We start from the raw sequence: 576,716 nt of genomic DNA on the forward strand, positions 1-576,716 counted from the left end.
CAGGACCACTGGGTCCAGGAGGACCTGAGGCTGCGCCGGAGGAGTCTGGAGGCCCTAGAGGAGCAGGGCCGTGCCCTGCAAGGCCACCTCCAGAGCCTGCTCGACCGCTTCCCATTTCCTTCTCCCCCTGCTCCCCCTCCTGCTCCCGCTCCTGCTTCCGCTCCTGCTTCCTCCACACCCCCTGTCCCTCCTGCCCCCCCCCCCCACAACCATTTCCCACAGACGCCCCCGGACCCGCAGTGTGGCGAGACGGGAGAGGCAGCCAGACTCCCACCCCTGAGCTTTCCTTTCCCTTCCTCCCTTTCCTCTCCTTCCAGCTCCCTCGTCCCAGGTTTCCCCCTCCCTTCTCCAACCCTCATTCCTTCCTTCCCGCACCCAGTTATGTTAAATAAACATACGTTTTTGTTTGAAAAACAGGTGTCTTTATTTTACAGTAGATAGGGAGGGGAAAGGGGAAGGGGGGTAGGGTGGAAGAAGGCCCCAGTGGGGCATGCAGGGAGAGGTCAGTCCTCCTCCTCCTCCACCAGGAAGCTCTCCCGCAGGGCTTCCCGGATCCGGACGGCCCCCCGCTGGGCTTCCCGGATGGCGGCGGTGCGGGGCTGACCGTAGTGTCCAGCCATGCGGTCAGTCTCAGCCATCCAGGCTGGCAGGAAAGCCTCCCCCTTTCGCTCACACAAATTGTGGAGCAAACAACATGCCCCACCACGGGAGGGATGTTGTGCTCGGCCAGGTCCAGACGGGTGAGGAGGCATTGAAAGCGGGCTTTCAGTCGCCCGAAGGCCCCCTCCACCACGATGCGGGCCCTGGTCAGCCTGGCATTGAAGGCCTGGCGGGAGGGATTGAGGTGCCCCGTGTAGGGCTTCATCAGCCATGGCTGCAGTGGGTAGGCGGCATCCCCCACCAGGCACACGGGCATGTCCACGTCCCCAACGTCCCCGACCCTGATGTGGCGGTCAGGGAAGAAGGTCCCAGCCTGCAGCCGCTGGCACACGGAGGAGTTGCGGTACACCGGGCGTCGTGTGCTTTGCCGGACCAGCCCACATTAATGTCCGTGAACTGTCCCCGGTGGTCACACACGGCCTGCAGGATCACGGAGAAGTACCCTTCTCTGTTGACGTACCGGGACGCCTGGTGTTCCGGGGCACGGATGGGGATGTGCGTCCCGTCGATGGCCCCCCCGCAGTTGGGGAAGCCGAGGGCGCCGAATCCCCGGATGACGGCGTCCGGGTCAGCGAGGCGGACCACCCTGCGGAGCAGCACCCTGTTGACGGCCTTGACCACCTGCGGAGAGAGACACAGCAAAGAGCCAATCAGTGGGGCACCCGGGTGGCTAGGAGCGTTCGTGCCCTGGCAGTGCCCCGCGCACCACTCCCGTAAGCAACCCCCCTGGCAGCGTGTAGTACGGCCGGGACAGCCCGACCCCTCCGGTGCAAAGCGCTTTCGCCTCCTCCTGCCCCCGCTTTGTCCCTGGGGCGGCCCATCCCCTCCTCGCAGCCCCCCTCCCCCTTGGCTCGGTGGCTGACGAGCGCCATACCTGCATGAGCACCGCTCCGACGGTGGATCTCCCCACGCCGAATTGGTTCCCGACGGATCGGTAGCTGTCCGGCGTGGAGAACTTCCAGAGGGCGATGGCCACCCGCTTCTGGAGGGGGATGGCGGGTCTCATGCGAGTTTCCCTTCTACGCAGGGCAGGGGCGAGCCACTCGCAGAGCTCCAGGAAGGTGTCCCTCCTCATCCTGAAGTTCTGGGTCCACTGTCGGTCTTCCCAGCGCTCCAGGACAATGCGGTCCCACCAGTCGGTGCTGGTGTACAGATGCCAGATGCGGCGGGGCACGCCGGTGCCGGGGCGCCGCCGCGGCTCCTCCACGGCCCCCAGGGCGGCCAGGTGGAGAGGCAGGGGGCTGACGTTCCCCAGGTGGTGCCAGGCAGCCTCGAGCCATTGGTGGCAGGCTTGCAGCAGCAAGTCCAGAAAGTTCACCAGAAGGTGCAGGGCGAGCTGTGGCTCCATGTTGCCACCTGCGGCGGCCCCCCCGAAGGGAAGCACCGACACAGACGGGCACAGAGACCGACGCTCGGCGAGGTTGGCAAGGAAGCAGGAAAAGCTGAGAACCGGCTGTCCAGGGGGGTCCCTTTAAGCTCGAGCCTCAGATAGTCTCAGACAGCAGCCACATAAAGCAACTACTGACCTGATGCCCTGCCAGAACCGGTTTCAGCTGCCCTTAAGTGCCCCCCCGCGTCCAATCAGTGTGGACGCGCTAATTCGAATTAGCAAAACGCTAATTCGAACTAGTTTTTAGTTCTAGATGCGCTAGTTCGAATTAGCTTAGTTCGAATTAACTAATTCGAACTAAGTTAGTTTGAATTAGCGCTGTAGTGTAGACGTACCCTTACAGAAAAAACAGCAAGTAAATGGTCTGGTAGCACTTTACAGACTAACAAAACATGTAGATGGTATCATGACCACCTTGCAGTAGTGCTCCGCATTGCAACATCAGAAATGACACCTGACTTGACATTCCTTATTAATTCCCAGCATAGTCTTTCTTCTTCACACTGAGGGTATGTCTACACTACAGCACTAATTCGAACTAATTTAATTTGAATTACTTAATTCGAAATAAGCTAATTCGAATTAATGCATCTACACCGAAAAAACTAATTCGAATTCGCGTTTTGCTAATTCGAAATAGCGCATCCACACTGATTGGATGCTGGGTCGCATTTAAGGGCAGCTGAAGCCAGTTCCAGCAGGGCACCAGGTCAGTAGTTGCTTTGTGTGGCTGCTGTCTGATGCTGTCTGAGGCTCATGCTTAAAGGGACCAACTGTGCTGGTTATTGTGTTACTCGAGGTAACTGTAATAAATTATTTGAGATGCCAATTAGCCAACTAAATTTAAGAGGATTAAAAAATGCGGACACCAAATTCTGTATCTATCACCGGTCATTCCTTTAAGTGGTCATTTATGTGGCGCATAAATAAATACTGACACTTTTAAGTAAAATTTAAACCACAACTATATTAACATAGATTACAAACAAGCAAGAAAGGTTAAAAGACGCACGCAAAAGAATATGTAACATAGTCTAGATGCAGGGACGATTGTAGTGTTGCTGGCAACCTCAATCCTTTGGTCCTTCCGGGCCTCGGGAGAGGAACAGCCAGGAGATCCCTCTAAGACGACTGGAATTGGGTACGCTGACTCGAGCCTTCCGCACGAACCACGAATCCTCTTCCTGTTCTTCAGGACAGGTCGGACAGGCGATGGTGGCCAAAACCCTAGCCTAAACTAAAAGGAAAACCCTAGCTATGTCCGACGCACCCGACGAATATTCACGATGATGGTCGATATGCTTGGAACCGACGCTTTACAATTGGGGGGAGGTAAGGGGAGGGTAGGGGGAAGGGTAGGGGATTGGAGGGAGTTGTATGGTGAGACCGAGGCGACCCTATTATGGGGCTTGTGCGAACATGTCCGTCAGGGCCTCTCGGATGCGCACCCCATTCTGGTGTGCCTGGTGGATGGCAGCTGTGTGGGGCTGTTCAAGCGTCTGTGTCTCGGCTGCCATCCATGCAGGGAGGAAGGCCTCCCCACTCTGCGCCACAATGTTGTGGAGCACGCAGCACGCGGCCACTACCTCCGTTGCATTCCGCTCACCCATCTCGAGATGGGTGAGCAAACAACGGAAGTGGGCTTTTAAGTGGCCGAAGGTGCAATCCACCTGATTTTGGGCCCGGTTGAGGCGGTCGTTAAACTGGGCCCGGTTCTGGTCCACTTGCCCCGTGTAGGGCCGCATTAGCCAGGGCAGCAGGGGTAGGCCGCGTCCCCAATGACGCAGATGGGCATAGGCACATCCATGACAGTCAACACCCACCGGGGGAAGTAGGTGCCCGCCTCCAGCCTGAGAAACAGTCGGGAGTTGCAGAGGATGCGGGCATCATGTGCCCTGCCGGACCCACCCGTGTAGACGTCCAGGAAGCAGCCCCAGTGGTCCACGAGGGCCTGGTGAACAATAGAGCAGTACCCTTCCTGTTCGTGAAATGGGCTGCTCGATGCTCCAGAGCCCAGATGGGGATGTGAGTTGCATCCAGGGCTCCCCCACAGTTGGGGAACCCGAGGGCAGCGAAACTGGCCAGCGTAGTGTCCACGTCGTGCAGGCGGATCACTCTCGGGAACAGGACATCATTGATGGCATGGACGACCTGCAGAAGGGTGCAGGGAAACACAAGGGAACACATCACATAAGGTAGGGGTGAGTGTGAGCTCCCTTGGGCCCCCCCGCCCCGTGATTCCCTCTGTCCTCATGCACGCGCACACGCACACGCACACACACACCAGTGCCCCCTCGCCCCATGGCCCTCTCCCCCACCAGTAGGCCTGTGCAAGGGAGGGACGGCCCAAACCCCTGGGTGACTCAGCCTGGAGTCTTGGCTGCCCCTGGGCATGGAGTGCAGCACTCTCCTCCCACCCCACTCCCCACTCCCCCTGGGACTTACCTCCATGACGATCACACCGATGGTAGATCTTCCCACCCAGAATTGCTGTGCCACTGATCAGTATCTGTCCGGGGTAGCCAGCTTCCATAGCGCGATGGCAACTCTCTTGTTGACAGGGATGGGTGCACGCAGCCGGGTGGTGGCTCTCTGGAGTGCAGGGGTGAGCCAGGCACACAGCTCCAGGAACGTCTGCTTTCACATGCGGAAATTCTGGAGCCATTGCTGGTCGTCCCATTGCCCAAGGACCAGCCGGTCCCACCAGTCCATACTGGTGTCCAATCTCCAGACTGGGCTCTCCACAGTGGGGTGGGGATGCCACGGGGAATCCATGGCCTCCCTGGTGAGGGAGTCGAAGGCGATCTCTGCCTCCTGGTCCTGGAACACGAGTGCACCAGCCTGGAGCACCAGCTGCAGGCACTTGAAAATGGCCGACAGGGGCCAGAGCAGGCACATGGCCACCCGTGGCTCCATGGCAGACAAAGCAAGGGACAAGAAACCAAAACCAGGAAAAAGCACTAGGGGGCAAAAGGGTGGTGTCCAAAAGGAAGAGGGCAACCACCAAACCTGCTATGTCTGTCAGGCCCTGCAAGAGGTCCTAACGCATGGAGCAGGAGACAAACGGCTGTCCAGCGAGACCCCTTTAAGCAAGTGTCTGAACAGAGCTCCAGCCCCGCCCCCGGAAAGGGCTGGTGCCCTTTTGCCCTCTTCAAAATGGTTCTGGGCTTCTGCTTTTGCGCAAAAGCGCGCCGCCAATGTAGACGCGTTTTTGCGCAAAAGCGCATCATTCTAACAATAACTCCGGGACCAGTCTAGATGCTCTTTTGTGGAAATACTTTTAACGGAAAACCTTTTCCGTTAAAAGTATTTCCAGAAAATCATGCCAGTCTAGACACAGCCACAATGTTCTGGTAAAATACGTGTGGCAACAAAAATGTTCAGCAGATTATGAGTTTTCAAATATCATCTCATAAGGCATACTTTGCTCAAAATGTATCAGAGTATTGTAAAAAAAGATGAACATGAGGGTACAGACTGTCACAGAAGGGAATGGAAGTTCATACTGGTCCATAGTGGTGTCCTCCCAAATTAAAGGCAAAATTATCTCCTGGACAGAGGTCCTATTAGAAGCTTTTTAATGGTTCTCATTAGACAGCTTTTGTTTTATGGATTATACTGCCCTCTCTGTAAATAAGTTTATTATTTTTTGCTCTAACCTGGCTGGATCACACTACACTCCAGCAGCCAGAGAAAGAAAATATTTTCTTAATGTAGGTCCATCACTTGAAGAAGGAAAATAACTTGCTAGATATTTACTGATTTTTGTTTCAGTTTTATGCTTTCTATTTCTGTGCTGTTACATTTTAATGGGATCATTTTCCCACCCTTTTCCCACATCCATCTGAATCTGTCTTATCTGTTCCTTACTGTAAAAACACATGTAATAGCTAGTGTTACAAATGGGTTTATCTTGTTGGGTGCAAATGCCTTAAAGGATATTGTTTGTGTGTTAATGCAAAAAGCAGAATTCACAACTGTGACAATAATAGAGCTAAAGGTTCATCTGTCAGTAGGTTTACAGACTCCCAAAGAGACAGATTATATAATAGAGACAAGAGCAATACATAACAATCCAGGCTTTCTTACAGACAAAAAGTGCCTGTGTAGCCTGCTGACATTTGAATTCACCTACTTACATACCCAGTTCATACAACTACTTGTGCAAATACTGTTAGGATGCAGAGACAAGCTTTGCATGTACAAATGCAGAAGCATGTGAAGATATGAACATTTTATATGTGCTATCGGGCCTCAGATTGAGGGGAAATTGATTGAAGTGAAATGGTCAGAAAAATGAATACAAAGAACAATGCTGCCGCTTTTTTCTGGCTCGGGGTTTTGCCCGAGAAAAGCGCCAGTCTAGACGGGATCTTGCGGAAAATAAAGCCTTTTCTGCAAGATCCCTTATTCCTACTTGAAAATTAATGAAAGTAGGAATAAGGGATCTTGCGGAAAAGGGTTTATTTTCCGCAAGATCCCGTCTAGACTGGCACTTTTCTCCGGCAAAACCCCGAGCCGGAAAAAAGTGGCAGCCATGTTCATGCAAATGCCACGGGGGATATTTAAGTCCCCCGCGGCATTTGCAATTCCGAAGTGTCTCATTAGCATCCCTTTTACGGAAAAATGCCCAAATGTATGTACCAGGCAAATATGATACATGACTGGATATTTATTATATGATTTATTTGTGTGATTTTAATTGAAAACAGGACACAGACTTTTTTGATTCCATACTAATAGGAAATCTACAAAATAGAAAATCAGAAAAATTTGGTTTAGTTAATGTCAGTTTTTCTTTTGTCCGTACCTATTTATCAATCATTACCAAATGTATTATTTATTATTAGCAATAGTAGTATTATTGAACTTACATGGATCAAGCTGTCTCCATTGTATGCAGTTTCTGGCATAATCATTGGGAACATGGATTCTCTTTAAGGGACCATCAGTGTTACTATATTGTTTTACCTGACAGGCTGGTCTTGTGCGTTCCCAACCTCACAACATCATACAGTAACACACATAGCAAAACTTCATAACTTTCCATACAATGATAGCACAGACAATCTAACAGGATGTTATTGTTCAATGGATTTTGTACAAAACATATAGTTATATGACAGTGGCGAATATGGGGGTTCCAATGTGCTGTGTTGAGGCACAGCATGCCACAAGAATGTGCTCACTAAGGCTTCGTCTAGACTACAGAATTAAATCAGAAAAAGATTTAATTTGCAGTAAGCAAATTGTGTGTCTTTTCTGATGTTCTTTCGAAAGAGGCTTTTCCGAATTTTAGCGTGTCTACATGGTGCTAAATTTTGGAGAAACCTGCTCTTTTGACACATCCCTTATGCGTTTTAGAATGAGGTTTACAGGTATGGTGAAAGAGAGTGTCTGCTTTTCCAAAATTTTGTTTGGAAAAGTGGACGCATTCCTTGGATGTGGCATTGCTTTTCTGGGATACCTCTGGTAACCCGGAAAGGCATTGAAGTCTAGATGTAGCCTAACAGAAGCAACTGATGTGTTAATCCTCTGACATGTGTAATTGACTTTCCATCTATTCCACCTCTTCCATAGGCTGCACTCAAGCCTCAGAACACTGCAGTATGAGGACTATTTCTTTTCCTCTGTATGCATACCGTGTGCTGCAGTGACATATGCAGAATCACTGATGGGTTCTATAGGGTATGTCTACACAGCAAAGTTATGAGCTTTTATTTCGAAATAACTTTCCTAGCATCTACACAGCCAAACTGCTATTTCAATATAAATTCAAAATAAATTCAAAATAAATTCAAAATAGCAGAGAGCATATTTCGAATTTGGTAAACCTCATTCTATGAGGAATAATACCAAATTCGAAATAGCTATTCGAAATAAGTGCTGTGTAGACACTTATATCAAAATAGGGGGCCTACAGCCTTCCCAGGGTGCCCTGGTGGCCACTCCAGCCTCAACCAAGAACACTCCTCTCCCTCCCACACCCTGCAGAGCCCTTAAAGGGGTAGACTCTGGCCACAGTGTCTGTGCCAGCTCCAAGCCTGCCAGCCCAGACCCAGTAGTCACTGCCCCTGACCCAGTGGCCCCAAACATGAGGCAGCCAGCCCTCCACTGCTCCCCAGGAGCAGTCTGCCAGCTCCCAGGAGCCTGCCAGGGCCCAGAGAAGGTGGTTGCCTTCCTGGTCCAGGGTGGAGATCATGGACCTTATTCAGGTTTGGGGGGATGCCCCCAACGTCCATGATCTTGGCACTAGATGGGGGAACGTGGCCATCTATGGCAGGATAGCTGGCAGCCTGGCAACCAAAGGCCACATGCAAACCCAGGAGCAGGTTTGCATGACAATCAAGTTGGTCCAGCAAGACCCCCCCCCCCTTCTTCCCCTTGCTTCCCCCTTCCAGCTTCCTCCTCCCATGTTTCCCCCTCCCCTCTTCCATCCCCTCGTCTCCCTTCTCCCGCCTCCTTTCCCCAGTCTCACCAAAGTTTCACCCCCACACACACTTCTGTTAAATAAAGAAAGTTTGTGTTAATGAAAATACGTGTATTTTATTTGACATCAGAAAGGGAGGTTAGGGAGAGGTAAGTGGAAGGACGTGAGGGAGGAATGAGGCAAAAGCCACCAGTGGGGCAGACCAGGGAGGCTCTTAGTGCTCCTCAGGGTGGAAGCTCTCTCACAGGGCCTCCTGGATACTGACAGCCCCCCGATGGACCTCCTGGATGGCAGCCTGCAGAAAGAACAGCCATGCTCACAGCAACGCATCCAAGAGAAACACCAGAGTGCCCAGGTGCAGCTCCGGCTCCATGTTGCAGAGTGCTATGATGTCCCAAGTGAGGGCAACCAGAGCACGCAGAGACAAAATGCTTTGCTGTCCCTCATCAAGGTAGACAAGCAAGCAGGGAAACCTGAGAACTGCTTGAAAAAGCACTCATTGCTTTTCCTACTGATATTTGAGCTACTGCAGCATTAGCAATAATCAGAGGGTCTTTTCAAGTCATATTGACTCCATACTGTCCTCTCTAAACCAGACGACTCTTGTGGTCGAACTAGAGGAGAACCAACCTGTAAATATTGGAGGAGAGAGAGAGCTGCATCTCTCTGGACATGAGGAGAGAAAAGGAAGCTCTAGGAATTGAACATAGAGATAGAAAGGCCTAATTTAGTCCTGTGCAGATGGACTTAATTTGAGAATAAAGGGCTGATTTAAAAGAAAAGAGAAAAGCTGACTGTAAAAGAACCATTGGAAGGAAGTCTCTGGGGGAATCCAGATTAGAAGCAGCCATGACCCTGAGTTAGGATGTTGGAAGTCTTTATTATCAGCTCAGGAACTGCAGCTGGTACCATTTTGGAGTCCTTATGTGCAGGAAAAAGAGGCTCAGCCTAGAGTCAGAGGGTATGTCTACACTACAGCACTAATTCGAACTAACTTAATTCGAATTAATTAATTCGAACTAGTGCATCTAGACCTAAAAACTAGTTCGAATTAGTGTTTTGCTAATTCGGACTAGCATGTCCACATTGAGTGGACCCTGAATCAAGGTTAAGGATGGCCGGAAGCAGTGCCAGCAGGGCATCAGATTAGGACTTAGAGCATGGAGCTACTGTCTCAGGCTAGCCGAGGGTTGTGCTTAAAGGGACCCAAACCCAACCCCGGACAGACAGTTCTCAGGGGTTCCCCGCTCGCTTGTCTAACTTGATGAGGGACAACAAAGCAGTCCTGACTTGGAGTGCCCTGAATGCCCACACTCAGCACATCACAGGACTCGGCCATCAGCCCGGCTGCACTTGCCGCAGACTGCCATCCGGAGGAGGGGGCAATCGAGGGGCTGCAGGAGAGCTTCCACCGCGTGAAGCCCGCAGAACCAGCCCAGTCCTCCCCATTGGGGGCTCGTACCCCATTTCTCCCTCACCTCCTTCCACTTACCCCTCCCTAGCCCCCCTTCCTGATGTAAAAACTAAAGGATACGTGTGTTCAAAAATAGAAACTCTCTTTATTTAACAAAACTGGGGTGGGGGATTAACCTCTGGGGAGACTGGGAAAAGGAGGTGGGAGAGGGGAAGAAAGAGGGTGGGAAAGGGGAGGGGGAAACCTGGGAGGAGGGAGCTGGAAGGGAGAAGCCAGGGGAGGAAGGAGGAGGGGAAGTATCAAAGTATAGTATGCCATATCTTCAGTACTGTGTACAGATGTGATCTCCTCACCCCAGAAAAGATATTCAGAAAAGGGCCTTGGAAAAGATTCAGAAAAGGGCAACTAAAATGATCAGGGGTTTGGAACAGGTCCCATATGAAGAAAGGCTAAAGAGACTGGGACTTTTCAGCTTAGAAAAGAGGAGACTGAGGGGGGATATGATAGAGGTCTATAAAAGCATGAGTGGTGTGGAGAGGACCGATAAAGAAAAGTTCTTCATTAGTTCACATAATAGAAGGACTAGAGGACACCAAAGGAAAGGAATGGGTAGCAGACTTCAAACTAATAACAGAAAGTTCTTCTTCACAAAGCAAATAGTCAACCTGTGGAACTCCTTGCTGGAGGAGGCTGTGAAGGCTAGAACTATAACAGAGTTTAAAGAGAAGTTAGATAAAGTCATGGACGTTGGGTCCATCGAGTGCTATTAGCCAGGGGGTAGGAACGGTGTCCCTGGTCTCTGTTTGTGGAAGGCTGGAGATGGATGGCACGAGACAAATGGCTTGGTCATTGTCTTCGGTCCTTCCCCTCAGGTAGACATACCCTAGGTTTGCAAGCCTGCCCATGAAGACAGTCTGTCCTCTCTTGGTTAGGTGGATTCCATCTCTTCCTAACAACCCTTAAGCCCAGAACAGAGTCCCAAGGTCAAAGAAACCAAAGCCCTCTCTCCAGCACCACCTGCGCAACCATGCTTTTACTTCCTCAAGTCAACGATCCCTACTTGGACCTTTTCCTTCAACCAGGAGAATGGATGAGAACATCACTTGCACTTCAAATTCCTTGATCCATCTTCCCAGCGCTACATAATCTGCAGTGACCTGCTCAAGATATCGTTAGTTCCTACATGGAGAAGCAGGAAGGGGTAGCGATCCAAAGGTTTGATCCATTTTGAAAGGCTCTCGGTCACATCCTGAATGTGAGCTTTTCCCCCACCCCCAGTCCACTGTGTACAGTGCCCACCCCCCTGTCCTGAGGGTCCCCCTTATGCAACGCCACCATCCCCCATGCAGGGGCTGTACCCCGTGATGTACTTACCTGCATGAGGATGGCCCTGATGGTGGACCTCCACACCCCCAACTGATGTGCCACTGAGCGGTAACTGTTCGAGAGCGTGATGGTGACCCGCTTCTGTAGGCATAGTAGGCAAAAGCTGTGTTGTCCCCAAAAAACACAGTGCAGACGCAGCAGGCGCTGCTGAAGCTTTGCTTTGCCAAAGAGGCTAGCAAGCAGGCAGCAGAGTCAGAGAAGCGGCTGGCCAGGGAGGGTCCCCTTAAGCGCACGTCTCTGGGGGGCTCTGGCAACAGCACTCAGGGAACTGGTGACCTCTAGCCTGGCCAGAACTGGTTCCAGGTGGCTTTTATATGGGGCAGAGCGTCCAATAGTGTAGACACTGTTTTGTGCAAAAGCGTATCACAAAAGCGATTCACTCTGAGGTGTGGACGCATTTTTGCGGAAGAAGTTTTTGCAGAAAAACTTTTGCGCAAAAGGCTTCTTGTGCAAAATCCCTGCAGTGTAGATAAAGCCTGTAAGTAATCACTGTTCACCCAAATACATGAGGAGAGGAAGGAAGAGATGACAAAGGTGCTGGGAACAGAAGACTGTTTAGAGGAGGTAGGGAATTGACCATTTCCTGTCCCACGTAGGGCCCCTGGAAGTGAACATAGGCCAGTGGAGCAGGAAGAATTCAGTCAGCTCTTTTCCTCTGCTCTGGAATGTTCTGGAAGATTCTGTGCCTTCCAAATACAGTGTCCTCCACTGTTGCTGGGGGACCCTCATGAGTCCAGAACTTTGGAATGTTCACTTCTGCTGTTCTTTTGCTAAAAGGTCCCTATGCAACAAAAGAGAGGAGAGGAAAAGGTGATTTTTTAAAAACAGTTTATATCTAGTAAAAACTGAAATAATTTTTTCATGAGATTAACAGAGATACATTTCTAGCCTCAAGGTTTCCTCATTGTCAGACACCAAATGTCTGCTGCACACAATCAGAGTGAGAAGGCTTCTTTGCAAAAACAAAACAAAATAACGCCCCCCCACCCCACCAAGAATCCTTAATAATGGAATGCACTAGGCCAACCAAACATTGGGATACATACAACTTTCCTTCTGTTTTTCTTTAAATATTCTAAAAGAGAAATTACATTATAAGATGTTTATGGGATTGTAAAGTTCTTCCTAGCAAAACTGAGGGTACGTCTACACTACAGCGCTAGTTCGAACTAACTTAGTTCAAATTAGTTAATTCGAACTAAGCTAGTTCGAACTAACGCATCTAGAACTAAAAACTAGTTCGAACTAGCGTTTTGCTAGTTCGAACTAGCAAGTCCACATTGAGTGGACTCTGAACAGGGCTTAAGGATGGCCGGAAGCAGTGCCGGCAGGGCATAAAAGGAGGACTTAGAGCATGGAGATGCTGTCTCAGGCTAGCCAAGGGCTGCGCTTAAAGGGTCCCGACCCCCACCCCGGACACACAGTTCTAAGGGGTGCCCCGCTTGCAAAGAAGTTCTGGCTTGGAGTGCCCTGAGTGCCCACACTGGGCACATCACACCACTCGGCCATCAGCCCGGCTGCACTTGCCGCAGGCTGCCATCTGGGGAGAGGGAGTAATTGGGGGGCTGCAGGAGAGCTTCCACCCCCAGAAGCCCGCAGAGCCAGCCCAGTCCTCCCCATCGGGGGCTCGTACCCCATTCCTCCCTCACCTCCTTCCACTTACCCTTCCTTAGCCCCCCTTCTTATTGATGTACAAAATAAAGATAACGTTTCTTCCAACATTGACTCTGTCTTTATTGAAAAAAAAACTGGGGGAGACTGGGAAAAGGAGGTGGGAGAGGGGAAGAGAAAGGCTGGGAGAGGGGAGGGCAACTAACATGATCAGGGGTTGGGAACAGGTCCCAGATGAAGAAAGGCTACAGAGACTGGGACTGTTCAGCTTAGAAAAGAGGAGACGGAGGGGGGACAGGATAGAGGTCTCTAAAAGCAGGGGTTGGGTGGAGAGGGTGCATTCAGAAAAGTTCTTCCTGAGTTCCCATAAAGAAGGACTAGAGGACACCAAAGGAAAGGACTGGGTAGCAGGCTTGAAACTAGTAAGAGAAAGTTGTTGTTGTTGTTGACAAAGCAAATAGTTAACCTGTGGAACTCCTTGCAGCAGGAGGCTGTGAAGGCTAGAACTAGAACAGAGTATAAAGGGAAGTGAGATAAAGTGATGGAGGTTGGGTTCATGCAGTCCTATTAGCCAGAGGGTAGGAGTGGTGTCCCTGCCCAAAGTTTGTGGAAGGCTGGAGAGGGATGGCACGAGACAAATGGCTTGGTCATTGTCTTCGGTCCATCCCCTCCAGGGTCCCTAGGGTTGGCCTCTGTCGGCAGACAGGCTACTGGGCTAGATGGACCTTTGGTCTGACCCAGTACGGCCATTGTAAGCTCAGGGCTCAGTGTCGGGGGTCTCAGTGGACCCCCTTGATTTTCATGCACACCTGGTCCTGGGTGGCCAGGCTGGCAGCTCTCCTGCCCTAGACGGCCACTTTCCTGTGCCTAGTGCGGAGATCGTGGACAAGGTCCACGATGTCCGCACTAGCCCAGGAAGGTGCCCGCCTCTTGCGGTCCAGGGCAAGCTCCCGGGAGCCGCCAGCCTGGTCCCGGCAAGAGGGGGTGGGCTGGGGGGCATCGGGTGGGTGGCTCTGTGCCGTGCCAGGTGCAGGGTCTGCTAGCTGGGTGCTGGCAGGCTTGCACCTGGCACGGGCACCGTAGCCAGCCCGTGCCCCTTTAAGGGGTCCGGGGCCGGGAGGGGGGCATAGAGTTTCCCTGGTGTTGGCCAGAGTGGCCACCAGGGAAACCTGGGGAGGGCTAGCCTCCCACTAGTTCGAACTAAAGGGCTACACTGCCCTTAGTTCGAACTAGCTAGTTCGAACTAGGCGTTAGTCCTCGTAAAATGAGGTTTACCTAGTTCGAACTAAGCGCTCCGCTAGTTCGATTCAAATTCGAACTAGCGGAGCGCTAGTGTAGCACCTATTAAAGTTAGTTCGAACTAACGTCCGTTAGTTCGAACTAACTTTGTAGTGTAGACATACCCTGAGGTTTGTTGGTGAGAGTTATTATTGCTCTGGCTCCTGGTTCAAATTTTGTTCAGATCCCTGTGTTTTTATATTTCAGCAAGAAGACTTACCCAGTGTTGCTTGGGTCCTTCAGGGCAGGGGGCTGGCAGTGTGGGGATGTGAGAGTCAGGGCAGGGTCTCCGGATATGTGCGAGGGGGGGGGGGGAGAGCAGGGTAGGAAGCTGGTGGTACGAGAGATGCAAAAGTCAGGATGAGGGTTGAAGAGAGGTTCAGGGCAGGGGGGCTAGGGATGTGTAGGGTGGTGCAAGAGTGAGGATTGCAAGGTGAAGGGGGCTGTGGGCAGGGGTCCCATCTGGTGGGGCTTTCTCCTTCCCCCCCAGACAGTAGGGCATCCTCTCCCTCCCCTGCTGGTGGGGCCTTCTCTCTCTCCCTAGCTCCCCTGGGCAGCAGGGGTCTTCTCTCCCCCAGCCCTCCTGGTTGATATGGGACTTCTGTTAACTTCCAGCCACCCCCCAGCTGGTGGGGGCCTTCTCTCCCCAGTGCAGCAGCCAATGGCTAGGAGGGTTTGGGGCATGGAGGCTACTTACCTAGTCTGGAGGCAGTTAGAGATCCAGCTCAGCTCCAGCTAGCTACTCTCTTGGTGGTGTGGCAGTGGTCACTCTGTATATAGCTCGCTTGTGCACTCAGTGCCCCCTGTGGCCACTCTCAGTATCACATCCCTCCTCTCTGTGGGCATGGCTATGCTGGAAGTTATTTCAAAAGAACTCCCCTTTATTTCGAAATAACAAGGCTAGTGTCCACACTATTATCAAGCCTGTTATTTTGAAATAATGGGCTTGTTATTTCAATATAATAACTCCTGCTTGTAAAGAGAAATTAGCTTATTTAAAAATAGTTATTTCAGGAGTTATTATTTTGAAATATCTTATTTTGACAGTGTAGACATAGCTTGTGACCCCTTCCATTCAATGTTATGGAAAACAGTCTTATTCCCATCACTTCGGCTGTGTCTAGACTGGCCAGTTTTTCCGCAAAATCAGCTGCTTTTATGGAAAAACTTGCCAGCTGTCTACACTGGCCGCTTGAATTTCTGCTAAAGCACTGACGATCTCATGTAAGATTGTCAGTGTTCTTGCGGAAATACTATGCTGCTCCTGTTGGGCAACAGTCCTTTTGCACAAAACTTTTGCGCAAAAGGGCCAGTGTAGACAGCCCAGATTTGTTTTCCGCAAAAAAGCCCCAATCGCAAAAATGGCAATCGGGGCTTTTTTGTGAAAAAGCGCATCTAGCTTGGCACGGACGCTTTTCTGCAAAAAGTGCTTTTGCGGAAAAGTGTCCGTGCCAATCTAGATGCTCTGTTCCGAAATGCTTTTAATGGAAAACTTTTCCATTAAAAGCATTTCCGGAAAATCATGCCAATCTAGACGTAGCCACCTTGTTCTAAGTGAGGATAAGAATAAGCTGCATTCAAAATGTGGTGGTCCTACCTCTTATTTTTTATAAGAAGTTCTTGAACAAACAGACTCATGGACAGACAGACAGATGCACATTTCTAAAATATATAGACTTAACATCTTTGTAGCAGCTGATATATTACACTGTCCATCATAGGCAGGACTTATTCCTCTTTCCCTTTGCTTCTTTTCCATAAAGAAAAAAAAATTAATTCCCTATCCCAAGAATATTATCCTGCAACTATATATATTATTAGGATGCAAAGCAAAGTGACCAGAAACAAATAATGAGTTCCACCCTGTATAACACACAACAACAATTCAGGAACCCCAAAGAATAAAATTTTGAAAGAGGAATACAGGCTGCAAATTCATGGGTCCAGATGTAGAAGTCTGGATTACCCTTACCAAGAGATGGGAGTCATAAGAACATAAGAACGGCCGTACTGGGTCAGACCAAAGGTCCTTCTAGCCCAGTATCCTGTCTACCGACAGTGGCCAACACCAGGTACCCCAGAGAGGGTGGACCGAAGACAATGATCAAGCGATTTGTCTCCTGCCATCTCTCTCCAGCCTCTGACAAACAGAGGCCAAGGATGCCATTTTATCCCCTGGCTAATAGCCTTTTATGGACCTAACTTCCATGAAATTATCTAGCTTCTCTTTAAACTCTATTATAGTCCTAGCCTTCACAGCCTCCTCTGGCAAGGAGTTCCACAGGTTGACTACATACTGTGTGAAGAAGAACTTTCTTTTATTCATTTTAAACCTGCTACCCATTAATTTCATTTGGTGACCTCTAGTTCTTCTATTTAGGGAACTAATAAATAACTTTTCTTTATCGGTCCTCTCCACACCACTCATGATTTTATAGACCTCTATCATATCCCCACTCAGTCTCCTTTTTTCTAAACTGAAAAGTCCCAGTCGCTTTAACCTCTCCTCATATGGGACCCGTTCCAAACCCCTAATCATTTTAGTTGCCCTTTTCTGAACCCTTTCCAAGGCCAAAATATCTTTTTTGAGGTGAGGAGACCACATCTGTACACAGTATTCCAGATGTGGGCATACCATAGTTTTATACAGGGGCAATAAGATATTCTGTGTCTTATTTTCTATCCCTTTCCTAATAATTCCTAGCATCCTATTTGCCTTTTTGACCGCCGCTGCACTCTGCGTGGAAGTTTTCAGAGAACTGTCCAGAATAACTCCAAGATCCCTTTCCTGATTTGTCGTAGCCAAATTAGCCCCCATTATACTGTACGTATAGTTGGGGTTATTTTTCCCAATGTGCATTACTTTACACTTATTCACATTAAATTTCATTTGCCATTTTGCTGCCCAATTTTTTTTTTTTGCCATTTTGCTGTGAGATCTTCTTGGAGTCCCTCACAGTCTGCTTCTGTCTTGACTATCCTAAACAGTTTTGTATCATCTGCAAACTTTACTACCCCACTGCTTACCCCTTTCTCCAGATCATTTATGAATAAGTTGAAAAGGATTGGTCCCAGGACTGACGCGTGGGGGACACCACTAGTTACCACTCTCCAATCTGAAAATTTACCATTTATTCCTACCCTTTGTTTCCTGTCTTTTAACCAGTTCTCAATCCAAGAAAGAACCTTTACTCTTATCCCATGGCCATGTAATTTACACAAGAGCCTTTGGTGAGGGACCTTGTCAAAGGCTTTCTGAAAATCCAACTATACTATATCTACTGGACCCCCCTTATCCGCATGCTTCTTAACCCCTTCAAAGAACTCTATGGGTATGTCTACACTACCACCCTAGCTCGAACTAGGGTGGTTAGTGTTGGCAACCGGAGTTGGAAATGAAGCCCGGGATCTGAATTTCCCAGGCTTCATTTGCATGTTGCTGGGCGCCGCCATTTTTAAATGTACGCTGGTTCAGACTCCGTGACCGCGGCTACACGCGGCACAAACTAGGTAGTTCGGATTACGCTTCCTATTCCGAACTACCGTTACTCCTAGTGGAACTCCGGTTGCCTACATTAACCACCCTAGTTCGAACTAGGGTGGTAGTGTAGACATACCCTAATAGATTAGTAAGACAGGATTTCCCTTTACAGAAACCATGTTGACTTTTTTCCAACAAATTATGTTCTTCTACATGCTTCACAATTATATTCTTTACTATTGTTTCGACTAATTTGCCCGTACTGAAGGTAGACTTACTGGTCTGTAATTGCCAGGATCGCCTCTAGAGTCCTTTTTAAATATTGGTGTCACGTTGGCTACCTTCCAGTCATTAGGTACAGAAGCCGATTTAAAGGATAGGTTACAAACGACAGATAATAGCTCAGCAATTTCCCATTTGAGTTCTTTTAGAACCTTTGGATGAATGCCATCCGGTCCCGGAGATTTGTTAACATTAAGTTTTTCTATTTGTTCCAAAACCTCCTCTAATGACACTTCAATCCGGGACAGTTCCTCAGATTCACCACCCACAAAGGACGGTGCAGATTCGGGAATCTCCCCAACATCCTCAGCTGTGAAGACTGAAGTAAAGAAATCATTTAGTTTCTCTGCAGTGGCTTTATCGTCCTTGATTGCTCCTTTTATAGCTTGATCATCTAGGAGACCCACAGGTTTTTTAGCAGGCTTCCTGCTTCTAATGTACTTAAACATTTTGTTATTTCTTTTTGAGTTTTTGGCTAGCTGTTCCTCAAAATCTTTTTTTGCTTTTCTTATTACATTTTTACACTTGATTTGACAGTGTTTATGTTCCTTTCTATTTATCTCACTAGGATTGGACTTCCACTTCTTAAAATATACCTTTTTGTTCCTCACTGCTTCTTTTACATGGTGGTTAAGCCACAGTGACACTGTTTTAGGTCTCTTGCTATGTTGTTTAATTTGGGGCATACATTTAAATTGGGCCTCTATTATGGTGTCTTTAAAAAGTTTCCATGCAGCTTTCAGGGATTTGGCTCTAGTCACTGTGCCTTTTAATTTCTGTTTAACTAACCGCCTCATTTTTGTGTAATTCCCCTTTTTGAAATTAAATGCCAGGGTGCTGGACTGCTGAGGTGTTCTTCCCACCACAGGAATGTTGAATGTTATTATATTATGGTCACTATTCCCAAGCGGTCCTGTAACGGTTATTTCCTGGACCTGATCCTGCACTCCACTCAGGACTAAATCGAGAATTACCTCTCCCCTTGTGGGTTCCTGCACCAGCTGCTCCAAGAAGCAGTCATTTAAGCCATTGAGAAATTTTAATTCCGCTTCTCTTCCTGAGGTGACATGTATCCAGTCAATATGGGGGTAATTAAAATCCCCCATTATTATAGAGTTTTCTATTTTGGTAGCCTCTCTAATCTCCCTCAGCATTTCAATGTCAGTATCGCTGTCCTGGTCAGGTGGTCGGTAATATATCCCTACTGCTAATTTCTTATTATTGGAGCATGGAATTTCTATCCATAGCGATTCTATGGAACATGTTGATTCATTTAAGATTTTTATTTCATTTGATTCCACATTATCTTTCACATACAGTGCCACTCCGCCACCCACCCGGCCTGCTCTATCCTTTCGATATATTTTATATCCCGGTATGATTGTGTCCCACAGATTTTCCTCATTCCACCAGGTTTCAGTGATGCCTATTATGTCAATCTCCTCATTTAATACGAGGTACTCTAGTTCACCCATCTTATTAGTCAGACTCCTAGCATTTGTGTAGAAGCACTGTAAAAATTTGCCACTGCTTATTTGTCTGCCCTTCCCTGATGCATTGGATTCCTTTGTATGCGGTTGTTTGTCTGCTCTGGCCCATGGTTTGCCCTCTCCCCTCCTCTCTTTCTGACTACAGCTTAGAGAATCTCTATCAATGGATTCTCCTCTAAGAGAAGTCTCCCTCCGATTTACGTGCATCTCCGCACCAATCGGCTTTCCCCCATCTCTTAGTTTAAAAACTGCTCTACGGCCTTTTTAATGTTTAGTGCCAGAGTCTGGTTCCACCCTGGTTTAGATGGAGCCTATCCTTCCTGTATAGGCTCCCCCTCTCCCAGAAGTGTCTGCAGTTCCTAATAAATCTAAACCCCTCTTCCCTACACCATCGTCTCATCCACGCATTGAGACTCTGAAGCTCTGCCTGCCTACCTGGCCATGCACGTGGAACTGGAAGCATTTCCGAGAATGCCATCATAGAGGTCCTGGATTTCAGTCTCTTTCCTAGCAGCCTAAATTTGGCCTCCGGGACATCTCTCCTACCCTTCCTTATGTCATTGGTACCGACATGTACCACGACCACCGGCTCCTCCCCAGAACTACACATCAGTCTATCTAGATGCATCGCGAGATCTGCAACCTTCTGACCAGGCAGGCAAGAGACCATACGGTTCTCCCGGTCATCACAAACCCAACTATCTATGGGTATGTCTACACTACCCTCCTAGTTCGAACTAGGAGGGTAATGTAGGCATACCGCACTTGCAAATGAAGCCCGGGATTTGAATTTCCCGGGCTTCATTTGCATAAGCGGGGAGCCGCCATTTTTAAAACCCCGCTGGTTCGAACCCCGTGCAGCGCGGCTACACGGGGCACGAACTAGGTAGTTCGAACTAGGCTTCTTAGTTTGAACTACCATTACTCCTCATTCACCCCTGGCGAGCAAAGTATAGACCCTGATAGAGGACGAAAAAGCGGGTCCGGCAGTTCTTGGGGCTGGCCGGATATTTTAGACGATTCATTCCCAACTTTGCTTCGGTGGCCTTGCCCTCGATTGACCTGACCAAAAACAACTATCCAAAGCAGGTGGTATGGACTGAACAATGCGCACACACTTTCCAGTGATTAAAGACAATCTTAACACAGGCCCCAATATTATTGCAACCAGAGTTTTCAAATGAATTTATCTTACAGACAGATGCTTCGGCAGTAGGGCTGGGAGCAGTGTTAGAGCAAAATGTCGATGGACAGGAGCAGCCCCTAGCCTATCTAAGCCGTAAACTATTCCCCCGCGAACAACGGTACGCCACCATCAAGAAAGAAGCCCTGGCAGTTAAGTGGGTGATTGAGACCTTGAGGTATTATTTGCTTAGAAATCCTTTCAAATTAGTGATAGAAATATCGCCGTTAGTCTAGGGTCTGAAACAAAATACAGGACTATGTAGCACTTTAAAGACTAACAAGATGGTTTATTAGGTGATGAGCTTTCGTGGGCCAGTCCCACTTCCTCAGATCAAATAGCCAAGGCCTTCAATACAACCGCATCTGCTCTAATCCCACTGACAGAGACCAGAAACTTCAGAATCTCTACCAAGCATTTATAAACCTCAACTACCCACACGGAGAAATAAAAAAGCAAATTGAAAGAGCCAAACGAATACCTAGAAACTATCTACTTTAAGACAGACCCAAGAAAACCAACAATAGAACACCACTTTTCATCACCTACAGCCCCCAACTTAAACCTGTCCAACACATTATCAATAAACTACAGCCTATACTGGAACAGGATACCATCCTCCAAGAGGCTCTGGGAGACAGACCAATAGTCTCCTATAGACAACCACCTAACCTCAAGATGATTCTTACCAACTACCACACTAATACCAACCCTGGTACCTTCCCTTGCAACAAACCCCGTTGCCAGCCTTGTCCACATATTCACTCTGCTGACACCATTATTGGGCCTAACCAAGTGAGTTATAAGATCAAGAACACATATTCCTGTGCATCCAGAAAAATAATTTATGCTATCATATGCCGAAAGTGTCTGTCTGCTATGTACATTGGACAGACTTCTCAGACACTTCGCCAAAGGATCAATGCCCACAAAACAGATATTAGCCAGGATCACAAAGAAAAAACAGTTTCTTGCCATTTCAGTCAGAAAGGACACTGTCTCTTCGACTTAATTATCTGCATCCTGCTTCAAAAGCCTTTTAAGACTGCACTTGAAAGAGAATCCTCTGAACTGTTATTCATGCTAAAATTCAACACTCTACACCTGAGTCTGAACAAAGGATCTTGTTATCTTACCTATTACAAAGATAGCTTCCCCAATTATCACTCTAATATCATTAGCTCACAGACATTTACCTCCCCCCGCCCTATTCCCCTTCGGTTCTAAAATTTGATTTGTCCTTTTCATATGTGTTCTTTTTTTTAATTGTATCCTTTGGTATATATGGTTGTGACAATTTTCTTCCACTTTTTGATCTGAGGAAGTGGGTCTGGCCCACAAAAGCTCATCATCTAATAAACCATCTTGTTAGTCTTTCAAGTGCTACATAGTCCTGTATTTTGTTCCTTTCAAATTAGTGACAGATCACATGCCACTGCGCTGGATCCACACGATGAAAGATTCGAATCCTTGGGTGATGAGGTGGTACCTGGCTCTGCAGCTGTACAAATTTGAGGTGCAACACCGCCCTGGGACGAAAAATAAAAATGCCAACTTCTTTTCAAGGGCAATGGAGGAGGAAGGAGACCCCTTCGACATACCTGTGAGTGACCTAAAATGGGGTGTGTGTGGCGGGGCACCGGGCTCTGATCGGGTGGAGTTCCTGATGCCCCGCACTTCGTGGCCACTGAAGGAGGCGCTCAGCGGCGAGCGTGCCATGAGTAGTCCGGAGGGGGAGGCGCTAAGCCCAGAGATGGCCAAGTGCCTGGACCCCCGTACTGCTCACTGGCGATGTTGTCTGGCCTGCTCCGGGGATGTCAGGGGCCGGGCAGAAGCTGGCAAGGGGAAGACATCAGCTGACATCATTGGTGAGTGCCGGGGATGGGCCGCCAAGGGATCTTGGGCCAGGACTCGGAGCGGGGGTGGGGCCGAGTCCCCCTCCTTCTCCGCAGAGCACTGGACCAAGTAAGTCTCGCTAAACTGAGACAGACTCGCGGGGATCACTGGGGAACTGTGAGATGAAGAGATCTGGGAAGGAGGAAGCACTGGGGTCGGGGAAAGGGCGAGTGCCCATTGGCAGGTAACCCAGATGATGACAGGGCTGTGAGCCTGAGGGGGAACCCAGAGCATAACGCGGCCATAGAGAGGAGCCCCTGAATGCAGGCATCACAGCCAGACCAAGCAGCCACAGGAAGTATCCCCAGAGTGCTTGTGGGGTGCTCTAAGTTCAAGGCAGTCTCCAATCAGTGTGGACGACTATTTCAGAATAATATTAATAATTTCAAATGATGTGACTTCCATGATTGGTCAGATAAGCTAATCAACAGCAAACTTCTTTAGAGCAATAAAATAATTTTTTGTTCAAATCTTTACTCCAGACAGAGAAAAAAGAAATCATGCTAATGAACACATTCATTACAGTCCCCTGGATATTTTCGGTGTTAACAATATGCAAATCCTAAAATGTTAGGCAAGTGCATGGAAAAGAGAAAGGAAGCTGGAGTAATGAGCCTGTGGAGGATGATTAATGCATTATTGTTTCTCTTTTTGCAATTTATCTATCCACTGATAGGGAAATGCCACATCACATGGTTGTTTGGAAAATATGCATATGTGCCAGAATGATTCTACAGTAGACTTCCGATAATGCAGTACCTTTTGGACCTGGGTGGTGCCGGATTATCAGATTTGCTGGAGAATCAGGAGGTCCGGTTCAGCTGCAGGGTTTAACAGCTGGCCAGAAGACAATCTCCTCCCTCTCCCCTCCCCTCCCCCTTCCTCTTTGTGTCTCCTCCATGCTGTAATATGATCCTTCTCCCCCTCCCCTCCCCTTTCCCCTTCACTGAAGGGAGATAGTAGGAATTGACTACTCCCCTGAGAAGTTTGGAGACAGAGGTAGAGGAGAATAATCAGGTGGTAAATGAGTTAGCATTTTGCTTACTATTTTTTTTAAAATATTCAGGATCATCAATATAAGAATGTTTTTATGGGTAGAGGGAAAAAGAAAGGTGGAGGATGGACGATAAGAGAGGAACGAAGAGTTAAAGGGTATGTCTACACTACAGCACTAATTGGAACTAACTTAGTTCGAATTAGTTAATTCGAACTAAGCTAATTAGAACTAACGGATCCAGACTAAAAAACTAGTTCGAATTAGCGTTTTGCTAATTCGAACTAGCATGTCCACATTAAGTGGACCCTGAACCGGGGTTAAGGATGGCCGGAAGCAGTGCCGGCAGGGAATCAGATGAGGCCTTAGAGCGTGGAGCTGTTGCCTCAGGCTAGCCGAGGGCTGTGCTTAAAGGGACCCGACCCCCACCCCGGACAGACAGTTCTCAGGGGTTCTCCGCTTGCAAAGCAGTCCTGGCTTGGAGTGCCCTGAGTGCCCACACTGGGCAAATCACAGCACTCGGCCATCAGACCGGCTGCACTTGCCGCAGGCTGCCATCTGCGGAGAGGGGGCAACTGGGGGACTGCAGGAGAGCTTCCACCCCCAGAAGCCCACAGAGCCAGTCCAGTCCTCCCCATCGGGGGCTCGTACCCCATTCCTCCCTCACCTCCTTCCACTTACCCTTCCCTAGCCCCCCTTCCTGATGTACAAAATAAAGAAAACGTGTGGTCAAAAATAGAAACTCTCTTTATTGAACAAAACTCGGGGAGACTGGGAAAAGGAGGTGGGAGAGGGGAAGAGAGAGGGTGGGAGAGGGGAGGGCAACTAAAATGATCAGAGGTTTGGAACAGGTCCCATATGAAGAGAGGCTAAAGAGACTGGGACTTTTCAGGTTAGAAAAGAGGAGACTGAGGGGGGATAGGACAGAGGTCTATAAAAGCATGAATGGGGTGGAGAGGGTGAATCAAGAAAAGTTGTTAATTAGTTCCCATAATAGAGGACTAGAGGACACCAAAGAAAAGGAATGGGTAGCAGGCTTCAAACTAGTAACAGAAAGTTGTTCTTCACAAAGCAAAGAGTCAACCTGTGGAACTCCTTGCTGCAGGAGGCTGTGAAGGCAACAACTAGAACAGAGTTTAAAGAGAAATGAGATAAAGTGATGGAGGTTGGGTCCATGGAGTGGTATTAGCCAGGGGGTAGGAGTGGTGTCCCTGCCCAAAGTTTGTGGCAGGCTGGAGAGGGATGGCAGGAGACAAATGGCTTGGTCACTGTCTTCAGTCCATCCCCTCCAGGGTCCCTAGGGTTGGCTGCTGTCGGCAGATAGGCTACTGGGCTAGATGGACATTTGGTCTGACCCAGTACGGCCATTGTAAGCTCAGGGCTCAGGTTCGGGGGTCTCAGTGGACCACCTTAATTTTCATGCACACCTGCTCCTGGGTGGCCAGGCTGGCAGCTCTCCTGCCCTAATCGGCCGCTTTCCTGTGCCTAGTGCGGAGGTCGTGGACAAGGTCCACGATGTCTGCACTAGACCAGGTGGATGCCCGCCTCTTGTGGTCCCGGGCAAGCTCCTGGGAGCCGCCAGCCTAGTCCCGGGAAGAGGGGGAGGGCTGGGAAGCATCGGGTGGCTGGCTTGAGCCGTGCCAGGTGCAGGGTCTGCTAGCTGGGTGCTGGCAGGCTTGCACCTGGCACGGGCACCGTAGCCAGCCCGTGCCCCTTTAAGGGGTCCGGGGCCGGGAGGGGGGCAGTAGAGTTTCCCTGGTGTTGGCCAGAGTGGCCACCAGGGAAAGCTGGGGAGGGCTAGCCTCCCACTAGTTCGAATTAAGGGGCTACACACCCCTTAATTCGAACTAGTAAGTTCGAACTAGGCTTAGTCCTCGTAGATTGAGGTTTTCCTAGTTCGAACTAAGCGCTCCGCTAGTTCGAATTAAGTTCGAACTAGCGGAGCGCTAGTGTAGCGCCTATCAAAGTTAATTCGAACTAACGTCCATTAGTTCAAATTAACTTTGTAGTGTAGACATACCCAAAGAGAGTAAGGGCATATGACTGAGGTGATAAATTACAACCCTGGGAGAGAGAGGAAGTCTCCCCCCCGCCACATCCCATCTGTTTTCTATATTTGGATCACAAACTCTGAAATTAGAAGCAGGGCCTGTCAATGACTATGCAGCTGAACCATGACTAGCATAGTTGAACTCTGTTAAAGCTTAATACAGCAGAAGTTACAGATATAATCACATTATATTGCTTTATTTTTAGCAAGGGGGAGGGATTTATTCTTACTATGATTCCTTCAAATTACACATCTTGGAAGAAAGAATTGTTGCAATGGTGCTAACTAAACTGTCTGAATATTATAGTCTTCTTCATTTGAATTTTGCTCTACACCCTGGTTGCAGAGTGAAAGATGGATGGAGAATCACATTTTTATCATCATTCTGCAGTTTTCCCTGATCTCACAGATGATTGCAGTGCTGGCCTACCTTAAGCAAAAGAAACAGTGAAATTCAATCTATTTCTGAAAGCTCTCTCTCTTCAGAGTTCTTATTACAATAATAGCAGTGCTGAACAGTCTGTGAAGGGAGCTAGGAGAGATGTGACTGTAGAAAAGATGCTGGGAAACTTCTCAGACATGGAATCTTTTCTGCTCAAAGGATAAATATTTGAACAAAAATTATAATAAGCAATCTTCACACTCAGATAAAGGGCATTATTCTATTTTGAGTCCTGTTTCAAAGATATCTCCATATTGGACCATGAACACTCTTTTGTTTTTTACATGCATAGTTCTCTAGGGAGCATATGCTAAACTGAAATTATAGACATTAAAAACTTCTGTAAAATATGTGTTTTTATGTGATATTATCTTTGAATCAACAGTATACCAGACCAAAAAATATTTTAAATATTTTAAAATTCTAGGGCCTGTCTTATATAAGAAGATAGACTAGATGATTATACTGGTCTCTTCTGGCCTTGGAATCTATGAAGAATGCTGATGACTGAAGCTAGCCCTGACATGTCCAGATGGATTGGTAGTAATAAGATATTTGTCAGGGATTCATCCTTATGGAGTCCCATTTAACCCCCCATTCCCATTTTATAGCCTTTTCTGGACAATAAAAACATATGGAAATCAGCTAACTTTAATGAGCCCAAAGGGAAACAAAAAGCACTCTCCCGCTTCTTAGTACCCAGGTGTTAAGCCTGCTGCCAACACAGATCTAATACCTGATTTCTTTATTATAAAATTCAAGCAAAAATATCACCCAGCTAGCAGACCCTGCACCTGGCACGGATCGAGCCAGCCACCGAATGCCCCCCAGGGACCAGGCTGGCGGCTCCCGGGAGCTTGCCCGGGACCGCAAGAAGTGGGCACCCGCCTGGGCTAGTGCGGACATCGTGGACCTCGTCCACGACCTCCGCACTAGGCACAAGAAGGTGGCCGGCTAGGACAGGAGAGCTGTCAGCCTGGCCACCCAGGAACTCCTGTGCTCTTACACCCTGGCTAATACCACTCTATGGACCCAACCTCCATGACTTCCCTTTAAACTCTGTTCTAGTTCTAGCCTTCACAGTCTCCTGCAGCAAGGAGTTCCACAGGTTGCGCCTATGAAAGTTAGTTCGAACTAACGTCCGTTAATTCGAACTAACTTTGTAGTGTAGACATACCCTTGGACAAGCAGGGACCTCCTCTTTCAAGACACTATCATTCTCTGCTTTTAAATAGGTTGGGAGTCCAACCTGGAAGAAAGCAAAGGACTTGGGCCTGCTGAAACATCCATGGTTCAGATTCGTTCACATTTTCTTCACAACTTGAGGGCTATAAACTCCTTTTTAAAGAAAAGCTCAGATTCTGACATTATTGTGTGACATTATTACCTGACCTCCCCCCCCCCCCCCCCCCCCATACCTAGGGCCTAAGCATGAATCTATAGTGTCTATGGGCACTGGTCTTACAAACACTAATAAGTTAGGGTGTGGCTACACAGCACAGTTATTTTGAAGTAGCTGACATTATTTCGAAATAACAATGTGAGTGGGCTACACGGCAATTCTGTTATTTTGAAATAATTTCAAAATAATGGACGACTTCTTTTGAAATCTGTAAACCTCATTCCATGAGAAATAATGCTTCGGAATAGAAGTAGTGGGGATGCTCCACTGCTGCTATTTCAAAATAGCTCCTCCCTAGGGCCATTCAAAGTAATTACTCCCCAGTGCCTCCTGGAGCTGTAAATTGAGGTAGCACATCCACATTAGGAAAGCCTGCCTTGGACTAATTTTGAGGCTTCCCTGTAGTGTAGATGTGCTATTTTGAAATAAGCTATTTTGGGAAAAAAATCCAAAATAGCTTACTTTGAAATAAGTGTGCTGTGTGTATCACAGCATTGTGGGGTGGGTTCCCACGTGGCTCAGGGGATAGGGCATTGGCCATGTTGTTGAGACCTAACAAAACAAATTTGCGACAGGAAGTGAAGAAGAGTCCATTTGAAACTGTGGGGGAATTTAGAATAATAAAATAAATATACACCTATGTTAGAATATGGCCAGGAAGCATCAAAACCCTGATTCACAGAACAGTATGCACTAGGACAGTGGTCCCCAACCTTTTGAGGTTGTCGGGTGCCAGGGGGCGTGGTCGTTCGCCCGCTGGGCGCCAGGGGGCGGGGACACTTGCGCGCCCGGGGGCGCCCCCCCATAGCCGCATGCCCGGGGCCGGGGTCCCCCCATAGCCACGTGCCCAGGGCCCCCCCATAGACACGCGCCCGGGGCCCCCCCATAGCCGCGCGCCCGGGGCCGCCGCTCCCCCCCCCCCGCAAGTGCCGTGCGCCCAGGGCCGGGGCCGGGGCCAGCGCTTCCTCCCCCCCCCAAAAGCGCCACGCGCCCAGGGCCGGGGCTGGGGCCGGGGCCGGGGCTGGCGCTTCCCCCTCTCCCCCCGGCAAGCGCCGCGTGCCCGGGGCCGACTCTCCCCGCAAGCACCAGGCACTTGGCGGGCACATGCAAGGAATATTGGGAAAGGGAGGGAATTGAGCCTTGAAGTATGGATCAGCACAGACTGTGAGTAGAGAGGAAAATGTATGTTTAGTCACAATCAATCTATTTTTCCTTATTTTGGTTGGTTGGTTAAGCTTCTCTGTGTAAAATCCATGTGCTCCCACTGTTCACTATTTAAGTTGTACCCGGAGATACTATGTTCTCTGTGTTTTGATTTGTTTTTCTCAGTTGCTTTGTAACACCTGGCAACCAAGTATGCTATATCAAGTGTATCTCTTTTATTTTGTTAATAAAATCACCCTTTTAAGATGATGTTTTGATTCTTGTGTCTTGGAAGGTAACAGGAGGTTTCTATGTGGATCTACCTAGCCTGGGAGGTCAGCTAACAAAGATACAGTGTGCTTTTTGTTTCTTTTTTCTAAGTCTCTTGGGGCAAAAGAGCTTGGGGGTACCCCTGGGAAAGGAATTCAAGTGTTCCTATTTTTCAGGTTAAATCACTTAATCGTGGCCGACTCTTTTTTTCAGAGCCAGTCATTTTCCTGAAATGGTATGATTTCTTTAATAGGTTAGTTGTCTTGCAAACCTGTACAGTTCCCACCTGTAGGTGCACCTCCATCCACTCCCCTGCAAAGTATTCTAGTCTCTGGTCCCAGAAAGAGAGCTAGCAGCACCTAATCCAAATCTTCAGCTTCCTTTCATTGTTTGCCCAAGTCTAATGCCTTCTGTTCTTCCCACAGTTCTGTGTTTAGTTTCTTTGCTTCCTTCATGTCTCTGATGGATTTCTACTTTTTAATTTGCCTTTCTCTTGTTCTCTGGTCAAACTAAATTAACCGTCTAGTACGTCAGTAAAGACTAACTGTTCATTCCCTGCTCTGCTTTCCCAGGATTTTGCAACAAAAACAACTGTCAAGATCAAATATCCATGTCCAGGATCAAAACTTAGGTTTAGGGTTGTGGGCTTCCTTTAATAACCTTGGTCTGAAAGATTCCTGACTCTAAAACAGTGGTTCCCAACCTGTGGTCTGTGGACCCCTGGTGGTCCTTGATGGTACTGTAGGGGGTCCACAGAAAGTTGGGAGCTGAGAGGCTCCGTGCCAGCAGCCAGCAAGTCCCTAAGCCTGGGCTCATTCCAGAGCGGGCTGAGGGACACAGCTCAGCTTGGGAAGCAGTGCAGGCTGAGGGGTATGCAGACTGCAAGCACAGCTATATTGTTTGGGGACAACGAGAAGTCCTGTGGCACCTTATAGATTAACAGATTTATGGGAGCATAAGCTTTTGTGGGCAAAGACCCACATCATCAGATGCATTTAATGGAAATTCCAGAGGCAGATATAAATATACAGGCATAAGAAAAGCGTTCCAATCAAGAGTAAGGCTAGAGATAACGAGGTCAATTCAGTTAAGGAGGATGAGGCCCACTTCTAGCAGCTGATGAGGAGGTGTGTGGCCACCAAGAGAGGAGAAACTGCTTTTGTAGTTAGCTAGCCATTGTTTGGGGAGACCATAACATTTTAATAGTTTGAAAAGCGGTGTGTATGCTGGTAAAGGTTGGGAGACAGTCTAAAATTGCTACACATCTCACCATTTCACCACCACCCTGCGTTCTTTTCTTGCTTAATTGTATGTGTTTTGATAGAGCACACAGATCACTAACTAACTAACAAACAAACAGACTGAGTAAATTCTCAAGGAATGGCATGTCCTTTGCCTGGTTGCCACCACCACTGCTGCGTCAGCTGTGGGGAATTGACCATTTCCTTGCCTCAACAGTTGTGAGGTTTGTCCATCCTGTTACAACATCCTAAGAGGTGATACTTCATGGGACTCAGAGAAACCTGCCACACCAGTTCTAGTTGCCATGTTGGGATTATTTACTCAAATGGGCAAAATTTCCAGAATTAAGTAACACAGATTTTGTCTCTTGGTACCAAATTGTTCATTGATCCTGCTTAAACAAAAGGGGTATGTCTACACTGAAAAGTTAGTTCGAACTAAGGGACATTAGTTCGAACTAACTTTCCTAGGTGCTACACTAGCGCTCCGTTAGTTCGAACTTAATTCGAACTAACGGAGCGCTTAGTTCGAACTAGGTAAACCTCATTTTACGAGGACTAACGCCTAGTTCGTACTAGCTAGTTCGAATTAAGGGCTGTGTAGACCCTTAATTCGAACTAGTGGGAGGCTAAGGCTTCCCAGGTTTCCCTGGTGGCCACTCTGGCCAACACCAGGGAAACTCTATTGCCCCCCCTCCCGGCCCCGGAGCCCTTAAAGGGCCACGGGCTGGCTACTTACTTTGTGCCAGTTGCAAGGTTGCAAGCACCCGTGCCTGCACAGCCTGCACCTGCCACACCATGAGCCAGCCATCCGAGGGCTCCCAGCCCTCCACTGCTCCCCAGGACCAGCCTGGCGGCTCCCAGGAGCCTGCCCGGGGGCGCAAAAGGTGGGCGCCCGCCTGGTCAAGTGCGGAGATCGTGGACCTCATCGAGGTTTGGGGGGAAGCCTCCAATGTCCACGATCTCCGCACTAGCCACCGGAATGCGGCCGTCTATGGACGCATGGCTGCCAGCCTGGCCGCCAGGGGCCACCAGCGCAGCCGGGAGCAGGTGCGCTGCAAAATTAAGGACTTGCGGCAGTCCTACTCCCGGGCTTGCCTGCCAGGGGCCGACCCGGAGGCCTGCCCCCACTTCCATGCCCTGGACCGCATCCTGGGGCCTCATGCCGTCCCTGCCCCCTGGGACGTGATTGACCCCGGGGCAGAGGGACCGCTCCTGGACACAGAGGAGGAGGAAGAGGGCTCTGAGAGCCAGGAGCCTGCCGCCAGCCTGCCCAGGACCCGGGACCCCCGAGGCACGCCACAGAGTGCCTGCATCGCCTGCATCGTCTGAGGCCGGGGAGGCGTCCACCTGTGAGTACCCTCGTGTTCCCCTTATGTGTACGGGGGGCTGGGGCGAGAGGGAGCCCCGGGACCGTGCGCCTGGGCCTTGCCCACCACGGAGCAGCAGCTGGGGATCCTGCAGGGGCCCTGGCCTTGCAGAGGGGAGCTGGGTTTCACACACTTGGGCCCCTGGGGTAATTGACCGCTGGTCTTGTTGCACCACAGCTGCAGCACCTGGGCCTGCAGGGAGCACCACCCCGCCTGCAGCAGCCGCCCGCGCCCGGGCAAGCAGGACAGCCAGGAACCAGGAGGAGTACCAGAGGCGGCACCTCCGGTTCCTGGATCGACAGCTCCGTGTCCAGGACCACTGGGTCCAGGAGGACCTCAGGCTGTGCCGGAGGAGTCTGGAGGCCCTGGAGGAGCAGGGCCATGCTCTGCGAGGCCACCTCCAGAGCCTGCTGGACCGCTTCCCATTTCCTCCTCCCCCTGCTCCCCCTCTTGCTCCTCCTGCTCCCCCTCTTCCTCCCCCTGCTCCCCCTGCTCCCACTCCTGCTTCCGCTCCTGCTTCCTCCACACCCCCCGTCCCTCCTGCCCCACCCTCCACAACCATTCCCCACCAACACCCCCGGACCCGCAGTGTGGCGAGACAGGAGAGGCAGCCGGACTCCCACCCCTGAGCTTTCCTTTCCCTTCCTCCCTTCCCTCCCCTCCCCTTCCAGCTCCCTCGTCCCAGGTTTCCCCCTCCCTTCTCCCACCTTCATTCCTCCCTCCCCCCACCCCAGTTCTGTGAAATAAACAGACGTTTTTGTTTGGAAAACAGGTGTCTTTATTTTACAGTAGATAGGGAGGGGAAAGGGGAAGGGGGGTTGGGTGGAAGAAGGCCCCAGTGGGGCATGCAAGGGAGAGGTCAGTCCTCCTCCTCCTCCACCTGGAAGCTCTCCCGCAGGGCTTCCCGGATCCGGACGGCCCCCCGCTGGGCTTCCCGGATGGCGGCGGTGCGGGGCTGACCGTAGTGTCCAACCATGCGGTCAGCCTCAGCCATCCAGGCTGGCAGGAAAGCCTCCCCCTTCCGCTCACACAAATTGTGGAGCACACAACATGCCGCCACCACGGGAGGGATGTTGTGCTCGGCCAGGTCCAGACGGGTGAGGAGGCATTGAAAGCCGGCTTTCAGTCGTCCGAAGGCCCCCTCCACCACGATGCGGGTCCTGGTCAGCCTGGCATTGAAGGCCTGGCGGGAGGGATTGAGGTGCCCCGTGTAGGGCTTCATGAGTTAGGGCTGCAGTGGGTAGGCGGCATCCCCCACCAGGCACACGGCATGTCCACGTCCCCGACCCTGATGTGGCGGTCGGGGAAGAAGGTCCCGTCCTGCAGCCGCTGGCACACGGAGGAGTTGCGGTACACCCGTGCGTCGTGTGCTTTGCCGCACCAGCCCACATTAATGTCCGTGAACTGTCCCCGGTGGTCACACACAGCCTGCAGGATCACAGAGAAGTACCCCTTTCTGTTGACGTACCGGGATGCCTGGTGTTCCGGGGCACGGATGGGGATGTGCGTCCCGTCGATGGCCCCCCCGCAGTTGGGGAAGCCGAGGGTGCCGAATCCCCGGATGACGGCATCCGGGTCGGCGAGGCGGACCACCCTGCGGAGCAGCACCCGGTTGATGGCCTTGACCACCTGCGGAGAGAGACACAGCAAAGCGCCAATGAGCGGGGCGCCCGGGTAGCTGGGAGCGTGCGTGTCCTGGCAGTGCCCCTCGCCCCACTCCCAGAAGCAACCCCCCCGGCAGCGTGTAGTACGGCCGGAACAGCCCGACCCCTCTGGTGTGGGGCGCTTTCGCCTCCTCCCGCCCCCCCCCCTTTGTCCCTGGGGCAGCCCATCCCCTCCTCGCAGCCCCCCTTCCCCTCCGGCTCGGTGGCCGACGAGCGCCTTACCTGCATGAGCACCGCTCCGACGGTGGATCTCCCCACGCCGAACTGGTTCCCGATGGATCGGTAGCTGTCCGGCGTGGAGAGCTTCCAGAGGGCGATGGCCACCCGCTTCTGGAGGGGGATGGCGGGTCTCATGCGAGTGTCCCTTCTTTGCAGGGCAGGGGCGAGCCACTCGCAGAGCTCCAGGATGGTGTCCCTCCTCATCCTAAAGTTCTGGGTCCACTGTCGGTCGTCCCAGCGCTCCAGGACGATGCGGTCCCACCAGTCGCTGCTGGTGTCCAGACGCCAGACGCGGCGGGGCACGCCGGTGCCGGGGCGCCGCCGCGGCTCCTCCACGGCCCCCAGGGCGGCCAGGCGGAGAGGCAGGGGGCTGACGTTCCCCAGGTGGTGCCAGGCAGCCTCGAGCCATTGCTGGCAGGCTTTCAGCAGCAAGTCCAGAACGTTCACCAGAAGGTGCAGGGCGAGCTGTGGCTCCATGTTGCCACCTGCGGCGGCCCCCCCCCCGAAGGGAAGCACCGACACAGACGGGCACAGAGACCAACGCTTTGCTGTCCCTCGGCGAGGTTGGCAAGGAAGCAGGAAAAGCTGAGAACCGGCTGTCAAGGGGGGTCCCTTTAAGCACGAGCCTCAGAGATAGCCTCAGACAGCAGCCACACAAAGCAACTACTGACCTGATGCCCTGCCAGAACCGGTTTCAGCTGCCCTTAAATGCCCCCCTGCGTCCAATCAGTGTGGACGCGCTAGTTCGAATTAGCAAAATGCTAATTCGAACTAGTTTTTAGTTCTAGACGCGTTAGTTCGAATTAGCTTAGTTCGAATTAACTAATTCAAACTAAGTTAGTTCGAATTAACGTTGTAGTGTAGACGTACCCAAGTTGATTAAAATTAGAAAACAAATTTTCAAACACTACAAACTGCTCATTAGGATACATTTCACCTAGGGATGGTATCCCAGGATACTCCCTATAGCCTACACCTTTTTGTCTCATATATTCACCATGAGTAGTGTATTAGGAATAAGAATGTTCCACAGTCATCAGATGTTGTGAAGACCAGGACTTCAACAGGGTTCAAAAAATAACTAGATAAATTCATGGAGGATACTTACATCAATGGCTATTAGCCAGGCTGGGTAGGTATGGGTCTAACCTCGATTTGTCAGAAGCTGGGAATGGGCAGCAGGGGCGGGAACAAATGATGATTTCCTGTTCTGTTCATTCCCTCTGAGACATCTAGCATTGGCCACTGTAGGAAGGCAGGATACTGGTCTAGATGGACCTTTGGTCTAACCCAGTATGTTCTTATGTTTTTTGAATACATCTGCACATTAAGATCAGTGACCTAATAGCATAACAAATCCATTATAGGGATATTTTATTAATAAGTTTTAGAAATTTAAGTTTCTTAGCTGGATATTAACTTACTGATAAAGAAAAGAAAAGAATACCAGGCTACTTATAAATTATGCTGATTCATCCATCCTTACAATAAAGGGAGACAGGGAATGCAGGAAACTGAAATTGCCACTACTGACTATCTTAAAGTTAAAATAGCCTCAAAGGAAAGCACTGTTTATCATCAAAGACAGCTTTGCATACAAGCACTTTGAAACAATGACCTCAAAGGACATGTGCTTCTTAGCATGCCAATTGCTTCAGACTCTGGGTAGTCATGAAGTTCCATTTAACTGTTTTGCTTGCACGGTGCATAATCTGCATATTCAACACCTAAAATGCACATAGAAACAGAATTCTAATTATATGTTTCATTAACTTGCAGAAAAATAATATGCACTGGTGGCTTACAGGTGCCATAATATATACTATTGGTTATGTTATTTCCCATCTTCTTCCACAGCTAATTTATTCTGTTTTAAACAAAAATGTTGTGGAAATAGTGGAAGAATCTGCAGGAGAAATATTTTCTTTTAACTTCTGACTATTATTGGAAAAGGGAAATTGTTATAGTGTCATGTCACAACATCTGTAAAAAGAGAATTAGAAGGAACAATGTTTGAAATCAACAGAAAAAGTACATATATTGTCTATTTTGATTGGCTCATATAGTTTCACTTTCTGTGAGTGTTATGTACCATATCAAGGTGTGACGGAGCGGGCCGCCTCCACCCTGTGGACGCAGACCCCCCCCCCCCGCACTGAACCCGCGGTCGCCCTGACGCTCCTGGGGACAACCCAAGGAGTGGGGGTGAATTGCTGCGCTTGTTCTGCCGACGCCGCCCAGCTGACGAGCAGCACGCAAGGAACATGGCCGGCAGAGGGGCGGAGACTGGGGGAAGGGGCGGAGCTAACCTGTGCGGCGACCGACGTCATCGCGTCGGGAAGCTGACGCAGGTTCTTTAAAACCCCCCTTGGGCTGGAGACAGAGGGAAGGAGGGAGGAGCGGAGAGGGGGGAGAACACAGGAGCGAAACAAGAGGAGGACGGAGGAATGGAACGGGAGGAGGGCGCAGGAGTGGAGTAGAAAGAAGCAAGGGACGCACGGGGGTGAGGCCAATACGGAGAAGGTGTGAATCACGGGGGAGCTAGGGTTGGGGGATAGGAAGTATCCCAGGGCTGGGTAAGCCCGGCGTGCTGGTGAGTTTCGGGCAGGCACAGGGCAGGTCTCTGTGTACCTGTCCTTAGGGCCCTGGGCTGGGATCTGGGAGAGAGGGTGGGCCCGGATCCCCCTATCTCCTTTCTCCCCCCCCCCCCCCCCCATTGGTGGCAATAATCAAGGGGCCACAACTAGAAACTGGAGAGAACAGGAGGAGGGACTAGACTCTCCTGTTACACAAGGGTTAACAAAATATCCCCTAATTTTCCGATTTTTATAACATGTCTTAAAACTCAGAAGCCCTTACCTGTGAACAGAAGAAAACAAGTTTATATAAACACAAGAAGATCCTTAACACAATTATTTTTAGTTTTTTGGGAAAAAAATGACAATGTACATCATTTGTATCATTGTTCTGAAGTGGGTCTGGGGAACTGCCCCAGGAAGACAGGATGATCCCAGCCCTCTTCACTGCAGCAACTTGGGGCCAGGTGATAAGTGTCTCTTCATGGTTGCTGCGGATCCAGTGGGCAAAACTGGGGGAGGGATTCATGTTCCCAGCTAGGGAAAGTTCAGGTTCATCTGCCCCGTGTGCCTCCCACTCCCAGCCAGTGTGAAGAATTCAGAAAACTGTGCACTTTCCCCTTGCTCCCTGATGAAGGAGAACAGCCAGCACTGTTCCTGTACAAATCAGGGAGGGAGCTTCTAACCCCCCTGCTAAAGGGCACCTGGGGGTGGGATGCTCAGGTCGAGTGCAGTTCCAGAGGGAGAGGGCACCTCCAGCCAGCCCCTGTCAGCTGGCTGGTGATTCCGTCTCTTTTCTGTGTGGTTTTATGAGACACAAACTCATTGCAGGCATATCTCATTTTCCTGGCACAACCAAACCCTGACCTTGTTTTAAGTTATGATAAGAGGAAGCAGTATACTGAATTTGGTGGTCCTAGCTCTTACCATTTAGGAGGAGTTCTTGAACAAACAGAAAGATGGACACAGACAAACACACAAACTTTCTCAAATATATTGTAGATAGACATAGATGTTTCATGCCAAAACATCTTGTTTTCTTTGAGGCTGTGTCTACATTGGCATCCCTTTCCGGAAAAGGGATGCTAATGAGACACTTCGGAATTGCAAATCCACGGGGGATTTAAATATCCCCCGCGGCATTTGCATTTACATGGCTACCGCTTTTTTCCGGCTCAGGGTTTTTGCCGGAGAAAAGCGCCAGTATAGACGCGATTCTCCGGAAAATAAGCCCTTTTCTGGAAGATCCCTTATTCCTACTTGAAATATTCCGAAGTGTCTCATTAGCATCCCTTTTCTGGAAAGGGATGCCAATGTAGACACAGCCTGACAGTGTAACAAGCATGGTACGGTGTGTCTAGACTATAGGGTTTTTTCAAAAATCTGTACCTGTGTCTAGACTGCCACCGCATTCTATCGCCAATAAATCAAAAGAACGCGGTGGTTTTGTCGATGGCAATAAACCTTGTTTTACGAGGAATAATGCCTTTTTCGACAGACATCTGTCAAAAAAAGATGAGTGTGGATGCAGGGAACCTGTTCTTTCAGAAAAAAAGGCCTCCAGGAAGAAGCCCTGGTGGACAGTCCATCCTTTACATGCTGAGCACCTCTATGGTTCCTGTCTGCAGCCTCTTAAAAGAACAGGCACCCAGACAGGCATTGCTTTCAGGAAGCCAGCCAGAGCACCTGTGTAGCCATATCCCAGCCTCAAGGCCCTCCTGGCCCTTCTCGGGACAGTGAGGAGAACATACCCAGGGGCACCAAAAGGCGGGCATCAGCCTGGTCAGGGCCAGAAATTAAAAACCTCCCGGAGTTCTGGTCCCAGGAAGAATCCCTTCAGGCCCTCAGTCGCGCCACAGGAATGTGGACATATATGAATGCATCACCCAGGGTCTGGCCAAGAAAGGGCATCACCCCCGCACCATGGATCAAGTGAAGGCCAAGGTGAAAGAACTGCATCAGGGGTATGCCAAGGCCCAAGCCCAGTGCTTCCATGCTGGGGCAGCCCCACAAAGCTGCCCATACTATACAGGGTTGGAGCAGATGCTGGGAGGTGAGGTAGCCCAGACTCCACTGCGTGTGGTGAAGTCCGGTTTACCCCACCATATTATGGACCAACTCCTGAGGGACGACAACCAGGAAGGAGGGATTGGAGATCTGCACCTGGAGGAGAAGGAGGAGGAAGAAACAGCAGGGACCCTCTCCCAGGAGCCAGTCATCCAGACCCTAGAGGCCTCCCAGGCATCTGTGGACATCGGGGAGGGAACATCAGGTGAGTGCTTTCAGGGGTCACCACACATGGGTGGGTTGGCAGTGTGGGGGAGAGGGGAAGGGGAAGCCACCAAGAGACAAATGGCAGGGGGCCAAGTGCAGACAATGAGGGAAAGGGAAGGAGGGGAGGTATCAGTGGGAGGGGGGACAGGGTGATGCTGGGAGAGGAGAGGAGAGGGGAAGGGCATTGGGGGCTATAGGGGGAGGGGAGGTGCTGGGAGAAGGCTTGAAAGAAGGGGTGGGCATGAGAAAGGTGGGGATGGAGCAAGTCACGTGTGAGGGCACAGAGGTGCAGGAGGGGAACAGGGCAGAGACTGGTGAGGGGGTAGGCATAAGGGAAAAAGAGGGCAAAGGGGACAGGGGCAGTAAGGGAAGGGGGAGGCACCAGGAGGGTGCAGGGCTAAGGGAAGGTGCAGGTGCCAGGGGATTCTGGGGTGAAGCAGAAGGGCAGACACCTGGGCCGTGTCCAGACTCAGGGTTTTTTTCGGGAAAAGTAGCCTTTTCCCGAAAAAACTTCCCCTGCGTCCAGATTCAAGCCGCGTTCTTTCGAAATTATTTCGAAAGAACGCGGCTTTTCTTTCGATGGCGGTAAACCTCATTTCACGAGGAAGAACGCCTTCTTTCGAAAGTTCCTCTTTCGAAAGAAGGCGTTCTTCAATGTAAAGAGGCCGTCTTCGAAAGAGAGCATCCAGACTTGCTGGGTGCTCTCTTTCGAAAAAGCGGATTTCTCTTTCGAAAGATCCGCCTGCAGTCTAGACGCGATCTTTCGAAAGAGGCTCTTTCGAAAGAAGCCTGCAGTCTAGACATAGCCCTGCAGGGGAGGGACCAGCACCAGAGGAGAGATGCAGGGCAGGTGTGTAGAGGGAGGTGTTAGAAGAGGGGATGAGGAGGGGTAGCTCACATGATCATAGTGGGGCTACTGGAGAAGTGGGCACAGGGAGGAGAGAAGGGCTGGTGGAGGAGGGCAGGTTGCAGGAGGGCTGAGGGCAGTGAGAGGGGCAGGAGTCAGGACTGCAGATGAGGGTGAGGAGTTGGGGGGCAGCAAGCACCAGGGTAGATGATGGAGCAAGGAGAGGAGACATAGCAGCAGAGAGAAAAGGTAAAGATTTAAAAATATTTATTAATAACTTGGTATGCTACCCATAGTCAGTTTGTTTGCACCCCTCGATGCACTTTGGGTATATGTGGGTATCAACACGTGGCCGGTGAGTGGGAGCCAAAACAAAAAAGTAGTCAGTGTAATGATGTTCTGTTGATATGCCTTTTAATAGTTAAATTCTTGGACTGTCGTTGCTCATGAAAAGTGCTGTCACATGGGTAGAAATCGGGTAAATATTGCATTTTATTAATATCAGCAGAACTGACTTAGATGGGGCCTGTGTGTTGTGTAGTCTTGCCTTAATCTTTGTATTCATGCCTGTCAGTATGAGGGAAGCTATTTGTATATACTTGCTTGCATAAGCAACCACACTTAAGTTGAGGCCCTCAGCATGTTCTGTAAGTATCTGTGTGGCCCCTGGGGATTCCAAAGTTGAGTTGCCCTAGCTCATCCCTGGTCTTAAATATCTCCAGTGATGGAGATTCTGCAATCTCCCTAGGCAATTTATTCCAGGGTTTAACCACCCTGACAGACAGAAAGTTTTTCCTAATGTCCAACCTAAACCTCCCTTGCTGCAATTTAAGCCCATTGCTTCTCATCCTAACCTCAGAGGCCAAGGAGAACAATTTTTCTTCCTCCTCCTTAGGATACTCTTTTAGGGTATGTCTACACTACAAAGTTAATTCGAACTAACAGCGGTTAGTTCGAATTAACTTTGATAGGCGCTACACTAGTGAACCGCTAGTTCGAACTTTATTCAAACTAGCGGAGCTCTTCATTCAAACTAGATAAACCTCACTCCATGAGGACTAACGCCTAGTTCGAATTAATTAGTTTGAATTAAGGGCTGTGTAGCCACTTAATTCGAACTAGTGGGAGGCTAGCCCTTCCCAGGTTCCCCAGGTGGCCACACTGGCCAACACCAGAGAAACTCTTCTGCCCCCCTCCCGGCCCCGGAGCCCTTAAAGGGGCACGGGCTGGCTACAGTGTTTGTGCCAGTTGCAAGTCTGCCAGCACCCAGCCAGCAGACCCTGCACCTGGCACAAGATGAGCCAGCCACCCGCTGCCACCCAGCCCTCCCCCTCTTCCCAGGACCAGGCTGACAACTCCCAGGAGCCTGCCCGGGGCCGCAAGAGGCGGGCGCCTGCTTGGTCAAGTGCGGAGATCGTGAACCTCATCGAGGTTTGGGAGGAAGCCTCCAATGTCCACGATCTCCGCACTAGCCACAGGAACGTGGCTTTTTACGGCCGCATGGCTGCCAGCCTGGCCACCAGAGGCCACCAGTGGACCCGGGAGCAGGTCTGCTACAAAATTAAGGACCTGCGGCAGGCCTACTCCCGGGCCTGCCAGCCAGAGGCCAACCCGGAGGCATGCCCCCACTTTCAGGCCCTGGACTACATCCTGGGGGCTCACGCCGTCCCTGCCCCAAGGGTGGTGATTGACCCCGGGGCAGAGGGCCCCGTCCCGGACATGGAGGAGGAGGAGGAGGAGGACGCCAAGAGTCAGGATCCTGCCCGGAGCCTGCCCAGGACTCAGGACCCCCGAGGCACCCCACCGAGCACAACGCCTGTGTCGTCTGAGGCCGGGGAGGCCTCCACATGTGAGTACCATCATGCTCCCCTTATGTGTCTTGCAGAGAGGGGCTGGGTTTCACCCACCTTGTCCACAGGGAGAATTGACCACTGCTCTTGTTTCACCACAGCCGCAGCACCTACGACTGCAGGGCGCACCACCCCGCCTGCAACAGCCACCCGCACCCGGGCCATCAGGCATGCCAGGAACGAGGAGGAGTACCAGCAACGGCACCTGCAGTTCCTGGATCACCAGCTCCGCACCCAGGACCACTGGGTCCAGGAGGACCTTCGGCTGTGCCAGTGGAGCTTGGAGGCACTGGAGGAGCAGGGCCGTGCCCTCAGAGGCCACCTCCAGACCCTGGTGGACAGGTTTCTGCCTCCTCCTGCTCCGGCTCCTGCGGCTGCCCCAGCTCTCGCTTCTCCTCCCACCCCTGCTCCCCTTGCTCCTGCTGCCCCTGCTCCTCCTGCCCCTGCTTCCCCTGCTCCCCCTCCCACTTCCTCCGCACCCCCGTCTTTCCTGCCCCACCCTCCACACCCATTCCCCCCCACACCTCCACACCCACAGTGCTGTGAGATGGGAGAGCCAGCCGGACCCCCAACCCTGAGCTTTCCCTTCCCTTCCTCCCTTTCCTCCCCTTCCAGCTTCCTCCTCCCAGGTTTCCCCCTCCCCTCTCCCACCCCCATTCTTCCCCCACCCCAGCCAATTATGTAAAATAAAAAGAATTTTGTTGGCAAAAAAGGTGACTTTATTTGACATTAGGAAGCGGGGGCTAGAGAGGGGAAGAGGGGGAGGGTGGAAGAAGGCCCCAGTGGGGCATGCAGGGAGAGTTCAGTCTTCCTCCTCCACATGGAAGCTCTCCCGCAGGGCTTCCCGAATCCGGACGGTGCCCCGCTGGGCTTCCCGGACGGCGGCGGTGCGGAGCTGAGTGTAGTGTCCAGCCCTGCGCTCAGCCTCAGCCATCCAGGCTGGCAGGAAAGCCTCCCCCCTCCTCTCGCACAAATTGTGCAGCACACAACAAGCTGCTACCACGGGAGGGATATTGTGCTCTGCGAGGTCGAGACTGGTGAGGAGGCATCTAAATCGGGCTTTCAGTCACCCAAAGGCCCCCTCAATGATGATGCGGGCCCTGGTCAGCCTGGCATTAAAGGCCTGGCGGGATGGGTTAAGGTGCCCCGTGTAGGGCTTCATGAACCAGGGCTGTAGAGGGTAGGCTGCACCCCCCACCAGGCACACGGGCATGTCCATGTCCCCGACCCTGATTTGGCGGTCAGGAAGAAGGTCCCAGCCTGCAGCCTCTGGCACATGGAGGAGTTCCGGTACACCTGTGTGTCGTGTGCCTTGCTGGACCAGCCCACATTAATGTCCATGAACTGGCCCCAGTGGTCACACACGGCCTGCAGGAGCACGGAGAAGTACCCCTTGCGGTTCATGTACTGGGAGGCCTGGTGTTCCGGGGCATGGATGGGGATGTGTGTCCCGTCAATGGCCCCCCCGCAGTTGGGGAAGCCGAGGGTGGTGAACCCCCAGATGACGGCATCCGGGTTGGCGAGGCAGACTACCTTGCGGAGCAGCACCCAGTTGATGGCCTTGACCACCTGCAAAGAGATACAGCAAAGCATGAATCACTGGGGCGCCCGGGTGGCTGGGAGTGTTCATGCCCTGGCAGTGTCCCGCGCCCCACTCGTGGAAGCAACCCACCCGGGGCGGCGTGTAGTACGGCCGGGACAGACCGACCCCTCCGGTGTGGGGCACTTTTGCCTCCTCCCCCCCATTTTCCCTGGGGCGGCCCATCCCCTCCTTGTAGCCCCCTTCCCCTCCGGCCCAGTGGCCGGCGAGTGCCGTACCTGCATGAGCACCACTCCGACGGTGGATCTCCCCACGCCGAATTGGTTCCCGACGGATCGGTAGCTGTCTGGCATGGAGAGCTTCCAGAGGGCGATGGCCATACGCTTCTGAAGGGGGATGGCGGGCCTCATGCGAGTGTCCCTTCTGCGCAGAGCAGGGGCGAGCCACTCGCAGAGCTCCAGGAATGTGTCCCTCTTCATCCTGAAGTTCTGGGTCCACTGCCTGTCTCCCCAGTGCTCCAGGATGATGCGGTCCCACCAGTTGGTGCTGGTGTCCAGACGCCAAATGTGGCGGGGCACGCCGGCATCCGGGCACCGCAGCGGCTCCTCCACGGCCCCCAGGAAGGCCAGGCAGAGAGGCAGGGGGCTGACGTGCACCAGGTGGTGCCAGGCAGCCTCCAGCCATTGCTGGCAGGCTTGCAGCAGCAAGTCCACAAACTGCACCAGAAACTGCAGGGCGAGCTCTGGCTCCATGTTGCCACCTGCGGCGGCATCCCCGAAGGGAAGCACCGACACTGACGGGCCCTTAAAGGGGTCCCTTTAAGCACGAGCCTCAGATAGCCTCAGATAGCAGCCACACAAAGCAACTACTGACCTGATGCCCTGACAGAACCGGTTACAGCCGCCTTTAAGTGCGCCCCAGTGTCCAATCAGTGTGGACGCGCTAGTTCGAATTAGCAAAACGCTAATTCGAACTAGTTTTTAAGATGCGCTAGATGCGCTAATTCGAATTAGCTTAGTTTGAATTAACTAATTCGAACTAAGTTAGTTCGAATTAGCACTGTAGTGTAGACATACCCTTAGATACTTGAAAGCTGCTCTCATGTCCCTTTTCGGTCTTCTCTTTTCCAAGGCAAACAAGCCCAATTCCTTCAGCCTTGCCTCATACCTCATGTTCTGTAGACCTTTCATCATTTGTGTTGATCTTCTTTGGACTTTCTCCAGTTTCTCCACGTTTCCTGAAATATGGCGCCCAGAACTGGACATGATACTTCATCTGGGGCCTAATGTAGATGGCTCATTCCCTGCCTAGGGGACATGAGACTGGGTGGGTTAATTTCCAATCCTCCTGTTTATTCTTTTCCTAAGCCAGGAGGACACGGTAGTTCTGATGGGGGCTCTGCAGGAAGGCAGCCTGCACTGCCCCTGCCTGAAACCTTGTGCAAGTGTTAAACAGCTGTCCAGTCCACCCTAGAGGTGACTGCATTTCAGCGTTCCTGAAGCAACACTGCACCAGCAATGGACAGGAGAATGGCTCCCGGGCATGGCTTGCTCATGACTGCTTCAGTCCCACTGGATGGGCCTCAGGCTCTTTTCTTCCCCTCCCCTGCTTTGCAATGGGGCTGTAGACTCTGGGGGAGAGGGGTGGAGGCAGGCAGAGGTGTCCCCCTGCAGCAGATGTAGACATGTCTCTGTATTAATCATTCTCTCATTGAAGTTTTTAGCTTGGTAGTGAGTCCTTTTACATGGAAACTTTGTATTACGTCTTGGTAGAATAGTCCCTAGGACAAGTGAGGCAGAGACTGTCCCTGTGGGGTGAATGAGGTGGGAATGGATAAGGCAGAAGGTGAGCACCTCTGGGCAGTTGCAAAGGTTGGAGAGGGGATGGAAGCCAGATCCAAGATCAATGAGCCCTGGGAAGTGGGCCCATTGAAAGGAGACTGGACCTGTGGATGCCTTGGGGGTCAGCAGCAAAGGCCTGCTTTGGGAAGCCCCCTCTTTGGAGGTGAATGTGGCAGCATTGAGACACCACCCAGAAGCAGGCGCCACAGACACTAACTGCAGATTCATGGGACGGCTCTCATAGATCTTGCACATGCATAAGATGATAGATCTGCAGGAGGGGGGGCAGTGGCGTAGTGAGGGGGCTGGAAGGGGTCAGTTGCCCCTGGGAGAAAAATAATATAAAATTTAGTTTAAAATAGATGTCACACGTTTTTAAAAGGAATACCGTATCTCCTGCCTTTTGTCTCTTTAGGCCCCCAGGTAAAATTTTCAAAAGCACTTGAGTGACTAAAGTCACTTTTGAAATTTGGATTTGGAAATCTAAGCTCAGATTTTCAAAGGTAATTAAGCTCCTAAACAGACAGCTGACAACTCGGATCTTCAAAGATAACTATCTGATCTTTACACACCTTTGAAAATCTGGTCATAAGTGTCCTAATCAGTTCTGAACGTGAGATGTAGGATCCCAGTCCTAATTCCTTCAGGCTTTTTTTTTTTTAAAAAAATTTGAACATTTATGTACACTAATTTCCCTCCTTTCTCTTTCACTATCCAATAAATGCATGGATCAAAATTATAGGTGCTTTGTGAATATGCTGACTTGAGAGTGGAAAGATTTCCTATTGTCATGTATGATTCCTGGTAACCCATCTCAAATATGAAAAACTAGGTTGATGCCTGTTCATATCAGAAGCTGTTGAATTCAGTTCACCATTTGCAGTATCTCATTAGGATGTTTAGTGGAGAAGATATTGTTTTTTTTTTTATTTATACTGTGGGCATAGCATGGGCTCACAAGAATTCCTCCATTGTTTTACCATGAGTTTCAAAACATTTGGTGTTTTTCTAAAGGCCTGGAGTCATAGATTATGTAGGAATCTCAGCTTTCATTTAAAAAAGTTCTCTATACTTCTGGGCCTTACAGCTAAGGAGGAAAGCTTTAAAACATGAACCCTAAATACTCAAGAAACAAAAGGCCAATAAAAATCCAACATGTTTTATTTTTAAAAAATCTTATGATTTGTAGACCATTCTCATAACTTTGTGTAGGCATTCCTTGTGATTTTTGGGTTGACAATACTGATCTTTGATTGGTGAATTGAGTCACATCTAACTGAAAATCACCGAAGATGGAAACAGGTTTTATTTCTGGTGGTGTAGAGTCTATTTGGGAGTCCTCAATTATATCTGACACTTTAAAGTGTTTAAAGGCAGAGCTGACTAGAATCAATTGAGAGTCCTTGTCTTGTCTCTGTGATCACTTGAGCAAAAATCATTGATAAAATCTTGTGTAGACTGACCTTGTACTCAACCTGCAGGCAGTGTGTTGAAGGGTAGCGCAAAGGAGGCAATGATGGGGAGGTACCATATTACCTAGTGCAGTGTTTCCCAATTGGTGCTCCGCGGAACCCTAGGGTTCCGCGGAGCAAAACGAGGGGTTCCGCGAGGAGCCGGTGCTCCCCCGCCCCCTCTGAAAAAGAGAAAGAAAGAGCCGGCTAGCCAGCAGAGGCATGGGTGGTGAGTTGTGTGGGCTTGTGGTGCCCACGCTCCAGCAATATTTGGAGCTGGAGCTGGAGCTGGAGCTGGAGCTGGAGCTGGAGCTGGAGCTGGAGCAGGTCCTGACCCCCCCATCTCCCCATGCGTCCTCCCACCCTGTCCCCAGAGGGTCTTTCCCCCATCCCCATCCCCGTCCCCGGACCCGTCCCTGCTGTGCACAACCTTCCCTAAGCTTCCCCTCGCTGGCTGCTGCTGCCCTGTGCAGCACGCTCAAACCAGTGGGTGGAGAGACGCCCGGATGTGATGTAACGTCACGGCCTGGGATTTTAAACCTGCTGGGCGCTGTGATGCGCCGCATGGCTGGGTTGCGGGTTCGGAGTCCAGGGACAGAGCGCAGACTCCGGCCCCACAAAGTGGAAGGCAGAAGGTACGGGAGAGGGAGAGGGAGAGGGAGAGGGAGAGGGAGAGGGAAAGGGAAGGGGCTTGTGCAGAGAGAAAGGGGAAGTGCTGGGAAAGGAAGGTGCTTGTGCGGAGGTGGAGGGGAAGGGGAAGGCACCAAATAGACAGGGGTGGAGGAGAGACAAATGGCAGGGGGCCAAGCGCAGACAATGAGGAAAAGGGCAGGAGGGAAGAGGTGTCAGTGGGAGGGGGACAGGGTGATGCTGGGAGGGGAGAGGTTAAGGGCATTGGGGACTAGAGGGGTGAGGGGAGGTGCCGGGAGAAGGCTTGAAAGAAGGGGTGGGCATGAGGAAGGTTGGGATGGAGCAAGTCATGTGAGAGGGCACAGGGACATGAGGGGAACGGGGGCAGAGGGTGGTGAGGGGTGGGCATCAGGGAAAATGGAGCAAAGGGGGCAGGAGAAGTGAGGGAAGGGGGAGGCACCAGGAGGGTGCAGGGCTAAGGGAAGGTGCAGGTGCCAGGGGATTGTGGGGGTGAAGTAGAAGGGCAGACACCTTCAGTAGAGGGACCACCATCAGAGGAGAGAGGCAGGGCAGGTGTGTAGAGGGAGGTGTTAGAAGAGGGGATGAGGAGGGGTAGCTCACATGATCAGAGTGGGGCTACTGGAGAGGGAGGAGAGAAAGGCTGGTGGAGGGGGGCAGGTTGCAGGAGGGCTGAAGACAGTGAGAAGAGCAGGAGTCAGGACTGCAGAGGAGGGTGAGGAGTCGGGGGGCAGCAGGCACCAGGGGAGCTGACATGGCAGCAGAGGGAAAAGGTAGAGGTTTAAAAATATTTATTAATAACTTGGGTGGCACATCCAAACAATCCATGTGAACTCAATACTGGTGCACAACACAAAATTCATTTTGCTCCTGTGAGGAAACTCTTAGGCTATGTCTACACTGGTTGTTTCTTGCGCAAGAACACATCCACTCTTCCATGTGCGAGCTGTGCTTTTGCACAAGAGCATCTATGGCAGTGTGGACACTCTCTTGCCCAAGAAAGTGCCGATGGCCATTTTAGCCATAGGGCTTTCTTGCTTAAGAAATTCATGTTGCCTGTCTACACTGGCCTCTTGCGCAAGAATAGTTGCTCAAAAGGGCTTATTCCTGAGTGGGAGCATCGTAGTTCTTGCGGAAGAAGCACTGATTTCATACATGAGAATGTTAGTGTACTTGCGCAAGAACACACGGCCAGTGTAGACAGGCAGCAATTTTTTGCGCAAGAGCAGCCGCTTTGGCGCAAGATCGTGCCAGTGTAGACACAGCCAAGGGGAGGGAGGAAGGCAGGGGCAGGGAATCAGCACTGGCTCAGCATGTCTACATGGTTTGGGGGAAGGTGCAGGGAAACTGAGCTCAGCTGGGTTGCAGAGTGGGGTGGTCTGGGGAGCTGGGCTGGGCGGTGTGTGTGTGTGTGTGTGTGTGTGTGTGTGTAGAGCTCAGAGCTCAGAGCTCAGTTTGACTGCAGGAGGAGGGAGGAGCCAGGAACCGGGGCTAGACTCAAGGGAAGGGAGGGACAGGGAATTGGCTCTTGGCTCAGCAGTTTTGTGGGGCTTGGAGGAGGTGCAGGGAAACAGGGCTCAGCTGTGCTGTGGGGGAGGCATGCAGGAAACCAGTGCAGGGCTCAGCTGGGCTGAGGTGGATGGGGGAGGGCATACAGAACAGACGGGCAGCTCAGCTGGGCTGTGAGGGGCTGCAGGGAACTGGTGTTACACTCCCTTGGATTGTGAGGGATGGTTTTGAGGGAAGTGCAGGGAACCAACAGGGGTGGGCAGCTTAGTTCGGTTGCAGGGGATAGAGGTGCAAAGAAGCCTAGTGGGGAAGGGGGGAGGGAACCAGGAGCCCTGAAATGACCTTCCCTGGTCCAAAAATCCCTCATCTGGGACCAGTCAGGTCTAGAGGGTGCCAGATCAGGGAGGTCCAACGCCTACCAAAGTCCCCTCCTCGTACCCTCCCTCCTAGCCAGACACCCTACATCCAGCCTGCTTCAGCACCCTACCTACCACCCGGACCTTGTCCCCTTCCGCCCCCCAGATCCCTCCCAGATCCTGCACCCCATCCCTATCCCGCTCCCGCTCCTTTGCAGCCCTGCCATCCACCCTAGCACCGCCCTGGCCCCAGCACCTTGCCTCACACCCCAGGACTCAGCACCATCCTGGCCCTGGCCCTGGCCCTGGCCCTGGCCCTGACCCCAGCACCCTGCCATCCACGCTAGCACCTAGCAGCACCCTGTTCCTTTTCCCAGCACCCTGCCAGTCACTCTAGTGCCCAGCAGGACCATGTCCCTGACCCCAGCACCTTGCCCCAGCACCCTGGCACCTGAGCCAGCATCCTTCCATCCAGCAGCAAGCACCCTCTCCCCAGCCCCAGCACCCACTAGCACTCTGTCCCCTAGACCCACCAGCACATTTGGGACCACATTAGTGAGGCTTGGGGGTTTTTGGAGGAGCTTTTTTTTTGTTTTTTTTGCATCTCACTTGTGTGGCCCCAACTGACTTTTCTGTGGGTCAGTGACCTTTGACTCAAAACAGGTTCCTCACCCCTCTCATATATAAAGACAATGCTAAAACCTTTTGAGTTTGACATAATATTTTATTTAAAAATGAAGCCAGGCCAACAAGCCCCCAATTGGGACCAAACCCCCATTTCACTGCAGCATCATAACACTCCTGCACCACCTGACCCCAAATCTGAGCCTATCATACACTGGAACCCCCATCCTGAGCCTCTTACATCCCCAAACTCCTGCGTCCCCACATCCTCAGTCTTCTGCCACAACATTCCTGCCCCATCCACACTTCACAAATCTGTGTCCTGAGCCCATCATACTCACAATCTTCTTGCCCTGAGTCCCTCACATATCCAGACCAAACTCCTGCACCCTCACATCCACAAGCCCTGGCTTGCTCAGCACCCCAACCTTCCACCTGAGCCCAACACTCCCCAGCCTAGAGCCCCCTCCCTGAGTCAACAGCCCCTTCTTCTGCATCCAAATTCCCTCCCAGAGCTTGTACTTCTCACCCCTTCCCACACCCAAATCCCTCATTCCCACCCCACACCGCACTCTCACTAGGTTGAGACAGGGGGGTCTTGGGGAAGGAATGTGATTTTCATGAATTGGTGGCCCCCCCCCCTTTTTTTTGGCTTGACAAACCTAGGGGTTCCTTGAAATTCTGAAAAGGGTTCCTCAGCCAAATAAAATTGGGAAACACTGACCTAGTGAAATCATTGGTGCTGAAATCACTAAGGACTGGAATTTGATCACAGAACTGACACTTTCTTAACAAAGACTCAATTTTTGCTATTTAAAAAGTAAATCAATGTAACAGAAAACTGCAACGCTCTCTGGTAACTTTTTAAAAATCAAACTTTAAACTTTATTGAAAAGATTGGATAGTTTGCAATTGAAAATATGTGACCTGCACTTAATATGTGACCTGCAACTGATTTAATTTTGTGTAAAATTTTGCATAATAAAGGATGTCATTTTTTTTAAATGTTCAACTATATTGATATACATTTTGATCAGATCTACTTCTGATGTGATATTTGTGTGTGGTTGGGGGGTGTGGGTGGGGTTTTTTTGGTTTGTTTTTGCTCAACAAAAAATCCTGGGTGGTGGGGCCCCACCAAAAATGTTTGAATTTGTCCCCCCACTTCCTAAAGCCGGCCCTAGTCTCTGATACTTCTCTGGAGTTCTCCTAGTTGATCCAGGATCGCTTCTTTAACTTTAGGGTAGTGCAGTGCATCCCGTGAAGAGAGGCTCTTGTAGGCAAGCTGGGTCTGGCCTGTTAAATACAGAGCCAGCAACATGGCCCAATGTTCCTTGGGCCACCGTGCCACCGCCGCCACTCACTCAAAGGTTACAAGGAATGCTTCTGGGTCATCAGTGGCCCCCAGTTTGGTCAATGGGATCGGGAATTGCAGTGTCTCCTCTGCCTCCCCTTCATCCATGGTTGTCAGACCCACACCTCTTCGTCCTGCTCTGACCTGGTGCTGCATCCAGTGCTCCTTCCGCATCTGTTTCTGCTCTGCTAGTTCTTGTAGCAAATGCCAATGCTGTTCTTGGTATTGTGCAGACAACTGCTGGATCAGGAGGGTTTGCTGCTGCTGCTGCTGTCTCTGGTTCTCCGTGAGCCACTCCAGCACCTTCACCGTCTCCATACCTGCACCTTATAGTCTCTCCGCTAGCCTATCTCTCTCTGCAGGTATGGGGTCACGCACTCACATTCTCCACCACGTGTTACACCATAACCAGGCAGGGTATGTGTTTCACCAGGTTTAGTGCCCTTTTTCCCTTCTGATGAGCCCACTATACCCTCCACCCAAATAAGCTGATGCCTGCCCCAGTCCGAATGGGTCGCCATTAGTCCCTCTAACTTGTCCGATTTATCAAAGTACCGCCAACTGCTCTTGTCATATGGGTCATGGCTCCCGTTTATATCGGACACCAAGGGGAAGGATTAGTTGAGGGTGGCAGGGTAGGGGGACCTGGGCTCACCACCACTCCCGGGTCCCGGCCCAGGGTCCTAAGGTGGAGATCAAAGTTCCCCTACCAGGCTGATGGGGGCGTCTCCCCTAAACATGTCAGCTCATGGGTTCCACAACCCCTGCCCCGGGCCACTTCCTACTTGCCTTCTACAGTCCCCTTACCTCTGTCCCCTTTGCTTCCATACCACTCTTGCTCTGCTGCACCTCCACTCCCCTCCCACGATTATACTCCACCTTCCCCCCTTCTGCTCTGCTGCCCTCCACCTTTTAAACTCCCTGCTGTCCAGCCCATCCCAGCAGCAGGGTTCCGGCGGATCAGCGGTTCCACTGCCGCCGGGCCGGCTGGTAAAGTCATTCACCTGTGCCGGCACCAAACGTGCCGCATTGCCACTGCTTCTCCTGTGGCAGCAGCTGTCCCCCCAGTGCTGGTACTGTGCCGGTTGGAGTGCAGGGCGCAACCGCCCCATCACAGGAGGGGATGGAGTTCATTCATGCTTGCTCAGTTTCCTTCCTCAGTGTCTGCTACTCATCACTTCCTGAGACAGTGTTATTTTCTCATCCCACAGAAGCTTGCAGCCAGGAGAGGATAGGGTTCAGTCCTGTTGGGTGCAGGACGGTGGTCCATGTGGGTTCCCTCCTCTATGTCTCATTGCAGGAGGAGTAACGGTAGTTTGAATTAGGAGCTTTAATTCGTACTACCTAGCCCGTGCCGCATGTAGCCGTGGGCAGGGGGTTCGAACTCCGGGCACTTAAAAATGGCAGTGCCCGGGAACATGCAAATAAAGCCCGGGATATTTTAATCCCGGGCTCCATTTGTAAGTTCAAATGACTACATTAGCTACCCTACTTCAAACTAGGGTTGCAGTGTAGACATATCCTCGATGCTATCCTTGAGCCATTATTTGTGTGTGATTTCTTTAGCACAGAGCAATATGCAGAAAACTATCATGAAGAAAAATAGATCAGTGGACACTCATGCTCAGTAAACACAGACTGGATCGAGCTATGCATTAACTGCTTTCTGAGATGTTAGAACAATTAAATGGTAGTGATTAACTATTGGAGTAGGATATGTGGCTATAGCATTACAGTAAATTTATGTTTTCACTATGGGTATGTCTACACTACAGCGCTATTTCGAATTAACTTATTTTGAATTAGTTAATTTGAAATAAGCTAATTTGAAATAATGCATCTAGACAAAAACTAATATGAAATAGCATTTTGCTATTTCAAAATAGTGTGTACACACTGATTGGACGCAGGGGGGAATTTAAGGGCAGTTTCAGCAGGGCGTCAGGTCAGTAGTTGCTTTGTGTGGCTGCTGTCTGAGGCTATCTGAGACTCATGCTTAAAGGGACCCCCCCAGGCAGCTGGTTCTCAGCTTTCCCGGTTGCTTGCCTATCTCGCCGCGGGACAGCAAAGCGTTTTCCTCTCTGTCTGCTTTGCTCACTCTCATTTGGGACACCACTGCAGGCAGCACCATAGAGCCAGAGCCGCCCTTGGGCACTCTGGTGCTCATGCTGAACATCTTTCTGCAAGCCTGGCAGCAATTGCTGGAGGCTGCCTGGCACCTTCTGCTGCAGGCCAGCCCCCTGGCCCTCCCCCTGCATTCCCTGGTGGGACTGGTGGAACCACATCATCCTGTAGTGCTGGGGAGACCAACAGTGGACCTAGAACTTCAGGATGAAGAAGGACACCTTCCTGGAGCTCTGCAAGTGGCTTGCCTCTGCTCTGCAGCAAAGGGACACATGCATGAGGCCAGCCATTCCCCTCCACAAGTGGGTGGCCATCACCCTCTGGAAGCTCTCCACACCGGATAGCTCTCCACACCGGATACTGATTCATCGGCAACCAGTTCGGCGTGGGGAGGTCCACCATCGGAGCGGTGCTCATGCAGGTATGGCACTCACTGGCCACTGGGCCAGGACGGGGGGCTGCAAGGAGGACATGGGCTGCCCCAGGAAAAAAGGGGGGGAAGTGGTGTAAATACCCTCCCCGGGAGGGGTTGGTCCATTTCGGCCATGCTATAGACCACCTGCTGTGGCCAGGATTGCAGCGGGGGTTGCTCCTGGGAGTGGGGCGAGGGAAGTGGCAAGGAAAGAACACTCTTGGTTTTGTTTGTCTCTCTGCAGGTGGACAAGGCCATCAACAGGGTGCTGCTCCACAGAGTCGTCTGCCTCACCGAGCTGGACGCAGTCATCCAGGGGTTCGGTGCCCTGGGTGTCCCCAACTGCAGGGGGGCAATTGACGGGACGCACATTCCCATCCGTGCCCCGGACCACCAGGCCTCCCTCTTCATCAACAGGAAGGGGTACTTCTCCGTGATCCTGCAGGCCGTGTCCGACCATTGGGACCAGTTCACAGACATCAATGTGGGCCGGGCCGGCAAGGCACACGATGCGCGGGTGTACCGCAACTCCTCCGTGTGCCAGAGGCTGCATGCCGGGACTTTCTTCCTCGACCGCCACATCAGGGTCGGGGATATGTACATGCCAGTGTGCCTGCTGGGAGATGCACTCTACCCCCTACAGCCCTGGCTCATGAAGCCCTACACGGGACAACTCAGCCCCTCCCAGCAGGTCTTCAATGCCAGGCTCAGCAGGGCCCGTATCATGGTCAAGGGGGCCTTTGGCTGACTGAAAGCATGGTTAAAGTGACTCCTCACCCACCTTGACCTCTCCCAGCACAATACTCCGCATGTGGTGGCAATGTGCTGTGTGCTCCACAATTTGTGTGAGAGGAAGGAGGAGACTTTCCTGGATGGCAGAGGCTAACCGCCTGAATGGCCAATACATACAGCCCTGCATGGCTGCCAGCTGGGAGGCTCTTCGGGGGGCTGTCCCCATCTGGGAAACCCTGCTGGAGAGCTTCCAGGTGGACGAGGACTGAAGTCCCCCGGGGTGCCCCACTGGGGTCTGGGGCCTTACATTCCTCCCTCACCTCCTTCCCCTTTCCCCTCCCTAACCCCCTTTCCTGATCTACAATAAAAACACCTGTGTTGCACAAAAAAGATCTTTTTTCACATAACTGCGGTGGGGGGAGGTTAGGAATGAGGGTGGGAGAGGGGAGGGAGGAAACCTGGGAGGAGGGAGCTGGAAGCGGGAGGTAAGGGGAGGAAGGAGAAGGGGAAGCTCAGGGTTGGGGGGTCTTGCTGGTTCTCCCATCTTGCAGCACTGCAGGTGCAGGGGCATCGGAGGGGAGTGGGTGTGGAGGGTGGGGAAGGAGGGACAGGGGGGGTGGAAGAAGTGGGAGGGGGAGGAGGGTGGGAGGAGAAGAGATAGCTGGGGTGGCCGCAGGTGCTGGAGCAGCAGGAGGCAGCAATCGGTCCGCCAGGGCCTGCAGGTGCTCGTGGAGGGCATGGCCCTGCTCCCGCAGCTCCTGCAAGTTCTCCCACTGCAGCTGCAAGTCCTCTTGCACCCACTGCTCCTGGCTGTGGACCTGCCACCCCTGCAACCTCAGCTACTGCCTCTGGAACTCCTCCAGGCTGCGGGTGTGCCTGCTGGCCCGGGTTCGGGTGGATGGTCCAGGCAGGTTGGTGTGTCCTGCACTCGCAGGTGATACGGATGTGGTGAAACAGGAGAAGTAGTCAGTTCTCCTTGGGGACACAGTGGGTGAAACCCAGCCCCCCTCTGCAAGGTGAGGATGGCAGGTATCCGCACCATCATGTCCTGCTATCCCCGGGAGTGTGAGCTGGCCCAGGACTGCACTCCAGCCTCTTTGATGCCTCTAGAGTGGTGTGTGGGGGGGGAGGGGAGATGTGCCCTGCCTCCGTGTAGAGGGGGCATCTGGAGGGAGGGCAGTGTGCAGTGTCTCTCCCCGGGGTAAGGTCCCTGGTCTCTCCCTCCCTGCCCACCTCACATAAGGGGACCGTGGTGTCACTCACATGTGGAGGCCTCCCTGGCCTCAGATGAGGCTGCTGACGGGCTCTCTGGGATGGCTCGGGGTTCCTAGGTGCACGGCAGGCTCCCTGCAGGCTCTTGGATGCCGTTATCCTCTTCCTCCTCTTCCCTTGTGTCAGGGGCAGGGCCCTCTGCCCCAGGGTCAATGATGTCCAGGGGGACATGGACTGTCTGACCCCCCGGAATGCGGTCCAGGGCCTCCCAACCAGGGGCTGACTCGGAGGCCTGCCCCTACTATGAGGCCCTGGACCGCATCCTGGGGGGGTCAGACGGTCCATGCCCCCTGGACATCATCGACCCTGGGGCAGAGGGCCCTGCCCCTGACACAAGGGAAGAGGAGGAGGAGGCTAACGGCATCCAAGAGCCTGCAGGGAGCCTGCTGTGCACCTAGGAACCCCGAGCCATCCCAGGGCCTCATAGTAGGGGCAGGCCTCCGAGTCAGCCCCTGGTTGGGAGGCCCTGGTATAGGCCTGCCACAGTTCTTTAATTTTGCTGTGCACCTGCTCTTGGCTATGCATGTGGCCTCTGGTGGCCAGGCTCGCAGCCATGCGGCTGTAGACGGCTGCATTCCTGTGCCTAGTGCAGAGGTTGTGGGCATTGGAGGCCTCCCCCCAAATCTCAATGAGGCCCACGATCTCTGCACTTGACCAGGAAGGCACCTGCCTTTTATGGCCCCTGGCAGGCTCCTGGGAAACACCAGCCTGGTCCTGGGGAGCGGTGGAGGGCTGGGTGGCAGCAGGTGGCTGGCTCATGCTGTGCCAGGTGCATGGTCTGCTGGCTGCGTGCCGGCAGGCTGGCAACTGGCACAGGCACTGTGGCCAGAGTCTTTTCCAAAAGATCCCTTATCCCTCATTTTAAGAGGAATAAGGGATCTTTCAGAAAAGGCTTTATTTTCCGAACGATCCTCATCTAGACTGGTGCTTTTTTCCGGCAAAGCTCCGAGCCGGAAAAAAGCGGCAGCCATTTTTATGCTAATGAAGCGGGGGGGATTTAAATCCCCACTTCATTTGTAATTGCGATATGTCTAATTTGCATCCCTTTTATGGAAAAGGGATGCAGTCTAGAAACAGCCTATATGATTATTGACAGAGGTATAAGCATGTCATATGACTTGTTAAAGGGCAGGGAGTAATCCAGGTCCCCTAGGGTATGTCTACACTACAAAGTTAGTTCAAACTAACGGACTTTAGTTCGAACTAACTTTCATAGGCGCTACACTAGTGCTCCGTTAGTTCGAAATAATTTGAACTAACGGAGAGCTTAGTTCGAAATAGGTAAACCTCATTTTACGAGGATTAAGCCTAGTTCGAACTAGCTAGTTCGAATTAAGGGCTGTGTAGACCCTTAATTCGAACTAGTGGGAGGCTAGCCCTTCCCAGCTTGCCCTGGTGGCCACTCTGGCCAACACCAGGGAAACTCTATTGCCCCTCTCCCGGCCCCAGAGCCCTTAAAGGGCCACGGGCTGGCTACACAGTTTGTGCCAATTGCAAGGCTGCCAGCACCCGTGCCAGCAGACCCTGCACCTGCCACACCATGAGCCAGCCACCCGAGGACACCCAGCCCTCCACTGCTCCCCAGGACCAGCCTCGTGGCTCCCAGGAGCCTGCCCGGGGACGCAAGAGGCGGGCACCCGCTTGGTCAAGTGCGGAGATCGTGGACCTCATCGAGGTTTGGGGGGAAGCCTCCAATGTCCACGATCTCCGCACTAGCCACAGGAACACGGCCGTCTACAGCCGCATGGCTGACAGCCTGGCCGCCAAGGGCCACCAGCGCAGCCGGGAGCAGGTGCGCTGCAAGATTAAAGACCTGTGGCAGTCCTACTCCCGGGACTGCCTGCCAGGGGCCGACCCAGAGGCCTGCCCCCACTTCCATGCCCTGGACTGCCTCCTGGGGGCTCATGCCGTCCCTGCCCCCCGGGGCATGATATACCCCGGAGCATAGGGACTGCTCCAGGAGACGGAGGAGGAGGAGGAGGGCTCTGAGAGCCAGGAGCCTGCCGGCAGCCTGCCCAGGACCCGGGACCTCCGAAGCACCCCACAGAGCCGCTCGCCTGTGTCGTCCGAGGCCGGGGAGGCGTCCACCTGTGAGTACCATCGTGCTCCCCTTATGTGTACGGGAGGCTGGGGCGAGAGGGAGCCCTGGGACCGTACACCTGGGCCTTGCCCACCACGGAGCAGCAGCTGGGGATCCTGCAGGGGCCCTGGCCTTGCACAGGGGAGCTGGGTTTCACACACCTGGGCCCCTGGGGTAATTGACCGCTGGTCTTGTTGCACCACAGCTGCAGCACCTGGGCCTGCAGGACACAGCACACCGCCTGCAGCAGCTGCCCGTGCCCGGGCAAGCAGGAGAGCCAGGAATGAGGAGGAGTACCAGAGGCGGCACCTCCGGTTCCTGGATCACCAGCTCCGCACCCAGGACCACTGGGTCCAGGAGGACCTGAGGCTGCGCCGGAGGAGTTTGGAGGCCCTGGAGGAGTAGGGCCATGCCCTGCAAGGCCACCTCCAAAGCCTGCTCGACCGCTTCCCGTTTCCTCCTGCTCCTGCTCCCCCTGCTCCTCCTGCTACTCCCCCTGCTCCTCCTGCTCCTCCTGCTCCCCCTGCTCTCCCTGCTCCCCCTCCTGCTCCCGCTCCTGCTTCCTCCACACCCCTCATCCCTCCTGCCCCCCCCCCTCCACAACCATTCCCACCGACGCCCCCGGACCCGCAGTGTGGCGAGACGGGAGAGGCAGCCGGACTCCCACCCCTGAGCTTTCCTTTCCCTTCCTCCCTTCCCTCCCCTTACAGCTCCCTCGTCCCAGGTTTCCCCCTCCCCTCTCCCACCCTCATTCCTTCCTTCCCCCACCCCAGTTATGTGAAATAAACATACGTTTTTGTTTGAAAAACAGGTGTCTTTATTTTACAGTAGGTAGGGAGGGGAAAGAGGAAGGGGGGTAGGGTGGAAGAAGGCCCCAGTGGGGCATGCAAGGGTGAGGTCAATCCTCCTCCTCCAACTGGAAGCTTTCCCGCAGGGCTTCCCGGATGGCGTCGGTGCGGGGCTGACCGTAGTGTCCAGCCATGTGGTCAGCCTCAGCCATCCAGGCTGGCAGGAAAGCCTCCCCCTTTCGCTCACACAAATTGTGGAGCACACAACATGCTGCCACCACGGGAGGGATGTTGTGCTCGGCAAGGTCCAGACGGGTGAGGAGGCATCGAAAGCGGGCTTTCAGTCGCCCGAAGGCCCCCTCCACCACGATGCGGGCCCTGGTCAGCCTGGCATTGAAGGCCTGGTGGGAGGGATTGAGGTGCCCCGTGTAGGGCTTCATCAGCCACGGCTGCAGTGGGTAGGCGGCATCCCCCAGCAGGCACATGGGCATGTCCACGTCCCCGACCCTGATGTGGCGGTCGGGGAAGAAGGTCCCGGCCTGCAGCTGCTGGCACACGGAGGAGTTGCGGTACACCCGGGTGTCATGTGCTTTGCCAGACCAGCCCACATTAATGTCCGTGAACTGGCCCTGGTGGTCACACACGGCCTGCAGGAGGATGGAGAAGTACCCCTTGCGGTTGACGTACTAGGACGCCTGGTGTTCTGGGGCACGGATGGGGATGTGCGTCCTGTTGATGGCCCACCCGCAGTTGGGGAAGCCGAGGGTGCCGAACCCCCGGATGACGGCGTCCGGGTCGGCGAGGCGGACCACCCTGCGGAGCAGCACCCGGTTGATGGCCTTGACCACCTGCGGAGAGAGAAACAGCAAAGCGCCAATCAGTGGGGCGACCGGGTGGCTGGGAGCGTTCGTGCCCTGGCAGTGCCCCACACCCCACTCCCGGAAGCAACCCCCCTGGCGGCGTGTAGTACGGCCGGGACAAACCGACCCCTCCGGTGCGGGGCGCTTTCGCCTCCTCCCGCCCCCCCTTTGTCCCTGGGGCGGCCCATCCCCTCCTTGCAGTCCCCCTCCCCCCCGGCTCAGTGGCCGACGAGTGCCATACCTGCATGAGCACCTCTCGGACAATGGATCTCCCCACGCCGAACTGGTTCCCGACGGATCGGTATCTGTCCGGCGTGGAGAGTTTCCAGAGGGCGATGGCCACCCGCTTCTGGAGGGGGATGGCGGGTCTCATGCGAGTGTCCCTTCTTTGCAGGGCAGGAGCGAGCCACTCGCAGAGCTCCAGGAAGGTGTCCCTCCTCATCCTGAAGTTCTGGGTCCACTGTTGGTCCTCCCAGCGCTCCAGGATGATGCGGTCCCACCAGTCGGTGCTGGTGTCCAGACGCCAGATGCGGCGGGGCACGCCGGTGCCGGGGCGCCGCCGCGGCTCCTTCACGGCCCCCAGGGTGGCCAGGTGGAGAGGCAGGGGGCTGACGTGCACCAGGAGGTGCCAGGCAGCCTCGAGCCATTGGTGGCAGGCTTGCAGCAGCAAGTCCAGAAAGTGCACCAGAAGGTGCAGGGCGAGCTGTAGCTCCATGTTGCCACCTGCCGCGGCCCCCCCGAAGGGAAGCACCGACACAGACGGGCACAGAGACCGACGCTTTGCTGTCCCTCGGCGAGGTTGGCAAGCAAGCAGGAAAAGCTGAGAACCGGCTGTCCAGGGGCGTCCCTTTAAGCACGAGCCTCAGATAGCCTCAGACAGCAGCCACACAACGCAACTACTGACCTGGTGCCCTGCCAGAACCAGTTTCAGCTGCCCTTAAATGCCCCCCTGCGTCCAATCAGTGTGGACGCGCTAGTTCGAATTAGCAAAACGCTAATTCGAACTGGTTTTTAGTTCTAGACGCGTTAGTTCGAATTAGCTTAGTTCGAATTAACTAATTAGTTCGAATTAGCGCTGTAGTGTAGACGTACCCCTAGATACCTGGTCCTTTGCTCCTTCCAACAAACTTAGTGCCATGGATCTCATTGAGCAGTTTTTCTTTTGGGGGCACTGAGTTGTTCAAAGAAGAGTGAGGAAATGAAAGCATTTTAAATTAAATATATCTTCATCCCAATTATATCTACCAAAGAACAGAAGCAGGGCTATAGAGAGGGCACTTCACTCTTTTGCAAACTTAATTAATTCATGAACACATGAAATTACATCACATTTCAGGATTTAGAGCCTCCACTGAATCAGTAACTGATAGATACAGATCTTTAGCTGATGTCAAACTATGGTGGCTCCATTTGACTCTGGGTGAGTCTTCAGAGAATTCTGCAGCAAAGACAAGAAAACAGTGATATTTTGTCCATTTTTCTGTTTTCTAATATCTCAGTTTTCCAGTAAGCATTTTTTAAGAAGGATGCATGATTTTTCATTTCCCTGCTTCCCAATTATGCAGAGAACATTTCTATAAACTAGAAATATAGTAACATTTCCAAGCTGTCTTATTCTTTATCAGATTCTACTTTTTCAACCAATGCATCGAGATTAATACACTAGAGAACACTGAGAAGATAATCTTCTGCCATCAGCTGGAATCATAGATGGGAGGTGCCTCTGAGAACACAAGATAAAAAGCATATCTTTTTCTTCTTATTAATAATTCATAAGCTCTTTACTGGTATCTTACAGGAATGTCTGGTTCAGAGAAGAATGCCCAGCATTAAATAACCTTATTCTTCATGACAATGGATTCTGAGTGGAACATTCAATGCTTTTTTGTAGAATTTTCCCTTTCTGTTTCTGTCTTTCTCATAGTGATGGATTAGATCAGGATTGAACACAGATGATATGATCTCAGGGACAGAATAATTTTTGAGTGAGTCTCAAGCTTGATGACTACACTCTACTCTCCATGGAAATACATGAGTAGAGTTGAGTCCTCTATTTCTAATGATATCACAAAATGTGATAATTTCCCCTTCTTGGAAAAGCAGATTAGGGACCTTGTGTTTTGTATCCTTCCCAGACACATAATCGATAGAATTCACTTGACATTTCTCACAGCTGATTTTTTTTATACCAGAGTACTAAGGGCATCTAGACTGGCAAGATTTTGCTTTGCGCAAAGCATCTACACTGGCTGCTTGAATTTGCACAAGAACACTGACTTTGTAATGTACAAAATCAGTGCTTCTTGCACAAATACTTTCACGCTCCTGCTCAGGAAAAAGCCCTCTTGCACAAGAATACTTGCTCAAGAGGGCCAGTGTAGACAGGGAAGAACTGTTTTGCACAAAAAAGCCCCTGTGGCTAAAATGGCGATCAGAGCTTTCTTGCACAAAATCGCATCTAGACTGGCCACGCTAGACGTGCTTTTGTGGAAATACTTTTAACAGGAAAACTTTTCCGTTAAAAGTATTTCCGCAAAATCATGCCAATCTAGACGCAGCCTAATTGATGTCTCTCTTCCTCATCCAGTCTTTTCACAGTAAATGCCTGCTGAGGCTCTAGAAAATAAAAACCACAACTGGTTATGCTGTTATTTCTAAAATATACATGTAAGCAGGGGCTGAACTACTGCTTGTTATCAGTCAGCTAAAAAGAGGGAGCTGCTCTGGGAGTTTGTTTAGCTCTGCAATTGTTTAGCTCTGCAAAATAATTAACTGTTAACTGTTGATATGTAAATATAGCTCATGGCAGGAGAGGGAAGGAATTTGAGGTGTGGTTACGTAAATCCAACTCAGCCAGGGCTGATGGAAGATCAGTGTTGGAATGGAATGTGGCGTATTGTAAATAATGTGGGGCTGTTGTGGGGATCACAGATCATGCTACCCCTAGCATGCTACCCATGATGTGGGAACTGTAAAACATGACACCAGTGCTTGCAGGAGAGACACCATCTCTGTAACACTGTAACTGTCTCAGAGAAACAAGCCTCCCCCCCTTCCAGAGTTGAGTGAACTGAGTTGGGAGGAAGAGGGAAAGGGCTTGGGTCAGCCTTCTTCATGCCTGCCAGGTGTGAGCTGTAAGACTGGCCCAACCTGCCTGCCTGGCTGTGTCTATATTGGCATGATTTTGCGCAAAAACATGCTGCCTGTCTACATTGGTGGGGAGTTCTTGTGCAAGAACACTGATGTTCTAATGTATGAAATCAGTGCTTCTTGTGCAAGAACTATGATGCTCCTGCTCAGGAATAAGCCCTCTTGCGCAACTGTTCTTGTGCCAGAGGCCAGTGTAGACAGGCAACATGAATTTCTTGCGCAAGAAAGCCCGATGGCTAAAATGGCCATGGAAGCTTTCTTGCGCAAGAGAGCATCTACACTGGCACAGATGCTTTTGCGCAAAAGCACATCTCTTGCGCAAAAGCACATGCCAGTGTAGACGCTCTCTTGTGCAAATACTTTAATGCAAAAACTCTTGGGCTGCGTCTAGACTGACATGATTTTCCGGAAATGCTTTTAATGGAAAAGTTTTCCATTAAAAGCATTTGCGGAACAGAGCATCTAGATTGGCACAGACACTTTTCTGCAAAAGCACTTTTTGCGGAAAAGCATCCGTGCCAATCTAGACGCGCTTTTCTGCAAAAAAGCCCCGATCGCCATTTTCGCGATCAGGGCTTTTTTGCTGCCGTGGGGGAGCAAGCGGCGCAAGCAGCCATTTGGGCGTCGCGGTCTCCATACAGCATGAGTGCCACAGCGGGAGGGGAAGGGGGGCGGGGTGGTGACATACACGGCCAGGGGGTGGGGCCTGGCCATGTATGTCACCACCCTGCCCCCCTTCATACTTCCCTTTGCCTCCTGCCATGGCACTCAGCTGACTTCTGTGCCACTCAGCCGGGCCACTGTAGGGGAGCCCAAACAGCTGCTTGCGCTGCTTGCTCCCCCATGGCGGCCTGGCTGAGTGGCGCAGAAGTCAGCCGAGTGCCACGGCAGGAGGCAAAGGGGGGCGGGGCGGTGACATGTGGTGTGACAGCGGCTTCAGGCCCTGCCACCCTTCGCCTCCTGCAGTGGGGCTCAGATGACTTCTGCACCACTTAGCCAGGCCGCTGCATGGGAACAAGCAGAGCAAGCGGCCACTTGGGCTCCCCGGCAGAGGCCCAGCTGAGCGGCACAGAAATCAGCCGAGCGCCACGGCGGGAGGTGAAGGGGGGAGAGTCGGTGATGTGCGGTGTGACAGTGGCTCCAGGCCCCGTCCCCTTTGTCTCCTGCACTGGGGCTGTGGTGACTTCTGCACCGCTCAGCTGGGCTGCCACGTGGGAGCAAGTGACACAGCGACCGTTTGGGCTCCGCGGTCCCCCGAGTGAGAGGCAGGAGGGAGAGGAGAAGAGAAAGAGAGAGACAGAGAGGGTATGTCTACACTACCCCCCTAGTTCGAACTAGGGGGGGGGTAATGTAGTCATACGGAGTTGAATGGCCAAGAGGAGGAGTTATTTCAAAATAAGAGCACTAGAGCAGCCACATTACTCCTATTCCGAAATAGCTATGTCAGAAGAAGTGCTATTCCTCATGGAATGAGGTTTGCAGAATCCAGAATAAACTGCTTGTTATTTTGATATTACTGTATTTCAAAATAACAGAATTGCTGTGTAAATGCTTGCAAAATTATTTCATAATAAGATCCGTTATTCCGAAAAAATATTGCCGTGCAGATGCACCCTCATAGATTAACTGTTTATCTACTATGGGTTTCTCCCTTTTAGATGACGATTATTCACATCCCTTTTGTTGGATGCATGTTGCAAATTTCCAAGCACATATTCCAATATCTAACTTTTTCCTAATAATGTGGATATTATGCTAAACATTAAGGAGCTAAACACTCCTCTCTCACTAAAGTAAAATTTCCACTCTTAATAAAAGTTACATAACTTAACATTACTAGCACAAAATATTCTGTAAGCTTTCTAGAGGTTTGGTTCACTGGACAATAGGGCTTTAGTTAGCAACAGGCACGTTGGCCCTAGTATTCAACAGAGAGCTTTTTTCTAGAATGATTCTGCTCTCACATTTGTCACAGAAGTCTGCAGGCTGGATGAGAAATCACCTTTCTCCCTTAAAGTAATAGTTTATAATCCCAGAAGAATCCTCAGTTACCCTCTCCCCGTTTCTATGTAACTTTTGCCAGTCTCACTGGTGACTTTGGTATCTGAGCTCAGCCACTGTTTCCTCTGCTCCTCTTTAAATTCAGCAGTAACCCTGATTACAGACTTAAGGGTAACTATCCTGCCTAGTTTCCAGATGCTTTCACAGACTTCCAATAAACAAATCCAGAAATAAGAAGGAAGAATCAGCACAATATGACTAGTCAGTTCTCTATGGATCACAAACAAGAATTTTGGAGCTGTTTTACATTTTCTTCACTCAATGTAATTTAAAAATATTCTACTTGGCCTAGGTGATGTTTGCTTGTCTGACCACTATATTCAGTAACAGAGAGTAATTATAATTCTAACGTATTATTAAAAATTGCAATTTATATAGTATCACACATTTACATGTGCTACACAATCACACTATCTGACCTGAAAAGCTTACAGATTTCAGACTTGCAGGCTTTCCAACGCCTACCTTTTCTTTTAAGTGGAATCTTAAGATTGCATTTCAATGCTGTCGAGTTCATTTACAATGTTTTCCAAAAAGGTCACCATTATTTCATCTCAACCTTACTTCTTACTTTCTGATTAACAAAGTTTCTTTTTTCCTGGAATTGTTACCTAGAGAGCTAGGGTTACCAAATTTGGTATGCAGCTTTCTCTTACCCTAACTTAAAGCAAGGTCAGTGGTTGGTTATGCCAGAAAAAGAGAAAGTGCCCCTGGAATGGAACTGTTTTCTAAAACATGGAAAGGGACGGGGGCAGAGCGGAGGAATGCAATATTGCATATTGGGGCACACATACCAGCAGCCGAGTGCCCAGCTGCAGATGGGGCTCTGCATGTCACCAGCCACTGGACCCGATAAGAGGTCCCCTGCCACAAGGATCAGAGGGGTAGCCATGTTATTCTGAATCTGCAAAAGCAGCGAGGAGTCCTGTGGCACCTTATAGACTAACTGAAGCATTGGAGCATAAGCTTTCGTGGGCAAAGACCCACTTTGTCAGATGCATGTTAGTCTACAAGGTGCCATAGGACTCCTCGCTGTTTCTGCCACTAGGAGACAGTCCCCAGGAGACAGTCTGCTGGAAGACAGGCTGTAGCCCGGGAGGGGCAGCTTCAGACTGGGGCTGGATCCCAGAGCCTCATCTACTTGGCCTGGGCCGACCCTTGGAGCATTGCTCCCCTCCGCAGGCTGCAGGGCCAGGGAGGGGATACTAGAGGCCAGGGTCAGCCCAGACTCTTGTCCCCCCTGAACAGATTGCAGGGCTGGTGTTGAACAGTAGTGGCAGGGCTGCGAGGGAGTTGGACACACTGCAGGGTCAGGGGGCATCAGTCGCTGGCTGAGACTGGCCCCTGAAGTCTAGTCCTCTCTTCATGGACAGCTGTAGGGCCAGAAGGGAACCACTGGAGGTTGGGGCTAGTCCTCAACCTGTCCCCATCCTGGACAGTCTGCAGGGCTGGAGAGTCAGCTGTAGGCTGGGACCAGCCCCCAGAGCCTTAGCCCCCAGACAGGTGGCAGGGCTGGGGAGGGCGGGGGGGCTATTGGAGCTGAGGCCAAACTGCAGACTCTCACCCCCCATGACAGGTTGTAAGACTGGGGGGCTGTTGGAGGCTAGGTCCAGATCCTGAAACCTCACTGCCTCCTTACGGACAGCCTGCGGGGCTGGGAGGGGGCTACTGGAGGCCAAGGTTGGCCCCTGGAGTCTCACCCCCAACAGAACAGACTGCAGAGCCAGGGAGGCAGGGTTTGAGGGGGGGGGTCTGCTGGAGGCTGGAGCCAACATCTAGACCATGCCCTCCCCGGATATGCTGCAGGGCCAGGGGAGGGGCTAGCTGAAGGATGAGGCTGGTCCCGAGAGAGTTACTTGCCCTACCCCAGATTGGCTGTAGGACTGGGGGATGGCTGCTGAAGGCTGGGGTCAGGTTGTGAACCCTCACTCTTCCCATCCAGGCTGCAGAGCTGGGCCACTGGAGGCAGGGACCAATTTCAGGGCAGGGAGGAACAGTTAGAGGCCTGAGCCATCCCCCCATCTCCAGACCCTGGGAAAAATTGTAGCACTGGTAAGTTCACCCCTCTAGCTTCCCAGCCCTTTGCCCTGAGTCCTTTACACACACCTCATCCTGAGCACCACCCCACAAACTCTGTGCCCTGAGACCACCCACCTCTGTCCTCACTCTACCACCCTCCACCCCTTGCTCTGAGCTCCTCCAACCCTCCCAGTGCCCGTCCTCATTCCAGCACTCCCAATCCCTGCCCTGAACCTCGTCCCACAACTAACCCTATACTCTGAGGCTTCCTCAACCACCTGCATTGTACAATCTTTCAAATAAAGCATGCACATTTTCCTCTTTGTTAAAAAAGCCCAACTCCAGACATTAGTTCAGTTAAGGACCCGAGCAACACTGGTTACTTCTTCTAGTTTCATAGAAGTGTGTGCTATCATTTTCTATTCTAATAAAAGAGGAAGGTCACATTATTGACCTTTGTTATTTATATGGCAATCTAGTAAAAAATGCAGAATTAGTTTAGTCCTTTTCCACAGCTAAAACTGACATTAAATGAAAACAAAATTAGATGAGAGTATTTGATTATTCATGTGAATATGAAACTCTTTCTACAAAAGCACTGTGAAAACTGATTATTCTCATTAACTCGTGACTTTTATCCAGGTAAAATGATGAGTCAGCTCAATATAAAGTACAGAGTATTACAATAAAGTATATTTATGTAGTTTATTATATTATTAGAAAGCGATATTTCACAGGTTTTATGATCTTATAGAGATGAAGCTGGATAATAAGTGTAGTAAGTTGAGGGTCAGTAACATGGAGTCAGCAGGCCTAAATAGAGGCCTGTAACATAAAAACAGCAACAGGCCTTGCAATCTAGTGAGCAAGACTTTGGTTCAGTAACACAGGAGCCAAGAAAGAAGCCCTATTGATAATTGTGTGATTGTGTAAGTTAGATCGAGCATGGAAGGACACAGGGAGGCACTGGGTACAGACTGTAAGCAAAAGGGGAGTAATGGAACATTTTAAGAAATGTCTTGGTACAAAGACTCCCTAAAAACTAATGCACATACCGACCTAGGTTCAGGATCGGGTCGAAACTGACAGCATGAAGGACAGTAAGTAAACCCCCCTTCCATAAGGTGAGGGGTGGTAACTAGGCAACAGAGGGTGGTAACCTGGTACGTAAAGAAATGATGTAAGTTGTTTGTACCTGTCTATAAAAGGACACCGCAGAGGGTGCTCTCCAGCTGACCTTGGAAGGGGGGGGGAGGGCACACTAGGTGCCTGAACGGCAGGTGTCATTGCCTGAACTTACAGAAGTACAGTAGCTTAACTTTGACTAACTGCTGTTAATATCTGATATATGGCAATAGGCCTGCTCGGTGTTGGTACCTTGTCAACACAGGCCATAGTGCCCAGTGGTGCAACATTGTATTGATCTCTGTTACCAACTGGTAGAGCTTCGCATTTGACAATAAACCTGCTCGATTGATTTCAAACCTTGTCTGCACCTGTCGTTTCCGGGGCCTCTCAGAAATCTCTTGTGTTGACCCAAGTGCACGGGGTCTAACACTCTAGATAAAGGGTGTACCGATTGTTATGCACGCAGCCGAAAGTTTATTATCACCGACGGAGTAGAGGTCCTGTCAGGAGCGCTCCAGGACAACCCTGACCAGACGACGCTGACACTGACAGTCCAGACCACCGAAGGTACCGAGGTACGAAAACACCGAGGTACAACAATAAGATTATAAAACTAACATTCATATTATTGTCAATATTAGGTTTTCACAGTGCAAATTAATTAGTCAATTCTGTATTTTTGTTGTGTGGCGTACCACTGGTACCAAAAACTGTCTTGTGCATTATTGTGATATGATATTAGCCGTGATGCACTGCTCAATGTGCACAGGATAGGAAAGGGAACACCAAGGAGAATGGAAATATATACACGGGATATTCTCATAGACTCATAGACTCATAGACTTTAAGGTCAGAAGGGACCATTATGATCATCTAGTCTGACCCCCTGCACAGTGCAGGCCACAGAATCTCGCCCACCCCTCTTAGAATAATCCTCTCACCTATGTCTCAGATATTGAAGCCTTCCAATACTTTGAAGGCCCCAACATGCAGAGAGTCCTTCAGCTGTGATCTGTGCCCAATGCTACAGAGGAAGGCGAAAAACCTCCAGGGCCTCTGCCAATCTACCCTGGAGGAAAATTCCTTCCTGACCCCAAATATGGCGATCAGCTAAACCCTGAGCATGTGGGCAAGACTCACCAGCCAGACACCCAGAAAGTTACCTATAGCAACTCCTATCATCCCTCCATTGACCTATTTCCAACTGGAAATGAATGGTCAATTAGTTACCAAGATCATGTTATTTCATCCAACCATCCCCTTATCATAGAATCAGAACTGGAAGAGACCCCAGAAGGTCGTCAAGTCCAGCCCTCCGCTCTAGGCAGGACCAATCCCATCTAAATCAACCCGGCCAGGGCTTTGTCAAGCCGAGACTTAAACACCTCTAGGGATGGAGACTCCACTACTTCCCTAGGTAACCCATTCCAATGCTTCACTACCCTCCTAGTAAAATAGTTTTTCCTAATATCCAATCTGGACCTCTCCCACCACAACTTGAGACCATTGCTCCTTGTTCTGCCATCTGTCACTACTGAGAACAGCCTCTCTCCATCCTCTTTGGAACCTCCCTTCAGGAAGTTGAAGGCTGCTATCAAGTCCCCCCTCACTCTTCGCTTCTGCAGACTAAACAGACCCAAGTCCCTCAGCCTCTCCTCGTAGGTCATATGCTCCAGACCCCTAATCATTTTGGTTGCCCTCCGCTGGACCCTCTCCAATGCGTCCGCATCCTTTTTGTAGTGGGGGGCCCAGAACTGGACACAGTACTCCAGATGTGGCCTCACCAAAGCCGAATAAAGGGGAATAATGACATCTCTGGATCTGCTGGCAATGCTCCTCTTAATGCATCCTAATATGCCATTAGCCTTCTTGGCTACAAGGGCACACTGTTGACTCATATCTAGCTTCTCATCCACTGTAACCCCCAGGTCCTTTTCTGCAGAACTACTACTTAACTGGTTGGTCCCCAGCCTGTAACTATGCTTGGGATTCTTCCGTCCCAAGTGCAAGACTCTACACTTGTCTTTGTTGAATCTCATGAGATTTCTAGTGGCCCAATCCTCCAATTTGTCTAAGTCACTCTGGACCCTATCTCTGCCCTTAAGCGTATCTACCTCTCCCCCTAGCTTAGTGTCATCTGCAAACTTGCTGAGGGTGCAATCTATCCCCTCATCCAGGTCATTAATAAAGATATTGAACAAAACCGGTCCTAGAACCGAACCTTGGGGCACTCCACTAGAAACCGACCGCCATCCTGACATCGAACCGTTGATCACTACCCGCTGGGCCCGGCCTTCTAGCCATCTTTCTATCCATCTTATCGTCCATTTATCCAATCCGCATTCCCTTAACTTGCTGGCAAGAATATTGTGGGAGACCGTATCAAAAGCCTTGCTAAAGTCAAGGTATATAACATCCACTGACTTTCCCATGTCCACTGAGCCAGTTACCTCATCATAGAAGCTAATCAGATTGGTCAAGCACGACTTGCCCTTTGTGAATCCATGCTGACTATTCCTGATCACTTTCCTCTCATTCAAGTGTCTCAAAATGGATTCCTTTAGGATCCCTTCCATGATTTTTCCAGGAACCGAGGTAAGACTGACCGGCCTATAGTTCCCTGGATCGTCCTTCTTCCCTTTTTTGAAGATGGGCACTACATTTGCCTTTTTCCAATCATCCGGGATTTCTCCCGATCTCCACGACTTTTCAAAGATAATGGCCAAAGGCTCCTCAATGACATTTGCCAACTCCTTCAGTACCCTTGGGTGCATTAAGTCTGGACCCATGGATTTGTGTACGTTTAGTTTTTCTAAATAGTTCCTAACCTGTTCTTTACCCACCAAGGGCTGTCCATCTTCTTCCCATCTTGCGTCGCTTAGCACAGGAGTCCAGGAGCCGACCTTGTCCGTGAATACAGAGGCAAAGAAAGCATTGAGTACTTCAGCTTTCCCCACATCCTCTGTCACTAGGTTACCTCCTTCATCCATTAGGGACTGCACACCCTCTCTGATCACCTTCTTTTTGTTGACATGCCTGTAGAAACCTTTTTTGTTATCCTTCACATCCTTAGCCAGTCGCAACTCCATTTGCGCTTTCGCCTTCCTGATAACCCCCCGGCATTCTCGAACTATACATTTAAGCTCCTCCCTAGTCATTTGTCCAAGTTTCCACTTTCTGTAAGCTTCCTTTTTGTGCTTAAGTACACCAAGGATTTCCCCTGTAAGCCAATCCGGTCTCCTACCAGGTTTGCCTCTCTTGCTACGTGTCGGGATGGTTTCTTTCTGTGCCTTCAATAAGGCTTCTTTAAAATACTGCCAGCTGTCCTGGACTCCTTTCCCCTTCATGTTAACATCCCAGGGGATTCTTTCCATCAGATCTCTGAGGGAGTCAAAATCTGCTTTTTTGAAGTCCAAGGTGTGTATTTTACTACTCTCTTTTCTTCCTTTGGTCAGGATCCTGAAATCTACCATCTCATGATCACTGCTTCCCAGGTTGTCACCCACCTCTACGTCCCCTATTAGTTCCTCCCTGTTTGTGAGGAGAAGGTCAAGCTGCGCACGGCCCCTGGTCGGATCCTTCAGCACTTGTACCAAGAAGTTATCCCCAACATTCTCCAAAAACTTCCTGGATTGCCTGTGTACTGCCGTATTGGTTTCCCAACAGATGTCAGGGTGATTAAAGTCCCCCATGAGAACCAGGGCCTGCGATCTGGAAGCTTCGCTCAGTTGTTCGAAGAAAGCCTCATCTACCTCATCCACCTGGTTCGGTGGCCTGTAGCAGACACCAACCACAACATCACTGCTGTTTGCTCCTTTAAACCTGACCCATAGACTTTCAACAAGTTTTTCTCCCTCTTTATACTGGAGTTCAGAGCAATCATAGTGCTCTCTTACATATAGTGCAACTCCTCCTCCTTTTCTCCCCTGCCTATTCTTCCTGAACAATCTATACCCTTCCATGACAGCGCTCCAGTCATGCGAGTCATCCCACCAAGTCTCTGTTATCCCAATTAAATCATATTTCTTGGCCTGGGCCAGGGCCTCCAGTTCTTCCTGCTTGTTGCCCAGGCTTCTCGCATTAGTGTACAAACACTTCAGGTAACCAGTTGATTGCACTATCTTCTCCATTCGAAACTGGGGTCCTCCTTTCTCGCTCCTTGCTCTATGCATTTCTTCCCGGTATCTGACTTTCCCACTCCCCTCAGGGTTTTGGTCACCGTCCCCCGACGAACCTAGTTTAAAGCCCTCCTCACTAGGTTCGCAAGCCTGCCCGCGAAGATGCTCCTTCCTCTCTTCGTTAGGTGGATCCCATCTCTTCCTAACAATCCTTGTGCCCGGAACAGAGTCCCATGGTCGAAGAAACCAAAGCCCTCTCTGCGACACCACCTGCGCAACCACGCATTTACGTCCTCAATTCGACGATCCCTGCCCAGTCCTTTCCCTTCAACAGGGAGGATGGACGAGAACACCACCTGCGCTCCAAAGTCTTGGATCCTTCTTCCCAGTGCTACATAATCCGCAGCAACCCGCTCAAGGTCATTCTTGGCCGTATCATTCGTTCCTACATGGAGAAGCAGGAAGGGGTAGCGATCTGAAGGTTTGATCAGCTTGCTAAGCCTCTCAGTGACATCCTGAATGCGAGCTCCCGGTAAGCAGCACACCTCTCGAGATTCCAGGTCCGGACGGCAGAGGGATGGCTCAGTCCCTCTTAGGAGGGAGTCCCCGACCACCACCACCACCCGTCGTTTCCTTTTGGGGGTGGTGGCCGTGGAACCCCCATCCCTAGGACTACGCATCCCATGCCTTTCAGTAGATGGTGCTCCCTTCTGGTTTCTACCTTGTGAGGTCCCTTCCAGAGCATTCAGCACTGCAGAGCCTGTGGAGAGAGCTTGAAAGCGATTGCTTACCTCTATAGCATCGGGGGAATCCCGTGCTGGCCTTTTTCCCCTTCTAGAAGTTACATGCTGCCAGTTCTCCTCTTGGTCGCGTACTGCCCTCACTGGCTCCTCTGCCTGCCGTGCTTGAAGGATCAATTGCTGCCTTCTATCGAGGAAGTCTTCATCATCTCTGATCAAGCGTAAGGTCGACACTTGGGCCTCCAGTCCTCTAATTTTTTCTTCCAAAATCTCGACCAGCTTGCACTTGGTGCAGATGAAATCCGTTCTTTCTTCCGGGAGGAAGACAAACATGGCACACGCCGTGCAGGTAACAACAGCAGCAGACGCATCATCAACCATCGCTGCTGTCCTGGAGAAGGGATTTAAAAAGAAAGACAAGAGAACCTCTCGCCCTTCCCTCTCCCCTTCCGATCTCCCTCTCAAAACTTCCTGTTAGCAATCACCTGTTCGCAAGCTCCTTGGTCGCTTGCCCACTGCCTTATAAAGCCCCTCCCCCTACCAAGGCTCAGCCAATCAGCAGAGGCTTCTACAATTCAAACTTTAATTAGAAGCCAACAGTTTCCACCTGCCAATCACAGCCCCTACCAATCACAGCACAAACTCTATCAAGGGGAGGGGGGAAGGAAAAAAAAAAAAAAAAAAAAAAAAAAAGCCTCACTCTCAAACACAGGGGAAAATAAATAAATAAATAAACAAACAAATAAACAAAAAAGAACACACACAACCCTCACTCACAAACACAAGCTCAGCACACAGCAAGAAAGCCCCAAGCACAACACCCACTTCTCCCAAGACTCCTGTATCTACTTCTCCTCTACCTGGAGAACTCCCCCTCTAAAGCCTCACTCAAACAGGGGGGGAGGAGGGAAAGGAAAAAAAAAAAAAAAAAAAAAAAAAAAACCACAAACCACCACACACCAAACAAACACAAGCTCTGCACACACTGAGAAAGCCCCAATAACAAAACACACTTCCCTCAAGAGTCCTGTATCTGCTTCTCCTTCACCTGGAGAACTCCCTCTCAAAACTCCCTGTTAGCAATCACCTGTTCGCTATTAAACAGAAGTCACCCTGATTACCAGAGAAGATTACGTCAGTGGTGGAACTTCCTTAGCACAAAATATGATTAGGCAGAGGCATGTGAAATTGCCAGTGAATGGCTTACAAACAGACAACCCACCAACTCTGTCTTTTTTGTACAGCATTTGCAAAATTCGATACCACTAAACATTGGGGCTATGTCTACACTGGCATAATTTTCTGAAAATGCTTTTAACGGAAAAGTTTTCTGTTAAAAGCATTTTCGGAAAAGCACGTCTAGATTGGCAGGATGCTTTTCCGCAAAAGCACTTTTTGCGGAAAAGCATCCGTGGCCAATCTAGACGCGGTTTTCCACAAAAAAGCCCCGATTGCCATTTTCGCGATCGTGGCTTTTTTGCGGAAAACACTACTGTGCTGTTTACACTGGCCCTTTTGCGCAAAAGTCTTTCAGAAAAATACTTTTGCCCAAACAGGAGCAGCATAGTATTTCTGGAAAATCACAGACGATCTTACATGAGATCGTCAGTGCTTTTCCGGAAATTCAAGCGGCCAGTGTAGACAGCTGGCAAGTTTTTCCGCAAAATCACATGATTTTGTAGAAAAACTTGCCAGTCTAGACACAGCCTGGGACAATAATGAAAGAAAACACTCAGGATAAACCTCAGTTGCCAAAGGGGGATGTAGGCAAACTCAGCACCAAAGTCTGTTGTCTACCAACCCCAGGGTATGTCTACACTGCACGGCTATTTTGGGATACCAGCAGCATCCCAGAATACCTACCCCACATCTACACAAGCTGCCTGTTATTTCGAAATATTTTTTTAAAATAACGGGCACGCTATTTCACCATCCTCATTGCACGAGGGAAAAGGGATGGCTCGAAATAGTGAGCTATTTCAAAATTTGGCACTCTGTAGACACTCCAAATTTAAAAATAAGCTATTTTGAAATAAGTTATGCAAATTGTGTATCTTATTTTGAGTTTAGGGTGCTGTGTAGATGGACCCCCAATGTCAGAGAAAATGGTATTGCAGGTATTCTGTGCTGGACCTAGTAGAGGTAGATCCTAAACTTTCCTGTTCTTCAGGGAATACCAGAAGACTCATATAACTAAACGCTGCCAAGAGAACTGAAAATATTCACAACTAGAGCTGATGAGAAAACCAATTAATGATCTACACACCAAGAAGAAATTTAAACTATTTCAGATAATAATAATTTCAACATAATAACTTCTGCTTTTCACGAGGAATAACACTAATTTCTTAAAAATTATTTCAAAATAGTGCTGCTGTTTCAAAATAACTGCTCCCCAGAGTAATTCAAACTAATTACTTCCCAGTGCTTCCTGGGGCACTAAGTCGAGGCAGCACATCCACATTAACAGAGTCTGGCTTGGACTAATTTCGAGGCTTCCTTGTAGTGTGGACACACTATTTTGAAATTATTATTTCAGGAATTATAATTTTGAAATAATTTCCTAGTGTAGACATGCCCCTAGTTATTTATCCCAATACACAATTTATCATTAAAAAGAAAATAAATGAATTTAAAAATTATTCGAACAGAGGAAAACACTGAGACAATTTTCTGGAATGAGAAAAAAAGACCATGGCTGCATCTAGACTGACATAATTTTGCGCAAATACTTTTAACCCCCTGCTAAACGGAAAAACACCCCCTGCTAAAAGGAAGGAGCAAGTTTCAACATCATGGCTGCCACTACCTCCATCTCCTGGAAACCTATAATACTAGAGTACAAAATTGTATCTGTTTTTCTTATCCCTCTCCTTTTATTTTATAGCTAATAGAAGTCTGTTATAGTCAGTCAAAACTATATATTTTGTAATGCTACTGTGACCAACAGGCCCACCAATGGGAGAGGGCAAAAGACACTGGTGCCCCAGGGCCCGGCAATTCAAAAGGGCCCAGGAATCCCAGCTGCTATGCTGCTACTGTGACAATAGCAGCAGCCAGAACCCTGGGCCCTTTAAATCACCACCCAAGTGCTAAGTGGGGTTCTCTGGGCAGTGCTGAAGGGCTGGTGGGGGAGAGGCTAGCCCTGTCCCTTCTGCCTAAAACCCTGCCCTTTTGGGAGCCCAGAGCCAGATCCTCCACACCTTGCCCAGGGGCCAGGCAAGTCTGTCAGCCTCCTTGGTGATAGAAAATAAATTATCTACACAGGCCTATTCTAATACAAGTTGCCAGGTGCTGAAGTGACTGATAAGATTGTGTGCCACATCTTTGTTTCTCCAACACTGAGATTGCAAGTAAAAGTCAACACCAGAGACAGGAGGCATTCTCAAAGGCCTCAGGTTAGATAAGAAAGGAAGATCTGGCTTAAAGATCCTACTGGTTACTGAGCACGAAACAACTTGTCATTGACATGACTTAGGCAGTTTTGTGAATATTCACTAGCATGTGAATATTCCCTGGGGACCCTATCTGTGGAAACTTAGATGCCTTGGGAATTTAGAATTAAATTAGGGTATGTCTACACTACAGCACTAATTTGAACTAACTTAATTCGAATTAGTTAATTCAAACTAAGCTAATTCGAACTAGTGCATCTAGACCTAAAAACTAGTTCGAATTAGCATTTTGCTAATTTGAACTAGCATGTCCACATTGAGTGGACCCTGAACTGAAGTTAAAGCTGGCCAGAACCAGTGCCGGCAGGGCATCAGATTAGGTCTTAGAGTGTGGAGCTGCTGCTTCAGGCTAGCTGAGGGCTGTGCTTAAAGGGACAAAACTGGGGGGAGGGTATTAACCTCTGGGGATACTGGGAAAAGGAGGTGGGAGAGGGGAAGAGAGAGGGTGGGAGAGGGGAGGGGGGAAATCTGGGAGGAGGGAGCTAGAAGGGGGAAGCCAGGGGAAGAAGGAGGAGAGGAAGTATTAAACTATGGTACGCCATATCTTCAGTACTGTGTACAGATGTGATCTCTTCACCCCAGAAAAGATATTTTGGCCTTGGAAAGGGTTCAGAAAAGGGCAACTAAAATGATCCGGGGTTTGGAACAGGTCCCATATGAAGAGAGGCTAAAGAGACTGGGACTTTTCAGCTTAGAAAAGAGGAGACTGAGGGGGGATAAGATAGAGGTCTATAAAAGCATGAGTGGTGTGGAGAGGGTGCATACAGAAAAGTTCTTCATTAGTTTCCATAATATAAGGACTAGAGGACACCAAAGGAAAGGAATGGGTAGCAGGCTTCAAACTAATAACAGAAAGTTGTTCTTCACAAAACAAATAGTCAACCTGTGGAACTCCTTGCTGCAGGAGGCTGTGAAGGCTAGAATTATAACAGAGTTTAAAGAGAAATTTAGGCCAAAAGAGCTTGGGTTACCTATGAGGTGGGTTCAAGTGTTCACATCTGATTTTAGGGATAAAATCACTTAATGGTGGCAGCTTGTTTTATTTGTTTTTTGATTAGTTTATTTTTCAGAGCCAGGGAATCTGTGACTCGGGGAGTTTTGTAAGCAGAGCCTGTAGAGGAAAGGTTTTTTTTTTCTTTTTGGAGCTCTTTGCAGGCCCTCACCTTCTGCACTCAGGCTACATCTCCACTGTAGGCTTCTTGCACAAGAAGGTTTATGCAGAAGAGATCTTGGCCACACGGCCATGCTGCAGTTCTTTCAGAATTTGCTTCCAACTGCCTACAAGTTCCTGCTGGACATGGACTCGGAACTCCTCATCACCCTTTCTGTGGCTGTGGCTGCTCCTGTCTGGTTGCTGCACCCCCCTATACACAGAAGGTTCTTGAGGCTGGAGACCAGTTTGGACTGGTGAGACTGGCGGGTTATGGAGCTGTGGGATGACCAGCAGTGGCTGTACAACTTTCACGTGTTCAAGGCCACCTTCCTCGAGCTCTGTACCTGGCTCGCATCTACCCTCCAGAGACAATACTCCCATCTACAGCCTGCCATCCCCCTACCGAAGCGGATCACAATCACCCTCTGGAAGCTGGCCACCCCAGAGAGCTACAATCAGTGGGCAACAACTTTGGGGTGAGGAAGTCCACCATTGGGGCCCTCCTGATGCAGGTAAGGAGGTCACAGGCTGCAGTCCTTGCCTGGGGGAGAAGGATGTTGGATAAGGAGAAGCCGCAGGAGAGGGGGGCTGGAGACTGTAGGGGATAGAATTAGGGTGGGGGGGAAGCCCTGGCCCCGGGTGCTTGTGCCCTGGGGTTCTCCGACTGCGGGGGAGCCATTGACGGCACACACATCCCCTTCTGGGCCCCAGACCAACAAGTGACCCAATCTATTACAGGCAGTCCCCGGGTTACGCACAAGATAGGGACTGTAGGTTTGTTCTTAAGTTGAATCTGTATGTAAGTCGGAACTGGCGTCCCGATTCAGCCGCTGCTGAAACTGATCAGCGGCTGATTCCAGGAATCAGACCAGGGGGATGGGGAGCAAAGCGGCAGAACACGCGGGCAGCGGACAGCCCAGACGTGTATGGGCTGTCAACTGACCGCGCGCTCCGCAGCTTGGCTCTGCTTTGCCCCCCCCCCGTCCTCCCTCCGGTCTGCAGACCAGGGGGACGGGGGGGCAAAGCAGAGCAAAGCAGAGCCAAGCCGCGGAGCACGTGGGCAGCAGACAGCCCTGTCCGCTGCCCGCGTGTTCCACCGCTTTGCTTCCTCTCCCTGGTCGGATCCGCGTAACTCGGGGACTGCCTGTAACAGAAAAGGCTACTTTTCTGTAGTCTTGCAGGTCCTGGTGGACCACCGGGGCCAATGTACAAATGTGTATGTTCGGTGGTTGGGCAGGTTGTGCTGTGTGCTCCACAATCTTGTGGAGCGCAAGGGGGAGGCCTTCCTCCCGGGGTGGGGGGCAAACACCGGCTGTGAGGGCTGAGCATTTGAGAAGCCCCAGAGAGCTGCCACCTGCCAGGCCCATCATTTGGGGGGGTGCATCAGGGAGACCCTGAGGGAGAGGTTCTCTTAGCCCCCCCCAGTAACTCTCACCAGGGCCTCCCTCACAGGGGCTTCTGCCTTCCCCCTTTCACTCCCTCCACTTGCCTCTTCCCTGACCTCCCAATAAACACACCTGTTTGCTTGCACAAGAAAAGGTGTCTTTATTGATTATACATGAAGAAAAGATGAGCAGGGGGGATCCTAAACTGGGAGAGAGGATCAGGACTGGGAGGAGTAGTGGGGTTGTTTGCTGTGCCACCTCAGGTGCGGGGACCACTTTGGGGTTGTGTGAGTCTGGGGGCCACAAAGGAGTGGGCAGGAGGGGGAGCGATAGTAGGTTAAGGGTTGGCAGGGGGAATAGGAGGACGCATAGGCATTGTTATGGGACGGAGCAGAGGCATGGTATGGGGAGGGATCAGAGTAGTAGGGTGGGCAATGGCCATAGGAGGGGGGGCAGGAGGGTGGAAGGCAGGAGCAGTGGCATCAGGCGGGTGATCCCCCATGCAGGATATGATGCCACACTTGGTGTCATACCACACCATCATTTGCACCCAGGCATGCTCTCGCCATTCCAGGTCTGCACTGATGCTCCATGACAAGGTGTTGTGGATGTCGCAGAGGATGCCGACATGTTGCTGCATCAGGTCCTCCTGCACCCTGGCTCATTTGCAGGTCCCCAGACTCTGGCAGGTGGCTGTGGTGGTGTGGCACTGCCTCTGTCCTGGCTGGTCCAGCTGTGGAGAACACACAAGGGGGAGAGATGGTCAGTCATCCTTGCACATGCATTCCCTGAAGCCGTGTCCTCCTGTGAGTGTTGACCACAAAAGTCTGCTGCCCACATAAGGGGTATGTCCTGGGTGCAAGGCCATGTGTGGCCTGCACAGCACGCCCTGTCTCACAGGGGCCCTGATGTGCCTAGAGGACCATGCTGCCTGCTTCCCCCTCTCCCCCCCCACACCTACCCACCCATCTACCCTATGGCCAGGCAGGCATGGGAAGTGTTTGGCTATAGTGGGATCCCCTCATGGGCAGCAGAGGAGCTGTGAGCAGCCTGGCCCTCCATGGAGTCTGCACACACAGCTGCAGCTCGCTGTGCTGTCTGTGGGAGCAGCCTCACACATGCAGGCATTCCTGTGTGCTGTGTGGAGAAATCCTGGGTGTATCTGGGGTTGTGCCTGTGCCCTTGTGGCTAGCCTGCTTCCAGCTGGGTGCACCCTCCCTTCCCTCTGGGGGCAAGACATGCATGCCCTCCCCTGAGCCTGACAGCAGGATACCGGGCATGTTCAGGGGCAGCCAGCTGTGTCCACATGCCACAACCTCCCTCTGTACATGATTGTACATGCACAGATGGCAGCACCATGTGCTGCCCGAGCAGCCCGAGCAACACTCATCCTCTACTCCCTGTGCACCCGCCTTCTCACCCTGTGTGTGTGCCAACTCATGTGAAGATCCCTCCCTGGCCTCCGAGGAGGCCTGGGAGACATCCTGGCTGGTGCTCACTGGCTCCAGGGAGAGGGTCACTGTCCTTGGCTCCTGCTCCTCCTCTGGCTGGGGCTGGCCTTGGCCCTCTGGCTCATCCTCAGGGACAACCTCCGGGCGGACAACAACTGGGGTGTCAAGGCCAGAGTCCACCATGATGGGGGGGAAGAGGTTCCCCCCCCCAAGATGTGGTGGAGGTCCTGATAGTAGGAGCAGGTATGGAGTCCTGCCCCGAGCATGCGCTGCACTCGGTGGCCCTGACGTACCCCTGTCGAAGTTCCTTCACCTTTGCCTGGACTTGCTCCATGGTCTGGGCAGCGTGACCTCGCTCTGCCAGGGGTATGGCCATGCATGAAAAAATCTGCATGTTCCAACACTTGGCCCGGGGATCCTGGAGCGATGCCTCTTGGCCCCACAGCTCCAGGAGGATCACTCTCTGCAGGCCAGACCAGGTCGGGACATGCCTTTTTGTCCCCCTTGGGGGGGGTCCTGGGACCCCTGGGGCTGCTCCCTGGAAGGGCTGGGGGGTCTTGGGGAGCTTGCTGCTCTGCCATTTCTCTGGGTGAGACAGAGCCATGCAGTGCAGGAACCTGCTCTCTGCAACTTCCTGCTACAAGGCTTGTCCAGGACCCCTGCAGCTTTAAGAGGGGAGCAGACAGGAACTATACAGTTCTGATTATCTTGGACAGAGTGGCCAAGAGGCCATCTGTTTTCTTTCCTGGAGGTCATTTCTTGTGCAAAAACCCCTGCTGCCCATCCACACACACCTTTTTGTGCAAGAACTCTTGTGCAAAAAGGAGTTATGCCTTGTAGAAAGAGGAATACCTATAAAAGCCCTCTGTTCTGTTGATTTACTTGTGCAAAAATGCACTTGAGGTATTGATGCTCTGTGAGTTTTTGCACAAAAAGGGCCATAGTGTAGATGTAGCCTCAGAGTTCCAGATTGGGGAACAGTCTTGACAAGCTCCTGCTGTTGGGACGCTAGATATGGGGCTAGAGGTGGACTAGACATGGGGGGTTCTGGGCTGGTGGTCAGGGGACAGGGAACGGGGGCTGGGATAGGAGGTGGGAGTTCTTGGATCATGATCAAAGGGGCAGGGAGCAGGGTTGTTGGATAGGAGGCAGTGGTCCCAGGAGACAGTCAAGAAGTGGGGAGCAGAAGGGGTTGGACAGAGGATGGGAGTGCTGGGGGGAGCAGATGGCTGGAGGTCAGGCCATGTCTGGCTGCTTGCAGGGTTACCGACTCATTCAGCTTTCGCTACCCAGCCCTCCATGCAATTTCTTGATGTGGGAATTTAGTGCTGTGCAAAGAAGAAATCAGAAGTCTTAGGGATTTCTGACCAATGTCCCCAGTAAGCTGTGCACTTGTGTGACTGCTCAGGAGAGATTCAGAGACTGCTCAGTAGATTAACAGAGTTCCCGTAGCTAGGTTTTGTCTCTATGGGTGTGTCTAGACTACATGCCTCCGTCGATGGAGGCATGCAGATTAGACAGATAGGCAAAGGGAAATGAAGCCGCGATTTAAATAATCGCGGCTTCATTTAAATTTACATGGCTGCCGCGCTGAGCCGACAAACAGCTGATCAGCTGTTTGCCGGCTCAGCGCGCTAGTCTGGATGCTCCGCACCGACCTGAAAGCCTTTTATCGACATCCCCCTTATGCCTCGTAGGATGAGGTTTACGGGGGATGTCGATAAAAGGCTTTCATGTCGGCAGGAGAGCGTCCAGACTAGCGCGCTGAGCTGACAAACAGCTGATCAGCTGTTTGTTGGCTCAGCGCGGCAGCCATGTAAATTTAAATGAAGCCGTGATTATTTAAATTGCGGCTTCATTTCCCTTTGCCAAATAAACAAATCTACCTGGCTCCGTCGACGGAGCCATGTAGTTTAGACGTAACCTATGGGCATTGCATACTGTGACAGACACCCCCCTCCCGCCTCCATGCAGAACAATACTTCTCTCAGCAGAAACTTCAAATGCACTTTTGTTGTTGCATAGTTCATGAACTTGATCTGGCACAAAACACCAGTCTCTTACCCTCCAAAGAAGTCTTGTTTTTCTTTTGAACCTGTGGAGTTCATAGTCTGGTCATTAACATTTTCTGTAGAATTTTTAATTGTTGTTAGCAGGGCTTACAGGGGTCAGTTAGTGCACAACACAATGGTAACCATCATACATTACATCCCACTTATGTGCATTACTTCATGATGTAGACTAGCTTTTGAACTACTACAGGTTCCCAAGATCTGAGGGCTCTCTCATGCTGTAGATTTTATAAGTGATGTAGACTTCTGTACATCAATTGCTTTTCCAGCCAAGCTGCATAGGAGTTTTTTCCTGGAAGATTCTTTCCACTCCCGAGGGATTTTATAAACTCTCGGGGAGTTTGCAGGCTTTTAAAAAATATATCTGGGAATCCAGTTGATGTATTCATCATAAACACCATCAGAAATAATCACACAATCATTGAAAATACATTTTAAAATTTTCTATGGATGGGAAGTTACTGCAACACTTGTTGGCTATATCTACATTGGCAAGATTTTGCGCAAATACTTTTAATGCAAGAGTTTTTGCATTAAAGTATTTGCGCAAGAGAGCGTCTACACTGGCATGTGCTTTTTTGCAAGAGATGTGCTTTTGCGCAAAAGCATCCATGCCAGTATAGATGCTCTCTTGCGCAAGAAAGCTCCGATGGCCATTTTATCCATTGGGCTTTCTTGCGCAAGAAATTCATGTTGCCTGTCTACACTGGCCTCTGGTGCAAGAACAGTTGCGCAAGAGGGCTTATTCCTGAGCAGGAGCATCATAGTTCTTGTGCAAGCATTGATTTCTTACATTAGAATGTCAGTGTTCTTGCGCAAGAACTCCCCGCCAGTGTAGACAGACATCATGCTAATGTACACGTAGCCTTGGAGTTTCTTAATATTCCAAAAACTGACCTATTTTTCTCTCACACAATAATCTCAGATTTTCTGAAGAAATTCTCCTCTGCCTGGAGACACAACATTAAACAATTGACGCATATAGGAAATGTTTTATACAATGAAAATCAAGTTGTAGTCTTAACCACACTGTAAGTCACAGTGACAGAGTACTTGAAAGGTATTGAAAGACTGTACACAGAGTACATAAAATGCTATAGTGATGGAGCTTTTGCAAGCATGACAGAAAAGCACACAGCCAGATTTACCAATCTGTGGATATGGTTAATATAGCAATAACAACATTTTTGTTACTCTTTTGTGTCTCTTTGCTTTACAATCACACTCAGTGCAGGAGCTTCATGAATGCTGATAGCTTTGCTTGGAATGAAATCATATTTTAGTTGAAAAATAATTCAATTCAAAGTGCATTTCTTTAGATTTATTAGAACAAACTTAATAACAAAGATGTGTGCATGTCAAGGCAGATCAGCCTGTAGAATTTTAATTAGAATTCTGTCATTTTTAGAGCCTCAAATCTTGTTAAAAACACTATTATTTTGGAAAAGTCTGATTGCATCAATCATGTTGCTATTTCTTTACACATTGGAATGCATTTGTTAAAGGTAACTTCATTTATTTCCTTTTTACTAGTTAATCAACATGTTCCAGATTGTTTTTTAAAAAACTGCATAAATGTGTATCATCGTATTTTAAAATACTAATTAAAGAGGTGTTCTATGCCAGCAACAAAAATTTAAAAACATCAGCATTTATATATGTAACCCTTCTGCCGGGTAGGCCCAACAGCAACCAGGGCCGGCTTCAATATCTAGGGGTCCATCTCCCACAGAACCGGCTCGAGCCCCCACCCAGTAACCTGGGAAATTCACACACCCTTGGCACCTGAGAGGCAATGCTTCCCCACTCGCAAGCACAGCATCTGAGTGTAGGAAAGAAACATTTAATGAAACAGAGAGAGAAGTCATACGGCATTAACTTGGGAAAATACCATAGAGTTTATAGCCTAAACATGAGCTAAGGCCCTCCCCCCAGCCAAGAATCACCCGAAGTCCTGTAGTCCGACACCCCAAAAGTCTCTATCCCTGGTCAGTGCTGCCCAGAGTCCAAAAATTCACCTGCAGATTTTTACCTGCCAGCCTGGGTGGAAATGGGGATGGGAAGATAGATAGGGTCACCTTACGTGGTCTGAAGTCAACAGCCCCACCTCTCTGCAGGGTTCTGCTGCAGTCTTTAATGCGAGCCACTCCACCACGTTCCACCAGCCATCTTGTTCTGCTCCGCTGGTCACTTGCTGCCACTCCTCTAGTCGCCTGCTGCCGCTCCTACCAGCTGCGCTGTACTTCTGGTCGCCTGCCGCCACTCCTACTGGCCGCCTGCCAGTCGTTCCCACCAGCCACTCTGCTGGCCGCCTGCCGCTTCACTGGCTGCAATGGGTCTTGCTCCCAGCCAAACCAAAGATTTCAGCTCATAGTGATTTCAAACTCTTTAGCCACCAACTAGACTGGCAAAGGATTCCAGCTTCCACCCGACTGGCAAAGACTCCTCATGGAGTCTGCTTTACATCTATCCTTAAAACAAAGGACATCACCTGGCAGGTGTGAAGCAGGTAGACTCAAGCGCTTTAGCCCTTCCCCCCAGCTCAGTTCATTCAACTCTGGAAGGAGGGAGGCTTATTCCTCGGAGACCTCTTACAATGATGGTGCCTTTCCCGCAAGCACTGGTGTCATGTTTTATAGTTCCCACATTTAGGGGTAGCATGATTTGTGACCCTCACAACAGCCCCACATTATTTACAATACACCACATTCCATTCCATTCCAACACTGATCTTCCATCAGCCCTGGCTGAGTTGGATTTACATATCAACAGTTAACAGTTAATTATCTTGCAGATCTAAACAATTGGAGTGGGCACACCCATGCCCACGGCAGCTCTCTCCTTTTAGCTGGTTGATAGCAAGCAGCAGTTCAGCCCCTGCTTACATCTATAACTATCAGACAAATGGGGAAAATTTTCCAGTACATAGAAGCAATGGCTTATCAATGCACTTATCACTTTGCCAAATCAACTTCCTTTGACAATATAAATATTTATGATTACAAACTATAGGATAAATTTGCCAGATTAGTGGCTTTACTGATAGAAATGTAAAGCCAACTTACTACATATTTTTACCTCCCTAAATCTTCAAGAAAAGCACCTAAGAGGTGGCAGGTCACTGAATAATGATAAATGAACATGGGAGAGAGATGTTTGTTATATCTTCACTGGGAACAGATATCGCATTTGTAGGTATAGATGGACAAAATGTAGGAGTTTGCTTCAGTAAAAAATATCTAATGGAGAAGGAACCTAACAATTTGGCCTAATAATAGTTCTTTAATGGATGATCTAATCCCATTGTAACTGGAACCTCTGCTCCCACAAGCTATCACTTTCAAGGGCAGTAATCTTGGGATTGATGTTAGAGGAAGTGATGGCATAAAGTTCTGAGATATTTTCAACCAATTACTAAGAAGAATTTTTAACTATCTACACATTTAGAATATAGTTTAAATATAGGAAACAAGGGCAAGGCTGAGACTATGCTGTGACAACTAGGAACTCAACTAGTTCAACAGTTTAAAAAAAAAGAGGATGATCTCTGGTTAAATTTTCAAATTAACAAGGCGAGAGCTGTGGATGCTGAGCACTGCTGAAAATTTGTCCACTTTATTTATATGCCAAAAAGGTAACTGGCCCTTAACTGACTAAAATATCAGGTTTGATGTGGTATAGATTCAAATGCAGACAGGTTAATCTTTGGATTTCTAATGCAGGACAATTGGATACCATGAAATCAGCCGGACGCCACACAGCAATAAAGTGAATATGTGCATAAGTACTTGCAGGACCAGGCCCTTTATGTGCAATTCAGTTTTACTGAGGTCAACAGAAATCTTCTTATTGACTTCATTGGGGATGGATGAGGCTTTTGTACTAGAATTTGTTCTTGGGTACTGGCTCTTTCCCTATAAGATCAAGTCTATTTTGTGCTTTAAAATGTTTTGTATCTCTTACAAAACAGAGTATTCCCATTTGAAAATATGTTCTTCCTTTCCAGATGGAAAAGAAAAATACTTGCAGTCAAAATAGTTCCAGGTTTTATTTTAAGAACAAATTCATTTTGGAAAGTGTCCATGAACAATGAACATGTTTTATATTGGTAGCAACACTGGAAAAAAAAACCTCAGATTTTTTATAGATTTCCCCTTTTGTAGCAAATATTTTAAACACTTTTGCATTTCACAATGTGACTATGAAATTGCTGAATCTTGACTGGAACACCAGGTCAAAAAGAGAACCTGGTGGCTCTGGTCAGCACTGCCAATTGGACCATTAAAATCTGGTCCAGCAGTGCGGCGGAGCTGAGGAAGGCTAATCCCACCCACTCTGGGGCACTGTGCTGGGCCCCGGAAGCAGCCAGTAGTTTTGGCTCCAATGCAGGGCAGATCATGGAGCTTCTCAACCTGCCCCTGCCCTGAGCCATGCCTATGCACTCCCACTGGTTGGTTCCCAGCCAATAGGAGTTGGGATAGTGGTGCTTGTGGGCAAGAGCAGTGCATGTGGTATGCCACACATCATTCCGCTCCCCCCCAGAAACCGGATCCTGTTGACTGCTTCTGGGGCACAACACAATGTCTCAAGATAGGCAAACACTAGACAGCCTGCCTTAGTGCCGCTGAAAAGGAGTCACCCAGGTAAGCCTGAACCCCATCCCCCTTCTTCATTCCCTAGCCCTGAGCCCCTCTCCCAAACCTGGAGCCACTTCCTGTACCCCAAGATTTACAAAATACGGCTATCAGAATAAAACCTAACGGTCTAACATTATTGTTCAAATGTATAGAAAAGAAAGTCAACTACAAGTGACAGAGGTTTGGGAAACTAATGATGTGGGAATTGTGTTCATATTTGATTTTTAAAGACATAAAGGGAAGTAAGGAAATCAGGTGTGCTTATGTTATCAAATTAGTGAAATATACTTCTGCAGAAAGCAGCAATAAATAAAAGGAATTGAAACCAAATGGCGTATTTATAAGGACACCTGACAAAGTGGAATAATCAGAAATTTAACTATCTGGTTAAAAATGCAGATATACATATCATGCTCCCACCACTCTTCTTATAAGAGAACAGAAATGGAAGATTTACACTGCTGTTCAAGTCTTCTGGAGAACAGGTCTTGAAGTGACTTTGCATTGTATAATGAATGGACGGTTAACATAAAAGAATATGGTAAGACTTTGTCTAAATATCTAAACTTTAAACTGGACATTTTAATAGCTAGTAGTCTATTAAATAGAGAAATAGAGCACCATGAGCAATCATAATCACAGTGTTAGCTAAGGGAATGAACCACAAAGCAGACTTTTCCTTGGGTGGCTACCCAAATCAGTGTTTGATCACTTCCTGAAACCGAATACCTACTTAGTAAGGAATGATTCAGAAATCCATGTTTTGTAAGAATTCCAATCAAGTAAGCAGAAAAGTAATTTTAAAATGGGACAAGTTATTATTATTATTATTGACTATAGAGCACTTTATATTTTTCTACCATATTTAATGTTTTCAATCTGCTTTTCATGTTCTAGATGCATATAGAGATATAATGACACCAAGTATGTCATCAGTTTAGGAATTTATTTTACTTTGAGGTGTTAATCAGATCCTGAGGCTAATATAATTAACTGGGAAATAGGTTAAAAGGGCTGACTATCCAATGGGAAGGAACCTTGGTGAACTGGCATTTTTCCTCTGTTGTTAGAAACACTGGAATTGCCCAAAATAAGGCCCCATTCTGAAGGACTCTAAGGCTATGTCTACATTGCAGGGAAAAGTTGGAAAAAGATATGTGAATTGCAAACCTCAAGGAGGCTTTTCTGAAATTTGGCCCATCTACACAGGGACAAATTTTGGAAAAAAGTCATCTTTAGGAACATCCTTTATTCCTTTCATCGAGAGGAATACATAGATGCCAAAAGAACACGTCTGCTTTTTGGAAAAGCTCTGCAGTCTAGACATTGCCTAGATTTTTGACTAAGGCTGTCTGTCACCTTCTCATCACAGTGACTGAGTGTAAGTGATATTTTCTATTGTGTTTGTGTGATCTGATTCAGAAAACCTACATAGTGATATAAAATTGGTTGCTATTTTATCATTTAAATCATAGTCAATTACTACTTTTCTCCTATACTATTGCTATTGTTAAGGATATTTAATAAAAATTCATAAAACTAAATTTAACTCTCAGCACTCTAAAAATGGTGATAAAGATATCACTTAAGCACTGACTTAATTGTGGCTTGGTTTATACTAACCTTCCTACAATAGAATCCACTAAGTATGCTGCAGTATTACACTATTTGAGTCTGTTTTAAAATACCAACATTTCTTGTCGTTTATTAGTACCTGGGTAACCTTAGCAACCATTGTCACAGCTAAATTATCACAGGTTTGATGGGATGGGAGAATGAATCAGGTGCGGAAACGGCAGCTTGACAACCTAGTTCTAAATCTATTACCCCAAATATCCATAAAAAGAAAGGGAAATAAGTGTTCCAAATATTAACAATAGCTGAGCGGTTTTTATTACAGGAGTTGAAAGAAAATGTGTCTAAAGAAAATACAAGAAATTTAATCACAGCTCAAACACAAATCACAGCAATATAGGTTCATGTCCACAGTCCCACTTGCTGCAGTCACGTGACTGCAACAGAATCTCGGCTTTTATTTAAAAATGGAAGTCTCTAGTGTGACGGGTGGAAATCACAGAAGTCCCTTTGGGTTTTCACCCTGGTGTGCTGGTCATGCCACTGACACCTGCCCTCCTGCTTTCTGGGGCTCCCCACCATACCGTCTTGCTGAGCTAGAACTTCTGGTCTCCCTTAGACAAGACACAGAATTGAGGTTACCACCCCCCTGCAGAGTGGCATAGGCACTGAACTCTGGGAGGGCTCAGCTCTAAGGGCTCAACACCCAAAAAAACCCAAGCTCCCAAATGGGACCAAAACTCCCAAGCAAACCCACAAGTCGTACATGGGGAAAGCTCATGAGATCAGGTCAGCCCTCTTCATCAATGAAAGAGATATGCAGAGTGGTTGCAATTATTTACAGTGGGTTTGATAATAAGCAAAAGTGTTTCTATTAAGTACAAAAAGTAGTATTTAAGTGGCTGTAAGTGAAAACATCACATCAAAATTAGTTCCTAAATTAAAATGAGCAAAAATGCTTAACTAGTTCTAATCCACTAAAATTGTTACATGCAAATTCTTACTCTAAACAGCTGTTCTTATTTCAAGTAAACACTTCAAATCAGAGCTGATCTTTTACTCTGATTTGGGTCTACAGCCTTCTTCAAAAATCCTTGCTTCCTCTTGGGGCATGCCAGGCAGTTTCAAAAGCCAGCTGGAGACAAAAGCTGATTACTTCCGATTGTTTAAGTCACTTTTCTCTACAGTGGCAATCCTTTCTTTGGCATTCCCCCTCCCATGGAAAATTACCAAGTTCAAAATGGATTCCAGTACCAGGTGGTATGGTCACATGTCTTCCTAGGACTAAGTTTGGGCTTACAGGACGGACAAAAGACTATTCACAGATCATTAATTTGAGTACTGAGTCATTAAATACCTAAAGTATCACTAATGACCCCATTAGCACATTTAGAATGATAAACATGTTTACAGTTCATATTTCTAACTTCATATACAAGAATGATCATGCACAAAATAGGATATACATTTAGCAGATTGTAACTGTAAAACTGATATGTTACATGACCTGTTTTGCATAAAGCATCTTCTAATTATGCACATTCATATCCATATTCATAACCAATTTTCATAAAGCATGATTATGAAGAAAAATTTAAAAATATGACCCAGGTTTAACAACTACAATGATGTCTCACTGAGATGGCAAACAATAGTTATGACATTATGACTTAGCCAAATATCTCAGTGGGATGTAAACTCCAATACTATTTAGGGCTCAAGGAGTCCCTGCTACAGTACTGTGTGGATAGGAGGAAAAGAAAAGTACAGCAAGTGTAGAGGGACAACTACCTTGTTCTGTTTACTGCTGGGAGATAAGAACATAAGAATGGCCATACTGGGTCAGACCAAAAGTCCATCTAGCCCAGTAATCTGTCTGCTGACAGTGGCCAATGTCAGGTGCCCCAGAGGGAATGAACAGAACAGGCAATCATCAAGTGTTCACTCTCCTGTCATCCATTTCCACCCTCTGAGAAACCGAGACTAGGGACACCATTTCTGACCATCCTGGCTAATAAGTATTGCTGGACCTAGCTTCCATGAATTTATCTAGTTCTATTTTGAACATTGATCTCGCCATCAGTGCCTCTCCAGAGGTACAAAGACCCTGCTTCTACAACTGAGGGGGAAATGGATGAATGATGTGTCTCTTCCTCTCTGGAAGGGAAAGATGACATCATCACTCCAAATGGGGATGGGGCGAAAGAACAGCAGTAGGGCCGTGAGGCAGAGTTCTGATGTCATAGGTTTACCTTTGTCTGAAAGTGTTGCGAGAGCTGTCTGAGGATCACTAAGCACTGGACAATTCTTTTTGTACAGAATATGAGAAACAAAGGAAAATAGCAACCCAGAGATTAAACATTATACTGCACCTGGACAGACTGTCAAACTGCTATTCATATAGTTTGGACCTCCTTGGTCCAACAACCTCAGGGCCTGACTGCTCCAGAATAAGGGGTTTTGTCAGACTAGGGAAGGTCCCTCCCCTTATGGCCCATGCTGCCCCACTGCCCCAGGCTAGGGCTGCAGGGCCCTCTGTTGCCCCAGCCCCCCTAGGGCTCTCTACGGGCCCTGGACCAGGCCCAGACGGCTGGGGCTAGAGCTCCACAGCTGGGGCCAGAGACAGACCTCCCTGGCTGCTGCTGGGGTTAGAACGGGGCCAGGGACTTGAGCTCCCTGGCTGCTGCTGGGGCCAGAGCTCCCTCGCCGCAGCTAGAGCTTCACGGCCACTGCCAGGCTGGAGCTCCTTGGCTTCTGGGGCCAGAACTCCCCACCGTACCACCCACCCCACTCTTCCCCCTGACACGGTGCTCCCACATGAGTCGCTGGTCCCCCTTACTACACTCCTGCCCCACCGCCAGACCTCCCTGTTCCTGGGCTCTGTGGTCTAAGAACATCTGCGGTCCTGCCAGATCATGGATGTTGCAGGACCAGAGAATCCCAGTTTAGGGAGGTACAACTATATATTGAAACCTGTATAAAATGTCTCTAGCCTTCACCAACTAACCACACTCCTAGAAACTGTACAATGTACAACGTTTACATCATCTGCCTCTTGCTCACAGATGATCATGTCAAAAGGACACCCACCCACATTAAAAAAACAACATGCTGTAGCAGTCACCAGTGTACCTAACTACAAAATACTATGCAGCATCAAAAGAAAACTTGAATCATTTAAAATATTTTCCTAAAATTCTCTGGTGGAAACCGAGGTAAATATATCTTACCCTGTGTATCCAATTAGAAAATGTTCAGTGTGTCTGTTTAAATGCACTGTGAAATATTAATAGTTAAATATAAATATATTTCAAAAAATGTAGGGTCTGATTGAAAGTCTATTCTAGTCAATGGCTAGATTCCCATTGACATGGATCAGTCCCACACGAAATGAACAATACAAGCAAAGACTTCAACAGAAAGAAGTTATTAAAAGATTACAACTCTGAAAGGTAATAATTGTACATCTTCTATTAAATTAACCCTATTTTTTAAAATTTGTCCTCCCATTCCATCAGACAGAGTGCTCACTAATTTGCTGATTCATGCCGGCACCTATGTCAATTGACAATAATTAAGTCCTTAGATGCCTCCCATTTTTAAAGTGTTAATCTTATCAGTTAATAAACTAATTCTCAGAGTTAGGCATTTCCTTTCTTGTTTATTGTTTAAGCATTATTCTGATAGGCCCTTACAAAGGTGCACAAAGTGGAGGAAGAGCACCTGAAACACTTCACTGGAGATGCACATAATTTCATAGGGCGGAAGAGGGTCAGTCTCATGACCCTACTGCTTCCCTTTGCACTGTCCAACAGAGCTAGATGAATGTGCATCCAGGAATAAAAGGTATCCCATGAAGCCAGGTGTGTTCTCACTGTGTGCTGGCATCATAGGGTATGTCTACACTACAAAGTTAATTCGAACTAACAGCCGTTAGTTCGAATTAACTTTGATAGGCGCTACACATGCAAACCGCTAGTTTGAACTTAATTCGAACTAACGGAGTGCTTAATTCAAACTAGACAAACCTCATTCTATGAGGACTAACGCCTAGTTTGAATTAAGTAGTTCGAATTAAGGGCTGTGTAGCCACTTAATTCGAACTAGTGGGAGGCTAGCCCTCCCCAGCTTGCCCTGGTGGCCACTCTGGGCACCACCAGGGAAACTCTTCTGCCTCCATCCCGGCCCCAGAACCCTTAAAGGGGCACAGTCTGGCTACAGTGCTCGTGCCAGTTGCAAGCCTGTCAGCACCCAGCCAGCAGACCCTGAACCTGACACGACATGAACCAGCCACCCGCTGCCACCCAGCCCTCCCCATCTTCCCAGGACCAGCCTCCCGCCCGCCTGGTCTAGTGCGGAGATCGTGGTCCTCATCGAGGTTTGGGGGGAAGCCTCCAACATCCACGATCTCCGCACTAGCCACAAGAACGTGGCCGTCTACAGCCGCATGGCTGACAGCCTGGCCACCAGAGGCCACATGAGGACCCGGGAGCAGGTCCGCTGCAAGGTCAAGGACCTGCGGCAGTCCTACTCCAGGGCCTCCAAGCCAGGGGCCAACCTGGAGGCCTGCCCCCACTTTGAGGCCCTAGATCGCATCCTGGGGGTTCACACCACCCATGCCCCCCAGTTGGTGATGGATCCCGGGGCAGAGGGACCTGTCCTGGACACGGAGGAGGAGGACACCGAGAGCCAGGATCCTGCAGGGAGCCTGCCCAGGACCCAGGACCCCCGAGGCACCCCACAGAGCACCCCACAGAGCACATTGGTTGTGTCATCTGAGGTGGGGGAGGGCTCCACATGTGAGTGCCATCATGCTCCCCTTACGTGTATGGTGGGTGTGGGGGGAGAGGGAGCCCAGGGATTGTGCGCCTGGGCCTTGCCCACCATGGAGCAGCAGCTGGGTGTCATGCAGGGGCCCTCGCCCATTCCCCACACACCGACCTTGCCTTGCAGAGCGGGGCTGGGTTTCACCCACCGTGTCCCTAGGGAGAACTGACATTGCTCTTGTTTCACCACAGCCACAGCAGGGATTACAGGGCGCACGACCCCACCTGCAACAGCTACCTGCGCCCGGGCCAGCAGGTGCACCAGGAACCTGGAGGACTACCAGAGGCGGCACCTGTGGATACTGGAGCACCAGATCCTCATCCAGGAGCACTGCATCTGGGAGGATCTGCGGCTGTGGCAGTGGAGCTTGGAGGTGCTGGAGGAGCAGAGCCGTGCCCTCAAAGGTTCCTGCCTTCTCCTATACCAACCCCTGCGGCCGCCCCAGCTCTTGCTCCTCCTCCCACCCCTGCTCCCCCTCCCGCTTCCTCTGCACCCCCTGTCCCTCCTGACCCACCCTCCACACCCACTCCCCGCCGACGCCCCTGCACCCGCAGTGCTGCGAGACGAGAGAGCCAGCAGGACCCCCAAGCCTGAGCTTTCCCTTCCCTTCCTCCCCTTCCAGCCCCTTCCAGCTCCCTCCTCCCAGGTTTCCCTCTCCCCTCTCCCACCCTCACTCCTCCTCTCCCCACCCCAGTTATGTAAAGAGATTTTTGTTGGCAAAACAGGTGTCTTTATTTGACATTAGAAAGGGGGGTTAGGGAGGGGAAAGGGGAATTGGGGGAGGATGGAAGAAAGCCCCAGTGGGGCATGCAGGGAGAGTTCAGTCCTCCTCTACCTGGAAGCTCTGCCTCAGGGCTTCCCGGATCCGGACGGCCCCCCGCTGGGCTTCCCAAACGGTGGTAGAGCAAGGCTTTGTGTACTGGCCAGCCATGCAGTCAGCCTCAGCCATCCAGGCTGGCAGGAAAGCCTTCCCCTTCCGCTCGCACAAATTGTGCAGCACACAAAATGCTGCCACCACAGGAGGGATATTGTGTTTGGCGAGGTCGAGGCGGGTGAGGCGGCACCTAAATCTGGCTTTCAGGTGTCCGAAGGCTCCCTTGACCATGATGCGGGCCCTGGTGAGCCTGGCATTGAAAGCCTGGCGGGAGAGGTTGAGGTGCCCTGTGTACGACTTCATCACCAGGGCTGTAGGGGGTAGGCTGCATCCCCTACCAGGCAGATGGGCATGTCCACGTCCCCGACCCTGATGTGGCAGTTGGGAAAGAAGATCCCAGCCTGCATCCTCTAGCACACGGAGGAGTTGTGGAACACCTGTGTGTCGTGTGCCTTGCCAGACCAGCCCACATTAATGTCCGTGAACTGGCCCTGGTGGTCATACACGGCCTGCAGGAGGACGGAGAACTACCCCTTCCTGTTGATATACTGGGAGGCCTGGTGTTCCGGGGCACGGATGGGGATGTGCATCCCATCAATGGCTCCCCCGCAGTTTGGGAAGTCGAGGGCGCTGAACCCCCGGTAGCTGTCGGACGTGGAGAGCTTCCAGAGGGCGATGGCCTCACGCTTCTGGGGAGGGATGGTGGGCCTCATGCGAGTGTCCTGTCGCTGCAGAGCAGGGGCGAGACACTTCCTGAGCTCCAGGAAGGTGTCCTTCTTCATCCTGAAGTTCTGGGTCCACTGTCTGTCTCCCCAGCGCTCCAGGACAATGCCGTCCCACCAGTCGCTGCTGGTGTCCAGACGCCAGATGCGGCGGGGCACGCTGGCATCCGGGCACTGCTTCCGCCCCTCCACGACCCCCGGGGAGGCCAGGGGGAGAGGCAGGTGGGGCTGATGTGTACCAGGTATTGCAAGGCAGCCTCTACCCATTGGTGGTAGGCTTAAAACGGCAAATCCAAAAACTGGAGCAGCATGCCCAGGGTGTGCTCTGGTTCTATGGTGCCAACTGCGGTGGCGTCCCCAATGGGAAGCACCGACACAGGCAGGTGGAGTCCCTCAGTGAGGTAGGCAAGCAAATGGAAAAGCTGAGAATCAGCTGCCCGGGGGGGGTCCCTTTAAGTACGAGCCTCAGATAGCCTCAGACAGCAGCCACACAAAGCAGCTACTGACCTGATGCCCTGCCGGAACCGGTTTCAGCTGCCCTTAAATGCGACCCAGCGTCCAATCAGTGTGAATGCGCTAGTTCAAATTAGCAAAATGCTAATTCGAACTAGTTTTTAAGTCTAGATGCACTAATTCAAATTAGCTTAGTTAGAATTAGTGCTGTAGTTTAGACGTACCCATAAGTAGGAGTTCTGACTCTGAATGCACTCAAAATACTGAGCTCTAAGTCGGGGTGGCCAACCTGTTAGAGATGAAGAACCAAAATAGCGATGGATTGAGTGTGAAGAGCCACATACTGGGGCAGTGGGGGAAGGGGGGGAAGAGTAGTTGAGGAAACAAAACAAAACAAAATCACTCTGGAGGAAAATAGGTGCCAGTACACCATCCCAGGGTATACCACCACAAAAAAAAGCACTGGGAAGGGGTGAGAGGTTCAAGCTCTGGGAGGGAATTTGGATGCAAGAGGAAGTAGCAAAGAGATGCTGGCTCAGGAAGGGGGCTCCAGGCTGGAGAGTGTTGAGGTCAGGTGGAGGATTGGGGTGCTGAGCAAGCTGCAGGCTTGTGGCTGTGAGGGTGCAGGAGTTTGGGCTGAGGTGGATTAGGGGCTCAGGGCAGGGAGGCTGGGAGTATGGTGGGCTCAGGACACAGATTTGCAGTGTGTGGATGGTGCAGGAGTGTTGTGACAGAAGGCTGGGGATGTGGCAGGAGTTTGGGGATGTGAGATGTTCAGGACAGGGGGTTCCAGTGTATGATAGGCTCAGGTTTGGAGTCGGGGGAGTGCAGGAATGTTATGATGCTGCGGCCAGATGGGGGCTTGTTCCCAATTGTTCCTGGCTCATTGGCCAGGATTCATTTTTAAATAAAAAATTGTGTCATATACAAATTTTTGGCTGCGTCTAGACTGGCAAGTTTTTCCACAAAAGGAGCTACTTTTGCGCAAAAACTTGCCAGCTGACTACACTGGCCGCTTGATTTTGCGCAAAAGCACTGACGATCTACTGTCTGAAATCAGTGCTTCTTGAGCAAATGCTTTGACGTTCCCGTTCGGGCAAAAGCCCTTTTCCGGAAATGCTTTTGCACAAAATGGCCAGTGTAGACAGGCAGCTAAGACGTTTTGCACAAAAACAGGCTAACCGGAAAAAAGCCCTATGGGTGCTCTGAGGCTCCGTAGCCAGGATCAGCTCTCGGACTTCCTGGTAACCCAACCCTCCTTAAAGCAGATGCAGGCTGCTGAGGTCACCAGGCAGGACCCTTCCTCAGACCTCTGTGGTGAGGTCTGCCACGTGGCCCCTGCCGTCCTCAGCAGCCACCCCGCAGCAGGATGGCAGCTCCAGAGGGGGGGGATCAGCCACCTGCACCCGAACGAAGGACCCCATCCTGGTTGTCGGGGGAGCTGGACAGCCTGCTCGACCTCTGGCAGGAGGAGACCCTCCACGAGACCCGCTCCTGGCGCCAGAATGCCGACATCTTTGCCCGCATGGCCCAGGAGCTCCCCCATCAGGGCCATCCTGCCTGGACCCTCAAGCAAGTCTGGGCTAAAGTCAAGGAGCTGTGCCTGGGCTACGTGCGGGCCAGTGAGGGCCAGGGGGCAAGAGCAGTAAATTTACAACTGGGAGGTAAGGGGAGGGGAGAGGGAAGGGTAGAGGATGGGAGGGAGTTGTAGGGGGAAACTGAGGCGACCCTACTATGGGGCCGGTGCGAATATGCCCGTCAGGGACTCCCAGATGCACACCCCCATCCTGGTGCGCCTGATGGATGGCAGCTGTGTGGGGCTGTTCGTAAGTCTGTGCCTCGGCTGCCATCCATGCAGGGAGGAAGGCCTCTCCACTCCACTCCACAACGTTGTGGAGCACGCAGCATGTGGCCACTACCTCCGTTGCATTCTGCTCACCCATCTCGAGATGGGTGAGCAAACAACGGAAGCGGGCTTTTAAGCGGCCGAAGACGCACTCCACTTGATTCTGGGCCCAGTTGAGGCGGTGATTGAACCGCCCCGTGTACAGCCACATTAGCCAGGGCAGCAGGGGGTAGGCCGCATCCCCAATGATACACATGGGCATAGGCACAACCCCGACAGTAAACTCCTGCCGGAGGAAGTAGGTGCAAAACAGTCTGGAGTTGCAGAGGATGTGGGCTTTGTGTGCCCTGCTGGACAAGCCCGCATAGATGTCCAGGAAGCGGCCCCGGTGGTCCACGAGTGCCTGGAGAACAATCGAGCAGTACCCCTTCCTGTTTGTAGGCTGCTTGATGCTCTGGGGCCCGGACGGGGATGTGGGTTGCATTCAGGGCTCCCCCGCAGTTGGGGAACTCAAGGGCAGCGAAGCCGGCCAGAGTAGTGTCCACGTCGCGCAGGCAGATCACTCTCGGGAGCAGGACATCGTTGATGGCGTGGATGACCTGCAGAAGGGTGCAGAGAAACACATCACATAAGGCAGGGGTGAGTGTGAGCTCCCTTGGCCCCCTCCTTTGATTCCCTCTGTCCTCACACACACACACACACACACACACACACACACACACACACACACCCCAGGGCCCCCTTACCCCATGCCCCCACTTCCAGCAGGCCTGTGCAAGGGAGGGACGGCCCAAACCTCTGGGTGACCCAGCCTGGAGTCTTGGCTGCCCCTGGGCATGGAGTGCAGCACCCTCCCCCCCATCCCACTCCCCCTGGGACTTACCTCCATCACGATGACACCGACGGTGGATCTGCCCACACTGAATTGCTGTGCCACCAATCGGTAGCTATCCGGGGTGGCCAGCTTCCAAAGTGCAATGGTGAGCCTCTTGTCGACAGGGATGGGTGCCCGCAGCCGGGTGGTGGCTCTCTGGAGCACAGGGGCGAGCCAGGCACATAGCTCCAGGAACGTTCGCTTTCGCATGTGGAAGTTCCGGAGCCATTGTTGGTCACCCCATTGCCCCAGGACCAGCCGGTCCCACCAGTCCGTACTGGTATCCAGTCTCCATAGTGGCCTCTCCACGGTGGGGTAGGGATGCTACAGGGATGCCATGGCCTCCCTGATGAGGGAGTCCAAAGCGGTCTGCGCCTTCTGGTCCTGGAACAGGAGGGCACCAGCCGGGAGCAGCAGCTGCAGGCACTCCAAAATGGCTGGCAGGGGCCAGAGCAGGCACATGGCCACCCCTGGTTCCATGGCAGATAAAACAAGGCAAAAGAGAAAAAAAAACAGGCAAGAGCACTAGGTGGCAAAAAGCAGTGGTGTCCAAAAGGCAGAGGGCAACCACCAAAACTGCTACGGCTGTCAGTCCCTGCAAGTGGTCCTAAAGCACAGAGCAGGAGAGAAACGGCTGTCTGGGGAGATCCCTTTAAGCACGTGTCTGAAAGGAGCTCCAGCCCTGCCCCCAGAAAGGGCTGGTGCCCTTTTGCCCTCTTTAAAATGGTTCCGGGCTTCTGCTTTTGCGCAAAAGCGCGCCGCCAATCTAGACGCGATTTTGCGCAAAAGTGCATCATTATAACAATAACTGTGCCAGTCTAGATGCTCTTTTCCACAAATACTTTTAACAGAAAAACTTTTCCGCTAAAAGCATTTGCGGAAAATCATGCCAGTCTAGACGTAGCCAAAATGTTTCAGTGTTGTCTAATTTATGAGAGGGGTGGGGAACCTGTTTTGAGTTAGGGGTCGCTGACCCACAGAAAAAAGTCAGTCGGGGCCATGCAAGTGAGATGCAAAAAACCCCCAATTGCTCCAAAACCCCCCAAGCCTCACTAATGTTGCCCCGACTATGCTGGTGGGGGCAGGGGACATGGTGCTGGGGCAGGGTGCTGGTGGATGCTGGAGCAGGGAACTCCTGGGGGGGTCTAGCCAGAGGGAGGGGACAGACAGCTGGGGACAGTACCTGGGTACTTGGGGTCTCAGGAAGCGCATGGACTACTTTTCCCCTTCTCTTCCCCAGGCACCCCCTGCTCTAACCCAATCCCCCTTCCCTTGCCCAGAGCCAGGCACCCCCACCCCCATTCTAACCCAAATTCCCTCCCCTCCTTTTCCCCAGAGCCAGACACACACATACACCCTCCAATCCAATCCCCCTTTCCTTCCCCCAGAGCCAGGCACCGCCCCCTCTAATCTAATCTCCCTCCCCACCCACCCCAGTCTAACCTAATTCTTGGGTCCTGGAGGCACAGCTGCCACCACTACAGCCACGCATCTCCCCCTCCAGGCGCTTGGGCATGTTCACTGAGCGGCCGGCCTTGAGACGTGCTGGCTGGGACACGGTGCACTCTGCCAACCCAATCTCCCTCCCCTCCCCCAGACTAGATCTAGGCACCCCCTGCTCTAACCCAATCCTCTTCCTCCCTGCTTTAACCTAATTCTCAGGTCCCAGAGCTGCCGCTGCCACTACAGCCGCGCGTCTCCTTTCAGGCAGTAGGGCCAGCACTCCACGCGCACCCCCACAGAACCAGACATCTCCGCTCCCCACTCTAACCCAATACCCCTTCCTCCCCCAACCTTAGGGTCCCAGAGTAAGAGCTTGGGTCCCAGAGTAAGAGCTGCTGCTACCGCCACGCGCATGCGGGACACCATGCGCACGCACCCCCACCACACCCGATTCCCCTCCTCCCCTTCTCCAGAGCCAGGCATTTCCCCGTGCTCCAACCCAATTCCCCTCCCCCACTAACCTTATGCCCAGGTCCCTGAGACACCACCGTACTTGGAGCCCTCACTGCTGCTGCTGCCTGTGCTCAGCAGCCAGTTGCTAGCACGTGAAGGCTGGGATGCTGTGTGCAACCCAGTCTGCACGTGCAGGATATGACACAGTGTGCTGGGGGCCATGAGTGGAATGGTGCGGGCTGTGAGCACGCATGCGACTCTCAGCCACCTGGCCATGAGAGCAGCTGACCTGAGCAGTTCCAGGTTCCTTCCCGGTTCCATCAGGAGCTGCAATTTTTTTCTTGCGGCTCACGAGCTGTGGGTTGGCCACTGCTGCTCTAAGTGCTTACTTTACACTCCCTATTTTTATACTTTCTGAATCATTAAGTGCCTGATACAGTGCCCACTGAAACAAATAGATATCTATTTGTTATCACCTATTGAAATCAATGATCCATTGTTTTATCTCTGGTCTGATAGTGGAGTATAGCCAAAATTCCTGTTACTGTAGTGCTTAGCATATGTGGAATGAAGGATTTGTGTGTGTATACAAGTGCCCTCTGCTGGATATAATGTGCTAATGTGAAACTTGGCATTTGTGAATATTGCCCACATCCTTTTTGATTTAGTCATTGTGTTGATTTAAACACATTTGTGATCTTTTTTATAATGGTAGGGAATACGTACCTCCACATTTTTATCATATTGCTAATGTCCCCACTGTATGATCCTTCTCACACCTGAGGTCTGAGTCTTTTTGTGACTGTACCATGCTACTTATGCATAGCTTGTGCAGTGGGAGCAGAGTGGAATTGCACCACCCCGTGGAAAGAGTCATTGACAATTATTCAAGTTCTGATGTCCTGAGGCAAAATTCCCTTCAGGTGCTGGAGAAAAGGGGAGTTTATATAGAATCAGTTTTTTAGGTATGCATTATATAGGTGCTAACATAGCATGTATTTTATAAATGCTCAACAACTTTAATACACAAATCTAGAATACCATGAACTGGGACAATACATAGTAAAGCCTTCACAGTTCCTTAAAGTTATCTAAAGAGAAATATTTGCCTTATTTATTAAAATGCATAAATAATAAAGCAAATATAAAGAAATTCACATTTTCATGGTGAAAATGCCAAGTACAGCATTCTTCTCTTTGATTCCTTGGCCTTTTAGTTCATTTTAACTATAATTCATTAAAGCAGGGAGTTACGTAATTTCATTTATGGTCCTCTGACATACTTGTGAGTAAAGTATATTTTTTCTCAAATGCAGCCTTCATTGATATTGCAAATAAACACTTGGGTAACTTTGCCTATGACCAAATTGAAGTCCCCCCCTCCTCTTGGAATCTTAATGAATTTTAAATTGTCTCCATTATATTTTTAATTACAATACAATGTGCACTTACTTAAGCTGATTTGCTCATCCTGTAAGTGAAAGTTTTATTTCTAAATATCTGAATTGGAAGGGACATAAGCAAAAATGATTGAACATGGAATATTCATAAGTTAGAAGCATGGTCCATTTTTAATATCTGTTTGTTCTTTATTTTTTCTGTACTTGAGGTAACCATGATATAACCATGATATTTTTTTCTGCAACTTGTCATAGGTTTCCTGTATTGGTGTATTAATTGATTAATTTTCATGCAACAATTTTGTATTTATAACACAATTTCATTCTGTAGATTCAGAAAAGAACTCTTTGAGTGAAGTTTCCTGACATGAGCATCTACTCACTTCCTAGAAATAAGAAATATCCATCAGGCCTTTACAGGTCAGCTTGTCAGCAGAGAAGAAATTAGTGCTACAGAGTCTGTGTGTAATCTAAGTGTAACTTTTCTTAGTAAGCAGGGTTTGAGTCCAGTGCTTCCAATGCAGCCAGCTGGAAGGGGTAAGGAGTCCTGGGTGTGGTTATGCTCACTCAGTTGTTTAGCCTTGCAAGGTATTCAACTGTTATGTAAATACAGTTCATGCTGGAATAGGAAAGAAATCTGGGGTGTGGTTATGTAAATACAGTTCTCCCCCCTCCCCTCTTCTAATGTTAGAACTAAAACAGGCTCCATAAGGAGTCTCTATTTTCCGCTGGCCTGTGCTGTGGGTCAAGAGCTGAAATCACTGAGGGTATGTCTACACTAGCCCCCTAGTTTGAACTAGGGAGTCTAATGTAGGCCTTTGAAGTTGCAAATGAAGCCCAGGATTTAAATATCCTGGGCTTTATTTCCATCTTCCCATCCAGGTGCTATTTTAAAATCCCCTAGGTGTAACAGTTAACCCAAACTAAGGACTTAGTTCGAGTTAACATTTGACTGCCACGTGTAGCCGCAGGCAGTTAGTTTGGACTAAGGGGATTTAAAAATGGCACCTGGATGGGAAGATTCAAATAAAGCCCGGGATATTTGAAGCCAAGGATGGGAGGTGAGCTCTGCAAATCACCTCTGAGCTCTGGTCTGCCCTGACAAAGGGCAGCAATGGCAAGTGGAGTGCAGAGAAGGGTTGTGTGTGTGAATGGGACACTTACATTGCTGGACTTGCTGGACTTGTGAGCCTGCGAGGCAAAGGACATTGCCCAACCTAATTGAGCTGGGATGTTTACTAGTGGTTTGGTTGTGAACTCTGCCTGTGGTGTTTTCCCCAAGTTAATGCCTCATTACTTCTCATTAAAAGTTTCTTTTTCTATATTCAGACTGTGTGCTTGTGAGTGGGGAAGCATTGTAACCCTTCTGCCAGGTAGCACTGGCAGCAGCCAGAGCCGGGTTCAATATCTAAGGTTTCCTTTTCTTCCATCTCACACAGAACTGGCTTGAGCCCTCACCCAGCAGCCTGAGAAATTCACACACCCCTGGGCGCCTTTGAGAGGCAATGCTTCCCCACTCGCAAGCACACAGTCTGAGCATAGAAAGAAACTTGTAACAAAAGAGGGAGAGAGGTAACATGGCATTAGCTTGGTGTCATGTGAAATAATTCTGGATCATAAATTGCTACCTGTAGTGGGTGTGAAAATTTCAATTAGCAACATTTTCACCTCGGGGTAAGAATACTGAGAGTTCATATTTCCCTATAAGGATTTCTACTATAGGCCAAGGGTAAGAGTGCTGTTACATATTTTCTTCAGAGTGTTTTTTTTTTCTTTTTTTAACTTGCAAGTATATGTTTAACTGGTCCAGCAGTAGGGAGATTTTTGTCACTGCTTTAGTCTCTGATTAGAGTCAATTCTGGTAGCAGAACTGATCATTGGGAACTGGGCATTGATGCTGAAATTGATGTGTCTCGACAGCACCTTTCTGTTGGAATAAGTGATGCAATTTGGCTATGCAAATTGCGTAGATTATTCCGAGTGTAGATCGAAAGAGCTTATTTTGAAATTTGGCACTGTGTAGACAGCACCAAATTTCAAAATAAGGCACTATTCTGACAAATCTCTTAACCAGGGTTACAGGGACACCAGAATTGCGCACCCGCTATTTTGGGAAATAAGTGCGTTTAAAGACACAGTTTTGCTATTTTGGGATATGTCTGGTATCCCAAAATAGCGCTGCAGTCTAGACGTACCCTTAATCAATGGAACTCTGGCTACATCTACACTGGCAGCTTCTTGTGCAAGAACTCTTTTGCAGAAGAGTTCTTGTGCAAAAACTCTTCCACAAGAGAGTGTCTATACTGAAATGTGCTTTTGTGCAAGAGCATCCATGCCAATGTAGATGCTCTCTTCCACAAGAAAGCTCTGATGGCCATTTTCACCATAGGGACTTCTTGCGCAAGCTATTCATGTAGCCTGACTACACTGGCTTCTTGTGGAAGAGTCCTTATTCAAGAGAGCTTATTCCTCGTGGGGAGAGGAATAACTCTTCCAGAAGAAGCCCTGTTTTACACCGCTCTACTGTAAATTTACTTCTGGAAGAACGCTTGTGCAGCGTGGATAGCCGGCAAGTTTTTGCGGAAGAACAGTTGTTCTTCCGCAAGAAGCTGCCAGTGTAGATGTAGCCTATATGTATAGCATGAATGATGGTATTAGAATCTATTCCTACATTCATACACAAATTGATTTCTTATTTATGTGAATTTTTATTTTAGCTGCCACAATTTTGAATGAAGTGGAGTTTAAAAAGGATTTAATATTGTATTAAGTCAATGTTTAAATATTATGGATGTCAATTATAATTTGTTTATAACTTTTTTCCCCTTTAGTTTTATGTAATCTAGTAAACATACAGTAACATCAACTGGTTTGTTTTCTGCTCATGAAAGAACATATAACAACATAAAATCCGCAACACATATAACATTGGTATGTTTGGACAATAAATCTATTAATAACTTCCAAATCATATAAACTGTATATTTTTTAAATAAAAGTATGAATTTATAAATGGGAGATGACTATGTTTATAGTCACTGAGCTAAATCTTGCTATGAGGTATTTTGTTAGGCTGTATCAATGTCAAGTCTCAAACCAACAAAGCAATTACAACTGTTTTTTTCAGTATTGCAGATTTTTATCACAGCTTTTGGAACAGCTCAGCATTCAAGATCCCCCACTCCTCACATTCCTTTTAAACATATTGTGGCAAAGTCTGGGCTAAGCCCTGTGGGTCCTGTGCTTCCTGGTGGGCTCCTGTGGGCCTCAGAGGCTCACAGTGTTCCTAATTACTGCCACGAGGGCAAGGGTACCCTGCTACCAGAGCCTCTTTCGTCATTGGCCAGTCCAGTGTTCTCTTTTTTTCAGTCCCTGCTGGCCCTTCCAGCCAGAGGGGAAGGTTGGAGGGAACCCGGTCCCTCCCACTTGCTCTGGGTTCCAGTCCAGGGCCCTATAGGAAGGGGCAGCCCCAAGCAGGCTGCGTAGCTTGGCCCTTGCCCCTGAGCAGCGGCCTCTGCCTGAGCCACTTCCCCAACTCCTCCTGCAGTACCTTGATCCCAATATCATAGAGCAAACCTTCACATCAGCTCACTCGGGTGTGTGCTTTTGCTATGGGCTACTCCCTTCTCCTTGAGTTCTCCTCTAGTCCGTCCCTTTTCTCCTTCCCCCAGACTGGCCTGGGGAAGTGTATTTATAGTGCACACATCCACCTTAGGTGGCTGCAGGTGTTCCAATTAGTCCTCCCTTCAGGCTGATGCTAGATAGGCTTTAGGTGTGGCTGGCTGGCCATTGTCTTTAAGGGTATGTCTACACTAGCCACCCTAGTTCGAACAAGGGTAGCTAATATAGTCATTCGAACTTGCAAATGAAGCCCGGGATTAAAATATCTCGGGCTTTATTTGCATGTTCCCAGGTGCTGCCATTTTTAAATGCCTGGTAGTTCGGACTCCCTGCCTGCGGCTACAAGTGGCACGGGCGAGGTAGTTTGAACTAAAGCCCCTAATTTGGACTACCGTTACTCCTCCTGCAATTTAGTTACTCTTCATACACACACAGCTTCACTTGTCCCCATGTTCTTTAAATAATAATTTACCCCTCATCTCCCCAGTGCAGCCGGAGGAGCCACTCTTTCCAACCTGTTCTGGGAGCTGTATTCATTACTCCTTTTCCCTTTCCCCTTTCTGAATTGTCGCTCTCCCACCCCACTTCCAGCCTAGTGGGAGGGAGTGGTGAACCTCCTTCCTCCCCTTCCTCTCCCTCCTTGTTCCCTCCCATGGTGTTTTTGGTTCTCCCCTAATTGTTTGTTTTTGTCTTTCCCTCCCCACATATGATCACAATGGTGGGGTTGTCCAGCGACACCCTTGCCAACCCTTCCCTACCCCTCCCGAAAAACAACTCCTCCTCTGAGGCTGCCGGGGCCCCCATCACTATGGTAAAGGGGGCAGACAAGGACGAGGACCCCGGGGCCTCGACTGCTCCTGCCGCGGCGCCTCCAGTCACCAGTAAAGAGCCTTCCTTGAAGGGTAGGAAAGGCCTTGGGACCAAGAAGGGCAAGAGCTCCACCCAGAAGCAAAACCTCCTGAGGTGAGGGCTCACTCCCTGGCCTCGATCCACATGCTGGCCGCGGCCTCCCTTCCTTCCTGCTCCCCTGTTCCTTCCACCAGCTCTGGGGGAAACGATGTCCCGGGCCCCAAGGCATACGCCCAGATAGCAGCCCCCTAAGCCATCTCCCAGAATTCTTGATGTTTTTCTCTTCGCCACGCATCCTTCTCTGCTGGAGAACTGGCAAGGTTTAGAATCCAGGGTGGTTGGGCAGTTGCAGAGGTGGACAGGACTGCTCCAGTGCCTCTCCCTGCGTGGGAGAGCACTGGTACTTAACCAGTTGGTCCTGTCCATGCTCTGGCACCATCTCACCACTCTGGTCCTGCCCCTGGATTTCCTGGCCCATATCCAGCAGCTAATGCTGTGGTTCTTCTGGCCAGGACTGCATTGGGTCTCTGCAGGGGTTCTCTATCTCCCCTTAGAGGAGGAAGGGCAGGGCCTGACGTGTTTGCGCACGTGGGTTCATGTCCTCCGCCTCCGGGCCCTTCAGAGACTCCTATTTGATGCAGGTAGTCCAGTGTGGAGCAAGCTTTCCTTCACCGCTTCCAAGGGCTCCAATATAACCGGCATCTCCTTTATTTGAGAGGTCTTCTGAAAGACCTCTCCAGGCTGCTGGCCTTCTACCAGGACCTCCTCTGGACCTGGAAGCTGCATGCGACAACCAGGTCCTTGGGAGCCACCTTGGGGGCAGACCTCCTCGCGGAGCCCCTGCTACACAACCCCCATCTACATGTGCAGGCGGCAGAGTCCCCCTTGGTGAGCCAGAGGTTGGTCCTGGCAGAAGTCACCAGAGTTGGAAACCTCCTGGACTATGACCAGGGAGACTGGGTGGATCCTCGGGCGCTCGCCCAGCGCATGGGGCTCTCCACCCTACGTACTCTCCAGTGCATACTACAGGAGGTGAAGGAAGCTTTGCCGCCCACTGCTCAGGTTTATCTCAACAAGGTCCTGCGAGAGGGTGCACCCCGCCCATCCCTCACCCCTGGCCCTCCCAATCTCTCCATTATCCCCAGCCCCACGAACCTCCCTGACTGCCTTCCCCCTCGTCACCCGAGCTGGCTGCATGCGATGCAGCCGGTCTCCTTCTGAACCATGCCAAAGAGTCACCTGTACATGTTCGTGCTTCACACACTCCACTTCCCCACGCTCGTGTCCCACCCAGACACCAAGTGGCGGGACCTCCTACCACCACTAGAGGGTGGGGAAGCCCGGTGGGCCAGCCTCTATCCTACATTGGCTCTACAGCCCACCAGGGATGTCAGCTGGAGAATCCTGCACGGTGCAGTGAGCACGGGAGTGTACTTGGCACAGTTCACCTCTGTTCCCAACACTTGCCTCTTCTGTGGCGTGAGGGAGACCTTGGCACACATCTACCTCGAGTGTGCCAGGTTACAGCCCCTCTTTTGGCTCCTCCAGAATCTCCTGTTGCGGTTCTGGCTGCACTTTCCCCCCCACTTGTTAATTTACGCACATCCCATCCGTGGCCCCACAAAGTCTCAGTACCTCCTAGTCAACCTCCTCCTGGTTATGGCCAAATTGGCAATCTATAAAACCAGGGAGAAGAGGTTGGACAGGGGAGGGGCCTGCGACTGTGGGGCCTATTTCCGTTCCTGTATCCACTCACGTATCCGGGCAGAGTTCCAATGGGCTGCGTCCGCTGGTGTCTCTCGAAACCTTCGAGGGGCAGTGGGCACTGTCCGGGGTTCTCTGCTTGGAATCCCCATCTGGTTCTCTCATTTTAGCCCTTTCACCCTCACACCCATCCCTGTTTTCTCATTTTTTGTCCCACATAATCAGTTGGTTTCCTGGGCTATGGCGACCCTCCCCATAGTCGGGGGGGAGGTCCTTTAGATGACACCTAATAGCCCCCGCATATCTGCCCTCTATGAGGCTTCGGCAGTTCCCTGTTCTCAGGCTGCCACAATATATTTTAGGTTGATTGTATTGCATTAAGTTTACATATTTTCCTGACAATATTATATACCAACGGCTATATCTACACTGCAGGCTTTTTGCAAAAGAATCTCGTGCAAGAGCTTTTGCACATGACATGTGCTTTTGTGCAAGAGTGTCCATGGCAGTCTGGATGCTCTCTTGCACAAGAAAGCTCTGATGGCCATCCACACTGCCCTCTTGCGCAAGAGCTCTTGAGGAAGAGGGCTTATTCCTTGTGGGGAGAGGAATAACTCTTGCACAAGAAGCCCTCTGTTCCAATGCTTTACTTGTAATTTACTTGTTCAGATGCTGCACAAGTTTTTGCACAAGAACAGTTGTTCTTGTGCAAGAAGCCTGCAGTGTAGACATAGCCCAACAGTATACTTACTCAAAAGCTTTTTTACTTAATCCACAGAGAAAAGGGTGCTTGTGGGGCAAATGTCTTGGGATTAAAATATTTAATAGATATTGGATCAAATGCACTCTGCGTTGCATGATAACCAGAGAACAGCAGAGAACCAAAAATAGGGAGTATGCCATCTGAGCTCATTGTGTCCAGTACTGGTTCTATTTAAAAATTGTAGTCCACTATACCAGAACAATTTAGGCAAAGATTTTCAAAGGCATAAAGAGAAGTTAGGTGCCCATCTCTTAATGGTAATCCATGTCATTTGGATATCTAAATCCTCTGCACCCCATTGAAAATGATAGCCTTAGGTTTTACACAAGACCATTCAGGCTCAAACATCTCAAAGTGCTGTAAAAAATAGTGATAAGCTTGCTCTGGGTGATAATGAGATCTGACTGCCCCCAGCCCTGCTCCTTCCACCTGAAGCCCTACCCATGCTGGGAGTGCAGAGCTAGCCCCCCCCCTCCCTTGCCCAGGGGCCCAGCAATTCTGTCAGCCTCCGATGCTGATTGTAGATTTAAGCGTTAGTAACTGAACAAGTATTGTATTTTTATCGTGATTTAATAACTCATACAAATCAAATCAGGGAGTGATGGTCTATTACACATAGCATAAACAATTATCAAAAATGGCAGATTAAGGCTTTTCTTTTCTTAAAAGGTTTGAGTGGCAAAACCATGTTTTAAAAGCAATTACTGAAAAGCTAATATACATGAAATTGTTATCTTGAGTTCTATTTAAGATGATAATAAAAAAACCCAAAACACTTCTAATGAGGTTGGATTATCAAGAATTCCAATTTTTGCTTTAGTCAAGAGGAGCTGCAAACAGTTTTAATGAATAGTCAAAATAAAGTAGAAGCCAAAGCCGTAAAGAAAATCTTCTATTACAGTTCAAGGAACCCAACTCAAGCTCATGAGCTTGACTTCAGATTTAATTCTGAATGTTCTTTCCCTCATGCATATGTGAAAAAACAGGAAAATAATTTTTGCTAGCTAGATTTCTGGTTTTAGCAGAAATACAATGCTTGCAGTACCCAAGTGTGGCGCATATACTATCTTAACTCAATTTTCTCAGCATTATTTAAATATGCTCAGTGCTTATACCTGATAGAAAGTCTTCCCACTCATACTTAATCCTGTGATTTCATTCTACCTAGTTGTCATTGACTCTTCTTTCGTGCTCCTCTGAATGTCCTGTTTGCATCTTTTTCCAGAAAGTATTTGTATGTAATCTAGGGTGGAAATTTTCCAGGCAATATAAATGGAATTCCAATATTTTGTATGTGTTGCTATAGAAGCTCAATAAAGGTAACAGATGGAGAGACAATCTTTAATGAACAGGTCCTCTGAGCACAAAAAAAGCTCAGGGTTTCATATGCAGGGCTTAAAAAGATGCAGAAAATATATGGTCAAGTTCCATTTTACCATAAATAGGATTATTTTCATACAGCTGTGTCTATGATGACTCAAGACTCATTTGGCAGAAAGACCATTTTGGGTGTAGTCTTACTTTATGGCTACATCTACACTATGAATTTTCTCAGCAAAAAATATGCAAATGAGGGACTCATTTGCATGAGTCACGATCTCATTTGCATATTTTCTGCTGATCCGTTTTTGCGCTGGGTTTTTGCGCAAAACATGCAGTGCGGATGTTTTCTTTTTGCGCAAAAATCCATTTTCCTACAAGATCGGTAAGCCTCCTTTTTTGGGGCATAAGGATCTTGCGGAAAAAGGGGGTTTTGCACAAAAAGAAAACGTCCACACCACTTGTTTTTGTGCAAAAACCCCAGCACAAAAACAGATCGGGAGAAAATATGCAAATGAGATTGTGATTCATGCAAATGAATCCCTCATTTGCATCTTTTTTGGCTGAGAAAAGTCATAGTGTAGACGTAGCCTATAACTTGCACTCTCATCATGTGTGACTTGTATTAGAACTAATGGGAGTTACATAAGTCTTTTGAGAAATACCCAAGAGATTCACCCACATAAAAGGGGCTGACTTGTTGTCTTGTTCCTGGCTGTGCAGCACCCCATCAACACCTATCCTTAGCACAAAGAGATCTTGTCATTGCCAGCTTGGATAAATTCCTGCAAGCCTTGCTCTCTGGGTACAGAGAGGCACACAGCAGCTTCTGAGTCCTTGGAGAGTTCCCTGCAGCTTCCAGCCTCTTATGCAATAAGGGTACGTCTAGACTACAGGGTTTTGTCGACAGAAATTTTGTCGACAGAAACTGTCGACAAAGCTTCTGTTGACAAAGAGCATCTAGACTACATCCAGTTCTGTCGACAAAGCAAGCTGCTTTGTCGACATAACAGCATGGACGCAAAGGACAGTGTAGATGCAATAATGCCTTCTATCGACAGAACTCTGTCAACAAAAGGTGTTATTCCTCGTAGAATGAGGTTTACATACGTCGACAAAACTGCTGAGTTTTGTCGATGTTATGTCAACATAACTCAAAGGCAGTGTGGACGCTGCTATAGATTTGTCGACAAAAGTCCACTTTTGTCGACAAAACCCTGTAGTCTAGACACACCCTAAGCCTGTGTCTAGACTACATGCCTCTGTCGGCTTCATTTACATTTACATGGCTGCCGCGCTGAGCCGACAAACAGCTGATCAGCTGTTTGTCAGCTCGCACGCTAGTCTGGATGCTCCCCTGCCGATATCAAAGCCCTTTGTCGGCATCCCCGTTATTCCTCGTGGAATGAGGTTTACCGGGGCTGCCGACAAAGGGCTTTGATGTCGACAGGGGGAACGTCCAGACTAGCGCATGAGCCGACAAACAGCTGATCAGCTGTTTGTCGGCTCAGCGCGGCAGCCATGTAAATGTAAATGAAGCCGACAGAGGCATGTAGTCTAGACACAGCCTTAGATCACGGCTTCATTTGCCTTTGCCAAAAAAACAAATCTACATGCCTCTGCCGACAGAGGCATGTAGTTTAGACGTACCCTTACAGACTACAATCAGGCAAAGGAACGACACACACCTGCTTGTGAGAGTCAGCTCAGAATCACCACTATGTCAGTTAAATACATTTCTAGAGAAAAGAGGAATAAAGTTATTATAGAAAGAGAGAGGTTCAAGTGGTAGTAAGTAAGATATTCGAAAGAAATGGTTAAAAATAAAATAAAACCATAACATGCTTTCTAGAGTCTAAATTAAACCAAGAGGTTAACTTCCAGTCTAAAGAGGATTATTTTATCCAAAGTTCTCTCCAGACATTTAAATGATATGTACATGGCTAACTATGTAAATATTTCTTCTCTGACTGGGAACCTCTTTTCTACCTTTTGCTGATGACCAGTACCTGGACACAAATCTTACGTTTTTTAGCATATATATACATGGCTCGTTATCTGACATCTACACATGTCATCAATAAAATTGTGAATTGCTAGGGTGACATTCTTTAATTAAGTAGACTGAATTCACCAGACTCAAGAGATTCCTGTAACCTCTCTTCACCCTCTTTAAGACCTGGCGGTTCCTGGGTCACAGCTATCTTTTTGGAGGTAACATAGTTTAGTGGATAAGGCTTCGGACTTGGGAGGTTAGGAAATCTTGTTTCTGTAGTGTGTAGGAATTGGGTAGCAGCCTTTTAAATAGTTTCCAAACCTTTCAAGAATCATCACAACTTTCTAAATTTCAGAAGCTCTCCAGAACCCTTCTTGAGCAGTGCTGCACCTATTGCTGCAGGTGTATAGGCTGGCCTTGTATGTTGTACATTAGAAGCAGGAAGCCTGCTAAAAAACCTGTGGGTCCCCTAGATGATCGAGCTATAAAAGGAGCAATCAAGGACGATAAAGCCATTGCGGAGAAACTAAATGATTTCTTTGCTTCAGTCTTCACGGCTGAGGACGTTGGGCAGATTCCCGAATCTGCACTGTCCTTTGTGGGTGATGAATCTGAGGAACTTTCCCGGATTGAAGTGTCATTAGAGGAGGTTTTGGAACAAATAGAAAAACTTAATGTTAAAAAATCTCCGGGATAGGATGGCATTCATCCAAGGATTCTAAAAGAACTCAAATGGGAAATTGCTGAGCTATTATCTGTCGTTTTTAACCTATCCTTTAAATCGGCTTCAGTACCTAATGACTGGAAGGTAGCCAACGTGACACCAATATTTAAAAAGGGCTCTAGAGGCGATCCTGGCAATTACAGACCGGTAAGTCTAACTTCAGTACCAAGCAAATTAGTCGAAACAATAGTAAAGAAAAAAATTGTGAAGCATGTAGAAGAACATAATTTGTTGGACAAAAGTCAACATAGTTTCGGTAAAGGGAAGTCCTGTCTTACTAATCTGTTAGAGTTCTTTGAAGGGGTTAACAAGCATGCGGATAAGGGGGATCCAGTAGATATAGTATACTTAGATTTTCAGAAAGCCTTTGACAAGGTCCCTCACCAAAGGCTCTTGTGTAAATTACATGGCCATGGGATAAGAGGGAAGGTCCTTTCTTGGATTGAGAACTGGTTAAAAGACAGGAAACAAAGGGTAGGAATAAATGGTACATTTTCAGATTGGAGAGGGGTAACTAGTGGTGTCCCCCAAGGGTCAGTCCTGGGACCAATCCTTTTCAACTTATTCATAAATGATCTGGAGAAAGGGGTAAGCAGTGAGGTAGTAAAGTTTGCGGATGATACCCAACTGTTTTGGATAGTCAAGACAGAAGCAGACTGTGAGGGACTCCAAAAAGATCTCACCAAACTCAGTGATTGGGCAGCAAAATGGCAAATGAAATTTAATGTGGATAAGTGTAAAGTAATGCACATTGGGAAAAATAACCCCAACTATATGTACAGAATGATGGGGGCTAATTTGGCTATGACAAATCAGGAAAGGGATCTTGGAGTTATCGTGGACAGTTTTCTGAAAACTTCCATGCAGAGTGCAGCGGCAGTCAAAAAGGCAAATAGGATGCTAGGAATTATTAGGAAAGGGACAGAAAATAAGACCCAGAATATCTTACTGCCCCTGTATAAATCTATGGTATGCCCACATCTGGAATACTGTGTACAGATGTGGTCTCCTCACCTCAAAAAAGATATTTTGGCCTTGGAAAGGGTTCAAAAAAGAGCAACAAAAATGATTAGGGGTTTGGAACGGGTCCCATATGAGGAGAGGTTAAAGCGACTGGGACTTTTCAGTTTAGAAAAGAGGAGACTGAGGGGGGATATGATAGAGGTCTATAAAATCATGAGTGGTGTGGAGAGGGCCGATAAAGAAAAGTTATTTATTAGTTCCCTAAATAGAAGAACTAGAGGACACCAAATGAAATTAATGGGTAGCAGGTTTAAAACTAATAAAAGAAAGTTCTTCTTCACATAGCATGTAGTCAAGCTGTGTAACTCCTTGCCGGAGGAGGCTGTGAAGGCTAGGACTATAATAGAGTTTAAACAGAAGCTGGATAAATTCATGGAGGTTAGGTCCATTACAGGCTATTAGCCGGGGATAAAATGGTGTCCTTGGCCTTTGTCTGTCAGAGGCTGGAGAGAGATGGCAGGAGACAAATCACTTGATCATTGTCTTTAGTCCACCCTCTCTGGGGCACCTGGTGCTGGCCACTGTCGGTAGACAGGATACTGGGCTAGAAGGACCCTTGGTCTGACCCAGTACGGCCATTCTTATGTTCTTATGTAATGGGAGAACAGAGTTATCTGGATCCCATTTTGTTCATGTGGTGTCTAATAGGTTCACTGTGTCAAAAATAAACAGCACATCAGGTTTTGTTCTTCTCTGCCATTAACATCTCAGTGACCTTGGGCAAGGAAAACAGATTGGCTACGTCTAGACTGGCATGATTTTCTGCAAATGCTTTTAACAGAAAAATTTTCAGTTACAAGCATTTGCGGAAAAGAGCGTCTAGATTGGCACGGACGCTTTTCCGCAAAACCACTTTTTGCGGAAAAGCATCCATGCCAATTTAGACACACTTTTGCGCAAAAAAGCCCCAATCGCCATTTTCACGATCGGGGCTTTTTTGCGCAAAACAAATCTGAGCTGTCTACACTGGCCCTTTTGCGGAAAAGCTTTGCGCAAAAGGAGTTTTGCCCAAACGGGAGCAGCATAGTATTTCCACAAGAAGCACTGATTTCAGACAGTAGGAAGTCAGTGTTCTTGCGGAAATTCAAGCGGCCAGTGTAGACAGCTGGCAAGTTTTTCCACAAAAGCAGCTGCTTTTACGGAAAAACGTGCCAGTCTAGACACAGCCATATATAGTGCTTTACTTGTGCTCTTCCTTTTCCCCCTGCTAGCAAAGTTCAGAACTGAACCAGATCTGATCTTTTATTCATGCTGAGTACAGTGAAAGCTTTAGGGAATGGGGATTGACAGTTAATTGAATGTGCTGAATAAGAAAGATTATTGCTCTGTTTCTTTCCCTTCCTGGTAGCTCGAGGCAGGCTGAGGGGGATGGTGGAACCTGCTGATGATGTCAGCCGCAGTACCATTTGTCAGAAGTCCCACAATGGCTGGCTGGACAGGTGAGAGTCAAGTATGTACATCTGAAGACGTGGCAGTATTTTGACTAAGGTCAATGCTGGTAAACAAAGTTTTCCAATTAGAGTGCCAGATAACAAAGCTTGCAGCAGTATCTTATTTCACAAGCAGTTATGGGTTTCAATTCTGGTACTATTCAACACAAGTAAAGGTATCATTTCAATGGATTTCCATCTCACGGAAATCATGGCTCCTCTTAAAGCTAATTTATGTATATCCATATCTGATAACCTATTTTTAGCAGACATTTTAATTGAAGTGTATGGAGAGAGCCTATTATTCCAAAGAGCAAACTTCAGTGATGCATCTGGAGTATGAAGCTCCTTTGAGCTTTAACTTTTTTTCTAGTAACATGGTTTAAATCTAAACTCCATTTTATATTACAATTTCAACTTTGCGTTCTCAAGCCAGAAGAAAAGAGAAAACTTCATTACTGAAACTGACAAATCTCTATTTATTTATATGATGTAAAATTTCTCCCAAATCACCACATTCCAATGATGTTTATGATCTGCCTCCTAACCTATAGTTAGGAGTGCACACTTGGGTTTGGAAGGAATAGACACTTTCATTTCTTAACTTGGCTAGACATAAAAGCATTGCATATATAAGGAGTTCTCCAATTTCATTGTATAGTGACCCACGTTTGACAACGAAATTATGATATGTCCCTGAAACAGGGCCACAACCCGAGTGTCGCCATCCCAAATGAGGATGGATCCCAGCCCTGGGATCTCATTAAAATCGGGTCATGACACACTTTGGAGTCTTGCCCCAAAGTTTGAGAACCCCTGTCATAGATAATGATTAGGGGGAGGATTCAGCAGGCAATACTGCTTTTGATTTGCCAGTGGCAGCTTACAAACTAAGGGCTAAATCCTCCAGCTGCGGAGCCAAACCCAAATGGAGTGGTATTCAGTTGAGACTGTTTCTCTTCTCTTCTGCAAAACGATTATAATATTTCTGGAGAACAAACGATGGAAGCTGGTGAAGGGAGAAGATTGAGATTATCTTGCAATGATGATAGAAAGCAGCCCAGCATATACATGAATGACATTTAAGGAAACTACTAAAACTGAATCACTGCCTTCAGGAGGTTTGGTCAGTGAGGGAAGGGAATAACATATACATATGTGATACCTCTGACACGAGAAATCCCGAGAGCTCTCTACCGTACAAAAAACTTTTGAATAATATAATTTAATTTTTTGTTAATTCTCAGTGAGAGAGTCTCACAAGCTAAACCAAGTTCTCTCTAATAAATACATTATATTAGTTGTGAGAAGAATGTGGACTAGAACAAATTGATTCTTAGTTACCTTAACATTTTATATTATTTGGCCAAACCAGCTTCCAACTGAAAACAATGGCAGGCTTTTAGTGATTTTACTAGGAGCTAAACCAGTCCCTAGGATGGTAACTATAACTAGAGCTGATAGAAATGTGTAAAAACATTTTCTGAAAACTTTAGCAAAAGTTATTCTGTTCATGTCTGTCAAAATTTGAATTTGTACTACATTTTGACTTTAGAAAGCCAATCAAAAATGAGATTATTTGTGCACAAAAAAGTTTGCAAAAATATATGCTATCTACTATATTTTATTCCAAGTCATGGGATAATTTTTTTCCTGAGGCAGATTTTGTATACTACGCTGTCCAATTTATGCCACTCTGGCAATGTGAATATGACAAATAGTCAGTGGCACTGGTTTACGTCAGATACTAGCATAGTGTTGTATGTTCATTATAAGGGTCATCGTATAGTTTGCTATCCCTAATTTTATTCCCTTGGGGACTCAGACAGCTGATTATAATATAAAGCAACACTGAAATAGCTCTAATTTACACCAGGGGCAGCTGTTTGTCTGTCCTTGTATATAGAAAGGTAGGAAGGTGCAAAGATTTCTATTTTCCTGCAGTGAGAGGAATTGGGAAGGAATAGAGAAGTTCCAGTAATTAATACAGGATTGGGCCCCTATATTTTCTTATTATTATCCTTAAATGAGATCATTTTTAGCCAATGCTATAAGGTGAAATAGGCAACAGTGTATGCATTCATGGTTTGCCAATATTACACATTTCCAGTGTTGCAGCAAATATTTCATGTGATAGTAAAATAATCTAAAAATTTTATGTTAGAATCACGGGCTCCATTTTGGGCACGTATGGGGGACAGTAGCTGTGAGCTTTGGGACGCAGCTAGCTTTTCATCCTGTTTCCTGTAAGTAGAGGCTGTGTCTACACTAGCACAATTTTGCACAAAAGTGGCCGCTCTTGTGCAAAAACTTGCTGCCTGTCTACACTGGCCGCGTGTTCTTGCGCAAGTAAACTGATGTTTTAATGTATGAAATCAAGGCTTCTTGTGCCAGAACTCTGACACTCCTGCTCAGGAATAAGCCCTTTTGCGCAACTGTTCTTGCGCAAGAGGCCAGTATAGACAGGCAACATGAATTTCTTGCACAAGAAAGCCCTATGGTTAAAATGGCCATCAGAGCTTTCTTGCGCAAGAGAACATCTAGGCTACGTCTACACTGGCCCCTCTTCCGGAAGGGGCATGTAAATTTCACGAGTCGTCGTAGGGAAATGCGCGGGGGATTTAAATATCCCCCGCAGCATTTAAATAAAAATGTCCGCCGCTTTTTTCCGGCTTTTAAAAAAGCCGGAAAAGAGCGTCTAGACTGGCCCCGATCCTCCGGAAAAGGGAACTTTTTCCGGAGGATCGGGGCCAGTCTAGACGCTCTTTTCCGGCTTTTTTAAAAGCCGGAAAAAAGCGGCGGACATTTTTATTTAAATGCCGCGGGGGATATTTAAATCCCCCGCGCATTTCCCTACGACGACTTGTGAAATTTACATGCCCCTTCCGGAAGAGGGGCCAGTGTAGACGTAGCCCTACACTGGCAAGGATGCTTTTATGCAAAAGCACATCTCTTGTGCAAAAGCACATGCCAGTGTAAATGCTGTCTTGTGTAACTACTTTAACGCAAGAACTCTTGCGTTAAAGAGTTTTTGCGCAAGATCACGCCAGTGTAGACGTAGCCTAAGGATATGTCTAAACTACACCCCTTAGAAAGAGGGATGTAAATTAGACAGATCGAAATTGCAAATGAAGCCGTGATTTGAATTTCCTGCTCTTCCTTTGCATAATGGCAGCCGCGCGGTCTTTTGAAAAAGGGCTTTTCAAAATAAAACTGCCCTCTAGATGGGGTTCTTTTGAAAAAAAACACCCTTTTTCGAAAGATCATGTACTCGAAATGAGTATGGGATCTTTTGAAAAAGGTTTTTTTGTTTTGTTTTGTTTTTTTAAGAACCCCATCTAGACGGTGGTTTTACTTTAGAAAAGCCCCTTTTCAAAAGACCATGAAGCCTCCATTATGCAAATGAAGCACGGGAAATTCAAATCCCGGCTTCATTTGCAAGTTCCACCTGTCTAATTCACATCTCTCTTTCGAAAGAGGGGTGTACTTTAGACATACCCTAAGGGAGTGAGGGGAAAGTATTTGCATTCTGTGCATTCCTATTACACCTGGCTGGTAAGGTGAGAGAGGAATGAAAGTACTTTCCCCTCACTCCCTTAGCATACAGAAAATGGGATGAAAACCTAGCCATGTCCTGGAGTACGTGGCTGCTGCCCCCCTACATGCCAGAAATGGTGCCCTTGCTTAGAATCCTTATGTTAAGAGTAAGGTTTGATTTTCTACGAACTGCTTATTATATGTATGGATATTTCTAGGATATTCACCCCTCTTGTATGTAAGCACCATGAATTATTTATCTGAGTGGCGAATACATATTTTCCTTTCAGGACACTATTGGTAGAAAATACATTTCTTTATGATATTGCCAGTGGAAATGGTATTTAAAAAACAAACAAACATTGTCCTCATGAAGATTTCCACAAAGCACTATTTTTAACTCTCTCAGAAGCAAACATTATGGAAAGACTAATTAATTAGAATGTCTTTAGCAATAGATATCTAACATCTAAAAAAAATTATTGTGCTTTAGTAGGTCTAGAATCTGCAAAAAGCAGGTAATTTGAATTAACTGAAGATAATTCACATCAGTTGATAATTAATTGTCTTCACCCTGTGTCCCAGATTTTATTAGACTTACAGAAGGTAAAGAAATAATTTCTCTGTCAATGAAAGGAATGCCAGGACTTAGGGTTATATCATGACTTCCCAGTGACCTGTTGATATTGGAAAAAGTTATAAGACAAAATCAGTAAGATGAAACTTGCAAAGATTTCTGTGACTCATTTGACTCCAGTTTTCCCAGATTACAGAGGAATGATGGGGACTATGATCTTCAGATTTTCTGAAATCCATGAAGAAATCCAGGATCGTTTAGAGCATCCATAAAGCACCTAGCTGGTCTACAAGATATTGACCATCTTCAGTCATTTTAATACAATTGAAATTCATAACAATAAAATATATTGCACATTATTCTCAAAGCATATGATGACAGTTTATACAACAGGATGCTTGTTTAATGAGTGGAATAAGTGTACCTAGGCATTTTACATTATTTTACCCAGTCTTAGAGGGGTAGCCATGTTAGTCTTTAACTTAAAAAAATCTTAAAAAACAATGAGTGGTCCTGTAGTACCTTAGGGTATGTCTACACTACAAAGTTAGTTCGAACTAACAGACGTTAGTTCGAACTAACTTTCATAGGCGCTACACTAGCGCTCCGCTAGTTCGAATTTGAATCGAACTAGCAGAGCGCTTAGTTCGAACTAGGTAAACCTCATTTTACGAGGATTAAGCCTAGTTCGAACTAGCTAGTTCGAATTAAGGGGTGTGTAGCCCCTTAATTTGAATTAGTGGGAGGCTAGCCCTCCCCAGCTTTCCCTGGTGGCCACTCTGGCCAACACCAGGGAAACTCTATGCCCCCTTCCCGGCCCCGGAACCCTTAAAGGGGCACGGGCTGGCTACGGTGCCCGTGCCAGGTGCAAGCCTGCCAGCACCCAGCCAGCAGAACCTGCACCTGGCACGGCACAGAGCCACCCACCCGATGTCCCCCAGCCCTCCCCCTCTTCCCGGGACCAGGCTGGCGGCTCCTGGGAGCTTGCCCTGGACCGCAAGAGGCAGGCACCTGCCTGGGCTAGTGCGGACATCGTGGACCTCGTCCACGATCTCCGCACTAGGCACAGGAAAGTGGCCGTCTAGGGCAGGATAGCTGCCAGCCTGGCCACCCAGGAGCAGGTGTGCATGAAAATTAAGGGGGTCCACTGAGACCCCCAACCCTGAGCCCTGAGCTTACAATGGCCGTCCTGGGTCAGACCAAAGGTCCATCTAGCCCAGTAGCCTGTCTGCCCACAGCGGCCAACCCTAGGGACCCTGGAGGGGATGGACCGAAGACAGTGACCATTTGTCTCGTGCCATCCCTCTCCAGCCTTCCACAAACCTTGGGCAGGGACACCACTCCTACCCCCTGGCTAAGACTACTCCATGGACCCAACCTCCATGACTTGATCTCACTTCCCTTTCAACTCTGTTCTAGTTGTAGCCTTCACAGCCTCCTGCAGCAAGGAGTTCCACAGGTTAACTATTTGCTTTGTGAACAACAACTTTCTCTTACTAGTTTGAAGCTTGCTACCCATTCCTTTCCTTTGGTGTCCTCTAGTCCTTCTTTATGGGAACTCAGGAAGAACTTTTCTGAATGCACCCTCTCCACCCAACCCCTGCTTTTAGAGACCTCTATCCTGTCCCCTCTCCGTCTCCTCTTGTCTAAGCTGAACAGTCCCAGTCTCTGTAGCCTCTCTTCATCTGGGACCTGTTCCCAACCCCTGATCATGTTAGTTGCCCTCCCCTCTCCCAGCCTTTCTCTTCCCCTCTCCCCACCTCCTTTTCCCAGTCTCCCCCAGTTTTGTTCAATAAAGACAGAGTCAATGTTGGAAGAAACGTTATCTTTATTTTGTACATCTAGAAGAAGGGGGGCTAGGGAAGGGTAAGTGGAAGGAGGTGAGGGAGGAATGGGGTACGAGCCCCCGATGGGGAGGACTGGGCTGGCTCTGCGGGCTTCTGGGGGTGGAAGCTCTCCTGCAGCCCCCCAATTGCCCCCTCTCCCCAGATGGCAGCCTGCGGCAAGTGCAGCCGGGCTGATGGCCGAGTGGTGTGATGTGCCCAGTGTGGGTACTCCGGGCACTCCAAGCCAGAACTTCTTTGCAAGCGGGGCACCCCTGAGAACTGTGTGTCCGGGATGGGGGTCGGGACCCTTTAGGCGCAGCCCTCGGCTAGCCTGAGACAGCATCTCCACGCTCTAAGTCCTCCTCTTATGCCCTGCCGGCACTGCTTCCGGCCATCCTTAAGCCCTGTTCAGAGTCCACTCAATGTGGACTTGCTAGTTCGAATTAGCAAAACGCTAATTCGAACTAGTTTTTAGTTCTAGACGCGTTAGTTCGAATTAGTTTAGTTCGAATTAACTAATTTGAACTAAGTTAGTTCGAACTAGCGCTGTAGTGTAGACGTACCCTTATATATTTTTGTTAATCTCAAAGAACGTCTAGACTACATTCAGTTCTGTCAACAAAGCAAGCTGCTTTGTCAACAAAACCCTGTAATCTAGACACAACTCTAGATGCAATAACACCTTCTGTCGACAGAACTCTGTCGACAAAAGGTGTTATGCCTGGTAAAATGAGGTTTACCAGCGTCGACAAAACTGCTGAGTTCTGTCGACGTTATGTCGACAGAACTCAGCAGTAGTGTAGACGCAGGTATAGTTTTGTCGACAAAAGTCCATTTTTGTCGACAAAACTCTGTAGTCTAGACACACCCTAAGGTGCTACAGGACCACTCATTGTTTAAGGGTTTTTTTTTATTATTTTACCCAGGCTTTTCTGTAAATAGTTCTTTTCCCTGGGTTATCATTCTATATCTTATCCCTTCCACAAGAAGGGATTAAACAATGGATCAGATCCAAAGGCACATATTTTACCATAATTCTATTTATGAAAATGATAAATTAAATTGGGGGTGAACAGAATAGCTCCCTGATTCAGGGGTGATTAATATGGAAATATGTATGCTACATAAGTATGGCTAGCAGTGGTTTTGTGAAGCTAAGAACTTCTCAGAAGCCATCTGCGTTGTGATGGGGAATTCAGATAAAAGAAACAACACTCATGTAATGCAAGTGTGTCTCAAACTTTTTGGGATGTTACCATAAGCCTTGACGAAGGTGCAATGAGTACTCCTATCTGCAGAATCTAGGAATAAATCAGGAACCAAATAGTGACTCAGAACGTAATTAATCATGTATATAATATTAAGCAATTGTATACGGCTTTCTAGGATTAAAGTTTAGCTATTAGGACCATGATACAGCAGTTGAATGTATTGTGACTACTCACATATTTAAAATTAATCATATGCTAATCATTTTGCTGGATCAGAGCCTGAGACTCCAATTTCCGATAGACTCCAAACTACTCTTACACATTGCAGTCTCATACTATAACCATGCAAACATTTTTGCAAGAGTTTGTAAGTTCTACGTAATGTTCAGTAGCATATTTATTAGTTTCCAATTAGCACCAGTAATATTTTTTCCTACTGATTTATTGACATTTTGCTCAAAAGCCTCAGAGACCTATTGGATTAGCAAATCCCAGAAAGAATAAAATAGTATTTACAATTGGTCAGATTCACATAGATGGTCGTGGGAGACAAGACTTCTTTTCATGCCTAAATACTGTACTGTAGAATTATTTACTGTAGAAAAATGAATTCAGCATGTTTGGAAGGAAGATTGAAGTCCTTGACAGGATCTCCTGTAGGCTTATGACAATGTTTTAAGAAGGATATAATATATTAAAAGCTAATTATGAAGATATCTGAGCAGCCACTGTAGTCTTGTTGTGGTCTATATGGGTATGTCTACACTACAGCGTTATTTCGAAATATCTTATTTCAAAATAGTTAATTCAAAATAAGTTATTTTGAAATAATGCATCTACACACAAAATGCATTTCAAAATAGTGCATCCACACTGAGTGGACGCTGAATCGCATTTAAGGCCGGCTGGAACCAGGTCCGGTAGGACATCAGGTCAGGAGTTACTTTGTGTGGCTGCTGCCTGAGGCTGAGGCCTGTGCTTAAATTACCCACACACACACCCTGGACAGCCAGTTCTCAACTTTTCCTGCTTGCTTGCCTACCTCAATGAGGGATAGCAAAGCATTTTGTTTCTGAGTGTTCTGATTGCCCTCACTCGGGACACTACAGCACACTGCAACATGGAGACAGAGCTGCCCCTGGGCACTCGTGGATGTGTTGCTGCAAGTGTGGCTGCACTTTCTGCAGGCTGCCATCTGGGAGGTCCATCAGGGGGCTGTCAGTATCCAGGAGGCTCTGCAGGAGAGCTTCCACGCTGAGGAGCACTAAGATCCTCCCTGGTCTGCCCCACTGGGGGCTTGTGCCTCATTCCTCCCTCACATTTTTCCACTTACCCCTGCCTAACCCCCCTTCCTGATGTTAAATACATTTATTTTCATGAACACAAACTCTCTTTATTTAACAAAACTGGGGAGGGGGAAATGAAACTCTGGTGAGACTGGGAAAAGGAGGCGGGAGAGGGGAGGGGGAAACCTGGGAAGAGGAAACTGGAAGTGCTCCGCTATTTCAAATTAATTTTGAAATAGCGGTTTGGCTGTGTAGACGCTAGTAAAGTTTTCGAAACAGCTGTTATTTCGAAATAACTTTGCTGTGTAGACTTACCCTATGACATTTGTCCTATACATAGAAATAACAATATTGAAATGAACAGGGCTCGACAAACTGCTGATTCTACTTGCCCGTTGCTAGTAGATTTCAGTCGGTTGCTCTGTGCACCCCATTCAACGGTGCTGCGCACATGTGCAGTGCCGGTCTGGTGCATGCGCGGTGCGGGGCTGGTGGGTAGCTCTCACCACGGTTTGTCAAGCTCTGGAAATGAGCATAATTAATCTGCTTAAAAAAACTATTTACAATATTCTCTCCTTTATCTGATTTAACAGAATGAGAAATTATCCTCTTTTTGCTGTGGAAATCTTAGTTGTTAGTTAAATGAAACTCCACAGACCCTGGCAATGTCATTTAATATTTCTCAGCACTCTGCATGAAAATGATAATTAGTGCAACCTATTGGAAAACTGGTTCTCAGGGAAGCAAGTAAAACCAAATATATATTTTAATGTCAATATAACTGATAATTGCAGATATGATTTGGGATTAGGAATCTGATTCTGCTCCCATTGAATGTAAGGATAAAACTTCCATTGACTTCATTAGTGTAGGATTAAGCCTACACTTGCTGGGGGACAGGTGGAATGGGTAGGAAAGAGAGAGGCAGGGGAACTAATAGGATGGTGAACTCAGATTTTGTCAAAGGACATTGATGGTAGGTATTTCCCCTCTGCTATTGTTCAGACATTTTCTGCATTTACAGATAATCTGTATTTTAGGATTTTGCACTGCTGTCCACAATGTACTTCATGGAAATAAGATATACCTCCCCAGGCCAACTCTAGTTAACACAGATTCAGTCTGCCTAAACTAGCTGCTGGTCTTAGACTTTAGTCAAGCTACTGCCCCCTCTGCAATCCATCCACCAAAACCCTTCTGCAAAAATCACTTCCTTTACCTATGTCTGGAACAAATTAGGTACGTGAAATTAAAACAAAGCACACAAATCCTGTGGTAAGAGGTTTCTGAATAGGTCTTTCTGTTGTTTTCAAGGATAATGGATACAACCTTAAAAAATAAAGTGTAACTATTGCTGTCAAGGTCCACTCAAAGTCAACCATACCAAATGCTACAGATAGAACTAAAAGATTAGGTACTGATGCTTTGATTTTTTGATCATCACCAAACGGAAATCAGTAGTCAATGAGATTAGTACAGTCTCTGTACCATACCATGTCTACAATCAGGCCAAAAGTACTCAAGAGTATGGGTATGTCTACACTACCCTCCTAGTTCGAACTAGCGGGGTAATGTAGGCATACCGCACTTGCAAATGAAGCCCGGGATTTGAATTTCCCGGGCTTCATTTGCATAAGCGGGGAGCCGCCATTTTTAAAACCCCGCTGGTTCGAACCCCGTGCAGCGCGGCTACACGGGGCACGAACTAGGTAGTTCAAACTAGGCTTCCTAGTTCGAACTACCGTTACTCCTCATTTCACGAGGAGTAACGGTAGTTCGAACTAGGAAGCCTAGTTCGAACTACCTAGTTCGTGCCCCGTGTAGCCGCACTGCATGGGGTTCGAACCAGCGGGGTTTTAAAAATGGCGGCTCCCCGCTTATGCAAATGAAGCCCGGGAAATTCAAATCCCGGGCTTCATTTGCAAGTGCGGTATGCCTACATTACCCTCCTAGTTCGAACTAGGAGGGTAGTGTAGACATACCCTATCTGAGGATGAAATGTGTTGCCAGAGCTACCTCATCTGTATGAAAAAGAAACAACGGTTAGAGAGAAGGCATTAATGGCTGAGATAGCCAATAGCAACAGCTGGTTTTTTGAGCACAGTCCAAACAATATTAATTTAAATTCCTCCCTTGTGCAAACAACAATCATTAGCAATAATGATCCAAAGTCTCTTTACAAGATTTTAGAAATCAATCTACCCAGGCACAATTTTATAACAGTGAATAAAACTAATTAGCATTCTTTTCCCTATACAAGTCTACCATCATAGAAATAGTACAAATTGGAGAGATCTTCTCCAGGTGTTGGTGTTACATGTAGTAAACATGCTAACAGCACAGCTATTTAATTTATTTCATTTAATTGCTCAGACAAGAACCATTTATTGTAGAAAGATTTATATTTTCAATAGTTTTATTCATTTATAAAGTCTGTTAACTAAAATGCTCCTGTACTGGGAAGGTGGAATTAAATCAAGATGAAGTAATAGTTTTTACTGGATTTGCTTTTTAATCATATATACCTTTTGTCGATTTTGCTGTATAAAGCCAGATATAAATATAAACTAGCACATTTGACCGGTTTCCCTGAAATGCATGCATCTGATAAAACATCCTTTTCAAACTTGATTGGCTTGATTGCATTGTGGGTGACAAATGGGAATGATGGGGTTGCTTTCATTAACAAACTTTAAATAACATACTTTTAATTATTGACTTTTTTCCAACAGCAATGATCTATATGTAAAACCTAAAATCCAATTACAGGTCATAGGAAGAAAAAAGGTGTCTCCAAAAGGGATTTGTTTTGTTTTATTTTTAATTAGATACACTATAATTATATTCAAAAATGATTCTTTGCAAATACTTTATTTTGATAATCCATATCTCTAAGCCCTAATGCTTATAGGTGGATTCTTCCATATTATTAGTATTCTATGTGATGATCTAGATATGCTAGCTAAATACAGAATGGCCTAAGGGGGCTGATTGTATCCATAGCAACCAGACTGCAGTTTCCAATATCTGTGTAATAGAGTGCCAGTGCACTTTAAGCACAAGGTGTTAAGTGTTAGTGGGGGACTGGTCCCACTACTGAGAGGAACTTTCCTGTTTTCTACACTACCACAATGAAATAGGGGTACAGACCTGAGGGCTTCCCTTCCACTCTCCTGTGTGGCAGAGTCCTTATAACCCCAACAAGTCTGGGCCCAGGATTCCTGGGGGTGCCACCCCTACCCTTGTTGTGGACACATGGGGCAGGTGTCCCCTTCCAGGGTGCTCTCTTCACACTGAACACCTCCCTGACCAACTGATGATTACATACAGTTCAAAGCAAATACAATTTATTAAACAAGAATCAATTTTAAAAAAGAGAGAATAAGGAAAAAATGGAAAAAGTGACTGGAAAACACATCACTCCACTTTGTGGCATGAAGACCTGAGGGCTAGCCAATCAAAAAACCCCAATTAGTCAACTGTTCCCTTATATTAGCAAAACATTTGTTTCATTGCAATCAAGTCCTTCATGATTAACAGTGGCAACAAATCATACCTTAAATATACTAAGAAGACTTTCTTGACAACAGATTGCACCTCACTGGTTTGGCACCCTTGGGACCTGAGAGATCCTGGATGAGGGAATTTGCCAGACCAGGGAAGGCCCCCTCAGCCTGCCACTCCTCCCCACTGCCAGGACCTTCAGCCCTGCTGCCATCCAGGCGGCACGGCTGCCCCAGACTCACTACCAGATCTGCTGCTTCAACCCCACTGCCAGCATGGCAGCATGCATCCCTGGCTCCACTGCTGTAGCACCAGTCCCACTGCTGGCCGGCATGAGGCCCAGATCAGGCTGCAGACCTGTTGCAGCCCCAAATGGGCTTCCCCTGCTGGGCTGCTGCAGCCTGGCCTTACTGACAGCCTGGCTGTCACAGCTCTGTCCCCACTGCCAGGCTAGCATGCAGCCCAGCTCTGGCTGCTGCAGCACAACCCTGCTGCTGGGCCAGCATGCACCTGCCCTGTACTATGGCTCTGCTACCACTGGTGGTCTCTTGAGGTGCTCAGCTGCTGGCCCTCCTTCCCTGGGCTGTCTCATTCAGCAACATCCGTGGTCCTGCTCTAGGCACCAGCAAACCAAGCACGTGCTTGGGGCGGCACATTTCCAGGGGTGCATTCCGGCCAGCCTTTCCGCCCAACGCAGAGCGAGCAGTGGGGCGTGCAGCAATTCAGATTAGCGGGGACCCCGGGTGTTGCACGGCCAGCTTCGGGGAGAGGGGCGGCCCCATCCCGCTCCCCTCTGCAGCCCCCGCACTGTCTGCCCGGGCACACGGTGCAACACCAGCTCCGCGGGATACAGGCTTCATGGGCCGGCTTTCCCCGCACCGAGGGGAGGCCGGGGCCAGAGTGGGACAGGCCGAGCCCGAGCTGGACCAGGAGCGGGCTGGGTGCTCTCAGCGCTGCCTTGGCCCCACGCCTCTTCCCAGAGCTGGCACCACGCAGAGATGCTCAGCTCTGGCCCGATCCGGCTCAGAGGGGCTTCCTCGGCCCGGGCAGAGATTTCCCCGCAGGGCCTCGCTGCCGTAGGCTCTGCCCGCCCGGCCCCTCCCCCAGCGCCCCCAGCAGAGGGGCAGGGTGTAAGGGGGGATTGATGCGAGTTGCCAGGGGGGCGGGCTGGCTGCACGTGGACTGGCTGGTGCGGCGTGCGCACATGCGGGGGTAGAGGAGGGGCCTCGCCTGCCCGGGCCAGTGAATTTGGGGGGAGGGAGAGAGGTGTCGCTGACTCACTGAGAACCCCTGGCCTTGCCCGTTCTGTTTCCTAGCTGTGTCCGCGCGCATCCTCAGGGGCACCCGTGCCATTGTCACCCCTCCCCCAGGGCGCTGCGATGTTTCTGCGCATGCTGTGGGGAGGGGAAAGGAGATGGAGTTCAGTCATTGTGGGGAGGTGGGAGAGGAGAGCGGATTGGGTCCAGGAGGGAGGAATCGGGTTTGGCTGGGAGGGAAGAGAGAGTGGATTAGGTGGGGGAGAGAAGAGGGGGCAGGCTGGGTCGGTCTCTGAGGGGTCGAGTTTGCCTGGGAGGGGAGAGAAGGTGGAAACTGGGTTCGGTGAGTGGGGGGAGGAGGGCGGGATGTGTGTGGAGGGGAGACAGGACGTAGGCTGGGTTTGGCTGGAGGGCGTTGTGGGAGTAAAAAAGCCACAAGGTGAAAGGGGCACTTTCCTCCTCAGTGCCTGTCCTGTGGCAGCGGGCCAAGTGGGGGGACCGGAGAGGGCCCAAAATTTGTTTGCTTGGAGCAGCAAAAAACCTAGAGCCAGCCCTGGTCCTGCCAGACCAGACCTCTCAGGTCCTGAGGATGCCAGACCAGTGAGGTCCAACCTGTTGTCAAGGAAGTCTTCTTAGTATATTTAAGGCATGATTCATTGCCACTGTTAATCATGAACAGACCTGCCAGAGCACGGATATTGCTGGAGGAAAGTGTCCTGGTTTACAGAGGTGCTACCTGTACTGTTTTATATCCGTTTTACTGATATGCTATACTTTTTATGCTAGCAGTTAAGTTTGGCATCATGTAAAATCTTGAGACATCTACTGTAGGTACCAAATATTCATCACTGCTATTTATTCAAGAGCCAACACTGTTCAGCAGTCAATTCTAAATATCTTCTTTCTGAAAATTTTATCAGATATTATTTGTAGCCCAAAGAGCTTTAGCACTGTGATAGTAGAAAGTGACATTTATTCACAGGCAAAACCTAAGTACCTCATCTGAAGCTCTGAGAAGTGAAACTTTCTGTTCACTTAAGAGAAGGTTTTGAGTCAGACTAAAGGTACATATACTCATGAAGGCTGGAACTTTTAAAAAGTGTAGGAGGGAGTTTGGTGTCCACTTTTACAAGATTTGGGTGCCTAGTTCTCTTGATTTCTTTGGAAATCGCAGCTGAAATGCAATTAATTTTGTCAAAGACAAAGGATGATAAAAAGGTCTATTAGTCCAAATTAAAATATGAGTTTGCTGATGTCAGAAGTACTGCACATGATTACACTAGGGTAGAATTTGGCCTCAATCAATGCCAAAACATAGGTAATTAATAATTAGGTGTTAAATGTATATAACTTTTCATTCTGAATTAGATCACAAATGAACAGAACACACGTCAAGGAGAACAGACAAAATGAGCATTATGAAGAACATAAAATGTCAATAGTCTGATAAAGAGTGATGAATGAAAGAGGTAAAGATTACTGAAAGACTTGTACTTTCTAATGGGAAGTTACAAGATAAAATGGATAATGCCATATGGATGTTGTGTAGAATTCTAGAGCAAGGATGTAAAACTTCACAATACCATATAAATCTTTTGTGGAATTCTATCAAAAAGAGGCTTTCAATTAAATTCTATGAGCCAGATACATAGCCTCTCTAGAGTGGTGTAAAGTAGTCAAAGTTGCATAGATTTGGAGTCAGGGCATGCTGGGACAGGAAGAAGTTTGTGGTTGTCTCTAAATGCATAACAGCCCCTTTGACGCCTTTATTAACTAGGATTAATTATAACAGCACTCCTCTTATCATCTGTCCAAGTTTACACTTCTTGTAAACTTCCTTTTTGTGTTTAAGCTCACCAAGAATTTCCCTGGTAAGCCAATCTGGTCGTCTACCATTTTTGCTTTTGTTACTGTGCATCAGGATGATTTCTTCCTGTTCCTTGAATGTGGCTTCATTAAAATACTGCCAGCTCTCCTGGACTCCTTTCCCCTTCATGTAAGCATCCCAGGGAATCCTGCCCATCAGTTCTCTAAGGGAGTCAAAGTCTGCTTTTCTAAAGACCAGGGTTATATTTTGCTACTATCCTATCTTCCTTTGGCAAAGATCCTGAAATCTACCATCTCATGATCACTGCTTCCCAGGTTGTCACCCGCCTCTACTTCCCCTACTAGTTCCTTCCTGTTTGTGAGCAGCAGGTCAAGGTGCGCCTGGCCCCTGGTTGGTTAACTTCAGCACTTGTACCAAGAAGTTATCCCCAACATTCTCCAAAAACGTCCTGGATTGTCCATCTACTTTTGTGTTAGTCTCCCAACAGATGTCAGGGTGATAAAAGTTCCCCACGAGAACCAGGGCCTGCGATCTGGAAGCTTCTCTCAGTTGTTTGAAGAAAGCCTTGTCTACTTCATCCACCTGATCCGGTGGTCTATAGCAGACACCAAATATAACATCACCCCTGTTGCTTCCACCTCTAAACTTAACCCATAGACTCTCAACAGGCTTTTCTCCCACTATATACTGGAGCTCTGAGCAATCATACTGTTCTCTTACATACAATGCAATTCCTCTTTCTTTTCTCCCCCACCTGTTCTTCCTGAATAGTTTATACCCTTCCATGACAGTGCTTCAGTAATGTGAGTCGTCCCACCAAGTCTCCGTTATTCTAATCAAATCATAGCTCTTTGACAGGGCCAGGGCTTCTAATTCTTCCTGTTTCCCAGGTTTCTTGAATTTGTCTACAAACACGTTAGATAACCAGTTGATTGCCCTACCTTCTTCATTCCGTTCAGGGGCCCTCCTTTGTTGTTCGTTCCTCTTTGTGTTTCTTCCCGGTATCTGACTTCCCCACTTACCTCAGGGCTTTGTCACCGTCCCCCAGCTAACCTAATTTAAAGCCCTCCTCACTACGTTTCCAAGCCTGCTTGGAATACTCTTTCCTCTCTTGGTTAGGTGTATCCCATCTCTTCCTAACAATCCTTGTACCTGGAACAGAGTCCCATGGTTGAAGAAATCAAAGCCCTCTCTCTGACACTTCCTGCGCAACCACGAATTTACTTTCTCAATTCGACGATTCCTACTTGGACCTTTTCATTCAATAGGGAGGATGGATGAGAAAACCATTTGCGCCTCAAATTTCTTGATCCTTGTTCGCAGCATTACATAATCTGCAGTGATTTGCTTAAGGTCATTCTTGGCTGTATCGTTAGTTCCTACATAGAGAAGCAGGAAGGGGTAGCGATCCGAATTTTTGATCAGTTTTGGAAGAGTCTCAGTCACATCCTGAATTCAAGCTCCTGGTAAGTGTCGTACGTTGGTGTTGTGTACCTCGGTACCTTTGGTGGTCTGAACTGTCAGTGTCATCTGGTCAGGGTCGTCCTGGCGCACTCCTGACAGGACCTCTACTCCGTCGGTGATAATAAACTTTCAGCTGCGTGTGTAACAATCGGTACTCCCTTTATCTAGAGTGTTAGACCCCGTGCACTTGGGTCAACAGAGGAGATATCTGAGAAGCCCCAGAAACGACAGATGCAGGCAAAGTTTGAAATCAGTCGAGCAGGTTTATTGTCAAATGCGAAGCTCTACCAGTTGGTAACAGAGATCAGTACAATGTTACACCACTGGGCACTATGGCCCGCGTTGACAAGGTACCAACACCAGGCAGGCCTATTGCCGTATATCAGGTATTAACAGCAGTCAGAGTTAAGTTGCTGTGGATTCTGTAAGTTTAGGCAATGACACCTGCCATTCAGGTGCCTAGTGCGCCCCCCTCCTCCAAGGTCAGCTGGAGAGCACCCTTTGCGGTGTCCTTTTATCGACAGGTATAAACAACTTACATTGCTTCTTTACATACCAGGTTACCACCCTCTGTTGCCTAGATACCACCCCTTACCTTACGGAAGGGGGGCTTACTTACTATCCTTCATGCTGTCAATCTCGACCCTTTCCTGATCCTAGGTCGGTATGTACATTAGTTTTTGGGGAGTCTTTGTACCAAGACATTTCTTATTAAGATGTTCCACTACTCCCCTTTGGCTTACAGTCTGTACCCAGTACATTCCTGTGTCCTTTCATGCTCTACCTAACTTACACAATCACAGTTATCAGTAGGGCCTCTTTCTTGGCTCCTGTGTTACTGAACCAAAGTCTTGCTCACTAGATTGCAGGCCTGTTGCTGTTTTCATGTTACAGGCCTCTTTTTAGGCCTGCTGACTCTGTGTTACTGACCCTCAACTTACTGCAGTAAGCAGTACACTTCTTGAGATTCCAAGTCTGGATGACAGATGACTCAGTCCCTCTTAGGAGGGAATCCCCAACTACCACCACCCATCATCTTCTTTTGGGGGTGGTGGTCATGGAACTCCCATCCCCATGGGAGTATGCATCCCATGTCTTCTGGTGGATGGTGTTCCCTTCTGATTCCTTCCCTGAGAAGTCTCTGCCAAAGCATTCTCCACCACAGTGTCTGTGGAAAGAGCCTGAAAGCAGTTACTTACCTCTATACTCTACAGGAACAGGGGATACCTGAGTTGGCCTTCTTCTGGAGGTTACATGCTGCCAGTTTTCTTCCTTGTCCTCTACTGCCCTCGCTGGCTCTTCAGCCTGCTGTGCCTGCAGGATTAAATGCTGCCTTCTATCGAGGACGTCTTCATCCTCTGATGGAATGTAGGGTCGATACTTTGGCCTCAAGTCGTCTTATTTTTTCTTCCAAAATGGCGACGAGCTTGCACTTAGTATAGATGAAACCCCTTTTATCTTCTGGGAGGAAGGCAAACATGGCACATACTGTGCAGGTAATAATAGCAGACCTATTACTATCCATACCTGCCTTCCTTCTGAGAGATTCCTCATATGTTTTTAAATGCCTCCTGAGCTCCTCTTGGAAGTTTCCCAGGCAAACTCACCTGTTGGCTGCTGCCCTCTTCTCTGCTCTCTGCATTCACTCTGGCTGCCTTTTTTATAAGGCTGAGGGTAGACCTAGCTCAAAGCCTTGCCTCTGATGCAATCAACTGCTGAAAGCCCACCTGAGCTCAGGAAGTTTTGATTATACTTTAGTGTAAAGGTTTTAAAGAATGGCGAGTGTAGCTTGCCCCCTTCCCACTCCCCTTCCAAACTCCCTCTCAAAACTCCCTGTTTGCAGCTCCTGTTCACAAAGCTCCCTGTCGCTGACTCACTGCTTTATAAAGCCCTGGTCTTCCTGATAGCACCACCCCCAATTAAGGCTCAACCACTGAGCAGAGGCTTCTAGATTTCAAATATTGATTAGAAGCTCACAGCTTCCAACTGCCACTCCTGGGGGTAGAGGGAGACAGACAAACAAGTTCAGCACACAGCAAGAAACCTCCAAACACAAACACACACTACACACAGCCACTTCCCTCAAGGGTCCTGTATTAGCTCCTCCTTCACCTGGAGAACTCCCTCAAAACTCCCTGGCTACGTCTAGACTGGCATGATTTTCCGGAAATGCTTTTAACGGAAAAGTTTTCCGTTAAAAGCATTTTTGGAAAAGAGCATCTAGATTGGCACGGACGCTTTTCCGCAAAAGCAATTCTTGCGGAAAAGCGTCCGTGCCAATCTAGACGCTCTTTTCCACAAAAAAGCCCTGATCGCCATCTTACATGAGATCGTCAGTGATTTTGCGGAAATTCAAGCGGCCAGTATAGACAGCTGGCAAGTTTTTCTGGAAATGCGGCTGATTTTCCGGAAAAATGGCCAGTCTAGACACAGCCCCTGTTTGCAGCCCCTGTTCACAAGACAGAAGCACTTCCTTTTAATTAAATTGTTCCCATGCAATATAACATTATATCATACTATACAAGTTGAAATGATAAAATCAAAATGAAGCATATTGACCTCATCAAAGTATCAATTTCATTTTAAAAAAGACACTCTAGTATTTCTGAAACTTTCTTTCATTCATGTTGTGAGAAAAATCAAAATTTTGACTTTTCATTCTGACTTCATTTTTTTGCAATTGCCAAATGTCCAAACAATTCTGAGTTCTGACCAGCTCTAGTCAGAAGACATCACTTCAGAACCCAATGTCTTCTATTATATCCTAATTTTCTGTCTGAAAAAGCTACTGGAATTGAGTGTAACCCTGCTGTCTCTTTAGTGTGTATTCTCTGCTGTCAGCCCCTCCAGTTCTCCCACATCCTGATGAATGTACATCTGGTCTCACTGCTACACTGAGGGAGAGGATCACTGTTTGACACATCAATAACCTGTGATTAGCAAGATATTAAAGGTGAAGGATGGAAAGGATGAGAAAGAAAGGGTACTTAGAAAAGACAAGACACAAAACAAACAACCCCCCCCCTCCACCAACCTCAGTAGAAGTAGAGATTTAGTAGATGAAATGGAGAGAGACAGGGACCCCAGACAAATATGTTGCATCTGATTTGCAAAAAGAAATAGAGAATGGGTAGATGGGAAACAGAGAGAAAGGGGGTGCAGAGAAGTCTGAAAACTAGAGAACGGAATACTAGTGGGTAAACTTAGGACATGGAAGAAAGTGGGTACAAAATAAAAGGAGGCTGAGGGAACCAGACATATTAACAAGGCATGTTAACAAGAAGAAGGTGATCAGAAAGGGTGTGTGGCCCCTTATGGATGAAGGAGGTAACCTAGTGACAGATGATGTGGGGAAAGCTGAAGTACTCAATGCTTTCTTTGCCTCTGTATTCACGGACAAGGTCGGCTCCTGGACTTCTGCGCCAAGTGACGCAAGATGGGATGAAGATGGACAGCCCGTGGTGGGTAAAGAACAGGTTAGGAACTATTTAAAAAAGCTAAACGTACATAAATCCATGGGTCCGGACTTAGTGCATCCGAGGGTACTGAGGGACTTGGCAAATGTCATTGTGGAGCCTTTGGCTATTATCTTTGAAAAGTCGTGGAGATCGGGAGAAATCCCGGATGATTGGAAAAAGGCAAATGTAGTGCCCATCTTCAAAAAAGGGAAGAAGGATGATTCAGGGAACTATAGGAACCTCGGTTCCTGGAAAAATCATGGAAGGGATCCTTAAGGAATCCATAGTGAGGCACTTGGATGAGAGGAAAGTGATTAGGAATAATCAGCATGGATTCACAAAGGGCAAGTCGTGCCTGACCAATCTGATTAGCTTCTATGATGAGGTAACTGGCTCTGTGGACTTGGGAAAGTCAGTGGATGTTATATACCTTGACTTTAGCAAGGCTTTTGATACAGTCTCCCACAACATTCTTGCCAGCAAGTTAAGGGATTGTGGATTGGATAAATGGACGGTAAGATGGATAGAAAGATGGCTAGAAGGCTGGGCCCAGTGGGTAGTGATCAATGGCTCGATGTCAGGATGGTGGTCGGATTCTAGCGGAGTGCCCCAAGGTTCGGTTCTAGGACCGGTTTTGTTCAATATCTTTATTAATGATCTGGATGAGGGGATGGATTGCACCCTCAGCAAGTTTGCAGATGACACTAAGCTGGGAGGAGAGGTAGATACACTTAAGGGCAGAGATAGGGTACAGAATGACTTAGACAAATTGGATGATTGGGCCACAAAAATCTGATGAGGTTCAACAAGGACAAGTGTAGAGTCCTGCACTTGGGACGGAAGAATCCCAAGCATAGTTACAAGCTGGGGACCAACCGGTTAAGTAGTAGTTCTGCAGAAAAGGAACTGGGGGTTACAGTGGATGAGAAGCTAGATATGAGTCAACAGTGTGTCCTTGTAGTCAAGAAGGCTAATGGCATATTAGGTTGCATTAAGTGGAGCATTGTCAGCAGATCCAGAGATGTCATCATTCCCCTTTATTCGGCTTTGGTGAGGCCGCATCTGGAGTATTGTGTCCAGTTCTGGGCCCCCCACTACAAAAAGGATGTGGACGCATTGGAGAGGGTCCAGAGGAGGGCAACCATAATAATTAGGGGGCTGGAGCACATGACTTATGAGGAGAGGCTGAGGGACTTGGGTCTGTTTAGTCTGCAGAAGCGAAGAGTGAGGGGGGATTTGATAGCAGCCTTCAACTTCCTGAAGGGAGGTTCCAAAGAGGATGGAGAGAGGCTGTTCTCACTAGTGACAGATGGCAGAACAAGGAGCAATGGTCTCAAGTTGTGGTGGGAGAGGTCCAGGTTGGATATTAGGAAAAACTATTTCACTAGGAGGGTGGTAAATCACTGGAATGGGTTACCTAGGGAAGTAGTGGAGTCTCCATCCCTAGAGGTGTTTAAGTCTCGGCTTGACAAAGCCTTGGCCGGGTTGATTTAGTTGGAACTGGTCCTGCCTAGAGCAGGGGGCTGGACTTGATGACCTTCTGAGGTCTCTTCCAGTTCTATGAGTCTATGATTCTACCAGCCAAGGAAAAAGTGAGGGAAAAGGTAAGTACAGGTTCACAGGAAATTTAGAATGAATGACAAAACTTGGAGGAGGAGAGTGGAAGCACTGTACAGAGACAGAAGAGAAGAGAATATGCCAGTATTCAGAGCAAAAAAAGACTAAAATAAAATAAAAGTAGAGCTGAGCCTGCAGAATAGGATATACTATGTACCAAAAAGAGTACTAGTAGAAGAAAATAGTGAGGATAGGCAGGAAGGAGATGGAGAATAAAAATTGTCTCTCCCTTTTTCCCTTTCCTTCCCAGTTCACACTCTGCTTTCCCACAGCATGATCATGTCTGAAAACTGTAGGTACTGGGGGTACTTATATTTTCATTCTGTGGTAACTGAGTTAAAGTCCTTTTGAGAGACAGACTCTAGTAACAATGTGGAAAAATAAACTCAGGTCTTTCAGGAGAAGATTTATTCCCCTCGAGGCAGAAGGAACAGGAAGTCTGGAGATGGAGTGAACTAGTTAAAGGGGAAGGTTTAGGATCAACATCAGAAATGCAAGTAGGGAAAAATACAGGAGAAAGGGAAACACTTTGAAGTGATGCAAATGGACCTCAATTCAAATAAGTGTTTAAAACTAGCAGCTCATCCCCAAACTATTACACTTTTACATACAGGAATAGACAAAGTTGCTTAGACTCATGGACATTAGCAGCCCAATTTATTCCCATGCTACACGTGAATTTCAGAGAAGTTACACTAATAATAAAGCTGACCATTGCTATATCTAATAATTTTTGCTAGAGATGTGTCAAACTTATTCCTGATCCTTGTCATGTTGCTTCAGGCTCCACCTGAAAGATATTCCGTAAATTCCAGGTAATTATAGAGTCTAAGATAAGGAATACAGTACAATGGAACCCTACTTATCTGGAACCTCTATTATTCCAAATCAGAGCTGACACCAACAATAGGCTGGGCAACAACTGCTCCCATCAGACTGACTTTCAATCTATGTCTCAATGATATCTGGATAACAAGATTGTACTGCTACAATTTTGTTCATTTAGTCTCATCCATATTACTGAAAGATGTTCAGGGGTGTAATCTTAGTGTGGGCCTGCCCTTCATACATAGACAAAAATGAGTCCTTTTCAAAGAAATCTGATAAATATTCTGATAATAAAAATAACCTGAAGCAGATCTTTTCAGTCTCAATTTTAGCAAAAAGAATTAAAAGAGGTACAATTCATTGTAACGAAGAGTGAAACCAGGTAGATTTTTGTAGGTCTTCGATAACAATATTTCTCAATTAGTGGTACAAGTACCCTTAGGAGTACTTGAGAGAAGTCTGGGGGTGTACATCAATAATTGAAATTAGGAAGAAACTGAATTTTTGTTTTATGTTTTACAACATTTTATTATTTTTGTGCTTTTTACACCCAAAAATCTTATCACCCGCCTGGCTACAATTAAGTTGTTTAAACAGACGTGTTGCAATGGTAGAAAAAAATTATGTCTGAAAACTGTAGGTACTGGGGTACTTATATATTTTTTAAATGAGTACATTATAAAAAAAGATTGAGAAACAGTTATATAATAGCAGTACATAGATGTCTTGCTTTCATTTGGATTTACAATACCTACTGATATTTGTACCAGATGATATGAATGATAGTAATGAGAGCTACCTTGAGATAGCAGGCATTATATAAAAAGAGTTTTCTATTCTACTCTGTTACAATCACAAATGAATCAATGTATTATGCTGAATTCTTGAAGCAATCAGAGAGAAATTGGAGCAGAAGAAAGGTGACCTGTAGATATTAAATATGTAGTCTCAAAAAAGACAGAGAATCCATAGCTAGGTATGTCAAAAAGACTGGCAAGAATGGGTTAAAAAGTTTGTGCATAGAGACACAAATTACTCACTTGTCACTGGCTTATCTGAATGCTGTGGGACTCTGTAGGGATATGAAAAAAGACTCCCTTCACGGTTCTTAAAAAAGTTTGTCTCTCAAAGGAATCATTCAGTTACAGGCTTTGCATTATTCTGCCAGCAGTGCAAAGGATATCTGGTTCTGTAGGTACAGGCAAGCTTTTCAAGTTTTGATGATTCAGTTATAAATATCACAAACCTAATGGAAGTCCATGTCCAAAATCACTGATCAGTCAACTGTTTTAACTCAAATAATTTACAGATTACCACCCACTTGGTGACCAAAGCCAGTATTATGCTATTTAACTCTCTCCATACAAATCAGACTATTAGTCTTACAGATGTGACCCAGGAGCCAGTCTGCTTGGAATTTGCTCCATATGAATTATGGGAACAATAATGGGTTGAAGTAAGAGGAGCAGGGATCTAGCCATGGTAATATTCCCATCTCAGTGTGAAACTGCACTAACTCCCTAGAGATCCCTCCCATGACATTCCGCCCCACACACATACTTTTCTTTACTTCTTACTCTATTTACCCAATATATATTGGGTAAATATCAGAATTATGTGTTTCCTTCTGTTTAACGTACCTCCTTAGCCTATCTCTCCCTTTTTTTATGGATGTCTAGTTATAAGCTTAAGATAAACATGGCTAAAACAGGTCTCTTAATATTTCTCTCAAAAAAAAACTCCTTTCTTAATCACCATAGACAACTCTAGAATAGTGATAGAAATGTAGCCGTGTTAGTCCTGTTTTTTGTTTCAGCTACACCAGACTATGTAGCACTTTAAAGACTAACAAGATGGTTTATTAGGTGATAACCTAATAAACCATCTTGTTAGTCTTTAAAGTGCTACATAGTCCTGTTTTTTGTTTCATAGACAACACTGGCATCCTGCCAGTTAATTAGGTCCGTAATCTGGGCATCATCTTTGCCTCAGACTTCTTTATTGGTCCTTAAATCCAGGCCATATCTATATTTTGCCAATTCTTTCTGTGTAACACCTTTAAAAGTCTGCAGACATTTGTATCCATCCACATACTTAAAACTTTCTAACTTTCCAAGCTCTCATCATCTCACATCTGAATTATTGCAACGTTCTACCCTCTGGCCTTGACCAAATCAATCTTTCCCCACTCATATTCATTAAGAACGCTGCTGCAAAGATAATTTTCCTTGCCTGTTGCTCCATTTTTTTAAATCCCGCTACTTGCTTACCCTTCTCTATTACATGAAACATAAAGCTGCTTGTTTTCACATTCAAGGCATGTAGCAGGTTCACTCACTTTTTGCATGGCTTCTCACTTTTTTGCCCAGATGACTCCCTCAGGGTGGCTTGTGGGGAAGTCACCCAGCTCTCCAATGCCGACGCGCTCCCTTTGGGTGAGGTGTTCTCTTCAGGTGTCCGCTGTTCGTCCACACCCCCTTCCCAGGGGGAGTCACTGTTCTTCCAGTACTCCCAGGGTCCTCCCTTCTCCCAGGGACCCCTAGCTCTTCCCAGGAGCACTCAGCTCCTTCCTGGAACACCCAGTTCCTTGGTCTGCCCGGTTCCCTCCTGCACCTCTGCCTTTGTGCCTTCTGGCCTAGGGCTTCCCTGGCTTGAGCGCCCCCAGCCTACCACAGATGCCTCCATGCGAGCCACGGCTGCCTCCCTGCAGCCTGGCCTTTTAGGACTGCCTCCATGCAAGCCTCTGCCCTTCATGACTGCCTCCATGCAGCACTGGGCTTCAGGCCAGGTAGTCTGGGTTAGCTGGAACCAAAGCCTGCGGCCCTGTGGCGGCAGACAGTCAGAACCCTCTCCTCCTCCCAGGAGCTGCTCTTATAAGCTCCTTCTGGGCCCTCCTTAATTGGCCTCAGTTGGGCTTCCCCCAACTCCAGGTCTCCCAGCCCTTTAAAGGGCCAGTGCAGGGCAACACCTTGCCATAGGCCCTACTCATTACCTCTTATTCACGATCAATCTGTTGATGCTTACCTCCAGTTAGCTCATAAGGCCATTTTTCAATGCTCACATGTTAAGTGTTCAAACAAGTACGTTCATGCTTTCTGTTATGTCGTGGGGAGATTCAGAGTATAGGAAGAAATCAGTGGAAAGGCAGAGAGCTGGAGTAGGTGCAAGGGTCCATTTTATTGCATAGCACAGAACTCACCAGAACAAGCCCAGACTAGCTGGGCTGACCCCAGTGACCTACTCAGTTACCATAACAACAAGATCTATATCTACAACCCAATATACAACATATTCCTCCCCCCTTAATAAAAACGTCCCTTTAAGAAAACAAAAACTAACTATGAAATGAGGGTAGAACGCCTCAAGTTCCCAGCTAACCCTGGGGATTATTTTGCCCCATCTGTGAGTTAATCTCAACTAAAGGTCCAGCCGTTGAGGAGGCCTCCTTTCTCTAGGTGGATTACGGCGGACATCCGGCGTTCTCGCACCCGAAGATGTTATGGGTGCAGGCCTGACACTGGGCTGGGAACTTGAAGTGTGAACAGGTGAGGCTGTTGGATCAGCCTGCTCAGGGAGGGGGTTATTGTTCGCCGCTGGTGGTGATGGAGGAGGAGAGTCAGGAGCAGGTGATTCTTGACACGGTAGCTCCCCAGCAGTGGGAGGGACAGGCAACTCAACTGGAGATATGCCTCAGGGGCAGGAATAACCTGTCAATAACTGATCTACATGCCGCCGCCAGATGAGATATTTCGCAGTCCGGACAGTATAGGAAACAGGTCCTGTTTGAGCAATAATAGTGGCAGGGACCCATTTAGATCCAGGAACATAGTTCCGAGCCAAAACTGTCTGTCCAGGACTAAAGGTTCGGTCTTTTGCTCTGGATGCACTCCTGATAACTTGACCTTCCTGCTGATGTTGCACAATTTGTCGTGGTTCTGAAGGTTTCAGCAGATCAAAGCACGTGCGTAGCTGACGTCCCATCATTAGAAAAGCCGGGGACACTTTGGTTGTAGCGTGAGGAGTGTTTCTGTAGGATAGTAAGAAGGTGTCCAGACTCTTTTGTACGAGTGAATGTTCTCTAACCGATTTCAAAGCTTGTTTCATTGTCTGGACAAACCTTTCAGCCAATCCATTTGTGGCTGGGTGATACGGTGCTGAAGTGATGTGATGGATCCCGTTTGCTTTCATAAAATTTCCAAACTCCTGAGACACAAACTGTGGACCGTTGTCACTCACAAGTTGTTCAGGAATACCCAAATGACGAAGATTCCCTGTAATTTTTGGATAGTACTCTCAGCAGTAGTGGAAGGCATTATACAGACTTCTGGCCATTTGGAATGAGCATCTACCACCACCAAAAACATGTTACCTTCAAATAGGCCAGCAAAATCAACATGAATACATTGCCATGGTTTTTCAGGCCAGTCCCATGGGTGCAGAGGTGCCAATTGAGGTGCATTCCTCACACTCTGTCAAGAAATACAAGCTCTTGCCTTCTTTTCAATGTCACTGTCCAAACCAGGCCACCAAAAATAGCTTCGTGCAATTTCTTTCATGCGCACCATTCCACAGTGACCTGAATGCAGTTGCTCTAACATCTGTTGTCTCAGTATTTTTGGAATAATGACACGCATTCCCCACAACAAGCACCCCGAATGGGTTGATAACTCCGTTCTCCTGGACATGTAAGGGACAAGGTCAGATGAGACCTGAGAGTTCCGTAGAGATGTTCCACGCATCACTAGTTCTATTACTTGGGAGAGTACTGGGTCAACACGAGTTGCTCTCTTAACTTGTGCAGCAGTGATGGGCCTGTTCTCTACCTGCTCAAAGTAAAAGATTTCCTTCTGGCCACTATCTTGATGTTTGACTGGCAAAGGCAGCCTAGAGAGACCATCTGCATTGCCATGTAGAGTGGCTTTCCGATATCTGATCTCATATGTGTGTCCTGAAAGCCACAATGCCCATCGTTGCATACGACTAGCAGCCATTGGTGGAATACCTGAGTGTGGACCAAAAATTGCCGTCAGAGGTCGATGGTCAGTGAGAAGTGTAAACTTCCGTCCAAACAGGTACTGGTGAAATTTCCGAATTCCAAAAACGATTCCCAATGCTTCACGTTCAATTTGTGCATAGTTAGTTTCAGCTGTGCTTAAGGTGCGTGAAGCAAAAGCAATTGGTTTCTCCTCTCCTGAGGGCATAACATGTGACAAGACCGTGCCCACTCCATATGGGGAAGCATCACAAGCCAACTGTAAAGGTAAGGATGGATCAAAATGCGTCAGGACCTCTGCATTTAGCAATGCACGTTTAGGCTTGTTAAATGCAACATCACAGGTGTCAGTCCACTTCCAGACCTTGTTCTGGCCAAGGAGCTCGTGAAGTGGTTTTAATAGTGTGGCTAGCTGTGAAATAAACCTTCCATAATAGTTCAATAGTCCTAGAAATGAGCGAAGTTGACTAACATTTTGAGGGGGTGGAACTTCCACAATAGCTTTAACTTTTGAAGGGGACTTATGAAGACCAGTAGCATCAATGATGTGTCCCAAATATTCAACAGAGGGCTGAAAGAATGCACACTTATCTTTACGGACTCGTAGGCCATACTCTTCTAGTCTTTGTAGGGTAGCCTCTAAGTTCTTAAGGTGATCCTCCTCATTCCCACCCATGACCAGGATGTCGTCAAGATAGCACTGAACTCCTGGCAAGCCACACAAGATCTGGTCCATAGCTCTCTGGAACAACGCTGGAGCAGAAGTTATTCCAAAGGGTAAGCGACAGTAACAATAAAGCCCTTTATGAGTCACAATAGTCAACAGCTCTTGGGATTCCTCCTCAACTTGCATCTGTAAATATGCTTGACTCAGATCAATCTTGCTGAACCTTTGTCCCCCAGCCAGGCCCGCAAAGATGTCATCGATGCGAGGAAGGGGGTATTGCTCTGCACATAAAACAGGGTTAACAGTGACCTTAAAATCCCCACAAATCCGAATAGAACCATCTTTCTTCAATATTGGAACTATTGGAGCTGCCCATGGACTATGGGTAACTGGTATTAGGACTCCATTTTTGACTAGGCGCTCCAGGTCTGCTTCAACTTTTGGTCTGATAGCATATGGCACAGTTCTGGCCTTCAGATATTTTGGTTGGCTACCAGGTTTAATGTTCAGTTTCACGGTGATTCCCCTCATACTTCCCAAATCCTCTCCAAAAACAGCAGCATGTCTCTTTAATATATCAGTCAGACCTGTTTCTTCTTTAGACATCCGGTGCACTTCTGCCCAGTCCAGTGGGATCTTCCTAAGCCATGATCTCCCCATTAAGGCTGGGTAATGGCCTTTCACCACAAACAGTGGTAATTCTGCAGTCCGTCCATTTAGTTCCACCTTAACGTCAGTAGTGCCCAATAGGGGTACTGCTTCTCCTGTATATGTCTTCAGAATGATCTTTGTTGCCTTAAGTGGAAGATGCTTCAACTTTTCCTTATATACCGAGTCTGAGACCAATGAAACTGCTGCACCAGTGTCCACTTCCATGCGTACCAGTTTGCCATCCAACAGTGGGGTTACCCAGTATTCATGGGAGCCCCCTTTCAAAGACAAAACATAGCAGGGCACTTCTTCTTCAGACAAGGTGTCGCTTTGATCATCAGGCATCTGCTCGATGGTATGCAGATTTTCCTTTTTGTTCCGCCAGGCCACAGGCCTCTTTTTCTTTTGCTTACAGGCACGCTCAATGTGTCCTTTTTTTCCACACTGTCGACACACTAGGTTCTTACACCAGCATTCTGCGGCATGGTGACCTGTCTTACCACAGCGGTAACATTCCTGGCTCCCCACTGTTTTGTGAGTAGGTTCTTGGGACATTTTATGCACCCCAGGGGGTGCACTAAGGTATTGTGCCTCCTGTGTGGCCAGTTCCAGGGAGACCGCAATATCAATGGCCTTCTGTAAGGTGAGCTGAGCTTCTGTTAACAGACGCCTCTGTATAGCTTCACTGTGCAGGCCACACACTAACCTGTCACGTATGGCATCATTTAACATCTCCTTAAATTCACAGTGTTCAGCAAGCTTTTTCAAATTGGCTACAAATTGTACAATGGTTTCACTTTCTTTTTGGTCTCTGCTATGGAACCTGTACCTTTCTGCAATTACCAGTGGTTTTGGAGCATAATGTGACCCCAGGATTCCCACAATGTCACTGTAAGATTTGGTCTCTGGCTTAACAGGGAGCAGCAAACTGCGTAGCAGAGAATAGGTCTTAGCCCCTACAACACTTAAAAATATTGGCACCTTCTTCTCTTCTTTAATGTCATTTGCAATAACAAAAAGTTCAAAACGCTCAGTATATACGTGCCATTGCTCTACAGTCTCCTCAAAAGGTCCCAGTGGCCCTGTAAGTGTAGCCATGGCTGCTGCACTCCCCCCCCCCCTTTTTTTTTTCTTTTCCAGTCTCTGGGCTCCTTGATCTTAGTTTCAGTTTGTACAGGGTAGCAGTCAGTTCTTACCCCCACCTTCCAGAACAGCCAGAAAGAGTTTGTTTTCTTACATTGACTTCTACTTCTTTTGTTGCTGGAGGCAGCACAGGCATCCCATCCTCGTCGCCACTTGTTATGTCGTGGGGAGTTTCAGAGTATAGGAAGAAATCAGTGGAAAGGCAGAGAGCTGGAGTAGGTGCAAGTGTCCATTTTATTGCATAGCACAGAACTCACCAGAACAAGCCCAGACTAGTTGGGCTGACCCCAGTGACCTACTCAGTTACCATAACAACAAGATCTATATCTACAACCCAATATACAACACTTTCTGTCATGCTGCCCCACACACTTGGGCTATACTCACTATAAACATCCAGAAAGCTACTTCACTATTAACTTTCAAATTCCTCCTCAAAACTGTCTTGTCTTGAGATGGCTACAAAAATGTGACATCAATCAGATTATTGCTGGTCAGAGACCACTGATCAATATTGCCCTAAAATTTCCTTGTATTCGTCTGTCTCTCTATATGGCTGTGTCTAGACTGCAGGCTTCTTTCGAAAGAGGCTCTTTCGAAAGCATCTTTCGAAAGAGCCTCTTTCGAAAGATCGCGTCTAGACTGCAGGCGGATCTTTCGATAGAGGAAATCCGCTTTTTCGAAAGAGAGCACCCAGCGAGTCTGGATGCTCTCTTTCGAAGACGGCCTCTTTACATTGAAGAACGCCTTCCTTCGAAAGAGGAACTTTCGAAGGAAGGCGTTCTTCCTCGTGAAACGAGGTTTACCGCCATCGAAAGAAAAGCCGCGTTCTTTCGAAATAATTTCGAAAGAACATGGCTTGAGTCTGGATGCAGGGGAAGTTCTTTCGAAAAAAGGGTACTTTTTTCGAAAGAACCCCTGAGTGTGGACACGGTCTATGTGTTTTATACTGAGATGGTAAGCTCCTTGGAGCTTTTTGCTCTGTATTTGTACCATACCTAGCACAGTGAGATCCTCAGTCACAATTAGGTATTCTAAGTGCTATAGTAATACAAATGAAACCTAATTTTAAATAATAATAATAATGGAGTAATACTTTTTAGATATACAATTTATTGTTTTGTGAAGCTGAGACAAAACTCATAGCTAAATAGGGTTTGTGATGTGAATCTGAAAGGCCTGATACACCATAAACCCTTGGCATTTTTCATGAATTATGCTACATTTTAAATGTGTCATCATTTCAGTGTCACTTAGTTTGCAGTTTATAGTTCTTAATAGGGTAACTTGAAGAGACATAAAATAAAATAAAATAAAATAAAATAAAATAAAATAAAATAAAAAAGACAACATAGTATATCACCTGTACACAGAGCCATAAATCAAGCAATATTTTAAATAACATCAAGATTCCTTCATCTATTGTTAAGATTCTTTTGCATGCTTCATACATTTCATTTAGTGTGAAATTTGGAAGCTCCCAAGGCTGTATACACTTTCAGTTGAATTTATCAACACAACCCACAATATGTGCCTTTGTAGATGTAAGTTCCACTGACTGTATGTACCTACTTATTCAGCAAAAGAATCATATCTGAAATCTGTAATTACTAACAGATTTTAATGGTTCTTTACTATAACCCTCCTAACGAATCCATAACAAGTATTGTGGAAAGAAAGAAGCTAGAATATGCATTATGTGTATCAAATACGTGTGTGTATACCCACATAGAAGTTCATGTAGTCTTGGATAATACTGACAGGCAAGGGAAAATAAATCTCTGAACAGTTTTTTTTCTTCTATATATAAAGAAAACCATCAGACATTTTTTAAACTAGTCAAATTATTGATGCCACTACAAAAATAAATGTAAAGACTGTCATCAAGATTATAATCTCACGTACAGAGTTGCTGCTCATAACCACGTCATTTGGAAACATCTGCTGTGTCAAATGTAGAAAAGGACAAAACAGTGATAATATTGTAGTGCTCATAAAGTGCTTTATAACTCTGGTCCAAAGACTGAGCAGCTGTCAGGTCACTGTAGACCAGAGCTGTTAAGCACTCAAAGTGTTCCCTGCTGTGGAGAAACCATGGTAAGGAGGCCAGATGTTTCAGATGTATGAAAAATATCCCTACAGAATCTTCCCAAATTCATGTGCTCTTGAAATCCATGGGGAAAGAAACTCCCAGATCTGTAGAGGCAGTAGTAATCCATAAGTGTTGCTCCTGTTCTGGCTTGTTTTCTATCATACATGCCATCTGTCTATCTTGATTATTTACAGAGTACCAATCACCACAATGTCCAGTTGGCTGAGTTCTCCACAGTTGCCCAGTAGTTCCCATGGAGAAGATACGACAGTTCTTTTCTGAATTCACCCTCTAATTCAGTCCTGATTTAAAGGTCCACTGAAGAGAGGCATTTGTAAGGTTCCAGGTAGAAGGGAACATAGGAATTGCCATACTAAATCAGACTATAGGTCCATCTAGTCATTTCCCATCTTAAACCAGTAGCTAGAAATACAGGCTTGAGAGGAACACGTAAGTTCCCTGCATTAGCCATATGCAAAATAATCCTCCCCCCCCCACACTCACACATATAGGGATCCTTCTCTCTAATAATCAGATAGCAGTATCAGTCTTAAAAGTATAGGTTTAATATCTATTATGAAATATGTATCACCATTAATGATAACTCTGGATATTCTTGATATCCATATTCATGTCCAAGACTTTTTTGAATCTTCTAAATTTTTTTACTTCAATTCCTATGGCAATGAGCTCCAGATTAATTAGATATTGTATGAAAAGAAAAGTATTTCCTTCTATCATTTTTGAATTTCCCACCATCTAATTTAATTGAATGACCTCTTCTTATATTCTGAGACAAAGAGAAAAGAAAATGTAATTTATTTCCTTTAGACCAGTCAATATTTTTTATATTTTTCTCATGTCCTGTTTCTTTCATTCCCTTTCTAATGTGATCACTCCTTTTCAGCAAATGTGGGAGGCCTCTCCAGAGCCTGTGAGCAGGAGCCCAACGGTGTTCTGGTGCTGCCTCCTGAGGCTAAGTGGCACAGACTGGCACTTCTCATTCATCCACTTGCATGGATTGTAGCGCGGTGGCCAGGCCTAGAAGGGCGATGGACGACTGCACTGCATCCCCTCAGTGCCCGCCACCTCCTCCTTGTGTGTGAAAAACTAAGAGCACTCACCTGATGATCCCTTCCCCATCTTGGAGGATGCCTGGGACACATCCAGGCCATGGGATACCACCTCCAGCATGATGGTGGTCATGGTGCTGGCCATGTTCTCCTCCTTCTGGGCTAGGACCCATGGGCTGGTGACGATAGGTATTCCTAGCCCCAAGTCCACTACCAGGGCTGCACCACCCCCCAGCATTCAGTGCAGGTCATCAAAATAGGGGCAGGAGAGCGGTTCTGCCATGGAGTATGAGCTGTACTTCCTTGTCCTGGCATAGGCCTGCTGGAGCTCCTTGACTTTACTCTGGACCTGAGTCCTGGTGTGGCCCTTGGTGGCCAGGCTCTCGGCCATTCAGATATATATGTCTGCATTCCTGTGTCTGGAGTGGAGATCCTGGAGGTTCTCGTTGTCACTACATGTCAGGGAGGGCCAGGATCTTTGCACAGACCAGGATGGCGCACACCTTTTGTGGCCCCTATCAGGCTTCTGGGAGTCCTGTGCATGCTCCCTGGGACAGGTATGGAGGTCTTAGGGGGCTTGTGGCTGTGACACGGTGCCCAGATGTAAGGCACTGGCAGCTGCGCTAAGGTTGGAAGCTCTGAAGGCCCACTTCCTTCCATAAGCCATGTCCCCTGTGTGTGCAACTTTAAGAGCTGCCAGGAAACAGGAACTATAGAATTGTGATGAGTGTGGCTTCAGTGGCCAGCAGGGCACCTGTGGTATTTCCTGAGGGCCTCTTTTTTCAACAAAACTCCCTATTCTGTGTCCACACAGAAATAGCTATAACATTTATTCCTCATGGAATGAGGTTTACCACTGTCAGAAAAAGCCATCTATTATTTTGACTTTCTGTTAAAATAATGCAATTGCAGAATGGATGCTAGTACTGTTTTTCCGGAATAACGACTGTTATTCCGGAAAAACAGTGCAGTATAGATGCACCCCAAATAAGATTGTTTCCCATATTGTAATCAAAGCTTGGAATTCTTGTTTCCCAGAGCAACTGACAAAATCCTTATCACTAAAATCTTAGATGAGATTCAATCCAACATAATGCAGTATTGCTGGCTAATATGATAAACAACATCAATGATTTCAATTTGATAACTAGTGTTATTTCAAAATAAGTGAGTGTTCACAATGGAAGTCCATTATTTAAAATGATTTTGAAATGGTGGTCATCTTATTTCAAATTCGGTAACTCTCATTTTACAAGGAATAATGTTGAAATAGCTATTTTGGAATAGGGTGTATGCAGACAGCACAGCTGTGGTTATTTCAAAATAAGTGATCTCCAGGGGGCTTCCCACAGGTGCTCTGCTGACCACTCTGTCCACTGTGACAGACCTAAGCCAGCATCCTGACACACTCTGGTGGAAGGCAGATATACAGGACACTGGATAAGTGGTTTTCTCATTTCAGAGTGAACTAGGAGAGCATGATGCAATAAATGAAGACAGGAAAACAGCTGGGGCTAATTAACTAGATTGCTCCATCAGCCAAGTCACTCAATGCCTGCAGTCAATTAAGGCCTGTGGTGCTGCTTTAAAAGGGCTCCCCCAAACAAGGAAGGGGGAAATAGAGTGATTGATTGGAAGGAGAAGCAATTGTGTGAGCTGGTTAACAGGTATTAGATGGAGATATTTTGGAGGGATTGTTTGGGGAAGTGGTTCAGGGAAAAAGCTGCCAAATCAGATGGAAAACAACCTTGATTGGTGCTGCTACTTTAGGGTCCCTGGGCTGGAACCTGGAGTAGTGGGCAGTCCTGGGTTCCCCTCTAACCCTTCCTCCATGCTAACATAGAGCCAATCTCAAGAAGGGAGACTATGACTGCCAAGGGGTTTTCACCCCAAAACCATGGACTAGCCTGTCATGAGTATGGCTCCCTAAAGTGTGGACCCTGTCTCCTGTAAAGAGAAAGGGGTTATGTATAGGACTACAGTGAATTTGAGGATAATATTATCTGCCAGTAGTGCCAGACCCATAGGGCATGGCCAGAACTTTGACATACCACACTCATCAGAACTCTATAAGGGGACGTTAGTACGAACTAACTTTCATAGGCGCTACACTAGCGCTCCGTTAGTTCGAATTTAATTCGAACTAATGGAGCGCTTAGTTCGAACTAGGTAATCCTCATTCTACGAGGATTAAGCCTAGCTCGAACTTACTAGTTCGAATTAAGGGCTGTGTTGACCCTTAATTGGAACTAGTGGGAGGCTAGCCCTCCCCAGGTTTCCCTGGTGGCCACTCTGGCCAGCACCAGGGAAATTCGTCTGCCCCCCTCCCGGCCCCAGACCCCTTAAAGGGGCACGGGCTGGCTACTGTGCCCGTGCCACGTGCAAGCCTGCCAGCACCCAGCCAGCAGACCCTGCACCTGGCACGGATTGAGCCACCCACTCGGTGTCCCTCAGCCCTCCCCCTCTTCCCGGGACCAGGCTGGCAGCTCCTGGGAGCTTGCCCTGGACCGCAAGAGGCGGGCACCCGCCTGGGCTAGTGCGGACATCGTGGACCTCGTCCATGATCTCCGCACTAGGCACAGGAAAGTGGCCGTCTAGGGCAGGAGAGCTGCCAGCCTGGCCACCCAGGAGCAGGTGTGCAAGAGAATCAAGGGGGTCCACTGAGACCCCCGACCCTGAGCCCTGAGCTTACAATGGCCGTCCTGGGTCAGACCAAAGGTCCATCTAGCCCAGTAGCCTGTCTGCCAACAGCGGCCAACCCTAGGGACCCTGGAGGGGATGGACTGAAGACAGTGACCAAGCCATTTGTCTCGTGCCATCCCTCTCCAGCCTTCCACAAACCTTGGGCAGGGACACCACTCCTTCCCCCTGGCTAATACCACTCCATGGACCCAACCACCATGACTTGATCTCACTTCCCTTTAAACTCTGTTCTAGTTCTAGCCTTCACAGCCTCCTGCAGCAAGGAGTTCCACAGGTTGACTCTTTGCTTTGTGAAGAAGAACTTTCTGTTACTAGTTTGAAGCCTGCTACCCATTCCTTTCCTTTGGTGTCCTCTAGTCCTTCTTTATGGGAACTAATGAAGAACTTTTCTGTATGCACCCTCTCCACCCAATTCCTGCTTTTAGAGACCTCTATCCTGTCCTCCCTCCGTCTCCTCTTTTCTAAGCTGAAAAGTCCCAGTCTCTTTAGCCTCTCTTCATATAGGACCTGTTCCCAACCCCTGATCATTTTAGTTGCCCTCCCCTCTCCCAGCCTCTCTCTTCCCCTCTCCCACCTCCTTTTCCCAGTCTCCCTGAGTTTTGTTCAATAAAGACAGATTCCATTTTGGAACACAATTGTCCTTTATTTTGTACATCAAGAAGAGGGGCTAGGGAAGGGTAAGTGGAAGGAGGTGAGGGAGGAATGGGGCACGAGCCCTCGAAGGGGAGGACTGGGCTGGATCTGCGGGCTTTTGGGGTGGAACCTCTCCTGCAGCCCCCCGATTCTCCCCTCTCCCCAGATGGCAGCCTGCGGCAAGTGCAGCCGGGCTGATGGCCGAGTGCTGTGATGTGCCCAGTGTGGGTACTCCGGGCACTCCAAGCCAGGACTGCTTTGCAAGCGGGGCACCCCTGAGAACTGTCTGTCCGGGGTGGGGGTTGGGACCCTTTAAGCGCAGCCCTCGGCTAGCCTGAGACAGCAGCTCCACGCTCTAAGTTCTCCTCTGATGCCCTGCCGGCACTGCTTCCGGCCATCCTTAAGCCTGGTTCAGGGTCCACTTAATGTGGACATGCTAGTTTGAATTAGCAAAATGCTAATTCAAACTTGTTTTTTAGTCTAGATCCGTTAGTTCGAATTAGCTTAGTTCGAATTAGTTCGAATTAACGTTGTAGTGTAGATGTACCCTTAGTTCCTTGTCCCCTGCCACAGGGGAAAGGGCTTATGCACAATGCAGGCCCTGACAGCCCTGTGCCATGTAGCAGAAGCCATTACATCTGTCCCTGCTGCCATCAGTGACTCCCATGCTCTGTACGAGTCCTCTATGGCTGCAGCCAAGCAGGCAGCCACCTCCCAGGACCGTGCCTGGGTATGAAAGAGGCACATACCTTCCTGGTCTGATGCAGAGATCCTGGACCTCAGTGAAGTCTGCAGAGAGGAGGCAAAACTTCAGGATCTCAGCACCAGGTGCAGGAATGTGGATGTCTACAGTAAGATGGCTGATAGCAGGTGCTCATGAAGATCAAGGAATATAGATAGGCGTATGCCAAGGCCAGGGAGCATAGCTCCTGCTCCAGGGCAGCACTGCAGACCTTCCCTTATTATGACCAGCTTCACCGCATTCAGGGGTGGGGTGTTGTCAATCCCTTTCCCCTCCTTGTTGTGGACACTGGGCTAAAGATGCCCATTGTTGTCCTCTGGGGGGAAGGGAAGCAGAGCTGGTGTGGAGAAGGAGGCCAGTACCATCTTGATGCCAGCTTGCCTGCCAGGAGGTCATGCTTACCCTGGAGTTGGTACCCTCTCCCAGGATGTCTCTTAGGCTTCATCCAAAGCCAGGGAAGGCCCATGAGGTGAGTGTCATTACTTGCCCTAGACACACATGGGTGGAGGCAGTGGGTGGTGAGAGGCTGCTGTGTGCTCCTCACTCAGCCTTCTCAGCCTGGGGCTCACACAGAGCCTGTCATGTGGGCGCATGTGGAGCATAAGTCTGGGGCACACAGCCCCGGGAGGCTGCAACAGAGGACCCTTGTGCTCTGGTTCATAGGGTGTCTGGAGAGGCCTGCCTTGCTCCCAATACTGAGGTGGAACACCCTCCCACCACAAGCCACCACTAGATGGATGCTGAGGACATGGAGATACACATACAGCAGCGCCACACATCCATGCTCAGGGCAGCATCCGCTCCGGTGGACAGCACAGCAAGGTGGAGGACACCAAGCCTCTGCCAGGGGAGCCAGCTGGGAGGGGAAAGAAGAGGAGGGGCCCACGGGAGCCCCTCCCTGGCAAGCAGTGTCTGCCACTCACTCATACCACCCTCCAACATCCCACCCCCTTCTCTTCCAGCAATACAAGTCCTCTCTATGTGGGACACTGTCACTTCTGGACCCAGTGTGTGCACAGCATGGAGGGAAGCCAAGCTGCCCCTGTCATCCCCACCCCTCACACCCACTGATGCCTGGCCTGGCTGGCACATTCCCATACTTTCTTGTCCTTGGGGCATGGGTGTAGCGAGGCTCCCCACTGGGACTTCTGTGTCCCTGCAGGAAAGGACCACTGTCAAGGCCTCAGGTGGTCTTGCTGGAAGCACATCCCCTTCATCTGACCCAAGATGTTTCAGTGTCAGCTCAGAGATGAGAGCTAGGCTTCATGCACATTGTCCCTTGGGATGACTGCCCATCTCTTTGTTCTCCACAGCTGGAGCAGCTGCCACGCCTCCCGCACCATCCTCCCAGCACCATAGCTATGTCTACACCGGCATGAATTTCCGGAACTGCTTAAAATGGAATACTATTCCGTTTTCAGTTTTTCTGGAAAAGGAGCATCTACATTGGCAGGCTGCTTTTCCAGAAAAGCCCTTTTTCCGGAAAAGCGCCTGTGGCCAATGTAGACGCGCTTTTCCGGAAAAGAGCCCCGATCGCCATTTTCGCGATCGGGGCTTTTTTTCGGAAAAGACTACTGGGCTGTCTACACTGGCCCTTTTCTGGAACAGTGTTCCGGAATAAGGACTTATGCCCGAGCGGGAGCAGAATAGTTTTTCCGGAATAGCGGCTGATTTTGTACAGTAGAGCATCGTTGCTTTTCTGGAAATTCAAGGGCCAGTGTAGACAGCTCGCAGCTTATTCCGGAAAAGCGGCTGATTTTCCGGAATAAGTGGCCCAGTGTAGACACAGCCCATGGCTACGTCTACATTGGCCCCTATTACGGAATAGGGATGCAAATGTAGAACTTTGGAAGAGGCAAATGCGCGGGGGATTTAAATATCCCCCGCGGCATTTGCATTTTCATGGCCACCGCTTTTTTCCGGCTTGGAGATAAGGAATAAGAGATCCTCCGGAATAGGCCTTTATTCCAGAGGATCGCGCCAGTCTGGACGCTTTTCTCCGGCTTATCTCCAAGCCAGAAAAAAGCGGCGGCCATGAAAATGAAAATGCCGCGGGGGTTATTTAAATCCCCCGCGCATTTGCCTCTTCCAAAGTTCTACCTTTGCATCCCTATTCCGTAATAGGCTACGTCTACATTGGCCCCTAAGTGATGTGAAGGTGAGCCCACGAAGACCCGCAGCATGAGCACATCTCCTGCCTGTGTTCCCTGCAGTGCTCCTTGGACCATCAGGACTACAGACTGGAGGTGGACCTGGAGCTGCACCAAAACACCTGGCAGGAGCCTCTGCATCAGGGCTGGACCATGTTTGTGGCTTTCACAGCTGCCATTGTTGCTGCTGCTGCTCGTGATCCCACACCTGTTCCTGCTCCCCCATCTTCTTTCCCTAGCCCCCCCCCCCCGATGACCATCAAGGGCCCCACACAAGAGGCAGTGGGGCCACCCAAAGCAGGCGTCAGTCCCAGCTCCACCTCTGAGCCTTTCCTCTCCTGCTTTCCCCTTCCACCTCCTTACTCCCTCTAGGTTCTTTTCCCCAGTCCTTTCCCAGTTACATGTACTCCAATTAAACAAAATGGCTGTGTCTACACTGGGCCACTTATTCTGGAAAATAAGCCGCTTTTCCAGAATAAGCTGCGAGCTGTCTACACTGGCCCTTGAATTTCCGGAAAAGCAATGACGCTCTACTGTACAAAATCAGCCGCTATTCCGGATAAACTATTCTGCTCCCGCTCGGGCATAAGTCCTTATTCCGGAACACTGTTCCAGAAAAGGGCCAGTGTAGACAGCCCAGTAGTCTTTTCCAGAAAAAAGCCCCGATTGCGAAAATGGCAATCGGGGCTCTTTTCCGGAAAAGCGCGTCTACATTGGCCACAGACGCTTTTCCGGAAAAAGGGCTTTTCTGGAAAAGCAGCCTGCCAATGTAGATGCTCCTTTTCTGGAAAAACTGAAAACGGAATAGTATTCCGTTTTAAGCAGTTCCGGAAATTCATGCCAGTGTAGACACAGCCAATTAGTTTTCTTTCATAACAAAGTGTGGCTTATTGTGCCTGCAGGAGAAGGGCAGGGAAGAGGAGAAGGAAAGGTACACTGGCCCACAGCAGAGGTCCCTTATGGGGAGGGCTGGGGAGAGTCTCAAAGCTGTCTCTTGCTGAAACTCTCCATCAGGGCCTCCTGGATGCACACAGCTCCCTGATAGCCCTGCCAGATGACAGCCATTCATGGCTGCTTGAAGGCCAGGGCAAGTAGAAAGGCTGGCATTGATCTCTCCTGGTCCAACAAATTCCCTGGTTTTGAACCAATTTAATCCTGAGGGTGAAAACACTCCTGGGAGGTCTAACTTGTATCTGAGAAGTGGGGGCTGAGGACACAAGAGAAAGGGAGAGTAAAGAGAAAAAGTAGCTTTCTTAAAATATTTCTGTTCTTCTTATTCAATGAATGCATGTTTGTGAATCATACCTCCACTGGTTCAGTTGAGAATCTTCCCAGACATGGAACCAAAATTAGCAGCAATCAACTGCTCACAAATTCATGAACCAACATTTTAAATCAGATATAAAACGAGAGAGAATAATTATGAAAGTAATAAATGACAAGTTGAACAAGGAGTGTCAGTAAGCCTCAGGGAAAGACTAGAATAATTTTATGGAAGATAAAGCTTTTGGGCTGTTTTTCCAGCTAACCTTTTATTAGACTCCAGCTGTTTAATACCTTTCTGTTGTCATACGGTTTCCACAAACTCTTTGGCAAATACGCTCTTTCCTTCCTACGAGTAAACATATTAAATAGAAAAGTGGTTGTTTATTTATTTGTTTTTGCAAAGACAAGAGATATCAATAAATACAGTCATCTGGTTTCACTATTTGAAGATGCTATTACATTTCAGATTTTCAATGAAATTAGAATACACCCTTTTCATTTCAAGGACTTTGTGTCACTTTTAACAGTGTTGATGAGTTTGAGAAATAAAATCAACAACCCTTCAAAATGTTTCCATTTACTCTTCTTTATAATAGTTACAGTATTAGTAGGAAGACACTTGCAAGTTGAAAAAAAAACTATTTTAATAATTTGAACATGACTGTTTGTTTAGGATTTTTTTGCACAACCGTTTTCTGTAGTGTTTTCAGGCTTAACTCAAATTGAAGACATCTGTGCTGTGGCTTTTGGGTCAATCATTGCTCACCACTCACAGAACAAAATTTGAATGTGATAATATTGTTAAATATTATCATAATGCACATACAAAGGCAAAGACAATTTAAAGTAATCTCATTCTTGAAACAAAATACAGGACTATGTAGCACTTTAAAGACTAACAAGATGGTTTATTAGGTGATGAGCTTTCGTGGGCCAGACCCGCTTCCTTAGATCAAATAGTGGAAGAAAATTGTCACAACCATATATACCAAAGGATACAATTTAAAAAAATTAACACATATGAAAAGGACAAATCAAATTTCAGGGGATGGGGGGGAAGGTAAATATCTGTGAGCTAATGATATTAGAGGTGATAATTTCAACCCTTTACACCTGGGTCTGAATAAAGAATCTAATTATCTTACCCATTACAAAGATAGCTTCCCCAATTATCACCTCTAATATCATTAGCTCACAGACATTTACCTTCCCCCCATTCCCCTTCTGTTCTGAAATTTGATTTGTCCTTTTCATATGTGTTCATATAAACCATCTTGTTAGTCTTTACCTTCCCCCCCATGCCCCTTCTGTTCTGAAATTTGATTTGTCCTTTTCATATGTGTTCATATAAACCATCTTGTTAGTCTTTACCTTCCCCCCCATCCCCCTTCTGTTCTGAAATTTGATTTGTCCTTTTCATATGTGTTCATATAAACCATCTTGTTAGTCTTTAAAGTGCTACATAGTCCTGTATTTTGTTTCAGCTGCACCAGACTAACATGGCTACATTTCTATCCTCATTCTTGAAAGAGTAACATTAGTGTTTATTAGAAAATCATGTGCCCTGTTCATTACTTAATGAGCCATAGAGCCATTTGGTTTCACCTTTAGATAATCAGTTTGATTCAGCTCAGTTCAGCAGAGATGAAAATTTGTTCCCATTTAATAGATGTTTGGTAGCACTTACGTGGGATAAATTTGGCACATCTAATTTCCAATGCAAATTCACTGTTATAACTATGATCGTCAGTGTTCTTGCGCAAATACAATGCTGCTCCCGTTCGGGAAAAATCCCTCTTGCGCAAATACTTTTGCGCAAGAGGGCCAGTGTAGACAAATGAGAACCATTTTGCGCAAAAAAGCCTCAATGGCAAAAATGGCGATCGGGGCTTTCTTGCGCAAAACCATGTCTATATTGGCACGGACGCTTTTCCGCAAAAAGTGCTTTTGCGCAAAAGCATCCGTGCCAATTTAGACACTCTTTTCTGCAAATGCTTTTAATGGAAAAACTTTTCTGTTAAAAGCATTTGCGGAAAATCATGCCAGTCTAGATGTAGCCTATGAGTTTTGTCAGAGGCAATGCAAATGAAGCGTGGATTAGCATTTCTCATGCTTCATTTGCATAATCTTTCAGACTGTTTTTGCGCAAGGGATTTTCTCCTGGGAAGAGGCATGAGGATCTTGCGCAAAAAGGGGGTTTTTCACAAAAAGGAAATGTCCACTTGTTTTTGTGCAAAAACCTCTTGCACAAAAATGGACCAAAAGAGATTATGAAAATGAAGCACGAGAAATTGCTACCCCGTGCTTCATTTGCATTGCTTCTTTTGGCAAAACTAATAGTGTAGCTGTAGCCTTAATGTTTAGAAATAAAGCTAAAGAATATTTTAAATGAAAAGTCATTTCAAATTCAAAAATCAAAATGAGAGAAAAGCCTGTTGAGTGTCTTTGAGTTAAGTTTAGAAGCTGGAGCAACAAGGGTGATGTTGTGATGGGTGTCTCCAATAGACCACCAATCAAGTGGATGGGGTAGACGAGTCTTTCTTCAAACAACTAACAGAAGCTTCCAGGTCACAGGCCATGGTTCTCATAAGGGACTTCAATCACCCTGACATAGGTTGGGAGACCAATACAGCAGTACACAGACAATCCAAGAAGTTTTTGAAGAATGTTGGGGACAACTTCCTGGTACAAGTGCTAAAGGAACCAACCAGGGGCCATGCACAGCTTGACCTGCTGCTCGCAAACAGTGAAGAATTAGTAGGGGAAGTATACATGGATGGCAACTTGGGTAGAAGTGAACAGGAGATGGCCGATTTCAGGATTCTGATCAAAGGAAGAAAGGAAAAATACAGAATCTGGACTTCAGAAAAGCAGACTTTGACTCCCTCAGGAAGCCAATGGGCAGGATTCCCTGGGAGGCTAATATGAGGGGGAAAGGAGTCTAGGAGAGCTGGCTGTATTTTAAAGAAGCCTTATTGAAGGCTCAGGAGCAAACCATCCTGATGCTCAATAAGAAAAGCAAATATGGTAGGTAACCAGCTTGGCTTAACAGTGAAATTTTGGCAAACTTAAACATGAAAAGGAAGCTTACAAGAAGTAGAAACTTGGACAGATGACTAGGAAAAAGTATAAATATATTGCTCGAGAACCATATGATTTGATTTTCTTTCTTTTTGTTGTTTTCCCCCAGCTGAAACAATTCAGCAACATTTACAAGAATTCACAAAAACTTAATTGCTGCCAAATCTGAATTTTTTTCACTCAAAAGATTTTGCCCACTTGTACCCACTGTACCTTACATTGCACTAATTCTGTGACTTACCTGCCAAATCATAGCAAATAGACCAAGCACTTCATGCTCCAGGGAAATGGATTATCCCTGTTGCTTCTCCAATGCATCCAAGCAGGGTAAAATATATATAAGAAATTAGCCTTCTAACTAAGCAGAAAATTTGAACCATGATTGTTGTTAATTCAATACCTTTCACTAACATGACATTCACACTTTGTGTAAGTATAATTATACTTTTTATAATTCAAAGTTTATAGTTATTTCCATTTGATGTGTTTATGCAAATTAGCTCATTAAATATTTCATACAAAATATCTCTAATACTGCTGTACAAACCCTGTCTGCAGTTCTCTGAGCCCTGTGGGCTAGTGGTTGTCCAGGATGCACTTAATAATATCCAGTCCCTGAAAGCATTGCCTAACTTTGTTTATTTATCATATAGTTTGCAGATATTTGTAAACTTACTGATTTGCTGCAGGTGCCCTTTGACACATTTTTAAAAAGTAAAGGCTACTTCATAAATCCCACTTCAATTAATAATTATCATATTGTGAAAAGATCATGTCAGGGGCCTAGATTAGAAGGAGAGAGAAGCAGCTCTAAAAAGCAGAAACAGCCCTGGGCTACGTCTAGACTACATCCTTTTACGAAAAAGGGATGTAAATTAGACGTATCGCAATTGCTAATGAAGTGGGGATTTAAATCTCCCCCACTTAATTAGAATAAAAATGGCTGCCGCTTTTTTTCCGCACAGAGCTTTGCCGGAAAAAAGTGACAGTCTAGATGCTGATCTTGTGGAAAATAAAGCCTTTTCCAAAACATCCCTTATCCCTTATTTCATAGCGGGATAAGGGATCTTTTGAAAAAGGCTGTATTTTCCGCAAGATCAGCGTCTAGACTGGCGCTTTTTTCCAGCAAAGCTCCGTGCCGAAAAAAAGCGGCAGCCATTTTTATGCTAACGAAGCGGGGGAGATTTAAATCCCTGCTTCATTAGTAATTGCGATACATCTAATTTACATCCCTTTTATGAAAAAGGGATGTAGTCTAGACGTAGCCCTGGATTATTAGGAGAGGGTTACTTCAGGGCAGCCAGGAGCAGTTGACCTGGGGGGTATCATGGGCAGAGTGGGAACAGCTGAGATGGGGCTCCTATTAATCAGTTAGGGCCATCTGATCTCACTTCAGGCTGCGATGGGGTCTTTTAAAATGCTTTCACTGCTAGGGAACAGGGGGAGAGTAGGTTGAAGTGAGATGGAGAGAAACTATAGCAGATAAGGAGAGAATCAGAGAAGCTGATAAAGAGAAGTCAGCATTGCCAGAGACAGTTCGGAAGGTGAAGGGTATTGACAAGGGAGTGTTTGGGCTCCTTCCCCCAAGTAGCCTGAGAGTTTCAGCTGGTAGCTGGAAAGGACTGCTTACCCAGCCTAGACAGATCAAGGGGCACCTACCCCAAAGGCCTTCTAGCCAAGGGTCAGAAATCCAAACCCCAGTAAGGGCAAGAGGGGCCTGTGCCGCAGTACCTAACCTATCAGCAAGACTGTGGGTTGAATAGAGCCAGGGGCCCAGGAGTGGGACTGACCTTGCCACAATAATAATTAAGAAATGTGTTTCAGATCTTTATGATCTCCCAACAAAGACTACCAAGTGACCCAGTCCTGCAGAGCTAGTGAAAAGAAATAAGTTTAGCAATGTGCCTTAAAGTCTGATGTATTAAGACTTCTTCAGATCTGAGGAAAATGAATGCCAAAGTTTATGGGCCATGATGGAAAATATTTATCTTATCTTATATAGGTTCTTATACTACCCTCATTGCCACTGTATCTGAAGCCCTTTCAGTAGTGCATAAAGTGCTGTGACCTTTCATTTATAGGTCATTTTCTTCCTTGTTGTGCCAATACCCATCTCACTCTTATCAAAGAAAGATGTTGGCTCTGGAGCCACCCTGCATTCCACAACAGTTTAAAAAGGAACAGGGGTCCCAGTATGCCCTCCATTTATTCTGGTTTTTCCATCTCTTTTGTTCTTGTAATCCATGTTATTTTTATAAAAATGATGAGTAGTCCTGTAGCACCTTAGGGTATGTCTACACTACAGTGCTATTTCAAATGAACTTAATTCGAAATAGTTAATTTGAAATAAGCTAATTCGAAATAACACATCTAGACACAAAAACTAATTAGAAATAGTGCATCCACACTGATTGGATGCTGGATCACATTTAAGGGCAGCTGAAATCGATTCCAGCAGGGCATCAGGTCAGTAGTTGCTTTGTGTGGCTGCTGTCTGAGGCTATCTGAGGCTTGTGCTTAAAGGGACCCCCCTGGACAAAGGGTTCTCAGCTTTCCCGCTTGCTTGCCTACCTCACCGAGGGACAGCAAAGCATTTTCCTCTCCGCCTGCTTTGGTCGAACTCATTTGGGACACCGCAGCACTTGGCACCATGGAGCCAGAGCCGCCACTGTGCACTCTGGTGCTCATGTTGAACATCTTGCTGCAAGCCTGGCAGCAATTGCTGGAGGCTGCCTGGCACCTTCTGCTGTAGGCCAGCCCCCTGGCCCTTCCCCTACCCCCCCGGGGACCCTTGAGGACTGGCACCCGGATGCCAGCCTGCCCCGCTGCATCTGGTGTCTGGACTGAGAACTTAAGAAGGACACCTTCCTGGAGCTCTGCGAGTGGCTCGCCACTGCGCTGCGGCAACGGGAAACATTCATGAGGCCCGCCATTCCCCTCTACAAGTGGGTGGCCATCGTCTTCTGGATACTCTCCACACCGGATAGCTGCCGGTACTTGGGGAACCAGTTCAGCATGGAGAGATCCACTGTCGGAGCAGTGCTCATGCAGTTACGGCACTCACCAGCCACTGGGCCAGGAGGGGGGGCCGCAAGGAGGACCTGGGCTGCCCCAAGGAAAACGGGGGGGGGAGAGGTGGTGTAACTTCCCTCCCCGGGAGGGTTCGGTCTCTCCTGGCCGTGCTACAGACCACCCGCGGTCACCAGGATTGCAGCGGGAGTTGCTCCTGGGAATGGGGCATGGGGCAGTGGCAGGGAACAAACACTCCCAGACACCCAGGAACCCCAGGGAGTGTTTGTTCCCTGCCACCGCCCCATGTGTCGGTTTTGTGTGTCTATCTGCAGGTGGTGAAGGCCATCAACAGGGTGCTGCTCTGCAGAGTCATCCAGGGATTCGGCTCCCTGGACTTCCCCAACTGCAGGGGGGCAATCAATGGGATGCACATCCCAATCCTTGCCCCAGACCACCAGGCCTCCCTCTCCATCAACAGGAAGAGCTACTTCTCTGTGATCCTGCAGGCCATGTCTGACCACCGGGGCCAGTTCACGGACATCAATGTGGGCTGGTCTGGCAAGGCACATGACGCACGGGTGTACCGCAACTCCTTCGTGTGCTGGAGGCTGCCTGCCGGGACCTTCTTCCCCAACCACCACATCTGGGTCAGAGACGTGGACATACCAGTGTGCCTGCTGGGAGATGCAGCCTACCCCCTGCAGCCCAGGCTGATGAAGCCCTACACGGGCACCTCAGCCCCTCCCGGCAGGCCTTCAATGCCAGGCTCAGCAGGACCCGCTTTGTGGTTGAGGGGGCCTTTGGCCGATTGAAAGCACAATTTAAAAGCCTCCTCACCTGGCTTGACCTCTCCCAGAACAATATTCTACACATGGTGGCAGTGTGCTGTGTGCTCCACAATTTGTGTGAGAGGAAGGGGTAGGCTTTTCTGCCATTCTAGATGGCAGAGGCTTGCCACCTGGCCTGGCCAGTAAACACAGCCCTGCACGGCTGCCAGCCGGGAGGCCTTTCGGGGGGCTGTCCGCATCTGAGAAGCCCTGCGGGACAGCTTCCAGGCGGACGAGGACTGAAGTCCCCCTGGCATGCCCCACTGGGGCCTTGTGCCTTACATTCCACTCCCACCTCCTTTCCCAAACCCCCTTCCTGATATACAATAAAAACACCTGTGTTGCCACAAAAAACTCTCTTTATTTAACATAACTGCTGTGGGGGGAGGGTAGGAAATAGGGCAGGAAAGGGGAGGAGGGAACCTGGAAGGAGGGAGCTGGAAGGGGGAGGCAAGGGGAGGAAGAGGGAGGGGAAGTTCAGGGTTGGGGGTCTTGCTGGCCCTCCTGTCTCACAGCACTGCGGGTGCAGGGGCCTCGGTGTTCCCGGGGTGGAGTGGGTGTGGAGGGTAGGGCAGGAGGAACAGGTGGTATGGAAGAAGTGCGAGGCAGAGAAGGAGTGGGAGGAGGAGCAATAGCTGGGGCAGCCACAGAGGCTGGAGCAGCAGGAGGCAGCAATCAGTCTGCCAGGTCCTGCAGGTGCTCGCGGAGGTCATGGTCCTGCTCCTGCAGCTCCCACAAGCTCTCCCGCCGCAGCTCCAGGTCCTCTTGAACCCACTGCTCCTGGCTGTGGACCTGCAGTCCCTGTAACCACAGCTGCTGCCTCTGCAACTTCTCCAGGTTGCAGGTGCACCTACTGGCCCAGGTGCGGGTAGATGATACAGGCAGGGTGGTGCGTCCTGCACTCGCAGGTGCTGCAGCTGCAGTGAAACAAGAGAAGTGGTCAGTTCTCCCTGGGGACACAGTGGGTGAAACCCAGCCCCCCTGTGCAAGGCGAGGATGGCAGGTGTCTGCACCATCATGTCCTGCTATCCCTGGGAGTGTGAGCTGGCCCAGGACTGCAGCCCAGCCCCTGTGCTGCCTCTAGTGTGGTGGGGGGGGGGGCGGGGAGGAGGGGAGATGTGCCTGCGTCTGTGTAGAGGAGGCATCTGGAGGGAGGACAGTGTCTCTCCCTGGGGTCAGGAACCTGTCATGTGCCTTCATGCGTATATGCTTGTGGGGAACAGGCCAGGGCCCCTGCATTGCACCCACCTGGCCATATGTCCCAGATGGCACAACAGATGAACAGGTTTCTGCCTGCTCTGTGGTCGTTACCACCCATGTGCATTGTCCCTGGGCTCCCCTGCCCTCCCGCGGGCATAAGGGGACTGTGATGTCACTCACATGTGAAGGCCTCCAATGAAATAAATTATTAAGGGAGATTGCCTATATCCTAGAACTGGAAGGGACCTTGAAAGGTCATCAAGTCCAGTCCCCTGCCTTCACAGCAGGACCAAGTATCATCCCTGACAAATTTTTGCCCCAAACGGCCTCCGTAAGGACTGAACACACCACACCGGATTTAGCAGACCAATACTCAAACCACTGAGCTATCCCTGCTATGAGGCTGCTGATGGGCTTTACAATTCTGCTCGGGGATCCTGGGTGCAGGGCAGGCTTCCTGCAGGCTCCTGGCTGCCGTCGTCCCCCCCAGGATGCAGTCCAGGGCCTCATAGAGCGGGCAGGCCTCCTGGTCAGCCCCTGGTTGGGAGACCCTGGCATAAGCCTACCGCATTTCTTTTATTTTGCTGCACACTTGCTCCTGGCTGAGCATGTGGCCCCTGGTGGCCAGGCTGGCAGCCATGCAGCTGTAGACGGCAGCATTCCTGCGCCTACTGTGGAGATCATGGGTATTGGAGGCTTCCCCCCAAACCTCAATGAAGTCCATGATCTCCGCACTAGACCAGGAAGGCACCTGCCTTTTGCGGCCCCTGCCAGGCTCCTGGGAGCCACCAGCCTGGTCCTTGGGAGCAGTGGAGGGCTGGGTGGCAGCAGGTGGCTGGCTCATGCTGTGCCAGGTGCACGGTCTGCTGGCTGTGTGCTGGCAGGCTTGCAAGTGGCACAGGCACTGTGGCCAGAGTCAGGCCCAGTGTGGGCTCCTGGGCTGGGGGGGGGGGGGAGCAGACATGTTTTCCTGGCTGTGCCCAGAGTGGCCACCAGGGCTCCCTGGGAAGGGCTGGAGGCCCCCTAATTCGAAATAAGTGTCTATTCGAAATAAGACAGCACTTATTTTGAATTAGCTATTTCGAATTTGGTGTTATTCCTCATAGAATGAGGTTCACCAAATTTGAAATAAGGGCTCCACTATTTCGAATTTATTTTGAAATAGTGGTTTGGCTGTGTAGACGCTATTAAAGTTAATTCGAAATAACGGCTGGTATTTCGAATTAACTTTGTAGTGTAGACCTACCCTGACAGACTAACTAACTAACTAACTAACTAACTAACTATATATATATAGTCTAAGATGCTAAAGGACTACTTGTTGCTTTTTTGAAAGTCACAGACTAACATGTTTATCTCTCTGATACTTATTTTTTTGTATGTTTTCCCATAATTCTTCTAATTAAAATCCAGAATGATGAAGTATAATTTGAGGTCAGATTTTCACAAGAACATACCCACATGAACCCATATCCAGATTTGTGAACAAACTAAGGGGTACACATGCACATTGAGTCTATGGTTATACAAAAGTTTATGTGTATTGTTCCTCAGCTATGTTTAATATTTCATAAACCAAAGACCGAACATTGGCAATGATCATTACATTATATTGATGTGCATTGTAGTGTGCAGTCTGTTTTACCATTATTCTGGTACATAGCTGGTGTTCTGTGATTTTTCTACAGGGCACTAAGCTTGATTAACTAGTAAATGCTCTATCTAGGTCAGCCGACCTGTGATAATCTTGCCTTTGAGATGAAAACAATATGTTATCTAACAATTTTATCTCCTTTCAGGACTTAAAAAAAAGTCAGAGTAAAGAGTATTAAAGAGCAATGAGGCTGTTTCAGGATGGTGATCATAAGATAAGCACGCTCTAGGGGGTTGAGATTCTTGAATTCACGTCACATTTCCCAAGCTATAACTTTTACAGCAGTAATTATTTTATGATAATTAGATCTTGACAAGACTTAGTCCTTAAATGTTTGCAATATGTAAACATGACAAATCAAAACCCAATTAATATCTTATTCACAGTATATGAACATCTGTCCCAATATTTTCTGGCTCAAGTGAACTAAATTCACTTTTGTGGTTTATTATTGGCTCAAGAAATACAAAAGTCCAAGCGTTGTTTTATAAGTCCTGCATACAGTTGGAAAAGCTCCCCTATCTACCTCTTGAAGTTACAATAGAAAATGTTTTTCATATCCTGTGCTAAAATGGTATGTAATGATGTCTAACACACTGTAAAAGAGTTTTACATAGTGAAACCTGGATCAATGTTAAGATTTTCACTTTCTGGGCTACATCTAGACTACAAGCTTACATAAGAACATAAGAACGGCCGTACTGGGTCAGACAAAGGTCCATCTAGCCCAGTATCCTGTCTACCGACAGTGGCCAGCACCAGGTGCCCCAGAGAGGGTGGACTGAAGACAATGATCAAGAGATTTGTCTCATGCCATCCCTCTCCAGCCTCTGACAGACAGAGGCCAAGGACACCATTTTATCCCCTGGCTAATAGCCTTTTATGGACCTAACCTCCATGAAATTATCTAGCTTCTCTTTAAACTCTATTATAGTCCTAGCCTTCACAGCCTCCTCTGGCAAGGAGTTCCACAGGTTGACTACACGCTGTGTGAAGAAGAACTTTCTTTTATTAGTTTTAAACCTGCTCCCCATTAATTTCATTTGGTGTCCTCTAGTTCTTCTATTATCGGACCTCTCCACACCACTCATGATTTTATAGACCTCTATCATATCCCCCCTCAGTCTCCTCTTTTCTAAACTGAAAAGTCCCAGTCGCTTTAACCTCTCCTCTTATGGGACCCGTTCCAAACCCCTAATCATTTTAGTTGCCCTTTTCTGAAACCTTTCCAAGGCCAAAATATCTTTTTTGAGGTGAGGAGACCACATCTGCACACAGTATTCAAGATGTGGGCGTACCATAGTTTTATACAGGGGCAGTAAGATATTCTGGGTCTTATTTTCTATCCCTTTCCTAATAATTCCTAGCATCCTATTTGCCTTTTTGACCGCCGCTGCACACTGTGTGGAAGTTTTCAGAGAACTGTCCACGATAACTCCAAGATCTCTTTCCTGATTTGTCGTAGCCAAATTAGCCCCCATCATACTGTATGTATAGTTGGGGTTATTTTTCCTGATGTGCATTACTTTACACTTATCCACATTAAATTTCATTTGCCATTTTGTTGCCCAATCACTGAGTTTGGTGAGATCTTCTTGGAGTCCCTCACAGTCTGCTTCTGTCTTGACCATCCTAAACAGTTTTGTATCATCTGCAAACTTTACTACCTCACTGCTTGCCCCTTTCTCCAGATCATTTATGAATAAGTTGAAAAGGATTGGTCCCAGGACTGACCCTTGGGGGACACCACTAGTTACCCCTCTCCAATCTGAAAATGTACCATTTATTCCTACCCTTTGTTTCCTGTCTTTTAACCAGTTCTCAATCCAAGAAAGGACCTTCCCTCTTATCCCATGGCCATGTAATTTACACAAGAGCCTTTGGTGAGGGACCTTGTGAAAGGCTTTCTGAAAATCTAAGTATACTATATCTACTGGATCCCCCTCATCCACATGTTTGTTAACCCCTTGAAAGAACTCTAACAGATTAGTAAGACAGGATTTCCCGTTACAGAAACCATGTTGACTTTTGTCCAGCTTCTTTCGGAATAAGCTTTTCCTAAAGAGATCTTCTGGAAAAGCTTATTTTGAAAGAGAGCATCTACACAGCAAAAGTGCAATGAAATAGTGATGTGCTTTTTCAAAAGATAGTGTCCACACTGGTTGGAAGCTATCTCACATTTAAGGCCACTCAGAATCACTTCAGGCAGGGCATTAGGTCAGCATTTGCTTCTGGGTGCTGTTGCCTACGGCTAGCTGAGGCACATACTTAAAGGGTCCCCACGGACAACAGTTTCTCTGCTTCTGCTGCTTGCTTGCCTATCTCTCCAAGGGACATTAAAGTTTTTGCAGTGCATGCTCTGGTTGCCCAGCTTTTGGACTCCACAGCAATCTCCTAGCCATGGAGCCAGAGAGGCCTCTGGGTATGTGATGGTCCCACACTAACATGCTACAGCTTGTGCAGCAATTTGTGCAGTCTGCCCTCATGGTCCTTCAGAAGCTCGACTCCAAACTAATCAGTGAGACTCATCATTGGAGGCGAGAGCAATGCCCTTGCAACAGCACCCCACAGTAGAGAGACTCTTCTGGAGGCTGGACACCAGTTCCTACTGGTGGGACCAGCTGGTGATGGAGTGGTGAGATGACCAGCAGTGGCTCAACAACTTCTGCATGAGGAAGGCCACTTTTATGGAGCTGTGTGCCTGGCTCGCCCCTGTCCTCCATCGACATGACACCCACATGCGACACGCCATCCCACTCAAGAAGCGGGTCACCATCACTGTCTGGAAGTGTGCTATCCCAGACAGCTAACTGTTGGTGGGCAACCAGTTCAACATGGGAAAGTCCACCATCAGGACCCTCCTCGTGGAGGTAAGGCACACAGTGCCTCGGGCTGCAGTGCCTGCAGGGGGGAGCTCTGAAAAGAGGGACTCTAGGGAAAGGAGGGGTGAGGGGGTTGGTCTGGAGGTAGAGGGGAAGTCCCATTCCCGGGGCATTCTACCATCCTGCTCTCACACAGCCTTGTGGAGGGTGTGGGGGGGGGAGAGGAAGGTTCATAGGGGCTGGCTCCTGGAGTATTTGATGGGAGAAGGGGGGGGGGACTCAGAGACCTCCCAAGGGCTCAGGCACCCCCTCTGATTCTCTATTTTGTGTGTTTCCTTATTTTCTTTTCAGGTGGTGAGGGCCATCAACTCCACCCTGCCACACTGGGCCACTGCCTGGTAGACCTGGACCCGATTGTTGCAGGATTTGCCACCCTGGGGTTCCCCAACTGCGGGGGAGCAATTGATGGAACCCATATCCCAATCTTCACCCCATATCATCAAGTCGCACAGTACACCAATAGGAAGGGATATTTCTCCATTGTGTTGCAGGCCCTGGTTGACCACTGTGGATAGTTTACAGACATTTTCATTGGGTGATTGAACAGGGCGCATGACGCCTATGTATTTAGAAACTCCAGCCTCTACCAGAAGCTGGAGGCTGGCATGTTCTTCCCCCACAGTGACTTTTGGGTTGGGGACCTGCAGATGCCACTCTGCATCATGGGGGACGTGGCCTACCCACTCATGCCGTGGTTCATGAAACCCTACACCCGCCACCTGGACCCCAGCAGGGACCGATTCAATGCCCGCCTAAACAGGGCCCAGATCCAGGTGGAATGCGCTTTCAGGCATCTGAAGGCATGGTTCAGGTGCCTCCTGACCCACCTCGATGTGGGAGAGCACAAAATCCCTGAGGTGATCAACACGTGTTGTGTTCTCCACAACATCATGGAGAGGAAGGGGGAGGCCTTCCTACTGGAGTGGGTGGCAGAGTCTGGCTGGGAGGAAAGGGCCTTTGAGCAGCGACGCACAGCTTCCATCTGCCAGGCCCATCAGGTGACGGTGCACATCTGGGAGGCCTTGAGGGAGCAGTTCTCTCTAGGACCCCAGTAACTCTCCCCAGGGCCTCACCACTAGGGGCCTGTGCCTTACCCCCTTATGTCTTTCCCACCACAACCCCTCCCTTCCCTGTACAGTCAATAAAGACACCAGTTTTGTGTTGAAAACAAACAACTGTGTATTTTTTCTGGAAAAACATTGCAGTGTAGACATACCCCTGTTTTTTCCTCATGCTCTCCCATGCTGTTTGCTATTCTTATAACACCACCATTATTGGAAGGTAACAGCTGAACCTGTATTTTGCACAACAGAAATTATTTAAAATGGATAATCATTCACTAATACTGAAGCAATGAATGTGTGCAAGATAGCATTTTTTAATTGATCTTGGCCACAGGAAGCTTTTTCTCCCTGAGTATTACATATAACTTCCCATAATGACAGATAATACCCCTCTCTCATGTAATATAAAGACAGCAACTCTGGCCATTAGTCTTTCTCAAACTACTTCTCCTGTCAAGATCTAGTCCTCCAAAGAGCCTTTCAGTAAACACATCTTGTTCAAGTGACGTATTAGACACAGATATTCAGTAGACAAGCCTCATCAATTCAGGTAGGCTATTACCAGCATGTACTAATGTGCATATAATGTACAACAAGAACTGTGCAAGTAATGAGTTATGATTTATTGGTAATTTTTTTAAAAGTTAGCATTAAACTGAAAATTATTTATTTTGAGTTAATTTAAATGTTGAAAAAATTAATTTAAAATTAAATGAAATGTTTTGTTTCATTGTTAATCACTTTAAAATGTTTTTTAAATAAAATTAAAAGAAACTGTGAAGAGAAAAGCTGATCCTACATTACATTTTGTCTGAATTATTGAGGTTATTTTTAAAACTGCCATGAATTTGCAAAATTTTTCAGAATCACAGAAACTGAACCTTTCATTAAAAAAGAGTTTTGCCTCCCCTGCCCCAATTTTTCCCTTGTCTCGTTTAATGTCATCTGTTAAATTAAGAACATTGCTTTGTCATTGCTCCACTCTGTACTCTGCACAGTCACTTGTGCACTACACACACATAGAGATAACAGAAAAGGATTTAAACAGCTTAATCCCAATGGCATCACTGGAAGCCTCTATACGACTGCCAAATATCATTGTTGGTATTGTGAGCAGAGAATAGAGTTGTGTTTATAACACAAAATATACCATGCAAACATCTTCTATTGCAACTTATAATAGAAAAAAATCTTCTTTTTCAGCTTGCAGATAGTGACCTTTCTTGCAACCCATACAAAAGACTTCCTGAAGTAGGCCTCTTATCATAGAATCATAGAATCATAGGGCTGGAAGAGGCCTCAGGAGGTCATCAAGTCCAGCCCCCTGCCCAAGGCAGGACCAATCCCAACTCTTATTTTAATAAACTGATACAAAGTACCCAGAATCATGGGCAGTTGGTGCAGCTGGGGCTGGGGGAGACAGGCCCTCAGCTCCTCCTACATCTCTGCCCCCTCCCGTGGGCAAGGTAGGAGGCAGGGCAGTGTGCTGAGTGTGTGTACACCCCCCTCCTCCATGCTGGGGAAGGGAAGAGAGTGCACATCTCAGCCTCCTTGGAACATGGGGATGGCAGGTGGCATGTGTTCCCAGCCTTTTAGGCCTGGAGCAGCCATGAGGACGGGCACTGGGGGCAGCAACACTCTGCCTCCAGAACACCTACAGCAGGCATTCTGGGGGCAGAGTGGAGCATGCCTGGCTGTTTGGGAAGGCAAAGCCTTCCCCTGCCTAGTATGCCTGATGCCCATGATCAGACCCATGTCATCCTGAAAATCAGGTGTTGCATGTGCACTACAGTTGAGCATAAAAAGTGTTTCCATTTATCATACATTTCTCCTTTCATTGCAAACATTTTCCCTTCTGCGCAATTATTATATTCCTTATGGATGCATGTTCAATTGTCCCCTTTCTGAGCAAGAAAGCAAATTTCCAAAAAATGTGTTTTGGGGTAAGTTAGGTGAGAGGAAGGATTTGCCATCTTATTCCATTCATTCCCTAGACAGATGATCTTGATTGATTACAGCAGTGTTTCCCAAATGGTGTCCTGCGGAACCCCAGGGTTCCGCGAAGTGAAAATAAGAGTTCCGTGAGAAAATTCCATTACAATAACATTTTATGATTTAAAAAATAATAGTTAATATTATGTGATTTTTGTTTTTAAATATGTGCAATTAAACTAAATGTTGATCTCATGACCTTGTTTAGCATTTATTATTATCATTACTTATTTGAGGTCTACTTTTTCAGCTCTGTATATTATACTGTTATTAGGGGTTCCACAAAATTCTTTCGAGTTTAAAAGGGTTCCATGGCCAAATAAAATTGGGAAACACTGGATTACAGGATCAGGTCAATAGACAGTATAATCATTGTATATTACCCATCATTGTTACTAAGGATTTGAAAGGACAAGTTGAAGTGACCCTATGAAATTAATAAAATGTACTCATTTGAATACAGCAATAAAATACTGTAATTTTCCCTTTGTTTAGTAGTAAGTATTAAATATATGATTAAATATATTAAATGTAGCAAGCATAGTGGGCAACTTTCTTTTCTTTACTAATCTGTTTGCATTCCAAATGTTTCCTTTTGAAAATAAGCACTGTGCTATAAATGACAGATGATCACTACTCAAATCTTTGTGAAATAAATTTCCATGTAGCTCAGTTATATGTATGTGCTGAAATAGTGTTAAAGGACTTCACTATTTATAGACCAATAATCTCCTTCCTCAATCTGAGACCTTCTTTTCTGTTCCCTAACATTTTTCTTCCTTAATTCCTTAACTGCAATCTGACTTGTGCATTTTATCTTTCTGCCTCAGATAATGTGAAAGCTCAATTATTGGTTGACTCTTTACCGCAGATAACAAGACATTTTCATATGACATGAAGTAATTACATATTGTGTCTACATTTTTATATATATATATATATATATATATATATATATATATATATATATATATATATATATATATATAATATTGAGGCCACTCCTTTAGGTACCTATTTGTTGATTGGGGTGTCTCGCTAATTTTTCAGATTTGAAAATGTTGATCTTAACCTAACTTGCATGTAGTGCCTATCTGTAAAATGGGCATATTCCTCCCCCTTGACAAAATAGTGTGAAATTACCTCTCAAAAACAGTATGTTATAATGTTCCTTTTTCATCCAACTAAATGTTATCACAACCTTTCTGTATGAACTTGCCTTTTTGTCTCACAAAGCACTGTAACCTGTATATACTGAAAATACTGGATAACATACTGTAGACATTTTGTAAAAATTGGAAGCACCAGTTCCTATTTCTCATAATACAGCTTGAGTAGTATCACCATGACTGAAGAATTTATTTTCTTCGTGTGCAAGGTAAACCACACCTAGCAAAACAGGGTTTACACAGACAATTGCCAATAAAATATATATTTTGTTTAAGACAACCTGAAATGGTCATCTCTTTGGTGCAGTCTGAGAAAAAAGTCTTTGCCCTTTCATAGGAGACAAAAAAAAGAACTAAGTAAATGTCTGGATAAAAAGTCAACAGCACAGAAAAGACTGCAGTCTTACTTTCCAAACAGTCCTGCACTCTAGAAGGTGGCCAAAGGTGAACTGAACAACACATATGAAACTTGGAGGGTTACATTGATTTACTACCAGATAAAAAAATCCTGAGTGTTTCCTGTTTGTGATCCTTAATAATTCAACATGAGGTAAAGAAGGCATAGTCTGTGTTCTGCTGGTGTCAACTTCACTATTACAAACAGTCGCGAGATATGCATACAGATTTTCTTGACAGTAACTCTATATTGCTTCTCCTTTTGCCAGACAAGAAGAAGCCTATCGGATATTTTAAAATCAGGAGTAATCGTTAGGTCAAAATCAATATAGCAGTGAGAGAAAAGCTGCCTGAGTAGCCTTCTTATTGTAATAAGAATCCTAAGGCACATTTTTAGAAGAAAAATACGAACTTAAGATGGCCAAAGATTTGAGGTAACTGAAGATAGTTGGCCACCTTAAAGTGGCAGCTAAAATTCCACAACATGCCTATGTGCTGGGAGAACAGAATGAAGCCTGAAATAAACTGCTAAATAATTTTAAAGATTCTGGCAAACAATCTCAGCTCCGTTAGAATATTTTCCTGATTCCTAATATTCTAAAGGAGTACATTCCTAATGAGAAACCTCTCAAATCTCAGTATGTATATGTTCAGTATTCCATAATGTATACCCCCATGGGTCCTGGTCTATATCCCCACCTTCCTTGGGTCTGAGGATGGGCATGGCTAGACCAGAGTCCATGATGTGGGGAGGAGGCAACCAGCCCCCCTCCTGGGATAGCATCCTCCTGGGAGGAGAACTGGCAGGTCTGGGGTTGCCATTGCTCCACACCAGGAACTTCATTCTCTGGCCTTGGTGTAGTCCTGGCACAATTCTTTAATTTTGATGTGCACCTAGTCCAGAATGCACCTGTGGCCCTTCTGGGCCAGATTTGCAGCCATCTGACCATAGATGTTGGCATTTCGGTATCTGATGTGGAGATCCTGGAGATAAGACTCCTCACCCCAGACCTCTATGAGATCCAGGATCTTCACACCAGTCCATAATGGTGCCCTTTACCGCCCCGGCCAGGGGCTTTAGAGGTGGTTGTCAATGTGCTTGCAGATGTGGGGGCTCGGAAGGAGTGCTGGGGTCTGCCATGGCAGCAGTTCAGGGCACTGATGTGTGGCATAGGGCTAGCAAGGCTAATGCAATGCCAAAAGCCTTGTCTCCGCCTTCCCCCGCATGCAGCTTTAAATCCTGCAGGAGAATGGAAACTGTAGGGCTGTGTCTAGACTGCATCCCTTTTCCGTAAAAGGGATGCAAATTAGACACATCGCAATTGCAAATGAAGTGGGGATTTAAATCCCCCCCTGCTTCATTTGCATAAAAATGGCTGCCGCTTTTTTCCGGCTCGTAGCTTTGCCGGAAAAAAGCGCCAGTCTAGATGCGGATCTTTTGGAAAATAAAGCCTTTTCTGAAAGATCCCTTATTCCTGGCGGTCAGTTTCTAGGGAGTGTCCCAACGTTAGGTTCTGGGACCGGTTTTGTTCAACATCTTGATTAATGCCCTGGATGAGGGGATGGATTGCACCCTCAGCAAATTTGTGGATGACACTAAGCTAGGGAAAGAGGCAGATACGCTGGAGGGCAGAGTTAGAGTCCAGAGTGACTTAGACTAATTAGAGGATTGGGCCACAATAAATCTGATGAGGTTCAACAAGGACAAATGTAGAGTCCTGGACTTCGGACAGAAGAATCCAAAACATCGTTACAGGCTGGGGACCAACTGGCTAAGTAGTAGTTCTGTAGAAAAGGACCTAGGGATTACATTGGATGAGAAGCTGGACATGAGTCAACCGTGTGCCCTTGTAGCCAAGAAGGCTAATGGCATATTAGGGTGCATTAAGAGGAGCATTGCCTGTGGATCCAGAGATGAGATTATTCCTCTTTACTCGGCCCTCGAGAGGCCACATCTGGAGTATTGTGTTCAGTTCTGGGCCCCCAATTAAGGAAGGATGTGGGTACATTGGAGAGGGTCCAGCGGAAGGTGACCAAAATGATTAGGGGGCTGGACCATATGACCTAGGAGGAGAGGCTGAGGGAGTTGGAGGTCTATTTAGTTTGCAGAAGAGAAGAGTGAGGAGGGATTTGATAGCAGCCTTCAACTTCCTGAAGGGAGGTTCCAAAGAGAATGGAGAGAGGCTGTTCGCACTGGTGATAGATGACAGAACAAGGAGCAATTGTCTCAAGTTGTAGTGGGAGAGGTCTAGGTTGGATATTAGGAAAAACTATTTCACTAGGTGGGTGGTGAGACATTGGAATGGGTTACCTGGGGTTTTTAAGTCCCAGATTGGCTGTTTAATTGGAATAAGTATTCTTTGAGGAATACAGGATCTGTCAAAAAAGGGTTTATTTTTGACAGATACACATCTAGAATGCCGTGTTTTTTTTCCGAAAAAGCTCCATTTAGAAAAAAAGCAGTGGCCATGTTTATGCTAATGAAGCACGGGATATTTAAATACCTGCTTCATTAGCAATTTCAACGTGCCTAATCTACATCTCTCTGTCTACAGAGAGGTGTAGTCTAGACACAGCCTTAAGGGTTAATAGTTGCTTGGTTGTCTATTTGCTTAATCAGAGAATAGAATGTTCTTGTCCTATTACTGATGTACCCCATTTCATTTACAAAACTCAGTCAACAGCACCAAAAATACTGTCTTTTCTACTGTATCCATTCCAGTGATAGTAATGTGAAATGTACACACACATACAGGCATATACGGATACAAAACCATTGCCTACTCAGATGAGTGAAGCCTGGACAGCCTAATTAAAAGGAAAGATTAAATTAAACATGAAGAAGTGAGGTTATCACAACATAGTAAATCTCTATGTTGATCCTAAACCAAATGATTAGAAAAAAATGTCCAACTTCTCAGATGGTGTATCTCCATTGGCCACACTTATGGATTTGTATCAAGAATGGGTTTAAAAATTAGAGGTTGTCCCATTTAAGTTTTGTGACCTATATAAAGCAGTTAAATGCTTTAGATGTGGACTGTAGCGGGTAATCCAGATAATCCTGCTGTAAGTGGGCTGATGCCTAAGATGATGGGTCGTCCAGGATTTCCAGGTTTGTGCAACTATGGTAGCAGATAAAAAACTCCTGGTTGGAGATTTGGGGGAAGAGGGGTGTTAGTGTAGATTTGGTCCTGAGTTGTAGCACGGAGTTTCGTGAGCAGATAGTTTAGGATTTTTTGGTATTCTTTAGAGGATCAAAGGAGAGAAGCCTGTAGAACTTGGTGTTGGTAAATTGTCTGGCTGCCTCCTGTTCATAATCTGTTATGTTCATTATGACTACAGTGCCAATTTCAAAACCCAGTTTGAAAAGGAAGCTCCAGAACTTAATTTAATGCACAGGTTTGATACCTGCAATAGAGATTTAAACAAAGACCTTAACTGGATTACCCACTACATTTCACATCCCAATGACATAAAAAGACAAGCACCAGATCATTAAGAGTACTTAGAACCCACTCTATCAGCTTCATTTAGTATGGACACTCTAACTGACAATTTTTTCTCATTTTTTCCTTCCTTTTCCCTCGCCATCCCCTCTCTTTCTCTGCTATTTATTTTGCAGCCTGGACCCCTTAACTCTATTCATCTGAAGAAGTGGGTTGTACCCAAGAAAGCTCATGATACCATCTAAATTTTTTGTTAGTATCTAAGGGTATGTCTACACTACAAAGTTAATTCGAACTAAAAGCCGTTAGTTCGAATGAACTTTGATAGGCGCTACACATGCAAACCTCTAGTTCAAACTTAATTCGAACTAGCAGAGCGCTTAATTCGAACTAGGTAAACATCATTCCACGAGGACTAAAGCCTAGTTCGAATTAAGTAGTTCGAATTAAGGGCTGTGTAGCCACTTAATTCGAACTAGTGGGAGGCTAGCCCTCCCCAGCTTGCCCTGGTGGCCACTCTGGGCACCACCAGGGAAACTCTTCTGCCCCCATCCCGGCCCCGGAGCCCTTAAAGGGACAAGGTCTGGCTACGGTGCCCGTGCTGGGTGCAAGCCTGCCAGCACCCAGCCTGGAGACCCTGCACCTGGCACGGCACGAGCCAGCCACCCGCTGCCACCCAGCCCTCTGCATCTTCCCGGGACCAGGCTGGCGGCTCCCAGGAGCCTGCCCGGGGACTCAAGAGGCAGGTGCCCACCTGGTCTAGTGCGGACATCGTGGACCTCATCCATGACCTCCGCACTAGGCACAGGAAAGTGGCCATCTAGGGCAGGATAGCTACCAGCCTAGCCACCCAGGAGCAGGCTTGCATGAAAATCAAGGTGGTCCAGTGAGACCCTCGACCCTGAGCCCTGAGCTGAGAACGGCCATACTGGGTCAGAACAAAGGTCCATCTAGCCCAGTAGCCTGTCTGCCGACAGCGGCCAACACCAGCTACCCCAGAGGGGATGGACCGAAGACAATGACCAAGCCATTTGTCTCGTGCCATCCATCTCCAGCCTTCCACAAACAGAGTTCAGGGACACCATGTCTACCCCCTGGCTAATAGCACTCAATGGACCCAACCTCCATGACTTGATCTAACTTCTGATTAAACTATGTTCTAGTTCTAGCCTTCACAGCCTCCTGCAGCAAGGAGTTCCACAGGTTGACTATTTGCTTTGTGAAGAACAACTTTCACTTATTAGTTTGAAGCCTGCTACCCATTCATTTCATTTGGTGTCCTCTAGTCCTTCTATTATGGGAACTAATGAAGAACTTTTCTGTATGCACCCTCTCCACACCACTCATGCTTTTAGAGACCTCTATCCTGTCCTCCCTCCATCTCCTCTTTTCTAAGCTAAGAAGTCCCAATCTCTTTATCCTCTCTTCATATGGGACCTGTTCCAAACCCCTGATCTTTTTAGTTGCCCTCCCCTCTCCCACCCTCTCTCTTCTCCTCTCCCACCTCCTTTTCCCAGTCTCCCCGAGGTCTGTTCAATAAAGAGAGTTTCTATTTTTGACCACACGTGTCCTTTATTTTGTACATCAGGAACGGGAGCTAGGGAAGGGTAAGTGGAAGGAGGTGAGGGAAGAATGGGGTATGAGCCCCCGATGGGGAGGACTGGGCTGGCTCTTCGGGCTCTTCGGGGTGGAAGCTCTCCTGCAGACCCCCGATTGCCCCCCCTCTCCCGGATAGCAGCCGGGCTGATTGCCAAGTGCTGTGATGTGCCGAGTGTGGGCACTCAGAGCACTCCAAGCCAGGACTCCTTTGCAAGCGGGGAACCCCTGAGAACTGTCTATCCGGGGAGGGGGTCAGGTCCCTTTAAGCACAGCCCTCGGCTAGCCTGAGACAGAAGCTCCATGCTCTAAATCCTATTCTGATACCCTGCTGGCACTGCTTCTGGCCATCCTTAACCTCGGTTAAGGGTCCACTCAGTGTGGACATGCTAGTTCAAGTTAGCAAAACGCTAATTCGAACTAGTTTTTAAGTCTGGATGCGCTAATTCGAATTAGCTTAGTTTGAATTAACTAATTTGAACTAAGTTAGTTCGAATTAGCGCTGTAGTCGACAGGTTGCTGCCTCCTCCTGCACCGACCCCTGCGGCCATCCCAGCTCTCACTCCTCCTCCCACTACAAAGTTAATTCGAACTAACAACCGTTAGTTCGAATTAACTTTCATAAGCGCTACACATACAAACCGCTAGTTCTAACTTAAGTCGAATTAGCGGAGCACTTAATTCGAACTAGGTAAACCTCATTCTACGAGGACTAAGCCTAGTTCGAATTAAGTAGTTCGAATTAAGGGCTTTGTAGCCACTTAATTCGAACTAGTGGGAGGTTAGCCCTCCCCAGCTTGCCCCGGTGGCCACTCTGGCCAACACCAGGGAAACTCTTCTTTCCCCCCTCCCGGCCCCGGAGCCCTTATAGGGCCATGGTCTGGCTACGGTGCCCGTGCCAGGTGCAAGCCTTCCAGCACCCAGCCAGCAGACCCTGCACCTAGCACTGTATGAGCCAGCCACCCGCTGCCACCCAGCCTTCCGCCTCTTCCCGGGACCAGGCTGGCGGCTCCCAGGAGCCTGCCCGGGGCCACAAGAGGTGGGCGCCCGCCTGGTCAGGTGCAGATATCGTTTGGGGGGAAGCCTCCATTGTCCACGATCTCTGCACTAGCCACAGGAACACGGCCATCTACAGCCGCATGGCTGACAGCCTGGCCACCAGAGGCCACATGCGGACCCGGGAGCAGGTCCACTGTAAAATCAAGGACCTGCGGCAGGACTACTCCTGGGCCTGCCAGCCAGGGGCCGACCCGGAGGCCTGTCCCCACTTTGAGGCCCTGGACCGCATCCTGGGGGCTCACGTCGTCCATGCCCTCCTGGTGGTGATTGATCCCAGGGCAGAGGGACCCTCCCGGACACGGAGGAGGAGGAGCAAGAGGACGCCGAGAGCCAGGAGCCTTCAGGGATCCTTCCCAGGACCCAGGACCCCTGAGGAACCCCACAGAGCACATCGTCCGAGGCCGGGGAGGGCTCCACCTGTGAGTACCATCATGCTCCCCTTATGTGTACGGGGCGGTGGGAGGAGAGGGAGCCCAGGGAATGTGCGCCTGGGCTTTGCCCACCATGGAGCAGCAGCTGGGTGTCATGCAGGGGCCCTGGCCTTGCAGAGGGGGGCTGGGTTTCACCCACCTTGTCCCCAGGAAGAACTGACCGCTGCTCTTGTTTCACCACAGCCATGGCACCTGGGACTGCAGGGCGAACCACCCCGCCTGCAACAGCCGCCCGCACCCGGGCCAGCAGGCGTACCAGGAACCTGGAGGAATACCAGCGGCGGCACCTGCGGTTCCTGGAGCACCAGCTCCGCACCCAGGACCACTGGGTCCGGGAGGACCTGCGGCTGCAGCAGCGGAGTTTGGAGTCACTGGAGGAGCATGGCCATGCCCTCAGAGGCCACCTCCAGACCTTGGTCAACAGGTTCCTGCCTCCTCCTGCTCCAACCCCTGCGGTCTCCCTAGCTCTCACTCCTCCTCCCACCCCCTTCCCCTTCCGCTTCCTCTGCACCCCCAGTCCCTCCTGCCCCACCCTCCACACCCACTCCTCTCTGACGCCCCCGCACCCGCAGTGCTGCGAGACGGGAGAGCCAGCAGGACCCCCCAAGCCTGAGCTTTCCCTTCCCTTCCTCCCCTTCCCCCCCTTCTAGCTCCCTTCTCCCCTCCCAGGTTTCCCCTCCCCCTCCTACCCTCACTCCTCCCTCCCCCCACCCCAGTTATGTAAAATAAAAATGAGATTTTTGTTGGCAAAACAGGTGTCTTTATTTGACATTAGGAAGGGGGTTAGGGAGGGGAAGGGGGGGATGGTGGAAGAAGGCCCCAGTGGGGCATGCAGGGAGAGTCCTCCTCCTCCTCCACCTGGAAGCTCTCCCGCAGGGTTTCCCGGATCCGGACGGCCCCCCGCTGGGCTTCCCGGATGGTGGCGGTGCGGGGCTGAGCGTAGTGGCCAACCATGCACTCAGCCTCAGCCATCCATGCCGGCAGGAAAGCATCCCCCTCCCTCTCACACAAATTGTGGAGCACGCAACATGCTGCCACCACGGGAGGGATATTGTGCTCGGCGAGGTCGAGGCGGGTGAGGAGGCACCTAAATCTGGCTTTCAATCGTCCGAAGGCCCCCTCCACCATGATGCGGGCCCTGGTGAGCCTGGCAGTGAAAGCCTGGCGGGAGAGGTTGAGGTGCCCTGTGTACGACTTCATCAGCCAGGGCTGTAGGGGGTAGGCCGCATCTCCCACCAGGCACACAGGCATGTCCACATCCCCGACCCTGATGTGGCAGTCAGGGAAGAAGGTCCCGGCCTGCAGCCTCTGGCACACGGAGGAGTTCCGGTATGCCCGTGCGTCGTGTGCCTTGCCGGACCAGCCCATATTAATGTCCGTGAACTGGCACCGGTGGTCTCACACAGCCTGCAGGAGCAAGAAGAAGTACCCCTTGTGGTTCACGTACTGGGAGGCCTGGTGCTCCAGGGCATGGATAGGAATGTGCGTCCTGTCGATGCCCTCCCCCCTCCCGCAGTTGGGGAAGCCGAGAGCGCCAAACCCCTGGATGACGGCATCCGGGTCGGCGAGGCGGACCACCCTGCAGAGCAGCACCTGGTTGATGGCCTTGACCACCTGCAGAGAGACCCAGCAAACCACAAATCACTGGGGCGCCCGCGTGGCTGGGACTATTCGTGCCCTGGCACTGCCCCGTGCCCCACTCCCGGAAGCAACCCCCCTGGGCGGCGTGTAGTATGGCCAGGACAGACCGAACCCTCTGGGGCAGGTCACTTTCGCCTCCTTCCTCCCCTTCCCCCCATTTTCCCTGGGGTGGCCCATCCCCTCCTTGCAGCCCCCCTCCCCACTGGCCCAGTGGCCGGTGAGTACCGTACCTGCATGGGCACTGCTCTGACGGTGGATCTCCCCATGCTGAACTGGTTCCCGATGGATCGGTAGCTGTCTGGCATGGAGATCTTCCAGAGGGCGATGGCCACACGCTTCTGGAGGGGGATGGCGGGCCTCATGCGAGTGTCCCTTCTGCGCAGAGCAGGGGCGAGCCACTCACAGAGCTCCAGGAAGGTGTCCCTCCTCATCCTGAAGTTCTGGGTCCACTGTCTGTGTCCCCAGCACTCCAGGATATTGCGGTCCCACCAGTCGCTGCTGGTGTCCAGACACCAGATGCGGCGGGGCACACTGGCATCCAGGCGCTGCTGCAGATCCTCTACGGCCCCCAGGGAGGCCAAGCAGAAAGGAAGGGGGCTGACATGCACCAGGTGGTGCCAGGCAGCCTCCAGCCATTGCTGGCAGGCTTGCAGCAGCAAGTACAAAAACTGCACCAGAAACTGCAGGGCGAGCTCTGGCTCCATGTTGCCAACTGCGGCAGCAGCCCCAAAGGGAACCACCGACACAGACAGGCGCAGAGAAAAACGCTTTGCTGTCCCTCGGCGAGGTAGGCAAGCAAGCGGAAAAGCTGAGAACCAGCTGTCCAGGGGAGTCCCTTTAAGCACGAGCCTCAGATAGCCTCAGACAGCAGCCACACAAAGCAACTACTGAACTGATGCCCTGCCAGAACTGGTTTCAGCTGCCCTTAAGTGCGCCCCAGCGTCCAATCAGTGTGGATACGGTAGTTCGAATTAGCAAAACGCTAATTCGAACTAGTTTTTAAGTCTAGATGCGCTAATTCGAATTAGCTTAGTTCGAATTAACTAATTCGAACTAAATTAGTTCAAATTAGCGCTGTTGTGTAGACATACCCGCAGGTACTGCAGGGCTATTGCTTGTTTTTTTAAGTTTTTACAAAAAAAGATAGTAAAATAACATTACTGTAGGGATTAGTATTGGTCTAAATGAACTATTCTAGCCAGCGACCTAGATACAGACAAAGGGGCTGTGTCTAGACTGGCATGATTTTGCGGAAATACTTTTAATGGAAAAGTTTTTCTGTTTAAAAGTATTTCCGCAAAAGAGCGTCTAGATTGGCAAGGATGCTTTCTGCAAAAAGTACTTTTGTGCAAAAGCATCCGTGCCAATCTAGACGCAGTTTTGCGCAAGAAAGCTCCGATGGCCATTTTAGCCATCGGGCTTTCTTGTGCAAAAAATTAAGGTGCCTATCTACACTGGCCCTCTTACGCAAGTATTCTTGCGCAAGAGGGCTTATCCCTTAGCAGGAGCGTGAAAGTATTTGCGCAAGAAGCACTGATTTTGTACATTACAAAGTCAGTGTTCTTGTGCAAATTCAAGGTTCCAGTGTAGACAGCTGGCAAGTTTTTGCGCAAAAGCGAGTACTTTTGCGCAAAATCTTGACAGTCGAGATGCATCCAGGATGTATTATAGGATCAGCTTGAGTTAAGATAAAGCTAATACACTTCTCTCCAAGCAGTCACCCACATGCATTTTTAAAGCATGTTACGATGTTGGACGCATATTAAGTAGAACAAGCTGATCCAAATGAAAAATATTGTCTCCACTCCCACTCAGTCAGGTAAAAATACTGCAAGCATTTGAAAAACTGTCAGATACAATTCAGCACAGTGTAAATGAAAAATAGAAGGGTGGCTGAGTGAGAGTCTTTCCCTGACTAACTGGCAGGCTCTCAAAACAGCTTTTTTTCTATGCCTGTGGTACTCTCACAAAGTGGGAAATATCCATATGTGATTGGCTTTGGAGAAGAGTGTTTTCCGGTCTCATTTTCTTCCCCTTGCTATCTATTGTTCTAGAGTTCGCTAAGGCATGGGCTTGGGGATCAGAAAAATCTTTAATGTTGGACAGGGGCACTGACAGACTTTTCAAGCCCCTGGGTAAGGTGGGAAGAGGGTTGCTCCACATTCCCAGAAGGGGCAGAACCTAAGGCTGACAGGAGGGTTATGCTGCTAGGAGCATACTGTGCCCTCCTTGTGCCCTAGGCAGCCTTCAGAACTTCCCAGAGCATGTTGCATGGCACTTCTGCATTCATTTAAAGGGCCAGAACTCCAGCTGCCACTGCTTCTGCAGTCCCTTTTGAATTGCTGGGCCCTGGGGCAACTGCTTTCTTTACCCTCCCCCACGCGTGGGCCTGATGTTTTTCTCCTTGATGTTAATTCAGGGCATCTGAGATTATAAAAGGAGGCATGGTTGTTGTATTGTGACCACACAGCTGAAGAATCATACATCATCCCATGCATTTATGGATAGTGAAGATTATTGTGCTGCAATCACTATTGGGTCTTTTCAGCCTCCAGTGAATTACTAGCAACAATGATAGATTAAAGTAAAAATGCTAAGGTGGCTTCTCTTTCTTTCCCTGCACCCTGACTTTGTACACAGAGTCCATGTTATATGACATGGTTCAGACAGATTAAGAGAAGAGAAATCATGAATTAAGAGGAGTCACCCTTTCTTTCTTTTACATGTCACAATCATAACATTAGTATTCTTATCAGTGCAACAGGATATCTTCTGCTTCAACAACCAAAAAGCCCAATTCAACACAGAGAGTTTTGTCAGTCAGAGACACAAAGCGAGTTCCCATTCCTCATTGATATTCTCTGACCATCAGACAGACTCATTCAGACTGTCTGGGTAAGTGACCCCATTAGTGAAGTGAGTCACTGTTTGGGGAGTAAAATATTATTTGATGATTTTCTGTACTGTGTGTAGACATTCCATAAGAACATACAGAATTAGAACAAATCTGTGGGAGAATGTATGTAACTGCTTATACTTGAAACCCAAAGATTTGCTCTTTGTGCTCTCTTTTGGTCTTCAAAATCTTTATTCCTTTTGACCTTCACTCTTCTGCACCCTTATCTTCCCACTTCTTTAGAACTTTTTATTTAATCAGTATCTGATTTTGCTCTTTGCCCTTCCTTGTGGCTTTAGAACATATATTTAATTTGTCCAGAATTTGATGATTCTGGTTCATTCTATTCATAGCATCTTTAGCTTCTTCAGTTCGTTTTAATGTCACCATCAGATTTGTTCTCTATATTTGTTTACTTAATTTCAGATAGGCAAAACTGAGTGGGCTGTTTACTTAGCTTACTTGTATAACTGATTTTCTCAGCTATGTAAACAGCAGCAAGATCAGTGTTCATCAGTAGGCAGACATTTTGCTGAGGAACACCTATAAGCATGACATAGGTCTATTCCATTTTTTTTCTTGTTTAATCTTCGGATGGCTACAGATTTGCTAGTCTTTCTTCCTTTCTGTTTCTAAGCTATGTGGTTAGGAGCACTTTAGCTAATAACATTATTTCTTTTCAACATAGAAAAACATTTTATTTCTGTACCTTTTTCAGATTATGGTAAGAAAAACTAAAAAGAAAAAGAATACAGTATCCCAACAGAGAACATGACAGTTCTATATGACTCAACCTAGCGTATTATCCTTTGTGGGTTAATTTTCACTGAATTAATTTCCTTGCAAGCACTGTTTCTGACAATGGACAAAAGTAGAATGGTTGCATAGAAAAGGAAGGACAAGAAAATCTGGATTAGGCTAGTAGAAATTGAAGATAGAGGAGACTAGTTTAATTTATTCAGGGAAAGTGCAATGATACAAAAGCTGGTCAGTTCCTAGCTTGTAACTCCAGCAGGGGCTGCCACAGAAACTCTGAAGTAAATACTCTCAGAGTCTGTTGAATTTCAAATCTGGTTAGAAGAACACCCAAGGAATACTAAAGAGAGGGAAGGTGTCTAAGGAAATGTCAGAGAGCTGGGAACCAAAGGTTCTGTATTAGCTGGAGTGTTTGGGAAACTGTCTGAGGGTATGTATACACTGAGGCTGTGTCTACACTGGGCATGAATTTCCAGAAAAGGAGTGTCTACATTGGCAGGCTGCTTTTCTGGAAAAGCCCTTTTTCCGGAAAAGCGTCTGTGGCCAATGTAGAAGCGCTTTTCCAGAAAAGAGCCCCGATCGCCATTTTCGCGATCAGGGCTTTTTTCTGGAAAAGACTACTGGGCTGTCTACACTGGCCCTTTTCCTGAACAGTATTCCGGAATAAGGACTTATGCCCAAGCGGGAGCAGAATAGTTTTTCCGGAATAGCGGCTGATTTTGTACAGTAGAGCATCGTTGCTTTTCCGGAAATTCAAGGGCCAGTGTAGACAGCTCGCAGCTTATTCCGGAAAAGCGGCTTATTTTCTGGAATAAGTGGCCCAATGTAGACACAGCAAGTTTCTTTCGAACTAAGTTTTTCCAGAAGAGATCTTCTAGAATAGATTATTTTGAAATGGTGTGTCTATACACAAAAAGCGCAACAAAATAGTGATTTGCTATTTTGAAAGATAGTGTCATAAGAACATAAGAATGGCCATACTGGGTCAAACCAAAAGTCCATCTAGCCCAGTAGCGTGTCTGCCAACAGTGGCCAGCACCACATGCCCCAGAGGGGATAGACTGAAGACAGTGATCAAGTGATTTGTCTCATGCCATCCATCTCCAGCCTCTGACAAACAGAGGCCAGGGACACCATTTCTATCCCCTGGCTAATAGCCTTTTATGGACCTAACCTCCATGAAATTATCTAACTTCTCTTTAAACTCAGTTATAGTCCTAGCCTTCACAGCCTCCTCTGACAAGGAGTTCCACAAGTTTACTATGCGCTGTGTGAAGAAGTACTTTCTTGTATTAGTTTTAAACCTGCTATCCATTAATTTCATTTGTTGTCCTCTATTTCTTCTATTATGGGAACTAATACATAACTTTTCTTTATTCACCCTCTCCACACCACTCATGATTTTATAGACCTCTATCATATCCCCCCTGAGTCTTTTCTTTTCTAAACTGAAAAGTCCCAGTTCCTTTAGCCTCTTTTCCTATGGGACCCGTTCCAAACCCCTAATCATTTTAGCTGCCGTTTTCTGAACTCTTTCCAAGGCCAAAATATATTTTTGAGGTGAGGAGATGACATCCGCACACAGTATTCAAGATGTGGGAGTACCATAGTTTTATACAGGGGAAGTAAGATATTCTGTGTCTTATTTTCTATCCCTTTCTTAATAATTCCTAACATCCTATTTGCTTTTTTGATCGCCGCTGCACACTGTATGGAAGTTTTCAGAGAACTATCCATGATAACTCCAAGATCTCTTCGGGTATGTCTACACTACCCCACTAGTTCGAACTAGCGGGGTAATGTATGCATACCGAACTTGCTAATGAAGCCCGGGATTTGAATTTCCCGGGCTTCATTAGCATAAAGCCGCGCCGCCATTTTTAAAAGCCGGCTAGTGCGAACCCCGTGCCGTGCGGCTACACGCGGCACGGGCTAGATAGTTCGAACTACGTAGCCATTCTGAACTATCTGTACTCCTCGTTCCATGAGGAGTACAGATAGTTCGGAATGGCTACGTAGTTCGAACTATCTAGCCCATGCCGCGTATAGCCGCGCGGCACGGGGTTCGCACTAGCCGGCTTTTAAAAATGGCGGCGCGGCTTTATGCTAATGAAGCCCGGGAAATTCAAATCCCGGGCTTCATTAGCAAGTTCGGTATGCATAAATTACCCCGCTAGTTCGAACTAGCGGGGTACTGTAGACATACCCTTCCTGATTTGTCGTAGCCAAATTAGCCCCCATCATACTGTACGTATAGTTGGGGTTATTTTTTCCAATGTACATTACTTTACACTTATCCACATTAAACTTCATTTGCCATTTTATTGCCCAATCACTCAGTTTGGTGAGATCTTTTTGAAGTTCTTCACAGTTTGCTTCTGTCTTGACTATCTTAAACAGTTTAATATAATCTGCAAACTTTACCACCTCACTGCTTACCCCTTTCTCCAGATCATTTATGAATAAGTTGAAAATGATTGGTCCCAGGACTGACTCTTGAGGGACACCACTAGTTACCCCCCTCCATTCTTAAAATTTACCATTTATTCCTACCCTTTGTTTCCTGTCTTTTAACCAGTTCTCAATCCATGGAAGGATCTTCCCTCTTATCCCATGACAATGTAATTTACACAAGAGCCTTTGATGAGGGACCTTGAGAAAGGCTTTCTGAAAATCTAAGTATACTATATCTACTGGATCCCCCTTGTCTGCATGTTTGTTAACCTCTTGAAAGAACTCTAATAGATTAGTAAGACAGGATTTCCCTTTACAGAAACCATGTTGACTTTTGCCCAACAGATTATGTTCTTCTACGTGCCGGACAATTTTATTCTTTACTAATGTTTCAACTAATTTGCCCGGTACTGAAGTTAGACTTACCAATCTGTAATTGCCAGGATCGCTTCTAGAGCCCTTTTTAAATATTGGTGTTACATTAGTTATCTTCCAGTCATTGGGTACAGAAGCTGATTTAAAGGATAGGTTACAAACCACAGATAATAGTTCTGCAATTTCCCATATGAGTTCTTTTAGAACCCTTGGATGAATGCCATCTGGTCCCGGAGATTTGTTAATGTTAAGTTTATCTATTTGTTCCAAACCCTCCTCTAATGACACTTCAATTCAGGACAGCTCCTCAGATTCATCTCCCACAAAGGACGGTGCAGATTTGGGAATCTCCCTAACATCCGCAGACATGAAGACTGAAGCAAAGAAATAATTTAGTTTCTCTGCAATGGCTTTGTCATCCTTGATTGCTCCTTTTGTAACTCAATCGTCTAGGGCACCCACTGATTTTTTAGCAGGTTTCCTGGTTCTAATGTACTTAAAAAACATTTTTCTATTGCTTTTTGAGTTTTTGGCTAGCTGTTCCTCAAAGTCTTTTTTTTTTTTGCTTTTCTTATTACATTTTTATACTTGATTTGACAGTGTTTATGTTGCTTTCTATTTATCTCACTAGGATTGGACTTCCACTTCTTTAAAGATACCTTTTTGTCCCTCACTGCTTCTTTCATATGGTGGTTAAGCCACGGTGACTCTTTTTTAGGTCTCTTGCTATGTTTTTTAATTTGGGGTATACATTTAATTTGGGCCTCTATTATGGTGTCTTTAAAAAGTTTCCGTGCAGCTTGCAGGGATTTGGCTCTAGTCACTGTGCCTTTTAATTTCTGTTTAACTAACCTCCTCATTTTTGTGTAATTCCCCTTTTTGAAATTAAATGCCAGAGTGCTGGACTGCTGAGGTGTTCTTCCCACCACAAGAAATTTTAAATGTTATAATATTATGGTCACTATTCCCAAGCGGTTCGGTAATGGTTATCTCCTGGGACCTGATCCTGCGCTCCACTCAGGACTAAATCGAGAATTGCCTCTCCCCTTGTGGGTTCCTGTACCAGCTGCTTCAAGAAGCAGTCTTTTAAGCCATTGAGAAATTTTATCTCTGCTTCTCTTCCTGAGGTGACATGTACCCAGTCAATATGGGGATAATTAAAATCCCCCCATTATTATAGAGTGTTTTTATTTTGGTAGCCTCTCTAATCTCCCTTAGCATTTCAATGTCAGTATCGCTGTCCTGGTCAGGTGGTTGATAAAATGTCCCTACTGCTAAATTCTTATTATTGGAACATGGAATTACTATCCATAGTGATTCTATTGAACATGTTGATTAATTTAATATTTTTATTTCATTTTATTCTATGTTATCTTTCACATACAGTGCCACTCTGTCTCCCACACAACCTGCTCTATCCTTCCGATATATGTTATATCCCAGTATGATTGTGTCCCACAGATTTTCCTCATTCCACCAGTTTTCAATGATGCCTATTATGTCAATCTCCTCCTTTAATACGAGGTACTCTAGTTCACCCATCGTATTAGTAAGACTCCTAGCATTTGTGTAGAAACACTTTAAAAAATTGCTGCTGTTCATTTGTCTGCCCTTCTCTGATTCCTTTATATGTGGTTGGATTCCTTTATATGTGGTTGTTTGTCTGTTCTGGCCTATTGTTTGTCCTCTCCCCTCCTTTCTTTCTGACTACAGCCTAGAGAATCTCTTACAATGGATTCTCCTCTAAGAGAGGTCTCCATCCGATTTATGTGCTTCTCCGCACCAATTGGCTTTCCCCTATCTCTTCGTTTTACACTGATTGGACACTATCTCACATTTAAGGCCACCTGGAACCAGTTCAGGTGGGGCATGAGGTCAGAATTTGTCTCCTGGAGCTTCTGCCTGAAGTTATCTGAGATGCGTGCTTAAAGGGACCCCCTTGGACAGCTGTTTCTCAGCTTCTTCTGATTGCTTGCCTGCCTCTCCAAGGGACAACAAAGCATTTACAGTGCATGCTTTGGTTGACCTGCATCAGCATACCACAGTACTCCCTGCTATGGAGCTGGAGCTGCCACTGGGGACACGACGGCCCCACACAGCCATGCTGCACTTTCTGCAGCAGTTTATGCAGGCTGCACTCAAGGTCCTCCATGAACTTGACCCCGAGCTGAGCATGGAGCACTTCTGCATGTGTGCAGGAGCTCTGCACTTGCAACCTTACCCCACTGTGGAGCAATGCTTCTGGCGGCCAGACACCAGTTCCAACTGGTGGGGCCAGCTAGTGATGGGATGACCAGCAGTGGCTCCAGTACTTCCACATGAGGAAGGAGACATTCATGGAGCCTTGCTCACCTCTGTCCTCACATGACATGACACCCAGGGTATGTCTAGACTACAGACGTTTTTCGACAGAGGCTTTGTTGACAGATACTGTGGACAAAGCCTCTGTCGAAAAAGAGCGTCTAGACTACAGCCAGTTCTGTCGACAAAGCAAGCTGCTTTTTTGACAGAGAATCTAGATGCTCTCTTTTGAAAAAGCACAGTGTGGATGCAATAGCACCTTTTCTTGACATAACTCTGTCAAAAAAAAGGCGTTATTCCTCATAGAATGAGGTTTACTGCCGTCGACAAAACTGCCGTGTTCTGTCAACTTACTGTCAACAGAACTTGGTGGTAGTGTAGACGCAGGTATAGTTTTGTTGTCATAAGTCCGCTTTTGTTGACAAACCCTGTAGTCTAGACACCCCCCCAGATGCGACCCACCATCCCTCTGTGGTGTCCACGCCGGATAGTTACTGATCTGTGGGCAACCAGACTGACATGGGGAAGTCGACAGTAGGGGTCCTCATCATGCAGTTATGGTGCTCTTGGGTTGCAGTCCTGGGAGAAGGGGGGAATAGTGGAAAGGGGGACCCTAGGTAAAGGGGGAGTTGGGGTATGGGTAGGTTTGGAGGGGCAGAGGGTTCTTCAGTACCACCCTCACACAGGGTGCAAGGGGGGGGCAGGCTCACACAGGGTGCAAGGGGGGGCAGGCTTCATAGGGGATGGCTACTGGGGTGTTTGTGGGGGGCAAGGAGGTGAGGACTTGGGGGCCTCCCAAGGGCTCAGGCACCCCATTTGATTTTCTGTTTTGTTTCTTTGTTTGTCTCCTTCTGCAGGTGGTGAGGGCCATCAACACTGTCCTACTGCACAGGGTCATCCATCTGGGTGACGTGGACCCCATCATCACCAGATTTGCAACCCTGTGCTTCCCCAACTGCGGGGGAGAGGAGGCTATTGACAAAACACACATCCCTATCCAAGCCCCCAGCGACCAGGCAGCATAGTACATCAACAGGAAGGGATACTTCTCAATGGTCGTACAGGCCCTGGTCGACCACTGCAGCCAGTTTACAGACATCTTTGTAGGCTGGTCAAGGAAGGCACACAATGTCCACATATTCTGCAACTCCTGCCTCTACTATAAGCTGGAGGCTTGCACTTTCTTCCCTGAGTGCAGGGCCCGCATGCAGGACAAATGCGTCTTTGGCTGCTTGAAGGCATATAATCATAGAATCATAGAAATGGAAGAGACCTCAGAAGGTCATCAAGTCCAGCCCCCTGCTCTAAGCAGGACCAATTCCAACTAAATCAACCCAGGCAGGGCTTTGTCAAGCCGAGACTTAAACACCTCTAGGGATGAAGACTCCACTACTTCCCTAGGTAACCCATTCCAGTGCTTCACCACCCTCCTAGTGAAATAGTTTTTCCTAATATCCAACCTGGACCTCTCCCACCACAACTTGAGACCATTGCTCCTTGTTCTGCCATCTGTCACTACTGAGAACAGCCTCTCTCCATCCTCTTTGGAACCTCCCTTCAGGAAGTTGAAGGCTGCTATCAAATCCCCCCTCACTCTTCACTTCTGCAGACTAAACAGACCCAAGTCCCTCAGCCTCTCCTCATAAGTCATATGCTCCAGCCCCCTAATCATTTTGGTTGCCCTCCGCTGGACCCTCTCCAATCCTTTTTGTAGTGGGGGGCCCAGAACTGGACACAATACTCCAGATGCGGCCTCACCAAAGCCGAATAAAGGGGAATGATGACATCTCTGGATCTGCTGGCAATGCTTCTCTTAATGCAACCTAATATGCCATTAGCCTTCTTGGCTACAAGGGCACACTGTTGACTCATATCCAGCTTCTCATACACTATAACCCCCAGGTCCTTTTCTGCAGAACTACTACTTAACCGGATGGTCCCCAGCTTGTAACTATGCTTGGGATTCTTCCGTCCCAAGTGCAGGACTCTACACTTGTCTTTGTTGAACCTCATCAGATTTCTTGTTTGAAGGCCTCCTGACCTTCTTGATTGTGGGGGAGCAGACCATTCCCCAGGTGGTGTTAGCATGTTGTGAGCTCCACAACATCGTGGAGAGGAAGGAGGATTGAGGGTGGGGGACAGAGGCTGGCAGGAAGGGAAAGGCCTGTGAGCAGCTGTGCACAGCTGCCATCTGGCAGGCACCCCCGCCTGCACATCCGGAAAGTGCTGAGGGAGAGTGTATCTCAAGGACCCCACTAGCTCTCTCCAGGGCCTCCCTAATAGGTGCCTGTGCCTTGCCCCTCTCTGTCTTTCCTCCAACAACCCTTCCCTTCCATCTTTCTTCCCTGCGGAAGCAATAAAAAAAACTTGGAGGGTGAGAGTGGTGCGTGGCGTGGGTGCTTCCTCTGCCTCGTGCAGGGCCCTTGGCGTTCTCAGGGGTGGGGGTGTCCAGGGAAGATAGGGGGATAGGCAGGAGTGGAGCTGTAGCAGGGTCAGGCATGGGAGTAGGAGTAGGAGCAGGGACTAGGACAGGGGCAGGAGCAGGAGCAGGAGCAGGAGCAGGAGCTGGTTCTGGGTGGGTCAGGAGATCCTGGCTGGTCACACACATGTTGCGTCCCTGTGGCAGCAGCTCATTCCAGATCTGTGTCTGCCACTGCTCAGCTTCCTGTACCTTCTGGGCCAGCGTCTGCTTCGTGTCCTGCAGAATGGGGACGTGCTCCCTCATGAGGTCCTCCTGGACCCTCTGGCACCTGTGGCTCCCCTTGCGTCAAATGGCTGGGTCGGGTGGAATAGATTGTGCCACAGGCACAGCTCATCTGGCTGTGGAGAATAAAGAGAGGGTCAGTCATCCCTGGAGACACTGTCCCTGAGGACAGTGAGCTGAGAGCCACAATTCCTGAGTCAGAGGAAGATGATGTTTCAGAAGCAAGGCTATGTGTGGCTTGGGCAGCAGGCCCAGACATCCCCAGGGAACCAGGCTTCCCACACACCGCAACGTCCCTCGGACAAGCAGGAAAGGGAAGTGTCCGGCCACACTGGTATCTAATGACTGGGAGAAGGGTTTCAAGCTGCCTGGGCTTCCATCAGTGCTGCACACACACCTGCGCCTGGCAGCGCTGTCCCCAGGAGCAGGTGCTGCCTCAAGTTTGCAGGCATGCCCGTGTGCAATGTGCGGCACTCCAGAGTCTGTGTGTGTTTGTCCTTGTCCCCAGCATCCTTCAAAGTAGGAAAAAGATCCTCCGGAAAAGGGCTTTTTTTCCGTAGGATCGGGGCCAGAGTAGATGCTCTTTTCCGGCTTTTCTAAAAGCCGGAAAAAAGCGGCGGACATTTTTATTTAAATACCGAGGGGGATATTTAAATCCCCCGCGGATTTCCCTATTACGACCTGTGAAATTAACATGCCCCTTTCGGAAAAGGGGCCAGTGTAGACGTAGCCATAGACTTTAAGGTCAGAAGGGACCATTATGATCATCTAGTCTGACCCCCTGCACAGTGCAGGCCACAGAATCTCACCCACAACTCTTAGAATAATCCTCTCACCTATATCTCCAATATTGAAGCCTTCAAATACTTTGAAGACCCCAAGATGCAGAGAATCCTCCAGCTGTGATCTGTACCCAATGCTACAGAGGAAGGCGAAAAACCTCCAGGGTCTCTGCCAATCTACCCTGGAGGAAAATTCCTTCCCGACCCCAAATATGGGGATCAGCTTAACCCTGAGCATGTGGGCAAGACTCACCAGCCAGACACCCAGACTCCTCCTCTTCCTCTTTGTCTGGGACCCCCAGGCGGGTGATGATGGGTAGTTCCAGCCCCAAGTCCATCACTAGGAGTGGGGAACGTGCTGCACTGCCCCCCAGAATGCATTGCAGGTCCTCATAATAAGGGCAGGAGTGGAGTTCTGCCTCCGGAGCATGAGCTGTGCTCCCTAGCCCTGGAGTAGGCCTGCTGGAGCTCTTTAACTTTGCTCTGGACTAGCTCCAGGTTCCTGGTGTGGCCCTTTATGGCCAGGCTCTTAGCTATCCAGCCATAGATGTCAGCATTGCACCATCTGGAGCGGAGATGGTCCCACACTTCAAGGAGGACCAGGATCTCTGCTCCAGACCAGGACGGCGCAAGCCTCTTGTGGCCCCCGGCAGGCTCCTGGGAGCCCTATGAGTGCACTCTGAGACCGGCAGGGAGTTCTTGGTGGGGTTGGTGCTGGGACATGCTGGCCAGATGTGAAGCACTAGCAACTGCGCTGTGGCTGGAGGCTGTGAGGGCCAGCTTCCTGTCCCATTCCCTTTCCCCTGTGTCTGAAGCTTTAAGAGTACTATAGAGTACTGATGAGTATGGATGGAGTAGCCAGCAGGAAACCTGTGGGATTTCTTGGAGGTTTCTTTTTTTTAAAAAAAAGTCTCTATTCTGCATCCATACACCCCCTCTTCTGAAAAAGCTTTTTTGGAAGAAACCTTATTCCTTTTGGCTTGAGGTTTACCAGAGTCAGAAAAAAACACCCATTGTTTTGCCTTTCTTTTAAAATAACGCAATTGCTGTGTGGACACTAGTGTTGTTTTTCTGGAAGAATGGCTGGTATTCTGGAAAAGTAGTGCAGTGTAGAAGCACCCTGATAGAAAGCTTGAAGCACAAATGTTCTATTTGCCGTGGAAGGGGACAGATATTCCTTTCATATGAATAAGGATAGAGGCCCAAGGAGGAAAGGGGTGAGAAGATATTTGTGTGCTTATTTTTGACATCTAAACTAATAGGCTGTGTCAAGACTGGCCAGTTTTTCCAGAAAATCAGCCACTTTTCCGGAAAAACTTGCCAGCTGCCTACACTGGCCGCTTGAATTTCCACAAAAGCACTGACTTCCTACTGTACGAAATCAGTGCTTCTTGCGGAAATACTATGCTGTTCCCGTTCGGGCAAAAGTCCTTTTGCGCAAAAGGGGCAGTGTAGACAGCTGAGATCTGTTTTGCGCAAAAAAGCCCCGATCACGAAAATGGCGATTGGGGCTTTTTTGTGGAAAAACGTGTCTAGATTGGCACGGACGCTTTTCCACAAAAAGTGCTTTTGCAGAAGAGCGTCTGTGCCTATCTAGACACTCTGTTCCGAAAATCCTTTTAACAGAAAACTTTTCCATTAAAAGCATTTCCAGAAAATCATGCCAGTCTAGACGTAGCCATAGAATAATAGAATACTAGAACTGGAAGGGACCTTGAAGGCTCATTAAATCCAGTCCCCTGCCCTTATAGTAGGACCAAACACCATCTAAATCATCCCTGACAGATGTTTATCTAACCTGGTGATGGAGATTCCACAACCTCCCTAGAAAATTTATTCTAGTGTTTAACCATCCAGAGAGTTAGGGAGTTTTTCCTAGTGTTCAAATTAAATCTCTCATGCTGCTATTTAAAGCCCATTGCTTCTTGTCTTATCATCAGAGATAAAAGAGAACAATTATTCTCCCTCCTCCTTGGAACACTCTTTTAGGTACTTGAAAACCTCTTAGTCCCCTCTCAGTCTTCTCTTTTCCACACTAAAAAAATCCATTTCAGTCTTCCATCATAGGTCATGTTTTCTAGACCTTTAATGATTTTTGTTGCTCTTCTCTAGACCCTAAGCAGTATGTAATGGAGGGTATGTCTACACTAGCTCATTAGTTCCTGGGCTTCATTTGATTAACGTTAATTCGAACTAATTCCATGAGGAGTAACAGTTAATTCAAACTAAGGAGTTAGTTCGAATTAAGGTTTAACTGCCGTATCTAGCCGCGGGCAGTTAGTTCGGACTAAGGGGGATTTAAAAATGGCGGCACCCAGGAACATGCAAATGAAGCCTGAGATATTTAAATCCTGGGCTTTATTTGCAACTCCGGTTGCCCTCATTTGCCTACCTCGCTCGAACTAATGAGCTAGTGTAGACATACTCGGATTTATTGTTCCTTCCTAAGTAAAATGCTTTGCATTTCTCCCCATTGACTTTCATCCTGTTTATCTCAGACCACCTTTCCAGTTTGTCCAGGTCATTTTGAATTATAATCCTATTCTCTAAGAGTACATCTACAGTGTGGCACTGTTTTGGGATACTTCAGGTATCCCAAAGCAGATACTCTGCATCTTGACAGAGCACCCGTTATTTCAATAGATCTTGCGAAATAATGAGCACACTATTCCAACGTCTCTGTAAACCTCATTCTATGAGGAATAAGGGAGTTGCAAACAGGTGATTGCAAACAGGGAGTTTTGAGAGGGAGTTCTCCAAGAAAAGGAGAAGCAGATACAGGACTCTTGAGGGAACTAGCTGTCTGAAGGGGCTGTGACTGGCAGCTGGAAGCTGTTGGCTTCTAATCAAGGTTTGAAATCTAGAAGCCTCTGCTGACTGGCTGAGCCTTAGCAGGGGAAGGGACTATCAGGAAGTCCAGGGCTTTATAAAGGAGTGAGTCAGTGACCAGGTGATTGCAAACAGGGAGTTTTGAGAGGGAGTTTGGAAGAGGAGTGGGAAGGGGGAGAGGCACACTTGCCATTCTTTTAAATCCTTTCTCTAGGAAAGCAGATATGGATAGTGATAGGTCTGCCATTGATACATGCACAGCTTGTGCCATGTTTGTCTTCCTCCTGGAAGAAAGAAGGGATTTAATCTGCACTAAATGTAAGCTGATCGCCATTTTCGAAGAAAAAATTAGAGGACTGGAGGCCCAAGTGTTGACCCTACTCTCAGATAGGGTATGTCTACACTACCCCGCTAGTTCGAACTAGCGGGGTAATGTGGGCATACCGCACTTGCAAATGAAGCCCGGGATTTGAATTTCCCGGGCTTCATTTGCATAAGCGGGGAGCCACCATTTTTAAAACCCCGCTGGTTCGAACCCCGTGTAGCCGCGCTGCACGGGGTTCGAACCAGCGGGGTTTAAAAATGGCGGCTACCCGCTTATGCAAATGAAGCCCGGGAAATTCAAATCCCGGGCTTCATTTGCAAGTGCGGTATGCCCACATTACCCCGCTAGTTCGAACTAGCGGGGTAGTATAGACATACCCTCAGAGAGAATGAAAACTTCCTCGATAGAAGGCAGTGTTTAATCCTGCAGACACGGCAGGCAGAAGAGCCGGAGAGGGCAGTTCAGAACAAGGAAGAGAACTGGCAGCATGGAACTTCTGGAAGAAAAAAAGGACAACTCAGGAATCCCCCATTGCTATAGACATGTTAGCAAGAAGAAGGTGATCAGAGTGGGTGTGGGGGCCCTTAATGGATGAGGGAGGTAATCTAGTGACAGATGATGTGCAGAAAGCTGAAGTACTCAATGTTTTCTTTGCTTCTGTCTTCACAGACAAGGTCAGTTCCCAGAGAAATGCATTAGGTGACACAATATGGCATGAAGGTGGACAGCCCTTGGTGGGGAAAGAACAAGTTAGGAACTATTTAGAAAAGCTAAACGTACACAAATCCATGGGTCTGGACTTAATCCATCTGAGGGTACTGAGGGAGTTGGCAAATGTCATTGAGGAACTTTTGGCCATTATCTTTGAAAAGCCATGGAAATTGGGAGAGATCCCAAAGATTGGAAAAAGGCAAATGTAGTGCCCATCTTTAAAAAAGGGAAGAAGGACAATCTAGGGAACTATAAACCTCAGTCTTACCTCAGTCCCCAGAAAAATCATGGAGGGGAACCTCAAGGAATCCATTTTGAAGCACTTGAAGAGGGGAAAGTGATCAGGAATAGTCAGCATGGATTCACGATGGACAAGTCATGCCTCACCAATCTTATTAGAGTCTATGATGAGGTAACTGGCTCTATGGATATGGGAAAATCAGTTGATGTGCTATACCTTGACTTAAGCAAAGCTTTTCATACGGTCTCCCACAATATTCTTGTCCGTAAGTTAAGGGAATATGGATTGGATAAATGGATGGTAAGATGAATAGAAAGCTGGCTAGAAGGTTGGGCTTAGTGGGTATTGATCAATGGCTCAATGTCAGGTTGGTGGTTGGTATCTAGCAGAGTACCCCAAGGATCAGTTCTAGGACCAGTTTTGTTCAACATCTTTATTAATGATCTGGATGAGGGGATGGATTGCACCCTCAGCAAGTTTGCAGATGACACTAAGCTAGGGGGAGAGGTAGATACACTGCAGGGCAAGATAGGGTTCAGAATGACCTAGACTAATTGGAGAATTGGGACAAAATAAATCTGATGAGGTTCAACAAGGACTAGTGTAGAGACCTGCACCTGGGACGGAAGAATCCCAAGCATTATTACAGGCTGGGGACTAAATGGCTAAGTAGCAGTTCTGCAGAAAAGGACCTGGGGATTACAGTGGACAAGAAGCTGGACATGAGTCAACAGTGTGCCCTTGTAGCCAAGAAGGCTAATGGCATATTAGGGTGTATTAGGAGGAGCATTGCCAGCAGATCAAGAGAAGTCATTATTCCTCTTTATTTGGCCCTGGTGAGGCCACATCTGAAGCATTATGTCCAGTCTGTGCCCCCAACTACAGGAAGTATGTGGACGCATGTGGACACATTGGAGAGGGTCCAGCGGAGGATGACCAAAATGATTAGGGGAGAGGTCGATGGATTTGGGTTTGTTCAGTCTGCAGAAGAGAAGAGTGAGGGGGGATTTGATAGCAGCCTTTAACTTCCTGAAGGAAGGTTCCAAAAAGACTGGAAGAAGGCTGTTCACAGTAGTGACGGATGGCAGAAGAAAGAGCTATGGTCTCAAGTTACAGTGGGAGTGGTTTAGGCTAAATATTAGGAAAAACTATTTCACTAAGAGGGTGGTGAAGCACTGGAATGGGTTACCTAGAGAAGTGGTGGAATCTCCATCCCTAGAGGTTTTTAAGTCTCGGCTTGACAAAGCCTTGGCTGGGTTGATTTAGTTAGGACTGGTCCTGCCTTGGGTAAGGGGCTGGACTTGAAGACCTTCTGTGATCTCTTCCAGCTCTGCGATTCTATGATTTCGGACTAGTGGTTTATTTTGAAATTTGGCACTGTGTATATAGCACCAATTTATAAAATAAGCCATTTTGAAACACACTTGAAATAAGCTACGTAATTTGTATAGCTCAAATTGCATAGGTTATTTTGAGCTAAGAGTGCAGGACCTCCTGACATTGCCTTCAAGCTAGGCAGCTCTGCATTTGAAATCTGAACTTGTGTCTTCCACGCAGCTGAGGAGGTTCTCTGCTACCCAGCCTTCCATGTTGCCCTGAACCATAATAAAAACATCAGAGGGATAGAAGGGGTTTCTGCAGCATTTGTGTGAGAAGACAGTTGCCTTCCCTTGCCTTATGGACTCACCTCCCAGGATGAACTCTTTCATTTCAGAATCACTTTCACCCAAGCTGCCTTCCACTTTTAAATTCTCAACCGTTTTTTCCCTGTTTGTTAAAAACAAATCTAGAACAACTTCCCCCTCATAGGCCTTCTGACATTGTTTTTTAAAAAGACTGTTTCTGATACATTCCAAGAACTTGCTGAATAATCTGTGCCCTGCTGTGCTAGTTTCCCAACAGATATCTGGATAGTTGAAACACCCATCCCCACCAAGTTCTGTGCTTTGGATGGTTGTTAGCCGTTTAAAAAAGCCTCATCCACCTCTTCTTCCTGGTTAGATGGTCTGTAACAGACACCTAGCATGACATTACCCTTGCTTTTTACTCCTTTAACCTTACTCAGAAACTCGCAACAAGTCGTCCTCCTATGCCCATGGCAACCTCAGTCCAAGTGTATACATTTTTAATATATAAGACAACACCTCCTCCCTTTTTGCCCTGCCTATCCTTCCTGAAAAAATGTAGAAAACAACGAATGGTCTAGCAGCTTCTTAAAGACTAACAAAACATGTAGATGGTATCATGAGCTTTCATGGCTATAACCCACATGTTCAGATGAATGAAGTATTAAAAGTCCAGTTCCAAAATAAATAGGTGGGGGGGGGGGGAGGGAAGGAAATAGTGAATTAGAGTTACATGAAGCTGATAGAGTAGGTGCAAATAGTTTTTAAAACCCATTGTTTGGTTGGTTAAGTTATTAGGATGTGGAAGGTTGTGTGCTAGCCAGGTGATTCACACCTTTGTGATGGGTCCCAAACTTGTAAATGAAGTTAAGTTCCCTTTGTATTTGGCTTGTGGAATTGGCCTGAAACAACATGGTGATTTTGAGATCCATTAATAAGTGCCCGGGCTGAGTAAGTTGTACCCTTCTATACTAATATTACAATCATGCGTATTATTCCACCAAGTCTCTGTGATGAAAACTGTGTCACAGTTCTATTTATTTACTAGCATATCAAGTTCTTCCTGCTTATTCCCCATATTTCTTGCATTTGTATATAGACAACTAAGATGCTGATTTGATTTCTCCCCCCTCAGTTTTGTATCATTTTTCACTTATCCCTGCTATTACAGCCCATGCTCTCCCCAGTTTCTGACCCCATTTCCCAGGTCTCCATTACCCATAGACTTTGGTTACTTGCCCTGTTGAACCTGGTTTAATGCCTTTCTCATTAGATTAGCCAGTCTGTATCTTTTCATCTTCCTTGATAGGTGGACACCATCTATGCTTAGCAGTCCTTCTCCGTGGAATAGTATCCTGTGGTCAAGAAAGCCAAAACCCTTCTGGTGACCATTTACCCTTCTGGTGGCCATCTTCACAGTCAAGCATTCGCTTCCACGATGCATCTGTCTCTGCCTGGGCCTCCACTTTTGACTGAAAGGATTGAAGAGAACACTGCTTGTGCCCCAAACTCCCTCATCTATACCTGTATGCTGTGGTCACTTTTGACCTGCTCAAGGTCACTTTGCAGTATCATTAGTGCCCACATGGATGAGCAGCATGGGGTAGTAGTCAGAGAGTAGGATGTTCTTTCATAATCCCTCCATAACTGCTTGCATATGGGCCCCTGGTAGGCAGCTTATCTCCTGGGACACCATGTCAGGATGACAGATGGCTGGCTGCCTTTGTCCCTCTCAGAAGAGAGCCTTCAATCACCAGTACCTGATGTTTCCTCCTGAAATTTATGGCTGCAGACCTCCCAGCCTTGAGGATAAATGGTTTCTCCTCTTCTTCCTTAAGGGGAAGGGTTTCTCTTCTTCTTCTTCACCTTTCATAGCTAGGGCAGCATAACAGCTCCCTCGAGCCATGGCGGGTGGATTGGGAACAGGGGTGGAGCACTGCTTGGTATTTGAAGTAACTTTGATAGGCGCTACACATACAAACCGCTAGTTCGAACTTAATTCGAACTAGGTAAACCTCATTCTACGAGGACTAACGCCTAGTTCAGATTAAGTAGTTTGAATTAAGGGCTGTGTAGCCACTTAATTCGAACTAGTGGGAGGCTAACCCTTCTCAGCTTTCCCTGGTGGCCACTCTGGGCACCACCAGGGAAACTCTTCTGCCCCCTCCCGGCCCCGGAGCCCTTAAAGGGGCACGGGCTGGCTACGGTGCCCGTGCCAGGTGCAAGCCTGCCAGCACCCAGCCAGCAGACCCTGTACCTGGCACGACTCAAGCCAGCCACCCGCTGCCACCCAGCCCTCCGCCTCATCCCGGGACCAGGCTGGCAGCTCCCGGGAGCCTGCCCATGTCCGCAAGAGGCGGGCGCCCGCCTGGTCTAGTGCGGAGATCATGGACCTCATCCACGACCTCTGCACTAGGCACAGGAAAGTGGCCGTCTAGGGCAGGATAGCTGCCAGCCTGGCCACCAAGGAGCAGGTTTGCATGAAAATCAAGGTGGTCCAGTGAGACCCCCGACCCTGAGCCCTGAGCTTAGAATGGCCATACCTGGTCAGACCAAAGGTCCATCTAGCCCAGTAGCCTGTCTGCCGACAGCGGCCAACCCTAGGGACCCTGGAGGGGATGGACCAAAGACAATGACCAAGCCATTTGTCTCGTGCCATCCATCTCCAGCCTTCCACAAACAGAGGCCAGGGACACCATTTCTACCCCCTGGCTAATACCACTCCATAGACCAATCTCCATGATTTTGTCTCACTTCTCTTTAAACTCTGTTCTAGTTCTAGCCTTCACAGCCTCCTGCAGCAAGGAGTTCCACAGGTTGACTATTTGCTTTGTGAAGAAGAACTTTCTGTTGTTAGTTTGAAGCCTGCTACCCATTCATTTCATTTGGTGTTCTTTAGTCCTTCTATTATGGGAACTAATGAAGAACTTTTCTTTATGCACCCTCTCCACACCACTCATGCTTTTATAGACCTCTATCATATCCCCCCTCCATCTCCTCTTTTCTAAGCTGAAAAGTCCCAATCTCTTTAGTCTCTCTTCTTATGGGACCTGTTCCAAACCCCTGATCATTTTAGTTGCCCTCCCCTCTCCCACCCTCTCTCTTCCCCTCTCCCACCTCCTTTTCCCAGTCTCCCCGAGTTTTGTTCAATAAAGAGAGTTTCTATTTTTGAACACACGTGTCCTTTATTTTGTACATCAGGAAGGGGGGCTAGGAAGGGTAAGTGGAAGGAGGTGAGGGAGGAATGAGCCCCCGATGGGGAGGACTGGGGTGGCTCTGCGGGCTCCTTGGGGTGGAAGCTCTCCTGAAGCCCCTTGATTGACCCCCCTCCGGATGGCCTGCGGCAAATGCAGCCGGGCTGATGGCCGAGTGCTGTGATGTGCCCAGTGTGGGCACTCAGGGCACTCCAAGCCAGAACTGCTTTGCAAGCGGGGAACCCCTGAGAAGTGTCTGTCCGGGGTGGCGGTCAGGTCCCTTTAAGCACAGCCCTCGGCTAGCCTGAGACAGCAGCTCCACGCTCTGAGTCCTAATCTGATGCTCTGCTGGCACTACTTCCGGCCATCCTTAACCTCGGTTCAGGGTCCACTCAGTGTGGACATGCTAGTTCGAATTAGCAAAATGCTAATTCGAACTAGTTTTTAAGTCTAGATGCGCTAATTCGAATGATCTTAGTTCGAATTGACTAATTTAGTTAACTAACTAAGTTAGTTCGAATTAGTGCTGTAGTGTAGCCATACCCTAGGCGGGTGGTGAAGTACTGGAATGGGTTACCTAGGGAGGTGGTAGAATTTTCATCCCTAGAGGTTTTTAAGACCCAGTTCGACAAAGCCCTGTCTGGGATGATTGACTTGGGGTTGGTCCTGCTTTGGGCAGGGGGCTGGACTCAATGACCTCCTGAGGTCTCTTCCAGCCCTATGATTCCATGATTCTATGACAGATATCCTTGAAACTATTGCATCTTAGATTTGTTATGTTCAGAGTGTCATATTCCTTTTCAGCTAGCAGGAGATGAATTAAAGCCAACGTCACCTACCTGATTACCCTCAAATGACTGCCAGCAGATTAACTGAGTTAATTTGAGGTTTGAAGAGATCATAACATGTAAGATGCAAAGGATGTGAAATAACAGCACTTGGTACAAGTATTTATGTGCATTTTATCACTGTTCCCCCTCCTCTCTTCATTGTGAACCCTCTTATTTGAACCCAGTTAAAAATACATGATCTGGTCCACCAGAGATGTTCCTGCGCCTGGTTATTTCTTCATAGGGGAAATGGATAGTTTTGCTTGTGGCACATCTGGCGTAGATTCTGCACTTCTTCCTGCACTATCATGGACTGCTTTGCTTTGCAACCACAGCTCTGGCCAGAGCAGGACCATAGCACAGTGGGGAGCATTATGCATAAGTGAAATGGTTGATGAAAACTGCCATGCAGAGGATTGGTGAAAGTAGATTTGTTCAAGCAGCATCAATCAAAACTGCTCAGAAAGACAAACTGCAGAAAGAAAACCTACCATAGCATCAAAGCTGGCAAACGCAGGAATAATAAATAAAATAACACTAATGAGCGAGTGACTGAAAGACAATAGCTTATCAGCTGTTGGTTGTATCAAAAAGTTCCAATTTCACACTCTGACACCTCACATTACTGAAAAGAAAATTATAAGCTGGTGCATTGATTAGAAGAAAGCAAAACAGAAATTTCTCTTTTCTTCCTCCCCCAACTTGTAGTTGGAAAATATAGCATCAAAAGTGGAAACTTGCATTGAAATAGAGATAGAATGACATCTACTGGATGTCAAAAAATTTAGCTTTTGGGTCAGCTAAACATGTTCTTTTTTCTTTAAAATAAAACTGTTTCACTGACCAACCCCTCTTATCATCAGTGGGAATTATATGTGCACTGTAAGGGAAGAACAGAGTCTACAGGTTTATTTAAAAAGAGAGATGACAGGCTAATCTTTAATTCATGAATATGTAACCAGAACTACTTACATAAATATCTTAAACTTTCCTGGATCTTTATTTCTTTATGCTTATGAATACACAACCGCTTTCTGACCTGCTGTTAGAAATAACAAGAGAGCCTGATCTGTTTCTGAATAGCTTACAAGTATAGTAAGTTGAGGGTTAGTAACATGGAGTTAGTAGGCCTAAATAAAGGCCTGTAAGGGTATGTCTACACTACCCTCCTAGTTCGAACTAGGAGGGTAATGTATGCATACCGCACTTGCTAATGAAGCCCGGGATTTGAATTTCCCGGGCTTCATTAGCATAAGCGGGGAGCCGCCATTTTTAAATCCCCGCTGCTTCGAACCCCGTGCAGCGCGGCTACACGGGGCTCGAACTAGGTAGTTCGGACTAGGGTGCCTATTCCGAACTACCGGTACACCTCGTTTCACAAGGAGTAACGGTAGTTCGGAATAGGAACCTAGTCCGAACTACCTAGTTCGAGCCCCGTGTAGCCACGCTGCACGGGGTTCAAAGCAGTGGGGATTTAAAAATGGCGGCTCCCCGCTTATGCTAATGAAGCCCGGGAAATTCAAATCCCGGGCTTCATTAGCAAGTGCGGTATGCATACATTACCCCGCTAGTTCGAACTAGCGGGGTAGTGTAGACATACCCTAACATACAAACAGCAGCAGGCCTGCAATCTAGTAGCAAGACTTTGGTTCAGTAACACAGGAGCCAAGAATAATACAGTAATTGTGTAATTATGTAAGCTAGATAGAGCATGGAAGGACATAGGGACGCACCGAGTACAGACTGTAAGCCAAAAGGGGAGTAGCAGAATATCTTAATAAGGAATGTCTTGGTACAAAGACTCCCTAGAAACTAATGTACATACCGACCTAGGTTCAGGACCGTGCCAAATTGACAGCATAAAGGATAGTAAGTAAGCCCCCCTTCCGTAAGGTGAGGGTGGTAACTAGGCAACAGAGGGTGGTAACCTGGTACATAAAGAAATAATGTAAGTTGTTTGTACATCTCTATAAAAGGATACAGCAAATGATGCACACAGATCAACCTGGGGGGTGGAGGTGGGGGTGGCCATGCACTAGGCACCTGAAATGGCAGGTGTCATTGCCAAGACTTATAGAATGCACAGTGGCTTAACTCTGGTTAATTGCTGTTACTATCTATCATTTGGCAATAGGCAATATTTTGAAATAACTTATTTTGGAATAATAACTCCTGAAATAACTATTTTGAAATAGTATGTCCACACTACAAGGAAGCCTTAAAATTAGTCTGAGGCAGGCTCCCTTTAATTGTGTCATCTGTCCTAAATTCAGTCAGACAGAAGAACACCGCCTACTGAATTTTAAGTAGATTACTGGGAAAATAACTGAGCATCAGGGTTATTTAAACAAAAGCTGAAGATAACACAATATTATTAGAATAATCTAACTATGATGTTATTCATGCTCAAACAGTATGTGGCAAAAGAAATGTAGGACATGATGTGCCACTTTGTTTTTATAGTAACTAACTTCTGAATTGCATCTTTCAAAAGACTAAATAATCCTGGATAAGGTGAATGTGATCTTATTTTAATCACCCATAAGCAGGGCTCGACAAATAATACAATCTACTCGCCCGTGGCGAGTAGATTGTAACCCGGAAGAGCCGGGTTCGGCAGATCGCCGGACAGCGCGGCTGGCGCGCGGGGCTCACCGCGGTTCAGTGAGCCATGCCCATAAGTGATTATTTTATAATCTATTTAAACTCAACATTAACTTGATCTCTCTGCTGATTTTTAGTTTGAATCTATCAGTTTCTATAGTATTTTTGCCTGACCTACATTACACACTTAGCTCAAGGTTAGGCAGTTTAAATCATTCTTATTATATCAGTGTACATACAAAATACAGCCTTATTCTACGGATATACATGCTCTTTCACACTGACACAATAACTGCACAAGATGCCTAAGGCTTATATTCTGCATGCTTTTTGACCCCCCTTAAAGAATTCTAGTAGATTGGTAAGGCATGATTTCCCTTTACAGAAACTATGTTGTTTGTTAGTCTGTCAAGTGCCATGGGACTCCTCATTGTTTCCCCAACATATTATGTTCATCTATGTTCTTTACTATAGTTTCAACCTATTTGCTTGGTAATGAAGTTAGACTTACTAGCCTGTGATTATTAGGATCACTTCTGCATCCCCTTTAAAAATTGGGGTTGCATTACCTATGCTCTAGTCATTTGCTACAAAAGATGATTTAGTATTTCCACAATTTCACATTTGAGTTCCTTCAGAACTCATGGATAAATACCATCTGGTCTTGGTGATTTATTACTGTTTATTTTATTAATTTGTTCCAAAGCCTCCTGTAATAACACTTCAATCTGGGACAGTTCCACAGATTTATCACATATAAATAATGGCTTAGATCTGAGAATCTCCTTCACGTCTACGCAAAGAATTCATTTAGTTTCTCTGCAATGACCTTATCATGTTTGAGTGCTCTTGATCATCCAGTGGTCCCACTGGTTGTTTATCAGGCTTCCAGCTTCTAAGATACAAAACATTTTTGCTCTTACTGTTTGAGTTTTTGGCTAGCTGTTCTTCAAATTCCTTTTGGGCCTTCTGGCACATGTTGAACACTCATCACTGTGGCGCCTGCCACTGGTCACTCAGGGAATCAGCACGATTACCTCAGAGTGCCCTCTGCTGGTCAGTGTCCTCTGTTGCAGGTCTTCTGCTGGTTCTGCCCGGTGTCCTTTCCTGCCCACTGTTCTATGTCAGTGCCCCTGCACTCTGGGGTCCTTCCCTCCATGGACCCCCGCAATTCCTCTTGCCTCAGTGACCCACTCTCAGTCATCATCTAGCCCCAGCATCAGGGGAAAACTGCAGACTGAAATGGCCACTCATCATTGGCAAAGGGCTGTGGCCCTGCTGCCTTCTATCCTGGCTCTCTCCCTGCAGCCCTGGTAACCTCAGGACTGGCCTCCGAACCTGCAGCCTGGGAGTGAGGTCAGGCCAAAGCCCCCCAGCTCTACGTGCCTTTCCCTAGTACTGCTTTGTCTCAGGAAGCCTCTAGCTTCCTTAGCAAGCAGGTTCCTCCTGCTCCCCAGCTAAAGCAAGAATGTCGTTCTTCCGCTCCAGAAACCCTTATTTATACAGCCCTAGCTGTGCCTCAGCTGTAGGCTCCACTCTCTCAGCCTTCTCCCAGGGCTGGTTTTAACACTTAAAGGGCCAGTGTTTAGCAGACACCCTGCCACACCTTCCTAATTATATTTCTACACTTCATTTGACAGAGTTTATGCTCCTTTATATTTCCCTCACTCAGATTTAACTGTCACTTTTTAAATTATGCCTTTTATCTCTCTCTGCTTCTTTTACTTGGTGTTTAAGACATGGTGGCAATATTTTTGTTTCCTTACTGTGCATTTTAAATTGGGGTATACATTTAAGCTGAGCCTCTATTATGGTGTCTTTGAAAAGTTTTCATGCAGCTTGCAGGAATTTTGCTTTTGATACTGTACCTTTTAATTTCTGTTTAACTAATCCCCTCATTTTTCTGTAGGCCTCCTCTCTGAAATTAAATGTCATAGTGCTGGGATGCTATGGTATAGTTCCCACCATATGGATGCTAAATTCAATTATAATATGGTCACTATTTCCATGTGGACCAGATATATTCATCTCTTGGATCAGATCTTCTGCTCCACATACAACTAAATCAAGAATTGCATCTTCTCTTGTGGGTTCACCTAATCTCTGCATTACATCCTGAGTCAATATGGAGATAGCTGAAATCCCCCATTTTTAACTGAGGTTTTTTATGCGTATCACAGTCACTATCACCATCCTGGTTAGATGGTCACTAATATAGCCCTACTTATTATTAGACTATGGAATCACTAGCCATAGAGATCCTATTAAATAGTTTGGTTCATTTAAGATTTTTACTTAATTTGATTCTATGCTTTCTTTCACATATTGTGGCACTCCCCCAACAGCATGTCCTGTTCTCTTCTTCTGATATGTTTTCTACCCTGATATTGCTGTGTCCCATTGATTATTCTCATTCCACCAAGTTTCTGCCATGCCTAGTATATCAATATAATTTAATATGAGGCACTCTAGTTCACCCATCTTATTATTTAGACTTCTAGCATTTGTATATAAGCATTTTAAAATCTGGTGATCCCTCCTCCAGAGAAGCATCCTCAGTGCAAGAGGATACCACAACATCATCTACTTTTATATTTTTTTAATTGTTGATATAAAATAATGTAAACACTATTTCTTAATTCATTTGAAAAGTAAATTGATAAAAAATGAGTAAAATTTTAGTTACCATTTCAGAGTTTATACTTCTGCTGTTACCATGACAACATATTAGCCACAACTATCAGGTTTATTGAAATATAACTTTCTGTTTAAATTATCCCATAAATAATGCCCTGAAGTAGCTTTAATAAGTGTTAGGATAATTGAAATTATGGTAATTGATTTTACAATAAACTTGTCATGAAAAGTTTAATCTAGTTTAAGGCAGCAGGACTTATATGTTTTGTCTATTAATAATCTTTTGGCTGACATAATGAGTTTATATGAAATATTACCATAAATTATATGACCTGCATAATAAAAATGATCAGTGATGTAGTGGATGTATGTCACATCAAGAAATCTTTGCTGACCTGGATTCAAATCCTACCTCAAAAAAGAAATAAAGGTAAGTTTGCTGACCTCATCTTATTCTCCATTTCTTAAGATGACAAAAAATGTTTCTTAGGTGACAGCTGCCATCTTGGCTGTAACACCAAGGATCTGGAAGCTTAAAAGCAGAACGCACAAGCTTACTGAGCTAAAGAGAACGGGCTGTGTATGTTATCATCTGTATGTTGGCACTCAGAGCTGCCTGTAACACACATTAACTAACTTGTGAGTTTTGTTAAGGCATTCTATCTAGCTAAATCCATTTTTATGTGATTTTACCTTTTCAGGCCAAGATTTTCAAAGTCCTGATCTTGGAGTTGACTCTGAGCTTGCAAATTCCACAGATAGCTCTACTGAATGTATTTATTAGCCAGCCCTTATATCTCAGTGACAGTTGCAAATGAAGGACAGGTTAAATACAACTGGTTAATCTATTTTTATCTTATGAATACATCAGGCTGCACAGGAGACACAAAATTAAAGGAATGGTTTGTTTTTTTGTTTGCTCTTACTCAGAAATGATAGCTCAGATGTAGATAATTTTAAAACAAAACAAAACAAAACACTTCTGAGGTGAGGCATAGTAAATGCCAGGCTTAGAGGATTTTTTTTGAGACAGTTGTGGACATGTAGAAATTGCATTCACCATCTTATCTACTATGATCCAGATAAAATTGATTTAGGTGATAATCCAGTTGTTTTGTACACATGGAATCTTTAACAAAGAGGTTAAACAAAATTGTAATGGAAACCTTGAAATATCATGAAGTAGTCATTTAAGTGAAGAAGTTGGCAATTGGAGGTAATTCTTAGAGCAGGATTTGCTGGTAGTTTTTCATTGTATAATTTATAACCAAGTGAATAAAATCTGGTCCAATTTCTTGCTCTCACATTATTTCTCATTTGATATTACATCGTGCCCCATTACTATGTTCTCACAAATGAATGTCAGAATAATAGAGCAACTTAGAACACAAGATAACTTCCTTTGATTTGCTCAAATGTCAACATGTCATCACTGAAACTTCTTATTTGACTTTAGAATATACATAATGTGCATTTCCTACTAGGTCTAATGGTGCTGATCACTGAGCAATGTTTGGGTTTTAAAATGAGTTTCTTAAGATCTCTTTCTCTAAAATACAATGGATTTTTTTTTGCAGAATTCCTCAGATGTTTCAGTGCATCTAAACACTTTTCCAAATCTTCACTGTTTTTCCCTAATGGCACTTCATAAAACATGGTGATTCTTTCTGAAGCTGATTGGCGTTCTCTACTTCAATGACCCTTTTCATAATTTATTCCATAATTAGCATATATATCAAATCTCAAAGCCTACTTGAGACAATCAAGATTTCTCAAATTCAATGAATGCTTAATATAGGCTCTTTCTCATAGATAAAAGTCAAGACACCTGTGAGATGCTTTTTTCCTTAGAGCAAAATTTGCAACCCATTTATTTCTCTGTTGAGCTTTATCACTTGGGAAAGATGCATGATATATTTTTCCATCCCTTTTAATTTAAGAATAGCTATGAGCATTATAATCTTATATTGAAATAAAAGCTGCTTATACAAAGAAAACACCCTTTACAGCAACTGTGGTTGACAACCTACAAAACAGCCAAGAGAAGATTAATAATAAAGCTCCTAAGCACTGAGGTATAAATAATGAAATCATTGTCATAATGCTCTGATATCAATTATTATATCACACCATGTAACTTCAAAAGTAATGCAAAATATTGTGGACCATATTTCACCTCTCAAAGATAGAAGAAAATTCTCACTAGAAAAAATTCTCACTAGATAGAAGAAAATTACGTTTTCTTGACCTTTTATTGTGGGCAAACCTTTCATGTATCATTCAGTAATCTGGTTCATTTAACATTATACAGGATGAGTAATGTACCCATAAAGACAGGATGGCTACGTCTACACTGGCCCCTTTTCCGGAAGGGGCATGTAAATTTCACCAGTCGTCGTAGGGAAATCCGCGGGGGATTTAAATATCCCCCGCGGCATTTAAATAAAAATGTCCGCCGCTTTTTTCCGGCTTTTAAAAAAGCCGGAAAAGAGCGTCTACACTGGCCCCGATCCTCCGGAAAAAGTGCCCTTTTCCGGAGGGTCTTATTCCTACTTTGAAGTGCAACTTTGAAGTGCAACTTCCGTCGACAAAGAGCGTCCAGACACATTGAGTTCTGTCGACAAAGCAAGCTGCTTTGTCGACAGAACTCCGTAGTCTGGACGCAATGTTACAGGCAATAACACCTTCTGTCGACAGAACTCTGTCGACAGAAGGTGTTATGTCTCGTAAAATGAGGTATACCAGCGTCGACAAAACTGCTGAGTTCTGTCGACGTTATGTCGACAGAACTCAGCGGTAGTGTAGACGCTGGTATAGTTTTGTCGACAAAAGTCCACTTTTGTCAACAAAACTAGGTAGTCTAGACACACCCTTAATCTTTGTATTTGTAGTAGGAAGGCTGATTCAAGAGCAAGGAACTCAATCAACTTTCTCAGTCATGTTTGTAAAACTGGCAGTCATTAAGGTACAGAGGAAAATCATCCAGAGTACCACAGGGACATCTCATTTTCTCCCTTTATACACAGCCTTCCCTTCAGATGAACAGCATTTTTAAAGAGCTGTTGAACAGGTTCTCCTGATATACTTTGGGGCATGCACTATTTTTATGGCTGGCATCCAGAAAGAGGCATTTGAGGGACAGCCAATAGCCAGATCCTCATATTACTCAAATGAAGATGTTGATTCACCTAATAATGCTTCTAATCAGTTAGAGTATGTCTACACTACAGTGCTTTTCTGGAGAAATGGCCATTTTCCCGGAAAAACAATACTTACATCCACACTGCAATTGCATTCTTTCGACAGAAGGTCAAAAGAATGGAGGGGTTTTTCCAATGGCGGTAAACCTCTTTCTACAAGGATGCCTTTTTCCAAAATAGCTTTTTTGGAAAAAGGCATGTGTAGACATGGAAGAGGTGTTTTTTCTAAAGAAGAGGCCTCCAGGAAATAACACAGGTGCCTGTGTTAGTTCTCTGTCCAAACTAAACAGAACTCTATAGTTCCTGTCTCCTGGCAGTTCTTAAAGCTGCAGGCACCTGGGACAAGCCTTGCGGCAGGAAACCGAGCCTGTGAGCTGCATCTCACTGCGTGGCTCTGACAAGCCCCTTGAGAGCTCCCTGGCCCTTACAGGGAGCACCACCATGGCTCCCAGGATCCAGCTAGGGGCACCAAATGGTGTGCACCCTCCTGGTCAGGGGCAGAGATCCTTTCCCTCCTTGAGCTGTGTAGGGAGGAGGAAACCCTGCAGGATCTCTGCTCCCAGTGACAAAAGCCGACATATATGGCCAGATGGCCTATGCTCTTACCAAGAGAGGCCACCCCACCCCGCAGACTTCAGAATATGTCTGGTTACCCCAAGCCCTGGATGTCTTGCAGGCATCCTCTGAGGATGGGGAGGGATCATCAGATGAGTGCTCTCAGTTTGTCACACACACAGGGGGAGGCTGGCGCAGGTGGGATGGGGTGCAATTGTCACTCAGCCTGCTCAGCCTGGACATCTTGCTGCACTCCATGCACGTGGAAACACGTGCAGCACCAGCCTCAGCCATGCGGCCCCAGGAGGCAGCACTGGAGCACCCCCAGGCTCCTTCTCATAGGCTCAGGGGAGGCTCCACACATGTCTGACCCCTGGAAGGGATGCCCTCCCACTGTCAGCCACCGCTGGAAGCAGGCTGGGTGCAACGGCACACACGACCCCACAAAGACCGAGGAGTGCTGCACCCAGCACGCGGGCATGCCTGTACATGTGTGGTCCCACCTGCTCCCGCAGACAACGCTGCCAGGAGCAGTTTTGTGTGCGGTCCCCATGGAAGGCCAGGCTGCTCCAGACCTCTCTCCCACCCATGGGATCCCACTGTCATTGGAAACTTCCCTTATCTGCTTGTCCGTGGGATGGGCAGGAAGCATGGTCCCCTGGGCACCTTGAGGCCCCTGTGAGGCAGGGCCCACTGTGCAGGCTACACGTGGCCTTGCTCCTGGGACCTCTCTGTCCTCTGGTCTGAGGACTGTTAGTCACAGATCACAGAGGAGGGCATGGCCTCAGGGACAGTGTCTGCATGGATGACTGACCACCTCTCCCTCTTTATTCTCCACAACTGAACCAGCCATCGCTGAGGGGTGATCCACACCATCGGAAGCACAAGTACATGAGGGATCAGGAGGACCTCATGAGGCAGCACTTGAGCATCCCGTGCAACATGCAGCACACCCTGGCCCAGAAGGTCTAGGATGACGCTGAGTGGTGGAACCGCATGTGGGACCAGCCTGTGTGGTAGGGCAAAAACATGTGTGCACCATCTGGGAAATGATGGCACATCTGGCTCCTGTCCCTGCTCCTGCCCCCCCATGTCCATGCCCCCTCCCCCAGCCTCCTGCTATGCCCATGCCCCCTCCCTCAATCCCCCCACTATACCTAGGCTCTCTCCTCCAGTCCCCTGTTATGCCTATGCTCTCGCTCTGGCCCCTGCCATACCTGACTCTGCTCTAGCCCCCCCTCCATCCTCCTGTTGTCCCAGGCCCCACCCAACCCCAAGTTCGCCAAGGTCCCCAGACCTAAAGTGGCACTTCCAGCCGCACCATGCACCACTCCCAGCCCTGAGCCCCCTCCTCCCTCTCTGATCCAGGTTCTCAGTCTTCCTCCTTTCTCCCCCATCCAGGTTCTCAGCCCCCCGTCCTTCCCAGTTTCTTTTATTATAAAAATATATACAAACTTTGTTTTGTTCAATGCAAAACAGGTGTGTTTATTCAGAGTACAGGAAAGGGGGAAGATAGGGGCTGTGGTGGGAAAGGTATAGGGGAGCAAGGCACAGGCCCCTAGTGAAGAGGCCCTGAGGAGAGTTCCTGGGGTCCTTAAGAAAAACTCTCCCCCAGAGTCTCCCAGATGCACAACCCCATCTGATGGGCCTGGCGGATGGCAGCTATCCACGGCTGCTCTAACGCTATCCCTTCCTGGCCGGCCTCTGTCCACCACCCTGGTAGGAAGGCCTCCCCCTTCCTCTCTACTATGTTGTTGAGAACACAACATGCTGGCACCACTTTGGGGATGTTGTGTTCCTTCATGTTGAGGTGGATCAGAAGGCACCTGAACCACACTTCAGGTACCCAAAAGTGCACTTGGCTGAGGTCTCTGCTGGGGTCCAGGTTGCCGGTGTAGGACTTTATGAGCCATGGCATGAGCAGGTAGGCATCTGCATGTCCCAGCCCAAAAGTCATGCTGGAGGAAGAATGTGTCAGTTTCCAGCTTCTGGTAGAGGCTGGAGTTTCTGAAAATGTCATTGAACTGTCCACGGTGGTTGACCAGAATCTGCAGCACCATTGAGAAATAGCCCTTGCAATTTATGTATTGGGCGGCTTGATGATGTGGTGTGCGGATTGGGATGTGGGTTCCATCAATTACTCCCCCACAGTAGGAGAACCCCAGAGTGGCAAATCCTATGACTATCCTAAGCTGTGAGCAAGAGGAAGGCCCCAGCCCACAGAACTTGACACAAACAGGGCTGAGAGTGCACAATAGTAATTGGTAATAGGCCCAGGTGCAGAATAATAATTGGTACCGGTTATAAGTTGAAATCACATGGTACCACCAGCTAATTAAAAAAGACTTTGGTACCCACTCTTCACAGATACAGAGCCAGGTTCAGGAGAGAGTCTAAAATGATAGCATGATGATAGAGATGATCTAATCAAACCACAAGGTATAGGATGATGGGTGGTATCTAAGTATCAGAGGGTATGTCTACACTACAAAGTTAATTCGAACTAACAGCCGTTAGTTCGAATTAACTTTGATAGGTGCTACACATACAAACCGCTAGTTCAAACTTAATTCGAACTAGCGGAGCGCTTAATTTGAACTAGGTAAACCTCATTCTACGAGGACTAACGCCTAGTTCGAATTAAGCAGTTCGAATTAAGAGCTGTGTAGCCACTTAATTCGAACTAGTGGGAGGCTAGCCCACCCCAGCTTGCCCTGGTGGCCACTCTGGGCACCACCAGGGAAACTCGTCTGCCCCCCTCCCAGCCCCGGAGCCTTAAAGGGGCACGGGCTGGCTACGGTGCCCGTGCCAGGTGCAAGCCTGCCAGCACCCAGCTAGCAGACCCTGCACCTGGCACGGCACGAGCCAGCCACCTGCTGCCACCCAGCCCTCCGCCTCTTCCTGGGACCAGGCTGGCGGCTCCTGGGAGCCTGCCCAGGTCCGCAAGAGGCGGGCGCCCGCCTGGTCTAGTGCGGAGATCATGGACCTCATCCACGACCTCTGCACTAGGCACAGGAAAGTGGCCGTCTAGGGCAGGATAGCTGCCAGCCTGGCCACCCGGGAGCAGGTTTGCATAAAAATCAAGGTGGTCCACTGAGACCCCCCGACCCTGAGCCCTGAGCTTCGAATGTCTGTACTGGGTCAGACCAAAGGTCCATCTAGCCCAGTAGCCTGTCTGCTGACAGCGGCCAACCCTAGGGACCCTGGAGGGGATGGACCAAAACAATGACCAAGCCATTTGTCTCGTGCCATCCATCTCCAGCCTTCCACAAACAGAGGCCAGGGACACCATTTCTACCCCCTGGCTAATACCACTCCATGGACCCAACCTCCATGACTTTATCTCACTTCTCTTTAAACTTTGTTCTAGTTCTAGTCTTCACAGCCTCCTGCAGCAAGGAGTTCCACAGGTTGACTATTTGCTTTGTGAAGAAGAACTTTCTTTTATTAGTTTGAAGCCTGCTACCCATTCATTTCATTTGGTGTCCTCTAGTCCTTCTATTATGGGAACTAATGAAGAACTTTTTTTTATGCACCCTCTCCACACCACTCATGCTTTTATAGACCTCTATCATATCCCCCCTCAGTCTCCTCTTTTCTAAGCTGAAAAGTCCCAGTCTCTTTAGCCTCTCCTCATATGGGACCTGTTCCAAACCCCTCATCATTTTAGTTGCCCTCCCCTCTCCCACCCTCTCTCTTCCCCTCTCCCACCTCCTTTTCCCAGTCTCCCCAAGTTTTGTTCAATAAAGAGAGTTTCTATTTTTGAACACACGTTTCTTTTATTTTGTACATCAGGAAGGGGGGCTAGGGAGGGGTAAGTGGAAGGAGGTGAGGGAGGAATGGGGTACGAGCCCCCGATGGGGAGGACTGGGGTGGCTCTGTGGGCTTCTCGGGGTGGAAGCTCTCCTGAAGCCCCTTGATTGACTCTCCCCCTCCGGATGGCCTGTGGCAAGTGCAGCTGGGCTGATGGCCAAGTGCTGTGATGTGCCGAGTGTGGGCACTCAGGGCACTCCACACCAGGACTGCTTTGCTGTCCCTCATTGAGTTAGACAAGCGAGCGGGGAACCCCTGAGAACTGTCTGTCCAGGGTGGGAGTCGGGTCCCTTTAAGCACAGCCCTCGGCTAGCCTGAGACAGCAGCTCCACGCTCTAAGTCCTAACCTGATGCCCTTCTGGCACTTCTTCTGGCCATCCTTAACCTCGGTTCAAGGTCCACTCAATGTGGACATGCTAGTTCGAATTAGCAAAATGCTAATTTGAACTAGTTTTTAGGTCTAGATGCACTAATTCGAATTAGCTTAGTTCGAATTAACTAATTCAAATTAAGTGAGTTTGAATTAGTGCTGTAGTGTAGACATACCCACAGCGTGGTAACCTGACAACGTTAGTATTGAGGTGTGATTCGTTTGTACCTGTATATGAGGTAGTGTCTTGGGAGAACAGTCTTGGGGGGGGGCAGTGGAAATTTCCCACTGATTGAATCATTCCATTGTGGCAAGTACATATGCGTAGTGGTTCAGTAGAGTCTACTGACAACTATTACTGAACTTCACTTTAAAATAAACCTGGCCTGGCACCTTTGATCCTTATCTGGTTTGTGGTCTTTGGGGGCTCTCTTGGGGTCTGCTGTGGAGACTAAGTGCACAAGTTGACACGGCACACATCATTGAGCACACACACAAGCAGCCTTCTGGTTATCATCATCGATGGAGCCAGAGACCTGGGAGGACACCTCAGCAGTAAATCCTGACCATCTCCCTGAATAACTGCACCTGTGCAGCAGGACAGAGTTGATGGCCTTCACCACCTGGAGAAGGAGACAAAGAAATACACAAAACAGAGAATGAGAGGAAGTGCCTGAGCACTTAGGAGGTGCCCACCCCCTTATCCTCCCATCCCAAACACCCCAGAAGCCACCCCCAATGAGGCCACCCCCCCAGCAGCAGGGATCCGTGAGGGCAGGACAGCACAACCCCCCAGGGATGGGGCTTCCCTCCCACTCCCAGCCAACCTCCTTCCCCGCCTTTCATTAGAGTTCTCCTTTCCAGAACTCGCCCCCCTCCTTGCAGGGTCTACAGCCCAAGAGTGACTTACCTCTATGAGAAGGGCCCCGACAGTGGAATTTCCCATGCTGAACTGGGTACCCACCAACCGATAGCTGTCTGGGGTGGCAAGCTTCCAGGTGGCGATGGCAACCTGCTTCTGCAGGGAGATGGTGGGCTGCCGGTGGATGTCCTATCGCCAGAGGGCATGGGCGAGCCATAAAGGTGCCTTTCCTCATGCGAAAATTTTGGAGCCACTGCTGGTCATCCCACCAGTCCGTGACCAGCCAGTCCCACCAGTAAGAATTAGTGTCCAGCCTCCAAAACCATCTCTCCACTGTGGGGTGCAGTTGCAAGGGTCTTGCTCCCACACACAGGGAGAGGGTCTCAAGGATGAGCTCTGTGTCGAGTAGTCTAAACGTAGTCTTAGTCTAGGTGGTGTTTCTGCTTTCAGGCCAATTGAAATTTCATGAATTTCTCCCCCATCAGGAAGAGATGTCAAGATGACTGAAAAAAATTGCTCTTCTCCTGTGAAACAAGGTTTTGTATGACCTGTTTCCAAGAGTTGGGCCAAATCTCACAAGCTCAAAAAATTTAATAGAGTGGAACAGCGCTTCCCAAACTATGGGCCACGGCCTGGTATCAAGCTGTGAGAAAAAAATACCGGGCCTCAGAGTGGCTGCCGGGAGGGGATCAGGGCAGGGTGGGCTGGGAGGAGGTGTGTGTGGGGGCGGGAAACCAGCTGCCGGGAAGCAGGGTTGGCAGCAGCGGGGCTGTCCGGTGGAAATTGGGGCAAGTGGGCGGCGGGGGGGCTGACCCTAGGGGAGATCGGGAGGAGGAGGACAGGAGAACCAGCCACTGGAAGCAGGGCTGGACAGGGGCAGCAGGGCTAGCTAGGGAAGATCGGGAGGAGAAGTCCGGGGGGGCGCAAAGTGAATTGGCCGGTGGGAAGTGGGACTGACCTAGGCACAAGCAGACCCGGGCACACAAGTGAGTCCAGCCCCGGGGATTCTATTTTGTTCCCCTTCCCCCACATCCTCCCTCAAGTAGTTGTGAACTGCCTGGCTGATAGATACACTCACACAGAGTGAGCACATCTACCAGCCAGGCGGTTTTCAGCTACGGACTGATACACCTAATAATAATAAAACTTACCTAATTAGAAAATACCAGACATTTATATGTCCGGTATTTTTTCAATTTGTTTCCCGGACAGAACCCTCAAATACCAGACTGTCCGTTACAAAACTGGACACCTGGCAACCCTACCCCTCCTTGTACCCTCCCTCCTAGCCAGATACCCTACCCCAAATCTGCTCCTGTTCCTGCCTCCTGGGATGCCCATGCGGCACTGAGCCCCCCCAAACCCTGGCCCAGGCTGGGTGGAGGATGTGACCGGGTGAAACACTGAAAATTTATTTATTTTTAATTCTTTTTTTTATATGCGTTTATATTTTGGGGCTACAAAAAACAGTACTGAAAAAAACTGGGTTCCAACTAAAGTAAAAAGTTTGGGAAACCCTGGTCTAGCCAGCTTTCTATCCATCTTACAGTCCATTTATCCAATCCATATTCCCTTAACTTGCTGGCAAGAATAATGTAGGCGACTGTATCAAATGCTTTGCTAACGCTGGCACTGGGGGTTTTGGGAGGACCAGAAATAACTTATTTGAATATTCAACATTTACTTAATGATATGCAAATATGCAAATGAATGTTACCAGTCCTCCAAAAGCTCATGAATGGATTTACTGGTCCCCTTGACAGAAAGTTTGGGAACCCCTAGAGTGAAACATTTAAGACTTTTCTATTTTCTATGCTGGTGCTTTCTCAATATGTTGCATGATTACAACTGGAATTTATACTTCAACCTAGCACCAATCCAAGTTTCATAATAAAATAAAATGGAATGTCCTGCTGAATGTCATACGAAGGGAGTTTAAATATGTTCCCATGATATATATTTGAAATGTGAAATATTGCAGGCTAGGCCATTTTGCTCCTGAGTGCTGTAAATTCACAGCTAGCAACTTTTGTGAGGATCCTAATATTAAACTTGCCTGGCCTCTCATGTTTGCTGGCTGTATTGCACTGCTTTTTCCTCTCCTGAGATCACAGACATCAGTTCTACTAAAGCTTACACCAGATGGCAATTTTTATGTTTACTATGATTATAAAAGCTTCAGGGGATAGCCAAGTTAGTCTGTACAGGATAAACTTAAAAAACAGCAAATAATCTGGTAGCACTTTAAAGACTAACAAAACATGTAGATGGCATCATGAGCTTTCGTGGGCACAGCCCACTTCTTCAGATGACCAGAGTGCTGGATGTCCAGAACTAAAATAAATAGGGAGAAGGGAGGTGGGGTGGGGGGAACAAGAAGAGGTAGTGGGTATAAAAAAATATCAAGGGAAAAGCTGAGCTGGAATGTAACAGGAAAAACAAATAGGCTATGTCTACACTGGCATGATTTTCCGAAAATGCTTTTAACGGAAAAGTTTTCCATTAAAAGCATTTTTGGAAAAGCGCATCTAGATTGGCAGGATGCTTTTGTGCAAAAGCACTTTTTGTGGAAAAGCGTCCGTGGCCAATTTGGACGCCGTTTTCCGCAAAAAAGCCCCGATCACCATTTTCGCGATCAGGGCTTCTTTGCAGAAAACAGTACTATGCTGTCTACACTGGCCCTTTTGCGCAAAAGTCGTTCGGAAAAAGACTTTCCCCCAACCGGGAGCAGCATAGTATTTCCGGAAAATCACTGACGATCTTACATGAGATCGTCAGTGCTTTTCTGGAAATTCAAGTGGCCAGTGTAGACAACTGGCAAGTTTTTCCGCAAAAGCAGATGATTTTGCGGAAAAACTTGCCAGCCTAGACACAGCCATAGAGTCTGAGGAGGAAGTCAATATAGCCAGATAAACCTGTGGTGAGTGTGCCAATGCTTGAGATGATGGGCCATCCGGGATTACCAGGTTTGTGTATTTTGGGTAGCAGATAGAAAGTTCCTGGTTGGGAATTGGGAGAGAGTTAGCGTAAATTTGTTCCTTAGCAGTGTCAGGGAGCTTTATGAGCAGTTTTTTTAGGGTTTTTTTGGTATTCCTTAGTGGGGTCACAGGAGAGAGGTCTGTAGACTCTGGTATTGGTGAGTTGTCTGTTCGCCTCCTGTTCATAATCTGTCCTGTTCATGATGAATACAGCACCTCCTTTGTCGGACTCTTTGATTATGATGTTAGAATTGTTTTTGAGGCTGTGTATAGCATTGCATTCTGTATGACTGAGGTTGTTTTTTATATGTTGTTGTTTCCTGACAATGTCAGCTCGAGTACTTTTGCAGAAGCAGTCGATGTGGAAATCAAGACTTTCGTTATGTCCATTGGTGGGGGTCCACATAGAAGACTTCCTCTTGTGGGATTGGCAGGGGGAGCAGTGAGGTCAATGTGTTTGTATATCGGTGTGCTGGAAATATTCCTTCAGGCAGAGGCGACAAAAATAGGATTCCAGATCCTAACAGAACTGAATCATATTTGTGAGTGGATATACCACCCTCTCAAACTCTCAACCTGTACTATTTTCAATAGCTATTTGAGAGGAAAATTTTAGAGTACTTGCGTCTGTGACACTGAGCAGGGATAAACACAGTACTTCTGTAATAATCTATTAGGGTATGTCTACACTACAAAGTTAATTCAAACTAACAGATGTTAGTTCGAATAAACTTTGATAGGCGCTACACATACAAACCGCTAGTTCGAACTTAATTCGAACTAGCAGAGCACTTAATTAGAACTAGGTAAACCTCATTCCACGAGGACTAACGCCTAGTTCGAATTAAGGGCTGTGTGGCCACTTAATTCGAACTAGTGGGAGGCTAGCCCTCCCCAGCTTGCCCTGGTGGCCACTCTGGGAACCACCAGGGAAACTTGTCTGCCCCCCTCCCAGCCCCGGAGCCCTTAAAGGGGCATGGACTGGCTACGGTCCCCGTGCCAGGTGCAAGCCTGCCAGCATCCAGCTAGCAGACCCTGCACCTGGCACGGCATGAGCCAGCCACCCGCTGCCACCCAGCCCTCCGCCTCTTCCTGGGACCAGGCTGGCGGCTCCCAGGAACCTGCCCAGGTCCACAAGAGGTGGGTGCCTGCCTGGTCTAGTGCGGAGATCATGGACCTCATCCACGACGTCTGCACTAGGCACAGGAAAGTGGCCATCTAGGGCAGGATAACTGCCAGCCTGGCCACCCAGGAGCAGGTTTGCATGAAAATCAAGGTGGTCCAGTGAGACCCCCGACCCTGAGCTTAGAACAAAAGAATGGCCGTACTGGGTCAGACCAAAGGTCCATCTAGCCCAGTAGCCTGTCTGCCGACAGCGGCCAACCCTAGGTACCCTGGAGGGGATGGACCGAAGACAATGACCAAGCCATTTGTCTCGTGCCATCCATCTCCAGCCTTCCACAAATAGAGGCCAGGGACACCATTTCTACCCCCTGGCTAATACAACTCCATGGACCCAACCTCCATGAATTTATCTAACTTCTCTTTAAACTCTGTTCTAGTTCTAGCCATCACAGCCTCCTGCAGCAAGGAGTTCCACAGGTTGACTATTTGCTTTGTGAAGAAGAACTTTCTTTTATTAGTTTGAAGCCTGCTACTCATTCATTTCATTTGGTGTCCTCTAGTCCTTCTATTATGGGAACTTGTGAAGAACTTTTCTTTATACACCCTCTCCACACCACTCATGCTTTTATAGACCTCTATCATATCCCCCTCAGTCTCCTCTTTTCTAAGCTGAAAAGTCCCAGTGTCCTTAGCCTCTCTTCATATGCGACCTGTTCCAAACCCCTGACCATTTTAGTTGCCCTTTTCTGAACCTTTTCCAAGGCTAAAATATCTTTTCTGGGTTGAGGAGATCACATATGTACAAAGTACTGAAGATACGGCATACCATAGTTTGATATTTCCCCCCCTCCTTCTTCCCCTGGCTTCCCCCTTCCAGCTCCCTCCTCCCAGGTTTCCTCCTCCCCTCTCCCACCCTCTCTCTTCCCCTCTCCCACCTCCTTTTCCCAGTCTCCCCGAGTTTTGTTCAATAAAGAGAGTTTCTATTTTTGAACACACGTGTCCTTTATTTTGTACATCAGGAAGGGGGGCAAGGGAGGGGTAAGTGGAAGGAGGTGAGGGAGGAATGGTGTACGAGACCCCGATGGGGAGGACTGGGGTGGCCCTGAGGGCTCCTCGGGGTGGAAGCTCTCCTGCAGCCCCTCTATTGACCCCCCCCCCGGATGGCAGCCGGCGGCAAGTGCAGCCGGGCTGATGGCTGAGTGCTGTGATGTGCCGAGTGTGGGCATTCAGGGCACTCCACACCAGGACTGCTTTGCTGTCCCTCATCGAGTTAGACAAGCGAGCGGGGAACCCCTGAGAACTGTCTGTCCAGGGTGGGGGTCGGGTCCCTTTAAGCACAGCCCTCGGCTAGCCTGAGGCAGCAGCTCCACGCTCTAAGTCCTAACCTGATGCCCTGTCGGCACTGGTTCTGGCCAGCCTTAACTTCGGTTCAGGGTCCACTCAATGTGGACATGCTAGTTCGAATTAGCAAAATGCTAATTCGAACTAGTTTTTAGGTCTAGATGCACTAGTTCGAATTAGCTTAGTTAACAAATTAAGTTAGTTCGAATTAGTGGTGTAGTGTAGACATACCCTTATTTAGAAATAGGGGGCCTCTAGCTCTTCCAAGGGAGACCTGGTGGCCACTCTGGGCACAACCAGTAAAACTCATCTGCTCCCTCCCCAGCCCTGGAGCCCTTAAACGGACAGACTTTGGCCACTGTGTATGTGCCAGTTGCCAGCCTGCCAGCACACAGCCAGCAGACCGTACACCTGGCACAGGATGAGCCAGCAACCTGCTGCCACCCAGCCCTCTACCGGTTCCCAGAACCAGGCTGGAGGTTCTCAGGAGCCGGCCAGGGGCCTTCCTGGTCTAATGCGGAGATCGTAGACCTCATTGAGGTTTGGAGGGAGGCCTCCAATGCCAACGATCTCTGCACTAGGCACAGAAATGTGCCCGTCTACAGCCGCATGGCTGCCAGCCTGGCCACCAGAGGCCACGTGCGTAGCCAGGAGCAGGTGAGGACAAAAATTAAAGAACTGTGGCAGGCCTATGCCAGGGCCTCCCAACCAGGGGCTGACCCACAGGACAGCCCACACTATGAGGCCCTGGACTGCATCCTGGGGGGTCAGATGGTCCATGCCCCCCGGTCGTCATTGACCCCGGGGCAGAGGGTTCTGCCTCTGACACAGGGGAAGAGGAGGAAGAGGAGGACAGTGGCAGCCAGGAGTCTTTTTCCACAAGATCCTATGCCCCAAAAAAGGAGGGCTGCCCGATCTTGTGGGAAAAGGGTTTTTTTGCGCAAATAGAAAATGTCCACACTATTTGATTTTGCGCAAAAATATGCAAATGAGATTGTGACTCATGCAAATGAGTTCCTCATTAGCATATTTTTGCTGAGAAAACTTGTCGTGTACATTTTAACCTTCCAAATCATACTATGACAGCTGTCCAAGCAGCTGTCTTGTCACAAACCAGCTCTACAAGCCAGATCCACAGGGAAGCCCTGGAATTACAGTTCATCTGCAAATTCAATTCACAGGCTAATGGACTCAATCATGATGAAGGTTGGTTAGGACATTACCAATTTAACAACCATTGAAGGTGCTAACAGCCCTCTGAGTAGTATCCTTCCTGACATGGGAATCTATCTATTGACTTTGATTTTTATCTGCTTAAGTACCCATTCTCCAGATGCTTACTGATGCTCTGTCTCCCACCCCCTCCCTTTTTTCTCTCCCCCTCTCCTTCCCCTCTCCTATTTATTTTGAGTGTTCACATCCCAAACTCATAACTCGGGTCATCTGAAGAAGTGGGCTGTGCCCATGAAAGCTCATGATACCATCCACATGTTTTGTTAGTCTATAAAGTGCTACCAGACCATTTGTTGTTTTTTTCCGTAACAGACTAACTCCGCTACCCCCTGAAGCTCTTATTTATAATCATCTTCTAGAGCTGAATAGGGAAACTTTGCTTATACACCCTTCTGTAATCCATTGCTTGATTGTGAACCAGCAACACAATTTCCCAAATGGTTGTGTTTTTTAGGGATCATTTCAATAAAATATGTGTTACCTGTTTCTTTCAGGGGAGAGTCAAAACCCCACTCTACACAGGAGAGATTTCAGGCACAGATACTTTTTGCCCATTAGCTTCTTCTGGCAACTAAATAAATAGTTGGATGTGTGCTGCACAATGCCATACTTTTACTGGAAAAATAACACTACATCCTTATCCATTGTGCATCAATGGGCAGGTGTTTTCATCAGCTGAAGCAGCTAAGGAAAGAGATTTCATGATTATGATCTATTATATGTATGGTCATACTGTCTGGAGGCCTGAAATCAGAATGGGACCCCTTTGGCCTCTCCAGAGAGTTTACAGCCTCAAAAGATACTATTTAGAAGGGAAAGAGAAGCACAGGGAAGTGAAGTGGACAACAACAGGGCTGAGAATAAGCCAAGTCTCCAGACTCCCAGTCCAAGGAATTTCTCCCCTGCTTTCATTTTTAGATGTCATACTGATAATTTTATGATGGGTTCAACAAGACAATCCTATTAGGCTTAAACCTGACCAGTTTTTACTGTAAATTGTACACAGTTACATTTGTTTACTACTATTAATCTATTCTACCTTTATTATACTTGTATCATGGAAGATCCTAATCTCCCCTTCCTTTATACCCTGAGTTTCATTGTGCAATTATGAATCACTGAGTCTATGTCTAGACTGCTGCTTTTTTTCCACAAAAGGTATGCAAATTGCACCCCTCAATTTGCTTACCTTTTTCCGATAATTTTGTCGGAAGAGGCTTTTCCATAATTTGGCCCATCTACACAGATGTTTCAGAAAAGTCCTTCTTCCTCGTGGAATGATGAATATAGGGCTTCCAAAAGAGCACGTTTGTGCTTCTGCAAAAAATGTCAGAAGAGCAGACGCATTCCCTGGACGCGGTGGTGTTTTTCTGGGATACCATAGGTATCCCAGAAAAACTCCATAAACTAGATGTAGCCTAAGTGTTTTACTGTGGTATTAATTGTACTTTTTGGAGGCAAGAGGGGGGGAAGAGGGCTGCACAGTTTAGTACGCAATAACCAGGGAGCTATGTAAAAGGCAGTTATGCAACTGCACAAATAGTCATGTAATCTATTTCTTTTCCAGCAATGATTTTCAGTTCGTGCCAAATAAAGCTGAAAAAGTTGGCTTCTGCTTTAGTGCTGTGCCTTTAAGTCCCTCTCTTGGATGAGCTGTAATTCCAAGTTCTTTATAAATCATGTATCAGAGGGGTAGCCGTGTTAGTCTGAATCTGCAAAAGCAGTGAGGAGTCCTGTGGCACCTTATAGACTAACTGAAGTGTTGGAGCATAAGCTTTCGTGGGCAAAGACCCACTTCGTGCATCTGACAAAGTGGGTCTTTGCCCACGTAAGCTTATGCTCCAACACTTCAGTTAGTCTATAAGGTGCCACAGGACTCCTCACTGCTTTTATAAATCATGAGCCTTAAGTATCACAATACTTTTCACAAGCACAAAGACCAACATCCTGGCCAAATTCAGAAGCAGGTAATTGTGAAATGCATCCCGAAATTTCCTGTTTGAATTCAATCTGGAAGAAACCAAACCTTTGATGGCATAAAATATGTGTTAAGTTTGCTCTAGCTGTAGTGAGATTTCAGTGGTGGGTGAACATGATGCCTAAGTATATGGTCTGTAAATCATTTTGGAGTCTTCTCTCTAATGTGTGTAATTCTGTGAATGTTTTCCCCTAAAACATTTTATTTCTCTCTGTAAGGTTCCTAGGAGTCTTCAAGCTCCACGTCATTTCTGCATGGCCAAAAGTACATTAAAAATTACCAGAAAGACAGAAACAGTGCAATGCTGGAAGCAACCTACTTTCCTGGTTTGCCGAGTGATCATTTTAAAACTGCAATTTTCCATTCTCTTCTCCTTTGCCCTTCTGTGTTGAGCATCTTCAAACTTCCTCTTAAAATGATTTGGCAACTTCAGTACAGGTCTTAATGCATTTTCTGTAAACTTTAAGGTTGTCAAGATGCCTCTGTTCATTACTGTGGTTGGAGTGAGCGGGTTTGTAATGCTATTTCAAGGAAACACAGTCCACTCCTTTCAGATTCCAGTTGTAATACTCAGCAGCTGACACAAAAACTTTAGATCTTTTTTAGCCACTTGAGTCAGGAAAGCACATAAACACATGCTTAGCTAGCATTGATGTATGTGCAGTTGTATTTTCTTGATCTGTGTTTTCCTAAGATGCTGCCTTGAGAAGTGTTTTTAAACTCCTAATTAAGTTTGAGATGTTTAAAGAAGAAGCCCAACCAAGGTACTAGGATAGTGATCTCCAACCTTTTTAAGCACAAGATCACTTTCTGAATTTAAGCACAATCCAGGATCTACCTCAAACCCAAAAATTCTTGTCCCACCACCTTCCCTACCCCTTCTCTGAGCCCTGCCCCATCCCACCACTTCTCTGATGCCCTGTTTTGCTCACTCTGAACCCTCACTTCTCCATCCTCACTCATTTTCACCAGGCTGGGACAGGTGTTTGGGGAGCAGGGATTGGAGGCGCTGGTCTTGGGCCAAGGGGTCTGGAGTGTGTTTGGGGCTCTGGGCTGAGCTCATGCTGGGAGGTGGGGTAAAGGAGGGAGTTTTGGATCCAGGCTCTGGGAGGGAGTTTGGGTACAGGAGGGACTCATGGCTGGGGCAGACAGTTGGTGTGCAGGAAGTTCAAGGCTGGGGCAGGAGTTGAGAGCTCCAGCTAGGCACTGCTTACCTCAGGAAGCTCCCAGCTGGTGGCACAGTGGAGATAAGGCACCACTCCAAAAGTGGCTGGTGTGTCCAGCAGTAGCACCTGGAGGAGAGGGGCAGGTGACTCCATGCATTGCTCCCCTGGCTACAGAGGCTGCCCCACATCTCCTAGGGTATGTCTACACTACCCTCCTAGTTCGAACTAGGAGGGTAATGTATGCATACCGCACTTGCTAATGAAGCCCGGGATTTGAATTTCCCGGGCTTCATTAGCATAAGCGGGGAGCCGCCATTTTTAAATCCCCGCTGCTTCGAACCCCGTGTAGCGCGGCTACACGGGCTCGAACTAGGTAGTTCGGACTAGGGTCCTATTCCGAACTACCGTTACTCCTCGTGAAACGAGGTGTACCGGTAGTTCGGAATAGGCACCCTAGTCCAAACTACCTAGTTCGAGCCCGTGTAGCCGCGCTACACGGGGTTCGAAGCAGCGGGGATTTAAAAATGGCGGCTCCCCGCTTATGCTAATGAAGCCCGGGAAATTCAAATCCCGGGCTTCATTAGCAAGTGCGGTATGCATACATTACCCTCCTAGTTCGAACTAGGAGGGTAGTGTAGACATACCCCTATTGACTCTAGTTCCCAATTCCAGGCCAATGGGAGCTGTGGGGGTGGTGGCTGCAGGCAAAGCCAGTGTGTAGAGATCCCAGGAGCTGTAGGGATGTGCCAGACACTTCAGGAGCAGAACAGAGCCAGGCAAGAGGCAGTCTGCCTTAGCACCACTGCTCTGATGGACTGTTAGCAGCCAATCTCCTGATTTGGCTGCAAGAGCCTCCAGGAAATCGAGTCTGATTCCAGGAGACTCTTGGCCACTACTCTGCACATGATGGAAAAAAATAGAGTTAAAAATTTTAAAGTTCTGTTATGTGCACCAATATTAATCTAATGTGAAGATGTGCACCAGCAGTAGAAACCAAAAACCTAGATCTAATATGTATTTTTTTAAATTATCATAGAGTTAATTGCACCAGCCATGAGTTTAGGGAGTTTAGAACTCAGTAATCAAAGAATGAAACTGAAGCATAAGAAAGAAATGAAAAATGCACAGACCACTCAAAAACCTAAAATATCACACTTTGAAAGAAGCAAAGAAATAACAAAAGTATGTGTTGGGTTGGGAGGTGTGTGTGAAAGACAGTGTGTCTGTGTGAGTGACAGAGACATAGGCTATGTCTACACTACACCTCTCTTGCGCAAAAACCCTGTGCAAATGAAGCACAGATTAGCATATTGCTGTGCTTCATTTGCATAATTTATTAAGGGCCATTTTTGCACAAGATGGCTCCTTTTTGCACAAACCCCCCCTCTTGCGCAAGAACCCCTAATTAATTATGCAAATGAAGCACAGCAATATGCTAATCCATGCATCATTTGCATAGGCTTTTGTGCAAGAGAAGTGCAGTGTAGATGTAGCCATAGTGTGTGAGTGTAACAGATGTGCATTGTCTCTTTAAGCATGCTAAGAACATTCATACATAGAGAAGCAGCTGCCAGCAAGCTCCCTCTAGTCTGAGCCTTGTCATGTCCCCCTTTTCTGTGGAGATGGGGTACAGGGAGAGAAGGACATCCTGACTCCAGTGCCTCTCTCCTCTGCATCCACCAGCCTTCCAGGGCCAGAGGGAAGGAGCAGCATGGCAGTGGGGGTAGGCAGCTGAAGTGCTGGCTCTTAATAGACTCATGGGCATAGCAGTCAGTATCAGCTGTCAGAGGTTCCAGGATCTACCAGTAGATTCCCATCTACTGGGTGGTGACCATTGTACTGCAACATACCATTATTATGACAGTATCCACGTGCTTTTATGGCCATAGCATTCTATGGCAGATACCACAGGGAATTTCCTCATAAAAGTTTGTTTCATAGGAAGTATCCCTGAGTTTAAAAAAGGTAGATTTAAAAAAAAATTAGTCTGACCGTACAAGTGGGAAGATAATATGACGGCACATCTTGTAGCACCTAATTAAAAAGCACTTTAACAGCAGGTCACTGCCTGGGTTTGTGAGAAGAGAAAAACATCACCTGATTTGCTATTAAATGTGAGTGTTGACAACTACATGGACAGCTTTGAGTTGGGAGAAAAGTGTTAGAATTCCCTGAAGGGAGCTGAAGAGAACTTACATTGTAAAATGCAAGTTTTTTCTGACATCTACCAAGGAATTTTCTGTCATAGACAAATCTCAGAATGGGTTGGCAATTCATTGCATTTAACATACAGGCTGTGTCTACATTGGCATCCCTTTCCGGAAAAGGGATGCTAATGAGACACATCGCAATTGCAAATCCGCGGGGGATTTAAATATCCCCTGCGGCATTTGCATTTACATGGCTGCCGCTTTTTTCCAGCTTGGGGATAAGCCGGAGAAAAGCACCAGTCTAGACGTGATTCTCCGGAAAATAAGCCCTTTTCCGGAGGATCTCTTATTCCTACTTTCAAGGCCATCTTTCAAGGCTACTTTTAAGTAGGAATAAGAGATCCTCCGGAAAAGGGCTTATTTTGGAGAATCACGTCTAGACTGGCACTTTTCTCTGGCTTATCCCCAAGCCTGAAAAAAGCGGCAGCCATGTAAATGCAAATGCCGCGGGGATATTTAAATCCCCCGCGGATTCGCAATTGCGATGTGTCTCATTAGCATCCCTTTTCCGGAAAGGAATGCCAATGTAGACACAGCCACATTGTTTTTACACACACATTAAGAAAAAAATGTATCTTGGACCTAAAATATTACAGATTCAACTTTGACTTTGCTCATTGTTCAAAACTGAATCTCTCATTTCTATGTATGAGGCAGTAAAATTGACTACCATAAGGTGTGCTGAAAATAGTTAATTTTTTTAGATGAGACCTTAATATACTTTAAGCATGTCTATACTATGAGGTAAGGTCTAATATGGTCGATTTCTTACCACTCAAGTTTGTGAAGTTGAAGGTCTATGTCTAGAATCAAAAGTAGGCCAAAGTAACAGATCCCCAATAGGAAGTCTACCATTAACTCAGAGAGCAATACACTATGGTCAGTTCTGTATTCTGGGCTATACTCATGGGCTACGTCTACATTTTCAAGTTTTTGCACAAATACTTTTAACGCAAGAGTTTTTGCGTTAAAGTATTTGCTCAAGAGAGTGTCTACACTGGCATGTGCCTTTGCACAAGAGATATGCTTTTGCGCAAAAGCATCCATGCCAGTGTAGACGCTCTCTTGCACAAGAAAGCTCCGATGGCCATTTTAGCCATCAGGCTTTCTTGCTCAAGAAATTAACGTTGCCTGTCTACACTGGCCTCTTGCTCAAGAACAGTTGTGCAAGAGGGCTTATCTCTGAGCGGGAGCGCCAGAGTATTTGTGCAAGAAGCACTGATTTTGTACATTAGAACATCAGTGTTCTTGTGCAAGTACTCGCGGCCAGTGTAGACAGGTGCTTTTGCGCAAAATCTTGCCAATGTAGACACAGATGGTGTCTGCTATGACCAAAACTGTGTGCAGATGGTTGTGGGCTCATGCTGTCAGTGTCCCACTATGCACTCATCTAGTTCCTACCCCTTGTGTGAGATAAAGGGGAGGCAGTGTGCTCACCTTTTTGTGCCTTGGTCACCTGCGCGGACACCATAGCAGCATGAGCATGGAGACCAGTGTGCGGCAAAATATTGTGATACTGATGTGTGTTGTGGTGCACCTAATGGCGCAGTATTTGGAGAACATATGCATGTTGCACCTCCAGGAATAGTTGGGGTTATTTTTCCCGATGTGCATTACTTTACACTTATCCACATTAAATTTCATTTGCCATTTTGTTGCCCAATCACTCAGTTTGGTGAGATCTTCATGGAGTCCCTCACAGTCTGCTTCTGTCTTGACTATCCTAAACAGTTTTGTACCATCTGCAAACTTTACTACCTCACTGCTTACTCCTTTCTCCAGATCATTTATGAATAAGTTGAAAAGGATTGGTCCCAGGACTGACACGTGGGGGACACCACTAGTTACCCCTCTCCAATCTGAAAATTTACCATTTATTCCTACCCTTTGTTTCCTGTCTTTTAACCAGTTCTCAATCCAAGAAAGGACCTTTACTCTTATCCCATGGCCATGTAATTTACACAAGAGCCTTTGGTGAGGGACCTTGTCAAAGGCTTTCTGAAAATCCAAGTATACTATATCTACTGGATCCCCCTTATCCGCATGCTTGTTAACCCCTTCAAAGAACTCTATGGGTATGTCTACACTGCCACCCTAGTTTGAACTAGGGTGGTTAGTGTTGGCAACCGGAGTTGCAAATGAAGCCTGGGATTTGAATTTCCCAGGCTGTATTTGCATGTTGCTGGGCGCCGCCATTTTTAAATGTCCGCTAGTTCAAACTCCTTGCCCGCGGCTACCTGCGACACGAACTAGGTAGTTCGGATTAGGCTTCCTATTCCGAACTACCATTACTCCTAGTGGAACTCCGGTTGCCTACATTAACCACCCTCGTTCGAACTAGGGTGGTAGTGTAGACATACCCTAATAGATTAGTAAGACAGGATTTCCCTTTACAGAAACCATGTTGACTTTTGTCCAACAAATTATGTTCTTCTACATGCTTCACAATTATATTCTTTACTATTGTTTCGACTAATTTGCCCGTACTGAAGGTAGACTTACCGGTCTGTAATTGCCAGGATCGCCTCTAAAGCCCTTTTTAAATATTGGTGTCACGTTGGCTACCTTCCAGTCATTAGGTACGGAAGCCGATTTAAAGGATAGGTTACAAACGACAGATAATAGCTCAGCAATTTCCCATTTGAGTTCTTTTAGAACCCTTGGATGAATGCCATCCGGTCCCAGAGATTTGTTAACATTAAGTTTTTCTATTTGTTCCAAAACCTCCTCTAATGACACGTCAATCCGGGACAGTTCCTCAGATTCACCACCCACAAAGGACGGTGCAGATTCGGGAATCTCCCCAACGTCCTCAGCCGTGAAGACTGAAGTAAAGAAATCATTTAGTTTCTCCACAATGGCTTTATCGTCCTTGATTGCTCCTTTTATAGCTTGATCATCTAGGGGACCCACAGGTTTTTTAGCAGGCTTCCTGCTTCTAATGTACTTAAACATTTTGTTATTTCTTTTTGAGTTTTTGGCTAGCTGTTCCTCAAAAGCTGTTCCTAGCTTTTCTTATTACATTTTTACACTTCATTTGACAGTGTTTATGTTCCTTTCTATTTATCTCACTAGGATTAGACTTCCACTTCTTAAAATATACCTTTTTGTCCCTCACTGCTTCTTTTACATGGTGGTTAAGCCACAGTGACACTGTTTTAGGTCTCTTAAATGTTGTTTAATTTGGGGTATACATTTAAGTTGGGCCTCTATTATGGTGTCTTTAAAAAGTTTCCATGGAGCTTTCAGAGATTTGGCTCTAGTCACTGTGCCTTTTAATTTCTGTTTAACTAACCGCCTCATTTTTGTGTAATTCCCCTTTTTGAAATTAAATGCCAGGGTGCTGGACTGCTGAGGTGTTCTTCCCACCACAGGAATGTTGAATGTTATTATATTATGGTCACTATTCCCAAGCGGTCCTGTAACGGTTATTTCCTGGACCTGATCCTGCACTCCAGTCAGGACTAAATCGAGAATTGCCTCTCCCCTTGTGGGTTCCTGCACCAGCTGCTCCAAGAAGCAGTCATTTAAGCCATTGAGAAATTTTAATTCCGCTTCTCTTCCTGAGGTGACATGTATCCAGTCAATATGGGGGTAATTAAAATCCCCCATTGTTATAGAGTTCTTTATTTTGATACCCTCTCTAATCTCCCTCAGCATTTCAATGTCAGTATCGCTGTCCTGGTCAGGTGGTCGGTAATATATCCCTACTGCTAATTTCTTATTATTGGAGCATGGAATTACTATCCATAGCGATTCTATTGAACATGTTGATTCACTTAAGATTTTTATTTCATTTGATTCTACATTATCTTTCACATACAGTGCCACTCCACCACCCACCCGGCCTGCTCTATCCTTTCTATATATTTTATATCCCAGTATGATTGTGTCCCACAGATTTTCCTCATTCCACCAGGTTTCAGTGATGCCTATTATGTCAATCTCCTCATTTAATACGAGGTACTCTAGTTCACCCATCTTATTAGTCAGACTCCTAGCATTTGTGTACAAGCACTTTAGAAATTTGCCCCTGGTTATTTGTCTGCTCTTCCCTGATGCATTGGATTCCTTTGTATGCGGCTGTTTGTCTGCTCTGGCCCATGGTTTGCCCTCTCCCCTCCTCTCTTTCTGACTACAGCTTAGAGAATCTCTATCAATGGATTCTCCTCTAAGAGATGTCTCCCTCCGATTTACGTGCATCTCCGCACCAATCAGCTTTCCCCCATCTCTCAGTTTAAAAACTGCTCTATGGCCTTTTTAATGTTTAGTGCCAGCAGTCTGGTTCCACCCTGGTTTAGGTGGAGCCCATCCTTCCTCTATAGGCTCCCCCTCTCCCAAAAGTGTCCCCAGTTCCTAATAAATCTAAACCCCTCTTCCCTACACCATTGTCTCATCCACGCATTGAGACTCTGACGCTCTGCCTGCCTACCTGGCCCTGCGCGTGGAACTGGAAGCATTTCCGAGAATGCCACCATAGAGGTCCTGGATTTCAGTCTCTTTCCTAGCAGCCTAAATTTGGCCTCCAGGACATCTCTCCTACTTTTCCCTATGTCATTGGTACCTACATGTACCATGACCACCGGCTCCTCCCCAGCACTACACATAAGTCTGTCTAGATGCCTCGAGAGATCTGCAACCTTCGCACCAAGCAGGCAAGTGACCATACGGTTCTCCCGGTCATCACAAACCCAACTATCTATGTTTCTAACTATCGAATCACCCACTACTAACACCTGCCTCTTCCTAACTGGCATTCCCTCCTCCTCAGAGGTATCCTCAGTGTGAGAGGATACCGCAACATCCTCTGGGAGGAGGATCCCAACTACGGGATTGTTTCCCTCTGCTCCTATTGAATGCTCTGTTCCCTTGAGACTCTCATCCTCCTTAAGAGCACTGGGGCTCCCAGACTGGAGGTGGGACAGTACTACAGTGTCCCGGAAAGTCTCATCAGCATAGCTCTCTACCTCCCTTAGCTCCTCCAGTTCAGCCACCCTGGCCTCCAAAGCCCGAACTTGGTCTCTGAGGATCAGGAGCTCCTTGCAATGGGTGCACATACGCCACTCGCCCACAGGGCAGGTAATCATACATGTTACACTCGACGCAATAAACAGGATAGCCCCCACTCTGCTGCTGGGCTTCTGTCTCCATTTTTCTAATGAATAAGTTTAAGTATAAACTGGGATTCTTTTTAAACCTCTGGAGTATAGATTATTTTAAGAGTTATGTTTTAAAGAAGGTCAGAAGTCACTAGTGTCCTCTAAACTCCCTCTCCAAACTCTCCTGTTAGCTGTTCCTGGTCGCTGAGTCACAGGCTTATATAGCTCTCGTAGCCCCTCCCCCTGACTGAGGCTCAGCCAATTAACAGAGGCTTTTAGATTTCAAACCTTTTAGAAGCTCCTTCAAACAAACAAAGCAAACAAACAAACAAACCAAACAGACAAACACAAGCTCAGCACACTGCAAATAACTCCCCCCCCACACAAACACACACTCCAGACAGCCACTTACCACAAGGGTCTCGTGTTTACTCCTCTTTTACCTGGAGAACTCCCTCTCCAAAATATCCTGTTAGCTGTTCATGGTCGCTGAGTCACAGGGTTATATATCTCTGGTAGCCCCTCCCCCTGACTAAGGCTCAGCCAATTAACAGAGGCTTCTAGATTTCAAACCTTTTAGAAGCTCCTTCAAACAAACAAAGCAAACAAACAAACAAACACCACCCTCCTATTGAAATAGTTTTTCCTAATAGCCAACCTAGACCTCTCCCACTGTAACTTACTCATGGGTTGGCATGGGAAGGTGTCCTACCATGGAGGACAGCATAAGGCTGGCCTCTCCAAAAACCTTGTGAGAAGGATTAAAGAGTTACTAGATGAGAGCTTCATGTAGCTGTGCAGGAAAGACCTCCACTCCATCTGCAGACACATTAATAAGCTGTTCTAGGCCGCCCGTGCTGTGTAGACAGAGAACACACCGCATATCACAGACCATTGCCTTAACCTTTTAAAAGAAAAAGTTTTTGAATTCATCAGAATTGCCCTTCTGGGGTTTGGTACTGGACTGGGAGATGTCGTGGGAGTAGGAAACCAGTTCCAGCATCATGAACAGCTCCTGGTTCTTGGGGATCACCAGCTGGTCCTGCTCCCCTTCCTTCTCTTGCTCCCCTTCCATCACCATGCTATCCTGCATGCTGATGCCACGTATGCCTTGGCTGGACTCCATGACCACACCAGGCAAGCTGGCCAGGCCCAACCCCAGAATGGCATCCAGCTACTTGTAGTAGCATCATTTGTGAGGTGCTGCACCAGACCATCTTCTCGCCTTCTTTGACTTGTGGTAGGAATGCCTCAGCTTTTTGATTTTTCACTCAGCACTGCTGGGTATCACTGGAATAACCTTTAGACACCAAGCAGCTTACAATCTTGCAATAAATGTTGGCATTCCTCTTGCTGGTTTGGCGATTGGCGAGGATGGCTTCATCTCTCCATACCTCTGTGAGGTCCAACGCTGGACACCCGACGCTAGTGCTCTTCAGCATCTCTGGGAACTGGAGCTTGTGGAGCAGAATTATTCAAAGTCATCACAGTGTTACCAGTATTGCTCGAAGTAATGTCCACATGTGGCACAGTGTGCTGCTTGCTCTAGAATATGCTTGCAATGGTGGCCACCCGGGAAAGGCAATTCAACTTTTCCCAGGGCTTTTTGTGCTCACCTGGAGAGAAGTAGAGATGCAAGTTCTGAACAGAGCAGTCAGGGCATAGAACTGCAGGAGGCCTCCCAGAGGCCAATAGCCTCTACTTTTACCCAGCACTGCATCTACACTACTCTAAATTCGACAATGCAAGGTTGGTAATAATGTAACTCATCGCGAAAAGCAGGAGTACTGAAATTGACTTCAGTGGCCCTTAAAGTTGATGTGACAGGCTTGGTAGTGTGGACGCATCACTTATAAAATCAACCATATGTCTCTAAATTTGGCGTAAAGGCCTAGTGTAGACCAGGCCCCTGAGGATATTAATGATCCTTTGGCATTTTTTGTAAGGTAAGGGGGCAGAATCCGCAACTCAGGTAATTTACGTGAGTTACTATTTACACTAGCTAAGGATCAGCTCCTAAGTGTTGTTATGGTACCTTGCACCAACATTTCTGGGACTTTCCAGCAAAAGAAATCTTCCACAGCAAAAGAAAGTGCACATTTTCAAGTACATTTATAGAAGTGAATGAAATTTCTTGAATCTTTGAAAATTTGACAAAAAATGTCTTTTGTAAACTTTGTTTTGCTGCTTTTACATGTTTAAAAGTTTTCAATTTTGCATTTCAAGTAACAGGACCACTTTCCTATTATAAAAAGTATTTTATTTGAAATCATAGCCATTTGAAACACATTCAAGTTACAAAATGAAAGTCAAGTCATGTTAATTTAATATTTATTACACCAAAATGTATTGCTTATTATACTGCACATATTTTGTGACAATGAATAAGATTAGTACAGCTGCTGCATTTGTTTCAAATATCCTATCATATCATATATCATGTTATCTACCACTTTAAGTGTGTAAAGAAATAAGATTTTAGAGACAGTAGCCAGATAAACATGGGACTCTATTTCCCAGCCAATTTTCCAACTATCAGGGGTTTTACCTATTGATCATATATTTTGCATTTTTTTCTCTATACCATCCAACCTAGTCCCATAGCTATTCATAAATGTGGCAGCTGCTGCTATGTTATAGAGTTTGGGGCATATGAAAGTTTTCCCAAATGGGTCCAATTACAGTAAGCCTCACCCTGCTCTCCCTTGGACCAAAGCAGATCAGAAATAATGTCATGGACACAGGGTAAACGGATTGACACTGCTGCAGGACACGTAGCAGAGAGAGTGACATTAGAACTTCAGAGATGACACTATTACAAGGTGAGTTGTCATTTTGAGATTTGTTTGCAAATTATGTGAGAAGCTGATATTTTTATAAAAGCGGCGAGGAGTCCTGTGGCACCTTATAGACTAACCAAAGTGTTGGAGCATAAGTTTTCGTGGCAAAGACCCACTTTGTCAGATGCATGTGGGTCTTTGCCCACAAAAGCTTATGCTCCAACACTTCTGTAAGGTGCCACAGGACTCCTCACCGCTTTTGCAGATTCAGACTAACATGGCTACCCCCTGATACTTGCTATTTTTATAGTTTCCCAAGGCAAAAGAGAATCCCTATACATGATTAACATGTGAGTTAATGAAAACCATTATGCATATCCAATATGGTAAGAAAGAGTGCTTTGATTCGGTGATCTTGCTATTCGTGTTTTGTAAGTACTATAGTATTAGGACCCTATGCTATGTCTAGACTGCAGGCTTCTTTCAGAAGAAGCTTTTCCGGAAGAGATCTTCAGGAAAAACTTCTTCTGAAAGAGAGCATCCCTACTGCCAAAGCGCGTCAAAAAAGCAATCTGCTTTTTCGAAAGATAGCGTCCACACGGAATGGAAACTATCTCGCATTTCAGCTCTGATTACTATGGATGGAGTGGCCATCAGGACACCTGTACTTTTTCCTCTTTTCTCTTCTTTCGAAAAAACTCCCTCTTCCTCATCCACACACGCCTTTTTCCGAAAGAGCTCTTTCAGAAAAAGGCTTCTTCCTCATAGAATGAGGATTACCAATACTGGAAAAAACGCTTTGTTCTTTCAATTTTCTTTCAGAAAAATATGATTGCAGGGTGGATGTAATTGAAGTTTTTTTCAGAAAAACAGCCATTTTTCAAAAAAACCCATCTGTAGTGTAGACATACCCTATTTGTGTACTAAGATCCCATTTTGCTAGGTATTATATCAACTCAAAACAAAAACACAGTCCCTGCTTCAAGCACATTTCCATCTTACCTTTTTCAGCCTTCATCATCCATTTACCTGTTTTGTGAGTATAATTTTACTATTGGAGGATAATAGATCCCATAAATTATTGCATTTGTTGTCTGGAAAATGTATTTCCTTTCCAATCAATTAGAATTTTGTTTTGTTTTGAGTTTTTTGGTTCAATTTTATGAATTTAATATAAATATAAAAATGTATTCTTTAAAAAAAAACATAAATCCCAAACCTTGTGCTCAATTCTGTGATATTTTTGCTAGAACTAGAGCCATTTCTTAGTAAATCTATTGAGCTTGCTTTAAACAATAAGCCTATTTAATACCAAAATGGATATATTGGTCAAATGACATTGTGTAGTTTGTAAAAATAGCCTTTAAAATGAAAAAAAAAAAAAAAAAAAAAAAAAAAACCTTCAAAGGGTGCAAATTTGCCTTATGTATGAAGGAGATTCAGCATCTGTTAAAAACAATGTGAAAGTTTCCACTGATTTCCTTGGGTATTGGATAAGACTCCGAGGATACGTCTATACAGCAGTACTGACATTATTCTGAAATAATAAAATGCACGTCTACACTACGAGCTTTTATTCTGAAATAATGTCAACCTGGAGGACTTCTTACTGTGACTTATGGTAACCCTCATTTCACGAGGAACAAAGGAAGTGGAAGGAAGAGTGTAGACATCACCAAAAACTGAATTAAGCTATTTCAACATCAGCTGCACCGTTAACATAGCTGAAGCTTAATTCGACTTTAGCTCTGCTGTGTAGATGTAAATGGAGAAATGAATTAGAAGAAAAATGTCAAGGACCAGAGAGAAACAGCACATTTTTATTATGGAGAGATGATCTCTGAGAAATGTTCTGCCTTTCAGCCAACAGCATGGCTTTATTACTGAGTGCCAATGAATTTTTATGTTGTCCTGTGTTACAAACAAGAAACTATTTTTGTTGAGAAGTGCATTTTGTATCTCTGTCAATTGAGTTCTAATTAGAATCAATAATATCTCTTTCCAGTAGACTATTTCAATTCCATTTTAATAAATGGTTCATTGGAAAGCTCCCAAAATAATTATACAAAAATGTCAGGCAAAGGGGTCGGGCAAAGGTTAATTCAATAATATAGGCCGAAGTGACATAAAACACTTAAGCATGGCACAGGGATTACTAGACCTTTTATTCCAGGAAAGAAAGTTGAAATATTTAATATGCAGCCATGCTAAGGGTAGAGAAGGACTTATAATATTTTAGAATCACTACATGGTAAAATAATAGTTTAAGGTCTCCTGGATCTTGTTTAGGAACAAATACATTAAATGTGTTTGTGCTCATACTGTCAAATAAAACAGTTAAGATAACCATGTAACTTATACAGTATGTTTGTAGTATGTTTGTACAGTATGCAGGGCAGGCTTGAGCCATTCCTATGCCCCTGGGTGCATGGCGCATGCACGGCCCCACCCCCTAGCACGCTGTGCACCTTACAGCTGAAATTGGGCACGCGGCGCCCCTTACAGCTGCCATCAGGTGCCCCCCATAGGTTGGCGCCCTGGGCAGCTGCCAGGCTAGCCCCTCCCCCCCTTAATCCAGCCCTGACAGTATGTAGCTGAAAATGAGTCTCAAATCTAGACAAACTCTGGGTCAAACATTGGAGAGATGGATTGAAAAGATGATTGAGGACTTGGCCTCTGTAATCTTCTGGCAATATACTGAATTGAATGTTTCAGAAAATGCAAAGAAAGCACTAACTTTCTGGTAGAGAGTAAAGTACTCTTGACGGTGCCATCTTTCAAATGGGATGTAAAAAAGACCATAAATGTTAATTAAGGATCCCAGAGCACTTTTCACAGCAGTTGGGATGTTATCCATTTGGTGTAATCTTCAGTAATCATTGTATCCTTTCTGCCTAAAACTCCCTCTGTGGCTTAGAGAAATAATCACCCAGTAATGCTGGTAAGAAAATAGATAGCTGTCATGTTTCATGCTTGTATTGGATTTTAATTAATATTATAGTACAGTATCACCAAAAATCTCCAACTAAATTCAAAGCCCCAGTTTACAGACGTTGTGGGTATGTCTACACTTTGAAATAGCCTCCACTTGAAAGGACATAGTCTTACTGAGCTATTGTGCTAAAAAAAAGGTTTAACATCCCCTTAAGCTTGGAATGACAGCTTGGAAGACAGGTTGAGGATTGGAAATACCCATTGTAAAAGAAGGTTAATAGCTGAACAACTTATAGAAAAGATGCACAAAGGATGGAATAAATGAAGCTTTGTCATTCCCATTTTACAGCTGGAAAAATAAAGCACAGACATTAAGGGTACACCTACACAGCAGGGCTAAAAACGAATTAAGCTAAACAACTTTGGCTATGTCAATTGCGTAGCTTGAATCGAAATAGCTTAATTCGGCTTTTGGTACTGTCTACACAGCAGGAAGTAAAAGGAAGAACACTATTCCTTCAACTTCCCTTACTCCTCATGAAATGAGGGTTACCATGAGTCAGAGTAAGAAGTCCTCCAGCTTGACATTATTTTGAAATAAAAGCTTGTAGAATAGACGCACACTGGCTGCGTCTAGACTGGCGTGATTTTGCGGAAATACTTTTAACGGAAAAGTTTTCCCCAAAAGTGCGTCTAGATTGGCACGGATGCTTTTGCGCAAAAAGTGCTTTTGCACAAAAGCATCCGTAGCCAGTCCAGACGTGATTTTGCACAAGAAAGCCCCGATCACCATTTTCGCCATCAGGGCTTTTTTGCACAAAACAGTTCTTCCCTGTCTACACTGGCCCTCTTGCGCAAGTAGTCTTGCACAAGAGGGCTTTTCCCCAAGTGGGAGCGTGAAAGTATTTGCTCAAGAAGCACTGATTTTGTACATTACAAAGTCAGTGCTCTTGCACAAATTCAAATGGCCAGTGTAGACAGCTGGCAAGTTTTTGCGCAAAAACGGCCGCTTTTACGCAAAATCTTGCCAGGCTAGATGCACCCACTATGTTATTTGGAATAATGTCAGCTATTCCAAAATAATGCTGCTGTGTAGATGTACAGTACCCTTAATGTCTTAATGGCTGTGATTTGCCTGAGATTATGCATGAAGTCTGTGGCAAAGCCAAGAATTTACTCCAAATTTGTTGAGTCTCATATCAACAAAGGAGTTGTGTAGACAGCTTCTTTTTGCGCAAAAACCTCTTGTGCAAAAACAGAGATTCGTTAATTAAGCAAATGAGGCTTGGTGATATTCCATGCTTAGTCTCATTTGTATATTTCTTGTGCAAAATGAGTTCAGTAGAGACATAGCCTCTGTTTTATTTTGGAATAACTGACTTTATTCCAAAATAATGAAGAGCGCATCTACACTACAAGCCTTTATTTTGAAATAATGGCAAGCTGGAGAATTTCCTACTCCAACTCCTGTAAACTTCATTTTACGAGGAGTAAGGGAAGTCGAAGGAACAGTGTTTTTCCTTCAACTTTCTGCTGTGTAGACAGCATCTAAAGCTGAGTTAGGCCATTTTGACTTAAGCTACACAATTGACGTAGCTGAAGTTGCATAGCTTAATTCGGCTTTCGCTCTGCTATGTAGACATATCCTCTATTACTGCCCCACAGCATGTCTGGTCAGAGTGGAAGCATTGCCATGATGCTGCTTCAGCAGGGAAGCAACTAGAAGCAACTATTTATATACTGAAAGTGCCACCAGTGAACATGCTTCTTCAGCAGCACTGGAAACATTATTTATGTTGAAATAACTTCTCTTTCCACTGCTACCCAAATGATGAATCTTCCCAAATTCCAAGCAAGTGGGTTATACAGGTAATCCAAAGAAAATGACAAAATCTTTATTCAGTACCATCATGTTATACTGAAAAAGCTCTTTTAGAAACGAAAATGACTCAAATTATTTTCTGTGTGCTTCTGTCAATAAAGCCACCTTAGTATTGAATAGGAAGGAAAGAACAACAAATACATTTTAGAAACCTCTAAAAGTGTCCTAAATAGTTTGTATATACATGATGCTCCAATTGACTGTCCAATAACTTGGACTCTAGCAGGTTGGGAAGTAAGGGTGTGTCTAGACTACAGGGTTTTGTCGACAAAAGTGGGCTTTTGTTGACAAAACTAAACCTGCATCCACACTGCCTTTGAGTTATGTCCACATAACGTTGACATAACTCAGTAGTTTTGTCGACGTATGTAAACCTCATTCTACAAGGAATAACTCCTTTGTCGACGTAGTTCTGTTGACAAAACAGCAGTGTGGACGCAGGGGAAAAGTTATGTCAACATAAAAGGCCTCCAGGGAGAACCCCTGGTGGACACTCCTGCCACAGCTTGCAACTCTATTGTTCCTGCCTGTAGCCATCTTTAAAAGGCACAGGCATCCAGGAGCAGCACTCTGGCAGCAAGCAAGTTCCAGAGCAGACCGGGATGTGCAGCTCAGTTTTGGGTGAGCCATGTCACAGGGACAAGCCCCCCAAGATCCTCCTGGCCCTTCCAGGGAATCATTCCCCCGGGAACCCCGGGGCACCAAGTGCCGGGCACCCTGCTGGTCAGGGCCGGAGATAAAAGCCCTCCCGGGCCTCTGGGCTGAGGAGGACTCCCTCCAGGCCATGCACTCCAGAAAGAGGCAGAATGCAGACACCTATGCCCAAAAGGCAGAAGAGCTGGCCAGACCAGGCCACCACCCCCGCACACTGGAGCAGGTCCAAGCCAAAGGTAAGGAGCTGAGGTAGGGGTATGTCCGGGCCCGTGAGCACAGCTCCCACTCCGGGAAAAGGCCACACTCCTTTAAGTACTATGAGGACCTGGACAGGATCCTGGGGGCAGGGGAACTTCTGCCTCCTGAGAGGCTCGTGGAGTCCGGGCTGGAGACCCTGGTTCTACAGCGGACGGAACACCTGCTGGGGACCAGGAGCTCCAGAAGGAGGAAGAGGAGGAGGAGGATGGCACCCAGAGCACCCGGGAGCCAGGCACCCAGACACAGGAGGCCTCCCAGACCACCTCGGACACCGGGGAGGGAACATCAGGTGAGTGCTGTAAGGGTCCAACACACACAGGGCAGGACAGGGCAGGGCAGGTGGGAGCAAAGGGGACAGTGCAGTGCTGTGACATGTCATGCTGAGCATGGCCCGGGAGGTGGGAGGGGACACACCCATGGCCGCCCTCAGGGAGGGCCGTGCTACGCCCCTGCACCCACATGGCTGCTAGGCACCGCTTGTTCCTGCAGGCAGGGATGCCACATTCAGGCATGGGCTGGAGACACTGGGACAGCCTCACAGCTGCAGGCCTCTCAGCACTCTGTGGGAACCCCAACCATGGCCCGACACTTCTCCATGCTGCTCAGCCAAGGGGAATCTGGAGGGGGGGGGTCACGACGGTGGCCCGCACACCGCCTGGGCTCCAGGAGGGATGTGGCTGCCGTCCAGGCCACACTATGCCTTACTGAGATGCACATGAGCAGCCTCTGACCGTAGGACAGGCACTGCCTGATGAGAAGAAGGAGGGCATGGCCTCTCAGGGAAAGGGAGAGCATGCATGACTGATGACTTTTCCCTCTTGTCCTCCACAGCCGGACCAGCTGACAAGGAGAGGGGTGCCCCACCTGCCCCACTACCCAGACGGCAGTAGGGCACCCATAGGCACTGGCGTAGCTACTTAGAGCTGGTGCACCAGCATGTTGGAGTCCTGCAAGGGATGAAAGACTCCATGGAAAGGAGGCTGGAGGCAGAGGCCGAGTGGCGCCAGCAGTTGCTGCACGAATTTGCCCAGCAGTGCAGGGACACCTTCGCTGCCATCAGGGAGGCCATGTCCTTCCCCGGTCCTTTGCCTGGTCCTGCCCCTCCTCCTCAGCTGCCCCCCCAACTCCTGCCCCCTCCTCTGCCCCTGCCATACCAGCCCCAACCCCACCTCCTGCCCAGCCCCCTTCTGTGGCATCCCGCATGTGCATCTGGGTGCAACAAGGTCTCCAGAGCCAAAGCAGTAGGAGCTCTGCCTCCAGGCAGCCCCCTCAGCCCTGAACCTCCTTCTCCCCTTCCAATTTCACATTCCCCCTTCCCACCAGTGACACAAACCGAGGGATGCATTTTTTTTCAAAGCACTTTATTTTCTAAAACAGACATTTTTATTTTTCTCTGATTCAAAGTGTTATTTATTTTTGTTTGGTAAAAAAACAACAGTTAAATAAAGTGTACTAGAGTTTTCACCATCACCTGTGTTCACCATCACTGTTGTTCTCATCAAACCAGTCTTGGGACTAATCACTGACTTTGCTGTCTCCAGAGGCTGGTGGCTAGAGGGGTGGCTAGTAGGAGCAGGTGGCTGGCAGGCAGACGCGGGAGCACTTGGCAGGCAGCCAGAAAAGTGGCTTCAGAGAGCAGCAAGTAGGTGGAGGATGAGTGACCAGAAGAGTGGGTGAGACACTTCCTACCCCCTCCAGGATGGGAGGTGAGCTCTGCAAGTCACCTTTGAGCTCTGGTCTGCCCTGTAAAAGGGCAGCAATGGCAAGTAGGGTTGGGCGTGTGAATGGAATACTTACATTACTGGACTTGTGAGCTTGAGAGGCAAAGGACATTGCCCAACCTACTTGAGTTGGGACATTTACTCGTGGTTTCATTATGAACTCTACCTGTGGTGTTTTCCCAAGTTAATGCCTCATTACTTCTCTTCCTCTTTCATTAAAAGTTTCTTTTTCTACACTCAGACTCTGTGCTTACAAGTGGGGAAGAATTGCCTCCCAGAGGCACCCAGGGGGTGTGTGAATTTCGCAGGTTACTGGGTGGGGACTCGAGCCAGTTCTATGTGGGATGGATGAAAAGGAACCCCTAGATATTGAATGGGATATTGTGTAGACAGCCCCAAATTTCAAAACAGACTATCTTGAAATAAGCCTGAAATAAGCTATGCAATTTGCTCTCCAGCCCAAACTTCCCATTTCCATTGTACTTTATATAATAAACCATTAATCAAGGCAGGGAGCCCTTTCATTGATAGTTAATTTTTTAATTATTCCTTCTCCCCTTCTGCTAAAATTGCCAAAACCAATCAGTTTTCAGCATGTATGTAATTAATCTATTTGCATGTTAAGATCTAAAGTCTGATGATTTAGTGATTGCAGAATTTCACTTTTCAGATATGTCCACCAAAAATGAGAACATCAGCCTGAATCACTTCTTTATGGAACTATTTAGGCTTACTGATGTAGCCATTCAGTTTAGAACAAAACACACAGAACTATTAAATTAGCATAAACAAGTCCTCATATATAACACTGCTGTATTTATGTTTATGACTATAATGAGAGTTCTATGTAAATAACACTATGGATAGCCATTCAGAAGGCACTTGGGTTACATCTTCTCTTTCATGGCTCACAATTAATCCAGTAACATGAGGGGTGGGGGCAGAGGCGGCCCATCCATATAGGCAAACTAGGTGGTCACCTAGGGCACCAAGTTAAACGGGGTGCCAAATGGTGGTGCAATATCATTGAGGGGTTTGGAGGTGGGGGCACCGATTGCATGGTTTGCCTAGGGCACCAGTTGCTGGCAGCTAGACTAGGGCTGCCCCTGGGTGGGGGACCAAATTCAGGAGCAAAAAATGCAGATCCTGCTGACCGTTGTCTCTTCTGAGAGCCAAAGATGGAGTGTGATACCATTTTTTCTTCATTTCACATAACCTTTGTACTTCTAGTTTCTAAATAAGACTGGAGATACCATTATATGAAAAAAAAAAAAAAGCTTTTCAGGCAAGCATTAACTGGAAGTGCCACAAATCCCAAATTTGCTAAGTTTGAATATGTTCTTGAAAGCATAAAACTTCTTTATTATCCAAACCAAATTAAAGTGCTGAATGTTTTAAGATGCATCCTTAAAATTATAACTAGAACTAGATGAAGCTTAACATAGGATAACATGTAGACTGACTTGCTTTACAAGATGTCTATAGGAAAATGTAACATAGTTAACAAAGTCCACTATTAAAATAAGCATAACAGAAAGGCGTCTTTGAGTTTCTTTTATCTAGTTAAGAACTGTCACACAAAAATTTCTATGGCAATAATGCTTTCCCCTCTCTTAGAGTCCTTGTGTTTGGAGAGTTGTGCAAGCTATTTAATTTCCAGAATCATCTCAGGAGAGGAGTGGGAAAGTCGGATACCAGGAAGAAATAGAGAGGAACAAGCAAGAAAGAAGGACCCCTGGTTCAAATGGAGAAGATAAGGCGATCAACTGGTTACCTGAGGTGTTTGTACACTAATGCGAGATGCCTGGGCAGCAAACAGAAAGAACTGGAGGCCCTGGCCCAGTCCAAGAAATATGATTTAATTGGGATAATAGAGACTTGGTGGGATGACTCGCATGACTGGAGCGCTGTCATGGAAGGGTATAGACTGTTCAGGAAGAACAGGCAGGGGAGAAAAGAAGGAGGAGTTGCACTATATGTAAGGCTGTGTCTAGACTACATGCCTCTGTTGTCAGAGGCATGTAGATTAGACACATAGGCAAAGGCAAATGAAGCCGCAATTTAAATGATCGCGGCTTCATTTAAATTTACATGGCTGCCGGGCTGAGCCAACAAAGAGCTGATCAGTTATTTGTCCACTCAGCGCGCTAGTCTGGACGCTCCCGTGCCGACATCAAAGCCCTTTGTCGGCAGCCCCGTTTTTCCTCGTGGGATGAGGTTTACCGGGGCTGCCGACAAAGGGCTTTGATGTCGGCAGGGGAGCGTCCAGACTAGCATGCTGAGCGGACAAACAGCTAATCAGCTGTTTGTCGGCTCAGCGTGGCAGCCATGTAAATTTAAATGAAGCCGCGATCATTTAAATTACGGCTTCATTTGCCTTTGCCAAAACAACAAATCTACATGGCTCCGTCGACGGAGCCATGTAGTTTAGACGTACCCTAAGAGAGCACTACGATAGCTCTGAACTCCAATATAAAGAGGGAGAAATACCAGTCGAGAGTCTATGGGTTGTTGCGGTTGGTGTCTACTACAGGCCACCGAATCAGGTGGATGAGGTAGATGATGCTTTCTTTGGACAACTGAGAGAAGCTTCCAGATTGCAGGCCTTGGTTCTCGTGGGGGACTTTAATCACCCTGACATCTGTTGGGAAACCAATATGGCAGTTCACAGGCAATCCAGGAAGTTTTTGGAGAATGTTGGGGATAACTTCTTGACACAAGTGCTGAAGGATCCAACCAGGGGCCATGCGCAGCTTGACCTACTGCTCACAAACAGGGAGGAACTAATAGGGGAAGTGGAGGTGAATGACAACCTGGGAAGCAGTGAGCATGAGATGGTAGATTTCAGGATCCTGACCAAAGGAAGAAGAGAGAATGGTAAAATACACACCTTGGACTTCAAAAAAGCAGATTTTGACTCCCTCACAGATGTGATGGGCAGAATCCCCTGGGATGCTAACATGAAGGGGAAAGGAGTCCAGGACAGCTCGCAGTATTTTAAAGAAGCCTTATTGAAGGCACAGAAAGAAACCATACTGATGCGAAGCAAGAGAGGCAAGCATGGTAGGAGGCCGGATTCGCTTACAGGTGAAATCCTTGGTGAACTTAAGCACAAAAAGGAAGCTTACAAAAAGTGGAAACTTGGACAAATGACCAGGGAGGGGTTTAAATGTATAGCTCGAGAATGCCGGTGGGTTATCAGGAAGGCGAAAGCGCAAATTGAATTGCCACTGGCAAAGGATGTGAAGGATAACAAGAAAGGTTTCTACAGGCATGTTAACAAGAAGAAGGTGATCAGAGAGGGTGTGTGTCCCCTACTGGATGAAGGAGGTAACCTAGTGACAGATGATGTGGGGAAAGCTGAAGTACTCAATGCTTTCTTTGCCTCTGTATTCACGGACAAGGTGGACTCCCGGATTTCTGTGCTAAGTGACACAAGATGGGATGAAGATGGACAGCCGTTGGTGGGTAAAGAACAGGTTAGGAACTATTTAGAAAAGCTAAACGTACACAGATCCATGGGTCCGGACTTAATCAATCTAAGGGTACTGAAGGAGTTGGCAAAGGTCATTGAGGAGCCTTTGGCCATTATCTTTGAAAAGTCGTGGAGATCGGGAGAAATCCCGGATGATTGGAAAAAGGCAAATGTAGTGCCCATCTTCAAAACAGGGAAGAAGGATGATCCAGGGAACTATAGGCCGGTCAGTCTTACCTCAGTTCCTGGAAAAATCATGGAAGGGATCCTCAAGGAATCCATTTTGAGGCACTTGGAAGAGAGGAAAGTGATTAGGAATAGTCAGCATGGATTCACAAAGGGTAAGTCATGCCTGACCAATCTGATTAGCTTCTCTGATGAGGTAACTGGCTCTGTGAACGTGGGAAAGTCAGTGGATGTGATATACCTTGACTTTAGCAAGGTTTTTGATACTGTCTCCCACAATATTCTTGCCAGCAAGTTAAGGGAATGTGGATTGGATAAATGGACGGTAAGATGGATAGAAAGCCAGCTAGAAGGCCGGGCCCAGCGGGTAGTGATCAACGGCTCGATGTCAGGATGGCGATTGGTTTCTAGCGGAGCGCCCCAAGGTTCGGTTCTAGGTCTGGTTTTGTTCAATATATTTATTAAGGACTTGGATGAGGGGATGGATTGCACCCTCAGCAAGTTTGAGGATGACACTAAGCTAGGGTGCATTAAGAGGAGCAATGGCAGCAGATCCAGAGATGTCATTATTCCCCTTTATTCGGCTTTGGTGAGGCCACATCTGGAGCAGTGTCCAGTTCTGGGCCCCACATTACAAAAAGGATGTGGACGCATTGGAGAGGGTCCAGTGGAGGACAACCAAAATGATTAGGGGGCTGGAGCATATGACTTATGAGGAGAGACTGAGGGAGTTGGGTCTGTTTAGTCTGCAGAAGCGAAGAGTGAGGGGGGATTTGATAGCAGCCTTCAACTGCCTGAAGGGAGGTTCCAGGGAGGATGGAGAGAGGCTGTTCTCAGTAGTGACAGATGGCAGAACAAGGAGCAATGGTCTCAAGTTGTGGGCAAAGTTAGGAAAAACTATTTCACTAGGAGGGTAGTGAAGCACTGGAATGGGTTACCTAGGGAAGTAGTGGAGTCTCCATCCCTAGAGGTATTTAAGTCTCGGCTTGACAAAGCCCTGGCCGAGTTGATTTAGTTGGGATTCATCCTGCCTAGAACAGGGGGCTGGACTTGATGACCTTCTGACGTCTCTTCCCGCTCTATGGTTCTACGATTCTATGAACAGTGCTACTGAGGACCTTCTTGCCAAAAAAAAAACAAAGGCATTTATGGAGTCGCAATATTACCCAGGCTCCATCTCTAAGAAAGACAGGTTTAAGTTCCTCCAGTCCCAGGGTCAGCAAGAAATCTGCAAAATGCACGATCAGTGGTGGGAGAAGAAAGCTGAAGAGGTGCAACACTATGCTGACTTAAATAACCCAAGGGAGTTCTTCAGTTCCATCAAGTCAGTCTTTGATCCTTCCAACTCTGGCTCTGCCCCCTTGCTGTCTGCAGACGGAGCCATGTTGATCAGGGATAAGGCTGGCTTTAATAACTGATGAAAAGAGTATTTGTCAGCTCCTGAATCACCCATCATCAGTCGATCAGTAGGCACTGGAACAGATCCCTCATAACACAGTCCTTGAAGACCTAGAAAATCATCCGTTTATTGACGAAGTTAGAAAGGCCATCAAGCAGATGAGTTGCGGCAAGGCATCTGGCAAGGATGGAATTCCCACAGAACTGTACAAGGCATTTAATGAGGAGTCACTTAAGGTTTTTCATAATGTCTTGACCAATATTTGGGGAGAGGAAGAAATGCCATCTGACATCCCTGATGCCATGACAGTTGCTCTGTACAATAAAAAGGATGTAAGAGCCGACTGCGGGAACTACAGAGGTATCTCACTGCTTTCTGTTGCTAAGAAAATCTTTGTCCACATCATCGTGAACAGGCTGATTTCGACAGTTTCAGAAGTTAGTCTCCCCGAGTCACAATGTGGCTTCCGCCCTAATCACAGTACTGTCGATATGATCTTCATAATGAGACAGGTGCAAGAGAAGTCTCTTGAGCACATTATGAACCTCTACTCTGTCTTCATTGATCTGACGGAGGCATTTGACATGGTTAACAGAGATGCATTGTGGATCATCCTCAGGAAGTTGGGTTGCCCACTGAAGTTCATCTCACTCATCAAGCTGTTTCATGACGACATGACAGGAGAGGTACTCTCGGATGGTGTGCCATCTGAGAAATTCAACATCTCCAATGGCGTGAAGCAGGGCTGCGTACTCGCCCCAGAGCTTTTGAACCTGTTCCTCACTCACGTCTCATGCATGCTGTCAGAGACCTAGATCTTGGTATTTACATCAGATACTGTTTGGATGGTTCACTGTTTGATTTGAGACGCCTTACTGCAAAGACCAAGACACTGGAGAGGCTTATCACTGAAGCGCTGCTTGCTGATGATTGCGCCCTTATGGCATACCAAAAGAACCACCTGCAGACCATCATTGACAGGTTCTCTGAAGCATCCAAACTGTTCGGTCTCACAATTAGCCTCGGAAAGACAGAAGTCCTCTTCCAGCCTGCACCAAACAGTGCTCCTCCACAGCCATGCATTACTATCGATGGCACACAACTGAAGGTAGTGGACAGCTTTAAGTACCTGGGCAGCACAATATCAAGTGATCGATCCCTTAACAAGGAGATTACAGCAAGGATCCAGAAAGCCAGTCAGGCACTTGGGAGATTGTGTATTAAAGTTCTCCAGCACAAAAATATTCGCCTTTCTACTAAACTCAAGGTATATAATGCTGTGGGCCTCACCTCTCTCCTGTGTGGTTGGGAAACATGGACTCTGTACTGCAGGCACATCAAGCGGATGGAGCAGTTCCACATGCACTCCCTATGATCAATCATGTGAGTTCACTGGCAGGACCGAATTACTAACCAAGAAGTGCTTGATAGAGCTAGTTCCACAAGCATTGAAACCAAGATCCTCCAGACCCAGCTTCCATGTTCTGACCATGTTTTCTGCATGGACAAAAGCAGGATCCCGAGGCAGCTGTTCTACAGGGAGCTGGTACATGGTAGTCGCAAACAGGGAGGCCCAAGGAAGAAGTATAAGGACAACCTGAAGACCAACTTGCAATGGACAGGCCTTCAGCCTCGACAATTTGAACTAAGTGCTGCAGACAGGACTAATTGGCATTTCCTTATGAGGAAAGCAGTGACAAAGTTTGAGGACGACCACTGCCAACGCCTTGCAGCTGCACATGAAAGACGACATAGAGCTGCGTTCTCTCCTGTCCTGACAATCGGCGTCCCATGCCCTATATGTAACCGCATGTGTGCTTCGACCTTTGGGCTCTGGAGCCACATGAGTTTCCACAAATGAAATGCACAATGTGTCTTCCTCTGCTCCTGAGAGACAACCAACACATTAGTACCTACATGTACCATGACCACCTGCTTCACCCCAGCACTACACATAAGTCTATCTAAATGTCTCGAGAGATCTGCAACCTTCACACCAGGCAGGCAAGTCACCATACAATTCTCCCGGTCATACAAACCCAGCTGTGTATTTTTCTAATGATCAAAGCCCCCATTAGTAACACCTGTCTTTTCCTAATTACTGGAGTAATCTCCCCTGGAGAGGTATTCTCAGTGTGGGAGAATACCACAACATCTTCTAGAAGAAGGTTCCCAACTATGGGATCACTTCCCTTTGCTTCAGTTGAATGTTCTGCTTACCTGAGCCTTCCACCCTCCTCAAAAGCACAGGGGCTGCCTGACCAGAGTTGGTACAGTTCTCGAGTGTCCCAGAAAGCCTCATCTACGTACCTCTCTCTGCCTCCCTTAGCTCCTCCAATTCAACCATCCTGATCTCCAAAGTCCATACTTGATCTCTGAGTGCCAGGAGCTCCTTGCACCAAATGCACATAAATCAAAATGAACCTCTGTCCAAGAACCCCAAAATACTGGAGGCTGAACAGAAAATCCTTTGGATCAAACAGAAAATCAGTTGGAAACAAATATGAAGCTAACAAACCTTTTTCAGTCATTTGACTTTCAAATCAAACTGTTAAGGATCACCCATACTAAAACTGAGTATCTGTTCTGCTACAATGGTACACTGTAACATTTATATCTTGCTAAAGGCTAATCAAGGGAGGTTTATAAATCTTGAAAATCACTTTAGAGCACATTTCATAGTAGTTTAAGGAGTTGCAATGAAGGTAATAGCTTTTCACATTTCTTAAATGCTTATGATATAGAAATGCTACATTTAAATCACTTTACAATTACTTCCAAAAATAATACAATAAATCCAATCGTTGCATAATCCACAGGAGACAACAAAAAGCATTTCAACTGTCATAAAGAAGTCCTATTTTCAGGTATTTTTTCATAAAAGTTACCAAGGGTTTTATATGTAGCATATTTATCAGAATGATATAATGCAACTGAAGAAAAATACTCAAAATGATCATTTAGAAATTTTAAACGAAGGCCCAGATTTTTAAAGGTATTCAGATGTAGTTGTGCTCACTGTTTCAAACCTTAAGGCTAGGTCTACACTACAAAGAAAAGTCGGAAAATATCTTCTTTCACGTTTCTTTTGAAAGAGGCTTTTCTGAAATTTGGCTCATCTACATGGGGCCAAATTTTGGAAAAACCTGCTTTCAACACATCTCTTCTTCCTCATACAAGAAGGATTACAGGGCTGGTGAAAGAATGAGTCCTGTTTTTTGGAAATTGTTCTGAAAAAGCGGATGCATTCCTTAGTAAAGCTCTGCAGTCTAGACATAGCCAATGTGTCTAGACATTGCCAAAGTGATTTATACAGCTAAGCATATGTCTTCACTGTCAAGAAAAATCCATGATAGAGTCTTAAAGTCCAGGTCAATTGAGTCAGGTTCAGAGGGCTTTGGCTACAGAGTAAAAATAGCTGTATAGAGGTTCCTACTTGGGCTAAAAGCCTGGCTTCAAATCCCTTCCCCCCTTGCCGGGTTAGGGATCTTGATCAGAGATTCAGCCTGATCAGAAACATCTCCATTACTATTTTTAGCCCACCGCCTGAGATTCAGCGCTGTGGGTTTTTCTTGGAAGCGTAGACATACTCACTGTCCCATTTTCAAAAATGTCTTTCATTGAAAGTTAGTGAGACTCAGACTTTTAAGTGCCTAAGGCCTAGATCTCCATAGAAACAGAGGCTAACTCACCATTTTCAGCAGGAGTTAGGTGCTTAAACATGTTTGAGGACCTGGTTCTAAGTAACTCACTTTAGAAAATGGGACTTAGCAATCTAACTCACTTTGGCCTATCCTCACAAAGAGGCTCAGGCATGGTGAAGTTTTGTGTCACAACATCTAATTTCAAGTGCCTAGAAAATCCTTGGAATCTACAAAACTTGAGCTAGATGCCTGAGCTCTCTAATCAATGAATGGGGAGGGATTAGGTACATGACAATAGGATCCCTAAAAGCCAGCACACTACCTGGGGAATCTCCTAACGTAGCCAATGGGATATGTTGAGAGAGATCTGTATTCTAAGCTCTTGGTACAAGTGCCGAAGGATCCAATCAGGGACCATGTGCAGCTTGACCTGCTGCTCACAAACAGGCAGGAACTAATAGGGGAATTAGAGTTGGGTGATACCCTGGGAAGCAGTGATCATGAGATGGTAGATTTCAGGATCCTGACCAAGGAAGAAAAGAGAATACTAAAATACACAGCTTAGACTTCAGAAAAGCAGACATTGACTCCCTCAGAAACGTGACGGGCAGAATCCGCTGGGATGCTAACATGAAGGGGAAAGGAGTCCAGGACAGCTGGCAGTATTTTAAAGAAACCTTACTAAAAGCACAGGAAGAAACCATCCTGATGCACAGCAAGAAAAGAAAATATGGTAGGAGACCGGATTGGCTTACCGGGGAAATGCTTGGTGAACTTAAGCACAAAAAGGAAGCTTACAAGAAGTGGGAACTTGGACAGATGACTAGGGAGGGGTATAAATGTATAGCTCAGGAATGCAGGGGAGTAATCAGGAAGGCGAAAGTGCAAACGGAATTATGAATCACAAAGGATGTGAAGAGTAACAAGAAAGGTTTCTACAGGCATGTTAGCAGTAAGCGACAGATGATGTAAGGAAAGCTGAAGTACTCAATGCTTTCTTTGCCTCTGTCTTCACAGACAAGATCAGCTCCCAGACAAATGCACTAGGTGACGCAATATGGGAAGGAGAAGGACAGCCCTCGGTGGAGAAAGAACATGTTAGGAACTATTTGGAAAAACTAAACGCACACAAATCCATAGGTCCAGATTTAATGCATCCGAGGGTACTGAGGGAGTTGACAAAAGTCATTGCGGAGCCTTTGGTTATTATCTTCGAAAACTCATGGAGATCAGGAGAGATCCCGGATGATTTGAAAAAGGCAAATGTAGTGCCCATCTTTAAAAAAAGGGAAGGACAGTCCAGGGAACTACAGACCTGTCAGCCTTACCTCAGTCCCTGGAAAAATCATGGAAGGGATCCTTAAGGAATCCATATTGAGGCACCTGGAAGAGGGAAAAGTGATCAGGAATAGTCAGCATGGATTCACAAAGGGCAAATCATGCCTGACCAATCATATTAGCTTCCATGATAAAGTAACTGGCTCTGTGGATATGGGAAAGTCAATGGATGTGATATACCTTTACTTTAGCAAGGCTTTTAATGCGGTCTCCCACAATAGTCTTGCTAACAAGTTAAGGGAATGTGTATTGGATAAATGGATGGTAAGATGGATAGAAAGCTGTCTAGAACATCGAGCCCAATGGGTAGTGATCAACAGCTCGATATCAGGTTGGCGGTCGGTTTATAGCAGAGTACTCCACTGATCAGTTCTAGGACCAGCTTTCTTCAACATCTTTATTAGTGACCTGGATGAGGGGATGGATTGCACCCTCACCAAGTTTGGAGATTACACTAAGGTAGGGGGAGAGGCAGATATGCTGGAGGGCAGGGTGAAGGATGTAGACGCATTGGAGAGGATCCAGCAGAGGGTGACCAAAATGATTAGGGGGCTGGAGCATCTGACCTATGAGGAGAGGCTGAGGCAATTGGGTTTGTTTAGTCTGCAGAAGCGAAGAGTGAGGGGGGATTTGATAGCAGCCTTTAACTTCCTGAAGGGAGGTTCCAAAGACGGAGAAAGGTTGTTCACAGTAGTGATGGATGGCAGAACAAGGAACAGTGGTCTCAAGTTACAGTGGGAGAGGTCTAGGTTGGATATTAGGAAAAACTATTTCATTAGGAAGATGGTGAAGTACTGGAATCAGTTACCTAGGGAAGAGTTAGAATCTGCATCACTAGAGGTTTTTAAGTCTTGGCTTGACAAAGCAGTGGCTGGATTGATTTAGCTGGGATTGGTCCTGCCCTGGGCAGGAGGCTGGACTTGATGACTTCCTGAGATCTCTTCCAGACCTTGGATTCTATGATTATATGATCAGGGGATATATCCCCTGCACAGGGGAAAGGGGGATGTTGCTTAAGGGGGACCCTCAGCCAGCCAGGTCAATTGCACCAAGGACATTTTTAATACCTTCATCAAAAGAGCCCACCTCCAGATGGAGTGCGCCTTAAGGCATCGTCGGGGTTGGGTGGGTCTGGGGGCCCCAGTGAGGTGGATGGGAGGGGCATCTGGAGTGGGGCCAGAGTCAGCAGGAGGACGAGCCATAGGAAGGACTGTATGACTGGGGGAGGAGGCATGGCTATGGGGAAGGGAGGGAGTAGAGGCATGGCATGGGGCAGGAGGAGAGGCATGGCTGGATGGGCAGATGCTTGGGCCATGGTATAGGAGGGGAGCTGGAGCAGCAGCAGCAGGTGCCTGTTCCCCCATGCGGGACAGGATGCCTCACATGGTGTCACAGCACGTCACACAGCACTCCACACCTGCTGCTGCCACTCGAGGTCAGAGTTTAGCTGGTGCGCCAGGGTGGGGTGGATGTTGTGCATCACCTCAATGTGCTGGCGCATCAGTTCCTCCGCAGGCCTGGCTCGTCTGCAGCTCCCCCAGACTCTGGCTGGTGGCTGCAGTGGCATGGCACTGCCCTCTGTCTCAGCTGGTCCAGCTGTGGAGAAGACACAGGAGAGAGGGGCGGTCAGTCCACCCTGCATACACATTCCCTGTGGCTGTGCCCTCCTGTGTGAGCATAGACCATACCAGTCCGCAGCCCACAGGAGGGAGCTGTCCCGGGTGCAAGGCCATGTGTGGTCTGCACAGCATGCCTCGGGTCACAGGGGCACCAAGGTGGCCAAAGGACTCTTTTGGCCCTTCCCCCCCATCCACACACACCGTGGCCAGGCAGGCAAGGGAAGCATGTGGCCAGAGTGGGGTGCAGAGGAGCCGTGTGCAGCCTGCTGCTCCCTGGGGGTGCACACCACTGTAGGTCTGTCACAGGGTACACTCCTGGCATGGGGTGCGTCCCCTCTTACGGGCCCGATATTACCAGTCTCACTATGAAGTCCATGCCCCTCTATCAGGGTATTTACGGCACTAGAGGCCCTAGCCGCTCCGAGAAGCCTCTCTTGGCCCAGGGTTTGATTATCCAGGGCAGGGGGAATGGGTGGTAGGGGGACCCGGGCCCCTCCCTCCACTGGGTCCCAGCCCAGGGCCCTTTAGGCAGGGCCTATGGCTGCTGCCGGCTCGGCGGGGGATCAGCTGATACACACTGAGCCAAACTTTGTATCCTTTGCCCTGGGCTGTTTCCTACTGCGCCCCGGCTCCCCTGGGGCCCCTTCGCCGCCAAGTCAGTACCTGCCGGGGTCCTGGGCGTGCTCCTGCCTCCCTGGGGGTGGTGGCTGCTGGCTCTGTATCCAGGTCCGGCACAGGCAGCAACTCCGGTCCCAGCTGCTGCAGAAACACCGGCCCGGCCTGGTCTCCTCCCTCACCCTGCAGTCTCCTCTGCTGCAGGACTCCCTCTGCTTTTATACCCAGCCACTGCTGGGAGCATGCCCGGCAGGGTCGGAGGGGCGGGGCTTTCTCCACCAGCTGGGCCTGAGCTACCCGTCAGTGCGGGGCCTGTCCACCCCATCACAAGGTCGCTGTGGTGTGTGTGCATGTAGCTGCTTCCTCTCACGTGCAGGCATGCTCATGTGCAGTGGGCAGAGCTCCAGGGCGTGCGTGGGGTGGTGCCTGTGCCCTTGTAGCGAGCCTGCTTGCAGCTGGGTGTGCCCCCCCTCCTCCCTGGGGGCAGGACTCGTGTGGCCAGGCATGAGGCTGGCAGCAGGCTCCCGGTCATGTTGAGGGGATGGCTGCTGTGGCCTCATGCCACACACACCTGCTGCACATGGTTGCACATGCCCAGACTGCAGCAGCATGTGCTGGCCTAACAGTTTGTGCAACACTGTGCCCTCTGCCTCCTGTGCGGCCACCTCCCCTGCCGTGTGTGTGCCAATGTACGTGAGGGTCCCTCCCAAGCCTCCTCGGAGGCCTGGGAGATGTCCAAGCTGGTAGGAACTGGCTCCAGGGACAGGGTGATGGTCCCGCTGTCCTGGTCATCGTCCACCTCCTCCGTCGGGAGCTAGACCTGCCTCTCCATATCCTCCGGCTCGGAGACAGGCTCTGGGCATGGGAGTACGGGCTGCTCCAGCCCGGAGTCCATCACAATGGAGGGGGAAGAGGGTTCCTTCTCCAAGGATGTGGTGGAATTCCTTGTAGTAGGTGCAGGTGTGCAATCCTGCCCCTGAGTGCCTCCTCCGCTCCATTGTCCTCACATATCCCTGAAATAGCTCCTTCATCTTTGCCCAGACCTGTTCCATGGTCCGGGCAGGGTGCCCTCACTCCATCAAGGACATGGGCATGCACGAGTAGATGTCAGCGTTCCTGCGCTTTGCCCTGGGTTCTTGCAGCAACTCCTCCTCGTCCCACCATTCCAGGATGGTCCTGATTTCTGCCCTCGACCACAATGGTGTGCGACACTCGCTGCCTCTGGGATGGGGGCTGGGAGCCTTGTGGCAGGGTCAGGGGGATCTCGGGCACCTGCTTCCTCAGCCATTTGTCCGACAGAGAGCGGTGCAGCAAGGCAGCTGGCTGTGGTCAAGCTTCCTGCCAGAATGGCTGTGCAGGGTGCCTGTACCTTTAAGAGGGGCCAGCAGACAGGAACAAGAGAGTTGTGATTGCCTGCTATGGAGCATCCAAGCGACCACCTGTGTTTTTCTCTGGAGGCCAGTTTTTGCACAAAAACCCCTCCAGAGCATCCACACTTGCCTTTTTGCACAAGAGCTGTAGCAAAAAAGGAATTATTCCTCGTGAGTTGATTTAGTTGGGATTGGTCCTGCTTTGGGCACGGTGCTGGACTTGATGAACTCTTGAGGTCTCTTCCAGCTCTATGGTTCTATGATTCTATGAATCTTATCATTTTCTACAAGCCTGAGTTTTAGGATGGTAAATAGTCAGGTAAAACCCTTGTTAGTTGCATGGTACAACATAATACTTCTCAGATCCTCTGCTAAATCTGCTAAGTCTCAAATGGAAAGATTTTTATGGCTACTGAACTCTGAGTATGCCCTGGAGCTATCAAACAAGTGTTTCTTAGTTTCACCAATGGATAGTTTGTTTCATTGCTACAGTGTCACTATATAGATAATGTTCCTTCTCCTGATGACAAATCATTAACTGGTCACCAAGAGCATCTATCCTTTTACCCACAAGTTAAAGAACATTTTGTAGTCACCACATTTAAATATATCAAGTCCTATGTGGACTTCCTGCTACTTATTCTGACTTAGTCAGTTCTGCTTAGTCAATAACCCTTTCAGCTGTGTCTGCTCTGACTCCATATCAGGAGACTGAGAAATTTAGCACAGTAGTTATGTTCAGGCCTTTGACATGATGTGATCAGAATCAGTACTAACACCACAAACAATTATTGACCTGGTGTGTGTTCTGCACAGTCATGTGGGAAGCCAGGATTACAATTAAGAATTACAGAGCAAAATGAAAGTGATGAGATCTAGGAGTGTAGTCGGGCACACCTGTAGCCTACAGTATCCCATTCCATAGCTATTTCTCTTGTCAGCAAATTATTCCATGCACAAGCAGGCATCTGTTTATTCACTGCTTGCAGTTTATTAAACTAATACATGTAAACTGCTTTGAGCAATAAATTACAAGATTAGGGCTTTTAATGCTTAAGGATATCATTAAGCGTATGCTGAAAGTAGATTTGACAAATGCTTTTGCTAATGGAGTTTATTTAAAGGAAAATCTGCATGAATTGATTTTAACTACTATCATATTAAAGGATATAAAAGTAAATAATGTTAATGGTGTATCAAGCCTCTTGAAAGATTTGTATCATATGTGTGTGTGTATATGATAATATAGCTTTTTATACAAATATTTTATTCAAAGTAATAAACAAATGCATTTTTATGCAAAATTCAGTTTTTACTATGATATGACTTCTCTAGGCTGTTATGTCCATATAAACACTATAAATGAATCTTATGTATTTAGAACATCAAGGAGAAACAACCAGTTGGGAACACAGAATTAGTAAATCTATTCTAAAGATCTGTAGAGTACCATAAATGCTGACAGGAGAGAAGAGGTGAGAAATCTGAGATTTGCCAATTTCAGGAAAAAGAAAATATTGTCCAGCTTTCTCTTGAAATTGGTTGCCATTTTTCATAGAAAGGAATGGCAAATCTTCATCTGGAGCAAAAATATGAAGTATTGGTCAGAACAGATTATATCTATAGCTTTGGTTTTTCCTGAAGCAAAAATTCACAAAATGAAAATGGAGACTCAGGCTACGTCTAGACTGAAGGCTTCCTTTGGAAGAAGCTTTTCTAGAAGAGATCTTCTGAAAAATCTTCTTCTGAAAGACCACGTCCACACTGCCAAAGCACATTGAAAAAGTGATCTGCTTTTTCAAAAGAGAGCATCCAAACTGATTGGACACTATCTTGCATAAAAGGCCACCTAGAACCACTTCAGGCAGGGCTTTATATCACAAGTGGCTTTCGAGTGCTGGTGCCGGAGCCTAGAAGAGACACACGCTTAAAGGGTCCTCCCTGGACAGCTGTTTCTCGGCTTCTGCTGTGTGCTTGTTACCTCTTCAAGGGACAGCAAAACTCTAGGGCTGTGTCTACACTGGCATGAATTTCCGGAACTGCTTAAAACGGAATACTATTCCGTTTTCAGTTTTTCCAGAAAAGGAGCGTCTACATTGGCAGGCTGCTTTTCCAGAAAATCCCTTTTTCCGGAAAAGCGTCTGTGGCCAATGTAGAAGCGCTTTTCCAGAAAAGAGCCCCGATCGCCATTTTCGCGATCGGGGCTTTTTTCCGGAAAAGACTACTGGGCTGTCTACACTGGCCCTTTTCTGGAACAGCGTTCCAGAATAAGGACTTATGCCTGAACGGGAGCAGGATAGTTTTTCCAGAATAGCGGCTGATTTTGTACAGTAGAGCGTCGTTGCTTTTCTGGAAATTCAAGGGCCAGTGTAGACAGCTCGCAGCTTATTCCGGAAAAGCGGCTGATTTTCCGGAATAAGTGGCCCAGTATAGACACAGCCCTAGGCCACATTTTTGGAGCTGTATATCTGGCTTGCCCCTGCACTCCGACAATGTTATTATATGTGTTATAAGTACTTGATGAAGGATAACTTAAAGAAGTATGTAGTGGTAGAAATGTAGCCGTGTTAGTCTGGTGCAGCTGAAACAAAAAACAGGACTGTGTAGCACTTTAAAGACTAACAAGATGGTTTAATAGGTGATGAGCTTTCGTGGGCCAGACCCACTTCCTCAGATCCAATAGTGGAAGAAAATTGTCACAACCATATATACCAAAGGATACAATTTAAAAAATGAACACATATGAAAAGGACAAATCAAATTTCAGAACAGAAGGGGGATGGAGGGGGGATAAGGGGGGAGATAAATGTCTGTGAGCTAATGATATTAGAGGTGATAATTGGGGAAGTTATCTTTGTAATGGGTAAGATAATTAGTGTCCTTATTCAAATTTGAGTGTAAAGTGTCGAAGTGAAGTCTTAAAAGGTCTTTGAAGCATGTTGCAGGTAATCAAGTCGTTGAGATAATGCCACTTCAACCAGAAAGGACATTGTCTCAACAACTTGATTACTGCGGTGCTGTCGGGCTGGGTGGGGGCAGATCAGGAGGCCGTGTGATGCTGCTGGGCTGGGTGGAGGCACCTCAGGGTGGCTGTGTGGTGCTGCTACTGGGGCGGGGTGGGGCGGGGATCTGGGCCACAAAAATGGCTCAGGCCAGTACCCCTCTCACCTGTTGCACGGCGTCTAAGGATGCTGCACATGTGCTGTCTCTGCCACACAGTGCCCTGTAGATGGACGCGGGGAATGAGGGGCTGCAGTGCCCCATCACAAATCCCCTTCTAGCTGGCCCGAGACATCAGGGTATGCCTGGGCACACCCGGCACACCCCATGCACATGCCTATGGTCAACATTTGCTTCTGGGTCCTGTTGCCTACAGCTAGCTGAGATGCGTGCTTTAAGGGATCCCCCTGGATAGCTGTTGTCCAGCTTTTGGACACCACAGCATACTCCTTTGCATACAGCTGGAGCTGCTTCTCAGCATGCGATGACCCCACTCTGCCATGCTGCAGTTTCTGCAGCAGTTTCTTCAGGCTGCCTTCATGGCCTTGCATGAGCTCGACACAGAGCTCATCCTTGAGACCCTTTCCCTGTGTTTGGGAGCAAGACCCTTGCAACTGCACCCCACAGGAGAGAGACACTTTTGAAGGCTGGACACCAGTTTCGACTGGTGGGACCAGCTGGTCATGGAGTGGTGGGACGAGCAGCAGTGGCTCCAAAACTTCTACATGCGAAAGGCCACCTTTATGGAGCTGTATGCCTGGCTCGCCCCTGCCCTCCAACTACAGGACACCCAGATGCAACCTGCCATCCCTCTGACAAAGTGGCTCACCATCATTGGACAGTTACCGGATGGTGGGCAACCAGTTCGGTATGGGGAAGTCCACCACTGGGGCCTTCCTCATGGAGATAAGGCACTCCTGGGGTGCAGTCCCTGCAGGGGGGGAGTCCTAGAAAAGGAGGACCCTTGGGAAAGGTGGGCTGGGGAGTGTGGGAGTGGGAGAAAGCCCCGTGTCTGGGGGGTTGTGCTGTCCCACCCTCACACAGCCCTTCTGCTGGGGGGTGGGGGGAAGTGGCCTCATAGGGGGTGGCTCCTGAGGTGTTTGAGGGAGGAGAAGGGATGGGAGGAGGTTGGTATCTCCCAAGGGCTCAAGCATTCCCTCTCTCATTCTCTGTTTTGTGTGTTTGTTTGTTTCCTTCTGCAGGTTTTGAGGGCCACCAATTCCATCCTGCTGCGGAGGGTCATACACCTGGAAGACCTGGACCTGATTGTGGCTAGATTTGCTGCCCTGAGGGTCCCAAAACATGGGGGAGCGAATGATGAGACCCACATCCCAATCCATGCACTTCAACATCGTGCAGCCTAGTACATCAGCTGCAAGGGCTACTTTTTGTGGTGCTACAGGCCCTGGTTGACCACCGTGGACAGTTCACAGACATTTTTGTTGGGTGGTCAGGCAGTGCACACAATGCCCAGACTTTTCAAAACATGGGCACATTCTTCCCTGGCCAGGGCTTAGCGGTTGGAGACATGCAGATGCCACTGTGCATCGTGGGGGATATGGACTACCCCTGATTCCATACTAATGAAGCCTTATACTGGCCACTTGGACCCCAGCAGGGACCGATTTAATGCCCGATTTAAAGCATTCTAAGGGTATGTCTACACTACAGCACTAGTTCGAATTAACTTAATTCAAAATAATTAATTCGAATTAAGCTCATTCGAAATAACGCATCTATACACAAAACTATTTCAAAATAGCATTTTGCTATTTCGAAATAGCACGTCCACACTGAGTGGACCCTGAACCGAAGTTAAGGCTGGCCGGAACCAGTGCTGGAAGGGCATCAGGTTAGGACTTCAGTGTGTGGGGCTGCTGCCTGAGGCTATCTGAGCTCCGTGCTTAAAGGGACCCTACCCCCATCCCGGACAGACAGTTCTCAGGCTTCCCCGCTTCCTTGTCTACCTTGATGAGGGCAGCAAAGCAGTCCTGTCTTGGAGTCCCCTGAGTACCTGCACTCGGGATACCACAGCACTCGGCCACATGGAGCCAGAGCTGCCCCTGGGCATGCCGGTGCATCTCATGGAGTCAGTGCCATCAGCCTGGCTGCATCCAGGGGGTTCATCGGGGGGCTCTCAGGATCCAGAAGGCCCTGAGGAAGAGCATCCACCACGAGGAGATGTCAGAGCCTTTGTGGTCCTCCCCACAGGAGGCTTGTGACCCATTCCTCCCTCACGTCCTTCCACTTATATCTCCCTATCCCCCCTTCCTGATGTCAGATAAAAGACACGTATGTTCATAGAAATTGGGTTTATTGAACAAAACTGGGGGGGGTGAGGGGGGATGAGCCTCTGGGAAGACTGGAAAAAGAAGGTGGGAGAGGGGAAGAGAGAGGGTGGGAGAGGGGTGGGGAAAATCTGGGAGGAGGGAGCTGGAAGGGGAAAGCAAGGGGGAGGGGAAGCTCAGGGCTCAGGTTTGGGGGGTCTCGCCGGACTAACCTGAATTTCATGCAAACCTGCTCCTGGATTCGCATGTGACCTTTGGTGGCCAGGCTGGCAGCTATCCTACCTTAGACGGCCGTGTTCCTTCATCTACGGCTGAGATCATGGAAATTGGGGGCATCCCCCGAAACCTGAATAAGGTCCATGATCTCCACCCTGGACCAGGAAGGCCACCACCTTCTCCATCCCCTGTCAGTCTCCTGGGAGCTGGCAGACTGCTCCTGGGGAGCGGTGGAGGGCTGGTTGCCAGTGGCTTGCTGGCTCATGTTTTGGGGCCACTGGATCAGGGGCCCCGGTGGCCACTGCTGGCTCTGGGCTGGCAGGCTTGGAGCTGGCACAGGTACTGTGGCCAGAGTCAACCCCTTTAATGGCTCCGGGGCTAGGGGAGAGGAGAGTAAGTTTTCCTGGTTGTGCCCAGAGTGGCCATCAGGGCTCCCTGGGATGTGCTGGAGGCCCCCTATTTCGAATTAAGTGTCTACACAGCACTTATTTCAAATTAGCTATTTCGAATTAGGTGTTGTTCCTCGTAGAATGAGGTTTACCTAATTCGAAATAAGGGCTTCGCTATTTCGAATTTATTTCGAAACAGTGGTTTGTCTGTGTAGACAGCTATTACAGTTAATTTGAAATAACTGCTGTTATTTTGAATTAACTCTGTAGTGTAGACATACCCTAAGGATGTGTTTACACAGCACTGTGACTCAAAATAAGATACACAATTTGAGCTACACACATTGTGTATCTTATTTCCATGATATTTGAAATAAAGCACTATTCCAGAACAACCCTTACTCCTTGTAGAATGAGGTTTACTGTGACATCAGAATAGTGAACCTGAAATAACGAGCTTGCTGTGAAGACATGGGATAGCTACTCCAGTATCCCAAAATAGCATTGCAGTGTAGACTTACCCTAATGGGTTACCTAGAGAGGTAGTGGAATCTCCATCCCTACAGGTTTTTAAGTTCTAGCTGAGATGATTTAGTTGTAATTAGTTCTGCTTTTAGCAGGGAGTGGGACTTGATGATCTTGTGGACTCGATGACCTATGCTCCACCTGTCCACTTTTCCAAGAGGCATCTAAAGGAGAGGACCAGCCATGCCAGTGCAATCTAAGGACAATTTAATAAACGGCACCACCTGAGAGTAAGTATTCCAGAGTAAACTGCAGAGTGTACTAATGAACACCCTCCCCACCCCAAGGTCGGCCGGAGAGCACCTTTTGCAGTGTCCTTTTACAGACAGGTACAAACAACTTACATCATTTCTTTACATACCAGGTTACCACCCTCTGTTGCCTAGTTACCACCCCTCACCTTATAGAAGGGGGGCTTGCTTACTGTCCTTCATGCTGTCAGTCTCGACCCGGTCCTAAACCTAGGTCGGTATGTGCATTCGTTTTTAGGGAGTCTTTGTACTAAGACATTTCTTATTAAGATGTTCCGTTACTCCCCTTTGGCTTACAGTCTGTACCCAGTGCCTCCCTGTGTCCTTTCATGTTCGACCTAACTTACACACTCACACAATTATCAATAGGGCCTCTTTCTTGGCTCCTTTTACTGAACCAAAGTCTTGCTCACTAGATTGCAGGCCTGTTGCTGTTTTCATGTTACAGGCCTCTATTTAGGCCTGCTGACTCCATGTTACTGACCCTCAACTTACTACAGGCTACTCTTCTGACACTAGTTGAAGGTTGGCTCTTGCTTAGAGGTACAAGGAGGATGGCTTTTTGTAATTTCCCCCAATGACTTTCTGCTCTGTTGGAACCCAATCATATTCTGACCCCTTGTGAGAAACCTGAGATTTTGCCCTGGCAACTGCTGTGGATTAGTTAAGTGTTGATTGGCTATGCCAAAACGACCATCTTCTCTCTAGCATGCTTGTTGCTTTTATTCATGACTAATCTGTTTCTTCTTTAAGTCAAATCCCCCTCACCCCAGTCCTAGCTGGGAAATTATTTCAGTCAGATATGTGCAAATAAGTAATATCAGGAGAAAAAAACAACCTTCTGGCACCCAACCATAAGCATCTACTGAGGAAGTAAAAAGCACAGACTGTTGAATTAGCTGTTGTACACAAATAGGCCCATCATGCTGCAGTAGGAAGTAGTGACACGTACACAAAAACTACTGTATCGCATATCATTTATTTTCCAGTAGATTAATTCATGAAAATTCATAAGCTTAAGCTATGTCATTCTGCAATCTTTCATACTCTTCAATCTCCTTCCAAACATTTTACAATGCCAACATTGTCTTATGGCACATTTTTATTTCAATTATATAAATATCTCAGCAGTGACTTCAATGTGTATATTTTTTATCTGCACCTAGCTGCAAGTAAGTACTTTTTTGTATCCCTTATATATAATACTAGCCAATTAGCCTGTCATAAGACGGGATTTTCAGGTCTCTCCTCCACGTCGGTCTTCTCTCCTGAGCTTCTGGTCTCCCGCTCCGTGTCTCTCTCTCTCCTCCTCTTACTACCTCTCCCCCCCTCAGCTCTCCTCCACCTCCTGCCTCTCTCTCTGTCTTTCTCTTTCTCTTCTTCTTCCTCTCCTGCCTCTCACTCAGGGGACCGCAGAACCCAAATGGCCGTTTGGGCTCCGCGCTCCCCATACTGCATAGGGAGCGCGGAACCCAGTCACTTGCGCCGCTTAATCCCACGTGGCAGCCTGGCTGAGTGGTGCAGAAGTCAGCCAAGTGCCACTGCGGGAGGCGAAGGGGGGCGGGGCAGTGACGTTCATGACCAGGGGGCGGGGCCTGGAGCCGCTGTCATGCCGCACGTCACTGCCCCATCCCTCTTTGCCTCCTGCATTGGTGCTTGCCTGACTTCTGTGCCGCTCAGTCAGGCTGTTGCGGGTGAGCCCAAATGGCCGCTTGTTCCGCTTACTCCCCCACGGAGGCCCAGATGAGAGGCGCAGAAGTCAGCCGAGCACCACAGTGGGAGGCGAAGGGGGGCAGGGTGGTGACTTTCACAGCCAGGGGGCGGAGCCTGGAGCCGCTGTCATGCCACTCGTCACCGCCCCCCCCCTTCGCCTCCCGCCGTGGAGCTTGGCTGACTTCTGCACCGCTCAGCTGGGCCGCTGCGGGGGAGCAAGCAGCACAAATGGCCATTTGGACCCTGCACTCTCCATGCAGCACCCTTGTGCTACATGGGGACCGTGGCACCCAAGCGGCCGCTTGCGCCAGTTGCCCCCCCACAGCGGCCTCGCTGAGTGGCGCAGAAGTCAGCTGAGCACCACGGTGGGAGGCGAAGGACGTGACTCAGGCAACAGCGCTGCCCAGAGGAAACAGCCAGCATTTATCATTACAGAGTCACAGACATTGGGCTACTATATATATGATATGCTTACTGAAAGTGACAGAACACCAGCAGCAAAAGGTACTGGATCAAGTATTGTTCAGAAAATTGTGTTTTCAAGTTATAGCAAGAGAAAGAGAACACACCACCAGATGGACAAATAAAGATTTATTTGCTATGCATCTTCTGTGAATTGTTTTGAAATCTTCTCCAAACATTTCTTTTTTGTAGTTGAATTATGTATGAACATCAGTGCATTGAGGAAGATACACTCTATGTCAACTGGAATATGTGACCTTCTAATAGGTCCTAAGATGTGAAGGGTATGCATGTGTTCATTTTAAACAAAATGTGGTTTGGAAAGTAGATATGCATAAGGAAGCATGCTGTGGCTCACCACCCTCGGAACAGTCTAGAAAAGGCCAAGGGGAGGGGGCTGAACTCAACATGTGGAGTGAAGAAGTACAAGCATGTGACAAACAAAGCCATATATGGAAAGGTTGACTATGATTGGTTTAGAAGTTTGTGTTATGTAACCTGTTATGTAACTGCCATGTGCTATAAAACAGCAAGGGGAGGGGCTCCTTGCTCAAGGGGCTCTGGCTGATTTTAGTACCAGGTACTCTCCGTTTGTGCACATTGAATAAAGTCTTGTTAAATTGAATTGAATTGAATTGAATTGAATTGAATTGAATTGAATTGAATTGAATTGAATTGAAATATCGAAGACCCTTGATTCTGCTCAGCAGCTGACTCTCTGGGAACCACAAAATCCCAACAGATGCTATTTAAAATTAAAAATGTGGATGGTTCCACATGCATCACAGGTTTTTTTTTAAACATGGCTAAACACAAAACAATGATATAGAGGAACAAACTGATATTTTCTGATGCTGAAGCATGTTGTAATGTGACACTGCATATCTGTGCACTGACAGGGAATATCGTGGGTTTCATTTGCATCTTGCCGGGCGCCGCCATTTTTAAATCCCCCTTAGTGCGAACTCCGTGCCCGCGGCTACACCTGGCACGGAGTAGGTTGTTCGAATTAGGCTCTCTAATTCGAACTAGCGGTACACCTCGTTCCACGAGGAGTAACGGTAGTTCGAATTAGAGAGCCTAATTCAAACTACCTACTCCGTGCCACGGGCACAGAGTCTGCACTAAGGGGGATTTAAAAATGGCGGCATCCGGCAAGATGCAAATGAAGCCTGGGATATTTAAATCCCGGGTTTCATTTGCAACTTCGAATGCCTACATTAGCCACCCTAGTTTGAACTAGGGTGGCAGTGTAGACATACCCTAACTCAGTCATTCCAAAAAGTAGTTCAAACACACTAACTTGACCATTAATATTCCAAGAAAAACCATGTCAGCTTTTCAATTGAGTTAAAAATCTTTGAAGTGGTAAATAAAACATTTTGAAACACAATTGTTTATTGAATTATAAATGGTAAAATTGGCATCTGGGCATAATTAGGTTACTGAGCATGTGGAAGTTAAATTCATACTCCACGAAAAGTAAAAAATAACAGAGATAAAAATGAAGAAGGAAAGTGCATGCTACATTAATGAAACATACTTTTCAAATTCAACTTCTTTTCAGCCTCTTTACGGCATGCCAGTTCCAGAACATTAAGCTCAAAATGCATTATTTATAAGTTTCATGTATGCATACTCTTAGTCTTCTGAATAATTAACAACATGCTTCTGGGTATGTAACTCACCTTATTGCCAAGAAAACCCATGGGCTACGTCTACACTGGCATGATTTTCCAGAAATGCTTTTAATGGAAAAGTTTTAATGGAAAGCACTTTTTGCGGAAAAGCGACCGTGGCCAATCTAGATGCGCTTTTCCACAAAAAAGCCCCAATCGCCATTTTCGCGATCTGGGCTTTTTTTGCGGAAAAGATCTCTCTGCTGTCTACACTGGCCCTTTTGCACAAAAGTCTTTCAGAAAAAGACTTTTGCCCGAATGGGAGCAGCATAGTTTTTCCACAAAAGCACTGACAATCTTACATGAGATCGTCAGTGCTTTTGCGGAAATTCAAGCAGCCAGTGTAGACAGCTGGCAAGTTTTTCCGCAAAAGCAGATGATTTTGCGGAAAAACTTGCCAGTCTAGACACAGCCATGGAGTTCATAGATTATCTTTATCACTCATATGGAAGACACAGCATGCCCATAAATTTACTGTATAGAAGGGATTATAATTTTCCTGTACTGGGGAAACTCCTTTCATGAATTTAAAACTTGGTTCCTAACTTTTTAATGGCTTTATTTATTTCAGTTTTGGCAACAAAAACATAAAAGGGTATCAGTCCTGGACTGTGGACATCCTTGATAACAAATACAACCCAACAATAAGAACAGGAAGCAAACCTTATTTATATATAAGAATTTCGTCCAAAAAACTAAAATTTCCAAACCAGTGTTCTACAACAACTTAATCCCCTCAATAAGTATCCCTTTCCCCTCCCAAACTTCTTAGACTTAAGCCTTCCCCCAGCATCTGTCCAGCTGGTATTAAACATAGCTGTTCCAGTGGAGACTCAATCTATTCATCTGAACTCTGACCTAGCTGAGGAGTTGACCTGTAAACAATTTATGAATGTACTTCATGTATTCTGTTGTTCTAGCTGCAGCCAATCACTACAAACTGATGCAATATCTGAGCACTACAGAACGCCTCCCATTTCGATCTAGATTGTCATTGCTGTTCCTTCTCTCATCCTGGGGCACCCACTGCCATTGCTACCTGCGGGACACATCAGCAGACTGCTTGCTTTCTCTTTTTCTCACTGTTTATTTAATGGTAGTGTTTCTCTGTCCTTCTAGAGGTTCCCATGGCCAGTAACCAGAGACAGCCAGTCATAAAATAGAGGGAAAAGTGAATTTGTAGTCCCCAAGTTTAGAAAAGGAAATGTTACTTTGATTATTGAAACATATGGTGAACATTTTTATTAAATGTCCTTGTTATTTAATATTTTCTTTTTACATTTTTTTTATGAATTTAGGGTATGTCTACACTACAGCATTATTCAAAAAAATATTTTGAAATAGTTATTTCAAAATAATGCGTCTACACAAAAAATGCATTTTGAAATAGTGTTTTCTATTTCAAAATAGCGTGTCTACACTGATTGGACACTGAATTCCATTTAAGGCAGGCCGGAACACATTCTGGCAGGGCAACAGGTCAGTAGTTACCTTGTGTGGCAGCTGCTTGAGGTTATTTGAGTCTCATGCTTAAAGGGACCCCCCTGGGCAGCTGGTTCTCAGGTTTCCCTGCTTGTTTGCCTGATTCTCTGAGGGTCAGCATTTTTTCTCTGCATGCTCTGGTTGCCCTCACTCAGGACACCACAGCACTCAACATGGAACTGGAGCTGCCCCTGGGCACTCTGCAACTCTTGGACATGTTGCTACAAGTCTGGCAGCACTTTCTGTAGGATGCCTCATAGGATCTGCAAGAACCCAATGCCAGGCCTTCTACCAGACCCTCCTGGAATATGTGGCGGAGCGGCTTCAGGACCTGGACACGGGTGTGCTCTGCCGCATCTGGCATCTGGACACCAGTACCGGCTGCTGTGCCCACATAGTCCTGGAGTGCTGAGGAGACCAACAATGGATACAGAACTTCAGGATGCAGAAGGACACCTTCCTGGAACTCAGCGAGTGGCTTGCCCCGGCTCTGAGGTGACAGGACACACATTTGAGGCCCGTCATTCCCCTCCAGAAGCGTGTTGTCATCACCCTCTGGAAGCTCTCCATGCTGGACAGCTACCGATCCATGGGGAACCAGTTCAGGGTGGGGAGGTCTGCCATTGGGGCTGTGTTCATGCAGGTATGGTAATTTCGGGCGACTGTCCTAGGATGGAGGTGGAAGGAGGGAATGGGCTGCCCTAGGGGAAGGGCGGAGTGAAGGTGGTATAAGTCCCCTCCCCAGAAGGGTTTGTTCTGTTCCGGCCGCACAAAGGCCTGCCTGCAATGGCCAGGATTGCTGGGGGATGCTCCTGGTGAGTGAGGGAGAGCGGAATTATAAGGGGGGGGGGGACTCTCAGACACCCTGGAACCCCTATGATTGTCGTGTTTTGTGTGTCCTTCTGCAGGTGGTCAGGGCGATCAACACCGTTTTGCTCTGCCGAATCATCCACCTGGCAGATGATGCCATCATCGAGGGGTTTGGCGCCCTGGGCTTCCCCAATTCTGGCGATGTGCAGGGGAGGATATCGATGGGACACACATCCCTATCCATGCCCCAGACCACCAGGCCTCCATCTACATCAATCAAAAGGGATACTTTTTAGTGATCCTGCAGGCCTTGATTGACCGCCAGGGCCACTTTGTGGACATTAATGTTGGCTGGTTGGGCAAAGCACACAACGCACAGGTCTACTGCAACTTTTCCATGTGTCAGAGGCTGCACACTGGGACTTTCTTCCCTGATCACTACATCAGGGTTGGAGATGTGGACATGCCTGTCTGCCTGTTGGGGGATGTGGCCTATCCCCTACAGCCCTGGCTGATGAAGCCCAAAACTGGACACCTCAATCCTTCCCGACAGGCTCAGCAGGGCCTGCATGGTGGTGGAGGGTGCCTTTGGCCAGCTGAAGGCCCATTTTAGTTGCCTCCTCACTCACCTAGACCTCGCAAAGCGGAATATGCCACATGTGGTGGCAGTGTACTGTGTGCTGCACAATGTATGAGTGGAAGGGGGAGGCCTTCTTGCCATGTTGAGTGGCAGAGGCAGAGCACTTGGCCAGCCTGTATGCACAGCCCCACATGGCTACCCTCCAGAAGGCCCATCAGGGCCTGCCCACATCTGGGAGGCTCTCAAGGAGAAATTCTACCCAGAGTAGCAGTAACAGTGCTCCCTGGTCTGCACCACTGGGGGCTTGTGCCTCACTCTTCCCGCACATCCTTCCACTTCCCCCATTCCTGATTGAAAATAAAGACAGTTTTTTGGTGAAAAAACCAAACTCTGTTTATTCAACAAAACTGGGTGGAAAATTAAACTCGGGTGAGACTGAGGAAAGAAGGCGGGAGAGGGGAGGGGAGGAGGTGGGAGGAAGGAGAGGTAACCTGGGAGAAGGGAGCTGGAAGGAGGAGAAAGGGGGAGGAGGGGCTCAGGGCTCAGGACTCAGGGTTGGAGCAGTGCCGGCCTCGCTGGCTCCCAGCACCACGGGTGTGGGGGCCTCGGCATCCTGGGGGGGTGGGTAGAGTGTAGAGGGAGAAGCGGGAGGGGGAGAGGGACTGGGAGGAAGAGCAATAGCTGGGGAGGCAGCAGAGGCTGGAATGGCAGGAGGCAGCATGCTCTGCACCAGGGTCTGCAGATGGGCGTAGATGGAGCGGCCCTGGGCAAACAGCTCCTACCAGCGCTCCCACCAGAGCTGCAGGTCTTCCTTCACACAGCAGTTGAGGGTGTGGTGCAGGGCTTGCAGTGCCCCTAGGCGCTGCTGCTGCTACTCCTTCATGGGATGAGTATGCCTGCGGAGCCCATGGGTGCTAAAGGATGTCCCGGGTGGTGTGGTGCGCCCTCCACTCACAGCTGGTGCGGCTGTGAAGAACCAAGAGAAGTGGTCAGTCACCCCTGAGGACACAGTGCTTGAAGCCCAGCCCCACTCTGCAAGGCAGAGATGACAGCTCTCAGCACCATCAGAGCCGATGTGCTTCAACACAGGCCATGTTCGGTATGTCCAGTGGGCCCTGCCCCGAAACTGCGGACATGCCCCTGTGTTGAGTGCTCAGTTTGAGTATGTGGGGGGGAAAGGGAATGTCCCCTGCCTCCTTGGAGAGGAGGCTTGGGGAGGGAGGGTGGCCCATTGTGTCCCATCCCAGGGTCAGGAGCATGGCATATCTCTCCACACACTATTGTGGCCAATAAGCCAAGGTCTCTGTGTGGCAGCTTTCTGGAGCCATGTGCCCAGGAATGGCACGGCATGTACTTGCATGTGCAAAGGTAGCTGCATGGCCCTCCTCCTCCTCCGTGCTGTTGTCGGGGCCCCCAGCAAGGATGACATCAACCAACTCCACCCCAGAGTCGATGACCACCTGGGAGGGACAGACTGTCCTGCCCCCCAGAATAGGGTCCAGGGCATCAAAGTACAGGCAACTGTCTGTGTCTACCCCAGGTCAGGAGTTGCCTTCTCTGGCCCTACCATAGGCCTGCTGCAGCTCCTTTACTTTCATCTGCACCTGGGGTGGATGTGGCCTCTGTCGGCCAGGCTAACAGCCATAAGGCCATAGACAGCTGTGTTCCTTGTCTAGTGCGGAGATCCTGGAGGTTGGTGGCATCCACCCAAGCCTCAATAAAGTCCATGACCTCTGCACTACACCAGGAAGGCGCCCATCTCTTCTGGCCCCTGGTAGGCTCCTCGGATCTGGTGGACTGCTCCTGGGGAGCGGTGGAGGGCTGGCGGGTACCAGCTTCCTGGCTCATTTTGGCCACTTGAGTCAGGGGAAGCTGCTGTGACTCAGGGGCTGGCAGGCCTGCTGTTAGCTACACAAACTCTAAAAAACCTCTGCTCCTTTAAGGGCTCCAGAGGTGGGAGGGGAAGATATGAGTTTAGTAAGGTATTTGATACGGTCTCGCATGATATTCTTATTGATAAACTAGGCAAATCTAACTTAGATAGGGCCATGATAAGGTGGGTGCATAATTGACTGGATAACCGTAGTCAGAGAGTTGTTGTTAACGGTGCTAAATCCTGCTGGAAAGGGATAACAAGTGGAGTTCCGCAAGGGTCTGTTTTGGGACCCGTACTGTTCAATATCTTCATCAATGATGTAAATATTGGGATAGAGAGTACGCTTATTAAGTTGGCAGATGATACCAAACTGGGTGGGATTGCAACTTCTTTGGAGGATAGGGACATAATTCAAAATGACCTTAGCAAGTTAGAGAAATGGTCTGAGGTAAACAGGATGAAGTTTAATAAAGAGAAATGCAAAGTGCTCCACTTAGGAAGGAACAATCAGTTCCACACATACAAGATGGGAAGCGACTGTCTAGGAAGGAGCATGGCGGAAAGAGATCTAGGGGTCATAGTGGACCACAAGTTGAATATGAGTCAACAGTGTGACGCTGCTGCAAAAAAAGCAAATATGATTCTAGGTTGTATCAACAGGTGTGTTGTAAGCAAAACTCGTGAAGTCATTCTGCCGCTCTACTCTGCACTAGTTAGTCGTCAGCTGGAGTACTGTGTCCAATTCTGGGCGCCACATTTCAAGAAAGATGTGGAGAAATTGGAAAGAGTACAGAGAAGAGCGACGAGAATGATTAAAGGTCTAGAGAACATGACCTATGAAGCCAGGCTTCATGAACTGGGCTTGTTTAGTTTGGAAAAAAGAAGATTAAGGGGGGACATGATAGCGGTTTTCAAATATCTAAAAGGGTGTCACAAGGAGAAAGGAGAAAATTTGTTCTTCTTGGTTTCTGAGGACAGGACAAGGAGTAATGGGCTTAAAATGCAGCAGGGGAGGTTTATGTTGGACATTAGGAAAAAATTCCTAACAGTCAGGGTGGTCAAATATTGGAATAAATTGCCAAAAGTGTCCTCGTCCACGATCTCCACACTAGGCACAGGAAAGTGGCCGTCTAGGGCAGGAAAGCTGCCAGCCTGGCCACCCAGGAGCAGGTGTGCAAGAGAATCAAGGGGGTCCACTGAGACCCCCGACCCTGAGCCCTGAGCTTACAATGGCCGTCCTGGGTCAGACCAAAGGTCCATCTAGCCCAGTATCCTGTCTGCTGACAGCGGCCAACCCTAGGGACCCTGGAGGGGATGGACCGAAGACTGTGACCAAGCCATTTGTCTCGTGCCATCCCTCTCCAGCCTTCCACAAACATTGAGCAGGGACACCACTCCTACCCCCTGGCTAATAGCACTCCATGGACCCAACCTCCATGACTTGATCTCACTTCCCTTTAAACTCTGTTCCAGTTGTAGCCTTCACAGCCTCCTGCAGCAAAGAGTTCCACAGGTTGACTCTTTGCTTTGTGAAGAAGAACTTTCTGTTACTAGTTTGAAGCCTGCTACCCATTCCTTTCCTTTGGTGTCCTCTAGTCCTTCTTTATGGGAACTAATGAAGAACTTCTCTGTATGCACCGTCTCCACCCAACTCCTGCTTTTAGAGACCTCTATCCTGTCCCCCCTCCGTCTCCTCTTTTCTAAGCTGAAAAGTCCCAGTCTCTTTAGCCTCTCTTCATATGGAATCTGTTCCCAACCCCAGATCAATTTAGTTGCCCTCCCCTCTCCCAGCCGCTCTCTTCCCCTCTCCCACCTCCTTTTCCCAGTCTCACCCAGTTTTCTTCAATAAAGACAGATTCCATTTTGGAAGACACGTTATCTTTATTTTGCACATCAAGAAGAGGGGCTAGGGAAGGGTAAGTGGCATGGAGGTGAGGGAGAAATAGGGTACGAGCCCCCGATGGGGAGGACTGGGCTGGCTCTGCGGGCTTCTGGGGGTGGAAGCTCTCCTGCAGCCCCCCAATTGCCCCCTCTCCTCAGATGGCAGCCTGCGGCAAGTGCAGCCGGTCTGATGGCCAAGTGCTGTGATGTGCCCAGTGTGGGTAGTCCGGGCATTCCAAGCCAGGACTGCTTTGCAAGCGGGGCACCCCTGAGAACTGTTTGTCCAGAGTGGGAGTTGGGACCCTTTAAGCACAGCCCTCGGCTAGCCTGAGATAGCATCTCCACACTCTAAGTCCTCCTCTGATGCCCTGCCGGCACTGCTTCCGGCCATCCTTAAGCCCGGTCAGAGTCCACTTAATGTGGACATGCTAGTTCGAATTAGGAAAACGCTAATTCGAACTAGTTTTTTAGTCTGGATCCGTTAGTTCGAATTAGCTTAGTTCAAATTAACGTTGTAGTGTAGACGTACCCTGAGATGATGGAACAAGAGGTAAAAGAAAGAAAGAAAGAAAGAAAGAAAGAAAGAAAGAAAGAAAGAAAGAAAGAAAGAAAGAAAGAAAGAAAGAAAGAAAGAAAGAAAGAAAGAAAGAAAGAAAGAAAGAAAGAAAGAAAGAAAGCGCAAGGGAGGGATTTGAGACAAAGTACTAGCAGCTAGGGTATGTCTATAAAGCGGCATTATTTCAGAATAACGGACATTATTCTGAAATAACAAAGAGTGTGTCTACACTACAAGCCTTTATTTCAAAATAATGTCGAGTTGGAGGACTTCTTACTCCAATTTCACAAGGAGTTAGGGTATGTCTACACTACAAAGTTAGTTCGAACTAACTTTGATAGGCGCTACACTAGCGCTCCGTTAGTTCGAACTTAATTCGAACTAACGGAGCGCTTAGTTCGAACTAGGTAAACCTCATTTTACGAGGATTAAGCCTAGTTCGAACTAGCTAGTTCGAATTAAGGGCTGTGTAGACCCTTAATTCGAACTAGTGGGAGGCTAATGCTTCCCAGGTTTCCCTGGTGGCCACTCTGGCCAACACCAGGGAAACTCTATTGCCCCCCTCCCGGCCCCGGAGCCCTTAAAGGGCCACGGGCTGGCTACACAGTTTGTGCCAGTTGCAAGGCTGCCAGCACCCGTGCCAGCAGACCCTGCACCTGCCACACTATGAGCCACCCACCCGAGGACACCCAGCCCTCCACTGCTCCCCAGGACCAGCCTGGCGGCTCCCAGGAGCCTGCCCGGGGGCGCAAAAGGCGGGCACCCGCCTGGTCTAGTGCGGAGATCGTGGACCTCATCGAGGTGTGGGGGGAAGCCTCCAATGTCCACGATCTCTGCACTAGCCACAGGAACGCGGCCGTCTACGGCCGCATGGCTGCCAGCCTGGCCACCAGGGGCCACTAGCACAGCCGGGAGCAGGTGCTCTGCAAGGTCAAAGACCTGCGGCAGTCCTACTCCCGGGCCTGGCAGCCAGGGGACGACCCAGAGGCCTGCCCCCACTTCCACGCCTCCTGGGGGCTCATGCCGTCCCTGCCCCCCGGGACGTGATAGACCCCGGGGCAGAAGGACCTCTCCAGGAGACAGAGGCGGAGGAGGAGGGCTCTGAGAGCCAGGAGCCTGCCGCCAGCCTGCCCGGGACCCGGGCCCCCCGAGGCCCCCCACAGAGCCGCTCGCCTGTGTCGTCCGAGGCCGGGGAGGCATCCACATGTGAGTACCATCGTGTTCCCCTTATGTGTACGGGGGGCTGGGGTGAGAGGGAGCCCCGGGACCGTGCGCGTGGGCCTTGCCCACCAAGGAGCAGCAGCTGGGGATCCTGCAGGGGCCCTGGCCTTGCAGAGGGGAGCTGGGTTTCACACACCTGGGCCCCTGGGGTAATTGACCGCTGGTCTTGTTGCACCACAGCTGCAGCACCTGGGCCTGCAGGGCGCACCACACCGCCGGCAGTAGCTGCCCGTGCCCGGGCAAGCAGGAGAGCCAGGAATGAGGAGGAGTACCAAAGGCGGCACCTCCGGTTCATGGATCACCAGCTCCGCACCCAGGACCACTGGGTCCAGGAGGACCTGAGGCTGCGCCGGAGGAGTCTGGAGGCCCTGGAGGAGCAGGGCCGTGCCCTGCGAAGCCACCTCCAGAGCCTGCTCGACTGCTTCCCATTTCCTCCTCCTGCTGCTCCCCCTGCTACCCCTCCTGCTCCCACTCCCTCTCCCGCTCCCCCCTGCTGCCCCTCCTGCTCCTGCTTCCGCTCCTGCTTCCTCCACACCCCCTGTCCCTCCTGTCCCCCCCTCCACAACCATTTCCCACCGACGCCCCCGGACCCACAGTGTGACGAGACGGGAGAGGCAGCTGGACTCCCACCCCTGAGCTTTCCTTTCCCTTCCTCCCTTCCCTCCCCTTCCAGCTCCCTCATCCCAGGTTTCCCCCTCCCCTCTCCCACCCTCATTCCTCCCTTTGCCCACCCCAGTTATGTGAAATAAACATACGTTTTTGTTTGAAAAACAGGTGTCTTTATTTTACAGTAGGTATGGAGGGGAAAGGGGAAGGGGGGTAGGGTGGAAGAAGGCCCCAGTGGGGCATGCAGGGAGAGGTCAGTCCTCCTCCTCCACCAGGAAGCTCTCCCGCAGTGCTTCCCGGATCCGGATGGCCCCCAGCTGGGCTTCCCGGACAGCGGCGGTACGGGGCTGACCGTAGTGTCCAGCCATGCGGTCAGCCTCAGCCATCCAGGCTGGCAGGAAAGCCTCCCCCTTCCGCTCACACAAATTGTGGAGCACACAACATGCTGACACCACGGGAGGGATGTTGTGCTCGGCCAGGTCCAGACGGGTGAGGAGGCATTGAAAGCGGGCTTTCAGTCGCCCGAAGGCCCCCTCCACCACGATGCGGGCCCTGGTCAGCCTGGCATTGAAGGCCTGGTGGGAGGGATTGAGGTGCCCCATGTAGGGCTTCATGAGCAATGACTGCAGTGGGTAGGTGGCATCCCCCACCAGGCACACGGGCATGTCCACGTCCCCGACCCTGATGTGGCGGTCGGGGAAGAAGGTCCCGGCCTGCAGCCGCTGGTACACGGAGGAGTTGCGGTACACCCGAGCGTCGTGTGCTTTGCCAGACCAGCCCACATTAATGTCCGTGAACTGTCCCCGGTGGTCACACACGGCCTGCAGGATCACGGAGAAGTACCCCTTGCGGTTCACGTAACGGGACGCCTGGTGTTCCGAGGCATGGATGGGGATGTGGTTCCCGTCGATGGCCCCCCCGCAGTTGGGGAAGCTGAGAGCGCCGAAGCCCCTGATGACGGCGTCCGGGTCGGCGAGGCGGACCACCCTGCGGAGCAGCACCCGGTTGATGGCCTTGACCACCTGCGGAGAGAGACACAGCAAAGCGCCAATCAGTGGGGCGCCCGGGTGGCTGGGAGCATTCGTGCCCTGGCAGTGCCCCGCGCCCCACTCCCGGTAGCAACCCCCCTGGCTGCGTGTAGTACGGCCGGGACAGACCGACCCCTCCGGTGCGGGGCACTTTCGCCTCCTCCCGCCCCCCCCTTTGTCCCTGGGGCGGCCCATCCCCTCCTCGCAGCCCCCCTTACCCCCCGGCTCGATGGCCGATGAGTGCCGTACCTGCATGAGCACCGCTCCGACTGTGGATCTCCCCACGCCGAACTGGTTCCCGACGGATCGGTAGCTGTCCGGCGTGGAGAGCTTCCATAGGGCGATGGCCACCCGCTTCTGGAGGGGGATGGTGGGCCTCATGCGAGTGTCCCTTCTGTGCAGGGCAGGGGCGAGCCACTCGCAGAGCTCCAGGAAGGTGTCCCTCCTCATCCTGAAGTTCTGGGTCCACTGTCAGTCCTCCCAGCGCTCCAGGACGATGCGGTCCCACCAGTCGGTGCTGGTGTCCAGACGCCAGACGCGGCGGGGCACGCCGTTGCCGGGGCGCCGCCGCGGCTCCTCCACGGCCCTCAGGGCGGCCAGGCGGAGAGGCAGGGGGCTGACGTGCACCAGGTGGTGCCAGGCAGCCTCGAGCCATTGGTGGCAGGCTTGCAGCAGCAAGTCCAGAAAGTGCACCAGAAGGTGCAGGGCGAGCCGTGGCTCCATGTTGCCACCTGCGGCAGCCCCCCCGAAGGGAAGCACCGACACAGACGGGCACAGAGACCAACGCTTTGCTGTCCCTCGGCGAGTTTGGCAAGGAAGCAGGAAAAGCTGAGAACCGGCTGTCCAGGGGGGGTCCCTTTAAGCTCGAGCCTCAGATAGCCTCAGATAGCCTCAGACAGCAGCCACACAAAGCAACTACTGACCTGATGCCCTGCCAGAACCTGTTTCAGCTGCCCTTAAATGCCCCCCTGCGTCCAATCAGTGTGGACGCGCTAGTTCAAATTAGCAAAACGCTAATTCAAACTAGTTTTTAGTTCTAGATGCGCTAGTTTGAATTAGCTTAGTTCGAATTAACTAATTCGAACTAAGTTATTTCGAATTAGCGCTGTAGTGTAGACGTACCCTAAGGGAAGTCGAAGGAAGAGTGTTCTTCCTTTGACTTCCTGCTGTGTAGACAGCACCAAAAGCCATATTAAGCTATTTCAACTTAAGCAATGCAATTGATGTAACTGAAGTTGCATAGCTTAATTTGACTTTAGCCCTTCTGCATAAATGTGCCCTTAGAGGTTGGTCTACACTGCTCCCTTAGCTTGAAATAAGCTACACAATTTGTGCTACACAGATTGCACAGCTTATTTTGAGTTAATTTTGATATAGATTGTTTTGAAAATTGGCACTGTCTACAGTGTCAAATTTCAAAATAGAACGCTATTCAGAAACACCCCTCAATCCTTCTGGAACAATGCTTACAGGGACATTGGAATAGCGCACCCGTTATTTTAAAAGCTATTTTAAAATAATGGGTGCATTGCGAAGACTCGGAAAACACTATTTTGGGATACCGGAAGTATCCCAAAATAGCGCCACTGTCTAGATGCACCCTATGAAAGCCAAAAATGATGCACAGAAGGTCTTATAATATGTGTGAAATCTTTGGAGTGTCTCACAAAATTCCATCCTAGTGCCTGCTCAATTTACTAGCTGTATAGTTGTACTAAATTCAGGGAAGTTATGGTATCATATTGTGGGCCACTTAAAGATGTTCTGAAATGGATGTTCTATCTGGTTCTGACTCTGCCTGGGATCACATTTTGAGAGTCTGTCTGAATATGTACTGATCACTCATTAGCGTGTGTTTCTTCCATGTCCTACTGAACAAGTCTCAGTGGAGTTCACATTTCACCATTCTCCATGTTGATGTACTATGTCTTGTATTCATAATAGGAATATGTACGTCAAGTTTCAGTGAAATATATGCCACCGGTACATAACATGAATGAGGATGTGTATGTTTGACACAAGTAGCTTGTGCTCCGGCGCATGATTTGCCCTGAGAAAATAGTTTGCCCAGACAGGCTTTCAAGACTATGATTCTGAGTGGTCTTTAGTTTCCATTTCTCTTCCCTTTTGTTGCTACTCCTTCTACTGCTGGTGGATGCAGTAATGCTGGGGCTCTTGCTGCCTAGATATTTGCATGTCTTGACTTCAAATGTTGAATGGAATTGCTTTTAGTACCTTCGATAGGAGGGTTTCTCAGTGCAAGGATGGCTGTCTACACATTTACTTTTCCCATTGCTACCTTCTTTAATAGTCTCAGCAATTTTAGTTTGCTTTAGCTAACTTTACTTTAACTGACTTTGTGATGATGATGTAGTATAATTTTCCATTCCAAGGTAAATTACACAAAATTGCTGACAGAAACTAAGGTCTGTTGTCTTAAACTATTGTTTGGGATATCATTTCTGCTGAAATGCTTCATTTCTTTCTATGGTAAAAGCTATGGCACTTTCTGACACATCATTTGGTTCATACAAGTCTAAAAAGCAGTTTACAAATAATGAGAATTTGTGAGGTTTCTAGTAAAAAGGTCTAACTAAATTCCAATGTCTATTGTGAAATTTGCATATGTTATTGTCTGTTTTTGCTGTTTGCTCTGCATTTACCAATATGTATCTCACCAGGTCTCTGATACCCTTGGTCATGTTTGGCTAGTATAAGGTGTCTTTGGCTTTCTAGAGAAATATGTCTATTTCAAAATGGATGTGATGCAGTCTTGAAAGAATTTGCAGACCAAAAGCCAATTAAGCTATGCAACTTGAACTACATCAATTGCATAGCTTAAGTCGAAATAGCTTATTTCAGCTTTTGGAGCAGTCCACACAGCAGGAAGACGAAGGAAGGGCACTCTTCCTTCAACTTCCCTTACTCCTTGTGAAATGAGTGTTACAGGACTCAGAATAAGAACTCCTCCAGCTTGCCATTATTTCAAAATAATGGCTTGGAGTGTAGACACTTCCTTTGTTATTTCGGAATAATGTCAGTTATTCTGAAATAACCCTGCCATATAGACAGATCTGTCTGTGTCTAGACTGGCAAGTTTTTCCACAAAATCAGCTGCTTTTGCGGAAAAACTTGCCAGCTGTCTACACTGGCTGCTTGAATTTCCACAAGAACACTGACTTCCTACTGTAAGAAATCAGTGCTTCTTGCGGAAATACTATGCTGCTCCCGTTCGGGCAAAAGCCCTCTTGCGCAAATTATTTGAGCAAGAGGGCCAGTGTAGACAGCACAGTACTGTTTTGCACAAAAAAGCCCCAATGGCTAAAATGGCGATTGGGGCTTTTTTGCGCAAAAGCGCGTCTAGATTGGCACGGACGCTTTTCCACAAAAAATGCTTTTGCGGAAAAGTGTCCGTGCCAATCTAGACGCTCTTTTCCAAAAATGCTTTTAACAGAAAACTTTTCCATTCAAAGCATTTGTGGAAAATCATGCCAGTCTAGACGTAGCCATCTGGGTATTAGGATTCAACTGCCTTTACTTATGATGCTATCTTACATGGTCCTCTCATAAGTACATTTTCACTATCCTTGGGAAGCAGATATGTTTTATCCCTTAATGTCTGCCCATCCTGACAGAATGATGGAGGTGAACACTTGAAGGTCTTTGTCTTGTATAGTTTGGATTCTTTCATGCTCCTGCATTGAAATATCAGAGGGGTAGCCGTGTTAGTCTGAATCTGCAAAAGCGGCGAGGAGACCTGTGGCACCTTATAGACTAACTGAAGTGTAGGAGCATAAGCTTTCATGGGCAAAGACCCACTTCGTCAGATGCATCTGACAAAGTGGGTCTTTGTCCACGAAAGCTTATGCTTCTACACTTCAGTTAGTCTATAAGGTGCCACAGGACTCCTCGCCGCTTTTGCATTGAAATAGAAAAGCAACTGGTTTGGTTGATGCTTTCTGTGTTTTTGTGTGTTTTCTGTGTTTGCTGGGTTAAGGAGACCGTATTCTTGTCCAGTTGATATATTTTCATTCTGCAAAGCTGCTCTGGTTAAGAAGTCAGATATGTACATCTTAGTTTATTTCTTGTAGTGTAAATGTAAGATATAGCATTGCAGTAGCAGGCACTGTAGTTGTCTTGTGGTTCCCTGCAAGTCCTGTTAGTATATCTTGTTAGTAGCACTGATATTCTTCTACTATAGGTTTAATCCCAAATGACACTCTCAACTAGTCTACCTGCTAGTGTCCAAATTATGGTGGAGTAGCTGCTTTCTTTATCCTTCAGCACTTGTCTTTGGCATTAAGTATTAAGAATATTTTTGCTTTGGCAGGTCAAGTAATATTTTTTCAGTTAGTTGTGAGCTCTTTTTAGTGGTTTGTTTGGTTTGCTTGGGTCTAAACAAATGCACATCTTGACTGAGCTTTGTAATAGATACCATGCTGCTTAGCTAACTGGGCTCTTTGACATTAAAAAATGATGCCATCTTTTTCCACTTGCTTTATTGTGCCCATTATTTTGGGGGGGGGGCTATGGGGTACTCTGTGAAGCAGATGCTATACTAGCCAAACTGTTTATTTCCAGATGTACAGGCCTAGACATCCTAGTCCATCTAACGCATCATAGTAATCATTTAGCAGCTTTGCTTCAGGGATGCCACAGTGTATTCTGTGCTTAGATTTTTGTTTGTTTGTTTGTTTTCCTTGTCTGTCATAAATCATTTGTGTCAGGTTTAGTATTACTAGTTGCATGTAGTCCCTTGTTTTAGCTGAAAGCAATGACTTCTGTATTATCTGTACTATCTGAAATTTCAGCCCATATACTTTCCCTTGAAGTATTCTGCTTGTAATTCAGAATGTTGTAATGGTATTATAATCATGTCATCAATATAATTTACATTTGGCTTGATTGTTTACGTTTTCTCTTTCGTCTCTTGCACAATGCTTTGTAGCCTAGCATATTCAGTCAGGTTCCAAATTCCATTTCATATTCAATTTCCTCTTTATTTGTGTGATGCTTCCTTGTATTCCTATCTAGTGTTAGTCTGAGCTTTACAGGCCATTTATGTTTTCGAGAATTTCTAGATCATCCTGGTCTGCTGCTGTTGTGCACAGATCCTGCTGGAGCACATGCAGCCTTTCCCCCTTACAGATAATAGTGTGATGGCTCTGTCGAGGAGTAGGCCCCCCTTGATGGTCCAGAAGTCCCCAAAGTTCAGGTCACTGCCCACTTTCTCCAGGGCAAACATGGCCCATAGGCTCAGTTCATAGCAAATGTCCCTCTATCAGAGTATATATGGCCTACAGGCCTAGTTCAGAGCACAGTTCCCTCTATCAGGGTAGATATGGCCTGAAGGCCTAGTCCAAAGGGAAGCCTCAAAACTTTTAGGGAGCTGGCCTGTTGTGGGGTAGGGAGATAGGGGGATCCGGACCCTCCCACTCCACCTGGTCCCAGCCCAGGGCCGTGTTGGCAGTGGAGAATTCCACTGCCTGCTTGGCAGAGATTCCTGTCAAAACACGCCCAGGTCCCAGAGAATAATCCTCTGCCCTGGGCCACTTCCTACCATTCCTGGTGCATTGTGCAGCTCTCATGGTGTCACTCGGTGAGTCAGGCCTTCCTGGATAGTGTCCCTGTCTGGGGCTGTTGCTGGAGCGGTGGCTGCTGAGGCTGCTGCTGTTGCTGTCAAGGTTGCTGCTGCTGGGGTTGCTGCTGTCACGGCAGCTGAGGCTGCTGCTGAGGTTCGGGCTGCTGCTGCTGCTGCAGCTCGGGCTGTTGCTGGGGCTGCTGCTGCTGGGGCTGCTCTGGAGCTCGGGCCTGAGCTCCTTCCCCTCTGGCAGTAAGCCTCAACTGAGTAGTTCCCTGGGCTTTTATACCGTGTCTCCCCTGTGAGCATGCTCAACAGGGTTGTGGGGGTGGGTTCTTTTCAGCCAGGTGGGCCAGGGCAACTCCCTGCTCCATATTGTGGGGTAGATACACCCCATCACAGACCTATATTTTGTTTTCCTTTTATACAGCCCCATTGAAATGTTGTTGATTTTTCCCATTCCAAAAAAATCTCTGCTGTTGAACACATGCTGTTCCTGGCTATTGGCATAGTGACACAAATCAGGTCCAATATAATTATTAGTTTTTTCCTTTTATTTGCTATCCCATTAGTTTCTGTTTTGACACATCCACAGGAGCTGATTCAATTCTGACACAATGTTCTGTTTGTGAGCACAAAGAGCTAGAGTCAAGACACTGCAACACGCAGAACTTATTTGTTCTTCTTTCATCATAAAAAGAACAGTTCTCAGCTGATTGACAGTTCAGAAAAAAGTGCTCTATCGCTAGGCAAAATATCAATTTGTCCTGTAGCCTAACCTAAGCATCTAAACAGAGCTACCACTGAAAAATAAGAATGAGGTGGGAAAACCTCCAAAGTTAGGGAGTTCAGATGTGAATTTTCATTAAAATAAAAGTAGGGCGGTTTAGTGAAAGCTTATATCAACTATTCTGATCTTGTAAGTCTACGAATTGCTCTGGTCTTCTTCTGACATTGAGCCTTCCATTTCAGATTCCAGTTCGATATAACTCCAGAAGTTCTGGCATTTTTGCATACTCACTTGTAGCACTTTGAAAATACCCAAAGACAAACAATGCTTAAATATCTCAAAAATGTATGAATGGTGAAGAGCGGACACTTATATATATTTTATATAACCCACTTTACCCAAGACTAAATAAAATGTACATAATGTAATTATAGTTACTGCTGGCACGTTATCAAGAAACAGCTGGGTTTGTCAAATAGGGGACAAATATAATTCTGTATAACCTCTTCAAACATTAAAAAAAAACACACAAAATGATATCTTTCCTGTATTCCAGACCCATTTTTCTCCCTCTTCCTCTATTCCTGTTTCATTTCTATCTACCTCTTTTGCTTTTCTCTCACCTTCCTCTCTCTGTCTCCATTCATTTCTTCTTTCTTTCTCCATTTCTCCTGTTTTCTTTTCCCTCGTTTTGAAATCAGATGCCATCATTAAGAACTCATGCTCAAGTCTTCTATTGATTTCTGCCATTGATTCTTATCTGGGTTTAGGTAAGATAAATATTATAAATTATACTGAACTTAACAGGGAAAAAAATCTAACAAATCATAAATCGCTGAAAAACTGAGTTTATTAGTGTGCAGAGTATTCTAATTCCATAAATAAGCTGATGCTTTTTAAATTTCCTGTCTTTTGTTGGAAACACAGCTTCACTTAATAATAGTCCTACAGAGGAGAGGCAGTATTTAGTTTCATATCAATCCACGAGCAATATTCAGTAATATATTTAGCACAATGTTTAAGAAGGCACTGTCTAAGCTTAAACTCCCACCCATTTTGTCAAACCGAGGTAACAAATTAAATTACTGTAGACAAAACTCAGCCAGAGAAGCAAAGTTCAGATCCGTCATTTAATCCCTGCATATCTGTGGGGGAGAGGGGCTGGAATCAGTATGTCAGTTTGGACCCATTCCTTTTTATAGAGGAAAGCAAAATGTATACATATAACCAATAGAATATGAACCAATTTGTCACAGTCCACTTAGCTTCATGAAGGAGACAGATGCATACAGTGCAGAGGAAATCAGAAAAAATATTTTTTCTCACAGAATCAAAAATAAAAGATGGACGAGTGTTCAGTTCTGGCAGAAAGCCTCAATTATTAAATCTATACATCATTTCATGTATTCAAAACATGTTTTAATAATCCTCTTGCCATCTGCTTCAGTATTATCCCTGCTTTTAGTAAATTAATGTAAAAGGCCCTGATTCAGGAGGTGGCAGAGGGTTTCCAGCTTTCTACTTGCATATAGCTGAACATCCTTGCTACCCCCCTCTGCTCTGTCCCGCCTCCGAGACCCTGCTTCTGTCCTACCCCTTCTCTAAGGTCTCGCTGCCTGCTCAGTCCATCTCTCCCCTCTGTTGCTTGCTCTCCCCATCCTCACTTACTCATTTTCATTATACTGGCTCATGGGGTTGGAGTGTGGCAGGGTAATGTGGGCTCTGAAATGGTGCCAGAAATGAGGAATTCAGGGAATGTGAAGGGACACTGGGCTGAGGCAATTAGTTGGAAATGCGAGAGTGGGTGAGGAATCTGACTGGGAGTCTGGGATCTGGAGTGGGGCCAGGGATGAGTGGCCTGGAATGCAGGAAGAGAATCCAAGTTGGGGAGTGGAGTCAAGGGAACCAGAGAATGGGATGGGGCTTCAGCATGAGCCAGGGGTTGGGACGCATAGAAAAGTGAGAGACCTGGCTGGAGGTGCAGCCTACTTTGGGCAAGGGGTTGTATGCAATGACCTCCTGTAGTCTCTTCCAACCCTGTGATTCTGTGATTCTATGCAGACTCTGGGATGGGGCTGGAGATTAGGCCAGTTGGGACCAAGGGGTTTGGAAGGTAAGAGGGGAACCAGGTTGGGACATAGGGGGAGCCAAGGGTGCATGCTCCAGGTGGTGCTTATCTCCCCTTGTATGTAAGAAATACATAATTGTAATTAACTGCAGGATTCAGTACCTGCAATGTGTTCTTTAAAACATGAAAACCCAGGCTCAGTGCAGAATTCAGAGGGTAGATGTTCCATCATTTCATGATGGCATGAAAATACAGGTTGTATCTCCCTGATCTGACACTCTCGGGAACTGACCAGACCCAAACCAGGGGATATAGAACTCTAGTAGTTCTGTTATTTATGCCTTCTCATAACATAAGAATGAGGTTTCACCCAATTAAATTAATAGGCAGCAAGTTTAAAATAAACAAAGGGAAATAGTTCTTCACAAAAAGCAGTCAACCTGTGGAGTGAACAGTAACCTTTGCCAGAAGGGCTTTTGAAGGCCAAGATTATAACAGCGTTAAAAAATGAGTTCATGGAGGATTGGTCCATCCACGGCTATTAGCCAGGATGGGCAGGGACGGTGTCCCTATCTACTGTTTGCCAGAAACTGGAAGTGAGTGACAGGGGAGGGAATCACTTGTTGATTACCTGTTCTGTTCATTCCCTCTGCGGCATCTGGCATTGGCCAGTGCTGGAAGACAGGATACTGGATTAGATGGATCTTTGGTCTGACCCAGTATGGCCGTTCTTATGTTCTTATGCAAGTGGATTGGAGGAAGGCTGTTACGTGTTCTGGAGAGATTTTAGCTCCAAGTATTGAGATCTCTCCACTGTTCATTGAAGTCATTCATACCTGAGTAGATTTTGCGCCTTGATCTATTGTTGGTGTCCAAAGTGGCATTAGTGGCTAAAAGCATTGCCTGTGTCTGATTGGATTTTGTCCCCTCTCCATAACCCCACTTGGCCCCTTATGCCCCAGGGTCACTTTCTCTGATATGAGGAGTATAAGGTAATGAGAAACTAAATGTCGGTGCTGTTTTTTAGTCTTCGGGTCTGCCCTTTTGCCTTCTCTGAAATAATCCAGTTGACCAGCCTCCTCTAGAGCGCCATGGTAGAGCATCATTTAGCTGAGCAAGTCAAGTTTGAAAGTAGTTTATTAAGTACTAAAAGAAATTTTTCATATGGCTAACTCAACAAAGCAAACCCTTCCATTTCATTTATTAGATTGTGTTTTAAACCATTTCTATAGCAATTAGAAACCATCCTGCCACCTCTGCACTGTGACTATAGAGTAGTTCTTTGCCTAAATATCAAGTTTGAATACCAAGGCACAGGGTGATTCTCACTTGCAAAATACTTATCTAGTTCCCTGGTTGTATACGGCTGTGTCTACATTGGCGCGATCTTGCGCCAAAGCGGCCTCATTTACACAAAAACATGCTGCCTGGTGAGGAGTTCTTGCGAAAGAACACTGACGTTCTAATGTGTGAAATCAGTGCTTCTTGTGCAAGAACTATGATGCTCCCGCTCAGGAATAAGCCCTCTTGCGCAACTGTTCTTGCGCAAGAGGGCAATGTAGACAGGCAACATGAATTTCTTGCGCAAGAAAGCCCTGTGGTTAAAATGGCCATCAGAGCTTTCTTGCGCAAGAGAGCGTCTACACTGGCATGGATGCTCTTGTGCAAAAGCACATCTCTTGTGCAAAGGCACATGCCAATGTAGACGCTCTCTTGCAAAGAAGTCTTGCGTTAGTGCAAAGAAGTGAGTGCAAAGAAGTCTTGCGTTAAAGAGTATTTGTGCAAGATCATGCCAATGTAGACGTAGCCATAATGAATCTCAGATGCCTCTGTCTGTCTTCTCAGATTAACTTGGGGTGGCTGCTAAAACATGAATGACAAAACCCTACTTGCAAAAGGATTCAGGTCAAGTCAGCTGTTGGTGATTCAAACCTTCTATTTCAGTGTCTGCTGTGCAATATATATTTTCCACATAGCAAGTCGATCGTATACCACAGGTAGTACTTTTAAATATACATATTAAAATAAGTATCTAAAATATAGATCCCATTTATTTCCTCATTTCACCTTCTTTTCTATCAAGGTAACACCTAGAAGGCCTCAACTGGGATTAGCACCCCACTGCAATATGTACCATATAAATGCATTGTAAGACACAATCCTGGCCAAAAAGCTTACAAATTACATAGATGAGCCTGATGGTGCATAGGATATACAGTATACACAGATGAATGGCATAAGCGATGTGCTCAAATTCACAGCAAAAGTATCTGGAACATCCAGGAACTAAAACCAGATCACCTGAGTCCTACTCCAGTTCTGTAAACACAAAACTTATCCTTCCTCCTACCCATCCTATTTCAGAGTGAGTGCAAATGGTAAAAGAAAACCAAAAGAAAACCCCAACCAGAAGTGGTTTGTAGCTCACAAACATTTAAGAGTTGAGTTAAGTTTAAATTTATTTAAGAAGCTTGTGTTTAGTGGGTAATTCTGAAATGGCTATAGCATCATTGACAGCCAACAGAAAGCTCTATTTGTGATCAGATATGCTCTTTCCTATTCCAAGAACAGTGTAAGTAATAGTATTTTTTAACTGCTGTGACTAGGCTTTTTATTCTGCATTATGAACAGCTATAAAATGTGACTTTCATGCTTGTATTTAAACCAGGATTTACTATCTGCTTTTTGGGGGGGAAAGAAGGGAGAGATGTGCAGCACTGAAGTGCAATAGTAAAATGCCAGCGTTGGGGTATCCATAGCAGAACAGCCTGAAAAAAAATCACTCTAGTCTTTTGCTCTTGCATACAAATCACTCTTTAGCCATGTAGGATGCAGAATACAGTCATTGCTGGAAAAATAATAGACAAAGAAAACTGAGATATTTTCTATGCAGAGTCCACTTTAGTAGCCACCCTTCCTAAAACCTCTCTTGGAAATATGAAACAACTCTCCAGAACCAATTTCAGATGCTTTTCCACTAATTTGTTGGCTTTTTCTAGCCCTAATGCCTCATTGCCTATCTAATCAGCAGGAAGCGTCTTTGCTCCACCCTGATTTCTGATTTGACTTTCCTGCTAAAGGGTTTCAGCTGCAGCTGAAAACCCTGCTCCAACCTGTTAACCTACATCTTTTTTTAGGCCAACAGTAAGACTTGGGCAATATGTACCAGCCTCTCTAGTGCTGCCTAACCCAGTCACATGTCATGATTCACATTTGCCAGATAGCCCCTTTGCACTTGCTTTGCAAATGGGAGCGGGTCATAATGTAGTAGTATTAGCCTCCAGCTACTCCCTCTCTCCTCCAAGAAATTACCCTTGGCACAAGAGATAGTCTGCAGAATTGCAGAACTGGGTCAATGCCATCGCAAAAGACCACAGGTCAGGGAGCATTTTGGTATGTGTGGGAGGAGTTTTGGAGGTGAGAAGAGGAATGGCAAAATTGTTCTGGCCTCATTTTGCATCACACTCTTTTTGTGGATATATGTGATGAGCACTGAGTTTTCTTTTCTAGAAGGCAAGGTTCTACAAGAACTTTTTGTGGCCAGAGTCCCTCCTTTCCTGACCAGTGTTTGGGCTGGAAGTCTTCCCCTTTTGTCAGAAGTTGGGGCTTGCAGCTAGTTACTGGGGTGGGGAGCCCAGCCGCTCCTTCTGGGACTCCCTCCCCTGCTGTTTCTAGCTCTGTAATACAGAAAAAGGTTTGTGAGCTTCCATAAAAAGCATGTCTAACAATCCAGTACATGCTGCTTGGAGATCTCCTAAAAAGCTTGTAAGCAAAATTAATTTATCTCAGTGAAATCCCAGTGAAAATAAATGCAATCAACAACAAAAGGTATAATAAACAAATAGTAATGAGTGCAACTGATGTTTTAAAAGACGCATACCACATGTGTTAATATACCTAATAGCATGTGTAATGCACTTAGATAAAAATCTCATTGCTAATTTACTGAATTATAAAGCACAGCAAAGTGAACAGTGATAGGCAAATAGACAATATTGAATTGCATGAGCCACCTCTGTTAGGATATTATTTTGAGTAGGGGGAAGAATTTACACTAGTTACTTTGTGATGATTTGTGACTGGGTAGATGCCATCTTTTGTTAACCTGGTCTTCATGAAGTGAAAGCCACGTTTATTAGTTTTCTTTCATTTTCTTGTTTTGCAGAATATGTTATGAGTACTGCTGAGTTCAGCTGTATTCACAATAAAATGACAAATCCAGGACAATTGCTTACAAACAGCTATAGAGCACCAACAACAACACAGCAATAAAGTAATGGATCAAAATATTTGGTTTGTATTGGTTCTTTTTTTAGAAAGTCAGAGGCTTAGGATCTATAAGCCAATAATTCAACTTGTTAAAATGCTCTTTAGTGGCTATTTTGGTTGGTCTCTCCTGTTATGATTGATGTGTAAAAGGGAAGTCAAATCCCCCGGAGCCATTGATTCCCCTATGAGGGGCACGTACAATATACATACATTGCTAATGCTTAGATATATTTGCTATTTGTATAGGAGTAAGACATGACAAAGGTCAAGGCCTGTCACAGGTAATAACTTATAATAAGGAGACGAGGGGAAGTGAAACCAGTCTTCTGTTAAGTGGAGATATGGATAGATTCCACATCCTTTAAACTTGTGACCGGCTCAAGCAGGAAAGGAAAAAGGGAAGTATGGCTTGCCCATTGTTCAGCAAGTAGGCACTGTATTTAACCTCATTTGGAAAATTAACCTGACCTATAGGAATGCTAAACGTCAAAAATGAAGTAACCTATCATGTTAAGGCACCTAAACCAGGAAGGATGTTAACCCTATAAAAACCCCTGCATATGAGATGTTGGGGGTCGGCTCTGATTTGAACATTGAGTTCCTTAGCCGTACCGTGGTTGCAACCAATAAACTTGAGTTGGACCCAGCCTGAAAGTGTGACTCTCTTCTTGGGGTAAATCAGACTAGCCTCCAAGGGGACGAAACCTTGCAATTTATGCAACAAATTGGCACCCCAGATGGGACATCCCTTGGACTACTCCGGAGTCGGACGACAAGATTCGCCGTAGGTGACCGTGAAGTGCGCACCGGACTGTTTGAGTCCGTCACGGCACCGAAAGCGTGAGTCGGGACATCCGGAAAGTTAAAGGAGTCTCTATTGAATGAGTCACACGAGGCTGTCAGGTCCGAAGAAAAGAGGAAGGCGCCGGGGTATAGACGGAGTGAGTATACCTATTCCTGTGTTCTAGCAGATATTGATCTGTAAGTTTGCACTCAGCATATAGGTCTGAGTATTTGTTTGTCCCCCGGGGGCATTGCGTTCAGCACATAGGTCTGAACATTGGAAAGAACACAATATTGTGGAATTGGGTCGCTCCCAAAATGGTAGAAACCTCTGTAAGCCCCAGAAGGAACACCATGAACCCGTGGGTTGCATGGGGAAGTTATGAGGAGTTAGGAAAACTCCAGTGGATTGCTTTTTTTTTTAGTAGGAGTACTCTTGTTCTTTGTTTTAATGATTTGTTGGAAACCTAAATTGTGAAACCACAGGTTTGTGTGTAAGCATAACTGTCGCTGACCAGGTCTGAGACTTAAGCTGACTCCAGCCGCCCCAAGAATCCTGCAAGGGGAAACCCGATGACCAGGATTTCTTGATTGCAAGGGGGGTCAGCCGAACCTCGTGACCCAGCGAGTCTCCAAGCCCCCTGTTTGTCTATATTTGTTGCTGTCTAATAGGCCCGTCTTAAGTGTCACGGCTCCATAAGGGCACACCGGTGTCTCTAGTGAGGCAGCCAAGCGCTGGACCCCTCTCTGAGTTCGGACGCTAAAAGCTGGTGTGGTGTCATTCCATCGACACACGGAGCCGCGATAAAAGCTTGTTGACTGTGTGTGTGTGTGTGCGCGCAATATATATAAATAGATAGATATGGGTTCGGGAAGTTCCCGGATAGAAAACTCCGCAACCCCATTGGGATGCATGTTACAGAATTTTAGTAATTTTAAAAGTGACTATAGAGTAAAAATGGCAAAAGATGAGTTAATTAAATTTTGTCAACTTGAGTGGCCTACTTTTGGTGTCGGATGGCCAGATACGGGCTCCTTTGATGTAAACCTGGTATCCCTAACACATAGCGTTGTGACGCGGGACGGACAGTGGGATCACTTCCCATATATTGATTGTTGGTTATTCCACGTCCAGATCGACCAAAATGGATATTAAAATGTAGTATGGGTGTGTGTAAGGTCATGGCTGCAAAGGCAAAGACCTTGGGAGGTAAAAGCCCTGAAATACTGGCTCCCTCTAGTGATGAGGAATTTGAGTCCTATGGAAAGAAGAGGAAACCCCCTTCTTCTTCAGGAGGGTCTAGCCCTATTAGAGAGAATGAGAATTGTTCCTCTCCTGCCACTTCAGGAGGAAACAGTAACTCTGAAATCATAAGTGAACTTACATCTGAAAAGTTACCCCCCCCTTATCAGACTCCTGCTGGTCCTGGATTCACTTCAGCCCCCCCTGCAGAGGCTGAAGTGAGGGGGGCTGAGCCAACAGGGTGGACTACTCAATTCGGGCAAAAAAATACTTCTTGCGAAAAGGCCCATCAGATCCGGGATCATCATACCATCAGTACCCCCTTAGAGAAGTAATAGAGGAGGGAAGATAAGAGAGCGCAGAAGCAGATGGCAGTGCTGGCTGCAGCACTCTCCAGCAACCAGAGGCCGGACCATAAGGGGCCCCCTCAGAAAGGAAAGGGACGGGTAGCAGTTGATGGATGTGTGCACTGACGGGAAAAAGGACATTGGAAGAGAGACTGCCCAAAAATAGAAGGCAAAGGGGAAGAAAAGACAACCGGAGAACCGCCAGATGCGGGCAGAATCCTCCGGAGAAGAATCTAGTTGAAGGGGACGGAAATCTAAGGCCACTACCCTACGAGCTAAAGCTCGAAAGGATCCCATGGTAAAAATAAGGGTGGGTGGCAGGGACTATGAGGCTCTGGTGGATATTGGAGCCACGTTCTCTATGATCCCCATAAAACCCCCTTCAGCTAAAGAAAGTGGAAAGCATGTGATGATAGAAGGAATTGAGGGAAAGAGAAGCAGGCTACCCGTATGTAGACCCCTCCTCACGAAGATTAGAAAAAATTATGTTAGAGCATGCCTTTGTTGTTTCATCTGCATGCCCAGTTGCCCTGCTAGGGCGAGATATGCTAATTAAGCTGCAAGCTGAAATTTTCTTCCGTAGTGATCAGAATGTAGTGCAGCTGCCGGTGAAACAGGGCTCAAATTACCAGATGGCTCTCTGTGCAGCTGAAATGCTGTTAGAGACAAAAGGGACTGAGGTCTTAGAAGGAGTCAATCCATGTGTATGGGCAGATGAGACCCCTGCCCGAGCAAAGTTTGTGACTCCAGTAAGAATTCCTCTCATTGAAGGAGAAGGCTCTGTGGGTGTAAAGCCATATCCCCTGAGAGAAAAAAGAGCCACCTGGATAGGCTTAAAGCCATTAATCGAACAATTCAAAAGATATGGCTAGGTAGTAGAAAGTTCCTCTCCCTTCAACACCCCTATTTTAGGGATGCCAAAACTGGATAGCGTCTCTTATAGACTCGTGCAAGACTTACGGGCAATAAATAAGAAAGTTCTTGTAGACCATCCTATGGTCCCCAACCCACACACTATCTTAACACAAATTCCAGCAGACACAACAGTGTTTATGGTATTAGACTTGAAAGATGCTTTCTTTTCTATACCTTTACACAAAGATAGTTGGAAATTATTTGCTTTTGAATGGGAAGACCCGGACACCCATCACAAAACCCAGCTGTTGTGGACTGTGTTGCCCCAGGGTTTTGTGTCATCCCCCCATATTTTTGGGACGACATTGCAAAAAGACTTAGAAGACTGGAGGGGGCAGCACCCTGAGGTAGCTCTCCTCCAGTATATTGATGATTTGTTGATTACCAGTCCTGATATGCAAAAGGGAAAAAGGGCAACGGAGCCCCTGTTGAATGCCCTAGGGAAGAAGGGATATAAAGTTTCACAAGAGAAGGCCCAAATATGCACCTTCCTAAGCTATGAGATTGAAAAGGGAATGCGGGCTTTGAGCAAGGATCGAATCCAAGCAACTTCAGGAAATTCTCAAGCCCTTCTTAGCAAATAGATAACGACAGCCTCTACGGCTAGAAACGCAGGCAACCCAAAGATGTTTCACAACATATGAGTGGGGGCCATCCAGAGGAAAAAACATAACAAACAGTTAAAACCTTTCCCTCACACGCCGTTATAATTGGCTTGAGGGCGTGGGGGAAGGTAACTTAAAAGCCACCCAGATGTCAACCAGTAGAAATTGAATGTGAAGATGTAATCACTAAAAACTAAATCTGCCCTAACAAGGAGACACATTCTGCAACATAAATCTCCTTACAGAACATGAGCAAGTGATTCACCCCAGAGCCAGCAGCATAACTCAACTGCTGCAGCCTGGATGTTATGAAAATCATATTCTGAAAAGAATTAGGAAGTGTGGGGGCTAATTAGAAAGCCCACTCTCCTTACCAAATTAATGCTAGACAAATCTGTGTAATTAAGAAAAGTAATTTAGCAGGATCAAGACAGATCATAAGAGGAAAAAAAAGAGCCCGGTCTGCAATACAAGAGGGAAACTGAACCATGCCACTGTTGGGGAGGGCTAGCAACTCTAAGGTAATTCAAGGGAGTGGAAGGTCACGAGTACCGATGAAGCGCTCTTGTTCTCAGAAAGTTGCAGCTCACTCGCACATGAAAATGGTAAGGAACTAGCTGTAACCTGTTCCCCTTGCAGATCTTAGGCAGTATTTTAAGTTATAATAGGCCACCCCGATGGGGGGGGAGAAATGTTTTCTTGTCTTTCAGATCATCAGAAAGCGCTGGCGCCAGTTGAAGAAAAACAACAACAAAATGCCATGGTTCTGTGTCATGACATGTGTTTGTGTTCTGTCCAAGTTTGTCTTGTGTGTCTTAATTGTAATACGTATTGCAAATGTTGTGAATAGAAAATTGTTTCGGCTAGGAGAATGTTAACAATGTCTCCACAGGTGAACAAAAAGAACTGGAAGGAAGCAAGGAGTACATCACGTGAACAGAAGGATGGGAGACAGTACTAGCTCCTTCCCACCAGACTAGTTTTGTTTTAATGACCATTGCTAACTTGCCCTCATTTGGATATCATCAACAAGGACTTTAAGGACAAAATGGAGCCTCCCAGTTGTGCACCATGCCCTGAACAGGCCCCTGTTCCAGAACAAGGACAACTGTCACTGATCCTTACCTTGATGATGTTCCACACTGGTACAGACCAGCTGTGTGCTAGACTGGTTAATCAAATTGGCAAATGCCTGATTAGGCAATGACAAGGCTTAGCAGATACCATCGCAGATTGGTTTGAGCCTGGTAACCCTATCAGCAACACTTATGTCATAGCCCAGAAATTGTATGAGAATCCAGACTTGTAAATGCAGTAATATCCAGTGCCCGTAAAGGCCTACACACCAGCCAAGCTAATCAATTGATCCTAAATAGTTTGAAGGATCTGTCCAGCTCTGTAGACCTAACCTGATGTTTGGACCAGAAGCTAATTGGATTGGAAGTAAAATAAAGAAATTAGAAGGCCAGTATTGAAGAATAAGGTAAGCTTTAGCCACTACCACTTAGTTCTTATGGTGGTGAGTCCCCAATCTCCCCTGTGCCTACCCATTGGAGTAGGGAAAGAGAGAATCCATGAGGACCCAAAGGCCCACCTGGACAGGGCATAGTACAACCATTTGTTTTTGGTCCCTCTGAGGATTCCTCACTCAGATCAGATCAGAATGGTAACCTCCCTGCCTGTACCAAAGCAAGGGCATATAGATAGAATAGAAGGCATTGCTTATTCTGAAGGTGTGGGAGCCTCCCTATACCCAGGGATTGTTGTACCCACTTTGATAAGGAAATTTTATGTACCTGCCCATTTAACATCATGACGAATCTGCCTAGGCTTGATGTGGTTGTCATAGAAAAACAAATGAACATCGAGCTGGTCCAAATGAACGGTACCTACTGGTGTTTGACTACCCAGACAGATCACTCCATCCTGCCCCTCTGTATATCCGTCTGTGTGCATAACGGTCCCTCATCAAGCGGCCTAACCGTCAATAGAATGTGGACATATCGCACTTTGGTAGTGGAGATAACTACACATGAGATGCTGAGTGGCATGGCGGAAGTAAGTACCAAGAGGAGGGTTTACTGGCCCTGCAGGCAAGGATCAAGAAGTTGGTGGCCAATGCCCAAAGATATATTGGGGCTAGCCGTCTGAGGTACACACAGATAGGGAAACACCGTGGACCATGCCAACCACCTATCTCTGCAGCACTCAACCAGGCAGTAGAGGTCAAACCTATAATCATGGGCAGTGCCAGTAAGGCGACGAAATATCTTGGGGATGGATTTGAATAGTGTTTGCCAAATTATGTAGAGAGTTTAAATATTAACATTTATAATAATGATAGTGCTGTACCAGCACTTCCAGAGTAAATTAAAATCCCTTAAATTGTTGTATTTAACCTAGTAGATTAAGAAGAACCCCAAAGTCAAGAGGAAAGAACTATAGGAGTAAACTGAGGCAGTCCATGGTATCTTGCTAAGGACTGACAAACTCAAATAATTAAGTCAGCCCGAGAAGCGTATGCTACAGCAGTAACTGCGACCCTGGTTCCCCTGGCAACCACATGCCAAAAAGGCCTCACTTTATAAGGCCGGTATCAAGCAACCGCGTGGGATTGTTTTTATGGTTTGCTTTATTCCTAGGAAATAACCTTGGTTCCAAAAGAGCTAGCTGGCTTTTGGCTCAGAGAATAAAGACTCTTATGTCCATCAGCGCTGTGAAGTGCCAAGAACTGACTGTTAGCCAATGCTTCCCATTGCAAAATGATCCTACCCCGACTGCTGATAAGCCTCTCTCTTCTGGTCCTGCTTTCCCACCTGTTGGACACCAGAAGAATCGAAATATTACAGGGTGATGTGCTAGTAACCTCTCCCCTGCATGATGCTGAACCACGACTGTTTCAAAGAAAAAGAGGAAAACTCTTGTTGTGCTATGTTGGTACACATTCCTGTTTAGTTTTGTTTTGTTGTGATTATATTATGCTTAATGCCCTGTTTTATACCTTGTATAATTGCCTCTATATGTCGCACTGTATTGACTACTGTCAACCGTGAAATGCTTGTACATTACCAAAGATTAGCCAAAGAAGAAACTGATGAGGTATAAGAAAGAGAAAGCCTCTTGAGGGGGGAATTGATGTGTAAAAGGGAAGTCAAATCCCCCGGAGCCATTGATTCCCCTATGAGGGGCACGTACAATATACATACATTGCTAATGCTTAGATATATTTGCTATTTGTATAGGAGTAAGACATGACAAAGGTCAAGGCCTGTCACAGGTAATAACTTATAATAAGGAGACGAGGGGAAGTGAAACCAGTCTTCTGTTAAGTGGAGATATGGATAGATTCCACATCCTTTAAACTTGTGACCGGCTCAAGCAGGAAAGGAAAAAGGGAAGTATGGCTTGCCCATTGTTCAGCAAGTAGGCACTGTATTTAACCTCATTTGGAAAATTAACCTGACCTATAGGAATGCTAAACGTCAAAAATGAAGTAACCTATCATGTTAAGGCACCTAAACCAGGAAGGATGTTAACCCTATAAAAACCCCTGCATATGAGATGTTGGGGGTCGGCTCTGATTTGAACATTGAGTTCCTTAGCTGTACCGTGGTTGCAACCAATAAACTTGAGTTGGACCCAGCCTGAAAGTGTGACTCTCTTCTTGGGGTAAATCAGACTAGCCTCCAAGGGGACGAAACCTTGCAATTTATGCAACATGATGTTTACTGGTTTTCCATATCCCTCTCCATACTGTCCACTACATTAGCTCATTTGACAATACATATCTTGCAAAACACCATGGCTGCATCTAGCCTGGCAAGATTTTGCGGAAATACTTTTAACAAAAAAGTTTTTCCCTTAAAAGTATTTCCGCAAAAGAGCATCTAGATTGGAAAGGATGCTTTTGCCCAAAAAGTGCTTTTGCGTAAAAGCATCTGTGCCAGTCTAGATGCGCTTTTGTGCAAGAAAGCTCCAATGGCCATTTTAGCCATTGGGCTTTCTTGCACAAAAAATTAAGGTGCCTGTCTACACTAGCCCTCTTGAGCAAGTATTCTTGTGCAAGAGGGCTTATCCCTGAGTGGGAGCGTGAAAGTATTTGTGCAAGAAACACTGATTTTGTACATTATAATGTCAGTGTTCTTGCGCAAATTCAAGTGGCCAGTGTAGACAGCTGGCAAGTTTTTGCACAAAAGTGGTCTAGACACACCCCATTAATGTATTAAGAATTGACATAGCAGAAATGAAAAATGAAGATGCTTCGCATTAAATTTGATTCAAGTGTACATCATCACTTTAATGAATTAAATGTGGTAGGGCTAAACCCTCCTCAGCTACTACTTACAATCAAATCTACAGCTCACCAGGAGCAAAAATGGTCAAGGGCAAACGATGTCCATCCTGTGGAGACTTTGTACTTTCCCTTCTTTCCAAATCTTCAATTATTCATCATTCTTGCAGAAATCCCAACACCCTCATATTCAGTAAGATTCATAGTGCATTGAGGGAATGCAATTAATCTATACTAGGAATGGCCACACACGAGATATTGTCCTATGCTCAAATTTACCACAAATCCTTTCTTTTTTGCTTCAAACCCGGTGCTGGACCTATGAGAAACTACAGTAAGCACTAAAGTCCATCTGAGAAGCAAACGGAGTGGTGGGGAATAACAAAACAAAAACAAAATAACACTGCATAGGCCAATTTGGTAACCAGGGAAGATTTCCTGCTCTGTCCGAGGAAAGATAATTAGGTTAATGCCCATAGAATACCCAGAAGCCTGGCGGCACTTCAGTCTAGCTAGTAGAGGAAAGCAAGAAATCATATATGGGGGCCACCATGGCGAAAGGTATTTATACCCTCTAATGGATGGGGGGAATGAGATGGTTCCCTCTGCGCCTTTTCAGCCAGGCAGTTGCATGCTGATGCCAAGATAATATCGCCTATGCTTCAACAAGAAACCCAAGAGGAGGGTGAAGAAGAGAATGGGGATGCAAAGTAATCCCCTAGTTGCATAATGGCCACAGGGAGAACTTCATCTATTGGTCTTTAAAAGCCACCAAGGAAGGAAGCATTCTAATGGGAGATATGTTATTCCTCCATGGAAAAGGTTGTCCAGACCTCCCACTGGATTTAGTTCCAAGAAAAATCCAACATTGCTAAATGAATAGGTAATTCCGTTTCTGTTTTTTGTTTTATTTCTTGACAGTGTCTATTGTTGGTTACTTCCATGTCTTGTAAATTCCTGGATTTTTTAATAATTTGATTTACATTATAACTGCACACATATGAAGGGAAATCAGCTTAATCGCCATCTAAAAGATGCTCATTAAAAACCCTTTATGCTTGGAATCCTTCATTCCCTCACTCAGGGTATGTCTACACTACAACCCTAGTTCGAACTAGGGTGGTTAATGTAGTCATTCGAAGTTGCAAATGAAGCCCGGGATTTAAATATCCTGGGCTTTATTTGCATCTTGCCGGGCGCCGCCATTTTTAAATCCCCATTAGTGTGGACTCCGTGCCTGCGGCTACACGTGGCACGGAGTAGGTAGTTCAAATTAGGCTTTCTAATTCGAACTACCGTTACTCCTCATTTGATAATGAATGAATTCTTATTACAGTTAACTTGGAAGGGGGGGAATGTGATCAGGAATAGTCAACATGAATTCAACAAAGGTAAGTCATACCTCACCAATCTGATTAGCTTCTATGATGAGGTAACTGGCGCTGTGTACATGGGGAAGTCAGTGGATGTGATATACCTTGACGTTAGCAAAGCTTTTGATACCGTCTCCCACAATATTCTTGCCAGCCAGTTAAGGAAATATGGATTGGATAAATGGACTGTAAGGTGGATAAAAAGCAGGCTAGATTGTCAGGCCCAATGGCTAGTGATCAATGGCTCAATATCTTGTTGGCCGTTTCAAGTGCCATACCCCAAGGATCAATTCTAGGGCCGCTTTTATTCAACATCTTCATTAAAGACCTGGATGGATTGCACCCTCAGCATGTCTGCGGATGACACTAAGGGTATGTCTACACTACCCCACTAGTTCGAACTAGCGGGGTAATGTAGGCATACCGCACTTGCAAATGAAGCCCGGGATTTGAATTTCCCGGGCTTCATTTGCATAAGCGGGGCGCCGCCATTTTTAAAACCCCGCTGGTTCGAACCCCGTGCAGCGCGGCTACACGGGGCCCGAACTAGGTAGTTCGAACTAGGCTTCCTAGTTCAAACTACCGTTACTCCTCATTCCACAAGGAGTAACGGTAGTTCGAACTAGGAAGCCTAGTTTGAAATACCTAGTTCGTGCCCCGTGTAGCCGCGCTGCACGGGGTTCGAACCAGCAGGCTTTTAAAAATGGCAGCGCCCCGCTTATGCAAATGAAGCCCGGGAAATTCAAATCCCGGGCTTCATTTGCAAGTGCGGTATGCCTACATTACCCCACTAGTTCGAACTAGTGGGGTAGTGTAGACATACCCTTAGCTAGGAGGAGAGGTAGAAACATTGAAGGGCAGAATAGGGCCCAGAGTGACCTAGACAGATTAGAGGATTGGGCCAAAAGAAATCTGATGAGGTTCAACAAGGACAAGTGTAGAGTCCTTCACTTGGGAAGGAAGAATCCAAAACATTGTTACGGGCTGGGGACTGACTGGCTAGGTAGCAGTTATGCAGAAAAGGACCTGGGGATTACAGTGGTGTTAAGCTGGATGTGAGTCAGTGTGCCCTTGTAGCCAAGAAGGCAAATGGCATATTAGGGTGCATTAGGAGGAGCATTGCCAGCAGATCTAGAGAAGTGATTATTCCCCTTTATTCGGCACTAGTAAGGCCACATCTGGAATATTGCACCTAATTCTGCCCCCTCTCCCCCACTATAGAAAGGATGTGGATGCATTGGAGAGAGTCCAGTGGAGGGCAACCAAAATGATTAGGGGGCTGGAGCACTTGGCCTATGAGGCGAGGCTGAGGTATTTGGACTTATTTAATCTGTATAAGAGAATAGTGAAGGGGGATTTGATAGCAGCCTTCAACTTCCTGAAGGAAGGTTCCAAAGAGGATGGAGAGAGACTGTTCTCAGTAGTGATGGATGGCAGAATAAGGAGTAATGGTCTCAAGTTCAGTGGGGGAGGTTTAGCTTGGATATTAGGAAAAACTATTTCACTAGGAGGGTGGGGAAGCACTGGTTACCTGTGGAGGCGGAGGAATGTCCATCCCTAGAGGTTTTTAAGTCTCAGTTTGACAAAGTCCTGGCTGGGATTATTTAGTTGGGGTTGGTCCTGTCTTGGGCAGGGGGCTGGACTGGATGATCTCCTGAGGTCTCTTCCAGCTCTACGATTGTATGATTCTATGATTAGTGGCAAAAATACTGCTGACTTCCATGTGAGAAAGATTACACTCAGCCTTTGGAGAATGACCTTGACTCAGATCTCAGTTACATTAGTTTCCCTTGTTTTTAACTCCCTTGAGTTCTTCATTCTTAAGCTTGTGCACATTGTGTTAAGTGAGAAGAGAACCCAGTCCAATATATCCTTTTCCAGCATATAGATTTAAGTCACTTGACATGATTTCTCAACTCAGGATTATATACTTTAAATTCATTGCAAGGGAGGATGATTCTGTGGAAAGTAAATATGCCATCGTCCTACTATTCCTGGATTTGGAGCTCTTTGGGTAGGATAATGTATTTTTCCCTTTTCTAATACTTTCAGTGCTGTAATTACCTCAGTGAATATGATACTTAGTGGCATTTCTGGTTATAGCCCTAATTAGCCTTCTGTAGCTAATGAAAGCATGTGAAAGTTTGGCTTGTGGCTTATTCTTCTTCTCATTATTATGAATGATAAGGCAACTGCTAAAGCCTGCCAGTTTTACACTAAGATATAATTATTTATGAAAAGGCCTTGACCCAGAAATGAAGATAATGATAATTAGATTTAATCTTTTCATGGTTTATGTATTTTTCCAGCGAAACAGGTACCTATAGGGCAATAATTACCAGTAGGGGAAATTTATTGCACATTATCATATAGGCATATTATAAAATATGAACATGCAGTAATACTAATGCCTATTCTTGGTATTTCTACACAAATGTAAATTATAGCTATATACCCCCAGATATCCTCTGCTCTCCAGTCTTCTGTGGGGATGCCATAGAGTTCTCTCCTTGGTCCAAATCTCTGATCCCACCATAGAGTATCTTTCGGAAATTTCATTTGCAATCACAAATTAAAATTCAATCTCTAGTTGGCAACTCTAAAACTTATCTCTTTTTATTCAACCTTAAGTTTCAGCCTCTGTCTGACAACTCCTTCTGGATGCTAACCATCAGCTTGAGCTAAATACGGCTAAAACAATGTTCCTTATCTTTCTGTCCCAAATTTATCCTTCCTTTCTTGATTTCCATGAACACCTCCATCTTGCCCATCATGCACACCAGTAACCTGTTCATCATCTTCCACTCACAGCTTTTTCTAGGTCCATACATTCAGATTGTGTCTAAACCTTGTCAATTACTTCTGCATAGCAATTGTATAATTTAGCTTTTCCTTTCCATCCACACAGCTAAAATTGTTGACCATTCTATCATCCTACCTCTTAATTACTCCCAGATCCTTCTTTCTGGCTTTGTCAAATGCAGTCCTTTCCTGGGTCTATCCATTCAGAGTTTTACTGCTAAATTAATGTTGCCTAGCCAATGACTTTGTGCACACCACTTCTCTCTTTGCATTCTTCCATTGGCCTCCCCTTCTCTATCTTATCAAACAGAAGATTATTATATTCACCATCAAGGCTCTTCATACTCAATTCCCAACATATAACCTCTCATTTGCTACCAATGCTTGCCCTCAGTTGGCCTAAGATGCCTGACTTCTGTGCCCACTTGTTACATTTTCAAATACAGGCAGTCCCCGGGTTACATGGATCCGACTTACATCGGATCCCTACTTACAAACGGGGTGAGGCAACCCCACACTAGTTGCTTCCCCCCAGCAGACCAGAGAGATGCGAAGTTAGCGCACCCCCCAGCAGACTAGGGAGATGCGGAGCGGCTTTTCTCAGCAGAAACCTCAGCTTGGGAATAAAGGACTGAGGGAAGTGAGGTGTGGGAGAATAAAACTGAGCTCTGGAGAAATGTTTGGCTAGAGTTTCCCCTACAATATGTACCAGTTCCGACTTACATACAGATTCAACTTAAGAACAAACCTACAGTCCCTATCTTGTACGTAACCTGGGGACTGCCTGTAAGCACTTCCATGCTTTCTCCTATCGTGTTCCCTGCAAATGGAAGGCACTTCTTATAAACACCCTCATTTTCCACTCCTATACTATATTGCCTACAAACATCTCATTAGGTTGTTGGAGTGCAGAGACCACTGCCTGATGCCGGCCAATACTGTTTCATTGTTCACTTGTCTGTCAGTATCTATCTGTTGCCTTGTCTCAGTATTTACATTGGTCAGAAGCTCTCTTTTTGTTCTGTGTTGTACAGTGCCTAACACAATGGAGTCCTGATCCATGACTAGGGCTTCCAGGAACTACAGTAAAAATAAAAATAATAATAGTAATAATACCTTTAAACATATCATATAGACATCTAGCTCCAGACAATCAATGGATGCAAGAGTTGGTGGGAGACATGTGCACAGACTTCTCTTTGTGTAACTTGCATAAGGGCCAGAGTTTCTGTCCTTGCATCCAGAAGTGCAGAGGGACTGCTCCCTCCTTATGCATCTTATAAGTACACATTACACCAAACAGTGCTTTTTTGTTAAAAAAAGGGGGGGGGGGTACTCCAGGGGAAAAGTTGTTGAGAAAAAAACCCAAAAACAAAAAACAAAAAAAAAGTGAGGTGGGGCCACATTGCCCTTTTAAAAGACGCAGCCCCTTTTAAGATACATGGCCCAGCCAACTGTCAGACATTTACATAGAGTGTTGCCGGTACGCTCTATTCTTTCCAGGTGCCAGTACTGCGTCTGGAGGTGCTGATACTGCGTACTGGGCAGTACCGTCACAAAAAAAAAAAAAAAGCACCGACATCAAAGGTGGTGAAGAGAAAGCACAGAATCATAGAATTGAAGAATCATAGGATTGGAAGAGACCTCAGGAGATCATGGAATCGAAAGCCCTGCTAAAATCAGGAACAATCCCAATTAAAGCATTCCAGCCAAGGCTTTGTCAAGCTGGGACTTAAAAACCTCTAGGGATGGAGGTCCCACCGCTTCCCTAGGTAACCTATTCCAGTGCTTCACCACCCTCCTAGTGAAATAGTATTTCCTAATATCCAACCTAGATCTTCCCCACTGTAACTTGAGACCATTACTCCTTGTTCTGTCATCTGTCACTACTGAGCACAACCTCTCCCCATCCTCTTTGGAACCCCTAGCCCCCCTTCAGGTAATTTAAGGCTGCTATCAAATCTTCCCTCACCTTTCTCTTCTCTGGACTAAATAAGCCCAAATCCCTCAGGCTCTCATCATGTGTCATGTGCTCCAGTCTTTTAATAATTTTTGTTGCTCTCTCCTGGACTCTCTTCAATGCACCCACAATCTTTCTGTAAGGGGGTTCTGTAATTGAACACAATACCCCAGATGGCCTCACTAGTGCCAAAGGAGAATATTCACTTCCCTACATCTGCTGGCAATGCTCCTACTAATGCACCCCAATGTGCCATTAGCTTTGGCAACAAAGGTACACTGTTGACTCATAGCCATATTCTCATCCACTGTAATCCCCATCCCCAGGTCTTTTTCTGCCAAATTGCTGCTTAGCCAATCAGTCCCCAACCTGTATGAGTGCTTGGGATTTTGCCATCCAAAGTGCAGTACTCTACATTTGTCCTTGTAGAAACCTCAGCAGATTTCTTTTGGCCCAATACTCTAATCTGTCCAGGTCACTCTGGACCCTATCCCTGCCCTCCAGCGTATCTACCTTTCCCCCTACCTTGTCATCAGCGAACTTGTTGAGGGTGCAATTCATCACCTCATTCAGGTCATTAATAAAGATGTTGAACAAAACCGGCCTGAGAACAGATCCTTGGGGCACTCCTCTAGAAACTGACTGCAACCTGACATCAAGCCTTTGATCACTACCCATTGGGCCCGACAGTCTAACCAGCTTTCTATCCATCTTACAGTCCATTTATCCAATCCATATTCCCTTAACTTGCTGGCAAGAATATTATGGGAGATCGTATCAAAAGCTTTGCTAAAGTCAAGGTATATCACATCCATTGACTTTCCCATATCCACAGAGCCCATTACCTCATCATAGAAGTTAATCAGATTGGTCAGGCATGACTTGTCCTTCTTGAATCCATGTTGACTATTCCTGATCACTTTCTTCTCTTTCAAGTGCTTCAAAATAGATTCCTCCTATTTGTCCAGGTCACTCTGGACTCTATTCCTACCATTCAGCATATCTAACTCTCCTCTTAGCTTAGTGTCATCTGTAAACTTGCTGAGAATTGCAATCTATCCCCTCATATAGGTCATTAACAAAGATGTTGAACAAAACCAGCCTTAGAACCGACTTTTGGGGCATTCCTCTTGATACCAACTATCAATCAGATATTGAGCTATTGATCACTATCCATAGAGCCTGATCATCTAGCCATCTTTCTATCCACCTTACAGTCCATTTATCCAATCCATACTTCCTTAACTTGCTTGTGAGAATATTGTGGGAGACCATATCAAATTGCTAAAGTCAAGGCTTATCACATCCACTGTCTTCCCCATATTCACAGAGCTAATCACTTCATAATAGAAGGCAATACCTCATCATAGAAGGCAATCAGGGTTGTCAGGCATGACTTGCCCTTGTTGAATCCATGTTGACTATTCATGATCACTTCCTCTCTTCCAAGTGCTTCAAATGGATTCTTTGAGGATGCCCTCCATGATATTTGGGGCTCTGAGGTGAGGCTGACCAGTCTGTTGTTACTTGGATTATCCTTCTTCCGTTTTTTAAAGATGGGCTCTACATTTGCCTTTTTCCAGTTGTCTGGGACTTCCCACAATCACCGCAAGTTTTCAAAGATAATGGGCAATGGCTCTGCAATCACATCAGTCAACTCCCTCAGCATTCTCAGAAGCATTAGATCCGGCCCCAGGGATTTCTGTATGTCCATCTTTTCTAAATAGTTCTTAACCTGTTCTTTCTCTCACTGAGGGCTCCCCGTACCGTGCTGGCCAGTGAAGCAGTCTGGGAGATAACCTTTTCTGTAAAGACAAAGACAAAAAAAGCATTGAGTACTTTAGTTTTTTCCACATCTCCAGAAAGTACCTGGATTGTCTGTATATTTCTGTATTGGTCTCCCAAGAGATGCCAGCGTGATTGTCACTGTGTCATCCACATAGGAATTCCCCTATGAGAACCACGGCCTGTGGTCTGGAAGCTTCTGTTATTTGTTTGAAGAAAGCCTTGTCTTTCTCATCCACCTGATCAGATGGTCTATAGCAGACACCCACCACAGCATCACCTTTATTCATCCCACCTCTACACTTAACCCAAAGATTCTCAACAGGTTTTTCTCCCATTTTATCTTGGAGCTCTGAGTAATCATACTATTCTCTTATATACAGTGAAACTCCTCCACTTTTTCTCCTCTGCCTGTCCTTTATGAACAGTTTATACCCTTCCATGACAGTGTTTCAATCATATGAGCTATCCTATTAAGTCTCCATTATTACAATTACATCATAGTTCTTTGATTGTGACAGCACTCCCAGTTCTTCATGCTTGTTTCCCAAGGCTTTTTGCATTTGTGTACAGACACCTAAGATAACTAGCTGATTGCTATACTTTCTCTATTCAAATCAGGTCTTGTTTCTTTCATTTCCATCAGCTGATGAATCAGTCAACATCCTAACTGCTACAGTTGTACACCACTTGGCAAGCCTCTATAAGAGGAAAGTCTAAAGCAACTAATTAAGTGTACATGAAAGTTACTTTCTGCCACCAGAGCAGCACAAAGCCATTTTTTTGGGAAGAAAGCAGAATCTAGTATTTTGTATATTTCATTGTGATTTATCAATTGCCGAAATATCTGGCTACTAAGTATTAGAACTATTTTCAGGAGATTTTATAAGGGCAACTAGGCTGTTGTGGTTTTATGATTCAACATTAGAAATCCTATGAGAAGGATGTATTAATACCTTGTAGAAATGCAAGTAGAATCATTTTGCCATATATGACCTGGATAGCATGGTTGTGTGTTATTTATGTGGGTTTTTTTACTGTAAATGGTGGTATTAGTGCTGCTATTCAGACCAGTTGGCAGTACCATATCCCAGAGTCTTTTCTTTCAGCAGTGGCATTATTTGGCAGTGGGAAAATATGTATTGCTTGAGGAATTTAAATATTATTTTTCCAGTAAGGGAATCCAAATAGGTGTGTACATGACCACTGTATTCCACAAAGACCAGCTCCTACTGCTCTTATTCCACTGATGTCAGTAGGAATTTTACTGAAGTGCTGTTCGTCCATCGAGGTCAATGAGGACCACCCAGTGTCATCAGTTTAGTTGGGGGTGGATTTGGAGATGGCTGATTAGTCCAATCCGAGCCCAAAATTGACGGTTACATTGGGGACATGAAAGATCAGACTGCCGACTGGAGGAAGAGAAAATACCAGCCCTGGACTTGCGAAGAAGACGTTTCTCTGCAGCATAACACAGTCTCTTTTGTTTGTGGGCTATTGCACCATCATGTATTCATCTGTGCCAGGCGGAACGATCATCAGCAATACTCGCCCAATTTCCAGGATCTATGTTACAGTTCTTGCCTTAAGGGTGACCTTAAGGGTGTCTTTGAATCTCTTCTTTTGACCTCCAAGAGATCGCTTGCCATGTTGTAATTCGCAATAGAGCATCTTCTTGGGCAATCGATCATCGGACATGCACACAACATGGCCAGCCCATCTGAGTTGTGCCTTACAAAGCATGGTGTGGATGCTTGTCATATTAGCCTGTAGAAGAACATCAGTATCTGGAACTTTATACTGCCATCTTATCTTCAGCAGTTTCTGTAGATAGTTCAGGTGGAAGTATTTCAGCTTTTTCGCATGACGACTATATACAGTTCAGGTCTCACAAGCATAGAGGAGGATGGGCAAGACGACCGCCAAGTAGACTTTTAGCTTGGTCTCAGTCTTAATGCCTCTTCGATTCCAAACATTAAGTTGAAGCCTTTCAAAAGCTGCACTGGCTCTGGCGATTCTAGTATTCACCTCCTTGTCGATGTTGGCTGCCTTCGATAGAGTGCTGCCAAGTTATGTAAACCTGTCCACATTGTCGAGCTTCTGGCCATTGACAGTGATGGATGGCTCAGTATAGTCACAGCCAGGAGTGGGTTGATGCAGAACCTTGGTTTTTCTGGTGGAAATCGTGAGGCCGAAGCTCATGCACGCTGCGGAAAATAGATTCATGCAGTGTTGCATGCCTGCTTGCGTACCTGAGTTGAGGGCACAGTCATCCGCAAATACTGAAGAAAGACCTACAGGGATTCATACCCGTACTATTTTGGATAATAACTACTTATATATATTTATAAAGCAAAGAAGAACAATACAATGCTGATACCATCAGGGAAATAGTTTTTGTCTGCTGAGGTCCCATTATTTCAGATCTTGAAAGGTGATTTTTATTTCAACATAAACCCAAGTCACATCCATCTTTCAGCATCAGCAAGACAAGCAGGCAACATACCAATAGCTGAAGGGCTGTTCCTAGACAAATCACTGTGTCATCTACATAGGAATGAAAGTTAAAGCAATGCTGACAGATTATCTCACTCACTGACAGAATGTAGATAATAGACTGAAAAATAAGAGGCCAAGAATTTAGAGCAAGACTGTGCTGCTAAAAGTATCATCAGTGGGTGACATTCTTGTTGTGGTTAGCGCTTAGATTCTACAAGGGTACGTTTACACAGTGGGCTAACATTGAATTAAGTCATGCAACTTCAGCCCCGTCAATTTGCATGGTTTAAGTTGATATAGCTTAATTTGGCATTTGGGGCTGTCTACACTGCGGGAAGTCGAAGGAAGAACACTCTTCACTTGAATTCCCTTACTCCTCATGAAGTGAGGGTAACAGGAGTCCTCCATCTCAACATTATTTCAGAATAAAGGCTTGTAGTGTAGATCTTCACCATGTTATTTCAGAATAACATCAGTTATTTCGAAATAACACTGCTGTGTAGACATACCCTAAGGCTGTGTCTACACTGCACTCCTTTTCCGGAAAAGGGATGCAGATGAGACAAGTCGGAATTGCAAATGAAGCAGGGGATTTAAATTTTCCCCACTTCATTTGTATAAACATGGCTGCCGCTTTTTTCTGGCTTGGGGCTTTACCGGAAAAAAGTGCCAGTCTAGATAGGGATCTTTCGGAAAATAAAGGCTTTTCTGAAAGGTCCCTTATTCCTGATTTTAAAGAGGAAGTGCAGACGTGGAACGAGGTGTACCGGTAGTTCGGAATAGGAAGCCTAACGGAATAGGAAGCACGGAGTCCAAACTAGCAGGGATTTAAAAATGGTGGAGCCTGGCAAGATGCAAATGAAGCCCAGGAAATTCAAATCCCGGGCTTCATTTGCAACTTCGGTTGCCTACTTTACCACCCTAGTTCGAACTACGGTGGTAGTGTAGACATACCCTGAATGCTTCAATCCTTATCTGATCTTGTGGTCTTTGAGGCTCTCTCAGAATGTACTATGGTGGCTGTTTACACAAGTCAATATGACATACAGAGGAGCGCACACACACAGTTGAATGGTTATCATCACAGACAGGGCAAAAGACTTGTCAGGATGCCATGCCTAGTAGTGACTACTACAGTTGCCAACTATAAATCGAACCATTGATTACTACTCATTAAGCCCAATGATATTGCCAGCTTTCTATCCATCTTATAGTCTATTCATTTGGGTGATATGTCTTTTAACTTGCTGGCAAGAATACCATGGAAGACCATATCAAAAGTGTTGCTAAAGTCAAGGTATACTACCTGTACTTAGCTGTGCATCTAAGTGAGTCCATTAGTCCACGAGTACAGCTACTTTCCTAGGACAATTCATTTGTGCAGTGTCCCTTATTTAGGGATTCTAAACTTAGTATCTACTGTTTTATGCCATAAATTAAATAATATACGTTTCACGAGGAGTAACGGTAGTTCGTACTAGGAAGCCCAGTCCGAACTACCTAGTCCGTGCCGCGTGTAGCTGCGCGGCATGGAGCCCGCACTAGCGGACATTTAAAAATGGCGGCGCCCGGATTTATGCAAATGAAGCCCGGGAAATTCAAATCCCAGGCTTCATTTGCAACTCCGGTTGCCTACATTACCACCCTAGTTCGAACTAGGGTGGCAGTGTAGACATTCCCTTATAGTACAACTATTCACACTTATTATTGATAATTCATCATTTTCCTTAAATTCTATTGATAAGCAATTTTCAAATACCCAAACATTATTGTTATAATAAAGTTTAACTGTGCATATATAAATTAGATATTGGGAGTACATATTAAATTAGTACGTTTTCCAGTGTTTGAAAATTAAGTATGATCCTTCTAGAGATATGTCACATATAGTCATTTACCAAAAATAATGACCACCAACAGAAGATGTATAGTGTGGAGAAAATCTCCAGGATCTATGGAGAATAGTGTGGTTTTTGTGCTTTTAAAAAATTGTTAAATTGTTGTTGTTATAAAATAATTACTCCCAGGAAACCAGCGATGCTGAAAGAAAGTAATATATTTTAACTGAGCTTTCCAAGGCTAGAACTTGATAATAGCTCAAATGGAGCTGACTAAATGGTCATTATTAAGTACAACATTGCCTTTCTTCCATTCACACTAGTTCCAGGCATTCTGTCCATGGAACAGGTACCACACTGTGAAGTCAATAATTCAAAGAGCAAATGCCAAATGAATTACAGCACTCGCATAAACTATTGCTCTTAGCTTCCTTAAATCCAAGTTCTAGAATCATGTTCTTCATGCTAGAAGGGATTTATACATGAACTTTAAACTATGTGCAAGTGCCTGCAAACAAGGCTACTGCTGAGCAAACATTTTCCATAGCTGAATAAATACATTAAAATGTCGGGGCAGCAAAGCACTGAAGAGATGCTTAAGGAATTATTGTGTGATCAAGTTCCTTTCCATGAAACTATTTGTAAAAATTAGCAAAGTGAAATTTAAGAAATAATATATTTGGAGCTGGGCTTGAAGGATGCTCATACAGAAAACAAGCTCTGAAGTGATCCTGTTGTGTGCTAATGGAGTGCAACACGTGGCTTCATGTACAGCATTGTTACTGGTAAGGGCAGTGAAGAGCCAAGTTCACTGGGGAAAAAAGGAATTCTCAACTTGAGACTAGATTTTAAAAATTCCACATTTTATGCTACAGCTAAATAGCATGGAAAATTATCTTTCTTAGAAGTATCTACAGGTTCTACCCTCCCTGGTTCAGCACCCTGAGGACCTGCCTGATCCAAAAGCAGGGAATTTGCCAGATCAGAACCTTCTGCTGCTGTTTGGCTGCAGGGCTCTCCTCCTCTAGCGGCAGCAAAAAGGGCTGGCATTGTCCATGTGGTGATTCGAGGGATGACTGGGAAAATAAATAGCTTGTCTGTAGAGCCCCACAGCTGGTGACCAGAAGTGCAGCCCTCTGGAAGCTCACAAAACCCTGTGGCTGCTGGGCTGCAGTCATAGAATCATAGAGCTGGAAGAGACCTCAGGAGCTCATCAAGTCCAGTCCCCTGCCCAAGGCAGGGCCAATTCCAAATAAATCAACCCAGACAGGACTTTGTCAAGCCGAGACTTAAAAACCTCTAGGGATGCACATTCCACCACCTCCCTAGGCAACCCATTCCAGTGCTTCACCATGATAGAAGCTAACCCATTCCAGTGCTTCACCATCATAGAAGCTAATCAGATTGGTCAGGTATGAGTGAATACATGAATCCATGTTGAGTATTCCTGATCACTTTCCTCTCTTCCAAGTACTTCAAAATGGATTTCTCCATGATTATTCTGGCGACTGAAGTAAGGCTAACTGGTCCGTAGTTCCCTGGGCTACATCTAAACTGTACCCCTCTGTCGGCAGAGGGATGTAAATTAAACATATTGAAAGTGAAAATGAAGCCAGGATTTAAATTTCCTGCACCTCATTTGCATGATGGCTGCCACTGCTTTTTTTCAAAATGCGGCATTTCTGTCAAAAATGCCCTGTCTAAACTGCTGGGTTGTTGTTTTTTTTTTAAAAAAAAGCCTCGTTTCGAAAAAAACGGCGGTTGCCATTATGCAAATGAAGTCTGGGATATTTAAATCCCAGCTTCATTTGCACTTTCCAGGGATCTCTGCCGACAGAGGGCTGTAGTTTAGATGTAGCCCTGGATTGTCCTTCTTCCCATTTTTAAAGATGCATTCTACACTTGCCCTTTTCCAATCATCCAGGATCTCTCCCGAGCGTCATGAGTTTTCAAAGATAATGGCCAAAGGCTCTGCAATGACATTTTCCAACTCCCTCAGACGCATTAAATTCGGGCCCAAGGATTTGTGTTTGTTTAGGTTTTCCAAATAGTTCCTAACTTGATCTTTCCTCACCAACGGCTGTCCACCTCCTTCCCATACTGTGTTGCCTAGTGCATTTGTCTGGGAGCTGATCTTGTCTGTGAAGACAGAGGCAAAGACTACATTGAGTACTTCAGCTTTTCCCACATCATCTGTCACTAGATTATCTCCCTCATCCAGTAAGGGCCCCACACTGTCTATGATCACCCTCTTTTTGCTAACATGCCTATAGAAACCTTTCTTGTTATCCTTCACATCCCTTGCTAGCGGCAATTCCAATTGGACTTTCTCCTTCCTGATAACTCCCCTGCATTCTCGATCAGTATATTTATACTCCTCCCTAGTCACTGTCCAAGCTTCCACATCTTGTCAGCTTCCGTTTTGTATTTAAGCTCACCAAGGATGTCCCTGGTAAGCCAATCAGGTCGCCTACCATATTTTCTTTTCTTGCTGCGCATCGGGATGGTTTCTTCCTGTGCCTTTAGTAAGGCTTCTTTAAAATACTTCCAGCTCTCCTGGGCTCCTTTTCCCTTCATGTAAACATCTCAGGGAACCCTGCCCATCAAGTATCTGAGGGAGTCAAAGTCTGCTTTTCCGAAGTCCAGGGTGTGTATTTTGCTACTCTCCTTTCTTCCTTTGGTCAGGATCCTGAAATCTACCATCTCATGATCACTGCTTCCCAGGTTGTCACCCACCTCTACTTCCCCTACTAATTCCTCCCTGTTTGCGAGCTGCAGGTCAAGCTGTGCATGGCCCCTGGTTGGTTCCTTCAGCACTTGTACCAAGACGTTATCCCCAACATTCTCCAAAAAACTTCCTGGATTGTCTGTGTACTGTTGTATTGGTCTCCCAACATATGTCAGTGTGATTAAAGTCCCCCATGAGAACCAGGTCTTGCAATCTGGAAGCTTCTCTCAATTTTACATCACCCCTATTGCTTCCAGCTCTAAACTTAATCCAAAGACTCTCAACCTGTAAATATTGGAGTTTCGAGCAATCATAATGCTCTCTTACATACAGTGCAACTCCTCCTCCTTTTCTCCCCCACCTGTTCTTCCTGAACTGTTTATACCCTTCCATGACATTGCTCCTGTCATCCGAGTCATCCCACCAAGTCTCCGTTATTCCAATCAAATCATAGTTCTTCGACTGGGCCAGGGCTTCTAATTCTTACTATTTGTTTCCCAGGCTTCTTGCATTCGTGTACAAACATGTTAGATAACCAGTTGATCACCCTAGCTTCTCCATCCGAATCAGGGGTCCTCCTTTGTTAATCGTTCCTCCGTGTGATTCTTCCCGGTCTCCAACTTCCTCACTTACATCAGGGCTTTAATCACCATCATACAACGGACCTAGTTTAAAGCCCTCCTCACAGGTTTGAAAGCCTACCCATGAAGATGTACTTTCCTCTTGGTTAGGTGGATCCCATCTCTTCTTAGCAATCCTTGTGCCCAGAACAGAGTCTCATGGTTGTAGAAACCCAAGCCCTCTCTCCGACACCACCTGTACAACCATGCATTTACTTCCTCAATTCAAGGATCCGTACCTGGACATTTTCCTTCAACCGGAAAGATGGACGAGAACACCACTTGTACTTCAAATTCCTTGATACATCTTCCCAGAACTACATAATCTGCTGTGACTTACTCAGGGTCATTCTTGGCCATATTGTTAGTTCCTACATGGAGAAACAGGAAGGGGTAGCGATCTGAATGTTTAATCACTTTCAAAAGACTTTCAGTCACATGTTGAATGCAAGCCTCCCAGTAAGCAGCACACATTTTGATATTTCAGGTCTGAATGGCAGATAGATGACTCAGTCTCTCTTCGGAGGGAGTCCCCGACCACCACCACCCTTCTTCTTTTGGAGGTGATGGTTATGGAACCTCCATCCCTAGGACTACACATCCCATGCTGTCAGGTAGATGGCGTTCCCTTCTGATTGCTTTCCTAAGTGGTCGCTGCCCAAGCATTCTTCACATCTCTGCAGTGCCTATGGAGAAAACCTGACAGAGGTTACTTACCTCTACAGGAATGAGGCCTTCTTCTCCTTCTAAAGGTTACATGCTGCCAGTTTTCTTCCTTGTCCTTTACTGCCCTGACTGTCTCTTCACTCAGTGTGCCTACAGGATTAAACACTGCCTTCTATCGAGCAAGTCTTCATCCTTCCCAAGGGGGAAGCTGTTCTAGATTTGATCCTAACAAATAGGGAGGAACTGGTTGAGAATTTGAAAGTGGAAGGCAGCTTGGGTGAAAGTGATCATGAAATCATAGAGTTCACAATTCTAAGGAAGGGTAGAAGGGAGAACAGCAAAATAGAGACAATGGATTTCGGGAAGGTGGATTTTGGTAAGCTCAGGGAGCTGATAGGTAAGGTCCGATGGGAACTGAGACTGAGGGGAAAAACAACTGAGGAGAGTTGGCAGTTTTTCAAAGGGACATTGTTAAGGGCCCAAAAGCAAGCTATTGTGATGTGTCGGAAAGATAGAAAATACAGCAAAAGACCTCTTTGGCTTAACCACGAGATCTTGCATGATCTAAAAGTAAAAAAGGAGTCATATAAAAAATGGAAAGTAGGACAAATTACAAAGGATGAATATAGGCAAACAGCACAGGATAGCACCGGAAAGATTAGAAAGGCAAAGGCACAGAATGAGCTCAAACTAGCTACGGGAATAAAGGGAAACAAGAAGACCTTTTATAAATACATTAGAAGCAAGAGGAAGACCAAAGACGAGGTAGGCCCACTGGTCAGTGAGGAGGGAGAAACAGTAACAGGAAACTTGGAAATGGCAGAGATGCTCAATGACTTCTTTGTTTCGGTCTTCACCGAGAAGTATCTAGGAATTCCTAACATAGTGAATGCTAGTGGGAAGGGGGTAGTTTTAGATGGTAAAATAAAAAAAGACCAAGTTAAAAATCACTTAGAAAAGTTAGATGCCTGCAAGTCACCAGGGCCTGATGAAATGCATCCTAGAATCCTCAAGGAGCTGATAGAGGAGGTATCTGAGCCTCTAGCTATCATCTTTGGAAAATCATGGGAGACAGGAGATATTCCAGAGGACTGGAAAAGGGCAAATATAGTGCGCATCTATAAAAAGGGAAATAAGAACAACCTAGGAAACTACAGACCAGTTAGTTTAACTTCTGTGCCAGGGAAGATAATGGAGCAAGTAATTAAGGAAATCATCTGTAAACACTTGGAAAGTAGAAAGGTGATAGGGAACAGCCAGCATGGATTTCAAACCAATCATGTCAAACCAATCTGATAGCTTTCTTTGATAGGATAATGAGTCTTGTGGATAAGGGAGAAGTGGTGGATGTGGTATACCTAGACTTTAGTAAGGTGTTTGATACGGTCTCGCATGATATTCTTATCAATAAACTAGGTAAATACAACTTAGATGGGGCTACTATAAGGTGGGTGCATAATTGGCTGGATAACCATACTGAGGGTATGTATATACTACCACGCTAGTTTGAACTAGGGTGGTTAATGTAGGCATCCGAAGTTGCAAATGAAGCCTGGGATTTAAATATCCCGGGCTTCATTTGCATCTTGCCGGGCGCCGCCATTTTTAAATGCCCGTTAGTGTGGACTCCGTGCCCGCGGCTACACGCAGCACGGAGTAGGTAGTTCGGATTAGGCTCTCTATTCCGAACTACTGGTACTAGTAGGTGTACCGGTAGTTTGGAATAGAAAGCCTAATCCGAACTACCTACTCCGTGCCGCGTGTAGCTGCAGGCACGGAGTCCGCACTAACGAGCATTTAAAAATGGTGGCGCTCAGGAAGATGCAAATGAAGCCCGGGATATTTAAATCCCAGGCTTCATTTGCAACTTCGGATGCCTACATTAACCACCTTAGTTCGAACTAGAGGCTATGTCTAGACTGCAAGCCTCTTTCGAAAGAGGCTCTTTCGAAAGATACTTTCGAAAGAGCCTCTTTCAAAAGAGAGCGTCTAGACTGCACGTTGAACTTTCGAAAAAGCGGCTTGCTTTTTTGAAAGAAAGCATCCAGTGAGTCTGGATGCTCTCTTTCGAAGAAGCCCTATTTACATTGAAGAACGCCTTCTTTCGAAAGAGGAACTTTCGAAAGAAGGCGTTCTTCCTCGTGAAATGAGGTTTACCGCCATCGAAAAAAAAGCCGCGTTCTTTCGATTTAATTTTGAAAGAACGCGGCTTGAGTCTGGACGCAGGTGAGGTTTTTTCGAAAAAAGGCTACTTTTTTCGAAAAAAACCCTGAGTCTGGACACAGCCAGGGTGGTAGTGTAGACATTCCCTCAGAGAATAGTTATTAATGGTTCACAATCCTGCTGGAAAGGCATAACAAGTGGCGTTCTGCACGGGTCTGTTCTGGGATCGGCTCTGTTCAGTATGTTCATCAACGATTTAGATATTGGTATTGAAAGTACGCTTATTAAGTTTGCAGATGATACCAAGCTGGGAGGGGTTGCAACTAATCTGGAGGATAGGGTCATAATTCAAAATGACCTTAGCAAGTTAGAGAAATGGTCAGAGGTAAATAGGATGAAGTTTAATAAAGACAAATGCAAAGTGCTCCACTTAGGAAGGAACAATCAATTTCATACATACAGAATGGGAAGCGACTGTCTGGGAAGGAGTATAGCAGAAAGGGATCTAGGGGTTATAGTGGACTAAAAGTTGAATATGAGTCAGCAGTGTGATGCTGTTGCAAAGAAAGCAAACATGATTCTGGGATGCATTAACAGGTGTGTTATGAGCAAGACACAAGAAGTCATTCTTCCGCTCTACTCTGCACTGGTTAGGCCTCAGTTGGAGTATTGTGTTTAGTTCTGGGAACCGCATTTCAAGAAAGATGTGGAGAAATTGGAGAGGGTCCAGAGAAGAGCAAGGAGAATGATTAAAGGTCTAGAGAATATGACCTATGAGGGAAGACTGAAGGAATTGGGTTTGTTTAGTTTAGAAAAGAGAAGATAGAGGGGGGACAAGATAGCCGTTTTCAGATATCTAAAAGGGTGTCATAAGGAGGAGGGAGAAAACTTGTTCATCTTGGGCTCTAGGGATAGAACAAGAAGCAATGGGCTTAAATTGCAGCAAGGGAAGTTTAGGTTGGACATTAGGAAAAAGTTCCTAACTGTCAGGGTGGTGAAACACTGGAATAAATTGCCCAGGGAGGTTGTGGAATCTCCATCTCTGGAGCTATTTAAGGGTAGGTTAGATAAATATCTATCAGGGATGGTCTAGACAGTATTTGGTCCTGCCATGAGGGCAGGGGACTGGACTCGATGACCTCTCGAGGTCCCTTCCAGTCCTAGTATTCTATGATTATATTATTGATTGGAAGCTATCTCACATTTAAGGCCACCCAGAACCAGTTCAGGCAGGGTATTAGGTCAGCAGTTGCTTCTGGGTGCTGTTCTCTATGGCTAGCTGAGACGTGTGCTTAAAGGGATTCCCTGAACAGCCGTTTCTCAGCTTCTGCTGCTGCTTGCCTACTCCTCCGAGGGACAGCAAAGCTTTAGCAGTGCATGCTCTGGTTGCCCAGCTTTTAGACACCACCACATAGTCCTTAACATGGAGCTAGAGTTGCCTCTGGGCATTCATGGCCCCACATTGCCATGCTGTAGCTTCTGCAGTACTTTGTGTAGACTGTATTCATGGTCCTTCATGAGCTTGAGTCCAAGCTCATCAGCGAGACCCTCTGCCTGGATGTGGGAGTAAGTCCCTTGCAACTGCACCCCATGGTAGAGAGATGCTTTCGGAGGCTGAACACCAGTTCCGACTGGTGGGACCAGCTGGTTATGGAGCAGTGGGACGAGCAGCAGTGGCTGCAAAACTTCTGCATGCAGAAGGCCACCTTTATGGATCTGTGTGCCTGGCTCGGCCCTGCCCTTTGACGATGGGACACCCAGATGTGACCCACCATCCCCTTGCAGAAGCGGGTTGCCATTGCTGTATGGAAGCTCACCACCCCAGAAAGCTATAGGTTGTTGGGCAACCAGTTCAGCATGGGAAAATCCGTCATGGAGGTAAGGCCCTCCAGGGCTGCAGTCCCTGCGGGAGGGAAGGGGGAAGTCCTCCTGACCCACCTTGATGTGAGGGAGCACAACATCCCCGAGGTGGTCTTGGCCTGTTGTATTCTCCACAACATCGTGGAGAGGAAGGGGGAGGTCTTCCTACTGGGGTGGCAGTCAGAGGCTGGCTGGGAAGGAAGGACCTTTGAGCAGCCACGCACAGCTGCAACCCCCAGGCACATCAGGCCAGAGTGTACATCATGGAGGTCCTGAGGGAGAGTTTCTCTCAAGGACCCCAATAACTCTCTCCAGGGCCTCCTCACTAGGGGCCCCCTATGCCATTCCCACAAAAGCCCATCTCTTCCCACCTTCCCTGTATACTGAATAAAAATACCAGTTTTGAGTTGAAAAACAAAAACTTTGTATTTTTTCATAATAAAAGAAACTGGGGAGGGTGAAGGGAGGCTGAGAACCTGGATGGGGACAAGGAAGGAGGGCTGAGAGCCTGAATGGAGGGGGGAGAGAATAAGAGGGAGCTCAGGGATGGGAACACTGGTGTACTTAGGGGTGGGTGGAGCCTGAGACAACAGGGGTACAGGTAGGAGGGGGTCTGGAGCAGAGTCAGATATTACGGGGGGGCTAGATATGGCACGGGGGCATGGGGAGAGAGCATAGGCATAGTATGGGGAGGCTGGGGGCAGGTGCAGGGACAGGAGCCAGGCATGCAATCATTTTTTGGATGGAGGCACAAATGTTGTCACTCTGCAGCACAAGCTGGACTCACATGTGGGTCTGCCACTGGGCGTCATTGCAGACATTCTGGGCCAGGGTTTGCTGCATGTCACACAGGATGGTCACGTGTTCCCTCATGAGGTCCTCATGGACTCTCCTGTGCTTGTGGCTTCCCCGGGGTTGGGCAGCTGCCTCTGATGACGTGGATCGCCCATCAGTGACAGCTGGTCCAGCCGTGGAAAATAAAGAGGGAGAGGCAATCAGTCATCCATGCAGACACTGTCCTTGAAGCTGTGCCCTCCTCTGTGAGCTGCAACCAATAGTCCTCAGGCCAGAGGATGGGGAGGTCCCGGGAGCAAGGCCATGAGCAGCTTGCACAGCGGGCCCTGCCTCACAAGGACCCTGAGGTGCCCAGGGGACTACACTTCCTGCCCCTTCTCCATCCCACAAACAAGCGGGCAAGGGAAGTGTCCAGACACACTGGGATCCCATGGGTGGGAAAGGGCCTGGAGCACCATGGGACCTGCACACACCACTGCGCCTGCCATGGGAATGGATGAGGCCACATGCGTGCAGGCATGCCCATGTACTGTGTGCAGCATTCCTCAACCTGCATGGGGTTGTGCATGTGCCCTTGTCCCTAGCCTGCTTCCAGTGGTAGCTGGTAGTGGGAGGGAGTAAGCAGGAGCCCAGGGGAGCTCTGGGGCTGCCTCCTGAGGCCGCATGGTGCAGACTGATGCAGCACGTGTTTCCATGTCTAAGGAGTGCAGAACAATGTCCAGGCCATAAATGTTGACATTTTGTCTCTGGGGGTATGTCTACACTACCCCGCTAGTTCGAACTAGCACTCGTGAAATGAGGAGTAACGGTAGTTCGAACTAGGAAGCCTAGTTCAAACTACCTAGTTCATGCCCCGTGTAGCCACGCTGCACGGGGTTCGAACCAGCGGGGTTTTAAAAATGGCGGCTCCCCGCTTATGCAAATGAAGCCCGGGAAATTCAAATCCCGGGCTTCATTTGCAAGTGCGGTATGCCTACATTACCCTCCAAGTCGAACTAGGAGGGTAGTGTAGACATACCCTGGGAGTGGAGATCCTGCAGGGTATCCTCCTCACCCCACAGCTCCAGGAGGGACAGGGTCTCTGCCCTGGACCAGATGGCTCACATCATTTGGTGCCACTGGCTGATTTCTGAGAGCCTTGGTGGTGCTCCCGGTGATAGCCAGGAGGGATTCCGGGGGCTTGAGGCTGGGTCATTGGTCCAATTTTGTGTGGCAGTGGCAGCTATGTGGTGCCAGGTCCCAGTGCCAGCTTCCTGCCACAAGGCTTGTCCTGGGTGTCTGCAGCTTTAAGAGCTGGCAGGAGACAGGAACTATAGAGTTTTGATTAGTTTGGATGGAAAAAGGCTTCTTCCTCATAGAATGAGGTTTACCCTCTCCATTCTTTTGACTTTCTGTCAAAAGAACTCAATAGTAGTGTGGACGCAAATATTGTTTTTCCAGAAAAATGGCCATTTTGGGGGGAAAATGATGGAGTGTAGACATACTCTGAGGCTGCATCTAGACTGGCATGATTTTCCAGAAATGCATTTTCAGAAAAGAGCATCTAGATTGGCATGGACGCTTTTCCGCAAAAGCACTTTTTGTGGAAAAGCATCCACGGCCAATCTAGACGCGCTTTTGCGCAAAAAAACCCCAATCACCATTTTCGCGATCGGGGCTTTTTTGCGCAAAACAAATCTCAGCTGTCTACACTGGCTCTTTTGCACAAAACTTTTGCGCAAAAGGGACTTTTGCCCGAACGGGAGCAGCATAGTATTTCCGCAAAAAGCACTGATTTCTTACAGTAGGAAGTCAGTGCTTTTGCAGAAATTCAAGCAGCCAGTGTAGACAGCTGGCAAGTTTTTCCGGAAAAGCGGCTGATTTTCTGGAAAAACTGGCCGGTCTAGACACAGCTTGAGGGTCCACAACTCCCATGGAAAATGATCATACTCTGCAACAAGTGATGGCCCATCATATATATACATACATATACACACAAATGGAAGACAGAGGTATGTTGATAGTAGTGAACAGAAACTATTTTATGCACATTTGATTTCTTGAGTGCCAGTGTCTTAGCCAGAAGAATAGTCTTTTTCCAGTTGTTTGTTGTGTCTGTCACACTGTATTTGGATTGGATATATCTGGATCATGGGGATGCTGAGGGGACGGGGCAACACGCTGAGGCCACTCTTGGCAGGACAGTTGACAAGGCCCGGGGGAGGAGCTACTTCCTCTCACTTGCAGGCATGCCCATGTGCATCCCTTCTATATCTGAGGGATTTCTTTACAGAACCTGAGACAACTGAATGCTTTGCTCCTCATTGATTGGTGAATAATCCCTAAAATGTTTACCTGGATGCCCTAAATTTCAGTTCAGTGAATTTCCCACATAAATTCACTTCAGATGGGCTTTGCATAAATGGATATGTTCAGATCCTAGTTAGACTTATACAATAAAAGTTGAGGATGCTCAGTTTCATGATTTGAAACAATATTGCTAAAAATTTGCACTAACATATTTTGCTCCATGCCCATCTTAAAGATTCAAGAAACAGGTCAGTTAAAGTTTGGTAAAGAATGACTTGGATGCCTGTAGATTTAAAACTGTTAGCTTACATTTTCATGGCCAAATCAGGAATAACAAGAACTATGTTCAGCTAACCTTCTCAAGTAAACAAATCACGCCAGCTTATTCATTAAATACTTGTCAAAAGAACATTCTCTTTAGAATTGCATACATTTGGTTAAGTCTTTTAACTTTCAGTGCTATTGTAGACATTCATATTTTATTGAAAATGACAAGTGGGAGATGTTGCTGCAATGTTTTGACTAGATGCATAGAGATTTTGGTTCTACACAATCTCCATGGACAGTTAAGTTTTTTGCAGGGGAAGAATTACTTTATTGTGAAAGGATTTTTTATTAATATTTTATTTGCATCCCTTAACTTCTGGTATTGTGGTAACAGAAAATTTGAAAGATAAACACAAAAGTTGATGTTAAAGTTATCAGTGATATCATATTGGTAATGTTAAGAATTTGTATTTTAAGACATTAAACAATATAACATTCAAATGACAACACATTTGCCCTTATATTTTATTATGCCTAAATAAACAATAAGATAGAAGTTATAAGTAATTTAAATTCTACAAGCAAAACTAGACTGGCAGTATAAAAGTGAAAATTATTAAAATAAATTATTTCAGGATAAAGCAAAAAAAAAAGTACTTCGAATTACCCTTTTAAGAGAGAGGAGGCAAATAGTAATACTCTTAGGTTTTGTCTACAATGCAGGAAAGGACTAATGAGGCTTATCTGGAAGCACTTTTTGTCTGTTGTGTAATGACTTAAGTACAGTGAAAAGTGTCACAGCTTAGCATACTTACAAAAGAATATGTTATTCTAAATGGGCTCAAAATTGGGTGTTGCTTGGTGATATATGACTCTGTGTAGTCTCAATAACTACACAGTTTTAATTAATTTGAGCCACTTGCTGAGACCTCATTCAAACAGACTCTTAATATAAAACAATGTTGTTGAACAAAATAGACTTCAGAATCATTTCAAATGCATGTTACCATTTGTGACGGGCCTGCCAGGGCCTGCACTGAACCGGGCGGGACCCCTCCCACTCACCCAGCACAGGGACAGAGCAGCGCCAGGCCAGGGAGCCACAGCTGGCGTGCTGGGCCTGTCAACACCGGGGCAGAGCCCGGCAGGGCACCAGCTGTCCGGCCGGAAAGGGGGTGGAGCCAAACCACGCCGGGGCAGGGCAGCTGTTCACCGCCGGCACCGCACATCCGGCGGCTGACGTCGGCACCTAGGGGTGGAGCGTCGGCCCTTAGGCGCAGCGTCCCGGATTGTGGGAATGCTGAGGGGGCGGGGCAACGTGCTGTGGCAACCCTTGGCAGGACAGTTGAAAAGGCCCGGGGGAGGAGTTGCTTCCTCTCACGTGCAGGCATGCCCATGTGCAGTGGGCAGAGCTCCAGGGCGTGCGTGGGGTGGTGCCTGTGCCCTTGTGGCGAGCCTGCTTGCAGCTGGGTGTGCCCCCCTCCTCCCTGGGGGCAGGACTCGTGTGGCCAGGCATGAGGCTGGCAGCAGGCTCCCGGTCATGTTGAGGGGATGGCTGCTGTGGCCTCATGCCACACACACCTGCTGCACATGGTTGCACATGCCCAGACTGCAGCAGCATGTGCTGGCCTAACAGCTTGTGCAACACTGTGCCCTCTGCCTCCTGTGCGGCCACCTCCCCTGCCGTGTGTGTGTGTGTGTCTGTGTGTGTGCCAATGTACGTGAGGGTCCCTCCCAAGCCTCCTCGGAGGCCTGGGAGACATCCAAGCTGGTAGGAACTGGCTCCAGGGACAGGGTGATGGTCCCGCTGTCCTGGTCATCGTCCTCCTCCTCCGTCGGGAGCTAGACCTGCCTCTCCATCTCCTCCAGCTCGGGGACAGGCTCTGGGCATGGGAGTACGGGCTGCTCCAGCCCGGAGCCCACCACAATGGAGGGGGAAGAGGGTTCCCTCTCCAAGGATGTGGTGGAATTCCTTGTAGTAGGTGCAGGTGTGCAATCCTGCCCCGAGTGCCTCCTCCGCTCCATTGTCCTCACATATCCCTGAAATAGCTCCTTCATCTTTGCCCAGACCTGTTCCATGGTCCGGGCAGGCTGCCCTCACTCCATCAGGGACATGGGCATGCATGAGTAGATGTCAGCGTTCCTGCGCTTTGCCCTGGGTTCTTGCAGCAACTCCTCCTCGTCCCACCATTCCAGGATGGTCCTGATTTCTGCCCTCGACCACAATGGTGTGCGACACTCGCTGCCTCTGGGATGGGGGCTGGGAGCCTTGTGGCAGGGTCAGGGGGATCTCGGGCACCTATTTCCTCAGCCATTTGTGCAGACAGAGAGCGGTGCAGCAAGGCAGCTGGCTGTGGTCAAGCTTCCTGCCAGAATGGCTGTGCAGGGTGCCTGTACCTTTAAGAGGGGCCAGCAGACAGGAACAAGAAAGTTGTGATTGCCTGCTATGGAGCATCCAAGCGACCACCTGTGTTTTTCCCTGGAGGCCAGTTTTTGTGCAAAAACCCCTCCAGAGCATCTACCCTTGCCTTTTTGCACAAGAGCTGTAGAGCAAAATGGAGTTATTCCTTGTGGGGAGAGGAAAAACTGTCCCACAAAAGGCCCTGTATTCTGTTGATTTTCTTCTGCAAAAGTTCGCTTGACGTGTGGACACTCCATGGGTTTTTTGCACAAAAACCTTGTAGTGTAGATGTATCCTAAAGTTTTGAGTGGTGTGGGCAGAATGGCCACCATGGCATTTGTGTAGCGCCTATCAAAGTTAATTTGAACTAACGTCCGTTAGTTCGAATTAACTTTGTAGTGTAGACATATCCTGCGTGTGTGTATGAGAGAGAGAGGCATCGTATCTGGCATAATTATTAAAAGTGATAGTTAGGGTTATGCTACTGCCCATTTTTGTCAATTATTTCACTTCTCAGGGTACGTCTACACTACAGCGCTAATTCGAACTAACTTAGTTAGTTAATTAGTTAATTTGAACTAAGCTAATTCGAACTAACGCGTCTAGAACTAAAAACTAGTTCGAATTAGCGTTTTGCTAATTTGAACTAGCATGTCCACATTAAGTGGACCCTGAACCGGGCTTAAGGATGGCCGGAAGCAGTGCCGGCAGGGCATCAGAGGAGGACTTAGAACATGGAGATGCTGTCTCAGGCTAGCCGAGGGCTGCGCTTAAAGGGACCCGACCCCCACCCCGGACAGACAGTTCTCAGGGGTGCCCTGCTTGCAAACCAGTCCTGGCTTGGAGTGCCCGGAGTGCCCACACTGGGCACATCACAGCACTCGGCCATCAGACCGGCTGCACCTGCCGCAGGCTGCCATCTGGGGAGAGGGAGCAATTTGGGGGCTGCAGGAGAGCTTCCACCCCCAGAAGCCCGCAGAGCCAGCCCAGTCCTCCCCATCGGGGGCCCGTACCCCATTCCTCCCTCACCTCCTTCCACTTACCCTTTCCTAGCCCCCCTTCCTGATGTACAAAATAAAGACAACGCGTGTTCAAGAATAGAATCTGTCTTTATTGAACAAAACTGGGGAAGACTGGGAAAAGGAGGTGGGAGAGGGGAAGAGAGAGGCTGGGAGAGGGGAGGGCAACTACAATGATCAGGGGTTGGGAACAGGTCCCATATGAAGAGAGGCTAAAGAGACTGGGACTTTTCAGTTTAGAAAAGAGGAGACGGAGGGGGGACAGAATAGAGGTCTCTAAAAGCAGAAATTGGGTGGAGAGGGTGCATACAGAAAAGTTCTTCATTAGTTCCCATAAAGAAGGGCTAGAGGACACCAAAGGAAAGGAATGGGTAGCAGGCTTCAAACGAGTAACAGAAAGTTGTTCTTCACAAAGCAAAGAGTCAACCTGTGGAACTCCTTGCTGCAAGAGGCTGTGAAGGCTAGAACTAGAATAGAGTTTAAAGGGATGTGAGATCAAGTCATGGAGGTTGGGTTCATGGATTGGTATTAGCCAGGGGGTAGGAGTGGTGTCCCTGCCCAAGGTTTGTGGAAGGCTGGAGAGGGATGGCACGAGACAAATGGCTTGGTCACTGTCTTCGGTTCATCCCCTCCAGAGTCCCTAGGGTTGGCCGCTGTCGGCAGACAGGCTACTGGACTAGATGGACCTTTGGTCTGACCCAGGACGGCCATTGTAAGCTCAGGGCTCAGGGTTGGGGATCTCAGTGGACCCCCTTGATTTTCATGCACACCTGCTCCTGGGTGGCCAGGCTGGTAGCTCTCCTGCCCTAGACAGCCACTTTCCTGTGCCTAGTGCAGAGATCGTGGACGATGTCCACGTTGTCCGCACTAGCCCAGGCGGGTGCCCGTCTCTAGCGGTCCCGGGCAAGCTCCCGGGAGCTGCCAGCCTGGTCCCGGGAAGAGGGGGAGGGCTGGGGGGCATCGGGTGGCTGGCTCGATCCGTGCCAGGTGCAGGGTCTGCTGGCTGGGTGCTGGCAGGCTTGCACCTGGCACGAGCACCGTAGCCAGCCCATGGCCCTTTAAGGAGTCCGGGGCCAGGAGCGGGGCATACGAGTTTCCCTGGTGTTGGCCAGAGTGGCCACCAGGGAAAGCTGGGGAGGGCTAGCCTCCCACTAGTTCGAATTAAGGGGCTACACACCCCTTAATTCGAATTAGCTAGTTCGAACTAGGCTTAATCCTCGTAAAATGAGGTTTTCCTAGTTCGAACTAAGAGCTCCGCTAGTTCGAATTAAGTTCGAACTAGCGGAGCGGTAGTGTAGCGCCTATGAAAGATAGTTCGAACTAACGTCCGTTAGTTCGAACTAACTTTGTAGTGTATACATACCCTCAAAGACATAACCTGGAAGAGTGTCTGGGTAATTCAGTCCTAGACACAGATTTCAGATTATGCAGCAAATCAGCTGGGAAAAAAGCTGAAAGTCAAAAGCACATCTAGGAAGTATCTATGGGTATGTCTACACTACAGCGCTAATTCGAACTAACGGATTCAGACTAAAAAACTAGTTCGAATTAGCATTTTGCTAATTCGAACTAGCATGTCCACATTAAGTGGACCCTGAACCGGGGTTAAGGATGGCCGGAAGCAGTGCCGGCAGGGCATCAGATGAGGACTTAGAGCGTGGAGCAGCTGCCTCAGGCTAGCCGAGGGCTGTGCTTCAAGGGACCTGACCCCCACCCCGGACAGACAGTTCTCAGGGGTGCTCCACTTGCAAAGCAGTCCTGGCTTGGAGTGTCCTGAGTGCCCACACTGGGCACATCACAGCACTCGGCCATCAGCCCGGCTGCATTTGCCGCAGGCTGCCATCTGGGGAGAGGGGGCAATTGGGGGCCGGCGGGAGAGCTTCCACTCCTAGAATCCCGCAGAGCCAGCCCAGTCCTCCCCATTGGGGGCTCGTACCCCATTCCTCCCTCACCTCCTTCCATTTACCCCTCCCTAGCCCCCCTTCCTGATGTACAAAATAAAGAAAATGTGTGGTCAAAAATAGAATCTCTCTTTATTGAACAAAACTCTGGAAGACTGGGAAAAGGAGGTGGGAGAGGGGAAGAGAGGGTGGAAGAGGGGAGGGCAACTAAAATGATCAGAGGTTTGGAACAGGTCCCATATGAAGAGAGGCTAGAGAGCCTGGGACTTTTCAGTTTAGAAAAGAGGAGACTGAGGGGGGATAGGATAGAGGTCTATAAAAGCATGGGTGGGGTGGAAAGGGTGCATAAAGAAAAGTTCTTCATTAGTTCCCATAATAGAAGGACTAGAGGACACGAAAGGAAAAGAATGGGTAGCAGGCTTCAAACGAGTAACAGAAAGTTGTTCTTCACAAAGCAAAGGGTCAACCTGTGGAACTCCTTGCTGCAGGAGGCTGTGAAGGCTAGAACTAGAACAGAGTTTAAAGAGAAGTGAGATAAAGTGATGGAGGTTGGGTCCATGGAATGGTATTAGCCAGGGGGTAGGAGTGGTGTCTCTGCCCAAAGTTTGTGGAAGGCTGGAGAGGGATGGCACGAGACAAATGTCTTGGTCACTGTCTTCGGTCCATCCCTTCCAGGGTCCCTAGGGTTGGACGCTGTCGGCAGATGGACCTTTGGTCTGACCCAGTACGGCCATTCTAAGCTCAGGGTCGGGGGTCTCACTGGACCACCTTGATTTTCATGCAAACCTGCTCCTGGGTGGCCAGGCTGGCAGCTCTCCTGCCATAGACGGCCACTTTCCTGTGCCTAGTGTGGAGGTCGTGGACGAGGTCCATGATGTCCGCACTAGACCAGGCGGGTGCCCGCCTCTTGCGGTCCCGGGCAAGCTCCCGGGAGCTGCCAGCCTGGTCCCGGGAAAAGGGGGAGGGCTGGGGGGCCTCGGGTGGCTGGCTCGAGCCGTGCCAGGTGCAGGGTCTGCTGGCTGGGTGCTGGCAGGCTTGCACCTGGCACGGGCACCGTAGCCAGCCCGTGCCCCTTTAAGGGGTCCGGGGCCGGGAGGGGGGCAATAGTGTTTCCCTGGTGGTGCCCAGAGTGGCCACCAGGGAAAGCTGGGGAGGTCTAGCCTCCCACTAGTTCGAATTAAGGGGCTACACACCCCTTAATTCGAATTAGTAAGTTCGAACTAGGCTTAGTCCTCGTAGAATGAGGTTTACCTAGTTCGAACTAAGCGCTCCGCTAGTTCGAATTAAGTTTGAACTAGCGGAGCGCTAGTGTAGCGCCTATCAAAGTTAATTCGAACTAACGTCCGTTAGTTCGAATTAACTTTGTTGTGTAGACATACCCTATGTTCTGTTGTTCCTAGTCACCAATCTTGTTCCTATCTGAAGGCACACAATGAAGCCCTTAAACTCAAGGGTCCAAGTGTCCTATCCAAGACTGGATCCAATATCTTCTGCTGTGTGTACTGCAGACTGCATCTAATAAATTTCATTATTGGCTTGCTAGTAAAACTGACTCCTGAAGAAATGAGACATTTAATTTTAGGGTTAAAATATAATTTCATTCAGATGTCCTGACTAGCACAGATTCAAATATTTTTAAAAGACTAATATATCGAGCAATATTGGGGTGGGTGGAGAGAGGAAGAAAAGGTGGCAGTTACTTTATATGTCCAATTCAAAGTAAGAAAAACAGATTACATAAATCACACAATCACAAAGGACATTGAGAAATAAAATTTAATATTTGTTTTAACTTTTGTTTTAATAAGTATTTGAGAATGATTCTTTCACTGCCCCTTTTAAATTTTTCCATTTGGTGAGTTATGGTTTCTTCTTGTATATTCAGCTAAAATTGACAAGACTGTTTGGTATAATAAGATTAACAATAACTACAGCATATTTCTTTTACCATTGTAAATACTGTTGCTGTTCACCAGCTGTGACGTAGTGGGGGTACTTGCTGGGCTGTGGTGACCTCTGCTGTCTGGAGCAAGACCCAGCAGGGAAAACCTCACTATGCAAAGGTGATGCCAAACCTGTTGAACCAGATACCCCCCATGGAGAGGAACAAAGGAAGGGGGAATGCTGCCCTGGTTGGGGGGTAGGGCTGGAAGAGTGTTGGTTTAGTTGCTGTCTGAGAGCATGGAAGAGACAGCCTAGGGAAAGGGGCTGGAGTTTAGGGGCCCAGTCTCCCCCCCATCTCAAGGGGGCCTGAGGCATCCTAGCCCAGCTCTGTGACCAGATTCCATCTGTGCTGTGCTGTATCCTGGAGAGGCAATAAACTTCCTCTATTCCACCGGCTGGTGCAGTCTGTTTGTGCCATTTCGGGGTGCAGGAGATGGGGGACCCCCAACTCGCCGTCACACCAGCATAGGGCACATCTGCACAACAGGGCTAAACTCAAAATAAGCTATTCAACCTGAGCTAGACTACTTGCGTAGCTTATGTCGAAATAGCTTTTTTTGACTTTTGGAACTGTATACACAGCAGTTATTTCAAAGGAAAGCACTTTTCCCCTGACTTCTCTTATTTATGCAAAGTAATATTTCAGAGTGAAGAGCAGAACTTATCAGCTTAATTATATTATTTGTCTATCAACACTATCACTTACAAGAACCATCACATATGTTATTCCTGATTTAAAACAAAATTCTGATGTGGAGATTGTCTATACTACATTATGGAGTACAGGAACTTTTGAAAAAGGGGTTGGTTTTTTTTTCCCAAAAGAACCACATCTAGACAGCGGTTTCACTTTCAAAATACCCTTTTTCAAAAGACCGCTGTGATGTGATTATGCAAATGAAGCGCACGATATTTAAATCCCCTCTTCATTTGCACTTTTGAGCTGCCTAATTTACATCCCTCTTTCGACAGAGGGATGTAGTTTAGACATACCCCAAGTTTCACCTCACTTAAAAACAATTTCCTTTCAAAATCAGCTATAACAATGCAAAAGTGTCACTACACTATTATGGAAAAACAGCATACTTTCTCAGTTTGTTTAAAATAAATCGGTTGGAATATAAACATTGTACTTGACATTTCAGTGTATAGAACAATATCAACAAGTCATTCTATAAAATATTACTTTGTACTGTTTTTGCATGTACTCTTTTATGTTGCCTGTTGTAAAACTAAGCAAATATCTAGATATGCTGATGTATCCCCAAAACACCTCTGTCTCCCCCAAGAGGTACCCCTAGTTGAAAACCACTGGTTTACAACACGAAGGCCAAGATGGAAAATAAACAATTAGAAAATAAATTAATCATCACACATACTTATAGTCTAGGATACTGGACACTGCCGTGTCATAATACTGAAAACAGAGTGACCATCAGCCAGGAGAGATGACTTCTCTATCATGCCCAGTCAGGCAACTGGAAAATACAGACTGGGAAAATACTTGCTGTGAACACATATTGGTTCATTTACTTCAAAACTCTCCAGCATTTTGGTTAAATATAGTAGAATGAAAAATATTAAATAAACTGTATCATTTCATGAGAACATGTGTCCCAAATGGTTGCTTTTACCAAAAATACATCATTTTCTGAAGAGCACATGTGAGATTTCATGTGAAGTCAGAGGGAAGTGACCTTTATGGCTGGCATTCCTGGGCTTCATTGTGTGTGTTAGCACTTCATTGTTTGCTCAGAATCCAATGCCTTGAGTGGCTAAAATGTTACAATTTGCAGTTATAGACCATAAAGGATTATGCTTTAATAAGAAATTTAGTAGTGCCACACAACCAGCTGGACACTATTAATTATTTAGATGATGGCATAGCAAGTATGCTTATAAAGTTTGCAGATGATACCAAGTTGGGAGAGGTTGCAAGTGATTTGGAGGATAAGGTCAAAATTCAAAATTATCTGAATAAATTGAAGAAATGGTCTGAGGAAAGTAGAATGAAGTTTAATAAGGACAAATCCAAAGTATTCCACTTAGGAAGGAACAATCCATTTCACACATATAGAATGGAAAGTGATTGTCTAAGAAGGAGTACTGCAGAAAGGAATATAGGGGTCAAGGTGGACCACAAGCTAAATATTAGTCAGTAGTGTGACACTGTTGAAAAAAAAGCAAACTTGATTCTGGAATGCATTAACAGGAGTGTTGTGAGCAAGACACTAGAAGTCATTCTTCCCCTCTATTCTGCACTGATTAGGCATCAGTTGGAGTATTGTGTCCAGTTCTGGGCACCATTTTCATGAAAAATAAGGAGAAATTGGAGCAGGTCCAGAGAAGACAACAAAAACTATTAAAGGTCTAGAAAACATGACCTATAAGGGAAGACTGAATTTGAAAAAGAGAAGACTGAGTCGGGACATGATAGCAGTTTACAATTACCTAACAAGGAGGAGGGAGAAAAACTGTTCTCCTTTACCTCTGATGATAGGACAAGAAGCAATGGGCTTGAATTGAAGCAAGAAAGGTTTAGGTTGGACATTAGGAAAAGCTTCCTAATTGTCAGGGTTGTTAAATACTGGAATAAATTGCCTAGGGAGGTTGTGGAATCTCCATCTCTGGAGATATTTAAGAGCAGGTTAGATAGACACCTATCAGGGATGGTCCAGATGATACTGGGCCCTGTCGTGAGGGCAGGGGACTGACTTGATGACCTCTCGAGGTCCCTTCCAGTCCTAGTGTTCTAGGGGTATGTCTACACTGCCACCCTAGTTCGAACTAGGGTGGCTATTGTAGTCATTCGAACTTGCAAATGAAGCCTGGGATTAAAATATCCCGGGCTTTATTTGCATGTTCCGGGAGCCACCATTTTTAAATGTCCCATAGTTCAAACTACCTGCCCGTGGCTACACGGGGCAAGGACTAGGTAGTTCGAATTAAAGCTCCTAATTCGAACTACCGTTACTCCTCCTGCAATGAGGAGTAACGGTAGTTTGAATTAGGAGCTTTAATTTGAACTACCTAGCCCATGCCCCGTGTATCCGTGGGCAGGTAGTTCAAACTACGGGACATTTAAAAATGGTGGTGCCTGGAACATGCAAATAAAGCCCGGGATATTTTAATCCCAGGCTTCATTTGCAAGTTCGAATGACTACAATAGCCACCCTAGTTCGAACTAGGGTGGCAGTGTAGAAATACCCTATCATTCTATTGTAGAACCAAGCTTCTTATTGACTGATAGAGATTGACTCAGAAAGACAACAAGATGAGGTAATATTTATTATTTGACCAACTTCTCTTGCTGACCAAACAATTTTTTAAGCTTACGCACAGTTCTTATTCAGGTTCTGGAAACTAACACATATGTGTCTTTAATACACATGCAAAACAATCTGTTCCATCTTGTATTTAGCAGTGACATAATGAGTTAGTTTCCCACACCTGAAGAAAAGCTCTGTGGAACACAAGCTATGTCTAGATTGCAGAGCTTTTCCGGGATACCAGAGGTATCTCAGAAAAGCTCTGCCACGTCCAAGCAATGCGTCCGCTTTTCCGAAAAAAAATGTCAGAAAAGCAGATGCATTTTTTTCCAACATCCCTGTAATCCTCGTTTTATGATGAAGAAGGGATTATGATGAAGAAGAATGTCAAAAAGAAGGATTTTTGTCCCATGTAGATGGGACAAATTTTGGAAAAGCCCCTTTTGGAAGTAAATTGGAAAAAAATACGCAATTTGCATACCACAAGTTGCATTTCTTTTTCTTATTTATCTTTGTAGTGTAGACATAGCCTCAGAAGCTTGTCTCTCTTGCTAACAGAAATTGGTCCAATAAAAGAGATTACTTCACTCACCTTTGTCTCTCTAATACCCTGAGACCAACATGCTACAACACTGCATACAGATTGTTTCACACACAGTCACAAAATCTAAAAGAATAAAACCACATAAGATCACACCAGTATTTAAATCTACCTTATGGTAGCACTTAAGGTTCCTGAAAAAGTGACTTGTGACAAACACCTTGAAATCTTTTCTGAAAATTTAACTTATATCCCTCTTCACCATCCCTGTCAAAGTCTCCTAACAAAATCAATTATACTAAATAATAGTGATGGTATTCTCTTTTACTCCTTACAACATTTCATGGATCCCAAGATCCCACTGTAATGGGTGCATTACAAATATGAAGATAGATAGATGGCTTGTTAGAGTTTTCCAAACAGGTATTGGAATTATGGTTTGTTACTTTGTTCAGCAGCCAAATGGATGTTGCTATAGCAACATTTCAGTGCTGATAAAACAGACTGCCAAGAGAATGCCTGAGTAGGTGTTACTTTACATGAAAAAGGTTTGGCAATTCCTTCAGTTGAATCCATAAGTAGTTCATTTTAAAATGAAAAAAAAAAACCATTAAATGTTTACTTTAATTGTGATTTATATTGCAAATGAAAAAAGCAAACATACTATAATGTGAGTTTTCTACTGTACAACTAAAATGTTACTTTCAAGGATATCAGTTATTCTTGTTAGTTTTGCTCTGACATTAAAAAAGAATCAAAGCAATTTTAAAATGTCAGATTTTTAACTTCTATTTTTGTATGGTGAACTGCAATCAAATGAGTAAAATACCATAGTTTGCTTTTTAATTGCCTTATTTGTAATTATAAATATGCCTTGAAAAATCTATACATTCCTAATTATCCAGACCCATGGCAGAGACTACCTCTCATCAATTTAACCATAATTTATTCCCCAAAGGCAGTGTTCAGTGAACCACTGATGAGCATTAGCATACAACTGTATATTACTAGCAGGCTCTGAAATATTCTTTGCAAAATTCAGGATAATAAAAATATACTGTTTTACAAATCTGCTGAGTGAAAAGACAGTAGTTGCTGACATTTTTATATAAGCAGAAATGTGGCCTAAGCTGTACCTGAAGTACTTTTTTTCTCTCCTTTTTTTAAAAAAATGATCTGGATGTCTTAGAAAAATTTTAGTGGTTTTACATAGTGAAATTTTGAGATATAAAGTCCATGAGGTGATATTTTTTAATTGGACCAATTTCTGCTAGTGAGAGAGACAAGCTTTTGAGCTACATGGAACTCTTCCTCGGGCTTGGGAAAGGTATTCAGAGGGCATGTCTGTTTTGTAATAAGACACATTAATCTGAGCTATGCCAGTTGACTTGGGCTCATGGAAGTTGGGCTAAGGGACTGTTAATTACATCATAGACAGGCTAGCATCCAGATACTGGAACTTAGCAAGATGGCAGTGTCCCACAGCTCAGGCCAACTCTCCAACACTGTCTTGGAGTCTCCAGGAATTCAAGATTAATGTTTAATTAAAGAATATATCATGTGAGGAAGCCTCCAGGAATATGTCTAACCAAAGCTGGCAAAGCTAGCTCTAGCCCAAGCAATTAAACGTCTTCTTAGCCCAAACCCCTCTGTGACGAGGCACCAAGACCCCGCACTAAGCCCCAGAGGGAGTGTACCCTGGCGGAGGAGCCGCGGAGCACCTACCAGCCGTGCGCCGGCTGCTCCCAAGCCACGGCTCAGCTGGGCAGCGCCATGGCTCAGCTGAGCGGAAGCGCGGCTCAGCTGAAGGAACGCGGAGGTGCCGCCGGAGTGGCACTGAAGCCGGTGCTGACAGGGGGAAGGGCCAATCAGCTGACCGGACGATGCGGAGGGCGGGACAGACCCCAGCGCCCCGGCGCGGTGGGAACTTTAAAAGCCGCCGGCCGGCAGAGGACTGGGGCCCGGCCAGCAGATGGAGAGGACAGATCCACCAGGAGAGTTACGGACGCACCCAGAACTGCATCCTTGCTGAGGTCAGACACTGCTGGTAGGGAGCACGGAAGGGGGAAAGGAAGTAGCCCAGGGCAGGGCGGTGATGAAGCCCATGGGCTGACGTGTTTAGGGGTACACCCCCGTCAGCTGGACCAAGACTGTCAGGCAGTCTGAGTCCTTAGGGCCCTGGGCTGGGGCCTGTGAGTGAGTGAGGGTGGGCCAGGGTCCCCCTTTCCCCCCTTCTGCCCAGGGGAGCACGCACGACAGGAAGCGTCCAACAGAGACGGGCTAGGGAGCCCGACCACGGAAGGGCCAGACATCCCAGGACGGGTAGGACTGGGGTGGCGGACCCACAAACCTCCTACCCCCCTTTTTAGGAATAAAAGGGGTGATAGGGCAGTTACAAGGTGGTGGAGAATGTGGGCACTAACTACCCCACTACCCTAGGTGTAGAAAGGGGGGAGCAAGGGAGCTCCTAAGGGTAGGCGCTGCACTAATTCCCTCCTCACCCCCATAGCGGGGCACCCTTGTTTTTTCTTTTTCCTTTTCCGCATTGTTTTGGGCGCTGTGTGATTGAAACCAGAGCACTGCAACACGCTCAGACGGCACAACAGAAGGCGGAGATGGAGCCGGGAAAGATACTAGCCTGGCTCACGGAACAACAAAAACAGACTCAGCAACAACAAACACTCCTCATACAACAGCTTTCCGCCCAACACCAGGAGCAACAAAGACAACTCATGAGGGAACTGGCAGAGCAGTTCCAAAATCAACAGGAACAATGGACCCGGCAGTACGGAGCAACCTCCCAGGGTGGGGTGGGCCTGATGGGTGACGAGGGCGAAGGTGAAAGTAATCCGCATGCATCCATCCGCCTTACTAAGATGGGATCGGCGGACGACCCGGAAGCATATCTGACCACCTTCGAAAGGGTGGCGATGGCCGCTTGATGGCCAGAGGCGCAATGGGCCACAATCCTGGCCCCTTACCTAAGGGGGCAGGCTCAACTGGAGTACCGAGGGCTAAGTACCCAAGATGCCCTCCACTATTCCAAGGTAAAGGAGGCAATACTGGATCAGATGGGTATTACTCCTGAGACCGTCAGAAGTTCCGGCAGGAACGGTATCCGATGAAGGCAAGGCCGCGGCTGGTAGCACAGTGGCTGAAGGAAGCCGCGTGGAGGTGACTCAAACCTGAACAGAGGACCGGCGTTCAGATTGCCAAGATGGTAGTCCTGGAAAAGTTCCTAAACATCCTGCCAGTGGGGGGACAACTCTGGGTACGACGCCACCATCCCTCCACGATTGATGAGGCCGTCGACCTAATGAATGATTACGAGGTGGCCGAGTTGACCGAAGCCCTGCCTAAGGTGAGCAAAACTCCCCCACCTCCGAGACCAGACCGCCCCCGCCACTTCTGGCGTCCCGGAGGGAGCCCAAGGCCGCAGCCAGCCCAGGGCGGAACCCGGGGGGAGGGGCGGAAGTTAGCGTTGGCCTGGACGACCCCGCTGAGAGACACAAAATAATATACTCATGGAGAAATTTACCATGAGGCAGGAACTTAGTTACAAAGGGGAGCAAAACCCATATTTAAATGCACAGACATCAGATCCCATTTCCCAAACCATAAAATAAGAAAACCTAATGAATTTATATAAACTTTTTCCTACTTACAGACTGTAAAGAGTATTGTTTTAGGGTATGTCTACACTACAGTGCTAATTCAAACTAACTTAATTTGAATTAGTTAATTTGAACTAAGCTAATTCGAATTAGCGCAGCTAGACTTAAAAACTAGTTCGAATTAGCGTTTTGCTAATTTGAACTAGCATGTCCACACAGAGTGGACCCTGAACAGAGGTTAAGGATGGCCGGAAGCAGTGCCGGCAGGGCATCAGATGAGGACTTAGAGCGTGGAGCTGCTGTCTCAGGCTAGCCGAGTGCTGTGCCTAAAGAGACCCGACCCCAACCACGGACAGACAGTTCTCAGGGTTCCCCGCTTGCAAAGCAGTCCTGGCTTGAAGTGCCCTGAGTGCCCACACGTGGAACATCACAGCACTCGGCCATCAGCCTGGCTGCACTTGCTACAGGCTGCCATCCGGGGGGAGGGGGCAATCGGGGGGCTGCAGAAGAACTTCCACCCCGAGTAGCCCACAGAGCCAGCCCTGTCCTCCCCATCGGGGGCTTGTACCCCATTCCTCCCTCACCTCCTTCCACTTACCCTTCCCTAGCCCCCCTTCCTGATGTACAAAATAAAGACAACGCGTGTTCAAAAATAGAATCTCTCTTTATTGAACAAAACTGGGGAACACTGGGAAAAAGAGTTGGGAGAGGGAAAGAGAGAGGGTGGGAGAGGGGAGGGCAACTAAAATGATCAGGGGTTTGGAACAGGTCCCATATGAAGAGAGGCTAAGGAGACTGGGACTTTTCAGCTTAGAGAAGAGGAGACGGAGGGGGATATGATAGAGGTCTATAAAAGCAAGGGTGGTGTGGAGAGGGTGCATAAAGAAAAGTTCTCCATTAGTTCCCATAATAGAAGGACTAGAGGACACGAAAGGAAAGGAATGGGTAGCAGGCTTCAAACTAGTAACAGAAAGTTCTTCTTCACAAAGCAAAGAGTCAACCTGTGGAACTCCTTGCTGCAGGAGGCTGTGAAGGCTAGAACTAGAACAGAGTTTAAAGAGAAGTGAGATAAAGTGATGGAGGTTGGGTCCATGGAGTGGTATTAGCCAGGGGGTAGAAATGGTGTCCCTGCCCAAAGTTTGTGGAAGGCTGGAGATGGATGGCACGAGACAAATGTCTTGGTCACTGTCTTTGGTCCATCCCCTCCAGGATACCTAGGGTTGGCTGCTGTCGGCAGACAGGCTACTGGACTAGATGGACCTTTGGTCTGACCCAGTACGGCCATTCTAAGCTCAGGGCTCAGGGTCGGGAGTCTCAGTGGACCACCTTGATTTTCATGCAAACCTGCTCCTGGGTGGCCAGACTGGAAGCTCTCCTGCCATAGGCAGCCACTTTCCTGAACCTAGTGCGGAGTTCATGGACGAGGTCCATGATGTCTGCACTAGACCAGGCGGGTGCCCGCCTCTTGCGGTCCCGGGCAAGCTCCCGAGAGCCGCCAGCCTGGTCCCGGGAAGAGGGGGAGGGCTGGGGGGCATCGGGTGGCTGGCTCATGGCGTGCCAGGTGCAGGGTCTGCTGGCTGGGTGCTGGCAGGCTTGCACTTGGCACGGGCACCGTAGCCAGCCCGTGCCCCTTTAAGGGCTCCAGGGCCGAGAGGGGGGCATACGAGTTTCCCTGGTGGTGCCCAGAGTGGCCACCAGGGAAAGCTGGGGAGTGCTAGCCTCCCACTAGTTCGAATTAAGGGGCTACACGCCCCTTAATTCGAACTAGTAAGTTTGAACTAGGCTTAGTCCTCGTGCAATGAGGTTTACCTAGTTCGAACAAAGCGCTTCGCTAGTTCGAACTAGTGGAGCGCTAGTGTAGCGCCTATGTACGTTAATTCGAACTAACGTCCGTTAGTTCGAATTAACTTTGTAGTGTAGACATACCCATAGAGGGAGACATCCTGTCCCTTTCAATAGCTGAAGAGAAACTACGCATGACAAAGGAGGGAAAAACTCCAAAATTCCTTTGTCCCAGTTTGAAATTCCTACCTACATTTCTATTGACTGCCTGCCACCTGGTCTGCAGTGCCGGCAGGGCATCAGAGGAGGACTTAGAGCGTTGAGATGCTGTCTCGGGCTAGCCGAGGGCTGTGCTTAAAGGGACCCGACTCCCACCCCAGACAGACAGTTCTCAGGGGTGCCCCGCTTGCAAAGCAGTCCTGGCTTGGAGTGCCCTGAGTGCCCACACTGGGCACATCACACCACTCGGCCATCAGCCCGGCTGCACTTGCCGCAGGCTGCCATCTGCGGAGAGGGGCCAATTGGGGGGCTGCAGGAGAGCTTCCACCCCCAGAAGCCCGCAGATCCAGCCCAGTCCTCCCCATCGGGGGCTCGTGCCCCATTCCTCCCTCACCTCCTTCCACTTACCCTTCCCTAGCCCCTCTTCTTGATGTACAAAATAAAGATAATGTGTCTTCCAAAATGGAATCTGTCTTTATTGAACAAAACTGGGGGAGACTGGGAAAAGGAGGTGGGAGAGGGGAAGAGAGAGGCTAGGAGAGGGGAGGGCAACTAAAATGATCAGGGGTTGGGAACAGGTCCCATATGAAGAGAGGCTAAAGAGACTGGGACTTTTCAGCTTAGAAAAGAGGAGACGGAGGGGGGACAGGATAGAGGTCTCTAAAAGCAGGAGTTGGGTGGAGAGGGTGCATTCAGAAAAGTTCTTCATTAGTTCCCATAAAGAAGGACTAGAGGACACCAAAGGAAAGGAATGGGTAGCAGGCTTCAAACGAGTAACAGAAAGTTGTTCTTCCCAAAGGAAAGAGTCAACCTGTGGAACTCCTTGCTGCAGGAGGCTGTGAAGGCTACAACTAGAACAGAGTTTAAAGGGAAGTGAGATCAAGTCATGGAGGTTGGGTCCATGGAGTGGTATTAGCCAGGGGGTAGGAGTGGTGTCCCTGCCCAAGGTTTGTGGAAGGCTGGAGAGGGATGACAAATGGCTTGGTCACTGTCTTCGGTCCATCCCCTCCAGGATCCCTAGGGTTGGACACTGTCGGCAGACAGGCTACTGGGCTACATGGACCTTTGGTCTGACCCAGGACGGCCATTGTAAGCTCTGGGCTCAGGGTCGGGGGTCTCAGTGGACCCCCTTGATTCTCTTGCACACCTGCTCCTGGGTGGCCAGGCTGGCAGCTATCCTGCCCAAGCCGGCCACTTTCCTGTGCCTAGTGCGGAGATCGTGGACAAGGTCCACGATGTCCTCACTAGCCCAGGCGGGTGCCCGCCTCTAGCGGTCCCAGGCAAGCTCCTGGGAGCCGCCAGCCTGGTCCCGGGAAGAGGGGGAGGGCTGGGGGGCATTGGGTGGGTGGCTCGATCCGTGCCAGGTGCAGGGTCTGCTGGCTGGGTGCTGGCAGGCTTGCACCTGGCACGGGCACCGTAGCCAGCCCATACCCCTTTAAGGGGCCCGGGGCCGGGAGGGGGGCAGTAGAGTTTCCCTGGTGTTGTCCAGAGTGGCCAGCAGGGAAACCTGGGGAGGGCTAGCCTCCCACTAGTTTGAATTAAGGGGCTACACACCCCTTAATTTGAACTAGCAAGTTCAAATTAAGGGGCTACACACCCCTTAATTTGAACTAGCTAGTTTGAACTAGGCTTAATCCTCGTGGAATGAGGATTACCTAGTTCGAACTAAGCGCTCCGTTAGTGTAGCGCCTATGAAAGTTAGTTCGAATTAACATCCGTTAGTTCGAACTAACTTTGTAGTGTAGACATACCCTTACAGACTGAACTCTGGGTCTCTAGTACTACTGTGGGAGTGGGAGGGTTTTTTTTAGACACTGGAGAAGGGCAATGAAGTCTAGCCCACCCAAGGTTACACTAACATGGAATTTCAGTGGTTAAGATAGAAGAATGGTGTTTGTGGGATATGTTAGGATATGTCTACACTACCCTCCTAGTTCGAACTAGGAGGGTAATGTAGGCATACCGCACTTGCAAATGAGGACCGGGATTTGAATTTCCCGGGCTTCATTTGCATAAGCGGGGAGCCGCCATTTTTAAATCCCCGCTGGTTCGAACCCCGTGCAGCGCGGCTACACGGGGCACGAACTAGGTAGTTCGAACTAGGCTTCCTAGTTCGAACTACCGTTACTCCTCATTTCGTTTCATCCTCATTTTCATTTCATGAGGAGTAATGGTAGTTCGAACTAGGAAGCCTAGTTCGAACTACCTAGTTCGTGCCCCGTGTTCGAACCAGTGGGGATTTAAAAATGGCAGCTCTCCGCTTATGCAAATGAACCCCAGGAAATTCAAATCCCGGGCTTCATTTGCAAGTGTGGTATGCCTATTACCTCGCTAGTTTGAACTAGTGGGGTAGTGTAGACATACCCTAAGTGTTAACAGAATGCCCACCGCAGGACTAGTAGATAAAACAGATATTCTGAATGGCTCACAAAGGCCCAGTTTTTGTAAAAATAGCATGGTAATCTGTGAAGCCAAGGAAATTATTTTACCTGTGAAGTTTAAGATTAGCCCTGCATACTGATATTATGAGATATCATATCTGAAGATCTTAGAGATCTAAGATTTGTTTTCAGTTCTGCTTTCTGACATTTAAATGAAATATTTTGTGATAGCTATCACGTTTCCAAACAGTCAAATTGTATTCACTGGTTACATAGGCCTGCATTTCAAAGTTCTAGCCTAACTAGTACTGAATGGTCCTAATTAACATTTACACATTTTTCTAACAAGTCTGTAAAAAGTTTTCTCTGGGACTACATCTACACTACAGAGTTTTCATGCAAAACCCGCAGAGCGTCCACACCTCAAGCATGTTTTTGCGCAAGTAAATTTACAGTGAATCGACAGAACAGAGGGCTTTTTGCGGTGCAGGTATACCTTTTTCTACAAGGAATAACTCCTTTTTGCACAAGAGCTCTTGTGTGTGGACAGGCAACAGGGGTTTTTGTGAAAGAATTGGGCTCCAGGAAAAAAAACAGGTGACCTCTTGGCTTCTCAGGCCAAGTTCATCACGACTCTATAGTTCCTGTCTGCTGGCCCCCCCTTAAAGCCGTAGGCACTCTGGACAAGCCTTGTAGCAGGAAGTTTGCAGGCAGCAGGTACCGTCACCATGCAACTCTGCTTCTGCCACAAATGGCCTCATGGCAAGCTCCCAAAACCCCCCCTGGGCCTTCCATGGAGCAGCCCCAGGGGCCCAGGAATCCCCCAGGGGAACGAAAAGGCGCATCCCTACTTGGTCTGGACCTGAAATCACAACCCTCCTCGAGTTGTGGGGCGAGGAAGAGATGCTGCAGGATCCCCGGGCCAAGCGCCACAATGCGGAGATCTTCTTCTGCATGACCGTATCCCTGGTGAAGCGAGGTCACCCTGCTCAGACCATGGAGCAAGTCCGGGCAAAGGTGAAGGAGCTGTGTCGGGTATGTGAGGGCCACCGAGTGCAGGGCGCATGCAAGGGCAGGACTTCACACCTGCCTCTACTACGCTGAGCTCCACCACATCTTGGGGGTTGGGGAAACCTCTTTCACCCCCCCCTTCCCATTGTGGTGACTCAGGGCTGGAAACCCCGATGGTCATGCTCCTGGAGGTCACCCCTGAGGAGGAGCTGGAGGGCCAGGTCCAGCCCTAGCCAGAGGAGGAGAGGAGGAGCAGGAGACAGGGACCATCACCCTGTCCCTTGAGCCGGTCCCCGCCAGCCAGGACATCTCCTAGGCCTCCTCAGATACCTGGGAGGGATCTTCAGGTGAGTGGTCACACTTTCTCAAACACACAGGACGGGCGCACAGGGAGCGGGGGGCACAGTGTAGCTTGGGTTCCTCAGTCAGCACAGAGTGCTGCAGTCTGTGCACGTGCAACCATGTGCAGCAGGAGAGATGCAGCACGTGGGCACAGCAGGCAGCCCTTGAACATGGCCAGGATCCTGCTGCAAGCCTCATGCGTGGGCACACATGTGGGGAAGGGAGCACACTCAACTGCAAACAGGTTAGCTGCAAGGATGCAGGAAAAATCCCCCACACGCCCCGGAGTGCTGCACACAGCACACAGGCATGCCTGCATGTGCGAGGCAGGAGCCGCTCCCACAGATAGTGCAGCGAGGGAGCCAGGCTGCTCACAGCTCCTCTGCCGCCCATGAGGGGATCCCACTGTGGCTGCACACTTCCCTTGCCTGCCTGGCCATGGTGTGTGTGTGTGCGGGGTGGGGAAAGGGGAGAAGAGGGCAGCATGGTCTGGCTTCATCGGGGCCCACGTGAGACAAGGTGTGCTGTGCATGCCACACATGGCCTTGCACCTGAGACATCCCCCTCCGGTGGACCACAGACTGGTGCAGTCACTGCTCACAGAGGAGGGTATGGCCTCAGGGAATGTGTGTGCAGGGAGGACCGACAGCCTCTCCCTCTTGTGTGTTCTCCACAGCTGGACCAGCCAGGATGGAGGGCCCAACCACATCACTGCCACAGCCAGCTGCCAGAGTCTGGGGGAGCTGTAGCTGGGCCAGAGTGGCAGAGGACCTAATACAGCAGCACAGCAGCATCATGCGCAACATTCATGACACCCTGTCACTCAGGCTCAGTACCAACCTAGAATGGCGGGAGCATGTGTGGACTGAGATGATGTTGCGGTGAGTCAACATCTGTAACATCCTGTCCCGCACGGGAGAACACCTGCCCGATGCCACTGTTCCTGCCTTCCACCCTCCTGCCCCCCCTCCTATGGCCCTTGCCGATTTGTCTGCCCACCCTGCTATGCCTCTCCTCCCTCCCCATGCCATGCTTCTGCTCCCTCCCTTCCCAATGCCCATGCCACCTCCCCAAGCGAGCCCTGTGGCCCCTCTTCCTGCCTCTCTGCCAACCCTGACCCCCCTCTAGGGACCCCTCCTGCCCAACCCTTTCTGGTCCCCAGACCTATGCAACCCCAAAGAGGTCCCCACACCCGAGGTGGCAGTGCAGGGCATCCCACTACTCCTCCCAGTTTAGGCATCCCCCTCCCCCTGCCCACCTTCTCTTTCTGTGTAATAAAAAAATACTGATTTTGTTTTGAAACCAAACAGATGTGTTTATTGGGAGGTCAGGGAAGGGGCAAGGGAGGAGTGAAAGGGGGAACGGAGAGAGCAGAAAGGCAGAAGCCCTGGGGAGAATTACTGGGGGGCCTGAGAGAACCTGTCCCTCAAGGCCTCCTGGATGCACACCCCCAACTGATGGGCCTGGCAGGTGGCAGCTGTCCGGGGTTGCTCAAATGCATGGCTCTCATGGTCAGCATCTGCCATCCACCCCAGGAGGAAGGCCTCCCCCTTACGCTCCACAATATTGTGGAGCACACAGCACTCTGCCACCACCTTGGAGATATTGCACTCCCCAACGTCCAGACAGGTGAGAAGGCAGCGGAATGGTCCCTTGAGGCATCTAAAGGCACATTCCACCTGCATCCGGGCTTGGTTGAGACAGGCCTTGTAAGGGTCCTTGCTGGGATCCAGGTGGCTGGTGTAGGGCTTCATCTGTCAGGGTAGGCCGTGTCCCCCATTATGCATACTGGCATGTTGTACTCACCCACCACAGAGTCCCAGTGGGGGAAAAAGGTGCCCCCCTCCAGCTTGGCACACAGGCTGGAATTCCAGAAAACTTGGACATCGTGTGCCCTGCCCGACCATCCCACATAAATGTTTGTAAAGTGGCCCTGGTGGACCACCAGGGCCTGCAGGACTATGGAGAAGTAGCCCTTTCTGTTCATAAACTGGGCTGCTTGATGGTCTGGGGCCTGGATCAGGATATACGTTCCGTCGCTGGCTCCCCTGCAGTTGGGGAACCCCAGGGCAGCAAATCTGCCCATGGTTGCATCCAGGTCTTGGAGATGGATGACTCTGCGCAGCTGCAGGGTTGTGTGAGGGCACATGCCCCTGGGGCCAGGCTTTTCCTTCCATCCCCAGTCCACCCCCTTCAGTCCCCTCACCCCCCTCTTCCGAGGGTCCCCCTTATCCAGCACCCACTCTGGGAAGGGACTGCAGCCTGAGAGTGCCTTGCCTCCATGAGGAGGTCCTGACGGCGGACTTCCCCACCCCAAACTGGTTGTCCACAGAGCGGTAGCTGTCTGGGATGGCAAGCTTTCAGAGGGCAATTGCGACATGCTTCTGAACGGGAATGGCAGGACGCAGGTGGGTGTCACGTCTCTGGAGGAGCTCGAGGAAGGTGGCCCTAAGCATCCAAAAGTTAAGCAGACACTGCTGGTCGTCCCACTGCTCCATGACCAGCCGGTCCCACCAGACCAAACTGGTCTCCTGCCTCCAGAACCTTCTGGATAAGGTGGGGTGCGGCAGCCAGACTGGAGCAGCCGCAGTCATGCAGAGAGTGACGAGGAGGAATTTGATGTCCACATACAGCAGGAACATGTAGGTGCTGGAAGCAAAATCTGCAAGAACTGCAGCATGGCCACGTGGGACCATCACCTGCCCAGGGGCCGCTCAGAGCTCTATGGCACACAACAAGAAGGCAAAAAGCTGTGGCATCCCCAAAAAGAAGAGGGCCTCCATCTCCCTCAAGAGAGGTCTGCAAGCAGCAGCAGAAACAGAGAAACAGCTATCCAGGGGCGTCCCTTTAAGTGTGTGTCTCTGCAGGGCTCTGGCAACAGCACTTGAGAGCAACTGGTGACCTAAAGCTTGGCTAGAACTGGTTCTGGGAGGCTTTATATGTGAGAGAGTGTTGAATAGTGTGGATGCTCTCTTGTGCAAAAGTGCATCGCTTTTGTAATGAGTTTTTGAGTGTGGACACACTTTTGCACAAGAAGTTTTTGCATAAGATCTCTTCCACAAAAAACTTATTGCGTAAAAACCCTGTAGTGTAGACATAGCCATTTTGCCAGCAGGATACTTAACTCTTTCTGTCCATGTTTCGTACTTGGCATAAGATCTGTTTCAATTCTGTAACTGTGGTAGCAACAATTGTTTTATGGCCACATCAGATAACATCACACATATATCTTTAAGTGTGTTCTCATAGTTAATGAGGCTATTTATAGATATTTAAAACTAAATGCATGACTGTGTGCATGGATACTTTAGTCATCTGGTTAAATGACCAATCAAAGGGTATGTCTACACTACCCCGCTAGTTCGAACTAGGAAGCCTAGTTCGAACTACCTAGTTCGTGCCCCGTGTAGCCACGCTGCACGGGGTTCGAACCAGCGGGGTTTTAAAAATGGCGGCTCCCCGCTTATGCAAATGAAGCCCGGGAAATTCAAATCCCGGGCTTCATTTGCAAGTGCGGTATGCCTACATTACCCTCCTAGTTCGAACTAGGAGGGTAGTGTAGACATACCCAAACTGACAAATGAATTTTCTTTTTATTTTTTTTGTCTCCTTTTTTTTTATTGTGAGCTGACAAACATTTTCTCCCTCCTTTGGGTCACTTGTAGCAAATCATTCTGATCATTCCTAAATGTTTTGCTTTGACCTTTTAAAAAACATATTAGTCTAAATGTACTAAATTACCTAAACAAAAAGTTGTGCTGACTGGAAAAAATTCAAATCTTTTCATCAGAAAATGTTGCAACAGAGATTGCTGCTGATGTAATCATTCCTGGAGGTTTTATCTTTAGAACTCTTTTCCTCCCTGTGGCAGGGGCCCAATTCCTTTCTACTGCTAACATTGCTGTGCCAGGGCAGAAGGTGAAGGGGATGATGTTTTGATAGACACCTTCTTGGTTCTTAGAAAGGTGGATTATTTTCAAACACACGAGCCCCTAAGGAGTCATTAGCTAGGCAGTTGATGAATTCCACTGTTCTGAGGGGCAGAATAAGCAAAATTATAATCTTGTTCTCACTATCTGGAATTTAAGAAACTTGATAAGATCTTCCATAAATCATACCCTGTATATTAAACTGTTGTATCTATTTGTATAAGTCCAATCTAGCATTTTTACAACTCTAAGGGTATGTCTACACTACAAAGTTAATTCAAAATAACAGCAGTTATTTTGAATTAACTTCAATTGCATCCACACAGCCAAACCACTATTTCTAAATAAATTTGAAATAGTGGAGCACTTATTTCAAATTTGGTAAACCTCTATGAGGAATAACACCAAATTCAAAATAGCTAGTTCTAAATAAATGCTGTGTAGATACTTATTTCAAATTAGTGGGCCTCCAGCCCTTCCCAGTTTCTCCTGGTGGCCACTCTGGGCACAACCAGGAAAACTCCTCTCCTTTCCCCCAGCCCCGGAGCCCTTAAAGGGGTAGTGTCTGGCCACTGGGCACATGTGAGAGCCAGGCCTGCCAGCAGCTGCAGCCTCTCACCCAGTGGCCGCACAATGCTAACCAGTGGCAGTCAGCCGTCCCCCGGCCAGTCCTCCAGCACCGAGGGGACAGCCAGGGGCCATAGACAGCGTGTGCCTTTGTGGACTAGTGCAGAGATCATGGACCTCCTTGAGGTTTGGGGGGAGACCCCCAACGTCCATGATCTCCGCACTAGGTGGAGGAACGTGGCCATCTATGGCTGCATAGCTGCCACCATAGCCAGGAAAGGCCACAGGTGCACCCAGGAGCAGGTGCACCTCAAAATTAAAGAGTTGTGGCAGGCGTACACCAGGGCCACCAGGTGCGGTGCTGCAACAGGGGCTGCCACCTGCCCCTACTTCCCCACCCTCGACCGAATCCTGGGAGGTGGGGTGGTACGCGCCAGCCGGGGGGCAGCGAGCCAGGAGCTGAGGGCCCTGACCCAGGCACAGCAGAGGGGCCACCACCAGCTGTCCTGGCACCGGAATCAGCAGGGTCATCCAGGCCATACCAGGTAACTGCCAGCACTGTCCCCTACCGGGGGGGGCGGGGAGGGAGGGAGACCAGGGACCACGTGCGTGGGCCATGCCTCCCATGAATCATGCAGCCACCTGTGCATGTGTGGGCATGTGCCATGCCACCCTTGGGCAGGTGGCTCCAGCTGCATGCCACAGAGGGGCTATGGCCCAGTAGCCACACGTGTGTGTGAAGAGACCCGACACGCTTCTGACCTCGGAGTGGGACACAGCAGGACGCCCTCCCTTCACACGCCCCCTCTACATAGGGGCAGGGGACATCCTCCCCTCCCCTCCCTGGCCACACTATACACTGAACAGGGGCACGGGTGCGGTCTTGGGGCAGCTCCCATTCCTGGGCAGAGCCGGACATGCCGACCATGGTCTCCATGCAAGCACATCAGCTCTGATGGTGCAGGGCATGGTCGCCCTCACCTTGCAGGGGGCTAGGCATCATTCACTGTGTCCTCAGGGAGAAGTGATCATCTCTCTTCTTTCTCTACAGCCACACCAGCTATTTGTGCATGTCGCACCACACCACCCGGGACATGCTCCCGCACCCGTGGCCTTAGAAGGACCACCACCACGAAGCAGGGGTACAGAGAGCAGCACCTGCAGGACCTGAGAGCCCAGACACGGATCATGGAGCAGCAGGCAGAGGATGACCGGGAGTTCCAGTGGGAGCTGCTTTGCCCAGGATCATGCCACTGCAGGCCCTCGTGCAGGATATCACCATCTGCAGGCCCTCGTGCAGAGCATGCTGCCCCGTGCCGGTCCTGCGCCTGCTGCCCCCCACCAGCTACTGTTCCTCCTCCCACTCCTGCCCCTCCTCCTACCTCTTCCTCTTCAACCTCCACACCCTCTCCTCAATGTTCACACCCCTCATCTCAACCTCCACACCCTCCTCCCCATCCCCCCAGGGACGCCGAGGCCCCCCTCACCCGCTGTGCTGGGAGACCCCCAAGTGGCCCAGCGAGACCCCCAACCGTGAGCCCTGACCTTCCCCACACCCTTCTTCCCCTTGCTTCCCCCTTCCAGCTCCCTCCTCCCAGTTTTCCCCCTCCTCTGTCCCACCCTCTCTCCTGCCCTCTCCCACCTCCTTTCCCCAGTCTCCCCAGGGGTTCATCCCCCCTCAATTTTGTTAAATAAAGACAGTTTCTATTTTTGAAAATACGTGTCTTTTATTTGACATCAGGAAGGGGGGCTAGGGAAAGGTAAGTAGAAGGTCGAGAGGGGGAATGGGGCACAAGCCCCCGGTGGGGCAGACCAGGGAGACTGTTAGCACTCCTCAGGATAGTCCTGGATAGTCTCCCACAGGGCCCCCTGGATCCTCACAGCCCCTTGATGGTGCTCCCAGATGGCAGCCTGCAGACAGTAAAGCCAGGCTGCTGGCAACGTGTCCACGAGACGCAGCAGAGTCCCCGGGGGGCAGGTCTGGTTCCATGTTGCAGAGTGCCGTGGTGCCCCGAGTGAGGGCAAGCAGAGCACTACGAGACACAAAAGCTTTGCTGTCCCTCATTGAGGTAGAGCAGCAAGCAGAGAAACCTGAGAACTGTCTGTCCAGGGTGGGGGTCGGGTCCCTTTAAGCACAGACCTCGGCTAGCCTGAGGCAGCAGCCCCACACACTAAGTCTGACCCTGATGCCCTGCCAACACTGGTTCCAGCCAGCCTTACCTTCGATTCAGGGTCCACTCAATGTGGACGTGCTATTTCAAATTAGAAAAACGCTATTTCAAATTAGTTTTTGTGCCTAGATGCGTTATTTCGAATTAGTGCTGTAGTGTAGACATACCATAAGAGATATGGAGCTATTTTACAGATAAAAGCAGCATGTCTTGTAGATGGAAGTATTGCCTTAAAAGAGAGGCACTTAAGTGCTACACACATTTTTCTTCTCTTAAGTGGTGGTGGACAATTTATTATCTGAATTCCCCAATAGAATCTCAATAATTTGCTGTTATAGTATGTTCTGTGTCTTACCTAGCTGAGGAATACTAAGAACTCACTAAATTCATGACTCATGGAACACTAGATTCCCTAACCTGCTATTATTGTTGCCTGATTGAATCCCAGAGCATTTTCTTTTCCTGAATTTCATCAACCCTTAATTGTTGGTGTATTTTGAACTCTTCAGTGTTCTTGTTATTAATTTGAGGGGTCTGTGGCACCCTTAGTAATAAAATACAGTGAAACAACTAATCGCTATTCCCACAGCATGAACATTCATTTAACGTGTATCTTGAAATAAAACTTGAAAAATGTCTCTAGTTCTACATCTTATACATACTAATCTTTTTCTGACACAGTCCCTGATTTTTCTACTTCTGCATCCTATCAGTAGTCTCTAACTACTTTTCATTGAAAATTCTACTATATTACATATTAATTGAAATTAGAACCCTACATCTGATTTTGAAAAGCAGAGGGCTAATACGGGATTTGTCATTCAATTAATCAATTTGGTATGGCAGAGGCTAAAATATGCAGCTAGGGAAGAGACTAAAAGCAACAGCTACAATGTTGCATGCAAGGTTTGTAACGCTGTGCTTTGGAAATGGATTGAGGAAAAGATGAATCCTTGAAATCTCTGATTGAGCAGTTTATGCCCTGAAGCATGAGATGTGATCAGCTGTAGCTTATAGAGCTATGCATTACCAGGTGCCATCAAAATTTATAGCATATTTTAAAATCCTGTGGCACAATGTGACTCAGTGAGCTTACCATGGAGCTACATAGCTTGATAGACCAGTGCATAAATGTGCATTTTGTTTTGTTTTTGTTTTTCTGCTGCATTCCTCAACTTGATATCAGTCTCCTCTCACAGGCTACGTCTAGACTGGCATGATTTTCCGCAAATGCTTTTAACGGAAAAGTTTTTCCGTTAACAGCATTTGCAGAAAAGAGTGTCTAGATTGGCACAGATGCTTTTCCGCAAAAGTACTTTTTGCAGAAAAGCGTCCGTGCCAGTCTAGACGCGGTTTTGCGCAAGAAAGCCCTGATCGCCATTTTTGCCATCGGGGCTTTTTTGCTCAAAACAATACCGCGTTGTCTACACTGGCCCTCTTGCGCAAAAGCATTTGCACAAGAGGGCTTTTGCCCAAACGGGAGCAGCATAGTATTTCTGCAAGAACACTGACAATCTTACATGAGATCGTCAGTGTTCTTGCGGAAATTCAAGCGGCCGGTGTAGACAGCTGGCAAGTTTTTCCGCAAAAAAACTTGCCAGTCTAGATGCAGCCACATTGTTTACTGAAACTCCCTTCTTTATAGCATCCTGAGCTCCCAGATCTCTGGGCTCTGGCATAGGAAGAATGTCAATGATCACCTCTCAAACACTCAAAGAAATGAAGATTCATTACAAGATTCAGGGCAAAACTTAATTCTGAGGAGAGGTTCTTAGGTGATATAAATTGAAGATTTACACTAATTTATTTAAAAAAAATCCTTGAACTTGATTTCTCTCTCTCTCTCTCTCTCTCAGTCAGTCCTCTGTGCCTTAGAAGCTCTCTGTCGTTTGCTATAGAATTGCAGTTAATAGCACTTTCTCCTCTACATCTCATGCCTGGAACAGCCTTTTGGCATCTCTTTCATTCAACAATATTCCATCTCATTGCCAACGTCAAGAACAAATATACATGTTCCCAGTGCACAACTTTCCAGCTTCATTCTCCTTCTGCTAGGTAGCCCAGGAACCGCCACACTGGAATCTGTACAGCATTATGAAATAAACTTTATCCTGAAGGTATTATGTAAAAGAAAACTGTTAAGTCACTATATTTTTAATTAAATAAATACTCCTCTTATTCATTTCACTAAGTGATCCCTGTTATTATGGGAGTTGGTAAAAAAGAAAGGGCACATCCATTTCACCTAATTTTATTCATCACTTAGAGTAATGACAAATCAATACCCACTTCCTATACAGTCATTTTTGAGCAGCAGATAGCAAAGTACTTTACAAAGAGAGGGAGGGGTTATTTTATCTCAATTTTAAAGATGGAAAAACTGGGGAACAGAGCTGAGGTGATCTTCCCAAGATCATTCAGCAGGTCATTGAGAGACCCAGGAATAAAACCCAAATTTCCTGAGTGCCAGTCTAGTGAGCTATTTTCTGTCTAGTCATTTACATCTCCCCCTAAATCTTCATTTCACAGAGGTGGCCACAACTAGACACACAAATGGTGTGTCCTAAGGATGAGTTCTAGGGAGTTTTGTTCAACATCTTTATTAATGATCTGGATGAGGGGATGGATTGCACCCTCAGCAAGTTTGAGGATGACACTAAGCTAGGGGGAGAAGTAGATATGTTGGAGGGCAGGGATCAGGTCCAGTGTGACCTAGACAAATTAGAGGATTGGGCCAAAAGAAATCTGATGAGGTTCACCCAGGACATGTGCAGAATCCTGCACTTGGGACGGTAGAATCCCAAGCCCTGCTACAGGGTGGAGACCAACAGCTAAGCACAGGCACGCACAGCACATTTCATTAGGGTGTGCACCCAAAGAATTTTTTTTAATGTACTATTTGACTCCCATTAGCCACACCCCTGACCCTGTTAACCACGCCCAGACCCCCCATTAGCCACACCCCCTGACTCCCGTTAGCCACGCCTCTGGAGGCAACACTCTCGGGGCAAGATGGACACATGACCAAAAGTAAAAGCTGTCATGTGACCCCCTCTAAGGACTTTTCCCACCATCCTCCTACCAATAGTGATTAGTTTGGCCCCCACCAAACCCCCCTCATGCAACTATCCTGCAATTTCATTAACCCAATGTGTGTGACATTAACTTGGGGGCAGAGAGGCTGGGGGAAGTGTTCTCTCTAAGGGTACGTCTAGTCTCCAGGGTTTTATCGACAGAAGTTTTGTCGACAGATACTGTCAAGAAAGCTTCTGTCGACAAAGAGCGTCTAGACTACATCTAGTTCTGTCGACAAAGCAAGACGCTTTGTCGACATAACAGTGTGGACGCAAAGGACAGTGTAGATGCAATAATGCCTTCTATCGACAGAACTCTGTCAACAAAAGTCGTTATTCCTCGTAGAATGAGGTTTACATACGTCGACAAAACTGCTGAGTTTTGTCGACGTTATGGCAACATAACTCAAAGGCAGTGTGGACACAGGTATAGTTTTGTTGACAAAAGTCCACTTTTGTCGACAAAACCCTGTAATCTAGACATACCCTAGGAGTTTCCTCCCATGAGCAGAATGAATTTTGTGTTGTGCACCAGTAGGCTGTGTCTACACTGGCAAGTTTTTCCGGAAAATCATCTGATTTTCCGGAAAAACTTACCAGCCATCTACACTGGACGTTTGAATTTCCGGAAAAGCACTGATGATCTAATGTAAAATCATCAGTGCTTTTCCGGAAAAACTACGCTGCTCCCGTTTGGGCAAAAGTCTTTTTTTGCCTGAAAGGGCCAGTGTAGACAGCATAGTTCTGTTTTCTGCAAAAAAACCCCGATCGCGAAAATGGCGATCGGGGCTTTTTTGCGGAAAAGCGCGTCTAGATTGGCTAACTGACGCTTTTCTGGAAAAAGTGCTGGTGCTGGTCCCTCCCCTGCAGGTGTCTGCCCTTCCGCTTCACCCCCAGAATCCTCTGGCACCTGCACCTTCCCTTACCCCTGCATCCTCCTGGTGCCTCCCCCTTCCCTCACTTCCCCTGCCCCCTTTGCCCTCTTTTCCCTTATGCCCACTCCCTCACCATCCTCTGCCCCCATTTCCCTCATGCCCCTGTGTCCTCACACATGCCTTGCTCCATCCCTGCCCTCCTCATGCCCACCCCTTCTTTCAAGCCTTCTTCCAGCACCTCCCCCCTTTAGCCCCCAATGCCCTTACCCTCTCCTCTTCCAGCATCACTCTATCGCCCCTCCCCTCTCCCCTTCTGCCCTTTTCCTCACTGTCTCCACTTGACACCTCCCACCCCAGCATTTGTCTCTCCTCCACCCTGTCCCTTGGTGCCTTCCCATTTCTTCTCCTGATCATCAGCACAAGCCCTTTCCTCTCCCACCTCTTTCCCCTATTTTTCCCCTTCCTCTCCCCTCCCCTCTGCCTTCCAGAGTCTGCTGCTCCAGCACAGGGCAACCAAAATGATTAGGGGGCTGGAGCATATGACCTACGAGGAGAGGCTGAGGGATTTGGGCTAGTTTAGTCTGCAGAAGAGAAGAGTGAGGGGGGATTTGATAAGGGCCTTCAACTTCCTAAAGAGAAGTTCCAAAGAATATGGAGTGAGGCTGTTCTCAGTAGTAACAGATGGCAGAACAAGGAGCAATGGTCTCAAGTTACAGCAGGGGAGGTCTAGTTTGGATATTAGGAAAAACTATTTCACTATGAGGGTGCTGAAGTACTGGAATGGGTTACCTAGGGAGGTGGTAGAATCTCCATACCTAGAGGTGTTTAATTCTTGTCTAGACAAAGCTCTGGCTGGGATAATTTTGTTGGGTTTGGTCCTGCTTTTACTCGATGACCTTCTGAGGTCTCTTCCAGCCCTATGATTCTATTATTCCATGACTGATTTTCATTCTCCTATCTCTAGATCTCCTTTTATTAACTACTACAATATTCCTAGATGTGCACATTCTTCAGATGGCCAGAGTGTTGGATGTCCAGAACCAAAAATAAATAAGGGAACAAGGGGGGGAGACAAGAGGGGAGAAAAAGAGGCAGTGAGTAGATACATTTCTAAGGAAAAGCTGAGCCAGTATGTAACAGGAAAAACTGAAAATCAACAAATAATTAGCACCTAAAGACTAGATACTTAAAAGAGGCAGATAAGAACCATTAGTTTGCAAGGTGAAGGAAGAGTACTAACACCAGATTCTACACAGACATAGGGTATGTCTACACTACAATGCTAGTTCGAACTAACCGACGTTAGTTCGAACTAACATTCATAGCCACTACACTAGCGCTCCGCTAGTTCGAATTTGAATCGAACTAGCGGAGCGCTTAGTTCGAACTAGGTAATCCTCATTCCACGAGGATTAAGCCTAGTTTGAACTAGCTAGTTCGAATTAAGGGGTGTGTAGCCCCTTAATTCGAACTAGTGGGAGGCTAGCCCTCCCCAGGTTTCCCTGGTGGCCACTCTGGCCAACACCAGGGAAAGTCGTCTGCCCCCCTCCTGGCCCCGGACCCCTTAAAGGGGCACGGGCTGGCTACAGTGCCCGTGGCAGGTGCAAGCCTGCCAGCACCCAGCCAGCAGACCCTGCACCTGGCACGACATGAGCCAGCCACCCGATGTCCCCCAGCCCACCCCCTCTTCCTAGGACCAGGCTGGCGGCTCCCGGGAGCTTGCCCTGGACCGCAAGAGGCTGGCACCTTCCTGGGCTAGTGCGGATATCGTGGACCTCGTCCACGATCTCCGCACTAGGCACAGGAAAGTGGCCGTCTAGGGCAGGAGAGCTGCCATCCTGGCCACCCAGGAGCAGGTGTGCATGAAAATCAAGGGGGTCCACTGAGACCCCCGACCCTGAGCCCTGAGCCCTGAGCTTACAATGGCCGTCCTGGGTCAGACCAAAGGTCCATCTAGCCCAGTAGCCTGTCTGCCGACAGCGGCCAACCCTAGGGACCCTGGAGGGGATGGACCGAAGACAGTGACCAAGCCATTTGTCTCATGCCATCCCTCTCCAGCCTTCCACAAACTTTGGGCAGGGACACCACTCCTACTCCCTGGCTAAGACTACTCCATGGACCCAACCTCCATGTCTTGATCTCACTTCCCTTTAAACTCTGTTCTAGTTGTAGCCTTCACAGCCTCCTGCAGCAAGGAGTTCCACAGGTTAACTATTTTCTTTGGGAAGAAGAACAACTTTCTCTTACTAGTTTGAAGCCTGCTACCCATTCCTTTCCTTTGGTGTCCTCTAGTCCTTCTTTATGGGAACTCAGGAAGAACTTTTCTGAATGCACCCTCTCCACCCAACCCCTGCTTTTAGAGACCTCTATCCTGTCCCCGCTCCATCTCCTCTTTTCTAAGCTGAACAGTCCCAGTCTCTGTAGCCTCTCTTCATCTGGGACCTGTTCCCAACCCCTGATCATGTTAGTTGCCCTCCCCTCTCCCAGCCTTTCTCTTCCCCTCTCCCACCTCCTTTTCCCAGTCTCCCCCAGTTTTGTTCAATAAAGACAGAGTCAATTTTGGAAGAAACGTTATCTTTATTTTGTACATCAAGAAAAGGGGCTAGGGAAGGGTAAGTGGAAGGAGGTGAGGGAGGAATGGGGTACGAGCCCCCGATGGGGAGGACTGGGCTGGCTCTGCGGGCTTCTGGGGGTGGAAGCTCTCCTGCAGCCCCCCGATTACCCCCTCTCTCCAGATGGCAGCCTGCGGCAAGTGCAGCCGGGCTGATAGCCGAGTGCTGTGATGTGCCCAGTGTGGGTAGTCTGGGCAATCCAAGCCAGGACTGCTTTGCAAGCGGGGCACCCCTTAGAACTGTCTGTCCGGGGTGGGGGTCGGGACCCTTTAAGCGCAGCCCTCGGCTAGCCTGAGACTGCATCTCCACGCTCTAAGTCCTCCTCTGATGCCCTGCCAGCACTGCTTCCGGTCATCCTTAAGCCCTGTTCAGAGTCCACTCAATGTGGACTTGCTAGTTCGAATTAGCAAAACTCTAATTTGAACTAGTTTTTAGTTCTAGACGCGTTAGTTCGAATTAGCGCTCTAGTGTAGACGTACCCATAAAGAACCATTGGCACTTTCATTGTTTGTTTGGTTGATAATGTTCCAGCTATCCAATATCGCAATTTAAACCATTTGCATGAGAATTAAACTTGTGAATGAAGTGGAGTTCCAGTCCTTCTCTGTGTATTTGGCTTGCGAAATTGGTCTGTACCAAAATAGCAACTTGGAGATCCCTTAATTGAGTGTCCAGGGAGGATAAAGTGTACACCAACAGGTTTCGGTATGTTCCATTTTCAGATATCTGATTTGTGTCCATTAATTCTTTCCCGTAGGGAATGTCCAGTTTGTCCAATATATATTGCAGTGGGGCATTGCTGGCATTTGATGGCATAGACCACTTTACTGGATGTGCAGTTAAATGGGCCTCTGATTTGGTGGATGATGTGGTTGGATCCAGTAATGAATTTGCTTGTATAGATATGTGGGCAGAGATGGCACTGGGGCTCATTGCAGAGCTGGGTTCCTAGATACTTATAATGTAGTTGTGTAGCATGGTTACCAGAAAGAATTAATATTATCAAATATTATCAGGATAGCGTGTCAAATATTATCACAATACAAGCACCGTCAAAATAGCGCATAATTATACAAAATAGCGCATCCACGCCAATTGGAGCCTGAATAACATTTAAAGTCCCTTGGAAGCACTCTGGGGAGGGCATCAGGAGAGCAGTCACTTCCTGTAGCTGCTTCCTGAGGCTAGCTGAAGCTCCTGCTTAAAGGGGCTCCTCTCTACAGCTGCATCTCATACTCCTCTTCTCCAATGACTACTCCCTCAAGGGACACCAAATTCATGCTTCATGCGGACACCACAGCACTCTCATCATGGAGCCAGAGCTGCTGCAAAGCAGTGACCAGCTCTTAGGCCTCATGCTCTGCCTTATGGCACAGTTCATCCACGCTGCCCATATAGTGCTGCAGGAGCACAACAAACATCCCAAACTGGGGGACCTCTTAACCCCGGCCATGACACTCCTCATGCACCAAATTCCCTTTCATCCTCCACTGCACACCATGCACCATCACTTCTGGTGGAGGGAGACCAGTTCCGACTGGTGGGATCGCATTGTTATGCTGCAGTGGAACTACCAGCAGTGGCTCCAGAATTTCCCCATGCAGAAGGCCACCTTCCTGAAGCTCTGCGAGTGGCTTGCCCCTACCCTCAGATGACAGGACACCTGCATGAGACCTTCTATCCCCCTGCAGAAGCGCGTCACCATCACACTTTGGGAACTCACCATGCTGGACAGACACAGCTCTGTTGGGAGCCAGTTTGCCATAGGGAGATCTATGGCTGGGGCTGTGTTCATGAAGGTTTGACTCTTCTACTATTTTATTGGGAGGGTGGTGCAATGCTGGAATGGGTTCCCTAGGTTGGTAGTGGAATCTCCATCCCTAGAGGTTTTCCAGTCCTGGCTTGACAAAGCCCTGACTGGGTTGGTTAAGTTGGTGTTGGTCCTGTTTTAGGCAGAGGGTAAGTCTCTTGCCACCCTATGATTCTATGCCTCATTCTGGCACGACAGCTGCTCCCACATTGCCACATGATTCTGTAGGTCAGGTGGAGAACCTTCTTTGGGTTGCAGGCAGCTTATCCATAGAAAAATCAGTTGAGGGACAGAGTCTGCAGGGAGGCAGTGGGGTAGCTGGAGTTCCAATGTGGGCCTAAAAATGCTGGGGGAAGCCCTAAGCTTTGGGGTCCAGATCCAGGCAATCCAGGGGCTGCATCTGGCCCTTGGGTCTTAGATTCCCCACCCCTGCTACAGGTGGTCAAGGCTATTAATGCCATCCTTCTGTAGAGTCATCACCCTGAGCAACATGGACCCCATTGTCACTGGCTTTGCCACCATGGGCTTCCCCAACTGTGTGTGTGTGTATCGGGGGGGGGGAGGTCATTGCTGACACTCACATCCCCATCCTGGTCCCTGATCACCGTGCCTTTGACTACATCAACAGGAAGGAATACTTTTCTATCGTGCCACAGGCATTCACGTTGAGTGGTTGGGGAAGGAGCACGATGATCTCATCTTCTGGAACTCAAGCCTCTTCCACAGGATGCACACTGGCACTTTTTTCCCCAACCGCACCATCAACATGCCCATGTGTCTACCCCTTGCTCACCTGGTTTATGAAGCCCTTCACAGGCATTCTGGACCCCACCAAGGAGCATTTCAATTCCAGGCTCAGCAGGTGCCTCATGGTTGTGGAGGGTGCCTTCGGCCACCTCAAGAAGAGGTTCTGGACCTCAGTGACCGGAACATCCCCCAGGTGGTGGCTGTCTACTGTGTGCTCCACAGCCTTTGTGAGAACAAGGGGGAGACTTTCCTGCTAGGCAGGGGGAAGAGGTAGAGTGGCTGACCAGGGCTTATGAGAAGTTGGGCACCACTGCCATTTGGCAAGCATATCAGGGGGCTGTGCTCATGGGGGTGGCCTCGAGGGAGAGTTTCAGCCAAGGCCACCTGTGAAGCTCTCTCCTGGGCCTTCCCACAAGGGGCCTCTGCATTGCCACTGTGTGACTTTCTTGCACCACTCCTCCCTTCCCACCTTCTCCCCTCTCCTGAAGACCAAATAATAAAGCCTTTTTTGTTTGGAAAACACAATTCTGATATTTTATTTGGGGAATATACAACACGGAAGGGACTGGGGAAAGAAACTGTGAGGGGGAGGGTGAAGGAGGGCGGAGAGGAGCTCAGGGATGGGGCTGTGAGTGGTGCCTGCCTCAGGTACCTTGTGAGGCTTCGACTGCCTGAGAGGTCCCACCACCCTGGGTTGAGCTCCTGTGTGGGGCTAGGAGGAGAATCCAGAGGGTGGGGGTGGCTACAGGTGCTGGGAGGTGGGGGAGATGGGTGCATGGAATTGGGCTGGGAGTTGGGAGAAGGGGATGGGGAGTTGGGCAGGGAGTTGCAGGGGGCATGGAGGTGGATGGTGGAAAGCTCCATGCACATGACCATATGTTCCATGTCTGATGTTACTGAGGAGCATGTGGCCTCATTCTGGCGTGACAGCTGCTCCCACATTGCACTTCTCAGCTCCCGGTCAGTACAGTTCTCTGGGTGCTCCTTGTCAAAGTTCTGGCTGAGGGAATGGAGGCAGTCAAGATGGTCCAGCACCAGGTGCTCATGGGGTCACCTTTGTCTGAAGTTCTCATGGGGTCGGGAAGATGATGTGGGATGTAGTGGATGTGCAATGCTCACAGCTGACCCAGTTGTGAAGAAAAGTAAAAGGGCAGTCATACCAGGAGACGTTGTGCATGGAGCCTAGCCCTAATCTCTGACCTGACACTGAAGGTCTTGGTTCAGATGATGGCAATGTGCTTCAAGCCAGGCCATCTGTTGCCTAGACAGTGGGCACTTTCCTGCAGGGGCATAGACTTCCCAGGGGAGCATCACTACACTCATGGCCCAGGGACAAGGAGGTATGGGAAGATGCCAGCCAGGCTAGGAGCCTGCAGATGGGAGGAGGGATGAGGTGGATTGGCTTCCTTCCTTGTCCTGCACATGCTGAATCTTGCAGTGGTGGCCTCCAGCAGAGAAAGAAATTCTATCCCTGTATGCTGGAGGAAAGAGGTGCAAGTGTTGGGGAAGGTATGTGTGAATGGTAGAGGCTGCTTTCTGGAGAGAGTACCACTGGGGTCCCTTCTTCCTCCACCCGGCAGGTTCCCATCCAGGTGATTGGTTTCTGTGTCACCACACGTGACCAGGAGCAGATGCTGCCCAAAAGTGCAGGCATGAGCCTGTGCCATGTGTGGTACTGCTGTGTGTTTCCATGACCCCAGCCTCCTTAGTGGTGGCTTTTCATGGGAAGGTGTCCCACCACAAAGGGCGGAGCAAAGCAGGCCTGTGCAGAAACCTTGTGAGAAGGAGTGAGGCATTCCTGTGTGAGAGCGCCATGGGGCTGAGTGCTCCAGACTGGTGCTTCAACACATGCACAAGCTGTTGTGTGATCCCCAAGCCAAGAAGGCTGAGTGAGGGAGCATGCAGCCCCTTGAAGCCCACCGCCTGCCCTGCGTGTGTATAGGGAAAGTGATAAAACTAACCTGAACTACCTTCTCCAGGTTCATCCAAGCCCTTAGAGACATCCAGCAGAGGATGGCTCCAGGCAGATGATGACCTACTGGCTGGCTAGTGGACATGATGGCCAGGCTGACCTGCTTCTCCTCCTCTTCCTCATCATCTTCCTCCTCCACAACCCTGCCCTTGTAGAGGCTGATGATGATATGTCCTGGCCAGAGTCAATGAAAAGGTGCAGGGAGGTGACTGGTGTCCCTCCCAGGATGGCACTGAGCTGCTCATAGTAGTGGCAGGTTTGTGGTGCTATCCCAAAGTGGGAACTTTCCTCCCTGGCTTTGGTGTAGGCCTATTGGAACTCCTTAAATTTCATCCACACCTGGTCCAACGTGCAGCTGTGCCCCTTCTGGGCCAGGCTAGTGACCATCTGTCCATAGACATCAGTGTTGAGCCTTCTAGTGCAGAGATCATGGAGGTTTGTCTCCTTGCCCCAGACCTTTATGGGATCCAGGATCTCTGCACCTGTCCAGCTGGTGCCCTCTTTCACTCCTGGCCAGGGGCTTCCAAGGTGGATGCAGGCATGCTGGCATATGTGGGGGGCTCAGAGGAAGCACTAGGGTCTCTTGTGACTCAAATAAAGGCTGCTGTGTGGCACGGGGCTAGCAGGGTTTGTATGTTGCCACAAGCCCTGTCCCTTCTGCCCAAAGCTTTAAAGTCTGCAGGAGAATGGAAGTATTGTAGTTGTCTGGTGTGTGGCCAGTTTGGCCACAAGGGCAGCTGTGAGAGGCCTCTGGAGGCCAACTATTTCAAAATAGCAGCAACTGAGCATCCACACTAATGCTATTTTGAAATAACAATTTTGAAATAAGCATTATTCCTCATGACAAGCAGGAGTTATTTCAAAATAACAAGTCCATTATTTTGAAATAATTTCAAAATAACAGGCTTGCTGTGTGTATGATCGCTTTGTTATTTCAAAATAAGGGGATTTATTTTGAAATAACTCCCCAACGTAGACATGCCCACAGGGATTAACTAGAACACTGCAAATCTGCAGATGTGGACTTTATATCCACTGGTATATGAATGTGGATGTGGATATCCGTGGCTCATTTTTGCAGATACAGATGTGGATACAAATTTTGTATCTAGAACTCTGCAAATTTGCAGATAACCACTTAATATACATGGGTATGCACATCTGCGGATTATTTTTGGAGATGCAGAAGCAGATACAAATTTTGTATCCATGCAAAACTCTAGGATTCACTATCATTAGCCCTTGGCTTGCCTTTCCTTCTCTTACTGGGGGTGCATCTCGATGGCAGGGGTTTTTTTGGGGGAAAATGGCCGTTTTTCTGAAAAAACTTCACTTACGTCCACACTCATATTGCAATCTTTCAAAAGAAAATCAAAAGAACACAGGGTTTTTTCCGACATTGGTAAACCACATTCTACAAGGAAGAATGCCTTTTCCAAAAGAGCTCTTTCAGAAATAGGGGTGCGTGGTCGTGGAAGAGGGAGTTTTTTTGAAAGAAGAGGCCTCTAGGAAAAAGCATAGGTGCCCTGGTGGCCACTCCAATTACAGCTGAAATGAGAGATAGCGTCCATTCAATGTGGATGCTATCTTTCGAAAAAGCGTTCTGCTTTTCTGATGAGCTTTGGCAGTATGGATGCTCTCTTTCAGAAGATATTTTTTCGGAAGATCTATTCCGAAAAAGCTTCTTTCGAAAGAAGTTTGCAGTCTAGACGTAATCTCTTTCCTTCTCCACTGTTACAAATATAGATATTTTTCATTTGTTCTCCTCCTCTAACTCCTCTGCTTGCAACAGTGACTCCATCCCAACCCATCTCCTGATCTCCATCTTGCTCACTCTCATGCCTTCCCTTACTCTTCTCCTTCATATCTGTCTCCCCTCTGGCTTTTTCTCCTTACAATTAGGGTGCGTCTAAACTACATGGCTCCATCGACGGAGCCATGTAGATTTGTTTGTTTGGCAAAGTCAAATGAAGCCATGATTTAAATGATCGCGGCTTTATTTACATTTACATGGCTGCCACGCTGAGCCGACAAACAGCTGATCAGCTGTTTGTCCGCTCAGCGCGCTAGTCTGGACGCTTCTGCCGACATCAAAGCCCTTTGTCGGCAGCCCCGGTAAACCTCATCCCATGAGGAATAACGGGGCTGCTGACAAAGGGCTTTGATGTTGGCAGGGGAGCGTCCAGACTAGCGCGCTGAGTGGACAAACAGCTGATCAGCTGTTTGTCGGCTCAGCGTGGCAGCCATGTAAATTTAAATGAAGCCGCGATCATTTAAATCGCGGCTTCATTTGACTTTGCCTATGTGTCTAATCTACATGCCTCTGACGACAGAGGCATGTAGTCTAGACACAGCCTTAGAGCTGGGAGGAGAAAGACTATTCCATTTCAAGGAGACTTTCCACATTTTTGGTTTTAATTCTGAATAGAAACGGAACAAAAATTCATAATTCTGTAGGAAAGGAGCTCTAGCTGGGGGGTCAGCTACGGATTGGGCTGGGGGTCAGAAGCCCTAAGCCTATCTGGCAGGCTATTCTGGAACTGTACACTCTGGAAGCCCATTTCAGCAGAAACCTGGGCATATTCCAAGCTTGGGTGAAGATGAGGTGTCTGTGAAATGGTTTGTTTTTCCAAAACTGCAAAGCTTGACAACAGCAACAACACAAAAAGGTGATCAGAATTTTGAGCATGATTTAGTCCTTTTTTGGGTTGAGGGCTGCTGACCCACAGAAAAATCAGTTGGGGGCCTCACACAAGTGAGAAGAAAAAAAAACCTTATTCGATTTAGGGCTTTATTCAGGAATCCCGTTTCACCACCATGTGTAGATGCGGTCAGTTACTTTGGGCTAGTCAATTTCTAAAATGGCGACTGGACAGGAACATGCAAATCAAGCACAGGATATTTAAATCCTGGGCTTGATTTGCAATTCCGGTCGCCCTCATTAGCCTCCCTAGATCGATCTAGGGGGCTAGTGTAGACGTACCCTAAGCTTGTTTCTCTGGCATCTCCTCATGGATATCTAGCTATGTGCTCAAGCTCAGTATGGTCAAAGCAGAGTTCTTAAATCTTCTTCCCACAACTCACCTCACCTCTTTTCTCAGTCACAAAAGGCAACAGTGTCAGCATTCCAGTCAAAGATGCCTGTATTTTGTGTCCCACCTTCAACATGGACTTATCTCTAGGTCCTCACAGTTTAAGTCTACAGCTAGAAGGCTCTGTCTGTATAACTTCTCTAATATACAGCCTTCCCTATCCATCCATATAGCTAAAACCCTCTGCATCAAGTTTTTTGGTTTCTTTGACTTGGACAAATGAAAACTTGCCCAACTCATACCCATTTAGAATGCTGTTAACCCATCGTTTTGACTCCTGTGTTTGCATTCCTCCACATACTTCCCTGTCTGTCATATTACACTACTTGTCTTAATTTTCAAGTTTAGGACTCCTTATTTGGGAAACACTGAGTTAGACTTCTGATGTGCAGAGACTACTGTTTTGCACACTGACCAATAATTTCCCATTGTTTCTGTGATGTTACATCTGCATATTTTATGGTAATATGTTTTAATATGAATATGCATAACTCAAATATGCTTTATGCAAAACTGGGCATGTAATATACCATTCAAGAGCTTGTAATGCCCTGAATGTGTATATTCTATTTGTGTGCATGTATCTTTCTTGTATGTGAAGATAGAAATATTAATTATAAGCCCATTTATATGTCTAGATGTGCTAGTGAAGGCCATTAGCAGTATTCAAGAAATTTAACAGCCCAGTACTCAAGACAATGATCTGTAATCAGACTTATTTTTCCTGTGAACCTGGACCATGTTAGGTCCTATAAAGACATGACCATGCTACCTGGTGCTGGAATCCATTCTGAAATTTGTATTTTCCAGAGCAATGGGGAAACTGAACAAATGGGGAAACTGCCCTGTGGAAATTCTCTGTAAGGAATGGGAAGTAAACAATGATTGTTTTCAGTTGGCTTCATAGACTGCCCCTCCCATCCCAAAGGGATAGATGAAAAGACCTGAAAACAAAAGAAATCTAATGAAATAGGTGGAGATGAACAGCTGAACTCAGGTCAGAATGAACAGCTTTGACCTGGAAAAGGGCTTCATCTGAAATAAGAACCAGGTTGAGAAATTATTTGTAACAACTTCTCTTATCTATTAGGCTCAACTGACATCCTTTGTTTTATTTTAGCTTAGTAACCTACTTTGATCTGTATGTTATCACTTGCAACCACTTAAATCCTACTTTTTATACTTAGTAAAATCATTTTTATTTATTAAACTCAGTGTAAATAATTGCTACTGGGGGAGGGAACAACACATGTGCATATCTCTCTTTTGTTGATAAAGGGAGTGAACTTTGTGAGCTTACTTTTACACAAAGCAAGATAGATTTATTTGGGATTTTGGCCCTCTTCGGGCTATGCACTTGAGTGCTGTGTCAAATCTCTATGACTAAGCCTTCTTAGAGCTAAGCTGTTCTCAGTGTCTGTGCTGCTTTGCTGTGGAGTATAAGATCAACTCTGTGCCTTTGCTGGAGGAGACCAGAGCTTCTGGCTCAGCAGGACAGGGGGATACCCCAGAGGGCAGGTTGGTGGGCTCAGTGGTATTTTCCTAAGAGGAACTCTGTGTCAATCTGTCACAGTTTCCTTGTACTACCCATCTGTCTGTCTGACAAAAGTCTTACACTTAGCCTACGTCTACACTGCAGGGTTTTTGCGCAAGAAGTGTTTTGCAGAAAAGTTCTTGCTCAAAAGCGTGTCCACACCTCAAAGCGCATCGCTTTTGTGAGGCACTTTTACGCAAGAGAGCATCCACACTGCATGGATGCTCTTGCACAAGAAAGCTCTGATGCTTTTTCGGATAGGCTCTATTTGCCTATCAAATAGAACAACTGTGCTTTTTCGGATAGGCTCTATTTGCGCAAGAAACCCCTGCGGAGCGTCCACACATTCCTTTTTTGCGCAACAGTTATAGCGCACAAAGGAGTTATGCCTTATAGAAAGAAGTTTACCTACACCACAAAAAGCCCTCTCTTCTGCTGTTTTACTGTCAATTTACTTGTGCAAAAGCGTGCTAGAGGTGTGGACGCTCAAAAACCTTGTAGTGTAGTGTACTTGCGCAAAAACCTTGTAGTGTAGATGTAGCCTTAGACTGTAAGCAGTTTGGATGAAGACCATCTTTTATTATGGCTCTGCATGGTGCTTAATACAATGAGTTCTTGGCCCATGACTCGAGATTATAGGCATTATGGCAAAGCAAATAAATAATACTGTGGAGTAAGGCAGTGCCTATATTAAATTAGGATCAAACAGATTAGATTTTGAAGTCTTTCAAGCAGACCTGTGGGTGACAGGTTCTGCAGGTACACCACCTGCAGATGTTCTCTTGATGTGGGGCTAGTTAAGGCAAGGGAGAGCTCAGTGGTTTGAGCATTGGCCTGCTAAATCTAGAGGTTATGAGTTCAATCCTTGCAGAGGCCACTTGGGGTAAAAATTTGTCAGGGATGGTACTACTGTGAAGGTGGGGGACTAGATTCAAAGTCCCTTCCAGTTCTAGGAGCTAGGCAATCTCTGTTAATTTAAAACAGGTCCTAACCTGGGGATCTACTTTAAGATATGAGGTTTTGTTTAGCTTTATATGGGCAGTCCTGCAAACCAGCTACCCAAAATGTCTGTAGTGCTACATATTTACCAATCCTCCACCCCTGAGACCAATCCCCAGTATGCCTATAACAGGGCTTGTAAGCAGCCCATAAGCTATCTTAAATAGTACCTGTATCAGGGGAATTCCTCTTTTTGGCAACTAAGGGCCTTTTACAGTACCTGAATGCCACGATAGAATCATACAGAAGCTTACTAGAATTGTCTCCATGTGTCTTTCTTGCTTTTCTGTAATTCTACAATCCATTTCTTTTCTTTGTGAAATGATCCTACTATTGGCAACTTCTCAATGGAAGTACACATTGAACCTCTCTGGTCTGGGACTCTGGTTGCCAGAGAGCCCCAGCAGCTGGAAGTGGCCAGGTGGGGGAAGTGTGGCAGCTGGAAGCAGGGCTAGGAGCCCAGCGACCTGGGCCAGCAGTGAAACTGGGAGCCCAGCAGACGGGGCTGACAGTGGTGCCGGGAGCCAGGGGCCAGATCTGGTAGTGGAGCTAGACCAGTGGCCTAGGGGCAGGGAGCCCAATGGCCAGGGTTGGCAGCACAGAGTAGGGAGCTTTATGGCTGGGCTCAGCAGCAGAGCCCAGCTGGTGGTCAGAAGAGGAGCCAGACTGGCAGCTGGTGTGGCAGTGGAGCCTGGCCAGAGGTGTGGAGCGTGGCCGGGGACAGGGAGCTCATTGGCTGGAGCTGGCAGTCCAGGGGCATAGAGCCTGGCAACTGAGGCCGGCAGCCGGGGCTAGCAGCAGAGTCTGGCTGGGGACTGGGAGCCCAGCAGCCAGGGCTAGCAGCCCAAGTGCACAGAGACCCCAGAGTACATCAGCAGAGGGGCCAGAACCTCCCCTGGTCCAACAAATTCCCTTGCTCAGGACAAGTCATATTGAGACTAGGGAGGTCCAACCATGACAACTTGCATGTCTGCCACCATCTTTTTGTACTTCTGAACCCTAACATAAAGATATAATTTTTAATGTGAGACAACCAAAATTGACACAGATCTCCACATGAGCTGGGGAGTTGTTACACAATAGAAATCTTATAATGTAAAGTAAAATAGACAAGATTGCTTACATATTAAAACTATTTCAACTACCAAACAGAATTCCACCATCACCCAACATTGCTCAACATGTCCACAATTGGGAATATGAGGAATCTGCAGTTTTGTGATATCACTCTATTTTCAGCAATGCGGTCATGAGGTAATCTGTGAGTGTTGTCCTCTTTTCAGTTAAAAAAAGAGCTGTGAGTCAGAGTATGAGTGAGATGAGTACTTCAATTACATGCTGTGTTAAGCAGACTTAGCCAAGGTGACACTTATTTCCACTTAAATATTATTTTAAAATAAAACATGTCACATTTGCTTTTGCACGATTACCATACCTTAAGGAAATGATATAAATAATGCATTTAGCTAACTTTGAAGAAATAAGGATACTGACTTGTAATTTTATTACTTGCTTTGTTTAATTGTTCAGGTGGCAATCCTTGTGGTTATGTGTTTGGGTGATATTCAACCATTTTTTACCATGGCAGTAAAAAGGAATGCTTATGATTTCACTGTGACCTTGAAACTTGCAAAGGGGAATATATTTAAATAATTTAGCTATGCATAGAACCTGAAGTGATTATTATAAGGGTTGTGTTTTAAAACTGCATAATTCATGCAAATGTTAATGAGAATTCTGGTTAAATAAATCCAATATAATTCCAGATAATAATCCGTTGACTGCAGTTGTACAGATATTCATTTACAATTATTACATTATACCAGAAAAGTCCAAACCTATGCACAAAGTACAATCGTTTGCAAATCTCAATCACTTAAAAGTAAAAATAACAAGTAGTCCTGTGGCACTTTAGGATATAACTACACTGCATGGCTCTAGTATCCAAAAATAGCTACCCCATGTCTTTTGAACGAACTGGCTATTTCGCAATCGGTCTCAAAATAGCAGATGCGCTATTTTGGTATCTCTGTAACCTTAGTTCCATGAGGGTTAAGGGATGTCTCGGAATAGCGCGAAATTTGGCACTGTGCACATTTGCTAAATTTTGAAATACACTATTTTGAAATTCAATCAAAATAAGATATGCAATTTGTGTAGCACAAATTGTGTATCTTATTTTGAGTTTAGGGTGCTGTGTAGATGCATCCTTGGGGTGTGTCTAGACTACAAGACTTTTTTGAAAAAACTTTACCTATGTCTAGACTACCGCCGTGTTCTTTCAAAATTAAATCGAAAGAAAGCGGCAGTTTTACAAGGAATAATGCCTTTTTCAACAGAAATCTGTCGAAAAAAGGTGTGTATGGACACGGGGAGCCAGTTTTTGGGGTTTTTTTTAAAAAGGCCTCCAGGAAAATCCCTGGTGGACAGTCCATCTGCATGCCTGCACCTCCATTGTTCCTATCTACAACCATGTTATAAAGGGATAGGCACCCTGCCAGCCATTTGTAGCAGGAAGCCAGGCAGAGCACACAGCTCTTCCTGTCCGACAGGATCCCAGCCATGACCCTCCTGGACCTTCTAGGGAGACTTCTGATGACCCACCCAGGTCCTACCAGCTGCCGGGCACTGGTGTGGTCAGAGCCAGATATCAACAGTCTCCTTCAGCTGTGGTCCAAGGAGGAATCCTTGCAAGCCCTCCACTCACACCGCAGGAATGAGGAAATTTATGGATGCGTGGCCCAGGGACTGGCCAGGAGAGGGCACCCTCCCACATCCTGGACCAAGTTTGGGAGAAAGGTAAAGAATTGCACCACGGGTATGCGAAGGCCTAAGATGAGAGCTCTCACTCTGGGGCAGCCCCACACTACTGTCTGTACTATGCGGAGCTGGCGCACATTCTTAGCGGTGAGGAAGCCTGGACTCCACTGCGTCTCGTGCAGTCTGGGTTATCAGACCCTGTCATGGAGGAACCAGAGCAGGAGCAGGAGCAGGAGCAGTCCAGGGAATCTGGAGAGCAAGACCTGGTGCTGGAGGAGGAGGATGATGACATTGTGACCCTCACCCTGGAGCAGGTCACCCAGACCCCAGGAGCCTCCCACGTGTCTTCAGACATCGGGGAAGAAACATCAGGTGAGTGCTGTGAGGTTGTGCCACACACAGAGTGGATGAGATGGGTGCACAGTGGCTGATGCATAAGGGAAACATTTAATGCTCAGCGTGGACATTGTGCAGCTGGTCATGCATGTGCAAATACGAACAGCGGTACTGTGTGACACGTGGGTGTGTGCCACGTGGTGCCAGGAGCCATTTCCAGAACACACACGGGTGGGTTGTCAGTGCGGGGGGTCCCAAAATCCTGAGAGGACTGGGAAAGTTGGATACCAGGAAGAAATGCAAAGAGGAACAAGAAAGAAAGGAGGACCCCTGATTCGAATGGAGAAGATAGGGCGATCAACTGGTTATCTGAGATGTTTGTACACTTATGCGAGAAGCCTGGGCAACAAACAAGGAGAACTGGAGGCCCTGGCCCTGTCCAAGAATTATGATTTAATTGGGATAACAGAGACTTGGTGGGATGGAGCACTGTCATGGAAGGATATAGACTGGAGTGCTGTCAGGAAGCACAGGCAGGGGAGAAATAGAGGAGGAGTTGCACTGTACATAAGAGAGCACTATGATTGCTCTGAACTCTAGTATATAGAGGGAGAAAAACCTGTTGAGAATCTATGGGTTAAGTTTAGAGGTGCAAACAACAGCAGTGATGTTGTGGCTGGTGTCTACTACAGGCCACCAAATCAGGTGGATGAGGTAGATGAGGCTTTCTTCGGACAACTGAGCAAAGCCATCAGGGTTTTTTGCACAAAACAGTACTGTGCTGTCTACACCGGCCCTCTTGAGCAAATGATTTGCGCAAGAGGGCTTTTGCCCAAACGGGAGCAGCATAGTATTTCCGCAAGACGCACTGATTTCTTACAGTAGAAAGTCAGTGTTCTTGCAGAAATTCAAGCGGCCAGTGTAGACAGCTGGCAAATTTTTCTGCAAAAGCAGCTGAAAACCTTGCCAGTCTAGACACAGCTCTGGAGTATTGTGTCCAGTTCTGGACTCCCCACTACAAAAAGGATGTGGATGCATTAGAGAGGGTCCAGCGGAGGGCAACCAAAATGATCAGGGGGCTGGAGCATATGACCTATGAGAGGCTGAGGGAGTTGGGTCTGTTTAGTCTGCAGAAGCGAAGAGTGAGGGGGATTTGATAACAGCCTTCAACTTCCTGAAGGGGGGTCCCAAAGAGGCTGGAGAGAGGCTGTTCTCAGCAGTGACAGATGGCAGAACAAGGAGCAATGGTCTCAAGTTGTGGTGGGAGAGGACCAGGTTGGATATTAGGAAAAACTATTTCACTAGGAGAGTGGTGAAGCACTGGGATGGGTTACCTAGTTAAGTAGTGGAGTCTCCATCTCCAGCAGTGTTTAAGTCTTGGCTTGTCAAAGCCCTGGCTGGGTTGATTTCATTGGGATGGTACTGCCTAGAGCAGGAGGTGGACTTGATGACCTTTTGAGGCCTCTTCCAGCTCTATGGTTCTATGATTCTATATGGTCCCATTGGCACTTTGGGGCCCCTGTGATGCTCAGGCTGCTGCCCAGCTCACATATGGTGTTACCTTCAGAATCTCTGAGGGTATGTCTACACTACAAAGTTAGTTCGAACTAACGGACGTTAGTTCGAACTAACTTTAATAGGCGCTACACTAGTGCTCCGTTAGTTCGAATTTAATTCGAACTAACGGAGCGCTTAATTCGAACTAGGTAAACCTCATTTTACGAGGATTAAGCCTAGTTCAAACTAGCTACTTCGAATTAAGGGCTGTGTAGACCCTTAATTCGAACTAGTGGGAGGCTAAGGCTTCCCAGGTTTCCCTGGTGGCCACTCTGGCCAACACCAGGGAAACTCTATTGCCCCCCTCCCGGCCCCGGAGCCCTTAAAGGGCCACGGGATGGCTACACGCTTTGTGCCAGTTGCAAGGCTGCAAGCACCCGTGCCTGCACAGCCTGCACCTGCCACAGGATGAGCCAGCCACCCGAGGGCTCCCAGCCCTCCACTGCTCCCCAGGACCAGCCTGGCGGCTCCCGGGAGCCTGCCCGGGGGCGCAAAAGGCGGGCGCCCGCCTGGTCAAGTGCGGAGATCGTGGACCTCATCGAGGTTTGGGGGGAAGCCTCCAATGTCCACGATCTCCGCACTAGCCACCGAAATGCGGCTGGCTACGGTCGCATGGCTGCCAACCTGGCCGCCAGGGGCCACCAGCGCAGCCGGGAGCAGGTGCGCTGGAAAATTAAGGACTTGCGGCAGTCCTACTCCCGGGCCTGCCTGCCAGGGGCCGACCCGGAGGCCTGCCCCCACTTCTATGCCCTGGACCGCCTCCTGGGGGCTCACGCCGTCCCTGCCCCCCGGGACGTGATTGACCCCGGGGCAAAGGGACTGCTCCTGGACACAGAGGAGGAGGAAGAGGGCTCTGAGAGCCAGGAGCCTGCCGCCAGCCTGCCCAGGACCCGGGACCCCCGAGGCACGCCACAGAGCCGCTCGCCTGTGTCGTCTGAGGCCGGGGAGGCGTCCACCTATGAGTACCCTCGTGTTCCCCTTATGTGTATGGGGGGCCGGGGCGAGAGGGAGCCCCGGGACTGTGCGCCTGGGCCTTGCCCACCACGGAGCAGCAACTGGGGATCCTGCAGGGGCCCTGGCCTTGCAGAGGGGAGCTGGGTTTCACACACCTGGGCCCCTGGGGTAATTGACCGCTGGTCTTCTTGCACCACAGCCGCAGCACCTGGGACTGCAGGGCACACCACCCCGCCTGCAGCAGCTGCCCACGCCCGGGCAAGCAGGACAGCCAGGAACCAGGAGGACTACCAGAGGCGGCACCTCCGGTTCCTGGATCGACAGCTCCGTCTCCAGGACCACTGGGTCCAGGAGGACTTCAGGCTGCGCCGGAGGAGTCTGGAGGCCCTGGAGGAGCAGGGCAGTGCCCTGCGAGGCCACCTCCAGAGCCTGCTAGACCGCTTCCCATTTCCTCCTCCATCTGCTCCCCATCTTGCTCCCGCTCTTGCTCCCCCTCTTGCTCCCCCAGCTCCCCCTCTTGCTGCCCCTGCTCCCCCTGCTCCCGCTCCTGCTTCTGCTCCTGCTTCCTCCACACCCCCTGTCCCTCCTGCCCCCCCTCCACAACCATTCCCCACCGACACCCCCGGACCCGCAGTGTGGCGAGACGGGAGAGGCAGCCGGACTCCCACCCCTGAGCTTTCCTTTCCCTTCCTCCCTTCCCTCCCCTTCCCTTCCAGCTCCCTCGTCCCAGGTTTCCCCCTCCCTTCTCCCACCTTCATTCCTCCCTCCCCCCACCCCATTTATGTGAAATAAACAGACGTTTTTGTTTCAAAAACAGGTGTCTTTATTTGACAGTAGATAGGGAGGGGAAAGGGGAAGGGGGGTAGGGTGGAAGAAGGCCCCAGTGGCTCATGCAAAAGAGAGGTCAGTCCTCCTCCTCCACCTGGAAGCTCTCCCGCAGGGCTTCCCGGATCCGGATGGCCCCCCGCTGGGCTTCCCGGATGGCGGCGGTGCGGGGCTGACCATAGTGTCCAGCCATGCGGTCAGCCTCAGCCATCCAGGCAGGCAGGAAAGCCTCCCCCTTCCGCTCACACAAATTGTGGAGCACACAACATGCCGCCACCACGGGAGGGATGTTGTGCTCGGCCAGGTCCAGAAGGGTGAGGAGGCATCGAAAGCGGGCTTTCAGTCGCCCGAAGGCCCCCTCCACCACGATGCGGGCCCTGGTCAGCCTGGCATTGAAGGCCTGGCGGGAGGGATTGAGGTGCCCCTTGTAGGGCTTCATCAGCCACGGCTGCAGTGGGTAGGCGGCATCCCCCACCAGGCACACGGGCATGTCCACATCCCCGACCCTGATGTGGCGGTCGGGGAAGAAGGTCCCGGCCTGCAGCCTCTGGCACACGGAGGAGTTGCGGTACACCCGGGCATCGTGTGCTTTGCCGGACCAGCCCACATTAATGTCCGTGAACTGTCCCCGGTGGTCACACACGGCCTGCAGGATGACGGAGAAGTACCCCTTTCTGTTGATGTACCGGGACGCCTGGTGTTTCGGGGCACGGATGGGGATGTGGTTCCCGTCGATGGCCCCCCCGCAGTTGGGGAAGCCGAGGGCGCCGAATCCCCGGATGACGGCGTCCGGGTCGGCGAGGCGGACCACCCTGCAGAGCAGCACCCGGTTGATGGCCTTGACCACCTGCGGAGAGAGACACAGCAAAGCGCCAATCAGTGGTGCGCCCGGGTGGCTGGGAGCATCCATGCCCTGTCAGTGCCCCGCGCCCCACTCCAGGAAGCAACCCCCCCGGCGGCGTGTAGTACGGCCGGGACAGCCCGACCCCTCCGGTGAGGGGCGCTTTCGCCTCCTCCCGCCCCCTCTTTGTCCCTTGGGCGGCCCATCCCCTCCTCGCAGCCCCCTCCCCCCCGGCTCGGTGGCCGATGAGTGCCGTACCTGCATGAGCACCGCTCCGACGGTGGATCTCCCCACGCCAAACTGGTTCCCGACAGATCGGTAGCTGTCCGGCGTGGAGAGCTTCCAGAGGGCGATGGCCACCCGCTTCTGGAGGGGGATGGCGGGCCTCATGTGAGTGTCCCTTCTTTGCAGGGCAGGGGCGAGCCACTCGCAGAGCTCCAGGAAGGTGTCCCTCCTCATCCTGAAGTTCTGGGTCCACTGTCGGTCCTCCCAGCGCTCCAGGACGATGCGGTCCCACCAGTCGGTGCTGGTGTCCAGACACCAGATGCGGCGGGGCACGCCAGTGCCAGGGCGCCGCCGCGGCTCCTCCACGGCCCCGAGGGCGGCCAGGCGGAGAGGCAGGGGGCTGACGTTCCCCAGGAGGTGCCAGGCAGCCTCGAGCCATTGCTGGCAGGCTTGCAGCAGCAAGTCCAGAAAGTGCACCAGAAGGTGCAGGGTGAGCCGTGGCTCCATGTTGCTACCTGCGGCGGCCCCCCCGAAGGGAAGCACCGACACAGACGGGCACAGAGACCAACGCTTTGCTGTCCCACGGCGAGGTTGGCAAGGAAGCAGGAAAAGCTGAGAACCGGCTGTCCAGGGGGGGTCCCTTTAAGCTCGAGCCTCAGATAGCCTCAGACAGCAGCCACACAAAGCAACTACTGACCTGATGCCCTGCCAGAACTGGTTTCAGCTGCCCTTAAATGCCCCCCTGCGTCCAATCAGTGTGGACGCGCTAGTTCGAATTAGCAAAACGCTAATTCGAACTAGTTTTTAGTTCTAGACGCGTTAGTTCGAATTAGCTTAGTTCGAATTAACTAATTCGAACTAAGTTAGTTCGAATTAGCACTGTAGTGTAGACGTACCCCGAGTCCCCTGTCTGAGAGAGAGTCCCTTACAGCAAGGGCATGCCCTCAAGGACAGCGGTTGCCTGCGTGACTGATTGTCTCTTCCTCTTTTCCTCCACAGCCAGACCACCCATGCAAGAAGGCCGCAGCTCCCCAACCCCACCTCCATCCTGGGTACATGGGAGCTGCAGGCACAGGCATGTTTGTACTGACATTTTGAAGCAGCATGTAGCGACCCTGCAGGATCTCAACAAGACACTAGGGATATGTCTACACTACAAAGTTAATTCGAACTAACAGCCATTAGTTCGAATTAAGTTTAATAGGCGCTACACATACAAACTGCTAGATAGAACTTAATTCAAACTAGCGGAGCCCTTAATTCGAACTAGGTAAACCTCATTCTACAAGGACTAACGCTTAGTTCGAACTAAGTAGTTCGAATTAAGGGCTGTGTAGCCACTTAATTCGAACTAGTGGGAGGCTAGCCCTCCCCAGCTTGCCCTGGTGGCCACTCTGGGTACAACCAGGGAAACTCTTTTGCCCCCCTCCCAGCCCTGGAGCCCTTAAAGGGGCATGGGCTGGCTACGGTGCCCATGCCAGGTGCAAGCCTGCCAGCACCCAGCCAGCAGACCCTGCACCTGGCACGACATGAGACAGCCACCCGCTGCCACCCAGCCCTCCGCCTCTTCCCGGGACCAGGCTGGCGGCTCCCAGGAGCCTACCTGGGGCTGCAAGAGGCGGGCGCCCGCCTGGTCTAGTGCGGACATCGTGGACCTCATCGAGGTTTGGGGGGAAGCCGCCAACGTCCACGACCTCCACACTAGGCACAGGAAAGTGGCCGTCTAGGGCAGGATAGCTGCCAGCCTGGCCATCCAGGAGCAGGTTTGCATGAAAATCAAGGTGGTCCAGTGAGACCCTCGACTTTGAGCCCTGAGCTTAGAACATAAGAATGGACGTATTGGGTCAGACCAAAGGTCCATCTAGCCCAGTAGCCTGTCTTCCGACAGCGGCCAACTGGTACCCTGGAGAGGATGGACCGAAGACAATGACCTAGCCATTTGTCTTGTGCCATCCATCTCCAGCCTTCCAGAAACAGAGGCCGGGGACACCATTTCTACCCCCTGGCTAATACCACTCCATGGACCCAACCCAATTCCATGACTTTATCTAACTTCTCTTTAAACTCTGTTATAGTTCTAGCCTTCACAGCCTCCTGTGGCAAGGAGTTCCACAGGTTGACTATTTGCTTTGTGATGAAGAACTTTCTGTTATTAGTTTGAAACCTGCTACCCATTAATTTCATTTGGTGTCCTCTAGTCCTTATATTATGCGAACTAATGAAGAACTTTCCTTTATGCACCCTCTCCACACCACTCATGATTTTATAGACCTCTATCATGTCCCCTCTCAGTCTCCTCTTTTCTAAGCTGAAAAGTCCCAGTCACTTTAACCTCTCTTCATATGGGACCTGTTCCAAACCCCTGATCATTTTAGTTGCCCTTTTTTGAACCCTTTCCAAGCCAAAACATCTTTTCTGGGGTGAGGAGATCACCTCTGTATACAGTACTGAAGATATGGCGTACCATAGTTTGATACTTCCCCTCCTCCTTCTTCCCCTGTCTTCCCCCTCCCCTCTCCCATCCTCTCTCTTCCCCTCTCCCACCTCCTTTTCCCAGTCTCCCCATAGGTTAATCCCCCCCCTCAGTTTTGTTCAATAAAGAGAATTTCTATTTTTGAACACACGTGTCCTTTATTTTTTACATCAGGAAGGGGGGTTAGGGAGGGGTAAGTGGAAGGAGGTGAGGGAGGAATGGGGCACGAGTCCCCGATGGGGAGGACTGGGCTGTCTCTGCGGGCTCCTCGGGGTGGAAGCTCTCCTGCAGCCCCCCAATTGACCCCCCCGGATGGCAGCCTGCGGCAAGTGCAGCCAGGCTGATGGCCGAGTGCTGTGATGTGCCGAGTGTGGGCACTCAGGGCACTGCAAGCCAGGACTGCTTTGCTGTCCCTCATCGAGGTAGACAAGCAAGCGGGGAACCCTGAGAACTGTCTGTCCGGGGTGGGGGTCGGGTCCCTTTAAGCACAGCCCTCGGCTAGCCTGAGGCAGCAGCTCCCTACTCTAAGTCCTAACCTGATGCCCTGCCGGCACTGCTTCCGGCCAGCCTTAACCTCGGTTCAGGGTCCACTCAATGTAGAGATGCTAGTTCGAATTAGCAAAATGCTAATTCAAATTAGTTTTTAGGTCTAGATGCACTAGTTCGAATTAGCTTAGTTCAAATTAGTGCTGTAGTGTAGACATACCCTGAGAGAGGATGGAGGCAAAGGCTCTGTGGCACAACCGCCTGCTGGAAGAGCTCATCCAGCAGTGCACTTCACTTTGTGCCACCAATTTGTGTTTGTGGCTTCGTTGCTCCTATATCTGGTACCACTCCTCTGGCATACCATGACCCTGCCCCACCAAACCCCCCTTCCCCACCACCACCCCTTTCCTCCCTTATACCTTCCTCTCCCCCAGCCCTCCTCTTCCCCCTGGCCTTCCACTCCCCCAGACCCAAGTGCATCCTCTCCCCCCCCCCCCATCCAGCACAGTCTGTTGCCCCACCTGACCCCAAGGCCATGCGAGGCGTGAGGTGGCAGGAGCCTGTGATCAGGGAAGCACTGTCTGACCTGAAATCCCATCCCCCTTCCAGGTTTTCAGCACCCCACCACCCCAGTTGCAGACAGACAATGTTGCTTATTTAAGAAAATGTTTATTTTTGACTCAGAAATTGTGCTTTAAGAGAAAACTTTACAATAAATATAAGAATTTGTTTTTTATCTACATTTCTAGATGCTTTCAGTTATTGATAACAATAAAACAGAAATTTATATTTTCAAACAAAACCCGGTGTTTATTATTTCTAGAAAGAGGGTCAGGGTGAGGGTTATGGAGGGAAGGTTGGATTGGGCCAGGGCCAAGCCCCCATAGACGAGGCCCTGGGGAGAGTCAGTGGGCTCCTTCAGAGAACTGCTCCCTCAGGGCCTCCCGGATGTGAATGCCATACTGGTGAGCCTGGCGGAGGCAGCTGTTCAGGGCTGCTCAAATTGCCTCCCCTCTCCATTAGCACCTGTAACCCACCCTGGGAGGAAGGCCTCCCCTTTTCTCTCCATGAGGTTATGGAGAACACAACATGCAGCCACCACCTCAGGGATGTTGCATTCCCCCAGTTCTAGTCATGTGAGCAAGCAACGGAATCTCTCTTTTAAACATCCGAACGTGCATTCCACCTGCATGCAAGCCCGACTAAGATGTGCATTAAACTGCTCCTTGCTCGCATCCAGGTAGCCAGTGTAGGGCTTCGTCAGCCACGGCATCAGGTGGTTGGCCGCATCCATCACAATGCACATCCGCATGTTCACGTCCCCTGCAGATACGGACATCATGTGCCTGCCCCGACCACCCAACACAAATGTCAGTAAACTGTCCCGGTGGGTGACTAAGGACTGGAGCACCATTGAAAAGTAGCCCTTCCTATTAATGAATTGGGCTGCTCAATGGGCGATGCATGGATTGGGATGTATATACCATCGAGCACTCCTCCACAGTTCGGGAAGCCAAGGGCAGCAAAGCTGGCCATGATGGTGTCCAGGTCTCCGAGACAAATGAGCCTGTTCAGCAACTCTGAATTGATGGCCCTCACCACCAGCAGAAAGAGACAAATAGATAGACAAAAAAAAATGTTAGATGGGGTGCCTGGGCCCTTGGGAGGAGAATCCCACCAACCTGCCCCCCAACACTGCAGAAATCCCCTCCTCTGGAGGCCTCCCCCGGACCAGCACAAGTGAGTCAAGAAGCTCCCTCCCACTCCACCCCATCACCCATGCCCCCTTGCCCTTTCCTGACAGTTCCCCTTTTTCACCCACCCCAGCAGTGACTGTCCCCCTAGAGTAACTTACCTCCATCAAGATGGACCCGACCGTACACCTGCACACGTCAAACTGGTGTCCCACCAAGTGGTAGCTGTCGGGTGTTGCGAGCTTCCACAGGGCAATAGCGACCCTCTTTTCCAGGGTGATGGCGGGCCACAGGTAGGTGTCCTGTTGTTGGAGTGCGGAGGGTATGTCTACACGGGTATGTCTACACTACCCTCCTAGTTCGAGCTAGGAGGGTAATGTAGGCATACTGCACTTGCAAATGAAGCCCGGGATTTGAATTTCCCGGGCTTCATTTACATAAGCGGGGAGCCGCCATTTTTAAAACCCCGCTGGTTCGAACCCCGTGCAGCGCGGCTACATGGGGCACGAACTAGGTAGTTCGAACTAGGCTTCCTAGTTCGAACTAAGAAGCCTAGTTCTAACTACCTAGTTCGTGCCCCGTGTAGCCGCGCTGCACAGGGTTCGAACCAGCGGGGTTTTAAAAATGGCGGCTCCCCGCTTATGTAAATGAAGCCCGGGAAATTCAAATCCCGGGCTTCATTTGCAAGTGCGGTATGCCTACATTACCCAGCTAGTTCGAACTAGGAGGGTAGTGTAGACATACCCAACTACAGCACTAATTTGAACTAACTTAATTCAAATTAGTTAATTTGAACTAAGCTAATTCGAACTAGTGCATCTAGACCTGAAAACTAGTTTGAATTAGCATTTTGCTAATTCGAACTAGCATGTCCACCTTGAGTGGACCCTGAACCGAGGTTAAGGATGGCCGGAAGCAGTGCCAGTAAGGCATCAGGTTAGGACTTAGAGTGTGGAGCTGTTGTCTCAGGCTAGCCGAGGGCTGTGCTTAAAGGGACCCGACCCCCCACCCCGGACAGACAGTTCTCAGGGGTTTTCCGCTTGCAAAGCAGTCCTGGCTTGGAGTGCCCTGAGTGCCCACACTTGGCACATCACAGCACTCAGCCATCAGCCCGGCTGCACTTGCCGCAGAAGGCCATCCGGGTGGGGTGTCAATCGGGGGGCTGCAGGAGAGTTTCCACCCCGAGGAGCCCGCAGAGCCACCCCAGTCCTCTTCATCAGGGGCTCGTACCCCATTCCTCCCTCACATCCTTACACTTACTCGTCCCTAGCCCCCCTTTCTGATGTACAAAATAAAGGACACATGTGGTCAAAAATAGAAACTCTCTTTATTGAACAAAACTCGGGGAGACTGGGAAAAGGAGGTGGGAGAGGGGAAGAGAGAGGGTGGGAGAGGGGAGGGCAACTAAAATAAGGGGTTTGCAACAGGTCCCATATGAAGAGAGGCTAAAGAGACTGGGACTTTTCAGTTTAGAAAAGAGGAGACTGAAGGGGGACATGACAGAGGTCTATAAAAGCATGAGTGGTGTGGAGAGGGTGCATAAAGGAATGTTCTTCACTAGTTCCCATAATAGAAGGACCAGAGGACACCAAATGAAATGAATGAGTAGCAGGTTTCAAACTAATAACAGAAAGTTCTTCTTCACAAAGCAAATAGTCAACCTGTGGAACTCCTTGCTGCAGGAGGCTGTGAAGGCTAGAACTAGAACAGAGTTTAAAGAGAAGTTAGATAAAGTCATGGAATTGGGTTGGGTCTATGGAGTGGTATTAGCCAGGGGGTAGAAATGGTGTCCCTGGCCTCTGTTTCTGGAAGGCTGGAGATGGATAGCATGAGACAAATGGCTTGGTCATTGTCTTCGGTCCATCCCCTCCAGGGTACCTAGTGTTGGCCGTTGTCGGCAGACAGGCTACTGGGCTAGATGGACCTTTGGTCTGACCCAATACGGCCATTGTAAGCTCAGGGCTCAGGGTCAGGGGTCTCACTGGACCACCTTGATTTTCATGCAAACCTGCTCCTGGGTGGCCAGGCTGGCAGCTATCCTGACCTAGCTGGCCACTTTCCTGTGCTTAGTGTGGAGGTCGTGGACGTTGGCGTCTTCCCCCGAAACTTGGATGAGATCCACAATGTCCTCACTAGACCAGGCAGCCGCCCGCCTCTTGCGGCCCCGGGCAGGCTCCTGGGAGCCACCAGCCTGGTCCCGGGAAGAGGCGGAGGGCTGGGTGGCAGCGGGTGGCTGACTCATGTCGTGCCAGGTGCAGGGTCTGCTGGCTGGGTGCTGGCAGGCTTGCACCTGGCATGGGCACCCTAGCCAGACTGTGCCCCTTTAAGGGCTCCGGGGCAGGGAGGGGGGCAGACGAGTTTCCCTGGTGGTGCCCAGAGTGGCCACCAGGGCGAGCTGGGGAGGGGTAGCCTCCAACTATTTTGAATTAAGTGGCTACACAGCCCTTAATTCGAACTACTTAATTCGAACTAGGCGTTAGTCCTCGTGGAATGAGGTTTACCTAGTTCGAATTAATCGCTTCGCTAGTTCGAATTAAGTTCGAACTAGCGGTTTGTATGTGTAGTGCTGATCAAAGTTAATTCGAACTATCGTCTGTCAGTTCGAATTAACTTTGTAGTTTAGACATACCCGGAGAGAGCCAGACACACAGCTCCTGGAACATGGCCTTCTGCATCCAGAAGTTGTGGACCCACTGCTGGTCATCCCACAGCTCCATAATGAGCCAGTCCCACCAGTCGCAACTGGTGTCAAGCCTCCAAAAACACCTCTCCAGGAAGAAGTTTGGAGGCAAAGGCATTTGTCCTGCATCCCAGGTGAAGCTTTCATATCTCTGGTCTAGGTCCAGATGGGGAAGTAGCATCATGACTGTGTCATGCAGATTCAGCAGAATTTGCAGCATGATGGTGTGGGGTCATTGCTTGCCCAGGGGCAGCTCCGGCTCCATGGCCAAAAAAACCAATGAAAAGCAGGAAAACCAACCAGAAAAGAAACTGCTGTGGTATCCAAAAAAGCAGGGCAACCAGAGAAAGCACTGCAGCAGCTTTGCTGTGTCTCTAGGAGGTAGGCAAGCCAGAAGCAGGGGCAGAGCAACGGCTGTCCAGGGAGATCCCTTTAAGCATGCGTCTCTGCAAAGGGCATGCAGCAGCAACAGGAAGTAAATGCTGCCCCCATGCCCTGCTAGAAGTGGTTCCGGGTGCCTTTTTTTTGAAAAAGCAGATTGATTTTTCAATCCTCATAATGCTATCTAGATGCTCTTTTGAAAGAGGCATGTAGTCTAGACATAGCCTTAGAGACTAACAAAGGTATAGGATTACGAGTTGTCATGGATAAAACCCACTTCATCAGATGACTTGATTGATTATTTTGTTAGTCTCCAAGGGCATGTCTACACTAGGAAATTATTTCAAAATAATTTATTTTGAAATACTAACTCGTGAAATAATTATTTCAAAATAGTGCATGCATACTACAAGGCACCACTGAAACAGAGCAGGCTGTTGTGCAACCAGCCCACCACCTGCCCCTGCATGTGTATAGAGAAAGTTATGGAACTTACCTGAACTGCCTTTTCTGGGATTCTCCAAGGCCTCAGAGACATCCTGGAAGAGAGGAGCTGGCTCCAGAGTGAGGAGCAGCTTCTGGCAGGAAGGCATGGTGTCCTGGCTGGCCTATTCCTCCTTGTCCTGCAGAACCCCATCTTTATAGAGTCAACAATAACAGGGGCAGGAGGTGACTGGCCCCTCTCCCAGGATGGCATCCAGCTGCTTATAGAAGCAGCAGGTGTGAGGAGACAGCCCAGATTGACCACCCTCCTCTCTGGCCTTATTGTAGGCCTGCTTGGAGCTTATTTATTTTCATGCAGATATGGTTAAGGGTTTGCATGTGTCCTTTCTCCATCAGGCTGGCAGCCATGCAGCCATAGACATCCTCATTCTTTCTCCTGGTGCGGAAATCCTGGAGGTTGATCTCTTCCCCCTGACCTTGATGAGGTTCAGGATCTCCACATCAGTCCAAGCCGGAGCTCTCTTTGGCCCCTAGTCAGTGGCAGCCAAGGGTTCTGCGGGAGTGCTGGCAGATGTAGGGGGCTCCAAGGTTAGTCATGGCTCCTCAAATGGCTGCTGTGTGGCAGGGGACTAGCAAAGCTCTCCTCATGTCACAAGCCCTTTCCCTTCTGTTTGCAGCTTTAAGCTCTACAGGAGAAGGGGAGCAGTGGAGTTGTCAAGTGTGGCCAGAACAGCGACAAGTGTAGCTGTGAGAGGCCTCTGGAAGCCAATTATTTCAAAATAGCAGCAGCTGAGCATTCACACCACTGCTAGTTCAAATAAAAATTTCAAAATAAGTGTTATTCCTCATGACAAGCAGGAGTTATTATTTTAAAATAACCAGCTTGTTATTTTGAAATAACAGGGTTGGTAGTATGGACACTTCGCTTGTTATTTCAAAATAAGGGGAATTATTTTGAAATAACTCTCTAATATACACAAGGACTTAGATGCCACTTGCTGTTTTTAAAATTATAGACTAAAATGGCTATTCCTCTGAGATTACTTAAAAGTAAGGAAATTAATAGCTAAAGATTTCATAAATCTAAGTCACCCTATAATAAGCAAATTATTCTATTTAAATTTATTTATTGCCTTATAAACTAACAACAATAATAGTATTCATTTTGGAGGAGAATTAAGGTTATTGTATTGTGATACAACACACAACAAAATGCAGACAGATCTAATTAGCTTTGAGGTCAGTGAAAAAAGTTCCAATCATTTCAATGCAATTTGGATCAGGACCATAGTACTTGAACCTGTTTTCACTGAGGTAAATGGCAAAAATCAAAAGAAAACAAAAGGACAATACTCCCATTTATCTAAAAATAAAGAATGGCTCTTGCGCAAAAGGGATCTTTTGCACAAAAAGGAGCCATCTACACAGCATTTTTTTGTGAAAAAACCTCTTATGCAAAAGGGATCTGAGGAGGAAATGCAAATGAGAGCACAACATATGCAAATGAGTGCTCCATTTGCATTTCCTCTTGCGGAAGAGAATTGTAGTACAGACGTAACTCAAGAGAAAAAAGATAGGACGATACTAAAGTCAACCTATAAAATGAGGATCATTCCTGTAAATACAGCCAGTCAGGAAGTGGTTGGTTGGTTGGTTGGTTTTTTTAGTAAACTGGAGTAAAATGAATGGTGTTTGGGTTCTCAGTGTTTATGTAGACAGTCATGTCTAATATTTGATATTTTGGAGGGCTTTTTTCAGCCTCCTATTCCCCTTGTACATTAACTTTGAACATTAGCAAAATTGCAATTGTTGGTTTTCATAATCAAGTAATCTAAATTTGCTAGTTTATCATAGGATTACTACCAATGTAATATACGCCATCATGTGCCAGCAATGACCCTCTGCTATATACATTGACCAAACTGGACAGTCCCTGCGCGAAAGAATAAATAGACACAAATCAGATATTAGGAATGGCAATATACAAAATCCTGTAGAACACTTAAATCTCTCTGGACACACAATAGCAGATTTAAAGGTAGCCATCCTGCAGCAAAAAAACTTCAGGACCAGACTTCAGAGAGAAACTGCTGAGCTGCAGTTCATCTGCAAATTTGACACCATCAGCTCAGGATTAAACAAAGACTGAATGGCTAGCCAATTACAAAAGCAGTTTCTCCTCCCTTGGTGTTCACACCTCCAGATCAGCTGCTAGAAGTGGGCCTCATCCTCCCTGATTGAATTTACCTCATTATCTCTAGCCTGATTCTTGCCTGCATAGTTATACCTGCCTCTGGAAATTTCCACTACATGCATCTGATGAAGTGGGTCTTTGCCCACGAAAGCTTATGTTCCAATACATCTGTTAGTCTATAAGGGTACGTCTACACTAGCTCGTTATTTCGAGCTAGGTAGGGTAATGAGGGCAAGCGGAATTTCAAATGAAGCCCAGGATTTAAATATCCCGGGCTTCATTTGCACGTTCCCGGGTGCCACCATTTTTAAATCCCCCTTAGTCCGAACTCCATGTCCGCGGCTACACGCGGCACGGAGTAGGTAGTTCGAATTAAAGATCCTAAGATTAAAGATCGTGGAATGAGGAGTAACAGTAGTTCGAATTAGGATCTTTAATTCGAACTACCTACTCCATGCCACATGTAGCCGCGGATACGGAGTTCGGACTAAGGGGGATTTAAAAATGGCGGCGCCTGGGAACATGCAAATGAAGCCCTGGATATTTAAATCCCAGGCTTCATTTGCAATTCCGCTTGTCCTCATTACCCTACCTAGCTCGAAATAACGAGCTAGTGTAGACGTACCCTAAGGTGCTACAGAACTCCTCGTAGGGTTTGCAAAGTTATTACCAATACTATGTGTTTCAGAGGAAGGCAAACACAGCCCATAATAAATAGATCTAGCCATATTATGCACTGTGGGAAATGGAGAGAAAACTACGTCCTAAGACCCAAGAAGATGATCAGCGTATGCCCCAGAGCATAAGATGTAATAACTATATTGATTTAAATATTATTGTTTGTAAAATGATTCTACTTTTAAAAAAGGTTATTTCATTAACTGACTCTCACCCTCCTGCAGCTGCAAAACTTATAGACTGATTGCACACTATATGAAACAATATTTCCTTCCATTTTTCTAAATTCATTTACCATCAGTTTAATTAAGTGACCATCATCTCATGGCAGGTGAATATATGTAACTACCTTCACTCATCCATGGGAATTCCGTAACTTCTTCATTGAGAAATTCTGTATCAGGTGTCCCCAGCAGGTATGCAGCTCTAATGCTTCACGATTTTCCATTTATTAAGTCTAGAAAATCTCCACTGAAATGGCAACACCGGAATAAGCAATGGGAGGGAAGAGCACAGCAGTGAGTGATTTAAACACTCCCCCCGATCCTGGGTTTTTCTTGAATGAAGGGCTGACAAATAGCTTCCAAGCTTCATGTCTTTGTGGTAAACAATTTTCTAAAAAAAATAAAAAAATACATATCATCCCCATAAATGGTGGCAGCACCTACAATGAGCAGGCACATTCATGTGGATGGAAATTGACTAAAACATGAAAATACATAAGTGGGGAGGGAAGAAAAGGCAAGAAAGAGCTTAGGGTAAGTCTAGACTACAAGCCTCTTTTGAAAGAGAGCGTCTAGACTGCAACCACTCCTTTCGAAAAAGCGAGCCACTTTTTTGAACGAGAGCGCCCAGGCAGTCTGGATGCTCTCTTTCAAAAAATCCCTGTTTTCATTCAAGAACGCCTTTTTTCAAAAGAGCACTTTTGAAAAAAGGCGTTCTTCCTTGTAAAATGAGGTTTACTGTGGTCAAAAAAACCACCCCATTCTTTCGATTTAATTTCGAAAGAACGTGGTGGCAGTCTAGACGCAGGGCAGGTTTCTTCGAAAAAAAGCCACTTTTTTTGAAAAAAAACCTGTAGTCTAGACACAGCCTTAGTCTATGTCTACACTGGCGGGTTGTTGCGCCTGAAGTATGCAAATGAGGCTAAGAGTGGAATATCACCGAGCCTCATTTGTATTCCTAATGAGCCACCATTTTTGCGGAAGAGGCTCTTGTGCTAGAAGGAGCTGTCTACACTGCCCCTTCTTGCGCAAGAAAAATCCTCTTGCGCAATGCCGCTACGCTGATTATTTTCAGGAATAATCAGTGTGGACGCACTAGTTCGAATTAGCAAAACGCTAATTTGAATTAGTTTTGGGGTCTAGATGCGCTAATTTGAATTAGCTTAATTCAAATTAACTAATTCGAATTAAGTTAGTTCTTATTAGCGCTGTAGTGTAGACATACCCTATCGTACATAAATGAGGTGTGGTTCAACACAGCTGTTGTTATGCAGTACAAATGGTAGAAACTCCAGCCCTTTTGCACAAGGAACCATTCCTCTGTGAGTGCATCAAGCACTGAGCTTGAAGAAGTATTCCTTAGCAATCCTAGCCTCCAAACTTACTGTCCCCTCCCTTGGTCCCAGCAAGAATATTGGTACAATCCCTTTAAGGGGAGGGGGGACTGTTTGTGTTTCCTAAATCATTTTAAGCTTGCTAAGATTTTTATCACAGTGAAATCAGGTCTGGTCCATAGCTTGTTTCCTGAATAATTTGAAAAAATAAATTAGAAGAATGAAAAAGAAAGGCTGCTTTAAAGCGAAAGCAAGACTCTCCTTCAGAATTTCTGCCACTCGGATGCTGCAAAAATGTGACATTTTAATTCAATCTTAATATTGCCTTTTGTTTCTGTATTTCTTTTATGGCTGTAAGTATGTTTTTAACTTTCAGGTCCATAGCATTCTGGCTTTGTTAATACTTTATATTTTTCTAGCATATCAAGAATTAAGTGCTCTGTTTTTCTCTAAATCCCCCTGAAGTCCTTTTCTTTTGGGGATTTCTGTTTGTTCTCTCATTTGTTCAAAGGGTTTCTATAGATACCAACTGGAAATTATATAGTTTTAATCTCCGGTTGCTTCACAGCCACAATATTTTTCTCAAATTTCATAATCCAAGAAATCACAAGTAACAGAAATGACCCTAAATCCTCCTGAGTGATTTTGCTTTTTTCAGTAAAAGTCAGTTTTGGTTTGCAAACATAATGTGTTGTCATCACTGATCAGTGGACACACCTTGATTCCTGACCCTTCCCCATAGTGCCAGGAATCGTGTAGGAATGGCCTCTCCCAGTGATTTTTGGAAAGGCTGTATGTTGTTGTTGCTGTTTGTTTTTTTGCCAGACTTATGTAAGTGAGGAAAAAGGCCTTATTAGGGCTGCCACTGTTTGAAGCTGCAATTTCCCACTAAAGTAAGTGGTTGGTGCACATCTTCCTTTATCAATTCCAATTAGAGTCATTCTTTACCTGCAGAATTACAAAACTCTGCTCAATCCCCAAAAAGCACACTCTGTTCTATTTACATGCAAGGCAGGAATTTTTAATTGACTTGTAAATGCATAGACTTGCTACAATGTATAGCATAAGATAAACATTTGACTATGTGACTATTTTCAGTACAAAGTTCAGTTATGTATTGTAGGATGTTTTATATGTCTCAGAATGACATATAAAACAAATGCAACTGGTTATCTGGCAGAGCATTATGAGAAGGTAAAATTGTTATGCACTGAGGCAATCTAAACTGAGTATCTTGCTTATTGTCTTACTAAAATAAGGACGTGTTAACGTACTAATAATGCAGAATATATTCTATTAGTAATTAGTAAATTACTGATATAATATTTGAAGTATTTTCTTTTATTACTAAATCTTTTCCTATCCAAAAGTAATCTTAATATTTAATTTATCACAATATCAGTTCTTTAATATGAACAACATAAATTAGTGTATTTCTTCAGTTAACCAAGAGACTGATAGGCCTAATGTCTTAAAGCAACATCAGAATAAAACATTAGAACTAGCACTTATGGGTGCTGATTAACATAATTGAAATGTTATTTAAAATTAAAACAACATGCTAGATTCTAAAAAGTCAGCCTGAAACAGCTGGTGAGATTGTTGTATCTTTTTTTCTTCCATCTGAGCATTAGTACAATGATAAAATAAACATAAAATATTGACTTTTACATTTCTTGTAAGTGATGTATAAATATGCAAGAAAACATATATATTCTTCAAATATATTTGAAACAGACAAATAAAGGAGAAACTAACTTCCCCCTTTCCTTATCTTACATGCTTTTATTTATACATCTGAGTGGTTACCATATGCATTCTTTTTAGTGATACTTACAATCAAGATTAACAAGCATATATTTTAGTTGGATTTTTATATGGTAAATAAAATACAATGTCGCTATTCAAAATTTAGAGTGAACAGACAACTTTGTAAGGTGTTGCCTAAATCATATTAGAAAAGCACAAGGCTATAATCATTTGCTGAAATTTAAAAAGGTCTGGCTGGAAAACAAGATTTATATTTCATGAAAACTGTTAAGTTTTCAACAGCCGTTGTTCTTCCCACAATGAATATATCCAATACCTTTTGAAAATTTTCACAAAAATGTCAACAGAAATTCATGTCTGCATAACCCAGTGGGTAGGGCACTTAGCTGGGAGATTAGAGACACAAATTTAAGTCCCTTGTCTCAATCAAGCAGAGTTTTGTGGAGAACAGCTTGAAATCACTACAGGTTCAAAAACAAAAAGGCAAATAAAAAGGCCCTACATTTATTATATTTAAGCCTATTAAGATTTTTGGAGGGCCCTAATGCATGATTTTTGAGAATTAGAGGTGGGGAATATTGATAAGCATGATCAATGGAACTTTAATAATGATGTGAATCTATATAGACTCGTAAATAGTGAACACAGCATCTGTTTATCCTCTCTGTGCATGGGAGAAAGAGACAGATTGCTTCCTTGTGAAGTGCCAATAAGTTGTCTGTCATGTTATAGTTCTCATTTTTAAGTGCTTTTATGGGCATTTTGTGACTACTCTCAGTTCTTCCTCAGAGAGATCACTGGTACCCCACCTATGTTATGCCACATAATTTTGATGGATAGAAATGCTATTTGATGTGCCCAAAATTGTTTGTGGGTATATCTGAGACCTAATTACAAATAGTTTTGCCCGAGTAAAGGTTATATATTACTTGACATGTTCATACAGAATGAACACTTTGAATCATCCAGGACTACATGCTCCTGTTCTGCATAGACAAATGGCTTCAATATTTTTAATCTGTTTTCCATATGCATGGAACATCATGGTTAAGGGAGTAACTGAGTCATACATCCCCAAGATGGTTCCTTCACAGACAGGCCCTTATGTCAGAATCCACAGGGCCAGTTCTTCAGGGAAGATAGATTGGATGCAACAAAGCTGTGTGAATTTACACCAGTTGGAGAATTGAGCTCCATACACCCACAATACACTTTGTGGCAGAGATTGTCTATTTTTTCCTGTGTTTTTACAGCATGAGAACATTGGGAAGTTGGTCTGTGAGCCCCTGAGTACTACCCCAGTGCAAATAATAAGTAACTAGCTGCTCTGGCAAGATTTTTGGGGCATGATCCTTTAATCATCTGATTTAATCCTTTTGTTTATGTAAGTATGAAATTGTTCTGCAACAATTTATGTTGACCTACTTCAAGAAAGTCACTTGAAAAACAGTAGCCATTCTTCTCTTTCTGCGATTGTCAGTTAGAAATTGTTATACACTTCCAAATTATTGAAGCAGAATCGAAATCAGCTTTTATAGAAATCAAGCTACTCTTAAAAACAGATCAGTGGAAGAATAACGATTGCTGTCTAAAGTTGTTCTTCAATGTCAGTAGAACAGGGACTATACAATAATCCTTTTACACTGTGCTAAACTAGCTGTGAATCAGTCTTAAAGATATTTTCTAGGGAAACTTTGCCCCAAATGCCCCTTTGTTATTGCTGAAATATTGAACTATGACATTAAGGCTATAAACAACCATGATTTGAATGTATCTAAGATGACAAGATGGTTTAATTAAAAGTAGACCACACACTTTATGGCATATGCTAGCATTAGTAAGGGAACATTTTACAAAAGGTTAATTTCTTTGCACTTCACTGATTATGTCAGCACAACTATGCTAAAATGTACTACTGATGGTTTTGGTTATTTTCTAGGCAAAGACAAACTGATGTTTATGAAAGAAAAACCTGTAACAGTAGCACAATTAATTTCTTCTGTGTTAGGATACGTCTAGACTATAGGCTTCTTACGCAAGAACCTTTTTTCGGAAGAGATCTTCTGAAAAACATTTTGTGCAAGAGTGCGTCCACACACAAAAGCACATCAAAAAAGCAATGCATTTTTGTGAAAGAGTTTAAAAAGGCATAAAAGGCCACCTGGAACCAGTTCAGGCAGGGGCTTCAGGTCACCAGTTGCTTCCAAGTGCTGTTGCCGGAGCCCTGCAGAGACATGCGCTTAAAAGGACCTCCCTGGACAGCCATTTCTTTGTTTCTGCTGTGTGCTTGCTACCTCCTCAAGGGACAGCAAAGCTTCAGCAGTGACTGCTGTGGTTGTTCTGCTCTTTTTTTGGATGCCACAGCTCTTCCCTTTGCGTGTCATGGAGCCGGAGCTGCCCCTGTGCATGCAATGACCCCACATAGCTATGCTGCAGTTTTTGCAGCACTTTCTGCCAACTGCCTTCCAGTTCCTGGGGGACCTGGACCCTGAGCTCCTTCTGGGGACCCTCTCTGTGACTGTGGCTGCTCCACTCTGGCTGCTGCACCCCACTGTTGAGAGAAGGTTCTGGAGGCTGGAGACCAGTTTGGACTGGTGGGACCAGCTGGCCCTTGAGCAGTGGGTGAACAGCAGTGGCTGCAAAAGTTTTGAATGCAGAAAGCCACCTTTCTAGAGCTCTGTGCCTGGCTCACCTCCGCCCTCCAGAGACACAACACCCACCTGCTGCCCGCCAGCCCCCTGGAGAAGTGAGTTGCATTTGCTCTCTGGATGCTCGCCACCCAGACAGCTACCGATCTGTGGGTAACCAGTTTGGGGTGGGGAAGTCCACCATCGGGGACCTCCTTATGGAGATAAGGAGCTCTTGAACTGAAGTCCTTGCACAGGGGGAGGGGAGACTGTTGGATAAGGGGGACCCTTAGGAAAGGGGGGCTGGAACTATGGGGGTGAAATGGGAGTGGTGGGAAAGTTCTGTCCCCAAAGGCTTTTGCTGTCCCACACTCACACAGACCTGCTGCTGAGGGGGAGTGGCCTCATAGGAGGTGGGTCCTGGGATGTTTGCGGGGGCCAGAGGAGGGGAGGTAGATGGGAAACTTTTTCCCATGCTGGGACTTTGCGTTCAGTGATGTGCACATGCCACGGTGCATAGCGGGGGGATGCGATATACCCACGAATGCCCTAGCTAATGAAGCCACCTGGATCCCAGAAGGGACCTGTTTAATGCCCACCTGAACGGAGCCAGGATCCAGGTGGAGTGAACCTTTGGCCACTTCAAGGCATGTTTCTGGTGCCTCCTCACCTGCCTGGATATAAGGGAGCACAAAATCCCTGAGGTGGTGGCGGCATGCTGTGTGCTCCACAATATTGTGAAGCGGAAGGGGGAAGCCTTCCTCCCGGGGTAGGCGACAGATGCTGGCTATGAGGGCTGTGTGTTTGAGTAGCCCTGGACAGCTTCCACCTGCCAGGTCCATCAGTTGAGGGTACGCATACAGGAGGCCCTGAGGAAGAGGTCCTCTTAAGGACCACAGTAACTCTCCAGGGCCTCCCCCGTAGAGGCCTGTGGCTTGCGGCCCTATCCCTCCCCCCACCTCAACCCCTCCCTTTGCGCCTTCCCTGACTTTCCAATAAACACACTTTTTTGGTTTTAGAACAAAAGCAGTCTTCTTTTATTAAATATTCAGAAAAGGTGGGCAGGAGGAGGGGGAGCTCTGAACTGGGAGAGGAGATCAGGACTGGGGGGGCGGGGCCAGGGTGTGGGGACCTCACTGGGGTTGTGTGGGTCTGGGGACCACAAAGGTTTGGGCAGGATTGGGTGCTATAGCAGGGTCAGGATTGGCAGGGGGAGAAGAAAGAGGGGCCATATGCATCACATGGGCATTGCTGGGGTTAGAGGCATAGCAGGGTGGGCAGGTGGATAGGCAATGGCACAGGATGCGGAGCAAGAGAGTGGAAGCCAGAGCAGCAGCATCAGGTGGGTGTTCCACCATGCGGGACATGATGGCGCACATGGTGTCACACCACTCCATCATTTGGTCACAGGCATGCTCCCGCCACTCTAAGTCCACACAGACTCTGTGCACCAGGGTCTGATGGATGTTGCAGAGGATTCTGATGTGCTGGTGCATCAGGTCCTCCTGAATCCTGGTGCATCTGCAGGTCCCCCGGGCTCTGGCATGTGGCTGCGGTGGTGTGTCTCAGCTCTCAGTCCCAGCTGGTCCAGCTGTGGCAAACACACAAGAAGGAGAGGCCATCAGTCATCCCTGCAGACACACTCCCTGAGGCCTTGCCTTCCTCTGTGAGCAGCAACCAATTGTCCATGGCCCAGAGGAGGGGGATGTCCTGGGTGCAAGGCCATGTGTGGCCTGCATAGCACACCCTGTGTCACAAGGGCCCCGATGTGCTCAAAGGACTGTGCTGCTGCTTCCCCTCCTCCTCTCCCCACTGTGGACAGGCAGCCAAGGGAAGTGTCTGGCCACAGTGGGATCCTCTCATGGGTGGCAGAGGAGCCAGGAGCAGCCTGCCCCTTCCTGGGGTCTGAACACATAGCTGCGTCTTACTGTGCTGTCTGTGGGAGTGGCTGCTGCCTTACACGAGCAGGCATGTCCGTGTGCTGTGTGCAGCACTCCTTGGTCAGTGTGAGGTCGTGCCTGCACTCCTGTGGCTAGCCTGCTTCCAGCCAGGTGCACTCTCCACTCCTGCACTCAGGCAGGATGTATATGGCTTCCCCTGAGCCTGGCAGCAGGATCTGGGGCATATTCAGGGGCTGCCTGCTGTATCTGCATGCCATACACTCACACTGCACATGGTTGCACTTGCATGTACCACAGTACAATGTGCAGCCCGAGTGACACCAGCTACCCCACTCCCTGTGCTCCCATATCTTCCACCCTGTATGTGTGACAACTCACCTGAAGATCCCTTGTGAGGAGGCCTGGAAGACTTCCTGGCTGACCTGCCCCGAGTCCAAGAACAGAGTGACAGTCTCCTCCTCCTTCTTCTCTGGCTGGCCCTGGCCCTTCTGCTCCTCCTCCGGGGTAACCTCTGGCTGGACAACAACTGGGTTCTCGACTCTGGAGTTCACAAGGATGGTGCAACTCCTGGTAGTAAGTAGGGTGTGGGTTCCTGCCCCTAAGTGTGAGCTGCGCTCTGTTGCATGTATCCCAGGTGGAGTTCTTTCACTTTGCATGGTCCGGGCTGGGTGTCCTCGCTCCACCATGGAGGCAGCCATCTGGGCATAAATGTCCACATTCTGCTTTTTGGCCCGGGGATCTTGCAGAGTCTTCTCCTCGCCTCATAATTCGAAGAGGGACTCTATCTATGGGCCAGACCACATCGGGGGGTGCCTCTTTGTCCCCCTGGGGGGAGTCCTGAAATCCCTCCTGTTGCTCCCTTGCAGGGTCAGGAGGGTTGCAGGGGGGTTGAGGCTCGGCCATGGGTATCCTGGCCTGTGGCAGGGAGAGCCGTATGGTGAACTGCTGCTCTGTGTCCGGTTTCTTGCCACAAGCTTTGTCCAGGGTGCCTGCAGCTTTAAGAGGGGCCAGGAGACAGGAACTATAGAGTTGTGATTAGCTGGTATGGAGTGGCCACCAGGGCACCTGTGCTTTTTCCTGGAGGCCTCTTTTTGTGCAACCTCCCCCCGTCCCCATCCACACATGCCTTTTTGCGAAAGAGCTCTTTCACAAAAAGGCTTCTTCCTCATAGAAAGAGGATTACCAATTGCACAAAACCCCTCTATTCTTTCAATTTACTGTCAAAAGAATGCGCTTGCAGTGTGGATGTAATTCAGGTTTTGTTGGAAAAATGGTCATTTTTCCAACAAAACTCTGTAGTCTAGACATACCTTTAGGATATGTCTACACTAGCACCCTAATTTGAACTAGGGAGGCTAATGTAGACATTTGAAGTTGCAAATGAAGCCCAGGATTTAAATATCCTGGGCTTTATTTGCATGTTCCTGTCTGGTCGCCACTTTTAAATTCCACTAGCCCGAAGTAACTGCTCGCGGCTACACGCGGCAGTGAAATGGCAATTCAAGCTAAGTCCGTAGTTTGAATTAACTGTTACTCCTCATGGAATTTAAAAATGGCGACTGGACGGGAACATGCAAATAAAGCCCAGGATATTTAAATCCCGGGTTTCATTTGCAACTTCGAATGCCTACATTAGCCTCCCACGTTCGAACTAGGGGACTAGTGTAGACATAGCCTTAGAGTGCAAACTACAATATCTATGAACCAGATTCAATGTTAGGCTATTAAAAATAAGATTCCAATCCTTCAATTGTTTATCTATGTGCACAATTTGAAAGAATAGAATAAACACTTCAACAGGACTACTCATGTTAGAAGGTTGCTTACATTTGTACAACTGAGATATACATCGCTATGTATATATGCAATGTGAATGTGATGTAGTATTTACCCACATTCCATGTACAAGAACTTCATGTATTTTAGTTTGTTTTTATAGGAAACTGTTATATTGATGGCAAGCATATACAATGTTTTACACGCCCAGTATCTTTGCCTGACAAGATAATTTATAAAACATGAGCTTTGTATCCATATGTGACAGTTTTCTTCTATGTATTTCCACTTTAATCTTCCCCATTGTTGAGAATGGTTATTTTGCAATCCTGATTACTTTGGCTATCACTGCTCTTGGTGCTGTTTTTATGTCCTCCACATTAACAGAAGAAGAGCTTCTGTTAAATATGTGGATTTGTAGATTTAAGAATAAAATAATGGCACATCACACAAAGCACAACGTTATTCTAGCTAGGGCAGGCAATTCTCTGTTCTGATCAACATTCAGACTCTGTAACCCTATACAAAAGGCAATCTCTTTTCACTCTCCACAATCAATATCCTTAATCAAACAATAGCAGCTACTTCATACAGTGAATGGAGATGTTCTGAACTTGCAACCCTGTAGATGATTAAACATTCCATCATTTAAAAGAAATGTACCTGCTTTCAGTTTCATTATATAAGCTCCTCCTCCGGGGTTCTGTAGCAGAGGTTCAGCACTAGGTCTGTAGAGAGAAAGATCTATAGCTGTCTTTGATACTTCACACAGAAACAGAAGAAAAATTTCTACCTGTGGAACTTACATTCTAAGCAGAGAAAGAGAATATGATGCAAATGCCATATCTGTTCTATATATTTGTTATGTAAGAGTGATGAAATTATTATTTAGAACTATGTGGTGGTCTCAGTAAGTTAGCCTGATGGAAAAAAATGTTATTTCCATTTGTATTGTAATGAGACCTATTCCATCAGATAAGAAAAAAATATGCTAATGGGTTTTTGTGCATATTCCTGATGGTCAGCTTACTCAATGGCACTGATCAAGCAAACCTTTGATTAAATGCAAATCAGTCTGCTAGTAAATATTGCAACAGGAAAAGAAACTCAAAACATGATAGGAGAGAGACACTTGTGCTAGAGCCGAAGTAGGAGCAGTTGAAGAAATAAACTGTACATGGACTCAGGGGACATTCGGATTCCTACACACTAGGAAAGTGTTCTTCATGTAAGGTCCTTGAGCCAGGGGTGGCTTTCATCAACCCTAAGTGCAGCTCCAGTTCTTGCTAAGCTACATGGCTACGCAGCAGGCTATAAATAGCTGCACAGCTGCTCTAAAGGGTCATGCAGCAGGGACCTGGTGAGGAGAGAAGTGGGGGTAGGGAGTGGGAAGGAACTGGGGAGGGAAGGAAGTTGGGGCTTGCAGGGCTCTTGGAGCTGGAGGGAAGAGAGGGGAGAGACAAGGTTCCTTCCTCTGGCAGGGGAGAGAGAGAAGACCCCTTTCCCTGACCTAACTGTTGCTGGCAGGGAGAGGGCTGGGGGAAGTCCTCTGGCTCCAGCTCCAGCACAGCTGGCCTGCACCTTGAACCCCTCATGCCTGGTCCCAGTCACAGCTTTCACTCCTGCATCCCAACCCTCTGCCTTAACCTCATCAACAAGTGAAGCAAGAACAGGCACATTTTCACTGATCTCATTTTTAAAGTAAGTTTTGCTCTTAAAAAGTGTACTCACCTAGGTGCCTTTCTAATTCCATATATTTGCCTGGTTGCTATTTTTAAACGGAGTATCAATTGTACAAGTAGAGTTTGTTTAAGTAACACAAGCGGCTCTGTAATATTGAATCCATAAAGAGTAGTAAGGATGTTAATGTGGCTCTCACATTGAAGAATCTCTGCCAAAGTGGCCCCCACTTCAAAAATAGTGAAGAACACTGCAGTTGAGTATTAAGTTGGAAGAAACTTCATTTCCAGATCAAATGAAAGAATTACCAGAATTCTGAACTGCAGCTGTGTCAGAACAAGGGCTGCTCATTATCTCAGCTTTTCATCTCATTAAACCAATGTTTTATATGCATTCAGTTCTGCATCTGCATTAGCTACAGTCACTGAAGTGGTTAGTCCAGCTGTATTTATATTTTGTATAACATCCATTTTTATTTCTGATTTTTCTTTATTTCCTATCCTTTGACAATAAACTTTACTTTTATATAAAAACAGTGGGAGTGGATGTGGGAGCTGTTTTGCCGAGGTACCTGCTGTTAGGAAGAGCTGGTGCACCAAGTTTAGATAAAGCTGAATTAGCAGAAGAGGGAATTGCCAGGGCATTGGTTATGGTTAATAGTAAGTTGTACTCCTTTCTGAAACAATACTAGGCAAGGGTGATGGAACAATTTGTGCAGTGTGAGGGGGGGTGCTGAGAGCCATTGAACCCTGTATCTGATGGAAACCATTTCAAGCCAGAGGGCACTGTAGCAGTCCCAGCACCTGTAGTTCCAGAACCTATGGACATGTCTATTTATTTCAAAATCAGAAGGCGAGCATTCACACTGCCAAGCCTGTTATTTTGAAATAATGGGCTTATTATTTCAAACTAATAACTCCTGCTTGTGAAGAATAATAACCTTATTTCAAAATACTTATTTGGGGAGTTATTATTTCAAAATAACCTGCTAGAGTAGAAATATGATACTAGGAAGAATCTGCAACACTATTTCAAAATAATTAGTGCTATTCCAAAATAACTTGTAGAATGACCGTGTAGAATGATAATGATTCCCCAGGTCCTCGGGTTCTTGTCCCATTGATGAGGAATCATTGTCTTTTAGCAGACTTGGGGTGCATCTACACGGCACCCTAAACTCAAAATTAGATACGCAATTTGTGCTATGCAAATTGTGTATCTTATTTCAAATCTATTTTGAAACAGTTTATTTTGAAATTTGGTGCATCTACACAGTGCCAAATTTCAAAATAATGCACTATTTTGAGCCATCCCTTATCTCTTGTGAAATGAAGCTTACTGGGATGGCGAAATAGTGCACCCGTTATTTCAAAAAATATTTTGAAATAACAGGCAGCTTGTGTAGATGTGGGGTAGCTATTTCAGGTTCCCACTGCTACTCTACCTGTTGTTTTTTTAATGAGACTCAATCTAGTAAGTGGCCACTCAACATGATTATTGGATCGGGTCTCCTACCATTAAGGAAAGAATAACACTGGCCCTTCCAGAAGCCTTGTGAGATGGATTAAAGAGTTCTTGTATGAGAGCTTTATGGAGATGTACAGGGAAGATTCCTGCTCTATCTCCAGACACGTTAACAAGCTGTTCCAAGCATTCCATGCTGTGTAGGCACAGAGTATGCCACGCATCACATCCAATTGCCTTAACCCGCTTGTAGCAAGATAAAAAATATGAAATTACCAGAAGTGCCCTCTCCAGGATCATTGCCTGACTGCAAGACATCCTGGGAAGAGGAGATTGTCTCCAAGATTATAAAAAGTTCTTGACCCTTGCTGCTCACCTGGGGTATGTCTAACACAGCAACATTATTTCAAAATAACTTAGTCTGTGTCTACACAGCTTTCAGTTATTTCAAAATAATGTTGAAATACTGGAGGACTTTTTACTCCGACTCCAGTAAACCTCATTGTACGAGGAGTAGGGGAAGTCGGAGAAAGAGTGCTCTATTTCGAAATAACTGCTGTGTAGATGCTCCCAATTTTGAAATAAGCTATTTTGAAAGAAGCTACGCAATAGACATAGCTCAATCTGCGTAGCTTATTTCGAGTTAAACCCTGCTGTGTAGATGCACCTCTGCTGACTATTTTCCTCTTCCTCCTCCTCCATTTTGCTGTCCTCGGTGCTGCTGTCCTGATGAGTATCTTGGGAGCATTCCAAAGGCTGGCTTGGGAAGCTGGTCAGCCCCCCTCCCATCCCTTTTCCTCCCCTCCCCCCCCCCCCCCGATCAAATGCAGCTACTCATAGAAGAGTCATGTTTGTGGTGATGCTCCAGACCATCCATGTGCCTCCTTCGTCTTTTGATAAGACTGCCTCAACTCCTGTATTTTCATACTACACTGATTGGTGTCTCTGCTGTATCATTTCTCCATCATGAATTTTGTGACGTTGGCATAGATATCTGTGTTTCATTTGCAGGTTTGGAGCTCCATGAGAACAGATTCCTCTCCCCATTGATGAGGTCCAAGATTTCCTTCACACTCCATTCTGGTGCTCATCTGTGCCCCTGGGGACTGGAGCTCATGGAGCCCATGGAACTCAAACTCATGGCCAGTTGGACTGCTCAGGTGCTACCTGCTCAAGGGTGTACTCACCATGCTGTCCACAAAGGAAAGGAAATTCAGAGTTTCCCAGGCTTTTCCTGTTAATCTGGAGAGCACTGGAGTTGCAAGTTCTGGCCAGTGCAATCACTGAGATGCCTCACAGAGGCCAAAAATGTCAAATTTCGCAGAGTTGTATCTACCCTATCATAAAGTCAACCATGCAAGGTCAAATTTAGTGTTACTCCTCGTGAAAAGCTGGAGTACCAAACTCAACTTTAGTGGCCCTTGAAGTCAATGGAATGGGCTTGGTAGCGTTGACTCATTGTTTAGAAAATCGACCTCATGCAGCTAAATTCAACAAAAACACTGTGTGTAGGTGCCATAGGTGCCCAGGGAAAATGTTCACTGAAAAGTTAGGCACTAAGGCCATGTATATACTTACCCATGGATTGACGCTCTGGAGGTTGATCTTCTGGCATTTGATTTAGCAGGTCTAGTATACATCGAATGCTGATGGAAGCTCTAGCCAGCATTTGTACTCCTCATAGTCACAAGAAGTAAGGAAGCTGACAGAAGCATTTGTTCCAGTCGGCCTCCTGCTGTGTGGACGCCACCAAGGCTTGGCTTAAGGTGAACTGACTCCAGCTACGTATTCTATAAATTCTGCATAGCTGCCGTTGTGTACCTTAAGCTGATCTTCCAGGTCTAGTGTAGACCTGACCTAACTGTGATTGAATGCCTACATTGTTCAACAGCAGCTGAGTGGGAGCTTTGTGAATCACATGGTGGGACCTAAAACTGGAACTTAAGTACCTAAATATTTTTGTAGAGTGGGGCCTAAGTGATTTCACCAGGATCATTCAGGAAGTCTGTAGCAGGAATGAAATCACAACCACGTCTTCCATGGAGTAGGCTCCCTGCTGGATCATCCTCTCTCAAAGTGGCCTTATTTTTTGGGATTATGCAGCAAAAATCCTAAATGAGAGTGTATGTTGGTCTTCCTCCTTATTTTGAGCTTCAAAGCCCTGATATTTACAGCACAGATGCCCCTTGCCTTATAGATAAAATAGTAGATGTCACAGGGTTTTTGTAAATCCTGTCAGCTGCTGGAACTCAGACCACTGTATAGCATTTCACATATGCTTATTGAGTTCTGTGGAATTTCATGTGTCCACTAGAGTCCCTTATGGAATGTCAGAATACATTTCAAAAATCTTTCATCCACTCTGAGAACAAGTTTTAATTAAAATTCTGAATGATAATCTTGTAGAAAGCAAACACTCGTAGAAAGCGAAGTTAACAGTCCAAGTTATGTGACATTCAACCTGGGGACCTTAAGCACCATAAAGCTGAATTATCTACTATTTTGCCTTGATAATTAAATAGGCTTCTCTTAATTACATTTATTTCAAGTGGCCAGAGAAAACATCAGCCAAACAATGTCCATCACCATGATTTGTGATCAACATCTTCTGTTGAACAAATCCTGTTTGTTGAATTATCTGTGCAGTGAATACATGGTCATTTCATTCTACAATATTTGCCCTAAATAAATGAATACAGAATGTGTTCTTGTTGATTACTCACTTCTTGTTAACACAATTGTATTAGTATCTGAACAGAGAGTGAAACTTCAAACATTTTAAAATCTTAACAGGTGACTTCAATAGTATTACAGACAATTTTATGGTGTGCTCATAGTCCAATTTGCGCTATAGTATTTTGCTGAGTGGGTAACCATTTATGCAATGTGTTTCTTCTAAATATAGTGCCTATCCATACAAAGCAAAGCTAAAGTCTGTTTAATAAACATGACAGCTATAGGCCACCACTGCTAGTTGCTCATACTACCAAGCAGTTGTCTAACTGCAATGAGATCCTTGCAATTTGTAACCTGGAAGTGAACCAAGGCCATTTTTTTAAAACACAAATCCCCAAATTTAAGAAACTAGAATAAAATAGAACCTGAATTCAACACCTTTTTGGTTTGGGTTCTTTGATTTATGGGTTTGTTGTTTTTGCAAAACCAAAGTCTGATCAAGAAGTTTAGCATAAATATGACAGAGCCTCTTAGCACTGCTCTGGCTCTTACTAGAGGAGAATGGGAGTATGAAGCATTTGAACTACAACTCATGAGAAACATTAGAAGCTGAAGATGCAATTTAATGTTGATTGAGCCAAAAAAAAAAAAAGGAACAGTTTTGGAAACAATATGTTGACATTTCTAAACTGGTCGGGGGCTGGACTTGATGACCTCCTGAGGTCTCTTCCAGCCCTATGATTCTATGATTCTAAATTTGGAAAAGATTTAGGTTTTGTCTGAAAAAGTTTTCAGATATTTGTGGGTTACATAAGAACATAAGAATATAAAAATGGCCGTACTGGGTCAGACCAAAGGTCCATCTAGCCCAGTAGCCTGTCTACCGACAGTGGCCAGCACCAGGTGCCCCAGAGAGGGTGGACCGAAGACAATGATCAAGCGATTTGTCTCCTGCCATCCCTCTCCAGCCTCTGACAAACAGAGGCCAAGGACACCATTTTATCCCCTGGCTAATAGCCTTTTATGGACCTAACCTCCATGAAATTATCTAGCTTCTCTTTAAACTCTATTATAGTCCTAGCCTTCACAGCCTCCTCTGGCAAGGAGTTCCACAGGTTGACTACACGCTGTGTGAAGAAGAACTTTCTTTTATTAGTTTTAAACCTGCTACCCATTAATTTCATTTGGTGTCCTCTAGTTCTTCTATTTAGGGAACTAATAAATAACTTTTCTTTATCAGCCCTCTCCACACCACTCATGATTTTATAGACCTCTATCATATCCCCCCTCAGTCTCCTCTTTTCTAAACTGAAAAGTCCCAGTCGCTTTAACCTCTCCTCATATGGGACCCGTTCCAAACCCCTAATCATTTTAGTTGCCCTTTTCTGAACCCTTTCCAAGGCCAAAATATCTTTTTTGAGGTGAGGAGACCACATTTGTACACAGTATTTAAGATGTGGGCGTACCATAATTTTATACAGGGGCAGTAAGATATTCTGGGTCTTATTTTCTATCCCTTTCTTAATAATTCCTAGCATCCTATTACACTTATCCACATTAAATTTCATTTGCCATTTTGTTGCCCAATCACTCAGTTTGGTGAGATCATCTTGGAGTCCCTCACAGTCTGCTTCTGTCTTGACTATCCTAAACAGTTTTGTATCATCTGCAAACTTTACTACCTCACTGCTTACCCCTTTCTCCAGATCATTTATGAATAAGTTGAAAAGGATTGGTCCCAGGACTGACCCTTGGGGTACACCACTAGTTACCCCTCTCCAATCTGAAAATGTACCATTTATTCCTACCCTTTGTTTCCTGTCTTTTAACCAGTTCTCAATTCAAGAAAGGACCTTCCCTCTTATCCCATGGCCATGTAATTTACACAAGAGCCTTTGGTGAGGGACCTTGTCAAAGGCTTTCTGAAAATCCAAGTATACTATATCTACTGGATCCCCCTTGTCCACATGTTTGTTAACCCCTTCAAAGAACTCTAACAGATTAGTAAGACAGGATTTCCCTTTACAGAAACCATGTTGACTTTTGTCCAATAAATTATGTTCTTCTACATGCTTCACAATTTTATTCTTTACTATTGTTTCGACTAATTTGCCCGGTACTGAAGTTAGACTTACCGGTCTGTAATTGCCAGGATCGCCTCTAGAGCCCTTTTTAAATATTGGCGTCACGTTGGCTACCTTCTAGTCATTAGCTACGGAAGCTGATTTAAAGGATAGGTTACAAACCACAGATAATAGTTCTGCAATTTCCCATATGAGTTCTTTTAGAACCCTTGGATGAATGCCATCCGATCCCGGAGATTTGTTAACATTAAGTTTTTCTATTTGTTCCAAAACCTCCTCTAATGACACTTCAATCTGGGACAGTTCCTCAGATTCATCACCCACAAAGGACGGTGCAGATTCAGGAATCTCCCCAACGTCCTCAGCCGTGAAGACTGAAGCAAAGAAATCATTTAGTTTCTCCACAATGACTTTATCGTCCTTGATTGCTCCTTTTATAGCTCGATCATCTAGGGGACCCACAGGTTTTGTAGCAGGCTTCCTGCTTCTAATTTACTTAAAAACATTTTGTTATTTATTTTTGAGTTTTTGGCTAGCTGTTCCTCAAAATCTTTTTTTGCTTTTCTTATTACATTTTTACACTTGATTTGACAGTGTTTATGTTCCTTTCTATTTATCTCACTAGGATTGGACTTCCACTTCTTAAAAGATACCTTTTTGTCCCTCACTGCTTCTTTTACATGGTGGTTAAGCCACGGTGACTCTTTTTTAGGTCTCTTGCTATGTTTTTTAATTTGGGGTATACATTTAAGTTGGGCCTCTATTATGGTGTCTTTAAAAAGTTTCCATGCAGCTTTCAGGGATTTGGCTCTAGTCACTGTGCCTTTTAATTTCTGTTTAACTAACCTCCTCATTTTTGTGTAATTCTCCTTTTTGAAATTAAATGCCAGGGTGCAGGACTGCTGAGGTGTTCTTCCCACCACAGGAATGTTGAATGTTATTATATTATGGTCACTATTCCCAAGTGGTCCGGTAACGGTTATATCCTGGACCTGATCCTGCACTCCAGTCAGGACTAAATCGAGAATTGCCTCTCCCCTTGTGGGTTCCTGCACCAGCTGCTCCAAGAAGCAGTCATTTAAGCCATTGAGAAATTTTAATTCCGCTTCTCTTCCTGAGGTGACATGTATCCAGTCAATATGGGGGTAATTAAAATCCCCCATTGTTATAGAGTTCTTTATTTTGATACCCTCTCTAATCTCCCTCAGCATTTCAATGTCAGTATCGCTGTCCTGGTCAGGTGGTCGGTAATATATCCCTACTGCTAATTTCTTATTATTGGAGCATGGAATTACTATCCATAGCGATTCTATTGAACATGTTGATTCACTTAAGATTTTTATTTCATTTGATTCTACATAATCTTTCACATACAGTGCCACTCCACCACCCACCCGGCCTGCTCTATCCTTTCTATATATTTTATATCCCAGTATGATTGTGTCCCACAGATTTTCCTCATTCCACCAGGTTTCAGTGATGCCTATTATGTCAATCTCCTCATTTAATACGAGGTACTCTAGTTCACCCATCTTATTAGTCAGACTCCTAGCATTTGTGTACAAGCACTTTAGAAATTTGCCCCTGGTTATTTGTCTGCTCTTCCCTGATGCATTGGATTCCTTTTTATGCGGTTGTTTGTCTGCTCTGACCCACGGTTTGCCCTCTCCCCTCCTCTCTTTCTGACTACAGCTTAGAGAATCTCTATCAATGGATTCTCCTCTAAGAGAAATCTCCCTCCGATTTACGTGCATCTCCACACCAATCGGCTTTCCCCCATCTCTTAGTTTAAAAACTGCTCTACGGTCTTTTTAATGTTTAGTGCCAGCAGTCTGGTTCCACCCTGGTTTAGGTGGAGCCCATCCTTCCTCTATAGGCTCCCCCTCTCCCAAAAGTGTCCCCAGTTCCTAATAAATCTAAACCCCTCTTCCCTACACCATCGTCTCATCCAAGCATTGAGACGCTGAAGCTCCGCCTTCCTACGTGGCCCTGCGCATGGAACTGGAAGCATCTCCAAGAATGCCACCATAGAGGTCCTGGATTTCAGTCTCTTTCCTAGCAGCCTAAATTTGGCCTCCAGGACATCTCTCCTACCCTTCCCTATGTCATTGGTACCTACATGTACCACGACCACTGGCTCCTCCCCAGCACTTCACTTAAGTCTGTCTAGATGCCTCGAGAGATCCGCAACCTTCGCATCAGGCAGGCAAGAGACCATACGGTTCTCCCGGTCATCACAAACCCAACTATCTATGTTTCTAACAATCGAATCACCCACTACTAACACCTGCCTCTTCCTAACTGGCATTCCCTCCTCCTCAGAGGTATCCTCAGTGTGAGAGGATACCGCAACATCCTCTGGGAGGAGGGTCCCAACTATGGGATGGTTTTCCTCTGCTCCCATTGAATGCTCTGTTCCCTTGAGACTTTCATCCTCCTTAAGAGCACTGGGGCTCCTAGACTGGAGGTGGGACAGTACTACAGTGTCCCAGAAAGTCTCATCAACATAGCTCTGTACCTCCCTTAACTCCTCCAGTTCAGCCACCCTGGCTTCCAAAGCCCGAACTCGGTCTCTGAGGGTCAGGAGCTCCTTGTAACGGGTGCACACATACGCCACCTGCCCACAGGGCAGGTAATCACTCATGTTACACTCGATGCAATAAACAGGATAGCCCCCACTCTGCTGCTGGGCTTCTGTCTCCATTTTTCTAATGAATAAGTTTAAGTATAAACTGGGATTCTTTTTAAACCTCTGGAGTATAGATTATTTTAAGAGTTATGTTTTAAAGAAGGTCAGAAGTCACTAGTGCCCTCTAAACTCCCTCTCCAAACTCTCCTGTTAGCTGTTCCTGGTCGCGCTCTCCCTGGTCGCTGAGTCACAGACTTATATAGCTCTGGTAGCCCCTCCCCCTGACTGAGGCTCAGCCAATTAACAGAGGCTTTTAGATTTCAAACCTTTTAGAAGCTCCTTCAAACAAACAAACAAACAAACCAAACAGACAAACACAAGCTCAGCACACAGCAAATAACTCCCCCACACACAAACACACACTCCAGACAGCCACTTACCACAAGGGTCCCGTTTTGACTCCTCTTTTACCTCGAGAACTCCCTCTCCAAACTCTCCTGTTAGCTTTTCCTGGTCGCAGGTTTTTTAATAAAATAGACAAACTTTGCCCAAAAAAAGTAAATTTTACTGGAAATTTCTCTTTAAATCTAAAAACTTAGTTTTTCTTTGAAATGTATTTGCAAAGGGGAATTTTAGAACAGAAAAATTACCCTGTAAGAATGATGCTGTCAAACTCATTTAATAAAAGTCCAGTTTAAACACAATTCATTTTTCCAGTAGAGAAGAGGCCACAGCATACTTACATGTAAAAAGAACCTTTTCTGCTATACAATATATGAAAGATAAAAATAGTAAGGCCCGAATTTAAGTACATGCCTATGATAAATGAGTACTTCTCTCATTTTCTAACAATATTCATGCACTCTCACACCCCATCCAGAACCCACACATCAGCCTTTAAAAGTGAGCACAAATTAATCAGCTTCTCTGATACTACTTATATGCTTATTATTAAGCACATGCTAAATAATATGCTCATGAACTTAGAAATTGATACATTTATTACAGCCAAAGGCAATAATTCAGGGAATTCAAAGCATTACATTGGGACAAGAAAATGAGATAATGAGATAGGTTTTTTTTTTTTTTTTTTTTTTTGGTCTTAAGAAAGGTTGTTTAGGGAATTCAGGAACGTTGAAGTTAGACAATTCTTTTTTAATTATAAAACACCTTGTTATATTGTTACCATAGAGGAAGTAGATTTTGCCCAGGAAAGCTCATGATAGTGTATATATATATTTTGGTTAGTTTCTGAGGTCAGTAGGACTACTCGTTTTTTCAAAGTTACAGACTATTGTTACCAGTAAAAGCTCATAAGAGCTCATCTAACACTTTTTCTTTATGAGCTCAGATAAAGAAACCATTTTCATTATTTGTGAGACAATGTCTATAAGGAAATTATTGTTCTCACTTCTGTAACAAATAATGGTTCTTTTCTTGTTATTCAGAAAAACACTTCTTTGTATATGATTTTAATCCTCACTACTCTTCTAAACTGTAAAGAAGGAAAAAAATCTTTATGTTTGCAAAGAATAATATCTACACACAGCTAAATATACCTACATGACTTAGATGAGGATGGGAGAGAGGGCTGGGATTATTTTCTTCTATTTAATTATTTCAGGCTTTCCTGTGGTTTCAGGGGTTGTTGGATTTAATAAGGAACACTAAAGTATTATTATCAAATTTAACCACATAGTTGGGCTGTTCACAAAACGTTTGCAAAGAAGTAAGCTTTGTAGAGTTAATTTAATATGCAACCCATAGTGAATTCTGGAAAAGGTAGTGCTAGCAGCAGCTAGGGCCGGGTTCAATATCTAGTGGTTCCCAGAGGCATAGCAAGGGTGTTATGCACCCGGGGGCAAAGGCAAAATTGGTGCCCCCTCCCACCACCAAATGGTGGGGCCCTGACCCTGGCACACAGCTGAGCCTCACCTTGGGAGGAGTGGGAGGAACTTGTGTGACGGACCGGGCCGTGTCTGGGCACAGCTGAGGGTGCCCGCTCAGGGCAAATTGCTTAAATCCGGGGCTCCTTACAGCCCCCAGACTGGTGACCTCTCCAAACAGGCCACAAACCAGTCCCATAGAGCGCTTCAGTCTGAAGCCTCGCGAGCAAAACCCCTCCGACACCCCAGGAATATCCGTGCCCCAGATGGCCCCGGGCCTCATACATAGGTGGGTGGTCCTAGCACCCAATCCCACCTACCCCGAACAAGTTCTGTCCGGTTCCAAGAAACCAGCCACAGATCCCTGGTCAATTTACCTTACCACAAATCACGCTGGGCCAATCCTTTAGCATCTAACAACTAAAGGTTTATTAACACAAGAAAGAAAAGCATGAGAGTAAGGTTGTTAAAGATTAGTACGTTACATGCACCGAATTTCCCAGTCCTCAATGCAGGCTCTAGCAGAGATGTTACAGCTGCTGGTTTAAAAGTTCTTGTTGTACATCCTAGGGTCAGGATGGGTTCACAGGTCTTCCGGGCTCTTCAATCCCTGCAGTGCTGCCTCTGGGATGAAGTACTGAGCTGAGAACAAAATGGCATCGACCACATGGCCTCTTTATACCTCCTTCCTGGCCTCTTCTTGTATGCAGCAAGTCACCTGGTCAGAGGCCAATCTCTATGTTCCCCGCTGGCTGCTCTCAGGTGACAAACCCCATTCTTTGGGTGTGTCCATAGCCCATTGAGAGCCATTGTTCCACAGGGCTTCGCTACTCAGCCTGTCCATAGCAATGCTTAACCACATTCAGAGAAATATTCAGCTTCCACACAGATTACAGATTCCTACCTACACACATAGATATTATACACTCACATAAATAGCATGCATAAGATCAACAAACGATAAGCTCCCATTCAATACCCCACATGGCTCCCTTTTATACCAATTTCTGGGGCCAACACCCCCACCTAGGGGTGCAGCAGCGATCTGGCTGCTTCCCTCCAATTCAGTAATGTGACACCCCCAACGCAAAATTGATGCAGGAAGTGATGCCAGTAACATCACTGAGGGCATCACAGGCCTCCCCCAACAAAATGGTGGCGTGCCTCAGTTTCCCTTCTCACACAGGACCTTCTGGCGGGAACCCTTTTTGTCCGGTAAGAAGTTCCAAGACTAGTTACAAGCATTAACCATGAACTAGCCATATCACAATGTCCCCTTATATACCGTCTGTAACTGGGCACATTTCCTGACAAGTTACAAAGTGTTTCCATAAGATCATGCACATTGTATACCTTTACAATTCTCTGCCACAATAATACATTGGTTACAAGAATTAACATCAGTAACAAGAACAATCCTATACCAGGTGTAAATTGACATTCCCCATCCTGCCCCTTCTTTGGCTCCACACCATTGCAGTTTTGGCCCTTCAGGTTCAACCTGCAAATCTTCTTTGTCAAAGCAAGTCCTACCCCTCCTCCCTGTCCTGTGGGCTCCAGGCCTGAAACCTCTTGCCTGAACAAGACAAAGGGCTGGCTGGGTGTCACTCCCTGGCTCACAATGGCCCTGGAATTCTCCTCTTTCCCCCACTCAGTGGGGTAACAGCAGTAAGCTGTAGACTCCCAAGTCTCTCCTTTGTCCCTCTCTAACCTCTGTTTCCACATGGAACCAGCTATCCACTTCCCTGATTGAGTATGAGTGTCCACCGTGTCCAGAGATGGGAGCGTAACTGCCATCTCCTGCATCCTAGAGAAAGTAACCACACGGCCGTTCTGCTCTGCATACTTAGCTACACAGTCCTTCTCCTGAATCTGAGACACTAACTTCCCACTCTCATTCACCTGGGAATAATCCTGTTCCATACACACTGACTTCCCAGCAAGCTGGTCACACACAGTCACTGGGTGGAACGAGGAGTACAGATAGTTCAGAATGGCTACGTAGTTCGAACTATGTAGCCCGTGCCGCGTGTAGCCGCACGGCACGGGGTTCGCACTAGCTGGCTTTTAAAAATGGCGGCGCCGGCTTTATGCTAATGAAGCCCGGGAAATTCAAATCCCGGGCTTCATTAGCAAGTTCAGTATGCATATATTACCCCGCTAGTTCGAACTAGCGGGGTAGTGTAGACATACCCTGAGTTATCTCTGGCCCCTCAGGTGGATTCACAGGCAATCCCCTCTCAGGCAAACAGACAGACTCACAAGAGACAGGGTCAGAGGCACCTTCTCTCCCTTTGCATCTCTCTAGATGGCTGTAGACTTCCTTGCCCTCATTAGGCTCCAGAGTTATCATGCCCTCATTCTCTCCTTGTGCCCGGGCTAAGGGGTCACCCTGGTCCCACAGAGTCACTCCCCCCTCCTCCAGCAACTCAGCAGCATCAGGCACAACATCGGGGTCCCCACTGTCTGGTCTCTGGGGTTCTGGCAAGACACTGCCTGGATCTACCCAAGTCACAGCATCCTCCTCCCCAGCAGACACAAACTTAGAGACACCTCCTTTCTGGGCCTTCTTTGTATCCAGACCCAACTCTGGGACAACAGCCCTGCTCTCAGCCAACACAGGCTGTGGGGCACCTTCCTTAGACAAAGGAAGAAACTCTTCCCCACACACAGACAGGCAATCAGAGACAGTTTCTCCCTTGTCCCAACACCCCTGGCTAATTTCAGGCATACAGCTAGCCATTGGGACAGCTTCCTTCACTTTCCCATAGCTACTTCCACCAGCCATATTGCCAGCTTGCACACACTGTGCTTCTTCACACAAATCACTTTCAGCTTGTGCAGGTTCAATTCCACAAACCTCACCAGCCACCAACTCCTCAACTAAAACTTCACTCTGGCCAGCCACTCCAGGCTGCCCCAGAGAAACATTTCCCTGACTTCTGGGCTCTTCCTGCCCTGGTTCTGATTCCAGCCTCACCTCTGAGGCATCAGACGGGCCCTCACCCACAGGCTCACTGCCCCCCTGCACAGACATACAGCTATCTGCCACAGGCACACATGTAGAGACACTTTCCCCTTGGTTACAGGGAGACTGACCAGCTCCAGGAAACTTTCCATACCCACATGAACCCCCTTCCCAAACCTCCCTGTTAGCTACAGGTAACACAAAAGGTTTGCATTCACACATGCTTTGGGGTTGGGTCATCACATCAGCTGGGCAAAATACGTCTGCCATACCATAAGCACACCGCATACCCACAGAGTTATACATTGAACCTTCAGGAGAATACAGTCTCTCTTGTTCTTTTAGTCTCTTAAGCTGGAGGTCAAGTCTAGCATTTTCCTCCTTGGCTAGAGCCATCTTCTCTGCATGCTCCGCCATTTCCTTAAGCTGACATCTGGCCCTCTCTGCCCTTCTCTCTGCATACTCTGCCATTCTCTCTGCATGTTCTGCTTTTCTCATCTCAAGTTCCCGATCCATCTCCTGCTTTCTCTTAGCAATTTCTTCATCTGCCTTCTGCCTTCTTTCAGCAGCTTCCTTGGCTCGCTTCTGCTCCTTTTCATCCACATCTCTGGTTAGTAACAATACTACCAGATCTAGTTTGGAGGCCCTTTTCCTAAAGGCAATGCCTCTCCCTGAGCACAAATCCTTCAAAGCCTCTTTACTTAGGCTCTCATACTGGCACTGACTCATTTCGGCTGCCCTTTACCCAACCAAACTCTCAGTACTAAAAATCAAATTTAGACAGCGTGGGGTCCTGATCCCAAAGCTCAATTGACCGAGATCTGTGAATCCTGCCGACTACGCCACTGTGACGGACCGGGCTGTGTCTGGGCACAGCTGAGGGCGCCCGCTCAGGGCGAATTGCTCAACTTCGGGGCTCCTTACAGCCCCCAGACTGGTGACCTCTCCAAACAGGCCACAAACCAGTCCCACAGAGCACTTCAGCTGCCTGCCTGAAGCCTCACGAGCAAAACCCCTCCGACACCCCAGCAATATCCGTGCTCCAGATGGCCCCGGGCCTCATACACAGGTGGGGGGGTCCTAGCACCCAATCCCACCTACCCCGAACAAGTTCTGTCCGGTTCCAAGAAACCAGCCACAGATCCCTGGTCAATTTACCCTCTGGACCTTACCCACAAATCACGCTGGGCCAATCCTTTAGCATCTAACAACTAAAGGTTTATTAACACAAGAAAGAAAAGCATGAGAGTAAGGTTGTTAAAGATTAGTATGTTACATGCACCGAATTTCCCAGTCCTCGATGCAGGCTCTAGCAGAGATGTTACAGCTGCTGGTTTAAAAGTTCTTGTTGCACATCCTAGGGTCAGGATGGGTTCACAGGTCTTCCGGGCTCTTCAATCCCTGCAGTGCTGCCTCTGGGATGAAGTGCTGAGCTGAGAACAAAATGGCATCGACTTTTTGCGGAAAAGCATCCATGGCCAATCTAGACGCAGTTTTCAAAAGGCATGTGACCAGGTTCCATGTTAGAAATTTAAGTTATTTAAGGTAATAAGTTGTTAAAACAGAATTACTAGTACTTTATCTTTTCAGGTTGTTTTATGGTACCCATCCTAATGGTAACTGGGTACCTCACAATTCTTGAAATCAGTTTCCACAAGAAAGACTGTGTAAAGACAGCTGCAGCAGGAATGAATTTTGCATGGTAGGTGAAGTTTAAATGTGTTGATGTTGACTTTATTGTAAAAGGATATCAAATATGCTCAGCCCAAGTCTAAGGATAAGATAAGGCTTTGGTTCTACCACCTGATAAAATCCAGGTCTAAGTTATATTTCATTCAAGTTACAGAACGAAAATCTAAACTGAAGTCAATTTCCTCTTTCTCCTATCCTTTTCAGAGAAGATTCCTTCCTGATGGGCTAAATTCAGCCCCGGAAACCTCACCAGCCCTCTACTAGCAAGTTCTGTAATCCTGCAAAATGAGTCTAATCCTGTTAATCCATGAACCAAAGGTGGCAAGTTAGCCCATAATCTAGTCAGATGACAGTTTTGTCTTCAGTACAAAGTTTTAGTATATTTAGTGATATCAGGGTGGCTGGCTCATGTTTAATGGCCTATGATATACAGGAAGTCAGACTAGATGATTAATGATCCCTTTTGGCCTTAAATTCAATTGTTCTATTCTATATATCAACATTTTAAAAGAGAAATATTATGATTTGTGATTTTATCATATTACTGTAATCTCTTCAAGAGCAATAATAATTAATTCAAGTACTAAATAGAAGAATAGCTTCCCACTGGTCTATTTAGGCTATAAATGTTTTGGAGCAGGCTTTTACTATGGGCATTCACTGTACCTGGCACAACCAGTTCCCTTTCTCAGTAGAGGCCTCCAGTTAGCAACCACAGTCAAGTTATGTTTTTCAAGATGGAAATGAGTTAAGACAACTCAGAGAAAACCATTTTGTCAGCTAGTTTTAGACAGAAAGAGGTAGTGTTTTTCTTTTTTTTTAATTGTCCAAAAGTCTCCTGATTTAAAAAAGAAAATAAAAAATAGTTATTAAAAAGATTTAAGATTTTTGGACTGTTTCCTTATCAAGTCATATTTTGGCATTTTTCTTCATAGTTTTATAGTAACTGAGCCCCTCTCCAAGTTCTGAGTTATGAAGAATTGCCCAGATCTCAAGGCCTTTTAGACTATATAGAATGGAGGGCTAAGAGAACAGAAAGAGGAAGTTACTCACCTTGGTGCAGTCATGACTGTTCTTTGAGAAGTGTGTCCCCCTGGGTGATCCACTGTAGGTGTTGGGCTTGTCCCAGCGCTGCAGATCGGAGATTTTTCAGCAGTGGTCTGCCAGACCACTCATGAACGTCAGGTGCCTCGTGCCGTTCATGCCATTTCTTTGATCACACAATCCGGCCCCCGCCAGTTCCTCCTAATCATCAAGTTTCTGAAAGACATAAAAGAGAAACTCTGAAGTGAGGAGGAGGGCGTATAGTGGAGCACCCACGGGGACACACATCTCAAAGAACAATCATTACTGCACAGAGGTCAGTAACTTCCTCTTCATCTTTGAATGATGTCCCTGTGGGTGCTCCACTGTAGGTGACTACGTAGCAGTGCCCAGAGAGTAACGAAGGCAGCTTCAGAGTTAAGGTTCTTCTGCTGTCAACAGCACCACAGAGGCAACTGCTGAGTCATTCATGAAGTTGTTGCGAACAGCATAATGCTTGCAAAGGTGTAGTTAGAGGACCACGTGGCTACTTGTCCCTTCCCGGCAAACTCAATAAAAACAATGGTTTTCTTTTTTTTTTTTTAATAACTATTTGTTTTTTTATTTTGGATAAAAGTAACTGGGGTGGAGGGGGGGACTGAGAAGCTGGATATGGGGAAGGAGGGAGGCTAAGAACCTGGATGTGGGGAGAGCGGGCTGAAAACCTTGGAGGAGGAGAAGAGGTTCAGAGCTGGGGCTGAGACTGGCATGTGGTTCAGGTGCTTGTTCCACCTCATGTCTGGGGATCTCAGCAACCTCGGGCGTCAGGGGTCCTGGGAGAAGGGCTAGGCAGGAGGATGGGCTGGAGGAGGGTCAGGCATGGGAGGGAGTGTTGTACCAATAAAAGAAAGCAGGATCTTATGAGGGGGATAAGGCAAAAAGCCACATTTGAAGAGAATGGGCGTCAATTGTGTAACAATGCCCTTTAGTCAATTACAGGGCTTGGCTCCCAGAGCAGAGTTAATGGATAGACAAGCAGCCACTTGCAAAAGTCTGAGCATGCCCTGGGACACAGAGAGGGGAGCTGTTTCTGGCTACATAGTATTATACTTTTAACAGTTTTAAGTTACATGACCTAATATTACATTCCTAACGAATTATATTCTAGAGGGGCAATAATTATGAAACTAAACATTTAACAATCTTAACAAATAATAATAATAATAATAATAAATCTAAACACTTATCAAGCTTGATAACACTAAATCTAAGCACTTTAACAAGAATAAATCTAAAAACGTATATGCTTCTTCTACATAACAAACTTATACTACTTAGTTTTTTAATTGTGGGGAACAAATTATGGGGAGTCACTTCCACTTGGGGGAATCATTTTTAATACTTTAATATGTTATCCCTACAGGAGGGCATGAACTGGAATGGGATCATAAAATCATAGAACCATAGAGCTGGAAGAGACCTCAGAAGGTCATCAAATCCAGCCCCCTGCCCAAAGCAGAACCAATCCCAATTAAATCAACCCAGCCAGGGCTTTGTCAAGCCAAGACTTAAACACCTCTAGGGATGGAGACTCCACTCCTTCCCTAGGTAACCCATTCCAGTGCTTCACCACTCTCCTAGTGAAATAGTTTTTCCTAATATCCAACCTGGACCTCTCCCACCGCAACTTGAGACCGTTGTTCCTTGTTCTGCCATCCATCACTACTGTGAACAGCCTTTCTCCAGCCTCTTTGGAACCTCCCTTCAGGAAGTTGAAGGCTGCTATCAAATCCCCCCTCACTCGTCTCTTCTGCAGACTAAATAGATCAAACTCCCTCAGCCTCTCCTTGTAGGTCATATGCTCCAGCATCCTAATCATTTTGGTCACCCCCCGCTGGACCCTCTCCAATGCATCCACATCCTTCCTGTAATTGGGGTTACAGAACAGGACACAATACTCCAGATGTGTCCTCACCAGAGTTGAATAAAGAGGAATAATGACTTCTCTGGATCTACTGGCAATGCTCCTGTTAATGCAACCTAATATGCCATTAGCCTTCTTGGCTACAAGGGCACACTGTTGACTCATATCCAGCTTCTCATCCATTGTAATCCCCAGGTCCTTTTCTGCAGAACTGCTGCTTAGCCAGTCTGTCCCCCACCTGTAACATTGCTTGGAATTCTTCCATCCCAAGTGCAGGACTCTACACTTGTACTTGTTGAACCTCATCAGATTTCTTTTGGCCCAATCCTCCAAGAAATTGGGGGGTATGGCTGGTATGGGAGGGTGGGTGGGAATGAGATGGGACTGGAGCAGGACTAGGACTGGTTCCAGGAAGGCCATCATGTTCCGGATGGTCACACATGTGTTGCAACCCTGTTGTAGTAGCTCGGTCCACTTTCTGAGCCAGTGGCTGCTGTATGTCCCAGAGAATGGAGATGTGCTCCCTCAAGAGGTCCTCTTGGACCCTCCGACACCTGCAGCTCCCCCGGGATTGGATGACTGGCTCGGGTGGTTTTAATCATCCCACAGTCATGTCTGGTTTGGCTGGAGAGAATAAAGACATCCCTGGAAACATTGTCCCTGAGGCCTTGTCCTCATCAGCAAGCTGAGAGCAATAGTTCTTGAGGGATTGGACAGTGATGTCTTGGGTGCAATGTCATGTATAGCCTGGACAGTGGGCCACTGCACTTCAGACCAGGACAGCACATGCTTTTTCCAGCCTCTGGTGGGCTTCTGGGGTCCAGTGGGCTCTTGGGGAGCTTGTGGCTGGACATTGATGCCCAGATGTGTGGCACTGACAGCTGCACAGTGTGTTGAAGCTCTCTGGGCCAGGTTCCTGCCACAAACCCTGTCCCCCAGTGTCTGCAGCTTCTAAAGATGCCAGGAGACAGGAACGATAGAGTTGTGATGAGTGTGGATGAAGTGGCCAGCAGGGCACCTGTGTTATTTCCTGGAGGCCTCTTGTTTCGAAAGAACTCCCTCTTCCACGTCCTCACAGAAAGGCTTGTTTGGAAAAAGGCTTATTCCTCATAGAATTAGGTTTATCGCCATCAGAAAAAGCCCTCATTATTTCAACTTTCTGTCGAAATAATGCAATTGCAGTGTGGACTCTAGTATTGTTTTTCTGGAATGATTACTGTTATTATATGTGTGGCAGAGGGTTGAATGCAGGAATGTGAGGGATTTGGCTGAGGGTGTAGGCTCTGGGGTAGAGCCCAGGATAAGGGTCTCCATACTGGGACAGAAGATGGGGGTGCAAAGGCTCTGTGTGGGGGCGTAGGCTCTGGGGTGGAGCAGAGGTGTGAGTGGGGAGTTCTAGGGCTGGGATGCCCAGGCTGCTCCAGCCATGGTGGGGGTGGGTTCCTGGGCTGGGCTGGGCTGGGCTGTTCAGCCCTCAGCAGAGGAACTCTGTGGCCAAGACTCCTGGGCTGTGGGAAGGGGCCTTGGAGCTGGGCTGTGGCAGAGGGGCTCCTAACCTGGGCCTCATAGCCTGTGGGTATGGGAAGGTCTAGTGCTGGCCACCTGCACAGTTTAGTCTGTGGCAAGGGATTCCAGGTCTGGCCTTCTCCTGCTATGGCAAGGGGGCTCCAGAGCTGGGCGGCTCAGCCAATGGACAGGACAGGAGCTGCAGACAGGGGAGTTTAAGAGGGACCCAAGAGATCATGCCGCTGAACTCCCAGCCTTGGGGTACGAGGCTACCTGGTGAGAGTGAGAGTGAGAGTGAGAGTGAGAGTACTCACTTTTGGTGTGAGTGAGTGTGCTCGACTGTTTGAATTTTGTTTGTTGAATTCTGATTCTGATTTCAGGTGACTGCTGTTTCAGTTTCAGCTTCTCTGTTAGGAGGGACTGAGTGCCTGACCTTTTTTCCCCTTAATTGCTCTCTTGATTGCATCTGGTCAACCTTCCCCTGTGTGACTCACGAGGGGGCAGGCCTGGCTTAGGCAAACAGGCTTTAAAAGCCAGAGGCAGAGCGACCAGGGGAGCGAAGTGGACAGGAGCTGCAGATGGGGAGTTTAAGAGGGAGTTTGACAGAGGAAGGCCTACTATGGTCAGGAAGACCCCGCAACACTTGTGCCAGCACTGCTTCTGTCTCCTCCACCTGCACCTGGAGCCAGACAGAGCATCTGAGCATGGATGCATCTACCCAGATCCTGGTGTGGTTTTGCAGGGACTGTGGCTTGCAGTTCCCACTTACTGGTATCCAGGCTGGGGAGATCATCCAATGTGAAAGGTGCCTGCTGGTGGAATCTCTCAGGCAGCAGGTGGAAGAGCTACAGGAGGAGGTGGCTAGGTTGAGGAGCACCCTAATCCACAAGGAATTCCTAGACCGTGTTCATGAGGAGACAGCTGAGGTAGCTGTCCCAGTACACAGGACTGCCGACACACCGCTGGTGGAGGAGGAGACGGCTCAGGGTGGACACTGGCAGCTGGTTACATTTGGCAGCAGGCAGTGCTCCACCCCTGCCACCATGGTACTAGGAAACCATTATGCTCTTCTTTATACAGGAGATAAGGAATCACCCCCTACAACAGAGGAGGAGAAGCCTCGTACCCCAAGGCTGGGAGGTTTGCTGCCACCACTGCTAATAGGAAACGTAGGGTAGTGGTGGTCGGAGACTCTCTTCTGAGGAGGATGGAGGCGCCCATCTGTCACCCTGACATTTCATCTCGGGAGGTATGCTGTCTGCCAGGGGCCTGTATCTGAGATGTTACGGAGGCATTGTCGAGGATTATCCAGCCCTCTACTTCCCCATGCTACTCATCCATGAGGGCACAAATGATTCTGAGAGGTGTGACACTGAGTGGATCAAGACTACAGGGTTCTGGGAGTACAGGTGAAGGATTTTGGAGTGCAGGTGGTATTCTCTTCGATCCTTCCTGTGGAAGGTAGGGGCCCAGGCAGAGATAGGTGCATCCTGAAGGTAAATAACTGGCTGCGAGGATGGTGTCGCCAGAAGGGCTTTGGCTTCCTCGACCATGGGATGCTATTCCTGGAAGGACTGCTGGGCAGAGATGGCATTCACCTTTCAAGGAGGGGGGAGACCCTATTTGGACACAGACTGGCTAACCTAGTGAGGAGGGCTTTAAACTAAGTTCGACGGGGACAGGTGAGCAAAGCCCATGGGTAAGTGGAGAACATGGAGACCTGGGAGATGGGTCAGAAATGTGAGGGAGCGTAGGCTATAATGGCAAAGAGAAAGGAGGGTCAGGACAAAATTGGGAGGCAAGGTCAAATCAGTATCTTACATGCCTATATACAAATGTGAGAAGTATGGGTAATAAGCAGGAAGAACTGGAAGTGCTAATAAATAAGAACAATTATGACATTGTTGGCATCACAGAAACTTGGTGGGATAATACACACGATTGGAATGTTTGTATAGAAGGATACGGCTTGCTCAGGAAGGATAGACAGGGAAAAAGGGAGGAGGTGTTACCTTATATATTAAAAATGAACACACTTGGAGTGAGGTGTAGATGGACATAGGAGACGGAAGTGTTGAGAGTCTCTGGGTTAGGCTAAAAGGGGTAAAAAACAAGGGTGATGTCATGCTAGGAGTCTACTACAGGCCACCTACCCAGGTGGAAGACGTGGATGAGGCTTTTTTTAAATAACTAACAATATCATCCAACGCCCAAGATTTGGTGGTGATGGGGGACTTCACCTATCCAGATATATGTTGGGAAAATAACACAGAGGGGCACAGACTATCCAATAAGTTCTTGGACTGCATTGGAGACATCTTTTTATTTCAGAAGGTTGAAAAAGCTACCAGAGGAGAATCTGTTCTAGATTTGACCCTAACAAATAGGGAGGAACTGGTTGAGAATTTGAAAGTGGAAGGCAGCTTGGGTGAAAGTGATCATGAAATCATAGAGTTCACAATTATAAGGAAGGGTAGAAGCAAAAATAGCAAAACAGAGACAGTGGATTTCAGGAAGGTGGATTTTGGTAAGCTCAGAGAGCTGATAGGTAAGGTCCCATGGGAATCAAGACTGAGGGGAAAAACAGCTAGGAGAGTTGGCAGTTTTTCAAAAGGACATTATTAAGGGCCCAAAAGCAAGCTATTCCACTGCGTAGGAAAGATAGAAAATATGGCAAAAGACCACCTTGGCTTAACCACGAGATCTTGCGTGATCTAAAAATAAAAAAGGAGTCGTATCAAAAATGGAAAGTAGGACAAATTACAAAGGATGAATATAGGCAAACAACACAGGAATGCAGGAGCAAGATTAGAAAGGCAAAGGCACAAAATGAGCTCAAACTAGCTACGGGAATAAAGGGAAACAAGAAGAGTTTTTATAAATACATTGGAAGCAAGAGGAAGACCAAGGAGAGGGTAGGCCCACTGATCAGTGAGGAGGGGGAAACAGTAACAGGAAACTTGGAAATGGCAGAGATACTTAATGACTTCTTTGTTTCAGTCTTCACCGAGAAGTCTGAAGGAATGCCTAACGTAGTGAATGTTAGTGGGAAGGGGGTAGGTTTAGAAGATAAAATAAAAAAAGAACAAGTTAAAAATCACCTAGAAAAGTTAGATGCCTGCAAGTCACCGGGGCCTGATGAAATGCATCCTAGAATACTCAAGGAGCTAAGGGTATGTCTACACTAACACCCTAGTTCGAACTAGGGTGGTTAATGTAGGCAACCGAAGTTGCAAATGAAGCCCGGGATTTGAATTTCCCAGGCTTCATTTGCATCTTGCCGGGCGCCGCCATTTTTAAATCCCCGTTAGTTCGGACTCCGTGCCCGCGACTACACGCGGCACAGAGTAGGTAGTTCGGATTAGGCTTCCTATTACGAACTACTGGTACACCGGTACACCTCCGCAGGGACTCACTTGCGAGCCCCATGGTGAGGGCAGGGGAATACTGCAGCGGGGAGATCTGACCTCAGCCACTGAGCAGCATCAGGGGGCTGGCAGCAGCCGTGCAGCTCTGGCTCTGGCTGTGTAGCTCTGACGCTGGTGGCAGCCAGGATGCTCCGACTCAGCTCCACAGTTCTGACCCCAGCTGCAGCCAGGGAGCTCTGCTCCCTGCTGAGCAGCTCCAACCCCAGCAGCTCCAATCCATAGAGCGACAATAGACCAGGTAGTAGCTGGGTGGTCGGGGTGGTCGGTTTAGGTGGTCGGTTTAGGGAAAGGACATCCTCTGGTGCAGCAAATCCCCTTGTCAGGTGCTGGACCACAGAGCGCCAACCTGTATTGCCAAACCCAAACATTAAAAATCATGTCAGGCCTCCAAAGTTATGTGATTGACTAAATCATGTAATTGGCTTAAAAATCATAACATTTAAAATAAATTAGGATGAAGAAGGTAGAGTGTTAGTCAGGTGATGTCTTTATTCATACCTTTGTGATGGGTCCCAAACTTGTAAATGAAGTTAAGTCCCAATGCTTCCCTGAGTATTTGACTTGTGGAAATGGTCTGAAACAACATGGTGACTTTGAGATCTATTAATGAGTGTTCGGGCAGGTTAAAGTGTTCTCCAACTGGTTTCTGTGTGTTGCCTTTTTGGATATCTGATTTGTGTCCATGAATTCTTTACAGTAGAGACTGTCAGTTTGGCCAATATCAAGAACACCATCCTTGATGACACCACTGTACACATGGTTACAGAGCTCCGCGACTTTTTCTTCACCCACAACTACTTCTGATTCGGAGACAATTTATATCTTCAAGTCAGCAGCACAGCCATGGGTACTCGCACGGCCACACAATATGCCAACGTCTTTATGGCTGACCTTGAACAACATTTCTTCAGCTCTCTGATTGTCAGAGGTTAGAGAGGGATGACAGGAGACAAATCGCTTGATCATTGTCTTCGGTCCACCATCTCTGGGGCACCTGGTGCTGGCCACTGTCGGCAGACAGGATACTGGGCTAGATGGACCTTTGGTCTGATCCAGTACGGCCGTTCTTATGTTCTTATGTTCTTATGTTCTTGCCCTATAACACCCATACTCAGCTTACGCTACATTGATGACCTCTTCATCATATGGACCCATAGGAAAGAGACTCTTGAAGTATTTCATGGGGATTTCAACAACTTCTACCCCATCATCAACCTCAGCCTGGATCAGTCCACATGAGAGATCCACCACCTTGACATTACAGTACAATTACATGACGGACACATTTCCATCAACTTATGCCAGAAAACTGCCGACCGCTACACTTACTTTCATGCCTCTAGCTTCCATCCCAGGCACATTTCTCATTCTATTGTTTACAACCAAGCCCTAAGATACAACCAGATTCGCTCCAATCCCACAGTCAGAGACAAACACGTACAGGATATATATTGAGCATTCTTAAAACTGAAATACCCAGCCGGAGAAGTGAAAAAACAGAGCCAGAAGAGTACCCAGACATGAACTACTTCAAGACAGGAGAAGAAGAGAAAACAAAAGAATTCCACTTGTCATTACCTACAGCCACAACTTAAACCCCTCCAACAATCATTATCAACAATCTACAGCCTATCCTGGAAAATGACCCCACACTCTCACAGGCCTTTGGGGAAAGGCCAGTCCTCACCTACAGACAACTCCCTAACCTCTCACAAATTCTTTCCAATAACCATACAGCACACCTTCATCCTAATCATCCAGGAACCCACCTCTGCAATCAGCCCCGGTGCCAACTCTGTCCATGCATCTACACAAGCGATTTCATCACTTGACCCAACAACATCAGCTACTACATCAGAGGTTCATTTAACTGCATATCCACTAATGTGATCTATGCCATCAAATGCCAGCAATGCCCCTCCACCATGTATATTGGCCGACCTGGGCAGTCTCTATGGACTAGACCATTAGTTGTTTTTTTAATTTTTTCCAGTTACAGACTAACTCAGCTACCTCTCTAGCTATTTAGCAGTCATTTCTGTCCAGATTTGTTTTTTCAGGGGCTCTGCATGTAACAGAAACAATGTAGGTCACAGATTCCAAGGCCAGAATGGGCAACTATGATTGTCTACTCTGGCTTCCTGTATAACATAGGTCAGAGAACTTCCCTAGAATAATTCCATTGGAACTAGAGCTTATCTTTTTTAGTTTAAAAAAACCCTTAATTTAAAAATTGCCAGTGATGAATTTACCACCATCCTTGGTAAATTGTTCCAATGGTTAATTATCTTCAGTTGTTAATTTATCTGTGTCTATTCATTTATGGCCTAAAGAAATAAAATCACGCAATCTCCTTCTGTCTAAAGCTTTTGGCTGCTTACTTATCACACTATTGCTCAGCAAAAGGGAAGATTTTCATTCAGATCCATTTTTGCACGGTTCTTCTTGTCCTATTCTTGTTCATTTTTCTCTCATTTAGATTTCATTAAAATGATCACAACTCCTGTTAAAACAAATGGGTGTTTTCTATGCATGTAGGGATGTCAGTAAACCTAAGTGGTCAGATAGGTTTGGCTAGGTGGGCATCAATTCACTGGAAAAGAAGATTTAAAGTTAATTAATACACATTGTCACATTTGTGAAAGAGATTGATAAATGTGATAAGACATTATTTACACTGTGCAAGAATTTGAAAACTATACAAGCATGGAATAGATTAACCTTTGGAGTTACACTAACATGAAAATGAAGTAAGGCAATGAAGAACTGGGTCTATTACCTAAAGTTTATGAAACAGACTCAATGACAGTAGTGCAGTTTACCAACTGGAGCAGAGGATTGACACTCAGAACTCTGAAGTTGTGTTTCCTTGGGTGTAGCTTTGGGCAAATCATTTAAACTTCTTGTGCCTCAGAGAAGACAATATTTATATTCAGTATTTTGCAGGGCTGTTGTGAGGCTGATGTGGTATAAAGAATACTGAATACTCCACGAGGAGTAACAGTTAATTCGAACTAAGGAGTTAATTCAAATTAACGTTTAACTGCCATGTCTAGCTGTAGGCAGTTAGTTCGGACTAAGGGGGATTTTAAAATGGCGGCGCCTGGGAACATGCAAATGAAGCCGGGGATATTTAAATCCTGGGCTTCATTTGCAACTCCGGTTGCCCTCATTTGCCTACCTAGCTCAAACTAACGAGTTAGTGTAGACATACCCTCTGTTATTGAGGCAGGGGGGATAAAGGTGAATCAAGGGCAGTGGAACAGTGGATTGGATTAGAGCAGGGGGTGCATGGTTAAGGGGGAGGGGAGGGGAATTGGGTTGGGGGTGCCTGGTTCTGGGGGAGCGGGATTGGGTTAGAGCGGGGGGGGGCTGGCTCTGGGGGAGGGAAGAGGGACTGAGATAGAAGGGGGTTGCCTGGTTCTGGGGCAGGGGAGGGTAGAGGGACTGGGTTAGAGTGGGGGTAGGGCTGGCTCTGGGGGAGGGGAGAGGAGGAGATGAGGGTTTAGGTTAGAGTTGGGGGGGAGGGAGTAGGAATCTGGGTACTGCCTGCCAGCTCCAACTGCTCAGGAAGCACGCAGCTGTCATGGGGACCAGAGGAAGAGCATGTGCTTCCTGAGAACTTGCATCTGGCATACAGTCCCGGGACTCCTACACATACACACACACCCTGCACAGGAAGGCAGTAAGGGGAAGAAAGTGCCTGGCTGAGCAACAGATCCGGTGTTTCAGGAAGCATGCCAGCTGTTTATTGGAGGGGAAGGGAGCAGAGGGGAGGGGAAGAGCAGCCCACACACTTCCTGAGACCTGGGATCCCCAGGTACTGTCCAAGCTGTCCCCATCCCCTCCCTCTGGCCAGACTCCCCCCCTTCACCAGCACCCTGTCCCCTGCCCCAGCACCCGGCCACCTGCCCCAGTACCCACCAGCAGCTTGCCGCAGCACTCTGTCCCCTGCCCCACCAGCACAGTTGGGGCCACATTAGTGAGGTTTGGGGTTTTTTGGAGTGGTTGTTTTTTGCATCTCGCTTGTGTGGCCCCAACTGACTTTTCTGTGGGTCAGTGACCCCTGACTCAAAACAGGTTTCACACCCTTCTCATAAATAAAGACAATGCTGAAACATGTTGTGTTCGACATAATATTTTATTTAAAAATGAAGCCTGGCCAACAAGCCCCAATTTGGGGCCAAGCCCCCATCTGGCCACAGGATCATAACACTCCTACACCCCTCCCCCCATGATCCCAAACCTGAGCCATCTGGAACCGTCTATCATGAATCTCTCATATCCCCAAACTCCTGCATCCCCACATCCTCAGTCTTCTGCCACCACACTCCTGCACCATCCGCACACTGCAAATCTGTGTCCTGAGCCCATTATACTCCCAGACTCCCTGCCCTGAGCTCCTCATGCACCCCAGCCCAAACTCCTGCATACTCACAGACACAAGCTTGCGGTTTGCTCAGCACCCCAACCCTCCACCTGACCCCAACATTCTCCATCCTGGAGCCCCCTCCCTGGGACAGTGTATCAGCATCTGTTTTCCCCTGTGTGTCTGGCTTTTTTCCCCCTCAATAACTCTCCCCTCCCCCCCCCCCCCCGGTACATGGCTTTTCATATTCTGTCCATCACTATTTTGGCTGTTCGTCTCTTACAGGTTGCCCCCCCCCCCCCCCGGATCTAGACAGTGCTTGGTACTGCTATGAGAGCAGGGGAATGGACTTTATGACTTCTTGAGGTCCCTTCCTGTTCTAGTATTCTATGATGCTATGATCCTCCTGCTTCTCCCCCAACATCCACCCCATGGCCGCTGTGGCCCCCGCACCCAGGGTGGTGGGATCACCAGAGACAGGTGTCACTCCCAGCTCCAGCCCTGAACCCCTCCTCATACCTCCTTCCCCTTCCAGTTCCCTACATGCCCCCTCCAAGGTTCTCATCTCCTCACCTCTCCCCTCTCTCTTCCCCTCTCCCAAGCGGAACAGCCCTGGGAAGAGTGTCTTTGGATCTCTGGGGAGAAACTTTCCCTCAGGGCCTCTTGGACGTACACAGTCCCCTGATGGGCCTGTCAGATGGCAGCTATGCGTGGCTGCTCAAAGGCCCTGCTGATATATGGTAGAGGACACTACACCTTGTGGCCACCCTGTGAGGGATGTTGCACTCCCTGAGTTCCAGCCGGGTGAGGAGGCATCTGAAACATGCCTTCAAATGGCTGAAGTTGCCCTCCACGACCATGCCAGACCTGTTAAGCCTGGCACTGCAGCATTCCTGAGAGGGGTTGAAGTGGCCAGTGTATGGCTTCATGAGCCGAGGCAACAAAGGGTAGTCTGCATCCCCCATCATGCAGATGGGCATATCCATGTCCCCAACCATGATAGTGTGGTCAGGGGAAAAAGTTCTGGTATGCAGCTTCTGGAACATGCTAGAGTTTCTAAAGACACGTGCGTCGTGTGCCTTCCTCGACCACCTGACACAGATGTCAGTGAACTGGCCCCAGTGGTGTGTAACTGTTTGAAGGACTATCAAAAATTATCCCTTCCGGTTGATGAAGAGAGATGCCCAGTGGTCAGGGTCCTGAAAGGGGATGTGGGTGCTGTCAATAGCCCCCCCACAGTTGGGGAAGCCCATGTTGGCAGTTTCCCGGGAGTTCTCCCAACCCCTTCACCCCCGTTCCCCAACCTCCCCACCCCCATTCTCCCACTCCCTCCCCACACACCAGGAGAAACCCTCCCACACTCACCCCAAGGTTCTCATCTTGTGGGGTGGGACTGAAAAAACCTCCTAGAAAGTGGGCTTGTAGCCCAAGACACTGCTGTACAGGGGGGTCCCTTTAAGCAAGAGCCTTGTATTGCCTCAAGTAGCAGCCATCTGAAGTAACTGTTGACCTGATGCCTGCCTAAAGTGGTTCAAGGTGGCCTTAAATTTGAGTTAGTGTTCAATAAGTGTGGACGCTCTATTTTGAAATAGCTAAGTGCTATTTCAATGCACATTTGGTGTGTAGATGTGCTATTTCAAAATAAGCTAGTTCAGAAGATATCTTCCAAAATTGCTTATTTCAAAATAAATGTGCAGTGTAGACGTAGCTTAAAGCATTAATTAAAAAGACCTATTCAATTCCTATAGAACTACATAACAGCTATCAATATCTATAAAACATTTCATTTAATCATTTTAAAATTGTATTAATTTTCAGCTATGTATAAATAGTACAATGCCAGAAAATTCAATGATCAAACAAAAAAGCTAACAATTAGCATCAGCAGCAATTTCCATGCAACTTAACTTTATTTAAATAATTGAAAACAGATCACATAAAGAATTAAGGCATTCTAATGAATGTCCCCATAGGATATTGAGTACATGGAAAGACAAACAAAAGATGTTCAAAATCCAAAAGAATTCACAAGTTTGGATGTAGATCCAAAGCACTTGGATCTGCAAACATGGGCTGGGAATCTTATGAGAATAGTGAGCAATCTCCTATAATTCGTGTACATAGTCACACCTCAAGTTCCACAAGACAATCCTTTCTTGGGGGGAGAAAGGTACTGAGTTTGCAGTATTCAGGAAAAAGTATGCGGAAGAAAATTAAGGAAACAAATTTAGTCAAACTATTTGAATTTCTAGGCTTAGTTAGGCTTTTTGGTTCAAATGTTAAGCAAAGATTTAGGATTTATACAAGCCAGTTCTGCCATCCCATCAAGAAACTTCTTAAACTGATGGGGATGGAAGAGGCTGACAGCAAAATCTAACACAACTGCATTATAGCTTTGGGCATGGAAGAGTTAGTAACAATAGTTAGCAGTTTAAATCTTCAAAGCTCTGTTCAAACATTATTCATTGATTTTTCCAAATAAAATTGTTGTGAGGAGTGGTGAGTGAAGGAAGGAAGTTTCTATATAGTAAAATCTGATCTCTGCTATACTGCAAACTGGGAATGATTCCTCTAAAGTATCTCCTATGTAGAAAAGGTTTTTTAGTCCATCTGTGTAGTTATACTAACTAGTACAAACTACTGATGTAAACTGGCTATAAACCAAAATTTACTGCTGTGTGATTTACCCCTTATTGAAACTGAATAAGCCACACTGATGCACATCATGACTTCTGGCTAAGGCCACACTTTAGTCCTAGATAGGTAATGGACAATAAACATAAATTGACGGCCCGTGATCTGTCTCTCATTGACTGAGATCATAGAATCATAGAATCATAGAATAATAGGACTGGAAGGGACCTCAAGAGGTCATCAAGTCCAGCCCCCCGCCCTCAAGGCAGGACCAGGCTCCGTCTACACCATCCCTGACAGATGTCTATCTAACCTGTTCTTAAATATCTCCAGAGAGGGAGATTCCACCACCTCCCTTGGCAATTTATTCCAATATTTGACCACCCTGACAGTTAGGAATTTTTTCCTAATGTCCAATCTAAACCTCCCCTGCTGAACTTTAAGCCCGTTACTCCTTGTCCTGTCCTCAGAAACCAAGAGGAACAAATTTTCTCCTTCCTCCTTGTGACACCCTTTTAGATATTTGAAAACCGCTATCATGTCCCCCCTTAATCTTCTTTTTTCCAAACTAAACAAGCCCAGTTCATGAAGCCTGGCTTCATAGGTCATGTTCTCTAGGCCTTTAATCATTCTTGTCGCTCTTCTCTGTACCCTTTCCAATTTCTCCACATCTTTCTTGAAATGTGGTGCCCAGAACTGGACACAGTACTCCAGCTGAGGACTAACTAGTGCAGAGTAGAGCGGCAGAATGACTTCACAAGTTTTGCTTACAACACACCTGTTGATACAACCTAGAATCATATTTGCTTTTTTGGCAACAGCATCACACTGTTGACTCATATTCAACTTGTGGTCCACTATGACCCCTAGATCCCTTTCTGCCATGCTCCTTCCTAGACAGTCGCTTCCCATCTTGTATGTATGGAACTGATTGTTCCTTCCTAAGTGGAGCACTTTGCATTTCTCTTTATTAAACCTCATCCTGTTTACCTCTGACCATTTCTCTAACTTGCTAAGGTCATTTTGAATTATGTCCCTATCCTCCAAAGAAGTTGCAACCCCACCCAGTTTGGTGTCATCTGCAAACTTTATAAGCGTACTCTCTATCCCAATATCTACATCATTGATGAAGATATTGAACAGTACGGGTCCCAAAACAGACCCTTGCGGAACTCCACTTGTTATCCCTTTCCAGCAGGATTTAGCACCGTTAACAACAACTCTCTGACTACGGTTATCCAGCCAATTATGCACCCACCTTATCGTGGCCCTATCTAAGTTATATTTGCCTAGTTTATCAATAAGAATATTATGCGAGACCGTATCAAATGCCGTACTAAAGTCTAGGTATATGACATCCACCGCTTCTCCCTTATCCACAAGGCTCGTTATCCTATCAAAGAAAGCTATCAGATTAGTTTGGCATGACTTGTTCTTCACAAACCCATGCTGGCTATTCCCTATCACTTTATTACCTTCCAAGTGTTTGCACATGATTTCCTTAATTACCTGCTCCATTATCTTCCCTGGGACAGATGTTAAACTGACCGGTCTGTAGTTTCCTGGGTTGTTCTTATTCCCCTTTTTATAGATGGGCACAATATTTGCCCTTTTCCAGTCTTCTGGAATCTCCCCTGTCTTCCATGATTTTTCAAAGATCATAGCTAAAGGCTCAGATACCTCCTCTATCAGCTCCTTGAGTATCCTGGGATGCATTTCATCAGGACCTGGTGACTTGCTGACATCTAACTTTCCTAAGTGATTTTTAACTTGTTCTTTGTGTATCCTATCTTCTAAACTTACCCTCTTTCTGCTTGTATTCACTACGTTAGGCACACCTCCAGACTTCTCGGTGAAGACCGAAACAAAGAAGTCATTGAGCATCTCTGCCATTTCCAAGTTTCCTGTTACTGCTTCTCACTGAGCAGTGGGCCTACCCTGTCCTTGGTCTTCCTCTTGCTTTTAATGTATTTATAAAAGGTCTTCTTGTTTCCCTTTATGCCTGTAGCTAGTTTGATCTCATTTTGTGCCTTTGCCTTTCTAATCTTGCCCCTGCATTCCCGTGTTGCTTGCCTAGATAGATAAAGCAAGAATACTATATACCCCAATTAAATGTTGATTATTCTGGAGAGGGTGCTTTGGGGCACTATGGGTACTTTGGAGGGAGGCTCCAGGGCAGGGGGCAGCCCAGGACCACCACTAGTATTCACTGGGATTGTAAATGGTCCATCACTGCCACCAGTGCTCAGGAAGGTAGACGTATGCACTCCAGAACTGCCACAGGTGGGGACTGTGTGGGGCAGGCCAAGACCCCCACTGCTGCTGGTGAGGGGCTATGTCCTGAGACTGCCCAAGTAGTAGCCAGTGCAGTTGACTCAGGGGTCGTCCAGGCTGCTCAAATGACTCTAGAGTCCTATACTTGTTTAATGGAAGCAGAATTTTGCATACAGAGATGATAAATGTCTTTCTCAGTGCAAATCAATAAGCCCAGCTAGTCAATAGCAAAATGTGGTTAAAATTGTGGTCAAAATCCCGTGCTTCCTGCACTGCTAGATAACATTGCCTTCTCTGCCTCTGATTTTATTTTTTAAATAACATTTACTGTGCATATTATTTGGTCTATGATTTATAAATGGCTACATTTATAAATGGCTTCCAAGAGTGATGAATATTCATAGACCCAAATGCTAAATGACATTTTATATTCATTCCCTAAAACAATACCACCTTAATTAGGAAGATTTTTGTTTGTTTGTTTAATCTCTCATTGACTGGGGTAAAGCAAGAATCAGATAGGTCAGGCTTACCTTGCCAGAAGGCCAACCAGGCCTTGATCCAGCAGAATTTTCTGGCTGTGTAAATTTTTGCTCCAAACACTGTCATTTTTTTCTCTCTCTAGTTCAAACAGACAGTACTGATTGATATATTGAAGAGAAATACTTGTAATACCAAAATGACAAAATAAATTTGTATTAGAACAATAATATCCAACTCCATAAATTCAAATAAACCTGTGAAAATGTTATTGGGGTATCTCAGTACTGCAGTGGGTTAAGTTCAATAGGTGTTTTCCCATTAGCTATCACCTGCAACAGTTGTAATTCAATAGTGAGAGATCATAAGGAAAATCTTTGTGTACAAACAGGCACTGTATTCAAGAATGGTGATTAAACTTTGCTGCAAATCCAGAGCTGATTGGGCCATCTTCGATTTGAATTTGAAATGCCCCAGTGTAATTTCCCCCAAGAACTGCATTGACAAATTGCAAAAACTAAAATCTGAATTGAAGAGCTGCAGTAATATGCTGGCATTCAGTTTTGCATCCATTATCAGGGTCTCATGGCAGGTTAAATTAAGGGTAAAAGGAGGAACAATATTTAGAAAACTGAGAATGAATAAAAGCTTTAGGGAGTTGCCAAGTTAGTCTGTACAGGATAAACTTAAAAAACAAATAGTCTGGTAGCACTTTAAAGACTAACATGTTTTGTTAGTCTTTAAGTGCTACCAGACTATTTGTTGTTTTTTAAGTTTATCTTGAGAATGAATAGTTCATGGCCATTGTTTGAAGAAAGCTAAAGAAGGTGAAAATATTCTGCTGTAAGACTTTGAGGGCTCGTTTAGACCGCATTCATCTCTTGAAAGAGGAATGCAAATGAAGCAGATCGAAAATTCAAATGAAGCGTGGATTTACAAATCTCACCCTTCATTTGCATAATCGCATCTGAGTGCTTTTTCGATAAAGGGTTTTTCGAAAAGAAAACCCCCAAAACCCTGCAGTCTAGATGGGGTTCTTTCGAAAAAAAAAAAACCCTTTTCCAAAAGAACCCATACATCTCATTTTTTCAGGAGTACAGGTTCTTTCAAAAAAGAGGTTTTTTTAAGAACCCCATCTAGACAGTGGGTTTTTTCTGAAAGAAAAATCTGGATGCGATTATGCAAATGAAGTGCAAGATTTGTAAATCTGCGCTTCATTTGAATTTTCAGTCTGCCTCATTTGCATTCCTCTTTCGAGAGAGGAATGCAGTCTAGACATAGCCTGGGAGAGGCAGAGGAGTGAAGTGAAACATGCCACATCAGTGAAATTATAGGGAGTACATCTTCCACTATTCTTCACACTCCCAGAAAAGTTATTGATCTTGAAGTGCCAATCACCATGTTCTGACTACAAAGTCTTCAGCAAAATGTCATAATGAAGTATTGTAAATAGTTCAGTATATTAACTTTAGCAGATTAAAAGTCTGCATAATTTAATGTCGGATACCTTCTAGAGTCCTCCATGCTACTTCACCTTTTATCCTTCTTAGTATTCAATGTTTTAATACCAAGGCTCTTCTGCGCCGTGTGATTTTAAGATACTTTAGAAGTTTAACTGCACCATAGGCATTGCAGCTTAAGATATAGTAGAATCAAAGTTTAATTATGATCTCTCCTACCACTTTCCTTAAATTTCTGCATTTTACCAAGAGTCATTTGGCTGTATTAAACAAAGCAATCCAGAATACTGTTTCAACTTCTCATTTGAAATTAGCTGTGGGGAGCAGGAAGTTGAAATTCTCCAGGTCACCTTATTGAAAGGATTAAAAATCCTTTGTGCAAACTGAAATTGTAACTACAAAAAGCACAGCTTCTAGCTCCCTGGATCAAATGTCTTCAGGTCCACTAGTACATGAGTGCTTCTGACAACGGACCAGCTCGGTCAGTAGCTGGATTCTCCACTGTCCCCTATGCCAGACAAAGGCAGCCCTATTAAATATATATTTAAACATAGCTACACATATCACTCCTGACATATCAGGTTTCTTAAAGTACTTTGAACTTGCTGGTTCAATCATAGCATCCTTATCCATCATGCTGTAATCTTGATCACTATTTGAAATTTGAAATTTCATTTGTCCTTTTCATATGTGTTCATTTTTTTTATTTGTATCCTTTGGCATATATGGTTGTGACAATTTTCTTCCACTATTTGATCTGAGGAAGTGGGTCTGGCCCACGAAAGCTCATCACCTATTAAACCATCTTGTTAGTCTTTAAAGTGCTACATAGTCCTGTTTTTTGTTTCATGGATCACTATTGTTCTTGTTATCTATAGGAAGTGTTCTGGTACTAAGTTGAATGTGTTTATCCATCATATTGTCAGCCTTACCCTGGATCACAATGGCTGTGTCTACACTGCCCCCGTTTTGTGCAAAAATATGCAAATGAGGCAAAGCATGAAATAGCGCTGTGCTTCATTTGCGTAATTAATGAGGCTCCATTTTTGCGCAAAAGCCTTTTGCACAAAAACGGTGCCTCATTAATTATGCAAATGAGGCATGGTGATATGCCATGCTTTGCCTCATTTACATATTTTTTGCGCAAAAAGGGGCCAGTGTAGACATAGCCTATGTTTTTGTTAGCTATCAGGAGTGTGCTGGTATCAAAGTGTTCTGGTATCACCCTTCAGGGGCATGTGTTTACAACTTGTACCTAATGCCACTTAGGTATGTATGTTTCTGCAATATCAGGGCCTGTCCCTTCCTCACAGTTTCACTTTGCTTTATATTAACAAAGTCTTGACCACTTTTACACCTCACACCAAACCTGTGATACATGGGCTTATGCCTCTTTCTACACTGATTAGTAGCATTTTCCTGGTTTTATTATTGTAAGGACTTTTTCTATATGATATCTTTCTAACTTGAGGTATTTCAAAGTACATATCATAATAGCTTTTAAGTACTGATAAATGTTATATGTGATTTTCTACATGTAGCTTTCTTGCCTTTGATATTACACCCATTTATAAATGGCAATACTGTATAATGAAACATTGATGTTTTCCAATACAAAATTTCAATAAGCATTTTATAAAATGTTTTTAATTAAAGGACTGAAATTTCAAGGGATTCTATATAGCACAGAATTACAATAATTAAATTCTCATTAGAAATACGGGGTGGTGGTAGGGAGAAGGAATTGTGTGCTTGAATCTGGCTTAATTTTGTGAAATTTAACCCATCATCCTTGTATGTATTTTCTTACCCTAATCATTTATGAATATTTGAAGTATCTGCCCCCAACCTTTGATCCATAAAACTTACAAGCTTGAATTTTTAAAAGATGGATTGCTTCTCTCTTTTCTAGAATTCTTTCCTTATGCTCTTCCTTGAATCTCTTCCTTCCATATAGCATACCTCTTCTCATGATATTTTCTCAAACTTTTCATCACTTTCTCCCTCTTCTCTTTTTGGGTCTATTTCCCATTTGCCTTCTAATAACATTGCTCAATTAAACTAACCTCCCACAATATGAATGCTCTGAAAAAATGTTTTTAGCAATACCACGGACTACTAATAAGTCCACTTCTTTGTGCCTATTATGAAACTCAGCCCATATACTCCCAATTGATTGGTGGATGATTATACATGAATTAGCAGGTAAAATTTTCTCCTTCATTCTCTTCTTCCAGAACATAAAGGGCCAAAAATAAACTGAACTCTTATACTTGATTCCCCTGTGCTGGGGGCATGGGATGAGCCTGATACAGTTCCAGGGAAGTGGCTGGGTCCTGAAACCACTGATCATCATTTCAAATCTTCTTTACAACACATTAGCTGTAGTAGGAGTCACTGAAGTTTCCCCAGGCACAGGAGAATCAGATATCCTGAATTAGCAAAAGGGCAAGCTTGGAGGGGTTGTAAGCATTTGGAGGAGAGGGAGAATTAAAAAGGATCTTGACAAATTGGAGAATTGATACAAAATGGGTAAGATGAAATTCAGTAAACACAAGTGCAAAGTTCTTCACTTAGGAAGAAAAAAAATCAAACACCCAAAACACAAAATGGGAAATAGCTGATTAGGTAGTACAACTGCTGAAAAAGATATGGGGATTGTAGTGGATCACAGATTGAATATAAGCCAGCAATGTGATGTAATTGTCAAAAGAGCGCACAGGGGTATTATATGAAAGACACAGGAAACAAATGTCCTGCTGTACTCAGTGCTGGTGAGGCCTCAGCTGGAGTACTGTATCTACTTCTCAGTGTCACATTTTAGGAAAAATGTGAACAAATGGAAAAGAATCCAGAGGAGAGCAACAAAATGTTATAAAATGTTTGGAACCTGCATACGGTTAGTTCTGAGAAAAGAAGATTGAGGGGAGACCTGGTAACTGTCTTCAAAAGTGTTAAAGACTGTTATAAAGAGGATAGTGATCAGTTGTTCTCCATGTCCACCAAAGCAAGGACAAAAAGTAGTTAGTTTAATTTGCACCAAAGGAAATTTAGGTTAGATATTAGGCAAACCTTTGAACTAGAATAGGCTTCCATAAGAGGTTGTGGAACCCTAGTCATTGGAAGTTTTTAGGAACAGATTAGACAAACACATAAGGATTGTTTAAGTTTACTTAGTCCTGCTTTGGCTGAAGTAGATACCCTCTGGATTTCCTTCCAGCCCTGCATTTATATGCTGGCATGTGAATTGCATTGAGCTATGAAGGGTCCAGGCTTCCATCAGAGCAATGCTAGAGATTAAAAAAATGGACTTAGTTCGGATTAACTTTAAACTGCTGCATGTAGCCGCGGGCAGTTCATTCGAACTAAGGGGGATTTAAAAATGATGGCCAGACAGGTACATGCAAATAAAGCCTGGGATATTTAAATCCTGGGCTTCATTTGCAACTCCGGTTGCCTGATTTGCCTACCTAGCTCGAATTAACGAACTAGTGTAGACATACCCTTGTAGACTTTAAAACCTAATCAGACCTAAAGTTACATCTGAATGCAGAATCAGTCCCAATAGGAAAACATTAAAATTTACACTGAAAGAGTAGACATTGGCAAATGAATCTGCTATAGAAAAAAGTGAAAGGGATAGATGGAGGCTGCTAAAGATGGTCAAATTTGCTTCCTCAAAACTACTTTGATAGAAGATTGCACGTTTCATTTAATTTCATATTTTGTGAAAATCCAGACAATATTTTGACTTTTCACAGAAAAACCACTCATCCTTGTGATGCTGGCATACCAGGTGCCTCTCAGAACACTGAGAAATGAATGTTCACCTGTGTGTTAGTATTGTTAACACATATAGAGTTAAAATAATTTGTTTAGTGTTTTGACTTTATTTAATGTTTGTAGGATGCTACATGTATTAATCTTACTTAGAATGTCTGTATCCCATGTTATAGGGCAATATTTGTACATTTGCTTTGTAAATATAAACATGTTTGCTAAGACAGTAAACCTCCACAGTCAAGGGAGAAGGATTACTAAATGTGAAGAGATTGCTTCCCCACATATCCCTAGAGAGGATATATACACAAGCTGTCATCCTATCACAGCTTGAATACTGGGGGAAAGGAATAAAAAGAAATAAAAATCCTTGTTAAGGATTGTTAAGGAGAAATTGTTATTCCTATATAATTTGAACTCTGAGAGGCAAAGCTTTCAAAGCATAGGCAAGGGATCCCAGGTATTTAGCTTGGGTTATCCCTAAAGAATTCATAGAATTTGCATATAATAGCAGCTGCTATCGTCTTTTGGGATCTAGGACTATATCTCATTTCTATATGCATATTTAGTTGCTTTAACCGTTTAAATAACTCATTTGTTTTCGGGGAGGGAAGGATAGCTCAGTGGTTTGAGCATTAGCTGGTTAAACCCAGGCTTGTGAATTCAATCCCTGAAGGGGCCATTTAGGGATCTGGGGTAAATCTGTCAGGGATGGTACTTGGTCCTGCCATGAAGACAAGGGAGTGAATTAAATGTCCTCACAAGGTCCCTTCCAGATCTACAAGATAGGCATATCTCCATATTTTTTTCCTACATAAGAAATCATTAGTTAGTTTATTATAGCAATGGTCTTTGATTTTATGGCCTTTGGTTTGTGATCTGAGGTACAATTGACCTACGATAAGTGATTCATCCTTCAAGAGTGGGAGTAACCTGAATATTGTTGTGATTTTTGTACAAGAAACTGTCTACCACAAAGGCAGGCTCGATAGACTGGAGTGCTCTTGGGGCCTGTCTGTGACTCTGTGTCACAGCTGTTCTAATGATTGAGGAGTTTACACTTGATACTTGGTTGGTAACATCTAACTATAGAACACATGGCCAGCTTGGGGGTTGTTTCGGCATCTTGATAGTCTGCTCTGAGGTTGGTACCAATATTTGTGACTCACTCCAGACATCATGGAAGTTCCAAAAGACAAACATTTTTCTCCTTTTAACCAAAAACTGGATGATTTTCATTTGGAAATGTCACCGTAATGCCTCACAGAAGCAGTAGTTTGAGTGCCTCATGCTCCTATTCTCCTCTATGGACCAGGCTTCCTCAATGGACTGTGCCATTCATGATACACCACAATCAGGGACAACCATGATGTAGTGCATTGGCTCAAAAAGAGAGGAGACCCCCCCCAGCCCTTGGATTGGAGGATTACCTGTTGTGATCCCTCCCTCTGAGGCTTTTAGTATTGGCCACTGTCAGCAGACAGGTTATGGGGCTAGATGGACCTTTGGTCTTACCCAGTATGGCCATTCTTTTGTTCTTATGTTAACCCCCAAATTGTCTGATTACATCTGGAGCGCTCCAGCCTCAAGACCAACCCAAAATCTGGAAAGTATGATGATGGTTCAAAGCCCTCCTAGCCAAGGTTCCCTGTAAGCTGTATGACAGGGCAGCCATGTAGTTGCTTAATAAACCCCTCCCAGAGGCGGAGGGCTGCTGTGCAAAGAGCACTCCCTAAGCAGCAGAAGCTCCATGCTCTGGAGGATCTGGCCCAACAGAACAGAGTGGTAGGGAGTCCCAGGGTATGTCTAGACTGCAGGCTTCTTTCAGAAGAAGCTTTTCCAGATTAAATCTTCTGGAAAAAATTCTTTCCAGAGAGGCTGTGTCTACATTGGCACCCTTTCCCAGAAAAGGGATGCTAATGAGACACTTCGGAATTGCAAATGCCGTGGGGGATTTAAATATCCCCCGTGGCATTTGCATGAACATGGCTGCCGCTTTTTTCCAGCTCGGGGCTTTGCCGGAGAAAAGCACCAGTCTAGACGGGATCTTTCGGAAAATAAAGCCTTTTCCGGAAGATCCCTTATTCCTGATTTTAAGAGGAATAAGGGATCTTCTGGAAAAGGCTTTATTTTCTGAAAGATCCCGTCTAGACTGGCGCTTTTCTCCGGCAAAGCCCCGAGCTGGAAAAAAGTGGCAGCCATGTTCATGCAAATGCCGCGGGGGATATTTAAATACCCCACGGCATTTGCATTTCCGAAGTGTCTCATTAGCATCCGTTTTCCGGAAAAGGGTGCCAATGTAGACACAGCCAGAGTGTCTACACAGTAAAAGCACAATGAAAAAGCAATGTGCTTTTTCAAAAGATAGCATTCACATTGATTGGATGCTATCTTGCATTTAAGTTCTGATTGCTGTGGACGGAGTGGCCACCGGGGCACCCATACTTTTTCCTGGAGGCCTCTTCTTTAAAAAAAAAAACCCTCTTTCCCATCAACGCATGCCTTTTTCTGAAAGAGCTCTTCGGAAAAATGCTTCTTCCTCATAGAAAGAGGTTTACTGCTGTTGGAAACCCCCCCGTGTTCTTTTGAAAGAACACAATTGCAGTGTGGATGTAAATGTAGTTTGTCTGGAAAAATGGCTGTTTTTCTGGAAAAACTCTGCAGTGTAGACATACCCCCAGAGAGCAAGAAGGAGGGTGTCAGTGGCATGATCAGCATACGAGGGAACAATCCCAAGTGGACTTTTGTGACCGCTCCCCTCGCAGCCAGACTATTAGGTGTTTATCATGTGAGCTCATATTGTGTCTGTTTGTATTGTATTTTGTCAAGGTTCAGAAATTTTTCTCCCAGCCTTGTGAAGTATGTGATATACCTGAACCTAATTTGTTTAATCCATTAAAAACAGTATTATAACCATAAATGAAACTAATTTTTTATTTTTGTACAACATGTTTATCATCTGAAGTACATGTATTATACTAGCCAATTAGCCCATCATAAGACGGGATTTTCAGGTCTCTCCTCCACGTTGGTCTTCTCTCCTGAGCCTCCAGTCTCTCTCTCTCTCTCTTTCCTCCTCCTCCTGCCTTCCCTGCCCCCCCCCCAGCTCTCCTTCACCTTCTGCCTCTCTCTCTTTCTCTTCTCTTCCCCCTCCTGCCTCTCATTCGAGGGACTACGGAGCCCAAATGGCCTTTTGGGCTCCGCCGCACTCCCCGTGTTGCATGGGAACCGCGGGGCCCAAATGGTCGCTTGCGCCACTTGCTCCCATGCAGCGGTCTGGCTGAATGGCACACAAGTCAGCCAAGTGCCATGGCAGAAGTCTAAGGGGGGGTGGGGCGGTGATGTTCACGGACAGGGGGTGGGGCCTGGAGCCACTGTCATGCCGCACTTCACTGCCCTGCCCCTCTTCCCCTTCCGCCGTGGCGCTCGGCTGACTTCTGCACCACTCAGCCGGGCTGCCACAGGGTAGCAAGCGGCCGTTTGGGCCCCACACTCCCCATGCAGCACGGGCCGCCCAGAGGGAACAGCCAGCATTTCAGCGTTACAGACTCTCAGACACTGGGCTACTATATATATGCTGGGAAGCAGCATAAGCCTGAAGAAGTCTTTAGCATTAAAATGTAAACACTTTGTTCTGATTTTATAGCATTTAGGTGCCCAACTCCTACAAAGGAACAAATTTATGTAGCTGGCGGAACATCCTAAGTAGTCTTAGGATGGAGACAGGCATGAAAGTTGGCTATGATGTCTCATCCATTAGGCCTTCTTCAGGATTTTCTTCTATAGAGAGAGCAAATAGGGTTATATACATGGTATTATCCAACCCACTACTTGATATGTAAGGGTATGTCTACACTGCCACCCTAGTTCGAACTAGGGTGGCTAATGTAGGCATTCGAAGTTGCAAATGAAGCCTGGGATTTAAATATCCCGGGCTTCATTTGCATCTTGCCGGGCGCCGCCATTTTTAAATCCCCCTTAGTGCGGACTCCGTGCCCGCGGCTACATGTGGCACAGAGTAGGTCATTCGAATTAGGCTCTCTAATTTGAACTATCGTTACTCCTCGTGGAATGAGGTGTACCGGTAGTTCGAATTAGAGAGCCTAATTCAAATGGCCGACTCCGTGCCACGTGTAGCCACGGGCACGGAGTCCGTACTAAGGGGGATTTAAAAATGGCTGCGCCTGGGAAGATGCAAATGAAGCCCGGGATATTTAAATCCAGGCTTCATTTGCAATTTCGAATGCCTACATTAGCCACCCTAGTTCGAACTAGGGTGGCAGTGTAGACATGCCCTAAGAGATTAACAAAAGAAGTAATCTTGCACCATTTCTCCCAAAATGTTTGAAGGAAAGGAAAGAGGTCAATATTGTTGCCTAGCAACAAGCCTCCAGAAACCTCATTCATGTCAACAGTAGGTTGGTTCTTCTCCATTTGAAAATAACAGCAAAACAAGGGGTCACCAAATGAAATAAATAGGTAGCAGGTTTAAAACAAACAAAAGGAAGTTTTTCTTCATGCAATGCACAGTCAACCCATAGAACTCCTTGCCAGAGGGTGTGGTGAAGACCAGGCCTTTAACAGGGCTCAAAAAAGACCTAGATAAATTCATGGAGGTTATATACATCAATGGCTGTTAGCTAGGATGGCTAGGAATAGTGTCACTAGCTACAGTTTGTCAGAGATTGGGAATGGGTGACAGGGGAGGGATCGCTTGATGATTCCCTGTTCTGTTCACTCCCTTGGGAGCATCTGGCATTGGCCACTGTTGGAAGACAGAATGCTGGGCTAGATGGACCTTTGGTCTGACCCAGTATGACTGTTCTTATGTTCCTATGACTTCATTGGTACAGGATGAGATCCATTATGTGGTCATGGCTCTCCTTGTGTGTAAGGGGCATAGCCAAGTAGAGGAGGGTCAGACTAGGGATAATTATTCCTCACAGTTTCCTGGTCCTGCAGCTGTCAGTATTAATTCATTCTCTGGATATGTGTACATTGCAATAAAGCACCCAGGGCTGGCCATGCCCGCTGACTTGGGCTCACATGGTCAAGCTATGGGGTGATAAAATTGCACTGCGATTTTATAGTCCTGCAGCCCAAGCCCTATGAGCCCAAGCCAGTTAACACGTTGTTTTACTGTAGTGTAGATTTATCCTCTGTGTCCTTTGCCATAATCTCTAGTCCTATTCAGATGACTGTGTGGCCTGGGCCCAGGGAATAGACAATATGGGGACTGGCTCCTACCAGTGCTGCAAAATCGGTAACACTTCTATGGCTTGGCCTAACCATATGGTGAAAGAGGAATAAAGCTTTTCCCTCCTCAGGCCAGAAAATTCACCTCAGTATGGGGATGATGATTAGGAAGATCCATTTTAAGGCATGTCTACATTTCAAAATAACAAGACAAGTTACCACACTATCAAGTCCGTTATTTTGAAATAAAGGGCTTGTTATTTCAAAATAATAATTCCTGTTTGAGAAGAGGAATAACACTTATTTCAAAATGGGTATATCGGGAGTTATTATTTTGAAATAATTTATTTCAACATAACTCCCTAGTATAGACATAGTCTTAGTGAGTTTGCCATATGATCTTGTGTTTTTCTGCTGGCTCGTGAGGTAGCTCAGCTCTGTCATCAGTGAGAGAGAAAAAAAGTGGAAGGAGTGTACAAAGCAGAGATTTAGGCTATGTCTGGACTGCAGAGCTTTTCTGAGATACTGAAGGTATCCTGGAAAAGCTCTGCCGAGTCCAAGGAACACGTCTGCTTTTTTGGGACATTTTCAGACAAAGCAGATGTGTTCTTTCGGCATCTCTGTATTCTTCTTTGTGAGAGGAATAAGGGATGTTCTGAAAGAGGAGTTTTTTCCAAAATTCAGCCCTATGTACAGTCCAAATTTCGGAGAAGACTCTTTCAGAACAAAAGCAGAAAAAGATACGCAAATTGCAGTTTGTAATTTGCGTATCTTTTTTTGACTTTTCCCTGCAGTGTGGACATAGCCTTAGACAGGGAGGACAAGAATAAAGTGTATATAATGGTAAAAAAGTGATAAGAATTAAATTCTGATTAAAGATGAGTGTGATCTTTGGCCAACATCCAGAATTCCTCCATGTGAATGAGATACACATATGGCGATACTGGGTAAAGACAGCCAGCAGTTAATAAGTTAAAGAACAGAATGCAATCAGCCAATTATAGATGTGTAGTAATCCATACAAGATTAATATGGTAGAAGAATGAAGTTGGAAAGAGAAAGTACCCACTCCCAAGCTAGGTGCCCCTTACAAGTTTTAAAATTCACAATAAGCAAAACATCACATTAAACCACTTCCATTTTCCTAATCTTAATCACATCTGGGCCTACAAATGAGTTGCCATCCCCATTGTTGGGAGGATTGCACTGGGGCCAGTTGCATATCATAGTTATTATGTTACTCTTTTTTTGCTGGCACAACAGTAATAATATGGACAATCACTTGATGATTCCCTGTTCTGTTCATTCTCTCTGGGACATCTGGCATTAGCCACTGCCAGAAGACAGGATACTGGGATAGATGGATCTTTGGTCTGACCCACTATGGCCATTCTTATTTTTTTTATGCATTGTTACTCAACTGGTTGGAATTTTGGCTAAATTTTAAAAAGTCAAAATTAAAAAGAAATGATTGGGAAAAACAAAACAAAATAAACAACCATGAAATTTTCTCTGACAAGGTTGACCAATCCAATCTTGGTTGATTTTTAAAAAATAATGTTTGTTTTGTATTGTATTTTTAAATACCAGTTTTCCTTTTTTTAGAAATTTTAATTTGAGTTGTTGACTCTCTTACCAAGAACTAGATATTGCTTTTTCCTCAGACAAGAAATTTTTCTTAACACTTAAACACACAAAGGCTGTGTCTAGACTGCATTGCTTTTCTGTAAAAGGGATGCAAATTAGACACATCGCAATTGCAAATGAAGCGGGGATTTAAATCCCCCTGCTTCATTTGCATAAACATGTCTGCCACTTTTTTCTGGCAAAGCCCCGAGCCAGAAAAAAGTGGCAGCCATGTTTATGCAAATGAAGCGGGGGGATTTAAATCCCCACTTCATTCGCAATTGCGCTGTGTCTAATTTGCATCCCTTTTACGGAAAAGGGATGCAGTCTAGACACAGCCAAAAAGTACACACAAGCCTTCGAACCTTTTGACAGTAAAAAAATCAAAGATCAAGTATATCTTACATTTACCAAATTCTTTTATTGCCATTTACTTACTGTCAGACCACAGGCATAGCACACTGTATGCAGTCCTGTTAGGCAGGCAGGCCGGCCAGACAATACTTTTAGCTTCTGAAACTTGCCACAGCAAAGTGTTGCAAGGTCAGATTTGTCATGGCAGACTCTTATTAGATAGTAGGTAAAAGAAGAAAGAGAGTAAAGTGTGTGTGTGATGTAGTTATAGCAGCAAATCATTATTCTGAAATCATGCTGCTATGTAGACGTACCCAAAGAGAGTGGACAACTAGGACTGAGGCTTGGCATGTTGCAGGCAATCAGCTCAGGTAAGTAGCCCCTCTGCCCCAAAGTCTGAAGCCAAAACCCTCCCTCCCTCAACCTCGGCCCCAGCGCCAGACTGGGGAAGAGGAGCTTCACTCCTCAGAAGCCTCAACTGGTCTTCTGGCACCCTGAATCCCACCCCCCATACCTCTCCACTCACTGCCCTGCTCTCCCACCCCCACCCTCAGTCCCCTGCCCTGAGACCCTACCCCATGCTCTGAGGCTCCCTCACTTCCCAACCCTGCACCTCTTGTTTTGAGCCCCTCCCCCCACTTCCCAACCCTCTAAAAAATGGATTCGGGCAACACCAGGTACATCTGCCAATGTAAATTAATTCAGCTCCTTACCTACTTTTTTCATTCTCCAGAATCAGAATGGTATAACTTGCTCTTTTCATTCTCATGAATAAACCCCAAATAAAGACAGCTTTGTTTGGTCAAACTTTGTGAGACTGGAATTATTGATAAAACATTATCACTTTGTTACTTTTTTTTGAGAGTAGCAGAGAGTTGGTATTTGCCTACTCCCAGACAAGAATGTGTCACATTAATGAACAAATGACGCTTGAAAGGTCATAAGCAAAATAAACAATGTAGCCTTTCATGATTTACTCTCAATAAATATTTTGTTTAACTTTTTTATTTTTGGTGGGGAAGGGGAAGGAATGCAGTACTTATTGTGTGTTATGATATATTATTTGTGTCATTGCATTAATGAAGTAATATTCTGTACTCATTTTTGAGCACTTACATTATTTAACTTCCATGATTCACCCACTCTTCAGCAACTTTGAAAACATTAGTGAACTATGCCTCTTAAAATAGCCCTTAAAATGAGGGATAAGGGATCTTTCGGAAAAGGCTTTATTTTCCGAAAGATCTGCGTCTAGACTGGCCCTTTTTTCCGGCAAAGCTCCCAGCTGGAAAAAAGCGGCAGCCATTTTTATGCTAAAGAAGCGGGGGGATTTAAATCCCCGCTTCATTTGCAATTGCGATATGTCTCATTTGCATCCCTTTTACGAAAAAGGGATGCAGTCTAGACACAGCCTTCCTCTGGGGAAAGTTTAGGTCCCATATGATATATTATTTGTGGCATTGCCAGTGAAACAGATACAAGTTCTGGTTTGAAACTTTCACCTTGTGTATGTGTCACTAACTCAGGTATATCTACACAGCAAAGTTATTTCGAAATAACAGCCCTTATTTCGAAACAACTTTCCTAGTGTCTACACAGCCAAATCACTATTTGAAAATTAATTCAAAATAGCGGAACACTTATTTCAAATTTGGTAAACCTCATTCTACGAGGAATAACGCCAAATTTGAAATAGCTATTTCAAAATAAGTGCTGTGTAGACACTTATTTCGAAATAGGGGGCCTCCAGCCTTCCCAGGGTGCCTGGTGGCCACCCCAACCTCAATCAAGAACACTCCTCTCCCTCCCGCCTCCCCAGAGCCTTTAAAGGGGTAGACTACGGCCACAGTGCCTGTGCCAGCTCCAAGCCTGCCAGCACACAGCCAACAGTCACTGCCCCAACCCAGTGGCCCCAAAACATGAGCCAGCAAGCCACTAGCAGCCAGGGGAAGAAGGGGGAGGGGAAGCTCAGGGCTCAGGGTTGCGGGGTCTCACCAGACCATCTTGATTTTCATGCAATGGCTGTGCCCTGTCTAGGAGAGCTCAGAGGATCTCTGCCACTCAGCTGGGCCCTGGCCGGAGGGGAAGGGGGGCAGGGCGCTGATGTACATGGCCAGAGGGTGTGGCCGTGAACGTCACCGCCTCCTCTTCCCCTCCTGCTGTGGTGCTGAGTGCTGCACCCCTCAGCTGGGGCCCGGTGGAGGAGAGGAAGGGGGTGGGTGGTGATGTATACGGCCCAGCTCCCTGACTGTGTACGTCAGCGCCCCGCCCCCCTTCCCCTCCCTCCGTGACAGCTGGGCTGAGTGTTGCGCCCCTCAGCTGGGCCCAGGCAGGGGAGCAAGTGGCAGCAAGCAGCCGTTTGGGGACTGCATTCCTCATCCATGGGGAGCGCAGACCCCTAACGGCTGCTTGCTGCTGCTTGCTCCCCCGCCGGGGCCCAGCTGAGCGGCGCAGAGCGCCATGGCGGAAAGGGGAGGGGAGTGGGGCACTGACATACATGACCAGGGGGTGTGGCCGTGTACGTCAGTATTAGAGATGCACAGACACTGGGCTACTATATATATGATACTCATTTACAATATTTTCTCAACTATTTCTAAGTCTCAAAGACAGCAGAAATGTACAATATATGCCCATACCAGACATTCAGAAAAGTATGCATCCTAATCCCCATTTTTTCAATAGATTTTATATGGAACGTGTATTTTCTCCATTCGATATCTATGATACCCTCGTATGCATTTATATAGAGGCAGACACAAAAAGAGACCCACATTTGACAATAAAGAAGAATGATGAGTATGTGTAATGTCGACAGCTGGAACTGACTCTGGGATCTCTGGAACTTCGTGCATGAGCCACTACTGCTTGAAATAAAAAGCCAGCTGGCTCTCAGCTAAGGCTGCAGGGCAGTCTCATTCTCTCTCTGTAAGTGGTCTGCATGGAACAGTGACCATACCCCATAAATGTGTGGGTTACATATGCACAATTTGTGTGTCTGTTACACACACATAACTCATTCTGTATCCTTTAAATATGCACTATTATATCATGTAAATTAATCCCTCATATAACTCCACTAATCACTTCAGGGGAGTTAAACCAGAGAAGAGTTAATTCATTATGATGGACAGCACTGTAGGATAGTATAACTGGTAGTACTATAATAAGATTAAAATAAAATGAAAATCAGTGAAGGAGTGAGGATAATATTGCTGAATCAGCTCAGAGGTCTAGCATTTTCTTTACAGAATATTGTAATTAGCTAAAGGTATTATATCGTTCATGGCTTCATGCAGAACCAACTGATCTGCCTCTGCCTGCCCCAGTCGCTAATGGTGTAAGATTTCTGTTCACAACAAAGAACATTTCTCTGCCAGAGTGGCTGCAAGTCCTCAGTCAAAAACACCTGAACAACTGAAAAAAAATGGATCATGGATAGAACTTTTGAAATAATCTGGCAAAAGACAATTTACTGTAAAAGATTTTTCTTTGAGCACAAGTCATCTGAAAACTTGGCAAGCTCTGATGGACTTACATGAAAAAACTCAAAATAATGACAAAAATCGGGAAGAAAGGAAAAGAAGTAAAGAACAGGCTGACCTAGAATCAAATGATGAATTGATTTCCACAGCATTTTAGGAGCCAAATTTTATAGGATTTTTTCCAAGGCCTCTGAAATAATCAGGTACAGTAGCTGAGAAGCAGATTCATATCTCTGGTTTTGTTGCAGAAACTGATTTAGAGGTACTGTATGTGCAACATAAAAGATCTCTTTTCAAATTGCATTGTCAACCCACCATCAGTTTGTATGAGACAAAAAGAATTGCAATCTATACATTACAAGCTATACATAGTTCTCAATGAATCTGCTCAAATCTGCAACAAAACTTTCATGAATGTTTATATTAAAATATCCATGGAGTCTTATATGTATTATATACCTATATAATGATTTTACCTTAAAAAATACTTGACACATAAACCACTTTCCATTCTGAGAAGAGCAGATGACTCTTCACTATTCTGCGGAACTGGCCCAAGGGTTTTTGGTGCCCTCGGTGAACTATGACTTTGGCACTTCTCCTCCCCAATAAATATAGAGAAAAATGTGAATCTAGAATGAAATTTTACCTTTATTTACTTGGAATTTGAAATGAACAATGTAAAAATAAAAATAAATATTTTATTGTTTTTTTTTCTACTTTTAATTAATCCTATTACAGTTGAACTAAATAGAATAATCCATCCACTAGCTGACACTTTAAAGTTTTAACCATTTTGAGTTGTACACAGTATTTCCGGTCAGTACTATAAACAGTTGCATTTCAATGTGCAACTGTCTTCTTTCCCAAGAAGCTGATTTTTAAGAAGTTATTAGTGAGAATTTATATTATTACTGAACATTATTTCAATTAGGAATATATATTAAAGGAAAGGAAAGGAATGTATATATTTTAATGAAATTGGTTAACATTAGAAGTCAGGAGTTTAAAAATCAGGGCTTTATTATTACTTTCACTCAAATAGTCTACAATAAATACGCAATCTTACAAGTACTTGTGATTTTCCTTTTACAATCTTGTTAAAACCTCTTATCAAATTTTTCAAGTCCAACACAATACAAATTCTTTGGGAGAACAGCATCTTCGGGATCATGGCTCATAACACGGCAGACCAGCTGTTGCAGATCACTGACTGGCTTTTACTAAGCGATGCGCAACACTGACTCAACTGTATGACTGGCCAGCACTGGACTACTGAAAGAGACTGAACTTCCAGACTCTGCCCTTAGGCAGCAAACCCGGGCAGCACTCTTTTGAAGCTATGCCTTGACACATTTTTAACTTGACACATTTTACCTACACAGCCGTGCTCCACAATATGAAATAAATAACATAACTCAACTTCAGACATGGCAATGATGCACTGTTTTATAAGTACAATACTTTCGCTTATAAGAGATAACATATTAATATATTTTTAAATAGAGAAAACATTCACTTCTGTCTAATGGGTGCTTCTTAAAACCTGGTACCCTAGGTGATCGCCTAGTTTGCCTACATGATCGGGCCAGTCCTGCTGTTCGGACATAGTCCATATGGCAGGTGTTAAATACAGTCTTTCTGTGTCTGTATGAATCTGTTTGTGTATTTTTAAACTATCAGTACAAAGTGAAAATGTTATTTCAGCTGTGTTTGTATCATTAGCTTGCTGGCAATCATATAACCTAAATTATCCATGCAAGCAGTTTCATTTAGTGAGATCTCTTGAAGTAGAAGAGCAGCAATCAAATCAGTCAGCCCAAATTATCCTTGACATTAACAAAGGGCTCTAAGATCATTGCAAGAAATGATTTTCTTCTCTTTTTACCAGGCTGATCATACTGTAGCTGTTGCTGCTGAAGAACAGCACAAAAACTAGTTTAAAATAAAAATATTTATAAAGAGCATAAACAATGAGGAGTCCTGTGACATCCTAGTGTATGTCTAGACAGTGGCATTATTTCGAGATACCTCTGATATCCTGAAATAGCATTTTCTGCATCTTAACAGCCCACTCGAAATAATAGGCTTGCTATTCCAACTTCCCAGTAAACCTCATTCCAAGAGGATTAAGGGACTTGTCAGAATAGCGGTCTATTTTGAAATGTAGCGCTGTGTAGACAGTGCCAAATTTTGAAATAAGTAATTTCAAAATAAAAAATACAAAATATGCAATTTCAAAATACCAAATACACTCGAAATAAGCTATAAATTTGCACAGCTCAAATAGTATAGCTTATTCTGAGCTGGAGGTTCAGTGTAGATGCACCCTTAGGGTAAGTCTACACTACCCCGCTAGTTCGAACTAGCGGGGAAATATAGGCATACCGCACTTGCAAATGAAGCCCGGGATTTGAATTTCCCGGGCTTCATTTGCATAAGTGGGGAGCCGCCATTTTTAAAACCCCGCTGATTCGAACCCCGTGCAGCACGGCTACACGGGGCTCGAACTAGGTAGTTCGGACTAGGCTTCCTATTGGAACAAGGTGTACCGGTAGTTCGGAATAGGAAGCCTAGTCCGAACTACCTAGTTCGAGCCCCGTGTAGCCGCGCTGCATGGGGTTCAAACCAGCGGAGTTTTAAAAATGGCGGCTCCCCGCTTATGCAAATGAAGCCCGGGAAATTCAAATCCCGGGCTTCATTTGCAAGTGCGGTATGCCTACATTACCCTCCTAGTTCGAACTAGGAGGGTAGTGTAGACATACCCTTAGAGAGTAACAGATTGGATTCCTCATCATTTTTGCAGATACAGACTAACACAACTACCTTTCTAGATTTATAAAGAACACATAATTTGCATTGCCGGTTTCTGTTGTATCCAATGTTTTAATAAAACCAGCTAAATATACATTATGGCTACGTGTACACTGGCACCCTTTTCCGGAAATGCTTAAAATGGAACAGTTTTCTGTTATAAGTATTTCCAGAAAAAGAGCGTCTACATTGGCAGGATGCTTTTCCGGAAAAGCCCTTTTTCTGGAAAAGCGTCCATGGCCAATGTAGAAGTGCTTTTCCGGAAAAAAGCCCCGATCGTCATTTTCGTGATCGGGACATTTTTCTGGAAAAGACTACGGGGCTGTCTACACTGGCCCTTTTCCGGAACAGTTTTCCGGAAAAAGGACTTTTGCCCGAGCGGGAGCAGCATAGTTTTTCCGGAAAAACACTGACAATTTTATAGTAGATCGTCAGTGCTTTTCCGGAAATTCAAGGGGCCAGTGTAGACAGCTCGCAGCTTATTCCGGAAAAGCGCCTGCTTTTCCGGAATAAGTGGTCCAGTGTAGACACAGCCTATATGTGTATGCTACAATAGCTTATAATTATTTCAGCCAAGAAGCTACATACAACAAATACTCAGGCCCTGATTCTGAAGATCCTTGTGGTTGGGCAGAGTCCAAAGAGCACCAATGAGCATTGCAAAGAATCAAAGGTCCATCCATTTGCATCAATTTAATGGCACAAGCATAAAGACAAAAGTATAATATCCATCCAGTTTGTTTCTAGGGTACTAGCGTTCTCACTAACAGTTTGTTATTCTTACTAAGTCTCCAATGTCTGATCTCAGTGGGAGTTTCACCTGAGCAAAATCTAAATAAGTACTTCAGCATTTAGCTCCATTACATGGGAGCAAGACTGGTCTGTACAAATTACCTGTCATATATTGTCCCTGATATGTTCTCTGAAGTCAGTAGAAGTTTCCCATGTGCAAAAACAAAATGTCTGATTACCTTTTATGCTAGTGCACGTGTGTCTTAAATAAAACAAACATTAGTCATACCTGATGTCCTCCAGTTGCTCTTGTCATGATGCCTGGAATCAAGCATGGGCATCAGTGTTTTGAGGAGAGTGATTGAAAACAATGTGGATCTCCCCTTCAAACTTCATGACACAATGGCAAAACTCACAGTGACGTCAAACAATCCTAGACATGACTCATTAGATAGGAAGAGTTCTCCAAAACTGATGGCATGACATGAGTTGTACTATATTCTTCTTTAATTACATGGAAATTACATAAAGTTTCCCTTGGTAAATACCATGTCATTAATTCTGATTATTTACAGCCACTTTTTCCAAGAAACTGATATGATGCCAATTCAAAACAGGACAGCTTGTGCAGCAGCTAAGTATTGCTGATGTACGAGGTTTAAAATGTATATAAATATGTACACAGATACATAACATAATTGTATAACTTTGAAGTACTGTTTCCAGGGACCCCATCTGTACCATATACAGTCTCCCTTTTCTCCACGCTTCACATATTGCATGTCTTCTTAGATTATAAATGTTTAATAGAAGGTTTCATGCTTGGTCAGTATCTATTACAATTATTTTCCTCATTGTAGCAGCACTTAGGCTGTGTCTAGACTACAAGGATCCATCGACGGAGCCATGTAGATGAGGGTTGTAGGCAAAGGGAAATGAAGCGGCGATTTAAATAGTCGCAGCTTCATTTAAATTTACATGGCTGCCGTGCTGAGCCGACAAACAGCTGATCAGCTGTTTGTCGGCTCAGCGCGCTAGTCTGGACGTTCCCCCTGCCAACATCAAAGCCCTTTGTCGGCAGCCTCGTTATTCCTCGTGGGATGAGGTTTACCGGGGCTGCCGACAAAGGGCTTTGATGTTGGCAGGGGAGTGTCCAGACTAGCGCGCTGAGCGGACAAACAGCTGATCAGCTGTTTGTCGGCTCAGCGCAGCAGCCATGTACATTTAAATGAAGCAGCAATTATTTAAATCGCCGCTTCATTTCCCTTTGCCTACAACCCTAATCTACATGGCTCCGTCGATGGAGCCATGTAGTGTAGACGTACCCTTAGAGGCCCCAACAACATCCGCACCCCATTGTGCTATATAGACACATAGTAAGGGACAGTCCCTGACCACAAAAGCTTACAGACTAAATTAATAAAACAAAAGATGGGAGGAGAATCAGAGATACCGACACTTGCTCAAAGTCATGCAGAAGGGCAGAGGTCCCCAGATCTCCTGTGTGCCAGGACAGAACCCACACCACTTAAATCACATTCCTATAGGTCCCTGATCCTACTCAGGCTTCTGAGCTTTCCTACAGATAAGCAACCTATACTATTATAAAAAGAGGTGTCCGTCATGCTGTCTGACACAGAGAACATTTGAGAATACACTGGAAAACTTGAGAAGTCTGAGGATGTGTCTACACTACAGAGTTTTGTTGGAAAAATGGCCATTTTTCCAACAAAATTTGAGGTATGTTCACACTGCAATTGTGTTCTTTCGAAAGTAAATTGAAAGAACAGAGGGGTTTTTCCGACAGCAGTACTTCCTCATACAAAGCTACGAGGAAGAAGCCTTTTTCTGAAAAAGGTGTTTGTGGATGGGGAGGAGGGTTTTATTTTGAAAGAAGAGGCCTCCAGGAAATAACACAGGGGCCCTAGTGGACATTTCATCCACACTAATCACAACTCTATAGTTCCTGTCTCCTGCCAGCTCTTAAAGCTGCAGGCACCCAGGACAAGCCTTGTGACAGGAAGCCTGCCTAAGAGCAGCAGCCTAACTGCGTGACTCTCCCTGCCACAGGCCTTGCCACCCATAGCGGAGCCACAAGCCCTGCGCAATCCTCCTGGCCCTCACAGGGAACAGCCCCAAGGGTCCCGGGACCCACCCAGGGGGACCAAGAGGCAAGTACCCTCCTGGTCTGGAGCAGAGATCCTGTCCCTCCTTGAGCTGTGGGGTGAGGAGGAGACATTGCAGGATCTCTGCTTCAAGCACTGCAACACCGAGCTCTTCAAGCACATGGCCAAGTCCCTGATGGAGTGCAGACACCTACCCCGGTCAGTGAAACAGGTCTGGAGTAAGGTGAAAGAGCTTGGTCAGTGATACATGAAGGCCAGAGAGCACAGCTTGCACTGGAGGCAGGACCCTACACCTGCCCCTATTACAAGGAGCTGCACCAACTCCTGGGGGGCAGGAAAACATCTTCCCCGCCTGTTGCTGTGGAATCTAATCTCGAGACCCCCGTCATTGCCTGGCTGGAGGTCATGTTGAAGGAAGAGGAAGACCGGGGGAGTAGTAGTAGGAGGAGGAGACAGATATTAAACCCTGTCCCTGATGCAGGTGACTGTCAGCCTGGACATTTCCCAGGCCTTGTCTGATTCCGGGGAGGGATCTTCACATGAGTGCTCTCAATTTGTCACACACATGGGTTGGGAGGGGTAGGCGGATGCACAGGGGGCAGAGGGCGAGTGTTGCTCGGGCTGCTTGGGATGGACATCATGCTGCAGTTCACGAACGGGAACCATGTGCAGCATTAGTGTGTGGCCTGCGGACTCAGCAGGCAGCCCCAGAGCATGGGTAGTATCCTGCTGCCAGGCTCAGGGGAAGCCACACACACATCTGGCTGCGGAGGGAAAGGGGGAGCTCCGAGCACCTGACATTGCTGGAAGCAGGATAGCCAAAAGGGTGCAGGCACGACCCCAGACATGCCAAGGACTGCCGCACACATCATTCAGGCATCTTTATTAATGACCTGGATGAGAGGACGGATTGCACCCTCAGCAAGTTTGCAGATGACACTAAGCTGGGGGGAGAGGTAGATACGCTTAAGGGCAGAGATAGAGTCCAAAGTGACTTAGACAAATTGGAGCATTGGGCCAAAAGAAATCTGAGGAGGTTCAACAAGGACAATTGTAGAGTCCTGCACTTGGGACGGATGAATCCCAAGCATAGTTACAAGCTGGGGACCAACCGGTTAAGTAGTAGTTCTGCAGAAAAGGACCTGGGGGTTACAATGGATGAGAAGCTGGATATGAGTCAACAGTGTGCCCTTGTAGCCAAGAAGACTAATGGCATATTAGATTGCATTAAGAGGAGCATTGCCAGTAGATCCAGAGATGTGATTATTCCTCTTTATTCGGCTCTGGTGAGGCCACATCTGGAGTATTGTGTCCAGTTTTGGAACCCCAATTACAGGAAGGATGTGGATGTATTGGAGAGGGTCCAGCGGGGGGTGACCAAAATGATTAGGGGGCTGGAGCATATGACCTACAAGGAGAGGTTGAGGGAGTTGGGTCTATTTAGTCTGCAGAAGAGAAGTGTGAGGGGGGATTTGATAGCAGCCTTCAACCTCCTTAAGGGAGGTTCCAAAGAGGCTGGAGAAAGGCTGTTCACAGTAGTGACAGATGGCAGAACAAGGAACAATGGTCTCAAGTTGTGGTGGGAGAGGTCCAGGTTGGATATTAGAAAAAACTATTTCACTAGGAGGGTGGTGAAGCACTGGAATGGGTTACTAGGGAAGTAGTGGAGTCTCCATCCCTAGAGGTGTTTAAGTGTCAGCTTGACAAAGCCCTGGCTGGGTTGATTTAATTGAAACTGGTCCTGCCTTAGGCAGGGGGCTGGACTTGATGACCTCCTGAGGTATCTTCCAGCACTATGGTTCTACGATCCTATGATTCTATGCCTGCATGTGGGCAGCTCTGGGAGCTGCATATATTTGTGTGGACCCCAGAGAGAATCATAGAATCAGCAAACTTGCAGAGGGTGCAATACATCCCCTCATCCAGGTCATTAATAAAGATACTGAACAAAACCGGTCCTAGAACTGAACCTTGGGGCACTCCGCTAGAAACCGACTGCCATCCTGACATCAAGCTGATGATCACTACCCGCTGGGCCCGGCCTTCTAGCCATCTTTCTATCCATTTTACCGTCCATTTATCCAATCCACATTCCCTTAACTTGCTGGCAAGAATATTGTAGAAGACCACATCAAAAGCTTTGCTAAAGTCAAGGTATATCACATCCACTGACTTTCCCACGTCCACAGGGCCAGTTATCTCATCATAGAAGCTAATCAGATTGGTCAGGCATGACTTGCCCTTTGTGAATCCATGCTGACTATTCCTAATCACTTTCCTCTCTTCCAAGTGCCTCAAAATGGATTCCTTAAGGATCCCTTCCATGATTTTTCCAGGAACTGGGGTAAGACTGACTGGTCTGTAGTTCCCTGGATCATCCTTCTTCCCTTTTTTAAAGATGGGCACTACATTTGCCTTTTTCCAATCATCGGGATTTCTCCCGATCTCCATGAGTTTTTAAAGATAATGGCCAAACGCTCCTCAATGACATTTGCCAACTCCCTCAGTACCCTTGGAGGCATTAAATCCGGACCCATAGATTTGTGTAAGTTTAGCTTTTCTAAATAGTTCCTAACCTGTTCTTTACCCACCAACGACTGTTCATCTTCATCCCATCTTGCATTACTTAGCGCATTAGTTCGGGAGCCAACCTTGTCCGTGAATACAGAAGCAAAGAGAGCATTGAGTACTTCAGCTTTCCCCACATCATCTGTCACTAGGTTACCTCCTTCATCCAGTAAGGGCCCCCACACCCTCTCTGATCACCTTCTTCTTGTTAACATGCCTGTAGAAACCTTTCTTGTTATCCTTCACATCCTTAGCCAGCTGCAATTCCATTTGTGCTTTCGCCTTCCTGCTAACCCCCCGGCATTCTCGATCTATACATTTATACCCCTCCCTGGTCATTTGTCCAAGTTTCCACTTTTTGTAAGCTTTCTTTTTGTGCTTAAGTTCACCAAGGTTTTCCCCTGTAAGGCAATCCGGTCTCCTACCATGTTTGCTGATTCTGGCTCCTCTCCACTGTGTCTGGTCACTTCCCTTGCCAGCTTGTCCGTGGGCTGGGGGTTGGGGAGGAAGCAGGCAGCATGGTTCCCTGGGCACCTCGGGGCCTCTATGACTTGCTCCCAGGACATCCCCCTCCTCTGGCTGGAGGACTATTGGTCACTGCTCACAGGAGGAGGACACGGCCTCAGAGACAGTGTATGTATGGATGACTGACCACCTCTCCCTCTTTGTGTTTTCCATAGCCGGACCAGTCGGGACTGAGGGGCGAGCTACACCACCTGGGTGAGGTGCCAGAGCCTGGGGACCCTCACCTGGGGACCCTAGCAAAAGCACAGTAGGGTCCAGGAAGATCCTGCACGACATGCAGCAGGCCCTGGCACACAAGATCTACAAGGACACTGAGTGGCGAAATCATGCCTGGGACCAGCTCATGCAGCAGTGTGTTAGCATGTGTGCCGTCATGAGAGAAATGATGGCACACCCACCTGCTGTCTCTCCTCCTGCCTACCACCCTCCTGCCCCCCCACTATGCCCATTCCCCCTCCCCATGAAATGCCTCTGCTTCTTCTCCAAGCAATGCTCATGCCCCCTCCCCACATGATGCCTGTGGCCCCTTCCCCTGCCGCCTGTCATCTCTGACCCCACTCCAGACCCCCCTCCTACCCACCTGTTGTGGACCCCAGACCCACCTAAACCCAACTCCGATGAGGTCCCTGCATGCGAGGTGGCACATCTAGCCACCCCCATCACCACCCTGAGTCTCCCTCCCCCTCCAGGTCATGAGCCCTCCCTCCCTCCCCAATCCACCTTTTTTTAATGAAAGATAAATACAGACTTAATTTTGTTGGAAACCAAACAGATGTTTTTATTGAGAGGTCAGGGAAGGGGTGAAGGGAAGGGTTGTGTTGGGAAAGGGATGGGGCAGCAAGCCAGAGGCCCCTGTTGGGGAGGCCCTGGGGAGAGTTACTGGGGTCCTTGAGAGAACCTCTCCCTCAGGGCCTCTCAGATGTGCACCCCGACCTGATGGGCCTGGCAGATGGCAGCTGTCCATGGCTGCTGGATGGCTTGTCCCTTGCCACCGGCGTCTGCCCCCCAATCTGGCAGGAATGCCTCCCCTTCCTCTCCACAGTGTTGTGGAGCACACAACATGCTGTGCTCTCGCACATCCAGGTGGGTCAGAAGACACCTGAATTGTGCCTTGAGGCAGCTGTAGGTGCACTCCAGCTGGATCTGGGCCCAGTTCAGGTGCGCATTAAACCTGCCCCTTCTGGGGTCCAGGTGTCCAGTATAAGGCTTCATAAGCCACAGAATCAGGGGGCAAGCCACATCCCCCACAATGCACAATGGCATCTGCACATCTTCAACAACAGGATGGGTAATGCTGAGTTGACAGCTTGAAAACATAGCTGAAATTTCTTGAGTTCCTTAGTTCACCACCCTTTTTATTACTACACATACAGTTAATCTTACTATCTAATACATGAGCAGACACTTTCTTAGTCTTACCAGTGTATTACTATCAAAAGCTGACTAGATTCCACAAGGTGGTATACCCATTTATAGATATTATGATTGATGGTCCTACTTCATCAGCACATTACTTTTGTAAGCTAGAAGTAGTTAGAAAACACATTTTGAAAATAAACCAGGACTAAAGGCACAGACATGTCCTTCCACTAAGCCCTATCTCATCTTTAACCCTAGAGCAGGCAGAAACAGAGGTTCCTGGGGCAGCATGAGGCAAGGAGAGATGTGTAGCTGCTGGGTCAGGAAAGTAATAGGAAAAGGATATTGCTGTTTCCCTATCTCAGATGTAACAAGAGGGTAAGTGGAATCTCGGTGTGAGCATCCCAGGAGAGGCTTGCATTTTTGTGCATATTGAAAGTTCTCTTTTCTACCCAAAATTATCACACACACAGACAGAGGAGTAGAGAAGAGTTAAAAAAAGACTAAGAAACATGATATGTGTTTTTAATCTGATGACTTTGGAGCCTGTATTATTGTTTTGGCTGATTCAGGATTTTTGATCTCCTGAACTGGGCAAGTCTGCAGGTTTCATCTTTTACTCAGTAACTTAAGCTCAAAGAGTGCAAACAATGTGCAAAATGATGAACATGAGTTGATGTCATAAGGTCACCCACGTGTATCTCTGTTTTGTGCTTTGCAGTTTGCTATTCCAATGGTAAAGACATTTTGCCAATGGATCTATAAGGAAATTCTGTCTCATCAAACAAGATTGCATAACTGTAATGCTGTTAGTGCTATTATACTGTTTGGAACAGATGTTCTCAGGAGGAAGAGTGGGTTTTTTGTTACGCTGTTAATATACTTCCAGTTCCAACGATGCCACAGTATGTAACTCTACAGACTGTGATTTTTGACACAATCTAAAGCAAGCTACTTCAGTTCTTTCACAAGAAATTATCATTTAAATCAATAGTGCTCATAGCCTTTTAAAAATTATTTCCAAGCCTCTACCTCAAAAACTAGCTCAGGGTGGTAGCTATGCCAGAGTTTTTAAAAATTAACCCAAATTTTTACTCAGGAGGGGATTTCTGTTTTCCAGCCAGCTCGATTATTTACTGCAGGTTTGAAAAGAAAGAAAAGTAAGAAGTCTAGAGTACTGATCTATTTTGCCTTTCCTGACAACTTCTTTCAATCTTCTCTTGTTTCCAAGATCCACAAATAGAAAAAAGAAAAGAGAATCTATGGAGGGTTATTTGAGGAGGATAAAAATGCTATTGAAAGGCTGTGATAGCAAATTTCTTTCTAGTTTTCTTTCTTGAGAGGAAGATTTATCTAATTGAATCCAGAGATTTTGAGTCCTAATTTTTTAAAGTTAAATCAGGTGCCATTCTAATTTTTTTTTTCAACGAATTTGTGTGGCTTTTTAATTCTGTTAGAAAATATGTGTTGCTTTAAGAAAACTCTATATGCCTTCTTTTCCTCATACAGGTCTATTACTCTGCATTCAGCGGGGGAGAAAAGAAAGAGGAGTTGCATTGTATGTAAAAGAGAGGTATGATTGCTCGGAGTTCCAGTATTAAGAGGGAGAAAAGACTGTTGAGAGTCTATGGGTTAAGTTTAGAGGTGGAAGCAACAGGGGTGATGTCGTGGTTGGTGTCTGCTATAGACCACTGGATCAGGTGGATAAGGAAGATGAAGCTTTCTTTGGACAACTGCGAGAAGCTTCCAGATATCTGGACCTGGTTTTCATGGGAGACTTTAATCACCCTGACATCTGTTGGGAGACCAATACATTAGTACACAAATAATCCAGGAAGTTTCTGGAGAATGTGGGGGATAACTTCTTGATACAAGTGCTGAAGGATCTGACCAGGGGCCATGCACAGATTGACCTGCTGCTCACAAACAGGGAGGAAGTAGTAGGGGAAGAAGAGGTGGGTGACACCTGGGAAACAGTGATCTTGAGATATAGATTTCAGGATCCTGACCAAAGGAAGAAAGGAGAGTAGCAAAATACACACCCTGGACTTCAGAAAAGCAGACTTTGAATCCCTCAGAGAACTGATTGGCAGGATTCCCTGGGATGCTAACATGAAAGGGAAAGGAGTCCAGGAGAGCTGGCAGTATTTTAAAGAAGCCTTATTAACGCCACAGGAAGAAACCATCCCGATGCACAGCAAGAAAAGCAAATATGGTAGGCGACCAGATTTTCTTACCGGGAAAATCCTTGGTGAGCTTAAACACAAAAAGGAAGATTACAGGAAGCGGAAATTTAGACAGAAGACTAGGGAGGAGTATAAATATATTGTTCGAGAATGCAGGGGAGTTATCAGAAAAGCAAAAGAGCAAGTGGAATTGCAGCTAGCAAGGGATGTGAAGGAAAACAAGAAAGATTTCTATAGGCATGTTAGCAATAAGAGGGTGATCAGAGATGGTGTGGGGTCCTTACTGAATGAGGGAGGTAACCTAGTGACAGATGATGTGGGGAAAAATGAAGTACTCAATGCTTTCTATGCCTCTGTCTTCATAGACAAGGTCAGCTCCCAGACTAATGCACTAGGCCACACTGTATGGGAAGGAGGTGGACAGCCCTCAGTGGAGAAAGAACAGATTAGGAACTACTTAGAAAAATTAAGACCTACACAATCCATAGGGCAGGATTTAATGCATCCGAGGGTACTGAGGGAGTTGGCAAATGTCATAGAGGAGCCTTTGGCCATTATCTTTGAAAACTCATGGAGATCGGGAGAGATCCTGGATGATTGGAAAAAGGAAAATGTAGTGCCCTACCCATCTTTAAAAAGGGGAAGAAGGACAGTCCGGGGAACTACAGCCTTACCTCAGTCCTCAGAAAAATCATGAAAGGGATCCCCAAGGAATCCATTTTGAAGCACTTGGAAGAGGGGAAAGTGATCAGGAATAGTCAACATAGATTGACCAAGGGCAAGTCATGCCTGACCAATCTTATTAGCTTCTATGATGAAATAACTGGCTCTGTGTACATGGGGAAGTCAGTGGATGTGATATACCTTTACTATAGCAAAGCTTTTGATACGGTCTCCCATAATATTCTTGCCAGTATGTTAAGGAAGTACGGATTGTATAAATGGACTGTAAGATGGATAGAAAGCTGGCTAGATTGTCGGGCCCAACCAGTAGCGATCAACGGCTTGATGTCAGGTTGGTGGTTGGTTTCTAGCAGAGTGCCCCAAGGATTGGTTCTGGGGCCAATTTTGTTCAACATCTTTATTAATGACCTGGATGAGGGAATGGATTGCCTTCTCAGCAAGTTCACAGATGACAGTAAGTTAGGGGGAGATGTAAATATGCTGGAGGGTAGTGATAGGATCCAGAGTGACCTAGACAGATTAGAGGATTGGGCCAAAATAAATCTGAAGAGGTTCAATAAGGACAATTGTAGAATCCTGCACTTGGGACAGAAGATTCCCAAGCATTGTTACAAGCTGGGGACCGACTGACTACTTAGCAGTTTTGCTGGAAAGGACATGGGGATTACAGTGAATGAGAAGCTGGATATGAGACAACAGTGTGCCCTTATAGCAAAGAAGGAGAATGTAATATTAGGTTGCATTAGGAGGAGCATTGCCAGTAGATCTAGAAAAGTGACTTGATGACCTCCTGAGGTCTCTTCCAGCACCATGATTCTATGATATGCAGGCCCAACGGGTAGCTTAGAATAGTGAAAGCTCACAGAAGAAAGCATTAAAAGAAGAAAAGAAGAATAGGAGGAAATGATTGGCTAGATTAAATATAGACAAGGATAAGTTTTATATTTAGCTCTCACAGTAATTTATTTGATGCAGTAAGAGAAAGACAGCCAGTGAAAGGGTATAAGGAGTTTGCAGGAGTAAAAGTCTTGGACTTAGAGCTGCAGAAGGAGAATGGGTGCTGCAGAACACCTTCACACGAAGTGGTTCCCATTATATACAGGGTTTACAGTTTCCCCCACTATAAAATTTGTCCAGGAGGAAAGGGTGACATGGTCAGCACTCTGGCACAAGCAGAGGACTTTAGCATTTTGGACAGATTAAAGAGAAGACATAGCAAATAGGATCTGCTATAAAAGAGGAATTTATAGTGCGGAGGGCAAGAGAATATCAAGGGTTGGAGGAGTATTTTAGCAGCAGGGAACTGAGAGGAAGAAATGGATTTGGGAGATTTTACAGTATAAGCAGCACTCGGACTCATGAAACATCTGATGAGTGAGGGAGAGAGAAGAATCCTAGATGAGAGACAATGCCTAAGGTTTTAAAACTGAAATTCTATATTTCATGCTGTACTTAGCTATTTTAATTCATAAACCTTCTGTTGGCACAGTAAGATGGATATACTTAAAATAGCTCTTCCTAATAAGGATTTAAGTGCTTGGAACATAGATTTCTTGTCCTTTTTAAAACTATCTGCTTAAAGCTAGACATTAACTCAAAGTCAGCATTTGAAAGAGTGGATTCTAATTTGATTAGTCAGTTTTGGGGGAGTCAAATCACAGAAACCTTTGGACTAATTTTCAGAGGTGCTGAACATCTGAAGTTCCAATTGACTTTGTTTGGAACTGAGAGTGCTTGGAGCTGAAAATTAGGGCATAAATTGGTCATCGCTAACTAAATTATATCTTTGAGTGTTTCAAGGTTTCCATCATAATGCATGTCCCTGAAAGAGCAGTGGAGTGCAATTTTAAGGAAACCACATCAGTAAACCTGAAATATACATCTGGGGAGAAGCATTGCAGTTTCTGTAGCTTAAAAGAACAAATATTAATCTACCCTTAACTCACAGTTATTCACACAGGGACAATTATGACAATAAAGAAGCAAAGGCATAAAATTAAGCTGTAGGTGAAAAGATGCAGGTCATTAGCACAGTGAGTCAACAGATTCCTCTATGGCCTATGCAAAGTGATAATCATGATAAAAATATTACAAATGTTGGGAATGTTAAAATTCTGAACCTGCACAGCTATTTCAGTTCTAACATATTTTCTAAAAAGACAAGAGAGGCAGTTACAAAAGGCAATCTATAAAGTGATGCCTATTATAATACACCAATGGTTAAAGAGAATATGTAGGGCACTTATCCTTGGCAATAATTTTTCAAAAGGACATTTATCTCTTTCTTGAATCCTTGTGCAGTAACAAGCCACTGGTCCAGTTTTGAAGTTACCAACACAAGAGCAATTCAGGTGTAACATCATTAACATCAGTGGTATGATTTACGTATTTCAAATCGTAGAATGCTAATGCCTAATACTAATCAATTTGGCCTGGTCTACACTGATTAGACAGGTCAGCTTAAGGTACGCCATCCAGCTACGCAAAATGCATACCTGGATTCGGCTTACCATAAGCTGAACCGCTGCAGTGTATATACTGCAAGAGGATGACAGGAGCACAAGCTCCCACCAGCTTCCCTTACTCCTTTCAGATTGAGGAGTACCAGATGCCAGCAGGGGCTGCTCTCAGCATTCAATTTGGGGGGAGGGTGGGTCTATACTAGACCTGCTAAATCAAATGCTAGAAAATCGACCTCCAGGGAGTCAATCTTCTCCATAGTGTAGACATGGGCTTTTTGTTGAGTTGGAATTTAGCCTCTGGTAAATTCCCATGTTGAGCACAATGCTGTAAGAGTTACCAGCATGGTTTGTAATAGTTGGTCATACATAAATGGGGTATCACCTAACTGAGGTAGCCAGTTATTCGTTAGCTTGGTCATAGGAAGTGGGCTTGATATATCAGCTCCCATTTCCAGTTGAGGCATGTACCAGCACATCATCACAGAAAAAGAGGAAGATGAAGGCAGTGATAGGAATACAGGAAAACACACCTTTTAGTATAAAGGACAGTGAAAATAGAAGGGAAGAAAAACGTAAGTCCTGAAGGGATAACAGACAGTGGAGGGTTCAAGAAGAAAGGAAAAGACAGGGAAATAGCTGGAGAGAAAGATGGTCCAAGTTGTAACTTTGCTACTGTCATCCTGTGACCTACACTTCAGGTCCCTTTTGTCAAAGGAGAATCATATTTCTTTTCTTCAATCATTTTCAGTCTTGTTTATATACACTGGACATTCCTTGGGGCAGGGAACCTCTTGCTATCTCAACTGTGACTCATGCACAGGGAAATAGAGATTTGTTGAGACCTGTAGATGCAAATAAACTCTATGAGGGGTTAGGAGAATTAAAGACAATAGAGGAACAAGTTCCTTAATTTTATTAACAGGAAAAAAGATTGTTGTGAAAACAAATATGTCTAGGTATCTCTACCACCCAAGGGTATATCTACACTGGGGAGCTCTTTTGAAATAACTACCTTTATTTCTAAATAACAAAGTGAGTGTTCACATTATGGCTACATCTAGACTGCAAGCCTCTTTCAAAAGAGGTTTTTTCAAAAGATACTTTTGAAAAAGCATCTTTTGAAAAAGAGCATCTAGACTGCAACCTGTACTTTCAAAAAAGCAAGCTGCTTTTTCGAAAGAGAACACCCAGGCAGTCTGGATGCTCTCTTTCGAAAAAGCACAGTTGGCATTACACAGCACCTTTTTTCAATAGAGCACTTTCACAAAAAAAACGTTCTTCCTCGTAAAACGAGGTTTTCCATGGTTGAAAAAAATGCCACATTCTTTCGATTTACTTTAGAAAGATCATAGCAGCAGTCTAGATGAGGGGAAGTTTTTTCAAAAAAAGGCCACTTTTTTTGAAAAACCCTGTAGTCTAGACGCACTTCATCAAGCCTGTTATTTCAAAATAATGGACTTGTTATTCTGAAATAATAACTACTGCTTGTGAAGAGGAATACGCTTATTTCAAAATAGTTATTTTGGGAGTTATTATTTTGAAATAATCTGGTAGTGCTGACATAGCCCAAGAGGCCACTTGTGGTCTCCTCACATCTGTGCCTTGCCCGTAGCTGCATAGCCCACTTTGCATATACCAAAGGTCCGATATGACTTGATAGTATTAATTCTGGTTACAGACACATTAAATCAGCAAGTCTTGTAGCAATTGCTGCTTTAGAGCTTTAAATTCAGTCTTTCTTCATTTTATTTAAATTAAAATTTTTGGCAAGCTCTATTATTTCTTACAGATTTCCAGCAAATTAATTCCCTTGTCAGATTCAAGTCAAGTCCTAAGATTCATTCTTGTTATCTTTCCTTCTATTCTGTTTCCTTGCACTGTACATATAATTACATGACCTGCACTCTTGACACAGACTGTACTTTGGGCTTTGATACAACAGTCAAATCATAAAGGATTTCTCATTTCCCTTCATATTTGGTTAAAATAATTTTTATTTAAATATAATGAACCCAATCATTTAATTTCTGGACTATTATTCAAATTAGGAACTTTTCCAAGGTAGAAAAAGTATTATAGTTGAGTACAGGCAGCTGTGGGCCATATTTCGTTAACATGTATCCAGTACTCGTCCTCCCCGCTCACCCCCACCATGCTCCTGTTGTATCTCTAAGCCAACTGGAAATCATATATTCTATTTTTATTAATGAAATTTCAAGTAGTATGGCCTGATCCTGAGAGTCTGAGCACCTGCCATTATCACTGAACTTAAACCTCAGTGTACACAGGAAAAACTTTCCTTGCAAAAAATTTGTCATATTGGTGCCGACCCTGGTTTAGGTACATTGGGCTGGATTGGGGAAAGAGCTTTTCCCTGCAAATTACAATATACACAGACTTCTGTCTTCCAATGCTCCTAGGGATTCAAATCATCCCAAAGGTGTTATGCTTATTAGAAGCACATGGGATTTTTTCAGGGGAAAAGGCAATACCCTGTATTTATTGAGAATGCAGAAGAAAAGCAGTTAGCATATGCTCACATGCACGCACACACACACACGTACACAATGTTTTTCCAGCTGATGTTCTAATTACCAATTTGTTGCTTGCATTTACTAATTGGCCAAGCTAGTGAAGTATCAAAATGAGGACCAGGTTCCTTTCAGCCTGGGCTGAGGTCTCAATGGAAGTGGGAGATGAACCCCAAGTCTGTGGCAGCACAGCCCCATCTTATAGCAGGTTTTTTTGCATTGTTAACTTTGCTGTTGACTTGTTTCTTGACAATTCACCAATCGTGGGAAGGACTTGGCAAAACAATTCCTGTGAAGAAGGAATAATTCTGTCCAAATCACCCAGTATTACAGTGAACCAAGAAGAGTGAAGGGAAGAGTAATGAAACTGACAGAAAAGATTAATGGAATGGCAGTTCTAAACAACTGATAACTGACAGAAGTGAAAGGGAAAGCATAGCTATTATTGCTTACAACATAAAACCAACTGGAAGTTCACTGGCGAAAGTTGAAAGCTGCCTGATTTAGTATTTTACCACACTGGAAAAATAATATAAACAGTTCTCTCAGCAGGCTAGCTACATCCATATATAGTCAACTTATATCTCTTTCTCACACATATCACATTATGTTATATATTCTACACTTTTATGCTGATAAGTGAGATATGAAACCCCAGCCAAAGGCAACATTTTCCATAGAGTAGTGACATGAGTTAACTGGACAGTTAAGGTCTAACAGCTGTTCAGTAAGTTATAGTGTCACAAGGTTTCCACCAGCATGACCAAGTAATTCTTGCATTGTAACTGTATACAAATAAAGGAAACATAACGGTGATTTATAAATAAGGGAAAGATGTTCAGCTGATGTTAGACAGAATAGCTTTACTGAAGCCATCAGTCATCAGCTTACATCAATTGAAGATCTGGCCCAAGAAATTTGAATTAAAATGTGAAAACAAGACACCAAGGTTTTCTTGTCCTAAATATATTAATCCAAAGTGTAAGGTAAGAATCTGCAGTAACTTTTAGTTAACAACTTGGTTTGAGAGTTTTATGAGTTTTATTAGCTTAATCTATTTTTTTGTATTTCTAAAATAAATCATTCTTCATGTTGATGCACATCTGCTAACTACATACTCCTCCTCATGGGTATCCAATTGAACATGTTGAGACAAGGGCACAAGTGGACTATAGAAATTGAGCAAAAAGTCATATAGGCACCTTATACATTAATTAAGGAGTAATATTTTTTCATTAGAACAATATTTGTATTTACATTACAAGGGTTCATAGTGAAATTAATTCAGTTTCTTTATTTCAAGTTAATTCAGCTTCTTTATTTTCTGATCCAGAAGTATGCTGGAAGTTTAGCCCCAATGCTTTTATAGAATCTGGATTACAAGGGACCACAACGGTTATCCAAACTAACCCTCTGCCAAGATGCAGAATTTGTTGTGTCCAAACCATTCCAGACTGATGGCTATTCAGCCTCCTTTTTAAAACCTCCAGCAAAGAGGCTTCCACAACCCCCTAGGTTATTTATTTCATTGTCCACTGTTCTTAGAGTTAGGATGTTTTTCCTGAATGGCTGCTTTATGAATGTTGCCATTTCTTTCCCTGTCATTGACAAACATTTGTGAAAGCTGTGACCAACAAGAGAGGGTTTTTTTTTCTTTTAGGGGGAATGCAATGTAGATGAAATTGAGGTATGACAGCAATGCCTCAAGCCAGGCACACAGCACAGTTAGGGCAGGAGGGCCATAGTGATTTCTCTCAAGGAACAAAACAACAAAAGACTTCACAAGTCCATTTGATATTTTGGATAACTTGATAGATCAAGTCCTCTGTGATTCTTGTCATCACTGAGCTGGCTGTGGCAACCAAAAATGGAGTGAGCAGTTGAGAACATAAGACAGGGTATGTCTACACTACCCCGCTAGTTCGAACTAGCGGGGTAATGTATGCATACCGAACTTGCTAATGAAGCCCGGGATTTGAATTTCCCGGGCTTCATTAGCATAAAGCCGGCGCCGCCATTTTTAAAAGCCGGCTAGTGCGAACCCCGTGCCGCGCGGCTACACGCGGCACGGGCTAGATAGTTCGAACTACGTAGCCATTCCGAACTATCTGTACTCCTCGTTCCACCTCGAGTGGAACGAGGAGTACAGATAGTTCGGAATGGCTACGTAGTTCGAACTATCTAGCCCGTGCCGCGTGTAGCCGCGCGGCACGGGGTTCGCACTAGCCGGCTTTTAAAAATGGCGGCGCCGGCTTTATGCTAATGAAGCCCGGGAAATTCAAATCCCGGGCTTCATTAGCAAGTTCGGTATGCATACATTACCCCGCTAGTTCGAACTAGTGGGGTAGTGTAGACATACCCTGAGTAAGTCATTCATTGGAAGTTTGTACCCTAGGCAAAAAAGGAGAGGAAACAGTTAATTCTAAAGACTGCTAACTTCCCTAAATCCAGCATCCTATTCTTATCTCTTCTCCCTTTTCTATTTCATAAGATTCCTACTTCAAAGTTCTTTGCCTAATTTAATGACTGTTGCCAAGTAGATATTAAAAATGAGAACACTTAGTGAAAGTGGATAATTACTTTCAATCTTAGATTTACTGAGTCATAGGGTCCTCTTGAATCTAAAGCATATTTCCCTACATACTGTTGACTCCCCACAGCTGTCACTCATTACCAGCCTCTACCTTGAGAAGAAGCATTTTTTCCTGTGTGCACACATGTGGGAGGAGATTTCAGGGGGAGGGGGAAGGAGGGACACACCAGACTATTCAGTGGTTATTACCTGCAAGCGCTGACAATGATGACTGATTCTACATAGCTTTTGAGACGTCAAATGACAGTTATCCAATGAATGCTATTAATATTTTTATGCCACTGTACTTAGTGAAAGAACATGTGATATACTTCTCATAGTTTTTTTAAAGAAAAGGAAATTTAGCAAAATCATATTACTATTCAATCACTTTATCATACTATTTAAACTATTAGTTTTTCATGGGTCTAAAGATATGTACTTTGTATAACAACACAAGAGTTGTACTTCTATGTGTAATCAGAGCTTTAGAGAGCTATATATTTCATACCTTAAATGAGAGACCAGGAGATGATGGTGATAACATACATATCTTGAAGGACTTCAAAGAAATATTGCCTTAGAAACTTTCAGGCTTTATAGCTCCTGGAGTTCTTTGAAGTGATGTTTCTCTGTGCAGCACATGCTCAGATCTAAGCATTAATAAAGAAGGATGACTTATGCGTTTATCATTTTAGTCTGAAAAGTGATTACAGATTGTAGAGACAAAGTAAAATCTAAGGCAGAATTGGTATTTTAAGACATGACTGATGCTTAACTGAATACTTTGAAGTACATTGTTCCTGAGGCAAATTATCTCATTGTCCTTTCTATTTCTATTATTAAGAGAATTTAAATAAAAAACTGAGATCCTGAATCTCCATTGCCTGGGACCTTGCACCATCAGGTCTTAAGCAGATGTTTCCATTGAAATCCTTGAGAAAATCTGTTAACAACTCATAGTACATTTTGGCCCACAGTTATTCATAAGACTGTAAAGGGAGAAAAAAGTATACATTAAATGCTACTACTGGTCTGGATGGAGAAATATTATTTATTACCATTTTACACTGATGTAAATGACTACCCAAGATGCAAGACACAGAGAAAGAAAATAGGCTTTGTATCTTTGTTTCTTAAAAATTCACCCCCTGGGCTGCTTATTTGCTACCCAAAATAATTATTGCCTGTATAATTCACCAAAATCTGTTCCTGAGACTTAATAGAATCCAAAAGGCATATTGACCCTTTTGCTCTGGGGGTATGTCTACACTAGCCAGCCTAGTTTGTACTAGGATGGCTAATGTAGTCATTCGAACTTGCAAATGAAACCCTGGATTAATATATCCCAGGCTTTATTTGCATGTTCCCGGGCACCACCATTTTTTAATGCCCAGTAGTTCAAACTCCCTGCCCGCGGCTACACGGGCAATGAGGAGTAACGGTAGTTCGAATTAGGAGCTTTAATTCAAACTACATAGCCAGTGCCGTGTGTAGCCATGGGCAGGAAGTTTGAACTACCAAGCATTTAAAAATGGCGGCTCCCGGGAACATGCAAATAAAGCCCGGGATATTTTGATCCCGGGCTTCATTTGCAAGTTCGAATGACTACATTAGCCATCCTAGTACAAACTAGGCTGGCTAGTGTAGACATACCCCTTTAGAGTTAATGGGAGTGTGAGATATATTCCTATGCAAGAGGCCAACCACAAACCTACAAGGCCCAAGAATTTGAGTTATGTAAAAGCTAAGCACTTAAATGTAGCTAAGAGTACATTGAGAGATGTTCATCCTACACACATACAACAGAGAATATGAAATGTGCAAATATATAACTTTTTAAAGTATATCCCTTGATTGCTTAGGTCTTTCTGAACTGAGGGGCCAGGCCATAAGTAGCTTTTTTCAAAATTCTGTTTAGATGAAACAATAAGTAATCATTTCCTTCAGTGTACAATTTAAACTAAATTTCTGTCATCTACTTAAAATATTTTGAATCAACAAAAAAGAGGGATGACAAAAAAGATCAATAAAGAGTACAACAGACTGCCTCACTGGTTCATAGTTATATTTCTCAGGTGAAACTTAGTAAAGATATTTTATTTTTCCTTATACTGACCAGGGGCACCGGAGCAGCTTACGAACGGGGCTCCCTCGCCCCGGAGCTTGCAGGTAGCAATCCGCCACCTCGACCTCCGGGGCGAGAAAGCCCCGTTCGTAAGTGCGGATCCTACGTAAGTCTGATCCGTGTAAGTCGGGGACTGCCTGCACGGTTATTTTTGTCATTCATCTCAACTTCAGGCTCCTGACCAGTTGACACACAATAAAGCCCTGATAGTGTAATGAAATGCCTGTGTGCAGGATAATTTTCTACTGTAAGGAAATTACTTGTCCATTGATTCCTGTGGGGCTCTATATAGCAAAGGGTTGTGGGTGTGCCTTTCACTGTAGGATCAACCCTTACACCGTATACTCTACTTTTTCATGATGGTCTAACAGTCCTTCAGTGAAGGGTCAACAGGCAGATAGGACAGAATCTTTTCCCATGAGATACCTTCATTTTTAATGCAACAGCAAATTTGGATTAGGTTTTAAATACTATTTACTACACTCAGGGTATGTCTACATTACAAAGTTAATTCGAACTAACAGCCATTAATTCGAATTAACTTTCATAGGCGCTACACATACAAACTGCTAGTTTGAACTTAATTCAAACTAACGGAGCGCTTAATTCAAACTAGGTAAACCTCATTCTACGAGGAGTAATGCCTAGTTCGAATTAAGTAGTTCGAATTAAGAGCTGTGTAGCCACTTAATTCAAACTAGTGGGAGGCTAGCCCTTCCCAGCTTGCCTTGGTGGCCACTCTGGGTCAAACCAGGGAAACTCTTCTGCCCCCCTCCCAGCCATGTAGCCCTTAAAGGGGCACGGTCTGGCTACAGTGCTTGTTCCAGGTGCAAGCCTGCCAGCACCTAGCCAGCAGACGGTTCACCTGGCATGGCATGAGCCAGCCACCTGCTGCCACCCAGCCCTCTGCCTCTTCCCGGGACCAGGCTGGCCAAATTTAAAAATCAGCTAATAGTGTAACTGTTGGCGGGTTTCCGCGTACCAGAGGTCACCCGGCCGTGCCCCTTAACAAACCTCCTTAGTCTGTTAAGTTTCTTAGCGGTTTATTACCGTCCATTTTTGCTATAAGTGCACCGAGGTTAACTATTCCCTGACCCAACGAACATCAATTGACCTGACAGTCCGCTGGGGGAAGGGGGTTCGGGCCTGCCCTCACTCCGAATCCCGACCCAGGGCCCTAAAGTCCAGCTTCTCGTCCGGACCTAGCGGTGGGGTTCAAGAAACCCCTAAACTCCCCCGCTCTCGGGGTCCACTCCCCCGCCCTGGGCCGCTTCTTCCCCCGCGTTGGTAGACGTGGGGTCTGGGGACCCAAGGTTATGTCTCATCCCAAGGCCTCCACAGTCCGAGGAGTTCTGCTGGCTGCCAACCCCGTTTCCCGTACCCTCGGGAGTCCTCCTCTTCTCTCGGTCTAGCCTCCCCTTTTAAATCTCCCTCCCCAATGATGTCCCCCCTGATGCCATTTCCCCGCGTTACTTCCGGGTTGCGGGGGGATGACGTCACGAGTGATGTTGCGCCGGCCATTTCACAGCCGGCCCGTTGCTGCCCCTCCGCCCGTTCGCCCCTCATGGGCCCCGTGGCTGTCCGCCCGGGGTTCTTCGCGGCGCTTTGCTCTCGTGCCGCACTGTCGCTGTCCGCCGGGTTCAGCGCGGGCCCGGCGGCTTCCGGAGGGGGCGGGTCCGACCCACCACAGTAACCAAGAATCAGGTTGCTTTGTAAGTAGATTACAGACAATGATCTTACACAGCTGACAATACTTTCCAAAACATTTCCCTCAAAATTCTCTCTCTTTTTTGTTTGCATCAGTTTTTCATGGCCTGTGATCTGGACTTAGTTTTTATAATTAATTAAAAAAAAATCCACTGAATTTGTAATAAGATGTATCAAGATGTGTGCAACCAACTTGAAGGTCACATTAGGGATTTCATGCCTATGAATATTCACTATGTGATACAAATATAGCAGTTGACATTGCTATCCTTTTAAAGCATTTACAACTTTTTAGCAAAGTGAATAGGAAATGATATGCAGCTGAAGTGACAGAAACAGCTACTTCTGCTATTATTAAATATTAACTGTATATTCAACAGTAAAGATCAGAAGGTTATCAGCACCAAAGGGATTATGGTTGTGATTCTGCCTGCATCTCAAATTCAGATTTATAAAATATTTTGTTTTCCAACATTTCAAGCAACAGGGTATTTCTAAACTATAATAAGGATTTTCATACAGTCTTAGAAGACCTTCTCCTTAAGAAACTAGGGAAATACAACCTAGATGGATATATAACTGGTTGGATAACCATTCCCAGAGAATAGCTAATGTTTCAGTCATGCTGGAAAGGCATAACAATTTGGGTTCTGCAGGGATCAGTTCTGGTTCCAATTCTGTTTAATATCTTCATCAATTATTTAGATAATGGTGCAGAAAGAACACTTAAAAAGCTTCCAGATCATACCAAGCTGGGAGAGGTTGTAAGTACTTTGGAGAATACAATGAAAAATTTAAAATGATCTGGACAAACTGAAGAGGTGGTCCAAGGTGAATGCAGTAAAGACAAATGAAAAGTATTCCATTTAGGAAAAAAGCAATCTGAATGACTACTTAGGAAAGAAAGGGATCTAGAGCTCATAGCAGACCACAAGCTAAATTTGAATCAATTATATAATACTGTTTCAGAAGAAGCAAACATTGATCTAAAAGGGTATGTCTACACTACAGCATTATTTCAAAATATCTTATTTCAAAATAGTTAATTCAAAATAAATTATTTTGAAATAACACATCTACGCACAAAATGCATTTTGAAATAGTGGATGCTGAGTGGATGCTGAATTGCATTTAAGGCCAGCTGTAACCAGGTCCTACAGGGCATCAGGTCATGAGTTAGCCTCAGGCAGCAGCCACACAAAGAATCTGAGGCCTGTGCTTAAAGGAACCTACCCCAGACGGCCAGTTCTTAGCTTTCCCTGCTTGCTTGCCTACCTTGATGAGGAACAACAAAGCATTTTGTTTCTGTGTGCTCTGGTTGCCCTCACTTGGGACACCACAGCACTCTGCAACATGAAGCCAGAGCTGCCCCTGGGCACTCTGGTGCTTCTCATGGATGCGTTGCTGCGATCCTGGCTGCCCTTTCTGCAGGCTGCCATCTGGGAGGTCCATCGGGGGGCTGTTGGTATCCAGGAGGCCCTGGAGGAGAGCTTCCACCGTGAGGAGCACTAAGAGCCTCCCTGGCTTGTGCCTCATTCCTCCCTCATGTCCTTCCACTTACCCCTCCCTAACCTCCCTTCCTGATGTCAAATAAAATACATGAATTTTCATGAACACAAACTCTCTTTATTTAACAACATGGGGGGGGGGGGATGAAACTCTGGTGAGACTGAGGAAAGTAGGCATAAGAGGGTGGGAGAGGGGAGGGAGAAATCTGAGAGGAGGAAGCTGGAAGGAGGAAGCAAGGGGAAGAAGCGGGAGGTGAAGCTCAGGGTTGGGGGGGGGGGGTCTCACCGGCCCAACTTGATTGTCATGCACACCTGCTCCTTGGTTTGCATGTGGCCTTTGGTGGCCAGGCTGGCAGGTATCCTGCCATAGACAGCCATATTCCTCCATCTAGTGCAGAGATCATGAATGTTGGGGGCATCCCCCCCAAACCTGAATAAGGTCCATGATCTCCACCCTGGACCAGGAAGGTGCCCGCCTTCTCTGGGCCCTGGCAGGCTCCTGGGAGCTGGCAGACTGATCCTGGGAAGTGGTGGAGAGCTAGCTGCCAGTGGCTTGCTGGCTCATGTTTTGGGGCCACTGGGTCAGGGGCAGTGATTGCTGGCTCTGGGCTGGCAGGCTTGGAGCTGGCACAAGCACTGTGGCCAGAGTCAACACCTTTAAGGGCTCCAGGGAGGGGGGAGGGAGAGAAGTGTTCTTGGTTGAGGCTGGACTGGCCACCAGGGCACCCTGGGAAGGCTGGAGGCCCCCTATTTTGATATAAGTGTTCACACAGCACTTATTTCAAAATAGCTATTTCGAATTTGGTGTTATTCCTCATGGAATGAGGTTTACCAAATTCGAAACAAGTGCTCCGCTATCTCAAATTAATTTCAAAATAGCGGTTTGGCTGTGTAGATGCTAGTAACGTTATTTTGAAATAACGGCTGTTATTTCTAAATAACTTTGCTGTGTAGACATATCCAAATGTATTAGCAAGAGTGTTGTAAGCATGACACAATGCTTACACTCTACTACATGCTGGTTAGGCCTCAACTGGAGTGCTGAGTCCAGTTCTGGGAGCCACATTTCAGGAAAGATGTGGACAAATTGGAAAAAGTGCAGAGAAGAACAAAAATGATTAAAGGTCTAGAAAACATGACTAATGAGGAAATATTGAAAGAATTGTATTTGTCAAGGCCATATCTTCACTATGAGATTAGGTTGAATTTATTAAGTCATTTTTAGCACCCAATGTTGTAAAGTCAAAGATGCATGTCTCCACAGTGTGCAAGACTTCAAGGTAGTGCATTCCCAGTAGGGTGGCTATTGATGATTTTGACAGTGATGCACTTTAGGTAGCTACCACACAGTCCCTGCTGCCTCTTTGCATTCTGGGTTAAGCTCCCAGTGATTGATTGGACAACTGTAGTGCAGCAGATGGTTCTGGATACATGTTGTCTGTGTCCCATAATGCACTCATCTCCTCCCCCCTCTCCCGCCCCATTTGAAAGCAATGGAAACAATCTTTTCTAATCCTTTTTTCCCTGCTTATCTGTGCAGAAGCCATAAAAGGGCAAGCATAGACCCTGTTCAGAAGCAAAATGCTAGGGCAATCATAGACAACATCTCATGCCTTATGTTACAGTGTGTCAAGAGACTACCAAGATCCACCAAGGAAAGGAAGAATATGCGTAGGCCATGAGCAGACACTTGTGTGAAGCACTTAAGTGTAGCAATTGGCAGATGCTGGCAGAAGTTGAGCCTCTTGGCATAGTGGAATGCCAGTTCTGGCTCTGTGAGACAAGCACAGATTGGTAGGGCTGCATATTGATGCAGCTTAGAGATGATCAGTGGTGGCTGCAGAACTTTCACACGTGTAAGGCCACTTTGATGGAACTTTGCAAATTGATTTCCCCTGCCCTGAATCACAGCAATACTAGAATGAGGCCTGCTCTAAGAGTTGAGAAGTGAGTGACAATAGCCCTGTAGAAGCTTGCAACACCAGATAACAACCGGTCAGCTGGGAATCAATTTGGAGTGGGAAAACCTACAGTAGGGGTTGCTATGATCCAAGTAGCCAAAGCAATCAATGCCCTTCTGCTATCGAGGGGAGGGTGAAGTAGTGACTCTCGGAAATGTGTCTGACTCTGTTGATGATGACAACCAGAAGGCTGCTTGCATGTGTGCACTTAGTCTTCACAGCAGACTCCAAGACAGCCACCAAAGACCACAAATCTAGGTTTATTGTTAAGTAAAGTACATTAATAGTTGTCAATAGACTCTACTGAACCACTATGCATTCGTACCCCATAACAATGAAATGCCTCAAAACAATGAAACACTTCCATTGCCCCTCTAGTTTATTCAAAGACTGTACCCAAGACACCACCTTATATATCGGTACAAACACATCACTGCTGACGTCTGAGGTTGTCACCCTCTGATGTTGCCAGGCTATCACCAATCACCTTGTGTCTCATGATCTGATTAGACCATCTCCATCCATCCTGTATCAACCTCAAACCTTTCCTGACCCTGAGTTGGTATCTGTGGGGAGTAAACATCTATCAGGCTGTTTATCTTAAACCCTTTTCCTGTCCCTGAGTTGGTATTAATGGGGAGTGGGTATCATGGCCTTTTTTCAATGAGCTGTGTGTTTACAACTCATGATAAGCCCCCAAGTATTGCTCTCCACCTGGGGTTGTACTGTCTCAGCTTGCTTATGGCTGGTTGAACAAACATGGCTGTTTCCTGCTTATCTCAACCTTTCTTTAGCCATGTATTGTCCATTGTTAGCTAGGCCTGTGCAATATGGGTTTATGTCTCATGCCCTCATCTTATTACAGTTGTTGACTCTGGGGGTGTGTCTAGACTACAGGGTTTTGTCGACAAAAGTGGACTTTTGTCGACAAAACTATACCTGCGTCCACACTACCACTGAGTTCTGTCGACATAACGTCGACAGAACTCAGCAGTTTTGTCGACGCTGGTAAACCTCATTTTACGAGGCATAACGCCTTCTGTCGACAGAGTTCTGTCGACAGAAGGTGTTATTGCATGTAAACTGTCCTTTGCGTCTACACTACCATGTCGACAAAGCAGCTTGCTTTGTCAACAGAACTCAATGTAGTCTAGATGCTCTATGTCGACAGAAGCCTGTAGTCTAGACGTACCCTGGCTGTTGGGCCCCACTGCCTTACTCAAGCCGTTAGACCACATGGCCTGGGTATAGTCAGAAGGGGAGGCATAGCCCCTCCCTTTCCAAACTGGTATGCATGGAGTGTTAAGCACCATTTGAGGGTCCCAATATCTACCCCACGAAGGGGAAAGGCAGACTCACAGCACATAGATGATCGGAAAAGATCTTTAGGAACTCCAAACTCTTCAGAAAGCTGTAGGATGGGACTTTCTTCCCAGTGTGGAAAATTAGCATCAGAGGCATTGAAATGCCATACTGATCCTTGAAGACCCACCTTGCTCCTGTGGCTCATGAAGCTATATTCAGGCATCTTGGACTGCAGTAAGGAGCAGTTCAGCTACAGACTTAGCAAGTGCAGAATTGTGATAAAATATGCTTCTGGATGTTTAAAGGGAAGGTTTCACAGTTTATTGACTAGATTAGACCTCAGCAAAAGCAACATTCCCATTGTTGTAACAGCTCCATAATATCTGTGAAAGTAAGGGGGGAAATTTTATGCCAAGGCGAGGGGCCGAGGCAGACGGCAGGCAAATTCTGGCCTGTGGGCCAGATCCAGTTTGCAGGTTTAGTCCCTGGCAGGCTCCCACCACCACATTTACATGTCCCTCCGCAGATATTGGAGGACTATGGCTCTGGTTAGCCGCGAATCACTGTTTGCTGCCAATGCAAGTGGCGGGAAGTGGCATCCCAATTTGTGACACTTCACGCTGCCCACATTGGCTGTGAATGGTGATTTGCAGCAATCCTCCAAACCTACGGAGGTGCAGGTAGACATAGAGGTGGAGGCCCACAGGGACTAACTTCAATTTTCCAGATATAGACTGGAGAACAAGTGCTAGAAATAATAATAGGACTCAGATTTTCCTAGATGTGATAGCTGATGAATTCCTTCATCAAGTAGTTGCTGAACCAACAACGGGGGATGCTATTTTAGATTTGGTTTTGGTGAGTAGCGAGGACCTCATAGATGAAATGGTTGTAGGGGACAACCTTGGCTCGAGTGATCATGAGCTAATTCAGTTCAAATTAAATGGAAGGATAAACAAAAATAAAGCTGAGACTAGGGGGTTTTGATTTCAAAAGGGCTAACTAATAAATTAAGGAAATTAGTTAGGGAAGTGGATTGGACTAAAGAATTTATGGATCTAAAGGCGGAGGAGGCCTGGAATTATTTTAAGCTACAATTGCAGAAGCTATCAGAAGCCTGTATCCCAAGAAAGGGGAAAAATGTTATAGGCAGGTGTTTTAGACTAAGCTGGATGAGCAAGCATCTCAGAGAGGTGATTAAGAAAAAGAAAAAGCATATAAGGAGTGGAAGGCCGTGTCCAGCCTCAGGGTTTTTTTCGGGAAAAGTAGCCTTTTCCCAAAAAAACTTCCCCTGCGTCCAGACTCAAGCCGCGTTCTTTCGAAATTATTTCGAAAGAACGCGGCTTTTCTTTCGATGGCGGTAAACCTCGTTTCACGAGGAAGAACGCCTTCCTTCGAAAGTTCCTCTTTCGAAAGAAGGTGTTCTTCAATGTAAAGAGGCCGTCTTCGAAAGAGAGCATCCAGACTCGCTGGGTGCTCTCTTTCGAAAAAGCGGATTTCTCTTTCGAAAGATCCGCCTGCAGTCTAGATGCGATCTTTCGAAAGAGGCTCTTTCGAAAGATGCTTTCGAAAGAGCCTCTTTCGAAAGAAGCCTGCAGTCTAGACATAGCCGAAGATAGGAAGGACTAGCAAAGAAAGCTACCTTATTGAGGTTAGAGCATGTAGGGACAAAGTGAGAAAGACTAAAAGTCAGGTAGAGTTGGACCTTGCAAAGGGAATTAAAACCAATAGTAAAAGGTTTTCTAGCCATATAAATAGAAAAAAAAAAAGAAGTGGGACCACTAATCACTGAGGATGGAGTGGAGGTTAAGGATAATCTAGGCATGGCCCAATATCTAAACAAATACTTTGCTTCAGTCTTTAATGAGGTGCGATAGAGCAGGGGTGCCTATTGGAATCTGGGAGGTGGGTGGGCGTTAGCCCATCCACATCTAAAGGACCTCCCCCCAGCCTATGGGGAGGGTCCACTGAGCCCAGGAAACCAAGTAATTACTTGGGACAAATAAAAGGAAAACAGGGACAGGTGTGAGGGTCAAAGGGCTAAAACAAGGGAACCAGATGGGGACACCGAGCAGAGAACCCCGGACAGCGCCCACTGCCCTTCGAAGGTCTCGAGAGAGCCAGCGGATGCCGCCTAGTGGAACTCTGCCCAGATAGGTGAGCGGATGCAGGAATGGAAATAGGCCCCACAGTCGTAGGCCCCTCCCTCGGCCAACCTCTGCTCCCTGGTCTTATAAACTACTATCTTGGTGATAGCCAGGAGGAGGTTGACCAGGAAGTCCCGCAACTTTGTGGGGCCTCAGATGGGGTGTGCATAAATAAACAGGTGAAGGGAAAAGTGCAGCCAGAACCTCAACTAAAGGTTCTGGAGGAGCTGAAAGAGGGGCTGTAACCTGGCGCACCCAAGGTACACGTGCGCCAGGTTCTCCCTCTTGCCACAGAAGGGGCAAGTGTCGGGAATGGAGGTGAACCACGACAAATACACGCCCGTGCTCACAGCTCCGTGCAGGATTCTCCAGCTGATGTCCCCGGTGGGCCACGGAACCAAGGTGGAATAGAGACTGTCCCACCAGGGCTCTCCACCCTCTATTGGTGGTAGGAGGTCCTGCCACTTGGTGTCTGGGCGGGACACAAGGGTGGGGAAGTGGAGCGTGTGAAGCACAAGCGTGTACAGGTGACTCTTTGGTGTGGTTCGGAAGGGGACCGGCTGCAACGCATGCAGCCCACTCGGGTGACAAGGGGAAGGCGGTCGGAAAGGTATGCAGGGCTTAGGGCCAATGGATAGATCAGGAGGAGTGGGGGTAAGGGGTGGGCGGGGTACACCCTTTCGCAGGACCTTGTCGAGATAAAACCGAGCGGTGGGGGGCAAAGCGTCCTTCACCTCCTGAAGTACGCGCCAGGGAGTACGTAGGGTGGAGAGTCCCATGCACTGAGCGAGCGCCCGAGGACCCACCCAGTCTCCCTGGTCATAGTCCAGGAGTTCTCCAACTCTGGTGGCTTCTGCCAGGACCAACCTCCGCCACCTGCACACGTAGATGGGGGTTGTGTAGCAGGGGCTCCACGAGGATGTCTGCCCCCATGGTGGCTCCCAAGGACCTGGATGGAGGAAGGGCTCCATGCCAGAGCGTAGAGCTGGCCTGACAGCGGACAGCTTGACGTACTCCCCGCCCAAAGCTGACGGAGGCCAACGTCTGGGCTAAACGTGGCAACCCCAGGGGCGGCAGTAACAGAGAAAGGGGAGGAAAAGAGTTCAGGGAGGGGATCAGGAAAAGGAGGGAGACGAGGAAGGGGAGTAGGGGGAGGAAGAGGTGAGGGATTGGGGAAAAGACAAGGATGGGGGGGAGGAGGAAGAGAGGTGGGAATCTCAATTGGGAGGGGGTTTGAACAGGGAGCAGGAGAAGGAACAGGGCGAGAAGCCCCAGCAGAGGAGGCACCGGGATGCGGTGCCTCCTCGCAGGGCAGAGAATTGGTGGCAACGGTAGGGGTAGTGATACCCTCCCCAGTGCTGGGCTCCAGTGCCACAGAGAGTGCAGCACCAGAGGCCAATGCACCGGGGGGGATGGATATTAATGGGACCTTCCGCCCACTGAGAGCCTCAAGGGTTTCAGCGGCTGATGGCCAGGCAGATGGTCACACCCTGGGGCAACTCAAAGGCAGGGAGAAGGGATAGCAGTGAGTCGGAAGGGGAAGGAGAGGTTGGTTGTTGACCCTCCAGTACCTGATGATCCCCCTCTGAGGCAGCCGGGGTCAGTCCCAAAGGCTCCACCTCCTGAGAGAGGAAGGCGAGCCCGCTGCCTGCCACCAGATGGTGATCTTTGTCAGTGGCAAAGTCAGCAGCCGCCCCCTCAACTGAGGTGAGAAGAGTGGGAGCATCCTCCATGGATGCCCCCTCTTGCAGGGACCCCAGGAGGGAGGTGTTCAGATCTCCCGCAACCACCATGGTCACCTCAACCACTTCGCGGTGCTGTGAATCATTTGAGGGCTCAGAGGGTGGGACGGTTCCAGTGTCCATCCTCCTAGGTGCAGGGAAGTTGTCCTCCCCCTCAGTGGGCGGGGTGGAATGCTGAGCACGCTTTTGGCGCCTCCCTGTTGCAAGCTCCCATCCCTTGGAGGAAGGGGGCTGGGCCTGACTGGAGGAAGAGCCAGGGGATAAGGGCGGGGGTGGGAGGGCAAGGGTAGATGAGGGCTGGGCAGCAGGGGAAAGGGATGCCTCCCCCTGAGGCAGGTCCTGCCCAAGTCCCATCACTCACCATCGCCCTCTCCTCCACAGGCCTGTCCTTGCCGCTTTTGGCGGTGGCAGCAACAGCACCCTCACGCTTGTCTGGGCCCTGCGATACCCGAGCGGGATTGACGACGGTCACGATTGGAGGAGGTGCGACCCCAGGGTCCGGCCCATCAGGGCCACCGTCAGGGCCACCCGGGCGTAGGGGGTCCCGGGTGCCTCTCCAAACCAGGCCAGGGACAGACCCTTTGGACGGGCCCCATCGCCCGACAGAAAACACCGGGCCTCCCCCATGGTGTAGTACTCCCAGTACCGGGCCCCTTGATGGGGCACCAGAAATGACCCTTCAAGGGCTTCTCCACCATGTCCTGCCGGCAGTAGTTGGATTTGTACCTGCCAGTGAAAGGAAAGTATGTGGCAGAGGGTAGGATCTTTGCAGCCCAGAGGAAGGGGACTCAGGACTGACAGAGGCCTCTCCAGGGTGGAGAGGAAAGGCAGTAGGGCGGCATTGGGGAGGAAGGGAGGAATGGGGGACAAAACCACCCGTACACCCAGGTCCTCCAAAGGCTCGAGGGGAACGTGGACTCCCCCAACCGCCAAAACCCTTTCCACCACCTCCTGGGTAGCAGCCTCGGATGCCAGGAAGAATACCACTTTCCCAAACATCCTTGAGGCTGCCACCACAGCCACGGACCCCACCACGCGTGCCAACGCCCGCACGTAGGTTTCCACATGGGGCAAGGCCACCACCAAGAGACAACGGACCCCGTGCCTCCTGGTCAGGGTGGGAAAGGGGCCGCGGCCACCGGGGATGGTATTCCTGGAGGCGGATTGGGAGGCGGTAGGTAGTGGGGTGGGCTACCTGGGCGTACACCCTGGGGCCCAGCACACTGTTGCCCCCAGAGCTGGTGGAAGGAACAGGGGAGCAGGAAGGAGGGGGGGCCAGCAGATGGGTCGCAGCTGGGGAGTGAGCCCTCACCACAGGAGGCTTTGCCTTCCGGGCGGGGCTCTTGCCCTTCTTGGTCCCCCGGCCCTTCCTACCCTTCAGGGGAAGTTCTTTAGAGGTGACTGGAGGTGCCGCAGAAGAAGCAGTCGAGGCCCCGGGGTCCTCGTCCATGTTTGCCCGCCCTACCATAGTGACAGGGGGTCTGGCAGCCTCAGAGGGGTTGTTGTTTTTAGGGGTGGGTGGGGAAGGTCTGGCAGGGGTGTCACTGGACAACCCCTCCATTGTGGTTATAGGTGGGAAGGAAAGGCAAAAAAACCAAACAATAAGGGGAGGATAAAAAAAACCACCAGGGGAGGGAACAAGGAGAGAGAGGGGGAGGAGGGAGGAGGTTCACTGCTCCCCCCACCACTAGGCTGGAAGTGGGGTGGAGGGCGACAATTCAGAAAGGGGAAGGAGGAAGGAATACAGCTCACAGCACAGGACGGTAAGAGCGACTTCTCTGGCTGCACTGGGAATGAGAGAGGGTCAATGATTTGAAAGACACATGAGGAGTGAAATGGTGTGTGTGTGTGGGGAGGGTAACTAAAGAAGAGTGGGAGTCTCAGGCATCAAACGATATGACAGAGGGGGCATGGGTACACAGGTAGAGGAGAGGGGAATGCAGGCTGTGAGGAGGGGCCTATTCAAGGAAGCAGGAGGGCAGCAAGATACTGCAGGCTGGGGGGGAAGAGGAGGGGAGGAAGCTAGTGTGCCCACAGGCGCCTGAGTGGCAGGCTCTCTGTACCTGCTGCAGGACCCAACAGAGCAAGGGAGGGGTGGGGAGGCAAGCAGTGGGGCCAAGGAAGGAGATGGCCCCTGCAGCACCTGAGGCTGGGGAGGGACCAGCAACAGAAATGCAGAGGAGACAGCAGGGAACAGAGGGAACCACCCCCAGTCCCAGCACCCCACAAAAGCTTTCCTAACAAGCCTTAAGCCCGGAACAGAGTCCCATGGTCCAAGACACCAAAGCCCTCTCTGACACCACCTACACAACCATGCATTTACTTCCTCAATTCAATGATCCCTACCTGGACCTTTTCCTTCAACAGGGAGAATGGATGAGAACACCACTTGCGCTTCAAATTCTTTGATCCTTCTTCCCAGTGCTACATAATCTGCAGTGACTCACTCAAGGTCATTCTTGGCCATATCATTAGTTCCTACATGAAGTCTGCAGGAGAAGAGGAGCAGTGGAATGGTCAAAGGTGTAGCCAGAGTTGCCACAAGGGCAGGTGTGAGTGGCCTGTAGAAGTCAATTATTTTGAAATAGCAGCAGCTGAGCATCCAAACTCACACTGTTATTTCAAAATAAGTGCTATTCCTCATGACAAACAGGAGTTATTATTTCGATATAACCAGCCCATTATTTCAAAGTAATTAGCTTGGTAGTGTGGGTGCTCTGCTTGTAATTTTGAAATAATAGGAGTTATTTTGAAATGACTATCTAGTGCAGACCAGGGCTAAGATGCCATCGGATTACTCTTTTTTTTTTTTTTTTTTTTTTTAAGTTACAGAATAACACTGCCACTCGTCTGAGATGTTTTGGTCTTAATTTTTACATCTGCATTAGATCAAATGTTATTGATTTGGGAATATCAGCTGACAGTGACTGTTACACAAATCTTAATTAAGATGCTGCTTGATGTTAAGTAGCCAATAAGAAAGTAAATTTGTTAATTAAAGGGAATTGTTATAAATTATAATTGATTATAAAAATGGTAGCATGTGTCATTCACAGTCCTTCACTGAATTAAATTAAATTAATTACAACCAACTAGGTAGATTGACCATTAATAATTCAGTTTGGTTTTATTCCTTATTTTTCAATGGCTAACTGGGAATAAATAAATAAATAATTACAATATATCTACCTTATGACGCCATGAGTGAGACAATGGACTGATTCAGCAGAAACAAAATGCAAACAGAGGAAGCAAATATTTTTTTCAAACATTAATCTGTATATTAGAAAGGTAGCTCCATCTAACAGATTGAGTACAGCAAGAAGCTCATCCTGAGTCTAGACTCCTTCCTTCCCACAGTCAATCTCTCCTCTTTTTGTATTCTAGGAGATAGTCTCATGTTTTCTTTATGCCCCTCTGCAAAAGCATGTGAGCTGAAGACCATCCCCAGCTGTACCCATCCACTTTGTCTCAGTTAAAGCTGGCAACTCTGAGGGGGAAACAATTTTAGGAAGACCCCAAAAAGGAAAATGTTTCAGGTACATTGAATTGAAAACAAAAGCTTTATTTTAATTTTGAGCTTTTTAACATTTCTAAATGTTTGAAATAAAATGGAAGGGAATTTCAGAATGAAGAATTTTAAACCAAAATATCAAATTTTCAATTGTGCAAATGTTGAAACATTTTAGGCAATTCCAGAATGATTTTGTAGTTTTTTCCCTTTCAATATGAGAAATTTAGTGAAATCTACATGAATTTGCAAAATGTTCTAGAGTCACGGAACATGCATTTTTTCTCTACAAAAATCTTAGCTAAAAGTTTTCACATCAATCACAATTAGTAAATTCAGAACAATCAGTGAGAGGTGATATACAATCAAGGTGTGTCTAGACTACAGGGTTTTGTTGACAAAAGTGGCCTTTTGTAGACAAAACTATACCTGTGTCTACACTACTGCCGAGTTCTGTCGACATAACGTCGACAGAACTCGGCAGTTTTGTCAACGGTAGTAAATCTCATTCTATGAGGAATAATGCCTTTTGTCGACAGAGTTCTATTGACAGAATGTGTTGTTGCATCTACACTGTCCTACACTCTCATGTCAACAAAGCGGCTTGCTTTGTCGACAGAACTGGATGTAGTCTGGACACTCTTTGTTGACAGAAGCTTTGTTGACAGTATCTCGGTTGACAAAAGCCTGTAGTCTAGACGTACCTTCAGTGCCACTCATTTAGGGTATGTCTACACTACCCCCCCTAGTTCAAACTCGTGGAATGAGGTGTACAGCTAGTTCGGATTAGGAAGCCTAATCCGAACTAGCTAGTCCGTGCAGCGTGTAGCCGCGCGGCACGGGGTCCGAACTAGCCGGCATTTAAAAATGGCGCCGGCCGGCTTAATGCAAATGAAGCCCGGGAAATTCAAATCCCGGGCTTCATTTGCAACTCCATATGACTACATTACCTCCCCCCTAGTTTGAAGTAGGGGGATAGTGTAGACATACCCCTAGTTATCAGTTGCATACTTTATCCTGCCAGCAAAAATTCCATTCACTTTGTGGACAAGATCAACTGGTTGTAAACCACTTTGTGGTGGCAGATGTGTATCTGGAGAGGACAGATGAATCTGAATCTGATGTCCTCTCACTCCCCAGATCACTAGTTCTTCCAGGTACCTAAGTAAATATATATCTTCATTGCCATTGACTTCAGAGTGCTACTCATGCATTAAGTTATGTATGTGCTGCTGTATCTTTATGAATCAGGGCTGAAAGCTTTAAATGTTCTGAGTATGTATAGGACTAACCTTTAATTTGGATCTCTGGGCCTTTTAGTGAACAAAGTCAGGCAGATATTTGTTCCATCACTTGCAATGGTTAATGTCTTCACAGAGAAGGGCAAGCTGCCAAGCAATTTTCTCTGAAACAAGTAACTGTTAGTCTTACACTGAAGCTTACAAATTAGTAAATGAATGAAGGTAAAGTGGTGTAATGCGAAGGACAGTGGATGGAGTGTCAGGAGACCTGGATTCCATCCCTAGTTCTGCTAGCAATCTGCTGGGTGACCTTGGCAAGTTGATTCACTGCTCAATGCCTGTGTTTTCCCTTCTATGTTTTGTTGTCTAGTCAATTTAGACTGTACGTGTTTCAGTATAGAGACTGTCGCTTGCTATGTGATGTGGCACCTGAATACTTTTGAAGAATCTGGCCTTTAGGCACTAAGAGTATGTCTACACTACAGCACTAATTTGAACTAATTTAATTCGAATTAGTTAATTCGAACTAAGCTAATTCGAATTAGGGCATCTAGACCTAAAAACTAGTTCGAATGAGCATTTTGCTCATTCGAACTAGCATGTCCACATTAAGTGGACCCTGAACCGAGGTTAAGGCTGGCCGGAAGCAGTGCCAGCAGGGCATCAGATTAGGACTTAGAGCATGGAGCTGCTGCCTCAGGCTAGCCGAGGGCTGTGCTTAAAGGGACCCGACCCCCACCCCGGACAGACAGTTCTCAGGGGTTCCCCGCTCGCTTGTCTAACTCGATGAGGGACAGCAAAGCAGTCCTGGCTTGCAGTGCCCTGAATGCCCACACTCGGCACATCACAGCACTCAGCCATCAGCCCGGCTGCACTTGCCACAGGCTGCCATCCAGGGAGGAGGTCAATCGAGGGGCTGCAGGAGAACTTCCACCCCGAGGAGCCTGCAGAGACAGCCCAGTCCTCCCCATCGGGGGCTTGTACCCCATTCCTCCCTCACCTCCTTTCACTTACCCCTCCCTAGTCCCACTTCCTGATATACAAAATAAAGGACACGTGTGTTCAAAAATAGAAACTCTCTTTATTTAACAAAACTGGAGGGGGGGAATAAAACTGTGGGGAGATGGGGGAAAGGAGGCGGGAAAGGGCAGGAGAGAGTGTGGGAGAGGGGAGGGGGAAAACTGGGAGGACGGAACTGGAAGGGGGAAGCAAGAGAAAGGAGAGGGAGGGGAAACTCAGGGATTGGGGTGGGGGTCTCGCCAGGCCAACCGCCGCCGAGCACGGCGAGGGAGGGAGCCTCAACGTCCCCAGGCGGATGGGGTGGAGGGTGCGGAGGTTGAGGTGGGGGGTGTGGACATTGAGGAAGAGGGTGTGGGGGTTGAGGAGGAAGAGTTGGGAGAGGGGGCAGGAGTGGGAGGAGGGACAGCAGTTGAGGGGCAGCAGACGCAGGACCAGCACAGGACTGTTCCCCCTCCCCGCCAAGAGTTGCACCAGTTAAGTGCCCCAATCTTCTGCTCCCTCCCACTCAGACCCTCCACCTCCACTCTGTTCCTGCACCTTCCCACCCACCCAGACCCCGAAGTCCCACCCACATTCCTTTTATGCACCCTACCTCCCACCAAGAATCCGCCCTCCCATCTCAGCCTACTCCTGCACCTTATTTCCTGCCAAGACCCCACATCTGCATATCTAGCCCAATCCCACACCTTCCCACTCAGCCCCCATACCTTCACCCTAGCCCATTCCTGCACCCTGCTTCTCACCCATACACCTTTCCTCCCATCCCCAACCCGCTCCTGCACTCTTGTTATAGCTCAGACCCTGCACCTTATCTCACTCCTTGGAAGCCCCCTCCTGCACACTGAACCCCTCATTTTGGCCCATCCCAGAGCATAGGGAACCCCACAAAATTACTATCCTCAGGCCATCTGAACAGGTAATCTGTCCCTGTTTGCAATGTGCCCTGAAAGTCAACTGATATGGGTTCTGACTGACCAAAGTGGTGGAATGTGACTTAGGCTTCTAAGGGTATGTCTACACTACAAAGTTAATTCGAACTAACAGCTGTTAGTTCGAATTAACTTTGATAGGCGCTACACATGCAAACCGCTAGTTTGAACTTAATTCGAACTAGCGGAGCCCTTAATTCGAACTAGGTAAACCTCATTCTACGAGGACTAATGCCTAGTTCGAATTAAGTAGTTCGAATTAAGGGTTGTGTAGCCACTTAATTCGAACTAGTGGGAGGCTAGCCCTCCCCAGGTTCCCCTGGTGGCCACTCTGGGCACAACCAGGAAAACTCCTCTCCTCTCCCCCAGCCCCGGGCCCTTAAAGGGGTAGACTCTGGCCAGATGGCACTTGACACAGCCAGGCCTGCCAGCATTCTCTGCCCCGACCCAGTGGCCCCACGATGAGCCAGGGAGCCAGTGCCAGCGAGCCATCCCCTGCCCAGTCCCCCAGCACCCAGGGGCCATCCAGGGGCTGTAGATGGCACGCGCCCTCCTGGTCTAGTGCGGAGGTCATGGACCTTATTGAGGTTTGGGGGCAGGCCCCCAACCTCCATGATCTCCGCACTAGGTGGAGGAACGCGGCTGTCTACGGCCACATAGCAACCACCATGGCCCCAAAGGGACACAGGCGCACCCAGGAGCAGGTGCACCTGAAAGTAAAGCAGCTGCATCAGGTGAACGCCAGGGCCACCAGGGGTGCTCTGTGCAGTCCTGAACCAGCAGGAGCTGTCTGAACTGCTCCCAGCCAATGGGAACAGTGGGGTGGAACCCATGTGGTCATGCACACAGCTCCAGCCTGAGGGGAAGGGGAACACCAGCGCACAGAGCCACTTCTCCCCCATACCAGGCAAAGCTGCAGCATGCAGGTGCTTTAGGGGCTACAAGTCAGGACCTGAGGTTAGAGGACTCCCCCCAACCCGGGGCCCTGGGATCAGACTATAAAGTCCCTTTCAATGAATGGATCCTAATTGCAAGAGCTGTTCACTAAGCTTTTGCTAGTGACTGGAGATAATAGGCTAGTGTCCTGCAATCTGAGGCTGCCATCTAGTATTTTTGTTTAAAATATTATATATAACCGAATAACATAGCTTCCGAAATACTATTTTTATTTGTTTGCGACATGAGTTTCTGCATATTAAGTAACTAGATAGCATTTCAGTCTTTGGCAATGACTGGGAGCTATTGCAAGACCTTGAATTGAAGGTGTAAATAACATGACCCAGAAATAGACTCTGATACTTTCTGAAAAGTTTAGAAAACTGGCCTGTGCATGTGACAAACAATTACACTGAAGTGCAGGATGTTGAATATAATCTGTTTTAACAACATACCTGCTGGGATTAATAAATTTATTTCTGTCCAGATCATATTCCAGCTATCAAACAGATTTCTTATATCCTGAATTATATTATAGTTTGGTCTAGAAGCATATGTATATCCCATGTCTATGTTCTACTATATAATTTTAAAAAGTCAATTAAATATATTTTACAAAAGTTATTTGTTCTTATGCCAATCATATTTCCCATATTTAGTTCCTGTGCAATTGACTGTTCACCTGCAGTTCCTCATGTTTATCTGTCTCTGCATGATGTCTTTTATATAACTTGTTCCTGAAACAAGCAGTGCATGGCTAGCCTGCTGTGCCTGTGCAGAGCCCTATTGACTTTATGCTATACTTTTCGGCTGTCTCTACATTGGCAAGATTTAGCGCAAAAGTGGCTGCTTTTGCGCAAAATCTTGCCGCCTGTCTGGCCACGGGCATTTGTGCAACACTGACTTTGTAATGTACAAAATTAGTTGGGGTATGTCTACACTACAAAGTTAATTCAAATTAACAGCCGTTAGTTCGAATTAACTTTAATAGGGGCTACACATACAAACCGCTAGTTCAAATTTAAATCGAACTAGCGGAAGGCTTAATTCGAAGTAGGTAAACCTCATTCTACAAGGACTAACGCCTAGTTTGAATTAAGGGCTGTGTAGCCACTTAATTCGAACTAGTGGGAGGCTAGCCCTTCCCAGCTTGCCCTGGTGTCCACTCTGGGCCAAACCAGGGAAACTCTTCTGCCTCCCTTCCGGCCCCAGAGCCCTTAAAGGGGCACGGGCTGGCTACGGTGCCCACGCCAGGTGCAAGCCTGCCAGTACCCAGCCAGCAGACCCTGCACCTGGCATGGCATGAGCCAGCCATCTGCTGCCACCCAGCCTTCTGCCTCTTCCCAGGACCAGGCTGGCGGCTCCCAGGAGGCGGCCCGGGGCCGCAAGAGGTGGGCGCCAACCTGGTCTAGTGCAGAGATCATGACCTTATCAACGTTTGGGGGGAGGCCTCCAACATCCACGACCTCTGCATCAGCCACAGGAAAGCGGCCATCTAAGGCAGGATAGCTGCCAGCCTGGCCACCAAAGGCCACATCCAAACCCAGGAGCAGGTTTGCATGAAAATCAAGGTGGTCCAGTGAGACCCCCCAACCCTGAGCCCTGAGCTAAGAACATAAGAATGGCCATACTGGGTCAGACCAAAGGCTCAGTAGCCTGTCTGCCGACAGCGGCCAACACCAACTACCCCAGAGGGGATGGACCGAAGACAATGACCAAGCAATTTGTCTCGTGCCATCCATCTCCAGCCTTCCACAGACAGAGGCCAGGGACACCATTCCTACCCCCTGGCTAATAGCACTCCATGGACCCAATCTCCATGAATTTATCTAACTTCTCTTTAAACTCTGTTATAGTTCTAGCCTTCACAGCCTCCTGTGGCAAGGAGTTCCACAGGTTGACTATGTGCTGTGTGAAGAAGAACTTTCTTTTATTAGTTTTAAACCTGCTGCCCATTCATTTCATTTGGTGTCCTCTAGTCCTTCTATTATGAGAACTAATGAAGAATTTTTCTTTATTCACCCTTTCTACACCACTCATGCTTTTATAGACCTCTATCATATCCCCCCTCAGTCTCCTCTTTTCTAAGCTGAAAAGTCCCAGTCTCTTTAGCCTCTCCAAACCCCTAATCATTTTAGTTGCCCTTTTTTGAACCCTTTCCAAGGCCAAAATATATTTTTTGAGGTGAGGAGACCACATCTGTACACAGTACTGAAGATACGGCATACCATAGTTTTATACTTCCCCTCCTCCTTCTTCCCCTGGCTTCCCCCTTCCAGTTCACTCCTCCCAGGTTTCCACCTCCCCTCTCCCACCCTCTGTCTTCCCCTCTCCCACCTCCTTTTCCCAGTCTCCCCAGAGATTAATCCACCCCCTCCCAGTTTTGTTAAATAAAGAGTTTCTATTTTTGAACACGTGTTCTTTATTTTTTTACATCAGGAAGGGGGGCTAGGGAGGGGTAAGTGGAAGGACGTGAGGGAAGAATGGGGCACAAGCCCCCGATGGGGAGGACTGGGATAGCTCTGCAGGCTCCTCGGGGTGGAAGCTCTCCTGCAGGGCCTTCTGGATCCAGACAGCCCCCAGATTGACCCCCCACCGGATGGCAGCCTGCGGCAAGTGCAGCCAGGCTGATGGCCGAATGCTGTGATGTGCCGAATGTGGGCACTCAGGGCACTCCAAGACAGGACTGCTTTGCTGTTCCTCATCGAGGTAGACAGGCAAGCGGGGAACCCTGAGAACTGTCTGTCCAAGGTGGGGGTCGGGTCCCTTTAAGCACAGCCCTTGGCTAGTCTAAGGCAGCAGCTCCACACACTAAGTCCTAACCTGATGCCCTGCCAGCACTGGTTCCGGCCAGCCTTAACTTCAGTTCAGGGTCCACTCAATGTGGACATGCTATTTTGAATTAGCAAAATGCTAATTCAAACTAGTTTTTAGGTCTAGATGCACTAATTTGAATTAGCTTTGTTCGAATTAAGTAATTCGAATTAAGTTAGTTCGAATTAGTGCTGTAGTGTAGACATACCCTGGTTCTTGCGCAAACACTCCAATGCTCCTGCATTCTTGCACAAGAGGGCCAGTGTAGACAGCCACGTTAATTTCTTGTGCAAGAAAGCCCAATGGCTAAAATGGCCATTGGTGCGTTCTTGCGGAAGAGAGCGTCTACACTAGCACGGATGCTTTTGTGCAAAAGGAAATCTTTTGCACACAGGCACATGCCAGTATAGATGCTCTCTTGCGCAAATACTTTTAAATACTAGACGCAGCCTTCAGGAAAAGGTTCTCATTTTGTATGCTGGTGGCATCATATGTGTCTCTTGCACATTAATGTGCTGATTGGGACCGCTAGATGCTACAGCACAATACATATTAATTGTCACATTGAATTTCTGTGAGGTAATATGGCATGGGAATACCACTTACTACATTCTCGGTGATACCCATTTCTCTGGTTATTAGGAGATCATGGCTACTATTTAGCTTTACACAGACTATTCTCAGCTGAGTTTGATTTCATGATGTCTGCCTGAAATATTCCCCTGCCCCACACACTTGATAATTCCCCCTTGCCTTTCATTAATTTTGTCACTTTAAAAACTTGATCAATGGGCACAATCCTGAAGGGTTCTCAGTGTCTTTAATTCCCATTGTAGTCAAAAGCAGCCTAAGGTGCTCATTGGCTTGTAGGATAAAGCCCCTTTCTTGCATACCAGGAAAGTGCTTTCTAACAGTCTCCTGCCTCTAGTGTTGTTGTCATGGTAAGCAGATTAGTAGTACCAATAGTTGCTGCAAGATTTAAAAAAATTACTTCCTCCACTTCCCAGGTACAGCTCTGTAAATAGAGGCATTGGGGGCAGGGAGTTGCCTTCATTGGCACTTCAGATGTTGCCTGCTGGCAAAGACAGTACAGGCAGTCCCCGGGTTACATGGATCCGACTTACATCAGATCCCTACTTACAAACGGGGTGAGGCAACCTTGCACTAGCTGCTTCCCCCCAGCAGACCAGGGAGACGCGAAGCTAGCGCCTCCCTCCCCTCCCCAGCAGACCAGGGAGACGCGGAGCGGCTTTTCTCAGCAGACACCTCATCTTGAGAATAAAGGACTGAGGGAAGTGAGGTGAGGGAGAATAAAACTGAGCTCTGGAGAAATGTTTGGCTAGAGTTTCCCCTACAATATGTACCAGTTCCGACTTACATACAAATTCAACTTAAGAACAAACCCAAATTCAACTTAAGAACAGTCCCTATCTTGTACGTAACCTGGGGACTGCCTGTATTGCACTTAATAAACCAATGGACTGTTTCAGAAGGCAAATGCTTTGTTCCTAATATAACATCTCACTAGATCTTTAACTATTGGAACAAACTGCTAAGGAAGTGGTGTATTTTCCACAGTTTGAAATCAAAACATGTGTCTAGAAGATTTGTCTCTCCTTTCCTCCTTGTCCCTTCCCTCCCCCCTGCACAATAGAAACGTTATTCAAATCAGTACAACAACTGTAATAGGAGCATCGCTGGATCTGATCCATGGGACTATTCCAGTATTCCACTGCCAAAATATCTATTACCCAGATTAGCAATTTTTAGCGGCATTAGCAAGCTCTAACTCATTAGTTCATTAGGAAAAAAAAGATCCATGAAGCTGTTTTTCTATTTTTTTTCTTCTTTTCTCAAGCTAAAGGTTAGCATCAATGACACAGACAGTTCAACAATAGCTTTCAGAATCTCAGACTGAACCAGTGGATTGTAACTATGTGCATTAAGTGAATTTTCCCTGAAGAAAATGTGCATTAATTATATTTGAGAGCTTCTATATTTGGTGTGTGGCAATGCTTTTAAGGCCTTCAATTTATACTGCCTGTAGCATTTTCTTGTAACTAACCTGCTTTCTCAGTCTCAAAACTTTGAGATCAGTTTGTTAAGCCTTAGAAGATGAACCATAAAGAACAGTTTCTCAAGTCCCTTTTCTCTGATACAGTATCTGGAATGCCCAAAGGAAAGTTATGAGAAGTTAGTCTGTGGGATGAGGGAAAGAGTGAAATATATTGTACAAGTTTCAATAGTGAATGGATTAAGCTTCTGTGAAGTTTGAACGATTTCAAAAAGTGAGTTTTGAAACAAGATCATTTCACTGTTTAAGGTCTACTATGAAGCAGTTGTTTTTGTACAATTTCTGATATTTTATTCATCTTGTGAAATCAAATAGAGAATCAGGTACAGGAAGAGAGTGGAGTGGGTGGCATGTAGCCTTCCTCAAATGACTTGAACACACATGGAAAATGTTCAATTTTCTTCTTAGCAAACCACAAATATCAAACTGTTTTAGAACAAAAATAGTTATTTTATATACTAGTGACTTACTCCTGCTTAGATCCAAGCAGGAGTATCTGATTTTTCAGTTTATTGGAAGATCTGAAAAATTTTAAAAAAATGTAATTCAGCTGGAAGAAGAGAAGGAGCTGATAATAGTGATGTCTCCTTTCTAACCTTTACCCTAGTGTTTAGGACTCTCACTTGAAATGTGAGAGACTGGGGTTCAGTTCCCTTCTCTGCTTGATAGAGTGGAGATTTGAATTTGTGTTTCCCATCTTTCAAATGAATGCCATAGTCTCCAGGTAAGGCAATATTCTGGACTAGGTTTTTCTCAATCTCACCTACGGATGCTGCTCTGCTGTGTATAAATAAATAGTAATTTGAGCAGCATTGTTAGTTTGGGTCTCCCACTTTCCAGGTAACCCACTAACTATCAGGCTATAAAGTTATCCTCTCTCTGGGCCAGTGATTTTTTTTTTTTTTTTGGTCAAAAATGGGGCAGCTTCAACAAGAGACACTGACATCACCTTAGGCTAACCTAGAGCCCAGGGACTGGTACATTCTTTGGTAATGTGGAAAACACATATTTAAATACCTGCTTCACCTAGCTGAAGGAGAAATTGAACTTAGTGCTCCATTTCAGGTGAGTGTCTAAACAACTTGCTATATATGAGGCAATGCAGAGGTCCTTTGTTAAGAAGCCTGAGGGTATGTCTACACTACAGAGTTAGTTCAAACTAACGGACGTTAGTTTGAACTAACTTTCATAGGCGCTACGCTAGCTCTCCGCAAGTTCGAACTAAATTCGAACTAGCGGAGCGCTTAGTTCAAACTAGGAAAACCTCATTTTACGAGGATTAAGCCTAGTTCGAACTAGCTAGTTCGAATTAAGGGGTGTGTAGCCCCTTAATTCGAACTAGTGGGAGGCTAGCCCTCCCCAGGTTTCCCTGGTGGCCACTCTGGCCAACACCAGGGAAACTCGTATGCCCCCCTCCCGGCCCCGGATCCCTTAAAGGGGCACGGGCTGGCTACAGTGCCCGTGCCAGGTGCAATCCTGCCAGCACCCAGCTAGCAGACCCTGCACCTGGCACGGCTCAAGCCAGCCACACGATGCCCCCCAGCCCTCCCCCTATTCCCAGGACCAGGCTGGCGGCTGGAGCTTGCCCGGGACTGCAAGAGGCGGGCACCCGCCTGGGCTAGTGCGGACATCATGGACCTCGTCCATGATCTCCGCAATAGGCACAGGAAAGTGGCCGGCTAGGGCAGGAGAGCTGCCAGCCTGGCCACCCAGGAGCAGGTGTGCATGAAAATCAAGGGGGTCCACTGAAACCCCCGACCCTGAGCCCTGAGCTTACAATGGCCGTATTGGGTCAGACCAAAGGTCCATGTAGCCCAGTAGCCTGTCTGCCGACAGCGGCCAACCCTAGGGACCCCGGAGGGGATGGACCGAAGACAGTGACCAAGCCATTTGTCTCGTGCCATCCCTCTCCAGCCTTCCACAAACCTTGGGCAGGGACACCACTCCTACCCCCTGGCTAATACCACTCAATGGACCCAACCTCCATCACTTGATCTCACGTCCCTTTAAACTCTGTTCTAGTTCTAGCCTTCACAGCCTCCTGCAGCAAGGAGTTCCACAGGTTGACTCTTTGCTTTGTGAAGAAGAACTTTCTGTTACTAGTTTGAAGCCTGCTACCCATTCCTTTCCTTTGGTGTCCTCTAGTCCTTCTTTATGGGAACTCATGAAGAACTTTTCTGTATGCACCCTCTCCACCCAACTCCTGCTTTTAGAGACCTCTATCCTGTCCCCCCTCCGTCTCCTCTTTTCTAAGCTGAAAAGTCCCAGTCTCTTTAGCCTCTCTTCATATGGGACCTGTTCCCAACCCCTGATCATTTTAGTTGCCCTCCCCTCTCCCACCCTCTCTCTTCCCCTCTCCCACCTCCTTTTCCCAGTCTCCCCCAGTTATATTCAATAAAGACAGATTCCATTTTTGAACAAAATTGTCCTTTATTTTGTACATCAAGAAAAGGGGCTAGGGAAGGGTAAGTGGAAGGAGGTGAGGGAGGAATGGGGTACGAGCCCCCGATGGGGAGGACTGGGCTGGCTCTGTGGGCTTCTGGGGGTGGAAGCTCTCCTGCAGCCCCCCAATTGGCCCCTCTCCCCAGATGGCAGCCTGCAGCAAGTGCAGCTGGTCTGATGGCCGAGTGCTGTGATGTGCCCAGTGTGGGCACTCCAGGCACTCCAAGCCAGGACTGGTTTTCAAGCGGGGCACCCCTGAGAACTGTCTGTCCGGGGTGGGGGTCAGGTCCCTTTAAGCGCAGCCCTCGGCTAGCCTGAGACAGCATCTCCACGCTCTAAGTTCTCCTCTGATGCCCTGCCAGCACTGCTTCCGGCCATCCTTAAGCCCGGTTCAGGGTCCACTTAATGTGGACATGCTAGTTCGAATTAGCAAAACGCTAATTCAAACTAGTTTTTAGTTCTAGATGCGTTAGTTCGAATTAGCTTAGTTCGAATTAGTTCGAATTAGCGCTGTAGTGTAGACGTACCCTGAGGGAAAGTCTCACAGGTAGCCTTGTCTGAAAATCTCTCTCAAGGCTCCCAGACGAGCACAGCCCCCGTTGCGCTCTCCATATGGCAGTGATGCCCAGCTGCTCATATGCCCTGGCCAGCCACTTAGCCTCTGCCTCTGACCCTGGCAGGAAAGTCTCCCCCTTGCTTTCACATTTGTTGTGGAGCACACAGCAGGCTGCCACCATGTAGGGGATGTTTCAATTGCTGAGGTCCAGGTGGGTAAGGAGACTCTTGAACCTCCCCTTTAAGCAGCCAATGGCACCCTCCACCACCATGCAGCACCTGCTGAGCCTGGAATTGAAATATTCCTTGCTGGGGTCCAGGCAGCCCATGCAGGGTTTCATGAGCCAAGAGAGGAAGGGTTAAGTGGTGTCACCCAGGATGCACAAGGCATGTCCATGTCCCTGACCCTGATGGTGTGGTTGGGGAAAAAAGGGCTCGAGTGCATCCTTTGGAATAAACTTGAGTTCCAGAATATACAGGCATCGTGCACCTTCCCTAACCCCCCATGTAAATGTCCATGAACCGTGCCTTGTGGTCCACGAAGGCCTGCAGCACCATTGAGAAGTACCCTTTCCTGTTTATGTAGTCTGAGGCACAGTTGTCAGGGGCAGGATGGGAATGTGGCTGCTGTCTATGGGTATGTCTACACTGCCACCCTAGTTCGAACTAGGGTGGTTAATGTAGGCAACCAGAGTTGCAAATGAAGCCTGGGATTTGAATTTCCCGGGCTTCACTTGCATATTGCCGGGTGCCGCCATTTTTAAATGTCCGCTAGTTCGGACTCCGTGCCCGCGGCTACACGCGGCATGAACTAGGTAGTTCGGATTAGGCTTCCTATTCTGAACTACCGTTACTCCTCGGGGAATGGATTAGGAAGCTTAATCCGAACTACCTAGTTCGTGCCGCATGTAGCCGCGGGCACGGAGTCCGAACTAGCGGATATTTAAAAATGGGAAACCATTCCAGTGCTTCACCACCCTCCTGGTGAAATAGTAAAACAGTAAAACCTGCATGAGCATGGTCCCGACCATGGATTTCCCCCCACTGAGCTGGCTCCCCAAGGAATGATAGCTGTCCAGCGTGGCGAGCTTCCTCAGGGCAATGGCAATGTGCTTCTGCAGGGTGATGGCAAGTCTCATGTGGGCTTCCATTTGCCTGAGGGCAAGGGCGAACCACTTGCAGAGCTCCATGAAGGTGTCCTTCCACGTGCAGAAGTTCTGGAGTCATTGCATGTCACCCCATCACTGCAGGATGATGCGGACCCACCATTCAGAAGTTGTCTCTCTTTGCCAGAAGCAGCATTCCACGGAGCAGGGGATGGAAGATAATTTGCTGCATCAGGAGCACCAGGGCTTGGGGAAAGAGGTCCCCCAGTCTGGGTTGCTTGTCATGGTCCCGAATCAGCACATGGGCAGTCTGGATGAAGTGCACCATAAGGTGCAGCAGCTCTGGCTCCATATAGCCAGTGCTGTAGTGTCTGCAAGCTATGTGAGCTTCATGTCCTGCAAGGGGGTAGGCAGTGGAGAAGTGGCGTGTGAGATGCAGCTGTAAAGAAGATCCCCTTTAAGCATGAGTCTCAGCTAGCCTCAGCAAGCAGCTACAAGAAGTGACTGTTCTCCTGGTGCCCTCTCTGAAGTGCTTCTGGGGGCTTCAGAATCAGTGTGGACATGCTATTTTGAAATATTTCTGCACTATTTCAATGTTGCCCTGTAGTGTGGACCTGCTATTTTTAAATAGTTATTTCAGGAGTTATTATTTTTAAATAACTTATTTCAAAATAATTTCCTAGTGTAGACATGCCCATGGAGATATACACAAAAATATATATAGTATCATGCGCTTTCATGGGCAAAACCCACTTCCTCCGATGTGCTTGAGTGGAGAAAAAAAAGGGGGACCCTCAGAATGTATAACTGAAAAAGAAGACAGGGGAAAATGTGCCTTTTAATTGTAGTGCTGGTGCTACTGAGGATAACTGAGTGGGCAGGAAGTGTCCCATACTTAGCTTTTGATGTAAATGAGGTATTGAATGTATGGAAAGCTGGTTTTATAATGGGCAATCCAGTTCAAAACACGATTACAATATGACCTGACCTGACGTATCTTCAGCTTGCTTCTGAATTGTCTCACTTCATTTGATTCATATTTTACCAGGACTCACTTAATAATTATCAAACCTATTATTAAGAAATAAATTTTGGACCTATTTACATTTCAACATTTTTATAGGAACATAAGCAAGAATTACCTATATAGTCTACAATACAAAGGATAGCTGTGTGTACACTGGCACAATGCACATTTATCTAGAGCTCATAAATTGTAAATTTACCATTTCATCTTTGATTGTACTAAAACAGCCTTTTGTGTGTCAGTTAATACAAGAAAAGTACCTCAAAAATTGTCCTTGCCCCCTGCTAGGTCATGTGTGTTTGAAACCATTACACTCTACATATAACTACAGTATATTAAAAGCCACTATAAATATCTTAACAGATGCTCCCGCATCCTAATGTGCAAAGGCCGTGTATCTAGAAAAGCGAGGCCTAATGTAAGTATGCTGGAAACATGCATTAAATGGTAGCAAGCTTAGGTGTATTTCCATGTAAGAGCTTTTCTTGAGCCCAGTATATTTAATAAGAGAAGGACAGCATGAAATATACAAAACTACAGTCTGTGTATTCATTATAGCAACAAGAGAAATGCTGGGCAGTGATTTAATAATTCTAGCAATGATTGGTCTCATCAGGATGACCTGAGGTCCTCTTGGTAGTTTCACTGTCAACACAGATAAGGAACCCATCAACTCTCAGGAGTTAAAATTTCACCCTGGGCTTAAATTTACTTCTAACCCCATTATCATTTCCTCATATCCTGAACCACAGGGGGTCTAAACCATTCATGCAGATTTAATTTATGGAAATTTAAAATATGTCAGAAAGTTAATAACTTAGGAATAATGCATGTGTTTCTTACTGAGTGTAATCAGTGTCTGTTAATGTGTGTTATTTTTACCTTTTTGTTATTTGTGATTCTGATTTAGAATGACACTTACACTGACTGCAAGGGAACTCACCTACCTCATCGTGTCTGAGAATAGAAACTTGACTTATTTTTATATGAAATATTTGTCCCCAATTTGAGGCATTTCATTTGGATTCACTCTATCAAGATGCACAGCAATGGATGGTAAACAGACAGTTGACCACTGGACCCACAAACCTAGAATTTGAATTTAAAAGGGGGAACTTTGAAATAGATATTGTGTGCATTTTATATAGGTGGGCTTTCTAAACAGAATTGTAGTTGCATTATATTTTACTTTGAGATACCTATCATGCAAAGATGGATCACCACCATAAAATACCATTTATCATTTTCTTGGGCTGATCTGACATTACTCCCTTGAAATCCTCTAGATTTAATTTACTAATAGGCTCTTCTGGGAAAGGTCAGGTGGACATTTGCAAATAAAAATAGAGTGCACCCCAATGATTTTTAAGTAGCAAGAATTATGCGCTGGTTTGTACCTCATTCAGCTGAGCAAATTCGGACTCCAGGAATATACACCGAAACCAATGGAAACCGTTTCTGTGTGTCAGGAAACAGAATTTTCACCATGATTTAATACAGGATGGACCTCCCTGGTCCAGCACACTTGGGACCTGACTGGTCCCAGATAAGGGCTTTTGCCAGACCAGGGAGGTCATTTTTGTACCACTGACATGGGTTCCTTTGGCCCGGCTGCTGGCCTCCCAGCCCACCCCCCACCTCCTGCTGGCCCATCTGCCCTGCTTCTCTGCCAACTTGCTGGGCAGCTGTCGCTACTATGGCTCCACCAGGCAGCCGAGCGCTGGGGCTCCAGGCAGCCACATGCACCATGCACTGGGACTCTGGACAGCCACACATGCCAGGTCTCTCTGGGCATCCCTGTGCGGCACGTACCAGGTCTTCCCAAGCAGCCACATGCATCGCACTGAGGCTCCCTGGGCAGCCATGCGTGCCCTGCACAACAGCCCCATGCGCATCCTTACTGCTGGCCCTCCACCAGGACTGTCTAGTCCTGAAACATCCAGGCCAGGCCATGGACCTTGCTGGACCAGAGAATCCCACTTAAGAGAGTTTCAACCTGTATTAATAATTAATTGTTTTTAACTAACAGTGTAATCAAAGGTATTAAGAATGCCACTGTAGATTTAATAAAGTAGATATCATTTAATAAGTCATTACTTATCCATATTAACTCAGGTTAATAACCAGTAATAAAGAAGGACACAATTCAAAATTGCAGAAAATATTACATGACACCAGAAAAGATCAATGTCGATATAGCTTGTTATCCTGTATCTGGCAAAGACCAAATCTTGACATCTGCCCCCTTAAACATACACACAACAGAGAGGTGGGAGGATAGGAAGCCGCTGACACACATTAACCTTAAGTGTTGGGATCAGTTGAGCACAAGGACTATGTGGAGTTAGCATCATTGGCTGGCTCAAAGAGGGCAGGGAAAAGATGAAGGCATGGATACCTCAGAGTCTTGCCCTTCATTCAAGGATACAGCTTAGTATTGATGGAAAGGGAAGACATCTGATAACTGACTTTTGTTGTGTAAAACCACAGAAGAGTTTTAAAAAGACTTTTAAAGGGGGCCTGGATAAGGAAGGGCATCTAAGGCCTTCCACATTTTGAAGAGGAAGTACAGTCATTTTGTTGTTGCAATTAATTCTCCCTTCAGCCCCGTGTAAATCAATAATGACTACCTGGAAGATAATGGATTTACATCAGTTTCATACCAATGTAAGAAGAGAATCATGCCACAGTCTGTGGTATTTAAAAAAAAACCTTCTTTCTTCCACAATCCCTCTAGCAGTTGCTGTGACTCATCAGTCCCAGAACAAAGTAATATAAATAGGTTTTTTTAAAATGCAACCTTTGGTGCCAGCAGACATCAGAAATGTCATTGCTGGCAAACAAATGCATAACAAAAAATCCTGCATGCTAGCAGCCCAAGGCAGCTAAATGGATCCTTACAATAAAATTAGAGTAAAAGGAGAGGACTGTGCACATGTAAACCCATGGTCACCTTTCATGTTGAATTTTATTTCAGGAATTCCAGGGTTGTGGGGTGGAATTGTCCTTTACCTTCAGAGCAAGAAATTTGCCACTTCTTTTCTAGCACGAGGATAGTAACCTTTACTGTTTTTGTAGGAGGACTGTTTTCTATTTTGCATGAGTCACAGAATAGAATTTTGGAAACTCTCAAAGACTGTTCAACCTTTGCATATAGTCCTTGCAGAAGTAATCATATTATCCACAATGAAGAAATGGTAAAATATATTTTGGACTGCCTTTGGATGAGATCCTGAGCACCCTTGCAGTTGCCAATATGGTGGATGGCAGTTGCCAGGCAATGAGCACGTCATCTGAGATATTTGGCACTGTGATGGGGCGTACAAGCCCCGCACTGATGGACAGGGGGTAGCCCAGGCCCAGCTGGTGGAGAAAGCCCCGCCCCTCCGACCCTGCAGGGCATGCTCCCAGCAGAGGCCGGGTATAAAAGCAGAGGGAGCCCTGCAGCAGAGGAGACTGCAGGGTGAGGGAGGAGACCAGGCCGGGCTGGTGTTTCTGCAGCAGCTGGGACCGGAGTCGCCGCCCGTGCCTGACCCTGACACCGAGAAAGCAGCTGCCAACCCAGGGAGGCAGGAGCGCGCCCAGGACCCTGGCAGGTACCGACTCGGCGGCGAAGGGACCCCAGGGGAGCCGGGGCGTGGTAGGAAGCAGCCCAGGGCAAAGGATACAAAGTTTGGCTCGGCGCGTATCAGCCGGATCCCCCGCTGAGCCGGCAGCAGCCATAGGCCCTGCCTAAAGGGCCCTGGGCTGGGACCCGGTGGAGGGGGGGGCCCGGGTCCCCCTACCACCCATTCCCTCTGCCCTGGATAATCAAACCCCGAGCCAAGAGAGGCTTCGATCCAAGAGGCTTCGGGCCAAGATCCTCCGGAAAAGGGCTTTTTTTCCGGAGGATCGGGGCCAGTGTAGACGCTCTTTTAGAAAAGCCGGAAAAAAGCGGCGGACATTTTTATTTAAATGCCGCGGGGGATATTTAAATCCCCCGTGGATTTCCCTATTACGACCTGTGAAATTAACATGCCCCTTTCGGAAAAGGGGCCAGTGTAGACGTAGCCCTCTTGTGCAAGAGCTGTTTTTCCAGAAAAAATGCAGAAGAATGGCTCTTGCACAAGAGAGGGTTTTTGCACAAAAGCCTCTTGCGCAAAAAGCGGGTGCTCATTAATTATGTAAATGAGGCTTTGCAATAGTCCACGCTTAGCCTCATTTACATATTTATTGTGCAAAACAGGTGCAGTATTGACATAGCCTAGGTAACCCTTTCCAGTACTTCATCACCCTCCTAGTGAAATAGTTTTTCCTAATATTCAGCCTAAGCCTCCCCCACTGTAATTTGAGACCATTGCTCCTTGACTCATTGATTGTTCCACCACAGTTTAGAAAGTCCATGTCAGCAAAGCCAGTCACTATGTCATCCACATTTCCCAGAGTCACTGTCCTACACAGCAAAATGAGATTTATTGCCTTGTACACTTGCAGATGTGCTGCCCCAACAGTAGACTTCCCCACTCCAAACTGATTTGCAACTAAACGGAAGCAATCTGGAGTGGCCAGCTTCCACAAAGCAATGGCCACACGCTTCTCTACCCTGAGAGCTGCTCTCATTCGGGTGTCCTTGTGCCACAGTTCAGGGGCCAGCTCAGCACATAGGTCTAGGAAGATTGCTTTATTCATCCTAAAGTTCTGTATTCACTGCTCTTCATCCCACATCTGAATGACAGTGCGATCCCACCACTTAGTGCTGGTTTTCCTTGCCCAAAAGTGGCACTCTACTCTAAACAGCTGCTCTGTGACAGGCAAATGCAATTCCACATCACTGCTGCCTGTGTTACTCACATTGTTATCTGCTTCTGAGTCTTCCTCCTCTGACATTAAGTGCATAAGTATATCTGCTGCAATGTGTGATGTGCTAAGCACATTGAATACAGGAGAGAGAAATCTGGGATCCATGGTTTCTCACAGATGATGCTGTAGTGCAAAACAAGGACTGTCAGAGTTTGCAATGACAAGAAAGCAAGCCAGAAGCCCTGGGAGGTCTGTGAATCAAAGACGTGGCTGATGGGATGTTTTTCACATTCCCAAAATGCCTTGCACTATGTTTCGTATTCCTACAGTGCCTCATGACTGATGGTGATGCCAGGCACTGTACGATGCAAACCCGCACTGCTTTGTTCTTTCTGTCAATGAGGAGAGCTCACACTATGGCAATGATATGTTGATAGTGTGTGGCAGTGTAAACATGATTTGGTGAGTTTTTCAGTTTTGATGACTTTTGCATGTGGACATCACTTTTGCCACCAAAACTTTCCAGCATAGACATACCCTAAAGGAAGAAAAAGGATTTTTCTAATCTTATAATTGTTTTTGTACTGAGTTTTCAATCAGTTCTAAAACTGAATTATTCATTACCTAGTTTTCATGTAGTTTTATGGTCCATTTAATAAGGATTCAGAGATCTTAGTTGTCATGTACAGCTGGTCTTAAGGCCCTAGCTGCCACCAAATTGGAAGAGTATTAGAGGGGTAGCTTTGTTAGTCTGAATCTGCAAAAGCGACAAGGAGTCCTGTAGCACCTTATAGACTAACTGAAGTGTAGGAGCATAAGCTTTCATGGGCAAAGACCCACTTCGTCAGATGCATGTAGTGGAAATTTCCAGAGGCAGGTATAAATATGCAGGCCAGAATCAGGCTGGAGATGATAAGGTGGATCCAATCAGGGAGGATGAGGCCCACTTCTAGTAGCTGACCTAGAGGTGTGAATTCCAAGAGAGGAGAAGTTGCTTTTGTAGTTAGCGAGCCATTCACAGTCTTTGTTTAATCCAGGGTTGACTGTGTCAAATATTAGGAATGGCAACATACAAAAACCTGTAGGGGAACACTTCAATCTCCCTGGACACACAATTGCAGATCTAAAGGTAGCCATCGTGCAGCAAAAAAACTTCAGGACCAGATTTCAAAGAGAAACTGCTGAGCTACAGTTCATCTTCAAGTTTGATACAATCAACTCTGGATTATACAAAGACTGTGAATGGCTCGCTAACTACAAAAGCAGCTTCTCCTCTCTTGGAATTCACACTTCCAGATCAGCTACTAGAAGTGGACCTCATCCTCCCTGATTGGATCCACCTCATCATTTCCAGCCTGATTCTGGCCTGCATATTTATACCTGCCTCTGGAAATTTCCACTACATGCATCTGACGAAGTGGGTCTTTCCCCACGAAAGCTTATGCTCCAACACTTCAGTTAGTCTATAAGGTGCCACAGGACTCCTCGCCAAGTTGGAAGAGTCATTCACAGATCAGGGTTTTTTTGTGGTTTGACCATACTCATTGAAAGAACTGGCTGCTGCTGTATGTGCATATAACATGATCAATAGAGTTACAATCATTAATACATCATGATGAAAAGATTATTCTATTTTAAACTAACTGCTTGGGTACGTCTAGACTGCAGGCTTCTTTTGAAAGACGCTTTTTTTGAGGAGATCTTCCAAAAAAATCTTCTTCTGAAAGAGCGTTCACACTACCAAAGCACATAGAAAAAGCAATTTGCTTTTTCAAAAGATGGCATCCACACTGAATGGATGCTATCTCGCGTTTACGCTGAGATTATTATGGATGGAGTGGTCACCAGGGCATCTATGCTTTTTCCTGGAGGCTTCTTCTTTTGAAAAAACTCCTTCTTCCTCATCCACACACACCTTTTTCCAAAAGAGCTCTTTCAGAAAAGGTGTTCTTCCTCATCAAAGAGGATTACCAATGTCGGAAAAAACCTACTTGGAAAGTAAGCATGCCAGATATTTACTTGTTTTTTTTTACTTGCATATTTATTTTTTTTTGTTTTGTTTTTTTGTTTTAGAAATACAGAATATTAAAATACTATATAAAACTAAAAGTTGCAAATATGTACAAAAGTACAGGTAACTGATGCCCCTAGGAAGACATTTTCACAAACAAGTTAATTTCACTCAGAGAACTGTGGGGGTTTTGAAATGAACAGCAATGTAAAAGGAGAGAGAGAGAGAGGGTATGCAGCGCGGCTACACGGGGCACGAACTAGGTGGTTCGAACTAGGCTTCCTAGTTCGAACTACCGTTACTCCTCGTGAAATGGGGTTCGAACCAGCGGGGTTTTAAAAATGGCGGCTCCCCGCTTATGCAAATGAAGCCCAGGAAATTCAAATCCCGGGTTTCATTTGCAAGTGCGGTATGCCTACATTACCCTCCTAGTTCGAACTAGGAGGGTAGTGTAGACATACCCAGAGAGAGAGAGAGATGAAAAAGGAGTAGAAAAAGAAAAGATATATTGGAAATATTTTAAAATTAAAAAGAGAATAAAGCATATCAATTTTCATTTTCTTTCTTGCAGCCACCTTTCCTGGAAGCAGCACAATAATCTAGTTTCTAAAGGGGCATGACCTGAATCTACTGAACAGTGCAGCTGACAGAGCCACCTGCATATCTCTGGCACTATTCTAGTCTTGGGAAGAGTCTCAAAAATAAATAAGAGTGACTTTAGTGTTCTGCATTGTTGATTTTAATTTGTGTTTCTCCAAAGTAATTTAATGTAATCTCAAGTGATTGGCAGCTGCTATGAATGACTGCCCGATTGTAGGGGTTGATCATAATTTCTCCCAGTCGTATTTCCTTGGCAAGGACTGTAATGTCATTGTCTCCTTGCCTTCTATTCAGATGCCAAAGATGACCATCTATATCTTGCTGCATGTGCAGTGAAATTGGCATGTTAACTGCTAATGCCAAAATTAAATGGTCAGTAAAGTCAATTGCTCATAAAAATAGATCTAACTGACGAAAAATGGGTCTAATACTGGGGGAAGGACTGGAACGGGGAAAGATTAGGGAATTCCATCTGGTGATAACTTCAAATGATTCAAAAAAGCACTGACAAGTTCAGATGCATATCCATACATTTCCAAATATTCTTGATTTTGAAATTGGATTAGAAATTGGATTGGGCTTAGTTGATCTGATCTTATTCATTTTCCCCCACTTCCCTGTTGACTGTTTGAGAGAATGACTGAAGTGAGAATTAGTTCACAGTGAGCCTAATGCACCAACATTGTCCACACTGCCCCAGACACAGGGAATGTCACTGATGTTTTGTTTCCTTCGTAGCACTTCTGCATGTAAAATATATATTTGTTTAGTAGTCCACACAGATCTCCTCTTGAGGTGAGAAGTGGCAAATTGAAAATTCCTATTTTGTGTGACAGCTCTTGTTCATGAAAAATAAGTCAACTCTCTCCACAGCTACCTTTAATTATTCATTGAGGTGCCTATGGTCTGAACTGGTTTTCCATTTTAATGGTTGGAGCTGTCACTTGAAAACAGAAAGTCATAATCCTGGAGAGATCTTCGTGGCTCGTGTGACAAACGCACAAAGGAGAGAAATGGGAGAGATTCTTCCTCTTGTGAATAAGTAGGCAAGGGAAGGGAAGAGAGGGGGTAGGTGTGGCTAGAACTTTGGCTCAGCTTCCACTCTGCAAATCGCTGGCCAGACATGAGATGGAGACAAGGCTGCACCCTCTCAAGTGCTTCAGTGTCTTATTTTCCCACCCAGGAAAAAAAGAGGAGCAGGGGAGGGATTATGACTGAGTCAAGAAACTATGCGTCACAGGTTCTTTTCTCAGCTGTCCCTTGGCAGAAACAGCTACGTGCAGCTCCGTCCTCAGGGTTCTACCTACTGGCTCCATCTATCACTGTATTATAAGTATAGGCCTAATGCCAAGCCTGCCAACACGGGGGAGCAAAGGATACAGTTGGCTGGAGCCCAGAGATTCAAAAGGGTCTGGGGCTCCCAGCCACTGCCACTGATACTTGCAGGAGCAGCTGGAGCCCCAGACTTTAAAATCATTGCTAGAGCACCATGCAGCATGCTTCAGGCAGCTCTTGAGGCTGGGGTGAGACAGGGTCCCCCACCTTGCCCAGGGACCAGGCAAGTATATAACTCCCCCCAACACACACCCTGCCTAATGGTACAAAGTGCTAACCACCTCTTGAGAAGTACTGAGTGCCTTCCAGCTCCCATCAAAGTTAATGGAAGATGCAGAAAATCAGCACCTTACATGGGTTTGGCCTTAATACTACTGACTTTTCTTGAAGGCATGTTCTGATGGCCAATTTGTGGAGAAAATTTACCCCTTTAGGAATAATAGAATATCTCATCTGATACTTTACAGGCTGATAACTGTAATCTTAAATATACAGCCTATTGTCCTCTACACTGGGTGCTTTGGTATTTTGTTGGTAGCTTAGGTGATATACAAACTGCTCTCAGACCCACCCCTTCTGCTTTTGGCCATGCCCCTTCTGTGAGCACAGACTTGGGATCCCAAACAGATATACACCAAGGGCCTGCAGAGTCTGATAGCTCCCCTGTTTACAGTACATACAAGCAAAGCATTTTCTCTGGCTGAATGCATTAATTTGCCTAGAAAATACTATATTTATGAATTATATGAAACCTAAAAAATGTTCTTAGTCTCCATAATTTATGTCAGTGTCTTATTTCATGAAGTTGATATAAGTGTAGTAATCATTATGATAATAAGAATAGAACATACTGTGCAAGTGAAACACTTGGAAAAAAATTTCCTAATATGTGGGGGGTTTTAAATGAACATCCAAACTTCACCCTAAATTGCCATTAGCTATACTTCTTAGCAGAGAGAGATATTCACATACATCTTGTATGATCAAGTTGTACAAGTGCAATGACCTTACCTGCACCAGGATTTTTACAGGACATCAAATCCAGGTACTTTGAAGCTCTGATCCTGATTGAGAACATGATTAATTTAAAGCACTTGGGGCATTCCACTGACTACAGAGAATCAGCACACATGCTTAAAGTTAAGCATTTGCAGAACTCATTGCAGGATTGGAGATTAAGTAAGGAAACGAAAATGTAGATGAGGAGAGTGGGAGAGATATAGAAAATTTCTTTCAGAAATAACATAAGCCAATACTCAAAGTAGAAGCCTTTTCTTTCCTGGGCACAACAGTAAAGTTACCTAGTAAGATAATAATAATAATTTCTCTATATAGTCTAGAGAGTTTGTGCATCTATCTGTCTCTGAGTCTGTCTGCGAGGCCATTTATTTAAGAACTCCTCCTAAACAGAAAAATATATAATGAGAATTAGGTGCTTGGCAGAAAAAGCAAAGTTCAGTTTAGACAGAAATGATATGGGTAATTTTCAAAGTGATTATTTTAAAAACTAATCTTGCACTTTTGCCAAGTGAGGTTAATGAGGTTCTTCCCTTCATGCCATGTGATGTCACAGGCTAATGATGATCCATCTTGCCTGTAAGAACAAGAGCTCACAGATCTAAGTAGGGAAATTAAAGCTAGATTCTATGAACAACTGCACCAGTACAATTCATGGATCTTAAATGGAAGTTACAGCAAAAACTGAGGAGCAGTTCAAGTCAAGAAGTTTGGTTCAGTCTATAATAAATATAGGATACATCCATGCTGGAATAAAAAACCTGCTGCATGGCTATAGCTGAGCCAGGTGAGCTGGCTTGAGCTTGGGCTCTAGGGCTAAAAATTTCCATGTGTATGTTTGAGCTGTGGTTGGTGTCCAAGTACTGGGACCATGTTTTGGGAAAGAGTCCCATAGACCCAAAACCCATAGACCGGGATTCAGCCTAATCATCTACACATCAATTTTGTGTGTGGAATCCCCATCCCTAGAGGTGTTTAAGTCTTGGCTTGACAAAGCCCTGACTGAGTTGATTTAGTTGGAATCAGTCCTGCCTTGGGCAGGGGGCTGGACTTGATGACCTCCTGAGGTCTCTTCTAGCTCTATGAATCTATGGTTCTAAGGCACAGGAACAAACCATCCCGATGTGCTATGAGAAAAGCAAATATGGTAGGTGACCAGCTTGGCTTAACAGTAAAATCCTTGGTTTAACACAAAAAGGAAGCTTACAAGAATTGGAAACTTGGACAGATGACTAGGGAAGAGTATAAATACATTGCTCAAGCACGCAGGAGTATAGTCAGGAAGTTCAAAGTCCAATTAGAATTGCAGCTAACAACAGATGTGAAGTATGTTAGCAATAAGGGGGTGGTCAGGGAACAAGGGAGGTAACCTAGTGACAGATGATGTGGAAAAAGCGGAAGTACTCGGGTTTTTTTTCCCCTTTGTCTTCGCAGAGGAGGTCAGCTCCCAGACTACTGCTTTGGGCATCATACTATGGAAAGTCGGTGGACATTCCTGAGTGGTGAAAGAATAGATTAAGGGCTATTTAGAAAAGATGGACATACAAAAATCCTTGGGGTTGGATCTTATGTATCCAAGGATGCTGAGGGAGTTTGCAGATGTGATTACAGAGCCATTGGTTATTATCTTTGAAAACTCGTGGTGACTGGGGAAGGCCCTGGATGATTGGAAAAAGGGAAATGTAGTGGAGAATCCAGGGAACTACGGTACAGTCAACGTCACCCTAGTCCCTGGAAAAATCATGGAGGAGATCAATTTTGAAGCACTTGCAAGAGAGGAAAGTGATCAGGAATAGTCAACATGCATTCACCATAGGCAAGTCATGCCTGACCAACCTGATTACCATCTATGATGAGGTAAGTGGCTCTGTGGATATGGGGAAGGTGGTGGATGTGATATATCTTTACTTTAGCAAAGCTTTTGATATGGTCTCCCACAATATCCATGCTAGCAATTTAAGGAGGTATGGATTGGATAAATGGACTATAAGGTGGACACAAATCTGGCTAGATCATTGGGCTCAGTGGGTAGTGATCAACATCTTGATGTCTGGTTGGTGGTCAGTACCAAGAGGAGTGCCCCAAGGATTGGTTCTGGGGACAGTTTTGTTCAACATTAATTCATCACTCTCCTAGTGAAATAGTTTTTATTTATTAATGATGTGGATGATGGGATGGATTGCAGCCTAAGTTCCCTGTAAGCTGCATGGCTGCATGCCCTCACAGCTATTTTCTGAGTCCTGCTCAGGGGTACAAATCTCCCATGCATGCAGGGAGCTCAGCTGACTGGCAGGGTGTGGGGCCTCAATAAGCAACAGCTAAACAATTCTGCTACATGCTGAACTGAAGAGCTCCTAGAGCAGATAAGTAGACAAGATAAGCGGCTGGCGGGAGTGAGTGAGGGTATGTCTACACTACAAAGTTAATTCGAACTAACTTTCATAGGTGCTACACTAGCGCTCCGCTAGTTCGAATTTAATTCGAACTAATGGAGCTCTTAGTTCGAACTAGGTAAACCTCATTCCACGAGGATTAAGCCTAGTTCAAACTAGCTAGTTCGAATTAAGGGGTGTGTAGCCCCTTAATTCGAACTAGTGGGAGGCTAGCCCTCCCCAGGTTTCCCTAGTGGCCACTCTGGCCAACACCAGGGAAAGTCGTATGCCCCCCTCCCGGTCCCGGACCCCTTAAAGGGCCACGGGCTGGCTACGGTGCCCGTGCCAGGTGCAAGCCTGCCAGCACCCAGCCAGCAGACCCTGCACCTGGCACGGCTCAAGCCAGCCACCCAATGCCCCCCAGCCCTCCCCCTCTTCCCAGGACCAGGCTGGCGGCTCCCGGGAGCTTGCCCGGGACCGCAAGAGGCAGGCACCCGCCTGGGCTAGTGCAGACATCGTGGACCTCGTCCACGATCTCCGCACTAGGCACAGGAAAGTGGCCGGCTAGGGCGGGAGAGCTGCCAGCCTGGCCACCCAGGAGCAGGTGTGCAAGAGAATCAAGGGGGTCCACTGAGACCCCCGACCCTGAGCCCTGAGCTTACAATGGGCATCCTGGGTCAGACCAAAGGTCCATCTAGCCCAGTAGCCTGTCTGCCAACAGCGGCCAACCCTAGGGACCCTGGAGGGGATGGACCGAAGACAGTGACCAAGCCATTTGTCTCATGCTATCCCTCTCCAGCCTTCCACAAACCTTGGGCAGGGACACCACTCCTACCCCCTGGCTAATACCACTCCATTGACCCAACCTCCATCACTTTATCTCACTTCCCTTTAAACTCTGTTCTAGTTCTAGCCCTCACAGCCTTCTGTGGCAAGGAGTTCCACAAGTTTGCTCTTTGCTTTGTGAAGAACAACTTTCTGTTACTAGTTTGAAGCCTGCTACCCATTCCTTTCCTTTCGTGTCCTCTAGTCCTTCTATTATGGGAACTAATGAAGAACTTTTCTTGATGCACCCTCTCCACTCCACTCGTCCTTTTATAGACCTCTATCCTGTCCCCCCTCTGTCTCCTCTTTTCTAAGCTGAAAAGTCCCAGTCTCTTTAGCCTCTCTTCATATGGGACCTGTTCCCAACCCCTGATCATTGTAGTTGCCCTCCCCTCTCCCAGCCTTTCTCTTCCCCTCTCCCACCTCCTTTTCCCAGTCTCCCCCAGTTTTATTCAATAAAGACAGATTCCATTTTGGAAGACACATTTTCTTTATTTTGTACATCAGGAAGGGGGGCTAGGGAAGGGTAAGTGGAAGGAGGTGAGGGAGGAATGGGGCACAAGCCCCCAATGGGGAGGACTGGGCTGGCTCTGCGGGCTTCTGGGGGTGGAAGCTCTCCTGCAGCCCCCCGATTGCCCCCTCTCCCCAGATGACAGCCTGCGGCAAGTGCAGCCAGGCTGATGGCCGAGTGGTGTGATGTGCCCAGTGTGGGTAGTCCGGGCAATCCAAGCCAGGACTGCTTTGCAAGCGGAAAACCCCTGAGAACTGTCTGTCTGGGGTGGGGGTCGGGACCCTTTAAGCACAGCCCTCGGCTAGCCTGAGACAGCATCTCCATGCTCTAAGTCCTCCTGTGATGCCCTGCCGGCACTGCTTCCGGCCATCCGTAACCCCGGTTCAGGGTCCACTTAATGTGGACATGCTAGTTCGAATTAGCAAAACGCTAATTCGAACTAGTTTTTTAGTCTGGATCCGTTAGTTCGAATTAGCTTAGTTCGAATTAACTAATTAGAACTAAGTTAGTTCGAATTAGTGCTGTAGTGTAGACATACCCTTAGAGTGTTTATGTTACAAGAAGCATGTACCCTGAGGGAGTAATTCATTAATTGGCTGGGGGCGGGGAGTCAGATGGGAGGGGAATTTGGAGAGTTCCATCTGCACAACAAGAGAGAGAAAGAGAAACAGAAGCAGAAACCCAGGAGTCTCTTCAACCCTTGTGGGCTGAGAAAGGGCAGGTAAGGGGCTGACTGCATGGAGATAGGTAGGGGGAAAGAATGAGTGGGTGGGTGCTGACAGTGAGATGGAGGCAGGCAGCAGTTTGTTTTGGGTGTCCTGACTCTCTTGCTATTGGTGGGAGGTGTAACAGGAGGATATTTCCATGATTACATTTCAAACAAAGTTTATGTGTTAATGGCTTAAGATAAGAAAGAAAAAGATTCTTTTAATTGATTTTTCTTTTTTTGTGAGTGCTGCTGCTATCTAAAACTCTGAACTTAATGTTTTTTTAAATCGTATGTTACTAATTAATTCATAGTAAATTGTATTGAATTTAGGCTAGATCTTTCCTATGTGGTAGAGTTCTGACTCTTATGAGACAGAGGTAGCAAATACTAGGGGTATGTCTACGCTACCACCCTAGTTCGAACTAGGATGGTAATGTAGTCAACTGGAGTTGCAAAATGAAGCCCGGGATTTGAATTTCCCGGGCTTCATTTGCATGTTGCCGGGCGCTGCCATTTTTAAACGTCCGCTAGTTTGGACTCCGTGCCCCGCGGCTACACGCGGCACGAACTAGGTAGTTCAGACTAGGCTTCCTATTCTGAACTACCGTTACTCCTCGTTCCTCGTGGATGCTATCTTTTGAAAAAGCAAATTGCTTTTTCTATGTGCTTTGGTAGTGTGGACGCTCTTTTAGAAGAAGATTTTTTGGAAGATCTCTTCAAAAAAAGCGTCTTTCAAAAGAAGCCTGCAGTCTAGACGTACCCAAGCAGTTAGTTTAAAATAGAATAATCTTTTCATCATGATGTATTAATGATTGTAATTCTATTGATCATGTTATATGCACATACAGCAGCAGCCAGTTCTTTCAATGAGTATGGTCAAACCACAAAAAAACCCTGATCTGTGAATGACTCTTCCAACTTGGCGAGGAGTCCTGTGGCACCTTATAGACTAACTGAAGTGTTGGAGCATAAGCTTTCGTGGGGAAAGACCCACTTCGTCAGATGCATGTAGTGGAAATTTCCAGAGGCAGGTATAAATATGCAGGCCAGAATCAGGCTGGAAATGATGAGGTGGATCCAATCAGGGAGGATGAGGTCCACTTCTAGTAGCTGATCTGGAAGTGTGAATTCCAAGAGAGGAGAAGCTGCTTTTGTAGTTAGCGAGCCATTCACAGTCTTTGTATAATCCAGAGTTGATTGTATCAAACTTGAAGATGAACTGTAGCTCAGCAGTTTCTCTTTGAAATCTGGTCCTGAAGTTTTTTTGCTGCAGGATGGCTACCTTTAGATCTGCAATTGTGCGTTCAGGGAGATTGAAGTGTTCCCCTACAGGTTTTTGTATGTTGCCATTCCTAATATTTGACACAATCAACTCTGGATTAAACAAAGACACTGAATCGAGGCGTAACGGTAGTTCGGAATAGGAAGCCTAGTCCGAACTGCCTAGTTCGTGCCGTGTGTAGCTGCGGGGCACGGAGTCCGAACTAGCGGACATTGGCAGTGCCCGGCAATATGCCAAATGGCAGTGCCCGGCAATATGCAAATGAAGCCCAGGAAATTCAAATCCCGGGCTTCATTTGCAACTCCGGTTGACTACATTACCACCCTAGTTCGAACTAGGGTGGTAGTGTAGACATACCCTAGGTGTGATGCTAGTTATTTTGTAGGATGAAATCTTATTTGCAAGCTCTTTGAAAAATGCATTTGTCTACAAACCCTGAAGCCATGTGTTAATTTGTTCTGTGGCTTCTACTCTTCCTTGAATGGAAGAAGGCTAATTACCTACTTTCATAGAGCACCTTTGTAGTCACTAAGAGTACCTCACAATAACTAGACATAAATGTCTTGTTTTAATATATTTTCTTCACACACATGAACTGCTTAATATATAGGGGTATGTCTACACTACCCCCCTAGTTCAAACTAGGGGGGTAATGTATGCATACCGAACTTGCTAATGAAGCCCGGGATTTGAATTTCCCGGGCTTCATTAGCATAAAGCCGGCGCCGCCATTTTTAAAAGCCGGCTTGTGCGAACCCCGTGCCGCGTGTAGCAAGCTATTCCGAACTATCTGTACGCCTCATGGAACGGCTCGTGAAAATATAAAGTTAGATAACCTAGATTTTGGGAATAAAACTTCCGCTGCCACCACCCAAATGTTGATAAAGAAATCAGGGGAAAGATCATTTGGGAAATCTTACCCCTAAAATAAAAATCAAGGCACACAATTAACCACTGCCAGGTTAATAAAAAGAAAAGAAAGAACTTTTATTATTACAACAATATTCCTGTTGCAACCATAATGACTAGATAGGGAGGTAACAAAATATACTCATGGAGAAACTCCATGGGCCTAGAACTTAGTTACAAAGAAAAGCCAAAACATCTTTTAAACAGTGCCAGATCTCAGATCCCATACCCAATCCTTAAACAATAAAACCTAACGAAACTACCTAAACTTTACCCTACTTACAGAAAAGGAAGAATGGTGCCTTGGAGAGAGAGAGAGAGATGCTTGTCCCTCTCTGTAGCTGCAGAGAACTCTCTGAGAGACAAAAGGGAGAAGAGAAAAAAACCCAAATTCCGTTGTCCCAGTTTGAAAAGTCCCACCTACATTCTTATTGGTCACTCCACCTGGCTAGGTGTAGTTAACCCCTTAATCCCCAGGCTGCTGGCTAACCCTCATAATCATGACAGTGCTAACTGCTCTCTGAGTGGTATCCTTCCTGTCTTAGGAATCTATCTATTGACTTTGATTTTTATCTGCTTAGGTTTAAGTACCCATTCTACAGATACTTAATGATGTTCTCTCTTTCCTACGCCCTCTCTTTTTTTTCTCTCCCTCTCCCCTTCCCCTCTCCTATTTATTTTGAGTTTTCATATCCCCAACTCATAACTCCGGTCATCTGAAGAGTGGGCTGTGCTTATGAAAGCTCATGATACCATCTACATGTTTTGTTAGTCTATAAAGTGCTACCAGACCATTTGTTGGTTTTTTATTTTGTTTTTTTGATGAAAAGTAAAACATTCCAAGGAAACAACTTCATGAAACTTGAGTTCAAAGTTCAGAATGTGTATTGGTAATTAATGGGCAGAGTACCTTAAAAAAAGATTGCAGTTTTTCTACTCAGGAATATGATTGGGGGTCTGGGTTTGAATCTCATTGCTACCTCAGACTGCCTTTGTAACATTAGACAAGTGTGTGGGGATGACATTTTCAAACATTGAAAAGGGCTAAAGTTTCTCATGTAAATCAATATTTACATGCTGATTAGAAGCCTTTGACCTTTATTTCAGTGATTTTTCTGAGCAACTTGAGCTGTCACTGAGTCCATTCAAAAGCCAGACTTTAGACATCTGTATTTGAAAATTTTAGCCTTAACCTCTCTTTGCTTCAGTCTATCACTTGTAAAATTAACTCATTAGTGTTTCCAAAATGATCAAATGCTGTGGTGATGACTCTGAGAAAAGGAGATTCTCTCCCCCACATACAAATGTTCCTACAAAGCCAAGAAATTCAAAGTGGAGGGACAGATAGAATAGTATGGAGGTTCAGCTTTAGTTCTGTCCCTTTAATACATACATGTTTTAGACATAACATAAACATATGAAGCTTCGGCTTCCTTGACCACAGGGTGCTCTTCCAGGAAGGACTGCTTGGCAAAGATGGAGTTCACCTTTCCAGGAGCGGGAAGGCCTTGTTTGGACACAGACTGGCTAACCTTGTGAGGAGGGCTTTAAACTAGGTTCGATGGGGACAGGTGAGCAAAGCCCACAGGTAAGTGCTGGATGCGTGGGACTGAGAGATGGGTTGGAAATGGGGGGGACTACGGCCTATAATGGCAAGGAAAAAGGAGGGTCAGGGCACAATAGGGAGGCAAACTCAAATCAGTATCTTAGATGCCTATATACAAATGCGAGAAGTATGGGTAATAAGCAGGAAGAACTGGAATTGCTAACAAATAAATACAACTATGATATCATTGGTATTACAGAAACCTGGTGGGATGGGACGCATGATTGGAATGTTGGTATGGAAGGGTATGGCTTGCTCAGGAAGGACAGACAGGGAAAAAAGGGAGGAGGGGTTGCCTTGTATATAAAAATGTACACACTTGGACTGAAATGGAGATGAACATAGGAGATAGCAGTGTAGAGAGTCTCTGGGTTAAGCTAAAAGGGGTAAAAAATGAGGGTGATGTCATGCTAGGAGTCTAGTACAGGCCACCTAGCCAGGTGGAAGAGGTGGATGAGGCCTTTTTTAAACAATTAACAAAACTATCCAAAGCCCAAGATTTGGTGGAGATGGGGGACTTCAACTATCCAGACATATGTTGGGAAACTAACACAGCGGGGCACAGGCTATCCAATAAGTTTCTGGACTGCATTGGAGACAACTTTCTGTTTCAGAAGGCTGAAAAAGCTACCAGAGGAGAAGCTGTTCTGGATTTGATTTTAACAAATAGGGAGGAACTAGTTGAGAACTTGAAAGTGGAAGACAGTAAGGGGGACAGTGATCATGAAATAATAGAGTTCATGATCTTAAGGAAAGGTAGAAGGGAGACCAGCACAATTGAGGTAATGGATTTCAGGAAGGCAGATTTTGATAAGCTCAGAGAACTTGTAGGTAAGGTCCCATGGGAAGCAAGACTGAAGGGAAAAACAACTGAGGAGAGTTGGAAGTATTTCAAAGGGACGTTGTTAAGGGCCCAAAAGCAAACAATTCCGCTGTGTAGGAAAGATAGAAAATATGGCAAAAGACCAGCTTGGCTTAACAAGGAGGTCTTGCATGATCTCAAAATAAAAAAGGAGTCATATAAAAAATGGAAAGTAGGACAAATAACAAAGGATGACTATAGGCAAGCAACACGGGAATGCAGGGGCAAGATTAGAAAGGCAAAGGCACAAAATGAGATCAAACTAGCTACAGGCATCAAGGGAAACAAGAAGACCTTTTATAAATACATTAAAAGCAAGAGGAAGACCAAGGACAGGGTAGGCCCACTGCTCAGTGAGGAGGGAGAAGCAGTAACAGGAAACTTGGAAATGGCGGAGATGCTCAATGACTTCTTTGTTTCGGTCTTCACCGAGAAGTCTGGAGGTGTGCCTAACGTAGTGAATACAAGCAGAGAGAGGGTAAGTTTAGAAGATAGGATACACAAAGAACAAGTTAAAAATCACTTAGGAAAGTTAGATGTCAGCAAGTCACCAGGTCCTGAAGAAATGCATCCCAGGATACTCAAGGAGCTGATAGAGGAGGTATCTGAGCCTTTAGCTATGATCTTTGAAAAATCATGGAAGACAGGGGAGATTCCAGAAGACTGGAAAAGGGCAAATATTGTGCCCATCTATAAAAAGGGGAATAAGAACAACCCAGGAAACTACAGACTGGTCAGTTTAACGTCTGTCCCAGGGAAGATAATGGAGCAGGTAATTAAGGAAATCATATGCAAACACTTGGAAGGTAATAAAGTGATAGGGAATAGCCAGCATGGCTTTGTGAAGAACAAGTCATGCCAAACTAATCTGATAGCTTTCTTTAATAGGATAACGAGCCTTGTGGATAAGGGAGAAGCGTTGGATGTCATATACCTAGACTTTAGTAAGGCATTTGATACGGTCTCGCATGATATTCTTATTGATAAACTAGGCAAATATAACTTAGATAGGGCCACGATAAGGTAGGTGCATAATTGGCTGGATAACCGTAGTCAGAGAGTTGTTAACGGTGTTAAATCCTGCTGGAAAGGGATAACAAGTGGAGTTCCTCAAGGGTCTGTTTTGGGACCCGTACTGTTCAATATCTTCATCAATGATGTAGATATTGGGATAGAGAGTACGCTTATTAAGTTTGCAGATGATACCAAACTGGGTGGGGTTGCAAGTTCTTTGGAGGATAGGGACATAATTCTAAATGACCTTAGCAAGTTAGAGAAATGGTCAGAGGTAAACAGGATGAAGTTTAATAAAGAGAAATGCAAAGTGCTCCACTTAGGAAGGAACAATCAGTTCCATACATACAAGATGGGAAGCGACTGTCTAGGAAGGAGCATGGCGGAAAGGGATCTAGGGGTCATAGTGGACCACAAGTTGAATATGAGTCAACAGTGTGATGCTGTTGCAAAAAAAGCAAATATGAACTGGGCTTCATGAACTGGGCTTGTTTAGTTTGGAAAAAAGAAGATCAAGGGGGGGGGGGGGGCATGATAGCGGTTTTCAAATATCTAAAAGAGTGCCACAAGGAGTAAGGAGAAAATTTGTTCCTCTTGGTTTCTGAGGACAGGACAAGGAGTGATGGGCTTAAAGTGCAGCAAGGGAGGTTTAGATTGGACATTAGGAAAAAATTCCTAACTGTCAGGGTGGTCAAATATTGGAATAAATTTCCAAGGGAGGTGGTGGAATCTCCCTCTCTGGAGATATTTAAGAACAGGTTAGATAGACATCTGTCAGGGATGGTGTAGACGGAGCTTGGTTCTGTCTTGAGGGTGGGGGGCTGGACTCGATGACCTCTCGAGGTCCCTTCCAGTCCTATAATTCTATGATTCTATGATAAACAGCAGATCAACAGAGAAGGTCCATTACTGCCAAAGCTTTTCATTCAAAATAAAGGAGAAAAATATACTTCTCCTCTTATTTTAAATGTCAGAGTATTTTTATCTTGTACATATTGTCTCTCCTTTCCCCTTTTTTTTGTTTATGTATCTGAAATTTAAAATAAATATGCCAAAAGAATATCGGTAGTTGGTAATTCTTACGAAGTATATTGCTGAAGTCTTGCATCTTTTTGGAAAGAATTGGCAAAAATTCACAAAAAAATCTTTGTCTGAAAATAATGCTTCAATAAATTCTTTCCATTATTTAATAACTTCACTAGTTCCTGTAAATCACTATATTTTAAATTCCAAATATGTAGATAACTCTTGTTATCAAATTAATAGTCCCTAAATTTAAAAAAACAAAAACAAATCTACAGCCAGGAGGAAGATAAAGATATCGCCTTTTCTTTTTTTCCCCTGGTAATGAAGTTTTTTCCTTCACAAATTGTACCAAGAAAATGATGCTTTCATAATACAATTTTTTATAACCTGTAAGGTGATGACCTTAATTATATTGAGATTTGATGCTGAACAACAGTCAAGTTGTGCCCCATAGACTGACAACAAAGTCATAAAAGTATTGAACTCGTTTTGGCATAATTCAGCAAATTGTGTTGGTCTCTGTCCTGGAGGTTGAGGGCAGAGGGATGTTTGAGGTCAAGATTTAAGGGTTTTGGCACAACTGTATGGAAACCCAGACAATGCAACACTGATGTGAGGAGTAATCTCTCAGAAAAGGTTTTCCCTCCCAAAAGCTCCCTTGTAATATTGTGACGCAAAACATTTCTTGTCTCTATTACTTCCCTTTTAGGATGGTATAACTCCACTGAAGTATGTGAAGTTATTCTAGATGTATGTTGGCATTACTAAGAGCTGAATATGCCCTGTTTGCCTGTCTAAAAGCATTTTAATGAAAAATTGGTCATACCTTGATGAAACAAAATTTGCTTAGTACTAGAGAAGAGGAAAAATGGAGTTCCAGTTCCACTCTGATTTCTTTTTATCTGTATTTATTTCTGTAGAGGAGGCAAAGAAGGTGAGTTGCTTAGAATACCTTGTTTGTTACCCCCACATGCTGTCTGTCTGTGTGTTTATCCGTTTGTGAGTCTATTTGTTGAAGAACTTTTCCTAAATGGAAGAGCTAGGACCACCAAATTTGCTATGTAGTTTCCTCTTATAACTTAAAGCAAGGTAAAAGTTTGATTGTGCCAGGGCAATGGAATGTGACTGGAATGTGATTGTTTCTCACTAAATGCTAAGGGAGGGGTCTGCTAGCAGGTACAGCTATACTATAGAAAGACCACGGGGGAGGCAGGCACACTTGAAAGATAGTGGCTGGCTGGGAGAGGGACTCTGGCCATGGGTAACATTCCTGAGTAGTGCTAGGCATGGTTGGTCCTCCTCCCCTGATGTGCTGGCCCCCATGCCCCACAACTGGAGCCCAAACCACTCTCCCTAGCCCTTGGCTCCAGAGCTGGACATGGGGAGAGGAAGCCAGATGGGCAGCACAGACCCCATTGCCCCAGGGAGCAGTTACCAGCTGGTAAGCATGGCCCCCTCACCCCAGGGAGCTGCTGCTTGCTGGACACCATGGCCCCCATCAATGCAGGCAACACCGGGGAGCGGCTGCCAGCTGGGCACCATGGCTCTTGCTGCTGCACAACCCTGGGCAGCCCACCCACCACTCTCAGCCTCCTGCCCTGAGTTCTGCACACATCCAACATCCTGCCTGATTATTGCACCCACCCATCCCCTTTCCCTTACTCATGCACCTCCTACCCACTGCTGTGAGTCCCCCACAAGGACCTGAGCAATGCGTGTAGATCCTCTAGTTTGGATTGTATTTGGTTTTGTGCATGCCGATTTAAGGACAGAATTGTGGGTTGTAATTTGGTATGATCCATGAACACTTTCAAAAATCTCTCAAACTTAGTGAAGACCAAATTGTTAACTAGTTATGTCACAGATAACAATTTTTGTGGATGTATTTTAAACTTTTTTTCTAACATTCACCATACTTTATTTTTACCCTAGCTATTATTTACAGAGTATCAAAATAACAGCACTGAAGACTTATGGTAAAATTTCCAAAGAGTCCAAAGTCTCCAATGTCCATTGAAAATCACAGCCTCCATTCTAGGAACAGGCATAACACAGGCAATGTGAGCACTATGAATGAACTGTATTTACTATTTATTACTTGCACTGTTGTAGCACCTTGAAGTCCCAGTCACGAACCAAGACCCCCTGCTAGGAGACTAGAATTTTAAATTGATGTGAATTTTAAACTGTGGCACCTTTTTGAAATCTCTTTGAATTGTGCATGCAAATTAAAGGGCAGAATTGGGTTCACTGTAACTGCCCATTTCCCTCGTTAATGCAATGTGAGAACAGAGTAATTTCTAAGGTTCCTGGAGGAAGCCATTATAGAGCATTGTCCCAGGCAAAAGAGTAAGTTGGAGACATCAGACAGGACAGACTGATATATTGTTTCCTCTGCTGCTGTTGGAAAACCAGCCTCTTGCCCTGTCCTGTCCTCCTCATTCCATGAGGAGTAACGGTAGTTCGAACTAGGAAGCCTAGTCCGAACTACCTAGTTCGTGCCGCATGTAGCCGCGCGGCACGGGGTTCGAACCAGCCGGGATTTAAAAATGGCGGCGCCCGGCTTATGCAAATGAAGCCCGGGAAATTCAAATCCCGGGCTTCATTTGCAAGTGCGGTATGCCTACATTACCCCACTAGTTCGAACTAGCAGGGTAGTGTAGACATACCCAGAGAGTCTACACAGCAATTCTGTTATTTTGAAATAATTTTGAAATAACGGACTTCTTATTCTGACTTCTGCAAACCTCATTCTATGAAGAATAATGCCTGTTCTGAAGTAGTTATTTCAGAATAGGAGCTGTATGGATGATCTACTTCTGCTATTTTGAAATAGCTCCACACCAGGGCCATTCTAAGTTATTCCTCCTGGGGTTCTAAATCAAGATAGCACGTCGACATTAGGGAAGCCTGCCTCTCATTAATTTTGTGGCTCCCCTGCAGTGTAGACATGCTATTTCAAAATAAGATATTTCAGAATAACTATTCTGGAATATCTAATTCCGAAATCATTGTGAAGTGTAGACGTAGCCAAAAAGAGGAAAGGCTTCTGAAATGAGGTGTGAGGGTATGTCTACATGGGAAGCAGAAACACAGAACCCTACTAGCTAGACTTGGGCTCAAGTTATGGCACTACAAATAGCTATATAGACATTTAGGCTCATTATAGATCACCCTAAGTATAGGGAGGAGGTGAGTGTCTCAGGGAATCAAACTTGCCCAAGTTGAATCCCCATTCATAACGTAATTGTACTGCTGCCCAGTAATTGTAAGTTTTGTTATTTAAAGTGCCTACAGCTTATACCTAGCTGCTTCATTAGCATTTCTGTAAATGTGATAACTATATGAGGCTCATGCAACCTTTGTGTTTTGGTTTTGAACCTTTTGATTCAGGGAATGGCAAAATACGGCCTGCTGGCTGCATCTGACCTGCCATACATTCAGATACAGCCTGCCATGATCCTCTGGGCCACCAATGTCCCCAGCACAGTGGAACTCTCAGGCAGGCTCTATGACTGCCATGACCCCACACGCAGCTTGAAGGAGCCAGCTGCTAGAACCAGTATGCGCATCTCTCAGGGGCATAGCAATGGGGGGTGGGGATGGCAGTTGACCCCAGGTGCCATGCTAGGGCACCAGTTTAGTCCCCCTCCATTCCTCCTGTTATCCCTCAGCTCACTTGCTCCTTCTCTGCCCACCACCACTGGCTGGAGCCCCCACCCCCACCCCCACCCTCCTCCATGTCTGCTGGCATGTTAGTGTGTGCAGGGGCCTGGCCCAAACTGAAGGGAGCAGGAGAAGATGCAGTACAAGCTCTCCTTCCGCCTCCCAAGGTCAGGCCCAGCCATGCATGGTGCTGGGGGGGGAGGCAAATTTTGCTTTTGACCCTGCGTGCATAACACCCTTGCTGCACCTCTGGCATCTCTGTGACGTGTGCCCCATGGGTGCGGGAAGCTGTGAGGATTTCAAAGATACCCCCCAGTGTGACTGATGTAGTTGGGTCCAGTGATGAAATCGCTTGTGTAGATGTGTGGGCAGAGTTGGCACTGGGAACCCACCCCTGAAATCAGCCCTGGTGCCAGCTATGCCCACAGATCTCCACAAGTGATTTCATCACTGGACCCAACCACATCAGCCACCAAATCAGAGACTCACTTAACTGCACATTTACTAATGCAATGGTGGCCAATCCATGCAGCTCACAAAGAAAAAAATTGTGGCTCCTGACAGAACCCAGGACAGAACCTGGAATCACTCAGTTCAGCCGCTCTCACAGCCGGGCCGCTGTGAGCCACATGTGTGCTCATGGCCCACACCGTTCTGCTCACAACCCCCAGCACACTGCGTCATATCCTGAACGTGCAGGCCAGGTCACACACAGCGTCCCAGCCTGTACGAGCTAGCAGCCAGCTGCTGAGCACAGGCAGCTGCAGCAGCAAAGGCTCTGGGTGCAGCGGCAGTGCCAGCAGCAGTTCTGGGAGCTGGACATAAGGTTATTGGGGAAGGGAATTGGGTTAGAGCGAGGCGGGGAGAGATGCCTGGCTCTGGAGGGAGACACACGTGGCTGTAGCGGTGGTGACTCTGCCTCCAGGACCCGAGAATTAGGTTAGAGTGGGGGGTAGCAGAGGGGTTGGGTTAGAGGGGGGATGGTGTCTGGCTCTCTGGCTCTGGGGAACGGGAGGGAGTTTCGGTTGGGGGAAGAGTGTGCCTGGCTCTGGGGAGGGGGATTCGGGTGGGTGTGTGGCTTTGGGGAAGGGAAGGGGTATTGGGTTAGGGGTGGTGTTGACTGGGTCTGGGGAAGGGGAGGGAGATTAGGTTGGGGGTGGGATGTGCCTGGTTCTGGGGAAAGGGTGGGGGATTGGGTTGGGTGTGTGTGCCTGGCTGTGGGGATGGGGAGAGGGATTGGGATGGGGGTGTGTGCCTGGCTATGGGCAGGGGGACGGGGATTGGGTTGGCAGTGTGTGTCTGGATTTGGGGATGGGGAGGAGGATTGGGTTGGGGGGCGTGCCTGACAATGAGGAAAGGGGAGGAGAGGAGAATTGAGTTAGAGCGCTGGGGTCTGGCTGGCTCTTGGAAGAGGAGAGGGATTGGGTTAGAGTAGGGAGGGGGTGCCTTGGAGAGTGGAGGGGAAGAGCAGCCAGCACGCTACCTGAGACCTGGGATCCCCAGGTACTGGCTCCAGCTGTCTCTGTCCCCTCCCCCTGGCCAGACTCCATCCCACGAGTACCCTGCCTCAGTACACACCAGCACCCTGTCCCAGCACCCTGTCCCCTACCCCCACCAACACCATTGGGGCCATATTACTGAGGCTGGGGGGGGGGTTGAAGTGGCTAGTTTTTGCACTTGTGTGGCCCCGACTGACTTTTCTGTGGGTCAGTGACCCCCTTACTCAAAACAGATTCCCCACCCCTGTCATAAATAAAGACAACACTGAAACATTTTGTGTTTGACATAATATTTTATTTATAGGTGAAACCTGGCCAACAAACCCCGAATTGCGACCAAACCTCCATCTGGCCGCAGCATCATAACACTCCTGCACTCCCCACCCCCACCCCTGACTCCAAAACTGAGCCTATCATACACTGAAACCCCCTGTCCTGAGCCTCTCACATCCCCAAACTCCTGCACCCCCACATCCCCAGTCTTCTGCCACAACACTCCTGAACCATCCACACACTGCAAATCTGTATCCTGTGCCCATCATACTCCCAGCCCTGAGCCCCTCATGCACCCCAGCCCAAACTCCTGCACCCTCACAGCCACAAGCCTACAGCTTGCTCAGCACCCCAACCCTCCACCTGACCCCAACACTCTCCAGCCTGGAACCTCCTCCCTGAGCCAGCATCCTCTTCTCTACTTCCTCCTACATCCAAATTCCACTCCAGAGCTTGAACCTCTCACCCCTTCCCAGTGCTTTTTTTGTGATGGTATGCCCCAGGACAGTGTACCGGCACCTATTTTCTCCCAGTGCAGGGTTTGTTTGTTTTTTTCCTCAATAACACTCTCTCCCTGCCCGTCCCCCCCCCCTCCCCCCCCCCCGGTACATGAGTCTTCACATTCTATCCACCTATCCACTTCTATTTTGGCTCTTCGTCTCTAACGGGTTGGCCACTCCTGCACTAATGTGATCTATGCCATCAAATGCCAACAATGACCCACTGCCATGTATATTGGTCAAACTTAACAGTCTCCACTGGAAAGAATAAATGGACACAAATCAGATATCCGAAAAGGCAAAACACAAAAACCTATTAGAGAATTCTTTAATCTACCTGGACACTCATTAATGGATCTCCAAATCACCGTTTTGTTTCAGGTCAATTCCACAAGCCAAATACACAGAGAAGGAGTGGAACTTAACTTCATTTACAAGTTTAATTCTTATGCAAATAGTATAAACAAGAACATCCGCTGGCTCGCACACTGCCTTCCACATCCTATGACTTAACCAACCAAACAACGGAGGTGCTAATTTTTCTCATCAGCCTCTTGTAACTATTTGAACCATCTACTCATTGTCTTTCTCTTTTTATTTTTTTCTCCTTTCCCCCTCCTTTTTTTCTCCTTTTTCCTCTCCCCCCGCCCTTATTAATTCTTGGATTTGTATTTCAGTGTAGGACAGAAAAAGAAACTAATGCTGTGAATCAAGACATACCAATTTCTGAGTGACAAAAAGTAGTTTTTCTACTTTGAATGTTCAGAAAATATCATACTTTAAAATCATAATTAGGTTATGTTTCCTGCCCCAACCCACAACAAACAATCATGATCTACTCTCTTATGAACTGTTTCCTAGGAGCCACCTGATAGTGTGCGAGCCTAGCTTTTAAGCTGTATACAGCAGTAATCTTTAACCTGCAGGAGTTTGTGAGGGAGAATATTGGCTGCTAACATCATGTTAGGATAGAAAATGTAATTTTAAAGTTCTCAGCAGATTCTCAACACTTGGCAAGTGCTTAATATTTATTTCTTGACCATGATCCCCCTTCTGAAGTTTGAAAGTTTGTCCGAATACCATACTATTGCTATTGACGCAATAAATTTATTTTCTCATAGTCAAGAGATATTACAAATGTCCTATGGAATTAAGTGAGAAAGCATCAGACAATAAACGGATGAGACTGTGTTTATACATGAAATTACCAATATTAAGGCTAATTTTACACACACATATCAAAAACTGAGGCTGTGTCTACACTGGCATTCCTTCCGGAAAAGGAATAAGAAAGTAGGAATAAGAAATAAGAAAGTAGGAATAAGAAATCCTCCAGAAAAGGCTTTATTTTCCAGAGAATAACATCTAGACTGGCGCTTTTCTCCGGCTTTTCCCCAAGCCGGAAAAAAGCGGCAGCCATGTAAATGCAAATCCCACGGGGGATATTTAAATCCCCCGCGGAATTTGCAATTGCGATGTGTCTCATTAGCATCCCTTTTCTGGAAGGGATGCCAGTGTAGACACAGCCTGAAGGTGTCCCATATATGTTCTGTATTTGAAGGTCCTACAGTTCTATGATTCATACTATATGATAGAAGTCTTTCCATTCACTTGTAGCTCAGGAAGATGTTAATGAGCAGGACCAAAAATCTTGCCACCAAGAATTTTAGAAGAATTGGCTAAGGATCAGCTGGACTGTTAATGTTCATTTTCAATAAGCTTCAGAACACCAGGAAGTGTTGAAAGACTGAAGTAAAATAATTTTTAGTCAATATTTTTTTTAGATGTAAATGGATTTACATGTCAGTCTGATATTGATCCCCAACAGGATAATGGATCAGCTCATATGGGACTTCATTAATAAAGAATTATAGGTGGGTCATATAGTTAATGCCATTCAATATAGGATTACAGAAAACAGATCATGTCAAAATAATTTTCTATTTTTTATGAGTTTACAAGTTTAATTGATAAAGGTAATAATATAAACTAATATACTTAGACTTCTGTAAGGCATTTGATTTGATACTAGATGGCATTTTTATTTTAAAAAACCTAGTATGATATAAAATTAACATGGCACAAATTAAATGGGTTAAAAATTTACTAACTCATGGGTCTCAAAATGTAATAGTAAATGGACAGTTGTCATCAAGATAATGTGTTTCCAGTGGGGACACCATTGTTCTAATATATTTTTAAAACTCGTTCTTCAATCTGCTGACAATAATTCTTTTTTCATGTTCCTTTGCTTTACTTACCAATTTTCCACCATCCCTAAGTTCTGCTTTATGTTCACTATCAACATAGAAGACAGGGGTATTTGGGTATATATTTACAGCTGCCCTCACTTAACCAAGTTGCAGTTTTTTAACCAATATGGACTTCTTCTCAATTATAACGTTAGGAGCATCTAGTAAGCTACTCTTAAACAATTCTCAATTATAATTTTTCTGATTAAATTCTTCCCATCTGAATTGTCACTTAATTGTTTTCAGCTTTATGAAATTGGCCTAGTTACTGATCTGGACTTTTTTCTGCTTGCACATTATAAATATGATCAATTCCTGATCATTTGTATTTAAGCTACCATTAATTTCAGTCCTGTGCTCAGTTCTTCTTGTTCTATTCAGAAACGGTTTAATAAAGAATTTACCTGCACTGGCTACAGCACTGGGTTAAAAAATAATCATGTATAATGTTTAGAAATATCAGGCATATTTTAATACGAGCAGCCTATGACCTCCAGCATATGTCACTCAAATTGAAATCCTCCAAGATCGTGCATAAAAGGCTATTAGCCAGGGGATAAAATGGTGTCCTTGGCCTCTGTTTGTCAGAGGCTGGAGAGGGCTGGCAGGAGACAAATCGCTTGATCATTGTCTTTGGTCCACCCTCTCTGGGGCATCTGATGCTGGCCACTGTTAGTAGACAGGATACTGGGCTAGATGGACCTTTGGTCTGACCCAATACGGCCGTTCTTATGTTCTTATGTTCTTCTACTTTACATTTGTTTTCATATACCTATCTGGATATAGAAGTTACTGGCCTCTTACATCTTATTTCAATAGAAAAAATTGTTGTGAATTAAATAAAATGTATGATCTTGAATTTTTTGGGACTATTCTTGTGAATAATATGTGAACACAAATCTGTGGTTTGCAAAACCCATTTATTCCCTGTGTTTACCTAACTCGTAAAATGGTTAATTTAGACACAGAAAAACAATGCATTATTCAAAACATTGAGTGCTATCTTGGGTAAATAACTCATGCATTAGACTCTGTGTAGCCTGGGATCAATGCAAATTAAACGGCTCAGCTCCATGAAGGGCTTGCTTCTACTCTTTATGCTGTATCAGGGTAGGAAAAGGTCTGATAAAGAATGGATGAATAGGCAGAACAAATAATTTGTCACACAAGTCCCTCTTAGCAGCAGAGAGTAATTAATTTGGATAAATTATATCAAATGTCCTGTGTTTAATATGAGAATTTCATTAAAGTAATTGAGTTTGATTAACTTCCCCTCTTATGTGGATGCTCTGCAAGAGAAATGCTGTACTTTTATTACCATTTTCTTTTCACACTCTTATTTTACTTGATTCCCAATGACTGGCCAACAGTTGCTTCTGACTACATGAAGTTGTATTATTCTTAATATCATTTACTTAGCACCACAGGGTGTCTGGCAGTTACAAGAGAAGTGGTCAGCTGAATCAGAGGGCAATTTACACAGTACTAACACTGAAGTGACAAAGTCATGAATGGAATGTTGCAAGATTTGCATTAGAGATAAATGGCCTCAACCTCCAGGCCATGCTTATATAGCAAAAGGTACCATTACCATCATCTGAGGGTCCAGGAGTTGCCATGGATCGGGTCTGGCCCACGAAAGCTCATCATCTAATAAACCATCTTGTTAGTCTTTAAAGTGCTACATTGTCCTGCATTTTGATTCAGAGAGTGAGGCTACGTCTACACTATGAGTTTTCTCTGTCAAAAATATGCAAATGAGGGACTCATTTGCGTGAGTTGTGATCTCATTTGCATATTTTCTGCTGATCCGTTTTTGCACAAAAGCAAGCAGTGTGGATGTTTTCTTTTTGCACAAAAAACCCAGCACAAAAACGGATCAGCTCCTGGAGGGAGATGCTGTAGCAGTAGCAGCAGCTATGCCTTTGGGACCCGAGAATTAGGTTGCGAAGGGAGAAGGAGGATTCAGTTAGAGGGGGGTGCCTGGCTCTGGGCAAGGGGAGGGAGATTGGGTTGGGGGGGGTGTGCCTGGTTCTGTGGAGTGGGATTGGGTTAGAGTATGGGGGGGTGCCTGGCTCTGGAGAAGGGGAGAGGGATTGGATTAGAGGAGGGGTGCTTGGAGGAGGGGAGAGGAAGAGCAGCCAACGTGCTACCCGAGACCCAGGATCCCCAGGAACTAGCCCCAGCTGTCTCTGTCCTCTCCCTCTGACCAGACTCCCTCCACTAGTGCCCTGCCCTGGCACCCACCAGCACCCTGTCCCAGCACTGTGTCCTCTGCCCCCTCCAGCAACATTGGGGCCACATTAGTGAGGCTTGGGGGTCTTGGAGCAGTTGGTTTTTTGCATCTCACTTGTGTGGTCCTGACTGACTTTTCTGTGGGTCAGTGAGCCCCTGACTCAAAACAGGTTCCCCACCCCTCTCATAAATAAAGACAACACTGAAGCATTTTGTGTTTGACATAATATTTTATTTAAAAATGAAGCCTGGCCAACAAGCCCCCAATTGGGGCCAAGCCCCCATCTGGCCGCAGCATCATAACACTCCTGCATCCCCTCACCAAATCCAAATCTGAGCGTATCATACACTGGAACTCCCTGTCCTGAGCCTCTCACATCCCCAAACTCCTGCACCCCCACATCGCCAGTCTTCTGCCACAACACTCCTGCACCACCCACACACAGTAAATCTGTGTCCTGAGCCCACCATACTCCCAGCCTCCCTGCCCTGAGCCCCTCATGCACTCCAGCCCAAACTCCTGCACCAAAAGCCTACAGCTTGCTCAGCACCCCAACCCTCCACTTGACCCCAACACTCTCCAGCCTGGAGCCCCCTCTCTGAGCCAGCATCCTCTTCTCTACCTCCTCCTGCATCCAAATTCCCTCCCAGAGCTTGAACCTCTCACCCCTTCCCAGTGCTTTTTTTGTGATGGTATACCCTGGGACAGCGTACTGGCACCTATTTTCCCCCAGCGTGTTTTTTTTCTCAATAACTGGCCTCCTCCCCCAGGCAGTACGTAGCTCTTCACACTCTATCCACCTCTATTTTGGCTCGTCATCTTTAACGGGTTGACTACCCCTGTCCTATATAGCTTGTAGTGAGAGCCCTCCCTGGGATGGGGAACATGACAACAAGCCTTTGTTTCAGAGATTGTATCTGACCCTGGATTTCCTACATACCAGATGACTGCATTAAGTCCTGGACTGTTGCGTATAAGTGCAGCAGCAACCTTTCTTCTGATGGCTTTGTGAACGACATCTAAATCCCCTTGTGATTCTAGCTTGTACTTTTTTTGTCCAAAACATTTGCCTGGAATAAATTGCCCAGGGAGGTTGTGGAATCCCTATTTCTGGAGATATTTAAGAGTAGGTTAGATAAATGTCTATCAGGGATGGTCTAGACAGTATTTGGTCCTGCCATGAGGGCAGGGGACTGGAATCAATGACCTCTTGAGGTCCCTTCCAGTCCTAGTATTCTATGATTCTATTATTCTAATTATACATGAATTTCCCAGTAGTGGGGGTCCATCCAAAACTGCATATTTTGATAAATAAATTATTTGTCTGAATCAACAGCTCTCGATAACTTACATACAAGAGTTTTTAAAAAGCTGGTCAAAGAGCCCTGGATCATTAATGGCAATTTTAATATGTCTTGAAAAACTGGAAAATTTCCAAAGAACTGGGAATAAGCTAATGTTGTGCCTATGTTTTAAAAGAGTAAATGTGATGACCTGGGTAATTATAGGCCTGTCAGACTGACATGGATCCCAGACGAAATAATGGAATTGCTGATAGAGAATTCTATCAATAAAGAAGCACATTAATTAATGCCATTTAACATGTATATATGAGAAACATTTCTTGTCAAACTAACTTTGAAACTTTAAAAAAAATAAGATTACAGGTTTGAGTGACAAAGTTAGTAATATTGATGTAATATACTTAGAATTTTGTAAAGCATTTGACTTGGTACTACAAGACATTTTGATTAATGAACTGGAAAAATGCAAAATGAACATTGCACACATTAAATGGATTAAAAGCTGGCTGACAGAATTCAAAGTGCAATTGTAAACAGAAAATCATCACCAAGCGTTGATCACCAAGTGGAATCCAACAGAGATCAGTTCTTGGTCTTATGATATTTAATATTCATATCAATGGCTTTGCAGCAAACAAAATTATTGTTGATTAAGTTTGTAAATGACTTAAATATTGGGAGACTAATAAATAATAAAGAAGACAGGTCACTGATAGAGAGAACCTGGGGTTCACAACGTGTTTTAAATACAGCCAAAAAAGAAGGTGAACATATAGGAACAAAAAATGTAGGCCATGCTTTCAGAATGGGGGATTCCTTCATGGGAAGCAACGATCCTGAAAAGTACTTGTTGGTCACAATGGATAAGCAGCTGAACATGAGTGTCCAGTGCCATGCTATGGCCAAACTGGCTAATGTGATCCTTAAAGGTATAAATAGGCGAATCTTAAGTAAGAGTAAGGAGAGTCTATTACCTCTCTATTTGGCACTGGTGAGACTGCTGCCAGAATACTGCCCATTTCTTGTATCCACAATTCAAGAAGGATGTAATAAACTGGAGTTTTCAAGCCACAAGAATGATGGGAAAACCTGCCTTAGAGGGACAGATAAAAGCTGCTCAGTCTGTTCAATTTAACCAAAAGAAGGCTAAGGGGTGACTTTATCATCTCTCTCTCTATATATATATATATATATATTAGAGTGCATCTGCCTGTCTGTCTGTGAGCCCGTCTATCTGTGCGTCTGTGAGTTCATTTGTTCAAGAACTCCTCCTAAACTGAGAGTTAGGACCCCCAAATTTGGAATGCAGCTTCCTCTTACCCTAACTTAAATGAAGGTCAGGGTTTGGTTTTGCCCAGACAATGGGAAGTACTGGGACTGGGACAATTTCCCATAACATGGAAAGGGAAGGGACAGAGAGAAGAGGAATGCAAAAGGGAGGGGTGCAGAGAAGAGGGATGTAATACTGAGAATGGCCACTGGAAGCAGCTGCAACACTAAGAGAGTGGCCACCAGAGCTGTGGCTCCACCATCTTGCCTGCCTCCAGACCAAGTAAGTAGTCCACTGCCCCAAACCCAGAACTTGTCCCCACAGCCCATGGAGAGCCTCCAGGAAGGATGTGCTCCACCTAAACCAAAATTGAACCAGATTGCTGGTACTTAAAATCAAGAAGGTTGTAGAGCAGTTTTTAATCTAAGGGCTGGGGGAAAGCCATCAGGTGCAAAGAAGCACATGGATTGGACAAGGACATCCCTTAGGGGAAGGTCTATAAATAGAGATCCTCTATGTCCTAGTACAGAGAAAAAGATGGAGATTCTAAGACATGGACAAGATCTGATGAGAAATACTCATATGAAAAAAGTCCCATTCAATGACATCAGGTAATGGCAGATGGCTAAATAGTGAAAAAAAAATTAAAAGTGCTTATATACAAACACCAGAAGTCTAAATAAAAAGATGATGAACTAGAGTTTCTCCTAATGAATGAGACAGAACAAGGAGCAATGGTTTCAAGTTACAGTAGTGGAGGTCTAGGTTGGATATTAGGAAATACTATTTCACTAGGAGGGTGGTGAAGTACTGGAATGGGTTACCTAGAGAAGGTGATTGAATCTCCATCCCTAGAGGTTTTAAGTCTCGGTTTGACAAAGCCCTGGTTGGGATGATTTAGTTGAGGTTGGTCCTACTTTGGGCAGGGGGCTGGATTAAATGACCTCCTGGGGTCTCTTCCAGCCCTAGGATTCTATGCTTCTATGATATTGATATAACAAGCATCACAGAAACTTGGTGGAATGAGGATAATCAATGGGACACAGTAATATCCGGGTATAAATTATATTGAAAGAACAGGCTGGTGTGGGAACCCACAAGAGGAGAGGGAATTCTTGATTTAGTCCTCAGCGGAGTTCAGGTTCTGGTCCAAGAGTAAATATAGCTGGACTTCTTGGAAATAGCGACCATAATATAATAACATTAAAAATTGCTGTGATGGGAAAGACACCAAAGCGGTCCAACACTGTGGCATTTAATTTCAGAAAGGAGAACAAAAATGAGGAGGTTAGTTAAATAGAAATTAAAGGTACAGTGGCAAAAGTAAAATCCCTGCAATCTTCATGGAAACTTTTGAAAGATACATAGAGGCTCACCTTAAATGTATAGCCCAAATGTTAAATAAAACAAACACAGTAAGGGTATGTCTACACTGCCACCTCCTGCAAGGAGGTTTAACGGTAGTTCAAATTAGGAGCTTTAATTCAAATTACCTAGTCCGTGCCACCTGTAGCCGCGGGCAGGTAGTTTGAACTTCGGGTATTTAAAAATGACGCCCGCCTGGGAACATGCAAAGGAAGCCCGGGTTATTTAAATCCCAAGCTTCATTTGCAAGTTCGAATGCCTACATTAGCCACCCTCATTCAAACTAGGGTAGCAGTGTAGATATACCCCCAATGAACCAAAAAACTGCCACCGTAGCTAACAACCAAATAAAAGAAGCAGTGAGAGAGAAAAAGGCATAAAAAGTGGAAGTTAAATCCTAGTGAGGAAAATAGAAAGGAGCATAAACTGGAGGGAATACATGCTAGGGCCTGGGTGAACAGTTTTCTTTTCCCCAAGTAAAGACGGTAGAGCCTAGTGCAGCATAGTCAAGCAGGCACCTGGGACCAATTAGAGCTTGTTGGAAGCTGCAGGCTAATCAGCGTACCTGCAGTCCATTAAGGCCTGCTGGGACTTGTTTATAAGGCCTCTCTGCAGGGAGGGCAGAGGATCCCCAGATCTGAGAATGAGAAAGTGAACTGTGTGAGTGAGCTACAGACTATGAGTAAGGCAGAGTGCTGTGGAGGAGCAGGACTGACTTGCCCAGGTACCGGAGGAAAGGTGCTGGGAGGGATTATTTGGGGAAGCAGCCCAAGAAAAATGCTTGCCAGACTAGGAGTAAAAGCAACCCTGTTTGCTGCTGCTGCTTTAAGGTTCCCCAAGTTCCCCTCAATCATCTCCACACCACTATAGAGTCTCCTCCCTAGGAGGGAAGATCAGGACTACACAGGGGTTGTTACTCCAAACTGTGAACTAGCCTGTGATGAGTATGGCTCAGTAGGCTGTGACTCAGTAGGCTGCCTCTAGCAAAGAAGAAAGAGGCCATGTGGAGGGTCACAATGAGCCTCTAAGATTGAACACTCACTGCTAGAAGCATGAGACTCATGTGACACAGTCCCCACAAAATATTATTAGGAAGGCCAAAAAAGAATTTGAAAAACAGCTAGCCAAAAATTCATAAAGTAATAGCAAAACATTTTTTAAAGTACATTAGAAGCAGGAAGCCTGCTAAAACAACCAATGGGGTCACTGGATGATTGAGATACTTAATGAGCACTCAAGGATGATAAGATCATTATGGAGAAACTAAATGAATTCTTTCCATCTGTATTCATGATTGAGTGGTCGGGAGATTCCCAAACATGAATCATTCTTTTTAGGTGACAAATCTGATAAATTGTCCAGGATTGAGGTGTCATTACAGGAGGTTTTGGAACAAAGAGAAAAAGACAGTGAATATTTTATTGCCTCTGTATAAATCCATGGTATGCACAGATGTGGTTACCTCCTCTCAAAGACATCTTAGCCACTGTTCTGTTCTTCCCCTCAGGGGTACCTGGCATTGGCCACTGTTGGAAGACAAGGTACTGGCCTAGATGGACATTTGGTCTGACCCAATATGACTCTGCTTATATTATTATGTACTTATGGGGGGGCCATTGGAGGAGGGTGCATCCTCCCCCCCCCCCCCCCGGATCCTTGCCTCTCTTCAGACAGCCTGCAGAACATGAGGGCCATTAGTGGCTGGAGGGCAGCCCCAAGACCCTCACCTCCATGTCAACAGCCTGCAGGATATGGGGGAGTGTTGCAGGCTGGGGGCAGCCTCCAAAACCTCAACTCCCACAGACAACCTGCAGGCTGTGGAGGGGGGCCAGTGGAGGCCTCCAAAGCCTGCCTACCCCAGACAGCCTGAAGGCTGTGAGGGGCAGTTGAGGTGGCACAGCCCCCAGAAGTTGGTCCCTCCCAGATAGCCTGCAGGCAATGGGGGGCAGCTGGAGGCCACGGACAGCTCCCCAGAACCTTGCCCTCTAGCAGCTTGTAGGCTGCAGGATGGGAGCAACTGAGAGGGGCCCACTGGCAGGGAAGTGCTGCTCCAGCCCTCTTGGAGGGGTTGCTACCAGAGCAGTGCCACTCTCACCACCACAGGCAGCCCTAAGCTCTCCCCCGCCCCCCGCCTCGCCCTGAGCCTCCTGCTCTGAGTCCTGCACCTCCCACCTGACTTAACTTCTGCACCCTCTTCCCCTTTCCTGAGCCTCCTCCCTCCTGCCTTAAGTTCCCCCCACACACCTTATAACCCTCTGCCCGAAGCCACCCACCCCCTGCCCCTTTTCACCTCTGAACTCTTATTCCTTGAAAAATACAACCATTGAAATAAAGCCTGTATATTTTTCATTATTTTTTAATTAAATCATTTAGGGTATGTCTACACTACAAAGTTAGTTCGAACTAACTTTCATAGGCACTACACTAGCACTCCGCTAGTTCGAACTTAATTTGAACTAACGGAGCACTTAGTTCGAACTAGGTAATCCTCGTTCCACGAGGATTAAGCCTAGTTCGAACTTACTAGTTCGAATTAAGGGCTGTGTAGACCCTTAATTCGAACTAGTGGGAGGCTAGTCCTTCCCAGCTTGCCCTGGTGGCCACTCTGGCCAACACCAGGCAAATTCTACTGCCCCCCTCCCGGCCCCGGAGCCCTTAAAGGGCCATGGGCTGGCTACACAGTTTGTGCCAGTTGCAAGGCTGCCAGCACCCGTGCCAGCACACCCAGCAGCTGACACCCATGAACCAGCCACCCGATGACACCCAGCCCTCCCACTCTTCCCGGGACCAGCCTGGCGGCTCCCAGGACCCTGCCCGGGGCCGCAAGAGGCGGGCGCCCACGTGGTCTAGTTGCGGAGATCGTGGACCTCATCGAGGTTTGGGGGGAAGCCTCCAATGTCCACGATCTCCGCACTAGCCACAGGAAAGCGGCAGCGTACGGCCGCATGGCTGCCAGCCTGGCTGCCAGGGGCCACCAGCGCAGCCGGGAGCAGGTGTGCTGGAAAATAAAGGACCTGTAGCAGTCCTACTCCTGGGCCTGCCTGCCGGGGGCCAACCCAGAGGCGTGCCTCCACTTCCAGGCTCTGGACCGCCTCCTGGGGGCTCATGCCGTCCCTGCCCCCCGGGACGTGATAGACCCCGGGGCAGAGGGACCACTCCAAGAGACGGAGGAGGAGGAAAAGGGCTCTGAGAGCCAGGAGCCTGCCGGCAGCTTGCCCAGGACCCAGGACCCCCGAGGCACCCCACAGAGCCGCTCGCCTGTGTCGTCCGAGGCCAGGGAGGCGTCCACCTGTGAGTACCATCATGCTCCCCTTATGTGTACGGGGGGCTAGGGCGAGAGGGAGCCCAGGGACCGTGCGCCTGGGCCTTGCCCACCAAGGAGCAGCAGCTGGGGATCCTGCAGGGGCCCTGGCCTTGCAGAGGGGAGCTGAGTTTCACACACCTGGGCCCCTGGGGTAATTGACCGCTGTTCTTGTTTCACCACAGCTGCAGCACCTGGGCCTGCAGGGCGCACCACCCCGCCTGCAGCAGCCGCCTGCAGCAGCCGCCCGCGCCCGGGCAAGCAGGACAGCCAGGAACCAGGAGGACTACCAGAGGCGGCACCTCCAGTTCCCGGAGCACCAGCTCCGCATCCAGGACGACTGGGTCCAGGAGGACCTGAGGCTGCACCGGAGGAGCTTGGAGGCACTGGAGGAGCAGGGCCGTGCCCTGCGAGGCCACCTCCAGAGCCTGCTCGACCGCTTCCCAATTCCTCCTGCTCCCCCTGCTCCTCCTGCTCTCCCTCCTGCTCCCCCTGCTCCCCCTGCTCCTCCTCCTCCTCCCCCTGCTCCCTCTCCTGCTTCCTCCACACCCCCCGTCCCTCCTGCCCCACCCACCACAACCATTCCCCACCGACGCCCCCGGACCCGCAGTGTTGCGAGACAGGAGAGGCAGCCGGACCCCCACCCCTGAGCTTTCCTTTCCCTTCCTCCCTTCCCTCCCCTTCCAGCTCCCTCGTCCAGGTTTCCCCCTCCCCTCTCCCACCTTTCTTCCTCCCTCCCTCCCCTCACCCCAGTTATGTAAAATAAAAAGACGTTTTTGTTTGAAAAACAGGTGTCTTTATTTTACAGTAGGTAGGGACGGGAAAGCGGAAGGGGGTAGGGTGGAAGAAGGCCCCAGTGGGGCATGCAGGGAGAGGTCAGTCCTCCTCCTCCACCAGGAAGCTCTCCCGCAGGGCTTCCCGGATCCGGACGGCCCTCCGCTGGGCTTCCCGGATGGCGGCGGTGCGGGGCTGACCGTAGTGGCCAGCCATGCGGTCAGCCTCAGCCATCCAGGCTGGCAGGAAAGCCTCCCCCTTTCTCTCACATAAATTGTGGAGCACACAACATGCGGCCACCACGGGAGGGATGTTGTGCTTGGCCAGGTCCAGACGGGTGAGGAGGCATCGAAAGTGGGCTTTCAGTCGCCCGAAGGCCCCCTCCACCACGATGCGGGCCCTGGTCAGCCTGGCATTGAAGGCCTGGCGGGAGGGATTGAGGTGCCCCATGTAGGGCTTCATCAGCCACGGCTGCAGTGGGTAGGTGGCATCCCCCACCAGGCAGACAGGTATGTCCATGTCCCCGACCCTGATGTGGTGGTCGGGGAAGAAGGTCCCATCCTGCAGCCGCTGGCACACAGAGGAGTTGCGGTACACCCGGGCGTCGTGTGCTTTGCCGGACCAGCCCACATTAATGTCCGTGAACTGTCCCCGGTGGTCACACATGGCCAGCAGGAGGATGGAGAAGTACCCCTTGCAGTTGACGTACTGGGACGCCTGGTGTTCCGGGGCACAGATGGGGATGTGCGTCCCGTCGATGGCCCCCCCCGCAGTTCGGGAAGCCGAGGGCGCCGAATCCCCGGATGACGGCGTCCGGTTCGGTGAGGCGGACCACCCTGCGGAGCAGCACCCGGTTGATGGCCTTGACCACCTGCGGAGAGAGACACAGCAAAGCGCCAATCAGTGGGGTGCCCAGGTGGCTGGGAGCGTTCGTGCCCTGGCAGTGCCCCACGCCCCACTCCCGGAAGCAACCCCCCTGCCGGCGTGTAGTATGGCCGGGACAGCCCGACCCCTCCGGTGCTGGGCGCTTTCGCCTCCTCCCGCCCCCCCCTTGTCCCTGGGGCGGCCCATCCCCTCCTTGCAGCCCCCTTCCCCCTCGGGCGCAGTGGCTGATGAGTGCCATACCTGCATGAGCACCGCTCCGACGGTGGATCTCCCCACGCCGAACTGGTTCCCGACGGATCGGTAGCTGTCCGGCATGGAGAGCTTCCAGAGGGCGATGGCCACCCGCTTCTGGAGGGGGATGGCGGGCCTCAAGCGAGTGTCCCTTCTGCGCAGGGCAGGGGCGAGCCACTCGCAGAGCTCCAGGACGATGTGGTCCCACCAGTCGCTGCTGGTGTCCAGACGCCAGATGCGGCGGGGCACGCCGGTGCCAGGGCGCCGCCGCGGCTCCTCCACGGCCCCCAGGGCGGCCAGGTGGAGAGGCAGGGAGCTGACGTGCAGCAGGTGGTGCCAGGCAGCCTCGAGCCATTGCTGGCAGGCTTTCAGAAGCAAGTCTAGAAAGTGCACCAGAAGGTGCAGGGCGAGCTCTGGCTCCATGTTGCCACCTGCGGCAATAGCCCTGAAGGGAAGCACCGACACAGACGGGCACAGAGACCAACGCTTTGCTGTCCCTCGGTGAGGTTGGCAAGCAAGCAGGAAAAGCTGAGAACCGGCTGTCCAGGGGGGTCCCTTTAAGCACGAGCCTCAGATAGCCTCAGACAGCAGCCACACAACGCAACTACTGACCTGGTGCCCTGCCAGAACCAGTTTCAGCCGCCCTTAAATGCGGCCCTGCATCCAATCAGTGTGGACGCGCTAGTTCGAATTAGCAAAATGCTAATTCGAACTAGTTTTTAGTTCTAGATGCGTTAGTTCGAATTAGCTTAGTTCGAATTAACTAATTCGAACTAAGTTAGTTCGAATTAGTGCTGTAGTGTAGACGTACCCTTAAAGACCCAAGCAATGCCAGGTACATCTGCGATAAGTACCTAGCAAATGTTGTTTATTGCCAATCTATCAATAAAAGTGTAACAAGATGCAGTTCCTGGAAGATGAAATAGGATGCACATTTTTAACAGCAAGTTGTGATTAACGGTCCAAACAGTGATGCATTTTCCATCACTCAAAATTTTTAAATCAAGATAAGATTGTTTCTGAAAGATGTGCTCTAGTTCAAACAGGAATTAAATCAGGAATGACCTATGACAGTGGTCACCAACCAGTTGATCGCTGTCAACCAGTCGATCGTGGTGCCTCTATGGGATGATTGCCATGGCCAGCTGTCCAGGCAGCTGCCCCTCTTTAATTCAGCCCAGCTGGAGTGTGGCACAGCCTTGGTGAGCTGTCAACCCGGGTAGCTGCCCGTTTGCCCCAGCCCAGCTTGGCATTCAGTCTGCTGAGTCTGTGCCATGTTCCAGCTGGGCTGGAACACGGCGCAGCCTTGGCAGGCTGAAAGCTGCTGCCCTCGAAGCTGTGCTACACTCCAGCTGGGATGGATCAAAGAGGGGCAGCCACCGGGGGGGGGAGGGGAGGGGAGCTGCCCCTTTTTGTTAACTTACCAGCTGGGTTGGAAAAAGAGGTGTGTGTGCAACACACGTGTGCATCCCTGCTCTTGCCTCCTGCTCCAGGAGGAGGCTGGGTGGCTGGCACATGTAGCATGCTGGGGACAGGGCTACAGCAAGCTGTTCCCCGTGGGCTCTGGTGGGGGGAAAGGTTGGAGAGCCACCTTCCCCAGCACCCGCTGCATCTGGCCAGGATCTGTGAGGGTTCGGGGAGCCCCTTCCCCAGTGTCCTGCTGCACCTGGCCCGGTCAAAGCCAGCCCTGGGTGGCCCCAAGCTCTGCCTGCTCCAACCCCAGCTACAGCCCTGGAACTGTTGCCTGCAGGAAAAGGGCTGGGCTGGGTAAGAAAGAAATTCTGCCCCCTCCCTCTCTTTGCCCCAACGCTGCTCCCCAGAGACTGCAAGTCCCAGCACTGCTGTCCTGACAGTGAGTGCACTGGGGGCACAGGGATGTGGGGGTGGAAAGATGAGAAAGATGTGGGGACAGGATGGGAGAGGGTATGTGGCAATGCAGAGGATCAGGCTGCAGAGGTAGGATGGGAGAGGGCAGGGGTTGCACTGAAGGGCATGCGGTGATGCAGGGGATCAGGCTGGGGGGAATCATGGGGCTGAGGGGAGTGAGGCTGGAGCAGAGGGAAGATTTGAGGGGGGGATACAATTTTACCTCTCGGAAGTTACACTTTCCTTCACTCCCCACTTCTTTGCCTCCTTCCCCAACTAGCTATTTGGCTGCATTCTCATCCTTCCACCTTTTCTGTATTACTGCTCCAATCCCTTCCCACTCCCAAACTCCCGCTCATATCCCCACCCCACACCTTCTCCTGCCACTAACCTCCCTTCCAGACCCTGCACCCCACCTCCCACCCAGATCCTGCATCCTATCCCTTTCGCTGGCAGCCCTGTCCTTCCCACTGAACCCCTCATTTTTGTTCCCACCCCAGAGCCTAAGGGGATCCACAAAATCCACTAACTCTGGAACCCCAGAAAAGTAAATTTGGCCTATGGGAAACCCTGAACCTCAGTCCTCCCTGCCCCTTCCGCTCACCCCATGAGGCTGGAGTGCCAGAAGAGTGAGGGCCTGTGTTGGGGGTCACATCAGTGAAGGTTGGGGGTTTTAGGAAGAGTTTTTTGCTTCTCACTTGTGTGGTACCCAACTGATTTTTCTGTATGTCAGTGACCCCCGACTCAAAAAAGGTTCCCCATCTCTGGAATAAATAAAGAAAAGATTGAAACCTTTTGTGTTGGACGTAATGTTTTAATTTATTTTAAATGAAGTTTGATCAACTAACATGAAAGTTAAAATGCTTAATCTGTTTAATAATTTAAATTACACCATTCTCCCCCGCTGCAGCACTAGCCAAATGGCGTGGGTGTAATTATGTCATTAAAGGTGAGTTTTCATTTGCAATGGGTAGTCTGTGGAAAGGTTTGGAGAGGGCAGGGCCTCAGGAAAGGAGTGGGATCTCTGGGAACAGATGGGGTAGATTCTGGCTTGCCCTGACATTTAAAAAGTGATCTCGGGTGTAAAAAGTTTGCAGACCACTGTTCTATGACTTATGTTATACAGGAAATCTGACTAGATCCTGGGAGATCCCAAACAATTTTGGCATAAAGAGTATGTGATGTTCCAACATAGTCCCACTAGAATTTACAAATAAATATGGAAAACCACATTTGGCCCCTAGTTTGAATTTCAGAGACCAGAATGGCAAGAGTTATAGAAGTGTCTAGAGAGAGAGAGAGAGAGAGAGAGACCTCTTTTCCTTATGGCTGTGTCTACATTGGCACCCCTTTCCGGAAAAGGGATGCTAATGTAGACTTCAGAATTGCAAATTCCACGAGGGATTTAAATATCCCCTGCGGTATTTGCATTTACATGGCTGCCGCTTTTTTCCGGCTTGGGGATAAGCCGGAGAAAAGCGCCAGTCTAGATGTGATTCACTGGAAAATACGCCCTTTTCCGGAGGATCTCTTATTCCTACTTTCAAATGGAATGAGAGATCCTCTGGAAAAGGGCTTATTTTCCGGAGAATCACGTCTAGACTGGCGCTTTTCTCTGGCTTATCCCCAAGCTGGAAAAAAGCGGTAGCCATGTAAATGCAAATGCCGCGGGGGATATTTAAATCCTCCGCGGAATTTGCAATTCCGAAGTCTACATTAGCATTCCTTTTCCAGAAAGGGGTGCCAATGTAGACACAGCCTATATGTTTAGATAGTTTTATCTATTATGGAGATTCCACATGCTGAAAAGACAACCAAAAGAGTTAAGAAACTGTGTATACTTATGAAAACAATTTTGCCTTAGTTTAGCTAATATTAATATTTTGTGGGAAAAATACATAGTATTTAATAATCAACCCAAGAAAACGGTAGTATTTGATACCATAGTGTGAATTGCCCACAGAACTTACACAGGCTTTTCTTCCCCAACAGCACAAACATGAAGCAGAGCACAGTGGTGCATGGGTCTAGCTGAACATTTTCTATCACATTCCCCAAAAAAGAAAAACTTCCTTCATTCAAGGTCAGCCATGGATTTTGGCCTCTAGAAAAGCAAATGTTCTAATATATTGATTTGGCCCAGTCCTCTGAGCCTTCCCACATTTGAGAGCTTATGCCAGGAGCAGTGGTTCTGTTGTGGAAGTAACAGTGGAATTAAGAATGTCAGACTTGACTAGCATATTAATGAAACATCACCCAGTTACAGTTGTTAGATCATTTCCCTCTCAACTAAGCTGTGTGTTGGGGTAATTTTTTTTTCTTTGCCTGGCATCTGAAAAAGCTTTTTGTCAGCAGCACTTCTACTTGCCTTAGGGTAAGAAAAGCCTTCTACCTCCGTATCCCATGGAGCTTTAAAATTGGGTCAGATTTCTCCCAACAGAGAGAAAAACTCTCTAACTTCCACTAAAATGACGATTAGGGCAAGATTTGATCCTGTGGCAGTAGCTAGTCAAGAAGAACCTGGGATGAATTATGCCATCCTGAGGGAAATACTAAATTAAAAACACCATGTTGCTAGGCTACTTTGAGTCTCTAGTAAGGTTTTCTCTCTGAACTAGTGAATCCAGCACTTTGTAGAACACTGCAGAGTTTGTTCATAATTACACAGGTTCTTGAACATCCCCATAGACAGAGTTAATTTTAAACTTACCTATAGGACAAAAATATATCCCTAATTATTTTTGCTTAATACAAAGTAATCATTTCTTATGATTTGTCTTGTCCTTTATCACATTGAAAATGTGTGAGCAAAATAGATTCCTCTTGCTTCGCACAGCTAATTGAAGATTATATCTATATATAGATATATATGACCTCATTTTCCAATCCTTAATAGATTTCATACTGGAATTGTGTCATTGGGTGCAGTGGAGTTAGGCTGGCTTTACTCAATGTGAGATTAGCATCTGGTTTCTTATATTCTTAAAAAGGTAATATGGATAACCACAGTATGGCTATTTTAGCATATGATTTGGGTGGAGAGAAGAATATTTTTTTACCTTGAGCTGTGAACTCATGGGTATAAAGGCGATGCATAATCTGAAACATATCAGAGCAATGAAAACCAGGAGTACTCCACTGAATTCAATGGAATTACTACCACCACAGATTCTAGCTATTTCTCTCTGCCTTGGGTGTATCTTGTGTTTTGCTGAGACCTACTGAAGCATGAGGCAGGCACTGTGGTTTGAGCACTGATTTAAATAAATGGCATTTTTTTCAAAAGCAATTGGGGGAGACTAATTATCCACGGATAATAGGTTTTTAAGTCTTTAGAGTGAAGTACAGAGGTGGAATTCTATTACTCATGCAACTCCTTAAAATTTAAAAGGGAAATTACTTGCACACCCTATTGAGTTAAAATCTGGTAACTTTTTTTCATTGTGAACATAAGAACACAAGAATGTAAGAACAGCTATACTGGGTCAGACCAAAGATCCTCCTAGCCCAGAATCCTGTCTTCCAACTGTAGTCAATGACAGGTGCTCCCAAGGGAATGAACAGAACAAGTAATCATTAAGTGATCCCTCCCCTTACCCATTCCCAGCCTCTGAAATACAGAGACTAGGGACACCATTCCTACCTATTCTGGTTAATAAGTATTGATGGACCTATCCTCCATGACTGTATCTAGCTCTTTTGTGAACCCTATTAAATGTTCTGGTCTTCACAACATCCTTGGGCAAGGAGTTCCACAGATTAATTGAGTGCTGCATGAAGAAATGCTTTCTTATTCACTTTCTCCACAGAAGTCATGATTTTATAGACCTCTGTCATATCTCCCCTTAGTCTCCTATTTTCTAAAATGAAAAGTCCTGGTCTTTTTAATCTCTCCTCATATGGCAGCTGTTTCAAATTCCTATATCATTTTTATTGCCTTTTTCTGGACTTTTTCCAATGCTAAAATATCTTTTTTGAGATGATGTGACTGGAGTACAGTGTCCAGTTCTGACCTCCTCCACTCCCCCCCCCTCCCCCCACTACAGAAAGGATGTGGATGCATTGGAGAGGGTCCTATGGAGGGCAACCAAAATGATTAGGGAGCTGGCGCACATGACCTACGAGGAGAAGCTGAGAGATTTGGGCTTATTTAGTCTACAGAAGTGAAGAGTGAGGGGGGATTTGATAGCAGCCTTCAACTTCCTGAAGGGAGGTTCCAAAGAGGATGGAGAGAGGCTGTTCTCAGTAGTGACAGATGGCAGAACAAGGAGCAATGGTCTCAAGTTACAGTGGGAGAAGTCTAAGTTGGATATTAGCAACAACTATTTCACTAGGAGGGTGGTGAAGCATTGGAATGGGTTACCTAGGGAGGTGGTGGAATGTCCATCCCTAGAGGTTTTTAAATCTCTTCCAGCCCTATGATTCTATGATTTATGTGACCAGATCTGTACATAGTATTCAAAATATGTGTTCACCAAGGATTTATATAGAGGCAATAAGATATTTTAGCTATCCTTTTTTAATGATTCCCAACATTCTGTTTGCTTTTTTCTGATTTGAAAATAGAGATTCTCTATGCCATAGTAAAGAGTAGAGGATGGAAGATAAGATATGGGTAAGATCAGACAAGAAACAATCAAATGAAAAACAATCCCATTTAATCACATTAGGTAATGGCAGAGCGCTAATACATTTGATGGGTCTCCACTCACTCTCTTACCTCCATTAGCATCAAAGGGGCCACTGCACATTTTATATTACTCCAAAAACTCCCCTGAATGGCAGCTCTTTATTCTTCCGATTCTATTTCATGAGGGCTGAGGATGGAAATCCTGCAGGGCAACCCCAATGTTGTAAACAGTGATAGCCTGACAGCTCTTCCAATCTGTTCTCAGCCAGTCCCCTCCTACATCCCACCCACTTCTAGACTAAGCATGTGTAACATGTTGGCTGTGTCTACACTGGGCCACTTATTCCGGAAAAGCAGGCGCTTTTCCGGAATAACTTGCCAGCTGTCTACACTGGCCGCTTGCTTTTCTGGAAAAGCAATGACGATCTACTGTAAAATTGTCAGTGTTTTTCCGGAAAAACTATGCTGCTCCCGTTCGGGCAAAAGTCCTTTTCTGGAAAAACTGTTCCGGAAAAGGGCCAGTATAGACAGCACAGGAGTCTTTTCCGCAAAAAAGCCCCGATCACGAAAATGACGATCGGGGCTTTTTTGTGGAAAAGCGCGTCTACTTTGGCCACGGACGCTTTTCTGGAAAAAGTGCTTTTCCGGAAAAGCATCCTGCCAATGTAGACGCTCTTTTTCCGGAAATACTTATAATGGAAAACTGTTCCTTTTTAAACATTTCCGGAAAAGGGTACCAGTGTAGACGTAGCCATTATGTTTTGTTACGTTCTCAAGCTTGGGGCTCTTTGGGGCACACTGACACCAAAGAACAGCATTTCCTCCCCACCTCCATTAAGCTTCTTGAAACCCATTATCGCTGGGAACCCTGCACTGTCATTAACACTGACAATCAGTGCTTCAGGCTTTGCTTTCCAAGTCATTTTTGTGAAGCATTGCTTTCAGTGCTGCCTCTCTGCCCCCTGGGCCGACTATTGCATTGAAATCCAGGGGTTAAAATGTTGCGTAGGAATCTTCTGTGGGAAACAAGCTTTAAAATCCAGAAGAGAAGAAAGGCTTTTCTTTTAATTCCCTCGCTTTTTCTATCTCTAACCCTGTTTCCCTTTCCCTTCCCCCACTATACATTCAGGAGCTCATTAGGAACTGCTCCTACACTGCAGCACAAGTATGCCATCTACAGGCCTCCAATGCCAGAAGGAGTTTAATCCAACACAGCTGTCTGATATCTAAAACACAAGCATGAAATATATTGTATTTCCCATAAACATTCAACTCGTATCCTTTTTATTTTGAAATACTATTACTCAAAACAATAACTATCCGCAAGTAGGGTAAAAGTTAAGACATATGTGATGTAATAGACATGATAAAATGATGACATTTTCAATACATTCATGTTCATATTCATGCTCTAGTTCTTAATTTCTTCATTGCTCTAGGAGATTAGGATATTGTCCTGCATTCTAAATTTCTTACAGTTTTATTTCATATTTTGATAATAAAGCAGAGGCTTAATGCTCATTCAACGGGACTGTTTTCATAAATAGCAGATCAGATAATCGTAGAGTTGACTGGATCCACACTAGTTTTCAGGAGGAAAGAGTTTTTTATCTTGGCAGGCAGACACTGAAGTGAATTTTGAAACACGTCTGTCTTTAGAGACAAATCTACCAATGCACTCCAAGCACTAAAAATAGGCTCCAGGGGTAGTATGCTCATCCCAAATTGAAATGTATTGAAAGAATCTTTCTACCATTATATTCATCATGCTAAAGCACTAGAGAAAGGAAGTTGGCATGGTGATCACTTACATGCAACTTTGTGAAGATAGGAGTGAATATAGTGAATATATCACTTTTCCATTTATCTTATAAAACCGTTGCAAGGTTTTAAATGTTTTTCTTTCAAGGGCCAAGTGAAGTCCAAGACATAGAACAACCCTCAGAGTCAAGGATGGGCGCACATACCAGTAACTTCAAGTGCAAAATATTGCAGAGATGTTGTAAAAGCGACGAGGAGTCCTGTGGCACCTTATAGACTAACTGAAGTGTAGGAGCATAAGCTTTCGTGGGCAAAGACCCACTTCGTCAGATGCACGCCATTTGTCCGCGCCCACCAATTGCTCAGGGCTGGCTTGGCCCTGGGCACTTGGCGCATGCGCGGTGCCGGAGCCGGCCCTGGGCGCGTGGCACACGGTGAGCGCCGGCCCCGGGGGTGCCGCGGATTGAGTCCCCGCGGCGCATGGGGGAGGGGGGGGAGAGAGCGCCGGCCCCGGGTGCACGGCGCTTGGGAGAGAGTGCCAGCGCCAGCCCCGGGCACGCGGCGCTCGGGGGGGAGAGAGCGCCAGCGCCGGCCCCGGGAATGCGGCTATGGGGGCGGCCCCGCTGGGGGGCCCCGCCCCCCGGGCACCCGGCAGCCGAACGGCCACGCCCCCTGGCGCCCGGCAACCCCAAATGGTTGGGGACCACTGCTCTAGGATCTCTGCACCAGATGGCACAATGTCAACGTCTATGGACCAGCCGTACCCTGGACCAGTTGCATATGAAAATTAAGGAGCTCCAACAGTCATACACAAAGGCCAGGGATCAAATTTCCCGCTCTGGGGCAGCACCACAGACCTGCTGCTATGAGCGGCTGGATGCCGTCTTGGGAAGGAAACCAGTCACCTCCCCTGCCTCATTGTCAACTCCGGCCATGACACGGCCTTTTTTTAAGACTATGATCTGATGCCTGTGTCCTAACAACCTGGAAGTTCTGTGTGTGCACATGACTGAGACTGAAGGTCCAGTATTAAGAGGATTAATTTGTTTTCAAGATCTCCCCAAACGGTGGATTACAGATTTTGGGATTATCCCACAGAGAGAAGTTTCCAAGTGCTTTTTCCTGGCTTCATGGGTTTTTGCTCTTGGAACACAGCAGCGTCCAGCAAAGGTCAGGGAGTCTGTGAGTTGGGGGTGTTTTTTAAATAGAAGCCTTTAGAAAAGCAAGGAATTTTAAGGTCTCTTGAAGGCCCCCACCTTCTGCACTCAAAGTGCCAGAGTGGTGAACAGCCTTGACAGAGGGCCAGGACGCTTTCTTTTCTGAGCAAGAGCACCTGTCATCCCTTGTCCACGGCATCATTTTCTTCAAATGCTTCATGACATACTACAGGCCCATTATGGTCACATTGCAAATTGCAATTCTCCGTTGTTAAATTCCCTTTTCATTCCAACCCCAGTCTGCATTCCCTATTTCACTCTGCACTTCCTCATGCCATCTAGCCTCAATCCTATACCCTGTGGCTCTCCTCCTCTGCCCTAATGCTATAAATCTGTGATGTATGTATTTGGTTGGCTGGAGGGGCTTTACCCTGCACTATACTGTTTGTTTTCAGGGTACACAGATAGCAGAACAGCCTATGTAGTCTGACCACCTGGACTCATGCCTTTAAGCTAAGTCATCTTCCTGAGTTTCTCCCATGCGCCTGGGCCCTTCTGAAAGCACACGTTAGGCTTTCATGCCCTGCCTGAAGTTGTCGAAATGTTCCATACACTAGGCCTAAGGTCACACATCTGTAACCATACTCTAGCTATGTAATGAGAACTCAGTTCTCACTAGGGCCTATCAATGGACAAATAGACCATATGAACCCACACAAGCATTTGAAAGTCTTGATCTCGATCTCTCTGTGTTTCCATTTCCCTTCTGTATAAAGTGGACTGAACATTTGCCCTTTCTTCAGGGGTGCAGAGAAGGTAAATTAATTAATGACTGAGGAATGCACAGATACTAGTGATGTACATCACAGCAAAACTTACAAATAAATGATATCCACACATAAAATCTTGTAACACTATTAGATGAAAAGATACTACACGGTATAAATGGAATATATTGCTTTCTTTTCCTACTTATTCAATATAGGTGCATCTACACAGCACCCTAAACTTGAAATAAGATACGCAATTTGCACTACGCAAGTTGAGTATTTTATTTCAATTCTATTTTGAAATCTCATACTGGGGTTCTTCTGTAATTCTCATGAAATCTGTGAGACACTTCTTTATAGCACAAAGAGGGGGCCTGTGTCTTTCATCTGGGAATAGGTAATTCATAGGCAATGGATTTCTCCTCCAGATGAACCATCAAAAGTGCAAATCCAGAGCTAGAAATATGCAGGCTGCCTCCAAGTATTTTGTTTATCCTGAATGTTCCCTCTTGTCTGATCCACTGTTTAAAAGAGTTCTTTGAAGTTCATTACATTTCTCAGGGTTTGCATTAGCTAGGTCCAACAATGTATAAAGAATTACATTTTAATACAAAACATTCTAAGATACTTTCAAGTAATTCAATACAATTTGTCTAGTTTTCATTGGCTTCTTAACCTGAAACATGAACTATCACTTCTTTCAACAGGATAGTAAACCTGTAGTAAAATTGACAATTTAAGTTTTAAAATTGAATTTTCAGTTTGTTAATAAGTTTGATTTTTTACATTTTTGACAATATTTTCTTACCAAAAAATCAGTTTTTTGCAACAAATTTTCACCATTTTTCAGTCAGCTTGAACCAACATTATTATCTATTTCACTGATGGTCAAATCACACAAGGACAAAAAAAATGCTCATGTGAGGAAGAGCTGTGTAATATATTGTGCATGTCATCTAATTTCAGCAGATTAAGAAGAGCTTGGAGAAATACCTTCACTTCATTTTTCCCCCAGCTTGACCTCTGATTTGGCACTGATTGAATCTGGAGAAAACAACCATATGCTTAAAGGAGAATACAAAGAAATACTGAGGGATTCAGAGGACACTCCAAAAAAGGACTGAAATGTAGACATCACAAATGAATTATACTTGTTTGCTATTAATCACAATGTTAGCATTGTTTGAACAGAGTTGCTAAAAAATTAAAAATGTAGCACCTGATTCTCCACTTCCCAGTGTCAACAGTTCAACTCACGCCAACAGGATATCACACCACATCTGAATTTTTGATTCTCTTACACAAGTAGTTGTTTCACAATGAATTTTCATTTCATTTGCACAAAATGAAAGGGAGTGGAGAATCAGATTCCTATTATTGTTAAGAGTCTTGGGGGACATTCCGTCCTTTGCAGCTCTTCCATTTACTGGTTTAGTGCATATTCAGCAGGCGGGGTGGGAGTAGAGAAGTTATTTTGATTTTAAAAAAGCTTGCATTCATTATACACTAGAATAGATTTGAAGCAGTTATTCAACTTTGCTGGTCAAATGTGAATTTCATACTGTATTGATCCACAGCTTGTGCTATCTGGACTTTATGGGATACAAACAGCCCCATGAAAAAGGCTTAATATTCAGCTTCCAGAAAGCAAAAGAGCTTAATCCACTTCATGGACCAATCACCTAGAAAATTTCATTTTTAGTCACCAAGAGACTTATTTTCATCTGATTTGCATGTAACGTCCCTGGATACTAATTGACGTTCCACATGAACATCCAAGGATATAACAAAAATAGTTTTTTGAATTTGGTCTTCACTTCTTCTTTCACTGATTCTTGCAAATTACCAGCCCAATAGGGACCTGGTTGACTCAATCAAAACTCCAAAACTTCCATGCTGGATCAGACTAATGGTTAATCTGGTGACTTGTCCATACTAGACTTAGAAAATGATTACATTAAACTGATCCAAATCCCCAGTGCAAGTACATTTAAACAATTTTCACTTTTGCTTAAAGCAGGTTAGCTTACTTCATTTAATAGGCTACAGACTTACACAACAAGGGTGAAGTCTGTTTAAGTTCATCTTCCTGTATTTGGAATTTGCACAGATTTAAATATATAGGCTCCTATGTGACAGGAGACCCCCTGAGGATGCTTCCCATGATGCTGACAAGGCCACTGCCACTTGCCTTCCTGTTCTTTGGAGCTTCTCAACGCACTGTCCTGCTGGAGCTTCTCAATGCACAGAGTTGAGATCACTGCCCCCTGAGAAGCAGTACAAACAATGAAACTCTTCAGATCCATGGAAAATGCAATTTAGAGCAGAGCTTCCTGGGATACTACTCCCCAAATGGGATCAGAACCCCCAAATGAAATATTTAGGTAAGCCCCCTTTAACAATGAAAGGGGGAATGTACACACTGGTTGCTCTCTGAGTAACAATGATTTACACTGGGCTTGATAGAAAATAAAAGTGATTTTATTAAATACAAGCAGTAGGATTTAAGTGGTAATAAGAGAAAACAGGCAGAGCGAAGTAGCTTACAAACTTATGTAAGCAGGGGCTGAACTACTGCTTACTATCAGCCAGCTAAAAGGAGAGAGCTTCCCTGGGAGTGAGTATGCTCACTCAGATTGATTAGCTCTGCAAGATAATTAACTGTTAAGTGTTGATATGTAAATACAGCTCATGCTGGGGTGGAGAAGGAATCTGAGGTGTGGTTCTGTAAATCCAATTCAGCCAGGGCTAATGGAGGATTGATTGTTAGAATGGAACATGATGTATTGTCACTATTAGGGCTGTTGTGAGGGTCACAAATCATGCTACCCCTAAATGTGGGAACTGTAAAATATGACACCAGTGCTTACAGGAGAGACACCATCGTTGTACAGGGTCTCAGATGAACAAGCCTCCCCCTTCCAGAATTGAAAGAACTGAGTTGGCCAGGCTGGGAGTGGGGAAAGGCTTGAGCCAGCCCACTTCATGCCTTCCAGGTGTGAACTGTAAGACTGGTTCAGCCTGCTTTTCCCCCCCCCCTCCCCCCTCCCCCCTTGTTTTAAGGATAGCTATAAAGCAGACTCCATCAGGAGTCTTTTTGCTAGTCCAGTGGAAGCTGGAATCTTTTGCCAGCCTAGGAGGTGGCTAAAGAGTTGAAATCACTAAGGCTGTGTCTAGACTGGCCCGTTTTTCTGGAAAATCAGCCATTTTTCTGGAAAAACTTGCCAGCTGTCTATACTGGCCGCTTGAATTTCCGCAAAAGCACTGACGATCTCATGTAAGATTGTCAGTTTTCTTGCGGAAATATTATGCTGCTCCCATTCGGAAAAAGTCCTTTTGCGCAAAAGGGCCAGTGTAGACACACCAGACTTGTTTTCCGCAAAAAAGCCCCAATAGCAAAAATGGCGATCGGGGCTTTTTTGCGGAAAAGCGCGTCTAGATTGGCACGGACGTTTTTCCGCAAAAAGTGCTTTTGTGGAAAAGCGTCTGTGCCAATCTAGACGCTCTGTTCCAAAAATGCTTTTAACGGAAAACTTTCCCGTTAAAAGCATTTCCAGAAAATCATGCCAGTCTAGACGCAGCCTAAGGGTATGTCTACACTACAGCAATAATTCAAATTAGTTAATTCGAACTAAGCTAATTCGAATTAGTGCATCTAGACCTAAAAACTAATTTGAAATAGCATTTTGCTAATTCGAACTAGCATGTCCACATTGAGTGGACCCTGAACCGAAGTTAAGGCTGGCCGGAACCATGACTTAGAGTGTGGAGCTGCTGTCTCAGGCTAGCCGAGGTCTGTGCTTAAAGGGACCCGATCCCCACCCCGGACAGACAGTTCTCAGGTTTCTCTGCTTGCTGGTCTACCTCAATGAGGGACAGCAAAGCATTTGTGTCTCGTAGTGCTCTGCTAGCCCTCACTTGGGGCACCACGGCACTCTGCAACATGGAACCAGACTTGCCCCCCGGGGACTCTGCTGCATCTCGTGGACACGTTGCCAGCAGCCTGGATGCACTGTCTGCAGGCTGCCATCTGGGAGCACCATCGAGGAGCTGTGAGGATCCAGGGGGCCTGTGGGAGAGCTTCAACCCTGAGGAGTGCTAACAGTCTCCCTGGTCTGCCCCACCGGCGGCTTGTGCCCCATTCCTCCCTCTCCTCCTTCCACTTCCCTTCCTGATGTCAAATAAAAGACAGGTATTTTCAAAAATAACAATTCTCTTTATTCAACACAACTGGGGAGGGGGAATGAAACTGTGGGGAAACGGGGGAAAAGAGGTGGGAGAGGGCAGGAGGGAGGTTGGAAGAGGGGAGGGGGAAACATGGGAGGAAGGAGCTGGAAGGGGGAAGCAAGGGGAAGGAGGGGGAGGTAAAACTCAGGGATCAGGGGTGTGGGTCTTGACCTGCCGACCACCTCCCAGCATGGCGAGGGAGGGGGCCTCGGAGTCCCCAAGGGGATGGGGTGGAGGGTGCAGAGGTTGAGGTGGGGGGTGTGGACATTGAGGAGGAGGGGGTGGGGCAGGAGTGGGAGGAGGGACAGTTTTGGGGGGGGCAGCAGGTGCAGGATGGGCATGGGGCACCATGCTTTGCAGCAAGGCCTGCAGAGAAGCATTTCTAGCTCGCTCCTCAGCCAACTGCTCCTGGCAGAGCTGCAGGTCAGCCTGCATCCAGGCCTCCATGGTGTGGTTCAGGGCTCGCAGGGACCCCAGGTGTTGGTCCCAGTAATCCTGCTCCATGGTGGTGGTCTGGAGAAGGCCGCATGTCCCGGGCGGGGTGGTGCATCCTGCACGAGCAGCAGGTGCAGCTGTAGAGAAAGAAGAGAAGTGGTCAGTTCTCCCGGGGACACAGCGGATGATGCCCAGCCCCCTCCTCCGCTCCCTGCGACGTGAGGGCTACCGTGCCCTGCACCGTCAGAGCAGTTGTGCTTGTACAGAGGCCATGGTCAGGATGTCTGGCTCTCCCCGGGACTGGGAGCTGCCCCAAGACCGCACCCATGTCCCTGTGCCATGTATAGTGTGGCTGGGACGGGAGGGAGATGTCCCCTGCCTCTGTGTAGAGGGGGCGTGTGAAGAGAGAGCATCCTGCTGGGTCCAACCCCGGGGTCGGGAGTGTGTCAGGTCTCTTCACACACGCATGTGCCTATTGGGCCACGGCCCCTGGGTGTCACACAGCTGGAGCCACCGGCCCAAGGGTGGCATGGCATGTGCTCGCATGTGCACAGGTGGCTGCATGATCTGTGGGAGGCATGGCCCACACGCGCAATCCCTGGTCTCCCTCCCTGCCTCCCCCCCGGGCAGGGGACAGTGCTGGCACTTACCTGGTATGGCCTCCCTGGACGACCCTGCCGACTCCGGTGCTAGAACTGCTTGCGGTGGCCCTGCTGGGGCGCCCAGGACAGGGCCCTCCGGTCCCAGCTCGCTGCCTCCCAGGCTGGCGCAAACCGCCCCACCCCCCAAGAGTCAGTCAAGGGTGGGGAAGTAGGGGCAAGTGGTAGCCCCTGCTGCGGTGCCGACCCTGGTGGCCCTGGCATACACCTGCTGCATCTGCTTAACTTTCAGGTGCACTGCTCCTGGGTGCGCCTGTGTCCCTTTTGGGCCATGGCAGCTGCTATGCGGCCGTAGATGGCCATGTTCCTCCACCTAGTGCGGAGATCATGGAGGCTGGGGGCCTACCCCCAAACCTCAATGAGGTCCATGACCTCCGCACTAGTCCAGGAGAGTGCGTGCCATCTACAGCCCCTTTTGGGCCCCTGGGTGCTGAGGGACTAGGCGGGGGGTGGCTGGTTGTCACTGGCTCCCTGTCTTATCGTGGGGCCACTGGGCCAGGGGCAGAGACTGAGCTGTCTCTGGCAAGTGCCGTCTGGCCAGAGTCTACCCCTTTAAGGGCCCCAGGGCTGGGGGAGAGGAGAGTTTTCCTGGTTTGGCCCAGAGTGGCCACCAGGGGGAACCTGGGAAGAGCTAGCCTCCAACTAATTCGAATTAAGTGGCTACACAGCCCTTAATTTGAACTACGTGTTAGTCCTCGTAGAATGAGGTTTACCTAGTTCGAATTAAGCACTCCGCTAGTTTGAATTAAGTTTGAACTAGAAGTTTGCATGTATAGATGTTATGAAAGTTAATTCGAACTAATGGCTGTTCGTTCAAATTAACTTTGTAGTGTAGACATACCCTAAGAGCTGAAGTCAGTGGTTTGCTTTGGAGCCAGACCCATTTCAGCCAGCAAGATTGCTGGCAGGAGCGACTGGCAGGTGGCCAGTAGGAGCGGCGGTAGGCAGCTGGCAGGTGCAACCAGTGGGCAGCTGGTAAGAGTGGCAGCAGGCGGCCAGTAGAGTGGCTGGAGGGAACAACCAGCAGGTGGCTGCAAGGAGTGGCAGCAGGCGTCCAGCAGAGAGGCTTTCGAGAATGACTGGAGGGCGGTCGGCAGGAGCAGCAGCAGGTGGCCAGCAGAGCGGCTGGCGGTAACGACCGGTGGGCAGCCGGTAGGAGTGGCAGCAGGCAGTGCCAGCAGACCACAGGAGCAGCACAAAGGTGGCATGGCCTGAGGCTCAATGAGTGGAGTCATCAGGGTGATGTGTCAGGGTCTGCACTGACTGGACAGAGCTGTAAGTGGGGCGTTTGAAGTGGGGTATGGAGAAAGTTTGGGTAAATGAATGGAACCCTTACATTGTTGGACTAGTGAGCCCGAGAGGCAAAGGACATTGCTCAATCCATTTGAGCTGGGATGATTAGTCATGGGGGGTTAAGAATTATGTTTGTGGTATTTTTCTGAGGTAATGACATGTAACTTCTCTCCCTCTTTCATTAAAAGTTCCTTTTCTATACTCAGGCTTTGTGCTTGCGAGTGGGGAGGCATTGCCTCTCAGAGGCGCCCAGGGGTGTGTGAGTTTCCCAGGCTACTGGGTGGGGTCTCGAGCGGTTCTGTGTGAGATGGATGAAAAGGGACCCCTAGATACTGAACCCGGCCCTGGCTGCTGCTGGCACTACCTGGCAGAAGGATTACACTTAAAATAACAGCAAACGCATAGCTACTTCTACACTAAAACCTCTTACACATTTATTACAAACTCACCCTAAAACTGTTCCTTTTCCATCTAAGCCTTCAAACCAGGGCAGCTCCTCACCCTGGGGCTTTGGTTCCTTCTCTCAGGTGTGTTTAGGAAGCCAAAGACAAAGACCTGCTGGTTTCCTATTGTTTTAAAGATTCCCACTTTTGCATGGGAAGTTACTTGGCCAGTCCCTACCAGTTAGAGAAGTCATGTGATTTCCTAAGACCAACCACTGCTAAGACTTAAGGACAAAAAGCTATATGTCTAATTTTACACACAAGAATGATACATACACCAAAATAAGCTAAACAGATCCAGCAGATTATGACATGAAATTTGATAGGTTACATGAGGCAATTTGTCCCAAGCATATATGAGTTATGTATATTTGTGTCCATGAGTCCAATTCACAAAGCATGGAGGCAGATCTGTCACATCCTACATTTATTTAATTAATTAAACAGATGTACTTGCTGGTACGGACAACAACTAGGTCCACTGACTGACAGTGGCCATGAAAAGAAGGTGCTGAATGCAGATGGAATGAATCTCACCCTGTGCGAAGTACAAATAGCAAAATATTAAAATGATCTCATTAAACACCAAAAAGTGTTAGAGTAAATAATAGCAGAAACGGGCCCAATACTATGACAGGGTAGGAAAGATATGGCCTGCAGATTGAATGTGTCCCATGGCTCACCCTGCCAGGACCCACAAACAAGCTCCTTGCCTGATGTAGCCCCAGCCCGCTCAAAGCACCTGGCTGCTCTATGTGCCTCTCTGTGCTGCACACCAAGGGGAAGACTTCACATGCTTCCCCCTGTCTCCAGGAGCAGCCTGGGGCAGTGGCAGGCAGGGACCCTGCCTTAGGATGATGCTAGGTAAATGCCTCTTGGCCATATCCTGCATCTGGCATCCCACCTCCTCCCACACTTCAACTCCCTGCCCCAAGTCACCATCCAAACCCTCTGCACCCTACCCTCCCTCTGCTCCAGGTCACAACTCCCTCCCAGGCCCTGCACCCCCTCCAACATCCCTTCTCCCATACCAGAATCCTCTCCTGCACCCATACCCCCTCCTGACCTTGTATCCTAATCCTCTGCCCCAAATCACAACCCGCTCTTTCACATAAACTCTCTCAGGGTATGTCTACACTACAGCGCTAATTCGAACTAACTTAATTCGAATTAGTTAATTCGAACTAAGCTAATTCGAACTAGTGCATCTAGACTAAAAAATTAGTTCGAATTAGCGTTTTGCTAATTTGAACTAGCACGTCCACACTGAGTGGACCCTGAACCGGGGTTAAGGATGGCCGGAAGCAGTGCCGGCAGGGCATCAGATTAGGACTTAGAGTGTGGAGCTGCTGCCTCAGGCTAGCCGAGGGCTGTGCTTAAAGGAACCCGACCCCCACCCCGGACAGACAGTTCTCAGGGGTTCCCCGCTTGCAAAGCAGTCCTGGCTTGGAGTGCCCGCACTCGGCACATTACAGCACTCGGCCATCAGCCCGGCTGCACTTGCCGCAGGCTGCCATCTGGCAGAGGGGTCAATCAAGGGGCTTCAGGAGAGCTTCCACCCCTAGAAGCCCGCAGAGCCACCCCAGTGCTCCCCATCGGGGGCTTGTACCCCATTCCTCCCTCACCTCCTTCCACTTACCCCTCCCTAGCCCCCCTTCCTGATGTACAAAATAAAGGACATGTGTGTTCAAAAATAGAAACTGTCTTTATTGAACAAAACTCGGGGAGACTGGGAAAAGGATGTGGGAGAGGGGAAGAGAGAGGGTGGGAGAGGGGAGGGCAACTAAAATGATCAGGGGTTTGGAACAGGTCCCATATGAAGAGAGGCTAAAGAGACTGGGACTTTTCAGCTTAGAAAAGAGATGACTGACGGGGGATATGATAGAGGTCTATAAAAGCATGAGTGGTGTGGACAGGGTGCATAAAGAAAAGTTCTTCATTAGTTCCCATAATAGAAGGACAAGAGGACAACAAATGAAATGAATGGGTAGCAGGCTTCAAACTAATAACAGAAAGTTCTTCTTCACAAAGCAAAGAGTCAACCTGTGGAACTCCTTGCTGCAGGAGGCTGTGAAGGCTAGAACTAGAACAGAGTTTAAAGAGAAGTGAGATAAAGTGATGGAGGTTGGGTCCATGGAATGGTATTAGCCAGGGGGTAGAAGTGGTGTCCCTGCCCAAAGTTTGTGGAAGGCTGGAGATGGATGGCACGAGACAAATGTCTTGGTCACTGTCTTCGGTCCATCCCCTCCAGGGTCCCTAGGGTTGGACGCTGTCGGCAGATGGACCTTTGGTCTGACCCAGTACGGCCATTCTAAGCTCAGGGTCGGGGGTCTCACTGGACCACCTTGATTTTCATGCAAACCTGCTCCTGGGTGGCCAGGCTGGCAGCTCTCCTGCCCTAGACGGCCACTTTCCTGTGCCTAGTATGGAGGTCGTGGACGAGGTCCATGATGTCCGCACTAGACCAGCGGGTGCCCGCCTCTTGCGGTCCCGGGCAAGCTCCCGGGAGCTGCCAGCCTGGTCCCGGGAAGAGGAGGAGGGCTGGGGGGCCTCGGGCGGAGCGCCAGTGTAGCGCCTATCAAAGTTAGTTCGAACTAACGTCTGTTAGTTCGAATTAACTTTGTAGTGTAGACATACCCTCAGACCCCACACCTTCCCTAGCCTGAGCTCCCTTCCACACACTACCTCAGTCTCAGATCCCGCACCTCCTCCACCGAAAAGTGAGGCCCTTGGCCACTTACCAAAATCTCGGAGTGGCCCCCCCATCAAAAATTATTGCCCGCCCCTGGCCTATGAGGTGCTGAAGACACCTGCAATATGTGAATGGCAGATGCAAATACTGAGCATCCCCTAATACAGTGGTCACCAACCAGTAGATCGGGATCTACTGGTAGATCTTGGAGTCTCTGACTGGTTTGGCCAGCAGGCTGTCACATGTGAGCACTTCATCTGCCCCTCTTCCCACTGCCACTTATCTCCTGCCCTTTGTCTGGAGCTGTCTTCCCCTACTTCCCTCTCCCCACCACCCCGGGAGCCTCCTGCTTTCTGTGCAGGACAGGGGAAGGAGAGGAGGGGGCGCTAATGTTAGGATACCCCCTCCCACCCTGTATCCTATCTCCAAAGAGCAGACAGGGGCCACAACAGGACTTGGGATGGTGTTTGCTGGCTGCTTTAGGGAATGGTGCAGGGCCAGGGCAGGGATGAGCCTTCCTTAGCCCCACTGCACCACCACCCTGGAGCCACCGGAGGTAAGCAGGGCCCGGCTGGAGTCCACATCCCAAAACTGTACTCCAGTCATGAACCACCTCCTGCACCTCAAATTCCTGCCCAGCCCCAAGCACCATTGCATCCATACGCCCTCCCCAAGCCTGCACCTAGAACCCCATCCTGCATCCCAACTGACTGTCCCCAGAGCAGCTCAGAGCCCCTCTCACTCTCCAAATCCCTTAATCCAAAACCAGAGTCTGCACCCCAACCCTCTGCTTCATGCTGATGAAAGTGAGTGAGCATGGGCAAGAGAGGGAGGATGGAAAGAGCAGGGGCGGGGCCTCGGAGAAGGGGCAGGAAGGAGGAGGGGCAAGGGGATTTATATTTGAGGTAGATCTTGGATTGCACTTAGATTTAAAAAGTGATCTTGTGCTTAAAAAGGTTGGAGACCACTGCCCTAGTAGCTACACTCCACAACATACAGATTGGTCTATAATGTAAATTCAGACATGATATATGCCTAAGGAAATGACAGGAGTCTCAGTGAGTGAATGGATGCCTTTACAAAGCCAATGTAGGAAATAATCATGAACTGAGAAATAACAAGAGAGGGATATTCACAAGAAAACTAAAACTGAGTGCAGCAAAGTACCCTACGTGAGCTCAGAATTATTAGCCATTCTTTTCTGAATTAAGGAGGACATACAGCATGGAGCAGAAAACTTGGATACTAATCAAATGTACCAAGCAGAAGGCAAGGTGGGGCAGAGAAGTATAGAGTGACTGGTGCTAGTAATTACAAGCAGAGATGACAAAATAGATGATTGGGAGAGAAGCCAATGAACACTTGGAGACACACGAGGAATCAGAATGAAAAAGTGGTCGGCAAAATATCCATCCCACAGATGTGATAGCAGATGGAACAAACCAGCATTAGTGTGGAGTGTTTACAAGTAAGCAAAATACTAGGGAGATCAAACAAAGACTCACAACATTCTTGTTAGGGAATTATTATTCTGATTTATAGACAGAGAAACTGAGGCACAGTGGGATATAAGTGACTTGTAAAAGGTTAAATTTAGGCAACCTTTGGTAGAGCTAGGAACACAAACAGGATGTGCTAACTCCAATTCCTATGCACCAATTAAAAAAGCATCCTTCCTCCCACAGTCAAAGTAAAATAGACAAAAAGAAGTTTTCAATAAGGTTTGCTGGTGGCAAAAAAATCAACTTTTTTCATTGCAAAAAGACTTATCTGCCCCAATAACTGAGGGAGAGGAGGCAAAGTAATTTAATATTTGTGAACTAATGAAGAATGACATAGAGATTTTGACTCCATCTGTAACTAGAGGACATTGGCCAAATATTATTTGTGACGAACTCGTCTCTCTAGTTATATGATGAGCTTAATTGTCTCATGTACAGGCAGACTTCCATTGCAGGAAAAGGTTTCTTTTATTAGTTGAAGCCTGCTACCCATTCATTTCATTTGTTGTCCTCTAGTCCTTATATTATGGGAACTAATGAAGAACTTTTCTTTATGCACCCTGTCCACACCATTCATGCTTTTATAGACCTCTATCATATCCCCCCTCAGTCTCCTCTTTTCTAAGCTGAAAAGTCCTCTTTAGCCTCTCTTCATATGGGACCTGTTCCAAACCCCTAATCATTGTAGTTGCCTTTTTCTGAACCCTTTCCAAGGCCAAAATATCCTTTTTGAGGTGAGGAGACCACATCTGTACACTGTACTGAAGATACGGCATACCATAGTTTTATACTTCCCCTCCTCCTTCTTCCCCTGGCTTCCCCCTTCCAGCTCCCTCCTCCCAGGCTTCCCCCGCCCCTCTTCCACCCTCTCTCTTCCCCTCTCTCACCTCCTTTTCCCGGTCTCCCCAGAGGTTAATCCTGCCCCCCCAGTTTTGTTAAATAAAGAGAGTTTCTGTTTTTGAACACACGTGTCCTTTATTTTGTACATTAGGGAGGGATAAGTGGAAGGAGGTGAGGGAGGAATGGGGCACGAGCCCCTCATGAGGAGGACTGGGGTGGGTCTGCGGGGGGGAGGGGCTGGAAAAGGGGGACCCTCAGGAAAGGAGAGGAGGAGTGGGAAGTGGAGTGGGAGTGATGGCAAGCCTAGCCCTGGGGAGGGAGAGATGTGCTGTCCCGCCCTCACACAACCCTGCTGCTGGGGAGCAGCCTCATAGACTGTGGCTCCTAGGGTGTGTGGGGGAGGAGGCGGGGATTGAGCACATCCCAAGGGCTCAGGCACCCCCCCTCATTCTTTGTTTTGTGTGTTTCTATGTCTCCTACAGGTGGTGAAGGCCATCAACTCCATCCTGCTGTGCAGGGTCATCCGCCTCGGAGACCTGGACCCCATCGTGGCTGGATTTGCTGCCCTTGGATTCCCAAACTGTGGAGGAGTGATTGATGGGACACACGTCCACATCCGTGCACCACACCATCGAGCGGCCCAGTATATTAATAGGAAGGGCTATTTCTCAATGGTGCTGCAAGCCCTGGTCGAGTTTTCAGACATTTTTGTACAGTAGTCAGGCCGGGCACATGATGCCCGCATATTTAGGAACTCTAGCCTCCCCCACAAGCTGCAGGCTGTGGTTGGGGACATGCAGATGCCGATTTGCATTGTGGGTGATGTGGCCTACCAACTGATGCTGTGGCTCATGAAGCTCAACACTGGCCACCTGGACCAGAGCAGGGAACAATTTAACACGCGCCTGAACCAGGCCCGCTTGCAGGTGGAATGTGCCTTTGGGTGCCTCAAGGCCCAATTCAGGTGCCTGTTGACACGCCTTGACATAGGGGAGAACAACATCCCTGAGGTGGTTTCTGAGTGTTACGTGCTCCACAATCTTGTGGAGAGCAAAGGGGAGGCCTTCCTCCTGGCATGGGGAACAGAGGCTGGTGGCAAGGGGAGGCTGTTTGAACAGCCGCAGACAGCAGCCATCCGCCAGGCCCATTATGTCAGAGTGTGCATCAGGTAGGCCCGGAGGGAGAGGTTCTCTGAAGGAGCGCAGTAACTCTCCCCAGGGCCTCCCCAATGGGGGCTTGTGCTTTGCCCCCCAAAACCTTTCCCACCACAACCCCTCCCTGCGCCCATTCCCTGTACAATTAATAAACACAACAGTTTTTAAAAGAATAAAAACTTTGTACATTGTTTTTAATAATACAGGTAACTGGGGCAGAGGGGAGCTTAGAACCTGGAGGAGGGAGGGAGGCTCAGAATCTGGAGTGGGGCTGAGAATGGTGAGGGGGGCTCAGGCCTGGGAGTGGCATGTGGAGTGCCTGCAAGTGCCACCTCGGGTGTGTGGACCTCGACAGACTCGGGGTTGGGTGGGGCCTGGGACAACAGGTGGCTGGGCAGAAGCGGGGGCCTGCAGCGGTCTCAGGGTTGGCAGGGGGAGCAAGAACAGGGACAGGACCGGGGTATGCCATCACTTCCTGGATGGTGGCACACATATTTTCACCCTGCCTCACAAGCTGGTGCCACATGCGATTGCACCACTCGGCATCATCACAGACCTTTTGGGCCAGGGTCTGGTACACGTCATGCAGGACTGCTATGTGCTGTTGCATGAGGTCATTGTGGACTCTCCAGTGCTTGCAGCTCCCTTGGCTTCACTCAGCTGCCTAGGCTGGTGTGGCTCACCCCTCAGCGATGGCTGGTCTGGCTGTGAAGGACAAGAGGAAGAGGCGGTTAGTCATCCATGAGACACTGTCACTGAGGCTGTGCCCTACTCTGAGAGCAGTGAACAACTGTCCTTGGAACAGGGGACAGTGATGTCCTGAAAGCAAGGCCATGGGCGGGAAAGGGACTGGAGAAGCCTGGCCCTTCCTGGGCGCCCCCCCCCCCCGACAGACACCTGCACCTGGCAACACATATGGGAATCCCAAAGCATCTCATCACAACACGTCTTTACTGTGAACAGCAGACCATGGTGCAAACAGCAGCAGGCAACAGGTAAGATTTTAGGCAATGGTTCATTCTGTCCCAAAGTCCTTTCAACATGTAAACTGAATTTATTATGAGATAAAGTTTTGATAGAGTGGAAGGAGATTGGATTACCATTGGAAGACACCTCTTAACCAGTCTCAAATAAACTGCACTTCTTGGGGGACAGGACCTAGAGAGGGAGTGGCATGTGAAGAAGGTGCCCTCGCATACCAGACCTGGATTGGGGGCATGAACAGGCTGTAAATAGCTTCTTCCCAACACTCCAGAGCCTAGCTGTGCTCATGCTGTGGAGGACTTCAGCACATGCAGGGCTTGGCTCCTTGGCTCCTCCTGGCCAGCATCACAGACCAAAGGGTCTTGAGATTTTTCACAGCTGTCAACCCAACCAGAGGCAGTGGGTAAGAAAGGAGCCTGATGTTGGTGAGCTGAATGGTCCAAACAAGGCTGCCTCTCTGGTTGTAGTATTTTCCCAAGCTAATGCCATGTGATTTCTCTCCCTCTTTCATTACAGGTTTCTTTTCTACGCTCAGATTCTGTTCTTGTGAGTGGGGAAGCATTGCCTCTCAGAGGTGGCCAGGGGTGTGTGAAATTCCCAGGCTACTGGGTGGGGTCTCGAGTCAGTTCTATGTGAGATGGATGAAAAGGAACCCCTAGATACTGGACCTGGCCCTGGCTGCTGCCAGCACTACCTGGCAAAAGGGTTACATGTTATTTTGAAATAATTCTGAGATATTACTATGCTCCCCCTGTAGTATGGATGCACCATTTCGATTTTGTTATTTTGGGAGTTATTATTTCAGTGTTACTTATTTTGAAATAATTTCCTAGTGTAGACATGCCCTGAATGTGCTACGTTAGTGAATCTGAAATCACCTTACGGTGGCTTTTAAAGAAAGAATAAGTGGGCTGATTATAGATAATCTAGTACTACAGGGAGCAAAGGGAACATTGAGGGTAAGATTGTTTGAGCTGCTGCAGTGAGTCTTTTCTTTGCCATACTTTCCCTAGATTTTCCTCTTTCTCTATCCTACATCACATGGCTGAGTCGTTGCAGCCTTACATTACACAGAGACTCCCTGTTGCCACATCAGCAGCTTTCAATTTAATGTATTTTTAATTCTGAACATAATAAGGCATCATTTGGGAAGCAGACTCTCAGCTTTCGTCTTTTTGTGAATAATTAGCAATTCAGCAATAAAGGACATTCTCTCCATGGACTGACATGTTCTCCAGTGTTGAGACATCTGTGCATTTGTGTACGGAATATTTCTGCTCAGCTAATTTCTATTCTTGCAGTCTAAAGGGAAGAAAGAAGGTTTGGAGAGGATCATATGAGCTCAATAGTGTTTCAATGATGCATATGTCAATGGTTTAGAACAAGTTTACTTTGTATAAACTACTTCCGTAATCACTGGGACAAAGAGGCTCTATAGCCCAGCGGTTAGCACACTTGCCTGGGAGACCCCAATCTCTGCTTCAATGACTGTTTCAGTACTTAATACAAATTGGAACAACTGCAACAGGAGACACTGAGAAACACATTTTCCAGAATACCAGTGGACAGGGAACTCTTCTGGGAGGCAGAACACCTAGGTTCAAATTCCTGCTCCACATCTGGCAGAGAGGCGATCTGAAAGCACATCTCAACACCCTGGATGAGTGTGCTGACCACTGAGCTACTGGGTCTAAGGGGGTCCCCACTTCACATTGTGCCAGGCACAATCTAGTAGGTTGCCACCTCTGGCAACTGAGGAGAAAAACACTCCCAATATTCCCCTTGCACAGAGCTTAGGGAGGGCCCAACCTCATTTTGTCTACTCTAGCCCTGTGTGAGGAATCAAGGGGCTAGAGCATCAGCACAGGCGCCCCAGTGCTGGGAGGCTTTGAGCCTCAGGGGCCGAATCTAGGCAAACAGAGGTTCCCCACTCCTGGTCTGCAGTGTGTCTGTCTGTCTGTGAGTCCATCTGTCTGTGCATCTGTGAATCCATTTATTCAAGAACTCCTCCTACACTGTAGGAGCTAGGACCACCAAATTTGGTATGCAGCTTTCTCTTCCACTAACTTAAACCAAGGTTAGCGTTTGGTTGTACCGGAAAATGGGAAGTGCCAGGAATGGGACTGTTTTCCATAACATGAAAAGGGAGGGGGCAGAGAGGAAGAATGTGAAAGGGAGGTTGAGAGAGAGAAGGGATGCAATACTGAAAGTGGCCACTGGGGGCAGCTGCAGCACTATGGGTATGTCTACACTACAGCACTAATTTGAACTAACTTAGTTCAAATTAGTTAATTTGAACTAAGCTAATTCGAATTAGCGCATCTAGACTTAAAAACTAATTCAAATTAGCGTTTTGTTAATTCGAACTAGCGCGTCCACACTGATTGGACGCTGGGTCCCATTTAAGGGCAGCTGAAACTGGTTACGGCAGAGCATCAGATCAGTAGTTGCTTTGTGTGGCTGCTGTCTGAGGCTATCTGAGGCTCGTGTTTAAAGGGACACCCCTGGACAGCCAGTTCTCAGCTTTTCAGTTTGCTTGCCTACCTTGCCGAGGGACAGCAAAGCATTTTTCTCTCTGACTGCCTGTGTCGGTGCTTCCCATTGGGGACATCGCCGCAGTTGGCACCATGGAGCCAGAGCTCACCCTGGGCATGCTGCTCCAGTTTTTGGACTTGCTGCTGCAAGCCTGCCAGCAATAGCTGGAGGCTGCCTTGCACCACCTGGTGCACATCATCCCCCTGCCTCTCCCCCTGGTCTCCCTGGGGGTCATAGAGGAGCAGCAACAGTGCCTGGACGCCAGCGTGCCCCGCCGCATTTGACATCTGGACACCAGCTGCGACTGGTGGGACCGCATCGTCCTGGAGCCCTGGGGAGACAGACAGTGGACCCAGAACTTCAGGATGAAGAAGGACACCTTCCTGGAGCTCTGCGAGTGACTCACCCCTGCTCTGCGGTGATGGGACACTCACATGAGGCCCACCATCCCCCTCCAGAAGTGTATGGCCATTGCCCTCTGGAAGCTCTCCACGCAGGAAAGCTACCGATCCATCGGGAACCAGTTCGGCGTAGGGAGATCCACCGTCGGAGCAGTACTCATGCAGGTATGGCACCCACCAGCCACTGGGCCGGGGGGGAGAGGGGCTGCAAGGAGGGGATGGGGCACCCCAGGGAAAACATTGGGGGAGGAGGCGAAAGTGCCCCGCACAGGAGGGTTTGGTCTGTCCCGGCTGTACTACACGCCACCCGCGGGAGTTGCTTCTGGGAGTGGGGTGCAGGGCTGTGCCATGGAACAAACACTCCCAGCCACCTGGGTGCCCCAGTGATTCGCGGTTTGCTGTGTCCCTCTGCAGGTGGTCAAGGCCATCAACTGGGTGCTGCTCCACAGGGTGGTCCGCCTCACCGACCCAAACGCTGTCATCCGGGGATTCGGCGCCCTCGGCTTCCCCCACTGCGGTGGGGCCATTGACGGGACGCACATCCCAATCCGTGCCCCGGAACACCAGGCCTCCCAGTACATCAACAGGAAGGGGTACTTCTCCGTGCTCCTGCAGGCCGTGTGTGACCACCGGGGCCAGTTCACAGACATTAATGTGGGCTGGTCTGGAAAGGCACAAGATGCCAGGGTGTTCCACTACTCCTCTGTGTGTCAGAGGCTGCATGCCGGGACCTTCTTTCCCTACCGCCACATCAGGGTCGGGGACGTGGACATGCCCGCGTGCCTGGTGGGAGATGCAGCCTACCCCCTACAGCCCTGGCTGATGAAGCCGTACACAGGGCACCTCAAACCCTCCCACGAGGCCTTCAATGCCAGGTTCACCAGGGCCCGCATTGTGGTCGTGGGGGCCTTTGGACGTCTGAAAGCCAGATTTAGGTGCCTCCTCACCCGCCTCGACCTCGCCGAGCACAATATCCCTCCCGTGGTGGCAGCATGTTGTGTGCTGCACAATTTGTACGAGCGGAAGGGGGCGGCTTTCCTGCCAGCCTGGATGACTGAGGCTGAGCGCATGGCTGGCCAGAACGTGCAACCCCACACCGCCGCCATCTGGGAAGCTCAGCGGGGGGCCGTCCAGATCCGGGAAGCCCTAAGGGAGAGCTTCCAGGTGGAAGAGGACTGAACTTTCCCTGCATGCCCCACTGGGGCCTTCTTCCACCCTCCCCTCCTTTCTCTTTCCCCTCCCTAACCCCCCTTCCTAATGTCAAATAAAGACACCTGTTTTGCCAACAAAAATCTCTTTTTATTTTACATAACTGGGGTGGGGAGAGGGAGGAGTAAGGGTGGGAGAGGGAAGGGGGAAACCTGGGAGGAGGGAGCTGGAAGGGGGTGGAAGAGGAGGAAGGGAAGGGAAAGCTCAGGGTTGGGGGTCCTGCCGGCTCTCCTCTCTCACAGCACTGCGAGTGCAGGGGCGTTGGGGGGGAGTGGGTGTGGAGGGTGGGGCAGGAGGGATGAGGGGTGTGGAAGAAGTGGGAGGGGGAGCAGAGGTGGGAGGAGGAGCGAGAGCTGGGGCAGCCGCAGGGGCTGGAGCAGGAGGAGGCAGGAACCTGCCCACCGGGGTCTGGAGGTGACCTCTGAGGGCACGGCCCTGCTCCTCCGGCGCCTCCAAACTCCACTGCCGCAGCCGCAGATCCTCCCGGACCCAGTGCTCCTGGATGCAGATCTGGTGCTCCAGTAGCCGCAGGTGCTGCCGCTGGTAGTCCTCCAGGTTCCTGGCGCGCCTGCTGGCCTGGGTGTGGGTGGCTGTTTCGGGGGGGGTGCGTCCTGCAGTCCCAGGTGCTGCGGCTGTGGGAGGAGTTGCCACTAGAGCAATGCCACCCTTGCCACCAGGGGTTTCTCCAGTAAGTCCCCCGCACCTGCCAGCCCCCTGCCCTAAACTCCCTGCCCTGAGTCCTGCACCTCCCACCTGCCTTGACTTCTTCACCCTTTCCTCCGCCCTGAGCCTCCCAGACCCTGTCTTCAGCCCCCACTCCTCCCATCCCTCTGCCTTAAACCACCCACCCCCTGCTGCTCCTCACCTCCAAACTCTCGCTACAGCCTTCATTTTACTTCATTTTGAAAAATACAGTCACTGAAATAAATCATGTATGTTTTTCATTTATTTTTCTAAAAAAAATTACTGCAGTTAAATACCTGAGTAAAGCCGGGTACATCTTCTAGTAAACAATAAATTAAGGTTTGGGATTTTTTGAAAGATTACATTCTCTCTTGCTACAAATGTCTGTAATTTTATTTTTTCTATTTTTAAATATTCTATGTCTCTTTTTCCTTATGTTTTAATACACTTTTAAAACTAATTAGTGATAGGTTTACTCTTATCATCCCCTTATAGAATCAAGAGTAGTTATTGACAGATTAATGTTCTAGCTTTATCTACACAAGATTAGATTGACTGAAAATTCCAGTAAGACATAGTTCTACAATATACACAGTTTCGTTTGGTAATCGTAAAAGGCTCAGTTCAGTCAAGCAATCCATGACTTTTCAATATACCAGTAGGCTTTGATGGGCTTCTTCCCCCCAAATACTAAAACTGGAAGCATCATCCCATGAAAGTGTACGTCTACACAGCAATGTTATTTCGGAATAACTAATGTTATTCTGAAATAACTTAGCCCACGTCTACACTACAAGCGGTTATTTCACATAATGTTAAAATAATGTTGAGCTGGAGGATTTTGTATTCCAACTCCTGTAACCCTCATTTTACGAGGAGGGTTTGACATAGCTCAAGTTGTGTACCTTATTTCAGCTTTAGCCCTGCTGTGTAGATGTACCCAAATTGTTTCAATCAATGCTAAGGAGCTTCCTCAAGCATTCTCCCCACACTTTGATAAGGGTTTACTCTGAGGGAATTTTGGCTTGTTTCTTGCAATATTTTTTTTTAAGGATATGCAGCACCTCCAAAATTATTCCATGGCAAATAGAGACAGTTTTCCGGTAAGGATGTCCTGTGGTGTTTCTACACTATCCTGGCACTGTTCCTCCTTTCTCAGGCTGACAGACTCATGCTAGTTCTGCTCAAGATAGCATATAGAAAAAATCAAGGTATGGGCATTTTGACACAAGTAGCTGTTCAGGCTAATTACCCAAGATTGGGCCCAGGGGCTCATGAGGATTTTCCCAAGCCTCTGCCTGTGCCACGGTGTCCTCACACCTATGTATATCATGCCAGTTTGAGTGTAACAAGCACAAATCTGTATACCCAGGCTGGGAGAAACTCCCAACTATAAGGCCCATGAGAGAACATATGTGCACGTGCACACACAGACAAACACACCATAGCTGTGTCTACGCTGGCAAGGTTTTCCCAGAAAATAATCTGATTTTCCAGGAAAACTTGCCAGCTGTCTACCCTGGCCGCTTGAATTTCTGGAAAAGCACTGACGATCTCATGTAAAATCATCAGTGCTTTTCCGGAAAAACTATGCTGCTCCCGTTCGGGCAAAAGTCTTTTTCCGAAAGACTTTTGCCCGAAAGGGCCAGTGTAGACAGCACGGTAGTGTTTTCCGCAAAAAAGCCCTGATCGCGAAAATGGCGATTGGGGCTTTTTTTGCGGAAAAGCGTGTCTAGATTAGCCACAGACACTTTTCCGCAAAAAGTGCTTTTCCAGAAAAGCATCCTGCCAATCTAGACGCGCTTTTCCAAAAATGCTTTTAACGGAAAACTTTTCCGTTAAAAGCATTTTCGGAAAATCATGCCAGTGTAGACGTAGCCCATGTGTTTAGCAGGACATGACGTGGGCCTGGAAGATTTAATAACTGTTATATGTTAACATCACACAAACAAAGGAAATGCACCCGCTGCAAATACGGTACTGGCTGTGTGGTTCACCTCTCTGTGCCTTCAAGTCCTCACCTTTAAAATGGGAATAAAGATACTGACACATCTTGTAAAGCACTTTGGGATCTATTGATACAAAGAGTTAAGTAGTATTACCATTAGTATGTAGCCAATTAATCCCATATAAAAGTTCTAGCCCAGCATCAATAGAGAATACCTGGAACTGAACAAAATCCTGTTTTTAACAAACAAGAATTTAATAGAAGATAATTAATTAGACAAGTGTCCACTTAGCAGTACTATCAGGGATTAAGGAACACTTACAAATAGCAGCTTCCTACAGCTCCCATTGGCCAGGAACAACGATCTGCCCATATTCATGAATGTACAGGTAAATAAAATGCCAGTGACCCACTAGGGGCTAATCCTGGCAAACCACGTCTGACCTGCAGGCTACTTAGGGTTCATCTACACTGCACCCTTAGCTCAAAATAAGCTATGCAATTTGAGCTACGTGAATTGTGTAGCTTATTTCAATTTAATCTGGAAATAAACTGCTATTCCAAAATGTCCCTTAATCCTGATGGAACAAGGTTTATAGGGACATTGGAATAGTGAGCCCATTATATTTCAAAATAATGGGCTTGCTTACAAGATGTGGAATAGCAACTTCAGGACACCTGAAGTATCCCAAAATAGTGCCACTATCTAGATGACCCCTTTTTGCCCATCCCTGATATAAGGAAAGAATGTATTGTTCCTTCCATTTTAGCAGAAAGGGAACATAGAAGATAAGGTTAAATAATACAGGGACATTTTCTGAGATATAAAGCAAAAGAGATTGTTTGGTGTCATATACACACACACACACCAAGGAAGGGACTTTCCATCTACTGTGGCTAAAGCTAAGAAACATATTGGATTAGGAAAGGGGTTCCCAACTTGGGGTATGCATATCCCCAGAGGGTACGAGAAGCTTGTCAAGGGGATATGGGGAATATTTGGTAAATAACTAGATTATCCTAATTGAAATATTCCAAGAGTAGTAGTGTTAGTGAAACACTAGAGTCTAGAATTTATTTCCTTTCATATTGAATAGGGGGTACGGGAAGGTTTACTAAAAGCTAAGGGGGCACGGGGACTGAAAAAGGTTGAGAACCCCTGGATTAGGACAATAATTAATTAAAACTTATTCAACATTTATAGATTATCCATTGTCCTGAAAATCACAAAGTTTGTTCCAAGTATTCATTGAAGGAAAAAAACCATGACACAATTAACGTACCACTGAGTGGCATTTTCTACTGGGCATGGAATTTAGCAGCTGTCCAACATCAAATGGCTAAAGAAAATGATTTGAAAAATATCACTTTAATGTAAGTGCAGGGGGACATGACATCAGATAGGGCGAAAGTAATTATCAGGATTGGAATACAATTAAGGCACATTGGCATTTACAATAAATGTTTCATTGGGTGGTTAACGAAAGTACAGGATGAGGAATGGAGGGAAATTGTAATGGTGTGGAATTGTTTGATTTGGAGAGGAGATTTGTGGTGGGTTATTTTAAATTACTGCATTTAGGGTATCTTTAGTGTTAAGGGTGCAGACAATACAGAGTAGCAAATGCTCCAGGATTAAACTATACAATCCTTCCGAACAACACCTTTTAAACAACTGTAGTGTGTTAATTCAATAACTGCTCAGAGGAAACATGGTTTCCTGCAGTACTCTGGATTTTCCTAGAAGGTCTTCCATGAAATTGCTGAACACAATTAATTAAATTAACATAAGAAACCTTCTCTGGCTGGGAATGTGATTAGATTTAATATCATTGCTGTAAATAAATGTATAATTGTTTTCAAGAAACATATTTGTCTCTAGCCTCTAAAATACATGTGGGTGTTACTAGCGGGCTATACCTTGTGCTTGATACACTTGTCAACCCCCCTCTCTCTGGTTGCTTTCCCTTTCATGGCCAGAGAGTGTGAGAGAATGATGACAGGAAAAACTTTGTTATATAGAGATAGAGATAAGCAAAAACAATGGTTTCTATGGAGTGATACTACTCAATCCTGGCAACAACAGCACATTACTTCTGTGCCGTGTTCCAAAGTCTCCAGCAGCAGATTTCCCCTCACAAATCTAAAATACCAAAGAAAATGCAATGTATTCATCTGAATGATTGCTTCTTTGCCACCTCCTGACAATTTCAGTCTCTAAATTCATTTAGCACCTGATTTGAGGTAAGGCTTATTTATATTTGAGAGCCCTTAGCCATGGAACTAATTTTCCTGAAGAGTTCTGCCAGAGCCCTGTGTGCATGTAGAATGTAGAACTAAATTAATTTAGTTTTGGTTGCTTGTTTCTTGACTTTTTCTTTCTTTCTTTTTTCATCATTTCTTGCTTTTTGTTTCTGACATACACATTCATTGCATTAGTAAGAAACTTATCTTTTTTATTAATAGATGGCTTGCCTAATGCTATACTTCCTGGAGCCAGGTATGATTGGTGTTCTCTTGGTTCCATATATGGAATGTTCACTTTACTCATGTTTGCTTCAATGTTTTGTGCTGCAAATTTTCTATGGAATTGCAATGACTTTGATGGGCACGTTATATGCTTGTTTATGTAGGAGGCAAATTGTCAAAGGCACAGGGGGAAGTTGGAAGCCCAAGTCAATGGGAATTCGATAATAAATTGTCCTTTGAACTTTTGAAAATGTCCCACTTATTGTAAATCTAATCTAAGTGAGCTGTTTTCTCTTTTTTTTCCAAGAGTTTCTCCTCAGCTCTCACATATATGCTTTCAGAAGGTGGCATCTCTTACACTACAGTTAAATATATGTTCTCCCTGACTATTTTACAAAGTTTACTAACTGCCTGTTGGTGTTAGCACAAAATGTTTGGAATGAAAATCTAATATACAAGCAGTAGCTTATGTCAGAGACATTCATTTCAGAACTGCCTTAATTTTTACTTTTACTTCCAACACTTTGTCCATCACCATTTTATTATTTTAAATGCACTCAAAGCATTGAGACATTATTGCCCACTGAACAGTTAATGAACCTGATTATTTTTCTACAAAAGCCTTAAACCAGTACATTTTATACTGTATATTGTTAGATGGTATCTCTGCAGAAAATAAAAAGCTTGGGATGTTGTTTGCCTTATGGACCCAAAGATTCCAGGGAGATCAACTTTTGCTCTGAGATATGCCTGAGGCCCAGCCCCTTCTGGTGGGGCCAGAGCCGGCTCCCCCCAGAGCTTGACCAAATCTCTAATCAGCGCTGCACCCAATTAAACCATAACTCCATTCAGCACAGTGGACTTTATCTGGATTTAAGAAAAAAATCACTGATTTTAGTGGGAATATTCAATACAAACGTTAATGCAAGATCTGGCTCTATTAAGTCAGACTGCCTTTGTTACTAGGTGCATATTTACAATTAGCTCTGCCATGAAGTTATTTCCAATTAAAACTTATATAAATATTAAAATCTGATGCAGTATCTTTTTGTTAAATGAAAGCCAGTTACAGTAATCATTCTTAAGTTATTGCAAGAATTTTGCTAAGGCTGATTTTCCTCCCACATTGCCATGTATAATATTCTTTCTGACAATCATCTTTTAATTGAGAAACTTAATCACTCTATTCAGCTCCTAGGTTACTAACAAAACTACTTCCCTACCTGGGCCATGGTTAAGTGTTTTTTATTAAAAGTCATGTAACAGTCAAGAGCTGTCATTTCTTAATATAGTTGATGACATTAATACCTTGCACAGTTGAGCAAAGCACGCCAACCACAGTGTGGGACAAGAACATTGCATTCAGAGATTTAGTTGGACTCTGCCAGTTCACAGTGTTTACTGTGTCAGCAGTTCTCTGGTCCTCCATCAGTTTCTGCTGAATTTTAACTTAGCTTTTTAAATTAAACTCATGATTGTCAAGATTTTGTCCCAACTATGACCTAATGGAAAATTACAAAATAAACAATAGCACTCAGCAAAATACTGAGCCCAATTGTAGGGGAAAAGAAAATCCTAAACTCTGCACAATCATAATGGAAACTCACTGCAAAGGAGCCAGAAAGTGGAGATTTTACCATTCAATCAAGGAGGGCAATACAATGAAATAGGTTACCAGTATGCCACTGTATGGGTGTATAGGCTAATTTCTTGCATTGGGGGTGCACAGAGCCATTGCTATTGCTAAAGTCCAAGCCTTAGAGATCAGTACAATGGGATTAAACATAACTGAGGTATTCCTTTAACCCAATTCTTCATAGCTAGATTGTTCAAATTTGAGCATGCAGTGTGCCTAATTACCTCAATAGTATTTAAGTCTGGACCCTGCCCATGACCAAAGCTGTCCTTACCCAGACACAGAATACACAGATGCATAGAGCACCTGAAATTTGGGACACCATTGGGTCTTAATGTCTACCCATCTGCCTCTTCCTTTCCCTGTTCTATGACTCTGCTTCCTCCAGACAGTATCTAGTTGACTTTTAAAACTGAAAAAGCCTGCCAGAGACATTAGCAGAGCACTGAACTTGTGAAAGAGCCATTGCCAACTCCAGGTATATACTGTCAGTTTCTCAATTTACGGCGTTAGTTGACATAGGACCTTCGTTTAAAATTTGTTTTAAAGATATTTCATTATAAAATCACACCTCCAAAAAACTGTGTCCTCCCATTTGCCATTGGGCATAGGGGCACCAGTTTAATAGTACAGGATAGGGCCCCATAAATCCTAAGGATGGCCCTGACCTTGACCAATTAAAGTCCACTGAGTAAGCAGTTTCACAGCTCATTGTTTTAGAAGAAACAACCAGCTACTCCAGGACTGTTAGCAGAGTTTGAGTAGAGTGCTGGCATCTGGACAAAGTCTAAGCAGGAGAGCCCTGTGCATTAAAGAAAAGGACACTTAGCATATTGCATTAATAAGCTTGCCAATGGAGAGGGCAAAGAGGGCAGCTGTCCTGGGGCCCAGTGACTCAAAGGAGCCTGGGACTCTGGCTGCAACCACTGCAGTAACAGCGGAAGTGGTCAGAGCCCTGGGCCCTTTAAATCACTGTTGGAGCGTGATGCTGTATGCTCCGAGCAGTGCTAAGGCTGGGGGGGCTCTGTGATCTGGGCAGTGTTGAGTGCTGGCTACCCTTGGTTCTATCCCCTCCACCCTCAGCCCCACCCTTTCCAGGACCTGAGGCCCCGCACCATGCCTAGGGGCCCATGGAGGCTGTCAGCTCTTCTTTGTGTCAGCCAAGAGAAACTCTGCTCCCCCTTGTCTCTCCTTTACCTCATGTCTCTCTCCAGATGCCTGTGTATTTGGGCTTAGAGTTTAGTTCCAAGTCTGAGTTCAGCATGGATAAGCATTGGGAAGTTGTTTACCTCAACTACTCAGTAGTCAGACATCCTTACAAACTGCTTCCTCCCCACCTACTGTCATAATACTATCAACCTATAACCACTCTATTCCTGATGTTGTTTCAGGAAGGAAATGAGGACCACTGTCCTACTACCTTGTATAAAGGCTAAAGGGGGCCCTTCCATCAGTCTAGAACAATGGGATTTAGTTACATCTTTGTTGGACCCCTATTGCTTTGCTCTTTCAAAATATAAAAGCATTTACAGTATATAGCTTAGTTTGGTCATATTCTAGTCACGATCATAAATCTGATAATCCAATACTCATCCTGGGGAAGAGAGATCCTGATTACAGCTGTGTGACACAAAACAGAATGCATTCAAAGGGAGCTCACCAACCCAGGATCATTTCCGAAGACTTGGGAGTTTTCAGTCCTCTCCCTTCCTGAAGTATCTCAATAAAAGAAAGGCTAGAATCCTATAAACAGAAGGAATGCAGAACTCCTATGCCCCAGCCAGTTTGGGTACCAAAGCTCTGCATGAAAGATGTAGAGTAATTAATGCGAGCAAACAGACATTTTGGACTAACCAATAAATTAAGAAAAACTTTAAAAACAACAAATAGTCTAGTATCACCTTAAAGACTAACAAAACATATAGATGGTATCATAAACTTTCATGGGCAAAACCCACTTCTTCAGATGACCAGAGTATAAGAAGTCCAGATCCAAGAATAAATAAGAGGACCTGGATTAGAAGTAGCTACAAGCTACGATAAAATTTCTGCTTGGAAGCCCAAGAATAAGCTCAGGTAGGTTTTAGGAGAAAACTTAGAGTAAGGATTGTTTTTATTTACATTGTTTTAGTTACAAATGAAACTAAACCCAAGGAAAAAGGTAAGCTTGGAATATGAATCATAGAATACTGGGACTGGAAGGGACCTCGAGAGGTCATCAAGTCCAGTCCCTTGTCCTCATGGCACGACCAAATACTGTCTAGACCACCCCTGAGAGACATTTATCTAACCTATTCTTAATTATCTCCAGAGATGGGGATTCCATAACCTCCCTGAGCAATTTATTCCAGTGTTCGACCACCTTGACAGTTAAGAACTTTTTCCTAATGTCCAACCTAAACCTCCCTTGCTGCAGTTTAAGCCCATTGCTTCTTGTTCTATCCTCAGAGGCCAAGATGAACAAGTTTTCTTCCTCCTCCTTATGACACCCTTTTAGATATCTGAAAACTGCTATCATGTCCTCCCTCAATCTTCTCTTTTCTAAACTAAACAAACACAATTCCTTCAGACTTCCCTCATAGGTCATGTTCTCTAGACCTTTCATCATTCTTGTTGCTCTTCTCTGGACCCTCTCCAGTTTTTCCATGTCTTTCTTGAAATGCAGTGCCCAGAACTGGACACAATACTCCAATTGAGTCCTAACCAGTGCAGAGTAGAGTGGAAGAATTATTTCTCGTGTCTTGCTCACAACACACCTGTTAATACATCCCAGAATCATGTTTACTTTCTTTGCAACAGCATCACACTGCTGACTCATATTTAACTTGTGGTCCACTATAACCCCTAGATTCCTTTCTGCCATACTCCTTCCCAGACAGTTGTTTCCCATTCTGTATGGCTACGTCTGCATTGGCATCCCTTTCCGGAAAAGGAATACTAATGTGACGAGTTGGAATTGCAAATCCACGGGGGATTTAAATAACCCCCGCGGCATTTGCATTTACATGGCTGCCGTTTTTTTCCGGCTTGGGGATAAGCCAGAGAAAAGCGCCAGTCTAGACGCGATTCTCCAGAAAATAAGCCCTTTTCCGGAGGATCTCTTATTCCTACTTTCAAGGGCTTATTTTCTGGAGAATCGCGTCTAGACTGGCGCTTTTCTCCGGCTTATCCCCAAGCCGGAAAAAAACGGCAGCCATGTAAATGCAAATGCCACGGGGGATATTTAAATCCCCCGCGGATTTGCAATTCTGAAGTGTCTCATTAGCATCCCTTTTCCAGAAAGGGATGCCAATGTAGACACAGCCTATGTGTGAAACTGATTGTTCCTTCCTAAGTGGAGCACTTTGCATTTGTCTTTATTAAACTTCATCCTATTTATCTCAGACCATTTCTCCAATTTGTCCAGGTAATTTTGAATTATGACCCTATCCTCCAGATTAGTCGCAATCCCTTCCAGCTTGGTATTATCTGCAAACTTAATAAGCGTACTTGCTATATCAATATCTAAATCGTTGATGAAGACATTGAACAGAGCCGGTCCCAAAACAGACCCCTGTGGAACCCCACTTGTTATGCCTTTCCAGCAGGATTGTGAACCATTAATAACTACTCTCTGAGTACGGTTATCCAGCCAGTTATGCACCCACCTTATAGTAGCCCCAACTAAGTTGTATTTACCTAGTTTATTGATAAGAATATCATGCGAGGCCATATCAAACACCTTACTAAAGTCTAGGTATACCACATCCACCGCTTCTCCCTTATCCACAAGACTCGTTATCCTATTAAAGAAAGCTATCAGATTGGTTTGACATGATTTGTTCTTTACAAATCCATGCTGGCTGTTCCCTATCACCTTGCCACTTTCCAAGTGTTTACAGATGATTTCCTTAAGTACTTGCTCTGTTATCTTCCCTGGCACAGAAGTTAAACTAACTGTTCTGTAGTTTCCTAGGTTGTTCTTATTTCCCTTTTTATAGATGGGCACTATATTTTCCCTTTTCCAGTCCTCTGGAATCTCTCCTGTCTCCCATGATTTTCCAAAGATGATAGCTAGAGGCTCAGATACCTCCTCTATCAGTTCCTTGAGTATTCTAGGATGCATTTCATCAGGCCCTGGTGACTTGCAGGCATCTAACTTTTCTAGGTGATTTTTAACTTGGTCTTTTTTTATTTTATCTTCTAAACCTACCCCCTTCCCACTAGCATTCACTATGTTAGGCATTCCTACAGATTTCTCGGTAAAGACTGAAACAAAGAAGTCAGTGAGCATCTCTGTCATTTCCAAGTTTCCTGTTATTGTTTCTCCCTCTTCACTGACCAGTGGGCCTACCCTCTCCTTGGTTTTCCTCTTGCTTCCAATGTATTTATAAAACGTCATCTTGTTTCCCTTTATTCCCGTAGCTAGTTTGGGCTCATTCTGTGCCTTTGCTTTCTAATCTTGCCCCTGAATTCCTGTACTGTTTGCCTATATTCATCCTTCGTAATTTGTCCTACTTTCCATTTTTTTTATGACTCCTTTTTATTTTTAGATCATTCAAGATCTCGTGGTTAAGCCAAGGAGGTCTTTTGCCATATTTCCAACACATCAAAATAGCTTGCTTTTGGGCCCTTAACCATGTCACTTTGAAAAACTGCCAACTCTCCTCAGTTTTTCCTCTCAGTCTCGATTCCCATGGGACCTTACCTATCAGCTCTTTGAGCTTACCAAAATCCGCCTTCCTGAAATCCATTGGCTCTATTTTGCTGTTCTCCCTTCTATCCTTCCTTAGAATTGTGAACTCTATGATTTCATGATCACTTTCACCCAACCTCCTTTCCACTTTCAAATTCTCAACCAGTTCCTTCCTATTTGTTAGGATCAAATCTAGAACAGCTTTCTCCCTGGTAGCTTTTTCAACCTTCTGAAATAAAAAGCTGTCTCCAATGCAGTCCAAGAACTCATTGGATAATCTGTGCCCCACGTGAATGCATATGGCGTGTATATATCCTGTTTTAGCGAGGCAGAAGCTCCTTCTATGCTTGCATTGCATTGATACATTGCAACAGGATATAAGTAGCACATTTTGAGTTTTTTGGAGAATAAATCAGTTAGTTTCAGTGTAAAGAGAGCGTTTTTGGGTTTCTTTCTCTTTAACAAAGTTATTTACAGAAAATAAATTGGTACAATCCTTTTTTCTACCAGTTCTTGTACTTCAACAAAGCCCAGTTTAAGACAAGCTAACTCAGACTCTCAACTGGAGAGCTATTTTTCACAGAGCTATAGAGGATATGACTCTTGATAATGTTTATATCACTTTTATTTTCATAGTAAATTGTCATAATTTTTCTGATACTGAATAACAAATGAAAATACTGTTCATTATTTAAAAGTGCCTATTTTCCATCATAGTAAGCAAAGATGAATGGATTTAAACATGCTTCAAAAATGAAATACTCCTGTATTACTGTGAATTTTCACATTAATGGAAGTCAGTTCAGTGCTGAAGAACGCTGAATTTAAATAATTAGGTTTATGGCTTTAAAATACATCTCATACACATTTTAAAAAGACTACTTTTAAATTAGATTACATGGTCTCAAGAAAAATATGGGGGCTCTGCTGTAAAAGCTATGTTTGGGATCAAAAAAATAAGACAATGTTTTGGGTTACTAACATATGCAAAACGTGCATGCCTCTGAGGTTAGCAGTATGGAAGTTAATAAAAATTGCCAGTGTTTTTTGAATTGTCACAAAGGAAACAAGAAATTCAATCTGGTACAAAACACTAGGATGAACAATAATGAATCTACTTTATGACTGACATGTTTCTACATATGACAAGAAAGAAATGTTTTCTGTTTAGAGTAACTGTGTATCATGAGATTTAGAGGTGGTTGGAAAATGGAATATCTGTGCCATGGGAAATTCTGACATTTCAAATCTTTACTTTGTTCTGAATGA

General features: G+C 46.8%; 1 long non-coding RNA gene across 1 annotated transcript; it reads left to right on the forward strand.

The window, feature by feature from the left end:
• The first annotated feature begins 290,079 nt into the window (after positions 1-290,079).
• LOC149523520 (uncharacterized) lies at positions 290,080-296,818 on the forward strand. The gene is made up of 2 exons (XR_016346974.1): positions 290,080-290,879; positions 294,724-296,818. It is a non-coding gene; the product is annotated as an uncharacterized LOC149523520 (long non-coding RNA).
• Positions 296,819-576,716: the final 279,898 nt, after the last annotated feature.

The sequence above is a fragment of the Pelodiscus sinensis genome, chromosome 16, assembly GCF_052426305.1.
Source record: "Pelodiscus sinensis isolate ZL-2025 chromosome 16, ASM5242630v1, whole genome shotgun sequence".
Lineage (NCBI taxonomy): Eukaryota > Metazoa > Chordata > Testudines > Trionychidae > Pelodiscus > Pelodiscus sinensis.